At 39.1% G+C, this 571,105-nt stretch overlaps 43 protein-coding genes, 11 long non-coding RNA genes and 4 other non-coding genes across 128 annotated transcripts; 32 read left to right on the forward strand and 26 right to left on the reverse strand.

Moving 5' to 3' along the window:
* The first annotated feature begins 5,659 nt into the window (after positions 1-5,659).
* LOC126874652 (acetylcholinesterase-like) lies at positions 5,660-159,640 on the forward strand. Its single transcript, XM_050636953.1, has 6 exons — positions 5,660-7,345; positions 74,031-74,173; positions 117,826-117,978; positions 129,684-129,847; positions 141,047-141,204; positions 146,311-159,640. Exons 1-6 carry the CDS (start codon positions 6,226-6,228, stop codon positions 146,433-146,435), a joined length of 1,863 nt encoding a protein of 620 aa, XP_050492910.1. The 5' UTR covers positions 5,660-6,225; the 3' UTR covers positions 146,436-159,640.
* A 143-nt stretch (positions 159,641-159,783) lies between these two features.
* On the forward strand, positions 159,784-185,483 carry LOC126874667 (venom allergen 5.02-like). Its single transcript, XM_050636983.1, has 7 exons — positions 159,784-168,865; positions 176,143-176,264; positions 176,649-176,730; positions 177,574-177,734; positions 178,574-178,674; positions 180,960-181,054; positions 182,068-185,483. The coding sequence occupies exons 1-7, from the start codon at positions 168,760-168,762 to the stop codon at positions 182,112-182,114; spliced, it is 714 nt and encodes a 237-aa protein (XP_050492940.1). The 5' UTR covers positions 159,784-168,759; the 3' UTR covers positions 182,115-185,483.
* Positions 185,484-186,801: 1,318 nt separating this feature from the next.
* LOC126874674 (uncharacterized) lies at positions 186,802-191,707 on the forward strand. Its single transcript, XR_007692933.1, has 2 exons — positions 186,802-189,037; positions 189,150-191,707. It is a non-coding gene; the product is annotated as an uncharacterized LOC126874674 (long non-coding RNA).
* Positions 190,329-214,356, reverse strand: LOC126874650 (calcium-binding mitochondrial carrier protein Aralar1). 11 transcript variants are annotated; one of them, XM_050636943.1, is made up of 21 exons: positions 213,693-213,994; positions 206,243-206,520; positions 206,025-206,106; positions 200,811-200,867; positions 200,550-200,692; positions 200,328-200,443; positions 200,117-200,256; positions 199,912-200,058; positions 199,698-199,839; positions 199,534-199,627; positions 199,108-199,143; positions 198,387-198,477; positions 198,188-198,263; positions 197,853-197,971; positions 197,607-197,777; positions 197,369-197,509; positions 197,094-197,288; positions 196,902-197,004; positions 196,166-196,256; positions 195,664-195,837; positions 190,329-195,600 (listed from the first exon to the last, which is right to left on the reverse strand). In XM_050636943.1, the coding sequence occupies exons 3-21, from the start codon at positions 206,055-206,057 to the stop codon at positions 195,591-195,593; spliced, it is 2,079 nt and encodes a 692-aa protein (XP_050492900.1). In that variant the 5' UTR covers positions 206,058-206,106; positions 206,243-206,520; positions 213,693-213,994; the 3' UTR covers positions 190,329-195,590. The 11 variants fall into 11 exon arrangements, 10 of the variants coding, with proteins under 10 accessions (XP_050492900.1, XP_050492901.1, XP_050492899.1 ...); XM_050636944.1 differs by having other exon boundaries at positions 213,689-213,994; XM_050636942.1 differs by lacking the exons at positions 206,025-206,106; positions 206,243-206,520 and adding an exon at positions 214,001-214,356 and having other exon boundaries at positions 213,693-213,816.
* LOC126874675 (uncharacterized) lies at positions 206,563-208,984 on the reverse strand. The gene is made up of 2 exons (XR_007692934.1): positions 208,928-208,984; positions 206,563-208,407 (listed from the first exon to the last, which is right to left on the reverse strand). It is a non-coding gene; the product is annotated as an uncharacterized LOC126874675 (long non-coding RNA).
* LOC126874678 (uncharacterized) lies at positions 211,702-213,682 on the forward strand. Its single transcript, XR_007692938.1, has 3 exons — positions 211,702-212,013; positions 212,095-212,424; positions 212,522-213,682. It is a non-coding gene; the product is annotated as an uncharacterized LOC126874678 (long non-coding RNA).
* A 454-nt stretch (positions 214,357-214,810) lies between the features above and the next one.
* On the forward strand, positions 214,811-230,032 carry LOC126874663 (dnaJ homolog subfamily B member 6-like). Of its 4 annotated transcripts, none has more exons than XM_050636973.1 (8): positions 214,811-214,985; positions 224,225-224,333; positions 224,782-224,891; positions 225,734-225,844; positions 226,694-226,870; positions 227,081-227,342; positions 227,540-227,629; positions 228,309-230,032. In XM_050636973.1, exons 2-8 carry the CDS (start codon positions 224,269-224,271, stop codon positions 228,475-228,477), a joined length of 984 nt encoding a protein of 327 aa, XP_050492930.1. In that variant the 5' UTR covers positions 214,811-214,985; positions 224,225-224,268; the 3' UTR covers positions 228,478-230,032. The 4 variants fall into 4 exon arrangements, with proteins under 4 accessions (XP_050492930.1, XP_050492934.1, XP_050492933.1 ...); XM_050636976.1 differs by lacking the exon at positions 214,811-214,985 and adding an exon at positions 217,927-218,044; XM_050636974.1 differs by lacking the exon at positions 214,811-214,985 and adding an exon at positions 221,488-221,710.
* Positions 229,680-231,246, reverse strand: LOC126874672 (putative acyl-CoA-binding protein). The gene is made up of 3 exons (XM_050636990.1): positions 231,100-231,246; positions 230,799-230,913; positions 229,680-230,419 (listed from the first exon to the last, which is right to left on the reverse strand). Exons 1-3 carry the CDS (start codon positions 231,112-231,114, stop codon positions 230,280-230,282), a joined length of 270 nt encoding a protein of 89 aa, XP_050492947.1. The 5' UTR covers positions 231,115-231,246; the 3' UTR covers positions 229,680-230,279.
* A 948-nt stretch (positions 231,247-232,194) lies between these two features.
* Positions 232,195-235,230, forward strand: LOC126874658 (ran-binding protein 3). Of its 2 annotated transcripts, none has more exons than XM_050636962.1 (4): positions 232,195-232,261; positions 232,510-232,602; positions 232,839-233,689; positions 233,764-235,230. In XM_050636962.1, the coding sequence occupies exons 1-4, from the start codon at positions 232,246-232,248 to the stop codon at positions 234,073-234,075; spliced, it is 1,272 nt and encodes a 423-aa protein (XP_050492919.1). In that variant the 5' UTR covers positions 232,195-232,245; the 3' UTR covers positions 234,076-235,230. The 2 variants fall into 2 exon arrangements, with proteins under 2 accessions (XP_050492919.1, XP_050492920.1); XM_050636963.1 differs by having other exon boundaries at positions 232,196-232,261; positions 232,842-233,689.
* LOC126874673 (uncharacterized) lies at positions 235,084-242,363 on the reverse strand. The gene is made up of 4 exons (XR_007692932.1): positions 242,221-242,363; positions 242,107-242,139; positions 236,596-236,923; positions 235,084-236,524 (listed from the first exon to the last, which is right to left on the reverse strand). It is a non-coding gene; the product is annotated as an uncharacterized LOC126874673 (long non-coding RNA).
* LOC126874666 (putative protein kinase C delta type homolog) lies at positions 236,701-239,406 on the forward strand. Of its 2 annotated transcripts, none has more exons than XM_050636981.1 (4): positions 236,701-236,840; positions 237,526-237,792; positions 238,067-238,268; positions 238,866-239,406. In XM_050636981.1, the coding sequence occupies exons 1-4, from the start codon at positions 236,701-236,703 to the stop codon at positions 239,001-239,003; spliced, it is 747 nt and encodes a 248-aa protein (XP_050492938.1). In that variant the 3' UTR covers positions 239,004-239,406. The 2 variants fall into 2 exon arrangements, with proteins under 2 accessions (XP_050492938.1, XP_050492939.1); XM_050636982.1 differs by having other exon boundaries at positions 238,904-239,406.
* Positions 239,438-250,966, forward strand: LOC126874641 (uncharacterized). Its single transcript, XM_050636922.1, has 6 exons — positions 239,438-240,232; positions 242,290-245,960; positions 247,885-248,018; positions 249,184-249,678; positions 249,895-250,149; positions 250,283-250,966. Exons 1-6 carry the CDS (start codon positions 240,150-240,152, stop codon positions 250,487-250,489), a joined length of 4,845 nt encoding a protein of 1,614 aa, XP_050492879.1. The 5' UTR covers positions 239,438-240,149; the 3' UTR covers positions 250,490-250,966.
* Positions 250,967-252,733: 1,767 nt separating this feature from the next.
* On the forward strand, positions 252,734-256,130 carry LOC126874651 (glutamate receptor-interacting protein 2). The gene is made up of 5 exons (XM_050636952.1): positions 252,734-254,122; positions 254,207-254,727; positions 254,910-255,229; positions 255,352-255,573; positions 255,686-256,130. The coding sequence occupies exons 1-5, from the start codon at positions 253,603-253,605 to the stop codon at positions 256,002-256,004; spliced, it is 1,902 nt and encodes a 633-aa protein (XP_050492909.1). The 5' UTR covers positions 252,734-253,602; the 3' UTR covers positions 256,005-256,130.
* On the reverse strand, positions 256,047-259,079 carry LOC126874662 (solute carrier family 35 member E1 homolog). 2 transcript variants are annotated; one of them, XM_050636972.1, is made up of 4 exons: positions 258,557-259,079; positions 257,899-258,107; positions 257,361-257,828; positions 256,047-257,017 (listed from the first exon to the last, which is right to left on the reverse strand). In XM_050636972.1, exons 1-4 carry the CDS (start codon positions 258,882-258,884, stop codon positions 257,006-257,008), a joined length of 1,017 nt encoding a protein of 338 aa, XP_050492929.1. In that variant the 5' UTR covers positions 258,885-259,079; the 3' UTR covers positions 256,047-257,005. The 2 variants fall into 2 exon arrangements, with proteins under 2 accessions (XP_050492929.1, XP_050492928.1); XM_050636971.1 differs by having other exon boundaries at positions 256,047-257,828; positions 258,557-259,077.
* A 109-nt stretch (positions 259,080-259,188) lies between these two features.
* LOC126874645 (MATH and LRR domain-containing protein PFE0570w-like) lies at positions 259,189-265,117 on the forward strand. Of its 5 annotated transcripts, none has more exons than XM_050636934.1 (5): positions 259,189-259,312; positions 260,294-260,456; positions 260,539-262,691; positions 262,762-262,963; positions 263,020-265,117. In XM_050636934.1, exons 3-5 carry the CDS (start codon positions 260,652-260,654, stop codon positions 263,295-263,297), a joined length of 2,520 nt encoding a protein of 839 aa, XP_050492891.1. In that variant the 5' UTR covers positions 259,189-259,312; positions 260,294-260,456; positions 260,539-260,651; the 3' UTR covers positions 263,298-265,117. The 5 variants fall into 5 exon arrangements, 3 of the variants coding, with proteins under 3 accessions (XP_050492891.1, XP_050492892.1, XP_050492890.1); XM_050636935.1 differs by lacking the exon at positions 259,189-259,312 and having other exon boundaries at positions 259,890-260,456; positions 260,539-261,000; positions 261,082-262,691; XR_007692925.1 differs by lacking the exon at positions 259,189-259,312 and having other exon boundaries at positions 259,891-260,456; positions 263,020-263,389; positions 264,449-265,117.
* Positions 265,118-265,263: 146 nt separating this feature from the next.
* LOC126874655 (DNA-binding protein Ets97D) lies at positions 265,264-268,772 on the forward strand. 2 transcript variants are annotated; one of them, XM_050636959.1, is made up of 7 exons: positions 265,264-265,958; positions 266,036-266,103; positions 266,179-266,476; positions 266,548-266,698; positions 266,766-266,842; positions 266,920-267,154; positions 267,460-268,772. In XM_050636959.1, the coding sequence occupies exons 3-7, from the start codon at positions 266,210-266,212 to the stop codon at positions 267,975-267,977; spliced, it is 1,248 nt and encodes a 415-aa protein (XP_050492916.1). In that variant the 5' UTR covers positions 265,264-265,958; positions 266,036-266,103; positions 266,179-266,209; the 3' UTR covers positions 267,978-268,772. The 2 variants fall into 2 exon arrangements, with proteins under 2 accessions (XP_050492916.1, XP_050492915.1); XM_050636958.1 differs by lacking the exon at positions 266,036-266,103.
* Positions 268,773-269,429: 657 nt separating this feature from the next.
* Positions 269,430-282,832, reverse strand: LOC126874682 (uncharacterized). Its single transcript, XR_007692941.1, has 4 exons — positions 281,400-282,832; positions 280,049-281,055; positions 270,661-270,901; positions 269,430-270,514 (listed from the first exon to the last, which is right to left on the reverse strand). It is a non-coding gene; the product is annotated as an uncharacterized LOC126874682 (long non-coding RNA).
* An 8-nt stretch (positions 282,833-282,840) lies between these two features.
* Positions 282,841-291,808, forward strand: LOC126874677 (uncharacterized). Of its 2 annotated transcripts, XR_007692937.1 has the most exons (4): positions 282,841-283,166; positions 283,439-283,493; positions 284,641-284,710; positions 289,884-291,808. It is a non-coding gene; the product is annotated as an uncharacterized LOC126874677 (long non-coding RNA). The 2 variants fall into 2 exon arrangements; XR_007692936.1 differs by having other exon boundaries at positions 284,641-291,808.
* On the reverse strand, positions 291,474-306,971 carry LOC126874644 (ubiquitin carboxyl-terminal hydrolase 36-like). 6 transcript variants are annotated; one of them, XM_050636931.1, is made up of 9 exons: positions 306,782-306,970; positions 300,735-301,103; positions 299,964-300,041; positions 297,567-297,761; positions 296,282-297,083; positions 294,166-294,261; positions 293,392-293,744; positions 292,950-293,275; positions 291,474-292,786 (listed from the first exon to the last, which is right to left on the reverse strand). In XM_050636931.1, the coding sequence occupies exons 2-9, from the start codon at positions 301,019-301,021 to the stop codon at positions 292,470-292,472; spliced, it is 2,454 nt and encodes an 817-aa protein (XP_050492888.1). In that variant the 5' UTR covers positions 301,022-301,103; positions 306,782-306,970; the 3' UTR covers positions 291,474-292,469. The 6 variants fall into 6 exon arrangements, with proteins under 6 accessions (XP_050492888.1, XP_050492887.1, XP_050492889.1 ...); XM_050636930.1 differs by having other exon boundaries at positions 296,282-297,086; XM_050636932.1 differs by having other exon boundaries at positions 296,870-297,761; positions 306,782-306,971.
* On the forward strand, positions 297,768-298,299 carry LOC126874680 (uncharacterized). The gene is made up of 2 exons (XR_007692939.1): positions 297,768-298,004; positions 298,101-298,299. It is a non-coding gene; the product is annotated as an uncharacterized LOC126874680 (long non-coding RNA).
* Positions 301,110-305,335, forward strand: LOC126874676 (uncharacterized). The gene is made up of 2 exons (XR_007692935.1): positions 301,110-304,336; positions 304,932-305,335. It is a non-coding gene; the product is annotated as an uncharacterized LOC126874676 (long non-coding RNA).
* Positions 306,972-309,047: 2,076 nt separating the features above from the next.
* On the reverse strand, positions 309,048-313,846 carry LOC126874642 (protein RRP5 homolog). The gene is made up of 6 exons (XM_050636923.1): positions 313,698-313,846; positions 313,489-313,551; positions 312,858-313,416; positions 309,556-312,780; positions 309,325-309,490; positions 309,048-309,247 (listed from the first exon to the last, which is right to left on the reverse strand). The coding sequence occupies exons 2-6, from the start codon at positions 313,549-313,551 to the stop codon at positions 309,085-309,087; spliced, it is 4,176 nt and encodes a 1,391-aa protein (XP_050492880.1). The 5' UTR covers positions 313,698-313,846; the 3' UTR covers positions 309,048-309,084.
* Positions 313,847-313,862: 16 nt separating this feature from the next.
* LOC126874670 (NADH dehydrogenase [ubiquinone] 1 alpha subcomplex assembly factor 3) lies at positions 313,863-314,857 on the reverse strand. Its single transcript, XM_050636987.1, has 3 exons — positions 314,663-314,857; positions 314,449-314,569; positions 313,863-314,372 (listed from the first exon to the last, which is right to left on the reverse strand). The coding sequence occupies exons 1-3, from the start codon at positions 314,713-314,715 to the stop codon at positions 313,977-313,979; spliced, it is 570 nt and encodes a 189-aa protein (XP_050492944.1). The 5' UTR covers positions 314,716-314,857; the 3' UTR covers positions 313,863-313,976.
* A 109-nt stretch (positions 314,858-314,966) lies between these two features.
* On the forward strand, positions 314,967-318,187 carry LOC126874654 (uncharacterized). 3 transcript variants are annotated; one of them, XM_050636955.1, is made up of 7 exons: positions 314,967-315,170; positions 315,636-316,363; positions 316,439-316,570; positions 316,638-316,802; positions 316,884-317,048; positions 317,613-317,873; positions 317,950-318,187. In XM_050636955.1, exons 1-7 carry the CDS (start codon positions 315,107-315,109, stop codon positions 317,965-317,967), a joined length of 1,533 nt encoding a protein of 510 aa, XP_050492912.1. In that variant the 5' UTR covers positions 314,967-315,106; the 3' UTR covers positions 317,968-318,187. The 3 variants fall into 3 exon arrangements, 2 of the variants coding, with proteins under 2 accessions (XP_050492912.1, XP_050492913.1); XR_007692928.1 differs by lacking the exon at positions 317,950-318,187 and having other exon boundaries at positions 316,884-317,181; positions 317,261-317,616; XM_050636956.1 differs by having other exon boundaries at positions 316,439-316,561; positions 317,613-318,187.
* Positions 318,179-322,106, reverse strand: LOC126874656 (interferon-related developmental regulator 2). Its single transcript, XM_050636960.1, has 6 exons — positions 321,814-322,106; positions 319,926-320,404; positions 319,611-319,864; positions 319,303-319,546; positions 319,002-319,217; positions 318,179-318,906 (listed from the first exon to the last, which is right to left on the reverse strand). Exons 1-6 carry the CDS (start codon positions 321,845-321,847, stop codon positions 318,820-318,822), a joined length of 1,314 nt encoding a protein of 437 aa, XP_050492917.1. The 5' UTR covers positions 321,848-322,106; the 3' UTR covers positions 318,179-318,819.
* A 909-nt stretch (positions 322,107-323,015) lies between these two features.
* Positions 323,016-326,806, reverse strand: LOC126874665 (27 kDa hemolymph protein-like). The gene is made up of 4 exons (XM_050636980.1): positions 326,443-326,806; positions 324,218-324,709; positions 323,969-324,137; positions 323,016-323,878 (listed from the first exon to the last, which is right to left on the reverse strand). Exons 1-4 carry the CDS (start codon positions 326,486-326,488, stop codon positions 323,668-323,670), a joined length of 918 nt encoding a protein of 305 aa, XP_050492937.1. The 5' UTR covers positions 326,489-326,806; the 3' UTR covers positions 323,016-323,667.
* Positions 326,807-326,977: 171 nt separating this feature from the next.
* On the forward strand, positions 326,978-332,225 carry LOC126874683 (uncharacterized). The gene is made up of 2 exons (XR_007692942.1): positions 326,978-331,250; positions 331,350-332,225. It is a non-coding gene; the product is annotated as an uncharacterized LOC126874683 (long non-coding RNA).
* Positions 327,222-327,293, forward strand: Trnad-guc (transfer RNA aspartic acid (anticodon GUC)). Its single transcript has one exon. It is a non-coding gene; the product is annotated as a tRNA-Asp (tRNA).
* Positions 328,498-328,569, forward strand: Trnad-guc (transfer RNA aspartic acid (anticodon GUC)). Its single transcript has one exon. It is a non-coding gene; the product is annotated as a tRNA-Asp (tRNA).
* On the forward strand, positions 330,466-330,536 carry Trnag-gcc (transfer RNA glycine (anticodon GCC)). The gene has a single exon. It is a non-coding gene; the product is annotated as a tRNA-Gly (tRNA).
* On the forward strand, positions 331,638-331,708 carry Trnag-gcc (transfer RNA glycine (anticodon GCC)). The gene has a single exon. It is a non-coding gene; the product is annotated as a tRNA-Gly (tRNA).
* LOC126874669 (calcyphosin-like protein) lies at positions 331,771-336,036 on the reverse strand. Of its 3 annotated transcripts, XM_050636985.1 has the most exons (6): positions 335,604-336,036; positions 334,726-335,084; positions 334,440-334,596; positions 333,500-333,677; positions 333,221-333,430; positions 331,771-332,943 (listed from the first exon to the last, which is right to left on the reverse strand). In XM_050636985.1, the coding sequence occupies exons 3-6, from the start codon at positions 334,592-334,594 to the stop codon at positions 332,842-332,844; spliced, it is 645 nt and encodes a 214-aa protein (XP_050492942.1). In that variant the 5' UTR covers positions 334,595-334,596; positions 334,726-335,084; positions 335,604-336,036; the 3' UTR covers positions 331,771-332,841. The 3 variants fall into 3 exon arrangements, with proteins under 3 accessions (XP_050492942.1, XP_050492941.1, XP_050492943.1); XM_050636984.1 differs by lacking the exon at positions 334,726-335,084; XM_050636986.1 differs by lacking the exons at positions 334,726-335,084; positions 335,604-336,036 and adding an exon at positions 334,674-334,721.
* Positions 336,037-336,901: 865 nt separating this feature from the next.
* LOC126874647 (endoplasmin) lies at positions 336,902-340,633 on the forward strand. Its single transcript, XM_050636936.1, has 4 exons — positions 336,902-337,075; positions 337,177-337,263; positions 337,827-338,433; positions 338,510-340,633. Exons 1-4 carry the CDS (start codon positions 337,030-337,032, stop codon positions 340,164-340,166), a joined length of 2,397 nt encoding a protein of 798 aa, XP_050492893.1. The 5' UTR covers positions 336,902-337,029; the 3' UTR covers positions 340,167-340,633.
* A 1,150-nt stretch (positions 340,634-341,783) lies between these two features.
* On the forward strand, positions 341,784-350,469 carry LOC126874266 (constitutive coactivator of PPAR-gamma-like protein 1 homolog). Of its 3 annotated transcripts, none has more exons than XM_050636070.1 (14): positions 341,784-341,930; positions 342,626-343,017; positions 343,091-343,263; positions 343,337-343,964; positions 344,264-344,890; positions 344,964-345,102; positions 345,557-345,682; positions 345,762-345,879; positions 345,948-346,245; positions 346,569-346,813; positions 347,106-347,234; positions 347,309-347,412; positions 347,490-347,631; positions 347,885-350,469. In XM_050636070.1, exons 2-13 carry the CDS (start codon positions 342,810-342,812, stop codon positions 347,629-347,631), a joined length of 2,937 nt encoding a protein of 978 aa, XP_050492027.1. In that variant the 5' UTR covers positions 341,784-341,930; positions 342,626-342,809; the 3' UTR covers positions 347,885-350,469. The 3 variants fall into 3 exon arrangements, with proteins under 3 accessions (XP_050492027.1, XP_050492025.1, XP_050492026.1); XM_050636069.1 differs by adding an exon at positions 342,006-342,365 and having other exon boundaries at positions 341,791-341,930; positions 347,490-350,469; XM_050636068.1 differs by having other exon boundaries at positions 347,490-350,469.
* A 1,195-nt stretch (positions 350,470-351,664) lies between these two features.
* On the reverse strand, positions 351,665-360,237 carry LOC126874265 (nardilysin-like). 3 transcript variants are annotated; one of them, XM_050636065.1, is made up of 14 exons: positions 359,351-360,237; positions 359,187-359,275; positions 358,880-359,055; positions 358,666-358,779; positions 358,404-358,599; positions 358,122-358,327; positions 357,877-358,047; positions 357,273-357,616; positions 356,703-357,203; positions 356,489-356,639; positions 356,073-356,206; positions 355,621-355,999; positions 355,029-355,542; positions 351,665-354,956 (listed from the first exon to the last, which is right to left on the reverse strand). In XM_050636065.1, exons 1-14 carry the CDS (start codon positions 359,674-359,676, stop codon positions 354,787-354,789), a joined length of 3,471 nt encoding a protein of 1,156 aa, XP_050492022.1. In that variant the 5' UTR covers positions 359,677-360,237; the 3' UTR covers positions 351,665-354,786. The 3 variants fall into 3 exon arrangements, with proteins under 3 accessions (XP_050492022.1, XP_050492023.1, XP_050492024.1); XM_050636066.1 differs by having other exon boundaries at positions 358,880-359,078; positions 359,351-359,409; XM_050636067.1 differs by having other exon boundaries at positions 358,666-358,807; positions 358,880-359,078; positions 359,351-359,409.
* Positions 360,238-361,240: 1,003 nt separating this feature from the next.
* LOC126874289 (prefoldin subunit 1) lies at positions 361,241-362,273 on the forward strand. Its single transcript, XM_050636125.1, has 2 exons — positions 361,241-361,399; positions 361,598-362,273. Exon 2 carries the CDS (start codon positions 361,602-361,604, stop codon positions 361,980-361,982), a length of 381 nt encoding a protein of 126 aa, XP_050492082.1. The 5' UTR covers positions 361,241-361,399; positions 361,598-361,601; the 3' UTR covers positions 361,983-362,273.
* Positions 362,274-362,320: 47 nt separating this feature from the next.
* On the reverse strand, positions 362,321-373,920 carry LOC126874264 (chromodomain-helicase-DNA-binding protein Mi-2 homolog). 7 transcript variants are annotated; one of them, XM_050636064.1, is made up of 24 exons: positions 373,680-373,919; positions 371,387-371,478; positions 371,192-371,314; positions 370,822-371,115; positions 370,184-370,732; positions 369,927-370,089; positions 369,644-369,829; positions 369,383-369,572; positions 368,935-369,308; positions 368,684-368,853; positions 368,390-368,615; positions 367,829-368,292; positions 367,309-367,762; positions 366,924-367,241; positions 366,539-366,847; positions 366,190-366,458; positions 366,023-366,114; positions 365,761-365,965; positions 365,414-365,686; positions 365,063-365,341; positions 364,725-364,972; positions 364,370-364,655; positions 363,986-364,295; positions 362,321-363,901 (listed from the first exon to the last, which is right to left on the reverse strand). In XM_050636064.1, the coding sequence occupies exons 1-24, from the start codon at positions 373,714-373,716 to the stop codon at positions 363,897-363,899; spliced, it is 5,916 nt and encodes a 1,971-aa protein (XP_050492021.1). In that variant the 5' UTR covers positions 373,717-373,919; the 3' UTR covers positions 362,321-363,896. The 7 variants fall into 7 exon arrangements, with proteins under 7 accessions (XP_050492021.1, XP_050492019.1, XP_050492020.1 ...); XM_050636062.1 differs by lacking the exon at positions 373,680-373,919 and adding an exon at positions 371,936-372,151 and having other exon boundaries at positions 368,926-369,308; XM_050636063.1 differs by lacking the exon at positions 373,680-373,919 and adding an exon at positions 371,936-372,149 and having other exon boundaries at positions 365,761-365,947; positions 369,936-370,089.
* A 2,283-nt stretch (positions 373,921-376,203) lies between these two features.
* Positions 376,204-378,649, reverse strand: LOC126874288 (uncharacterized). The gene is made up of 2 exons (XM_050636124.1): positions 378,191-378,649; positions 376,204-377,564 (listed from the first exon to the last, which is right to left on the reverse strand). The coding sequence occupies exons 1-2, from the start codon at positions 378,293-378,295 to the stop codon at positions 376,962-376,964; spliced, it is 708 nt and encodes a 235-aa protein (XP_050492081.1). The 5' UTR covers positions 378,296-378,649; the 3' UTR covers positions 376,204-376,961.
* A 181-nt stretch (positions 378,650-378,830) lies between these two features.
* On the forward strand, positions 378,831-382,281 carry LOC126874273 (ATP-binding cassette sub-family F member 3). Of its 2 annotated transcripts, none has more exons than XM_050636092.1 (9): positions 378,831-379,047; positions 379,152-379,257; positions 379,453-379,639; positions 379,707-380,041; positions 380,126-380,624; positions 380,706-380,929; positions 380,995-381,359; positions 381,439-381,659; positions 381,727-382,281. In XM_050636092.1, exons 1-9 carry the CDS (start codon positions 378,975-378,977, stop codon positions 381,871-381,873), a joined length of 2,157 nt encoding a protein of 718 aa, XP_050492049.1. In that variant the 5' UTR covers positions 378,831-378,974; the 3' UTR covers positions 381,874-382,281. The 2 variants fall into 2 exon arrangements, with proteins under 2 accessions (XP_050492049.1, XP_050492050.1); XM_050636093.1 differs by having other exon boundaries at positions 379,029-379,047; positions 379,152-379,252.
* A 150-nt stretch (positions 382,282-382,431) lies between these two features.
* On the reverse strand, positions 382,432-385,041 carry LOC126874285 (WAS/WASL-interacting protein family member 3-like). Its single transcript, XM_050636120.1, has 5 exons — positions 384,742-385,041; positions 384,282-384,570; positions 383,929-384,221; positions 383,222-383,867; positions 382,432-382,746 (listed from the first exon to the last, which is right to left on the reverse strand). Exons 2-5 carry the CDS (start codon positions 384,433-384,435, stop codon positions 382,658-382,660), a joined length of 1,182 nt encoding a protein of 393 aa, XP_050492077.1. The 5' UTR covers positions 384,436-384,570; positions 384,742-385,041; the 3' UTR covers positions 382,432-382,657.
* Positions 385,042-385,690: 649 nt separating this feature from the next.
* On the reverse strand, positions 385,691-390,909 carry LOC126874271 (putative uncharacterized protein DDB_G0271606). 7 transcript variants are annotated; one of them, XM_050636083.1, is made up of 12 exons: positions 390,749-390,909; positions 389,951-390,206; positions 389,252-389,449; positions 388,853-389,167; positions 388,370-388,775; positions 388,113-388,297; positions 387,942-388,031; positions 387,583-387,873; positions 387,259-387,496; positions 386,694-387,171; positions 386,321-386,615; positions 385,691-386,202 (listed from the first exon to the last, which is right to left on the reverse strand). In XM_050636083.1, the coding sequence occupies exons 3-12, from the start codon at positions 389,285-389,287 to the stop codon at positions 386,038-386,040; spliced, it is 2,499 nt and encodes an 832-aa protein (XP_050492040.1). In that variant the 5' UTR covers positions 389,288-389,449; positions 389,951-390,206; positions 390,749-390,909; the 3' UTR covers positions 385,691-386,037. The 7 variants fall into 7 exon arrangements, with proteins under 7 accessions (XP_050492040.1, XP_050492038.1, XP_050492039.1 ...); XM_050636081.1 differs by having other exon boundaries at positions 390,406-390,894; XM_050636082.1 differs by having other exon boundaries at positions 390,394-390,894.
* Positions 390,910-391,548: 639 nt separating this feature from the next.
* Positions 391,549-393,181, forward strand: LOC126874290 (uncharacterized). Its single transcript, XR_007692709.1, has 2 exons — positions 391,549-392,079; positions 392,190-393,181. It is a non-coding gene; the product is annotated as an uncharacterized LOC126874290 (long non-coding RNA).
* Positions 392,313-401,328, reverse strand: LOC126874272 (glycerol-3-phosphate dehydrogenase, mitochondrial). Of its 4 annotated transcripts, none has more exons than XM_050636091.1 (13): positions 401,161-401,328; positions 398,411-398,539; positions 396,585-396,741; positions 396,290-396,512; positions 396,045-396,208; positions 395,860-395,972; positions 395,574-395,767; positions 395,093-395,481; positions 394,769-395,019; positions 394,347-394,694; positions 394,158-394,256; positions 394,006-394,107; positions 392,313-393,477 (listed from the first exon to the last, which is right to left on the reverse strand). In XM_050636091.1, the coding sequence occupies exons 2-13, from the start codon at positions 398,495-398,497 to the stop codon at positions 393,343-393,345; spliced, it is 2,262 nt and encodes a 753-aa protein (XP_050492048.1). In that variant the 5' UTR covers positions 398,498-398,539; positions 401,161-401,328; the 3' UTR covers positions 392,313-393,342. The 4 variants fall into 4 exon arrangements, with proteins under 4 accessions (XP_050492048.1, XP_050492046.1, XP_050492045.1 ...); XM_050636089.1 differs by lacking the exon at positions 394,158-394,256 and adding an exon at positions 400,858-400,996 and having other exon boundaries at positions 401,161-401,326; XM_050636088.1 differs by lacking the exon at positions 394,158-394,256.
* On the forward strand, positions 399,547-400,950 carry LOC126874291 (uncharacterized). Its single transcript, XR_007692710.1, has 2 exons — positions 399,547-400,441; positions 400,518-400,950. It is a non-coding gene; the product is annotated as an uncharacterized LOC126874291 (long non-coding RNA).
* Positions 401,329-401,519: 191 nt separating the features above from the next.
* LOC126874279 (coronin-1C-A) lies at positions 401,520-406,821 on the reverse strand. Of its 5 annotated transcripts, none has more exons than XM_050636105.1 (6): positions 406,438-406,821; positions 404,785-404,990; positions 404,147-404,628; positions 402,712-403,090; positions 402,384-402,629; positions 401,520-402,321 (listed from the first exon to the last, which is right to left on the reverse strand). In XM_050636105.1, exons 2-6 carry the CDS (start codon positions 404,980-404,982, stop codon positions 402,142-402,144), a joined length of 1,485 nt encoding a protein of 494 aa, XP_050492062.1. In that variant the 5' UTR covers positions 404,983-404,990; positions 406,438-406,821; the 3' UTR covers positions 401,520-402,141. The 5 variants fall into 5 exon arrangements, with proteins under 5 accessions (XP_050492062.1, XP_050492059.1, XP_050492060.1 ...); XM_050636102.1 differs by having other exon boundaries at positions 404,785-404,993; positions 406,558-406,820; XM_050636103.1 differs by having other exon boundaries at positions 406,558-406,819.
* A 1,113-nt stretch (positions 406,822-407,934) lies between these two features.
* LOC126874278 (uncharacterized) lies at positions 407,935-411,254 on the forward strand. Of its 2 annotated transcripts, XM_050636099.1 has the most exons (6): positions 407,935-408,271; positions 408,781-409,161; positions 409,238-409,516; positions 409,587-410,080; positions 410,165-410,283; positions 410,932-411,254. In XM_050636099.1, the coding sequence occupies exons 1-6, from the start codon at positions 408,104-408,106 to the stop codon at positions 410,988-410,990; spliced, it is 1,500 nt and encodes a 499-aa protein (XP_050492056.1). In that variant the 5' UTR covers positions 407,935-408,103; the 3' UTR covers positions 410,991-411,254. The 2 variants fall into 2 exon arrangements, with proteins under 2 accessions (XP_050492056.1, XP_050492057.1); XM_050636100.1 differs by having other exon boundaries at positions 407,937-408,271; positions 410,165-411,254.
* On the reverse strand, positions 411,169-414,516 carry LOC126874282 (dnaJ homolog subfamily C member 7). Of its 5 annotated transcripts, none has more exons than XM_050636110.1 (11): positions 414,385-414,516; positions 414,206-414,264; positions 413,816-413,907; positions 413,617-413,741; positions 413,351-413,539; positions 413,158-413,276; positions 412,771-413,089; positions 412,535-412,700; positions 412,313-412,459; positions 412,079-412,240; positions 411,169-411,998 (listed from the first exon to the last, which is right to left on the reverse strand). In XM_050636110.1, the coding sequence occupies exons 2-11, from the start codon at positions 414,220-414,222 to the stop codon at positions 411,910-411,912; spliced, it is 1,425 nt and encodes a 474-aa protein (XP_050492067.1). In that variant the 5' UTR covers positions 414,223-414,264; positions 414,385-414,516; the 3' UTR covers positions 411,169-411,909. The 5 variants fall into 5 exon arrangements, with proteins under 5 accessions (XP_050492067.1, XP_050492071.1, XP_050492068.1 ...); XM_050636114.1 differs by having other exon boundaries at positions 413,816-413,926; positions 414,385-414,473; XM_050636111.1 differs by having other exon boundaries at positions 412,088-412,240; positions 414,354-414,473.
* Positions 414,517-414,621: 105 nt separating this feature from the next.
* On the forward strand, positions 414,622-418,725 carry LOC126874269 (eukaryotic translation initiation factor 3 subunit C). The gene is made up of 12 exons (XM_050636073.1): positions 414,622-414,765; positions 415,077-415,182; positions 415,276-415,408; positions 415,500-415,784; positions 415,904-416,001; positions 416,071-416,198; positions 416,279-416,689; positions 416,764-416,973; positions 417,042-417,195; positions 417,257-417,472; positions 417,547-418,363; positions 418,472-418,725. Exons 2-12 carry the CDS (start codon positions 415,090-415,092, stop codon positions 418,603-418,605), a joined length of 2,679 nt encoding a protein of 892 aa, XP_050492030.1. The 5' UTR covers positions 414,622-414,765; positions 415,077-415,089; the 3' UTR covers positions 418,606-418,725.
* LOC126874275 (vacuolar protein sorting-associated protein 33B) lies at positions 418,709-421,220 on the reverse strand. Its single transcript, XM_050636096.1, has 6 exons — positions 420,759-421,220; positions 420,465-420,688; positions 419,880-420,386; positions 419,575-419,805; positions 419,169-419,494; positions 418,709-419,086 (listed from the first exon to the last, which is right to left on the reverse strand). Exons 1-6 carry the CDS (start codon positions 420,914-420,916, stop codon positions 418,823-418,825), a joined length of 1,710 nt encoding a protein of 569 aa, XP_050492053.1. The 5' UTR covers positions 420,917-421,220; the 3' UTR covers positions 418,709-418,822.
* A 49-nt stretch (positions 421,221-421,269) lies between these two features.
* Positions 421,270-426,110, forward strand: LOC126874268 (uncharacterized). 2 transcript variants are annotated; one of them, XM_050636071.1, is made up of 10 exons: positions 421,270-421,435; positions 421,837-421,955; positions 422,062-422,307; positions 422,417-422,538; positions 422,607-423,989; positions 424,070-424,279; positions 424,363-424,472; positions 424,547-424,761; positions 424,827-425,083; positions 425,148-426,110. In XM_050636071.1, exons 1-10 carry the CDS (start codon positions 421,274-421,276, stop codon positions 425,231-425,233), a joined length of 2,910 nt encoding a protein of 969 aa, XP_050492028.1. In that variant the 5' UTR covers positions 421,270-421,273; the 3' UTR covers positions 425,234-426,110. The 2 variants fall into 2 exon arrangements, with proteins under 2 accessions (XP_050492028.1, XP_050492029.1); XM_050636072.1 differs by having other exon boundaries at positions 422,417-422,532.
* On the reverse strand, positions 425,255-428,296 carry LOC126874281 (sorting nexin-30-like). Of its 2 annotated transcripts, none has more exons than XM_050636107.1 (7): positions 428,143-428,296; positions 427,736-427,891; positions 427,523-427,633; positions 427,249-427,413; positions 426,979-427,174; positions 426,629-426,903; positions 425,255-426,550 (listed from the first exon to the last, which is right to left on the reverse strand). In XM_050636107.1, exons 1-7 carry the CDS (start codon positions 428,212-428,214, stop codon positions 426,191-426,193), a joined length of 1,335 nt encoding a protein of 444 aa, XP_050492064.1. In that variant the 5' UTR covers positions 428,215-428,296; the 3' UTR covers positions 425,255-426,190. The 2 variants fall into 2 exon arrangements, with proteins under 2 accessions (XP_050492064.1, XP_050492063.1); XM_050636106.1 differs by having other exon boundaries at positions 428,050-428,287.
* A 3,378-nt stretch (positions 428,297-431,674) lies between these two features.
* On the forward strand, positions 431,675-442,318 carry LOC126874270 (transcription factor RFX3). Of its 5 annotated transcripts, none has more exons than XM_050636074.1 (17): positions 431,675-433,216; positions 433,752-434,062; positions 434,288-434,480; positions 434,770-434,814; positions 435,162-435,267; positions 435,328-435,427; positions 435,531-435,686; positions 435,963-436,094; positions 436,378-436,559; positions 436,656-437,126; positions 437,201-437,322; positions 437,394-437,491; positions 437,547-437,702; positions 437,787-437,989; positions 438,067-438,220; positions 438,298-438,349; positions 438,428-442,318. In XM_050636074.1, exons 1-17 carry the CDS (start codon positions 433,168-433,170, stop codon positions 438,469-438,471), a joined length of 2,574 nt encoding a protein of 857 aa, XP_050492031.1. In that variant the 5' UTR covers positions 431,675-433,167; the 3' UTR covers positions 438,472-442,318. The 5 variants fall into 5 exon arrangements, with proteins under 5 accessions (XP_050492031.1, XP_050492033.1, XP_050492034.1 ...); XM_050636076.1 differs by having other exon boundaries at positions 434,300-434,480; XM_050636077.1 differs by lacking the exon at positions 434,770-434,814 and having other exon boundaries at positions 431,676-433,216.
* A 1,264-nt stretch (positions 442,319-443,582) lies between these two features.
* LOC126874283 (traB domain-containing protein) lies at positions 443,583-446,519 on the forward strand. 5 transcript variants are annotated; one of them, XM_050636115.1, is made up of 7 exons: positions 443,583-443,871; positions 444,244-444,488; positions 445,012-445,223; positions 445,368-445,482; positions 445,552-445,688; positions 445,763-446,172; positions 446,254-446,519. In XM_050636115.1, the coding sequence occupies exons 2-7, from the start codon at positions 444,251-444,253 to the stop codon at positions 446,420-446,422; spliced, it is 1,281 nt and encodes a 426-aa protein (XP_050492072.1). In that variant the 5' UTR covers positions 443,583-443,871; positions 444,244-444,250; the 3' UTR covers positions 446,423-446,519. The 5 variants fall into 5 exon arrangements, with proteins under 5 accessions (XP_050492072.1, XP_050492074.1, XP_050492073.1 ...); XM_050636117.1 differs by having other exon boundaries at positions 445,015-445,223; XM_050636116.1 differs by having other exon boundaries at positions 443,583-443,798.
* Positions 446,520-446,579: 60 nt separating this feature from the next.
* On the forward strand, positions 446,580-447,575 carry LOC126874287 (histone-lysine N-methyltransferase SETMAR). The gene has a single exon (XM_050636123.1). It carries the CDS (start codon positions 446,594-446,596, stop codon positions 447,347-447,349), a length of 756 nt encoding a protein of 251 aa, XP_050492080.1. The 5' UTR covers positions 446,580-446,593; the 3' UTR covers positions 447,350-447,575.
* A 784-nt stretch (positions 447,576-448,359) lies between these two features.
* On the reverse strand, positions 448,360-450,202 carry LOC126874286 (holocytochrome c-type synthase). Its single transcript, XM_050636121.1, has 4 exons — positions 449,917-450,202; positions 449,456-449,700; positions 449,006-449,361; positions 448,360-448,919 (listed from the first exon to the last, which is right to left on the reverse strand). Exons 2-4 carry the CDS (start codon positions 449,678-449,680, stop codon positions 448,670-448,672), a joined length of 831 nt encoding a protein of 276 aa, XP_050492078.1. The 5' UTR covers positions 449,681-449,700; positions 449,917-450,202; the 3' UTR covers positions 448,360-448,669.
* A 206-nt stretch (positions 450,203-450,408) lies between these two features.
* LOC126874274 (putative uncharacterized protein DDB_G0282499) lies at positions 450,409-453,785 on the reverse strand. The gene is made up of 4 exons (XM_050636094.1): positions 453,394-453,785; positions 452,941-453,127; positions 451,391-452,827; positions 450,409-451,248 (listed from the first exon to the last, which is right to left on the reverse strand). Exons 1-4 carry the CDS (start codon positions 453,428-453,430, stop codon positions 450,960-450,962), a joined length of 1,950 nt encoding a protein of 649 aa, XP_050492051.1. The 5' UTR covers positions 453,431-453,785; the 3' UTR covers positions 450,409-450,959.
* Positions 453,786-469,121: 15,336 nt separating this feature from the next.
* Positions 469,122-471,159, reverse strand: LOC126874276 (nuclear RNA export factor 1-like). Its single transcript, XM_050636097.1, has 2 exons — positions 470,998-471,159; positions 469,122-470,902 (listed from the first exon to the last, which is right to left on the reverse strand). Exon 2 carries the CDS (start codon positions 470,801-470,803, stop codon positions 469,229-469,231), a length of 1,575 nt encoding a protein of 524 aa, XP_050492054.1. The 5' UTR covers positions 470,804-470,902; positions 470,998-471,159; the 3' UTR covers positions 469,122-469,228.
* A 98,199-nt stretch (positions 471,160-569,358) lies between these two features.
* LOC126874737 (prostatic spermine-binding protein-like) lies at positions 569,359-570,112 on the reverse strand. The gene is made up of 2 exons (XM_050637095.1): positions 570,069-570,112; positions 569,359-569,902 (listed from the first exon to the last, which is right to left on the reverse strand). Exons 1-2 carry the CDS (start codon positions 570,110-570,112, stop codon positions 569,359-569,361), a joined length of 588 nt encoding a protein of 195 aa, XP_050493052.1.
* Between the last annotated feature and the right edge of the window lie 993 nt (positions 570,113-571,105).

Here is a 571,105-nt window from a genome sequence, read left to right on the forward strand (position 1 = left end):
CGTTCGACGTGTATACACGTCAATCCGTAGGTTTACCTCGGTGCGGTTGACGCGTATACTCGTCGTTTGAAATAAAAAATTACCATTTACTATAAAAGCTGAAAACTTTAGTGGCAAGTAATGTAAATGACATTTGGTGGTATGTTTCCTTTATACTTCCACCGAATCTGTCACGTATTTTATAAAAAAAAATTTGATTATTTGATTATTCTCTTTGCCGCGTATATCGGCTATTCCCCGAATTGTTTTGTGTTTTATACCACGTATAATTTTGTAAAGTTTTATACCAGCTACACCGTCAAAAGCAAATCCACTTGGAAGATGTGCCATCTGCTGAAAAAATACAGTCACGTCATTGCTGCTGGATCTGCAAAGTGCCACTTTGTACGATATCCTGCATCGAGAAATACCGCACTGAAATCAACCGAATTTCTTAAATTTGTTTTCTTTGATTTTTCTCCTTTATGGATTTTATTATTTCGTTAATTTTTTATCGAATAGAAATTTGCTTCACATTTTTCGTGAAGTTTAGAATAGGAGTATCTGCCCTGCGTTCGACGTATATACTCGTCGTTGCTCGATTCTAACTGCGCACCCTGTAAGGGATTTTTGAAACTAAATTCCGCAGTTAACCGGTTAAAATGCTACGACACAAGAAAAAGAGAATATATCGTAATATTATGTTCGACGCAGAACAGTCATAGCTGGAAAGCTACTGTTCTTTTGGCTGTTGCCATTTTTTTATTGGATGACCCAGAGGAAAGAAAGTCAGCGCTCCTGACTAAACGATGAGGTTCATACTTGAAAAATTCATACTTGAAATGTTCTTGTGGACATGTGACGGTAAACTGATCTGAAAATCGCTGCCGAATCGATGCGCAGGTGTAACGTCGTGAAAGTATATTTTCTCGTGGTACGGATTCCACGTCAGAACAATGAGCAGCTTTGATGGAGGAAAGAAGCGCGACGAGATTTGGGTGACTCAAGACCCTAGATTTACGCAGAGTCTGCGGCTTAATCCTCTTAGCTCTTCACGCTGGCGAAATATTTTCCAGTGTTTCTCGCTCTTGTTGCCTCTAGGTGGCTTCATCCTTAATGGCTTTCGTCTCCTCCTTAATTAGCCATTTAGACTCCAGCTCCGCATTCTTCTGCATGAAATATCTACCGAGTTTTTAGAGGGCGAGAGTGTGTCACCTCTGGCACATCCCGTCTCGGGACGTTAGATTCGCAGAGCGAGCTTGGTCTTTGATATACAACTTCATAGATACCTGTCCACACCGATCAACGATTTAAGAGCAGCGACGCGCAAGGAAACTTGGATTCTTTAATCAATGACACCTAGTTGCAACGTCGTTGGCAAGGTATCACGTTCGTAAACTAGTTTCCGTCATAGTCGATAGAAGTTTACTTTCCATTTTGTATCATCCGCACGTATTTTCTGTTACCTTCATCTTTCCCAACTTTGCCCAATTCCCAAACTTTGACCCTTTTTGCATATTATTCGCGAACCCTGTTCGGCTGTAGTTTCGAGTCAACATGGCGAAATAGAATGGACGTTAGTTCTGGTTTTAACAAGATTTCCCTGCACCGTGTTATTTTCTTCGTTGCTTCCTCTTTGCACGTCCCTTCGGATATTTTCTTTCCGACTTTTGGAATACTCGCCAATTGCAGTGTACGCACGCCGAGTATCGTTATAATTCCGTCCCACGGATCACGATTTCGATTTAAGTGTTCAGCTACAGGTGCCGGGAAATTTGAGGGATGATCGTTGAAGCTGAAATAAGGCGAAAGTCAAGAATAAAGGAATTGCATTTTCGGCGTTGTCTTTTAGTTATTGACAATTAAAAATCGGACGAAATACCCCTGCACGCGAGCAAACCTCCTTACACGAAGGAAAGGAGGTTAGCCTGAGCAACGGGGCGCACAGTGACCCTCAAACCGAACGACACATGGGCTGCAGCTTGCGTCGTACGAGTCGTAGAGAGGAAGATCGTGATATTCAGAGACGTAAACTACATTTTGCAAGCGAAGTATCACGCATAATTTGTTAACACTCTGTATGCGGCACATTGTTGCAACAAATAAATACCTGCTATGACGACGTTATAAAACGCTATAAAACGCTGTATGTCAAATACTGTAAATCACTGTTCTGAGTATTCTGGAGGATTAGACTGTTGCTTGGCGCGCAGGAATCGCAAGGTAGCGTGCAAACTTCACTCGAATGCTGCGTCGCGCCGTCAAATATTTGCGTTGGATGGAAAATCCGCGTAAGCAGGTTTCCATTCGATACGGTCGTCTCCCGTTGCTGTAAAAGTCTTTCTGCGATAAGCTAACCGAAAATTGTAATTTTCAGGCCTGTGAAGCATTTCTGTCTTTGCTTTCGTCAAACGATGTTCCCCCGTGCAGAACCCAAAGAGTGACATCGCTATTATTATCCGGCTGGCGAGCTCGAATTGCGGTGTTTCAGCCGTTGGTCCATTGCGGAGCGCAAACAGGCAGACCACGAAGAGTAGAGAGAGAGAGAGAGCGAGAGGAGAGGAAGAGGATAGCATAATAAACAACGGATTCCGATTCCCAGGTCCAGAGACGCGAGCTGGGATTCTATCTGGTCGTTGGGACGAAGGAATTAACTCGGCCAGGCCTCTGCAAAGAAGCCTTTTAGGGAGGCGTACCGCGATTAGGACAAAAGAGTTGCGCTGGAAAATGGAGAACTTGAAAATGGATAACGACGGCGTAATTGCGCCGCTTCATTAGGAAGCTTCTTTCTTCCTTTGCCGGTTGTACAGGATTGTCCGCCATGCTGTCGTTGGGCGGATTTCTTTCTCGAAGGATACTTGCATGTTTTTGCACCGGCTAATGGAACAACCTGAAACAGGATCGGGATCAATTGTACGAGCCCTTTTTGTCGGCTGATCGATTCGAGCCAGGCTTTTGTAAGCATCGGAGGTGGGAGCACAGATGATCCTTTTCATTATTCCCTGAAAGACCTCTCTTAATTTAGTAGCACAATCGTAAGAATTATAGTTAGTGGAGCGCGCGTTTCTGCGCGTATTCTTATGCCTTTCAGAACGTAATTAAAGAAATCCTGGCAGAAAATTGCTTTATTGCCAAGCACCGTGAAAAGCCTTATGCCTTGCACGCTTTATACATCGTCTCGCATTGTGCGAATTTCGTGCCGATCAAACTGACTAAATTTTTATCTTACGGGAGATTACGCGAGCGGATCTTGGAGCGTGTAGGTTACACGTACTTGAGTTAGCAACCTAAACTCGTTGGAATTTGTATAATCGTAGGAATTGTAATTATTAATCGAATTAATTGACACTGTTTTACATGGCTGACCGGATCTTGAGACTATCGAGGCCACATGTACCTAGGTCAGGAGCGAGCGATTTCTGTTACTATTTTCTAAGAAATTCCCTTGGATCTAACGCTATAATTCAATGCAACGAATTGTTAATATTCCAATTAACGTAACTAAAATCGTTATACAGGGATAGATGACGAGATCTCCAGGGATTCGTAGAACTTTCATGGAGTATGGTACTTCAAGGATGGTCGCAAGAAGGAACAGAGATATTGTCTGGCTCATAGGGGAGTCGGAGCCCCATCCATCGACAGTAGATCGCGATTGCAATCGTGGATGCGTCGTTACGTATGCAGCCTGCGTCCGGATCGGTCTTCCTACTAATAACATCACGCATTCCGGCTGTCTTTGCATCCCACGCCTCGACTTAGCTGCGGAGTAAAGCGCGAATGCCGTCTCCTGTCGTCACGTAACGCTTTCGCACCAGAAAGCTGTTCCTCCACAGGAAGTTGAAAAGCCTTGGCTGATTGTGACGCGCGATGTAAACGTTTCACTGAACTTTACGGTGGCTCGTCAGACCATTCGTCGACATCTTTTACCAACATATTACTCGCTTTGTACGAAACGTCTTGAAATTTCATTTTATATTCCGTCCCAGTTATGGTTTCATCGTAAGATATTTGGTACAGGTATATTAATTTGCAGAGATCAGGAAAAGGTATTTCAACTATCCACTGTGTTCTTAAGTCTCGGTATTCAGTAGCTTTTTATACGCCAGTGGTGACCATTCGTACGGTATACCGATTTTTCATTAAATGTAAGTTTGCGTAATTGCAAACATCTTGCGACGTTTACGTACATTTTCAGATTGCATCGAAACTTTCCCGATTTAATCTCGCGACAGTCGCGTTTCATTAGAGCGTTATTGAAATATGAAAATGTTTCCTGCGACACGCGCAACCTGCACGTGAAACTTTAATACGGCAAGTGTAGGGATACTCGCGCGAGTCACTGTACGTCACTGAACGTTCGAACGAGAATCCAACGCGTGCAAGGTGCGCTTGGATGTCATGAAAGAACGCATCCTGGAGATATTGGCGGCGACGATTAAAAATCCTGCAGTTTTATATCCTTTGTCTTTTCCATTTCTCGAATTTCATTCGGATCCTCTTAGAAACCAGCGTGTTTCTGTCCGATGTTATCTGTATACTAATGCTGGAATTATTTTAACAGGATCTTTCTGTTTGATGGGTCTGACGAGGGTGGTTTCTTCGAGCTGTTTCCCTCGAGGGCGGCGCAGGATGAAGGACGGAATTAAGGCGACCATATTGCGACGAAATAGAATCGTTTCGGTTGCCTACACGAAGGGTGGAAACTAGGGTCGGAGATAGGACACCTTGTTCCGGCTTTTTACGTCGCTTTTCGGGCAATCGCGGAAGAGAAACTTTGCCGGCAATTAATTTCTTCTATTTTCTTTTCTTTTTTTCTCTAAATGCTTCAAAAGTATGTAGAACGCGTTGAAAGGTACTCGGCGAAACTGAAGATTTACCGCTTTCGTCTCTAGCGGTTCCGGTGAATTATTGCGAGGATTCTTTATCGGTGTATTACGTTCGCGAGAAGAGAAATAATTTAAGAACGCTTGGAACGTTTTGGGAAACGTTTGCAAGTCCCTGGTCTGCGTCGGCCCTGTCACATTCGTCGTCTGCTGAATTTTAATTCACCCGTAGCGGAGCAGGAACACCGAAGAAGATGCCGAAGCGAGAGCCGCCTGATTTTACTTTCTTTTATTTCCACCGCGAAATTCCTATTTTCGGATATCGTTCGTTAACGGACCGCGTCGAGTCGACCCGATCGAAGGGATGCGATTTCTTCGGATTGCTGGCTGATTATGGGACGGAAGAACGAGATTGAAACTACGAGGGCGTGTAGATAGACAAACGAACAAGGACAGCGTTCAAGGATCGACCTGCCTATGCATGCACCTAGCGATGGGTATAACGCCGAAGCAAGTCGCCACGGGCCATCGTGCACAATCCTCTTCGATCTCCGCGAAAATCATAAAATCATCGAGGTTTTTTAAGACCTCGGTGCAATCCTGGAGATAGCGTAGGAAAAGATTCGACCGAGAAGTTGTTGAAGTTCGTTAGAAGACGTAGGCGCGTCGAAGGGGACTGAGATGTTTGAAGGATGAAATTGCCGGAGAAGTTACCGGGAAGAGAATCGAATGGCCATCGCTATGTACGGGAGCGAGGCGTGCGCCAACACTCCACCACCACCACATCCACCAGTGCCACCACCACGATCGCGTCCGCCACCACTACCAGCCAACGGCGCACCTCGACTCTGTGCCACCTCTACTGCCTCCATCAGTCGACCCCGTGCAACGCGGCTCGCCGGCCGCCGCGCGAAAATTTACCCTCTGCCCGCCTCGATCTGCGCGCGATCCCTTTGTTTGTCTTTCCGCGACGCAGTCGTGTGTCCTTGGCGACTCGCGCCATCACGGCCAGCCATACAACAGGGTTCCTGCTTCAGCAGAGTGTGATCGACGACGGTAGTAGCCGCGTAGAGCGTGTTTCGTTGCCACTTGTAGGAGGAGCGCGACCAGAAGAAGAGACATTTGGTCCGGGACTGGAAAAAAGGTGAAAAAAAGAAAGAAAGAAAAAAAAGAAAAAGGTGATATCGAACGCGCGTGCGTGTGCAAGTTGATCGGTGCGTATGCTTGGAAAGGTCACGGTGAATTAGACAGGCACAGAGGTAGCGCGAGATACGGGGAGACGGCGTGGTTAGAGAGTGGAGGCGAACGGAGAGGATTCCGCGCAAAAGCCGGCTCCACGGCCGGTCCCCCACTCGCTAACTTGTTGAGTCTCTCTCGGCAGGTGTGCTCCACGAAACTCTCTGCAGCGGAGCCAACCACGATGACGAACCTCGCGTTCCTGCTTCTTCTTCTCTGCTCAAGTTCCGTCAGGGCGAACGTGTCCGCGCAGAGGAACAACGTGCACAACGATCTCAAGGTGGTGGAGACCACCAGCGGCCTGGTTCGCGGATTCTCCCGTACGATACTGGACAAGGAGGTTCACATATTCTATGGAATCCCCTTCGCCAAGCCTCCGATAGGGCCGCTCCGATTCAGAAAGCCGCTACCCATAGAACCTTGGCACGGAATCCTGAACGCCACTGTGCTACCCAACAGCTGCTACCAGGAGAGGTACGAGTACTTCCCTGGCTTTCCAGGGGAGGAAATGTGGAATCCCAACACCAACATCTCCGAGGATTGTCTGTACTTGAACATCTGGGTGCCGCAGAAGTTTCGACTGAGACACAAGGGCTCGGAGCCGCCGAACAACGGGGACAAGAACGGCCTGCCCCTTCTGGTCTGGATCTATGGAGGTGGTTTCATGAGCGGCACCGCTACCCTGGACGTGTACGACGCGGACATCATGGCAGTCACCAGCAACGCCATCATCGCCTCCATGCAGTACAGAGTTGGCGCTTTTGGGTTTCTCTATTTGAACAAACATTTCACCAACAGTGAAGAGGCTCCTGGCAATATGGGTCTGTGGGATCAGGCTCTGGCGCTCAGATGGCTCAGGGACAACGCGGCGGCCTTCGGAGGCGATCCTGACCTCATCACCATCTTTGGCGAGTCCGCCGGAGGCAGCTCCGTGTCTCTGCACCTAATCTCTCCGGTGACTCGCGGTCTGGTCCGCCGAGGAATCCTCCAGAGTGGCACTTTGAACGCTCCATGGAGTTACATGACCGGGGAGAAAGCGAACGAAGTGGCCAGGATACTGGTCGACGACTGTGGCTGCAACTCCACCATGCTTCAGGAGAATCCTGCCAGGGTGATGGCCTGCATGAGGTCCGTGGACGCCAAGACCATCTCTGTCCAGCAATGGAACAGCTACTGGGGCATCCTAGGCTTCCCATCGGCGCCCACCATCGACGGAATCTTCCTACCTAAAGATCCTCTGGATCTTCTCAGGGAGGCCGATTTCAAGGACACGGAGATTCTCATCGGGAACAACAAGAACGAGGGTAAGTCGATCTTCGTCAGTTAACGTACCGGTGTCGCGTATCAGCGAAACCGGTTGTTTGGTGCGCCGCTGCAGAGGTGATCAGAGGACGATACACTGGAACAAGCTCGAATCGATAGAGTAACGCTGTTCGCAGAGATTTTTTTTCGTGTGGAAACGTCAGTTGGACAGGTTTGAAACGTTCGTTACGTAAAATACCGTTGAGCCGGACCGACCAGCCGCGTCGGCTGGGAACAATGGTTCCGGTGTATTGTCGTTGGATAATGCGGATAGCTATTCGTTATTGGCTCGTGATCCGCCTTTCTGTTTAATGAAAAGCTGCGTCGCGCGATGCAGCCTCGAGAAATTATTTCGCAATCTTTAAACGCGACCCACTCTACCTAATTAACCTTCCGCGATTTAAATGCCTCTGGGACCTCGGCTCGATAGGTTCCCTCGCTTGGTCGAGATCGACCGAGTCTTTTAGCCGCATTCAGAAATCTATGCGGCAAACTTTATGGTTGTTGGTGATCGGTGCCGTCAGAAGACGAGCTCTAGCGACTTTCAACTTCTTTAAATCGCGTCCGACCAACAAACGGAACCTGTTGACGGTGCTTGCGCGATTGCCTCGTCGTTACATGGTGCCGATTTGATCGCGGCTCGGTTCGAGTTAGATCCTAGAATCTGTACAGGCGAAAAGTACAGGCCGAGAGACTCGTCGATTGCTGGCCCGAGGAACAGTTCGTTAATGGCAGTTTTTCGCTGCAACGAGTCGAGGTAATTAAGTAACTCTTCTGCTCGTTTTGTCTTCGTCGTGTCCCTGCTTTAAATCGAACGCTTCTTTTCTCGTCTTTTTCTCGCCCGCGAGAGAAGTTGAGCGCGGCAGCGCTCGATGATTGCTCGCCGGATCATAAATCACACCGTTATTCGCGACGATTTCAAGCTGCTCTCGGAATATTTGATCCTGCAGCCGTGAGGGACGGGAAACCTGTTAGCATGGCGAGTTTCAATTGGAAGAAGAAAGAGAGAAAAAAAGAAGAAGAATCATACGGTCGCCTAAGATTGCGAGAAAAAAAGCTTCTTCGACGTTAAATGATTTAATCGAGTTGATCGAGCGCTCCGTTTCCACGGGGATGAAAGGGGCAAAGTCTGATAAATTGTATCCTGTCCTTGAAGTCTTAGCCGTAAAATGATGAATCAGACTTATCTAGCTCGCTCTTCGGCGCTTCTTTAAAACGATTCGTTAGTTCGATTCTTCGGATTTCGGTCTTTGTAACGTTCACCAGCATGGCGATCGTGCTCCACGTCGATTGCTACGTAGGTGCTGAGTTCTTGCCGCACACGGTGAGAAAAAGTGCGGAGAAATCGAGCTTGCGGTAATTGGAAACGCGTAGCTTGCAGCTATAATTAGCTGGATCACATAAAATATCGTCCCCGAAATCAGTGTAACCTGTTTTCTCCTTTCGAAGGTAAAACTCGAAAGCAGAATTGAAATTCAAACAAATTTACCACGAAGATCGATAAATATTTACGAGACATATTAACGAACAAGTGGCGATTTTTAATATAATACTTAGACAAACGGACTTTTTAAAAACCTGTCTACACAGTGGTGATATACAGCGCCTCTTAGTTTCACGAGCCTGTTGCTGTGATCGTTGTTCGTTAACGATAATAATAACTGTTGAGGTTATTAGATATACAAACAGAGAAACGCGTGGATAAGTCGTAAAATAGAAAATATATTTTAATACAGAAGTGCAAGTACAAGTAGGAATATAATTTGAGCTGGTCCAGATCCACACGCCACCAGTGTTACCCTATAACTGAAAACCACGAAGCCATCGTCGCCTGTCTATGGTTTACCTTCGTCCCAGTCTATCGTCTATACGCTGTCGATGGCTTCAGTGCCTGAGAAAGCTAAAAAGACCAGATGTAAAGTTTTCTTAGAGGTGGTGACCACTTCAACAATAACAACAAATATCCTTAGCATGGAAGATAACGATAGTCGATAAACACTTGTACCGAGCTATGGAACCGACTAGCACGGTGCAATTTTATTCAACGTGGTCGATAAATGATTTTCTGGTATAGGCAACGAGACAGTCCGTACATGCGATAGAAAAGACCTGGATAAGCTGATGGAAGTGATAGTCTTGGCGATAGATTATCGGCGAAATAGAGCCGAATTCATTTCACGTAGTCGAGAACCGGTGTGACGCATCACGATATACGCGTACCTGCATCAGCAATTTCACCCATTCAGAGTCTCGCTCGATATGATATCTTGCGCCTGACACCTGTGCAAATTCACGTTGCAACTGACAATTGAGTGTCGCTCTAATGCCGAACCGCTTAACGGTATCTTGGTGAACGGATTGAACGTGGCAATTTCACGACTGTGCCCTTCGGGCGCGCACATTTATCTCCGCCAGGAATATGTAGATATCCTAATTCAAATAACAATTCACCTGACACTTTGAACAGCTAACGCTTTCGCCTAACGGAACGCAGCGTCTTAAATCTAAAATCATCTGACTCAGGCCAAACACGCTAACTCCTAGACGTGACATCAGATTGTAGGTGTAGCTTAGACTCAAGGACTCAGCTCGGACCAGGTAAATAGGGCCCAGCTTTCCCATCCAATTTAATGTCATACTTTGACCTAACACGCTAACTCTATCCTAACATGCCAGCCCCGAATCTTAATTCGCTAGTTTCAATTTAACACGTAAGGTCCTGCCTTAAGGTAATTTAACATGTAGGAGTTGTAAAGACTCGGCTCCTACCGTAGCGTAAATTCCAATCGAGCCTCGATATTCTGATTTCGATCTAACGCAGATCGACTTGATTATAGGCGTTGTAAGCAGGTCTTAATCTTGTAGCTCAGACCTGATAACCTAACTTGATCCTAACGTCGCGGCTCGAATCTGAGTCAGCCTAACCCTTAGCCTAATTCTAGCTTACGTCAAGTTGAACCGGGCTACTAATCAAGACCCGGCCGTGCAGGGAAATTAGCGTGAGCGATCGTCGTACCTGTAACGCAACCAAAGTGTGGTGTATTTTCAAAATTCAATTTCCACGATCTAAATAATATTTTAACAGGCGAATGTGGCAAGTGTTAGTTAGCGGTGATTAGATTAGACCGTGGATTTTTATGGGTCCGTGAGATAATAATACGAGAAACTATAGACGATATAGCAGAAGTTCCACTTCTTTATTTTACCTGGCAAATACGCAAGAAAAATTATTTTATTAATTTCATCAAAATTAAAATATTGCAGAAAATATATAACTCTGTTTGTCTGTCCGCACAGATTATCGTCTTTTATTTTACATTTTTCTTTTTACATTAGCCGACTTGTCGTGTCGATGGATATAGAAATAAATAAATAAATTTGCCAGTCTGTTCGCCTGTCAGTAACCCAGAGATCAACGACTGGACATTGAAGAACTTGACGTGCAACCCGTTTCAGTGCTGTTTTGAAAATTGTACGAATATGAAAAAATAGAATATTCCTCCGTCAGAATATTCCATGCCTGAGAAAAGTACATTGGACGAACCAAAGAAGAACAAGATCCCATCGACTTTGTACAATCTACAGGGTGTATCACTTTAACCTTGGTCGAAGAAACGAGTTTGGGGTCCGTTGGCCGAGGGAACTGGCGCGCCAGCGAATACAAACAACGGGACAGAGCCGAGGGTTGAACTTCGGGTGAACAGAAAATTGAAAATGGGATTTGTTTAATTAATCTTCCGCCATCCGGGAAATTAAGGGGACAGCGGGGTGTTTCACGGTGCGACGAAGTTACGATGGAACATGGCGTGTTTTCATGGCGAGTGCAATTCTGTTTGGCGGCGCGCAACTTGCGCCAACTTTGCAAAATCTAGCGAGCCGGATTCAAATTCTTCGCGCACCCTATCCTTCCGCCCTCGTTTCCTGCTTCTTAACTAACTTTCCCGCGACATCGTCAGAATTTTAATGGGACACGGAATACCGTGTATCCGTTGAAACATTTCCCTTTTCCTCTCTTTTTCTCTCGTCCGATCTCTTACGAGGGAATTTTTTCCCCCGTGTATTCTTCCTCCGATACATTCGAACGGGATGAATGGACGTTGGCTTTTTCCCTTTTTCTTTGCACCAGCGAATGATTTGTTGGAATTAGCGAACGAGCGGCAAGGTAGACGGATAATTCAGCGCGACAGGAGGCGAGGGATTTATTCGAAATCGTCGCGTTGGAAATTCGGCAAGGGTGAGAAGCGAAAGTGACTCACCCTTGACCCGGCGCGTCCGCGAGCGCCGTAGTTTCCAGCGTTTCGCAATCTACATAAATAAAAAACGGGGGAAAAATGGAGAGAGGGGAGACAGAGTAGTCGTTTTTTCGGTTCTCTTCTCGTTCCGGAAAAAACTGGCAGTTCCTGTCGTTGCCACCTCTATTTACATTTTATTCCGTATGCGGAGCGACCATAGAGTTCGCTGTTTAAAAAATCTCCCTGTTTTTTTTTATTTTTTCATTTCTCTATTTTTTTCGTTTTGGTTGCGTAGTCCCACCAAAAAAAAAAAAAAAGAAACAAAAGCGAAACGAAAAATAAAACGATAGATGCGAACGTTTCGACGAATTGGATCGACTCGTTTCTAGGTATCCGAGGGCGGGAAATAACGATGGAGTTCTTGATGGAAGTTCCTTGGAAATGAAACGACGTGTTGCGTTAACGAGATCAAACGACGCTCCGTTCCGCAGTCGATAATTACATCAACGAGCTGTAGGATTATAATACGAGCGTAAATTCGTATACCGCTGCTATTAACCGAATAATGCATCGCCCTTTGCCTGGCATTAACCGAAACGAAATTATGAGGAAAGTGCCATACGAAGTAATTAGAGGCGACTGGCCGATCATTATGTCCCGTGTCACTGTTTCTATCCTCATTAGCTAGCCATCCAACGATATATCCATTCACGCCCCAAAACATCCGAGCGGTGGCTCGATTTTATTCACAAAATTGTCGCCCATGCATCTCCGTACAGATGTGCAGAAATGTACGATCGATCGTGAAGATAAAAGACAGTGTCGTGTACTTTCAAATTAGTCGAGTCCTATTTTATTAGCCGAATTGTAATTTAGTGGACACCGTATACACCAGAAAGTTACGTATTTTGAAAATTAGACGAGTTCCATTTTATTCATCGAATTGTAGTTTATGGGACACCGTATACACGTCCAGAAATTTACAACCGATTGTAAAGATAAAAGACAGTGTCGTATACTTTGAAAATTAGTCTAGTCCCATTTTATTAATCGAATTGTAGTTTATGGGACACCGTATACACGCCCAGAAATTTACAAGCGATTCTAAAGATAAAAGACAGTGTCGTGTACTTTGAAAATTAGTCGAGTCCCATTTTATTCATCAAATTGTAGTTTATGGGACACCGTATACACGTCCAGAAATTTACAAGCGATTGTTTGTAAAGACAAGAGACAGTGTCATGGATTGAACATGTAACGTATTTTGAAAATTAGACGAGTCCCATTTTATTAACCGAATTGTAGCTTATGGGACACCGTATACACGTCCAGAAATTTACAAGCGTTTGATTGTAAAGATAAGAGACAGTGTCGTGAATCGTATACGTTACCTTACTTGGAAATTATATTACGTTACAGCAGAATGATAAAATTATAAAAAGTATAGGACAGCAGTTTTTCCTTTGTACATATGGAGGTTCATTCTTATGGGTTTTCTAATATCGATGTTATATGGTGTCTACAAGTATCGTAGTATGATACAATGGAAAATGGGAACGATCAGTCGTATTTAAAGATGTAAATCTCCTAAATATAGGTGAACTTTTAGAAAATACCAAAGGTTACATAATTTTGTTGCAGCCAGAAACGTAACGTTTCGTTGAGACGTTGTCGACTTCAAGAGAAACTAACGAATCCTTATTTTTATTTCAAGCGATAATACTCGCGAATTTATTAACTGGTTAAAAGGACGAAAGGTATTTCCACCCGCGGTCTTCGTTAAACGCAGTTAAATCGCGCGAGAACGAGGAATTTCGTTGACGTCGGAGAAAAGGTTGACTCGTACTACTGCGACGTCCGCGTTGTACCAGACTTGTGCTGTCGCCTTTATCGTTGAGTCTTCAGTGACACAGCAGCGAACGTACCGCGCAGGATGTCTCGGCCATTCGACGATTAAGTCGCCTGCGATGATTCCATGAATATTCACGATGAAAATTCCGATTTTCTCGTTTGACGTTTCGCAAACCGTATTCTCAAGGTCCACCGTGAAATTCCTTTCCTTCTCGCTTTCCTTTCTATCTCTTTGATCGTAGCACGGAATGGCGATTGGAATAAAAGATTCAGACGATAAATCGGCCAAATGTCTCGAAACACATCTGGAAAATACATGCTGCGAAGGAAACGCTTGCAAAAATCGTGATTGGGTGAGGTTTTCGAGTGACGTTTCTATCGGGTCGCGAATTAAAATTCAAACAAGCGAATCTCGATCCGATATCGAAACGTCAAAGCTCCGGCGGTGCACGTTTGTTTAAACGTTATTCACCGTGGCAGAGCCGTGGCGATCAAATTTTTATCGCTTCCCAATGATTGATAGATATCTCGCGGTTCATTGAAAAACTTCGCGTTTCATCGATACCAGTTAAACAATGACGACGTTTCATTTATTTCTTTTTCCACGTAATTTTTCGTTGCCTTTATCAATATTTCTAGTAGGTCGACCTTGTCTTTTTTTTTTTTATTGGAAAATCGTACCTCTTCGAACTTGTTCGTTTTATCCCCTCCCTTCCTCTCTTTTTCCCTCTGCCTTTCCTTTCCCTCTTTTTTTTTTATTCAATTTTATTTATCGCGAGGGAAAACAGTAATTTACAAGTCGAGCTATAAATCCAGAGGATCTGGCGACTCGAAGCGCGATATTACAACCGGGCTGTATTAGTCCGAATGTGGTTAAACGGATTTCGAATAATGGGAACTATCCCGCCGAGAGACACGGCAATGGTGGGATTTATCGCGGTAAAAAATTTATCACCGTCCCGCGAAACTTGCCTTAATTTAAGGCGCCTCCTTAATCGCAGATTATTTAATCGCCGTGGCGCGAATTAATTGAACCGTATGTCTCGGCCGATTCCCGGAGGGGCCACATTGCACGTTCGTTTTCCCGGGTTAATTTAGTGCCGCGTAATGAGTCAAAAAGCCAGACGTAGCGCGACGTAAAATTTGTCAAACCGGAGCATTAACCACGATCTAACGAAAATTTAATTTCCAGCAAGTTCCTAGCGTTTAATTTCTCCCTCCGTAATTTACCGTTGATCAACGGGACTAAACAAATAAAAAATAAAACCGATCAAACTGACTCTGATACTTGAACGCCGATCTTGGCCAAACCTAATTCGAACTTAACGCAAACCTAATCTAAACTTGGCTTAAACTTAACCCGAACGCGATTCAAATCTGTCTGAAACCTACCACGCAAGAATCGTTTGGTATTCGTTTTCTCGGCATAATTTACCAGCAACTTTGGGTAAATGTAACCCGAAGTTGACGCGAACTCGTCTCGGCCCAAACCCAAGAGAAAACGTATATTTCATATTCAATTTTCCGAGATAATTTATTACCTCGTTACGAGGTGGAAAAGTCAAATGTACGTGGAAACGAAATTCCTCGATCCGAAGCAGAACATAACGCGAGCTAGCGTAAGTCTGACGCCCACTTAAAAATCATATAAACGATCTTAAATCAGTCTGTTTTTCTTTTTTTTTTTCCCCAGTGCTATATTTTTTATCCACCTCTTTTCCAACCAACGAAATCAGGGAATCAATCGCGAGACTATTAGGGGACAATTTAGACCCGTAGAAATGTAAAGTTCACAGTCGTTAAGCCAACGATTGGCACGCTATGACGTGGTGCCACGACAGGGCAAATTTTTATTAAGATCCGCGTCTCATTAACGTGGTAACAACGGGGGCGGTACGTCACGCGAACGCTCGTCAAATTAAAAGCTTGCTGTCGCCTGATGTCGGTATCAGGCCGTTCCCTGGACGAATCGAGAGGAATTCCGCGATCGTTGAATGTCGAAAGTCGTTGTCCATGTCAGAGCCTCGACGTTGTTATACGTTGGCTTGCAAAACTATTCTTGCACTTACCAGAGGACATTTTTATGCGCTTATATTGCGCCCAATATAAAACATTTCGTTCGACGTTGTTGGTACCGCGACGAGATACGATTGCCGAGATCACATTGGGAAAATTTTAATCTCAGTTGAAAATACGCGAGTAACGCGAGAGGTCGAATCAATACTTTCGATCTGTTAACAACATCGGAACGCGTACAATACGCGTAACATACGATACTCCTTTGTAACACAAAGTTCTTTCAACTATTAGGATATTTCTTTAACCTTTTTCCGACCCAGGTGAATAAAAATTAACACGTGTTGTGTTATGATATTTACGAAATTCGTCTAATCTGAAATCCTCTAATAGAGAGGTGTAAAAAATTACAGGTTTATTTGGAGAAAATTCAAGGTGATGAAAAAGCAAGAGTTGACAAAAAGTTTGCCATAATCGTGTTCAAGATCTCTTGAAACCGTGCTATACCTGATAAAGGCTTTTTTGATCGAACTGCTGATAACAGAGTAATCTCTACCGATCAGAATTCGTGACTCACCCTGTGTATGAACGCTGCACATTTATATTTCCTAGAAAATGAATACACGATACGACTTAGTCATCTTGAGCGTGTAACAAGCGCGAAGGACGCTCTCACTGAATACAGAGACTTTAATTAATATTATGAAGATCGTCTGTTGAAATACTTTCGTGATCTCTGCAAGATGTATACTTGCGTTTTAAGTATCCCATAACGTTTGTATACGTCTGCAGAATTGTTGAAAATTTTACCGACTTAATAATGATAGTCGCGTCATTACGGTAGCTTCGAAATTTCAAAGTGATTCGTATAACACACATAACACGTTCATGAAGGACGTCGACAGGTACGTTTGCACAGCCGCTGTAGATTAACGTCGTTAGAACGGTGGAAATGATACAGGCGTTTTTGTCAGTCAACGCTGTAATTACGCTGGACAAATTGCCAGTTGGATATGCTGGCAATTACGCAAGAAAACGACGAAGAAATCATCTTGCTTCTTAAAATTTTACAAGACGCGATCAATCATCCGTTTGTAATTTTTTACCAACGATAATCGACGTTTCTATTTCATTTCGTGTTAAAGACCGCTAATCTTAGCTCGTAGCTTGTGATTTTCCTGCTATTTAACTTTGATCTAAAGGCTCGAGGCTCGACTGATTTTCTTTCTCCTATTTCTTTGCAGGGAAATTAACACGTTAAGGGGGCAGAAACACGTGCCTTATCGCGTATCGAACACTTTCCATCCGGTTGTTCCGCTTTAAGGCACAGACAGCCGAAAGGCACCGTGCCACGAAGCTAGCTACTTGAGATATGGTTCGTCAAAGGGTTAAGGTCACCTGGCAGGGTAGGCCTGTGTTAACCCTCGGTCGTTCCGGATCCTCCATTATGCAGTTTCTTTTATCCGACTTGCACTGGGCGACCTTTCCGGGCCAGGGGCTTCGATGAATCTTTCAGGCCTCAGGCTACCAATTTCCCTTGTTTAATTCAGTTGGTTCTTAAAACGTGTATTTATATTTCAATGGGGCGGCTGAATACAGTTTAATAAAATAACGTTAGCGTTGCTGCGGTCACAGCCATTCGTCATGCGGGTAAATTGACTTTTTAATTCACTCGGAGTTACTCGAATATTTGGTATTAATTTCGCCCGAATTATGAATCTTTATGTACGTAATAATGCGGAAAATAAATGAATGGCGGTGGAGCGCGTTGGGTGTTGGATTCCCACTGGAACCACCCAGGTTCGAATCCCATTTCCACTGTTTCATTTTTTCCAAATAATCTCCGTCTGAAAATGGTCTTTCCCACCTTCTAAAAAATTAATTTCCAAGTTTTCTCACGGGGGAAAATCGAAGGTGGAGAAAAAAAGAAGGGAAGTGGGATCCAATGGAGTGAGAAGACGTTCAGAAAGAAGAAAAGAAATAGACCGACCACCCTTGTAGATCCAATTCGGGGTTAGGAAAACCGGGAAAAGTTCACTGGAATCCCGGGCTTTATATCGGTTTTCACTGCGGTTTTAATTAATATCATTTCCACTAATTAGCCTTCGTGTGACGTCGCAGAATTCTCTCGTGCATATCCTGTAGCCAGTTTTCCGACTAATCATCGGGTTTCTAACGGGCCCATCGGATGATTAAACAGATCGGGAAAGAATCCTTGGAAAAAGTGCATTCCGCTAATTAATCCGGCCACTTATTAATTACCTGCTTGACCGAGTCTTTCAAAGGCTCTGTTCTATAATTCCATATCTTTGAGGAAGCTATTTCCTCTCGTGGTACTAGGCAATTACGTTGTACCTTAACCCATTAAAGGCCAACGTTTTACCTTAACGCAACGTTTCACCTGCGATTCTTTCCGACCAATATACACGACTGATCTCTTTAACGTGTTATTATATTACAAAACAATTCACTTGACATGTTCTTAGTCATTTAACGTGTTTAATTCTCCTCGATCGATACACACGACTGGCTTCTCAACGGAGGGTCTGCTTGACATTTTTGTAGTCGTTATTTATTCCACCATTTGCATAGAATTTTACGAAGTATTTTTACTACTTTGATAACCAATCGTTCTTAAGCCATGAAAATTCATACCGGCTCTTTGATTCGCGCTGCGGACTTTTACGAGCCATTTGTCGTTCCGATAAATTTCTAACAAATCGTAGTCTGCCAGTCAAACGATATATAAGTCGCTTCATTCGCGTTCGTCAATAACTCGGACGAAAACGCGAGTTGCACTCGTTATTTCGCCGCACGGCTCTTAACGCGCTAATATCTCGGTGTACAGGTGAGATATTTGGAAAATTCTCGCCGCGTTTCGTCGCTGTGTGTCTGATCGATGCTCCACTTTGTTCCTTAACGTTCAACTTCTGTCCAGAGTAATGTGATTAACCAACGCGACGTAATTACACGGGAATAACAGTTTTCGCGGCAGTGAGCGCTTATGAATGATGCAGGAAGGTAATTAGGCGGCTCGAAGGGAGTTTCCGTGGGAAGGTAGGCTTCATTAATTATTCCACTCTTAATACTTTCTACAGCCACCGCATACGCCGACTTTTTATGCGCCATAGAAAAATTTCTCCGCGTTCCGTTCTAACGACTCGTGTCATCGACACCGAGAAATTGGGTCGAGTTTTCCGATTCGAGAATTTCCTTGGCTATCCGAGTTCGAGCACACAACTTTTTTCCACCTATACTTTTCAGACTACGTACTTTAAGAAAATGCAAAAATATCGTAGCTCTTTGCGGCGGCGGCGGATGAAGAAGAGAAGACGTGGAACGAAATGCAGCGATTTTACGAGGTAGAAAGTCTAACGAACAGCGGGTGTTTGAGCTTATGAGCGACGCATCGGATAATTGGAAGCGCCATAAAGAAATCCGCGGGAAAGGCACTTCGTTAATTACCTTTTTCCCCCGTTTTCATCCTCTTTGAAACCGGCTACACCTGTTTTTCCCACCACCAGGCCTCGTATCACTCGCAACGCGAATGTAATCTTCTCTCGCGTCGGTTTCTCGCTTCGATCCTTTAATCTGATATCGACAACCAGGCCAGCTGCCGCGATTTCTCCGCTCTCGTGTACACTACCCGGATTAAAACGCCGACAAACTCGGGAAACACGCTTGGAGAACATCCTTGAAAAATCCACCAGTCTTTGTATTTTTATTAATCGCGCTACTGTTCCATCGTCTTTGGAAAATTGCAGTTCTATTCATTTTCTTAACAAAATACACTTACAGAAATATGTAAACGTCGATGGCTCGTTGCACGTTTTACTATATTTATTTGCTTATGGTTTTAAACAACAGTTTACAAAATTCTATGCTGCTTTCTAAATAAATAAATAAATACTCTTTCATTGCATTTGTCTTTCTCAATGCTGTTGCAAAATTGATCGGAAATTGTGAATCGATTATTTTTAAGAGCTAGAAATGACAAGAGTGGATAGTCCTCTGAAAATGTACAACTAAACGCAGTAAACAGAAATATTATTTTTGAGAAATTTACGAGGTAGATATAAATGTGATTTTTGTACAGTGGAAGGAAATAGCTGAAAACAGGTGAAAACTGAAATTTTACGAAACGTGGACATTCGGTGTTCGCGCGGTGAGCCATCGTCCGCAAGATTTTACGCCGCGCTGCAGAAACGAACAAAAGTCGACAAAATCCTCTGATCGTGAATTAATCTTTGACGCGAAGAAATACGAGAAAAATGGCACAAAAACGCGCGTTGCAAGAGCCGAAATGTCGAATATCGAAAGTATCGTTACAATGTTAAAAAATGGTACAAAAATGTGTGGCTTAGGGTAGGGTACTCGTTGAAAATAAAAGGAACAGGAAGTTTGCGAATTCGAAGAAGCGGAATTCGGGACTCAAGATGCGATAACGCCGGCAAATTCGATCTGTCACGTAACGGTGTTCGCGTTTCCTCGAATCCTTGGCTTGTAACGCGATGATCGGGCGTTTAGAGCGAAAAAATCAGCGCGACACGAGCGGGCGTAATTACGCTCCGATTTCCACCAAGCGTTCGTGCATTTGATTTTTCCCCGAGTACGGGGACCTGGTCGTTGCGACACGGCACGCGATTTCAGAACATCACGAGTCTCCTGTAAAACGTTACGTGACAATTTACTAGCTCGCTTAAGTTTAATTGCGGATTTACGGCAGTTCTTTTTCCTGAGAACGAGCCGCCTGTGTTTCGCCAACTTTTACTCGAGTTTCGATAACGATATTCCTCGGTAATTAATTGATAATTGTTGACTCGGTAATAAAGAGTCATTAAAGGGTTTATCTTAAAAACGCGAGCGTTTCCTAGTCCTTTTCTTCTTTTCTCTCTCTTTTTACCAAGTTTAGCGTCCCATTCCGAAGAGCAACTTTGCGAGTTTGCACACGAGCCTGCGTGGTTAATTGATAATCGCTAACTTGATAATAACGAGATATTAACGAGGTTTCCCAGAAAATTCGAATGTTTTTAAATTTCTTTCTTGTCCTCTTTTTATCAGATTTCATGTTCTATTCTAAAAAGCAACTTTGCAAGCTCCCACTAGAGTTTCGATAACGATATTCCTCCGTGATTAATTGATAATCGCTAACCTGATAATAACGGGTCATTAACGAGTTTTTGCTAAAAATTCGGACGTTCTTAAATTTCTTTCTTGTCCTCGTTTTATTAGTTTTCACGTCCCACTCTGAAAAGCGTCATCGTCAGACTCCACTCGTGTCGAGTTTCGATAACAATATTTCTGCGTGGTTAATTGATAATCGCTAACTTGATACTAACGAAATATTAACGAAGCTTCCTAGAAAATTCGAACGTTCTCAGATTTCTTTTCTTGCTCTCTTTTTATCAGTCTTCACGTCCCATTCTGAAAAACATCATCGCGAGCTTCCACTCGAGTTTCGATAACGATATTCCTGCCTGGTTAATTGATAATCGCTAACTTGATACTAACGAGACATCAATGAATTTTTCCTAAAAATTCGAGCGTTCTCAGATTTCTTTTCTTGTTCTCTTTTTATCAGTTTTCACGTCCCACTCTGAAAAACATCATCGCGAGCTTCCACTCGAGTTTCGATAACGATATTTCCGGTTAATTGATAATCGCTAACCTGATAATAACGAGTCATTAACAAATCTTTCTCAAAAGTTTGAATATCTTTTAATTCCCCTTTGTGTTCTCTTTTTCGCGCTCCGGTCTGAAAAACATCTTCAACGATTATTACCGCGTTCGTTGCCCGCGAATGGAAACAGTCGGCTGCACTGGCGTTTTCCAGCAGCTACCGCCGCCGTAATATCACCGATAAACAGGCAGATAAGCGAATTACATGGCTGCTAGACTATCCTGATTCTCGTTGAGTCTCGAAGGAACCGACGAGTCTCGAGCCACGAAAATGGCGATTTTGTTTGCAATTCGCATCTGAAATTCATGGAACGCCTCTTCTCACTTATCGTCGTCTTATTGACTATCTCGTCGTCTTAATATCTCGACATCTTAACTGTTCAGCTGGCATAAAATTCTCGGAGCTATTCGATCCTCCAATCTGTTTCTGGATTTCCTTTCAAATTCCATGAATAATTCCGGTATCCCAAAAACTAATCGTTTCCAGTCGTTCGTTCGATCGATGGTGGCTTTATCGGTTTGTGATTATGGAAATTCGAGGCACGTGAATTTTGTTGGTCTCGTGGATAGAAATTTCGTTAGCTCGTAGTTGGACGCGACAGAGATGTCCTACGCGTCAGCTCACGTTTATTGAGCATCCTTAGAGGACTCAGAGAGAGAAAAAAAAAAAAAAAAAGAGGAGATTTAGTCATTTCACATTTAAAATACCATAATTCCCCTTTAGGGTCGATAATCAAATTAACGTCCTATGATTACGAAATTAACGATCAAAATGTAGATTTCTATGCATCCATGGGAAGTTTCAAGTCGCATAATTGTACCGGCAATTGCGTATGATACGCAGAGATATATGTAAAATATTCAAATTAGTGTAATTTTTTATAACATTTAATACAGGAAACGAATTTCTACTTAGGTCGTTGGTAGTTTTTATAAAAATATATTAAAGTGCGTAAAATCCTGCGATCTACTTGTAATATCAGAATCTACGTTTACAAAGATCTTCTCTTCCTGTTTTGTGAATACACACACATCGATGGTTTACTCGACGAATATCGTACGTCCACTGTTATGTGAAATTTAGAGTTTTCTACAGTTCCTCGCCGTATCTTTAGGCCGTAAAAAAATCCACACCTTGTCAAAAATAATATTTCTCTCTATCGTATCTAGTTTGCCATGATCCCCACTTCTCTCACTTTACGCTCCTGAAAGGGATCAACTTTACAACAACACAAACAAACAGTTTTACAACAACATCGATAGAAACAAGTACAACATAGAAAAACGTATTCATAGTATTTTTTAAATCACAAACTACAATGAAATTTGTAAAACATTTTCGAGAACGCGGAATATCTGCGCGGCAAGCCATCGATGCGAGCTTCGTGCCATCAACTTGATCGGTCATCCCGTAGAAGACCAGAGAAATCGTAAATTGATTTTTGTTTGGCGCTAATTGAAAAACGGCGCACGATTGCTAACTACGCGTTGTTAGAAATATGCGCGTGACACGTACTTTTCTGGCCGTAGCGTAAGCCTATAACAGGAGAGTGTCGACCAATCATTGTCAGAATTCCAAAGCGGCTCACGATCCGATGCATCATTCTTGTGGCGTTTTGCTGCATCAGGATACTAGCAGCACGTAACAGAACGCGTATGACGATAGCCGTGGCCTGGAACGTCAGGTGGCCAGGGATTACCTCGTTAGTATACATTGGCTCATATATCCGCAGACAGCTGCATGGTCCTGCCTCCGAATATGCAGCGTTCCTGCCATTTCCTACCCCGTCCGTCACCCTTCGATTATGGATTTGTTTTTCCGCCTACCGGCCGCCGGCTGCCTCTGCGTTCCGGGTTCTGCCATCGTTTCGCTTTCCGATGCCCGCTCGAAATTTCTCGTTTCTTGCACCATTACCACTTTTTACTAACCGCAGGCGGCGTAACTACTTTTTCTCCTATCAGAGTACAGAGTATGCAGGCCCGAGCTTTTTATTGAAAGTTCCATCGATCTTCGTAGTCGCCGAGTCGATTTGTTGCGAGTCGCTATACGTTGGAATTTCTTTTTTTTTTTTTTTAGTTTTTTATAGTTTCCTGTTTGAATTTCGATTTTCCAATCAGGAAGTCTGGTCGATTCGAACGCGGTGAAAATTCATATATATTTTTTTAGAGGCTCCGCGTGCCGCTTGGTTTTTACGAGAGATTCCACATGCCGAAGAGAATCGGCGGTGGAATTTGATGAAAAAACTTTGCGCTCTAGGGAGTCGAACCTCGCTGCTAATCACCGATCCGACCAGACGTTTTCCAATCTTCGTTTTCTCTCGCAACACCCGTCTATTATCGACTTAACCGTCGTCTCATGCATACCAAACGAACATAACCTCACTTTCCAAGAAACCAATATGGCTACAGCAAGTATTGGCACGTATCCTTATTCTTTAACGAAGTATCTCTTTTTTTCATCATAATTGTACCAAAACGTTGCTAAATGATAACACGACGCTTATAATATATCCGAGTTTGATCAATTAGTACGTAAATGCTACAGTAAATACAACGGAGTGGCAATATTTTGTGCAGCCATTGTATACACTTTCTGAGCTAACGTACATAACCTCACTTTCCAAGAGACCAATATGGCTACAGCAAGTGTTGGCACGTATCCTTATTCTCTAACGAAGTGTCTCTTTTTTTCATCACAATCGTACGTAAACGTTGCTAAATGATAACACGACGCGTATAATATATCAAAGTTTGATCAATTAGTCCGTAAATGATGCAATAAATACAATGGCGCGGTGGTATTTTGCACAGTCGCCGTACACATTTTTTGAGCTAACGTAGCATGCGAAACTTTTTCGTTCCTCAATTTTTATTCCTCCTGCTTCTATCCCAGAATTGTGATCTCTCGTTTTTGTTTTTGTTCTTAAATTTCTTAATTTAACAACTCAATTTTTAATTATTCCAACGATTCAATAGAACGTAGGGTTAGGTAAACTAGACAAACGGTTTTCATTGTTCGATTCAACGAACGAGATATTCTCGGTCCATATGGTATAAGCTTTTTAACATAAATGTCCGGAGTTGTATGTTGCTGTTTCGCGCAATCGCGGGTTGATTGTGTTTGGCACAGCCATTAGGTGATTTAGGATTACACGATTAGCGACAGACAGCGTAGCGCGGCCCATGAATATGTATGCTTCTTGTTCCCATCATTTGTGCAAACAGCCAGTTTTACGAATTGATTTTATACCCTAACGCGCCATTTTCTCGCCCATGGTGTTCTCTTGCACGCAACAAAATGGCGCCTCGTTAACCCAATGGCGCCGACCGTTTCCTAACCTAAGCTTCTCCGTCAAAACGTTTGCAATTAACCGATGGAAATTCTAAATATGGTAGCATCAACTATTATTCACATTTCGAAATCTGTGCAATTTTGATCGTAAATCGGAAGCAGGAAATTTTAGAAGGAGATTTCATCCGTCCAAATTTATAAAAATTCACAATTTAATAATAAATACAACCTCCATAGCTGTTTTCATTTTGAATAAGAAATACCATACGATTGTCTGATCAGCAAATACACGCGGCACCTATACATTCTCTACTGACCTACATAATAAACTGCAATAATTCCAAAAAAGCCTCTCGATTCGCAAACGACGTTCGCAATCTCAAGGCGGAAAATCAAAATCATCCTGATCGACGTGTTCGTTTGACGCTTTAATTTACGACCAATCTGTACTGCTTTTCTCTTGGAACCAGCAGTATGTTATTAAATTTTTAATATAAGACGGCTGGATACTTTCCGACGGAGGTCGTAAATGGCAGCTGCTATTGTTTCCTCAGAGAGAAAGAAAGAGAGACAGAGTGAGTGGCCGTCAATCGGAGCACGACAAACGCCAGATCGTTTCCGTGATTTCAAAGGCAAAGACGGCTGGCCGATTCGATAGATAAGCGTGCCACGTATCAACGTGCTGGCGCGCAAGTGCTCGGTCCACGTTCCTTCGAACGAAAACACACGCGATTGTTATCGACATCCGTCGAAATCTCACTCGAGCTCTGTATATCCGTAGTTCTTCCCCCTACGACGTCAAACTACTGGCAACACGTCGTTCGAACGTCCCTCTGTTATCGCTTTTTACCACCCCGTTCGCCTACAATTCCACGCCTAATTTCGACTTTCTCTCGATCTTTATCTCGAAACGCGCGATCGTCGAAAGATGAAAAATCGTAATCGGCGGAATCGTTTTTCGCTCCTCTGAGCTTCGATGTCTCGAAACTCGATCTTTGGCTTCGCACAGAACGGTGGAACGCGTTATGGAACACCGTTGGTTTTTCGTGCGAACCGTTCGCGAACCGTCATTTGTACGAATTGGCTGGAGGATATTCCGTGACGGAAAATGAGACGACAATGAAGAGTAACGAAATTACGTGGCAGGGTTGGTTCTTGAGAAAATCGAGTTGGAAAATTGGCAAAGTGCGCGCGAATTTCTTTAATTCCCTGCTGGAAGGGGAGTAGGTAATCGATGGAAGGTTATTCTACGTGCGAACGTAAGTGGAAAACGTAGAATAGAAATTTCCCCTCTAGAGCCTCGTTTTTCAGGAAATCGTATTTGGAAATTCGACTCGTACGCGTGTACTTAATTCTTCGCTGACGTATTCCAATTCTATTTTCTCTAAAACGAGCCTCGAACGACAAAATTGTATTCTTCGTTCTCAACTTATCTTCGTATCCTCCTGTCGATTGCCTGCTCCTCTGTAGCCGAAAATCGGTCAAATATACTTCACAAATGAACTTTGCAAATTGTCGAGCTGAATTTTCTCACAAACGGACGCAGTTTCGTCATCTTTGATTTCCGTGTTACTTCGAGCCACGAAGTCTCTCATTCCGTTTCTATCATCGATTTTTGACGACTTCGTACTGATGAATTTGTACCGCGAGGTATAAGCCGATCAGAAGTTGCCCACAGCGTCGGATCTGGCAAATAAATTGCGTGGCTGGACTCGAACGAGTCTACGTTGGTGTCGTAACGAAGGAGTAACAAATGCATGGAAAATCGTCAGCGAACGACAGCCATCCGGCATCTCGCCACGTTGAGAGTTTTCCATTTCGCCATCTGTTTTCCGGCAGTTAATGCAACATCCGGCGGAAGCTTTCGCTCTTCTGTCGCGCCGCTAAGTCAATTTGCCCGATAATCGTTTGATCCGAAAGTTTCACGGCGTTCACGAGCTGTCAGATGCAGCACGCTAGGTAGGTCGACGCATAAGAAACAAGAGGTAAACGTAGTTACACGTTCGACGAGACTTGGCGGCAGGCCAGATTCAACAGATGCTGGTGGACCGGGCCGAAATCGGCCAGCACATCCACAGAAATTGAGATGAATCGCAGCGATAACGTCTGCCAAGCTCTAATTGACTCCTTCGTGCGATCGAAAGAACCCCATCGTTTGATTAATTTTCTCTTTCTTACACTTGTTTTCCCTCCTGGATCACGTTCGAGTTTCCTTCGATTATTCAGCTCCTTCGCCATGTGGAATTTCTTTATTCGATTTGGCTGGCGAAAAATGTATCGTAAATCTGGCCACAAATTGTTTCAATTGTTTTCTTTTCTTTGTTTCTTGTTATTATTATTATTATTTTATGGATCTGGAGTATATTTCCTCGTGGCTTTACTAGCGTGGCAACACTAATGCGTTCTACTCATCGCTTTTCATTCAATTGCACTTCGCTGACGTTAAACTAGTTAGCCGTTTTTGACGAGTATACTCGTCATAATATGAAGTATTGCGTGACGAGTGACGAATGTACTGCAATTTATTGTAGTTATTAAATTGCAATTTATACAGCAAATTCTAATTACTTTTTACGCAATATTTTCTGCTACGACGAGTATACTCGTCATGCGTGTGATTTGCAATTACAATTTGCTGTTTACATTGCAATTTAGTAATTACAGTAATGAAATTACAAGATAAAACAGTCATTTCCTTACAACTTAATTCTATATATTATAACAGCCACACGTACTCTCTGCTTGACGAGTATACTCGTCATCGCTTACTTTTCGCCACACGTTCTAGCTGCATACTTTTCAAAGAGATCGCAACAGCTAACTGGTTAAAAAATGTTTCAATTTCCAGCAAGACACAAAATAATCGTTGATTGTAGGTATAATTTTTCCATTTAATACGCAACAATTTATTATTATCGCTAAAGCAACAGCAAGGTTGAAATATGAAAAATTCAATGATCACATTAACATCTTAATTCTGATAATATCTCATAATATCGTAGGTGACTTACAGATTTATTAAAAAAATTCCAATAAAAATAGCAAGTACGAAAAGAAGAAAAAAGTTGAGGGCCAAATTTTAAGTTTACCCGAAATAAACCTACCCTGCCTTAACCGTTCGAAGGAACAAAAGTTTCAGTCAACTTATTATTATATCGTGCTGTACCCCATCCATGTACCCCATAAAGAACTTGCCTTATTTTTTAACAACGATGGTCTTCGATTTTACATTCAACCGTCCAGCCCAATCTGATTCACGTGTAACCAAAGCAAAGTCGAACTATCCGTCGACTTAAGCCAGGTCAGACCTCGTTCAAATTTATCGCGACAGATTTTAGGTTTTCTACGGCCTTTTCAGAGTGTTGCGTAGTATAATTCACGGGTCGAATTCGAAAAGAGGATTTTGGAAACGGCGAAGTTGCATTGGACGGGACGCGGAAACGCGATCTCCGGCCGAAATTCACGGGAAAAATATCGGACGAGGCCATCGATGCGTTGCAAATCAGTTGGAAGCCGAGGAAATCAGGTCGATCGACGCATTGACGAGTGATTATCCGAATTGTGGTCCGTGGGCCAGCGATTGGCGGACGGTGTAGGACACTCGAATCGCCGGATATCAATTTATACGCATTGTTAGATATCCTAAACGCGTTTAGCCGGAGATATCCGGCGGCGGCTTCGCCTCGCGTGGAAATTCAATTTTCACCTGTGCTCCGGTTTGCACGGAATTTCCAAAACTCTGGTGTTTTACTTGAAAACAACGCTCGACACGCTGTAACGAAACTTTCCCAGTGTTAGGCAAATTTCGTGGGAAATAACTTTGGAGTCGAGCCGTGGAAGAGCTTGTTCGCTCTTCGATTGTCACCGAAATAACTCGAGACCGAATCCTAATTTTCCTCGAGTGCCGGGTTTCTTCGATAATTTTTCACCGGGCGAATTCATTTCCGAATTTTCTATCGTCGAGAGAAAAATTCGTGGTGGAAGATTAGGAAAAGAGGAGAGCGTCATTGAGAAGGAGCGAAAAAGCACCAAATTTCGTAATAGGACGACGCCTTATTAGAATTTTAGGTACCCGAAGCGATACAATTTTTCCACTTTTTGACGAAGCTGCTTTGGCTTTCGATGGAAAAAAGTAATTTTCGCTGGCGTTGAAACTATCGACGACGAAAGAAATCGAAACGAACAGACTTCGTATACTTTACGAACAGCCACGGTGAAACACGAAAAATTCATTTGTTATAGACTCCAATTCCATGAAAAATTACAAACTCGGTTAGTTTGTGTATTAAAAGACCATTTTCAGGAGCTGACGTAGAAAAAAGGCAGAAACCAGAGCAGCTGGTTAATAATAGGAACACGTGTCTCGCGTGTTTGTTCCCTGCCTTAATGTCGTCTGTTTTTTCGGACAGGAGGTGCCATTTTTTTGCGCTTGTGGTCCGAAAAAAAAAGTGGAGGATGAGGAAAGGGCTGGCTGCCTTGACGAAAGCTTTGTGAAAGCGGGAGCTTCAAAGGGGACGCTTTAACCGCGTCTCGCGGTGGAAAGAAGTGCTTTCCCGTGCAAAGTGACGCGACAAATAAAAGCCTGTGCCTCTCTCCGTGCACTTCGTCAGCCGCAATTTTCTCGTGAAAGGCGTCGGGATGCGTTCATTAAGCGAAAGTACGAGGAATTAATCGTACATCGAATCTCGTCGACGCGCTTAGGCCAGACGAACTCTGCCTCGCGAAACTTCCTCCGTTAAACACTCTTGAAACCAGGTCAGAAGCTGAATATCGCTATAGGAATTTTTGTTGGAGTATGTTGGACTATGTAGAATTTCGATGCCGAATAAAACTACGATTCGAGGAATTAAAAGAACTGCGAATGAAACGAACAATTCAGAAGCTAAATATCGCTGTAGGAATTTTTGTTGGAGCACGTTGGACTATGTAGAACTTCGATACTAAATGAAACAAACTACGACTCGATACATTGAAACAGCGGTGGATTAAACAAACAATTCAGGAACTGAATATCGCTATAAAAATTTTTGTTGAAACATGTTTGACTATGTTGGACTATGTTGAACTAAGTAGAGTTGGTTGAACTAGTTACGATGCCAAATAAAGCCACGACTCAACGCATGAAACCAACTAACTCAACCAGCTTAAAATAACTGACTCGAATAAATAATTCAGAAACTGAATATCGTTACAGGAAGTTTTGTTCGAACATGTTTGACTATGTTGGGCCAAGTAGAAATACAATACCAAACAAATTACATCTCGATACATCAAACCAATTATGGATGAAACAAACAATCCAGAAACTGAATATCGCCACAGGAATTTTTGTTGGAGCATGTTTGACTATGTTGGTTCAAGTAGAGTTACGATACCAAATAAAGCAATATTTCGGTACATCAAACCAATTATGGATGAAACAAACAATCCAGAAACTGAATATCGCCACAGGAATTTTTGTTGGAGCATGTTTGACTATGTTGGTTCAAGTAGAGTCACGATACTAAATAAAGCAAAATTTCGGTACATCAAACCAATTATGGATGAAACAAGCAATCCAGAAACTGAATATCGTCACAGGAATTTTTGTTGGAGCATGTTTGACTATGTTGGTCCAAGTAGAGTTACAATACCAAATAAAGCAATAAAGCAGTACATCAAACCAATTATGGATGAAACAAACAATTGAGAAGTTGAATATCGCTACAGGAATTTTTGATGGATCATTTCTTTCCATTTTCCTAATTATTGTTAACAGCTGATTTTATGCATCAAATTCTTTTTCGTTTAAAGTTCAGTTCACACGAACGAATTCTGACCGCTACATTACCGTGCGCGTTTCTTGCTTATAAAATCGAATCGCGATCCTGGAAGCTTGTTTATGCCAGGTAATCGGTAAACACCTGCCGGTTATTCTTGTTAATTAAAAATACAGCACGTAAAACCCAGCGGACGTGAACAGGCGAGGCACACTTGTTATTTATTATTGCAAGCGTGCCGCGGCCATGCACTGCATGGAAAGAAAAATGAAGCTAGGCCACCTGTGTCGATTAATATTATATCGAGCATGGAATCCCTCTCGGGGAAACGTGTCACGTTTTCCACTGCAATATCTACTGGAGATGAAATCAATCATATTGCAAAGAGCCTCCAAATCTGAAAAGTTAACGAATATCTCGAATACCTTATGAATCATTCGACGAAAGAAAAGTATAGAAGCATGGGAATACAAAATGATAAATATGAAGATTGAAAGACCATCTTTTACGGATAAGTAGGATAATCGAATTCCACGAAATTTGCCGAATGTTGAATGGAAATGACGTAGATTTAAAGGAAGGATTTAAAAATTGAGATAGATGGTTGGATATGGAAGTGGAGTCTGACAGGACGAGGAAAATAATACTGAAGTGTTACGTGAAAAATTTCGGAAACGGACCACGAGCAATGGAAATAGGCATAGCGTGGTTGATTTATGAAGCATTGATTTATTACTATTTTAATTTTAATATCAATAATTTTAATTTTAATTTCAATTCTAATTTCTATTTTTATTTTTATTTCAATTTCAATTCTTCTTTCATTTTTACTTCGTTTATTTTAATTTATGATAGTTCGTTGCACGACCATTCTTAAGTGGTATTGGGTCATTGGGGACCACGTTAATTTACAGCTAAATTACTTAATTCTGGAATTTTTAATTTCATTACCGACCCATATCACGGAGAAATGCCCGATTAAAATGCGAAATACAATTAAAAGCTCTAAATATTAGGAATCTGACATGTTGTATTAGGTTGTCCGAAAAGTTTCTTTCGTTTTATAAGGAAATAGAAGATGCACGACGACAATAATAGACAAACGATTCATTTTATTCTGTACAGATAAACACCGCGACATTTCACGCATTTAGTTTCACGTTTGTACGAAGGTGCACTGTTGTAGAAAACACGTTTGAGAAAGAAAGACACTTTCCGCACAACCTAATACAATACGTTGGACTGCTAAAACTCAAATTACTTGATTTTATTTCGCATTTTGCGTTCTCCTTGACAGAGATTGATAATAAAATCAAGTTACAAATTGAAAAATTAAATAATCTAGTTACTCTAAATACTGCAAGTACTCGATAAGTACAATGATATCAATTAAAAGCTGAACAAAATATCTCATATGTCTAACATATCTCTAAAATATGCGATTACTTTTAATACTTTCCAGAATTCTACGAGTTTGCAATGATCTGTTCGACTAAGACCCATAGAACAAGATTTGGTCGCGGATTTAGGACTCTAAGAGTCTTTCGATCCACCTGCAATTGGCGAAAGACCAGCGTCTGCTGTCTTGAGAAAGGCAGAAGGCGGATAAAAGTAGCATTTTCTCGATTAATCCGTTGTAATTTCGTCGATGGATAATCCCGTGGAACATGGGAATACGTTGGAATCGTTGATGGCGTGTATATGCAGACAGACGTAAAAGCATGTGGCCAGTGGAACGAGACGAACAGCTACAGGAAAACGTCACAGCCTCTGTTCGAACGACAAGTGGAATCTGCAGATATCTCCGTCGGGAGACGACTGCGGATGAGATCGAATTACGCGAAGCTCGAAATTATTGCGCCATCTCTCCATTATATCGTTCGAATCGCTTTATTCATTGAGAATTCCCTCAACTTTCGCCGCTTGGAGTCGTCGGAGACATGCGAAATGTAATTAACGTGGACTCGGTGGAAGGGGTTTGTAAAATCGGTCAGACGTCGAAGCCCGCATGCTCAGAACGTGGGAAGAGGAATTAGGAATGTACAGAGTGTCCCAGGAAATTAGGCCAAGCCATAATTTTTGCAAAGACCTTGAAATGCACGCGGAGGGTTCACAGTTGAGAGGAAATATGATACGGACGAGAAAATGTGTAATTTGAGAAAATTGAAGTTTTCAGCAGTTCCGAGAAGCCTTGGGAACTCGTGATGAAACTGATTAAAGAAATATACAAAAGCAATATATAGGGTTTTATAGATATTTAGTAATATAAAAATATAGATTCAGAAAAATCAGCTGTATGCTGCTTGCCAATTCTGCGGCTTTACGACGATCTATTGTCTCTGACTTATCTTAGGTGGCTCTTTCCATCCACTCGCACGTGCGAAACAAGTATACTGATTCGTATCGATCGCTTGATCCTCTCATTTACAAACCTCCTCATTTACCTTCTCAAACCTTTCATTTACATCGATTCCATCAACTTTGCTTCTTCAAAATTCCTCTCAACGAACGACACCATCTTACAAATCATTCCGCTTACAAAGTATACGAGAATTTAATTGCACTTCTTCAGGGATGAAAGTTTCCTGGCATATCGTACGTGTCGAAGAGCATCGATTATCGGAGTCGTTGCCGGAGTTTTTCGAATTTTTCCTTGGCCCGGCTGACAAGAAGGGTTAAGAAGTTTCCGAGGGAAAAATGGCTTTACAGATGGATTACGGAGGAGCAGTGAAAATCTTCCACGGTTGGAATTCTTCTCGTTACGGGGAATTAGAAAACTAACGGACACGGGTAACAAAGAAAACTCGACGGTAACTTGCTCAATGTACAAATTGCTTGCGAGTGGAAGGGAAAAGAAGGAGGCAGAGTAAATAAGAGGGTTGATTAAAGGAGTCCCTTGCTCTTTAAGTCAGTTCACAAAAATTGGGTGAAGAGCCCTTCAGCCTTGTTACGCTGTGTTTTCGGCCAGTTGTGATCTTGCACTTGCAATTTAGACGGAATTCGCTTCGTAACAACAACTTTGTAAATGGTTATGCGGGCTCTCGACGGTCGTCGTCTTACGTCCGCGCTAATTTGCATTCGCCCGAGAGTTCTTTAACGTTATTTGCTCTTGCAACTTTCAAGAAAAATCGCCGAAAAAGTCCGGTTAAACGGGACGTCGTGTCAACTTGTTTACAACTGTGGGTTACTATTTATGACCGGGCCTCACTTGGTAAACGGTAGTCGAGATCGGTTTCACGATTATTACGGAGTCAGTTCTACCAATCACGACAGCAGGCCTTGGTAATAGAGGGGTTCGCTAACGCGTGTGCTGTAAATGCGCTTTGATGGGACATTAAAATGTATGAGCTGTTTAGAGCGCCGCTAGGGAGGGACCTTTGCCTGGCGGAGGCCGCTTTGCCTACAGCGCCATACTAAATACCAGTATTTGTACATTCTTCAACTTAAAACTTGCTTTAACTAGATTTACTTGCTTTGGAACAATGTTCTTTTAGCTTCTGGCGCGGGTATACCTTGGAAATGTTATAAAATAGTAATACACTGCTATTACGAGTGATTCGAGGTGTACAAATATGTGCAATAACAATGATCGATACGAAGATCTTGACGGAAAAGGTGACTGTGTACTTGGCTGTCACCGCGAAGGACGTGGGTTCGAATACCAGAGGCGTGGTTGACAATTTTTCACGCGTTATTTTCTCAATTTTCTTCGTGAGACTGAATGTGGAGTTGCTGTATAAAGGAAATTCCGAAATGGTTGAAAAATATTGAAAGGGAAAGGTGGACGTTAAAAGTAGAGGGAAAAGAACGGAGGGAAATTCAAAACCCGTGAAGAACGGGAGAAATTAAGAAAGTAGAAAAATATCAATTTTCAACGGATCCCGCGCGAGATCCTGGAAAATAACAAAGAACATTTAAAGACCAGAGAATACGAAAATGATAAAAGTGGCGGTAGAAAGGTCATCAACCGGGAAATGGAAGGATACAAGATACTCAAAGGACGAGGAAAACTATGGAGACGATTCCTCGTGAGAATATTGTAAAAATCACGGAAATGGAACACGAGACGTTATTATATAAATATCTCTTGGAAAAATGAAACTTCTTACAATAACGAAAGTATGCTTCAGGCTTAAACGTCTACGGAATTACCGGGTGAATGGACTTCGCAATAGCATTTAAGGAAATTGCGAAGTTCCGCCGGGAAAGCGGGTAGGATTTCCATGGAGTAAGACGATCGCGGGGAAAACGGATGGAAAGTTTAGTAACGCGGACCAGAGCCGAGAATGTGGAAAAACGGTTCTCGAAGGAGCAAAACTGTTGTGTGGGGGCGATTAAAGTTTTCTGCCATAACATCATAAAAAATGGACACGCGTGCCTCTACCAAGTTGCTTCGATTTTCTCTATCGAGGAGACGACATCGTGTCCGATTCTTCGAAACAATTTCAATAATATTTTAACACGAAGAGGAAAGGAGAAACGAACGACAGTGGCTCGCAATTATATTCATGCGTTTGCCACAGAGAACTTTTATATTTTATTTTATAAAACTATTTGAAATTTCATTAACCCCGTAATTAAAGGTGAAACGAAAAATACGAAAATATACAGATATAGAGGTTGCAAGATATTTATATAATTTATATTTAGTAAAGAATCAATACACAGTGTGAATAGTCACCTTAAGCATATAACGAGTGTTAAAAATGGTGTCACTGAATATCGAGCCTCATTAATACCGTGCGTGATTGCCTGTTTAAATATTTTTCTGATCCTTGCAAAATACATTTATACTTGTAATCACCGCAACCCGTGTATACATTTTGAAAAACGTTTAAAATTTTACCGATACAACCATAACGCTTGGAGTGGTCATTGCAGCGCTAATGAAGTTTCCCAACATGTTCGTAAAAAGCTGTCGCTAACCACTCCATACGTATACATGATATTTCCCTATAAGAAAGAATAAACAGTTCCAACAGAAATTCCAACTGTTCTGACCAACCAAACGCCCCGCTATTCGTTTTCCCTGATCGTTTTTCCGCCCGTAAGGGAGCATATCGGATTTTTTACGAGCCATATTTCCCCCTTAGTACCTCATATACGGAATTTAAGAGATCCCACCAACAGACATTTGTTATTGCGTGTGAAAGGACAGGCCCGACCAATATTCTTCAGCACACCTTATCAGAACTTACTGATTTTAGGGCACGCTTTGAATAATTCATAAGCTCGGCAAACAGAAAACGATGTACGAAGCTGTAACGATGACACTTTCGTCCAATCGAGGATCCTCTTACCGACGAGAAGGGACCGCGATTTTGTCCGGCGTCGCAAACTAATTGCGAAGAAGATGGAGCAAACTTTACGGTTTCGAGGTTGGACACGACGAGAAGACGTCGAGGACGGCGATTCTCGTTAAGCAACGCTGCTCGAACGCGAATCCATCATCGAACTTGGCTCCTGAACAACGTGGAACTGCGGATGAATTGTCAGGAAGTCGAATCCTCGTATCACCGGAAAAGAGACGATGGATACCGCTCTAAGCAGAAGAAATTGCCTGCTTCTTTTCTCCGAGTTTCTTATCGGATAAACTAGTTTGTTCTCGAAGTAAACGCAGTTTATGTTACTTTCGGTGAAAGTTGGCCAAAAGAAGGGAAAAAGGAGACCATCCTCCGTGTATGGTTAGAAGGTTTCCGAGGGAAAGTAGGAAATGCTGGCAGGCTCGTTCGCCTAGACATTTATCGTGGCCTAGCCGCGGACAGGAGGCTGGCTCACGAAAGTTCATCCACGAGTGTTTCACGACACGGCAGTTCAGTCCGATAACGAATCACCGTCTGGGGGTCGATAGCTGTACAGCTTACCCTACATACCTCGACCGTCATGTTTTAATCAAGCAATCAATAAATTCTCGGGCTGGTTCTCACGGCGCTAAAGCGCGGAAGTCGCTCGCAGCGACGTTAAACGATTAATCCTTCGCCTTTGACCTGGCTTCCGATTCTCCAACAATATTTTCCTCCCTTGCCTTCGATATTCCGTGCTTTTCCATTCCGTGCGATTCGGAGAATAGCGTTGCGAACGCTATAGCTGTCCCGTGTCTCGTCTCTATCGGTAGCAACAATTTTTCCTCCTTCATTTTGACCAATAAATGGCACAGATATTTAACATTCTTGTTACCAAAGGTTTTGGTACCGAATGTTCTTCGTTATTGTACTTATTGTTATTATTAAAGTTGTTATTATATAGTTTTTATATATTCTACCATTACGTAGTTTTCAAAGACCAGTCATTTCCACTGGCTTTGGTGGAGATAGCTACGTCTGAAATGCCGGTAGTTCTAATGTTAAATCTATTTCGACGAATATCATCGGCGATTATGGAACGAAACTCGAGCATTCTTTAGCTGAGACAGGATATAAAAATGAATTACTATATAGTTAATTAAACGAACAATGTGATGAAATAAACGAGTAATTGAAATGCTTGGTTGATGGATGCGTTAAACATTTATAATATCCGTCATACATGGATATTAGCATGTTGGAGACGTAGAAATATATCCTACCTCGCCTATCATCTGTCAACTCTGTTATTAATTCGAAATTAATACCGCGTATGTCAATATGTTCAATATTTTTCAGTTCGATAGATGTATATGGAATGTTTTAGCAAACAATTCTCCCAACGTACAGTGTTCTAAAGTATCTGTTTAAAAATGCTTAGCTTGCATATATGAAACTTTTGCTACGAGAAGTTTCCTTCGTTTCATAAGATGATGATAGATGAACCACAATTTGTTTTATATTATTTTATTGAATTGCGTATGATCCATTTTAGTATTACGTTCGTGCATAATTCAATAAACTAATATAAAAGAAAAAACATTGTGCGTCTATTATTTCCTTATAAAACGAAAGAAATTTCTTGGACAACCTATATAATAATCGACGATAGATGCAATTTATCGGTTCTTCGATAATCGTAGAAATGTCTAGCTCAGTTCAATCTGCCGTGAGTCGACGCTTTGATTCGAACGTCTGAGTTGAACGGTGGCCTTGTCGAAGGCCGGCTCTATTTAGCATCTTGCTGCCTCTTATTTACCACCTAGCTGTTTACCCGTGGAAATTGATCCTCGCACTCAATTAAAAAAGCTTGGAGCTGCAGCTGCCTGGCGAGCAACTTTCCATTAATCCTGATAAATCCGACGAGAAGTCGTTGCATCGTCTTTCACGAACGAAAGAGTTTCCCGTGCTTCGTGCGAATATTTCCCTCCGATTTCACAAAAATTCGAGTCTGCGAGATTTAAATTGCTAAGAGGCGCTCGAAAGAATATTTCGAATCGGACGAATTCCCATCGCTTGGGTAATTCGAAGTTTCTCGAATTCACACACACGTAGAAACTTAAAAATGATTATTATCATTACTATTATTATTATTGTTGTTGTTATTATACATAATTAATAACGTAGGTTTGAAGTTTGCGCTTTAAAGGAATTGGAGAATCGTAAGAAAAGTGAAGAATGTCGTCGTAAGAATTAGCTAGCTTCGCTATTCTATCGATGTGACTAGTTTAAAAATATAAAACGTATCGAATGGACGCCTCTTCCTGATTCGTCTTGGGGATACGTAAAACCCAATTTCGCCGAGAAGATTAGCACAATTCGCTCGACCATTAACAATTTAACGAAAATACGACGAACCGACTATTTTTCTTCCACCTGTCAACGTTTTTATTCCTAGTCGTTCAGAAATCGAATTGCGATCGTGACGCGACGTACTCAGACTCGATTCGTTAGCCGCGAATCGTAGAAATTTACGTTGCACGCTCTTCTAATACTAACTCTTGTTAGACTTATCCTCGTTATACGTAGGAAACCAGGTTGCTGAAAAGACAGGAGAAACAGATTGCAAAGCAGACAGTTCCGACAGAGTAGTCGGAGATTGTCGGAATTGGACGAGTTAACTCGTCTAACCCGCTCGATCGTAGGAAGAATTAAACGAATGTTTCGAATCAGAGTGTTTCGCGTTGATGGAAAGTTAGTTGGAACTAGCTGGAATTCAGGTAACTTGACTAATCTAAACGAGACTTAAAGGTCGATTCGCGGATCGATGGATATAGGAAGATGCGGTGGACAGATATCGAGCGACCATCATTGGCAACATTGTAACAAGTGAGTGGCATAGGCGTAGCAGGCGTATCGATCGCCGGGCATGAGTCACGTTCTGCATAATTAATCGAGTTTCGCGTTCTTTTCCCTGTCGCTGTGGCTGGTCTCTTTGACCAGCTGCTCACGTGCACCGCGAGCGTGAAAAAACTTTGGCCGAAGAAGAGTCGAAGAGAAGAAACGAGAGCGTGTGACATGGCGGAGTCGAGAAGTTTGCTCTTCCCCCTGGGCCGTGAGCGTCGGCACTCGCCTTTTCCTCGAGTCTATGCACTTTTTTTCAACCATCTTCTTCCGCTTGCCACGTTGTTCTAACGCCGGACACGTGTTCACGGCGCTGACATTTCCGCGATTTTCTTGGAAGCCGAGCGAACGACGAGCGCCACGGCTCTGACAACTCGGACAAATATCGTGCTCTCTGTACGATGCATGGATATTTCCGATTAATTCTTATAAAAACGTCATACATCGTGCCGCGATTAATATTCTCGCGGCGGTTGTCGCGTGCACGAGCCAAGTTTATTGGAAAAAATGAAACAGGTGTTTGCGGGATTGTGGCTTGCAATAGCGCGCCGAGTCGCTGAAAAATTATCACCGGTTATAACGAAACAAGTGCCGGCGGGATATTGTGATAAAGCGGAGGCGCGCCGAAGTGTTTAAAACGTTTAACAAGTTTAGCGGAGAACGCAGGGAAATGCGGCGGTGAGAGCGAGACGTTTCTACGAGATAGCAGAAAGTCGCGTTTCTCTGTCGATAACGAAGGAGATAATGCGAAAACGACACACATTGTGAAGGTGTTAAGAGATGGAAAGTGAGAAGAAACAGAAAAAGAAGTACCTTCGTTTGGAAGCTAACTAACGCTAGATTTAGACAGCGGAGTGTGATTACTGTGGACAATTGTATTTTTAATGCGCGTTTATCTGGAAGCGTAGCATCGTTACGGACGACATTTGGAATTAGGAAAAGTGTTTGAGATTCCTTAAACCTACCACGTAAAATTGCCATGGGATGCGTTACTTAACCACACATTTTATTTCTATTAAGAATTAATTTATTATTTTGTACTTTGTATCGTTGAATATTATACCACGTATATACGGTAAATATTGTCGAGAATTGTGGATCTTAATTGACGAAATAATGGTAAAGGAACACTATGGTTACTCTTAGAATTCATATTAAAATAGTCGTAGATTTATTTAATAAACGATTTCCAGGATCTTTGTCTCACCGTTTTCCATACCACACTGCCAACGCAACAATTACATTCATCCGTTTTTCGAGACGCCGCGCACACACATACTTGCACACACTCATATTCACATACGTGTGTCGCTACTACGCGGCTGATCTAGTCTAGCACACAAAATTATACAGGGTGGTTGGTAACTGGTGGTACAAGCGGAAAGGGGGTGATTCTACGCGAAAAAAGAAGTCGAAAATATAGAATACAAATTTTTCCTTCGAGGCTTTGTTTTCGAGAAAATCCACTTTGAATTTTCGCTCGGTACGCGTGTGGTACGTTATAACGGATCTCACTGTAGATCGTTGTCTCGATGGAAAAAATTAAAAAAAAAGAAAAATTAAAAAACAAAAATTTTTATTCTATATTTTCTTCTTTTTTCGCGACGATCCTTCGTTCTTTCTGTCGTGGCAGCCAACGTATTAAGCATGGGCCATGGCGTGTACCACATCGCAAAACCTTTTTCCATTACGCAAGGGGGACCGACAGGATGACAAGCCTCCGTGATGTCCACGGAGGCCGATTCCTGTTCTCGTGAGTCCTTTGGGGAGTGGCGACCCCACGGACCTGATGCGCTGCCTCGTGTCACAATGATGTTTGCCTCAACGATGGTAACACGCGACCCAATCGTATTGACACCGACGTATGTGTCGCGCCATCAGTCTCGTCAAGGCTGACGAACACCATAAAATCTGCGACACCGCAGGAATTGCAAAGGATCTCCTGACGCGGAGGTGGATTCCTGCCAACCGCGCTGTGTATCGATCTCCGCAATCAAGAACGGAAAGAAGTTGACAATTAGATCGGCGAAGGTGACCGTGTACAAAGGCGAGACAAATTGAAAGAAGCAAAGGCAATCACTCGCAGCGATCACTTTGCTTGTTCTTGCACTTTGCAGATACGAAGCGTTCGCAGATGTGTAAGCGCCGTTGGAAAAGTGAGAAGCTTTAACGACAAAAGAACGAGAGGATGTCGTCGAGTTTATTGGGAAATCGGTTACGCGGCGAGTCAGGCGACGCGATTGTCGGGCTACAGAATTTTCCAGGGACCCCCGTTAGAGAGGGGCGAAGCACCGAAAGGAGCGAAAAAATAGGCAGCCGGGTGTTATCGTACGTGACACGCAACGAGCAATTATTTTGCTTTCGCTTAGCCGACGCAACAAGTTTCACGTGAACGGAATGCGAGAGTCGACCGGGGTCGCTCGCGACCCACTCGAGCATTTCCAATTGCGGCGTGTTCGGTTCGATCGAAGCTTCAATTTCGCGCCGTTTGTGTCTCTCTCTCTCTCTCTCTCTCTCTCTCTCTGCCTGTTTTAAAACCCACACTCGATCCCTGGCAGGAAAAACCTCTGGCTGGAATGCTTGACTGAATTCAACGCGAGATATTCGCAGACTGTATCCTTTGTTGATAGAAGCGATCAGACACAGACGAAGCCATCTGGGAAACGGTTCGGTTTCTATGTGAAATCCCATGCGGTTGCGGTTAGTGTTTTGCCAGAGGACAAAGACCCGACAGCCAAAGTGAAACGAGATCTCGCGGTGTTCTTCGCTCGCGCACATTTCCATTCCAGCTTCCTGAAAGCTTTCGTTAAATCGTTCTTTCGCTTTCGTCGTGTACCTGGCGTCGAAGAGTTCCAACGAACGACTAGTAAATTTTATGCCGGGACCATAGTCTTTCTTCTTTTCCTTTTTTCTTTTGTTCGAAGAGATCGTTTGATCGAGAAGCGGCACAGGCTGTGCGAATGCTCGGTAAGTTAGGAGGATCGGAGAAACAGAGTCTGAAAGAAGCGAATTGCATAGATCGAGAGTCAAATTATTATTTTATCGATTAACGCACAATGCACAGTGGCTGCGAAAAGATATTCGCGCGTATCCTTGTTTCCCAGTGAATTTTATAAAAATTGTCCAATTTCCTAAATTTTTCATCAGATGGAACGTTTCATTTCCAAGTATCAAATTTTTGTTTATTCGCACAAGGTACAGTTATTTTCTTTGTTTATTTTATTTATCAGGTGGATCTTCATTATAGGGAAGATAACGTGAAACTAATAGCGTTTTAATTAGCTTTAAGTAACTTAGTTAGCATTACTTAGCGTAACTTAAATTTACTTAGTAATTTAATTATTAACTTAGTTAGCGTTAACTGCCGAGATAAAAATACCCAGACGACGTAATTAACAAACTCGAAAACGGTGTCGGTATAACGGAATTGGCAAGAATACATTGCGTTGGGAAAGTTGCGATCACAGACGTTAAAAAACACGATGAACCGAAAATGATCCAAAGTACGTAGATTCGTCCGATGCTGGCAACAATAGGCAAACCTCAAATATATAGCCAACGCGACGAAATGGTCTCTTTGCGATGAAAACGATAATAACACGACGATCCTGCAAATGGAAACAGCGAACGATACTCTTAAAGAAGAGGTTTCTTCTCGTATCGAAGCTTTCGTGACATTTGAAAAATGGGTTTCGATGGTTCGAAATAGAAAAAGAACGTAACTCTATGCAGTTGAAAGAATTGCGTTGAAAGAATTATGCGGCTTGGTAGCCAGAAATATACGGGCTCCATAAATATTTAGAGAAGCTAATAAAATAATAAAATAAAATTTCATATCAGGAAAACGATGGTTCTATTTATCCGGAAATTCCATTATTCGAACAGATTTGTTTTCCTCTTAGTTTGGATAAGGGAGGCTCTATTAGATAACAGGAAATTTAATATACTCGACAAAACCAATTAATCGATATGTAAATACTATAAATAGACTGGTGATATTTTTATGCAATTTTATATTTTTACGAATAGAACTAAGGGAATGGAACCTACATAGAAATCTGTCTCGTTAAAAGTTGCAAAGATTACATCACTTTTTTTCAATATTTGATACTTTTATATATATAGTCTGTGAATATTTACATCTAATTATTGCATAAATGCAATTACGCGCGACCACAATTTTTGTGGTCACTGTACGCGCCTATTTACTCGCTCAATAATTTCATAGTTTATCCATTTCTTCAATAGTTTATTAGCTTTACCTTCATACGATGCAAATATTTGAAATTGTTGCATTTTTGAAATCTCTTCTCTGCAATCTCGTTACGATACCATACGCGTGGTTACTGCACATGTTTCATTTATTCATTTAATAATTCCATAATTTATCTTCATAGTTGGCAAACGTTTGTGGTTGTTGAATTTTTGAAATCCCCTCTCTGCAATCTTGATACGAAATGATTACGTGTCGCAATTAGTCGTCGTAACGTTAATGAGTAATAACTCGCGACCTGGCGTTTCTGCTGCAGCGGATTCACGGCCGTTGTTCGTTGCAAGTCGAAGAGATTCGAGCTTTCCTCCTACAGAAAGCAGCCAAAAATCCCTAGGAGCCAGCAGGGATTAACGAGGCGAGATGCTTATCGTGGAATAGGTCGCGTGCCAGCCGGAAATTTAGGCTGAGAATTTCGGCGGTTCCGTACGCCGTTATGCGCCCTAATGACGCCCGATAATGGCGACGTCAGCTGGCTGCAAGGGAAGCGTGATTATCAGCGCTACGTTATCAGCAAAGCGAGCGTCGTACTTGCTTGTTTATCCGGACTGCTCCGTTCTCCTTTTTGATCCACGGCAAGCAATCTGCTCTCGAGTATCGGCGTTACCCGGTATTAACCAGTCAGCTCTTACTGACGAGTATACTCGTCGCGAAGAAACGGCAATATTTCGCGTCACGACGAGTATACTCGTCGTGCGTAAAAAGTAGCTGCAACCTGTCGTTTAAATCTCAGTAATAAAACGAAGAAATAAAACAGTCGATTCGTTCCAACTTCTGTATCACAACAGCCACACGCAGTCTGTGTTCGACGACTATACTCGTCATCGCTTACTTTTTACGACGAAGAGTATACTACATCTTAGGTACGCGCTTTTCAAACAGATCGCAACAGCTAACTGGTTAGACGACCCCGAGCAATGGGACCGACGAAATTTCATTTGCGCTCGATGCTAAATTTTGCCTGGCGGATTTTTTATTCAGCGGCGCTCCAGGATCGCAGCATGGGCGCATCGCATATTTTTGAGTATCCGTACGGCGTAAAGGGAACATTAGTCTAGAGAGATTTAACGTTTAACGAGGCATTAGCAGACAGCTGCGTTGAGATAATCGACGTCTTTACTCGATAAGGCGGTGGAGAGACACTTATCTAGCAATCTCTGGCAATTTCGTTGATGGTTGGCAATTGTCTGTCATGGCTGGACGACGTCGAACGTAGATTCGCGGTTGTTACGCCGCTACATCTTCCCATGATCGCCCCAGACGTTCTTGTTTGTCGGCAGGCCGCCGGCCTTGACAGCCTCTCCCCTCGCTGAGAATATTACTCGTTGCTCTGCTCCACTCGTCCAGCCTCTCTTTCTCTCTCTCCTTCTCTCTCTCCTTCTCTATTCTATTCTTCTCTCCTTCTACTGCCGAAAAGTAATTTGGGAAATTTCAACAAGGAATTAGAGAAATGTTCTCGTCGACCTAACCGATGCTACTATTTCCTAGTACACGCTGTTTCCTGATGGTCCTGATATTATTAATCCCTTTTCATTCGATATGTCTGAGTATGTTTTTCATTTCTTGTATTTTTTATTTTCCTCGCACAACGCGATGGCGAAACTAGGAGGAGACGTGTACTTTTATCAAATTTACAGCTCGTCGTTAAAATTATAATTTTCCGCCGTGTAAACGCCTGTAATCTCCTTTGTGTCCCCTTAAAGGGGACATGCGAGTTGTTTGCTAGATTTGCGACGTCCCATCAGACAGGACAGCCGACTGCGACTGGTCAAGTTTGGACTAGCTAACCTCGGGTACATACGATTGTATTTACAGATTGTATTTAAATTACTTACGATTAACTACTGTTTAGTTTGCACTAGGCACGATTTGCTGTTGCTAGGTTCGATACCATTGCCACTTGGTACGATTAGGTACTGCGGCGTGGCTTAGGTGCGTCTACTGTTTGCTTTCATTAAGTACAATCTGCTATTGTTAGGTTGCAGTTAGACGTACGATTAGGTATGGCTAGACATTGGGTTAGGCGCGATTAGCAACTGCTGCGTGCTTCGATGTACGCGAGCCTAGCCACCGTGAAGTTTCTTACTCGTCAAAACGTATCAATCACAGCATCCTCTCGCGCCTATCTACAAATCGAGCCCAAGCAATAACACGCTTAGGAAACAGAGATCAATGGAATGGAAAGATAGCGAAAGATATTGTCTCGTTGCCTGTGACAGATATCGCCTGGAGATTGCTACACGAGCGCATCGATTCAACGTGCTGCTTCTACTGCTTTCTTTCGCAAGTTTCCAGAGAAGATGCGCACGTATATTTCCTTTCCATTCTCTTTTCGCCAAGACTTATACGCCGGTCAGGAATTTACCAGACACTGCTTGCCCAGTGATTTATCTCCCGCTGGGAAAATTTAGCGGCCGCCTTTTCGCAACTCCGTGGCGGCCTTTCGCGTCGAATTGATGCCGTTGAAAGAAGGTTGAGGGAAGCGTATGCCGTAATTAGGCTGGAAAAATCTTCCCGATTGTCGGCAACGAAGCGGATCTTTCTTCCGCGATAAATAAATACGCTACATGTTTATGTGCTTAGCCGTGTTCGCCCTGCAATTTATCTTACCCGGTGGAAATTTACTGGAAATCTTTTTATTACTTGGTACGGCAGTTCGTGATCCTGCCATTGCTCTCGTATCGACTGACGCGCGCCGCGTGCTCGCCACTGGAAATTTTTATCCATTAATTCTTCCTTCGAACCACTCGGAAGTTCGCTTACGGCGGAAACCGTCTCGCAGAAGTTTCCACGGGAAATCTCGTAAAAGTCCACGAATTCTTTCTAAAAACACTTATCCGACGGTTCTATCCGAAGGGAGAGCCATTTCTCCGTCAGATTATTCCGTCTTGGGGATCGTTGGATTTCTGATTGCTCGACTTCTCGACATCCAGTTACTTTCCCTCCCCCACCTAGTCTACAACAAGGGGATTAAACGTAAAATCGAGGAGAACGAGTCAAAGAACGTGGCGTACACCTAATCTCGCTCGTTCGTCCATGTTTCTCTCGGTAATTGTTACGACTGTGGCAAAGGAAGGAGAAACTCCTTGTATCGAAGGAAGTAGCGCAGCGAGGTACATAACGTGTGTCCGGTTTATCTCGGACCGCTCGAGTATCACGAAACACGTGGACGAATACGAAAAGATATTTCGCAGAAAAATTTCATCGTATTGAGGAAGATACCGAGATCGAATATCTCGATCGTTTTTTGGCGTTTTAACTAAAAAGTAACAAGTAAAGCAGCGATGACGAGAACGAGATAGAAGTAGCGAGTAAGTGTTAGCTACGTACGACGAATGTCCATTAAGGATGACAACTAGCAAATAGCGATCACGATTAACAACCGACTGACTTATTTCTAAAGGGCGACAAACTTTCGCACTTACCTTCCCCCAATGGGTCGTCCAGTGTAACGTGATGTATCTTTGAACGTATTGTATCGTTTACGTTTCTCGATATCGTGGTCTTCTTGTCTACCATTTGCACGTGCTAAGCTAGCGCTCATGCGTCGTTTGGTTTGAGGATCACTGTGCGCCCCACTCCTTAGGCTGACCTCCTTTCGCTCGTGTAAGGAGGTTTGCTCGCGCGCAGGGACATCTCGGCCGACTTTTAATCGTCGATAACTAAAAAACAAAGCCGAAAACGCAATTTTTTCATTCTTGATTTTCGTCTTATTTTGTCTTCGAGAATCGCCTGTTAAATTTTCTGACACCTATGGCCGAACACTCTGTGTATACGTTTAGGGCGATTCCGCCAGATCGAAGCTCGCGATCGAAAAGGTTCGATACTGAGTATCTGGATTTTGGAGGATCCTTCGGGACACGGCTTTGTGATATTTTTCCAGCGAAAAGCCGACCAAAAACCGACCTCTGACAAAACGAATTTTCACTGAGTGCCGTATATGGGCTGCAGACCTGCTGAGAAAATTTGTTGCATAGCGAGTTAGTTATATCGCATACACGACGCGTCGCCGTATAATGGAGCCGCCGTGTTGCATTCTCTGACACTGTACTCCTGCGTATTCGACGTTGCGTTGACCTTGAAACCTGCTGCGAGGGACGCGTTAAAATTTTCCTACCTCCACTTTTCTATTACGTATTCCTGCAAGCGACATTCAGATGTTTTCAAAGCGCTACAAACTCGTGTCCTTTGAACCGCATCCGCTATCGAGACACGAACTTTAAAATTCGTTGCGTCGTTGGCGTCGGATGGAAATGTTTCTCGTAATGCTGCTGTCGATATAGCATCGTCGCGATGTACGAGCTCTCGGTTTTCTAATGTTTGCAGAACAGTCGGTCGATTCGAAGTAGTCGCTTTTTAGGTAAACACCTCGTACCTCCACGACGAATTGGAAAGGAAAAAAAAAATCTCAGCCGAATCTCAGCTACGAAAATATGCAATGAAATATCGAGGTTTATGTCTGAAAATATTATTGTCAGCCTCACAGGAGTCAGTTTCAAGGTCACGGCAAGGTGAAATACGCGAGAGTACAGTGCGTCGGCCGGCAACTCTCGTCTAAAGCGGACACACTGTACATACATGGAGCGTTATTTTCTTGTGGAAGACAGTTCGAACCGGCGTGTTTTCAATTCCCGCGACGAATTGGCCGCGATCGAGGCCGACTTCGTCTCATAAACGTCAGACTTATTGGAAAACATGCTGGCGTTCCGGTTTACGAGAGAACTTTGGTCTGGTGGTTCCCGGGCGAAAGGAAATCGCCGGTTGCCGGGGCGAGGTGGAATCGCGGCCGCGTCTCGCGAAATTCCCTGCCAGACGGTGAATTTCCATCGACTTTATGGCCCCGCTGAATCATAAAACGGATTCCGTTTAAACGTTTAAGAATAGTTTCCACTCGACCGGCGCGCGATTTATCTCGTTTCCTGCATTCCGTTCCCTAAGCGAAATAGTTGCTTGGGATTTCGATGTTGAGGTTAGTCGTGCTCGGTTAAATAAAATACCGTCTTTGAAAATAATGTAACTGTCCGACAAATCGACTCGGCCGATAGAAATCTAGAAGATACTGCGGCAAATTTGGGACGAAATTAGCGAATTTATATAGATCGTTCATGCCATCAGCAGCGTTTTTCTCGTAAACGATAAGAACAAGATACGAACGATAGAGAAGGAGGATGAATGGTTCAAAGTGAGCTGCATATTCGCGGTAATATTTCTTTCGCAAGTGCAAAAGTGCAGACGAATTTCTTTGTTTGAATGGAAACCTTTCTTTGCTCGCATACATCGGATCCTCTCGTTGTTCTACGAGAAAAGATATTCTGCTAACATGATGGAAAAGTGATTACTTTAGAAGATACTTGAACTTTAATTTTGTAAAATTTGTCAGACGTAAGACAAAGGAAACGTAATTACAAGAGTACTTTTGTTACTTACTTTTATGTCTTCCCTTGTTTTTCCTATGATATTTTACGAAATTAAAGTTAAAATATCTTTCAAACTAATTTGCTTGCGACCATGCCAACGTAACATTGTTTTTCGTAGAATAACGAGGAGAGGATTCGATGTGTACAGGGAGAAAAAGAATAATGCAACTTCAAAATACACGAGCATTTCTGCAATCGTGGAAAAAATACTACCGCGAATATGTAATTCATTTTGAACCATTCGTCTTTTTCCCCTTTCGTTTTTAACTCATAGTTGTCGCTTACGAGACAAACATTGGCCAATAATACCGAGAACCTGTATGTAATATAACATAATATTTTTAATTTATGTAAAAAAACGTTGCAGATTCCCCACATCAATGCCAACTCATAAATATCATAATTCACGAGACTATGTATGTATTGTACGCATCACGTGACGAATCACGTTTATCATCATTGACAATAAATCGACTCATTGGACGGAGTAGAGAGATCTTTGGTCAGGTTGCAGATTTTTCATGCTCGTTCGAAACGAAAATCACTGGATCCGAGTTACTTTTCCCGTGGAAGATTTCTTGGCAGAAAAATAAATCGCGAAAGAGCAAAGGGCTTTTACTTGTAATTGTAAGCACGGGCCAGGAAGTTCTCGAGATAACGGAGCGGACAGCGAGCGTAACTATCTAGCAGCCGTGACAAGTGGTAAATGGCAGTCGCGCTACGTGACTGTAAATACTATGTCACTTTACATATCACCATCCTACGCCGCGTTCCCGCCCCTTTAAGATCGTTCGTTCGACAAAAAAGACCGGTAATTTACGAGCCACGAGACGTCCAACTTAGCTTCTTGCCTTTTCACATACAGAATCCAGCGAGATTGAAAAAAATTCCAAGCTTTTATTTCCTTGACTTGAGAGGCGTGGGAATCGGGGAATGAGAATTTGGGAAACTAGGGAAAGCAGGAAAATTGGGAAATTGGAAATTGAAAAGCCCAAGGAAACGGGAAATGCTGTAATTGAAGGCGGGAAAATTAGGGAACGAAGGACGAAGCAACGAAAGAATAGGGAAATGGAAAACGGGAAATGCTGTAATTGAAGACGGGAAAATTAGGGAACGAAGGACGAAGCGACGAAAGAATAGGGAAATGGAAAACGGGAAATGCTGGAATTGAAGCCGGGAAAATTAGGGAACGTAGGACGAAGCAACGAAAGGGTAGGGAAATGGAAAATGGGAAATGCTGGAACTGAAGGAGGGAAAATTAGGGAACGAAGGACGAGGAAACGAAAGGATAGGGAAATGAAAAATGGGAAATTGGAAAATGCGGAAGGTTTGGAAGATTTGAAAGATTTGAGAGATGATATGGATGGCTTACCGCGTGCAAATATTAGTTTCCATGGAATATGAGCTTCTATATGAAACAAATAGTTCTTCACTGTCTCCTTATGCTATGTAAGAATCACATTCGTGTCTATTTGATATATTTGTTAGAAATAATATCTTTGTTTATTGTATTTAACATATACAGTGATATTTACTGCAATCATGATCCACTTTTGTCATTTTATGTTACATATATAAAATTAGTGGCAAATTAATTTTGAAAATAAGTTGCAACATATACTGCAACTAATTTTACTAATTTTAAGAGTATTACTAAAGGTAAATACAATGCAATAGGTATTTATTTAATTACAAAGTACCTTGTCATTTTACGTTGTTAAAAGAGATCGACGCGTGCAATAATGCATAGTGATATATACGTAATTACTAATATTTTGATAAGATGATTTACAACCACCATCACCGTGAATTCAAATGATGATGAAATGATGATAAATACAAGAAGTTATTTATTTAATTGTAAAATAACGTTGAATCTTTAAAGCTATTTTTCCCGAAAATGCTGAAAGTCTACGTTGGATATTTCCGCTGTAAGCTATCGACGTACGGAAAAAATTAAGAACATTGCAGAGTATTAACATTAAAAGGAACGAAAATAGGGAATCAGAAAATGCAGAGAATCATTGTACAATATAACAGGAAATCTTTTCGTTAAAATCAACGTTCTACGGAGATCGGTCTTTGGTATTAGCTTGACATTCGTTTCGAGCAACGTCAGATGAATATTCACGCTCGGCGCGATAAAACGCGAGACGTGATAAAACGCGGCACGTTTTGCCAGCCGATAATACGCTTACGACCTTCAAATAAGCTTCCCCAAACAGCTCATGGGTATCCGTGTTTTCATCCGTCAGCTCACGTCCTTAATAACCGATCCTTCATCAATGGAGAGACCGATTAATCCTCTCGCGACCCACGAGTTTGTATTTTAAACTTGTCTCTTCATCGTCGAAGATTATTACGCGTTGTCTGTTTCTCATCGGAAACTATTCAAGTACGCTTCTCACGGAGAAAATCCAAGGATCAGTCATCCTGCAGTCGCCCAAGGTTTCTCATGGTTTCCGTGTCACGCGTTGGAAGCGTCGAAACGCGATTTCACGGAGGAACGAAGATTAAAGGCGGATCCACGGTTAATTAGGGGCGACAGAGCGCGATACAGGTGCCATCGAAAACATTTTTCCCCATGCCGATAATGCGCTTACAGCCACTCTAATGAGCTTATCGCAAACTAAAAGCTTGCCATTTTCTTGAAGGGAAAAGCGTTCCCCCCCTTCCCCCCCGTCGATTAAACGATATTTTCCCGGGCGGTGGAGGATCAGCAGGGAGATCATTATAAGCCCGAAACAACTTGCTGCGCGGCTCTTTTATTCGCATTAAAATTGAAAAACTTTCCAACGAAATATCGTGGCCATTCCCTCCACTCGCCCGGGTTTTGTAATAACCCTGTTTTTATCGGTGGGGAGGAAGAAAAGAACACGTTTTAATGGAAACGCGTCGACGGCCCGCGAAAGTTCGTTTCTCAACAAAGCGACGACAGAACGGGAAAATAATTAATTCGTAGCCGATGACGCAGCCGGTGTGTCGTTTCATATCGGTTATATAAGGAGAGCCAGTGACGACGCATCAGGTGCGTCGTGGAAAAAAAGCTTATATAATATTATTAGTCGGTATAAAAAAGCTGTCGTCGAGGGAATAACATCGTCGATCGGTCAAGAGGATATTACCATGTTATGGAAGCTATTTCGTTCGTAGACATTTTGCGCCTATATTTTTACAAATTTTGTCTCTTTTCTATCTTTTTCTCTCTCTATTTTCGTAGTGGAATATCCTCTTTAAGAAGCTCGATATTTCGTATATCTGTAGAAAGAACAAGTTTCGATTCTTACGTCTGATGATATTCCATCGATAGTCACTCCACATAGAGAAATTTCGCCCTTGCGTCGTTATTTTTTCGCGAACCTGTATCGGTTCACAGTATCGGTCGGTAATTAGATATCTGGAGTTCTGAAAATCTAAGAACTTGTATCGGTTCACAGTATCGGTCGGTAATTAGATATCTCGAGTTCTGAAAATCTAAGAACTTGTATCGGTTCACAGTATCGGTCGGTAATTAGATATCTCGAGTTCTGAAAATCTAAGAACGTGTATCGGTTCACAGTATCGGTCGGTAATTAGATATTTCGAATTCTGAAAATCTAAGTTCAAATTCATCCTCGACAGTCGGTAACACCGTCGAGAGAAAGTTGGAAAATTATTTGACCAGCCTGAAAGTCCATAGATCGGCTTCACGCGGGCTTCTTTCGTCCCTTCTATCTCAGAAACCAATTTCCGGCTCAACTTGAAAATTCATCGCGATCGATGTCTCACCGTAAGCTGTCATTTACTAGCAAATTCAGTTGCACGAAGCCAGGCACCAGGAATAGTCGGCTTTTTCGCTCGTTCTTTCCTCCGAACGCTGAGATTCCAAGTTAACACATCGACGACTTCTTTAATTTTTCAACTATTGCTGACGGAACACGCTAATTTCCGTCTTACATACTCCATGGGGTATCTTATCAAAAATGTTAATTACTGTTAAATAAAACAGTAAACAAATACTCTAAATGAAATATTATGAATGTATTTGTACATTACACGCTTGAGTAATAAGAAACCATTATCGATATTTAAACAATTTTTTGGAAACCTTTCATCTGGCAATGAGGAGGCAGTCAGAAGTGGAACATCAGTCTGTCGAATGCATCGCAGAAATTGTTTATTTTATTTAATTATAGTATTATAGTAATATTATAGTAATAGTTTATTTTATTTCATTTAGAATATATATTTAAGAGTTTTCTATATCTTATTGTTTATAATATATATAATATTTAATATCTAAGTAAATCTCTATTCTATATTATATATATATTATTATTATTAGATGTTACATTTCCTAATGTTTTTTTCTACCTTCTCAATCGTTTATTAAATAATGAAAAAAATACGTGAGAATTCAGGCTGTGTGCTTATACCATCTGCAAACGTATCTGTTAAAAGCAAACGATTAGCTTAAATGAGGAGCGTGAAAGCGAACCCAGGAAACAAGATGATAATGCCATTTTTCTGGCAGATGTGAAAAACGACGGGGAATCGACAAGCTCGATTGTTTCGTACGGGCAACTTTTAAATGACGGTCTTCTCTCTGAAATGGTATATTTAGCTCGCTTAAGGGCGGCATAGCCATTTTTCGTCCCATCAGAACGAGCTAATTAATTGGAGCGGAGGGGAGTTCTCTCGCGCGGGATTCCCCTCGGCAGAACAAACGTTTCCAAGTGACCTGCAAACCTCTCGGAAAACCTGGCTAATATTTGCAGACTTGAGTCGTGGAACAACAAAGAAGCCTGCCCATTAAAAACGATGACGATCCTTGAGTCGAGCCCGGAACAGGGAATAGCCGTGCACCGATCCGAGGTCACCGCCGACATCCTTCCTTACCTTTTTAACCTTTTGCCAATCTAACAAACTTACAAATTTACCGGCCAGAAAAAGAAAGACGTATAACCTTCTTATCGTTTAAGATAATTCCATGCGTGGTGAAAGGAAGAAACAACGCGAAATGCCTTTTAACAATCAGGTGGCGCGTGATGAATTTTGAAACGCGGAATGAGCGAACTCACTTCGGGCAATGACGTCTTGTCTCTCGTCTCATTTCCTGTCATCGAGAAGCAGTAACTGGAAAATACGAGAAAATCGTGGAAATTCGAAACAAAATTGAGCCCTCGTCCGAGCGTAGCAATCCTCGTATTCGCGTTAGCGATCACATTGAAACGCGAATCTCTTCGTAGACGAAATGTTGTTATTATGCGTAGTTACGTTTCATCAAATTCTTGTTCATAGAGGAGAGTATTTTGGAACGTAAAGAAAGCGCAAAATGTAAAATAATCAACAGTCTGTCAAAAATTGTATGTGACAAAACACGGAAGGTTGAGAAAATATGGGAACGTTTTGTCTTGGTAACACGCGCGAAATATGCGCCACTTGTTTCCGAATGATTGTTATCATGAGACGTAATATTTACAGTAACGTGACGTACTTCCTCACGAATTCATATTTTTATGAATATAATTAGAAAAATGCATCTACGTAAAACATCACTTTGCCTGTTAAAAATTCTAACGAGCGTTGTACCTTATACATTTTTGCATGTTATATGTAATTTTGTATTCAGCTATTATTCAGGTTCAAGTTTTTATAAACCTTCCTTTACCAACTTTTTTTTTATAAAAATCGACTTGTCTGCAAGTCAGCAGGTGGCTGATTTAGATTCTGCATTTTGTACGTGAATGGGACACTGAATGACAAAGAATTGGCGAGGTTAAGATTTAAATATCATAAGATTTTAAGATTAGAGACGAAAGTTTCAAATTTGATTCTTCGTAGATGCTTAACTTTCTTCATAGATTCTAAACTTTCCTCATAAAAATATATATCTGCATAAACATCCCCTCAGTCCGTTTATAAATTTCATCTTCTCCACTGCTTTCTTTATGCCCGACGCTGTTTAACTATCCCGAGCCGAATAGCCGCACTGCACTGTGGCCGTACGTACGCTTTTGCGAGATTTCGTGAAAGATTTAACTTTCTAAAGAATGGCCGCCTCGTAAAGTTGCCTAATCAGAGATTTTAGACTTTCGCAGCTCGGTATCTCATAGTTATCAAAGTAACGGCGTACCTTCCGGATGTGAGCGATATTCTTCCAGAACAGATATACTCTTTTCCTCACAGCGAATGTAGTTTCACTGAAAATCTGGGAAATTTGCTAGAGAGGAGATGATTATGAACAATTTCGAGAATGGGAATGTGGGAAAATGGGGAGGTGGGGAATGGGAAGGTGGAAAAATGGGAAGGTGGGAAAAATGGAAATGTGTAAGATGGGAATGTGGAAAAATAGGAATGTGTAAAATGGGAAGGTGGAAAAAAGGAAGGTGGAAAAAAGGGAAAGTGGGGGAAGAAGAAATTAGAAAGCAGGAAATGGAAATTTTCAAGCAAGCAAGGTCTGATGTCGCAGAAAAGATGCGAAGGGATGAAAGTTTCGGAGAGGGAAACCGCGGGAGAATGAAAATGGAGCTTGCCGAAATAAACGTGAGAACACAAACGAAATATTGCCAGTGCTTACCGGCATTTTTGCCTGAACGAAATTGCGTCAACCGTCCCGCCATGATATTACGTATTCCATGCATTTCGTTTGTCCTGAGATTCTCGGTAAAATGAAAACACATCGTAAATGTGTAGCGCAACCGAGAGAGCAGGAAGCATCTTAGCGAAATCTCGAGTGTCTCATCTAACTCTGAATATTAAAAAATTCCAGCCAATTTCTGACAAAATAAGCACAGGTTGACCTAATCGCGATAAAAAAAAAAAAAGTAAAAATTCCATTAAAAGGACGTACGTGAAATGTATCGGGGAGAAACTCGGTTCTCTGGTATCATCGATATCGAGTGCACGATATCGCGCAAAATGAGGATTTTTCTTTCTCCGGATTCGTATAAAAATATTTGTTACTGTCCCATAATTTTTGTCATCTCGAAGCTTTATAAAATTATCAATTAATCCGATATAATATCGCAACATAAAAAAAAAGTCTTTGGACGAAGGGAAGCCACGAAATGTTATAATAAAAATTCATCTTCTGTGCCATAGTACACCGAAATCACTTCCGATAGATACGTCTTCCGGAAATGGTACCACATTTTCCAGCATTTCATCTACGATTTCGAACCTTCGATTATTGGTCGCCAGTCGGTTAAAAGCGTCACATTTTGCTGCAGAAAGCTGCGAATTCAATTTACCCTACCATTTACTAGTATTTTTCCGTGTTCGATAACGTTTGATCGGGCATGGAAGGGAGGAAGGTGGGAGGGAAAGGGGGAGAAGGGGAAGCACTTTGGCCTGGAAATTATTTCTGCGTAGGTTTTACGTAGGTTGACCGAAATTTTCGATCTCTGGAATATTAAAACCGTGGATTCCGTCTCTGGTAAAATGAAATCGCTCGAATGGCGGATTCGAGGACCGCGAGACAATATAAATTTTAATTTCTGCCAGTTTTTCGACGACTTCTCGACGAGAATCCTCGAGTTGCCGGAATTCTTTGCCGCGTTTCCACCGGAAATACGGAGAAATCGTTGGAAAGTCTTTCCGCCGCGAATCATCGAGCGGAAATGGGCTTCCATTTCGTGGAAACGACCGAGTCGCGAGCTCCTTTGTCTGAAAGGGATCTCGTCAGTGGAGAAAATTGAAACATATTTCTCAAGCGGGAGACAGCTCCGATGAAATCTCGGAGATCTTTGAAAAAGTCGGAATTTCTCCTCGTTCTCGATCCATTGGTCGATCTGTAATTTTTTCTCCGTGAAACTTCTTAGTTCAGCGACGAAAAACTTTCCAGTTTCACTTGAGTCTTGCTCAAATTGATCAAGTTTCTTCGCTGCAAGCGAATTCGACAGACCTGACGAACAGATCGGTAATGGACACCTAAAGTCGTATAATAACCAGAGAAATTTGAAACGAATGGCTGAAAGTTTGGTAAAACACCATCGGAAAGAAATTTCATGAATTTCAATAAGAAAATTTTGCTGTGAGAGCGCTTTGGTACAGCTGAAACTGAAACTGTCGAAACGCTTGGTCGCAGAAATTAGCCGTAGAAGATAAAGCTGGATATAAGAATCATCTGAAAATGTATTTGCACAACTTCGATCTAATCCAACGATTAGAAAAGATCGACGTGGTTTAGGAAATCAAAATCGTTAGATACAGAAGGATACACATTTCAAGCGAAATAAGCAACAAATTCGTATCGATGCAAACGTTTCGAATTGCTTGAATTTAAATTGCTCGGATCGAGGTAACTCGCCTGGTCCAAATCAGGCTTCGAGTTAGATCGAGATTGGTCGATAAAGGAATTTAGAATGGGAGAAAGTTGATCGCTGAGAGCGCGCTTAGCCGTGGAATTAATTCGAGAAACTCACGGACGTGGTACAGAGGCGCGTGTAGTTCAGCGGTGGCGTCGCGATATTCGCAAACTAGCGAGAACTTGAAGCCACAATGACGAACTCGGGGAGGAAACACTGCGTTTAATCGAATCTTCGCCCTTTTGGCCGCGGTTCGTTAACGCGCAAAGCTCGAATTCGGAGCCAGTCGTCTTATCGTCGGAGGAAATTCGTCGCGCACGAACACCCATCCCGAGAACCGTGCGTGTCTTCGTTCAACGTAGAACTTGGATCGGTTGGACGCTGAAAACCGATAGATTGGAATATTCGAGAAATTTCGCTAGAAAACGAGATCTGGCAATTAGAGTTAGGCGAAAAGGGAGCGAGAGACCGGCGCTACCAGCATCCCGCGTCGTTTATAAAATCAGCAGTCTATGTATGAGCAGCCAGCCGGATATCTCATCTCCATAGAGATCGAATTTTTATTCAAGAGTTGCCTAGCTACGTGACTGGAATCACTTTCGGCTAGGCTACATCCATGACACTCATAAAGATCCGTGCTTTCTGTGCCTCTTTCTCTCTGCTTTTTTTCCCGCTGACGCTTTCGCAACGCGCATTGTTCACCCTTAACTTCACGTGGAAAGATGCGTTTGTTCGGCAGCTGCGTCCCTGCAACGCGTTTAACTGGCTGTCCGTGTCGGACCAGCGTGTGTATCGAGAGCTAGGTCTAGGTAAGGCTAGGTTCTGACGAGCAGACAAGGGACACTGTCGATTCCAATATCGGAACGGTGATGAAATCAGCCGAAACACGGGAGAAACGCTTATCGATCTCGCCTTATAATAATTCGGCACACCTGCAAGCATCCACGCTACACCACGTCCGACCAACTCCCAGAGGATCGCGCCAACTGACGGACGCCATCCAACGCCTCGATTCGATTTCGTCCCGTCGATGTTTGTTCGCAGTTGTATGGGAATCCTGATGAAACCCTGACCGAAGAAAGTTTTCGTCGTGCTCCTGATAAAGATGTTGTTGCCTCTAGCGGAGATCTAACACGGTCCTGCCACGACAGCAATCTAGGTCTAGGTTAGACCTCGTCCCGATCCATACCTAACAGCTACCTAACCTGGTGAAATCCAAGGACCAGTCTAAAAGCGATATAACCCGTGTCTAACCTGATGCAGGATCCGAAGGGAACGTAATCTGAATCTGGAACGAACATAGAACTCGCCTGGACCTAACGTAGACTCGACCATGTCGACAGACCAGACCAGGAGCCTAATTTATGACCAACGTCGCAAAGCAAAGTTACCCTGATCATTCACCAACAGAAATCTGGATTAACCTTGGACTTTAATCGGACCTAACGTAGATCTAATCCACCAGAGGAGATATAATTTGAACATCATCCGACCCAGCACTCGGATGCGATCTGACACAGACTTTTTTTCCTTAAATTGAAACTACCGGCGAATTAGGGTTGCTGTATCTGGATGTGAGGTATTTGTCTTTCGACGTCGCCTCTCGCACTCCTAATCACGGCTCAGCGGCTAATCCGAGCTTAGGTCGATGTAGTACATCTCATACACATTAGATACTGCGTTAGGCCTAACTAGTAAATGGATGAGAGGCCAACTTCTGACCAACGATTCAAGGGAAATTTGAGCGGATCGTAAAACATAGAAAACCTATGAATCTACGGGAAGACTTTAAAGGAAGACTTTGCAAAGAATCGAGACGCCTTATCCATCGCTTCTACGTTTTCCCTACTTACAACTTTTTGAGATACGACTGTGAACACGATTTACGACCAAAGTTTTCGAATTCTACTGGGTCTTGCCCCGTCTGTCCGGTTCCCCTTAGCGCGGTATCACGCTGCAGTCGGTATACGAGGCGAAATATAAATTATAACAGCCCGGCAGACACACCCCTATTGTTTGACTGGCGAGTTAATGCGGGCGACGATAAATCTACCTGCTGACAGCTTAACGACGCAAACATCTCGATGATTTCTGACCAAGTGCGAGCTGTTCGTACCGACCGAGTCAATTATTACCGACACTTTTCACTGTGCCGATTCGAAGAAGCGCGGTATCGCGGTTGTCTTCGTGGTTCGGCCGCGATTCAATGGCCGCTTTTATTTTCCATCGAAATTTATCGAGTCAGCCGGAAGTGTGCGATTATGTATTAATAAAATATTCGTGGTACCAGCGACAGTTTATTATTTTATTGAGCCAATAGCCCGGAAAGAGGATCGGAAAGCCAATTCGATGGTCCATCGCAATTGGATCCACTTGAATCGTCAATTGGCTCGCGTTGCTCGTCCGAACTTTCGCGGTTAATTGGTGGAGGGAAGTAGCCGTGGAAAAATGGCGATTGAATAATTTAACAAGGAAGCGAAGTTAATGGCGTATTAATTGGAGGACTTTGACGACTAAAATGACAGCAATCGGAACAGACGGCGTATTCGTGGCTTATGAAATTTCGTCAAGTCGGCGAATTGGCGTGCGTTGGAATCGTTAACCCCTTTCAGACGCGCAATTGGGTTAGAAATCGCAATTTGCTAGGCTCGTTTCTCGCGATTTGCCTGCTCCTTCGTTACGGTTCTAACGTCGCCGCGTAATAGCCGCCAATGTTTAAGGAACAAAAGCCAGCTCGTCGTGAATTCTCTCTCGGCCCGGATCGCCAAAGTTTCGCGCGTTCGAAACCTTGAGTTATTCACTCGGCTAGATAATACAATAAATCGTGGCAGCTTTTAGGAACCGCAGCAACGGAAATTTTACGCCCAATGACATAAACTTTATGAAATACATGCTATAATTTCGTAGCAATTGAATTCTGCCAATTAGAGGGCAATGAGACAATCGTATAATAAGAACGCGATAAAATTAAATCGAAGGAAGATTATTTTTTATTATTATTATGATCTTCGCGTGTCGATATCATTAATAATAATAAAATAATAATAACGATAAGAGAAGTTGGAAAAGTATGTATTAGGTTGTCCGAAATGTTTCTTCCGTTTATAAGGAGATAACAGACGCACAATGTTTTTTCTTTTATATCAGTTTATTGAATTATTCACAAACGTAATAATAAAAACAGAACAAAATGGATACCTAATTCAATAAAATAATATAAAACAGAAATTGTTGTTCATCTATCATCACTTTATGAAACGAAAGAAACTTTTCGGACAACCCAATACATATAGGTCAATCATGAAAGAAACGAAGCGACAAGTTACAATCAGAGGATTGGATTAAACGAAGCACGTTACGGAAGAAAGCAGATGGCAACTCCAAGGATGGAGAAGCAAAAGCTGTTTAAAAGGGAATCTAAAAATTTGTACCGTGACGTAAATTGAATAGCAAGAAGAGAGTAGAGGAAAAGGGAGGAATTGGACGAAAGAACGAAGGGAAACGCTCGTTGGAGTTCGTTACGGCCGCTTATTGATGTAATCGATATAATTGTGGAGGGTCGGGAACAAGACACGCAGAATCGAATATCGATTCGCTTGAAAACTGTACCAGTAAGTTTCAGCTTTGCGAGAGGGCAATTAAAACTAATTTACTTGTATCGACTGGCCGGCAAATTTCTACAATCTGTTTCCCCACGGCGATAGGGGCGCACAGCCAGTTACAAGATTGAATTAACGATCGTGGCTATTCTTCTTGGTGGCGGTGGTGTATCGTTACAATGAGTTGCCAAGCGAAACGAAATTTCATCGAAAATCGTCGAGTTCTCGGGCCACGTGCCGTGCAAGTGGATATTCTCGAAAGGACTGGAAAGGGGTCACAGTTTCTGCGGTTGACTAATGAAACGCTGGAAAATCTGACGACGATGTAGATTATCTCGGAGTTGGAAATCGCGAAACCCGAGACAAGGAACGCCGGTGCTGTGATAAGACCGAGATAAGTATCGCGCTTTGTGTAGGCTGATAAAAAGTGAAAAACAGCAGGACGACTTATATCCCGGGACATCTGACCTAATTTCGTCGCGGTCGAAACGGGTAAACGATTCTGACGCACGCCAGTCCGCCGCGTCGCCACGAAATGCCGCCGACGTAATGAATTAACTTTTCCACGACATCGTCACGATACAAGCAGAAGCTAACGCGCGGCAAAGCGTCTGGTTCTCGCGATGAGCGCCAGTTTTCGTGCGAGTCGCGAGAAGAGCGTTATTTTTACGCGGTTTACTCGACAAAGGAAACACAAGGCGACGTTAATTTCCTTGGGAAACAAAGGAAAACTCGACCGTTTTTCGAGAAACGCGCGAGGAAACGTAGGAAACGCGGAAAATGGAAAGACGCAACGTTTCCTCGGGAAGGTTGCAGGAATTTTCATAAAACTTTGGGAAGGTCGAGAGTCGACTATGGAAACGCTAACTTCTCGAAAAGAAACTTCAAATTTGCACAAAGGTTAGGCAGGAAATTCGAGGGAAATGACAAAATTGTGAGCGGACAACTCGCTGCCTCACCTTCCTTAATATTTATTCAGCTGAGGGATATCGTTTATCGAGCAACAAGGCGCAATTAACGCGGTAAATAAAACCACACCTTCGCAGGACCTTTCCTCGTCCTTGAGCCAGATACTTCGTGCCGGAAGGACCAAGCTATATTCGACTCTCCACTTTTTCCTCCGTGGTCTTTGACGACCGCGATTACGCGGCAAGCCGTAGCTCTAAATTATTCATCCGCTTTCTCCGCTCTATTCCTTTGCTCGTCCATCCTCTCAGAAACTCGGTCAGGAGAGCCACAGCTGCGCTCGTCCTCTCGGACCCATACGAACTTGCCAACTGCCAGCTTCCGGCGAGTTTAGCGCTGTTTCCCGTTCCAACCAGGCTCGTAAAAGGCTCTTTAAACGAGATGCAGACATCAAAGTAGTGAATTGTAACTGTAACTGAAAAGACTCGTCAGAAAGAAAAAATTATCGGCCTAAGATCTTCAGCTTCGGAGCCTGACAATTTGTGTCATTGCGTTTCCACCATTTCCGATGTTTCCCATGTGATTCAACTGTCGAGAATCCTAACGAAACCTTATAATTCGCTTGGTCTGGCTATTAATCATCATCGGACTGCAAACATCTATAGACATTTGTCTCATATCCTCTTTAATACAACATTTTTTCATTCCCCTTTTTTGTGAAAATAACTAAGACGGTAGAATCTAAGCAGAGATTTGTTCCTATTAAATATCGTACTTTGAATATTTTATATATTTTTACGCGTTTAATAAATTTTATAAATTTTTCATAAATGCGCAAGACTTCGCGGTCTAACTAACTGTCATATTCCTAACTTTTATCTTTCCTCTGCTTTTCCTTCTCAAATTCTCTCTCCTTTGTATTCCCAGAGAGGGAAAGAGAAAGAGAGAGAGAGGAACGTGGGAAGTTTTTTCAAGCTAAAGCGATCCCTTCGAGAATTCGGATAAAATCAATGGACGTAAATCAGAAGGCATCCCAAATGGCACGCGAACAGGAACCTCTTCTGCTCGAAATGAAAGGCAACCAAGCCGCTCGTGGGAGATTAAAGTCGAGCGGTGGTTCGCGGTGAGGAAGTTCCGGCCGAGATCCAATCAGTCGGAAAACTTTATTTTCCACGGCCGCTGCTCCATGCTGATTCATGACTCCACCGTGGCGGCCGAATCTCGTTAAACGCCTTGTATCGACTGTAGCCCACTTCGATTCCTTCCACTACTCCCTTCTCCGCCGAATCGTCGACTAAAATCCTTCGGAAAATTCGATACCTCGTTCAATCTACCTGTTTCGACTATTTCAACTACTTCTTCTGGGATACGGTTTACAGAGACGAAGCTCGTGGAGGACTCATCCGGTGGATCCTCGATTATCGAGTGTCGATTAACCACTTTCAAGGGGAAAACCTGCTTAGAGTACGAAACTAGGGCCGATCTGAAAAGTTACTCGCCTGATCGATGCGAATTTACGGTTAAATAAGCCCTGTGACAAAACGAGGGGAGGTAGAAAGTTTGCGAAAAATCCTCCCCTCTCTGTTCACCGAGTTACCTTGGGTTGCTGAACCTCGCGGATCTTCGTCAATTTTGCAGTGAACAAATTTCGCAGAAGAATGAATTTTTTATATTTGATACTTGGGAAGCGTGAAGAAATTGAAAGTAGTTTGCCTGCGATTCGACGATGACTCGTCAACCGAGAGATATTGGACGTTGCGAAATTTCAGAGATCTTGGAAACTTCTTGCGATAAATCGTAGAACAGCTGACCGGATCCTGTCTGCCAGTCGGTTCACAAATCGCATCTTGCCAGGGAGAGAGCAAGCAGCGGTCTATTGTGGTCTGTTAACTGATCGAGGCCGGCACAGATTGGCCCTGAATACGTATTGTCTCAACCCGTTGATCACATTTCCTCTCGGAAAGTTTAATCCTCCCAGCCATTCTCTCTCTTGGAAGGACGACTGGCAATTTCAAACTCGCCGGATCGATGAACGAACTTCGATTAAAATGGTACCTCGCTGAGATATTACGTTCCGTGGTAGTGTTTTTTAGGTTAGGATCAGAGGCTAGAGCGAATGGATGGTTTTCGAGGGTAAATGGCGTTGCCGCGCGCCATCTACGAAGCTGATACCGCTATTTAATCATGCATACGTGTTCACGGACGAGTGTAAACACGGTGTAAACGTGTTTGCGGGGTTGCAAGCGGGTTCGATTAAGGCTAACGCGCAAAGAGGCGACGGACAGACAGCAGGAACGGCAACTGCGCGCAATTAATTCTGCCTGCGGCTCCGTTAGATCTCGTTACTGCTCGAATCTGGCCCGTTTCCGCTCCGATACGAGATATCGAGTCCTCTGGTGTGCACGTGACGCGGCCACCAGGAAATCTCGCTCGACGGTTTGGCGAAATCGTAATGTCGGGAAATTCGCAAACGAACACTGGCGTCTCTGCGATATTACGAAACGGCAGTTATTGAAACCAAAGGGTTCGTCGTCGCGTGTTGTGTTCGAAACGAGTCTCAGAGAAGTTACTCTCTATGCTTGGCAGCTGAAAACTTCCGGTTTAATCATCGAAACTTCCCTAATAACGCACCTAGTCGAAGGGGCGCGCCTGCCCCATAGTCGTTGAGTTAGTGAGCACCCCCAGATGCGTATCCTGGAATATAGCCGCTGCAAATTAATGTAAACATTTTGCCCACCCTATGTATGTACCTACATCGGCCTCCAACATTGCTTTGGAACAAACAATCGCCAATAAGATCGAGCCCAAAAACTCGATTTAGTCGGCACATTTATTTACACGGATTTTTCCCTTAATTTCCAGTAGCCATTTATCTTGTAGCATCGGCTGAGCTGTAGTATAGGATGGAGTTTTTCTTCTTGTGCGCGTATTTCATTTTTCCACCTCTATATGGATTTTCCGTTTTCTTCGTTCCTTTTCAATTGGCATTTATCGATCGTCCCATGAATGGATTTTCCATTTTCTTTTTAATTAATTGATATTGATTCTTCTTTCAATCGTTGAATATGGAAAATTCGGGAAATGGAACCTCAATGATTGCGCGGAATGCGAGAAAATGGAAAGAAAATGGAAATAGGGTAGGCGAGATTCGATCCTTAGCCCACTTGGTTTGAAAGTCGAGTGAGTTCACCACTGCTCCACCTATTACGCTAAAACGTTCCAGTTTAATTTCACTATCTCACTTTCTTTTACCTTTGTCACTCGATTAGCACATTGTTGACAGGAGACATGGACCGACGTTTCTAATCTCGTGAACGTTGAGAACGGCAGACGTGAATCGACGTTTTCCATTTTGCAATCGTTGAGAACGGCAGACGTGAATCGACGTTTTTCGTTTCATTCGATTTGACACATTTTCGAAAAATGTACGGAATCTGGCCTACAATTTACATTTCACGGTCTACCATCGGCGGTGTGTTAACGGTGATTCAAAATTCCATGGCTTCAAATGAACCATGCCAAATTAAAATCTCCATTATACCTAGTCGTTTCTTTGTTCGATCGAATCCCAGCAACTTTCGCAAACTTTCTTCAGTAGGCCGAGCTACGTCCCGGCCTGATTTTCTGCTTGGAAAACCTTTCCCAGACAGGAGTATCGCTTTAATCAGTCGCCTAAAGTTTTAACGAAAACACGCCTTGTTTGTCGAGTTTGGGTCAAGCAAAGAGCAGCGATCCGACAATTCCATTTCCGAGAGTGGACGCGTTTATTCCACGGGGATGGTCGTTGACTAATACAAAGCTTCGACTGTTTCCCGGTCAATTAGAACCGCACAGACGACTCGCAATGTCCAGATGCAGACTAACTTTCCAGGCTACGAAACTTCTTCCTCGTTATCCGCGTTAAATTCTGACCAAGCTTGGCGATTTAGGCCAGCCGGACTTAAATATCGACCACGTCCCGCTTGAACAATTCCTCCAACTTCTCTAAACCGAATTGTCTGTTCACGACGATTTTTCCATGGATTGTCGAAGACAATCTGTACGCTATTTTGTCTAATCAGACCATATATAGGATTATTGAAACTGTGCGAGTGAGAATGTGCAAATGTTCCATAGCTACATAGCTGGATACTCTAGACGTCGCGTATTTAGGAGATTGTTTGTTCAAAGGTTTGTCGATCGTTTGAGAAAGTTTGAAAACGATAAGAATGACCAATGAATCAGAAGAGCTGTAGCGTTCTTTGCTGAGGATCTAAGCTCCACTCGGCTTAAAACTTTGAAATCTAACGTGGATCGAGCGATTTGGCCACGCAATAATCTATGCGACTGTTAGACATTTTGAGCACGTTCGCAACATTGTGAGTGGTTGTCAAGTGTGTAGCACTGGCTTGAGTCTGGCTGAGTGGTCTTCTCTAAATCCTTGGGGAAGACTTTAGAGACTGTGGAGACGATAAGGATGACCAATAAATCAGAAGAGCTGTAGCGTTCTTTGCTGAGGATCTAAGCTCCACTCGGCTTAGAACTTTGAAATCTAACGTGGATCGAGCGATTTGGTCACGCAATAATCTATGCGACTGTTAGACATTTTGAGCACGTTCGCAACATTGTGAGTGGTTGTCAAGTGTGTAGCACTGACTTGAGTCTGGCTGAGTGGTCTTCTTTAAATCTTTGAGAAAGACTTTAGAGACTTTGGAGACTTTAGACTTTAGAGGAGACCATTGTGGCTATATGTTTGCTAATTTACAAAGTTTATCCGATCTTCGGAGTACATTTTGACGACAGACGATGGACCGTCGTACTTTGAGAAATTCGTAGCATCGAATTGTACGTTAAATTAAGTTTGTCTGTTGCCGTGGCACATCTTTTTCCTGCATTTCAACTGCAGTCTCGTAGAGACGTGTTTCTAGAAACGTTGGACGACATTAACCGCCGGCTGAATGTTAAAGAAGCTTGTGGAAATTGCGTTTGCACCTGGAGGATGGGGTTGCAGCGTCTGCGTGACAAGAGCCGCACGATTTCATTTCCGGCGACGAAGAATGATGTCTCTGGCACAGGGAGTCGGGTCGAAAGCCGGATAAATTACCGCGGATAAATGACGAAAGTGGCTGCCGGCGTGTGCTCCAGGTAATAAAGAATACTCTAGGCATGGAAAAGTGAAATTCCTGGTCGACCCAGATCGCTGTGAGCTCTCCTTCGAACTTCAATCTCGATTTACCAGGAAGACGAGGCAGGAAATCGAGTCAGCGTCTCTCCTGCGTTCCCCTTGTCAGCTTGATGTATATATCGCTCGAAAAATACTATCTCCAGTTTTTCTTATCTCCATCTACAGTCTACATATTGTGGAGAAATAAATTTTCGTTTCGTCGTTATCTTGGTAAAAGTACTCGCGGTGAATTTCTAACTCACCGAGTTAAACAAACTCGATTCGTACTACTCGCAACTCTGTATTTTCGATATTGCAAAAAAATCTAATTTGCATTTTTCATTGGTTTTCTCTCTTGGATGTATTTTTTGTTCTTCTAAGTTTCATGATACGCAGTCCGGTGCTTCGTTTATCGTAGCATTTCGAGAACACCCGGAGAAACCACGGTTTGAAAATTCGTTACTCCACGGATACCACAGCTTTTTCAGGTTCATTTTCAACGTGGGAACGTTGCCGAGAAATATATTTAGTTGCCGGTAAAAAATTGTTGTTACAGCTTTTCAACTAAATTTCCTGGCAATGAAATATTTTTGCAGTGGAAGGGAAGCTTGCAAGCGCGGCCTGCGATCGACATAGATGGCGTTTGGGTATCATGCCGGAAATATTTCTACCGTTTTAACCTGCAACCAAGCTGGAAATTTCGCGTTACAACTGGTTGAGCAGACAGAAAATTTGACGTTCCGGCGACGCCGGGGAACCATCGCTCTCGTGCGCGCTGACGGCTCGCCCGAAATTACCGGAATTTCGAACAAAGAGCAACAGCGGCGCAGCTCGTCTGCCGTGGCAAGAATTTCGCGTATTTGAAAGCAGCCACGCGTCCACACTGCATTTAACCAAGCCGGGCTGAAAACGCGATATTTCGCTGGCGACTTGCCGATCCGCGGTTACCAAGGACCGGCGGGAAAATTTCAATTAAACTTGTGGAAACGTGCTCGATGTTCGCGGCGGAGCAATTAATTGGAGCCTCGATTAATCGGTTCATCAGATTATCGCCATCAAGGTTATCAGGAAATTCGATGTTACCAATTACCCTGTCGCAGCTGGTGGTATGAGGGCTGACTCGGCGATCGGTTGAACGCGTGGCTGGCCTTGGGTTACATTTGAATTAGGCCGCATCGGTTTCCCCATATTTTATTCCGTTCGTCGGCAAAGAACTATCAAATGGTAATCGAACGTCGTTTGCTCGTTTCGTTGCACCGAGTTCCCGAAACTTGCCCGATTTCGACATGCATGGAAACCCATAGAGGGTTGCGATCGGTTGACAGCAGTGGCAGAGAGTTTCCAGGCGAACTAGATAAATAGGAAGCGGCGAGGAGCGGCTAAAACTTGGTTTCAGCAGCACGAAACGTGATTGCGATTAATATCGCCGCTCTGCACACTTTATAATCTCTTCGACCAGATTTACGACCAGATATACACGGCCAACTCTGTATTCTATCTTCGTTCGAAAAAGTTGTTTGGTATCGGGATCCTTTCATCGAAACGTTGGCCGACAAAGTAGGACGAGTGGATGGAGCTTGGCCGAGCTTAAGAACACGAAATCTTTCGATATTACGCTCGTAAAGTTTGCGCACCGAAGACTATAATCCCACCTTGGTTAAGTTTAACTCATTTGCATCGTGTCACTACTTAAGGGACCATTTGAAGGCATCAGCGGCGTTCAACCGACGACTGGTCCCCATCACCGCGCGCGATCGGTCGTAGGTGCAGTAAATGACATCCGAATTCTTCATGGAATTTATCGAAAATTTACTGTTCGAAACGATTGGTAGACGGTGTTACCTCGCAAACATCGCATCTTACATTCTTTAAAACAGAGGAAAAAATAAAAATGATTTATTTTAAAAACTAATTATTTAGATTAAAATGGAAATTACGCAGATCGCGCTTGGATGCAAATGGGTTAATGACCGATCAGGATGTCAATCTCGTCGTTATCGACACAGACTTACGGCTACCGATCCGCTGCCTCTCTGTTGTCCTGTTAGCGATCTCGAGCCACGCAGATTTGTCTGTCAAATCTCCGGTCGAACTACTTGCGACCAGTTAATGCCACAATTACTGCGATAGACGCGAGTTTTAGGACGTTAGGGTGTTGCAGCAGACTGTTGGCTACGCGTTAGAACGTTAGGTCAGACCGACAACGTGCAGATAAGCTGTCACGAGGTTGAGCTATGGTGTTGATTCAGCCGTACATTCGTTTGTTATGACTGAATTATAGCGTCAGGACGGAACCAAGGTATTATGCCTGACTCTGTTCGTTAGGGATCAAAGTCGAAAACGCTGGATCCTGTTTCAACTATGAATCAGGCTAGTATATTAGGTTCTCAGGCTTTGGTTAAACAGTCGAATCTTGCGCTTAAGACGTTAAGCTGAATTATTCCGTCATGGTTGGATCAGCACTTAATCAAGATTAAATCAAACTGTTGCAGCTAGAAAGAAAGTTAGACTTAGAGTCAGACTACAATTGGACCATCTCGCTATAAATTAAGATGGATTAACCTATTAACATTGTGGATTAGGTTAGGTTTGATACTTGAGCGTGCATTAGAGGATTAGGTGTGTCAGATCTAGGTTAGGATGTCAAAGCTGAGCCAGCGTGTTGATTATAGGTTAGTCTGTTAGTCTAGGACAGTACGTTAGCCCTGGCAACCATGGTCGGGTTAGACCAACAACTCTAAGCCAGGCTACTGTGTTCTGGTTAGTCAAAGTTAAATCATTAGACGAGGTTTAGCGTGCAAGATGCGAATTAACCCACCGCTTCGTCTTGAACTGAACCATAAGATCCCAACCAACAGAGAGTACCACGCTACCTATTTTCTGATAGCAGGAGACTCGCTCGGTACATTTTCCGAGATAACTTTTTCCATTCGACGTTATACTTCGCTTGTTCAGCCTTACTTTCCAATCTCAAGGTTACACAGTCTCCGCTTTCATCGGCGCGGAAAACAAGACGATATTGGAGACGCGCACGTTAGCCAGTCGTGCACCGCCGACCAGCGGTAGATTGAATTTGCGTTCGATGACGTAGACGCGAGTTCACGCGATCTCTGTTCTTCCTGGCCGCTTATTAAACCGATGAAAAACGTTCGCTTCGCCTTGTACGAAACTATCAGCTACCATTTTCCTGCCGCAGTTCCGGTCCCACTGTTCTTGGAAATTCCACCGCGCTACCGAAAATTCACCGAATATTCGCCGAAAATAATTCACCGCTCGCGTCTCCGCGCTGTCCTTCGCCAACAATCGAATAATAATTCGTCGAGGCGAGCTTAAAGAAGGGAACAATTAGGCTTGCTCCGCCGACGAGGGATGACATCCGCAGATGAAATCGGAATAAAGAGTTCGCCATCCCCTGGCGCTAGAAGGAAATTTCCGCGACAAACGAGTCTCGGGAAAAACACAATGGAACTCAATTTACGAACCATCGAAAGGAATAAATTAGAAGTACTTGGTAGACAGGGTAACTTAAGACGCTTTCCACCGCTGGCAATCTTGCAACGGACATTTTTTTCACTCGCTTAAGATGCTCCCAACGTTTCGCTGATCTTCCCGCAACTTTCCATGGTCGTTGGTTGTTATGAATTATCTTGCGTCTTAATCGCCGAAATAATGGTATAGGAACACTAAATTTACACTTAGAATTTATATTCAAATGGTTGTATATCTATTTGATAAACGATTTCAAGGATATTCATCGATACGCACTTGCACGCGTCTCGGCACTTTCTTTTGTCTCATCTTCTTCCTTACCAGGCTGTTAACCGACTGAGCGGTTTATATTCCTTCGTTTTCCAGACGCATATACTTGCACACGCTCATATTCACATACATGTGCCACTACTAGGCAGCTAATCTAATCTAGCACATAAAATTATACATATCTCAGTATTGGTATTCCACCAAAGCAGAGAATTGGCAGAGCTAATTTACAAACGTCGTGCGTTTAACTAATTTCTAAATCTCTGATGGCCGATTAAAAGAGCGTAAGTGGAATTTTGGTTAGTAGAATAAGTCGATGTCTTCTAGGTTACCATCTTTTTCGTATCACCATGCTCGGAAAAGACAGTTGACAGGACAGCTCCAATGGTCACCAGGACGACGTTCTATTAGGTCGTCCGGAAAGTTTCTTTCGTTTTATAAGAAAATAATGGATGCACAAGATTTTTCGTTTTATATTATTTTATCGAATTGCGTATGATCCATTTTGTTCTATCAAAATAAGGATCACAACGTTCGACAGATTAGGTTTCATGTTTGTATAAAAATACGTTGTTGTAAAAGACGTGTCTGTAAAAGAAAGACACTTTCCGCACAACCTAATACATTAAAACAGACGCTAAAAATTCTTATTGTCAAGCTTGCTTGGATTTACGCGAGCCTAATTTAACACTCAGCCTCAGTTAACCAGGCAAAATTGACATAAAAGAGGTCTCTGTAGAAAGCCTCGTACTTAGATATATAACTCGATAACAAACTCGGATCGACGTATGTAAAGTACAGACATATTCTGACGGATATTCCAGCGGTACAAGACGCTATATTTGATCTTTCAATTAGACACTTTATGCGCTCTCTTAACACCCAAATTCTTACGCTGTACAGTGCGAGCTAGCTCACACATATCTGACAGAATATTTAAACGAAATTATGCTTCAGATATAATACACCGATAAACTTATTCGGTGCTCCTCCTTGCTACATTATCCTACATTACCCTACATTACCTACATTATCTACACCGATAACTAGTCTGCGGATGTTCACGTATTTATGAGAAATGTAAAAATGCGACCACTCAATGAAGAAAATATCAGCGGTGTAGCGTACTCGTTACAAGATTAACAGACGAAACAAATCCCTGCTCAGGTTACATTTCTTCATAGCTGTATCCATAAAAATAGAAATTTGCATAAATATGTAGCGGCACTCGACAGCAAATCTTTCCAACGGTTTCTGTCCCGTGGCTTGCTACACAAAAACCCTATCCTCGACCTATGGTTAGCGCCGTTGGTTACGAACGTTCTAAACCAGGTTCGAATCTCGTCGCTCATAGTTTTTTCTCCGCGATTCCTAAAACGAGAAGAGCAGCCCCAATGTTTGGAAGAAAATCCCCCAACCCGAATGAAGACAAAAATCTTATACATCAGCAGCAGCACACTATCACGACCTATACATCTGAAATATCCGCAGTGTACTGATGACAACGCAACTGATGCATGCGCTCATTATCCTCACGATCTGCGCTGAAAAGTACCTTACCACTGGATATTTTTTATTGCAAAGGTGCATTAAACACCATGGGACAACATTGCTTGTAATTCTAACGAAAGTGAATCTCGCTTCTCTTTGACCAGACATTGTAATGGCACGTGGAACATCTAACGACTGATCTTGGGATGCGTCAAACTATTTCTCAGTAAAACTATCAAGTCCTACTTGCGCTCTTTTGCCGATCTACGGTTTCTAAGCAGTTTCGCCGTGTTAATACTTGGTGAGAGGTAGAACCTTGAACGCAGGGAATGGGAAATCCAGAGAGCAGCCACGCTGATTGTCGCGTCAGATCCGGGCACGTGGGATGAGAACGAAACACGTCTCGCGCCCCGCCATGCAATATGCATGTAACGCGCGTCACGCGAATGCTTTATTTCAAGCTTTCTTAGCGAAGCTCCGGCTGCAACTTGAGCCAACTAGCAGCGTCATTTCTTTGCACCGTCGTCAACAGTAGAAATTCTAACGGGCTCTCGTATTAGCGATGCAAAGATTTACGCTTCTTCGTTTATGCATCTGCCCTCCGCCGAAACGTATAGAACATTTCTACTCTGGCGGATTTCGGACAAAATGGGATCACGTAGGAGCAACTGTTGGCTTTTTTCCGCCAACTTCTCGTCGGTTTCTTTCTGTCTGCCTCGCGCTGTTACTCGCTGTCTGTTATTGCTTAATATATCTTCGCAGGCATTGTCGGAAGATTTTCAGAATTTCGGCTGGGGTTTGGGTTAGAAGTTAGTCGATAACCGCAAATGCGAGTTGCTCGAGACTTTCGAACCCCCGTGGTTCCTGTTTCGCGGTTTCGTACGCCCGTTTCTCGTACCTAAGCCCTCCTTTATCTCCCCACCGATCGACCAGAGCCCTTAAACTCTGCCATCTTGCAGGCAAAATCGATACATTTGCCGGAAAACCACCCCGTCCAACTTGCCCGGCTTTATCAATGTATCAACGCCCACCATTTTGCCTTCTGTTCAGCTTCCAGGCCAAGTTGCCTGCCGAGGAACCCTCGTCGTCTAGCTAATCAGCTGGTGTCCACGAGGAAGTTGCGTGTTTGCTTTTTAGAATGTCTAAGACCTTCCTTAACACACGGTCTCTCGGAGCAGCACGTGGAAAAGTAGAGGGCCGCTGGAGACACGAGGGTCGACTTCCTCTGGTGCTGGAACAGGGGGTTTCCCGTAAAAATTGTCGGGTCTGGGGTGGCCAACAAGTTGCTAACGTCGAATCGATAGAGACGAGCGAGTCGAGGTGTGACTCGTCCAACCTGGCGACCTCTTCCGTTTTTTTTTCTCTCTCCAACCCCTTTCCACGATCCAGCCAACTTCTCCGTCTCCCTGGCGGCTCCACTTTCTTCCTCTCTTTTCTCCACTGGGCGTCGTACTCGGATTCTTCACTTTGTTCCATCCCTGTCAGTCTTGTTCGCTTTCAACTCGCGGTATCTTCTAGGCTCGCCCTTAGTCTCATCGGCCTCTGTCCTCTTCAATTTCCGTCTTTTCTACTTGCTTCTTCTCGCAGCTTTTCTTCCGCCAGCGCCAACACTCTTCCTCCGGTCTCTAAGAATCTCGAATGTCCTCGGGGAGCTGCTGGTAATTGAGTTCTTTTGCATCGAGTGGTTGCCGCTCGCGGTAAATCCGCAAGCACACCCAGGAGATGTCGGATCCGCGTTATCAACCGTTCACCGACTACCTCACGACTGTGCAACTGTGATAAGATTCGTCGGTTATCGGTTGCTTTCGCTTACTCGTCGATTTTCCACCGAGAGTCTGAGAAAGCGGCAAGCTCTATCACTGGGGACTTAGAACGTGATCATTGCGGCCCAGTGTTTTAATCCAACTGCTAGGGACCACGTGCTCCTTAACGCGAGCTTCGCTAAACATTTCCAGCAATCGGCAGATTCGGATAGAAAAATGAAATAGCTTGGTTCGAGTGGTATAGGTCAATAGTTGAGTCGACGTCAGGCGACACGAAAGCAATTGATTAATCGGATAATAATTACTTAATTAATTGGAATATTACACGCAACAGCGTACTTGTTGTAATATTTGCTGGAGACGTAACTTTCTAAATACGTAGCTTTCCTCCTTCCCTTCGCTATGTTCGTAAAAGTACGAGCTTGCACGAATATCCGCGGTCTAATTATCAAACGCAATTGTATCGAATCGCGTAAATCCGAAACTGATAAAAATATCGAAGGAACGCACGAATTTGTAGAAATATTTGTTGAAAAGACAGTAAGTGGTATGGATCAACGGTATGTCCGACGGCGAAGTAATCGAGAAAGCTATCGCGATCTGTCGATCGGAGAGCGGTCATATTTCATGCTTGGATCGTGCACGTCATCTACAAGGCGAGGGAACACGGATTTTGGGCGAAGCATTTACAAAGCAAATACCGTGACAGGGCAATAGTATCGGTTCGACAGCAGATCTTTTATGTTGCTTGGCTACGTGTTCGAGGCTGGCAAACCTTGCACCGCCTGTCGACATGAAAAGCAGCCTCGGCACCGGCAATGGTTTTTGCATAAAGGGGTCTTTGAGGCGCGAACCGGCATGTAATCGCCTTTTTCCTTCGCGATAAGGGATAATTCATTGACTCCATAATTTGTTGCCAGTCCCGCTTTAACGGTCGTATGTAATTACAATTACCTTGGCACGTAATTGTACTAATCGCGAACGAGGACTTTTAAAAAATATTTTACTAACCTGGCTGAATATCTTCTCGTTTCAGGCACGTACTTTATCCTCTATGATTTCAACGACATCTTTGAGAAGGATCAGGCGAGTTTCCTGGAGCGGGAGAGGTTCGTCGGCATCATCAACACCATCTTCAAGAACATGTCCCAGATCGAGCGAGAGGCCATTACTTTTCAGGTATGTTGCTGTTCAACTTTCACCCTTGTTTCAGCCAGAAAATTCTTAAACGGCTCTCGAGGGCCTCCGTGACGAAACTTAATCCATTAAGCGCCAACCAGCGAATAGATAATGCTCGTTACGCTTTACGAAATCTTTCTATTAAACAAAATTTTTATTCTCCAACAAGAAGCTCACTTTCTTCAAACTTCCAAATCTGAATGGAAGAGGAAACAGCGATTAAAGAATATCGAACAAATTCAAAGAATCTCTTTCAGTAATCACAGTATTGCTAAAACGAAAATTGCAAACGAAATATTTCGTTAAAGCGACGTTGGTTGTTAATGGGTTAAACGTCGAACGACAGTGGAACAGCGCAAAATTCTGCGACATTTACCCAGATTCCATGTACTACTTGCTCGTTACGCTTTACGAAATTTTTCTATTAAACAAAATTTTTATGCTCGAACAAGAAGCTCGCCTTCTTCAAATTGCAAATCTAAGTGGAAACAGCGATTAAAGAATATCAAACAAATTCGGAGAATCTCTTTCAATAATCACAGTATTGCTAAAACAAAAATTGCAAACGAAATATTTCGTTAAAGCGACGTTGGTTGTTAATGGGTTAAACGTCGAACGACAGTGGAAGAGCGCGAAATTTCTGCGACAGTTAGCCAGGACCCAGGTAGTGCTTACTCGTCGCCGCGGAGAACTTCATTGCACAGTCGTCTTAAGCGGTGTAGTTTGTCACATCGGCGTTAAGAATGAGGCTTGACAGTCGATATTCCAGTCACGTCGCTCCGAGACATCCACGGCCGGATGAGTAGCATAAGACGCAGGCTGCAGTAGTAATGGAGCGCGCAAGTCAAACGGGCTGCACACTTTGTACCGTGTTCACAGGAATAAATGGTAATGGAAGGTAGGAGTCAGACACGTGGGACTTAAATATTCTAGTCACGTGATTACGTCACGGGGCCCTTGAATTTTCATACTACTAGACTTGCTTGTGCATCGTGAAACTCGTCCGCCTGAGAAGATGCAACGTGGACGCCGACCCTTGTCTCTCGACAAGGGTTGATCTGGCGCGATCTTTCTCTCGAATTATTAACCGATTAAGTGCCTTCTCAATTTTCTTTCGCTTCTTCGTCGCCCCCTTACAAGTACAATGGCACTTGTAGCGGTAATCTGATCCCTTTGGCGACGGGATAATCGTAATAAGCAACGCGTAACAGCTTCAGCTAGATCACCTATCTTGTTTTGTATCGTGTAATAAATATCGTGGTCGTAAAATACAGGATATGGCTGACGCGAGAAACAACCCTTGCTGTAATGGCTATGTCTGTATAGAAGTGGGAAGGGAAGTAAAGCTGTTGCAGGGTGGATTTAATTAGCATTTATAGCACAAAAAAGAGAGAAAGATCATTGCAGATCAACTGCCAGCAGATAGCTACTCAACCCTTATAGAAAGCCACCCTCTAAACGTTTTTTAAGCCAAGCGACTGGAGGGTAGAAGAAGGCAGGATAAGGAAGATCGACAAGATTCAAGTGGAGTAAATACGATGCAATCTCTCAGCCGTAAGCCCGAGTGAAAGTCACCCCCTTGCCACCCCTTTTGACACGTTAATATCAGAGCGGAAATGGCGGCCGCCAAAGGCCGGGAAAACTTCCATGGAACACTATGGAACACTATGCAGTGCAGGTACACGTGCAGTTACCCCCGTTGAAACGATGTTTCAAAGCGGCCCTCTACCTCGTTTCGCCTCTCATGAAAACGACATTGGCGACGAAATTTCACGCGAAGCTACCGCGTTATATTCGACGTTGGAAGAATTGAACAATTTTTGGAATTTCAAAATACACTCAAGGGAGGGTATTTCTTGCTACCACAAGAGGAAATATTTCCGCCATTCGCCGCTGGATTTTTACGAATATTTCTCTGTTCTTTAATCTTAATCCCGACCATATCGGACACGCTCGACGCTCCAGTACGATAACGCTCGTTCTTTACGAGATAACAGCGATATCCGCGCTCGAAAGAAGGTTCCACAGCTATCGAATTCGAAATACACGAGACAGCGTTTCGATCGTCGCTTTTGGCTCTTACGTTCACTACGTTGCAGGCGCAGCTTTTAGCGTTTTCTGAGAAACAGTTTTATGAATTCGATGGTACTTTGTACTCGAATAAATACCTCTAGCGTTGTGTTTGCCTTTATCAATGGCGTTACAGGGTTGCTTTTCAAACCGCCTATTCATCCCCTTTAGAGGTATAAAATGATAAGAGTGATATCTCTGTATAGACGTAATACAATAAACAAAATTTACGAGATAGTTATACGCGTGGTTTTTAACGGTATAAAGGATCAAGAGATGTACGTTACGTATAAAAAGTCGAATTTCACGAAAATTGTCGACGTACAATATCTGTACAACGAGCCATCGATTTCTCTAAAACGATGCTATGGCCAGAAGAGTTTCAGAACCAGATAGTTGCAAGTATTACGACTGCTTTGCGATATGATTCTGCGTTCAATGATCAAATCACTTGAACGGTATAATAATCCTACGCAAAAGGTATGTCAATTTATTTTATTATATTATTTTTCCAAAATTTGATCATGCGAATTAAACGATAATTTGTTTTGTTCTTTGGAACGTAACATCGCTAACGCTATCTTGAATATATCGAACGATTACAAAATCAAACAACAAGAGCAAATATCGTGATGTTTATAATTTATGCAAAACGAAAAACTGTCATACCACGTGTTTCACTCTGCACGATCAAACTGTCCAATTGCATTTCTGTCTTGATGAGAATCGCGTGCTCTTAACAGCAGATTAGCACAAGCTGTACTAGAACAATTAAACCATGGCTGGAAATATCAATAGCAGGGTTTTTAATAGGAAACACTGAGATTTCGTTACGCGTGTTCCGGCACGTAGGCGAAACCTGACCCTTGGGAAATTCCGCAACGCTAATTTGTGCGTTTGTTGTACGGTCAAACAGGCGTCGTAAATATTGGTCAGCTGTCACGGATCGTTTGATATTTCAATTATGAACACGCATTCGAATAATTCGACTCTCTGTGCACCGTCTCTGTGATTGGTATCGACGTGGCGAAACGATAAATTCGAAAACTATAGGAAACCGACTGGAACTGATCGTCAACGTGGTTGGAATTCTACCGGGTAGGCGTTTCCGAATGAAGATCGCTGAATCGACAACCCTCGATCATCCCCGTGTCGTAAGAACGTTAAGGGTGTAATATAAAGTGGTCACGCAGCCCTAATCTCTTGCAGGAATTTACGCGGATCACGGTGGAGAAAAGAGCCCTTTTTTACCCAGTTTAAGGGGCGAAACTACCCCTCTTGGCCTCGATAAAATACCCTCCATTAAATTCACCGTCTTCATCTGCCTCTGTTTATTTTTCCCTTTTTTTCGTCCGATTCGCTTGGAATGTTCCACCCCGCTGAATTTATAGCAATCTTGCAGATATTTCATTTAAAGCGCTGCTCATTTCCAGTTGAAATTCGTTTACAAATTTTTTTTTAAGCAGCCAACGAACGTATAAAGTACGTACAGGATCGTTTAAAACAGAGGAAGACGGGGGAGGAGATTCTCAGAAATTGTTGAAATCAGCTTCGTGATAGAAAGTTAACGTAGAATGGCAGAATTGACAAAATTATAATAGAAGAATTATTCGACGATATTCCTGAAAATTAGAAAAAGAAGAGGTTGGATTTCTTTTAACAATTATCGACTTTTGGATCTGGTTCTTCGTAAGAGACGAGGAAATAGGATTAAAACGATGTTAATTTCTATGTATAGAAATATAACGTGTGTTATAAAATACTTTGATCTTTCAGTAGCTTATGCGATTTCTATTGAAATTCGAAATTTCACGAGATCCTCTAATTAGTAATATTTATGATAATATTAGATGTTAATACCATACAATAGTAGCTATCAGTACCAGATATCGATTTTTCTACACAACCTCGTTAAAATCAACAATGCCGAATTTCATAAAATTGAAATTTTCAAGACCATCGAATGGAATAAACCTAATTCTCAGACGTAGAATAATTATTTGATATTCTTACTTCCATTGAAAATTAGTGATCCTTTTCCTCTGTTCTAAAAACTAAAATATTTCTATTCGGTAAATTTCGCAACATTAGGCTTTGGCCTGTTTGGTCCTCAAATTTAAATCCCTTCAATTCTTACTTCTCAAGACACACGAACAGGCAATACGGCAAAATTTTAAGAACAGAATTAGACTCTGCTTACGAGAAAACGGAGGACACATTGAACATTTGTTATAACTTGTTCTATATTTTGTGAAAATTCGCGAACGGGACAATCTCGGTGCGTGTGCAACTTTGCTCCGGACACTGACAGTTTAAGTCTCTGAATATCATAGTCTTCTCTACAACTTGTACGAGATAAGCTGCCGCCCATGTGTCGTCCGGATTGAGGATCACTGTGCGCCCCGCTACTTAGGCAAGCCGCCTTTCGTTCGTGTAAGGAGGTTTGCTCGCGTGCAGGAGTATTTAGACCGACTTGTAATCGTCAATAACTAAAAAACGAAGCCGAAAACGCAATTTTTGTATTCTTGATTTTCGTCTTATTTCAGCTTCAAGAATCACCCCTTAAATTTTCTCACACCTATAGCCGAATACCGTGTATACTAAATGATATATCCCTATGATACTTGTCATCAATCTTAAAGAGAGTACACTCTATATTAAATATTCTGAAAAAGAAAACTTATGTTCCCATTCAGAAGACGAATCGACGCTTCTACGTGGTATTATTACATCGAATTTATCATCGATTTGGAAGAACCTAACCCCTTTCGAGCCCCTCGATAGTATGAAACCGTTTTGAGGGCGTTTCGTGTCGGAATTCTGAGAAACCGTCGTAAGAGCACGAAGAAAAGGAAAGTGTCATTGAAATCGATCGAAGAAAGCACAGGGGATGTTCAGGGTCGGGAGTCGAGGGTCTCGAGGGTTCACCGGAAGTTTCCCTTCTGACAAGACAAACAGTGGTCATGACCGCAGTCTGGAGGGTGAGAAGTGTCCGAAAAAGAGGGCGCCCGATTGGCTAATCAATATCGCTGTGTACACGGTCAATGTCACCCCCTCGGAAATCATGTGCACGTTCCACGTGGTCACCGCTAATTACCTTCTCGTCGCCGGCACGTCGCGTCAAAGTCACTTTGTCAGGGATCAGACAGTGTAAAACCCTCGTTCGAGCATCCATTTAATTAAGCAGTACCCTGTGGCAGACAGGGCGGCCAGGGTGGCCCGGATGGGGGTTGGTGGCTGGTGCACCAATGTGGAAAATTGAAATTGGAAAGGGCTGTATCAAAAGGAAAGATGTAATCGGTCTAAACTTGCACTTTTTTTCAAAAACAAGGGAAAAATTGAAGAAGAAAAAAGAGGAGAAACACTTTGAAATAAGGTTTGCCTCCGTTGGCAGGAAAAAGTACGCCTCTAGAAGACGATGAAGATCGGGAACGAACTTTTAAGCTTCCCTTGAAACAATCTTTTTCTGCGTTTTCTTTTTTTCTTTCTTCTTTTTTTTTTTTTTTTTCGTCGTTGGCGAATAATTCCTGGCTTTCTCTCGATGGTTAAGGAACGACCCGATGATTAAGGAGAGGTGACAGCTTGCGCGCATGAAAATCATACTTTCTTTTAGCGATTCTTTCCTCCTAGATGAGATGGCGACTCTATTTTATGGACTTTTTTGTATAAACGTTAAGAAATAGCAGGAGATCTTTCTTCATTTATTTCTTTCCAACAAAATGGCGTTGCACCCTTCCAGGAACTGGCGTGTCTTAGACCAAGAAACCACAAATTCCAGTTTTCTACGCGATACAAGCTACAGAAGTAAGCAGTAAAATATTTGTTTGCTCGGACATTTCTCCAACCGAAGTTTGTCCAAGAAATAACCTCGGACACCCGCCATTTTCACAAAAATAAGTATTTTTTAAAATCCCCGTGTATCCTTGTGTCTTTCCTATGCGGAAAATGAAAGCTATTGGTTTTTTTTATCTAAGTGTCTCACACTGGTTCTGAGAATCGCGCAACGCCGATCGACAGGTCATTTTTTTTTTATTTTAAAAAACTCAGTGCGCAACGTCTCCCTCGCCACTATTTTGTCAGAAATAAATAAAAAAAGTGCGTCTCTGTAAGCATTGAAAATTACATAATAAATACGATGAAACAGATTTTCTATCGAAGAAAAAAATTGCTGAAAGACCTTGAGGAATCGAAAGCGTCGTTCGTCCCTTGAAGGACGTTTGTTAATTTTTCTTCCATTTCTCCCAACAACGATAATCCTCTATGAGGATACAATTTTCTAGCGGCGATGTGTGTATTTTAGAAGTATATTCTCTTCTGTACGACCGTTTTTCTGTTTCTTTCGCCCCTCGCGGGATCTTGGCCGTCCGGTGGTCGATCATACAAATGCAAATGTTTATCTTCGCTCGTTCCATAAATACGGGGACTATGTTTCCAATGTTTCTAGGAAAATCGGATACGATCCGCGTAAATATGTATGCGGCGCGTGGGATTCTTCGAGGCAGTCGCTTTACGACGTGGGCTATGAATATTCCACTGATTAATTTCTTAAAAATTTATGAGTCGATCAGCCACGACACCAGCGAGCAATTGAATTCTCCGCGTTTCTCCCTTTGTAGTTCGCCGCGGTTTTAACGATCGAGCACGAAGAAAAGAATCGGAGAAATAACAAGGACGAAGGTGTTTGAGAATGAAGTAAAAATGAAAAAAAAAAGAATGATGAAAGACGTCATTGCCGGATTAATTAAAAAGGTACAGAATATTTTCGCGCGACCTAAATCCACGAATTTTTCCGACGAACGTGGAAAAACGGTCGGAAAATATTCGAAAAACAAATCGAGCTTTACGTATACGAGGCGTCCGGAATAAAAAGCTACGATCCTTTCACCCTAATCTCTCGTTGCCCCGCGATACTTCCGTAGAAACATCTACGGGAAAAGCGTGAAAAATGAACGCCGAATTTCCAACTAAATGTACGCACCTTCCGAAAACGTAACACCCCGGGGAGAGGAAAGCGTTGGGGAAAGGAAAATCCAGTGTTGGAGAAAATTATTCGAATATTCTTTTCAAGACACGATCCTGCTTCAGTTTGGAATATTATACTGAACACAAGGAACACTTTATCCGCGTTAGACGCAACCTGCTGTTACGTTTGATGTATCTTAACATTTAGCATAAATGTACGTTAGGTGCGGACTACAATAAGTTTACGTTAGATCGGATCGTAGCTTTTGATTTATCAACTGGTTTAAATCTATTTTGTACACCAACGTAGATTCAGTTTGATTTCCATCTATGGTAAGTGTAAGTTATATTTGGTTTCAGGATTTCTGATAAGTCTGCGTTAAGTCTACGTTACATCTAGATTAGGCTTTAATCAAATACGCTGGCTCACGAAAGTGAACGCTTACCATAGAAAATCTTCGTATTCGTATTGTACGTGATATACAGGGTGGTTGGTAACTGGTGGTACAAGCGGACGGGGGTGATTCTAGACGAAAAAAGAAGTCGAAAATATAGAATAAAAATTTCTTTTTTTTAATTCTTTTCTTAATTTTTCTTAATTTTTAATTAAAGTGCACGCGTACCGAGCGAAAATTCAAAGTCGATTTTCTCGAAAACAGAGCGTCAAATGAAAAATTTTTATTCTATATTTTCGACTTCTTTTTTCGCGTAGAATCACCCCCTTTCCGCTTGTACCACCAGTTACCAACCACCCTGTATTAAAACATTTTTAAACTTCGTTGGCACTGTCATAATTATATCGATGAACTTTGAAACCAATTTGCAGATGTATATAGAAACTGCGAGATACTTCTTGCAAACGTACATTTAGTATTTAGTATCGCAAAACGCTAAAACAGTTAAATAGTTGTTAAACGTGGGTCCGTTAAACATTCAAGTTTATTAATGTGATAGATAATTGATTAAATATTTTTATAAAAAATATATAAAAATACCTCTCAATTTCTAAATACTAAAGGTGTCTTCAAAACTGTGGTAAAACCGACCGGATAACGATCCTGCGTATAATGCACGGTTAGCCGACCGATTTTCAAACTAATTATTTTCGAGAACGAAGCCTCAAATGAAAAAATGTTATTCTTCCTTTTCCACTTATTTTTGCACGTAGAATCAATAGCCGGTCGGTTGTACCATGACCGGGGAACACCCTGCATATATTTTCATATTTATCTCAAACTCTATCCATATAGTGACGATACTCGAACCTCTTAACGATGCTAATCAAATCTCAAAATGTTTCGTGTAATATACGTGACATATTCATCAAAATATCTCTACAAGCGTTCGAATATTTTCGTAAGCGCCCGTACGTGTCGGATCTGCCTTTTATTTACAAAATTTCGAATACAAAAGTATAGCAAATTGAATCTACTTTAATTTCTGATCAGATGCAAACTTAAGCCTGAATCGAACGCGATCTCGATCTATCGTAGATCTAGGTTAAGTCTACGTAGCCGGAGTTGCGTTATTTCTGGACCAGCTCCAAAAATTTCTTTTTCTGAACCTCCACGACAAATAAAGCTGCACTCTCGACGAGCTTCTTTCTACGAGTGAGCCTTTCATTTCGCGTGCTTCCATTGAAATTCAAGCGACCAACATCCTCGAGCACACGTCGTGGTCTTTGCAACAACAGAGCTAGTTTTTTCTTTTTTTTTTTTCCTCTCTTTTTTCCCCGACCGTAGGGCAAGAAATTGGAGAGGCTTTTCCACAGGTGGCCGCGTATAGATGGCAAAGGCCAGACCGTAGATAAAAGGGAGCGCCGAAAATTGATTTCCGACAAGGTGGCCGCATTTACATAGTCCATCCCCTTGTCCCACCCCGTCGCTGCTCCTCGTAGCACCAGCCCCTGTCTCGGTGCATTCGTCTCGGTGCGCGATTTGCATTCCCCCGGGCTCTGACTTTTGTCAGACACTTGCACGAGCCGGTGCGTTGAAAATATTACCAGATGCGAGAGAAATTTCGACAATCTGCCTCTTTTTATTTCCACCTTCCACGGAAGGAACGACGTGTACTTGAAATACACGTAAATAATAATAGTGATTGAAGAGTTTCTTTTCTTTTTTTTTTTTTTTTTCTTATCTTTTGCCGAAGAAGTGACACAAGTTCACGTAATCGATATTTCGATCTGAACAACCGGACTGCGGCTACTCAGACAGGTTGGTACTTTTTTCTAGACGTAATCGAACAGATGAGTTTGCCTGGTCTATCGATGCTTTTAGCAAATTCCAGAGTTCGTAATATATTTCATACTCTATGTATCTTCTCGCGTGTTCTTGAAACGCTCCCTTCGCTCTTAAACGATTCATAAAATCGAAAGAGCGTCGCGATACCTAAACCCACGGGGTTTTCAGAATCGGCGAAGATCACAAGTGAAAGCAGGAGGAATGGTTCAATTTAAGACACAGTTTAGCATCGCGTTTACGCGGAAGATGGGAAGAATATCTCAAGATTACGATCCCAATGAGATTTTCATCGATCTCTTCCATTCGACCGCCAACATCGTTTCAACCTCTTGCGAGATTAACAATCTCGCCGTGTCGTAATCCTCGCTGCAATGTATTGCCTTGGCAACTAAGTGATTGCGGATTTTGTCAATACCACTTAACGACAAAGTCCGCAATCACTTAATTGCCAAGCCAATATATCATCCTGCGTCATCACCGCCGTTTCTAGCCGCGCGTTCTCCAAATGCAACGAGATTCTCCGGTCTATCCGCAGTCAACTTTCGTTCCTGATCGTATTGGCGAGGATTGGCGAGACGCGCGAGAGTAACACAGAGTTTGCATCGGAGAACGAGGAGCATAAAGTCGCCAGACGTATTCGAGACGCGAAGGACGATACGGTCGGTCTTCCATGCGCGCTATCTCGACACAAAGGAGGCACGAAAGCGGAAGAGAAAGGCAGGCTCGTAGTGGGAAAGCTGCATAATTAAAAAGAAGCACCTAGCCACACGGTAATGGAACGTGTTGCGGAGGCCTGCGGCGTTACTGACAATTTTCCCCCCTCTCTCTCTCTCTCTTTTTCTGTCTCTGGCTTTTTCTCTACTCGATCGAAGCAAAACTGAGCTAGAAAATCACGCTGAAACCGCGACATTGGATCGTCGAAAGTCGGCCGCGACTTTTCATCGTTTGCCTGGCTTTCGAAGCTTTCCGGTTGCCTGGTCAGCTAGGCTCGCGCTACTTAACTTTCTGCAACGTTAGTCGCTAACTGGCGAAAGTTTGTTTATTAAAAACGATGGTTCGCAGGCAGCGGGAATTAAACGCTCGCTTTTTAGCCGCGTTTCAGGCAAATTCCTCGATGAATTCGCGTTAATTTCTTGAATTCGCGCCACTCACTCGCTCCGAACCTCACTCTCTGCAACTTTGTGCGAGAATTTGTGGAAATCTGTTTTTCTTGTTCTTTTTTTTTTTTTTAATCTACCGCCGTAGGAAGTCAGAATCGAACGTTCTTTGTTAGTTTCGAACGAATTCGTCGATGACTTGGCGTTAGTTTCTTCGAAGCTTATTCGTTTCGCTTCACTGGCACTTGCGGAATTAGCCAATTTACGAAGGATTTTTGTTTTGTTTTTTTTCGCGCTAAAAGCGATGATTTCATGCAGTGAGAACCGAATGGCTCGGTCTTTAGCCGCCTTCCGAGCAAATCCCTCGACGAGTTCGCGTTAATTTCTTTAATTCGCTCGACCGACTCCTATAGAACGTCGCCCGCCAATTTGTACAAATTTGTTTTTAAATACGACGATTCTGCGACGCTCGAGTCGCATCTTCGTCCTTTCACCGTCTTTCCAGCAAATTCCCTCGATCGGTTCGTGTTAATTTCTTCGTCTCGCTTGACTGGCTCTTCCACAACGTTACTCGCCAATTTGCGAATATCTGTCTTTTAAAAACCTTTTTAAAAAGCCGTACGAAGTCGCAGTAGAATCTTCTTCGGGCAAATTCGTCAATGACCTCGCGTTAATCGCTGCCAGGTCTGTTCGTTTGAGTAAATCGCATGACTGATTCTCGTAGAACGTCGCTCGCCAATTTGTACGAGTTTGCTGCTTTTTAAAGCGACGCGAGAATTAAAAATCCTCGCTTTTTAGCCGCGTTCCAAGCAAATCTCACGACCAGCTCGCGTTAATTTCTTTAATTCGCTCGACTGATTCTCTCGGAGCGTAACTCGCCAATTTGTGAAAATCTGCTTTTCCTTCCTTTCTTCAAAGCGATGATCCCAGCAACTTGAAGTCGAGTCTTCGATTTTTAACCACCTTTCAAGCAGATTTACGATGATCGCGCCACGTACACGGGACATCGAGGCTTTCGATCGCGTTCTTAGCAAAATGAAGCTTTCGCGGTGGATTGCACGAGCGCAGAAATTCGAAATGCGAACGTGGCGATCGTTGACGACGAATTCACTAATTGTCGCAGGCGTTTAATCACCGGCCAGCTTCGTAAATAGGAATTTTCTCTGTCGAAGCTCTCGAAACGAATTTCAAAAACCTGGCACGAGAAGGGGGCGAGGACGTTTTCACGACCCTCGTGATTCCCCAAATTGGAGGGCCGTTTTCAGTTTTCCATCCATTTCTCCACTGGCATGGAAATGTAATTTTTGTTATGGTTAACGACGATTGGCGATCAAATTTCCACGGACTAAAATCCAGGTTAACGCGATCGATGCACGCACTTCGCTGTACTTGGTCCGCCTACGTAAAAATAGTACGTCACATTATCAATAAATGAAATAAAAATTCAGCTTCTCCAAGTACAGAAAAAATTCTTTTCCAAACATTTTCGTATTTTAATCTTTCGAGCGAAAACGGTCTTGGCAGCTGTCAGAGGGAAGATTCGTTCAAAATCGCCACGAAATTCATGAAGTTTCACGTGGTACGAAAACTTTAGAAAAAGCGCGAGAAAGGCTGCTAGCCAGGTTGGAAATGTTAGGCTCGAAGAGCGTCGAGCGGAGAGGACGCGAACGCGTGCCATTTGAGAGAACATAGCGACGAAATCGAGGGGTTCGATCGCCGAAGCTTCTGCAACGGATGGCCGAGATAAGGCCGCGTAGCAAATTTATAATTAACCCTAAAACCAGAGTTAACGCGGATCTGGGTCGGTAATTATGAACACGCGTTTGCGAATGCCCGTGCAGCCCCTGAAACTCCTGGCCAGGATCGATCGCCAACCCCATCCACCCCCAGGCTCTCTCAATTTTTCAAGCTGCCCCACGGCCTCCTCGTCTTCCGCGACGTGAATAAATAATTAATCCTGACGTCATCCGATACCATGCTCTGGCCAAGGCCGAAACTGTCCAAGGTCCAGTCTTTGTCGAACAGCGATTGAATGGATCGCTACAACAGCGAACAGCGCGTTGTCTGAAAGCTTAATTTCACAGATTTTGATAAATAATTGTTGGAAATGTTGAATGGAAATCCTAGCAGTGAATCGAGGTAGCTGATATCGACGGCGATCTTCTGCGTCCAAGCAGAGAGGCTCTTGTTTTTCGTACTTGCACTCGTCTTTGTTCCTACAATGTTTTAAAGAAATTCGCAGAGATAAATGGTTCTCTTATGTATATAATGACGTAGATACATTTGTCAACTACAATAATCAGTTATTTAATCGCTATGCCGCGGAAATAGTTCGTGTACCACCGGTGGCACACCCCGTCCCCTGCGACAAACACGAACGCCCCAACGGCGGTTGAGGCTCGTTGTGAACGCGCTGATCCGCCTCGGAGTCTACTTGGAACAACATCGCCTCGAACACGATCGGAAATGGATGAGAACTCGCTGGTCTTTGAAGTTTTAAACGCGAAGGAGGATGATTTAAACGACGTGGTAGAATCAGAGCCAGAAAATGGTCAGCGAAGGAGCAAGTGGCGCATAGGACAATCGCTATGCCGCGGATATAGTGCGTGTACCACGGGTGGCGCACCCCGTCCCTTGCGACAAACACGAACGTCCCAACGGTGGTTGAGGCTCGTTGTGAACGCGCTGATCCGCCTCGGAGTCTACTTGGAACAACATCGCCTCGAACACGATCGGAAATTGGCGAGAACTCGCTGGTCTTTGAAGTTTTAAACGCGAAGGAGGATGATTTAAACGACGTGGTAGAATCAGAGTCAGAAAATGGTCAGCGAAGGAGCAAGTGGCACGTGGGACGATTGCCCGGCGATATTAATGGCCTACAGTTATCGGGCCAGTAAATCAGGCGCCGTGGTTACGCGGTTGCCTCGATAAGTGGCGCAACCCCTTGAATCTACCCCGGCTTACACCTAACTTCTCTGCCTCGTCCTTCACCGCCTCTCGACTTCTCTCTGCCTGTTTCTCTGAAGTTCGCGCAAAACCTTCTTAAACTCTCTGTTTTCCCTTGGGAACAGGCTGGCGATCGCGAAAGCCACTCGAGCTTCGTTGCTCGAACGAGAGGGTTGCACTGAAACGAGCATTTCAATTGCACGAGATAATCACGCCGGGAATATTGATTCTTCGCGGTTGTCGTTTTACGGCCGTCGTAAATTACGTGCAAACGCAGGTGAAATCGAGGCGTTCAGTGGAGAGTAGTCGAGGAACGAGGGTGGAAACTACCCGTTTCAACCGTCGAGCGGTATACTGGGTCAGTACGTTGGCCGTATATTTTTGTTTTCGATTAGTCTAAAATGTCTATCGTAGTATCTGTAGCGGTGGTCTCAGGCGGTCTTCCGCTCGAAACTTCATTTCGCTGAAACGACCCTCGAATTTTTATACTTCGATCTTACTCTTCGTTCCGATAAATAGAAATACCTTTAACGTTCTAAGGAAATGCTTGCCATAAAATTTATAGTGAAAATTCGTGTACACCAGGAAACGGTTCTTTCGTAGATTAGCTGAAACTCGACTTATCTTTTAATATTGGAAAACTACGATCGGCTCGATAATGATCAACAGACTTGACATTTGTACGAAGAGCACAGAGCAAAGATACGACGATAGATCAATCGACTCTGTGTTATCGAAATTGTCCTGCTATTTGGCTTTGAAGCTAAATACGTGACGGGAATGGCATCGAAGAACGAAAACACAAAGAATTTCATTGGACGTTCTACGTCGATACGTAGAGAGAAAATCACCCTAAATTACCCCTAATATAGAGTAGGTTAATTAGGCAGAGTTATAAGAGGACTCTGTAGACTATTAGCTACGAAGGTTATTAATTCATCGAGTATATTCTCATCGATCACTTCTCTTCCTCTTATCGATATCTTAATCGTGTTATCGATCTACCAATGAATATTAATAAGCTGCTACTAAATATTAATAAGCCAATGCCGATAACTTATCGACAGTAGTTAATCGAATGATTAGCGTGCAATTTAACATTCCCATAGCCCGAGCAACAAATACTTTCCTCGGCTCTCGAAGACGAAGGGAAACGAACTTAAAGGAGACGTTCGTAAGGTGAAAGAAAAGAAACGTTAAAAAGGAGCGAAGCGACGGGAAATACAGAGAATTTCTTCGAGTACTGTACACAGTGTACTATGTACTGTGTACACAGTATCCATACACACATTACACGGAAAGTATATACCGTATAAAAGGGCTGTGTACGCGATCGACTGAATTGACTATACATCGTTAGATTGCAAATTTTTATGCAATTTCATATTTCTATTAACGCAGCTGAAGATTTGTTTCGCCCATTAGACTACTTTGCTTGGAATATTTCCTTATATGTCTGCGTGTCACGTGCAATCTCTACAGTCTTGCATCTTTAAATTTTCTATGAATGCATAAAAACCCTCAGTGTACGCGTTGTGTTCTGTTCGATCAGTTCTATTCGTCTTGGCGATATCGCAACGACGTTATCCACGTACCAATAAATATTAACAAGTGGACTGGCAATTTTTATGCATCTACAGGAAATAATGAAAGTGCTTGATGTCACAGATATGAAATGAAAGGATAAATAAAACATAGGAAGTACAGTGCTGTCTCGAGTAAGCGAAGCAAACTTCTATCGAAACTGTACTTTCTTAATTATACTTTAACAAATATGAACTTGCTCTACCCTGAAGAAATATAGATTTAGTTTAGTCTGAATAAGCTTGGCAGTCCATCGATAACGATCAATAACATGTCCAAACTGCAATTTAATATTTCCACAGGCCTAACGAGAGAGATCACTCGACGAATCTTGCGCCGGATCTCGTAAACGTTGGTAATTTAAAAGAAATATGAAAAAGACGTAAAACGATCATAACGAAATACCTCTAGGAACTAATTACACATTCCTATTCCATGGTACTCGTAACTTAATTTTTATAACTCGCGTAACTCTCGTATTTACTTCCCTCTGCTGTGTTATAGAGTTAACGAGCGTTAATAAATAAATAAAAAAACAAACAGACGAAGGATTTCTTCGAGTACCGTACGTCGATACACGTTAGACGACAAAAACGTGGAGAGCAGGAGCGTGCAGGCATAGCCGTGCAAGGAATTCGTAACCGGAATTATTTTCCCTCACGTAGACGTTGTTTCGTCGTTATTTCGCGCGAAGGCAAGCGAGCCATGAAACAAAAGGAAAAGAACCGTCTGAGAGAGGAGCTTGAGGGGTTGGATAGTCCAGCCATGGGGGACTTTTCCGCAATATATCCCCGGAAACAAAAGTGAGCCTCCAATTGAATCGACGACAATGCACACGCTGGCCTCCGGGGCAAACTTTTGTTTAAATAATCTTCTTCTTCTCGCCTTCGTTTGGTTTCAAGGATCCCCGTCACTCTATCGAGGAAAAGAAAAGCTTTCCTCTGCTGTTTCTTCTTCCTCTTCTTCTTCTTCTTCTTCTTCTTCTGCTCGACCTACTTGAACAAAGTGACACAGAAGGTACGGGGTCTTTTCTTCTTTTCCACCCTGTTTGGTGTATCCATCTTCTTAAAATGTGGGTCACTGTATACGTATACGGTGGTCTTCTCTTTCCACTGCAATCGAAAATAATCACTCTTCGATGGAACGTTTGCCTCTGAGTCTTCAAACGTCGTGTACGCATTATAGTAGTCGCCAAAGCAAACGAAGACGCCTTAGAGTCAGTAAACGTGGGCAAACAGTAAACGTTCATAAAAGAACGAAGGTTCAAAGACCATTAGGAATTGAACATTTCGTGGAACGCAGACATTATAGTTTCTTTTAAAATAGTTGGTAAATTTGGTGAATTAATTGGATAAGTTGTTAGCCATTGTAGCTTCTTCTAAAATAATTTTTACATTTCAAGAAGATATATTTTAAAGTAACTTGCAAGTATCCTTGGAATAGAGCCATGATAACTTCTTTTAAAATAATTTGTACATTTTTTTAAGTATTCTCGGAATAGAGCCATTGTGGCTTCTTTTAAAATAATTTGTACATTTCAAGAAGATATATTTTAAAGTAATTTGCAAGTATTCTCGGAATAGAGCCATCGTGGCTTCTTCTAAAATAATTTGTACATTTTAAGAATTGCTATGTAGGATAAATTTCCAGATAGTTTAAAAATATCCTCGGAATGGAGCTACTGTAGATGGTTTTAAAATAATTTGTGAATTTTCATAATTAATACGGAGCATAAATTTTGAATCCATAAATACTTGGGATGGAGCTGATAAAGTTTCTTTTAAAATAATTGAGAAACTTTAAGAATTAATATAGCGCATAAATTTTGAAGGAATTCAAAAATGCTTGCAATGAAGCTGCTATAGTTTCTCGATTTGCAATCTTTGTTATAATGATTTATCGACTAAAAAATTCTCTATCTGAAATATCAAGAATATTCTTAATCTGCTGCAAATGTTTCGTAACGCAGCTGGCAGTTCCCCTAAATTTCCAATTCCTTTGAAAGTTATCTATCGATTAGAAAATTGCCTACGTAAAACACAAGCGATAACTTTGACCTTCTGCAAATACTAAATTTATATTTTATTTTATTTTATTTTATTTTATTTTATTTTAAGCATACTCTGTTCGTGTCAACCTCATGCACAGAGTCCCTACATTTATTGTAAGTGTGCTTGTACATTTCCAACGTAACACAAAGTGATTAACAATTCAAACCGCTGACGAGCTTTTCCTTTGACACGGCTCGCGCGAAATGGTCGGGTGTAAGTCTCGTTTCGGTTTGTTAAAACGTTTCCACAATGTCCTACACAATTTTGAGTAAAGGAACAGTCGTGAAGGTTGCACAACGAGATTACACGAGTACCCAGTGCGAACTATACCCGAAAACAAGCTAAGAGAACGCAACGCGAATCTGTTTTGATTAATTTTTGTCACGAACTGTTCGTGACATCAGCTCGTCGTTAATGAAATTTTCGTAAACTTGGCTGAATATCGTACACCATCGCGTACATCCATCTTTCACAGTGGAACCAGCCTCGTCGAGAATATCCGGATTTCAATGGCAAAAAGATGAACGTCGTTAACCTGCTAATTAGGTCGTTTCTTAATCGCGATATAATTCAGCGTGGAATGAAAAACGAATAAGCGCGAATTAATGTCTATTTTGTAGCCGCGATGTATCGGCAAGCTTGCCTTGTCCAATTAACGGATTAACCTTCTCAGCTTCGTGTCACGTAATATTACACGAGAAGCGTAAATTAATTTCCTGTCTTTTTGAGGGAAATCCAAAATTTACGCGCCAGAGGAATACGCGATGCACGCCCACCTTCATAAGCATTAAAACACTTGCGTAAACTTAAGTAAAGCTGAAAAATTATTAGGAAATTTAATCGAATTCTCAAATTATTTTCTCGTCTGAATTCTATACGTTCGATATTCTACTTCTTCATGACCAATTCGTCTGTTTTTTTTTTTTTATAAAAATATAGAATATAATAAGCATAGAATATAGAAATATAGAAGATAGAACGAAAAACTGTGAAGGAAAGTCACACATATGATTGTTATAATTTAGTATATTATACACCGTTGTTGAGAATTGTGGATCTTAATTGCCGAAATAAAAGTAAAGGAACACTAAGATTACACTTAGAATTCAAATTAAAATAGTTGTAGATTTATTTAATAAACGATTTCCAGGATCTTCGTGAATATACATTTGCACGCGTCTCAGCATTTTCTTTGTCTCGCCATCTTTCATACCACACTGCCAACGCAACAGTTACATTCATCTGTTTTTCGAGACACTTGCACACACATACTTGCACACATTCATATTCGCATACGTGTGTCACTACTACGCGTCTAATCTAGTCTAGCACATAGTTCAAGTTATACGTATTTCGATAACTGTAATTCTTCTTTATTTTGAATATTCTTACAAATTTTCACTTTATGAATACGATCTTGCGCTAATACAAAATTCCCATTGACCAATCGTTTCTTTCACACTTTATATTTGTGGCGACACTCGACACCAACTATCGTTGGACGACGACAGCGCAGTGGTTAGCGCCTTAGATTACGAACGTTCGGGACGCGGGTTCAAATCCCGGCCGGTGTAGTCCGATTTTTCTTTCACGATATAAAAATGAAAAGAAAAATAAGCAGTACCTCCCAGCGCCGTCTACACCAGCAGTATCACCCACACTATATTACACCTCATATTAATCGGTATATGCTCGTACGAAACGAGTAAACGAACGTCCTCGTTACTTACGAGAATAGCAACGTACAAACCAAGATGTGAGGAGAAATTATACTAAAATTACCATAAAATCCATAAAACAATCGTTGGTTAGGTACACACAGTCTGTTGGTTTCCCACCGCTTTCTGCAAATTATACGCCGTTCTCAAAGCCTTTATATGCATCAAGGAATCAAGATATGATAAATTCATTAACAACCCCGGAAAGAATCCATATAATCACCACCATCCGTAATTCGAATAGGGAAAATCCTCTGGTGCAAGAAATCGTGGAAATTCTATGAGAAACGAAGAACAACAACGAAAAGATGCAAATCTGAGAAATATCATTCGGTAAAACAACAACCATTTCCGGAAACACGAACACTGAGAATACGATTGCAACGAGAACGCTGTTACATTCAACTCCAGCATCAAACAACTGGATCTGTTAGGACGACTTCGAAGCGATGAAAAAGCAAAATCAAGTTACTGTGAAACTCGGTGCGGAAAAACACAGATACGGCAACGAACATTCATTTACTTCGATGTTTCATATTCTTCAAAATTGTTGAAGACCCGGCAAATTCGCACGTGAACCGATCACACCCTCTACGATATACTTGAAATTCAACGAGCTGCTTTGGAGTTGAGAACCGCTTTTGCGCGTATTTGCCAAAACTTTTCATTCAAATAAAATAATCGATAGATGTAATTTTCCATTACTTTATTTATGTTTATATCTTTATATACAGGGTGCTCCAGTATTGATGGGGATGATCCGTGGAGGGGATGATCTTACATGAGAAAATAAGCGGAAAATATGCAGTAAATTGCGTTCATTTGAGGCTTCGCTGTCGAGGAAATCGACTTTGAATTTCCTCCCAGTAGTACGAGTAAAGCAATTCTCCGCATCCGCGTTGTTATGACTTCACACCATTCTGAGCAACCGAAATACAACTTCTCTCATCGATAATTGCTATCATCAGCGTACAGAGTGTTCGATCACTTATGTAGCCAGAACGTTTAAAAATCGAAATCTTTTGATCACGTGGTTGTTTCAAAACATTTTCTTCGCGTTTATATCGCGATTAATATCCTCGACCCGAATAACGAACAAGCTTCTGCGGCTGATCTTGTTCATCGAAATTGTTCGCATAACTGTTTATTCTTGGTCCCTGATCATAAATATATAAATAATACGTCCGCTAGTGCGATTGAAATATTTTACATATTTATGGCCAAACTGACTGACGTACTAGTCCAATCTAATATCGTACAGACCTGTGAAATATAATTACGTTTAACTGTAGTCGTGGATACGAATAATAAATGTTAATAATAAATAAATAAAGGTGAAAGAATTGCTGATTAAAAATCGGTAACTACCGGTAATTCGTTTGATGCATCTGAGGGCTTCCAATTAATTTACATGGCTGATGTCTTATTTCACAGCTTTTGTTCTTGTTAGAAAGTCATGCGAGACGGAAACACGTTCTCGAATCGTTAGAGAACACGTACGGTGGCGTCGATTCCGTGTTTAAATAGGTAGCAAGCTAGGTTTTTCTCGGAGCACGTAGCACTATGTGGATTGTCCTGGAGGACAATACGTGTGGATCGTAGTGTGTTGCAAAAACGTAGTAGCAGCACGTCGGTGCACCGGGTGCAGCCATGGAGTTGAGTTTAATTACAAGGCCGTTAATTTCACAGGCACACCTCGTGCCCGCCGATAGTAGAATTATCACCGGCGGCGATCAACTTCGATTCTAATGTTCGCCACAGTTCGCGATCTCGCCACGCCAAGTACCTGTATCTACTGGGTGCTCTAAAAGTCTTCCTTATATCTTTCTAAATATGTACGTGTGTATAGAAGCGAATATTCGGCTTATTCGGCTTATTCGGCTGGAAACAAAGTTAACTTCGAGTTTTGTCGTTTATTGAAAAAAGCTAGAAGCTAAATATTAACACGTTAAGCTGACAACGCCGTATTTGCGAGCTCTTGGAAAGGCAAACTGTCCAACTTTATTTTTCCCTTTTGCCAATTTCTTTATAGGAACGAATATTTATTTTATTCGTATGAAACAAAATCTAACTTTGAGTTTCGCGTTTATTGAAAAACGTAGAAGCTGTTAACGACGAACAATCGTTCGCGAACAATATCGTACGTATGAAAAGGCAAACGTTGCAACTGCACATTTTGCCAGTTTCTCTATAGGGAGGAATGTTCATCAATCAGATATTTTGATCTTGTTAACCTGAAACTGAGTCCAACTTTGAGTTTCGCGTTTACAGAAAAACCTAAAACCTAGTAACACGTTCGCTAACGATATCAAACGAGCTTCTCAGAAGGCAAACTATATAATTCCACTTTCTTAAGTTTCGTTATAGAAACACACGATTACGTGGTTCAGTTCTTAACAAACAAAATACTTCCTATTACGAATTCGTTAATTGTTACATACAAATAATAACAAATGGCAAAATAAGTTTAATAATAGTGGTGATGGTATGACGATATTATAAATTATTATATTATACTGCAATATAAACGGTGTTCCACGTATTCTGTTACATCGTGTATATATAGAAACAGGATTAATTTATATGATAAGACATTAAAAGAACCCAAGTCCCGAAATAATTTAGCTCCGATGAAAAGACAAAGAGGAGAAAGCAACTAAAATCGAACCGAGTAAAGCGATGACAACTTTGAAGACACCGAGTATACAGGGAGAAACTGATTCCCGATACAGGGAGCTCCCACGCCTATCCCCTTCGAAAAGTTATCGCGAACTTTTAATAGCCAATTCCGATCTTTCGTTGATATTCTCGCAAAGAATCCTTCTCCTCGTCTCCGTTTCTAACGCAAGCTGTTCCGCGCGTGCGTTCTGTGAGAACCGCAAACGATAGCGAATCGAAGGAAAATCGCGAATACGCGTTTCTATATCCAGCGTCTCCAGACATACACGTCCGATGTTACAATAGATTTTTATGTAGATGAACCGTTGAATTACGTTTCACTTTGATGTCTGGCCAAAGCTGTACCGCGTATCGTGCGTCGTGAGATTCGTTTCCCGACGACGAAGAGACCATCGAACGTTCCGCCGAAGCAATTCGGTTCGCGAGATTCCTGCGAAAATATTCCGTGCCAGCAATTTTCCTGGAAACGAATCGAATTCGGGCTATGCGGAGTAGGAATTCCATTGATATATGCATAGGCAGTTCGTTAGATTGTGTACGAAGTAACGAACGTCGAAACGTAAAAGGACTATATCGTTACTTTCTTGCTTCCAACGTTCTGTCTGCCTCCTCGATATTGAAGAAGATTAAAGTTTTATTAGTTCCTTTGTGCCACCATCCTTTCTCTTCGGTCAGTTTCAAATATGCATTTAATATGTTACAAAGTGTACAAATTGATGGTAAATTAGTAATCACAAGCCGTCTACATTAGTATATTATCTATGGTAACATACCATACTACATACCTTTCTACATTACTATATTACTTATGCTAATTTACCATATTAATACCTCACTACATACTATATTACTTATGCTAATATACCATATTAATATCTCACTACATTACTATATTACTTATGTTAATATGTCATACTACATACCTCACTATATTACTATATTACTTATGGCAATATACCTTAATATATATTTTACTACATTACTATATTACCATGGTAATATACCATACTAAATTACTAAATTACTTATGGTAATGTACATACTATATATCTTGCTGTATTACTAAATTACCTATAGTAATATGCCATGCCTTTCTATATTACTATATTATGTACGCTAACATACCATACTACATACCTTTCTACGTTACTATATTACTTATGGTAATTCGCCATGATACATTCCTTTCTACATTACTATATTACTTATGCTAACATATCATCTACATACCTCACTACTTTCTTCACCTCACAACTTACATTTCTTATGGTAATATACCATACTACATATCTCACTACATTACTATATTACTTATGTTAATATGCCATACTATATACCTCACTATATTACTATATTACTTATGGTAATATACTATAATACATACCTTACTATATTATCTATGAATCAGCAATCAATGAAGCAATCTGTCTAAAGTCCTATCAAAAGCATACTAAGTGGAGTATATTCACGTAACAGCGCGTGAATTAAGAACAATCGTTCAGGTTTTTACTATTATAATAATTAAGAAAGAAAAGTAACAAGCGTGAAAAGAGAAAAGTAACAAAGTAATACGAAATATATACGTATTCGCATCTTAGAATCTGTAGAATCTGAAGAATAGATATCTCAAGAGTATGCCGGACGTAATACGTCCAGTACCGTTGAAAATCTTCAATATGAAGATGTATCTTCCGAACGAATGAATCGTCGAAGCTGAGATTTACATTTCGCAGCCACCTTCTTCCCCCGACACACTCACCAAGTTTCATCTCGATCAGCAACCGGTGCCATTCGAAAGAATATCCATAATTTTAGCAAACACGACGTAACGTACCACTTTGAAACTCTGTGTAAAGCAGATAGATACGTCTATTCCCTGCAATCTTAAAATAGACAGATTGAAATCTCTTACTATACCAAAGTTTCTTGAATGAATTCGTATTTAAGTAATAAACTGCGAATAAAAAATAGAAGATTGTTGGAAAAATTCGTAACAAAATCTATCTTGACAAATTCGATTATGCAAAATTTATTCGAAAAACGTATGTGCCTTTATGGAATTAATGTTTTATTACACGTTGGATATAGTCTTTTTTTCAAGCAATTTTATTATCTATTAAGTAATTCTATTAATGATCTTTTCGATAAATCTCTCGTTAATTCATTTTCATTTATTTTGAATATTATTTTAATTTACTTGAATAATAAATTCTTTCGAATTACTTCGTACGAGCTTCTAGCGTACTTAATTTTATGACGTTAGACAATTTTGTAAAAGTTTCGATCGCCTGTAACGTAGAAGAATTTCATTAAACTACTGCTACTTTGATATCACTTGTAACTTCTACTTTCATGAAGTAGCATAACTGTTATTAACAGAGTGTTAAAGTCGAGATTCTAATTAAAAAAAAAGCAGTATGACACATATATTAATTGAGAACACAGAGGGTTGTCAATTTTCAGGAAAGCCAGGAATTTCCCAAAACGGGAATTTATCATTCTGGTGTAATTTTTAAAATGAAAAGATAAATAATCGTCTATTTTAATTAAATTTCATTATTTTTCTTTAGTATTTCATTTTTTATTTTAATTCCATTCTATGCAATAATAAATTCAAATAGAATTTATATTCGACGAATCGGAGGATTTATTTTTATCTTTTAGATTTCATTTGTGAGTGAAACTTGGTCGCCCAATTCGTTGCTCCAAATCATAAAAATTTAACAAAATAATCTAGAACAAACGTTTCGCCACTAGTTCCACTACCTATCTTTGTCTACCAATCAATCGTTGAAAACGTACGAATTTCCTAAAATAGTTTACTATTCTGACCCGATTTTTCAAATCACTGGATAAATGATTATCTGAAATAAATATTATCATTTCCCCATAGCATTATTTTTAACCTCATTTCATTTCATCTATCGCAATAATAAATTCAAATAGAATTTATATTCAACGAACTGGATTTATTTTCGATCTTTTCATCTTTTAGATTTCATTTGCCAGTCAAATTTGTTCAGCCAATGCACCGTTCGAAAGCATAAAAATTTACGATGCTGATACGAAACAAACGTTTCCCCATTGATTCTCAGTTCAGGACCAATCGCGATGGCAGCCATCGTGTTGGATACTAGTCAATTAAATCGAATATACACGCTGCACTGGCGAGATATTTCTCCGGGCTCGTTTCATTCGGCGATTCCACGTTTAATTATATTATCGATGGACACAACGCTCATCGACTGGGCCCGCGTGTGTCACGCTTCCGTAATTAGCGACAACTGTAGTAAATCGGGTCCAATCACTGCCGAACAGGAAATAGCGAGGTGGCGGAGTCACGTTGCGAATTTTCGCCTATTGTGCGAGAAATTAATAAAGCAATAGACTGGCGTTAAATTACAAGTGAAATTATCGGCTCCTTTCACCACTCGATGAAAATTCCCGTGATTCGATTTAAATTCGCCGAGTTTCCAATTACTTGCTCGCAGGTTGATTAGACTCTGCTTCTGTCTCTTCTATAATTTACCCGAACGTCTGAGTACTCGGTAAAATTATCAGAAATCTGAAAGTTTGATACCAAGTGAGAAGCTTAAATGCTTCTTCATTTATTTCTTATTCGAATGTATCGAAACGCGTTATTCTATCGGAACATCCAATAAACACGACGACTTCGTTATTTTAGCTTGACGATCTTAACGTTCTAAGTAGAGTCTGACTTAACGCTCAGAACGTTAACGCCTTTCTGTTTCTTGCACGGTTTCTCGAATGTTTAAATCGTCGCGATAAAGCAGCGATGATTAAGATGGTAAAAATTGGCCGGCAAATGCGGAAACATTGAAGTGACAAAAGAAGATACGACGATGAGAAGCGAAGCGCGAGATGCAAGTTAAATAACTTTCTTTCTCTCGCCCATTAAACGTTACACCGAGAGATTCAAATTGGACATTTTGTACTTTTCGCCCAAGCGAATGTGCGGAGAATCAGCCCCGTGTTTTCATTGTCCGTCGTCTTATGTGACACGTCGAGCAAGATGATAAAAATTGTTGGAAAAATACAGAAACACTGGGAAGGTACGACGATGAGAAGTGACACGTAAAATGCAAGCTAAACAGTTGCTCCTGTCACCCATTAAATGTTACATCGAGAGCTTTAAATCGCACATGTCGTACATCTGCTACATTTTTGTACATTCTCCCCTGTGAACGCGGATTGTGCTAAAAATCAGTCCCGTGTTTTCATCGTCTGCCATCTTCGTTTGTAACACGGTACAATCGTTTGTCCCTTTACAGTTACAAAATAGACGCGAGATTAATCGCACAACGTGACGCGGTTAAAGAGGAGGAGTCAGCCTGCGCACGATAAATTTCAACGAAGTTTCGCTTTTTATGCTAGTTACGCTAGGAGAAGAATTATGATCGATGCCATAAATGCTATAAATTATACCCAAGGCATTGTGGTCGATCATTATCACTTTGCTCGAACCTAATGTCTGCCTTGTATTAAATGCAGAGCAAAAAAGAAAAAAGAAGGAAAAGAAAAGACGCGTAAAAAAGCGCGAACGAATCTTATTACCGAAACGAATAGAAGTCCCCTGTGCTGGCGTTGGAGGGAAGAAGTTTTTTATCGGTCGATTTGCGGCAGCGAACAAGCCCTGAATGCAAATTCGTGGGGCGACACATTCCAGAGCGCGGAAAAGGCAGCCACGAGGCGGAATGCTTCCGCGGGGAGTTAAGTCGATAAGCTAACCGCGTGGTTGAATTTAAGCCACGGCTCACGGTGCTTAAGAAGCGAGCTAACGGTACTCAACACATGAAAATTGCCTGTCACGTGTAATTATAGACCGGATTGAAAATCAGATTAACCGAGAACGGTGATCAACGACAAGAAACCGGGTCAGGCGGCCCCATCGAATAAACTTTCCTTAATATCACCGTAAAATTAGCGACGTCAATATCCGGTGAGGAGCCCCACAACCTCCAACAACTTCTCGCGGTGCATCCACCACCAAACTTCCTTCATAATGAATATTCCGTTAACATGCAGTGGCTCGTTAAAGTCCCTCGACAGTTACCATCGAAATGTTTTTTTCTTTTTTGTTTTTGGATGTGTAATTATTTAATTATTGTAACGACAGATGTAAATGCGAGTAGAATTGTTCGTATAACTAACAGAGTTTAGCTTAAGCTACGATTATTCTTACGACTTACTTGTTACGTACGTGGTTTCGTTTAGGAGTTTTGTCTATTGTTCTGGTTTAACGCGTACGTGTTTCTGTTTAACGCGCAAGTTTTATGGTTATTGTTCCGTAGTGCAAATGGAAGTAACCGCGAAAGTAGAGGGAAATAAAAAATCCTATTGTATAATTACATGATTACAACGTACGTTGATGACTGTAAAAAGCGCCGACTATATTTTTCCACGTGTGTTTACTAAGTGATATTCCTAAAACGAATAGTCGGTTGCCCTTCTATGTGTTTAGTACAACTTTCCATCGCTCTTAAGAATTTTATATCTTGCTAGTGTTCCATACAGGAAATATAAGTAATAAGCGTTTTTAAAATATTGCGGCGTCGACCATAAGAATATGGAATACAAAAATCTGGTTTCAAAAATAAAATTGTAACCTTCAAAGTTCCTGCGAGATAAAGTAAGCGTCGCCATGATATTTTCTCCCCTAAATCGTAAAACGTTTGTTGCGAACGTTTCTTTATACCATCCATAGTCTTCGAACTATTTACGTGTTTCCCGATAATACTGACACACTGTTTAGTGACAAAGATGGTCCATAAGTCAATTTCATGTTTAAAAACCGTATAACTTTCCTTTTACTGCGTATTTTTGAATTTCTGTTTCGGAATTTTAAGGTTAAGCTAAGAACGATGAGTATAAATCGTCGAGAAGGTAAACCTCGATTACTTTTTGTCACATAACCTGTACACTAAATTTTAGTCTTTATAGGTTAGGATTCACGGCGATGAATATAACGTAACTTTTGGAATTTCGGTGTCCTAAAACCTGTTTTTATTTTGTTTATTAACATGTCCATTGAAGTGAAAATGGACCACATCTGCTGTTAGTATAGTGTTAGCAAAACAGATCATGGATTTTGTAAACAAAATTTAATTATTTTTACTCGTCGCTCCGCTTTGAGTTTTCCCATTATAAATTTCCCCCCAAAAAGCAAACTTTACAAATCTGAAATAAAAATACTTTTTAAATACACCACAAAGAAAGTTAGACAACTTTTAAATGGAAAAGTGAATTATGAACCATCCTGTGTATATTAGGCATATTCGTTACACAAAACATTTTGATTAGCGTTGCAACGAGTAAACTGCAAATTGCACGCATTTATGAAGAATTAATAGTATTACGCAGAAATTCACAAAATATTTCAAGCATAGTAATCTGTATAATATTTAGGGAGCTAAATAAATCTACGTAGGTTCTATTTCATTAGTTGTATTTCATAAAAATTTCAATTTTCACCAACATCCGCATTTCAGTAATAAAAGTCGAACACCGCGATTCTACTTTCGAAACGATAAAACAATGGAACAACCTACATAACATTAGGGCGATAAATATTTGTTAGAGCACAGCGTGTGCTTCCTGCTAGATAAAATTTAGTACGAACGTATTTTCCAGCCTGAGTTTCTATATAAATAGAATATATTTCACGCGGTCGAATTTCCAGAAAGCCGCTGTAAATTTGATCAGGCAAGGCCGCTGAAAGCCCCGTTAAGCGGAACAGCGTGAGCAAAAATCAAAATTTAAAGATTCATAAAAATTTCCTTATCCCGGAAGCGTAGGAAACTCTCGTTATATTTGTTATCTATGCAGATTAGTGGCACCTAATGCCCTTATACGGAGATCATTAGCCGCTTTAGACCTTAAATTATTAGTAATGGGAAACTGTAGAACGTGGCGCATAAGCTAAGCGTTCTACAAGAGCTGGCTGCGAAAATAATGAACCGATGTTGGGGAAATATTACACTTGTAACGAGAATGAAGAAGTACAAGCACAGACGATGTACAGAATAGATGGCATGCAATGCTTTCTCGTGTGCCACGTTTTGGGGGTCACCTGACTCACTTACCATCTTCGCGTCACATGCGACCTTATCGATCCTGTACTTTACTGGTTTGAATTAAAACTAAAATCTTGTATGAAATGACGAACACGATATAGAAGAGGATATTCTATAGTCGCAACGAAATATGGTATTTTATACTTGAGAAGACATTATACGTTCAAGTTACTTAAATTACCGTAAAATAAAATACCGTACAGTAGATCAACGATTAATTTAATCAGTTTCAAATAGAAATGTAATTTCATACATCAAAAATATAAAGATGTGAACTCTTCCATCTTTTCTATCTTCGTATGTCCAAACCAATTATTAATTATAAATTATTAAGCGTAGGTTATCGAAACCTACTCAGGTCGAAAGCTGACTCAAAACCTCGCAACACAATTTGTCGATGACCTAAACAGACGAATTGGAAGGAAATGTAAGAAACGAAAGGAGCAAAAAGATCACCAAAATCTTGTTTCCTTAGATAAGTACATCGATCAGGTACGTCGACCATGGGAAATATACTAAAGCTAATAATAATAATAATAATAATAATAATAATAAGGCTTGAGACTAAGCTTTAAAACTGACACTTAAAAAACGTTGTCCTTCATCGTCCAACAATGAGGTTAAAAATTAACTTAATCTAGGATCTCAGAACTGAAACCTACTTAAAAGTAGAGCTAAACTAAAGATGGATACTAGATAGATACTAATCTAAAATATATTAGATCACAGTTCTGCTGGCAGTTTTTTCATATCAAACAGTTGAGCCCAAATTTCAAAAATCAAACTATAAATGCTTCGTTACATCAATTGCTCTCATAATAATAATAATAATGATAACAATAGTATAGTATAATATAGTATAACGATAGTGATATAGATAAATTGTAAAACATAATTGTATCCAATAATAATAATAATAATAATCTAATGTAATATTTAGAAGGATTAGGTAAAGGAGCATTTAATTTTTCGCCCTAAGTTACACGATGTGTCTTCGTACACAAAACGCGTAAAATGGAATTAACCTAGATATATTTATCTTAAAATTAATTAAAACTAAAATACACACATCGCACGATGTGTCCCTGTGATACACCACGGCGTCCTACGACGCGTGCTAATAATTTACTATGGTATATATCTATCTTATGATTAATTAAAGTTAACACACACACACACACAAATTTCTCGTTGGCTATCTAAGCTGAGAGTTAAAACTAATACTTAAATCTAAAACTTAAAAATAAGTATGTCTCACGCACCGTTTATCTACCACAGAACGATTACATGTAGATTACATGTAGATTTTTACAAACTTAGAAACAAGCATATACCACGCAACATCTGTTTGCCATAGAACGATTACGTACGTCATTACTAGACTGCGGATTTTTATGTATTTGTAGGAAATTTGAAAGTACAAAGTTGCGCATAATGCACGTAATACGGAGAAATATATAAAATGTACAAAGCATAATTCTTTGTAGAATAGTTGGCAGGTAAAACAATTTTCTATCGTGTGCAAACCTTTTCAATTATACTCTGACGAACATGAATCTGCATAAAAGTCCACGACCTGAACATTACGAAGATTGTACAATACTAGTAGGTTGTCCGGAAAGTGTCTTTCTTTTACAGACACGTCTTTTACAACAACGTATCTTTATACAAACATGAAACCTAATCTGTCGAACTTCGTGATCTTTATCTTGATAGAACAAAATGGATCATACGCAATTCGATAAAATAATAGAAAACGAAAAATATTGTGCATCCATTACTTCCTTATAAAACGAAAGAAACTTTCCGGACGACCTAATACTATTGTACTATCTATATACTATAATACTATTGTACAATCTTCGTGATGTTTATTAGCTGTAAGATATTTTAGCTGTACAATTTAAGATCGTACAATAGTACTATTGTAATATTAGTGTACGATTACACACATACAATTAGTGTATAATTGATATATATTATTGTACAATCTTCGTACAATACATAAATACAAATACATAAATAATACAAATACACAAAATTAGTAATAGACTATGGCTTGCGTTTATCTATTTTATAATTAATTAAAATTAAATCGCGCCACCCTACGCTAATAATTTACATTAATTAATACACACGCATCCATACACGTTGACTGTCTAAGCTGAGAGTTAAGACTGCTATTTAAATTTAAAACTTAAAAGTGAGCATACGTCACGGACCATCTATCTGCCACATAACGATTATATATAAATCTTAAATAAATTAAAAAATAAGCGTATATCGTGCAACAACTTTTTCTATGTGATAAGCGACAGTCTCAAGGGAGAAGAGATCTTTATTTTTCGTTCCAAGATGGATAAGTATCATTGTACAGAATTATTGTACAGGCTCATTTCACACAGGTATCTACCTTATCTCGAACTAAAGCTAAAACGCGTACATCCAACGTTGTGCCACGACGTCGAACGATCAAAAAATAGCAAATTTGTATATCTACTAAGGTAGCTTGAGAACTCTAATAAGGCATCGTCCTACAAATCATAAGATATCATGACAGTACAACCAATATTTTATCGTAAATATGTCATCTAAAGAAAAGTAGGAGGAAATATAACGGTTCTACATATTCAATCCATTTCATCTTATTTTAGAAGATATGGTATATCTAATTAGGAATATATTTTATGTAATATTTGCATCGTGATACCTTGTCTTAATTTGTCGCGTTTTATTGTTATTAATTAACAATTTCAACAATATATAAATATATTTATTTATTTATTTATTTACATACTAAGTAGATGTCGAGTTTTATTTATAAGGTGACGTTAGAATTTCTGTATTTCGTGCATTCATTTCAAACTTGCGATCATTAGTAGTCAAAAAGCTTCAACTCCTCTTACGAGCCACTGCATCTGTACTTTTCGTAACTTTCCCATCACATTTGCCATAAACTTTTTGTACTTTTTTAATATCTTAGCTTAGGTATTTTAACTATCTGAAAGGATATAAATTACGTCAAGTGCTCGCCAAGGGGTGTTTTCCAACGAAAAAAAAAAAGAAAAAAAAGATTGAAAAGGAGAGAAAAATATAAAAAATGCTTGGAAGGTCCTGGATATTTTAGAAAGACATCTTAGTGTTTCATAATCTGTGACTGAAAAAAGAATTTATAGATGAAAGACAGTATTTCATAAAAAGAGAAAATTCCAGGAAACTGCAGAATCGAGGGAGAAGAAAAAACGTGACGTATACTTGAGACGTCAAGGAAAACGTTCTAGGTGCTATGTATGTATGTGATGATTTCGAAATGGAAAAATTTCGAGGGTACGAAATATCGAAAAACACCTTGCATCCAAATACCATCGAAAAGTGACAATTTCAGACGTACATTATACGTACAAGGACCCACCGAATAACAGAAATGCTAAAAGAAAGAAAATTGGATTTCCAGGGCGAAAGCGAGAAAATTGACTGTCGAAAAAGTGGAAAGGAAAAAGGAAAATTGTTTATAAGGACGAGAAAAAAGAAAATTGTTTATAAGGGGCGAAAAAAGGTAGAAACAAAGTAAAAAGGGAAAATTGGTCGTAGAAGTCAAAAGAGGTAAAAGCAAAGGACCTTTAAACAAGAAAGAAAAAAAGAATTGAAACGTGAAAATAGCAAAAGCGACAAATAGAAAGCAACAAAACAAAAAGGAGACCCTTAAAAATCAAAGAAAACGGTTGAAGGCTTTGAAACCTAATAAAGCATAGGAAAATGACATTATTATCAAACGAGACAGGAAAATTGATTAGAAAAAGAAAAGGAAGATCCTGAGACGCTCGGTGGTTCGCTAAGAAACAAGATAAAAGTAGTATAACATTACCATTTGAAAGACCGTGTCTGGGATTGGAAATCGTCGAAACACAATGTCATGTCGTCCCATTTGAGCAAAGTGTTTTCCTAAGTTGCATGCTAGTACCGTGCCATTAAGAAACTCGTCGGTTAACAAACAGAAGGAAACTATTCTGAGCGATCATGTTCAACTCGTGGAAAGCGAGTGGTTCGCGTTGAAACAAAGCGCGTTTCTTCCTGCTTTGATTCCTGGAGAAGCCCACTTTCCTCGAAAATATGTAAAGAAAAGAAAATGTAGGGAAGAAACCTGTCACGATCGCCAACACTCGCTATCTTCAGCGTTAACTCGGCAACTTTAAAGAACAGGAGAAAAATATTTGATGCCTTGCTCGTTCACGAGACACTCAATGACTTAATCACCTGGTCGAATGTTATAGAAACATTGAAACTTAATATTTCGTTCGAAAACACACGTCATTCGAAATTGTATATCGTGTTGGCAACTAAGTGATTGCGGATTTTGTCATTAGGTGGTATGATAAAATCCGCAATCACTTAGTTGCCAAGCCAATACATTTCGTAGACGACATTTGGCTGTAAGCGACGGACGTCGAGTTTTTTAGGAGAAAGAAAGGAACTTCTCTGACCAGCTTGAAATTATTTCTGAAATTTCATTCATTTCGATTGTTATAGGATCTGAAGCGTACGATGATCCAAATGTATGACAAAATATTCTACTTGTTTTTAAAAGAATTGTATTTGTCGAAAGGCCTGTATGGGCCACCTCTTAGTCGCAGAGAAAATTGAACGTGCCATTCTCTTCAATTTGCGAGCAAGTAACTTGTATAATAAAAAAAAAAAACAAGAAATATATTTTTTCAAAATATTCCTTTTACTTTTATCGCAAAGATATATTTTACAATGCTCCGAGCAAGAATTGTTATAAAATTGGTAACGTTCCACGTGTTCCACTTACATCATTTTATATATATTTATACCACTTTTTAACGCTATTATTAATTATTTAGAAATGGAAATTGCCCTGAAATTCTCTACTACATTACACGGTAAAAAGACCATATTTTTTAATTTTTCCACTTGCAGTATCGATCACAAGAAGTCTTCGTCCGTTGCGAATTGATTATCATCGAGCGTCGTATGCTCGTGAAATGATAACACGTGTCAATTACGCTCGTGCATCCTGCCATCTATTTCATCAGTTTCTTACTAAAACATTAGTGCCCAGTGCACTCTACTATTTTACGGACTATTTTCTAAATAAACTCGTATACTTTTATACTTTTTATAAATAAATAAATAAGTAAATGAATAAGCGAAGAGAAATGGAGAGGCGAAACCGCGGATGCTCTCATCAAACGCTGGAGATGAGAGTTGGCTTAGATAATTAAACACCAGGAGGCCGAAATTAAAGGACTTCCGGCAACCGTTTGCTAAAAAATTCAAGGATCGAATTATTTCCAATTACCCGAGCGAGAAGCCGCCTTCAAAGTCTTCGTCGAATCGAATAAACTGGCTGTACGTTTTCCGATGCAACGCCGCTAACGAGCTTTCGAAGAAACATGAAGAGAGTTATCACGAAATTAGGAATTCCCTTAATCACAGCGCCACGGTCTTCAACGCGAATTAATTTCCCACCCCCGTAACGCCCCTCCACCCCTTTCATACTAATCTAAAATTCAACAGTAGTCGCAAATAGACGGTTGACCGAGTGATCGTCAAACAGAGGCGGGTCTACTTGCTTCCTGTTAGTCTGCTTGCTTAATGGTCTGTTGTAATGATGGATGAGCTCGCGACAAGAGTGGTGGTTCGTCAATTTTTGACCTCCTGCCGATTATCATCATTCCCAAACAAGTTTTCTCCTCCTGTGTGTACAGACTGTGACAAAATATGCATCTTCGCGTCGGTTCGTGAAGTAACATGAAACCTAAGTGTTGGGAGTTGACAATTTGGAAAGTGAAACTCGAAGCACGTGCTTGTAAACGAATATGTTGCATCGCCTCAAGGTCCACGATCCTATCCACGATCGACCCTATAAAATCAGCCATTTACTTCATTGTTGCTGTCGTTGCTGACATTGACGCTGTTTTCACCGACAAGATTTCATCCACAGCGGACGCCACACTTCGTCGACTACAGTTTTAGCAACAGCGATCGACGCACAGGTGATCGTTCATTTTATTATTCAGTTTATACGAATCTCTGGCAGAGTATGGTTTCCAGCGTTGTATCAGCTTACGTTTTATCCTTTGCCTGTGTCTGCACCATTGACAACAGGTGCATACGTCTTGCTGAAACCTAGTCCAAACCAATAGCAATCGAAGTGGCAGGTGTGATTTTCGGCAGAAGCATTTTTCTTGGAATTTGCTCACAAGTGGATTGGTATTGGCTCGGATCAGGTTTATTCCTGTGAAAAAGCGAGCGTACTTATCTACCTTTGTATGTAGATCTTGTGGATCGTTGCAGACGCATGATACGATCTTGTAACAGTCGGTTAAACGTTGTGTCGATCGATTTTTATCGTCGGTGAGAATCGTGTCGTCGGAGAAATCTAGCGTAAGTGAAGTACGATGTCAGCGAAGTTTGTCGTCGATGGGATCTTGTCGATGAAGATAGTATCGGTCAAACGATACAAATGGATCTCCATTCTGAGCAAGTTGAAAAGTAGACGAAGAGAGGAAAGCAACGATGTTACACGGTCTTTCAAAATCTTCGAATTTGCTATTATTTGTAACGTCCTCTCGCAACGAGTAAGAAATAAGTTTATGGAAGTAGGTGGTTCGCGAGTGCTTGAACGATGATTGGTCGCTGATGGGCTGAAGAAATTGACAAAAAGCGGAATCGATCGGTTTCTGTGCTTTTGGGATGGTGAAATATTTTGCGACAGCCTGTATAGCGATATTTCATTCAATTCATTAAATGGAGGGCCTCGTTAAAAATTTATCGTCGTCTTATTGTAGAGACAGGGCAATCTCGGAACACGCCAGTTCTGTCCATTAATTCGTGCGGCCGGTTCCATTCTGTGATTTCGATTTGTCACGAGCACCGACCTTTCGCCAAACGACACCAGGCTACTTCTCTCTTTAGCCACTCTAGTCCCACGCTGATACGGCTTCTCACTGACACGCATATCGCTCGTTATACCGTCATACCATTCGCTACTCAACGCCAACACGTTGCTCTTCAAGATCTCGATAAACGATTACCCTTTAAATCGCGCCAGCCTACGCCCCCGCAGGATTTTTATTTAGACGCGCACAGATTTCTTCTATAGGAACAATCCACTCGAACGTCCAACTGCGATTTGACGTAGTACAGGCATGAACGTTTCACAGTGCCATTAATTCCTTCTCTATTTTCTCCTGAATCCCATATGAACACATAGAAATTTGCTTATTAGTCGGCAGCAATTTTAACAGCCTACTGAGTCCATTTAGATAAGATAACTCTGTGATTCAAATTCTAAGGTTGAACCTCCCACTGTAATTTGATCTAGCGCAGGGATGAACGTTTCACAGTGCCATTAATTCCTTCTCTATTTTCTCTTGAATCCCATATGAACACATAGAAATTTACTTATTAGTCAACAACAATTCTAACAGCCTACTGAGTCCATTTAGATAAGATAACTTTGTGATTCAAATTCTAAGGCTGAACCTCCCACTGTAATTTGATCTAGCGCAAGGATGAACGTTTCACAGTGCCATTAATTCTTCCTGTGTTTTCTTTCAGATCAAATACACCAGTACATAGTTATTGACAGATAGGAATTTTCATAGAAACTCTATAGAATCTTAAGAATCTTAGACGTGTACATAATATACGATACAAAAGTCCGTGGTCGAAGAAGTTGTATAGTTGTACGGTTCTGTAGTTGGTAGAAATAGAATCGGACTTTGCAGACATTTCGTTTGGTATCCGAAAGCAACTTGCATAATCCAAATACTTTGCAAACACGAAGACCAAGGACCAACCTCTTATGGTTCCTAATGCAAATCCCAAGCGGAGCAACTTTTGTATTGGAATTGATTTGGAAACAATGAACTGCCTAACTTTGGCTATGTGTACGATACCTGAAACCAATTTGTATAATCCAGATACTCGCGTAATTAGAAATTTGCTCCATTAGGAAACTCGTTAACGTCGTGAAGCGCTATTTATTAACGCTAGTAACTGGTAAGTTGGACAAAAACACCTGGAATCTGCAGGTTTCGCGGTATCGACTGTGACAGCACAGCTGTAGCGATCAGGCAAGAAGTTGGACACGACGTGAATCGTGGAAAGAAGCGTATCCAGTCAGTCTGAACGAGTCTAGACGCAACTTTGATTGCTGAAAGATTGCTCGCCGGGTCGAGCTAACTTTAATGAAATGAAACTCTAGCTGGTGAAATGCCTTCGCTCTCTATCATCCCCAGGTTCTGCAGACCAGCGAACCAACCTGGACTCGCGTGTAATTAGCTGGTGGCTGCGGTTGGTCCGCGTAACTGCAACGTTTCTTCCTGCCACGGAGAGAGCCTCTGTGAGCTACGGGCCATCCTGCAAACATCCTGCACGCGTTTCCCTTTGAGAAAACCACCGGGTGTAATACGTTCCTTGGTGCCTTTTTCTTTTCCAACGTTAAATCACAGCCTGGCTCGCGTCGCCCGGTCATACATTTTAATAGGAAATCTCGTTCAATTACCATACCAACTATATGGCGGCTTCGGTGTCGATTAAAACAGATGCAAATGAACAGGGCCTCCACTATCATTTTCCGAACGATTACCACAGCTTCGGCTATCCCGCCCGTTAATGAAACCTGTGAATAGACCTAACCCTAACACGCCTCCGCTGCTCCGATTTCCAACCTTTGTTGCGAATATAGCACCTGCAAGAGGCACGGCGAGGTTATGAGGTCAGACGCTGAGGTTTACGCGTTTTAATCCCCAACGCTTTGACTTTTACGCTGACTCGTAATGTCCGAACCACCTACCATAGAAGGCTTTCACGCGTATAGCACATCGCACAACTAATTATACGCGATGTGAAATACTTTGGCAGGTTTTCCGGAAACCTTTCTGTCTGATCAATAACCCGGATATCAACGAACATCGTTCACCGTCTTCTTCATTTTCTCTGCGATATAAATCGACGTTCCGTGTAGCTGTCGAATACCTGTAACAATATTCTTTTTTTATACGGCCATTTGTCAGGGCCGGATTAAGGTTTTCCAGAGCATATCGACCCGGTGCAGGTTTTCACAGAGAAACGGAGGAGGTCAGCGTTGCTGTTAAAATTCAACAAATTTACGTAAAATACGAAACGAGATTTACCACGCGTATCGACCTGTTTATTTGGTGATAAGTTGCATTGAAAATTTTGCAGCATGCGTGTCCGCAAGACAGATCACTTTCTTCGTCTGTTTTATTTGTCACTCGTTATATCTGATCGTGAAATAAAATACACTTTTCTCGAAAAAGCAAAACCCTCGAGAATATACATGTTTTATTTATCGCCAGATTTCGTTCCAAATTCGAATTCGTTCAATCGAGAAGGATATAGCAAAGTAAAAAGAAGGGCAACAGATGGTAAAAATATCGCGGCTTTAAAAGTAAAAGGAACTAACAAGCGCAAAATACCCGCTACATAGATCGTTAACGGGAAATGGGGAGAAAAATCGGGTCGACCCGTTTCTGAATCGATTTCGCGACTTTGCTACGCGCGATGAGGCCAGAGGTTGCCCATAAAACCAAAAGTAATTCCATTCGAAGGCCAACAGATTGTTCCAGTTGAAACGTATCTTCATTTATCAGGCTCTGTTCGATCAACGAGTCTCTCGTTCCAACAGCGTAGCAATTTGTCACCGGCACGTTCTTCCTCGATAAGAACCAGCCTCGCAAATTACGCGAGTCCTGCCGCGGAGATAGCCGCGGCTGCAAGTTCGATTAAAGCGTCGCGAAGCAGAACTCCGAGACAACGCCATCATATTGCTGGCTCTGTCTTTGGCAAAACCGTTAATTCCAGACCTGTCTACGGTTACGAGTTTGTAATCCGTTGGAACGGATATAACAAGCTCGTTAATAAAAATATTAAGCCACGAAACCGATCGACACGACGCACGCAACACGTTGTACAAATCACTCGCGAAATCACGTTTGGAATTGTCCTGAATTGGAATGTTCTAAAGCAGCGTAGTTTTGTGACGTTTTTTTTTTTTAGAAGGGAAATGAAGAAAGAAATGAAGTCATTGAATTTTGAGATATGGTTTTATATACAAAATACGAAATACAAAAAGTACAAAAAAGAAGATTTCTAAGCTTAATTTCATGGGCGTCTTGTCGCTGCAGTTTTCGATCGGCGGGAAAGATCCACCTCGTAATTCTTGACTGAAACAAAAAACCAAAAAAAGGATTAAATTATTATAAATTTTTCTTCTGGATGAACTAAACAACGGTAGAGAAAAATGTGAAACTAAAAATTTTGGCGGGTTTAAAAAAAAAAAGTATTTTTTTAAAAAGAAAATAAACTTTAAGGTGCTATAACAATTACTTAAATAAACTCTTTTTTCTGGTAGGTGTGTTCCCATGCGAGCACAATCTGCTTTTGCAAATTTAGTTAGTTTTGCAAACTAACTAGCTATATCGAGCGCAACGGAGTAATTTCAAGTGAAAAAATAAGTCGAAAGTGCAGAATGGAAATTTGTTTATACGGCGCTTTGTTCTCGTGAAAATTACATTCGAAACTTGTTGAATACCCGTACGTTCGAACCTTTATTTCGTTGAAAATGAGACCTTAAACCAGGTTAAATTACATTTTATTCTACCATTTTTCTCTCTATTTTCGCCATTTCCTTTTCATCGACAAATTTTCCCAAATTAATTTTCGTTACTCGTGAATTTGATCCGTTTAAAAAAGACAGTTTCTACTAATCTAGCTAGGACATAATCTACTGAGAGAGAGAGAGAGAGAGAGAGAGAGAATATCGTTTTACATTTTCCTCAGAGGAAATTCTCTAATCAGATTCGAATTTATATTTGCAACTTACTCGATTCCATCTATCCCGATCACGAACAAAGTGCAGTCCATGCAGAGCGACCAGAATGTGTCCTCCAGGGTTTGCTTGATAATGCAAAAGGATCGACCGATTTTGCCATTGGTTGGTTCTATTCCAGTGTCGATTCGTTAGGAAGCTCTCGAAATCTCTCCGGGTTCCACCGTCTTGCTCCCAATATCGTTCTCCTTAAGTCTGCGGTCGTCAATTAACGGTGTTCCATTATTCACGAAAATGCCGGTCGATGGTCGTTCCGTGGCGAGTGCTTCGCGAGTTTCCAGTTGCAGTACCGAGACACGGAAACTTTTCCTTCGTCCAAAAACTTCTCCAGGCTACTTCGTAATTCCCTTCATTCGGAGTATATGTTGCCGGCAATGTGTAAAATGTCGATATTTTATATTGTAATACCTAGGAAATGAATAGGGAGCGCGTCGATTTTAGGCAAAAGCGTGAAACGTTTGTGTTGTTCTAATATATCGTGTAGTTTTCCTGGCTATTGTACACAGAGTTGTCTAAAAGCCAGACACAATCAAATTTCTCAGCCACTTTCGATAGTCGGAGAAAAATATGTTTCGAACGAAAATTCTATCAGCTTTCAGTCGACTACAGATTACGATATTACGAATTTCGAAAAAGGTTTTACTTCGATGGAAAGTTTTCTATTTTTCTTCTTTTTTTTTTTTTTTTAATGAAACAATACACCTTTCTGTACTCTATTCGATGTATTTTTTAATTCCCTAGAAAGAGATATTGAGGTATTTGAGTGGAAGAAACGAATAGTTTAAAAAAAAAAGAAAGTTCTACGCTGCATCTCCTTGTAGATTTTTCGTCATTTCTAGAAGTTGCAATAAGAGCTGTCTGCCACAGATCGTGTCTTCCACGTGGCTGCTTCTACCACTGATTACTTCTTGGGTTTTATACAATTGGGTTTAATATGGGAAATGTCATAGGTCTCCACGTCTCAGAAAGTTTCCGACAGCTGTCGCCAGTACCATGCAATGCTCGGATGAATCTAACGTCTATTTGATTGGAATTAATGGAACAGTTAAGATTTTGAGTCACTTGTCTCACCTATCTCATCTTGTCTAATGAAACGTAAGAACAAGGGGCTACCAAACGTCTGGCTCAGTCTGACGTCTGTTTGATCGGAATTAATAAAATAGGCAAAACTTTGGCTCAGTTGTCTCGCCTATCTCATCTTCTCTAATCAAACATGAGAAGGAGGAGCCACCAAATGTCTGGCTCAGTCTGACATCTGTTTGATCGGAATTAATAAAATAGGCAAAACTTTGGCTCAGTTGTCTCGCCTATCTCATCTTCTCTAATCAAACATGAGAAGGAGGAGCCATCAAATGTTTGGCTCAGTCTGACGTCTGTTTGATCGGAATTAATAAAATAGGCAAAACTTTGGGCCAATTGTCTCCTTCTTATGTTTCATTAGAGAAGATGATATAGGTAGAACAATTGGCTCAAAATCTCAACTGCTTCGTTAATTCCGATCAAATAGACGTCAGACTGAGCCAGACATTTGATGGCTCCTCCTTCTCATGTTCCATTGGTGAGACTGAAATAGAAACATGAGAAGGAGGAGCCACCAAATGTCTGGCTCAGTCTGGCGTCTGTTTGATCCGAATTTATGAAACAGTTAAGATTTTGGGTCAGTTGTTTTGCCTATCTCATCTTCACCAATGGAACATGAGAAGGAGGAGCCACCAAATGTTTGGCTCAGATTGACGTCTATTTGATCAGAATTAACGAAACAGTTAAGACTTCTGAGCCAATTGTCTCACCTACCTCATCTTCACCAATGAATCATAAGAAAAACGAGGCACCAAATATTTTCTTAACAATGTAGGGACGCTTGCTACTTTGCCAGAGGACTATGATACTCCTATGATTTCTCGCAAGTGGTTCGACTACCTCTTTCCAGGTGGTCGTCTACCTGTTTCCACGTGTTCCACTGCGTGTTTCCATAAACACGACTTCCAGTATAATCTCCCCTATCCCGATGTTTAAGGCACGGGCCTGCTTGATAGTCTTACTATTAAATCCTGCAGCAGGTACCGGACGAAATAGAAACTGCAGGTCCTCTTTCCTTTCTCTTTCAAACTTCCTGCAATGCCTACCGTGACGATCGTACAGCAACAGAAAATTTGTCACGATATTATGTTTTATCAAACCTTCTCATCATTCATAGTGCGTCACGAGCACGAGCTCGCCTACAATCTTTTCGCTAGATTCGCCTGTATTATCACACGCGGATTCGATCGATAATCGTCACTCGACCGGAAGTTCACCGGAACGCGATCCATTCGGCAGATGGGGTCACCGCTTTCACGCGAACGACCAACTTTCTCTGCCGTTCTCGGAACAACTTTGAATAATCGCCTGCCTTCAACTTGTCACGCGCTTCCGTCCCCACTTTTACGGAATGCACCCTGCAACAGGTCTGCGATGAAATTCTGCCCTTCGAAAGGTCCGCAACTGCTGTGAAAATTACTCGTCGCTCGCATCGTCGACGAACGAACTCGTTCCAGTTGTTTAGACACGAACGAACCTGAAAAATTAGAGGAATTTTTTTCAAATGGGTTATGCCAGCTGGACTTAGCTCCGATGTTAAATCCGGCAGCCGACCGTGTACCCTCCGCGCCTTTTTTTTATTCCTCTCTTAACGCCTCCGTTGAAGAATTTAAAGGCTGCGATAAGCAGAACACGACGAGACCTTTCGCTCGTGTTTCTGCAGCTTGAAAGCACAAACGCGCATTTAAACGGCGAACAATTTTCTGATTCTTTACGGCGCAGTGAAATTCACGGTTCCACCTATCGAGCTCCATTTATCACGGTTACACTGCCGCAGTATAAACACCAGGACGATCGATACTCGGCCGATTATTGCTCTCGCTTTCCTGAAAATATAAACTACACCCATTGTTTCAGCCTGTGTTAATTGTTCCAGCCACTTTCCTGAACCTTTCGCTCAGACTGACTGCCATAAACGAACTTTGCTCCCTTGATCATCGACCGAACAAGTTTCTCCTTTCCATTCTACGAGATTATTCTTCTGCTAGCTTCCGAATTTACCGTAACTTTGACATTTTTGCAAAAAGTTATCGTCTCACGACGGAGCAGACGTTGCCAGGATTTTTCAATTATTCAAAATTTCGGAGCTTTAAATTTGATGAAGATGGACTCACGTGTATGGTAAATATAAGTTACACCATATTATCAGGTAAATATTGTAAAAATAGGTTTGCAGGTGGAATTTTAGATAGCTTAGAACCTGGACTTGTTTGAATATTTTACAGAATAATCGAACCTTGATCGTCCCTAAGTGTCTTATTAAGAATCTTGCAATTAGATTGCTGACTTGTATACGCTTTGAGAAATGAAAGAATACAAAGCTACATAGAATACGGAGATTTTATAAAAATATATAAAATAACCAAGATACAGTGCTTGTTATGATTCTATGATATTTAGTAGCTGTAACACTTTTAATTGCTTGTTGGGTAAAATTTTATTCGAATAACAAATGACGAATAAAGCTACAAAATCATCATTATATTCGCCACTAATGAATGTGTCCTATCTAACAACTATATATCTGACTAATAAAATAATTTACTCGACTAAAAAATTATTGCTGTAAGAATTTATCTGAAAAAAAATTTAATCGAATAAAATTATACATTATTTATTACACTATTCGATACATTAATATATATATTTATGTATTTTATCGAGGATGGACATGGTATCGAACCTCAGATATATCTTCAAGCTACGTTGTCCAGTTATTGTAACATTAGCTTCTACAACTAATTTTGTCCAAATGGCAGATTAGAAAATTCATTGTTCCCTGGTAAATTATTCGTTGTATGTTACTTATGTACACAGAAATACGCATTTCCATGAACGTAAATATAAAAACTTCTTAACACTTTACCGACCGGTAGCCTATTAATCAACTTTTTATCGCCGACGCTTGCCAATCGCTAGCCGATTAATCGGCTTTTTGTTGCCGACAATCTTCCTCATTATTTGAGCAGTAATTTGTTATTTGATACTAATGTACCTTGCTCAGTTGCCTCAGTTGCGTTGCTTTATGAGCTTCCACAGTTTTATACCAATTTGAAAAGCTTATCGTTCGCGATGAACGAAAAGAATGGTATTGGAGAGTCTGAACCGAAACAGAGCCGGCGCCAGGGAGAATCCGCGTCTGAGCTGCCGGTCGGACGTACGTATACTGTTGAACCGCCAGCGGTCGGTAAAGTGTTAATAATCGAGGAATCATCGCTACTAACGAACAAATTATTTCTGTTGCAGTACACCAACTGGGAGGACCCGTACAACGGCTACATCTACCAGAATATGGTGGCGGACGTGGTGGGCGACTACTTCTTCATCTGTCCGTCGATCCACTTTGCCCAACTGTTTGCGGAGCGCGGCATGAAGGTCTACTATTACTTCTTCACTCAAGTAGGTAGCGCTTTTTATCGTCACGTGCGCCTAGACTACGGGAACGTGTCACGTGAAACGCGCCCGATCGATAGGGAACTATTATGTTATAGTCTGACATTTCCACGGGACGATAGTCACGTGGCGACTGACGATAACACGGCTCGTGATTCTTCCCTTTTCTGGTCGTTTGCTGCAACGATCAGGGTAATATCTATCGTCCTGTTCAAGGCGAATCGTCGATTGCTTTCAGTGTTTCGAGTATGTCAGGCATTTTTCATAGTCGAATCGCTATACGACATTTTAAATGTCTAAATTACATTCGAATGTTGTGGTATGAAAGCTGGAATCTAAATTGCTGAGGGAGAAAGATGTGACAGTAGGTTCAAGGCTGGCCAGTCGATTTAAAAGACAAAGGGATGTTAAAATTTGTTTGACAGATTATGAGCAACGTTAGACCTGTATAGGCTTGCTAACGCGATCCGTAAGGAGTCCATAATGGACAAATTTTTAATTGACAAATACTGTTCGCACGACTACTTGTTAAAAACCGTCGATTCGTGGAATGAAAGGGAAACTGGATGAAGTTTGTACGACGTACGAGGGTTAGGAACTTAGATGGGACTAACAGCATCATAGCCATTACGATAAATTCAGTAGTTTGTACGAGGAATACATTTTAAATAAATGCAGTCGTTAAAATTTGTCGAGAAGAATAATAATAACTGGAGGATCATAATCGCTGCATATTACGAGGAAATTATGAAAAATTCGCCAGGGTTTTCTTTTACTTTTTTCCACGCTTACACGGTACGGTGGGTGGCAGGGAAAAACGAGCTGCAACGTCGACGAATGATTGACTAATAACAGCCACTCGACGTAAATTATAGCTACACCAACGTTGCCGATGTATGTTCGGCAAATTTCGTTCGTTTTTCTTCCTTTTAATTCTTTACTTCGTTTTTCCTTTTTCTTCTCTTTCTTTCTTTTTTTTTTTTTTCATTATCGATCTACCCGGTTGAAGTTGATCGTGTTCATTTTCTTTCCATGCGAATGCTCCTCTACAAAAAGCGACGCCATTAGAGTGAATAGTATCGAAGACGAGCTTTTAAGAGGCGGCGTTATACTGGAACGAAGGTCGACCAGATATTAGGAAAGGCTACCCTTTCAGATCCGGGACTTTGTCGACTTTATCGCCGCGTTTTATCCTACCCCGCAGTGGTATAAATCAATAATTGAGGCTCTCAAAGGGAGAAACCCACGACGATTCTAGGATCCTTCCAGGTTATTAGATTCTTACCGTGTGCCTCGCGACTCCGCCACCGTAAGACACCGTAATTTCTTCGTTCCACGTGGTTAAGTTGTTCCACGGGCCGCACCATCCTATCTGGCCTCGAGTTTATCACGAAATTTCTCGATATATATTCCCGCGCTGAAGTTATAAAACAGGGCATATAAGCGAAAGTCGTGAAGACTCTTGAACTTTCATCGCCTCTTTAGCTCGAGAGGACATTAGGGACCCACAATTTATGGATGGTAGAACGGGCCACGTTTACGAGTTCTTCTGAGACACTTGGAAACAGACAAGCTGTGAGCTCTAGGAAGAAATAAATGGAAGCTGCAGGTTTCGTCGAATCAAGTTGCCAACCTAAGATCGAAGAAGATGCAAGATCTTAGGTCTAACTTGGATCAAGAGTGAAAGACGAGATTCAAACCAAATTCAAATCCAAATTCACCTTACAGATGAAGATTAGACCCAGCTGAGGCTTAATTTCAGGTGAAATTCCAGTAGGACTGTATCTTGAGATTGGGGAAAGAATAAACAATAGATCCAACTTGAGATGAGAACCAGGCGAGAACCAAAATTAAACCCAGTTCTAAGATTGGCGGACAAATAAGATTTAGGTTAGAGACTTAGGTCTAATTCTGGCTCAATTTGAAGCAAAAGCAGGCCTAATTCCAAGATGGCAGAAAGAGTACCAGGGTCTAACTGACACGAATCTGGCTGAAGCTTAACTGGCACAAAACCCTAAAACTCCATGGTTCCAGGCCCAACTGAGTTTCAACTTGAACGTAGTCCGACTCAAACCTTAGCCTAACTACAAACTGAAGGAATAACCAGTAAAAGATGGAGAGTACACGTAAGGGAGAGCCTATCCTGAACCAGGTCCAGGTGCGATCTAATCCAAACTTAGCCTGAAGCCGTAGAAGTAACTATCCCGCATTTTACTGCATCCTTGTCTCCTCTAAAATTCATGTACAGCCAGCAAACGAAATTGAAAGGCGGCCATTCCATAAAAAACCGCTGAAGCTCCAGGGTGTTTCACTTTCATATAGAGGCTAGATCCTGGGAGATTTCTCGCCGCCGACTAACTGGAACGTGAAATGCTTGTAAGCGGAATGCCGAGGCCCAAGTAATTAGCGGAGGAGGTAATTTATCAGGGAGCGTTGGTGGAAGCAAAGGAGGATGTCATTACTCATGCGCGCCCACCGTAATCTTAATAACGGTTTCGCCAGCCAGTTAAAGCAGCCTCCTTTAACTCGCGTTCGTTTTCAGCCTCTCTCTCTCTCTCTCCCTCTCTGTGTCTCTCCCTTCCGTGGCCTTATTCCACGCGCGCCTTCCCGGAAACTTTCATCCTTTCCATTCGATCCTTAATACCATCTCTTTCTCCCAGGAATGGCACGGTTACCAAGTTAATTGGTCGGTCTACGGTCTCCTAAAGGGTTCAGATCTAGCTGGCTCGATCTTGATTAGAAGGGCAAGACTACAAAAGAATATCCGGTCGCCACTTCTTGTTCCCTTCGGTTTTCATCCTTTCTGAATTTCCCTCGGAGAAGTTTACTCGCCGGAGGAGCAATAAAAGCGGCAGGAACATGTTCTCCGCGTTTCCAGTTCATCCGGCAGCCGAGGGTGGACAGACGGGGGAAAAAATTAAAGATGACTCGGAGAGAGGAGACGCTGGAAAGAAGTCGTAAGTTTCCCTTCGGGGCCGGGACGAAACAAGTTCAAAGCCGGGAAGTGGGTCAGAAACGGGTTAACGCTGGGGCGGAAAAGAAATGGGGGAGAAATGCACGTCGCTGGAGAGAACACGTGTATAGATATCTGAAACGCTTCCGCCGCGAGGTCGAAACACATTTCGTCCATCAGGGTACGCTGATTTTCTCACACTACACGCGTCTCGTAACATAAATTCGAAACTTCCTTCCTTATCGACCGGGTATCCTCTAGCTACGTCTATGTTTCTATGGGAGTAACTTGGAAAGACCCGGGTATTGAAAAAGTCGAATCGTTCGTCGAATAATTTGTACACGTCGAAAAAATAATTACAGCCGGAAATAAACCGACCGATTCGTTAAGCGATGAATCGCGCGGCCGATTAGCCAAAGGAATTAATGGAAACGAGGCTCGTGGCTTCTGAAAGACTCCTTTCAGCCCGTGACCCTTCCGACTCCGCCGGGAATCTTTTCACGCGCTGCTTTTTCTCGCTAAACTTCGTTATCGACCGAGCCGGATCGCGCTCCACGATTTCTCGCGGGGCCATTCATTGGCCACGTTAAAAGCGAGGCTGAAAGGAACGAATCGGACTATCCAATGGTTCCGTGGCTATTGACAGCGCCGAAGAGGAATCGTCCCATGAATAGAAATCCCGCGGAAAGCTGCTTGCATCGTGTGAACATTGACTGGCCTGGTTATCACCGAATCAAACGCCGCTTTTTCGTCGACTGTCTTTCAAACAAATGAGTTTAATTTCTTACGAATTAATCCCTGTTACGCGTAACAACTGTTTCTCAAGCCGCCCGTAACGAATCGATTAAAGATCCACACGTTCAAACAGAATATGTCAATCATTGATCAGACGAGGACGAGTATCAAGTGGTAAAGATCGACGATAAGTCAGCCACGATCGAAAGTCACGAATTATTCGACGAATAGCTGATTCTGCTCATTCGTACAGGTCTTGATCCGTCGCGAAAGATTTTTCAAGAGATTAAGACGTAGTTTTATAGAGATACAAAGTGGTAAAGATCAACGATAAGCGAGTGGCGGTTAAAAATCGTAAATTTCTCGAGGAATATCGAATCTCCTAGGTTCTTAGAAGCTCTTAGTAGCTTCTTATTTATCTCGAATAATTTCTGAAAGGAAGGAAAAGGGAAGAAAACTGTTCGTTCGAATAGCTCGTCTCGCAGAGGAATAAAGGGCAGCAGCAGGATTTTAACACGGCGTGCGGTGAAACGCGGCCAAGTTAATTAAGAAATGTCGTTCGACGGCGTTTATTAAAGCAGCGTAACGAAATTCCTGGCGTCCATCGAGTTCCGTTGAGCATTATCGATCGTCGTGTCATTATGCTCGCCCCTGGGCTTCCCTTTGGTCGATCTTCGGCCCCACCCCAGCCTGTCCTTCCACTGTTGCCTTTGTAATTTTAAGGATCGTTAAAATTAACGACGTTTACCGAACAAAAACGACTGTCATTATGACAACGCCGTGTTCGCAGCTTCCCTCCTCCGGAGCTCGTTTCCCTTTCCAACGTAATGTGACGGCAATCTAACAACAGAAATCAAGTTCGATTGTCTCTCTGACCTAGATGTGTACACAGATTTATTGTTATATCGGTGACAGAATATTTTTATTTTTTTTTTTTTTTTTTTGTTAGAAGACAAATATTTGTTATAAAATATAGGAAAATGTAATAGTAGTAGCAGTACAACGTTGTAGTTTGTCAGTGTTGTTGGTCTGTCGAAATAAGGTTTGAAACGGTAGCTTTTTACAATTCGTTTCAAAAACTACAATTAGCCTGTTCTTGCAGACTTTAAACAAGAATGGAACATATTTAACAAACAATTTGAAAATTCAGTAATACGCTACAAGTTACTTCAGGCAGACGATAAATATTTATCAACATTCGGTTGAATAATTATGCATTATACTCGTAATAAGCAATCGTAAAATTCAGTAGTCAGCTATACGCTACAGGTTACTTCAGACAAACGATGAATATTTACCAACATACGGTTGAGTAATTACGTTTCGCATTAATAGAAAATCCCATGAAATTGTCAGAAATTATGCAATTGTATATGTATTTCTTGGTTGATTAATAATTTCGCCTCGTTGCAACAGACTCGTGAAATTCCAACGAAATAATTTTCTTTCTTCCTTTCGAAAACATTATTCCTCGACCATTACCCTCTGTAACCAATTTTTCCGCCAGTTTTCAAATACCATGGATCGCTGTAATAAATGTCATTTGAAAGAGCTGCGAGGCAGAAGAGGACGAACAAGTCGCCAAGGGCAAACGGAACGATGTTTCTCCGTCGACAGTTGGAACAGCAGCGCAGCATCGCGTCGACGTCTCGGGCGGCGAAAAATCGACCTCTCAACTTTAACGCCTCCGCTCTATCAACTTCCGCATAGACGTTCCTTAAACTTTGCTCGAGCATGTGCGCAGAAAATGCGAGACGATGCAAGTTTTTGGGCAAAACTTGGCGGCGCGATCATTTCACAAAATTCTAATTCCTGAACGTTTGCTGATGTATTTTGTCGTAGCTTTCGTGGAGAACGCCACCAATTGAAAATCTAGTCGAGAACGTAGCTTCTAACTCGTATGTTTCTCTTCTCTGTCCTCAGCCAACAGCGATCCGAGCTTTTCGATAAGTTCTCGGGACAACAACGTCATTGGGAAACTCGCGGAGGAGTTCTTCGCGGCTGTAGGGCCAAGCGGATCGGAAACCTAAGCGGAATCTTGCTGAAGGCAAACTAAAACCTAAACTAACCGAAAGTTTCTGGTCACAAGGAAGATCTAGAAAATTTGGTTTATTCGAGAAGCAACGCGATTCTATTCTATCGGTGTTAGGGAATCTTCTTGATCGCAGAACCAGGTAATTGCTGGTGGAAAAATAAGACAAAAACGTGGGATAAAATTTGTTCGCTTTGGTGCTTCGTTCTTGAGAAAATTGAAAAGCAAATACGAGGGTTGGAATCGGCCCTGGCTAAGGCCAACGATCGATCTAACGCTAATTGTTACAAGTAATTAGCAATGATCGGCTGAACCGTCCAAATTTCAGGCAAATTGGATTTTTCGTACCGCCAAGACAGAAAAAGTCAGAGAACAATTTTATTTGTAAGGCACGTTACCTTTTCCAACTAGCCGTGGGTCGAATTACGAAACGAGCCAATTCTTATGGCGATATTCTGCGCTTCTATTCGGATTTTTCAATTTCAGGAAATTCTTCGGCTCTCTTTTCATTTTTTTAATTCTAGCCTGGGGTACATGTACGCGTAACGATGAATATAACGTAATTATTATGTCTTTTTGTAATCATTATGTATGTATTGTATTATAAAAAGAACAACAATAAGAAGAACGACAGGAATAACAGTAGGGATAACGACAAGAGCAGCAACAAGAACAACAACGCCAAGAACAACGACAAGAACAATAACAAGAACAACGACAATAACAATAACAAGAACAACGACAAGAACAATAACAGGAACAGCGGCAAAAACAACAACAGCAATAACAATAACACGAAGAACCAAAAGAACAACGACAAGAACAACAACAAGATTAACAAAAAGAACAATAACTAGAACAACCACAAGAGCAACAGCAACAAGAACAACGACAAGAACAACAAAATGAACAATGACAAGAACAACCACAAGAACAACGACAAGAACAACAGCAGGAACAACGACAAGAACAACAACAACAAGAACAACTACGATAGTAATAATAATAATTACTGTGTCGAGGCTGGACAAAAGAACTGATTGGGTAAATAAACGTGTAAATAGATGTGCAACCAGAACGACAGAAATAGAGGTTTGGAGAAGCCAATAAGGGAAACTGGCTGCTCGGGATTCGATCTCGCCGGATTTCGTTATATTTCGGCACGGGGGAGACGAGAAGAGGCGGAAGAGCCGCGGTTTTATTGTATCTTCTGACGGAAGCCGTCTTATCAACTGGGCCATTTATTGATTTAGTCGAGTGTATTCTTAAATCCCGGCCGGATTCGCCGGAAATAACTGGAAATCCGTGCATAATACGACGTCCCAACGAACTTCTAAAAAGGACAGACGAGGAGAAAACCGACACAATAGGATCTCGAACCGGGCCGATCGATAGGGGGCCGTGTTTCATGAAATTTAATTCAATCCCGAATTAGAGGTCAGACCGAATTACCAACTGATCCTTAATTGACACAGAATTGGCGAGGTTTCGTATAAATAACACATCGTTGCTCGCGTATTGTACTCAAATCCGGCAGATACCGTGACGTCAGTCTACGGATTCAAGAGTACGCGCTACGCGTACTTCTGGCGTTTCTAGAAATTTCTATGTTTCTAGAAATCTCTCTAGCTCTAGAAATTTATCACGCGTGCTTCTCGTCTGTTTCGATAAAAAAAAAAAAAATCTACGCTACGATAAGCGAAAGGAAAATTCAAATTCGACAATCCTTGAAAATACGATTCGAGAATTGCAGCTTAGTTTAGCTCGCTATTTTAGCTACTTTATTTCCATCGACTTGTATCGTCTTTCTTGTTTTCCCAAGTCGTAGACCGCGGAACGAGTATCCGAATTTGCAACTGCGTGGATCGTCTCTTGCTGTCACAAATTTGATCAACTGTTGTTGACGATGTCCGCTGCAGGGACCAATGCCGAGATCCCAGAAAATAGAAGATCTTAGACTACTTTGTATCGATCGATTTATTTCCATCTATCCGCTCGTATCATTTTTTCTTATTTTTCAAATTCCTACGCAACGGAACGAGCATCCCAATTTGACGCTACGTCAGCAATCTTCGTTGCACAAATTTGATTAAGCGTTCTATGACGTGCCGCAGGCTAAAATTCTAAAACATCGATGTATCTCTTCGTATCTATGGCCCATTCCTTATAATCAAATAACGGGTGTTCCTCTTTTTATAGGCGGAACGCTCGCTGTATTTTTGAAATTGCTGCACCGTGAATCTGTTAATCATCGATAAGGGAGAGCAAACACAGTGGGTAGAGGCGGGGGTTGTTTAAATCGCAGTGTTTGCAACGGGAACGCGGATCTACCGTGTTTGCCAACGACCTGCACCGATATAATACAGCCCAGCCATTGCTGTTTATAATCGTCATCCGATAACGAACCAAGTTCCAACACAGCCAGTACATATTTCTCTCTTCTGCTCTTAGCAACACAATTTATCCATAACGAAACAATATTGCGCGTACCTTCATTCCACGTTGAATATTCTTAACTCTGCACGGTTATCGTCGTCTGATTACTCGATGAGGATTCTTCGTATAAAAATGTGGAGATGAAGGACACGGTGTATTTTCCAACGCGGGACGTTCAAAGGCCAAACTGGTTTACTCCGCTTCTCTAAATTTTCGAAACGTTCGACACTTTGGAAATCTTGGAAATGTCAGCATCAGATCGACGCTTTTCTTATACAATTTCATCAATTTTCTCCACTTTCTATCTCGCGGAGTTTACCTATTCGGCAATAAAGCGGCTCGTCACAGTGTGAACGACGCTTAACGATGGCAGGGACGTGGAAGTTAAAGGAGAAAAGTACGCCTAATTAATTCTTGTAACGTCGCGGTGAATGCAGACGTCAGTTTGTAAGATTCGATCGCGCCAGATTAATCAACGCCTTCGTTAATTCCACGTTCGAAAGATGTGCACCCGGGCTTGCGACCTTGCCATTGTGAACTTGCTGGAAAGAATTCGCGCAGAACTCTGAAATCAGTTCAAGCTGAACAGATTTAAACGCGGATTAAAAGCTGGCGTCGTAACTGTAGGAAGACCTCGACGAAGAAGAGAGATGCGACCGAGTAAACGCGAAATTTCCGCGTAACTTTGAATTACGGAGGATGATGGAGGCTTCTGGCAAAGGAAGGGGACGAAAGTTAGGAACGAGCCGGTATTGTACGTTACCGGGAGACGCTATTCACGAGGACGAACGTTCAATTACCAACGATTCCGGGTCGGGCCTTAATTTTCCCTAGGCTAGAACCTAGGCGGGATCGAGACGATAACCATAACGCGAGATGTGTCTCGGGACAAGAAGCTTCGCCGGTTTCCACAGGCTGCTGACGCTCCGTTGATCCTCTAAAGACTCTGTATTTCAGTGTAGCTACTATATTAGAATAATTTCTGTCTCGAGTAGACACCTGGCTGCGTCTCAGTCGTTTCGAATACTCTTAATACTTATTCTTCGCGTAATACCGCGCAATTTTCCTCCCTTCATCTTTATTCTTAATTAACCTTACAACTACGATAGTGTGTCCGTAAATGGCCGCCTCTTTTTCCCCCTTAATTGACCGGTCGTCATCCTCACTAGTGGGGCTGGTTGCCTGTTCCCAGGGGATCGTAATATACCGTTTGAAATATGGCGAATTTTGACAGCTGAATAACGTAACCTGATCCGAATTCAGTCGTACATGAAAAAAGTAGCAATTATTCATGATGAGACAACGATGAAACTTTCTTATTTTTGGTTATTTCTTAGTTAAACTTTGACCAACGTGTGTCGTGAGATTTTTCTGATTAAAATGAGACCAAACGCGATATAGTTTAAATCATATTTACACGTACATTTAATAAAAGAAAGAGAATAGGTTAATGGCATCATGCAAACAAATATGCTGCAAACTATATGGTGTGTATATAATTTCATAGGGCGGTTTTCTATATACTTTTACGGATTTCCATGAGTAAGCAGGTTTAATATTTGATCTACCATTTCTTTCGCAAAACGTCGCGCGGGATTTACGTATCTGAATATCGTGGTTTTCTTTTCTACGACCTGTACGAAGTAAGCTGCCGCCCATGTTCGGTTTGAGGATCACTGTGCGCCCCGCTGCTTAGGCTGACCTCCTTTCGTTCGTGTAAGGAGGTTTGCTCGCGTGTAGGGACATTTTAGCCAATTTTTAACTGTCAATAACTGAAAAACAAAGCAGAAAACGCAATTTTTTTATTCTTGATGTTCGTCTTATTTCAGCTTCAAGAATCTCCTCTTACATTTTCCGGCACCTGTAGCCAAACATAATATATATATTCATATAATATATTTATTTTACATGTTATATATTTATATAGATATATATATATATTCCTTCTTTTTTTTAATTTAGAGTTTGCATAATTTCGTGCTATACAATCACCCGAATTATTATGACAGCTAAGAAGAAACAGACAACTGGCATAAATCCATAAAAGAAATTCTTCAAGGTAGTGGTAGTTGATAGACTGCTCAGCCATTCTCAGCATTCCCGTTTCAATTTTCCTTACATTTCTCTAATTCCGCGTATATTGCTTCGAAAGGCTGGCTGTTTTCTCTTCTCACAATTTTTCTTCCCGCGTTAAATCATCCATCTTTTAATCCTGTCTGATAACTGGGTAACCTGTTTGCATTATTACAGGAAGAGGCGAATATGGGTTGCTGACCTAATGGTATCTAGGTTAGGTCTGCGTTAGGTCGGAGTTTCGTTTTGGAGCGTCAAAAAATTTCCATCGATATCCATGTTTTCTGAGAGGACCGGCGTATTTCAACGATGTCAGTGTCGAGTTCAGCAAGCTCTCGGTTCGTAACGTTACTTCCGGCCAGAAAAGCAGCGCGATATATTTCGAAAAAATGTTCGTTGCATTATTGAAAAATATATCGTTTCCGAATTGTTTCCGCCAATATCGTATTGGCCACGAAAGCAACATTATTACAACGACGAAAGCGATGCCATAAATATTCACGCGATCACTCGACGAATCCCTCGTAGCGAAACTGTCTCGCTCCTCCGTGCGTCAGCTCGACTCCGTTACTTTTCTCTGTCTATGTGCGTTACTTAACACAAACCTAACGTAACTTGTTTTACGAGTTTGATGATTTTCATGCCATTTACATGTATGGGAGATCTCAAAAAAATATTTGACACGTATTTTTTTATATCGACCATCGTCCACATTGAAGGGACCATCAAAGTTGATGGTTGCACATAAACTTTTTGTGGCGTCTCCAGGGGACGTAGGGAAAAATTTCCTTTGAACTCGTACGCGACGAATATTTATCAGAAATTATTTGTTCGAACAAGGTGTGAAAAATTCCAATCCCTTTGTTAATTTCTCTTACTTAACGTTACGCTCCATTCGCACGTGAATTATCCGAGCCAACCACATTAACACGCGTTTTCAGAATCTTTTATTTCACACAACGACAAACATTCGACGTAAATTTCGCCAAAATCCGCGTCCTCCTCTCGCGTAACTCGCCTGCATTTCGATAACAAAGTCTCGTTCTACGTTCCGCCGCTTTTCTCCGATAATCCCGTCGACCGAACGCGAGAATAAAAAATAGTTTCGCCCATTTGCGAAACTGCGTTTTGCAAAATACGCCGAAGTTCCCCCTTTTTTTTTTCTTCTTTTCTTTTTTCCCTCTTTTTTTCCGCTCGGTAGGAATCAATTTCCCGGCGAGAGGCCGTTTCCAGCGAGCAAGTGGCACGGCTGAAATGAAAACTGACAAACTGCGGGATGGCCAGCGGTTAATAGCAACGCGATATCGCGTCAGCGAAGAGACGAGGGTCGATCTATGGGGTTGGCACGAAACGCTGAGAGAGAGTGGGAGACAGGAAGGGGCAGGAGGAGGTGGAGGAGGCCTGATACATGACGACAACCCCGGCAACGTATTTGAACGAGCGCGTTTAACGCGGGTATAACCGAGCTGCTGTGTGTTTCAGAGGACCAGCACCAACCTATGGGGTGAGTGGATGGGAGTGATGCACGGCGACGAGGTGGAGTACGTGTTCGGCCATCCTCTCAACTTGACCCTCGAGTACACGGAAAAGGAACGAGACCTGTCCTTGAGGATGATACTCTACTTCTCCAAGTTTGCCTATTCGGGGTAAGTTAGCGTAAAAGCCGTAACAGACATAAACATATCGACGTTGAGGAGCACAGCTTATTTGGCTGAGTTTTTCTCAACTGCGAAACAGTTAAACGTGTAACCGTGGAACAATTTCACGAGCAAATAACACGGAAACTCTGCAGTATTTGTATAGCAATGATTTGCGTGGAAACGCACGTGTCCTGAAAATTGCTAGCATGAAACGAAGAGGTTAGCAAATAGCATTTTTGGTCAAACGAGTTGCTCCTCCTCGGTGATTTAAATGGCAAACGAGCAACCGTTTGTTCCGTGTTATTCGCCATTGGTATTTCATATTGTCTGAAGAACTTACGAATGCAGGATTTTTGTACATTTCGCGAGGCAAGTTAAAGTGGCAGAAATGAGCACAGCATGAGGAAAATACGCGAAATATTCAACGTATATAGTATACTTTTGATATTATTCAGCGGATGAAATAAATTTCTACTTGGATGCTATTTGTTCGGTTGGCTTTATGAAAATATTTCCTACGGAAATCTGCGGTTTAGTTAGAAATTTGTCGGTATCCTGCGAACTAAGTCAGTCTCGGATAACAGCAGGTAATTTATGAATAGCTGCATCTCCGGTTAATTGTCCTGGCTGTTGCACGGCTCTGATTATTTATGCGGATAGTACCGTACTTTCGAGAATATTTTTCTCCCTCGAGGAAACGGCATATAATTCCAATCGGACGAGACTTTCTCGAAGCTGATTTAGCAAGCAATCAACCATACACCATCCTGAATCCTGACGCGTGTACGTGGAATTTCACGTTGCAGAAATAACAAACTGCTCACGGAGGTGGTGAAAAATTCATAGAAATTGTCCTGCGTGTTTCTACAGAAATAGAAGATAGCAGATAGTAGAAGGTCCACATGGTCAGAATTTTCCAGATATATTCGCAACCGTGCGAGAAGCTGCCAGCAAGAAGTTGGCAACGTGGTCGAGCCTATGAACCATCGACGACGATCAATTTGCCTCTTAACGAAATGAAACTATCGATCGTCGCCTTGTTTGCCCTGTACGCATTTCTCTTCGCTCGGCACACGATTTTACCAAGCTGCGTTTGTTTATTCGACCAGTCGCGGAGAGACGCGATCGCGAGGAAGCGCGTCAACGGGAGTCGTAAATTCTCGCTACGATTAGCTAATCGACGCCACGAACAGATCGATCCCTTATTTCGATTAGGATAATAGGGATGGTTGAATTAGTATGAGGTGTAGTTTGTTGAGTAGTAGTAATTAGTAGAGGTATAGTTATAGTAGTTTGTTGTGGCATAGTGCTACTGCCAGTGTAGAGGCCGAGATAGGTTCTGCTGCTGATGTAGATGTCGCTGCTGGTATAGATGTCGCTGCTGGCGTACCTGCTTTTCTTCTCATTTTTGTATCGTGAAAGAAAAATCGGACTACGGGTGCTGGGATTTGAAGGGTCCCTAACGTTCGTAACCTAACCACTGCGCTGCCATCGTGTGACTCTAGTTGGTGTGGAGTGCCGCTACAAGTATAACACTGAGGTTAACAGATTATAATATATACAGGGTGGTTGGTAACAGGTGGTACAAGCGACAAGGGGGTGATTCTACGCGAAAAAAGAAGTCGAAAATATAGAATAACAATTTTTCGTTCGAGGCTTTGTTTTCGAGAAAATCCACTTTGAATTTTCGCTCGGTACGCGTGCATTTTATCGCGTCTCGTTAGAACGGATCTGACTGTAGATCGTTGTCTCGATCGACGTTATGTTGATAACAAAACAAACTACCGGAATTATTAGAAGATGTCCCGCTGAGAACTAGAGGAAGTTTAATTTTTCAACAAGACGGTGCACCGCCACATTTTAAATAAAGCGCACGCGTACCGAGCGAAAATTCAAAGTCGATTTTCTCGAAAACAAAGCCTCGAACGAAAAATTGTTATTCTATATTTTCGACTTCTTTTTTCGCGTAGAATCACCCCCTTGCCGCTTGTACCACCAGTTACCAACCACCCTGTATATTTCCAACAACTTTGTAGAGAAGATAGTTACGCTGTTGCGTAAGGTATAAGAGAAGTAGGTGAATGATTGATGGGTGGAAACCCGGTCAGGGGATGTCGACTGTTCTAAAGACGATGAATCAGTGAAGTCCGGCGACGATGCTGTTGCAAAGGAAAACTCTCGTTCGGTGGTGATCGCCCCACTACTAGTCGCTTGTGGGTGGAATCCTGGGAAACATGGGAAAAGCCACGTTTTTACCTGATGGAGCAATAACCATAAGGAACCTCTTGACTAGAAGATGTTTTATGCCAATTGACGGACTTAAGGATAAATCAGAAAACCTCGTTTTATGGCGTTGCCTTAGGATTATTGCGACCCGTTTAATTCTATATGCATAGCTGGTGGACGCCTCGACCGTAGAGAGTCACCGGACGTAACAGCATTATTATCCAGTTCCCTACGACCCCAAATCCTACGAAACCCGGTCGCCTGACCTGCGCCTCTATCAGCTAGCTATTTAGGCCTTTGCAACGTTTCAACGGACGCGAAGATATCGGCTGCATTAGGATGATACAAGGTTTCTCGCGACGTCTCTATAAATAAATTAAACGCAGCCATTCGGCGAGGGCGGCTCACTTAATGGGATAAGAATCGAACGATATTTCATCCTGGTAGGATTATTCGCTCGTAAATCAAAGTCTACGCGAGAAGGGTGGGGCAAGATAAATTTATCGAGATTTAAGATGGTCGTGGCGCGAGTCTATGCTAAAGGGAATAGGAATCGACGATTTTCATCGGCAGATAAATTTTCAGTTTCCTTATTTTCTTATTTCCATTCGGAGTTCCGCGGACGCGCCGTTTGATATTTCACTCTGCAGCCAGAGACCGCAACACCTGGCTGAGTAAATCCAACAACCTGAAACCGTCGTTCGCTCCGCTCTTCGAAATATTCTTACGGATTTTTTATTCCTTCGGATTAGTCGAGACATTTACTCGCGAACGCTCGTAGCAACGTTTTATGGACACGTTACGTACGTTATAGGAAACATTCGGAAATTTCACTCGCGCTATAACGCGTTACGACTGTCACTCACGATGCTGATAAAATTTCTAACAAATTGGACAATGTACGTAGAAGTTAGCAGATATTTATCGCGAACGTATAAACTTCGCAGGGATCGTCAAAATATTTGAACAGCTGATTGCTCGTTATATTGGCACGGCAACTAAGTGATTGCGGATTTTGCCGTTAGGTGGTATTGACAGAAGCCGCAATCACTTAGTTGCCAAGCCAATATTGGTAAGTCAGGATATTTAGGGGAACTGTGTTAATTATTTCTTTCAGATCGATACTATATAATTTATTCTATATAACTTCGTTATAATTTCTATATACGTTAGCAGATTGCTTTTGCGGCAAAATTTCTTCAGATTCTCAACGTATCCGAAGAAATTTTCTCAGAAGTTTGTCTACTATTCCCCTGCTAAGTTATTTAAGACCACGTTGAATATCGCGGTTGCTTAAAATTGCATTTGGTATTCGCGTTTGGATTCGAAGCCTGAGTAGAGCAAAAGTGGAGCAAAAAGCGAAAGAATGTCACGTGTCCTAAAAGGTTGCACGAAGATGAAGCGCTTCCACAGGAAGCGTCGAAAACGCCTGGTCTTTTCTCTAATACTCGACGACTGTATAACGTAAACTATAATATAAACTGTAAAGTATAATATAATTAATATATAGATAAGGTATAAAGCAATAAATAAATAATATGGCATAATAATATATAAAGCGGATATCGTAATTGTTATAAGACAAATTTTTAAATTTATGGTATAAGAGTTGATATGTTTAATTAGAAAAATTTAATTGCGGATGGCCATTGCGAATGAATAAAATTTATTTGATTACAAGGCAATCATTATCGATGACGAGAATTTTATTTTCTTTGCTAATAATCATTATCGATGCTGGAAATTTAATTTTGGTTGCCAGTATTCTATATAAACGAGCATAATTTTTCTTTGGTTATCAGTAGCCATTATCGATGGTCCGAAATTTATTTTTGTTTAGTGATAATCATTATCATCAGAGAAAATTTATTCTGCTCAGATTCGGCTGTTTTCAATTGTTATTAGCATTGCTGATAATTAGTTCATTTTCATGGACAAACGTGAAAAAGCTTAATTATAAAATCCATTTATTAACGAAAAAAGCGAAAATATATGAAACAAAGAATAGGATGAAAGATATCGCAGTGCGACATTAACAATACAATTTTTGTTAATAGAAGTATTGTTCTAAAATATCTTCGTCTCGTACATTTTCATACCATTTTTTTTTGCTTAATAAATAACCTTTATAATTACATCCTTTTACGTTGTCAATGAGTACTAATTATCAGTATTGTCAATAACGATTAACAATAGTCGAATGTAATTAGAAGAAATTTTGTCGTCGATATCGACCGAAGATAACTAAAAAAATGTTTCATCATGGATAATGGTAATCTATAAGCAAAATAAAATTCAGGCTATCGACAATGATTACTGGTAATCAAAAAACAAAAATTCTGATCGTTTATATTGCATGCTGATAAATAAAATAAAATTATTTATCGACGATGGTTAAGTTTCGATCGTTTACAACGGTTATGCCCAATTAAAACGATAAAAAAAATTACTACTTTTCATTTCGTATGAAATCTATCGATAACTAGCTTCGATTCAAATAAAAATTCATTTCCACCCGATCAATCTCCTCCAAGAAATATTTCCACTGCTATTTTGGATCACTGAAACGAAGACCCGTCGAAAACTTGCTATTTCTAATGGGAGAGTCGTGCAATTTGTAGGTCTCACAAAAATCCGTCGGAAGCGACGTTACGATGACCTTTGACGCGAGAATAGAGCCGCGGATCTATATCTGAGGGCCAATTAATAATTCCAGAAGGTTGCTACGGAGGCCGGTGACGTAGCCTGGGCAAACGGAAAGTCAGCCAACGAATTAATTCCGGACGTTGGGCGTCGTTGTGTTTGACGACACCTATTAAATATTAACAATCGCGAGGCCGCGACGCGTTCCGCGGCACGGCTTTTCAATCTGGGTTAACGGAAACTGAAGAATTATTTATCGACGCCTGGACACAAAGAGGCCGATATGTCACGCGTCGAGCGGACATAATCCATCAAGCCCGCGGCATTTCTCTTTTTTCCTTTCCCCTTTTATTTTTGTTATCTGTGTTGCTGCCGATTATCAGCTTATCAAAGAGCTTCGGTTGTTTGCTAGGCAGCAGGAGCACGTTGATTAATTTTTTCTCGCTGCTCGTACGAATAACTTGGCTGGCTCGTCGAAATGAAACTTGGCGGACGTCGTGCGAAGAGGAACTCGCAGTGACTCGCGAAAGATTCTCCGCGAGATCCTTGGAAACTGTGCTTCGTGTATATTACAGTGCCATACGGCGAATTACTATAAAATCGAACACATTGTCTGCGTCACTTCGTTGTTTCCAAGAAACCACCGATCATGTCTGGACACGTTGAGTGAAATTGCTTTTCCAAAGAGTCAATCCAAAGCCGTTACACGAGAGAATCATTGGTTTTAGTCAGTTAGCTGTTGCGAACTCCTTCTAAAATGTATCGCTGTATGCGCTATATACAGTCTTTTCCTATAATATGATCTTGTTTCCACTAAAATGCAATTTAAACAGCAAGTTGTAACTACTTCTTACGTATGACGAGTATACTCGTCATGACGCTAAATATCGCCATTTCTTCATGGCGAGTATACTTGTCGAAAACAATTAACTGTAACGTTGTAAACAACTAACTAAACTTCACAAGTACCGAAAGAGAAGACACAAGAACAATTGTTCAACGAGACAATGTTCCCATTCGTATCAACTATCAAAATATGGCTTCAAGATCTGGGGATAAAACTATTACCATAGTCAGTATTGAGTGTCCTGATCTGAACTTAATCGAGAACCTGTGGGGAATTCTAGCGAGAAAAGTTTACGACCAGGGAAGCCACCTATTGAGATATAGTTGAACTTACAAAAGGAATAAAATCCGCGTGGACGAAACGAAACTTCAAATAAACTGATGGATAGTGTAACCGACGGATTAATGCAAGTAAGCAAAAGTAAAGAGTCGCTAAATTTAAAATGGGAAGATAACAAAATTAACATTACGTTTACATTTCGAACAATGATTTATGTCCAGTGTTACTGGACAACGATTATTTTCTCTGGTAAATTCAATATGTGAATACGTAATGTCTGTATGTAAATGTGATTTAAACTATATCGTGTTTGGTCTTGTTTTAATCGGGAAAATCTCACAAATACGTTAGCGGAAGTTTAATTTAAAAAATTCGAAAATAAACAAATTTCACGATTGTCTCGTGCGCGAGCTGCTGTTGTTTCATGGACGATTGAGTTCAGATCGAGTTGCACAACTGCTCAACCGTCGAGAGTGGCGTGTCATTCGATCTCACTGTGTCTCATTCTTTTCCAAACTGATGAACTCGACCAACTCCTGGAACACCTATCTTCATCAATCTTGTTCGCCATGTGAAACCAAACTTAGGGATGTTTGTTTCAACTAGCAATTGCTGATGTCGATGTGACGATGCTTGTGTCAGACACAGCGGTGTTGTTTATGTAAATAACCGCGGACCAAAATGTAAAACGACGCTTCCAATTATAATTTTTTCCACTTAATTGCAAACGGTTAATTTCAATTTAATACTTGAAATGGGACCGATACTACCACTAACGTTCTGTCTTAAAATTGTTAAAAAGGAGACATCGTCAAAGTGGCATCGTACTTTTCCTCTCTGCTCTTTGTTTTTGCTTGGAACAAGCGTGTTCGATTCTTGGCCAGATGCCGGTTCTCTCGGCTGGTTGAGTTAAGGAAATTCGAATTAATTAAAATGCGTACTATGTTTAAGTGTAAACTATATTTGGAACTATCAATGGAAACGTGAGAAAATACTACGAGCGAGTCCGGGGTAGTTGCAGTTACAGCACGTTCTGTAGATTCGGAGATGTGGAACTCGATAGTTTTACTTCGACGTTCGTCCGTGTCGACGATCAAAGCACAAGGAATGCTCGAAAATACCAGGCACCGCAAGCTTAACCAGTTAGCTGTTGTTGACGAGTATATTCGTCACGAAGAAATGGCAATACTTCGTGTTATGACCGTCGGTGATAAATGTAAGAAATAAAACAGCCATTTCATTGCAACTTAATTCTACTTTATAACAGGCACCGCAAGCTTAACCAGTTAGCTGTTGTTGACGAGTATATTCGTCATGAAGAAATGGCAATACTTTGTGTTATGACCGTCGGTGATAAATGTAAGAAATAAAACAGCCATTTCATTACAACTTAATTCTACATTATAACAGGCACCGCAAGCTTAACCAGTTAGCTGTTGTTGACGAGTATATTCGTCACGAAGAAATGGCAATACTTCGTGTTATGACCGTCGGTGATAAATGTAAGAAATAAAACAGCCATTTCATTGCAACTTAATTCTACTTTATAACAGGCACCGCAAGCTTAACCAGTTAGCTGTTGTTGACGAGTATATTCGTCATGAAGAAATGGCAATACTTTGTGTTATGACCGTCGGTGATAAATGTAAGAAATGAAACAGCCATTTCATTGCAACTTAATTCTACATTATAACAGGCACCGCAAGCTTAACCAGTTAGCTGTTGTTGACGAGTATATTCGTCACGAAGAAATGGCAATACTTTGTGTTATGACCGTCGGTGATAAATGTAAGAAATAAAACAGCCATTTCATTGCAACTTAATTCTACATTATAACAGGCACCGCAAGCTTAACCAGTTAGCTGTTGTTGACGAGTATATTCGTCATGAAGAAATGGCAATACTTTGTGTTATGACCGTCGGTGATAAATGTAAGAAATGAAACAGCCATTTCATTGCAACTTAATTCTACATTATAACAGCCACACGCACTCTGTGTTCGACGAGTATACTCGTCGTCGCTTACATATTGCCACACGTTTCAGGCACACGCTTTCCAAAGTTTTCAAGGAGGCTGCAACAGCTGACTGCTTTTAAGAAACCAACAACGATAAGGGGAAAGTTGCGGCTATCGGTCAGCAGCGCTTAAAAGATGTGCTTTTTAAATATGACAATTTAACGTGAAGACAGGCGACTGTGCAACGCCGACGTAACTCTTACCTACTCTGCGTATTTTCACTTTTTATCATATTACACGGATCTGTTGCTTTGTAATTGATCCGGTCGAACGAGAAGAAAGTCGATCTGTCGACGGCTAATTGATTAACGAGACAAAGATAGCCGTGTAAATATTTGATTGATACGCAGCAGATAGCGGTGGAAAAGACAGGCTATTTCAATAATTAATAAAGTAACCTCTGGTAGGTCAGTCAACGTCCAATTTATTAACCAACGCTGGTTGTTATTAATTTTAAACGAGACTCGGTTGACTGTCCATGTTCACGACTCGTGTCTCCGGCTATCTGTAACTTGAATTAATTACCTGCGACGTAATATCCTCGCGACATCGCCAATTAATCCGCCTGTGATATAAAAAACAATATAACAAACCATCGTTTTTCACGTTCTCTTTTTCTACCGCCGCTACTGAATCGTTAGGAAGAGACTGCGGATTTTTACACATTTTTATATCCCTATGAACGTAACTACAGAAATGAAAGCTTGTTTCATTTACAGCTGGATATACTACTTTGGATATCTGTCTGTACACGTACATTGCAACGATTAATCACAAAACTCAATCCCATTTTTAGATTTTTCGTAATATTAGAAGAAAAATTGACAGGATCGTTTATATAATTCCATAGTATGATATGAAACAAAACTGTAAAGGTACAACGAACAAGAGTTTTCTTCCTTTGAAGTCTGGAAAAAATTGAATTTTCTCTTGAAATTGTGTTTTTCGTTCTGAAACGACGTAAACTCAACGTTAATTTACTTACCGGTTCTCTCGATATTTAGTGGATCCTTCTTTATCTTTGATCACTTCCATTAATCCCTTAGTTACATTATCCATCAATTTGTTTGAAATTTCATTTTGAATATTCGCGCGGATTTTATTCCTTTCTTAAGTTCAACTACATCTTCCATAGATGGCTTCTCCTGGTCGTAAACTTTTGTCACTAGAATTCCCCATAGATTCTCGATCAGGTTCAGATCGGGACTGAATGCCTGGTAATAATTCTATTCCGAAATTTTGATCGTAGTGGCTGTATGGATGGGAGCATTGTCTTGTTGAAAAATTGTTTTTCTGTCTTTTCTTTCAGTACTTATTAAAAGCAATAATTCTGTCTGAAGTAACGTCTCCTGATATCCTGTAGCATTCGATTTAACCTCTACAAAACAATTTCGTTTAACATATCTAGATATAATCAGTGGTTTCATGGAAATGTAAAGAAAGTGACGCGGAAAATGTGTTCGAGTTTACAATTATTCACAGCACTGTAATAAAAAACGGTAGAAGCATGGTATTTGTACATCGAATAAAAAGGAATAAAACAGTCAGTCGAGAATAATTCATAAGCTGCGCAGTGAAAAGAATCCATTTTTGGAATTTTTGTCTGTCTGTTTGCACTCGCATCACGTAAAAGCTACTGAACGAATTTTGACGAGCTTTTCTCTGTTGTATAGCTTAGTGTCTGGGAAAGAAAATAGGGTATATTTCATCTCGATCCGTTTTATAGAAGCCGAGAAATACTCCGGGATCTGAGTTGTATGCGCTTCCATGTTTGCTAGATGTCAAGCAACGATGGTTATCGTCTATTCTTTACGTCGTGTTTGTTCTGAAACCTTCTTATAATTTAATATTTTTTACTAAGGAAGAGAATGATCTAATTGTTAGTATAAAAAATGTGTAGATATTTCGTTCGTAAAAATTTATCTGTTCCAAAATTGTTCCGTGTATTAGTAGTCCACGAACGAAGTAGTAGCGAACGAAATCGCGGGCAGAATATATATTTTTTCACTATCAAATTTCCCATGAATACTTAAAGTCCGCGGTTTAATTCCGAAATAATAAACTAAGTAGTTGGTTCACGTTAGTCTACCGTTTCGTGCGCAACCTTACTTCCTAGGGATTTTTAGTCCCGTCTAGTTGCCACAGTCAGGTAGTAGTTAACCTACAAATGAAATTTTAAATCAACTAGACTATCAGCTAGGTCATCGTTAATCTTTCCACCGAGAAATTTGAAACGTTCTTATGTCCTTTTGGACTCGAGAAACGATTATAAGACCGAGTCTGAAATAGGAAACCTTTGATATCCAATATTAACCTTTTGCACTCGAGTATCATCGATGCTGCTTTTCTCAGCGACTCGATAATTTCAAAAAGTTTCAAAGAGAAGAAATTGGCGATTAGTTTGCTTATGTTTGGTACGATTAAGGAACATTAAGGAACATTAAGGAACATTAAAGAACGTTAAGGAACACTACAGAAAGATCTCGTTTTTTAGTCGCATTCTGTTTCAAAAGTTAGTAAATTTTCATCTGAACTAAAATATTCATTTTTAAAAATGGAAATCGTAGTACAAACGGATAAGAGGCGATTCTACGTGAAAAATAAGAAAAAAATTTGGTATAACATTTTTACATCCCAAGCTTTGTTATCGCGTGTGAAAATAAATCGAAAATATGGAATACAATCTTTTCTTTCGTTTCTTCGAAAAAAAATTTGGGAATGTATCATCAGACCAGTTCGTAATTAAACACATTCATATTTTATTATCTTGAGAATGATTTTCTTGAAAAATTTTCTTAAAAAAGAAAATATTATTTAACATTATTTTCACCGTGTATAATAATCTCTCACTGTCGATTTGCTAAATCCTGATCGTCGGTATCTAGCCAAGTTAAAGTACAGTTGACATTTTTGTTTTTGATCATTTTCAAACTCGATCTTCCCATAAACGTAGCGTCACATGAAAAACTGTCATTATATTTTCTCGACTTATTTTTTCACGAATAGCTTCGTGCCCAACTCTACGACGATTTCTCACTCACCCTGTATAATATATTCGGTGTTCTATTTTCTTCTAAAGCTAATTTCGAGTGCGAATGGTTCGTTCCACAGTGCAAAAGATTGATCATTGGATTCACGCTGAACGTGACTCGTGACACAGTCGGTTTCTACTAACTGATCGATTGCTTTTCAGGAAACCGACTGATGAGGAAGCCGACTGGCCGCCATATTCGAGGGACCGGCCGCAGTACTACATCTTAAACGCGCAGGAGAACGGCCTTGGAAAAGGACCACACACCACGTATTGTGCTTTTTGGAACGACTTTCTACCAAAGCTGAAGGGAGTGCCAGGTCCGTGTCAAAATTCTACCTAACCTATCTATCTAACCTATTCTACCTAACCTAATCTATCTACCTAACCTCATTAGAACGTCCTCTTCTTTTTTCCTGTGACAAGTGACTCGCATGACTCTCTCGTTAATTGCCCGCTTGCAAGTTTCCTCTCTCAAGAATTTTCCTCGTTACAACGAAGAACGAAAGAGGATTTAAAATTGCTTCTTGTATAAACGAGCCTTAATGCATTTTGTACTGGATACTTTTCTATCTTTTTATCGAGAGACTTTGCTCTTTCGAGGCTCTGAGATAACTGCAGTCCCTAAACTCCGTTTAGCAAAAACGCATCGATGAATTCCTCATTCCGTGGTCGGATCCTTCAGACAAAGTCTCCACTTGTTTGGCAATCCCAAGGCGTCACTTGCAATCCGTAAACAACCTCATGCATTCTGTAAACAGTCGTGTAATCGACACCTCATGGCTCGGCGACTTCCAATCGCAGACTATCCACTTTCTAAACATACGCTCGAGCACAGTGCCGAGATCCTTAAGCCCCTTTCACACTTGCCACTAGTCGCGCCACTCATCCCATACAGATCAGTCGCGTGCAATTGAACACTGTTGGGAGTGTGGAAAAACACAGCTCACTGACGACGTTCTGGTGTATAATATTATTAATTTACAATGCTGTATAATATTCCACAGTAATAATATATAATAACGATACTATAATACTATATAATATTATGATGTACGATACCTTTGATGCAAACAATTAATATTCCAACGATGAGAAATTTTCTACGTTCTTTCTACATGTTGTTATCGTTTGACAGAAATCGAAAATTTAATTATTTTACTTGTTATTTTAAAAATTTGTTTCTTCGACGTAATGTAATAGCTTCTCGGTTTTTAATAAATAGATTGCTAATTTTTTATAAGGTATACCACTACAGGTTGATTAAAAAACGTTAGGCTTCCTCTGTCCGCCATTGTACATCTACCGATCTACGATACACCTATCAATGATTTACTTTTCGTAAAATTTCTATCTGCAGCTAAATCTCCAGAAACTCGCATACGCAGATCTCACGAATGTTTTGATCGTTCGTGCCAGCCAATAACGAATATTCTTCCTGTAATTTCATTATTAGTTAACAATTAATTTAATAAACACCAAGCTAATATGATTCGTATTTTGCAAATAGGGCCACATTAACGCGCTTTGTTTCCGAGTCATTCTGCCCGATCTCTCTCATTCATTTTTTCGATTTATTCTTTTGCTGTTCATTCTTTATCTGATCGACGAAACACCTTGGGGTCCCTAAATCAACGATGCCCGACCTGCCCAACGCGTTGGCGACTACTTCGTTCAGAAATTATCAAGATTGCGTCAACGGGATAGGAAAAATAACTCGAGGTCGTGATCGATATCAACGAGATTTCCGATGTTTCTACGTTTCCAGCAATTATCCGCTTGCTGTTGTTGCGTGACGATAGAACAACGCGTGTTCTCGTTTCGCATTCCGTCGCATAATTCCCAGTGTTTGTTTGCTCGAGATTGTTCCGGATTAAAGCTGGTATTCGGTCGAATCGAATTCGCTGTCGCCACTCCCCTTTCTGGCTGGCGTCCTCCAACGAAATTGCTTCTACCCCATGCCCTCGTTATTTTAAACGAACGATCCGAAGACTCGATAGTCCGGAACAGTAGTCGCTCGGACCAGCAAGACACCATCGAATTAACCCTCCTGTCTCACGATTTAATCTACGGCCAGGCGATCGTTTCTTCTCGTCTTTTGTTCTACGAGGTTCGAAGAATTAATAATTACTAATTAAATAAATCATAGTGCCATTATACAGGGGCGGCCGAGTAACATGCGTGCAGTACATGATTCCTAACGCGGAGAAATAAGAAAAGATTATTTTTCTATTCATTTTTTTAATTTCTATTAATTTAATTTTTTTCTATTAATTTACAAGAAAGCTTATCGAGTATACCTGAACGTGGCAGTTTCGTTGTACGTCGATCGGCTTCGTAAATTGTACAACAAGTAGCGTCATTCTGTTCAACGGCATACGCACGTCCGATCGGCAGCTCAGGCGCGGATTCTCCCTGGCGCTGGCTCTGTTTCGGTTTAGACTCTCCAATACCATTCTTTTCGTTTATCGCGGACGATAAGTTTTTCAAATTGGCATAAAACTGTGGAAGCTCATAAAGCAACGCAACTGAGGCAACTGAGCCAGGTACATTAATACCAAATAACAAATTACTGCACGAATAATGAGAGAGATTGTCGGCGACAAAAAGCCGATTAGTAGGCTATCGGTCGGTAAGCGTTGGCGACGAAAAACTGATTAATCCGCTATCATTTAGTTAAAGTGTCAAGTTACAGTAACTTGGTAAGTGACTTCATTCTCCGGCGTTATTATTCCAAACGTGAAACGCTATTTTATGAACAACTATAATACATAACAGTAGCACGCTTTATGGGACACTCACACGCACCTGTATAATTCTCAGCCAACCATATACACACAAAATTCGTGACATACCGTTCGACGTGTTCACCGATAGAATCTTTCTTAACCGCCTATAATCTATTTATACAGCGTTCCTCGTCTCTTTCCCAATTGTTATTGCCAATCCATAGAATACCCCTGGCCCCATTTATACCACGAATTACGGTCCACCCTACGGAAATCCCATAGTCCACTCGTAATACCGTGTTTCTATCGATTCTGCAAGATCCTGAAGGTTGGCCGCGACTCTTATTAAAAGAAACGAGGATCGTGGCAATTTGCACAGCTGCCTCCCTCCTAGCGGGCTAATTAAGCGTCCCATTAATTAAGTTAGGCGAGAGGATCGGTGGGTACGTTGAACGCTGTAATATCAACGGTTATCTCGTGGTTTAACGGCGGAAACTTAAACAGGTATTAGGAATACGACAGGTTGCTGCTGCTGCTCCGTCGAATTGCAGCGGGGGATTCCTGGAATCGTTGTCGAGGCTGAGTATCGGGGTAACCGATACGTTAGATTCGCGGCGCTGATCGATGGGGGCATTGCCACAGTGGACTCGTTATTTTGTGGTCAGACGGCTGCCGTTTGCCCGCTTCGCCAAGAAGAAACCCCTCTGTATTCCGGTTTTCCGATATTAATCTGGGAATTGCGAGTTCCCTGAGCTTCCTGCGGTCCCGGACAATTTTCGTGGACCCGTGTGACCGATCGGTTTTTTTCTTTCCTATCGCTATATTTTTTTTTTCCTTTCAAAGCATCAGATCCCGATAAGAAGAGCGAACGACGTCGTAAAACAAACATGAAACACATTTCAACCCCCTTGCGCGACGATAGCGCGTGAGATTAGCGATACACTGGTTTATAGAACGATTTCGTGGTGAAAAATACGAGTCACGCTGGTGATTTTAGGACACAGTTAACAAATGGACATGGTGACCCGTATACAGCGTGAGATTCGTAACTCGATAGGTACATCGTTGATCAAAAGTTTGGAATCGTATTTCGAACTGCGTCTACGGTGATGAATACACCGAGGACCTTTATGGTTATTATGGCGCAATTTATAAAAAGCTAGGTAATATGTGGAAATATATGAGATATGAATGTAGATAATAATAGTAATAAATATTAAGAGTAAATAGCAATAATAATTTGCAGAAATATTCGTAGTCCACCGACGAACAAGCGTATCATCAGTTAGGTGAGCTGGGATACTGGCTCTCCTTAGAAGGTTCCGTGTAAATTTGTTAAAGGATTCTTTATTTAATTTCTACTGGACATATTGGGTTGATAACTAAGTGATTTTACCATTAGATGATAGTGACAAAATCCGCAATCACTTAGTTGCCAACCCAATAGCTCTTCCGAGTAAAATATGAGCAATTTGGTTTCTTCTAAAATATAATCCTCGAGGGATGAGAACAGTTATGACATGGATTTCAAGTTAAATGGCTTGGCCAGTCTCAACACGATGAATTTCGGCGAAAGTGCGACTATCGATTGATCGTTATTAAATTAAAACGAAATGTTGCACCTATTGAAATTAATGGAACTATGCGTTAAATGGTGTCCGAGAGTTAGAGTCATGAGATGATCTTCTATGCTATGTTTAGCTAATCAATGGCCCTATTGTGTATTGAAGCCTATGTTGCCCTGTTCAATGATTCACAATCCATCGACGACATCGTTCAATCGTCAGGATACAGTCGAACGAGGATGCAGTCGATCGACTGTTAAGACCCACTGTTCCTCGTAACGTAGCCCAGTCCGTGCGGACCTTTAAAGGATCCGGAAACTCGGTTCTATACACTGAATTCAGAAGGGACTTGGCGCGAGCTAGAATCGCGTGAGTGGCTCGTGATCGATCTTCTCCGCTTAATGGCAACCTCACGGATCACGTACCAGCCTGAACCAAGGGCTTGCAGTATTTTTCGCGACGCCTAACTTGAAAAACACCCGCCTATATACCAACATCACGCTGCCTTACTTTCCGCCAATCCTCGAGTTCTTTATCCTTGCGCAGTCTTTTGTAAGTAAAAATGATTTTCCCCATAGCAACCACCACGGTTATTTATCGAATAGATCGTTTACTATCTACGGAGAAAGAATATGAGGAGCTTCCCCTCTTCGAGAAGAGAGACGATCATCGGTTTCTTCGATTCTTCAATCTCGATAATTTGCAAAATCGGTTGTTACGTTGTGCAGAATTTTGCATCAAATTTATATAGGTTGCATCTAGAGAGAAAATTTACGAGCGCGTGATTCTCATTGGTAGATGGCGGATTCTTAATTTCCATGAGAATTATTTATTTTAAATAAATTATAATTTATTAAAAATGTATTATAAATTGTATTATTAAAATTATATTATTCGTTATATCGCGTATTACATCTAAATATCGCAGCATCGATGCTAGTCGTCAAGGGTTCGTTGCAATCTGCCAAACGCCGGAATATATATTTCCCAGCAGGCAGGTAAATCGCCTTTGTACAGAGGACCGTGTTCGACACGGGGCTCCTTTAACGAGTAGGATCAAGAGCGGAGCTGTTCGAAATCACGTTACTCACCGAGCATTCCTCCAACGTTATACTCTCGCTTTCTGTTTCAGATGTAACTCCGAAAGCCTGTAACAGCGCGATAGCTTCGAGCGTGTCGGCAGGTGCGGAGGATCTAGGCAACTCCCTGGCGATCACGGCGCTGTCGTCGATCCTGGTACTGTCGAGAGTCATTTAAAGACAATGCAAGGGGGACCGTTTATCGATCGACAGCCTTCTGAAAGCCAGCAATCCGGGGTTCAAACAGTTGCACAGGTATTAGGGCTTCGTTCACGGTCCAGGATCTCGTTAGTGGTTAACACCCTGCTAATCGTTTGGGTAGATCAATGGGTCCCGGCTTACCCATTGCCGTCGAACGACCACTTTTCTCCCTCCCATAGACAAAACACGAAAAAAAAAATATATATATATATCTATACATCGAGGAAGAGAGAGAGGAAGAAGAAGATAACAAGATTCCAATCAGAGATTTGCGAGAGTTTCGAGGGAACAGAGATTTCTGCCTAAACTTTGCATAAGCAAGATCCGGCTATTCGCGAAGCAGATTCGTTAAGGCTTCGTGGAAAAAACCTGAATCGCGGCGACTTAATGGCCAGGGCTGGAAGATTGATGAACCGAGAAAACGAGGACAGCCTAACGAGTTACGTCGCTCGAGTGTCTCCGACCGGGGACTGGGGCTGGATGTGCAAAAGGTTGAACTATCGATTCCTCTTGCGAAGACCGCGGCAAGTCCCGCGGAGGTCGGGTCAAAAAGACCCGAAGGATGGCTGCAGGCGTGAAAACTCTCGATGGACCAGTGGTTTAGAATTGGGCTAACTGTCGATCGCCCCGAAAATACCGGTGACCGCGGGGATTTGAATAAAAATGGCGGGCCATTCGCACGGACATGGAATTTGCATAAATAATAGCGGAACGCGGGCCGGATCGATACCGTGACAGGGTAGGACGTGTTGCAGGGCTGGCGTAAACACCAGCCGCTATTAACCACCTGTTCGTGCAATCGATGGCTCGTGACACAAAAGTTTCATTAGTAAAACGCAACAAGTGCTCCGGTTTTACATAAGAACGGCCGCGCGGGGATCCTGGATCGCTTGGACCCGCTCCAAAATCTTGGCAACAATCTCTGCTCGTCGAAGAACGCAAGCTCGGATGACCGGTCGTCTTGGCCCTGGGTTGTTATTGCCTTTTAAACCGTTCAAAAGAGCCGCGGAACGATTTACCAGGAGTTTCCAAGTGAAATTGCATTCGGAAAGTTTGCCCGGTGAGAGAGGCGAGGCGAATTCAGACCTTTGAAGCATTTCTGCGAACAGACGGCAAACGGGTTGCGAAGTTGCCAGAACGAAGGGAATTCCTTGGTCAAAACACCAAGATTGAGAACACTCCGGCGTTTCTTCAAAGACAGATCAACCAACGACCAAGTCCTCGTAAGATGGAAAAGAGCGGAGGAAGTGGATCTGTGACCGCGGCGGTTTCAACTAGACCAATTAGACCACCCCAATCGACTGCAGTGGAAAGAGTTCCTCCGTGGCAAAGCAGAATCGAGAAACAGCTCCGTTTGAAAACGTACCACTGATGCCAACGCGATACTCGAGAAAGTAAATGGAAACCAATCCGGGGAAAGGTGAAATTCTTAATGAGACACTCGATCCGAGCGAGTGATCAAACGGAGCATGAATCAAGCGTAAGGAGGTTTCTAAATCGGGATTCTCGAAACCGGTCGACCGTTGAAAACCGGCTTTAAGGATTCAACGAAGAGGGTTCTTGAAAATTCAACGGGTTAAGTGCAGACTGATGTCCTCGTGGTGGCTCGAGAACACCTTCAAATCGGGGAGTGCCATTTGCTCGTCGAAACGAAAGACAAGCAAGTGGTGGGTAGAAGAAGGGGAAGGGAAAGAGGAGAAGAAGAGGGAAAGATCGTGTCAGTTTCCCGAGGAATTTACGCTTCGCTTGTCCGCTCCGCAAAATTGGACAAACCAGGCTCTCTCTGGCAACCTTCCCAACCTCGGCATCGTTATAAATAAATTCCCTGTCTCGCCGGCGCGTACCATCGCTCGCCGGAAGTCGCCGTTCTTTCACACCGAATCCGCACCGCTTCGAATGTCACGTGATCCGCTCGACCGAAACGATCCACCGTTTCTTCGACCTCCGACACTTGGTCGGACTAATCTTGGCCAGAAGTGTGGCAAAATGGGATTTTTGAAAATTGCACTCGGAGCCTGCTTTCTCTTGACGAAAATAATCGATTTTGGATAAGTAATCGGAGGAGATTAATCGATGTGGTCTCTGGAATGTTATTATAACCATTGGTTCTTCGGAGAGAGGCAAACTTTAACGCCATCTGTCGTTGGTTGAATATTCCATGCGAAATCTGTTTGCTCTTAACGAGTAGAATTGATTTTCGATAAATTAGAGGCAGAAATTAATCGATGGTGATTCATAGAAAATTATTGAATCGTTGGTTCTCTGCAGAACATTAACGCCATCTGTCTGTGCTCGAAGTCTGCTTTTGACGAATACAATTGATTGTGGACAAGTTGAAAAAAGAGATTAGTCCATGTGATTTGTGGAATGTTATTAAATTGTTGGTTCTTTGGAGAAAGGCAAACATTAACGCCATCTGTCGTTCGAAACTCTAAACAGTAACGTGTCCACTCTATACACGCTGTAATCTACGTCGCGTTGTTGGAAGCTCCCTCGATTCCACCTCAGCACTTTGACCACAATTGTGAAAGGATTGTAAAATGGAAAAACTAGTCACCGGGACGTTCCCGGAAGAAGAGAAGTGAACGATTTCAACGACGAGCGTCTTTCGATCGACAATAAATCTTTGCTGAACAAAGAAGATTAACTCCACGGCCTAAGGGAGGATCTTTCACGCGAATAATCGTTTCTCATCGATCTATGCACCACCTTTTTCTAGCGATGTCGAAATTATTGTCACCCCAAGATCGTCGAGGACGTCTGACAACGCGACCTCGGTCTTTTAGCAAGGAGTACCTGCATTTCGAAAATAAGACAAAATTCCTTGGAAATCTCTGCTCGAAGCTCGGCGCCTCAAGTTTCAAAACTATCCTACACCCTCTCGAAATTATTCTTCATCTTGCGAAATACCGTTGGATTCCCATAAAAGTGCTGGCAGTTTTACAGGTTCCAAGGACCCATAGAAGGGATGAAACTTTCGAAAGCAAGGACCATGGGCAAGAACAAAAACGAACACGAAACATAAGACACCTTTGATCTGGACTTTCAAGATGGGCACAGCTAACATGACAATACCAGTCGATGAAGTAACCGTAGATAAATTAAATTGCTACAAAATATTCAAAAGAACAAAAAAAAAAGAAAATATATAGAGGGAAGTACTAAGTGATGCACGAGTATTAGCAGTGAGGAAATAATCTGTCGTATCTATGTAGAGAGGGAGGAAAAGGAAAAGTGAGATCTTATGATCCATTGGAAGAGAGGCAGTCCAGGTCAAACTCGAGCGACTCTCGAGAGCCGGAGCGAATGTCAAGGGTGCACCGCTAAAATGGCAGCATTCATTAAAGAAACAGGGGAGGGGGAAAAAAGCTTGGGAAATTTTAAACAAGAACAAGTAAACTAAAAAAAGTGGGAAAATAACGAGAAGTTTCTTTATTTCAGTCAATTCTCAACTATCGTACACTTTCTCTACCTTCGAACACAAACTTTGTATCGATCCTCCCCACGTGCAACCGGAAGGAACGCAACGAAGAAAGAACGCTCCCTCGAATCGAAACGCGAGCACATGGACAAATAATTTCGTTTCGTTTGCCCGGATCTTTCACATCCGGTTTCCTGGAATTCAAAAAAAAGAAAAAAGCAGAAATGAAACCAAAAAGGGCTTGTGCACCCCTGAAGCATGAAAGGATAAGGAGTAACTCAGAAAAGATGAGGGGAGAGAGGGGGGAAAAGCGACTTTTCAACTTCTTCGCACGGCTGCCAGATATTACTGAGGAAACGAAACCAAAAAGATAAGAAACAGAGACACACACGAAAAGACACACGTATACAGAAAAACTAAAAAAGAAAAAAAATGGCACCTCGTGAATTAATCTCGTACACACGTTAAACAAGACAAGATAGAAACTTAAGAGATACATTAAGCAATGTAAATATACATATACATATAACGTATATATACATACATATCGATCTATACATATATATGTGGGTGTATAGGATCAATATATGTATATACATATAAATATACATGCAAGCTCTGTATATCTAATTACGTGTGCCGTCGAGCAAAGTAGATGTAAGGCAATTTTAAGGCACCCGTGTAATTTTTGCTCCGTGACGTAGGTGTCCACACAGCGACATTCTAGACACAGTGATCGATTAAAATAGATATACATATACATATATATACAACGTTTTAAGAGGCCATCCGATAATTTCCGAGTCGCAATACAACAGCCGCGAGAGCGCGCCGCGATCGTTCGCGCGGGACGAGCCCAGACGAGTCTTGGTAATATTTTTTCTATGATTGAATTCCATCGTAGCGCAATCCCTGAGATAAAATAGTAATCGAACCATAAATTGTAATAACGAGAGGGAGGGATTCATAATCGACAGAGAAATGCAGACCTAGTCGTGATTGAAACTCATTACAGCACTATCCATGAAATAAAATGAAGAGCGCTTGTAGAAAATACCGTAAATACCAAGAAACAAGTTTTTTTAGTAGGAAAAGCACACTTATGCATCAGTATAGCCCAAATTGATGAAGAAAAAATCCAGTATGTATCATCTATTAATTGCAAAGAAAAATCAATGTTCCATTCATTTATATTAAATAGATGATATTCACAAAAGTCAAAAATCGATCAACTAATGTGTATTGATTCTTTAATTTTTGTATAGTGGCGACATTGTAACCCCATCTTCCAGCATTATTAATTACTATTTAGAAAGGAAACTACGCTTCAATTCTATACTAAAATATTCTCTATTAATATATAGAACATTTTCCAAGAGAGAGAAGCAAATTTTTCAATTCTGTCACTTGCTGTGTTTTCTAGAAATACTCTTCAAATATTTTTCGAATCAAAAATTGTTGAGTTGGAGTTGGAAATTCCGAGCGTGAAACTTTAAAGGTAATAAAATAAGCTTCGGGAAAATATACTCCCGTTTTAAAAGATAACTGTTTAACACTGCAGGGTCTGGAAGCTTCCGCTGTCGACGTGAAATCCTCTCGAAAAAAAAAAAAAGAAAAAAGGAAAAAAAGGTTCTCGAACGAGCTTAACAATTGGAGTGTTAGAGGACTCGTGCTCGTCTCGCGGCAAACGGCACGCTGAAACATGAATCTTCCATTTGGTACATATCACCTATATAAATATATCATATATAGCGAGAGTTGATTCTATCGTTAGAAATCTTTTCGTAGTTAGAGCATCGAGCGTTTAATCACCGTGTGACAGCGCGTGCACACACTAAAAAAAAAAGACAAAAGAAGAAAAAAAAAACAGAGAACAAAGCACGAGCAGAGAGAAGAAGAGAAGGTGTGTGTGTGTGTGTATGTGTGTGTTTGTGTGTATGAAAATGCGAATGACAGAAGGAGAGAAAGGATCTGGTATTTTGATTAAAAACGAGAGAGAAAGAAACAAAGAAGTAGTACGACCATATTTTCTACCAAATGATATTGTTGGCTCTTAGACTATCGTCTCAGGCTTTTCTCGATAGTGGGCCTCGATCAGTCACTATTAAAGCTACTGTGTCACTCGTCGATTAAATTGCAACTTCGCCTAACGAATTTTTATTTCGTCGAGGAAATAAAAGTCTTCGCTCGACCCTTGCGACAAGCATCGTATATCGTAAACGAATTCCGAGCCCCATCCACACGAGGTAGGGTGATCGTTCGTTAAAACGATACCAAAGGATCAGAAAGACAACAGGGTACACCTATACGAAACAAAGCTCAAGCCTAAAACAGGCCTAAGAAACAATTTTTCCCGCGAGAGACCTTAACCGAACGCCTAACTTAGATCTAACCGATGCCTAAGCTGAAACCTAACCTAAGCCTAATTCTACGATTCTAGCTTGTAACTTTAACCGGTGCCTGTTTTAGATCTAACTGGTTTGGGACCTAATCCAGACCCGTGAATACCTAACCTCTGCCACTATGCTCCTTTATTCGAAGAACTCTTTGTCGCGAGTGATTCGTAGCCTTTTTGGTGACACCAATTCGACGCGCACCATCGTTCCCAAGTATCCAGACAGTCGGATCGATTTTTCATTGATCGATGGCTGGGATTTTCTGCTTAGGAAATCGAAGAAGAATACATTTTTCTTACTCGAACGTTAAACGTGGTCAACGATTTTATCAAGCCGTGACATAGGAATGATAAAAGATATCTTCTCGTACTTTATTTGACAAATTCGTCCCTGGAGAGATACTGTGCGTTGCTGGAAACAAGTCTAACGTAAGAAATGCGGATAAGGAGTTGTTCTTTCATATAAAAACAAAACAATACAGCAACGCATAACGATAAAAGATAAGGGTCGACCTAACCCTAACTTAACCCTAACCTAACTTAATCCTAGCACTAACCCTAACCTTAACCTCTCTTGCGCCGCGTCGCTAGTCTTCTTTTCAGCAAAACACTGTACATGTATGAAATTAAGTAAGAATTTGCGGAAGGCAATCGAGCGTCCGGATATTTCGCAGCGATGGCGTGTGTTCGTTAGAAATTTAGGCGAGTAAGCGGAAGGACCGTATACGCATCTGCGGCGTCCATGCGCACTCCTCTCATTAACGGCTAAGCACGTCCTCACATATCATTAGCTGATTACCCATGCGTCTTGTCGTGAAAACTTAATGTTAGGATTAGTGCCTCGACGTAAAACACGCTCGACCCATTTCACACACCCTGCCCACAAGAGGAGACCTCGCGTTCTCATTACTCGCGTCAAATTAACTAATCGACGTGTCCTCGCGGCTATTAGCCAATTAAGACGATTAACGATACGATCAACGATTAACATTTCAATCAAATTGAGTGTTGGATCGATGCTGCTATTTTTCGAACGTACGAAGGAATTTCGAATTTCTCGTCTAAAAAGGCTCAAAGTCTCTTTCTTCGTTGGTATATTGGAGAGAAAAATTCGATGATAAAAATTGGAAGTTAGAAGTTCAATCTTGATCTCTTCTCGGTGAAGAGCGAAACTTGCAATTGGAGGGTTCAATGGAAGCAGACTCGAGCCGCGCGTGTCCATGTTACCTTCGAGATCAAGCGAAGCAGGAAACGTTAGATAAAATGATAATCAAGCGTAGAACGCCGTTCGCGTGGAGGTCTGGGAACTGAAATGGGTCAATATTTGTCTTTAGATAGTTTGTTCCTGCGTGTGCAGCTCATAGTGTATAATTGATCGCGATCGATGCGTTCAGGATGTCACTAGCGGGCGCGGTGATGCCCCTGAAAGCACGCTGTTCCAGGAATCCTTGCTAGCGTGGAACGGTGTATACGGAAACAAGCCTTTCTCCAATCAAATATCCGATATCCTTTCAGAGAAACAGTTCTTTTTCTTTTTCTCACTTCAGCCTTGTAGTATTTTACACGCGCTCTTACTCCTACTTGTTCACAACTGTTTCGTTGTAACGTGATATGATTATAGTGAAAATTACTTGTCGATACGGAAGACGAGATGTTTGACACTTTCGCTGTTACCGACGCATACACTGCATCAAATCAGAGGTTAATAACGGTTACCATTTGAGGCTGTTAGAATCTAAAGTATTCAACTCGGCGTAAAAAAAATAAAATAAAATAAAATTTGCCAATATGGTGAAGCGCATGAATATCCAGCGAATTTTTCAAATTTATTTCTCGAGAACGGAGCTTCGGACGAAAAATTTTCCTACTATATTTTTAACTCGATGTTTTTCAAATCCTGTTATTATCTTCGCTGAAAAATATGTGTAGAGGATGAAAGTGGCGAAAGTGTAAAACAAGGCTCCGTAACACAGCGATTCGCGAAGAGACGAAGCTTCTGAACTGGCCTAATCGTTTCGAAGAAACGCGAGTATATCACTCGACAGAGCTATTCCGTGTTTCGTATTTCTGACTGTTCGTCGAATAACGAGAAACAAGCGCAAGAACGAACACGAAGAGGAGAGGAAAAAGAGTAAAAAAGCGCCAACAAACCGCGAATGAAAAGGGGACTTTTTTTCTTCCTCTTTTCAATTAAAGAAAATAGATCCAACAGGTTAACGAAGAACGTGTCTACTGAGTCGAGGACCAAGCAATAAAATAATGTGAAAATTGCACAGACGCGATATTATTGGAAAATATGATATTCATAGTTCAAACTTACCTATGCAGGGTGCAACGGGAATATTTGAGCTGGTTCTGGGGAAGGTTCCAATAATCAAAATTAATTGGCGGAGAACCTTTTGTCATAAAAGAATCCTTTGGGGACTTTCTTTTTCCAGAAAAAAATTGGTGAGCTTCGAAAGTACAAAAGAATTTTACAATAACACATACTGCACAACCGAGGACGTAAGAAAATTCCGATAATTTAACAGACACGATTCTGTGTGCGATTCCTTCGCGTCTGTTCAGATTAATATCCAGAGAAGAAACTAGTGATAGAAACATCGTTAAACGAATTCTTCGATACGCTCCTTTTATAATTACGATGTCGAGAAACATAACTCGATATTGAATAATCACAATGATAAAAAACAGATTCGGGTATCTACGGTAAATTGATCGATATAAAAAAAGAAGAAAAAAAAGAAAGAGACATCACGTTGATTTACCATGTTTGCCCCTTAATGGATTATCGAGAATCGAAAAAAAGTAGAAGAATGAAGGAATCGAACGCGGTTATTTCGCTAATTAAATGACTCGATGGTGCGTGAACGTGAACGCTGTATTTCATTTCTGGGAGGTTGCCGGTGGTTTCGTTCAACGTCGATGCGTTTCGACCGTGTGTATCGATATTACGCGCGACCATCGTGCCGACGGACGCGTGAAAACCAATCCCGTGGAATTCATTCGGCGTTTTCTCTCGGCCGAGTAATTAAGAATTTATCAATTTTCATTCGGAATATTCGGTGATGTTTCATTTTTCATTCGCCTGTCAGCGGAGAATGGGAGAACCGCGAAAATACAGAACGACTATTTGCACGGCTGGGCCTAATATTTGGTGCGGTTGAAACGACAATTAATCGGCACTTCAGTCGCATGCAATTCTTTCAAAACATTGTTCTATTTCATAAAAATAAATTTCAAGATTCTCTATATCCTATATTCGTATCGTGATAGTTTAACGATAATGGATTAGTTGATTGCATTGAAAGTTCGTGTCCTAACCTCTTAATGTATGAAAGTCATTGGTTTTAGACTCCGTTTCTCGTACAGTTTCAGAAATCGTTTACGTCCACATTAAAGAGATGAAATGTATCTAAGTTGGAACTTAATCTACGAATGAGAACTAACTTTCAGTCACGATAAATCGCGTAAAACACTTCATTTACGTGAACGCAGCTTTCTACCGATTAAGAATCTAACCTTCGCCCAACTAAACCTAACCTAACCTAACTAATCAATGCTAATTCGTTCTAAATACAAATTCATTTCGCCCGGGTCTTTCTACCGCCAATCTTTTCTCAGCTTATTGCCTGGTCCAAATGAAATTCGAAGCAGAATCAAAATTATCAATTATTCGAACGCAGGTCCAACTTACGAGAAGCAAACTATTATTTAACTCCCAGACTAGGTCGAACTTAACCTAACCTGACTCCTGTATCAACTCTTAATCTGACTGCATCTAACTCGCGCTTAACAGCTATCGATCAGAAAAGTAGCGGAGAGCAAAGGAAAGGCGCGGTGTTCTGAAACGGAAGAGAAGAAAAGGAAAAAAATGTGGGAGAAACAGGTGGTGGTGACGGTGATGCGGGGGTGGAGCCAAAGGTGCAGCTGTAAAGCGACTAAAACGTACGACATAGTACTTCTCTACTGCCTGTACTACCAGAATACGAGAGAAAAAGAAGAAAACGATAACGGGGAAAGCAACGAGCCGTTCGCATGAAAAAAGACAACGACAAAGCGAAAACGAGGAAGATGAGAGTGGTACTTAACCGAGAGAGAGGCCGAGGCTAGCGTAGGGCTGTACCACTGGGAAAGTAGTAGCGGCACAGCGAATCCGCTTAAACTGGGAGGAAAAAGCGAAAGAGAGACGAGGTTCTCTATAAAACCGGTGAGAGCCAGGGAAGGATACGTAAAACGCTGACTGCGAATGCGAAAAGAGGAAAAAATAGCATGAAAATAGAAAAAGCAACGGAACCAGATGTCCCTGCGTCTATTTCCATCGATCGTTTCCGGAGATCGAACTGAAGTTTCCCTTTCTCGGAGATTTTCTTAGGTCTCCTGCGGTCGCGGATTGTCAAGACGAAAAGTCAGTTGAACTATGCAAAGATCGATGATCAGACCGCGGATGTTTTTACAGATAAAAATTCCTACGAGGGTAACTTCGTTTTTTTATAAATAAGTAGAATCTATACAAAGATTTGTTCAACCATTTAACGTTGCAATATAAAAATTATCATAATTTAAGAAACGCGTTATTTCATTAATTCTTATTTTTCAATGACACGTTTTTACCTCTGGCTTGTAACGTTTCGTTTCTATAGTGTTACGTTTTTATGACGATTCGAAGGTATCATTAAACGATACTAAATGAAGGGGGAATTTATTGTAATCGAAAATAATTAACTAGTACGTAATTTGTACTGTATTTTACGTACAGTAGCCACTGTATATTTTCTATGCATTTTTGCATCTCCCAATTCTTCGTGAATTCATAGAAATCCGCAGTCTGGCAATGTTTCTAAAAATTCGCGCTTTGGAAACACCGACGTAGTTGATCGGAAACGCCTGTACAAAATATCGTACGATCGACGCTCGATAATCTCATTATTAAAAAGAAGAATGTAATATTCCGGATCGACATGAAAATTCAAATTACGTCGGATTCTAACGTTGGTCGAGCGTTTCATTGTTGATAAATTGACAAAAAAAAAAAATTTCGTTTAAAATTACCAAGAATCCCCGCATCCTTACTGACGATAGATAAAATGAATGAGATTAAAGAAGAAAGTCGATAGCAGCTAAAGAGACTGATGCAGCGTACAAAGGAGAAATTTGGACCGCGAGCGAAAGGGAAAGTTGCGATCGAAGGTGGTAGAAGTGTTTCGTCGGGATGTTTCGCGGACACAAGTTAAAAATAGAGGCTGACGTATCGGCGTTCGTGGCAAGTCGAGAGCCGCCTAAATTATTCCGCCCGCAGAAGAGGAAATTTCACGCTCTTTTGCTTCCTTCTTTTTTCATCCCCGTCAGCGCGCACCTAAGTGAAAAAGAAGGAGAGAAGGGAAAAAAAGAAACGCGGAGAAGGGCGCAGCAAGCCGCGAGGCTCGGTATACTTTGAGGCGAAGATGGAAACGGTGAAAAGAACAGATGAATACGAGTGCATACAGGCACACACCTGGCTTACCCCCGAGCACGCTTCAAAGCCACCCCTTTGATCGTTTCCGCGGGGCAAACTCGACCTAAGTGGGCCAACAGCCGGATTCCGATCCAACAAACAACGATCCCTGCTTTATTTTTCCATGGAATATCTGCCACTCTTATGAAAAATACGACAAATTGTTCAATAATAAACGTGCAGAATGTGACACGTCTCGTTCGATTTGACGTGTACCGCCGCGTAAAGCGAAAAGGGAGCATCTGCGACTTTCGTTTAAGCGAAGTTGTTGCTGCCAGATAGAACGGAAATAATTTATTTATATGCGTATGAAACAAGGAAAGCGAAGATACACGTAAGAATGTTTTATATTTTGGACGTATGTGAAATCGACGATTGCTTGTTAAATGATAAAAGTGATTTTCCTGGAAACCAGCCTTCGACCAGATACGCCTGTTTGAATTAACACGGCAGTATAATAGTTTAATCGTAACTGTATCCAGCATGGTGAGTCGTTCGCGTAGATTCATTTATCGATCATGCTGAAGGAAATTAGATTCTCTTGCATCCGATAGCTTCGGACACGTGCAACGCGAATAATGCAGGGGACGGTAAGGAAATAATGCAAGGGATGGGAAGAAGCGTTAATCTCTTCGCTGAATCAAAGGAAGACAAGACCAGCGCGCCAACACGTTTTAGAGACTTTCATGCCAATCGTTGTGTGCTCAATAATTCTGACGCCTTTAATAGTCCCTTTAAACAAAGAACCATCGTCTTTTTATCAGAGAATTTAAGGAAAGGTTTTCTTCAGATATATCTTCGTAGAGTTCTTCGGATTCTCTTCGAATTTTCTTTTATCCTCCTTTGCCTGTTTTTTCGAATGTCTTCTATGGTTCCCATGTTCCACTGCATTTCGAGGTGTAAGCAAACGAGGAAATAAAATAAAATAATATAAAATAAAATAACAAAATAAAATAAAATGTGCTCAACGAAGATAACCTCTCTTCTCCATATATATGCTTTAGTCGCGTGTCAGGATAGAAAGAGGAGAACAGCATAGTTTTCCAGAGAGATGAGGGAAAAAGGAAGGAAACTTCACTTTGTTTTAGTACGCTAATTAACGACTATCATAGTGGACAGAATCGTGCATGTCTGTATATAATATATATAATGATATAACACCATATGCAGACATATTCTATATATATAACTGATTTTTATATATTATATATATTATATAAAACGATATATGTTATATATAATATGAATATATATTATATATATATATATATATATATATATATATATATATATATGTATGTATGTACGTAACAATGCACTTGCACGGAGTGCTCGCGCTTTCGCTTTTCGTCGACGAGAATTCGAGGTAAAGAAAAAGAGGAGCACAGGCTGAAACAGCGAAAGTCGGAAAATTAAGGAACAAGAAAAAAAAACAAAAAATCGCCCAAAAAAAGAAAAGGTGTAGAAGAGGAAGGGATGTTAACGGAGCAAAAAAAAAAAAAAGAAAAGAAGACGAAAGAGGGAAGAAGAGTATATAAAGAGCAAGGGTGAGAATGAAACCGTGTGTATGCGTGCGTGAAAGAATGTACTACGAGAATAAAACATGCGAGAGAGAAATGGGAGAACAAATTCTGTGAAATTGTGCGTCGCGTTAAACGTTGTTAGGTTACGAAGAACAAAAATAAATAAAAGATAAAGATATTATAAATGTTACACACCGTTGTACGTAATGATTAAATCGAAACCAAACCAAAAAGAAAAAGAAAAAAAAAAGAAAAAAAAATGAAAGAGGAAGAGAGCAGAGAAATGATGCTATGTATAAGAGAAATTAATGTAGTTACAATGAAATAAACGATACGACGATTACTACAAGTTCGAGGACTTCCTCCACCTTTCACTTCCGGTCCTCCACTTCCTCCCTAACGAATAGCCAAATAATTACACAGACTACAACGACAACGACGTGTACAGGCGGGCACTAGGTGATTCCTTGTGAAAAAATAAGAAGAAAATATAATACAAAATCTTTTCATATGACGCTTCGTCTTCAGGAAAATCGAGTTTGGAAATTTGTCAAGTGTACGAGGTGCTATTGGTCGCTGGAAAAGTTCGTTCCGATTTACATTTCGATTCGATATGCATCTATTGAATTATATATATAGGTGTCATTTTGTTCCACAACCTTTCTCCATCTTTCACGCCACTCGAACGTTCCATCCTTCCAGAACCTCTCAGATTTTTCGTCGAAAAGCTTTTCAATATGATTCCTTATGTCGATCAAATTCCTTAAAAATCGGAACGAACTTCCCGGGCAACCCATAAAAGTGTTTAATAGAAATCGGTCTGAGTTTATAAAAGCTTGTAAAATGTTTGTTTGTTATAAAAGTTTATAAAATGTCGAAATGTCGTGCCTTGAGTTCCAATTTCATTTTGAGAAATAGAAACAAGGGACTGAATCCACAAGGTATTTGTTCGTAGGTTTGGCAGATTCAGCCCCTTACGACCTGTTCTTATTTCGAAAATTGAAATTTAAGCTCCGCGCTTTAATTTGTCTGGTAAGCGCTGCTCTCTGAAGAACAGACTGTTAACGTAGATGGGCAAAATGATTTTCGAAAATTATTTGACACATGTGAGAGTCAATCTGATCGCTATACCAACGCAGAAAAGGATTATTTTGAAGGAGACGGTAATCAAGTTTAGATTGGGACTTTGATAATATTTATAAAATATTCGTTGAATAATTAATAAGTATTTATAAAACCAGCCCGGTTTCTTTTTAATAGCATCTCGTACTTTCTCATTTGTATGTCCATTTTAATACGAGAGATCGCGATCGATAATCGATTGCGAAATTGACGAAGTTGGAATGGAATCGCGTCCGTATTCCACTTGAAATTTCAATTGTTATCAGAAACCTGATTAATGAATGCCGATTAACCTGACGCAAACGAAAATTCGAATTAACGAGGCCTTAATTAAACGCCAGCCAAGGAAGACCTGATTATTAAGAGGCTAATTAACAATCCTTGATTAACGCCTGTCCAATTAGAGGGAGGGGGAGGGCCCTAATTAACGAACTTCTGACGAGCTGGAATTAGGACGCTGATTTAAGGAGCCTGCGAGGACAAGGAAGGTTTATTAAAAACATCGTACAAAAACGACGCTAAATTCACGATAGAAAATTTGTAAAATGTTGGAAATACAGTGGCGTGGAAAAGTTTCCGGCCAGTTAAATTTTCATAAAGAATTTTAAGGGATATTATACATCTGATACAGGCTCGTGAGACATTTTTCCATTTAAAAGTTGTATAACTTTATTTTTCTTCTTAAATCTTCCTCAGTATCTTTTTAAATCTTTCTAAATTTTTGCCCCAGATTTGCAAAGTTTGGTTTCTTGGAAATTTATAATGGAAAAAATCCACAATGGAGCAGCGAGTGAAAATTCTGAAAAAAAAAAAATAAGGTCCGATTACTCTTTGCGACGTAATAATAAACAGCAATTGATGAACAATTTTTTGAGTTTTCGATGACCCAAAACTTGGTATCTTCTTCATTAATATATTTATCTGGGTGAAAAAGCGTGACATTTTTCGTTGGAACAGCGTTGGAAAGATGGAACATTGATTTCGAAAATAAAATTCGCTTATTTTTATTCGTTGCTCCGTTATAAATATTCCTGTTACAAATTTCCAAAGAAAGAGACTTCACGAATCTGAAACAAAAATTTACAGGTATACGATAGAGAAGAGGTTATAAGATTTTAAACCGAGCAAGTGACTTATGGACCACCCTGTATAGCTAGACAATATAACGTTCGTGTATCGTATGTGTATGGTATCATGTGTACGTATAGTATATGTATTCTTTTACTTATCACACTCTTATACCCAATATTACTTAAAATTATATTAGATGTCGCTCTTCGAATATAAAGCGAAAAATTTATCTGGAAATTTTTGCACGCCACTGTAGCTTGAAGGAAAATAGAAAAAGAAGAGACAGGAAAGTTGGTAACCTATACTCGTCGATTTTTATTCAGATCGTTTCGAGACGTTGGATGACAAGTCGTAGAACTTTTATTTTTCGATAAAAGAGTGCAGCCAATCCTCGCTTCTACCTTGGAAATCGATTTTATATCCGATATGAAGTCGATAGACGTGCCATTCTTCGTTAACGATAGAAAAAGAGAATAATGCATTTTTATGCTTGGAATTTAAAATCGCACGAGAAAAATTAAGTGAAATCGGTTAATACTGTACAATTTCGATTTTTTCTTAGACTACGGTATATCGAACGTGACTATTCAAAGGGTACAATATCATTTAAAAAATCGTCGTACGCAACTTTATGTACCCTCAATTCCATACATTATAACTAAACTCAAAGCTAACCTAAAACTAAATATATAACTTCTTCATTTTTATTTGAAAATTCGTTTAGTGTGTGATCAAGTGACAGTGTAGATATTTAAAAAGATAAAATGTCACGGAAAAAGATATTGCAAACAATTCTGAGTGATTCTAACCTTACTGAACCTAAACCTAAACCTAACCTAAAACTCGTTTTATATTTTGTCATTTCTATCTGGAAACTCGTTTAATGGTCCAGCAGGTGTCAGTATCGATATTTAGAAAATCAATTTAGGAATCATTAAAAAAAAGTGTTGTAAATATGTTTTACTTTATACTACAACTAAACCTGAACCTAATCTAAGACTCAATTTTATCGTTTTTTATTAGAAAATTCATTCAATACGGAAGCAAGCATCAGCAGCGGTGATAAATCTTTGTAAAGAATAAAGAGCGTGAACACACTCCAACAAGTTTTTTCTCTTTATCCGACAGCGAGCCAAATGGCCAGTAAGTTCCATTCTTTTCTTTATTCTCTATTTATTATCTTTCGTTATTCCAATTCAATATTAATAAATCTTACGTTAAACTTATTTTTTAGCCATTTTCTGTTTACTTTCTACCACTCAATCTGCAGAATTGTTTGCAACAATTTTCTCATAATATTCTACCCCTTTAAATAACCCTTTTTATACAGGGTGGTTGGTAACTGGTGGTGCAAGCGGAAAGGGGGTGATTCTACGCGAAAAAAGAAGTCGAAAATATAGAATAAAAAATTTTTTTTTTTAATTTTTCCATCGAGACAACGATCCGTCATAACGAGACGCGATAAAGTGCACGCGTACCGAGCGAAAATTCAAAGTGGATTTTCTCGAAAACAGAGCCTCGAACGAAAAATTGTTATTCTATATTTTCGACTTCTTTTTTCGCGTAGAATCACCCCCTTTCCGCTTGTACCGCCAGTTACCAACCACCCTGTGTATACCGAAGTTTGAAGAAAATCGGACACCAGCCAAATTCCAGAGTATCGGCTGAAATTGTTTAAAAATGGCAGAGGAAATGCCGGATGCAAGGTTGTAATTAAAAAAGAAAAATCGATTTGACACTTACCGAGAGAAGAAGGTTGAGGATTCCTCTGGATCAGCTTCCTCTTTGACCGTTTCCATCGAGCAACACGACTTCTTCATTGAAACAAGGACAAGTGGTCCGCGAAACCCGTTATAACACGGCAAACCACATTTAACTATCGGATATTTTTAGAACCTGATCGATAACCCGATTGCGTTACTGCCAACCAGTTGATGATTCTTCCTCTTCTATGTTCGTTTGGTCGAAAAGTTAGTGGAAACTTGGGATCGCTCGAGAAATCGCACAAAAATTCCGATTGGCCTTTGCTAGGTCCGCCAAGTTGCGTCATACTCAAACTCGTGGTAAAGCGATTAGCTTAGCGAATAGAGTTTCGTGAATCATGAACGACAGAACCTGATCTTTCAACCTGTTAACTCATTCGAATAAAAGTTTCTTTATTTAGAGATTCCCTGTAATTTTATATGCAGCACGTCTCAGCTGACTTGAGACATTTCGTATTATCGATGATGGGAACAAATACGAGAAACATTTATTTGATTTTGAGGAGCAGATACGACGGTAAGCCTGACATTTTTCTGCGGTTCGTATTTCGCTAGATTTTAAGGTCACCGGTGTATTTTTAAATGGGGCTTGAATAAAATTACAAAATCTTGCATCGTTCCAAAATTCTACTGCCTTGAATGCTCGAATCTTCCTTCAAACATTCACCGTTTATATCTTGTCGCTAGTGCTGTAACAGATTGAAACATACCACAGCCAAACCTTTTAATTTTGTCCAAAATATTACAACACTCGTTATCCAAGTTACTCGTTGAGAATCCTTCAGTCCGTGAGATTTACTTTATCCTGATCGCTGTAAAAAATTTAACATCAAGACGTAAAGGTAACGAATGACGAGCCTGAACTCTCTCGCTCCTAAATTCTTCCGTATTCTTCGTCGACTCTCGAAAATTTCAACGCACGAAACTGACGTGGAATCCCGAGAGAAAGGTTGCTGCGCTCGAAAATGGAACTGAAAGGGAATGAAATTCTACGCCACTGTTATATTTTTTCTTCGCTGTTCCGAGAAGCCGGAGGACAGAGTAGCGATAGAGGCGTTCGCGGGAGATAAATCGAAGTAGACAAGGCGAAACTCAGGGCACGTACCACGGGAGAAAATTTTCTCGGTGGCGCGCAAAGTGGCGGAGGAATTTGCATTCCAAAGTGCACGGGCCTGATGCGCCGTGCATTCGCTAGCAGCGTCGCTTTTCGCACGTTCGAGGCGAAATAAATCATTTCGTGCTAACTTTCGGTTTAACAAACCGCTCGCTCTATCTCACGTTCAACATTTAAAATATCCGCAATAGCTGGCAAAACTGTTGCCACAGTTAGCTGGCACGGAAATCTTTCTACGAACATACTCTGTCCGTTATACGAAACATTTAAAATTTCCTTGCCACTGTCGTGCAAGATGACTATCTTGATTATGTAATGGTCGAATTTGAAACGAATCTAAAAACGTGTACACTGTGGCTCGAGGAAATATTCCAACGCTGTTGGCAACTCTTCACGCGTATACTATACGAGACATTTCGAAGTTTCACTGGCACCAGAGCTTATCGTGATTATAATAGTAAAATATGAAGCCAGTCGAAAAACGTATACACGGTGGCCGGCGAAAGTATTCGTACACTTTCGGCAACTCGTTCAGCGTGCATTGTAGAAAACATTTTAAAACTTCATCGACGCTGTAACGAAAGACTATGGTGATTGCGATAGTAAAATTTGAAAGCGGTCTGAAAATGCATATACCGTGGCTGAGGGAAATATTGGAACACCGTTAGGAACTCTTTATGCGTATACTGTACAAAGCATTCTGAAGCTTCATTAGCACTGTAACGAGGCAAGACTATGACCGATGTCGGACAAATTTTTAACGAATTTGAAAACGTGCATAGAAGTTGGGAAATAGTAAGAAAAAAATATTGGAACGATCGATTATTCGCTATATTAATAATTAAAATAATAATTTAACGAGACCATCTTTTTTAGACCATGCTAATCGGATGCTTCAAAATTCGAACGTTTCGTAATTTCTACTAATTTTTTACTAACTGTACGTTTGCAATAAATGTCTTGTAAATTCCGTACACATCTTCGAATTGCTTTCAAACTTTACTGTTACAATCGCGATACTCGTGTCTCGCCACAGTGCTAACGAGATTTCAGAATGTTTCGTATAATATATACAACCGTGTATAAGTATTTGGACGCCTGATCCAATCCATTCGAAACATCGATATCTCTATTTTATTTTCAACATTATGACAGAAAATTATTTCACTGCTATTAATTCTCACGAATGTGCCGGCGAATCGAAACCGAAACGAGCAACGTACTTTCATCGATCACGAACCATATTTACATTTAGCAAATATCGTAGATTTTGTCAAACGCGTAGAAACTCTTAGAACGTTGATCGATAGCGCATTAGCTTCCTGCCATTTATCTTAACGATTTGCCCATAAAGATTCGGCAAAATTCTCTCCTAGCGTTTAAAATTGCCTCTACGCAGAGTGAGATTTTTCAAGCGAAGAAAAATACCTCTGAAACTCTTCCAGGGAATACGAAATTTTGCGAGAAAAAATTCGCTCGTGTCTTTTTGTTGATGGAAGAAAGGGAAGACACGGCTGTGAACTGGTTTTCGAAAGAAATTGTCTCAGAGTATTATAAATCGTGAATTCGTTTCGGAATTAAGTAAAAAATAATGGAGACCAAAGTCTGGACATGCAAATGACTGGAATACCTAATCGTTTCGGAGAAACAGCTTCGCGAGGAATAATTCATTCGAGATTCTGGAGCCTGGCAGTCTGCTGGCTCCCAACGTCGATCGCTAGAACCGGTCGATACACCTATTCGAAACTTTATTCCATTTAAAAGAAAAAAGAAAGAGAGAAGGGAAAAGGACAGACGTTTCGTGGTCCACGCGTATACGTTCTGGAACATCGATAAATAATTAACGCTTAAAAGCATCGCAAACCTTATCGAAATGAATTATTTTACGCACTAATTAACTGTTAGACGCATGCTTTCAATAATTACTTAAACATTCCAGCAGCTGATCAAAAGTCGACCATTAAAGCTTCATACAGGAAATTATTATTCATGAGACATTTAGAAAGTTACATAGAGATTTGCGAGAAGATAGTTGTCAGCAGGCTATATTTGATTAAAGAGAATCGATCGGATGAGTCGATGAACAGCAGAACTCCCGAATTAGACACTTTCGAGAAATATTAAAATCGAAGTGTAAACGCGTGAAACTACACGCCAATGCGAAAAATTACTCTAGAAATACATAGACGATATATGATAGTCGTTTGAGTTTAACAAAATGTGAACAAGTTAAGGAAGCACGTTAAGAACATCAAACGAACAATTGACGTTCTATCGAGAAATTTGTTGAGGGAAGGCTGCTGTTCACAGACAGGACGACGACGACTAAAATTCTCTTAACGGCATGATGAGTTTGCTTTAAGTAGTATCTTTTACCACTGTATTATTTTCTTTAATTTCCTAACTGCAACATGTGTCGAGCTCGGCAACAGCACGGGTCTAATGGTTTTATTTGAATCGTAAGAGACTTAGGAATAACGTTGAACCACAGGTAGACAGACATGAACGTTCGTCTGAGTTGGCATGACCGTATTTGCATTGGGAGAGCACTGTAAAATTAACAGCGTTGACGATAAAAGGCAAAACTAACGCTATTCGTCGAAATGTCTGAAAACGTGGCTTTCGAATACGCGCTGTTCTTCAACTCGCCGATTCAATTAGACAGCTGGAAATAATCACTGCGTTTGTAGGGGAGCACGGCATCCTTTCGGAAATTTCAAACTTGTCTATCTTCGCTTGCGGATGTATCAACTGGAAAGCGAATCAGTGGAGACGTTGTTAATCCTACGATACGTAGACGCGAGCTGCAACGACAATTGTAGAAATACGTTCTGCGCGCGTATGTCGGTTAGTTTAGTAGAAAAGTTGATGGGAAAAATTCAGTCCGCTGGAAAAGTGATAAATTCCGCAAGTGAACGTCGCAGGGAAAAATTGACCGTTTTAATAGCGACGTTTAGCCAGTTCGGAGCTGATATAAACATAACCCAAATCCTGACGTAACTCAGGTATAATCGAATCCTGGATCACACCTGACAGTGATATAATCCTTGCCCGAGTCAGATTTAATAAAAACGTGACCAAAATCCTGATTTGACTGAAGCGTCACCCAAAGCTAACTGAAGTCTACAGCTCGTGCATAACTCAAATCTAATCCAAACCTATCTCAAGGTTCTACTTTTTGGTCTAACTGCAGCCTGGATGAAATCTAATCTGAATCTCGGTCGACTAAGAAAATGCATCGATTACACGTGAAATTATTCTACGATCGAGACGAGGAGATTACATTTTTAAAATTCATTGCTCGAGAACATCGCGATTTGTCCGAGTGTGTGTTAAATCACGTGTGCTGAACCGCAGACTCGTGAGAGGGAAAATCCGATAATCCTGAATGGTACGGCTGAACTTGAATGGCAAAGAGCATTTTGTCGTTACTGTTTTTCATCCTTATCTCTAATTGTAAGTCCACGCATGAAGATAGCATTGGACGCAAGCGTAAGTTTCGAGCGCTTATTCAATGATCATACATAGACTCATAAATGTGCTGAGAGCGAGTGGTGAATAATTGTTTATAGCTGCCATATCGGTCCGTGAAGCTGAGAGCTATAAACTGAACTAGACGTAGACCTACACCTAGACCTAACTCTCGTAGAATCTAACGTAGACTCGGATCTAGAAGTACACATAGATCCAATTGCTAATCCTGTTCTCTGGATCTTGCCATTTCCGGCTGAATTTTATTTTTCCAGCGTTAAAAAGTATCTCAAGTTTGAAGAAAATATGGCAACATTCTTATCGGTACGTATCCTTCCTCGTTTCAATTGCGCGATGAAGTATCGTCTTAAAACATTGCGAATCTTTTTCGTTTGCTAAAATGAAAGCCGAATTGAAAGGTAAAAATTCGATGATCGCGTAGCATGGTTAAACCTGACATTGACCTTAAGTCGAATGGAATCGAAATCTGACTGGCTTTGATCCTACCTTTCTAATACCCGCTTAACTGATATTTAATTCTCTACGACTGAAAATTGTCAGGATATTGTTAATCTTCCGCCGATCTGTTAAACAAAAAGCTGCTCCCTCGATGGCCTTGAAACCAGTCACCCTGACCTATGCAACCGGTCCCCACCATGTAAACTGGTAGCGCGAACAATTACACGGTCCAAGCCATGAGACAGGTGAATATAAAGGCAGTCGCACGACCGTGCTAAGCTATTAGTCCGTCTGCTTCCGACGACCGGTTCTCACCGGTCAATCGGCCGATTTTATAGTTCCATTGACCTATGTTCACGTATTTAAGCCAACCATACGTATTTTATCGACTTACGCATCAATTTTCGTTGTGCAACGCGGGAAAATCCGAATCGCCTGCTGCCGGACGCGAGTTAACAATTGAAGAAGATGATGCTCGATAGAAATGCCAGGCAACTGACGTTGATCTTGACCGTGGTCTCCGTGGCCTCCGCCAACAATCTGTGGCCATCGTGCTCCGGAAAAACTATGATGAGTAAGTGATTATAATTCAGATTTTATTAGCGGTAGTGAATTGGTAAAGATTTTATTGCATGTTGTGTTAAAAATGGAATTATGAAAATTTGGGAATTGGAGCGTATGTATGTAATTAGGCGATGTGGAAATCAGAGTAATTGGAAATTGGGACGTGGAAAGTCAGGGAAAATGAGGATTAGAAATCGAGAAAAGGGAAAACTGGAAACATTGGCACGAGAAAATGGGAAATTGTAGCATATATAGTTGCGTAATGTGGAATTAAGAGTAATTGGAAATTGGGGTATGGAAAGTCAGGGAAAATGAAAATTAGAAGTTCAGGAAAGGGAAAATTGGAAACTTGACACGAGGAAATGGGAAACTGAAGAAATTGGGACATATATGATTAAGTAAAATGGAAATCAGAGCAATTGGAAATTAGGATATGTAAAATTAGGGAAATTGAAAATCAGGCATAAAGGATTAGGAGATTAGAAAAGTTAGAGGGTTATAGAAATTGAGCATTAGAAAATGAGATTAGGAAAATTAGAAACTCGGCAGGGAAGTAATAAAAGAAATTCGAGATTGACGAATTAACAAAAATTGTAAATAAGAAAAATTAATACGAAATCAGAAGGTGGAAAACTCTAAATCAATGAATGGCCCATTGAAGAAATTAGAAATTAGAGAGCTTGCAGAGAAAAATTAGACAAAGTGCAAATTAATTAAATTTTCAAAATTAATCGTATTAATTTAACGATTGATAATTAATTGTGTGAGAAAAATCAGAAAAATACGAAATAAAAGAAGCAACGAATCTTTGGTAGCCGAGAGCAATGAGAATTAACATAAAAGACCACAAAATTCCAAAATCTTCTATAGAAAAGAATTAGCCATTCTATCGTTAGAGAAAAAATCTGGAACAATCAACGTCCCAGTGGTCACGAAATAATTTCTTCATTCTACGCTCGTTTAACCACAGAGGTTTGCGTAAGGGTCGAAGAATTCGCTCCGGAAAGCGTTGGTTCGATCTTTGCACTTGCCTCTGTTCCACAGAGTTTTAACGCTTTGTTCGTGGCACGTGGATTTCTAGTGCAGGTGATTCATCTCGTCGAGAAGCACGATTTGAATAATCGCCACGGAACCGTGTACCGTGATTTCCAGTTCGTCTAACGCTCTTCAGCAAGCGCGATAAGAACGTGACTAGGCATAAGCAACTTTTAAGTATCCTTAACTGTCGTTCAGCTATAATTAAGTCATTTCAAGCTCCAGTCATGAAATGCAACTACACGCTGCATTTTTAACGCTTCATCTAGGTTTTCAATACGATTTTATTTTTCATTTATCTGCAATTGTTGATTCGAGAATGTTCGTTCCGTTTATACGGCCAAACTGAAGCGCGTGATTTTTCCTTTACGTGTATCGTTTCCAACCAACGTACGCATCGTTCTTTTCCATGACTTTTCGCCATTATTGTGGCGAACTTCGTTATTCCATCGGCGTAGAATTGCTTAGTCTTGCGAGGAAAAGAAACGTACCAATTCGTTTTTGCAATCTTCCAAAGAAGGCAAGTTCTCATTGTTGAAGTATTTTTCTAACGAGCGAAATAAGCGATGATCTGAGCGTGCAAGATCAGGAGAGTATGGTAGATGGGGTAGAACGTGCCATCCAAATTGCACCAATTTTTGTCCTGTGACGATGGACACGTGGTGGTCTTGCGTTGCCTCGGTGAACCGTGCCTCGACTCCTTTGAACAGATCAACAGAGAACAAGTTACTTTATTGTTCAATTTAATATAATCATCGATATAATTTCGTTATATTTCTCTAATATAGTTTTAATAATTTGCTATATACAGTAACGGACGAAAGAAAGTTTAAAATTCATACGCTATGAATTTTGGTAACTTTCGCCATACTAACAATTTTTTATTATATTGGTAACGGTCAATGAAATATTTTTGCCTATACCTCGAAAACTAAGGTCAAGCGACGATAACGCGTATAGGGAAAAGTTATTCAGAATCGTGTCCCTGACCGTGTATTTCAAGGTCATCGAAATTGGTGTAGAGTACCGTTCGTAAATTATTATTATTATATTATAATAATTATTATTATCGTATACGTGTACGTATCCAATTCAATGTTCGGATATTATCGTAGAGTGGCTATACATCTCACAAAATGAAACAACTGCACGACGCCGGCAAATTGTATTTACGTTGCATCGTTCTAACAACCATTTTGTTAGAAATGAGTAATTGTCCGGTGATTTATGGACAGAGCATGTATATTTACGATACTGGACAGTTAAACGACCGAATTAATTTCCGATTGGTTCTAGTAGATAACGATACCATTCGACGAGAACCGATAAGTTCGTTTCTTCGACCTCTTTTCCATTTTTCAACGTCTCTTCTTTTTTTTCCTCTGGCCGCGTAATTGTTCCGCACCTTGGGCATTTTAAATGTTCTCAAAGCAGGGATCCTCCAATTACCGCGGAAAAAGCAAGTTCCTTTGTTCGTGCGGTGCGTCAGGCGCACCGCTCGGTCTCCGTTGAATAACAGTTTCCAGTCGGCAATTAGTCAAGTTCGTTCAACGATCGCGTATCTCGTTCCGCTCGTGAATATTCCCATTGAGAACGAGCATCGGGAAACTGTGCACCGAATTCGAAATTTCGCGGAGATGCGCCGTGCTCTTTTCCTTCCCTTGCCCTCAATTCCAACGGGTCGTTTCCGGTCCGGTCGGGACGCTGCCCCGCAGCCTCTATTGTTTCGATTAAAAAGCTGCAAAATGAGAACGATTTTATTTGCCAAGAAAAATTCGATAGAAAATAGGAAAAGGAGAGAAAGCGAAGAGAAGAATATTATTTCGGTCGTGGGGATATTTGTCTAGGGGAAAGAGAAAGGGGGGGGGTGCCAAAAAGTGACAAAGTTGAGAAAGGCTTTGGTTGGTAGGAAAGAAAGGTTCGAGAGAAAATACACGAAATAGCGATGAAACGAACGTTATATTTGTCATAGGGATATTTATTTATCTAGAGAAAAATGAAGGATAATGAAAAAGTACCAAATTTGTCCGCTCTCAGGCATCCAAATTTCTAATAAGGCATCGCGCTATAGTTCTTAAGGTAGAAATGTATTTATGGCAAATGCGACGGGAAAGCTGTAAAAAATGTAGAGAGAAAGAGGGAATTTAGGTTTAAAAAATTGTTCTTCTAGTAACGAAGATTTAAAATTGGAGGGAAAAGGCAACAAAGTCGCGGGGAGAATCGGTATTGCAAGAGTAATTATCGACTGAGACGGTCGAGCGATCGGGCAGGCCTTCCCTTGAAGGAATGGAAATAACTGGGAAACTTTGAATGGAGGCCAGCAGCCAGGGACTATTTATTTAACAAGCTGGCAAGTCCATTCCCACGAAATCCATTTAACCAGGCGCTACGACAAGAGAATGGAGTTAGCAGGTGTCGGTCGAATCGTTACGTACCAGCCAAGCCCTGCTCATTTCCGCTGCAAAAAGAAACCAACCCGCGCCCAGTGCTGCCAACTGATCCGCCGTCGCGCTAGATCGTTTTTTATTTCTACCGATTTTACGTAATAATACTCGAGCCTCGTCGTTTCTATAGCTCTGATCGTGTGACGTGGGTATTCTAATTAAATGTCAATCAAATATTAAATAGAACGACAAAGGAAATCAATTTTTAGTGACAAAATGACTGAAGATTATGAAACAATTAATCGTTTATAGAGATTAACTCTCGGATGGAAAACTTTCATTGGTATAAATATATCATTAAATGTATATTATATAATATAATTATATTATATGAATATGTTATGTGATATCATATGACATATATATATATCTATCGTTGCGTATTGTTTCTTTGTTCTTTTCGTTTTCTAGTAACTTTGATGCTCTCCAACGACGAAAACGCGGAAAATTGGAGGAAATGGAAAGAAAGAAAATTATTTTAATTTCCGTGGTAACCCGATGTTGTACAGCGAACGTGCCACTATTCGAAATTTCAATAATTTCAGGTCGTTACGGCAAAGCCGAGAATATATGACTCGTCGTAAAAAAGGAAACGTGTCCATTAAGAGGCGAAATTAGTCGAATATTTGCTGGGTGAAAATGGCGGGAAAATCGACGGCACAGTTTCGAAATGCAATCGAAATGAGCGACGCGACAGTTAACAAATAGAAAAACACGTGCTAGATATAGAATTAATTTCGCAATCTCATTTTCGGGTAACAATAGACGTAGGTATCTATGAAACATTAATTCTTTAGTTCAGGTCACATCGAAATTTAAATTCCGATGTTTTTACTGATCCTAAAATAATTAAAAATAAGTACAAAATAACATGAAAGTAGAAACAACTATCTATTCAAAATTACACGGTGTCATTTAAAATATATTCGTATTATACGAAACAAAGAATTAGCACAAGAAATAGCTTCCAAAAGTTAACAAAAGCAAACTATTTCGTTTTCATAACTAAGAGAAATATGTTTATTAAAACAATCAATAACAATTGGACTGCTCATTTTGAACGTAGCGTGTAAGTTCATTTTCCTTTGTTCTAAACTATTCGCACTTCCATGAGTCGACAAATCCTGATAAATCACGAACTAAAAACGCATTGAAAAATTCGATACTCGAAGATTTCGTACGTTCCAAAATGTCATCAATGTGATCAAATGTGATGAATGGCAAAATCAGAGACAGCACACGCGCTTACTCGAATGAAAGACACAAAGCACGACAGGTGGCTGTACTTAAAAATTCTCATTACGTGCCGTTTTCTACGGGGGTATCCCCCAATTCCCCAACCATGTTACAGCGAATCCGTGTCGTAAGAGTAACCTTTTGCACGGCGGATAGGTGTATTTAAAAAAAGAGAACGAAAAGGAGGAGGGGAACGAATTGAAACGTTAAAGAAAATTCATGTAAAGTGCCGTTGTTTTTATCGCCGGAAGTATCGAACAAATTCGCCGTAATTAAACAGACAAGGGAGAGATAAAGGTGGAAAAAGAGGGACAGAAGAAGCAAAGTAACTTTATTGCTCCGGTTTTCGTCCAGCTGTGCGCCGACCTAGCTTCATGAATAATTCAGCTCGTACATTATTTACGGGGAGAAAATTGGAATCTATTACATTTCGATAGAACGGCGAACATCGATTCGACGGTAAAAATACCGTATTCAGCCGTGCGAACAGCCACGAGATTCGATTACATTTGCGAATTAAAGCAGTTGCCGGTTAATTACGGGAAATCCGTAAATTTGTGGGCGCGCGCGTGCAATAAACGCCAAGATGCTCGGCGAATTGTTATTCAAAACGAACGACTCGTGCTGAACTCTCGTTTCACGCATCACCGGCGAATTACGATATTTCGGATTTTGCCAGCTTCTCATTCCGCCTACGAATATTTTCATTTCAAATTCCAATACGCGAGATAGCGGAACGCTACATTTACGTTCGACCCATTCTATGGTATGTCGAGTACTACTATAATTTAATAACTATAACGTTAATGAAAATTCCAAGCTTTATACAAAGACGAGCAGAACGTGCCGAAGATGCAAAGAATGCAGGATGGCGCGTAATTCGTGGTACAAATGGGGCCGTGGCTGCGGAATAAGACGAAACTCGATAATAACAAAATTGCGTGGCAGGCGTAGTTTTTGAAAAAAATCGAATTTGAAAATTTCCGAAGTATGCGTAAATTTGCTCGATTCCCAGTTAGAGGGGAGATTATTCAGATCGATAGAAGGTTATTCTACGCGTGAAGATAAGTCGAATACGTAGAATATAATGTCTTTATCTTAGATTTTATTTTCGAGAAATTCGAATTTGAAAATTTATTTAATTTATTTAATAAATTTCTTGACTAAGATATATTCAAATCTATTTCTGCCCTTAAACAATGAAATTTTATACTTCGTTCTCGACTTATTTTCCAATGTAACATAACCTCTGTCGATTTCTCTCTATTCCTGTCCGACCGGCTATTGATCAAATTCACGAATACTTCACAAATTTTCAAGCTCGATTTTCCCCCCAAAAAAATGAAGTCTTCAACGTAATTTTATTATTCTCGATTTTTCCATAGAATCTCCTTGACCCCATTTGCATCATGAATTAGGGATCACCCTGTACAAAATAACCAAAGTACGGTACCCTTCGCCATGTTTAATGGATAAACCAAATTTTTTATCCAGGTTCTAGTTTCTAAATTATATTTTAAAAGATAGAAATTTGCATAAATATCTGTACAACGCTAGATATACTTTTTGAATAACCTGATACTAATCGGTAAAACGAGAAAGTAAGGCGAGAAAGTGACTAAAAATTGTCCAGAGCTGCAAGAAGAAAATTCGATTGCCGATTCGCGTCCCAGCGGGATAGACATTTGCATTCCTCGTCTTCGTAGAGGAGCTAAAAGTTATTAGGCGAAAGAATACGGTAGCAGGAAAGTTATCTGTCGAAAGACAGAGGGAACGTCGTTAAAGCAGATTCCTGGAAAGTTTTCCGGCACGTTGGCTAATCCAGCTGGCCAAGAAAATGGACGAAAGACTGAGCGGGAAAAAAAAAGACAAGTTTCAACAAGGCGATAGAATCCCTTACATTAACGTTACGTTTGAATAATTGCACAAAACGTTTGAAACATCCTGTACGTGTTGAAAAGAACACTAAAACGATCAATCGAAGTGTTGAAAGTTCGAATTCTTAATTAGAATCTACCAGAGAATGTTCATATTATCGTTTGAACGTTGCTTTGAATCATTCTGGACAATCTCTAACTATTCTCCAAAGATTCTATTAGCGTTAGATCATCTCTAGACTGCCCAGAGGGTAGGAGAACTTACCAGTCTTAACTAATGTCCAGAACAATCGAGTTCGTAATTCAGTTAGTACCTGTTGCTACAGGAAAATACAAAAATGGAAACTGCGGAGCAAATTGTAAGTTTCCAATTCTGGGGGAAGATAGGAGGAGGAAGCCTCCTACCAACGTAGCTCGTGGGTGACACTGTTCATGGGAAAAATCTGCTTTTTCCGTGAAATCCATAATCCGTTGATCCATAAACGGAAAATGCTTACAGGATTAGAGATTCCTTCAAGCTAATAAGATTAAGTTAAAAGATTCAGTTTTTGGTGGGGCCATACGGACCATCTCACTCAAATGTAAAACAAAAACCAGTTGCAATCTCTTTAGAAATAGTTTGTCACTATTTTACAGCGATACGTAGATTGGTGCGTATAGTGGATCTACTTGATTGCTTATGGATTTATTTCTAGGATCCACAGATCTATCCTGCGAGGAGAAACAGACTATCTTAGACGAGCATAATCGCTTGAGACAACTAGTGGCTCTGGGCCAGATCAATGGACAGCCCAGTGCTGCCAATATGAGAGAAATGGTAAGAAATAAAACTATTCGAACTTAACCTTCAAACCTAACCCCAACCTAACCCCGCTTTTTTATCTTCTTGCAAAGGACTACTATCTGTACATAATCTACGATAAATCAACTACAGATTTTTATTCATTTATGAGAATTTTAATGCAAGAATGCGCAGAATACACGTAATATATTAAAATATATAAAATATCCAAAATGTAGTACCCCTTGTGATATTTGGCGAGTGAAACAAATCAATGCTCGGGTCCTGCTTCTCCAGTTACATTCATAAAAATACGAATTTGCATAAATATCCGCTGCCTAGTAATCAATTGCCTTCTTAAACGATTTTACGAGAGTTCGATTTGGAAATTTGTTACTAGGAGATAGGGACTCTTTTCAGATCTGGGACGACGAATTGGCTGCCATGGCGCAAAGGTGGACGAATCGGTGCGCTGAGATCCACGACGATCTAAGGAATGTTCGTAAGTAGATCTACAACTACTTGTAACCGCTTTAACTAGCAGGACACTACTTTTGAGTCACTCTGTAGATCAACGCTGTGCTGTGCAGCGTTTGCATGAAAAGGGCATCCGCATGAGACAAGTCACGTGATCACAATTGATCAACAGCACACTTAACAATTCGAAGCATCTGATAAAGCTATAATAGAGATCCCTTTATGCGAATTTCATTTATCAAAAATAAATTTTAATTAGTGACCGGTTGATTGAATTTCAACCGATTGAATCCGCTTATTCGAATATGAACTCTTGATTTATTTAAACGAGAAATGACAAGCAGTATGACAACTCGGTAACTTCTTGTTATATAATAACCATAAAATCTTCTAAGATCATAGATCAAAAAATCTTAAGACAGGTACTGTGACATTTGCTTTAAGATTGGAAAAGATTAAAGATAGTTCAACCTAATACTTGACTCGATAAAAAACCAAAGTTTTATTAAAAATAGGAAATATCCTCAGGCGCTTAAACTTCTAAAGAACATACATGCAAACACATATTGTATATGTTCTTGCGTATTTCGATTCGCCTAACTTTTACGATCAATGGGCCCCCTTATAAATGTTAGACTTTTCGTGTACCTTCTTCGTAACACAAATTCAGATCGAAATCGGCAGATCCAAAAGAGATTTTCTTTCCCTTTCACGACATTATTGACGTGGCCTGAACAGCGATGATCCACGCAACTTAGAACAATCGATAAATTAGTGAAACAAGAAATCAGCCGACAGAGAGTACGATCCTCTGTCGGTCCACAGTGAAACAGACTATCGATCATGATTAACGACGATCGATCTGCAGGCAGGTTCTCTGTGGGGCAAAATATGGCTCGAGCATGGACAACGAGGCCCCCGGGACCGTACGACGACCAGCCAAACTGGCGCCAGATGATCAACGGCTGGTTCGACGAGGTACATCACTATCAAACAGGCTATAGCGATGCCACCGGCCATTACACTCAGGTTAGTTGTCCTTGCCGCTCTTAGATGTCCTATCCGATCCCTTGAAACCATTATAGTAGGTCACTATACTGTGATTTCATCGAGCAAAAGTGAGTCCCAGGAAACTATTATGGGAGACCACTATAGTACACTATAGCTATGGTACGTTAAATGGAAATGAAATTTCTGAGAGAATCTAACGTCAACGGAGAGAGTTCTTAAGATATTTTAAGTGGCCGATGGCTCGGTTGTAATGGAAGATGCCTTGAAATATTGGAATTTTCTATCCAAAATTAGATGTCATTAACTTCAGTTTCTCAAGCTCTGGCATTGCCCAGAAGATCGTAAAAAGATTAGAATAACCCAATGATGATTTTCTGAAAATTCTAAATTTTATTCAAACCCCAAACCATTAAGTTCAAAATGGGACAACTATTAGATGGAACAAATGAAAGCACCTGTAGCACCAATAACGCATTAATCTGATTCACGAATTAAATAAACATAGAACAAGATAAATAAACGAATAAAATGTAATCGCAGAAAGATGAAACAAAAGCTTGTCTGGTATAATATTCCAAAAACTGAAAGAACCTGTAGCACAAGCGAGATACTACTCTAACCTAACTCACAGACAACAAAGTAGATAAATGAAGGAATAAAACGTGATCACATAAACAAAAGTTTGTCGAGCATGATAATTTAAAAATTTGAAAGAACCTGTAGCGCCAGCAAGGTAATAGGAAGCATCAAGGGAAAGCATTCGAGAAATTCGTGAAAAAGATTCTAGGAGATCTTAGACCTTAGGCAAAAAATCTCGAGTATGCAAAGGGATGAAGCAGGTTTTAAATTACTTGCAGCTTGTCTGGGGTGACACATATCTGGTGGGCTGTGGCTACTCCTTCTATTACGATCCTGCCCGGGGCTACACCAAGAACTACGTCTGTAACTATGGGCCCAGGTGAGAATTCTGTTTCCCCTATTTCCTTTGGCCAATCGCTTTCATTCGATATTTGAGCGCAAATTTTCAACAAGGAAGACCCAGAAAGAAAACTCTTTCGAAATTCGAGATCTGATTCGGCCTATTCTCGCCGCTTCAATTGTTATCGATCAATAACAAAGCCAATCCTTCTCCAATATTCGATTTTTATGTAGCAATGTATTCCGACAGTAGAAGCAAGAATTACGACAGATGGCAGCAGTATCATAAACAACAATCTATGCCCTGAATTATCGTCGAGTGAAAATTGATTGGTTCTACTGGAGAAATAACCTTTGTCGAAGCTGGTTCTCGTTAAAATCTAGCTTGTCCGGTGAAGATTTTCAGCAAGACGGTCTTTATATGAATTTCAATCGTTACGAGTATCATTTCAGTAACTTCATACTTTAATCAGTTATAATAACAAACGAACGCTATTTTATATAATTGTTTTTAAATATAATATCGAGCACTATATTTTATACGTACATTTTTATACGTTATACAGGGTGGTTGGTAACTGGTGGTACAAGCGGAAAGGGGGTGATTCTACGCGAAAAAAGAAGTCGAAAATATAGAACAAAATTTTTTTTTTAATTTTTCCATCGAGACAACGATCTACAGTGAGATCCGTTATAACGAGACGCGATAAAGTGCACGCGTACCGAGCGAAAATTCAAAGTGGATTTTCTCGAAAACAAAGCCTCGAACGAAAAATTGTTATTCTATATTTTCGACTTCTTTTTTCGCGTAGAATCACCCCCTTTCCGCTTGTACCACCAGTTACCAACCACCCTGTATATAGAGCACTATTCTATGAAAAATAGCAATCAATTGACTTTCACCACAATGATTCTCAACCAGCCACATTAAGATGATTTAATTTAATAACAGAAACGAAGGAGAAGAGTATTAATAATTTTTTTGGATAAAAATATTAAAATTATTAAAGAATATTAAATTTTATTAATTAAAAAGATCCGGTGCAAAAAAGATTATTCCCTATATCGATCTAATTTGGAAATGTTTCGCTGCAAAAACATTGGATAAAGATTGGAATATATCGATGGAAAATTATTTATTTCCCTCTGGTGGAAAAAGATATCAATCGACAGAGATCGTATTTGTTATGGGTTAATTTTTAATCGAGTTGAGAGTATGCGAAAGGAACGAAAATCGGGGTTGGTCCCGATATTCCTCGAGGAAATAGTCGGAGGCTTGCAAACGAAACGCCACGCGTATTCAATCCTACCATAAATTTCCTTGCTTCTCGAGTATTTCCCGTCGATCGGTAGCTTATTACTGTCAACAAATTGAACGCGCCTGTACCGCCTTTTTCCACTGTGAAAAGGCCTCCTCGAATACGCAATTTTCTGGAATCTGTGGTTCGATTGAATTTTTAGAAAAAACCTTTAATACATTCCTAAAATGCTTCAGATTTCTTCGATTGACGTATGAGCGAATCTTTTCAGTCTTCTGAATTTTTTCTTTTTTTTTTTTTCTTTTTGAGAGTTCAACAAAAACGAAAAGATTGAAAGGAGGAGAAATAGTTAAAACTGTATGATAATACAAATATCCTATGTCCATCTTCAGGATTATCGAGAAAAGCAAATAAACAAGTAAAAGAAATAAACAAACGTTTCAATGAATTCGATTATATAGCATTGGTTGCCAATTGTACATTGATCCCTTGTAGAAACATAAAGTGACAAATATAGATCAGAAAATAGTTCCTGAAGATATTTCTATACAGATAGTACACTTATAGTACAGTACAGTACAGTACAATACAGTATAGTACACTAAATACAATAAACGAAAGTATTGTATTTGACAACTTCATCATCAACTAAGGTATAAATGTGATTCTTATACAGCTACTTAAAGAGACAGTGAAGAACAGAATTTGTTGCATACAGAAACAGCAAATTTCAGAAAAGATGGACATAGAACATTTGTACAGTGAACCATCGATATCTGAATATTTCTTCTCAAAGTTTACACTTCTATGCCTCGAGTTCGAGTAGCTTATGGAAAACTATCTTCTTCAACTCGCTTCTAAATAACGGCTCTTCCTAACTAATGACTCTAATAAATCTCACGATCCTAATAATTCTCTGTAAGTCTCCGTAACTGTAACTTTCTATAATTCTCCGTAGGTCTGTACAACTCTACTAGCACTTTTTAAACAATTTATGACAATTTGAAGAAGCTTCAGGCGACCAGTCATAACCGTTTTTCTTCTAACGTTTTATTTTACGTTGCAGCGGGAACGTGATCGGCTTTGAACCGTATCAATCGGGCCAGCCTGCCTGTGGCAATTACGGGATGCTTTATTCAAATCGATACGCTGGCCTTTGTTGTGAGTTTCACGTAATAATTACTGTCCAGTTATCGCGATTAATTTCAGAACGAAAGAAACGACTATTTTTAATAGTAATTAATTTAGCGTTAATCTTGCAGAGGTCTTAATCATACTCAAACTATGTAGTTGTGTATTTAGATCACAGTTAGTAGATCATAGTGACACTATGTAGTTGTGTACTGTGTGGACCTTTACGCGTATTTATATTTCTACGGACGTATTTAAAAAAGATTTCATTTCTCTACTGAATATTATAATAAACACCGCGTTGGATATTTCATACATTTTTTAACGTTACATGCATTTCGTAGATTTTTGCATCGTTGAATTGCCCAGAAATGCATAAACATTCGCAATCTGTTAATACGTAGCGACTTTAAAGCCACGTAGTAATGTCAACCCTTGCGTGAAGAAAGCTATGTAAATACGTCAGAGACATTTACCTTTACTAAAACAACAAATTTGTAATTATTGGATAAAACATTCTTATCCTCTTGCGACGCGAACATTAGATAAAAGATAAAATTAACACCGAATTGCGTAAAGCGATTAAAATTTGTTGATCAAAGAACGCGTGAAATATTAGGTTGCACGAAAAGTTATTTTATCGAATTTATTCAATTAATCTATTAAATGTACGATCCATTTTATTCTATAAGAACAAGAGACTATTGTAGACAACTATAGACTCTTGTTCCAATAAAACAAAATGGATCATACGTAATTCAATAAAATAATATAAGACAAAAAATGTTGTGCATCTATTGTTTCCTTATAAAACGAAAGAAACTTTTGGTACAACCTATAACATCGGTCACAAGTAATATTAATATATTCGAGACATAGAAATCTCTTATATTCAATAAATGATAAACACGTGAAAAATCTTTGCAAACGATTTACCATGATAAGAAGGAGAATGTTAGTATTTCTATTTAGATTTATATTTCTATTTAGATTCCTCTTCGGTTTAGTATTTCTCCAATGAATTTATGTTGTCCTGTTTTCAGCTGCGGAGCACTACTACTATCTGGGAGCGTTGTGCAGTTATGGTTAATGATTTTCATATTCACATGCAGAAACAGACAAGTGATTCAATTGGTTTTTCAAGGACCACGCGTCGTCGAAGCCGATCGATAGATCGTTCTATCTGATTTGCTTGAATATTCTAGTCTCTAAAACATAGTCCGTGATTGTAAAGACCAAAACTATAGAAAAGTTATTAGAATAATAAGTACTTACTAATCGTTCCGTGCGGTTTACCCAACGATTACGCGAGTTTCCGTTAACCCATTAAGCTGAAATTCGATCATCTCGCTGGCAGATCTGTTCTGTTACATAAAGCAAAATTAAACGAGGATCCATATTTGAAATATGCGAAAACCAAGCGATTTCATGTTTCACTGGAATGTAATAACGATTATTGCGAATCACGTGTAATACAACTTTGCGAAGTGACGATATATGTAACATCGATACGTAACGTTCCGCCAGGGTAATAGGATTTTGTAAATATTAATATCTCGTGGCCTCGATTCAATATTGAAAGAAGTGAAAAATTAAATCGTTGAAATTTGTAATCTTGTAAATGTTGAGAGTCTCGCGATGAAATTATTCGCGGAGCTTGAAATATGTATGGAAAGAATTAAAAGTAAAATACAAATTGTAGAAGAATGTTGAAAAAAAGAGGAATTCGATCATTGATTTTAATTACAATCCTTCTAAATGAAAAATATCTGCTTGTTGATCGTTAATCTTCTTCCTTGTATTGACGTTGTACGATCATGATGACACTGTTTTATAAAGACAAATTAAAAATCACTATCCTAATCCATGTTCAACATCCTGCTACGAAAGAACGATAAAAGGAATAGAAAGATGGTAGATTTTTAAAGGGATAAAAGATATTCAGTCCTCCCACCAACGCAACGATTATGTTTCAATTATGAAATCAATAGTAGAATCATTGTTGGAATTTAAAATATGTATGAAAAAAATTGAAAATAGGATAAAAACTGTAAAATAATATTGAAAAACAGAGAGCTCAGTCATCGATGTTAATTGTAGTATAACTTTGTATTTTTTATATATTTTTTTGATAACCTTTTAAACCATCAATATTTCCTCTTTCGTAGTTAATCCACTCTTTTGCATTATCGACAAATTTTTTCGACATATTTTTTTAATCCTTTGTTCCATGGCTTTATTCAATGTCAATACTCTGTAAACATGGCACAAATATTTCGACAATAAATAAATGAAGAACTATCCTAATCCATGTTTAACGCGGTGCTTCGAGAGAATAATAACACGAATAGAAAAATGAAAGATCTTAAAAGCGAAGATGAAACGTGTGCGGAGTAATCTTAGAAATAACCAGTCCTTCCACCAAAGCGACCTCGATTATGTTCCAATTTTTCGATTTCCGTTTCCTACCCATTTTAGCAAAGTGTAATCTTCGCGATAGGATTTGAACATCTTCGGAATCAAACATTTTACGCGAACGAGAGTTGTGCACCATTCTAGCAAGTTTCTTCTCATTTGATACCTGCACTTCCTATGCATTTTGCATCGCGGTCGTTACGTGACTGCAACTGCAAACGCCGGGTATAAATATTTACGCGACCAGAAAGATACGGCGCTCGGGTTTTTTTCACAACCCATGCACGGCGATCATTCTTTTTTCCAAGCTGTCTCAATTAATTCAATTCGTTTCGAGCCGTTTAATTGTCGGTATAACGTGGAAAAACGCGAGCCGGTTTCCTCCAGCTACAAAATATTCCAATTTAAAAAGCTGCCTGTGTAAATTTTGTAGCAGCTGCAGTTGTGGAATGCGGCAAACAATTGAATCGATGAGTCGAAGAACAATATACCCTGAAAACCACATTTTGAGATATTTCAAAGAGTAGCTTTAGTTTCTTTCTTTTTGTGTGTATATGTGTATTATCAATGTCATTGATTTTATAGCGTTGTTGCAATTTAAACACGGTCATGCTAAACGAGATAAACGTCCATATATCTGCCTACCTGTGCTTGAACATCGTTTGTGAGTCTTTTATAATTAAAATGAATTTAATAATTGGACTTTCACCGTTCCTCGACTCAACAGAATTTTTAATCTGCAAATGAAACAAATTAATACAGTGGCAAAAAGTAGTAGTACCTGTTAACGTTAAAAGTAATTAAAATAGAAATGATTTAACGCAAGTTGATTACCAAAGTAAATTCAGCGTGATGTATAAAAGAATTAGTCGTCTTGTTGACGAGTGCCATTAGTAGTTTTCCAAAAACAAACTTCATAGAACGTCGATGCTTCGCTTCAGATGTACTTTATCAATTTGGTCACATTTTCTATACTATTTTTACTCTCATCAAACCGGACGGACTGTCCCAATCACAGACATTTATACTTCCAATTTTAAAAAGTGGCTAATTTCGTACTTATATCGGTTTTCAACTCGCTAGTTCGATTTCACTATTTTCCCTCGTCTAATTGCCAAGGATTTAACTTAGCTGATGCGATCTGTTCCGACCAAATATATTACCGCTATTTTTCTTCTGGAGACAATTTTGAAAGTTTCGAACGAAAATAAAAAGGATTAAAGAGAGACAGAAGACAAACAAATTTTCTGTTCGAACGTTGCATCGTGTTCGGACAGGAAGACCGCTGACACGTGAATATAAACAGGCGGAATTTCGTATATATCGCGTATGGAATTATCGTTTAATAAAACACAACAGTGAGATAAAGTGGCGGATTATACAGACGCAAAAATCGCGCAATAAAGTTTAATTCCCTTATTCGGGGACAGCGAAATCCCGGATATCCGAGCAGCAGGCTTTCCTTCGCAATTCTTTTCGATTTATTGTTAGCCGCCTGTGGCCCTCCGTATTGTTCTATCCGGTTCCTGATTCACCAAGTCTAGCCTCGATTCTCTGCTATTTACACGTGCAAGAAACATGTATACTTAATTAGTTATCGTGCTCGTCCAAATAAGTTAGACTTAAGAATAAAAATGTAATATTCGAATTTGATGTGGCTATATATGTAACATGAAAAGAGTATATTTTATAATCGCTGTACGTGTGCGAACCTTGTACAAATGTCGCCTATGTGCTATTGTTACGATTCTGTTATGGACACGTGCGGGCGGCACTTTCGCAGCTTGCGTCTCTGAATACCATAGTCTTCTCTATGACTTGTACGAGGTGAGCTGACCGGATTGAGTATCACTGTGCGCCCCGCTGCTCAGGCTGACCTTCTTTTGTTCGTGAATGAAGGTTTGCTCGCGTGCAGGGTTATTCTGGCCGATTTTTAATTGTCAATAACTAAAAAACAAAGCGAAAAACGCAATTCTTTTATTCCTGATTTTCATCTCATTTCGCCTTCAAGAATCATTCCTTAAATTTCCTCACACCTATAGCCGAACACACTGTATGGATCAACTAAAAAGTATAGACTAGTCGAGGTCCTCTGCTTCTATTATTTTCTCATTCCAAAGAAACCTTAATAGATGATAATTTAGCCTTCGGGCGACCATGACGGATTTGTCTTAACTTTATTATCCTAAACCTTAACCTTATTATCTGATTAATCAATTTCTAAATTTTTGTTAATATAATAATTTACATAAAGTTGGATGAACAAAAGAAATAACAATGGACGTTCAATTTTAAATTAGATTTTAGAACCGGTCATTTGATCTTGCTAGGAAAATCGAACAAAAACTTTTTGTTAAACCCAACAAGATGTAAGTTGTAGTTTCTCCGACGTTGGTGTCAACGACGAGATCTCTAGGAACTTTAACATCACGTCTAATGGCATAATTCCGAAAACGCACAGAACAGAAGCCCATATGAAACCTTAACAAAACATCTTCGTGACTACGAGCGTGTTGTGTTTGAATTACAGTTGTTACCACGCAAACTACTGCAATAACAGTTGGTAACCTGCAGGACAATGGCCCTGGGCATCGCTCTTCAACATGAAAGCCAAACACTGTTCAGTTGTGAAATACGGCCGATCAGGAGTCGAAGTTGTAATCCTACAAGAGGATCAGCGTTAATTGACATCGAAAAGTTGTAGGTAAATGGTCCGTGGAAAATGGTACGCACGAACAAAACAGCTGAACGTTCTATTTATGAAGAGGTCTCGCCCTCTTTTATGGTCAACGTTATATTCGTGAACTTTGTTAAAAAGAGAAAAAACGTATTAACAGACCCATTAACGATAAAGACGATTGCGCAATTGGGAGGAAGTTGACTCAACTTTCGGCCGGAATGAGAAACGTAAATGACAAGATAACGCTGGAACCAGTTCGACAGGGTCTGTTATAGCCCAGAGAATTTATTGCCACTCGTACGTACAGTGGCTGGCAAAAGTATTCATGTTAAATAAAGTGAATTTTCGTGCGTGTTATATAAAACGTTTTGAAATTTCATTAGCACTATAATGACATGCCACTGTCAAGATTATATTGGCAAAATTTAGACTTTACCTGAAAATATATACAAAGTTACAAGGTACCTACTGCATGCTATTATTCGATAAAAAAAATGAATACACGATATGAATGGTAATCTTAGCCATATAATATTATTAAATATGATATCATCGAATACCGAGATTTAGAAATATTGCGGATGACGCTTACCTGTTTAAATGCCTCTGTCATCTTTGCCAGATATACAGGATGTTCGGCTACGGGTGCCAGAAAATTTAAGGGCTGATTCTTGAAATCGGAATAATTTGTTTTTTAATTATTGACAATTAAAAGTCGGCAAATAAAAAATGTATATTTGTACTAAATACCTTGCAACTTTTTTATATATTTCAAGAATCGTTTCAGGTTTTACCAATATCGTTATAATGGCTGGCTGTCGTTGCGGCGCTACTGAAACTTCAAAATGCATCGTATAACACGCGTAACATGTTCATAAAAGCAGAGTCGATAAATATACGAATACTTTCGTCAGCCACTGTAGTTCTTCGATAGGCTGGCGACGAACATTCTACGTCTTTGAAACTCGAATTTTCGGTCGCTGTTAGTCTAAACGTATGCTAATTAGTCAAATGGATGCGCGTTCGTTGATTCAGAGAAGTTTACAGAACTGCACCGAGAGAGATTCTCCGTCTCTATCCTCGGCGAATATTCAAATCAGCCATAAACCAGTCGTGTATACGACGTGAATATACGTGGCATTTAAATTTTAATTCGACGCCAATTTGGTCCTCGGGAGCAGCAGTCAGCGAAAAGGTGAGCAACAGGATCGTTGACGATTACCTTTTTTCTCTGATCCAAATAAATAGTACAGATATTTCATAAGAACAAAGATACGCGGACAAAAGAAAGTTTATAAAATAAGAAATATGAAAAGACATCATAATTTTACAAAATGTTTTTATATTTAGTAAAAGCAATAAATAGATTTGTATTTAGTAAGAGCAATTAAATACCACAGGCTGGATGACTGTTAATTATACGGTAATAAATTTTTAGTGTAAAAGTTACGACAATTCATGGAGTATCAAGTTATTAACTTTCTTTCATCGACTACCGTAATGACGAAATTAACTGATTTGGTTAACGATACAATTAAATCAAAAACTTACGATATCGTTCTGCAAGAGGGCAGGGGGAGGGGAATCTTTTTGTTGCAGAACAAAAATAACCTAACCCCAAATCAAGCGAAAATTTTCACACAAAAGATTGTCTGTTCTAAAAAGGAATAAAGAAACATTTATCAAGCGAGAAAATTAATTCCGAGTGTTTCTTAAACAGAATTCAAATTTTATTTATGGATAAATAAAAACTTAATCGTTGATATAATGTCCGTCACTTGCCTAAGTTATGTGAAATTACGTAAATGCAGACGGCGTTTTTTTCTAAATTGCTATATGAAATAAAAAAAAAAGGATATTTATATTTAAAATATTTTAAAATTGCCCGCCCATTTTAGTAATTATTTTTGGCTTAAATATTTACCCGTTTCATATCAGTTTTAACGAAATGTCATCTACATTTACCACCGTACATTATGGATCCACCGTGTATCGAATAATAGAAATTATGTTAATGATTTGAAGCTTACGTCACAGCGAAATTTGAATACTCCTCGAAAAGGTGGCGAATTAATTTACAAGCCAAATAATTATCAGAGACGAGCAAAACTGAAAAGTTATCGAATTAATGTACTAACATAACGTATGGTTTCTTGAGTCTCTTATAATCAACTGTTATTATCAGAGGAGAAAATGGATGGATTAAACCTGATCGGAAATTCAATCTCGCCCATGATACAATCGAAACCTCGATAACAGTATCGTAAACTCGAGTGTCGTTTAATCGATTCGCGATTGACGCGCTCCTACCTCGAGGATCAAATTTCCCTATAAACGTCCGTCTGCTAGTGACATGCGTATATTCGACGAATTGGGTCGAATTCGAGTCGAGAAACGACAGCACAGAATTGAGAATCGAATTAATTAAGATGCCTCGAGTGGTTTCCACTTTCGTGGTTTTCGTTCTCCGATTACATTAAAAACTCAAGGATTCCTTAAGAAAACTAGGTCTCGAAAAGAATTCTTCAGAAAGAAACTTGATTTTAACCTTACATGATTAAATTTGATCATGTTTCAGTTAAATATCTTCAGGACATAACACATTTGCTGCCACGATGATGATCGGTAACCCACGTTACTAAATATTTTAGCACGATTCAAGTATTATAGATTTCAGGAGCTAAAAATGTTCGATAACGTGAGTGACATAGATAATATTATGAAAAAGTGCACGAGTACAATACAATATTTTGCAAAAATTCAATATTATGGTGTAGTATATTTTAATCTACTGTAACTCCCATGACACAAGATGTATAATATATAAAATTCGCATGATAAGCAACATGTTAATGTCACACGTTCCTAACTCTCTCAGATAGCAAAGGATTTCTAAGAAAAGAGAAAAGATAATAAGAGTAAGTTTTCAAACTGAAGCACAATCTTCAAGATTATATGATTTACCCTTATCAAGATTTTAATTGCATTTCGGTTAAAAACCTTTAAAACTAAATGATAATTCATTTATAGGTCTTTCAGGGAGCAAAAGGTTCCTAGAAAAAAAGAAAGGATAATAACTCTTCAAAAAGGAACATAATCTTTAAGATTATATGATCTAAGTTTGATTGTGTTTCAATTAAAAATCTTCAAGATTTTATGTTAATTCATTTTTGTCTTTCAGAGAGCAAAGGGATCCTGGAAAAAAGAGAAAAAATAATAATTCTTTAAAAAGAAACAAGATCTTTACAATAATACATATATTTAAGATTATATGATTTGATTGTGTTTTAGTTAAAAATCTTCAAGGCTTAATGTTAGTTCATTTCTAAATCTTCCAGAGGATAAAGGGTTTCTTAAAAAAAGGAGAAAGAAAATACTGAAAATTCGCATAAATCCCGACAGCTATGTATCAAGTAGAATTGCCGGGAATTGCCATAGTAGGACGTTTATAGTAGAAATTTGGTGCCGGTCGGAGAAAGCTTGGCGTGCTTTTAAAGATTGCATGAGCTACGTTTAGCGGGGAAAATAACATGTTGGACATAATGTCCGGAATATTTTAGTATTCGGCTAAACGACGAGAAGTTGGGTGTTTTATGGGGTCGTTACTGTCGCGCAGTGTCGAGGACCATCGTAAAGAAGCGGGCGCAGTCAAGTGAATTTAAAATTACGCCAGTCGGCATTAACATTTCGTTGAAATTCTTTTTAACAGCTCTATACCATCGTGACATACCTAAATTACGACCAACAACCACGCTTGTTTTCCGGAGAAATTGCGTGACGAAAATAGGGATAAAAGCACAGCGTGGATTAACGCAAATTAAGTAACGCGAGTATCTGGAACCACGACGATTTAATTCATTTTCACTTACCTTACTTAAATTACCTTATTTAAATGTAAAAGTCCGTAATTCGTTTTATGAAATATTACGAGACGTAATTGTTCATATTTTTATTGTCGTGATTCCAAAACTGAGTAGCCTGCGGACATTTATGAAAAATACATATTTTTATAAACATAATTAACGAACTGGAATCTGAATAGAGCATTGTTTTGCCTATTGAATATTATAGAACAAAGAATACTGTACTTTCTCTATTTGGTGTTTTTGCATATTACACATATTCTATGCAAATTTGCTGTTTTAAATTTCTCATAAACGCATAAAAATCCGTAGTCTACTTGTGAGTGAATTGGATCACTGAACCAGCGTCTTTTAAATAATATTTATTCTGATTTTAAAATATATGCACAACAGCTTAGGTGTTATTCACAATTAGGTATTTTCTTTCCTTCTTTTTTTTTTGATTTACAATTGTATGTATATATAATCTTTACAATTTGCAATGAGGTAAAACTAAGTTATCAAAGATATTACGACTGAGAATAGTTCGTAAGAATTGAATTCAAAATCGTCTAACTAATCGGCCTTCCGGTTTACCGTCAAGAATCTGACAATGATCACAGATCAGTAGAACGTCGATTCGATTTACGTCAACGGGGACAAGAAAGACCTAGTGTATAATATTTGATAGTTACATCATCGTATAATAATCGTTTCGTTAAATTATCTTTTATATCATTTTTTTTCTTATTTTCTTTTTCTTTTTCCTTTATCATTATACGATTGGGATATGAGATGGTCGATCATGGAAGCGAGCTTAATTACTTGTGTTTCTTTCGCTTGAATAATATACATAATAATCTTTTGGTTTTTTTCAATTTAATTAGTTCCTTTAATCCTAATTCGCTTATTTAGTTCCCCTCTGATATTATATCTTTTGTGCAATCACGTAACTATTTTGTCTGTGTTGTTAGGTCTCCCGCTAACGAGTGGTCGTAACAGGCGAAACATCGAAGCCTGTGAACAGAGATCGAAATTCCAATATATATCAAATCTCCTTGTTTCTTTCTTAAAAATTTTAAACTATCATTGATATCCATAGCGAGAATCGTTGATTTACATTCGTTACTTTAATAATCGTGGGACCGTGTAATGCCTCCTGCCGGCGTCATTTCACATTTCGATCTCTGTTGGGACAGAACGTGAACGTTACCGGCAAACACAAAGAACAGGTGTTCTTCAGAAACGCTCTGTGAACAAAAGCAAACAGTTTTTGTGTTTTAGGCCGTTTGGAGAAACCTTCGATTCAATATCTAAAATGAAACAACAGATTTTTCATGAAGCAATGCGATATGAAAAGTAAAATAGGAACAAAAAATGAAGCACCTGATTGGCTTGTTTAAGACGCTAGCTTTATGAAAAGTAGAAATTGTTCAATTCCTTCGAGCCGCGTATCTGATTCTTCCTGTTCTTTTCTCCCCTTTAGCACAAGCTTGATAATCGCGTCCGCTGCGTATCTCTGTGTATGTATATATATGTATGTATGTGAGACGGCGAATATCTTCTGTCCTTCCATTAAACCCGACAAATATTCGTAGCGACATTAAAAATCGTGACGACGACGATAATAAAGAGATAAATCTTACTAAGAACGATGATTAGAGATTAGTGCAGAAATATCGAGAAAAATCGCTTCGACGATGTGGCGGTATAAAAACCAAAGTGTATTGAGCTGCGAATGCATACGACGGATTCCTGAACTTTTATTATTTTGTATGCTCCCGAACATCTACGAATACTTTCCTACGATCAATCATTTCGACTCGAATTACTAAGCAAATAAAATCATTTGCAAAGAAAGAACGAACTGCCAAAAAAAGAGTAAGTTTAGCTTTAAAAATACTCATTTGGCACTTAGAACGTTTAGATAGTTGATTCACTAACCTTTCATCTGTACATAATCGATTATTAATCGTCGACCAATTACCAACGAAGCCTGTTATCGATTTTACAATTTTTACCGACCACACACTTTTTTATCAACTATAGATTAATCGAGTCGAACGTAATTGAATATATTCCAGTATTCGTATTTGCAAATTGTACATGTCATGCACGACACGTATGCACATCGGCCAAATATATTACATATGCAACATATGTATATACATCGTACTATGATCAGGATATTTGAGTTGATATTTCGGGCCAGAAAGCGATTCATTTCCGCATTTCAGTTGCCCCAAACGATAGATATCTCTGTACTCATTCTTGTCATCTTTTATGTACATGATCAACTTCGTTCTTCTGTTTTCACGTGATTTCATTGATCACTATACATCACGACAGACAAAGAAAATACATCTTTCTAGTCTAGAGCACAGCACGTGTCTCTTCTCCCTCTATCCCATGATTTTCTGTTGCTTCGTTCAATTATTAAAATATATCAATTATTTGAACCTGATACATATTGACAATCTGTCAGCTCACAAGATAATACTTCGACGCTTTTAACAATTATAACTTCATTCGGGACACCCTCAAAAAGTTTGTTTCAAAGATGGACGCCGTTTATCACTTTCAGAATAATCAAAGCTGTCTAAGTTCTGGAGCCTAGTTTGGTCAATACTATGTTAACTATAGTAATTAAGATTATCTAATCTTACACAAATATAGGTTCAGTATTTGAGATATATCTACGCTAATTTTAACCTCCAGAACTTAATTTACAAGTTGCCGCTTTAAAGGAAGACCAAGTTGCCATAAAATTACACAGGGAAAGTAAACATATGTACTTCACGAAATGTTTGCTATTTCCCATAAATTTGTACAGCTGTTCTCTGTCCCTCTTACAGAGAACAAATAATTTTGTAGAAAGAATTTGGAAAAACTGTGCCATATAAAAAAATCGACTCAAGTATTATGTCGAGGTCTGACAACAAACTCTTCCTTCCCCTTCGCTTTTGTATGGCCCGAGATTTTGACCAAAGAGATTTCGACATGCACATAAAGAAGAATACGCAATAGCTGGTAGTGAAAATTACTAGTAAGTCGCATTTCGCTGAAGTCGATTGATACAACGATCCTCGATAACTCTACAAAGTCGCCTGAATCAGTTCTGATCATAAACTAATCTCAAAAAGCGACAAATGACTAATTTACATAAACTAAAATACTTTAATACACTGTAGAACTCCATTTATTTACACTTCATTTATTGAAATAAAATTTTAGTTAATACCCGATCAACTGCACTTTCACTGTTTGAATTCACTCTGAATGTAAGCTCCCATTATGTGAACGAAAATTATAGAGAATACAGAAGATTGATTAACTCTTACTGTATGCACTTCAATTATATAAATTGCTTTTCCCCTGGCAATTTCAGATAAATAGAGTTCTATTGTATTTATTCTTTCAACAAAATGATGGAAAATAATGTCTAGATATTAATTTTAAGAATATCACGATGATATGAAAGGTCAGGCGACTTTGAAGCATGGTACAAATATTACTTTCACGAATCTGTGCCTACATACCTCGTAATGTTCGATCGAAAGCGTCGAAAGCTCGTCCCAAGCGACCTAATTTTCTCTACAGCGAGTATGAGCCGACGTGTATCGTTAAATAGTATACAATATCGAACTGCGGGAGGGAGCGTTTCACGGTCTTTGAGACCTCTCGACGAAAAACCAACGCGATATTGGTCGATCTGATCGTCCAAAATTATCAAAGACATAATCGCGATAAGAAAAAAACAGGAAATTTTTATACATTATTATTTGCATATAAGAATTGAAGCAGATGTCTTTTATTTATCGGAGTTATCAAGTTATTGGAACATTACGCCCTTCGAATATTTCGGACGATCAACTAAATAATTCACATATAGTTTCCTCGATCCACGCGTGTGATATAAAATAGCTCGAGGCCCGCGAACGAAACTATGGACGGAGGATCCAGTCCTCCTTTTATCGTTTTAAAACACTCCTCGAGCTCTTGATAAATCCTTACTTACAAATAGAACTCGATTATCTTTGATAGGTAATACACTGAACGCGTGGAGGCCGCGCCGAATTGTTTGACAAAGCGAACGAGAACGTTTACAAAAAGAAACATATTCCAGGATGTTCTCTAGTATCATACGAGACTCTGGTCTCCAGGTCAGAATATTGTCTGAGACAGGACAAAATAGGACGTGATTCCTAACAGCGTTAGAATCTCGTGCAATACAGAACATTTTTCACTAGCTTCCGATAAAAAGGAAGAAACGTGTAAGGGCGTAGCCTCTTCTGATCTCGCTGTGCGATAGAACGAACAAAAGGTTACATATTATTAAATCGGAACTTCATCGAAATTACAATTATCGATCCCAACGAAACTATTATATACTATTGTTTTATCGTATACTTGAAAAAGAAATAAAACGAATGGCAGTTGCGACTAGAAGAAGAGTAGAAAACAGGCGAACAACATGGCGGATTCTACAGCCGTTCGATAAAGTAGAGATCAATAAGTCGTGCAGCCCTCCTGGGGCTCTGTAAAAAGCTCTAAAAGCGATTCTATTAGGTGGAGAGAAACGGTAAGGCGATTTTGAAACCTGTAGGTGTCCTTAGAGAAACGGAAACCCTCTCGTGGAGCCTCTACTTCCGCTACAATCGAATAGAACCCTACAAAAATAGTGTAAATTTTTCAACACACGGGACCGTGTACGAACAAGTATGTCTTCGATCCACATATAAAAAGTAGAAAAAGTAATATAGCGGTCATGGCGGCGTAAAGCAAGGTTTGAAGCGCGAACCGGTTCTCTCTCGCTGAAAAGATTGGACTGAACATATTAACACGCCTAATTTCACCTTTCGCACAATTTCCATGAACAAACTATCAGTTCCTTCGTTTTCATCTCAAAAAATCTCACTGAAGCAAAGCGATATCGAAAATGAGGAGCGTTATTGCCACATATTGTTTGAGGAAGTCCTTATTCGCTATTTAAAGTAGAGTGCAAAGGATGAAAATGTGAGGATTACGAGATTATAGACAAAAGAAAGTATATAAAGAAGATAACTTCCTCTGCTTCTTCGCATCGCTAATCCATTCGAACTTCACGCTTGCATGACATAAGCGTAAAGAGACAGTACTCATCTTAACAATGTCTTAGGCTAAACCGTCCGTGTTTAACTTGTCTAAACCCTGTGTGTGACTTTTTCCATGGTTCTCTGCTATCATGGTTTCGATAAATAGGCTATCACCGAGGAGATTGTGCGCGTTGACGCTGCTCTTTCATTATCGATTCCAAATACACGTTAACCGAACTAGACTTAAGGAATCTCCGATAGCCTCCACCATATTTATAACACCTTTCCTTTACTCTCATGTGTGTAGTACAAGTATTAATTTGGGAGAATATCTCTCTTCTTCATGTCTTCCTCCTTGGTCTATCTCCTATATAATATCCTGCGTCATTCTGCCGGGATTATTTAACTTATGGTGTTCTTTCCCGTCCAGGTTCAGCTTAGAAGCGCAATTTGCTAGGTCGATCGACGACGGGTTCCCGTTTTATCCAGTTCTTAATTCTGTGGAGCTCATTTCACTTATTCTTCTCAGAGAATCTGAGTTTTGAACGACATGATTACGGAATTCTGCAATGATGAGGGGTTTGCTACAAACATATTCATCTAGCTGAAGCAGGTTGGCGACGTTACTTTCTGATGCTAGTTGCTGCTTGGAACCTGGGTAGACAAAGACCAAATTTCGTCTCGATTCCAGTGAAGATCGGCAAGGCAATCTGGTAGCCTCCTATGTGATCCGGATTCGTCGATCGAATTTCCTCTGCCATCCCCGTTGCAGGCACCTTTTGCTCCGATCCTGTAGGTCGACTGAAAACATCATTTTACATTATATTAAGGAAAAAAAAAATACGTTATGGATAATGATGAATTTCTGGTTAGTATCTGCTTGGATTCACGGGAAGTTGAAGCTATCAAACTGGTTACGCGAACAGAAACAGAATTTTGAATTCAGGAAGACGTACTTATCAAAAAAATAAGGAGTTCCAAATGATTTTTTAATTCGCATGCACATTAATCACAGAAAATTTAAACAAAATGGATAAACGGTTATTGAAAATAAATAAAAATTAATAAACGCGGGAAGAAGCGTGTCGATACGCAAATAAAATAAAAGTATAATCATAAATGCACTTACGATCCTCCAAAATCAACTACAAAGAGCCTTTGCAAAAGCTCGTAGGTGAAAAGGGTAACACCAAACTGAGGGGATGATCTGAAGACTCGTGCTGTAAAATGAAAGGATAAGTTGAATACCATCGCTTGCTTCGTGTTACATTTTCACACACTGGTTCATACTCTTTGTCTGAATAAAGATTTGAATCCCAAATATGGACATGAATGTTATGACCTTTTATGAATGGATACATCTTCAGATTCAACATTCAAAGTACTCGAAAAATTTCCTTCCTAGGACTAAATTGACAACGTGATTAGTTTCATAAATCAACAGATAGTGAATAAGAATGAAATAAAAAATTACGTTACATGAGGATAAACCGTGAGAATGCAATGCTTTTTGATGACCACTCTGCATACAAAACAATGAACCTAGTAAAAGATAAGTTAAGACAAGAATGTGGCTAAACAAAAGTAACAAGAAAGTGGTGGTTGGCTGGGAAATTGAAAAAAAGTCACGATAACTGGCAGGCAGAGAGAAAAAGAAGTACTCACTTAGAAGTAAGATGCCAGGTCATATTGGGGAAAAAGAATAGTCGAATGATGCAGCAGGGCCGACGCCCGCGCATGCAATCGACCAAATAAAAGATGTATTACTAACTTTCTCAATGTAGAACTTAAAATAAATGTCATGTCCCGCTATTGCTACGAATTTTCTTCCGACCCTAATGTAACTTCAAAATAGAACTTGATACCTGTGGCTCCTTTCCAGAACGCTCTCGGACCTTCTTCCTTGTAAATTTTCTTTGCACAATCTAGCACTCCACTGTACGTTGTTTGACCTCGTCTAGCCACAACCTAAAAATCAAATTAATATTACAATCTTTTTTCTTCTCTCTTTTTTTCAAGAATAAAAGAGCAAGAAATGTTTAATGTAGAAAATATACTTGTAATCTGGTCTTTATCACATCTGCAGGAGTGACCAGCGCTGCTGCAGGAACACCAGCAATCGCACCAGATACTAGTAGCGACAGAGGAGTATTGTAACCTCCTTCATCGGCTAATCGCGCCTTTGTATGGGCGTACGTCGGGAAGTAAATTGCGCTAAAGGGGATATCCCTTAAGAAACAAGCTTTTGCACCCTGAAATATTAAGAGTTTCTCCAATTCTCTCGTCATATCAAATACTCGCTCCAATTGAATTATACTTATCGTATACCCACTTTATACAAGCCGAAGAGGCCTAACTCTTTAACGACAGTCCAAGCTCTAACCTTAGTTCCTCCTGCTATCTCACCAGCCACCTGCAACCGGATCTTGACAATTTCCAAAGGATTCGTAAATATTACTTGAGATCCTCCAGCCTAGAGAACAAACAAAAGTTCTCGATAAATTAGAATCACGGGGATTTATAGTCTACCATAGGAGTGAAAGGTCAAGGGATGTTCATGGATCACTTACACAGGCCCCGGCTATAATTTCCCCGAAAAGGGGCAAATTGCTGTTTTTATCCATGAACTTATCTCTGACGAAATCGTTGACGGTCAACTTGATGGCCTTTTCTGGCGCTACGCCCATTAGCTGTGGTACCAAACCTCGATAAAGGCCGAAGAAGCCCTCGTGCCGGATCACCTGTCAAACGCAGGATACCAACTTCATAATTAACAATGTAGGCAATGTATCGTGGCGAGACTTTTCGATTCCAACCTTTTGCAGACAGTCAAAGCTGTTTCGATACATCAGCTCCCCAACCAATGAGCCGGTCCTCTGGTTCTGCATCCTCGTCTTCACCAAATCGATGGGGTAGACGGCTGTAGCGCCGACAGCTAAAGAAAATATTTTTCATCTAGTCTTTTTTACTTGCAACACTACCACTGCTTAATTCCACTCCTGATAGAGTTGACGTTCCAAGTTTAAAAAAGCAATTTTCCAAATACTTCGTATTCGTTAGCAAAATATTAGGAGAACTAGTAAATCTGGTATCCCAAAAACCTCCGTGGCTGCAAGAAAAGTAACAAATGGTGGGGAACTGGCGGACTTACCTCCTCCTATGGATCCCAAAACAAAGCGGTATCCGCTCTCGAGTATCTGCACTACCACGCCGCGGTCTTCAGGACTCTGAAACAAGAATACTGACTATTCAACAACGGAACTAACGTGATTTCGGTAACATAGATTGTCTTCAACGGTAATTCTGGTGTCAGCTGATTGGCTTGAGTATTCTTCTGTCACCACACTTACCGACACCGCTTTGATCTCAGCTAAGCGTTTCGTGATCTGCTTGAAATACTGCTCAGGTGTAATAGCCACGAGATCACTGTACATTATTTTCCTGAAATTCGAGAAAATGCGTGCTCAATATGTAGATCCGTAACCATGGCGAAGATAAAGCAGTTTAAGAAAACAAAAAATTGGGGGAAAGGAAGAAAGAGATCGTTTCCAATTTAAAGATTAAAAAAAGAAAAGAAATATAAAAGAACAAGGTATTTCTAGGATGGTCGTTATAGTAAGGACGTCGATGGCACTGCTTCGAGCGATACTAAAAATGCAGATCCTGTCAATACAAGAGAGTTCCTTAAACATATCCTTAAGTCTGTCATAGCATCGGATAAAATGGAATATCGTTAGTGCCCACGATGTGCAAACGTTTACAAATACCATCGTCCTAAGATAAATGCTAAAGAAAGTAGGTGAAGACAATGTGTATATTATCGATTTATGTACATACAAATACATTGGCAAAAGAAATGGGAATTGTCACTCTAAGAAACAGCAAACCTGGAATTTAGAAAAGAACGTGCATTACAAATTTAGCTAAAAATGGTGGAAATCTTCAACTAATTTTTCTAAATTCATTGTTTCCGTATCATAGAGGAATTCCCGTTACTTTCGCGCGAGGCCAGCGTTTATGCGTTAGAACGAATTTATAGCACGTGATTATTCTTGTAATACAAAGACGCACCCAAGCCGCGAATCTGCCTCGTCATCTTCCGTAGATCTGATCCAGGCAGCGTAAACACGTAAACAAATGTATTCAATCATGGGAACTTTAATTGGCGTTCACAAAAGATCGGAAATTATTATGTGGAAAGCTTTTAGTTTCTTATTTGGTAGGCATAGAAGGCGGTTTTTAGAAATGATTGTTTCAGCAGGGATAATCTCCATCCTTCCTTTGCCAAGAGACACTCGACATTTTTTGGATGATGACGATGTTTGCTTGCTGGTGCAACGATAGCATCTTAATTCTATAATGATTCACATATTGCTTCTCGTTGACCAGGCCAGCGTGGAAAAATCGTAATCGCACGTTTTACTCGTTCCATGTGACCTTTCTGTGATCTATCGATGCCAAGGAGGATGGCTCGCTCTCAGGATTGGAGATACTCACCCAGTTTGATGTAGCAGGTCGCATAGTTGAAAAAGAATATCCACCTCCAGTGGCGTGATCTGCGACATCATTTGTGCGGAATAAAGGAACCTCTCTGAAACAATTGACCATTTTGTTACATTCCTTTTATTTTCACATACTTACCAGGGATAAGAAGTAAATACCTTTAGTAACTTCTTCGAATCTATGGCCGTTCGTCGCGTTAAGGTAAATACGTTTAATGAGTTCCATATTGTGCAAGAGGGAATTGAACGCCATGAAATATGGGAAGCTGACTTTCCGTCCGCCCTGCCCGGTGCTGGCCGCCTATAATTATCGTAAATCAATTAACCAATCCTTTATACATCGATAAAGGAACACTCTAGATCGATTACTCACGGCAACTAAGTTATCCCTCACATCCTTAGTCAGCAAATGACTTTTGATACTCAGCATGATATCCTGAAAGTCTAGCGCTGAAATAAAACCCTGACCATCCTTGTCGAATTTCTTGAATGCCTCCACCGCGTATTCTTCATGAAAATCCTAAAAATAGAATATCTTAACGCTTCAGAAACTGAAAGTTTCCCTATCAAGAACTTACGTGCAAGAATTGACTGAACTCCGCGTAGCTGATCAGTCGCTGCTTATCCTTTCCGAAATAAAGTTTAATGAAACTGCTGTCCATGTTGAAAGGCATCCGCCGATGGAGTTCAGTTTTCTTCATCACCTCAGCGAACTCATCTGCAGAGCAAACACAAGTTAGAAACTCGAGTTGTTAATTAATCGAGAATTTACAGGCAGATTCTACGTACCAAATGTAACCATTCCATTTCCATTAGTATCGAACAGCTGGAAGGCTGTCTTGTACAGGGCATCTGGCACACAAAGAAGCCCTTCGAACGCTTGGAATTCAGCAAACGATATGAGCCTGTAGAAAAAGATACATTTTTATGTCTAGCATTTCATTTAGGAAATAGCTTATAGAATTTAATTTCTCATGAACATAGAAAAGGATAAAAAGATTTAATACAAACCCATCTTTACTGGTATCGACGATACCAGCGAGCAGATTGACGGAGTCAGGGTTGTAATCTGGATTGGTATAGAGTCCAAGGTAACTCCGGACAAAGTCAGACGGGGTCATGAACCACTCGCCATTCTTCTCTTGTGAAGCGTACTACAATTTTCGTTTATTTTTTATTTTCATTCATTGTGTGTAATCATTGTGCGTAATGATAATATAATCGCTAAACCTTAATTATTACAAGAGAACCAATTAAAATTGGGTCGTTTACCTGACTAAATATTTCATGGAGGCGTTCAGTATTTGCACGCTTTAAATATCCGGAACCCTAGAAATTACATATAAGATTAATAATCTTTTGAAAGAGGAAAATAATTTGAGAGAAAAAAATTGCCTTAAGATTAACTAACGATAGAATTGAAGTGTTCCACGAGTGACGTCGACTATCGACATTATCAATTCGAAGGTAGGAAGAACGACAGTAAAGATTGAGACATTACGTCAGAAGTTCAGAATTCAGCAATAACCACTGGTTATTACAAACTTTACGAGCTTGATTATGGCTTGCACTACACGCTAGCACGCTAGCGCATTAACAAACAACATAATGCCACTATCTCAAAGTGAAGGCAAATAACATCTATGAACCATGGGTTATCAGCGACAGAATTTACCGTCACATAATACAAAAAGCATTTGTATTCGGTTGCACGTACAATTACGTAAATCGCGGATAGTATACATATATAATAATGAATCAAAAACACAGAATGTACCGCGATTTATGAAATTCCATATATAAAACCAAGAAGAACCAGTAGCGCTACCATAGCGTAACAAAATATAAACACAGCTGGTTCCATTAATAATATGACTAACGTTACATTAATGTACGTTTGACATTACAACAGCCATTGAGTAGTATAGTTCAAAGTTCAAAGGTGAGACTGAGCTTAAAAATGCCAGTCTAAAAAGGGATCACGATGTCGGTTGCCTCTGTCATTTAATAATTCTATCGAGTACCACATGATGTGGTACTTACGCCGTAATCGTAAGTAAACGGTTGTTAGCCATCCTAAATAAGTAAATAAGTAAACGGTGGCGGAAAATCCGAAAAACGAAAAAGGAACACACAAAGTGTGTAAAGCGAACTTCCGAGAGCGAATGATGGACTGAACAGGAAATTAAATTTACACAGATTTCTGCATTTGCATACTCTACCGAATAACAACCTTGAAACAGAAACTACACGTGCTCGTACATCCAATTATCAGAAAGTTCCGCTAGTAATTGCGATACTCGCTCTTCTATCAAATAACTAACCTACATACCGTAACTTCTATTTATGAAAGTTCGAAAGAAAACAACAAACATGATACAACTAGAGAAAAGCACGCTAAGACGATCAAACCATTCTGACATTAATGTATGCAAAGGCGTGTCACGTACTAGTCGCGTGAGTAGCAGGCTGCCTCTATTATATTCGCTTTTTCACGGTCGCGCCACGTTCGAGAACTTGACGCAGAAAATAATGCAATGATACGACCCAGTCAGCCAGTGCGCCAGCGTTGCGAACACAACTCTGTCCTTCTATCAAGGGAATATGAATGGTTTCCAAAAATAATCCACCCATCCGTCAAATACAATATTTCGCAGATTATTTACTCGGTGAACGTTCTTGGTCAATTTTGCAAAACAGATAACACAGAGGTCGAAAGGTCGCACGTTCATCGTGTATGAAGAAGATAATATATGATACGATACGTGTCCATTGTGATCTATAAGGTAACAGAAGATGAAGACAAGAAAAGCTGAAGGATCTGGCGTCTCTTTCGACACTTGCACGTGAACATAGCACCAGAGAAGACACACCTGCATTCCCCACATTATATATCTCTGAGTTCTTCTTTCTTTGATTCCGTAAGTAAAAAGGGTCCAATAAAAGTGGGACAGCCGCGTACAATATCTTTTCACGGCAACGACGTTAACTGCTCTTTGAGATCAGCATGCTGACGTTGAAAATGGCACAAAAAATGATCAGCAGGTCTTCTGAGGTGCTTCTGAGAAACATATGTGCGTTGCGATGAAAGGATGGCAATGATTGAAAAGTGCGTGCTTCGCGCTCGGAAGTCACGATGAGACTGATTCAGCCTTGCTGTACGAAAAGAGAACGTTGCTACGACTCCCTCCACCGTGGCTATCTCAAAGACCATTGCCTTTATCTTCTGGTTTCAGCGATAGCGTGTTACCTCTTCGCCTCTCCTAACTTCTTCGGCAAATAACATTCTTAAAGGATCCTAGAAATCCATGTAAATTGTACAATTGTTTACAGACTCAGATATCGAAGCGCGAGATATTTTTAACTAAATGATTTCCTACTTGTTCAGATACCGTGGAAACGTTTTCGACGTTGAAGATGATCGCAAGTGGGTCGAAGCCATTACTGGCATCTTAACTTACATGGAAGCTTCCTGGTTTTTTTTATACTGTCTACATGTCCTCAATCTCATTCCAATTCTTTTTTGCTTCCTCCAACTGCACACGTCCATTTCTCATCTCTTCTCCTCGCGCTTTTTTTTTTATTTTCTCTTCGTGTAGTCCTGATGTTTCAGCAAGAATTCCCGTTTCTTCCGCTCCTAATTTCTCTGCTATCTTTCTTTCTCGCAATTTCCTTTGTTTCTTTGAATAGAAAGCAGATCTGTTAAACGCCACTAGCGATCTCGATCATTGTCAAGAGCAGGTATTTTTGTGTACTCACGAGCGCGTGCCTTGGCTAACCAGCGGATCAGTTGCTTCCATTTTGCAACGCCACGTGTTACATAATCCCGTAAACTGGTTCCCAATGCAGATGCACGTGTACGTTTATCGACGTACGTTAATGAAACCATTAATCAACTATTTTTTTCACACTTTTACAACGTATATCGGATACCTAATGCAAACGCCAAATGAACATCTAAATAATATGTACAGCACGTAGCTCTTATAATTGATAATAATTGCTAATAATTTAAATTGTACATCGATACGAGCTAATTTTATTCTTGAAGACTCTATGAGGAACCTTTATATCGATAACTTCCTTGTATCCGAAACAAACTCTAATTCTTTTTCCTGATATTATACATATATGTACCATTTACGTGGCTTGATCAACATATTGACGTTGGGAGACCTGAATCGATGTCTTGCGTTTTTTCAAGCACTACCGGCGGCGAACCGGAAACGATATTTTTCATTTTTTCAAGCGTTGGCGTATTTTTCATTCGCATATTTACCTTGCAAAATTGTGCGGAAGGTGAAACTACACGCACGCGACACGTACACCGACGTCAAAGTATTAAAAGGTGAATCAGAGGCAAGCTTCTTCCGCAAAAGATCTGTGTAATCAATAGATAATAGAAGAGTGACGCCCATGGAGGATTTCCTGCCATGTTTAACACGTGATTTACAACGACCTGTATAGATACATTCATCGCCGCTGAGTATGTGTTCGTTTCAGGAAGAAATACAAGTTTCCCTGGTGGAACTGAGATTCTATCACTGCACAGAACTCTGATTAGAGCCATGGTCGAGTTTAATGGGAATCGTTTTACCTCCGCTGGCTTGCGACATGATTCAAAATGGCGCGATTTATTGCCATCGTGTGTTCTGCGGTCTGCAGTCGAGCCTAAAATACGCAAACAGTTAACTAAAAATAGCAGTAATTGAAAAGAATGATCGGAAAGAATGCTGACAACGTTCTAAGAAAGTTAATTTCTTATTCTATGACGTGGAAAATTTGTTATAATTAGGACCAAGGCCACTCGACCGTTATGTTAGCCCTACATATATTACAGTGAATCGTGACTAACATACATCACATCATCTTTTCCAACTTCCTTATACCAATAGCGAACGTTAAATTTGACTGACAATCATTCCCATGAACTGAACATTGCGAAGAATTTAAATTCGTAATGTCAAGGCCTGGCATTTCCACTCCGTGTTGAAGTCAGGGTCACTCGGATGCGTTAACAGTACCAAGAAAACTGTATTATCTGATTGCGCGTATCGTAATACACGTAACACCGAATCGCTTAAATACTCTTCTCGTTATCGGTTACATCAGGCGGTTGAAGCTTCCTCTTTGTTCCCTTTTTCAGATATGAAAGCGAACGGTGGGTACACGTTTGATCGTAGCAGTCTAGACGGCTTCCAATACTAATTCCAGTAATTCCTCTTCACGGGCCATCCTCGTTTCCCGTCTAATCGGTCAGATCTCTCGGAACGGTCGAAAAGGTCTTGAGAAAAAAGGAAAAGAAGCAACAGGTGTGCCTCGAGACGGTAAGAGCGGGTACAAAAGCGACGACAGATAATCCGATGCGAATGTGTACGAGTCAAAGATCTCGTATTGGATCGGAATAGGCACGTACATATATACCTAACTTGGAAGGCATCTAATGCGGTTAAGGAATTTCAGTCTGCTGTCGGGAGCCACCGATGGATTGGACTGCGGATAATCTCGACAAAAACAAGATTACACATTTACGTAATGAATCAACTTGAACAATTGATATTACACCGTCATTCTTGCCAATTATCTAGCTGGCTATCTTGTAATTTTAGTTACACCGATCATTAGTGCCTTTTCAAAATAATCTACTACCTCTCCTCTAACAATATTTTAACGACGTTTCTTCCTTTCCTTGGAACACAAGCTTTTATACTAGCCTTGGTAATTTTGTCCTCACGAGAATCGAAGATCAATTGACTTGGAATTTGTTTACACTACTTTCCACATGTCTTGATGATCCTAATCTTTTTAAAGAATATTATTTCCTTCGGAAATTAAAATCGTAGACTTCAATGTCTCGTTTCGTATGTTCTGTAAATGATGCTTCTAATATCGACTATATTTTAATTTTTAATAAATCCTACTTTATGCGAGACTCACTTCCCTAGACTTAGATTCAAAGTATTCTCTTAATATCGTTCAAAGAAGCCTATTCTCTTTTTAGAAACCCGGGACATATTTTAATGTCTCTAGATTTTCTATGATCGATAACAACGACGTTATCAACTCCATATCAAATATCGGATATCGAAGAGGAAGATCGCCTCTGACAATTCTTTCCTGCCGTAGGATTCAATTAACACCAAAGCAGATACTTATTAGCAGAATAGTTCCAACATACAGCGCGTATCGTGTAACAAAACTCGCATTCAACCATCAACCGCATTCCAATCAAATTACTTCACTGTTTCTCTAGCCTCGCTAACACTTCCTCGAAAAAATCACTATTTCCACGTCTCTTCTCCGTTTCCCTGTATCGCCCCAGATATCTAGACTAAACAACAAATCACGATTTACAACTCACAGTCACGGCGATTCGTTTTTCGCAGAATTTGTATAATTAGAAAAATCATGGTGTACCATTAATAAACAACGACTTGGAGATTAGGAATTTCAGTGTAAAAGTGGTTTAAAATGATCCCAGCTAACCTCTTCGTAAACGCCGTTGTTCTTCTCATACATTCTCCCTTCCTCATCCAATTTTCTAGTTCAACGAGTAAGAGTCCGACACCTGAGAATTCAATCAGTCGCTTATTTTTATTAAATGCACATAAACGCGATAAAAAAAGAACGATACGTCTTTTGGTCCCGAATCACATGACGACGATATATATAAGTGGATCGTGCCGCCTCCAGAGAGAAGTTACCTCGAGAACGATCCAGGCGTGACTGGCGGTGAGCCCACGGCCGACCTAGCGAGTTTCACAACGCAACTGGTGCAGGTTCACGCTGGGAGGTGGACACGAGGTCCCCGACCCTCTTACGGGGAAAACTGTTACAGGAAGGCCCAGATTATATCGCACAGTTTTGTATACTGAACTTATTTTCCAGCTGATCTCCAACAGACGGCTGCATCCTTTTTCTTATCCTTTTTAGACGTATATCAATTTTCCTTCTTACTTCATACCAATAATCTTCTCTTTTTCTGCGAATAAATTTAAACTTCTATGAATTCTTAATAAATTCTTTTTTTTTTTTTTTTTTTTTTTTTTAAGTATTTAATAGACTGCTTTTGATAATTATTAATGAAAATGTGGAAATGTTAATGAAACAAGCATTCTTTTTCTTATGATTTTTTGATATCTATATGCGTATGTATTTTACTTTTTAATCCATATCAACCTTCTTCTTTTTCTTCTGCGAATAAATTTAAACTTAGAGAACTTAGAAAATCAATAATTGATAGGAGATCGATTGAAAGATCAAGGTGACTAAAAGGACTGCAAACGTGTCGAAGGAAACTGCGGCAAAATCGGATTCCTGGCATGGTCGACCTGATTCTGCGACTGAGTCCAACGTGTCCGAAGCCAGGGAATGCAAAATCTCGCGGTTAACCTGGATTTATCTGCGCATCCGAGCCAAACTAGGATCCTGGACTTACCCAGATCTAGTCAAAGAAACGATCAACATGAGAAACCGGTTGAAACTAATCCAGAACAGTACGCTTGCGTGTCTTAAAAAAAGTGATGATTCCTGGTTACATGATGCTGATGCAACAATTCTATCATATTTCCAGTCGATTCTCTGCGCAACTGACTTAAATCTTGAGCACGAAAATTATAAACCTTCTTGATAACATACTATGCTCTCGTGAAACATGTATCTCCTCTTAAAAGTTCTGAAAAGTTCACGTAATTTAATATATTAATACACCTTCAAATAAAATATTACTTGCTAATTTCAAACTAAATTTTCTATATTTCAAATTACATTTCCAAAACTATAAATTTTTCAAATATCCACATTACAAAATTACATTACCAAAGTCATCAATTTTGAAAGAATCTACATCACAAATCTACGTTTCAGGAAATTATCAGTTTTAAAATATTTGTGAAAATTAACTCGAAAGAAGATTCTATTCTATAAATATTGTCAAACCAAAGCATGTCGATAACGTGATCAAACAAATTAGCTGTAGACAAAGCGCACCGTAGGTCTAGAGGAAACGTACCTCTATCGATTTTAAAAAATAAAAAAAAAAAAAAAGTGGAAACTATCTGACTATAGGACTGAAAAGGTAACGCGAGTTCGTCGGTAGATCGAACGAATTCATGGTAGAATAATACCGTGGCTGGGATAATAATACCCATATCCAGGCCTCGCGTTATGCGAAAGGAATTGGGTCAATGCGAAGGGAACAACGTTGAACTCAGGATGAATCTCGCAACCGTGAGAGAAACGCATACCATTTTACTAGAAAACTGTACGTTTTGAAAAAAAATTCCACCGCGTTTTCAGGTCAACGACGAGCCTTTTTAACGAGACAACGGTATACAATTCATTGTGTATAAACGATTCCTGCTTCCCTTGTTCCACTTTTATCTTCAATTTTCCTTTTCTTCTTCCTTCTCGTATCGTTTCGAACTTAACGTTATAGATACTGTAGTTATCTTATTTTCTTCTAACGCTCTTAACGAGAGGGGATATTAAATACAGATTCAGTTGGTCGCTATAGATGACTATACCGTAGAACAACAGTAGAAATTGGTGAATGTAGAGGGTGAAATTACGGCAGAAATCGAAGATCAGGAGGCTCCTTTAGGCACGTATCCAGCGTATAAAAGTAATAATATATGTAGACTGTATCTTGTGCTAGGAGATAGCAAGAACGCGTATTTATACTGTCCTGAATAAATAAATCTCGCGTCCTATATTATTTGTAATATATATCGTTGGCCAAAACTACCATTCCAATAAAAAAAATACAAATATCGCGATCTTCTCTTTGCTTCTAAATTTCAGATCGTCGATCAGATTCAACGTTGAACCGATTCGGCAATTACTGCTACCGTTCCACGCCGATCAATTACTAAAACAGATTTACAAAATTGGAGATTTTCTTATCTAATTAATTGAGGAAAAGAAAAGATAAGGAGAACTAGACGAGATCATGGTTTTTACGCAATGTTGTTCACGCAAAATACGATGGTTCGAAATTAGCACGGCCTGAAAATCTCGAGTCGCAGTATTTTCGGTCTACGAACCGCTGCACTAAAATCTACGAGCTTTCGCAAACCACCAAAGGCTATTGACTCCACAACTCCATTATCAGACCAAAAAAAAAAAAACGTTCCACTCAATTATGAGAGTTCCAATCAACGTCTGAAACTACCTTTAACTTTATATTAATTAGAAAATCATTTCATCAACTAACTACTGTTAATATTAAACTGCGAATAATCAGGAAACTTATTTCAGTATTTTCTTACCTATAACGCTACACTACCATCCTAATTTCAAAGTTGCAAAAACCTAAAACGCTCCTTATCTATTCGTTAATTGTGCTACAATAATTCTTATCAGTATATTAAACCTCGTTATATAATTACCTGCTAAATCGATTATCAGCTGACAGCTCAATGATTATTTATCAAGTTATGTCAAAGCGAAATCACAAGTCGATACGAAATATTGTACGTATTACGATACGATCGAGTGGTGATCGGATGTTGTATTTTATCTTGAGAAAAATCATGACTTGCGCAGAGAACAGTTACGGCAATGCGGTGTATTCTTCGCGACAGATCTTCCTGGAACCGATAATAAAATTGATTCACTAGTAGGAACAGTCGCAACCACTCGTCTACTGTGCAAATTAAATACGTGGCAAATGAATTAAAATAAATAGACGACTTCAGTTGATTACCTCGAATGTTTATCGCCAATGTCGACGCGACCTTCAAGTAATCGTAATTGTCGTGTGCGTGACGTTCCTGATGTTTACCAACCTTTATCAAGCCCGAAGAAAACTATCGATGCATCGATAAGCACGTTTCACGTCTTCCAAAATAATATTTTATATTCAGTGAAAAATTGCTCGAGAGAAGATTAAGAAGGAAACAGCCGACAGATCTCACAAAGAACATAACCTAACATAACCTAAATTCGAAGATGGTATCCCACTGGGATAGCCATCTACATGTTACTTACCAATTAAGTTAGAAAAATTTACCAAATGTCCAGCTGGACAAATTGTAAAGTATAAATTAAATAATAAATAATAAAAAAAAAAAATTGCTCGAGTAATGACTGCTTTTAGATAGAAAAACGGCGACGACGAAGGTCAGGGAATCAGGATTTAAATCGCTTGCGAAATAATGCGACTTTAGCCTTCTCTGGCCGACTTTTTAGAGATTCAAGCTTAAAGTTCCTGTACTGGCTGCAGGGAGTAAACCTATGCTTCTTTTGTAATCAACTTCTTTCGCTATTAATGATCCTAAAAAAGAAAAGTAACCGGCAAATAAATGAAATTCACCAAAATGGAGAAAATCTGAGAAATCGATAAAAAAACGCATATTGCTCTAGTAACTAGATTATTACATGTTAAGGTATCTCGTCGTGTTTCAGCTTGTTTTTCCACGATAAAAGTAGACAATAAACACGGGTGTTGTGAAATCCGGGACACGATAAAAAAGCCTCGCTGAGAACTCGATAAACGAACCGGTCAACGCACGCAATTTCCAAATACTAAATAATAGACAGTGTTATTCAAGAACGAGCGATTAGAAAGTACCGCAACAAAGAAAAGAAAAACAGGCTGTATACTGCGATAATATTCGTTGAACGTCATATTACGCTAAGAAATGTGTCTTTTTCTACCAATATTATCGTTACTGTTATTGTTAACATTTACGCAAGTACGATAGATTAGTAATTGTTTATCACGTGTATAATCCGAAATTTATTATAAAATATTTATAAAAAATTTATTAATTAATTTTATAATAAATAAAAATTATAATAAATTTATAATAAAATTTATAAAATTTATAATAAATAATTTTATGATAAATAAAATATTTATTATAAAATATTTATTTTTTATTCTCGAGTCTGTTAATCTGCAATTAATTTGCTTCCTGTATCTTAACAACAAACGCTGCTAACACAATCTGAAAATACAGTTCGTTAGATAGTTAAAGTGATACCGGTTTCTACTGGTTTTCAACGCACTTTAACGTCACCGATGGTATTCATTGGAACGAAGAAAAGAATAACATGAAAATATGATGAACGATGAACTGTTTCTATGAATAAAATATCTCTGTTTTATTGTAAGAGGAATTAAATACGTAATACAGCGCTTTTTTCATTTGAAAAATTGCGACAATTTGTTTCGATACTTCGATAATGCAATAAAGACATTCAAATTCATAAGAACACTATTACGTGAATTTCTGTATTCAGTCCGCTCATCCTTACTGCGTACACTCAATAGCCTTAATGCGCCAGCGTAAATCTAAGGAATTTGCTAGCTAAGATCCTTCAGACCCAACAAATATCGTTTTTCCAAATTATTTTCTAAAGACTATTGTCTACTACGGCTTGACAAGGGAAAATTAATTTTGTTCACGACCGATGCTTCCTACTGGCAACTTTCTATCGAGGACGGCTAAGACCCTTCCTAGTCCATCAACCTTCGTTTATCCAATCAGAAACAATGTATACTGCCCCCACTTTTCTGACCAAAAATGTCATGAACAACTCCGATGATCCCGTGCGCTAGACAGACCCATCGCTAGCTTTCCTCCGACACAGCATCGGCACTGTATACTTTAATTCTTCTACACCGCTAGAAAAGTCTAACTCGCGTCATCTATCTAAGTCGGTTTTCGGGATTACCGAACATTCACTTCCTCTATTAAGTATCCTCCAGTGCTACGTCCACTAACCTAATAAATTCAACTATAAGAGCCCTGCTCTATTGTGCATATCTATCATATCTTCGTGCGCCAAATTGTCATCTACGATTTATACCTACTGAACAGTGTAACTTAAGTGTTGGAAATAAAACCTTCTAACCCTGTGAATCACAGTGTTATATGAACTTAATCATCCCTATTATCTTAACGGAAATCAGGGGATCGATCAACTCGTGGTGTCGATTATTATAATCGTAACGAGAATTTACGACTCCCGTTTACGTCTCCCCGCGATTGGTCGAAAATACAGCGATCGAGGGATATCGATTGCTCGATACAGAGACATATCGATTGCTCGATACAGCTATGTACAATACATGTGTATATTGATCAATAAAAATATCGAATACGTAGATATATAATTTATCTAAATTCTGTTTTTCATGCAAGAAAATAAATCGATATGTAAGTACGTATATCGATTAATCGAAATATCGTATATATTGATAATGTAGGAGAAAATAAAAATTTGGAAATTTATTTAAATTTTGTTTCCGATGCAAAAAGCTAACATTTCATGGGATATATCGATCGGTACTTGAAAATAAGATTTGAAAGTACAACACGGAAGGATTATTGCGCTCATCGCGTTCAAAGTGATTGTAAGTAGTAGTACATATATCGTTCGATTTGGATCGAATGTCTGCATTCCCCACGCTTGTTCCTGCATCTCTAGAAATAGGACACTTTCAGCGATTTCCTCGACCACTTATGTAAGTTATGCGCCAAAATTCTTACACATCAAGGTTACTGTACTGCTTAGTTACTTTTCCACTATTCCCTAACTACCTTAGATTGTCATCTCAACACCTAAAGAATACAATCTACCGCAGTGCAGTGTGGAGATACTTGAAATATCTTTCCAGAACAACTTTGAAACTAGAGAAAGTTTCATAGTTATCGAACTGTTATTCTGTTACCCTAAATGTGCGGGCCGATAGGTCCGCTCTAAAGTAAACATCTGGTATCAATCAGCAACACCAGAGCAGATGCACCCACGAGGGTACTTAAGTACAAGATTGGAAAGAATAGATTCCCACCTCGTGAAAACCATGGTGACGAGGACAACCCTCAGGATCAGTTGCAACCTGACTGATCGTCACCTAGTTGAGAATTCGCAACACGTACTGTATCAAGTATTGTATATTGTAGTAGGCGTTGTATTTTTACATTTATTTCAAACTCTTCCAACATAATCATGGTAGTTGAATCTCATTACAGTGTTGATGAAATTCCAATATTACGTTCAAAGACTTTCATGAGTCACTGTACATTGTACACGTTATCAATGGTAAAAAAAAAAAAAAACAGATTCTTTGGTGTACATGTTGTGTATTCATCGCTACGGGCAATCTGTGGTACACAGGATGTTAACAATCATAGTAATCATCCAGTAACATTAGATGGAAGGGAAGGCGAGGAGATGATGAAGGGAATGACAATAGACGCTTTGGTGAAAAAAGGGTGCGTGAAAAGGAAAGAAGAGGGATTGCGACGAAGATATCAAGATCGAGAGTGAGGACTGCGACTGAAGTCCTGGTGACCTCGAAAACAAGACGGCCTCGCGACCGGAGACTCCAGAGGATCGATATTCGCACCGCCATTCGTGGACACGTCCAACTCTATGCAGATGTCACTCGGCCAGTACCGCTTCCGTCTCTACGGCAGAGCTCGATGAAAATCAAGCTAAAGTCGAATTTACACCTTTTCACTTTGGATGGTCATCACGGATGATTCATCGAAAAACATGTTTTCATCTGCGTTTCATCCAGAGTGACTAGTGAATAGAGTAAAATCAATCTCTGCTCTTGATTCCTTGAATGGATGATTCATTCGTAGTGAGACGATTCGGACGAGTTTAATTATATTTTATAATGTGCGTGCATGCTGTTATAAGTACGGTTATACTAAATGCATATTTAGACCGCATTTCTATGACACATATCGCATGAAATGAATATGGATTTGGCCGATTGTTACCATTTCCTGGGCAGTCCTTTATTACAAATTTTAATAACAAATAAGAGAATGGAACAGGAGAATAAGACGTATTTTTTAAGAGAGGAGAATAGAGAAGACTATACTTCGTTTCAAGATCTATCATTCTACTGGATCAACCTAGAGAAGAATATTTCAGTTATCTGTATAGATACTACTGCTTTTATCTTTCACATTCACTATAAAAAAATTATCTGTGATGATCATCCAAAGTGAAAAGATCTAAATTCGGCATAACCGGAAAATCAATCGTTCGAGGTGCAAGCAGCAAACGGCATGAATAAAGCCGGAAAGAAACATCTCGATTTTGAGAAAGGCGGTCTACATCGAGCGAACGTTATGTCGAGACGGCGTACCGCGTAACCAGGTGAACAGATCGGCAAAACTTACCCACCTCTTGGCAGGATGCTCGAACGAGAAGCGAGTCCATCAACATTCCCAGCAGGAAGCTTTTACCTCGATCGGTCCCTGCACGCACGAGTTTGTAGCAAAACTCGAGGACAAAAGATTCAAGACACCTAAAGAACGATACAGGCCCGCTTCTATAAAAGTCAACTTTGAAATTTTTCAAATCGACGTTCGACGACACACTCTCACACACACAGTCACACACCGGGCCACAACACCAGAGGGAACTCAGTAGCGAGCTTCTTCACCGTCAATCTATCCAAAGAGTCGCGACGCACTCTACGAAACGCTCACCTGTTCTTTGAAAACACTTGACGAAACGGAAGCTGCCATACTACTGTGCGTCAACCAGTCAGCTAACGCCATCTCATCGGCCATTCTATCATCATTCGCTAGTGGCACTAGCGAGCTTCAAAAGCGCGCTACTTTTTGAATATTGTGTTTCATTATCGATCGAGTTATCTCTCAAGAATTATCTACGTTTATCTACGTTTTCCTAAATAAACTCGCTTTATCTGTTTATGTACCTTTAACGAATCTCCTTAGTTCCGTTTCTGGTTACTGTTTAAATTGAAAATTTAATCTCCATTTAGTTTGAATGACAAAATTCTTAATCGGTCGACAATAAAATAGAATGTTATGATAGATACTATTGTGATAGTTAATGCCAAAAAAGAGGATGGTCAAAGAGTAACAAATTTAATTTGTATACTTTTAAGCACTTAAAATTTTAATAAGGCATCATGTCATAAGTCCTAAAGTACTATAAAAGTATAATCATTTATGGTAAATATGATGGGAAAGTTGTAAAAAATGTAGATGAAGTTGACTTATTTTTGCATAAGATTGTATTTTGCGGAACGATTAAACGAATCAATTACAAATTTTCGAATTAATCTGTTACTCCAATCCAACGCAGATATTTGTTAATACTATATTATCTTTTATACCTTTTACTTTCTTACGAGATTGAAAATTTTTTAGACGAGATAAAATATTTTAAATCGTATATCGTCGTAGATAGTCATTGTGGCGACGCAGCTGAAAGAGAAGTACGTAACGACTCTAGAAAAATCGAAACGGTCGGCCATATTGGATATCGACCTTTGTTTGCGCCAACTTCAGACGATAGTTGCATTTCTCTACTTTTTCGTGAGATTGTCGCTTCACGTCCACTGTGTGTCTCGTTCTCGATCGAAACGAAAACAATTACTCGTTTTCTCGCGGAAAATTCATTGTCGAGTGTGAACGGCGAAGAAAAAGCAGGAGCCACGTTTCGGTAAGTTATTCGATCTCGTGTATTTTCTCGAAATAATTCGACCGTTTATCACCACGAAAACTACGTCGTCGAGGGCAGCCGTTTCAACGTCGTGGAACAGGTTTCGTTCAAAAATTTCCAGAATAACACGTTGCAACGTATTAATTCGTACGTGATATTTGGTGATTTCATAATTTTGAGATTCATACGTCTTTTAGGTGCTGTGACAACGCATTTGTAGATACTATGAGCAATAATTGTATCGTAAACGTTTGCACAGCTATTACAGTCCTAGACGAAAAAGACTACTCGTGTCATTTAATGCCGATAATGCCCGTATCGTGGTTTAGTGTTGCTAGATAAAAGATAAGCGAGCGACGGTCTGAATCATTGTCACGAAAAATAGTATTTGCATGGAAATTTTGTGGAAACGTGTGTCGCGACTACATGAAAACATCTAGTCGCATCCCTAGCAACCACCATAACGAGTCTTTTCCCCCATTTTCCACCCTTCCGAGAGAATTTGCTCCGCAATAAAAAGCTGATTTTAAATGCCGATGTTGCATTTTTCGAATTACGCTCACGTTAGCTTCCTGGATTTATACTGCATCAGTGAAACTGTAGCACCTTGGCCGATTTATCTGGTTCTCACGGTATTGCGCGAATTGTTATTTTGTTATCATTTATAACACGAGTTTATGAAAATTATTCATGCTATTTTTTTCAATCCATACGGTATTGTTAAAGTTAATGGGATAATTTAAAGCATGGTGATTCTATAGGTTCTAATATATCTAATTAATACACTCAGTTAGAATATCTATATATACATCCAAATCTTACAGTAAATCTGTATTACAGTTTGAAAGTATTTAAATACTCATAGATGCCTTTTATGAATATATGCATGTTATATGAAACATTAAAAAATTTTATTAGCACTGTAATGAGGTACAAGTATTATGATTACATTGGTAAAATCTGAAACAAACTGGAAAATATATATCAAAATTGCAAAATATTAAGTACAAATATATAGTTTTCGCAGATCATAAAAGTATTTAAACAGCCAATTATTTGTTATATTGATAAGCCTCAATATTCAATAGAGTCATATTTAACATTTATTATATATTTAAGATGGCTACGAATACTCTATACTAATTTTGTATTAAATGTATGTGTGCGATAAACATCTCGTTTCTGTAGTTTTTAGTAGTTTCAATATATATTTTCAGAATGGTTTAAAATGTGACTAATAAATATATTTACGATAGTCATGTCTAGTTATAATGAAATTTCTAGTTATGATGAAAAATGTTTTACGTAGCATATATGATATGGACATAAAAGATTTCTATGGTAACTGTTGAAATATTTTCATGAGTCATTGTGTAATAATATAATAATAAATACTACAGTACATTTACATTTAAAAGAAAGAAGCTAAACAATTTTTAAATCAAATACAGTAGTAGTTCTATTTATATTGAGATCTTATATCCTAATAGGTTTCAGTAATGTCAGAAAGATAATAACAGCTTAGCAATAATTTTAAAAGCTACTTTCGAATACATGTTCTATCCTTATACAGTTATAAGTTCTTCAAAGTATCTTATATTGCATTAAGGTGTTTTGATTATTATATTTGCATGCATGTAAACATGAAGTTGTATTTGTCACGCTATTTTAAGCACAGGACAGACACCTCTGTTTCTATATTATGCCTTTGTATACTCTACAACATCATGTATTCTGTTCTCTTACATCTGTATTCTAATATTGTTGTGTATTTATATTATACAATTTATCACAAATTACATCTACACAAAAGTCGATGAATACACCTTATTATTATCGACTGCAGGATGCAACAAGTGATTTGTGATTAGTTTACAATCATTAGAATTTTTTATGAAGTTGGGTTATTTTTTATCTTTTCTCTTCTTCTTAATACATTCATCCTTATACAATAAAGAACTTCTAGTCATATCGAAGTTAAATTAAAACAAAAACGCAAAAGATATTTCAGAGTCAAGAAGGAGATCATCAGGCACGCGTTATCAGATTTTCACTTTCGAATTCTCTGTCTGCGTGTCCAATCTTCTTCGACAATATAAAGCGTTGCCTGGAAAGGCAACTGGCTTAATTATCTGTATGTATCTGCATACATCTGAAAGCAGTGTTTCAATAATTAATCGCAACTGACACTATCAATGGGGACGACGATTTCGCAACGGCCAATAGCGTTTCCTTATAAACACAACTGTATTTTCCAATCTCCCAAACAGTACACCTAACCGCTTCTGCATTAAGTTTGACTCTGTTGAAGAAGGAAAAGGAGAACAAAGCCTACCATCCTCTTTCAATCTCTGTATGGAACGATTACATCACATCATTAACTACTAAGAAGGACCTTATTGACGAAGAACGTAATTGAAATGCGATAGAAGATATTAAAGGTGCGGGGGTCCATAGAGATATACGCAACTAAAATTAAACAGCGCTCTCTGAGGTTGTCCTAGACCCTTCTATTGGCACTTAACCGACATTTTCTAGCAGCGACCTAGCGCAACACGTGTTGCGTATGCATTGTCTTCCCAAAAGCAGACGCCAAGCTAGAAGAGGAAGGCTCGACTGATCCTTCGAATAAGGAGGAACGAAATGGCACATTTAATGGACCCGATTACGTAATATCGCGCAACTGTGTGCACCACTATCGAAGCTGCCAGTAATGTCTCGGTATATTTATATAGTATCTGAAGATAAATCGATGAATTAGAAATAGCCGGTGCATGGTACACTCGTCCGAATGTAAAGTATCAGCTGGTAAGGGATCAAGAAGAAATGGGATTTCTCTTACTGAGTTTCTTTTTTAAACGCCAGGTGACGCACATTGATTATTTTGAAATGTACATAGTAGATGAGAAAGTAGATTGAAATAAGCGTGATACATTGTTAGCAAACGTTTCAGTCACACGGAGGCTGCGGAATTGTTTGCTCGACGCCACGGGAGACAAAGGAAACGGCCGGAATGGTATTTTAAACGGACAAGGATGGTCGAGATCGTCCTTCTGCCGGTAACCGACACAGGCAACAGCCTCTCGAGATCCTTTTTCCTCGATACGTCGCTCACACTGCCCGAATATGTATAACTGACGTCACACCTTCTCGGGAGAGCGCAAAAGGACACCCACCGTTGCTCTCCCTCTTTCCTACGTCTTCGTTATTTACCATAAAAATCGTAGCGAGATCGTTTCCTCATCCCCCAATCGATTCTTTAATCTCTCAATCGATATCGTCTAGTTATAGATGAAATTAAAAGTCCATGATAATTTCAATGAACATAACTTCGGTTTACTTAATTCAACGTGTGTGTTCTGTACTTTAAATGGTGGAAGGTATCAATGACACGAAGGAAGATATAGAATAATAATTTGAAATGAAATATACCAAAATCAACTTTAATCGAATCTAAATTGGTCATCTATTATATATCATCAATAGCAATACCAAATATTTCATTTATATCGATTATACATTCAGATTATATTTCATTTGACACCTCGTGGAGATTATCGATTCCAGAGATCAATTTTACGTCGCTTTTTCCAATTGATCGTTTAGTTATGCTCTTCTATGACTAATTTGCCGAGTAAATCTATTGCTACCCACATCGCGCTACATTTTTCTCGGAAATGCTTGCGATTACCAGGAACTTTTATTCATGTAAAATTCCACAAGTTTTTAAAATGATTCTTCATGAGAGATGATAGAAGAGGGGGAGTATTCTGCAGTGACCTTGAACTTCTGTTAAATTTCAAACAATCTGTAACTTCTAATTTCCAACCGATAAAAGAATAAATTATCGGCTACCTAAGGATAGCTTTCACTCATAAAATCTACCACGTCATTCTTCAAATATCTATTTGATATTCTCCACGATGAATTTCTATTTTTTAATTGGCGATTGATGAAGCACGGTTTTTATGCGTTTGTGTATCTTCTTTTTTTTTTTTTTTTTTTTTCTAAGAAATCTGTCACTTTAAAGAAACATGTCATTTAAATCCTGACGAGACTTTGTAAAACGAGCAGGAGTCTAGCAAACGGAAGTGTCACGCTGACGATACGTGTGCACTCGCGCATAATTGCCACGCGCATTTTCTGCGGGGGCACGTTTTCAGGCAAATATTGCGCGTCAATCGGTGCTGCACGATCGATAATTTTTCCTCTACCGAACCGGAAATATAAAGCGTCACATTAACAAAAAAACTTCCTTTCTATTCATCGTATTTTACTCGTTGAACTCTGATCTTCCCTTTACGTTGTTTACCAATCTGAGATTTTCAAGGCGTATCGTAGATGAAGAAGAAATTATAAATTAAGAATCCTAGATTCGTAAAATTCATTGTATCTTCCTGAATAGCTAAATATGACAAAGGTCGAACAATATGATGTAAACAAGGATAGTACAAGCGCAGAAAATGTAAATACGTGAAAGTTCGAAGAAGGTGTGAAAAATGGTATCTGAGACGAGGGAGTGATTTACAACCAACATTAGAGCAACGAAACCGCCTTGTAGCCGATCTTTCCATTCTTGGAGTAGTGCCCGGATCATTTCTCGACTACGACGATTATGTTTGGACGAATGTCAAGACCAAAACTGGTACGTGGCGTTTATTAACGATCAACGGATGCCTAGGCATTTCATTTCTTCATAGTAAACCGATTACTAACTGCAACAATTCGATCGAGTGTCTTCCAGATTACACAAAGAAATAAATTACAAGAAGAAAATCATTGGAGAGAATTATGCAAATTTCGACGGTGCCATCTTCCAATTGTCAAGAAGAATTTAAAGCAGATGAATCAGCTAGATATACTTCGGAATAGTTTTTAGTCAAACTTAAGGTTCATTTTGGAAGAATATTGTCTAGGGGCTGTACAGTTCTCGGAACAAGATTGTCCACAGGGCGGCCGTCGATTGATAAGGCCGACAGCCTTCCCGGCCGCGTTACGAACACAATAGGCATCCGAAACATTCGGAATTGCATGTTACGTAAGGCGATCGAGTCCAGTTCTCGAGGCGCCGGTGAATTTTAAATATCGAAGACCCGTTTCCAGCCGCGTTCCTCGCGCCGCTAAATCGCCAGCTCCTTTTGGCTGATCTACTTTTCCAATTACACGACCACGCTTACATGGTACTTCAACGTAGACGATCGATGAAACCGGAAAATTCCAGCAACGGCATTGTTTTTCTCGGAAGAAGCCACTGACCCGGTATTCTTGCCTTGCATGGAGAATTTTTTCTGTGATTATAGAGTCCGAAGAGACTTCAGAAACTCTTCGAAAAGTCGAAGAAGTCAACTACTACTTTGATTCTTTACGATCAGTGGAGATTGAAAGGCGTGTTGGAAAAATATCAAGCAAACCGGATTAAGATTTCAGATTATTAATGGATAGAGAATGGAATTATCATGTAAGGACAACGTATGAAGTGGAAGGGTGTTCTTCTCGCGGTAAGCTATTGGAACGACGCCCACGACGACCCACGTTGCGATGACTGTTCGCGTGGTTTTACCTGCGACGCTGGTTTTGCGTGTAGGCAGGCCAAAATCACTACCGAAACTGGCGTGAGTCATGGATTTCGCGATCCTCCCGTGATCACTGCAGATTTATTATAAGCTACAGGATGCTTCCTAATTCGTGGACTGGCAAGACTCTCTTCTCACCCGCTGCGTTCGCCAATATTAATAATCGAAGCCGACGATTTCCTCGCATCGACGAAATTTGTATATTTCTCGCGCGTAAACCTTTCGACGATATTTGTCTAATTTTTATATAGAACGTCGAAGATTTACGAGGATGAAAAGATAGGAAACGACCTGTATAGCATTGCCTCGGACTAACGTCCTCGACCTGATCGCGGAGGTGGCGTCGACGATCGCGTATGGACATGAAACGCGGTCCACCTGGCGCGCAGAGAGAATTCCTGCTCACCTACTAACACACTCCAACGATTTCACGCGAGAACCTCCAGCTAGAATCACCAGCCACGATCAGGAATCGATTAGAATCGAGAATCTCCAACATAGCACATTGATTCGGAAAAAACTAGTTTCTGAAGTCATACACCTTTAACGAACGGTTTCTCTCGCGTAGTTCTTTAAACTGATCATCTAGAAACGTAAGATGGTCCGTTTCCAAACTTGGTCCTCGCAGAAATCCGTTTGCAGAATGAAACGTTTTCACTCGAGCATCTCTATATATCATCTTTTGGATGTTGAGATCAATGGATTGTTTTGGTGTACGTGATTCAATGCATTCTATAGCCCTGTTGGCTGATCAAAGTAATGGAACGAGCAGAATGCAAGCAGGCTGCTTTTTCTTGCCCACCAGGTGGAGGGAGGGACGTAGAAGAGCCGTGAAGTGGGATAACGTAATGACCTCCACCTCCGTGTTTCCAACTATTTTCGATACACGTCTCGGCTAACTTTAGCGTTTTCGTTAGTCCAGTCTTTGACTTTGAGCCCTCAGTTTTCCACCGGGCACTGTCTCACGCGCTCCATTCTCATTTCCTGTGTTGAACTCTTGTGTACCAATTTAATCACTTCCGCTATTGTCACCGCAGCTCTATTTAAAATTCAAAGTCGATCGCTATCGAGGATGATCGGTCCACGTGAAACGAGTCTCAGTATGGTTCAGTAGTGATGAAAGATGTGCGACGCGAAGGAAGAAGCATGTGTGTAAGTTAAAGTTCTGAGCTGATGCAGGCTTACGCTTCACGAGTTCATTTTTTAAACATAACGATCATCCTTTTGAGATAGGAGAGAGACATGTAACTAACTGGGTGGATAGGCGAATTTTGTTTTCCATGACGCAAAAGGAGCCATTTATATAAGGCTGGCCGACTATTTCGAAGATGGCACGCAAAATTAACTTGGTGGAATATATTCGCGCGTTCACTGGAATACTACATAGTACGTGGGAACTATTTTAGAAGTCCGCCGCGTATTTTTTGCCGGCGCTCAGCCTGTCGCCATTCAATGGTGTGCATTCCAACGATTCCTCGACCGATCTCGATTTTACCTCGCTGTACAATTTCGTCGACTTTCTATTTTTCCTCTTTGCGTCGATCCTTGGGAAATCGACGAGCCACGAGATAAAATAGAACATTAAAGAAATAGTCGAGTCCCCTGTTGCCCCGGAGATCCGTCACTTTTGCCGGCTTTTAATCGGACCACGAATTAACTCGAGCGCTCTTTTCACTGTACAAAGCAGGTCGTGTTGATTGAACGCTTTTGAGACGCCTTCATGGGCAACAGGTGGTCGGAAGTTCCTTTGAAGAGAGTACCACTGGAAATCATTTCCAACGTCAAATCCACGAGGACCGTTTATGCAACTAATCTACCAATTATAATTCAGTTATCATCTAATAGATAACAGCATAAAACACTTTGAAGTTAATCTCTTTAACTTGCAGGAATCTCTTATCCTGTGAAGGTTTTGTTTTATGAATGATCCTCAGAAAGTCCTTAGGTTTATTGTGTGCTCTTACAAATTACGGAGAAAGTGGGCTTTTCCTCGTGAACCATGTCATCCACAAGCTGCGTTGGTAGAAGGCTTCCTCTACCTATTCTCATTCATCAACGTGGGTTATAACCAATGAGCATTCTGCACTGCAGACAAGCGGTAAACAGTGAAATCTCAGCTAGACAACCATCAAATCACATTCGCCAATACGAAAAGAGCCTCAGGTCGTACTCGCTCGTAGTTCTGAATTGTATCAAATAGTGGGCGTAGTTGTTGGAAATATATATGTCGGGGATGAAAGGACACCGGAGCCTTCCCTCTGGAACTTCGGGAAAATCCGTAAAATTGTAATTAAAGTTTACAGTCGTAATTAAACAATCTGCCGTCATCCTACCCAATTGTACTTGTTTGTGATTTGTGATAATAAACTTGGGCAGAACGTAGCCGCGGTCAACGGGACGGGCGCTTCGCCTAACAAGGGTGTGGAGTTATAGTATGACTCTCGTTAAAAGAAATACCAATAGAGGTACTTGACAGTAAAACATTTCAACGGTTCCTTAAGACAATGAATACCTGATGTTGAGGCACGTATACAGCACAAATCCAATTAGCCCGAGGACCCGCTATAAAACCTGGGCTTTTCCAGCAATTAAGATTTTCCAAACGGACAGACAGTCTTTGACCAATTGACAACGACGTCAATTTCCCTTACTTTCGGTACGAGGGCTATACCCGACGAATCCGATGATCTCGTATCCTTAGACACACCCCATCATAGTTTTCCTCTGTGGCATCATTGGGACGAAGGTTCATTCATTCTTGAGATCCCATCGACGAAGGAATCAGCGCCTGACGATCGGTTTGAGTTAGAGCAAGTACATCTTTCATCCCGTTGACCGTGGGATGAAACCTAAGACCTAAGACCAACGTCACTGACATCGCAAGTGCCCAACCACCGCTGTTGATTATCGAATCGGTTGTGTCCATACTCGTAGCATCGGGCCGTATCTTCGTTCACCCACAACCCTGTTTCTCACTCCTCTCCGACATATACAAGATGATTGGTAACTGGTGGTACAAGCGGAAAAAGGGTGATTCTAGGCGAAAAAAGAAGTCGAAAATATAGAATAAAAATTTGTCGTTCGAGGCTTTGTTTTCGAGAAAATCGACTTTGAATTTTCGGTCGGTACGCGTGCACTTTATCGCGTCTCGTTATAACGGATCTCACTGTAGATCGTTGTCTCGATGGAAAAATTAAAAAAAAAAGAGAAAAAAATTTTTATTCTATATTTTTGATTTCTTTTTTCGCGTAGAATCACCCCCTTTCCGCTTGTACCACCAGTTACCGACCACCCTGTATATTATAACCTTAAAATAAGCGTTACACTCGAAACAATATTTCGTTGAATTTGTTAACATCATAGAAAACTATCTTAAACGTGGAAGTATATAGGTCTTCTTTCTTCGTTAGAATTTATACTGGCCAGATTATCGTAATCTTTGGAAGGTTTAAAAACCTCTGTCGTACGTTATACTATCGAGCATTCTTTCCTATGTAGTTTTTGCCTTTTCTAAAGATGGCCCTTTCGTTCAAAGCAACTAGACTGTTGCGAGAGTCGTATCTATACGAAAGCTGTATCTCTCCCTTCTGATTCGTTCGTGTCTCGTTACATGGTTGCCAATTGGTCTGCTAATTACTATAACCGTCTCTCTGCATTGCTTGACAGGTGGTTGCCTAAATCCTAACACCCAAGTGCGAACACTGTGAACGATGGTTGATTATTACAAGATACTAGAAGTGCAGCGAACCGCCACGAGCGGGGACATCAAAAAGGCGTAAGTAATCACTCGGTAAAAGCAGAGCAGCCCGTTATCAACGGAGAAGAATGTACAAGAATACTCGAATGTTTAACTTGCATTTGATGATATTCTATTATAAGATTGAATTAGTATTGGAAAAAAGTTATAAAGAAAAAGCCAAGTTCAACGAGGATATGTGTTATAAATATATATACATATGTGTATGTATGTTCCAATGAATTACCTTATCATAAATAAGTGTGATTACTTGTTTGTCATTGGTGCTATTTTATTAGACGAATGGTAAATGCGATAGGTGGGGAAAGACTGAATGAATGGCTTTTTATTTCAACTCCGTTGAGGCAGCTGGCTCTGATCCAAAAGTCGATCAGTATTCTCGGTTAGAGGGAGTCAAGAGACTTCTTAAGTTCTACTATAAAGAAGCATCGCTGGTCGGTTGATTAAACAAAGCATTGCCTTACAGATATAGAAAATTGGCATTGAGATGGCATCCAGACAAAAACCCTGATAACCTGGAAGAAGCGAATAAGAGATTCAAAGAAATATCCGAAGCATACGAAGTCTTAATTGACGGTAAGCTTCAGCCGTTTCTCGTCGTCCTATTGTCGACTCCGAAGCGGACCTTATTATTGAAATTACCCTTTTCCAAAGAATCGATCATCTTCAACCTAAAGGATTTTTCTAAATCTTTTTATCTAAATGATAATAGTTTTAATTATGACTCTGTCTCTCTCTACGGCTTCGATTAATCGACGCTAGAGCTAGCTTTAGTAACGAAAACAGTGCGTCGCAATGTCAACGGGAGACGAACAACAACAGCTCCTGCTTGTCAGCAAAGCCGAATTTCGCATGAGCCTTCTCTTTCGAGCGGTCTCCAAGTAGTACAACTTATTCTGGGAGCCAGCAGTTCAATCTAGAACGAATCGATTCTCCTTTATGAATGACTGTTTCATAACCAGCACTTGATACTAGCAAAGAGGAGGAGCTGCGAGAATTAATCGTCATCCAACAATAATACTAGAATCTTAATCAATTGGACAATTGATATTCTGACAGTAATTTATTCTAGAATATTGCACGAGAAATAGGGTTGCGAATGAGTACTCGCAGTTCCGAAACTTTGATTCTTGAGTTTCCTTACAAGTTCCATCTCGTTCTTATGTTTTTTTAAGTTTGAAGTTTAACTTTTTGTTAACTTTCTGCTGTATTTAGTAAAAAGAGCGATCGTAACGTTGCGTTGTTGAAACTCGAGAATCGAGTCAGGCTTGAACAGAGAGAGCAACTCTTTAGCCGAAGCATCGCTGCGACAACTGACAGACTCTGTCGTGTCGACATACGTGGGAGGAAGTAAAAGAGAAATTCAATCAGAAATGTTTGTTTCCGGTCAATCTCTCGTGACCGTGCTCGATGTCCAGATGCGAAGAGACGAACCTACGACCAACGATTGTATCAGAAGGCATCCTCGAGGCCAGGCCGTGGATTCACCTACCGGAGTTTCTTTGACTCCCCTTTCCAGCGATATTTCGGTACCGCTTAAGAGAAAAAAGACTTTGAGAGTGACCAAACATTTTCCTTCGTTTTCTTTAAGTTTTATTTTATTTTATTTTTATTGTTTATTTTGAATTTGATTTTGTCTTTCTTTCACTTTTTTTTTTTATTTTTTTGGATTTTATTTTTTTATTTTAATGGAACATAGACTAAGAACAGAAATATTATTTAAGGCATAGCAAATGTTTTATTGGCGAAAAATTTAGCATATGTCAGGTACCCTAATCCCTCATTCGCCTTAAAAGAGTCATTCCTTACTCGAACTCGTAGAACTCAGGAATCTCTAATAGGGTTTCGTGACCAGTTTCTCTACGAGTTCTTGTGGAAAACTCGAAAGATACTTTTTTCTCTTTGTATGAGTCGCCGTAAATGCAGATAATATTTCCTGTAATCTTACCGCATTTCTAACAATTCTGCCATTGCTCGACTGATTGTAAACACAAGAACGATCAAATTGTTACCAATAATTTCCTCCTAAGAAAGGCAGATCTTCGAAGAACTAAGTCGTTCCATCGTATTTATATTAAGAAACAGTCTTTAATATTGGAATTATTTGATCTCTTAAAGTTTTCACAAATTCTTCGAAGGCTGTCTACGTTCATTTCATTCGTCCACGATTCCTACGATCGTTTCTCCTCTTTAATGATTTTGTTCTTGCGGTGGGCGACCTCAGATTGATATTACAAATCATTCAGCGTATTCTACTAACCTGACAAGCCTTGCAGTACTTGCTTCTTGGAATTTGGAGCAAATAAAATCAAGCAATCTGCCTTCAACTTTTATTTTACAATTAGCAATAATCGCTTATTGTTTTATATACTTTTCAGAAAAGAAAAGAAGGGTCTATGATCAATATGGAAAGGAAGGACTTCAAATGCCCGGTGGTAAGAGGCGACACAAGGATGACTTTGATCCACACTTCACTGGTACCTTCATGTTTAGAGACCCTGAGGAAGTATTTAAAGAATTCTTTGGTGGTACTTCTTTCGAGAACCTGTTCTCTGGTAAGTAAACCCATCCTGCTAGTCTTTGATCGGTGAATCTGTGTAGTATCAACTACATGTACCCTGAGACACATAGAATGAAATATTTAAGCACGCAAATAAACCTTATCCACCGAATGATAAAAACGCGTTCAAGTAATTAACCGAATAATAGATGTTTAAATAGTAGTAAGAACCATGTGATTAACTGGTGTTTTAATTGTCCCAAAGACCTTGCTGAAATCGGTGTGCGCCTCGGACCCAACAGGCATAGTCATCCAAGCAGTAACAGCATTAGCACGTCATTCTTTGGCCCGTTAGGAGTTTCTCACTTTGGTTTCTCACCATTCAACAACTTGTTTGAAGGTTCGTCAGGAAACTTCACCTCGTTCAATGCGTTTACGACTTTCGGTGGAGCCAGCGGTGGAGGTGCTGTGAAACGGACAAGTACTTCAACTCGATTTATCAACGGCAAAAAGATCACCACCAAAAAGTAAGAACAATAATACATCGTACAAAAGAGTTCTTTAAAGAATTTATCATAGATATTAAATCGTATGTAGGTGATGCCCATAAGACATGAGACGTCACTTATATTTGTAAAACAACCTGAGATCTTCGATAAAATTTTGGTGTATTACCTGCAAGATGTACAGAAACGATAATGATTTTTATCTGTGATTGTTACAGGGTTTTCGAAAATGGAAAGGAAACAATAATGTCGTACGAGAATGATGTGCTAAAGTCGAAGACGGTGAACGGCGTGCCACAATCAATAACGTATAGTTAAATCAGTTCTCTATCAAGAATGTTCGCTCGATCTCCGCTCGGCAATTGAGAAATTCCTGTCCTCGTGTCACGTTTGCGAGTAATATTTCTGCGCTCTACCGAGATGTTATGTTCCTGCTACCTATCTACCTGATATGAATATAAGAAAATAAAAGAAAAAAAGAGCATAATCGTCACCGCGGCTAATTTAACAATTCAAAATGTTCTTGTGTCTCTTATTTAGATCGTCTCTTCATCAATTTACTTCTTCGTTTTATTGTTGAAATATTCTGTTAGAAAATATTGTTTAAATGTAATAGTGCCGCTGGTCGACGTTCTCCACACATTATACAACAAGAGAACGATAAAATACATATACATATATAATATATATAATATATAATATATACATATAATATATAAAATATATAATATACATATATATTATATATAATATATAATATATATTTATCACTTTAAAAAAGAAAAAGAGAGCAGTGAGATTTTGAGAAACAGCGATTACTCGACGAAATTCGATGACAGTGATTGGATCTCTAAGCTCGAGCGATCGAGTCCGTTTAAAACAAAGAAAGCAGGAAAACTTGCTTAATTTGGAAAAACTAACACATAAACAAAACACAGCCGCGACAAATTTGAGCTTTTGTTCCCGTCACCTTCTCTGTTTTACCAGGTTCGACGAGTCATCGACTAGTCGCCAGCTAATCGACAGTGCCAGCGATATCTCGATGGCTGGCCAGAACTCGAGAACAGTCCATGGTGACCATCAGAAGGCTAGCAGAATAAAGACGCACCATCATCCACTTCTCACTAAGAAGCACGATAAGAGTAAGAGAAAGTAGAGGCAACACTTTTGCAGCCTTCTCTCATTCGTTTTTTGTCCGTATCTTTTTCATTTTAGTCTCTTCGTTTTATTCTTTTTTTTCGAATTAAACGCATACATACATAAACATACATTATATACGTACGTACGTGTATCATTTACGGAACTGATGTAAATTATATCATTTCTCGCAACGTCGCTTTTGCTATTGTCTAAATAATCGGGATTAAAAAAAATGAAGAAAAACTCTTCGTGAATTAGCATTGACTGGTCACAAATGTTCGATTTGATCAATAAATAAAAAAAAAAAAAATTCGCTGCAAAATTCATTGTAAGATTTTGCACCGAAAGTGGCATGTTTAATTGATTCTCGTTCGCTGTTGAGAGAGAGAGAGAGAGAGAGAGTGAGAGAGAGAGAGAGAGAGAAAAAAGAAGGCCCTTCTTTCTGCAAAGGAACAGAGGGATGTTGTTACTACAGAACATTCTGTTGCGTGTTATAGATAGCGCGTCGTTTCCGTTTAAAGTCTGGCGTGTTATGTTTAATACGGTAAGTTTCGCTTATCCTAGATTCCTTAGACAATTAATTTACTACGTCGTAAGTTATATAATTGCTAGATTTTTATTTGTAAGTAAGCTGCACGAATTTCGAGCGTGCATTCACACAGGAACTTCGACTGAGTTTAATCGAATTTAAATTGTTAAAACATACACGTACACACGAGGCTGAATTTCATCATGCGTATATTCGTTTAGGACATCACGATGGACTTGCAGCCGTAACAATTGTTCTTACAGGATAAAATTGTATTACGAGAAATTTTGCTACAATGGATCTTTTCCTTCGTTTGTTTTCTACTCGCGGTGAAGCATTCATGATGAAAGAAATGTGTTCCTTTTTTTTCTTTGTAATCGATTCGTGAGAAAAGAATTGAAACATATACAGGACTATGCTTTTCTGTGGCAGAAATATTTCTTCACAAGCAATTTATGTGTCGTAATTCTATTTGTTTACGTTAGTTAATTTCATATGTATCTGTATATAATAAGGACAACAATGTTAAAACTGAACGTGGAGAAGAAAAAAAAATACATCATTAATGTATGGTAGTACATTTCATTACTCTCTATCGATATCCAACACTATGTCTCGTCTCTGATGTTCTCTCTTTTTGTTTGTAACAACATTTATCTCAAGGTGGGATACTAGTATAAAACGTTAAATTATAACAAAGTATTTACCACTTTATTTTGATCTTTTTTCTCAGCTTTACTGATATTTATAATATTCATACAGTGAAATTCACTTATAAATCGATATTTATATAAAGAAGATAGGCGAGAAATGTAAGAGTTATCCAAAACGAAGGGAGGACTACTTCTTTTTTTATATTTTCACCGTTATACGCTTCGATGTGGTATTAAAACTCGTGTATATGTATTCGAAAGATAAATATGTTAACAGTTGCATGTCGGTGAGTGAATATAGTACATGTATTGACTCCTCGCAAGTCAACAGCATCGACGTTGTAAATAGCTAATCAGTGATAGCAAAATAAATTCAGCTACCACAAGAATATTGATTCATCAATTCGATATATCAATTCCTTTTAGATAACATGATTTTTTACAACAATTCTTGTCCATACCCAGCATAGACAATTGAATTGTTTCCTCAAATATCAAAAAGATTAGTTGAAAATGTATTCTAACATTTTTGCAACTACCTTGGTATCAAAGACAATCAATACATTACACATTTATAAGTATGTAAAAAAGACAAAATTTGGTAAAAATGCTTAAATAAATGTTCAGTATTATAAATTACTTCTTCCCAATAACGGATATCAGTTCTTCCACTTTCTGAATATATTGTTCTTTCGCAGCATCTTGACTCATGCCCTTCCTTTTGTCCCAAGCATCCCACTTGGCTTTGCCTCTGAAATCTAGCATGCCTGGCCTGGCTGGAAAAATTAAAATCTTCCTTGAAAAGAATAGTACTATCGATGTCACAGAATTCTCATTAGAATTCAACAAGTTTGAAATCATATAAAAATATCTCATCATTTATTCAGCTTTTAAATTTGGTTTCTGTAGGTCCATTAACATTCGCTGTGCAATTGAAATTGCAAATTAAGAAGACCACAGAACAAAAGTGTAGTTACATAATTTTAGTATTACAATAAATATTTACTTTAACTTGTTGCATCAAGTAACATAATCATATTATAATTTTGGAGACCTATTCAAGATCCTTCCTAACACATTTATACAAATAGATCCAAAAATTTTCAGCCAAAGTATATTAAGTAATACTAAATGATCACAAGTTGTTTTACATACTTGTGTTGCAATCTCCAACTGTAGCTTGTTTGTAAAGTGAGTATAGTTCAAGCAGGTCAACATCTGAAGCTGGAGCGCGCAATTCCTTCACCTCCTCAGCAGCCTTGTTAAATCTCTGACAAAAAATATACAAGAATAAAAGAATAATTTTTATTTCTTTTTAATGAAATTGTGGAAAAATTCAAAGTATGTACAAGAATTCAAGCAACCAGTAAGCAATAATGACAAAATATTGTCTAATTACAATATTTTATGTTATTTATGTTATTACGTTAACGTAATTAAATATAAAATTAATTACTTCATCGAGAGACATTGTGCTTTAATGACAAAAAGGTCAAGACAAGATTTGAAACTTTAAGAATTTCACTGTCGTGTTGTGCCACTGTTTCGGATCTATAGAACGTTGGCCTGGAAATACAATCGATTAACATTCTCCCACTCCTGTACTTACTACGTACGATACGATCACGACCACCAATAAACTTTCATGCTATCAAGACCTTGATTAATAAATAATTATACCACCGCATGTTATCATAGTATTAGCAAAATTTTTATTCAATTCAACTTTAAGTTCTTGTGTAATATGTATTTATTTTTATTCTACATCCGTGGCAAGCACATTATAGTGTTCTGATATGATTAATGGCAGTTGATGACGTCACATTGCGGGAAGAATAGCGACACTAATAAGAATGCAAAGGAAATTGAGGACGATATTAAGAATAATTATTAAAAACCTTCATTCAAATAGCAATCGAACGTTTCGTAAAAAGCAAATCTATTTTTAGATGAAGTTGGAAGGTCGATGTTGAAATGTTCTCGATGGTTCCCATCTTCTTCAATGATGGTTTAAATATACATGCAAATCGTTAAGAATATCTTATGAAGACTAAAAAAAAGGAGGATAAACAATATATGAATATGTAATAAATGGACTGCGGATTTTTGTGCATTTATTTGAAGGTGCAAAGATCCACATAATGCATGCAGTGCAAAAATATACATATAAAATATTCAAAGTAGAGCGTTTGTTATGATATGTAGTAGATAAATTTCTTTAATTGTTAATCATAAAAATCCACAGTTTAGTAATAAACTAGAATTGAGGACCAGTCAATGAATGTAAGTAATCAATAAATTGTTTCCTTAGTACCAATATTTCGGATTGTATTTTTGGTTAATTGTATCTCGCAACGATGTTATTTAGTCAACTTTTACTAATTTAAATAAAACAGAAGTTATATAATGATTAGATATTACGACATTCTTACGTTTGAAAGAAGAAAAATTTAATGATATTAATATTATTACTACGTAAAATATGTAACTATATATACATGTATATATGAATCTATGTATGGATCACATGTAGTAGAGAATATTTTTTTATCTTCTAATGGATATGGTTAGATGGCGACACTTGACCACTTCCACGTAAAAAATGGCGGACTGCAAGGGTGCGTTTTGTGACTCCTTTCCTATACAGTAAATTAACGATAAATTCTGCACGATTATGTAAATTATAATAATTGAAAATTCATAGGAAATCATTGTTTTTTTTTATCCATGTTATTCTTCTTTGATTCCTATGTATTTCCGTATCTTCCTTTCTCGGCAATATTTACTCTCTAGAGCGTTACAACAGATTGAGGAAATAATTTTGTTTGACAATTATGTTAACTATCTGTTTTTGAATTTCACGTAGAAAATAAAGAAGAGACGAATCGACCATCCTATGTTTTAAAGGTAGATCCACCACAAGAGTCACCGGGGGATTCACCTGAAAATTCCAACAGTGGTAAATACGTAGTGTTATTTTTTGTTCCACATGCGTAACTTTATCATCAGTTTTTTCTATGATATTTACATACAGTTGCTATATTTGATATATTTTCGTTATCTCGCTACAATATAGCGTAGTTTCTGACCTGTCTCAATAACTTTTGTTGGGAACCACATAGGTTATGATGTGATAGGTGTTATTTGCATGTAACAATTTATGACTAGTAGTTTATGAAATCTGAATTTTTTCAGAAGAAATGGAGAGCTCATCGACAGAAAATAATATCCAGGAATCACCTTCGAGTTCTAACAAGCCAGTGTTAGCTGCGTCAAAGTTTAGAACAACGTTTGGGTGTAGTGATTCCATCAAGAACTTAGTCAAGGAAAGAAAGTCATCCACGTTGTGGCCATCTCAATTGAGCACAGTGACAAACAGTCAGCCTACTACTAAAGTATATCTACAACCAGCTAAGTTTCAGAATCCGTTTGCAAAAGCCACAGATTCATTATTAGATGAAAAGAATAAAGAAAAGGAAAATAATAAAACAGAAACAAAGGAAGATAAGAATGAAGAAAAGGATGATAAAAGTGAAAAGAAAAATGATAATAGTGAAGTAGAAGAAACTAAAGGTGAAGTAACAGAAAGTAAAAGTGAAGTAAAAGAAGCTAAAAGGGAAGACAAGCCAATTGAGGAAGTAAAGCCCACCTTCCTGTTGCTAGGCACAAGCACAAAAGATAGTGTAAATACTACAATAACGCCTTGTGCGTCAGAACCAAACTTTGTATTTGGTCAGAACCTACAGGAACGCGTTATGATTGCGAACGATGCAGAAAATTCCGACAAAACGGAAGACAAGGAGAAAAAGGAAAAGAAGGAGGAAAGCACAAATGCAAATGGTTCCACAGAGCTTCTTTTTTCCAGTGCGTCAGCAGCATGTCGTACTACCTCCAAATCAAATCTAACATTAACCGAAGCTGCTCAAAAATTAGAAGAAGCAAACCGTGCTAATAAGAGGAAGTATAGTCAAATAACACCATTAACTGGTGAAGAAGGAGAAACGAATGTTCTTCAGATTAACTGTAAATTCTTTGCGTTTGATAAGGTTTGTATAAGAATTATTTCTGCTTTCAATTTTTCAGAATGATTCATTCACGACAAATTTCCGATTTTGTTCAGGCTAGTGGCAGTTGGCAAGAAAGAGGTAGAGGTACTTTAAGGCTAAACGACCGCGACGAAGAATCTCGATTAGTGGGACGCACTGCAGGGACGCAGAGATTAATTATGAACACAAAAGTATGGCCAGGAATGATCGCGGAACGAGCGGCACTTAAATCATTAAGACTAACGGCGATGGATGTTCAAGGAAGTATCAGAATCTTCATTATTCAAGCAGCGCCAAAGGAAGTGGAACAACTCCATGATTTGTTGGAAGAGCGGCTAGTACGCGCACAGCTACGCCACCCCAAGAAATTAGCTACTGAACAGTGACAGTCGATCAGTCGTCCCTGCGAGCTGTTTGCCAGTTATCATCTGAATGTACGCGACGCAGAAGTTGCTAACACGTGAGAACAAGATTCGGGAAACTACGTCGAAGTTATCAGGCCCTATTTGTTTCTATAGTAATTCGTACACAATAGAACTATGGCTATGATTCGCGCTTTTTCCCCTTGTGGAAGTTCTTAGACTTTGATGATATATCCCGTGGTGCACTGATGTTTGCAGACAAGCAAGAGGAGACAAAAAAGGCGAAAATACCAAGCCAAATTCTTTTTGGTATATATTTTCTAATCATTCCCAACCGATAATTCTTTTACACGAATTTCAAGCAGCGTTTTTTAAAAGGAACCGAGGAAACCACTGGCTAGGGAGTTTTGATAATAGCATAATACGAACACACATATACACATATACACACACAAATCAGTCACGAAACCGTGTTGTACGCTTTGAAGAAGAACAGCGTTTTTAGTTTCCAGTGATCAGTCTCTTTATAAGAATCATTTGGATTTTTATCGTAGCGATGTTCGTATCGATTTAGGATTCTCTATTCCTTGTCCGCTATACATAAATATAAATATATAAATATTGTACCTTTTAAGAAAATTAAGATTAGTCACATTATTTAAGATGTAGTTCCGCCGTGAGCGAAAGTAACAGCTCTACACATGTTTATCGACGAGAAAACATTGCGAGCCTGTTTGAAATATACATTACATAAGGTTCTATCACGAGCACATAATGTTCAGGTTGTTTCATGATCGAATCTGTAACTATTTGTACTTTACTTTAAGTGTATATAGTACCGAAGAAAATCAGACAATTTCCTCGCGGTATTTCAAAGGCTGTGTATAAAACGGCTTCTCTCTTTAATTTTCTGCTTAACGATATTTATCGACACGACAATCGCTCGTTTGTTCCACGAGGAAGAATGAGGGGAGTCAGTCACAAAATTGCTCTTTAATGCAATTTGCAGTAATGGAACTGCAAAGATATTAATTAACGTAGAAAAAAATTTTATTCATGATACAAATAATGAATTATTGCTATTGTTTTTCTGTACTTGATATGTAAGGAAACGAACTCATTGTACACATCGTTAATTACACATCGAACAAATACATTCGTTTGCATAAAAAAAATCAATCGTTAGTGTTTCTTTTTTTATACTATTCAAATTTATTAAAAAAAAAAAAGTAACCAAAGTCAAGCTTGTCTGAAATGTACAAGTCTTTTCTTATCTAATATAGAACTATTTTTTTTTAACCTGTCCAGAAATTTTTCTGGAATCCATTTGCTTTTCCAGGCTGGAAAACGCGCCGGATAGCGTATTCTAATATTTCCCGCACGCGGCGCTACTCGACTCGATGGCGGGCGGTATTCAACAGGCTGATATTTATAGATTCGAGAGTTTCGTGCAAAGCTACACAACGTTTTAGGCGTCAAAATCCAGTTCCTATGTTCGTCAACATCCACGCGATGATCCATAGTTTTCAATTTGATCGTATGTATTCCATAAATTACAGCAGTCAGTAGTCGTTATTTTCAGAAAACGAGAGAGACTTGCTAAAGTACAGCATTCAAATATCGTGTGGAGTCAATCAAACTGTGTAGCTGACGTTTGAATATCGTTAATACTACTTTTGGTCGCGACACATTCCTGTTGAAACGATGTATCACATCGGAACGTTGGACCAAAGAAGAGGAAATTGAAAAGAAGAGACATCTTCCACTTCCATAGTCGATGTAACGTTTTCTTTCTCGAGTATTAGTCATACATCCATTTGATCAAAAACATGTGATCTTCGCAAGGGTGAGAAGAGTGAGACTGAAGTAGAGACTCGGTGTCTTCTAACCTTTTCTTTCAAAAATTTCTGTGACAACCTCAGGGATTTTCCTTCTCGCTTGGAAGCCATATCTTTTTAATTATAATCGTAGCTCTTCTTCTTATTATTATTTGGTGCACAAAGGTTAAAAACGATGAAATCAGTGGTAAGTGAACAGTGCCGAATGTGACATCGGATCTGAAAAAGCCAATCAACTGTCAGAACTTATTCAGACGAGTAACGATACCGTTGGTACAATTAAAATGACCAATTAAGGAGTCCAGTGTAATCCTCGATAAAGGAGATGATCGAGATTTAGAAGATTTAATGGTTATGCTTCGTTTCTTGTTGACTTGACTTATCAAGGTCACAATTCCTCTGATGACCCATTTCTTTGGTCGAGAATAGTCTATTATAATTTCACTAACAATGTGACGCGTGTTCTGCCCGCTGTTTCTTCGCGAAGGTGGAGTCAGTAAGTTTTAATCGATTGTAAGTGACCGATGCCTTGTTCGTGGCGGACAGAAAGGAAAATGTTGCTGGCCGATGGACGAGAATTCTTCTGGCATTACGCGGCCAAGTGCCCCGGAATTCGAGCGTCACGAGGCGGGAAACTAAAAAGATAGCATCGACGATCGAGCACGCGGTGATTCAGGTACTGATTCGTGAACGTTTAGCATGTTACCAGTGTTATCTTTCGACGTTGAAGCATTTGAATGAATTGTCATCAATGACAAAAGAATTAGCGTGGACAGAAGGCAAAGAGAGTAAGTAGGTGAATAGGAGGAAAATGATGTTCACCGGTGGTGCTCACGCGAAGAGGCGCAACGCAGGCGGTGGTTCAGGCCGGAAGTCGTCCGCGGACCGTAGAAGCCCACGAGCTGGAAGAAGTCCGCAGGCACGCGTGGGCGCGGAAGGATACACTTACAGGTGAGCCATTCGGTAGGTAAAGCTTGTTCCATGACTGTTCGATGTTACCTTCTGTTGTTAATCAACCTCTCCAGATAAAATACCTGCAATTAAATGATAGTTAAACGTATTTCACAATTGTACACTGTTATAATAGAAGATATTTAATCAGATTGTCTTTTAGGAACAAAATTTTGGTACGAAATACTTTAGTTTGCATATACAAATTTTAGAAGCTTGAATTACTTTCTTATGAAAATTTAATTGATTTAGAATCAGCATTAACAAATTGCAAGTTTACGCTTGCAAATTCACAAGTGAAGTTTAGAATACAACTGAATAGCTAGAATATCTGTAATAAAAATGTTACAATGTTTACTACAGAGTTTACTACAGGGCACAGTAATAAGTCCAGCGCAATAAATTTTTCATTAAATATTTCGGTATAATCCATCGAGTTAAGTTCGTGTTAAAATTTCTACATTCAAAATGAATATCAGAAACTTCAATTACAAGCGTACAATTGAATCGACGAACACTAAACGAAAATGAAAGTCAAATTCCCTTAATGGCTCTTTAAAAGATTTTGAAGTGAGAAATACGAGTTTATAGCATCAAATTAAATTTTACCTCCATTGAAAAATACGCAGCAACTGAGAAAGCAATAATTGAAAGATATAAGAAAAATGGCGTGATACGGTTTCAGAACCAGAATTCCAGTACTAAATCCAACAGATCTACCACCGACAACGTCCACAGGGAAAACATACGTATACAAAACCAGGGTTCCCCGACGGGATATCGCGGCTGCATCTGTGTCTCCTGCACGCGAAAAGAACAACATCGGCGGAGCAATTACGAAAAGGAGAGGAGCAGTAAAACATAACAAGGTGCACGTGGTTCGAGGTCACAAACTAGTTGCAAAATTCTTCAGGCAACCGACCTTCTGCGCCTTTTGCAAGGATTTCCTTTGGTAAAGTTTGTAAAACGTAAATGAAAGAAATATGTCTTGAGGAAACAAAGCAGCCACGAACACACGTTTTATCGAGAACATTCGCTCTCAGACAGCGTAGTAATAATCGAAGAGTTTCGATTTATCGTAAAAGACGGCTGCTTCGACGATATACGTGCGGACATCTAAAAATAGTTTGCACCGTGCCGTTCGGCATATCACTCAAGTATCGGCCAGCGGTTTCCTCAAGTACGGCGTATTTTCCAATTAATCTGTGATGTGCTGTTTGTCGCAGGGGATTCGGAAAGCAAGGGTATCAATGCCAAGGTAAATATTATATCTCAGACAGCACTTTTTCCCACTGTACCGGCCACGTTGTACCTCTATTAATATTCCATTCCTGCGTTTCAGCCTGCCAAACAGCGGTGCACAAGAAGTGCCATGATAAATTGTTAACCAAGTGCCCGGAAAGTGGCAGGGAGTCCGAAAACACGATAGTAAGTGCATTCGCTTTACACAACCTCGCAACGTACAAGCGACAAATTTTCTTCAAGATTTATGAGAATAATCGATATTCGTTTGTCCATTTCCTTTGATGAGAATCAGTGGTGTTTTTTTTTTGGTAAAAGTTCAATGTATATCTCGAGGAAACTATGTTTGCTTATTTGCTTAATGACGTATAAATGATCCATGATCATGGAAAACAACACTGTTTCTAATGTTGTCTCTTATGCTAAAATTTATGTCTATTTCTAAACGTCGAGAATCCGTGTGCAAACGTTTGCTCGTGATGCAACGGTAAATTCTACCAAATACCGAATATTTTCAGACATATAATTTTCCAGTAATTCAAAACCCGAAATCCAAGTTTGTGTCCCTGAAAACAGATCTAATTATATACGTATGTGTTTTCCTTTTTGTAGTAAGGACATTGAAACTTTGTGAAAGTATCTGATATCTATTTTTATAAAAAGCGGTTATATGTTATTTCTGGTAGCCCGCACTGCATCTGTTTATGCTATTTGTTCAAAGTAACGCAACGTCCAATCCTACACAGAATCGTTCTAATTTTGTTAATACTTGTTCGATGGCAGTACTTGAGGGAGCGTTTCAAGGTAGATGTGCCTCACAGGTTTCGCCCTTATACGTTCATGTCACCGACCTTTTGCGATCATTGCGGTTCCATGTTGTATGGTTTTTTTCGACAGGGTCTCAGATGCGACGGTAAGTAAGATTTAAGTAAAAGAATTTTCACGAAAACAATCGTCTTGTATATATGTATATCCTTTTCACCTTGATGCACCTTAAGTGTAAGTTTCACCATGTAAGCAATTTAAATTTGTACCACGAGTTTTGTAAAGTTTAACTTTTCAAGTAAATTTTCAAACTAAAGTTAGTTGTAGAATTGACTTGAAATAGAATTCGTTGCCATTCGTTGGCTATTTCTAAGTTTCCCTGAACAAGTAACAATAGGCACCGAGGAAGGAAACATTTGGCGCGGGTCTCGATGGCCGAATACAAAACAACGCGAAACCGTGGCTCCGCTGACACATTGCGCGTTTTACACGGCTGCAGAGACAACGACGCGAAATTCGTCGCCTGGCAATTTGACGTGCATGTTATACCGCGAGCCTCACGATGCATGATTGCGCGTCTTTCGGTATTCTTCACGACTTTCATCGATGTTGTTGTTGTGTTCTTAACAGCATGATAGTGACGAGTGATTTTAACCAATATACGTTTTACCAAAATTTCTGTCGACAGTTCTTCACATTGTATTCGAGTCCCTGTCAATTTTCCGAAACGGAAACGTTCATCGTTAAAATGAAAAATATTCGTATTATCGCGTTCGATCATAGAAAAATAATAATCGTCCTCTCTTTTACCATTTTCGTGTCTCTTTGCGTTAGCAAAATGCTTCGCGGTGTTCGCCAGCGATGACACCATAGGAACGCATGGGAAAAGGCTCGTTACATCAGATTTGACAATCGGTTCATACGATTCATTTCTAGTCCTCGCAATGAGTCACGTAAACGCTACAATACGGAAAATATTTGTAGAAAAGCAATGAGACGTTGTACGGGTTATTACAGTCCAGCTAGTATAGTTAGACGCTAGGATGCCACATATACTAGACTTCTATTATTACACTGGGTCGCTGGCTTAGACTCAGTCGGTGTTGGCTCCCTGAACCGTGAGAACGGCTCGTCGAACACCTGAGAACGCGTTCGCCGGCGATCCGTGCCGCACTCAGTCGTCTTCGAGAGCGTGGAACCGCTCGTGCTCGCTGTTCGCGCCTCCCTCTGTTTGTGCTCCCTCTTCGAATTCCAGCCGTTCGACGACTGTACGCGTAAATCTATTGGATAATCATCGCCACGATGCCCTACTACGGAGACAGTTTGCCCTATTACTACGGGGGACCCTTCTCTAATCACAGTTCATTGATGACCGGTGCTCCACGGTAAGCTTTTTCTTCGTCCAATTATTTTCCTTTCCTCTTAGCCCTCCTAAGATACCCTCTAAACTATATTTCTTTATTTTCATGCAAAAAATGTCTCGATTCACTTTTGGTAATTTGTTTTGCCGCCAGAGATACTTCTTGCATTTCATCGTGAAACAGTTTTCTTTTTTACAAATTTTGAATTTTTCTCTTTTCCACTCTATCTCAGTGGACACGCTGTTTACATTTGATTTTCATCGCCTTCTTTAGTTCCTCTTCACAACATGTGTTCTTCGTTGTATCAATTTTTCTTCTTTTACGTCTAAATAAAATGACACGACAGACACAATTTCTTATTATTGTGTCTTACAAGTGTACTACTTCTCATTCGGCACTTTGTTCAGTTCATCGTTTTTTACGGTACGATTAAAGAGATTTTTCTTTTTCGAACAAAGGACTCTCTCGGAATACATTTTCTACCATCTTCTGGCAAACACACACTTCGAGTTTGATTATTCCGCCGCACTTGTTCGTCCCGTTTGCCCCGATCGTCCATCTAATCCAAGCGAAAATAGCGTTCCACGAAGCGGTTCCTTTCTTCGCTTTCTTTCCCCGCTTTTCCTTCGCGGACCATTATTCTTGGTCGCGGAGTGACGTTCGTCGTCGCGGAGGCTTCTCTGGTGGTTAGTTACGTGAATGCGCGAGGAGCGATAAAGAAGCTAACCGAAATAGCAAGCTCATTTCCCAATTTTCCTTCGAGTAAGCCAGTGGAAAATGAAAGGAAAATTCCATAGATCGGAACATGCTGGTGCAGCAGACGTGAAATTGTACGCACACGATACTCTGCAATTGGAATAACTCTGTTAGAATGTTATTCGAAATTTTGACAAACGACGAACGATCTGTCAAATCTCAAAGTTATTAGTAAAACGCGAGATGCCGATTAATTGATTAATCCGCGGATTCGAGCGAATCAAAAGGATCAGGAGGAGCAGCGGGCTGATCGAAAATATTAGCCTTTAAAAATAGCCAAGTGTCTGGACGTGTAGTTTCCACGTGATAAAACTCCGTCGCAGTCGTTGCATTGCCAAAAAATCCACTAGTAAAATCCGCGATTACGTTATCTATTTTATAACACTGAAAGGTTTAATGTAAACGTTTGTAAATAATGCGCAGAGAATAAAATTATTGTTCTTACATAAATGGAAAATCATTATAAGTAACGATCAACACTATATACTGAGGATTAGTAAATAGAACTTTCAGTTATAAAACAATAATTAAGAGAGATTTCTTCCTTTTTGAATTTTTTCAGCAACTTACAAAATTAACGCGACAAAAATATTAAACAATTTAAATCGATATCTTACGTACAGCGTATTTTTTAAATAGAAAATTATTTAGATAAATGTAGAAATGATGGGAAAATATAATTGGAAAATTATTTATCTAAATAAAATATGCAATACCAAAGACAATAGCTCAACATTTGTAGAGGAGTGACAAGCGAAAAACCTGACGAGAAGTTTCAATCGCCTTTCATGATTAATATCGGTCAGTAGAACCATATGTGCGCTCAATTACCACTTGTTTGTCATCGTGTAACTGTTCATGAATCGAAATCTGTCAATCGTTCGTGGCCATGGCCGAAGCCAAATTCAGAGGCAACGCGCGTAACAAGTGTCCACGATGCGCTTTCCATCCCTGCAATGTATAATGCATCGCGAGAAGAAGCTTCTGGTATCGAGACCACGCAATCGGAAGCTTATCGGGTCAGGTTCGAAACAATTGCGCGACACAAAAATTGCCGAGTCTTCGTAAACATTATGTAACCGTCCAAACAACGATTTGCTATTTTTTAAGTCAACCTTCCTTACGATAAAAATTATTTTTACCAGCTTAGCGTACTTTCTTCGTGTTCGACTCGTCTACAAACAAACGATACGCTATATTCAGCATCTTTCTATTCCAAATTCAAGGTCTTTGAATCTTATTATTTAAAAAAATACCAAAGAGAAACCGCCAGGGAAGCATCCACGTTGCCTAGCAACCAGAATTTCATGAAGTTATTCGCGTAGACCGCTCCATTCGCCGCTGTCCCGTTACTCGCCACATCTGTCGACCATCTCCGAGTCCCCACTGTCCACTCTGCGTCGTTACTCTCCCGCGTCAGTGCCCAGCCGGCCTAGACGCGTCATCGACACCGCGGACATCGACGTCTCGACACCCAGGACCCTGACTCACGAGAGTAGTCATCAAAGAAATCGTCTACGTCGTGACAGACCCACGATCAAAATCAGGAGCCAGGCCTTGAAAGATAATCCCGCTCTGAGACAGCATAACGAGAGGCACGAGAAGTCTGTGGGTGAATTATTGGTTGAGAAGTTCTTGATCAAGGACAAGAAACTCGACGAGGCGGAGAAACGTTTGCAGTTGTTCCATCAAGTGAGTTTGGAAACGGAAGAGGACGAAGAGGGCCAAGATCTGCAACAGATAAAGAATAAAATTACTAGAAGATTCACCAGGAGAAGATCTTCGGCGGATATACAGTTGGATCCTGAACAGATAGAAAGAGAGGTGACTTACGCTCAAGTACAGGCAAAGGTATTGGATACTCTGGTTGCCGAGGAACAAGCTGAGATCGAGAACGAGGTTCGTAGAGGGACTCTGATTAAGAAAGGTGCTCCTGGAGGACCAAGGGCGGTTCCTATCTTCTGCAGGAGCGTCGACGGAGAGCCTGGGTCCCAGGATGAGGAGGAAGCTACGTCGCAGAAGGTAAGGAAAACCTTAAAAAAGGTGAAAAAGAAAAAGAAAACTACCGAAAAGCCTTCGCCGCCCGAGGCAGGTGAAAATTTAAGGGAACGTACGCCTAGTACCTCCAGCGACGCCTCCGCGGATGTCCAAACAAGTGAGAATGACGAGGAAAAAGTTCGGAAGCACTCGAGGCCGCAGATGTTCAAGGTCGAAGCCAGCAACAGCGTCGGGGACTTTTCTACCATTTGGGTGAACAGTAGTCCCGTGGAACAATTCAGGGAAAGCGTGAAAATTCCCGTCCCCAGAAAATTACTTACACGGAAGACGGATAGACGCGAGGTTGAAGAAGAATCTGAAACGGAAATCGTGTTACCCGTGAAGAAACCCTATATAAAGGATACCTCGAGAAACAGCGTGTATTTCACGGTGAAGACGCCTCCGGAGACTGTGAAAAACGATCCTCTGAAGAAATTACAAACTATTACCAATGGAATGAAAGCAGAAGAAACGTCAGAGTCTCTTACAGAAAGAAAGATTAATCGGATCTTACCTGTAGATGCGACAGAAGAGGCTACGAAAACGCCAGAGTATCCTAAAGAAAAAACACTTCGTCGGATCTCATCTGAAAATGTCAAAGAAGAGAATAAGGATACGAACCAAAAGACATCGTCCAAGGATAAAATCTTGCCAAAAGAGAAGAAAGAAGTAATACAGAAGAAAGCCATTGAAATTCCCAAGCAGAAGAAATTAGAATTTCTAGATAAAAAGGTTCCGGAGTTTCCAGTGTCCTCTGTCGTCTCTGTTGCGAAAAAGCAGGAATTATCAGAACCCAAGATCCACAACGATCCCATGATCACAAGGGTTGATGAGAACAACGTGACGTTAAGTGTCGAGCCGTTGGCGAGCGAGAGCAGCGCCAGCGAAGCGCTTCCATCGGCTGCGGACAGGCTGCCAAAAGCGTCTAAAATTAATACGGATGAAAATAATGCCGTAGAAGCGCCAAAGTGTACGTTACGAGAACGGCAGTACCTGGCAAAACCGACGAAAGCCGAACGCGACGAAGACGTCGTATCTTCGGGAAGGAAGGTGAACAAAGCTGTGACCTTGAATAACGCCTCCAAAGTAGGTGTTTCTACCGAAGAGTCGAACGTAGATCATCTTGGACAGTCCTTGAAAGAAGATAATCGATCAACGAAGACTTCCTCTTCCCTTGACGATGCAAATAACAACGTCGTGATTAAAACGACCTTGTCAGAGGGTCTCAAAGGTGACACGCAAAAAGCAGAAGGTTCGAGAAAAGTCGCTGAAAAGATAGGAAAGCATGTAATAGAGGATGACAAGGGCGGCAAGGTGAATGGGCCGAGTGTTGAAAAGATGGTAAAGAAAGGTGTCGAAGAAATTTCAAGATTGCCCTTCAAGGTGCCAACGGAGAAGACTGAGAGTAACAGAATAGAAAACAAAGCGGAGGCTAAGGCCAATTCGCAGAGTGCAACAAAGACTGAGACGCGAACAAACAAAGAGTCCAAGATCCCGTGGAGAACTAAACTTTCCAAGGTCGATACTCCTGGCGAGAGCAGCGTTGCTTTAGACAGAAGTATCAGTGTGGATTCTACGCCTGTTCCAACCAAAGAACGGATAGATCCAAATGCTTTAAAACAGTCTATATCCGTCGACGAAAATTTGATGACCAAAATGGCTTTACAGAAACCAGCGGTAGTTGGAGAGATTGGAAGCTTGTCTAAAAGCACGTCCACGGAATCTATAGATTTCTGGAGCGAGATCAAGGGACCGGAGAGTCCTAAAGTGACGAAAGTGACCAACAAGGGATTCAATTTCGCTGATTCCAAGAGTTGGGAGCCAGGTCAGGCGGTCGAGGACCTCGGCAGCGGGCAGCTGGACAAGAAAAAAGAGACTGATCCTAAAATAAGCGTCGCCACTCCGCCAGCCGAGTTCAGTAATATCGCCGTAATCGAGGAGGAGCGGAAGACCGAGGAGAAGTCGTCGAAATTCAAGACTGAACAGATAATATCCAGCACTGGAACGCTTTCGAGTACTTCAGAGAAGTCAGACTTTGATAAAGGTGATTCCGCTCCTAAGAAAGGATTAAAGAAGAAGAAGAACCTGTCTATAACAATCGACCAAGATGCGTACTCGACCGTAAAGAAGGCTCCTTTCAAGAGAGAAGACTCTTGGTCATCGACTATTTCTTTTAAATCCACGACGAATACTCCTGATACCACTGTTCCGGCTTCCGAAGTCTCCACACCGACCGCTGAGATTCCTGTGCCTGTAATAAACATCGAGGAAACGCCCACCCCAACTAGATCCGGTTCTCAGGTTCTGTACGAAGAGGACGAGCCCAAGACACCGACCAACGAATACCAAGAGAATGAAATATTGACAATGTCCAAGTGGAACAATCGCAGTGACCTTTCTAACGTGAACGAAGAGAAAGATATTTCAGTGCCCTCCAAGGAAGCCAACGCGATTTGCAGTCCAGAAGATACTCCAGAGTCCTCTAAAAAGAAGAAGGTGGTTAGAAAAAAGAAATCTTCTACGATCAAGAAAAGCTCTACCAAGAAAGAGGGTAGTAAAGACAACAAGGGATCCAAGAAGAGTTCTACCAAGAAAAGTTGCGCCAAGAGTCAGGAAGTCTTGAAAACTTCAGAAGTAAAGAATTCCGCTAAACCTAATCCCAAGAATAATACACCTACTCAGAAACCCATAGATCTCATTAGGATGTTTTACACGACTCCATCGGCGTTGTTAACTGCTACACCCAGAGACTTGTCTAAGGTTCGTCGTGCCAAGATCAAGAGGAAAAAGCATCACTCCAGGACGCCATCTGTGAGCAGTGACAGTACCGGAAGTACCACTAGTACGGCAACCACGGAAAGCAGTGGATCCACGTGTACGGATGATGACCCGGAGCACAAGAGGATGAATTCCACCAGGAGTAACGACTCTGGCTTCGACGGCTCGCCAAGGATATCGAGTACTTATTCTATAGTATTTTTGGATCGTTTGTTCTGTTAGTGTAGACAGATTGCGCAATTTCGATTTTTTTCACGTTTGCCTCATCCCAGGATTCTGTTTAGTCGAACTGCCAGGAAGTTTGTTGCAGATTCGCAGAAATTTACCGTCTTCCCAGAGTGTGGGTGGTGTGTTTATGTTCAGAGGAACGTGCTGTTTTCAATATCTTTTTGATAACCATTGACTTTTTCATTGATTTTACGTAAACGTAAATATATTAAATTGGTCGAAAATATTAAAACCAGTTGCTTAAGAATATGGCAGTTTGCTAACTTGTGACTAACAGATATCGTTTGTAACTATTGTGACTAATGTGTGATTCACTCTATTACCTATAAGCTATTTTCTGCATGAAATTCTAGAGAGATACAAAGTCTTATGGTCAGGCTGTCAGAGTATCAGCAAACAATCAGCTGTTGCGTAACCGTTCCACATCCAGATGCATTCTCTGATCCAACAGTATCACGTGTTCCTGTTACAAACGTGAAGCCAGTTCTTCGTCGTTATGTAAGGTCGTTGTCATAGAGTCAACGACACTATTTACCAGTCTGTTTACAGGAAGTACCGTAATTATTAAAATGGTCTTCACTAGTTCTTCGTTGTCTCAATATCTCAATAAATAAATGAATATATATACATATACATATATATATATATATATATGTATAACTTTCTTAAATCTTGATATAGATACAATTAATTTGTCATAAATGGTCAATTATTGTTTAGTACCTTGATTTAAAACTAATGCACATGGTTGTGCCCATAGTGGTTCTATTTATAAGATGTGGCGCGGTTTCATAACAATACTCTAGACTTTACAATGCAGTCGCGATTAGTTGATGCTGCAAACAAGAGTTTCGAGATAAATTTAGATGGACGATGGGTTTACTGGGTATCAGTAGATAAAGAACCGCGAGAGACCGTTGTTCTCGCGTTAAATTAGCTTTTTTTCGTACAAACAAGGTGCATCAAAGGTATTTGTTATAAAATCAAACAAATAAGACCCAGAACCTTTAAAAATAGATTGTGATATGGCCTGTCACAAAAAGTGTGAGAAACTGACTGGAAATCTCTGTGGATTGAACCAAAAACTCGTGGCAGAAGCCTTGCAGGCGCTCAAGAAAGGTGAGTTACTTATTCCAACCCGCTAAAAGTAGGGATCAAAGGAGTAACTAAGATTTTTCAATGTTTGGTACCCTCGAAAGCATATTTCTCACTTTTTTCATATCTGATCTTAAGCATTGGCCGTGCAGTCAGACTTGGCTGGTCCAAGAAGCGTATTCATCTATGACTTTGCCGCAATTCCACGTGGCTGTCATAAATCCATTCATTCTAACTAGAAAATAGTTTGGTAGACGATACCGTAATTCCGGCAATATGAAATTATATCGTGGTTAAATCGGTCTCTAGTGCTTATATCTATTATAATCTTCCTACCTGTCCCTTAATCGATCATTTATGTTGTGTTCCTCGTGTCCCGTTCGCGTCATAAAACGGTCAGTTCTATTTTTGGGAAATGCTAGTCGGCCAACATACAGCGTGTTCATATGCCAAAGCCAGATCGATAATTAATTCGCTTATTAATCAAAATTTGACGAATATTCGAGCAACCAGACGTTCTTTGGCCCGGGAAGATCCCGGAAGAGATCGTTCTCTTTCTACAAATCTTGTCCAATAGTTACTCGTTCCTCTTTACTCGTTAGTAAGTATCTTTAAGATCCGAAACAGGCAATTTTTACGACCTGAGACTTTAAAAAGAGATGCACTGCAAGTATTTCAATGTCGTTTGCCTTATGGATGCGAAAATAAGACTAACCATGACATTTATAAATTGCCCCAATCGGTAGATCGATTGATATATTATTTCTATTTTAATTTCACAGCACCTTCGCAGTCGTCGGACAACCAGAGGAATTCAGACTCTTCAGACCATTTCCCTAGTGGAAGGATTACGCCACCGGCCACCAATCTTCCAAGGTTCAAGAAGTACACCGTGACGGATTTCAATTTCCTAAAAGTGAGTTTGCTGCCCAAGGCGGTTCATCATTATAAACGGTCGTTAACAGATTTTAGCCACGATCGTCGTGTTTACCGTGGCGCGTGCAACTCTCGGGCCTCTGCCAAGGTCCCGGCTGACGAAACGCCCAAATTATTCACTTCGAGATGATGGAAAGCTTCGTCTACGACGGATTATCTTTCTTCTATCAAAAACTTGCGTCAGTTTCACTTTCAGGGTTCTCTACATAAATCTGAAATAACAAGAGTTGTTCAGTTTCTAAATAACTTTATGGAATTTTGGAAGAGGAAGCATTTATATTTTTGTTATTAGAAAATTGAGATAGTTTAAACAAGAGAAATTTTAGAGGATTTTAGATTTTCTGCTCAATGAATTGACTTGATACAGGTATCTTCTAGATATTCGTAGATATACCTGCTTTGCATAAAATATATCAGCTCCCTTGGCTCACCAGGATGAAAGCCAATCGGTATCACGTGTATACCTGTAACACGTGAACCCAACTTGATTGATTCACAAGGTGTCCCTGCGAAGTGATCCAAACTGGGAGGTGCGACGAACCTTCGACCTCCTAATCTACGCTCGATCCAACGCGATCACGATGTTAAAAAGCTTCAAATCTCCTCGACAGTGAAGAGTTTCTTGTGCATAAATTTTAGGCATCAGATAGTTTAATATCTTGAAATATCTGTATTGAAAGATAATAGGGTTTTATAGTCAGGTGACTTATCAGTGAGTAAATTTACAGAGAAGAAAGTTTAAAACGAATTTAATTTTGCGAAGGACCTCACGCAAATAGACTCACCTAAATTAGCTGCACGCAACGAATTATTTTTAACGAGTCCGAGGCACTCTCACGTGCGACATTCTAGCTTTAGACGCATGAACTTTCCACCGTGTGCCATTTTCACTCTATCAGACCTGGATTTCCACCTAGTAACAGAACCTTGCCTCACTTTTGACGACTACAGTCGTTTCATAAGAATTACTCCCGGTGGATATTTCTTCCATATCTAATCCCAAGTTAGATCCTCTCCAATAATACGATACGTTGATCAATGAATTTTGGGACCTAAAAGATTTGAAAATATAAATTTCAAAATTCCTAAAATTGGTTTCCTTAAAAACAAGAGCGGAAGTTATAATGTTTGTTATTTTTCCTTAGGTCCTAGGAAAAGGCAGTTTTGGCAAGGTGTTGTTAGCCGAACTCCGAGGCACTGAGTGTGTATACGCAGTAAAGTGCCTGAAGAAGGACGTAGTTCTTGAAGACGACGACGTAGAATGTACCTTAATCGAAAGGAAAGTCCTGACTCTAGCTACGAGGCACCCATACCTCTGTCACCTGTTTTGCACCTTTCAGACAGACTCCCATTTGTTCTTCGTAATGGAATACCTGAACGGCGGCGACTTGATGTTTCATATTCAAAAGTCGGGTCGTTTCCCAGAACCGAGAGCTCGATTCTACGCAGCTGAGATTTGGTCTGGCTTAAATTTCTTGCACAAGAAAGGAATAGTGTACAGAGACTTGAAATTAGACAATGTGCTGCTTGATTTCGACGGGCATATTAGGATAGCTGATTTTGGCATGTGCAAGCTGCAAATTTTTCTCGACAGAACCGCCGACACCTTCTGTGGAACGCCTGATTACATGGCTCCCGAGGTAAAAGAAGATCACAAACAAAAATAGAAAATATTCTTTGTGTAATGGGATCATTTTTTTCTTATCAAATAGCATGAGCGAGCTATTTAATTTAATTGGGATTATTGGCTGTCGAAGGAATCCAAGTTCCAAAATTAAGACACTAAAAGCGACGCTCAAAGAGCCGCGATTCGTTGGTCTCTTTAAGTTAACCAACTGACTGTTTCCGCATTGCAGATCATAAAGGGACTGAAATACAATCAGGCGGTGGACTGGTGGTCGTACGGCGTGCTTCTGTACGAGATGCTCACGGGACAGTCGCCATTCTCCGGCTGCGACGAGGATGAGCTATTTTGGAGTATATGCAACGAAAGACCGTTTATACCTCGTTACCTGAGCCAAGATTCCAGCGACATATTGGTCGCCCTTCTGGAAAAAGACTCTGGGAAAAGGCTTCCTGGTCACGAAATTGCGCTGCACTCTTTCTTCCAAGTAATTAATCTTGTAGAATCAATTTACGGACTGGTCTCCATTCACCAACACAGACGAAGACCATTCTGTGTAATTGAAACCTCTCATATGAACTGTGAAATTCATAAAACAATTAATATGTTCATTTCTCTAGCAATTGCCATGGGATAGATTAGAAAGGAGGCAACTGGAACCACCTTTCAAGCCAGCCCTGGAGCATACTTTAGATACGAAGTACTTTGACACAGCATTCACTGCTGAAAGACCACGACTGACTCCTGTACCTGAACAGATCCTCACCTCCATGGACCAGGGCGTCTTCCGTGGGTTTTCCTATACAAACCCAAATGCAACAGACTGAAGAAACTATCAGAGACGTGCCACGACTTCACAGATTTGCACGTTGGCGGTATTCAACGTGGTGTTCTTGTCTTACGACGTTAATGATCCTGATGATCATTTGAAAGTTGATTCGAACGAAAGAGCAGGTGCTTACGCTGGTTTCTTGGCAAACGGAGAAAACTGAATGTTACTTTAGAGTCTATCAGGACCGACAATTGACTGAGTCTCGATGGAATCATTGAGGATGACGGCATTCGTCGGGGAAGATATTCTATGAGCGGTTCTAGCAAGGGTCAATATCTCTGAATCGCTCTCGATGATAAATGCTAGGTTTTTATAACGTAGAGGCCGCATTGCGTTTATAGGACACATAGATTAGCCATTCGTGGAACTTAAATGAGGTTCTAGTGTTTACAGAGTCAAGCTCGGCCGCGAGAAAACCGATTCGTTCAATTGGACGTTATGTTTCGTTTTTTAAACAAAACAAGTTTGTTTCTAGACAAAAATCGTGATAGGCCGAAAGTTCTACCGACGTTGGCTACGATGACATTTCAAATAAAACAATAGACAACATGCCTTAAATTATAATTAACGCGATGAACAGCAAAATATTTTAGAAAGAAGATATCACGATCAGATAACCGGAAGATGCTCGCAGACCTCTAATTGCACCGCGTTCCAGCGTTTATTCTAAACCTCTAGCGTTACACCGCGGTCAGGTTATTAATACTCCGAGTGGCTCATTACTTTGGCCACGATAAATACTGTCTCGAGCGTCTTCCACCCACAGACGACTGCTCTCGCTCTTCCTGTCTTCCTTTTTTTTTTTTTTTTTTTTTTTTCATAAAAGGACCGCGTTTTCTTTTCGTTTTCGTCGTTCTTCGCCACCTTTGCTTCATTTTCTTTCATGAATCCTACACCTTTCGTGTCTCCTTCCCTTTTTCCATTTTTCCTCCACTCATCTTTTTTTTTCTATTTCTATCCTGTCTACCGTCCACGTCTGTCTTTCTCTTCTCCATACGTTTTCTCGTGTTCCTTCTCGCTTTTCGGGTCGCACACTTGGCTCCGCACTGACTATACGCTAACTTTAGCACACGGTAGAATTGGCAAAGCACCACGATTCGGCAACGAAGTCGAGACACGTTGAAGAAGACTCCAGGACACTTCACATGGATGTCCGAAATACGATCAATTTAATCCTAAGATACTTGTCGACATAATCTAACAAGGATGATCGATTCTGACATAATATTTGGTAGATATCGCTAATCTTTAAATTGTGATAATCATGAAAATGATATAGAGAGAGCCTAGAGTTAGGTAGAGGTCGATAGCAAAAGAAATGGAGAAAAAGCATCGACTGATAGACCCATTAGCCGGCTAATTGATTCAATTGGATCATTCCGACACGGATGGTGAGTTAAGCGGTCGCACTTAATAATTAATTACTCTCCAAAGAACATGGACATTGCTATCTTTAATTGAAACTTAAAATAAACTCGGCAGTCTGTTCTTATTTTAAAAGCCTAAATAAATGGACCTTTCCTTGAGATCGTAGGAATATCCAACCATCGTTAATGTATCAATTTGTGATCGGTAGTTTTTCGAATTTAAAAGGTATTTAGCGAAGCCTCCAATGCAGATTACGTGGAAGCGAAAGGTCGAGAAATGAAGAACGATGGAAGGTGTACGCGCGTAGTTCCGCGAAGCGGAGATCGGATCAGTGAGGGTGGAAGGGGATAAATCGAAACGCTAAGCAGCTCGAGAAATTGAAACGAGGAAAGATTTAGAGAGGAAAGAGACGTCGTAGGAAGAGCCCGCAAAAACCGACCGACCGAGAGGATCGGTCAATGGACCCTGAATCCGCGGCTTCTTACTTTCTGCTCTTTAACCGACTGTTATAAACAGATCATTTCGAAAGTGTCGTTATTTAAATATTTTTTACTTGCCTTCGAACAGAATTTTTAAAGCGCTCATAGCTGTCTGTAGTTTCGTTCATATAACGAATATTGTTAACAATCAACTATAGCGAGGATTTCTAATACCTTGACAAAGTTTTTCATGGTTTAGAAACACTCGAGGTATCAAGTTTTGTATAAAATTAATACCAAAGACAAAGTGTGTTCTCTGGTTCATTTCCAACCCTGTATAAATCCTACGCCTCTAAAAGTTATTCATTGTTCCAAACAAAGTCTAATTCCGTAAGCTGTGCAAAGGGTAATCAAAATTCTAATCCGATCATCGAACCGCTACGTAAAAAACTCCTAGGTACTGATGATATCATTCGACGTCGCGGATATCGATAACTAAAAATAAGAGAGAATATACCGGCCGTGAAATCTGGGAGGGGCAAACGGTTGAAACGCGAGGAAACCAAGAGGAAAGGCTTTACGGCGTGTTCAAGGGAACACAGACGCTCGAAATCGAAGCTTTTAACGAGAAGTGCAGACTTATTTGACGGTGCAGCGACTGCGGGGCGCCCGCAGGGCCGCACACGCTCTCTCCCTCTCTCTTTCTCTCTCGCCCCTATAAATAGACTCGACGCTACCACGATTGCGGCCCTACATCGTGCGGCTATTTTCGACAGGCATCGCTACTCGTTACAGTTCTCCGTACGCCCGCTCCACGACGAGTTTCTATCGTCGACGGCTCTTCAAACCCGCGAACAAAGACACAGATGCGCTGTTTACGCCGCGAGCAACAAGAATCTGCCGATCGTAGCGGCTCCTTGACGACCTGCTGCTCCTCCAGGTCGTACTTGCTCTTCTGAACACGTTCGTCGTTTCTAAAATGGATATTTATTGCGATTTAGTAGATGTCTGATCGATAGTTAATCGTAGTGAAACGAAGTGTAATAGTTTTAGTGTGGTACCCGGTTGAGATCCACAAATTTTCGTCGAGATATTCGAATCTAGTGACCTGTCGTTTCAAATTTGTCGGTGTTCCATGGAAATTATTTAAGTGGAAAACCAGACGGTCCATTCGCTCCATAATAAGCGTGCCTTAAAGGGATGTTTAACGAAAAGACGTAGACCAGAATCCTTTCTGCACTTCCTCAGCGATGGTAATGATAACTCGATACGGAAACAGCATCGGTGCTAAGTAGAATACTCCACGGATAGACTGCCGAGGATGTTCAGCTCGCTGAGACTGACCACCATGCGCTCGCATAAGAACCGTGCTCGGCCAGGAAGCGTGGCCACGTCCGCCAGTTCCGATTCAGCTCGACCCGACGAGATCACATCTCAGTCTTACCATACGCACAGTTTCTTGCTACTAGACGATCAGGACAGTCCTGTATCCACTCCTTCCAGTGTTTCCTCTAAAGTAGCTCAAGTTAGGGTGGAACGCGAAGGAGGAAGTCTCGGAGTTACCCTTAGGGGTGGAGTTTCTAGAGCTCTGGTAGTCACTGGAGTGAAATCCGATGGACCAGCGGCAAAAGAAGGAAGAGTTAGGCCTGGAGATAGATTATTAGCTGTGGATGATACTGAATTGAGAGGTTTGACCTTGGCAGAGGCTCAAAGAGCGCTTAGAAGAAGTTCCGATGCTCCTGTGGCTTCCTTGACTATCGAGTATGACGTTGCTAACATGGAAGAGGCCAGGGCAGCTACTTCCGGTTCCCTTCTGGTGCAATTGGAACGTGGACTCTCGGGTACCTTGATCGAACAGTGCATTTCCAATTTCAACTTAAATAATTAACTTGTATATTTGTAATTACATATATATGTAATTTCAGGTGAACTGGGACTAACAGTAAGAGAAACACCAAACGGAGTCTACATTGAAAGTTTAAGACCAGCAAGTACCGCAGATCGCTGTGGCGCTCTGCAACCTGGAGACAAACTATTGGCAGTGGACGAAACCCCTGTCCAGGATGCAGTGACAGCCGCCAAACTGCTCAGAAACAACTTCGACTCTCGCATAGCTAGGCTACAGATCTTACCTAGGCCTCCTAGTGCTTCACAGAGAACGGTCAAGAGAAGGGCGCAGCCACAAGCGCAACAGACCTCCAATCAAACTCTGCAAACGAAAGAGAGCCTGACCGTGGTTCTTAGACCAGATCACAAAGGATTTGGACTTGCTTTAAAGCTCGCTGAAGATCGTCTAAATTATGTCGTCAGTCTATTAGAAGCTGGAGGTCCAGCCGAACGCAGCGGAGTGCTTTTACCTGGAGATAAAGTTCTTGCAATTAATCGTAGAATGCTCAGAGATCTTCAGCCAGCTGAGGTAACTGGCATTTTGGAAACTTCTCAAATGGTAATTAGCATAATTACGTTGTAGTGATTCTTCATATTTTACTTTTATTTATTAAGCGCCGACTTTATCTAAATCTTTTCGTATTCTGTTGTTTTATTCTTTTCCCTCTTCTGTTTCTTTTACTTCAACCTCTAAGTTATTAGAGAACAATTCTTAAATTTAAAGTTTCTTTTTCTCGACAGATCGAGCTAGTAACGGAGTACAAGGTCGGTGGACCAGTTGTACCCAGCTCAGGAGTGTTCACAGTGCGAGTGGCGAGACCTATTGGCGGACAGCCTGATGTAGGTCTCACAGTGAACGAAGATTTGATCATTACCGAGGTTCGTAAGGGATCTCTGGCTTACAGAACCGGCAGCCTAGCTCCAGGGGACAGGCTATTAGCTATAGACGGGCAAAAACTAGACCCTGGCGATCTCAGACAAGCCGCACAGCTGTTACATCGACCAGGGAACTCGGTTATCGCCCTGACCGTGAGGAAACCGGATCCTACCTCAGAAACCAGGTAACTATATGACCTACAAGTACCGACTAAGCTCTTCTTAACTCTTCGGTGCTTCCTACTCCCCTAAGGTTGTAAAGATCAAATGGCATGGAGAAATAACGATGGAATATTGAATTTTATAGAGAGTACTGCAAGGAGTCCAGTATAGGAAGCGATTCGGTGCAACAGTATCCTTCAGGAATTCTTCGACCAGCTAGGGAGAGTCTACCTAGTGTAGACAGTGCAGTGGATTCTTGGGGAGAGCTAGGAGAAAACAGTGGGACAGGTCCGGAGATTCTGAGGCTTTGGGATACAGCTTCGGTGGATAGTGGTCAACTGGATGTACACATGCCTCCTTATCCTGGGTAAGAATAGAACTTATAAAATTTTTTTTCCTGTTTTATTACATAATAGTTTTCTACTTAAAGGCATTTCTCTAAAAATAATAATTTATTTTAATCTTTTCCCCATTCTCAGGCCACAGGAATGCAGCAACTCAGACAGGCCTCAACAGATAGTTCACGTCTCCTTACACAAGGACCCAGTATACGAGGACTTTGGCTTCTCCGTATCCGATGGTCTGTACGAGCGTGGAGTTTATATAAATCGTCTTCGGCCTGGAGGACCCTGCGATGGCGTTCTAAAACCTTATGACAGAATTCTGCGAGTAAACGAGGCCAGCACAGAAGATTGCGACTGTTGCTTGGCTGTTCCGTTGATCGCTGCGGCTGGTCCACGTTTGGACCTCACCGTAGCCCGACCGGTATCTCCTCCTAACATTATAAAAACTCTGTAAAGGAGAGCAAATCGTTGTGACGAAACAGTGTAACGAGGAAAATGGTGGTGAACATATCTGGTATATTTTTATACACACCTGTATTTTATTTATAAAAATAAATGTATAGATTGCTTTCAGCTAGAACATTTCCTGCATACAATTCACGCATACCATATCTGAACACACGCTTGAAGAACGTCAACGTGACACTTATTTAACCCTCCACGAATTATTTCTAGAATTTCTAGAGGGAGGTATAATTGCTGGAATTAATATAATAAGGCACTACGCGGTTTTAACGACTGTAATTAGAGAATCTAAATTAAGTTAGCATCCAAAAAGGAGCAGTCCAATTTTTAAAACCTTACTGTATTCGTTCCGCCAATTATACTTCCAAACTTCATACATTAATATGGGCGGTACATAGAAAAAATATTATTTCGGTGGTAATAGTCCATACAAGCGAAAGTCTACTGGGAGTATTATCAAGACAAATTTTCATAGAGGGTTAAAGAGATATAACAACCTAAGGAGCTGATGATATTCAACCACAACACCTGAGCTAGCTGGAAGAAGGTATTGAATTTGAAACCTAATCGATAGTATGTGAATATCGCTCGACATCGATCGATACAGTTGAAATCCGATTTCTATCTATTCACCATTGTTTTCGCAACAGGGGAATGTAATCGATCTTAAAGGCTAATTGACCCAGCAATTAGCTATGAACGCTAACGATTTTGCGAATTATATACTCCCACCTTGCCAGCAAGTCTATTCGCCTGTGAGAAGCAAGATAACATAAACGTAAAATCGTCTTAATCCCTTAACCTACAACATCGAGTTCGATTCATGGTACGTCCTTTGGGCCAAACATGAAGAACACGTGCGAGAAACGTAGTACATCCTTCGGGCCAATCATAAACAAAACGAACATGAAACGTACGTTCTTCGGGTTACATGCGACAAACACATTTTGTTCTTGACCGCATTCGCAACTTAAATCGTACGGCAAGGGGTTAAAATAATCCCTAAAACGAACAAAAAAAGGCAATCAACTTCGAGTAGTAAATGAATTACTCTTTTGTGCAGAATAATACTAATAAAATATGTACGTGTATATAAATATTTTTGTCATCATATGAGTTTTGATCCGTGTATATTGTTTTAACTAGAATGCTATATCTTCCCTTTATACTTCCCATGTAAATATCTGAATCACTATAACTGAGTATACTCTATAACTGAGTATCACTATAACTACCATATATCAACAGAAAAAACTCATATGAACTTGTCAAATATAAAATGAGTCGAATATAACTCAGACTAGACTGCAAGCAATTGGTGCTTCTTTCCAGTCCATCCATTTACCATAAAGGAACTATTGCTGCCGTTACGGTCTTTATCATAATACTTCGGAAGCGCTGTTCGACTCTCTTTCTCTATTCTCTGATCATACTTCGCTTTATTGTAGCACAACACACCGAGTATGGCCAACGTCATACCGAATATGTTTAACCACGTCACTGGGTTCCCAAGCACGAACAAAGTTACAGCGATTACGAATATACGTTTACTCGCGCTGGCCACTGCATAAGTTAAAGGGGTAACGATAGACAGTACAGAAAACGCGATAATATTTTGCAACCAATTCAGCACACCATCTAATAGTAATAAGCATATTATGTAGTAACTTAAATCAGCAGATTCTCCAGTAACTGGATTGTATATCAACCTCCACAAATCGTATAATAACCATATAGGTGAAAATAATATCAGTGCCAGGCGGCCCAAAATGAGTAGAAGCCTCAAGTGATGTATTCCTGTGTCATGTAGCACCTGAAAACAAATGTATCATTAGTATTATAGATCCACAGCCATAATATGAGCGCTAAATTAGTCTAAGTACCTTTTTAGAATAAATATTCTGCAAGGAGAATGCCATAGTAGATGCTAAGGCACTCAATAAGCCAATCATATTAAAACTGAGCTCTGTAAGCGTGGCTACAGCCACACCTACCACGATTGGGACTAGGCTAAGATACACTTTCCAAGTCTGCTTTTCCTTCAGTATGATTCTTGAGAGGAATACCGTGAAGAAGGGCATTGTAGCCTTCACTGGGACAGAGCCAAACTTTAGTTAATATATGGGATTTATAAAGTAAAAAAATAAGCAACATATTCATAAAAACTAGTTCTAAAATGTATGCATTACAATTTTGGATAATAATTAGAAGAAATACATGTATTTATCTAGTAGGCACAAGTGCAAAATTAGATAAAAGACTTATCTTTAATTTGCTTCATTGATGAATTACTTATCAACTTGAATCATGAGATAACATCTATTCACATTTTAAAGTATTTCTTTTCAAACATTCATAAATACATGTAAACAAGCAATTAAAGCGATTAAAATCATTCAGAGTTATCATCATTATCACAATGCAAAGGTATAGATTGTGTCGCATTAGCTCGCGCGCATTTAGAAGTAAAGGTCGGCTTGTTTTATTTTTAAAGATGGATCTGCGTGCGAAACACGTGACTGTCAAAATAATATCTCATACCAGTATGAGCGTAAGAGACGGGCACTTTCCAAATGCTGACGTGGCTGAACACGTTCGCGAGGAATTTGCCCAGGGCGAGTGGTACGATTAACCGTAGATAGTATCCCCAGGGAATATCATTGGAATATTTTCTAACGCCCCATAGATTGAAGAACGGGCCTGAATAAACGGTGATGGAGGTTAACTGGACCATGGTTACTGTCATCGGGTAAGGAAATTCCGACAACAGCATCTTGCCGACGACGTTACTGCTGCTCGAGATTCCATACCAGAGCAGGCACAGGAACAATATGGTGACCACTTCGCGGCTGTTCCGCCGATCGTCCATGATTGCGCGAACGATCCTCTTATAATATCTTCTCAGTGATCACTCCATACGTTTACGCGGCCGGTTGACACAATACTCCCAACTAATCGGTATATGCGGCCGCTGCCACAGATGGAATTTAACCACAGCGTCCACAGCTGGCATTTCTCTCTCCCTCCTAATGAGTTTCCCCTCTCTCCTTGCGTAATATCACGGGAACACGTGGCGCACGCTTCGAACTGAAATGAAACATGTTCAATCAACGTGCATACAACTCACTCGAGTCGCACAACTTGCTAGAGCGTTTAGCAACCTGGGTCATCTCGCAAAATAAGTTACTAATAGTATTAGTGAATTTAGAAGTTGCAAGTTGTAGCCTGTTGTATAAATGTTTTTGCGATTTAATTCCATTTCTTCGGAAACAGAAATTTGTTCTAACCAATTCTTTAGTGAGTGGGTAAAATAAATTTTGATCAAAACACGATAAGTAATAACTACACTATAATATATTCTGTATTGTTGTCTTTTACTTGTGATTCTAATAGTACAAATTAATTTCATTTACTTTCCGCTTTATATCTGAGATTCTAATAATATACAGACCGAAAACTTTTACATGTCACTGTATATCAAAGATACAATATGTTGGCGGCAAAAATAGCATAAGTTGAGTTATACTGTTTTGTCCATAGTTTTCTGACTTATACTCTCTTAACCGCCCACCAGAGAATTTTGTTCCATATTTTCCAATCTTTTTCTCATGAAGGAGTAATCTTTCTAGTTGTACCATAATTTTGAGAACATCCTGTACATGTAACCCTACTTATCTCTGTTATAATTATTCATAATATAATAAATGTGATATCAAAGAGAAAATAATACGCATACTTTGATTCGATGGTCAATTTACTATCTGAGAAATTAATATTCGGAAAAGCAGTTTTCTATAACATCTGCAGTTTATGAATGTAGTTCTATTTCTATCGTAAGATTTTAGTCATGGGGTTTTATTTATCTCACCTGTCTCGATTTGTTGAATGGAGTATAGTAAATACAATGAAATAGTAAAATTTGTTGTCAGTAATACCAATAGTTACCTCACATAATCCCTATAGACACTATAGACGAACGAATGTAAATGTAATTATTTTATAATACGCTCTTAAGTTATTAATAAACAAAAGTAACACAATTATTTATGAAAGCTATTAAAGGCATGCGTTCAATTAGAAGCTTCGATTAACTAAATTTATTCATTATTTTACATCCCCATTATTGCACCTTTATATGAATTTAATTGCGAGACCTAAAACTACTTAAAACCTTAATTTTATCTATCTACTTTTCTCAGAAAATATTATGCTCGGTAATTATATACATATTTTGTTTGAGGAAGAATCGCAATAATTAGAAATGATTGGAAAAAGTAGGTCAACAGATGATTTTTTCCTGGGCTTAAACATAAACGCAGTTTTCACAAAATAGATGGCAGTAAATCTCGATGGAGGGATGTCCCGTTTTGTATAAAGCGGATGTTGCATATTTTTAAAACCAAATACCATCGATTTTTTTGACTGAAGATTGATCCTAGTGGTAGGAAATAATTTTTCCATTACATAAACGATCGTATAGCTAAACAAGGTTAAATAACATTTTACCATTTACGTGTATGCAGGTTATGTGTCACATAATTCGATGTGTGATACGAACAGCTTTACAGTAATTTTCTTATTTCACCACGTGGAATTCCACAACTCCTCGAAATTCTGCCGATAGAGTTACATTTAAATGGATCCTCTGCTTTCATCAACTTCAAAAAGATACCGTAAAGAGGCCAGTATTAATATCCCAATAATAGAATGCAAGCGGGAATTCACCTTGCCACACAAATTTCCAAGTACGGTCAACTTGTCTAAATGTAGTTCAGTATTTAAAGATCGCGGAAGGATTACTATTACTAATACAGAAGTGCAAAGTAATGTGAGTGGAATTAAGAATAAAAAGGCGCTGCCTACTAATGGTATAAAGAAATTGAGGATAAAAACAAAAGATGGCAAAGATCTGGGAGAAGTTAAAGTACAAATTTTGACTCAGAAGAATTTACTAAATATCCCAAAGATTACTAAGGTCCAGCAAGGTAGAAATTATGTAAAAAATAATGGTACCACTTTTTCTGTCACTTCACAAAATAATATTAGTGCATTATTAAAACCATTAGGATCTCAGTTACATGCAGAAGCACAGAAATCTACTACGGGATCATCTTGCTACACAAAACCACATACACAGTTTGTTGTAAAGCCTGTTTCTTGTAGTGAATTATCGGCATCTGTCAAATATAAAGCGCCTGTAACTCAAAATAAAAGCAAGAACGTAGTTCAAAAGCACTATGTCTTGGCTAAAGTGAATAAAATGGATCAAAGTAACAAAATGTTACTATTAAATGAGAATAGGCACAACTTTTTTCAAAATATTCCAGGTGTTGCAGAAAAAAATACAGAACCAGGAAAGAATAATATAGTATTAGTAAATAAACAAAAGAATACAGAGGAATGTATTGTCAAAAATAATGAGAAAAGTAGAGGAAATGAAAATAATAATGTTTCAAGAAAAACAAATATATCAAATAATAGAAACTCAATAATTCAATTAGCAAAATCAAAGTTTCCAGTAGTAAGATGTGAGAAGTTAAAAATCTCTCCAACTAAAGTTAGTACCAATAAAATCACTGTACCTCCTGAAAAAACAAAGAAAAGAAAACAACATTCTAATTTGGGTGGATGGAATCATTCTGCAAAAAAGATTATTCTATCAAATAGTAATTCTTGTAGTCCAAATAGTAGTGAAATTCAAAAACTTACAAGTATTTTAAAAAAACCAGCAAATTCTATACCAAAAATACTTGATAATAATAAAAATGATGATGATAAGGATGATGTTATGATTCTATGTGAAAAAAATACAACTATAGGCCAATATTATAATAATACACAAGAGAAAAATTGTACTTCAGTACTTGTAAATAACAAAAATGTTGATAAGAATACTCAAGGTATATTTATTGAGATAGGAAATAAGCCAAAGTTTTGTAAAAATAAGAATCAGAATAAAATAAAAGCTGAAGAAACTGAAGACAATGAGGAAAATGGAAAATTATCAGAGTGTTTAAATGTAATTAAAGAAGCACTAATTAGTGTAAAAGATGATCAACTTCGAGCTAAAGCTTTGCATGCCCTTGCAGAATGTGGAATAGGTATAGCAAAGCAAGTCCCAATTATTCCACCTGAAATATTAAGAACAGTTCATGATTCTCAAATTCAAACTGATGTATTTGGACTTCTTGATAGTGAAAGTTTTGTATTAGTGAAAGAAAATATACCTACCGTAGAAAGAATAAAGCAAACAGAATGTTCCACTGTTACTTTTCCTCCTGTTATGCAAGAAGTACACACGCAAACAGAAAAGGAAATACAGTGCAAACCTAAAGTTAATAATAATATCAACAACATAGATTTGTTCCCCATGTGTATACAGAATACAATACCTTTACAAAATACACTAGACTTTGATAATTGCTTTAATGAACTTTTTAATAATAATACTGATGTGAACAGGGTGAAGGAAGTATTGTCAACACCTCATTCCTTATGTAAAAAAGTTGCTATACAAATAGAAAGAGACTATAATGAAATGCAGCATTATGATGATAATGGGATGTTGAATATACATCGAGCTGTGGTGAATGACCAATTAAACGAAGTGCAAAGATTACTGTTAATTTTAGAAGCTTCAAAAACTAGTATTGATGTATTAACAGAAGATGGAAGGGTAAATCCATATGTACTCATTAACACAATTAGTATACAAATATAATAATATACATATAATATTTTTTTAGACAAGTTTGGAATTAGCAATTATGAATGAAGCATCTAAAGACATAGTGAAATTGTTATTAGAAGCTGGAGCAAAACCAATTTTATCAGAACTTGCTCATGACTCTGCAGTACTTTTAGCCTGCAAACAATCATCACCATTTTTATCATATCTTTTGAGTTATGTAACAGAACCTAAACTGCTAAATAGAGAGGATTCAACAGGTAAGGCATATCCAAAAATAAAAAATAAAAAGATCTCTAATTGTGTATGTTTTAAGGAATGGCTCCATTGCATTATTGCGCATTAAAAGGCAATTTAGATGGAATTAATGCTTTAGTAGAAATGGGAGCAGAAGTAAATCTGAAGGATCATCGCTCAGGAAGAACGCCATTCTTCCATGCTCTTGAAAATAATCATATGCTAGTCGCACAAAAGTTATTAGAATGTGGCGCCATGGCGGATATAGTAAACTTTTCTGGGCAATCTGTTCTATGTTTAGTAGATGAAACAAAAAGTCTTTCATTCAAAGCATTAGTTAAGCAAATAGTAATTTAATTCTACCAGAGCCGCAAATTTATTTCTAGAGTCATTAATGATAAATGTGTAACTAAACATCACAATGAAATGTAACTCCACGATTTATATAGGTACGTATTTAAAGACTGTTACAGTAGTGTTACGTTAACTGGCCGGAATTTTGTTTCGTTAAGTGACCATTACCCTCCAATTCATATATCGAATTTCGTGGAATGGACCTATATATATATATATATATATACACATAAATAAATAAATATGTATATAAGGGATATTTTGTAAAATATTTCTCTGAATAATTGGTATAAGATTTCGATCCGTGAACAGTTAGCGAACCACTACTGTATTTGTAAAATGAATGTGTGTAACATACATTAATTATTTTATTAACACGTTGAATGCCATGAGAGTCACTGGTGATCGGCATTCGACTTGGCCGTGGGGGTCACCAAATATTCGACGCACCAAGATTAGTAGAAATATATAATTTGAACAAATGTCAATAGTTATAAACTTTTTATTATTACCATCATTACTACAGTGGCGTGACGAAATCAATGCAGTATAAAACATAGAAAAATAGTTTTATTTATATATGAAATATAGATCTAATATGTGCGCCTCCCACCAGTGGCTGTCGAACATGAGAAAAACCTGCTTTTTCCGTGTTTTACCTTAATGAACAATAACCCTAAGGAACGTTTCTACTTGAAAGATGTTTGATGGCAATTAAGAGCCTTGATGGTTTAATGGTTTATGGTAGGTCCTGGAACGTAGCAACATAGAACAATTATTTAGCAACGCGAAGAAACAATATGAAATAATTGATAAGCGCAAAAAAATAAGTGAATCGAGCGAAATTGCACTACAGCGTCATGAGGGTTACCGGTGACCTCAATGAGATAAATTCATTAATGAAGATTGTACACCGTAACATATTTCTTGTAGATAATATTACAAATTTATATGTATCGCATAATAAAAAATTTACCATGGCGCCAGGACCAACCTTTATAAAACTGGTGTGGCATTCAACGTGTTAAATTGTATACAAATAGTTATAAAATTTCTGATAAAAATAGAAAATTCTAGAAAATATTTCTTACGTATACATCATATTTTTCGTTTTATTACGTTAATTTATACTTTTTTGTTGTTGAAAACAATAGTTTGCTCGTTATTGTTGACACATTTTGGACAAATTGAATTTTATAAGCGAAGAGAATCACTGCCAATCATTGTAATCTTTTATTGAATCGTTCTTGGTATGTCAAGGGTAAGATTTAATAAATATAAACTAATTAAATATTTATTGTTACTTAGATGGAAGAAATGCAAATTAGAATAGTATATTACATGCAGTCTTAACATCAGATTAACCCCTTAAACTACAACGTCGAGCTAGACTTGTGGGTACGTCTTTCAGCGCAAACATACGAAACACGAATTAGAATTGTGGTACGTCTTTCGAACTACATGCGACAAACATTTTTTTTTCTTGGCCGCATTCGGATGTGCAGATATATTTTCTTGAAAAATATTAGAAAGATACCCTTAAAAATCTTGTTCAATGATCAATTGGTAATAATTATTTATCAAACATATTGCAACATAAAATTAGTTGCACCTTGTACAACTTCGAACGCTCAGCCAGACCATGAAATAGTTCGACATCTGACCGACCCTGCCGATGGTTACAGCACGCGCAGTTAGAATTTAAATCGTAGGGCAAGGGGTTAATGATTAATGTCTAATAATGTAAGAGCTATATGTCTCTATATAGTATAAGTATCTATAAGATTTAAATAAATATTATATTTTTAAATTGCTCTCATCAACTGTGAGTAAATGAAATAAAATTTGACCAAATGTATAATCCTGATGCTAGTTCGCAACGCAGTGAGGTTGTACTGTAGCGAATTTCAGAGCTACTGTACACCGACTTCAGGCCAAAGAAGTACTGCCATACCAATCTCAAAGACAATTTCGATCACATCAGGGTTATCAATTTGTGCATCTCGACAGTTAATTCTAACAATTTAATAATTCTTATAACACAATAAAACTTTATTTTATCACGAAAAGCTTGACTTATTTATTTAAAACTTTAACACTAAACTGAACTTTAAAATAGATTCCAATCAAATTTCACTATGTATTTGACATGTCTGGATACTTTAAATTCTCGTCTCTAACTAATTATTTACAAACAGGATTACGTTGCTAAAAAAATAGAATAATTGAAATATATGTACAGTATGATAAAATAATAGGTAGTAAAGTATAAATATTACAAAGTATTATCATTGATAGTTTTGATAACTCAGTTTTCTTCTTCGGTTGATAAAGTTGGGAGCTTCTTTAACTTGAAATTAGTACGGTCAAAGAGAAAATTTTCTCTGGTGTTCTTCCTGAAATTGGCGTAGAGTAACTCTGAAGTCCGCTACAGTACTTTACTGCAGCGCAATCTATAGGAAAATTGCTTCTAAATTTGAGTGGACGCTGAAGTAATTCGTAGTTTATGATCATACACCTGTTACAAAATGTCTGTAACCTTGTAAGAGAAATCATCATTATTTTGTAAAGATAAAAATTATCTAATATTTATCTAACGGAGTTTCAACAGCTTTGTTTCGTTGTGATGGATCTGGAAAGCAGACATAAAAGTTCTGATAAGAGGTTAGTTTTTTCAAATTTCTTACTAAGTTTTACAAAACGTATTGCATTTGTTGCAATAAACAAGTGTTTTTTTACAGTTTCTTTTTGTAACAATCTGATTGTAATTAAAATAAAAGCAAATTGTTTCAAAAACGTCAGTATGAATGTATGTTTATAACATCATTATAGAAATGTTTACAATATTTATCATAGAAAATTAAAATTTGTTTGTTTTGCACAGTTTCGACACAGATGACGATTCTGATTATGCTATGATAAAACGAATTAAAATGGAACCAGAAGCTATATTGTCACAGGAAGATGATATAATGGCTCAGTTACAACAAGAAAGTTCTGATTTAGAAGTGGAACCAAGCTTTGCGTTGGAAGGCTCTGCAAATGGAGAGGATTGCAATGAAGGTGTTCTAATGCAACATATGGATATCAGAGAGCCTCTCTCTACCTTGAGAAATTTATTAGAACAAAGACTTGGAGTAGAGTTAACAGATTATTCTTTTTGGCTCCAAGATGCACAAATGGTAATCAGTGTGATTAAGCAGTTCAATGAATTTGGTAACATATTTGCTTACACTTATATTTATTTCTTCAGCTAGAAAGCCATAAGAACTTGGTTGATCAGTGCGTGCAAGGAGAGGGATTGGTTCAAGTAAATGTTCAGATAAAAGCAACACAAAGGAGAATAAATATAGTGGATGTTTTGAAACCTGCAGAGGATTACATAGAACTAGCAGAAAACAATGGTATATAGAGAAAATTTATAAATTACCAGTAGAGATTTCTTTAATACATATGTTTTTCATTACTTAGCATCCACACCAGTAAATGAAGATAGCAAACGAAATGTTATAAGATGGATGGTTGACCCACAATACAAAAAAGAACAGGTATAATTTGTTGAAAATTAAACGTCGAACTTACTTTCAATTTATATGGTGACTATACACTTGTATATATTATACAGGAACGGTTAAAAATTCCAGCTGATCCAAAAGAATGGACACAGACACATGTCAAGCACTGGCTTCAATGGGCAGTTAGGCAATTTAATTTGGCCTCAGTGAGATTAGCAGATTGGAACATCACAGGTCAACAATTGTATAATCTCACCCTGGAAGAATTCCAAGCTAAAGTGCCTCTTGACCCAGGGGAAGTATTCTGGACTCATTTAGAATTACTTCGAAAGTGCAAATTTGTTGGTATGTATACTTACTAAAAAAAGTGATATCTAGAATGCAGATTTTTATGTATTTATATTTAAAAGAAAATTAAATGTGCAAAATTGTGCAGAATGTATATAATGTGGAAAAATATATAAAATATCCAAAATATAGTGCTTTCTATAATACTTGGTAGGTAAAATAATTTTCTACTGAAGTTTTACTATTTAAATTATATTCTCAGTATGAAAAATTATGCAAAATTTATGCAATTTGCATAAAAATTTGTGATCTAATGGTATGGAATCATGATCGAATATTTAATTCATTCCGCAATTTTGCAGCTGTCGTTCAGAAGGATCCACCATCGTCACCCACGGAAAATAATGTGGATAAAACCATAAAAATTCGCAACCAAAAGGCAACAAAACCGCGACCAGTAGTAAATCAACAAGCGCGAGTAGTTAGCGTTCCTTTAGAAAACATCGATTCCACACCAATCACTATAGCGACATCGAGTCGTTCGGTTAACAGTGGTCAAATACAATTATGGCAGTTCTTGTTGGAGTTGTTAACAGATCGCGAGCACAGAGGTGCTATTCAATGGGTCGGGACTGAGGGGGAGTTCAAGTTAAATCAACCGGAAGCGGTAGCGCAACTTTGGGGAGCGCGTAAAAACAAACCATCAATGAATTACGAAAAATTGAGTCGTGCGTTGCGTTACTATTACGATGGAGATATGATTTCAAAGGTGCACGGGAAACGATTCGTATATAAGTTTGTATGCGATTTGAAGCAGGTTTTAGGTTATTCGGCAGCGGAGTTAAGTAGGTTGGTGGAAGAGGGCACAAGATATTTCTGATGACATATTTTTTTTTATAATCACAACAATTTTTATCATCGTACTGCGGACGTCGTTTGTATGAATAATTGTACATATGGAAAATAGAAGATGGAGAATAGATTATTGTTCAGACAATCTAATGTACATTGAAATACAGAGAGATCAACACATAAATTGATGTTTATTTTTCTTTTTATCTTAATTAAATACACCCATACTTTAAAACCGCGTTCGTGATATTTAATTATCACGATTTACTTAATTATATTTACTAAGAGAAGTACTAGAAATTACAATCCGGTACGTAACTCCTATATGTAGAATACTTAAGATCCGGAAATCTGAAATGCATCTAAACATTTTACCTTTAACGTGAATATATAACCGTATTTTTAGAGATAGTTCCTTCTTTTGTTACAAGATATTCTGATACTATACCGAAATTATAATGTTAAAGCATTATATATTCACAGGGTATCTCCAGTATGTTTTTAAGATGCACCATGTAATAGTGGATTATAGATCTATAGAATGTCGAGTCTCTTTAACTTCCCTGCTTACAGAGCGTCGACGTTTCCGGCCGTTTTCTATCTCTGATGACTAGGACTGACTTTTGATCGGCAAAAGGCAGCACTCATCGCCAATACCAGAGAATCTAGCCTGTGAGATATCGGTCGCGACGTCACAAGTTAGGGTCTCAGGGGACCGGCGACGCGGCAGGCTTTACAATCAGCCCGCCCGCCATTGCCCTTTTTCTCATTTCATCTTTTCTCCCTCTTTTATTCGTTATTAATCGTACACATATCCACGCATTCACGTTTTCATCATCTAAGAGAAGCCACCACCTTCTATATGGTTTTCTTTATAATCTCCTTGTCTCATAGTTATGTTACAGCTACTAGAAAATGTATATATGTAGTAACTTAGAATAATGTCTATGGGTATTACTGCATCGCTTATGGTGATAGATCATCTTCGTTCTTCTTTAACAAAACTATTTGCACTCAGCACACACGCGGTTACCAACATATGCACGCTTCAATATAAAGTTCGTGATTTTCTTTTCAGTAACGATACGGCTAGTGTCTTCTTGAAGATGTCGCTGGATGATGAAACGTTGCGGCGTCGACGACCGGGAAAGTTAGCAAGTTGTACAGTGGACTTCGTATATCGCGAATTTCCATTCCCTACTATACAACCTACTACCTCACCCAGGCGTCGTCGCTGATGTGGCTGTCCTCTTCGTAATCGATCCCTTCGTGGATATTAATGTATAATATATCGTATAGTAATATAGTAGTTTATAATATAATAAAGCATAATAATATCGATGTTTATTAAGAAATAATTATGTAACGTACTAATAATCAAGAAATGCCTGAACAAATTGCATATTCTAACTAATCTCAGAACACAGGTTTGACGAAGTTAGCTTTGATCAAAGTAAGTACATTCATGTTTTGTGTTTCAAGACTTACGACGCTTCGATCGTTACATTACTATTCGTAATTAATTTGTCAGTAAACCGGAAGTGACAGAACGGTAGATACTGCTCTTTTCATCCCTACTTTCATTCGTCATACTCGTCCTTTTTCACTTCTTTTCATACAATCGAGAAAATTACTTGGCAAAAAATGCACGCGTTGATAACCGGAAGTGCTGCGGGCTTTCAGGAGGGCAGAGGGGTGTGTGAAGGAGAAGGAGGAGGTTCCGTCGAAAAGCTTAAATGCTGGCCTGACTACATGTACCGGTAGATAGGAGCTTGCGGTATACATATAAAAAAGCCCACAAGTTCGGATCTACGGGTTAGTATCATCAAGTATAGCTGATAACGGCTATCACTGGATCGTTTCGCCATGTGCTCCCAGCTTCCTTTCACTGCTTCCTACTGTCCGTGGAGGAATACTGCAACTGCATCTGGAAATTAACAAAATAGCATTTGATCATAACAAATAAAAATACTATATTCTTGTTTCTTCGATTTTTCTTTTATAAGCATAGTTTGCCAAGTAGAATAATAAGAACAACACGTTAACGAAACTAAGAGATTCATTTAAGTTGACGAATTAACAGCTGAAATCGCTGCTTCCTTAAGGACTTAATCATGATTTTCGTCAAGTGTAAAGGAATATCAATAATTGTCAAACTCGTTGAACATTAATAAATCTATCGATCGACAAGCATATTCTACAGTTGTTATTTAGAGGCATTATTTTTTCTGTGAAATTCGATATAATTCGAGTTTTAGAATCAAACTTCTCACGCGTAGGCCCCCGGTTTACTGCGCCATTGCCGGGTAGAGAGATCAGGAGAGCATAGAAAAAGAGGGCCGGGGCTATCCTACAAGAAACAAGACGAAGAAGAGGACGAAGAAGATGGAGAGAGGAAAGAAGAGCAAGAAGAATATAGGAGAGTAGGTAGAGAGTCCGGGCGTTGTAAAAATCCCCTGCCTGCTGCCTCGTAGACAGTTGAATGGCCTCTGCCATCTCCTCACGCGGCCCTAAGGGATGTTAGGCATCGTTTCCAACTGACTGATTACGTTTTACAACCTGGACCTGAAATATGTGCCGTAGATTAAAAAATATTCCGGACCAGCTGGTTACGTTATACTTAAGAATATAGAGTGCTTGAGTAATCGATTTTAAAGATATTATTTAGATTTAATACCCATGTATACGACAGCGAATAATATTAATTTTACCTTGGATCTCATTTAAAGACAAATTCACCATGGATTTGAATTGTAAATCTCGAAGTTCCAAGTTTCCTTGGGGGAAGGAAACATAGGGAAGTTGAGATTGTTCGTTGTGAACGGATCTTAAGGTTTGGAAGACGGCGAAGGACCTGGATGCAGGAGTAGTCGAGCGGGAATTATGTACGCTACACGAAAAGCTGCACTCCTCTCTTGATTCCTCGGCAATCGGCTCATCCTTGGTCTCCTCCTACCATGTAAAGAAACAAGAAAAGAGAGAACTTTTAGTAACTAATAGTCGATCATCGAGTTTGCTGAAAGCGGCAAGATATTAATGGAAGCGTCCCTTCTTAAACTCTACAAGTAATTTCTCCTCAAAATGATCCTGAATCCATAAAACCATCTCCGATGGAATCTACTAAGAATGGATTTCATCCCAATTTAACTGCAATCAATTTTAATTAACATTTACTGCACGTTTGAAACAGAATCCCTAAAGTTTCATCATAAAACTTCTAAGAGAACTAAAGTTAAGCATACAAAGCTCAAAAGCTCGCAAGCAAGTCTGCCAATCATCGTTGGTTGGTACGACTGGAACAACCGTAAAAGTAACAGGAAAGATAAGAGGATCAGAGGCCTCTTCTCGCTCGGTTTTTCTTCCTCGAGAGACAGAGAATAGAAAGCTCCAGGGGCAAAAGACGAGAATGTAAGGAGGGAGGAGGGGGAGGACGAAGGAGGGCGGGGGAGGGGGGAGAAAAGAAAGGAAGTTAAGCGAAGTGAAGAGAAAGGAAAAGAGAAGGGAATACATACGAAGAAGCGAAGTGGAATGGTCCCGGGAACGAGGAGGCGCGGGGACGGAGACGTAATCACAGGGGCGTTGAATTAGGGAAGCATCGAAGGGAGTAGGGGGGGATCAAGGGGTGTGGGAGGGGGAAGAGTCGACGGTGGAGGACCGGGGTCACCGCCATATTATATTTAGCGAGACACAGCCGTGTGAATGAACTGCATATCCCAGGGCCGAACGCACTTTGCTCATAATATTTTTGAAATAATTCTTCCAAATTGACGCCCTTGGTTTTTCGCCCATCCAATTCCTCCCTTATTGTCTTAGAAATTCTCTGCTACGGTGGCTGCCTCGGATGATTTTATGCATGCTATTCTTCACAATCAAGTATGTACTTAGTGGGCGCAACATTTTGTCATGACACTTTTCTTAAGGTCGTGGATAGTATTTTCAGAAAGTAATTGAAGCATCGCTGGGCTTGTCGTGGAGAGAGGAACCAGGAAACAAAGGAAGATTTGTAGTTTATAAAACGGAACAGCTTCGCAAATTGGCTTTATAAGGAATGGTGTATTCTGGAAAGGAAATATATTTCTGTGAGATGGATGTTATTGGGATAAGTAACGAAATTATGGTATGTAGTGCATTTGAGCATCGGCCCAACAGGATGGAAAGGAATCAAGTACCTCTTCATGTTCCATTATTTTTCCACTAGTATTCTCTTTGAACTTCAATTGTTAATCACAGCTTTTATCATATAGATTCCAGTAATATTGACTGGCTCTTTGTTTACGCGCAGACTCAGTTTTCAACATGTGATTCTTTATCTCTGCCGATACATTTGCACGTCGGCTTGCTTCGCGGAATGTAACGCTGCCTGACAATAGAACACGTTACATTCATAGAACCCATCAATATGTACATGTATTTGTTCTTGTTTTTTAAAGAAGAAAAATTCGCAAGCAGAGGAAACTCTAATTTCACTCTAAAACCCTAAATATAATTTCTAATTGAAAAGAAAAGTGTCTGTTAAAATATATTATTATAATTTAAAATCACAATTGTTTAAGAATACAGATACATACACATTCACTATCCTCCAATTCTCTAACTTATTTAATTCTACAACAACTTGTTGCAAGATTTTCCCAATTTTTTAAGAAACTGAGTCTAGATTTTCTTCGTACGATCATCGTAGAGGCCCTTCATGCTATATCATTTATGCAATAATTCTCTAAATTTCGAAGATTGCGTTAATTATATATTAAAAAATATTTAGACTTCGTAAAGTCTGAGTCATCTGGATTTTAATTTGAACCAGGATATGTTCGTGTATGAGTGAAGGAAATCAAAACGACTCGTAAGTCGTAAATTACCGACATGAAGTTAATTACACAGGTTGACACGGATTCCTTTCCATTGTCGTCGCTGGTACATCGTCATTGTTAAAAAAACGTGGTTGCGGTGGAGATAGATTTCTCCGTAAACCGCAAGAAATCAGTAAAAAGAAAAAAAGAGGAGAAGGGGAGTAGAGCGAGAAGTAAAAGAAGAGAAGAAGAAACGTCCCCATAGCAACACGATGCGATCAGGTCTCGCTTGCATGTACAGTCAACCTACGTGTGTATTATACAGGCACACTCACTTGCGAATAATTATGCTCTGTATATAATCACGAATTTCGATAATTGAGAAAAAATCGTGCGCATTACACGAATTAAATCCGTTAAAAACAATATAAACGTATCCTGTAGAGGAGTGGAAATGACTGACAATGACTTTGAAGGACGAACGTTTTTGTACAAGATTATAGATTGGTCCAGGTGGAAAAGAATTAATATCGTACAAGTTCTCAAAGAACGAAGGAAAGAAAAAGGTGGCGTTTTTGTAAGGACTGTAATATCATGACGAGTGACAGCGACATGTAAGGCACACCTTAATACGTTCACAGAGCAACACATGAGAGATAATGGGAGTGTGGAGTCGGAGAATAAGGTCGCCAAATGGGAAACGATAATCGATTTAACTCGTTGAAAAGCGAATCGACCTTCCACTGCCGGAACAGGTGGAATATCTCCTACGCGCGCCCTCCATCTTGGAACGGAACCAACGTGAACCAACAATCCTACGAAATAAAATTTATTTTCAGTTCTGTCTCGGAAAAGAATTAACTGAAATTAAGAACATAATTTAAATGTCATCTTAGAATCTTAACGAAAGTAAAAACCTATGCTTATCGAACATTCCATTGTTATTTAATCTCTTCCTTTAAAATCAATATGGCGTCTAAAACTTCTCTTACAACAATATCTATATACAGAGTTCCTTTTTGCTTGAGGATTCTCCTGTTAACTAAGCAAATAAATGTCACAAGATTCTCCCCAAAAGCATGAAAGAAACAAAGAGAAACGAATGGCAAAGGAAGCACAGAAAGACACCAACCAGGCGCATTTGAATATCCTGCGAGCTTGCATCGGCGGAGAACTGGTCAATCCTGTCCTGGGGGAACGAGAGCCGCGAACCGAGGAAAAAGGACCTGCCCGAAGGTGTATTCGCCTTCGGTTGCAGCTCGGCGAGTATCAAGCCGATCTGGACCAGCGGCCGATGCAACTAGACTGCCGTTATAATGCGTTACCTCGGCCTCCTAACTACCATCTGCCTTCCCTACGCTCGAACGTGTTTCCAGTGTCCTCGGCAAGCACTTCACCTTCCTTTGATATTGCATTTGATATTTTGAATGGGAAATTTATAGCTTCTTTCATTGTTGCTCACTCGTTGGCTCTCGACGAATTGCAGTTACATAGTATCGTAGTAAAGTTACAATACGTTAAAGCTAAAATTTCCCAATTTTGTAGTGAGTACTACGTATCCAGAGAATTAGGACAACTTTATCACAATTCGCTTTCTGTAGCTCAAAATCACGATCGTATACATTACGATCTTTTAACATTAGAATTGCATACTGGTGTTCTACGTAGTTCACAGAAGAGCGACGGAAATAGAATAGGAAGTGGAAGATCCGAATTTTCATCAGACTTCGATTTAACGACTTACCATAGGCAGATTGGTCGAAAACTTGCGCAACGAAGATAAAACCAAATGTTCACCACCGACTATGGGCAAGAGAGAGAAGAACTGAATGAATACACACACGGGGGGGGAAGAGGCCCAGCCGAGGGGAGGGGTGAGAGAGTGTTTTAGGAGGGGGTGGGGAAGGGATAGAAAAAAGGGACACCATGGTTCGATTTAGTACTCCCATACGCCTATCCCCGCCCACCATATAGAGCAAACCGACCAATGACCGGCATGCGTTCTACTAGAGACCGGCTAGATCGAACGCACACTGCGTGCATTCTCTCCCGCTCCTCTTTCAACTCACGAATTATGGGCCTGGATGGGTGTTCTGTATAGAATAGGTAGCTTGCCTCCTGGGCAGACACCGACAATCGGATCGACTCGATACGTTACCCTGCCCTTTGAATTTTTCTCGAAATTCCTATGTTTTCTTCTTTACGTACATCGGTTTACTTCTGTCTCTTTCAATCCTTCGAACTTCCTCGGTGTAACATCAAATAAACCTACAACAAGATAATTGTCGTAACTCCAGAATAGAAAAAGGCTGTCGAGTAAAATATTTTCAGAAAGAAGCTTAAAAAATGCGAACGAGATGAGGTTTTCCTTTCAACGAAGTTGGTTGAATGACGACAAACAGATTGGAACAAGGTCGGCCATCCCTGATTCGATAAATTAATATCTCCATTAAATCGTTTGATGCCGGGCACGTTTCTTTGCTCGCGGACTTATTGTTGCAATTATGTAAATGGTCGCGGGGCAATCCTGACTGTGACACACTCCAGAATCCAAATTCGTATCTGCTTACGTAACCCTCGACTGACGCTAGATAAGATTACGCTTTATCGGCGGAGAAATATCGCAACGAACTTGAAAAATAAAACCGCGCAGTCGGCGACCAACGAAAATTCTCTCGCAGCTCCTGCGCTGTTCGATGAACGTCGATATCATTTACAAGCCTGGGCTTATCGGCTGATAATGTGCTATTTATTAGGAAAAGTTGCAGTCATCAATCCAGTAACGGGAAACATCTAATTGCAATAACGCGGTTACAAAATTTGTTATTAGACGATGTGTTGATTCGTCAGTTCCTTGTTCAAAAAATATCCACTATCTCTCAAGTCTCTCTATCTATCTCTAACTAGTTCTTAATTTTTAATTTGAGACACGAGCAATTGCAATAATCCTCCGGAAGCTCCTGAAGAAGAGAGGAAAGATGGTTCACCAGGACATAGGTTGCCAATTAATTTCAATTACCTGTGTTCGAGCTCTAAGCTAATTATCAACGGCCTTGAACTGTGTGTCGCGAATCAGTGCCAATTAACGCTCTGTCGCTATCTGCGAATATCTGGCGAATCGCGTTAATTACATCCATTTTGAACACGCGGACAGCCAGCAGGTGTAACGCGACACCGCAAGATTATTGTTCATTGTCAATGTCAGACGTCTCCATAGCTACGTTACAGAACTTCGTCAGCCGATCGCTGTTAGCTCCAGGAATGTTTCTTCGATGCTTGGATCAATCTTCATTTTCGTTTAAGTTAACTGTCCTTTACATAAATGTATATGTCGTGTAATAAATGTCATAATTTCTTATCTTCTATGATTAATTTAAAGATAGACGGCATATATTAAGATTTTTATATATGTATGTATATACATGCCTCTTTTCTGATATTATTTTAGATTCCATGAGGCATGACATCTAAGTATTTCTTTGGTTTTGTAGAAATATAAGATGTTCAAGTGTAAAATATTTTTATCTTTGAGTTTCCCTAAAAATAACAGAGGCACGACAACAGCAAAAATAGCTCCGATAAACAGGAGTATTCGTGAGACGTAGCAGCCCGTTAGTATCATTTTCTGATAACGGCAGAGTCAAATACAAGTATCGCGCGAAGCTAGAACACTGGTCAAAGATGATGTATCATGAGTTATGAATAGGAAATTAGCAAGTGCAATTCGTGAATCGCACGACGACTCTCCCTCAAGAAAAAACACGTACAATCGCAGAACCTAAATGCGATATCTTAAAGAATCTAAAATATCGTTCGTGTAATTCAATTTTAGTGCGCAATTAAGAGACATTATTAGAAACAGATTGATTAGAACGCAACTTTTGCTGTGATTAAAATCTAACGAACTAACAACTGATTAAACGGATATGCATTCTTATGTTATTGGAGATACATATAATCATATGTAATATAATTTTTTTATGATTAACAAACACGTGTAGCAAGTATCGAGTCTTAATATCAATTACACTGACCTAGCCAATAGCCGGCTAGATAAGAGTAGCCATGCGTGTGTCCGTGACGCGAGTAAATCGTGGCATTGCACGTTGCACCGGTTGCAACGAGGCGTTGCACGCTGCGTGCCGCGCACGGGGAACACGCAAGCAAGGAACAAGGCTTGCGCCAGACAGTCTGTTGCACAACTTAGGTATTGATCTTGGCCGGAACTAGTTTCCGTTTCCGTCTTCCCTTCCTAGCGTTCTCACCGCTTGCTTCGATTGAATTTGGAAAAAAGCCGCCAACTTGGCTACATTCTTCTTTTCCACGGTACGATAAGAAACTAAAAAATTATATAAAGAAACTTGAGAATAATTTTAAAATAAGCGAAAATCATCGTGACCGATCAGGGAACTGACTACTTGACCATTATTACTTTCCGTTCCACTTCCACGAACCGAACGTTTTACCAACTACTAAAGTGATATTAATTACATTTAAGTTTCCTCCTTTCTCTTTATTCTCCAGTCTCCAAATTAATTGCACACATAGCTGGTGTGTTAAAGTTTGATTAAAAGTACAGCTTCTTCTTTACTCATATAGACGGTTTTCACTTCCGGTTCGCTTTTTCCGTTCGCCACTCGTTTTTCGTTCGCGAACAATCAATCGAGCTGCAACGAGGAGACCGCGGGAGTACATTGCACCGGCGAGGTATTGATCTCGCTCGCGGGTGTCTTTTTCGGTTCTCGTGTCCCCTCGTACGAGCTTCCCATTCGAACTTTCAATTCTCGATCCTTCGCCTACCTTACCGACTGGAGCAAACCTAAAAAAAAACATTCGACTTCTCATTCATGGAAAAGGCCTATCGTCTTCGCGGCCCAATTTGGAATCGATTAAACGTACTTTATGAGCCTCTAGTTTCGTAAACAAAAAACATCGCGTGTCCAGAGGAATCGAATATCGGTTCCGGGAAGAAACTAACAGATATGGGTTGCGAACTGCCACGAGATTAGGGAGACGGAAGGGAGGAAAAATTGTAAAAAACCCGTCCAAGCCCGAAGTATTTTCCGTCAGCCTCTAATTTTCATCAGCCGTGTCTCTTTTTCACTCGAAACAATCGCTGTCGATAAGTTATCGAAACTAACGACAATGTGCTTCGAGTTCCAAGAGTGTGATAAATCTCCAATTCTCGCGCATTTATCTGTCTTCCAGCGGTCTATCCTTTTTTACCATTCTCATTTTGCTACATCCAAAGCACGTTGATTCGATCGATCTACACAGCCACGTGATGATGAAAAAGAACGAAGGAGAAAACAAACGCAGAGGAGGCGAGCATTGAGGCCATTTGCAAACACGTCAACCACACCGCACCACTACGCTAAAATAAATATAGAAAAACTATAAGTATTTCAAAATTACAGGCAACCTATAATTTATATAACTTCCATTTTTTAAGCAATTTATACATATCGCTTTATGGTATATGGACGTGAATTAACATTCACATAAGTATAACATTGATATTGTTTACCGAAAAATAATTCTGCCGCTGTAATCTTGGTTCAACGCGAACCGCTCAGTTGTAGCGCGCCATTTCAATATGGCGTCGGTAGAATACAATTTCAAGTAGAAGAGGTAGAACGTGTGGATAAAATATATGTATGTAGCATAATTTGTTTCCCTCGCGAGCTGAAAAAAGACGACAAATCGTCTGTTTTTAAAACAAAATCATTCAAACGATTCTAAACGCAATAAATTTCCTCAGCTGCATAATATCTGCAACTCAAGTCGCGGTACAATGTCTCTTTTGTTATCTCCTGCGCTATGATTTGCAACACAGTGGCATGACTCGAAGAATGTGTGATGTTTCTAGAAACAAAGCAATGCCAATGCCCCTTGATATGGAAAGCAAGACACAATGGAATATTACGGCTACCTCGCTGACTGTATCCAGTCGTTCTCTTTATCATTGGAAAGAGAAATTGAATTGCGTCCTGTCAATGCTTTCTCGGAACCTTTACCAACGAATAACTTCGCTATTTCCTGTCGAAATATGCATTAACCTTCCTATTCGTTTGAAGATATTCGAACAATTTGCTTGAGAATTCAATATATTATTTCAACGTTAAAGCTATTAAAGTAAACGAAGAAAATTAATTACGTTTTATATCTGGAGAGAAACTAAATAGCATTCTTTTAGTTTTATTTGAGGTATATATTACCAACATAACCGTAGCAACGATCTTGAGAATATTATGGATCTCTTTATCTCTAGTAGAAAATTCTTTATCGTAATCATATTTTTCGGCCAAATGTATTATTAAAAGGCGAAAAATTTGATTCCAAGCCGAAACAAAGATGTTGGCGTCCATACATACATACATATACTTCTCTTAGAAACATCTTCGCCGCCTCGGACCTGTCAAAACGTGCGCATGCGCTGCAGGGGGAAATGAAACAACAGGGAATGTCATTGACCCCGAGTGCATGTACATATCTAACAAGAGGTTAAGGTTAATTTTATCACTCTATGGTGAAAAATACTTCCTTCCATCATTAACGTGGAATTCTATGCAGGCATCGAAAATTGAAGAAAGAGCATTGGCGACCCTTTCCTTTCTCGCATAAATAATTGCCATCACATTCGATAATTTAAGTTCATCTTTCGGCAGTTCCATCACATACCAAAGCAAATTCTTTATGGAGCAAAAGGAATCATTTACCTTATGAAATGATCTACAAAACTTTAGTAAAACCCGCTGGAATTCACTGCGGATTAACAATTTTTTAAAAAATGATGACTAAAATAATTTCATGATCGAGAATATAATATACAGATGATCAGAAGCTATACACGGTTATAAGTTTGTCAGATTTGTAGCTTTGTAATAGCGGTAGGAAGGTGCAAGCTAGTATCGATCTTCCCTCTTTGCAAAAGTCTCCAACTTTTTCTTTTAGTAATGTAGAAAACGTTAACTGCATTTTTACGACTGTAAATTTTAATGTGTAAAAGAAATATTAGAAGTATGATCGAATGACAAGACAGAAAATTGTGAAGGAAAAATAAATTGCTCGAGCGCTCTATACCACGTGCACCGAAGTCAGGGTTAATATTCATTTGCATCGATCGTTTATTTCCGAAGCCGGAGCTTCCGGTTATCAAACAACACACAAAATAAAAACCTATACCCATAAGATATTAATGAACATGATTAATTGAAATAATAAAAAGGACTGGTATCCTAAAGCATTAACAAATTACCTAATATATAGATAAATAGATAATATATTGCCTTATTTGCTATTCACTTACCCATGAAATAATAGATTCTGCCTGCAGCACATCTCCTACAATTATCCTCATCGATTACACCAGATATTCCAGAGCTACATAAGGACTCGCCTGAATCTTCACCACGTCGACCATACACTGTGTGGACACACTGCACGCACACACCCGTCACACAGCACAATTAACCGGGGAAAAACCGGCGTCTCCAGATCCAAGGAGAGAGAAGAAAACACTTGCCACTTTACTGGACACCCGCGTCACTCATCGGAAGATACCATGTCACCTTCCAGTCACGGTCACAATCGCGATTCGCGCGACCGGTTTCAGGGAAAATCGTATCCAAGAATATTCTCGAGCTTAAATTCACCATACTTTTAGAATAATCTCAAAAAACTAGAATTCCCCTAGAAAATGATTGAAACTCTCGAAGAACTTTGACAGTTGGTATCCGATAATCGAGTTTCCTCTACCGGAAGTGTCTCTGAAAATACGTAACCATGTTAAATAACCGCGGGAGGGGACTGAAATTCACTCGTCGAAACACCGTCCTTTTTTCAGGAGATTAATACAAAAGCGACTCGAAATAGCACAAAGAAATTCTACATAGACATATTTAAAAATAAAGAAACGACGGAAAACGTCGGATGAAGGAACACGTACTGGTTGTTCGGGCATACGGCTATACGAGAAACGAGCTTCGTCGGTGACAGCGACAGACTGCGTGCCGTGGGACGCCAGCTGAACCAGCGAACGAACCGAGACATGGACGGTGGAACCCGGACGGGAGGAACGGCGGAACGAACGGAACGGCGGACTATCAAGCTTGCACCTTTGCTCCCCGACAACGATCAACCACGGTCCCGGCTGCACTTCGTGTTCCACACGCGTCGGCCCTCGCATCATCTTTTTCATTGGGAGCTCGAGGAGCGGAGAGGAAAGGATGCCGCTTATTTGATGCACTGAGAATTTCACTGGTCCTTGTGTGATGCAACATACTCCAGTGACGAACCTTTCCAGATTTCATATCTCTGCAACAGGAATTATTTATGAAATATGTTAGATAAAGTACCTATAATGATAACATATATAGAAAAATTAGTTTTTTTTTTTTTTAGAATTACGTAGTAATAAACACCACAAGTGTGAAAAAGGAGAGTCTCATCCTACTTCCGGAGACGAGGTCGAGGCATCTCGTGCGGAAAAACCGAACGACGGGGTCAGACGGCCGGGTTCAGTGACACGGAGAGAATTTGCTTTTCCGCGGGGGTGGAAAGTGGAGGAACAGAGACGGAGATTGAGAGGGGGTGGCTACTGGGTTGGCTGGACGGAGGGGTAGGAAGGTGGGAGGACTCGACAGGGTAAACGTACTTACACGCTAGCACGAATTCGGCGCGAAGGAGAACGGGAACGAAGCCGAACGTTCGTATAGTTGCAGAGAGCTTCGAGGCTGCTCGGAGACGCACATGGCTGCCTCTTCTCTCTATTTCTCTCCCTTTTTCTTTCTCCGTCTGGTCTTTGCCCTCTCACCCTCTTGCAGTCGGTGGTCTGTCGTGTTCCGTCTCTGTTCCTCTCAGTCAACTCTCCGTTTAGACCGTGCGAAATTCAGTGCCAGTGGCGTAACCAGTGGGGGACCATCGACCCCACTCCACATTACTATAGTTTCACTCTTACCCCTCCTTCGTGCAGTCGACCAGCGTTGCCACTTGCCAATAGCGTTGCCAGCTCGTTGCAATTGAGTGGGAGACAGCCCCCTCCCCCTTTTATCCCGCCTAAGGTCGACTTAGAAAATCAGCCAGCGTGCAGCGAAAATACCACCTGCGACATCCTTCTGATTCTGTTTAATTTTTACTGATGATTTTTCCCTTTATATCTCCCTGTGACGAGCGACATATGTGTTACTCTTTCAAGGAGAATCGGAGAATCGCTTTTGAAAGGTCCAGTATTGAGTGATTGTACAAGACTATAAGTTATCATCTTTGAGCTTTACCAGTAGTAAAAATATTAAATATTGATAAACTAGGATGTGTTACTATGTCAGTCCTTTTCTAAGTACCTCTATTACCTCTATTTCAATCATTTTAATTTCCTATAAGAGAGATAAGTCAAGCATTATATTCTGTTCCATCCTTATACTTAGATTGCATAATGACGAAGAATACTTATACCTTGGGGATTAATTCCCCGCTATTACTAACAAATGTGTAGATTTTCTAACATTCGTAATATGTATTTTACGTTGGACTGATGTAACAGTAAAATGTCACTGGACGATTTTATTTTTCTGTGCACTGAGCGGACCAGTCTCTCCTCTTACGGGGAGCTACCGCTGGATACGTGTGAGCTTGCCGCCTATCCACATAGGCAGAAGCACATGCGTATATATGTATAGTGCGTTCACATGAAAGCTTGAAAAGTGCAATGGACGATATCTCGTGCTGCTGGCTGCATATAGGTATGTAGTGGGGGTGGTGGAGGCCGACATGGCGGCCAGTTTTCTGGAACGTACACGAGCCTGCCTCTACCAATTTTCTTCCTCCGGCCAGTCTGCCTCTCAATCTTTATCTTCTTCCTTCCGTCCGTGCATACCCTTTTGTCTCTCTTTTTTACCCTCGTATTTCTTGAAAAGGGAAAGAAACCGGCTGAGATTGAAAAGAAACATCCATCGGATTACTAGACTTGTTTGTAGTAGCAACAACAGTATGAATAATTGCACGTAAGAGTATTGGTCTCGATCGAATATCTTGTTCCCATAAAATTTACAATATACATACGATACCCTGACTTCTGTTCATTGAGCTTCTTCGATCGAAGATTAGATCGGAACAAAAAATTAATTGACGCAAAGATCATAGACGAAGCATCACAAAGCGGTTCTAAGAGGCTCGGCCCCCAGTATGTTAAATATTTGTCGTCACAGGCTTCATTACTCTCGAAAGATTGATCAAGGGGCCGCGGAGAGGCAGCAGGAGTCAATAAGCAGAGGAGCCAAGTGTCGGTGAAGGTGTGCAGGCTTAAACTTTAATTCATATGAGTGAATATCGCTCAATCGAGCCGAGAAGATTTCGTCCATCACGCTTCGCTGCCACCTTCCACCAGTATTCCAGCCATTCTGTATTTCACGCCTATTTCAAACACCTCGGTAATTATATTCAAGATAAAACATACTGCTCTCAAAAAGCGATTGAAAATTGATCAACAAATTCTACCGAAACTTACAAATTTGTAATCTTCTACCAGGCAATATGGCTGCCACATTTGTGCCATTTTAATCGCAATGCTACCTATGCAACACCTACCACATAGCATCGTATCTGATCATTCATTAACTGTAGAAGCATGAGTTCCCTCTAACGAGAGAACTTAAATAATTCCCAAGATTATAATATTCGTTCTTTCTCTCCCCTCTTCAAGCCGCTTCGACACTGTCACGGATATATAATCGAGGATGAAAGAGCAGAGCGAGTCGGTAAGTATCGGACAAGAACAGACAGCCCTTATAGAAGAGAAAGAGAGAGAGAAATAAAGAGTCGTGGAGAGGGGGAAAGCGAGTGCAGTTCTCGCGATCCAGCGTGCGTTGCACTCCGCACGAAAAAACATCGTCCGGGCGGGTCGAGGAAGGAGGAGGTGGATCTTCGTGCATCTCCGGCCCGCGTCGGAGCTTATATTGATCACGAGAGAGTGCACGATATTCGAGAATACATTATACGCGGACTCTAGCCTAGCCGGACTGCCTATAGTCACGCGGAGTATAGGCAACCAGGCCGCTGCACTCTACCCCCTCCCCCCTAAAACCCTTCCCCTGCTCACCACGACGACTTGATCCCCTCTCCTTTTGATTGTCTACCTGTCCTTGTTCAATGCACTCGCTGGTTCTTCTTGTTCTTCTTGCTTCAACTGAACCTCCAGTCTAGTGATGGACACTCGTTTCTCTCTCTGCATCGAGTTTCTGAACAATTTTTGATGGAAAAAATGATTCCGACCCGTAGCTAAATCTCAAAATTTAATACGGTTTGGAGTTTTTCGATGATCTAGGTCGTGTCTCTTGGAAAACTTTGATTTTGGATCTCTAAAATAGTAGATAATATAACATTAATAATAAAAGGTAGGAACAGAAACTCTTGGGCTTAATTGGTCTAAGATGCTTCGAACCTATCACTGCTACATCTCATGCTCCTTCGTCCCCTTCGACTCTCCCTCTCAAACACATCCATCCATATATACAGGGCTAGACTGCTTGTTCTCTTTCCGTTTCATTTTTCATCTTTTTCTTTCTTTCTGCTTCTCTGCCCGCCTCCCCGCCTTTTGCTTCCTCTTTGTCATATACCCCTATATTTCGTGTGTTTTCTGTCGTTCTTTTTCTCTCCGTCATCTACTCCATTCCCTAGCCGCTATTTTTCTCGATTTCTCTTTCTCTCCCTCTCTCTCTCTCTCTCTTTCTCCATCAGTCGCACTCTGCCTGTATCACCCCAATTGGGGCCGATTGCCTGTGCATTTCCTCCTGGAATGTATATGTACGACAAAACTACAAACACGGACTATCGCTCTTTTAGACCCTTCGTTGCTTTAAAATAATTAACAAAGAAATATTCCATAAGTAGATATTTCCTTTACAGGAAATTGTGTTATCAACGTACTGGCTTCATAGAACCTTTAGAACAGAGTTGTGGAGCAAATTCTCCTGAGGTGCGGGTATTAATCCAGAAGGTTCTTCATAGCATCCCCCAGGAGCCTCCCCACCTATCGAGGACACGTCGACGATGCCAATGGAGGGGATCTGGATGGAAAGAAGGGAAAAGGGGCGGCGTGCGGGCAGGGGACTGTTGGCGGGTATGCACGGTAGGGGCAGGAGAGGACCTTGGCCTTTTCGCGGGGCAAAAATAAAACCTGTTGACACCGAAGCCCCGCGGACGTAAAGGAACCTCTCTGTCTCCCTTCTTCGACCAGTTTCCAATATCTCTCTTAAATATTCGCCTGATGATTCTCCTCAAATTGCACGATTTTCGAACTCGTTCATATAGGCTATGGTGCTATTATTTTGTTAGTGGAAGTTCCAAGCTGGTCTAAAAATAAAAGGAGAACAAGGATATGTTAGATTAGACCAAAGTGGAATAAGGCGCATTTGTACTTTTGCGTTTACAAAACGTCATCGTTACTGTCGATGCGTAAAATGAACGCCCCCGCGGCTTTGTGCGCTCCCAGGGCCAGTTTCATCGCATGTTGAGTCTCCGCTTCGCACGGGCATTCCTTTCTACTACTGCATTTCGGCCATTCTTTTTGCTGCTTTAACCTTCTAGAACTCTTTTTCCGATACATCAACATCTATCACAGTATATTTCCTCCAAATTTCGTCATCTAGATTTCAATTATTTTTCATCGCGGACATTTTGCGTAATAGTTTCAAGTTTCTCATAGTTTAGAACTTTATGGTGACTCATGGGATCGAGTATGGCTCGGCTATACCGTCAACTTCTGAGAAAATCCGCATTATTCAAAAGTGATCTTAGTATTATATACAGTAATACCAGTCGAATGCATCTGGTCTCCAGTGTTTCCCCTATAGTACCTACCAGACACGCTGCTCCAACGATTGCTTTCTGCGTGTTCGTGCGTGCACGATGCCGAGCATGCACCTTGCCACGACTAGACGAGCGAGAGACGACGAGAAGCGGCCTCCGGCAACCTCAACCTAGCTACAGACAACCGCTACCGTCTCTGTGTGCACGCTATGCTGCCACGACGCGGAAAAAAGCGATACAGAATGTACCGACTAGGCTACCAGCCGCTACTCCCCATTTTTTTATGAGAAAATTTTGCTTGAAGACCAGTTGTACTTTCCTTCTTTTGCATAATCATTCCTCTTGGATTTATTTAGATCTTTGTTTAGTAGTCATTGTTTAGCAAAAATAGATATAGTTATAAGTTAGCTATAGACTTCTACAAATGAAATAAGAATAATTATAAGTTATCGATACTAATTGTTAAGAATTCAGTATTACCTAACTTCCATCTACTATACAAATTGACCGCAAAGTACCTCCGAAACTAAAATAAGCTTGCACATGAAAACAAAATATAGCTGGTACAGGAAGCGACACATCAGGATGGAAACGCATCGTATAGGAATGCACCTGCCATCGAACACGGGAAACGAGCTTACGCAGAAAAATGCGATTCTTCTGCAAAGTTGAGCGATTCCCGGGAAGAGAAAAGGTCACGCACACCTGCGTAACCACGGTGCAGGTATGTGCACTGCGCACAGCATCGATAGTAGGTATATACATAGCTTTGTGAGCCTCCACCGATGTAGAATAACTCGATGCTCTTCGGCTAGACAGACCAGAGACAGAAAATGGCGTATTTCTTTCTCGTAACAGTGCATTTTCCATCGGGTAACGCTTTATATATCTACAAATTTAAAAATATGATATACCCGAAATATAAAGAGGATGAAAGGTTGCAGAATTAATAATAATGGAAACAAATTTGTTTAATATAGAAGAGTTGCAACGATAAAAGCGGTAGTACAACGTGGCTACCATCGATGGGGAAACGTATAAATAGAGGGCTGGCCTAACAGGCCATATCGGAAAAATTCTCATTTAGCCCCTGGCCAATGAAAGACCAGGTGGGTCCGCATGAAAAACTCCAGAAGGGAAAGGGTCACGCCTGTTAACTTCGGGAGATCTTAGAAGAGTGGCTCAATGGAGGGGGACTCGAGTGCATCTGCATCCGGGAAATAAAACGTATCATGCTAAACAATTAAACAAAACTAGAATATGAAGCGGTCTGGCTAACTGCCATTTCAGCTGATTGGGTGACTTCTCATTCTAAAGTTTCCGCAACTTCCTACAATAAAAAATATATTGATATTTTGATGCAACTGCAACTTGAACGTCGAAGACACAAAAATAACAAAATAACGTTATGGGAAAGTTCAATAAAATATCCCAAAAATAATAATGAAATACCTAGTCGTGATTGTTGATTCGTTGCTGGTTGCAAGCAGTTTTTCATCTGTAAAAGTAGTCGAGATAAAAAGAATATCCAAGACAAAAAGCAAGTAGAAAGGAGTACGGAAGAGAGGAAGAAAAGGGAGAGAGAGAGAACCTTGGCCCACAGGCCTACTGCAGCGCTGCAGCTTGCTTGCAATGTACCTCCACTGCTCTGCCATTCATGTGGGAAACACCCTAGTATCCGTTCGTCGTGGGGCTGGGCCAACAACCGCCGGAAAAATTTCTCTTTCGATGCACTGCAACGGCCCCGCCCCGTATGCTGGAGTATAGGGAAGAAAAGTTTAGAATAGACGATGCAGGCTGAACATTGCAATGTCCGCCAATTTACTCGAGATGGAGATTCTATGAACCATTGAAAATCACCTTATATAGTGTCTCACGAAAGTATTCGAATACTTACCAAAGAATTTATTTTATGATTTTATGAATATATTATGTGCATTATACGGAATTATTTGAAATTTCGTTGGCACTGTAACGAGATACGACTATCAGGATTATTGTAGTAATATTTGAAATCAATTCGAAAATGTATGAAAGAGTTAGAAGATTTTTGTTGCAAACATATATTTAGTGAAAAAGTTAGTATAAAGTATGAATAGTAACCTTAAAAACGAGTTAATAAAAGAGTTAGTCTTAAAGATGATAAAGATTTCATTATACATATATTGTGCCTTACTAATATGTGAATACTGGACTGTTCATCCAATAAACATCTTGTAATATCTGTATACATTTTCAGATCTGTTGCACATTTTATCAGTGCCATCGCAAAAATCGTGTCTCGTTATGAAATGATGCCAATGAAATTTCAAAATATTTTGTGCAATGTGTATGCACATACTTAAAAAGCTTTTGGAAGTGTAAGAATACTTTCGTGAATCACTGTATACCAGTTTCAGGTACGATTCGTTTAAAAAGATAATAAAATTAAACGTATTATTTGAAGAATTAAACAGAGTGGCTTTTTAACATTATTTACAATAAGTCATGAAATACGAGATTATGTAGTTAAAGAAACTTATTACAGTGCATGCAATAAAATTTTAATAGATTGGAAAAAACGGCCGCAAGGTGGATGGCCAGCGCTACTATCGTTAGTGATTATATCAACACATTCATGGCCAAATACAAAATCGAGGTTCTGCAGAGAATTCGAAAAATTTGATTTCGAACATCGTACTGTTATTAATTAAAATAACTACAAAAAATTCTTATTTTTTCAAAATCACTAACTAAACTGCATGGATTTATTTTAATTATGGAAAATCGTACTCACATGTCAGTGGTCGATAATGTTTAAAGTAATTTTTATAACGTTTTTGACTAATTTCCTTTAATCTTTAATATGAATTGCTTATTAATATATTATAACCTCTTTTATTGTTGTTAACAATAGAATTGACCATATGACCCAGACCTTCTATGGTTTACGATCTCATTAGCCTAACCTAGGACTCTTCTTGCTTCTTTAACCTCGCACGATCGAATAGCCCGATAGCATTATGTACGCTTGAACTTGCTCGACGACGCTTCCCGCGTTTCAATCGGCTCGAGGATTGCAAATGACGATAAGAAGATCGATAAAGATGATCGATTTTTAGTTATCTCGTCAATATCTTAATCGATATATGTATCGATCAATCTCGGAACTCAAAAATTCCTGTGCACTGTTAATATCACGCTTCGATATTTTAAACAACTGCGATTCTCGAAGAATACTGCCAAGAACGCAATTAGCATTCAAACAAGAAAATTAACGTTAAAAGTCCGTATTTCGTCCTACGATTGAATCATTATGTACACTAACGTGCATAAGTATTTAAACGCTTTCAAATAATCGCAAATATATACATAAAATATTCTTCAAATAAAGCTCTTTAATCTTATCTCGGATAATCATTTACATTTAGTAAATATTGATAAAAACAATAGTTGATATTAATTAATATAAACAGAAAAGTAAGGAATCCTAAAGTAAAAGCTAAGTTAAATGACCTTAAATGAGAATAAGCGTCGCAGTAAGTCGTAGAATAAGCGAAGTATGTGCTTGCAACCACATCCGACAAGTTTATATAAAAAAAATATTCTAGCTGCAATTTGGTGAAACATTTGACTTTAGGTATAACAAAAAACAAAGAATTAACAGTAGAGAAATAGTCTTCTATCATAATGTTAAAGATATAATACAAATATTAATGTTTTTATTGGATTGTATCAAGCGTCCAAATTTTTATGAATAGTAGTGTACATTCTAACAAATGATTTTGTCCAAAATAAGCAAGTGTCCAGTATCAAATCAAATTAAGTATCGATTTTTGATAATCCGAATCATTAACTGTGATTATACTCCTTAGAGTCGATTCGTCAGATTCGCATACTGAACTTGATCCCGTTCCATTTGATCGGCAATTGCGAACGCGTGCCAGAATCAACCGGCAGCACGAAAAACAGCGGAAATGCGAATTCTGTTCTTTACCTCGGTAGTCCAGTGAGAACAGGAACGTCGCCGCATCCCATGGACCCGTGCGTAGACATCTCTAACCGTAGAAAATCCAACGACATAGGAAACAACGGAGAAAAGAACGTGACGATGTATATATCCTATATCTATCGAACACCGTTCGTTCGTATGTTAGGTCGCCGCTCCCTGAGAGATCACTGCCCTCACGCACACCCGGTGCCTTCTCTCGTTCCTTTGGTTGATCGTCGTCGTGTGTCTCTCTGCCCCAACGACGGGGGCCAGGGGCGTGCCACGAAACTGGCGTGCCCATCGCGAACGATATACACATAAATTGTTCTAATTTTTGTAGCAATTTCATTAACACACTTCGTAATTTCAGATCCATTATTAAGTTACTGCGAGTACTGCCTCAACAAAAAGAAAAACGTAAAGAATCATGGGAAGCTTGAAGGAGAACAGAATCTTGAGGTAGTGATGGAACCGATTCGTCGATCATTGCAAAATATTAGAAACAGGAGTATGTATTTCAAATGTATTTCTGTATAACAACACTTTCACACAAGACTCAAACAAGAACTTTAGATTAGAAGAATGCAGTATGAGGCAGATAATTCTGTTAACCAAGTTCATTTCTAGACGTGTTGGTTGAAATTAATAAATACTATACTACTATAACAACACTTTCACAAATATGTAAGTTCAGATAGTTAACAGTTCCTTTATTTACAGAATACCGTAGCCGTTGTTTGCGAATACGTTATTCCCATCACTACCGGTCGCAAATTTCCCTCCCTCGAGTCTGAATTTCGAGACTATCGAGCTGTCTTGAAGTTCCGATGAATAACTCTCATTTGACGTAGTGACCACTCACGAACTAGCAAAATCTTTTTGCAGAAACTCGCATGGATCAAGGAGCATGCAGTCCAGAAAATATTTTCGCGGTGGATTATCCTTTGACGGAGTGCACTGGCTGTTCACATACTCGAACCGTGTGTCTCGTTCGCGAATTCGCGGCACACAGACGGCTGGCAGCCAATTGCAAAAACCCCTTCTTTTCGCGGCGGAAAGAACAAGGGATCCAGAAACCCTACCCCCCGGGGCACGTGTACGTGTGTGCGGGCTGCACGTTGAACGCACACCACCGTACGCAATGTATACGTGCAGGAAAGGGAAGGCCGACGTACACGAGCCGGCAACGAGACGATGATTTCCATTATTTCGCCGGCACGCGTGGCAAGACTTGTTTAACGAGCGCAACGTCGCCATCTGTATCGCGGATCTCGCATCATGATAATCACGAATTAACCGACAAACAACTCTACTTCTGATGGATAGCGCTTGCGCAATTATCGATTGGAAAATAGCAAATTCGTATAGTTTTTATACTAATAAAAGAGATTAGAATATCAACTTCGGTAATACTTATAATAAATTTTCTATAATTTAATAATAAAGAATTTTAATTCGTTTAAAAATATTATTTATTTGTGATAGAAATCCATTGTAGTTTTAGAATACTGACTTCTACTGAGTAATTTTTAAATTGGCCAATGAGGATAGAAAGGATATTTTGATTTGGGTGATCGATCATATGCATCAATTTTCTCGTAATAACTTTCTTTTACGCTGTAATGGAAACCGGATTAGTCAAAGTTGGAAAGAATTTTTATGTACACTAATAAATTTGTTGTTTCTTTTTTTTTTTTTTTTTGAAGAATTTATTTAATGAAGCAATATTATTCAAAACCGATTCGTAACTTTCAAAAGTCAATAGTCCTCACCAAATACGATGTCACAGTTTTTTAAAAAGTTAAACGTGATTTTAGAACAAAAAAAATGCATAATTTTTAGATCTTCTTTTTCAAAATCGTTAATTTAAGGTCTTTCCTTCCGATTACCTGGACATAGTTAAGTTATTCTTTTCTTTAGAGGAAATCGTAGTACAATACAAGAAAAACTATTTCATATGTTCATTTTTTCCCTTAATGTTATATTTTTTATTGGTATGTAATACGTATATAATAATATATATTTATATATATATATATTATATTCGTCAATATCGAATATATTAATATTTTATTAGTTTTTCTTTCCATAAATTAAATAAATAACTCTTGACTGTGTGATATTATTAAACAAAATATTTTACAAAAGTAAATAGTTATAGATTGCCAGGTGTTCAGTGAAGAGTGAGGATAGATGTATGTTTTTTACTATATCGTCTATTCAAAAGTAACTAGACATCCGAAGCGCTTTTTTTATTCCGTATACGTGATTTTTGGCGAAGTCATGATTTTCTCTTCGTTTTTCTTTAAATACCAAATGTTATGAATTTATATATTATACTTCTATTAAACCCGTCTGGCAAATCTCGTTCTTGAAACACATGATACATTCACTTCATATAAAAAAAGAACTAATATAAAAAAAAACTATATAAAGAAGAACTAGAAGAGAAAAAAGTCAAAGATAAAGAGAAACGATGAAGATTCGAAAGAGAAGACAATGGTTCGAGAATCCTGGTGAGACCTTCTGTTCGTGTCTTTAACTTTCAAAAATGTTTGTTCATACTAAGCATCTTATTGATCTTTACAGAATTATTCACAGCGATTCTTTGAAAAATGCACGAAAGCATCTGGTTTCTGAAGAAGCCGAAATAAAAATGACCGGAACACGGTGGAATATCTCTAACCACGAAGAAAAACAAAAATTTAGTTATAATGGAACATGATTATCGCCAATAGTCACACAATACACACACGATTCGCTTTGTATGTTCGATAAAAACGACCTCGGCGTTTCTCATCGTTCAATGTTTAGTCGCTTTTCAATACCACGCGATAAAGTATATTAATTCCTTTCCTTTTCTCTTTGTCTGTTTTCTTTTTTTATACTATATGCTGGACTGAGGTATTGAGAGGCAAGATGGTCGTCTTTTTTATACTCTAGGCATGGCGTAAGGTTACAAGTGAGAGCTGTGAGGTTGTTGCTCGTAGAACAATACGTAGGCTTCGTTGGAAACGACCGATCGCGCTGGAACGACGGACACACGGCTGTCATTATACTCATGCCACTCCCCCGAGTATGGATGCTTACAATACGCCGTGTAATGGCCGGAGTGCGTTGTGCCCGAGTGATTCGCGACACCGTACAAATTGTACGTACAACCCGGAACTCTGGGCGCGGCAAAGGCACTGAGATCCAAACCTGTCAATGGAAAATCTACCATTACGTTTAACTTGCTGCGGAATCGTTCCATCGGTGAAAAACGTTTTAAATCTTTAAATTTTCATTAAGGAAGCTATGATGAAATAAGAAATAAGTTTCGACATTTGAAAAAAAGAATTACTCTTCAACAAGTACATAATAGGTTTTCACAGCACATAATAACTAACCATGACCTGTTTAACGTTTAATCTTCATTAAAATTGGGAAAGGATACGAATAACAAGAATCTTCGGGAACTTTTGTATGCTGAAGCTTTTCGTGCACTTTCTCCTCATCTGACACTTGGAACAAGTCGGTTTTTCGTCACCGTCGAGCACCTCTTCTCGCGTGAAGTGTTCCAAACATTGACTCAACTTCACTGTACCACTTCTGGCCGGTATTGGCAAGCTTAGATCCCAGAAAGGATCCAATGTAACCGACACGTGGTCGCAAGAAGTGCAGTGCAACGACGAACGTAATTGGCCCACGAACACGTCCACTATCATACTATCTTCGCTGCGCAGGTAGCGCTTCCAGCTCTCTACTGCCTTCTGACTGTCACTATTCATAAAAAATCACCAACATTTATATAATTAGTACCCTTAGACATCATCATTCTTAATAATTTTTTCTTTCTTACATTCCGTATTCACAAATAAGATTTAAGGTTTTCTTACGTGTACATTTCAGGAATATCCGTGTGTATCGGTTGCGGCTTCACCGTTACCCTGTTCACGTCTTCGTGCAGTCCTTCCAGCAAGTATCTGAGAAATTCTTGAGCATCTTGTTGGCTGTACCCCATGAAACGTGGTGCGAATCTTTGTATCTGGGATTTAAGCGCCGTCGTGTTAACCACGAGATCACCGCCCACTTCCCACAGCTCGTGAATCACCTGACTGAAGGCCTTGATAAGAGCCCCTTTCATACTGCTTGTGGAGGTGTTTATGTCCGCCAGGTACTGTTCGTTCAGCAAATATTCCAGTAACGGTCTCGTGTTGCTCAAACATTGGATTACACTGTTCATAAAACACTGCAAGACAGAAACACTAGTAAAAAAACCGGTTCTTTGAAAATGGTCTTTAATGTCATTTTTTGTGTACAAGCAGGGTCCAGCACTATATAGATTCTGAAGGAAATATATTAAGAACTACTTCGTGCATAGCAGTAAAGAAACCTCAACTGGAGAAGCAGAAATATCCCGTTTCAACGCGTAACATGGTCATAATATTGCACCCTTGAATTTTACCCAGCGTTATTAATTCTTTCTTTGATTATACAGCACATTTAACTTTAGAAGGCGCAAATTAATCCATTTTCATATTACTAGCAAATACACGTGTTGTTGTGGATAAACAATTATATGCAAAGTTCAAACACAGACTAATGTCGCAGCATAAAAGTTGATGTAATCATAAGTACATATTCTTGATATATAATTAGTGTATACTTACTGTGTTTCCAATATTTCGCAACCCGTTTAGTCCACATCGCTCGTCGCGATGCGCTTGTAGCCGATTACGTGCTGTTTTGTTTGTCGGGCTTCCTTCCTGCAATAGAGATAAGAGTTACATTTTTAAATCTAACTGAGTTACTATTTTCTAGGCATCTACTTCTCTACGGGGAACAAAAACCGTCAAATTCTGTCGCGTTCTCTGTTCTAAGCACGACTAGTTATACTTTTTTGGTGGTGGCGGTGTCTAGCTTGCGGCATAAAGAGCATTTCACACGAATATATGTATACGCACGCACACACACATACCACGAAGTCGATATGACCTTGGGGATGGATACGTGCTATACAGAGAGAGACCGGTTAGTTATGGACCGATTATGTAGAACACGGCATTTGGATTAGTAATGTGCATCACCGGTATTGAAAGAAAAGAAATACCACACGGTACGTACATTTTTCGGTGTGTTCAACCTCAGCGTATGGATTGTTCCGAACAGAAAGTACGCCCAACATAATATATTCAGAAAAGGGAAGACAGCGTAAATATTTAAAGCGTCGAACAGTCGTGAAAAAGAATCGGTACTCAACGACGAAGTCGACGTCATTGCGTGCTCGAACGGGACTAAGTATATTCTCCGTATCTCTTGTACCTATATTCTTCACGAACACTCACCTTCGTGCGACTGGCTGGAGGCTGCAGAGTAGCGCGCGCGGTCACTACGGAACTGTTGAACTGTACTGAATAAACACCAAAAGAGACGCGTTTCTGAGGCGTCAGAGGAGCCGCAACGCCCAACAGGAACGCGTACACGAACAGCAGAGTAATCACTACCCACACGCACCACAACCCCCAGCCTATCAGTTGGGTATAAGCCAGTTTACACGGTGTAACTTTCGAGAATCTCCAGTCCCTCTGCATTAACCACCAACCCGCCCTCTATTTCTCTCGAGCTTCCGAGTACGTTGTCAGATGAACGTAACGAATAAATAGACGTCATATCGTTGAAAGTATCTTTCAAGGATTCACGAGAATATGAAGAAACTGAAAAATGACACAAAGTTCAAACGATCACATCTATAGGAGCTGAAGGAAAGTTTCTGCGGCCAACCACGAATCTTTTCGTGAATATTCAGAGATATCCCACCCGGATAGTCTCTCCCCACTCCGTAGTCAAAATGATGTGTGAAACTGGCACGCTACTCGTTGTCATCGATGACAGAAATTGGCCGTGTCGCGAAGAAGATCTGCATCGGTCTTCAAGATCTTTCCTGCAGAAACGACAGGCAGCTCTTAGCAGTGAATGCACCAGGATACGTTGTGTACTTCATACGCATAGTTATACTTCGACATAAAGAACACCCGTTGCTACTGGGTACCGTTATGTTATGAGAGATCCGTTGACCGCCGGTTTCCTCTCTCTTTCTCGCACTCTTTCCCCTGCCCGAAGAGCTCTGGTCTATTAATAAAAGCCAGCTCTCGCGACTAAGCGTCGAACAGAATGGCGTGTGCTCGAAGAAAAACATAGACTAGTTTCGTAACAAGTGACTAGACGAGCAATGGAAAAGCATAACCTAACGTTTCGATTCATAGTCCATCTTTTTCCATCTACCACCACTATTCTATGTAAATCTATATACCATCAGGAATTCGTTACGAGTCACTGAACTTTCCATAAGTCGAAAAAAATGGCGGTTTACAAGATACGATGATCTATCATAGTTACGCACATGTCGCTACATGTATAAAAGAAGGCGGATGCATTTTTGGCCGCGTTTAAAGCTGCTGTAAGACTATACGCCATTGAATGACAGATACGCGTTTCCTAATAATAGAACATTAGAATGAAACGAAATTCTATAGCATATGCTACATATACGTCAAATGAAAACGAGGTTCCTAAAACAGCAACTAACGAAAAGCAGAAGAAACTATAAAAAAGAAATGACGGAAGCCAATATATCTTGAGATGTTCACAATGTAGCACTGGGCAGGTCATACTTCGTTCTCTTAGGACACACTTTTACCGATGTTTCTAGTAAGTAAAAGTTTCATAAGACAAAACTACGATGTCTTCCCATTGAACGATTAACGGAAATGACTAAAGGACACTCACAAACTGGTCGGCGACCCCGCGGTAGAGATTTTGGTGAGCCGTGGACGGTGCAGTGGGCGACGAGGAGGAGGTCAGATTACTGGCAGTGTTCGCGGTTGTCCCCGAGAGGTGACCATCCGGTCTCCTAGACGTGGAAGGCACAGATGGGTCGTCTCCATAGGTACCGGACGGTCTTCCCGCCACGCCGTTTTGCAAGATGGGCGGCGTGCTGCCGCCTACGAACCCGGTCTGATCGATACCGTACGAAGTAGACGTTTTCCGTTGCTGCTCGCTGTCCTCGAGGCTCTCCGGATCTCCAGTGCGACCACCACGGAGGAAGGAGATCACGTCGATGGAGGTGACAACGTCCTTGATGCCGTGTATTACCTCACCACCGCCTCTAGCAGTCTCGTCCTCGATATCGATGTCCTCCTCTTCTTCCTTTACCCCTTGGATATTCTTCCGAGCGTTGTTGTTAATCAGCAGCCCGCCGTTACTCGGATTAGTGGCTAGGTTAGTGAACAAGTTGAGCTTAACACCGATCAAACCAGCAACGCCAGCACCGCCACCGAGCACAGGCGACAAGAGGTTACGCTTAGCTGGTGAAACCTCGTCAATCCGATAGGCAGCACCGCGTTGCTGCTGTTGTTGCCGATGATGCCGGTTGTTCAGCTTGTTGTCTTCGTCGTCCTCGTCGTCATCGTCCTTGTCGTGGTCGTCGTCAGGGTCGTGGTCGTGGTCGGGGTCGTGACTGTGTTCGTGCTCGCGGTCGTTGTTGTTTATTATCCCATATTGACCGGAATCACAGGCGTCCCCACCGCCGCTGCTGATATTCCCATTACTGCTGTTGTTGTTATGTTGATCGTCGTCGGTGTTATTGTCCTTGTCGTCGTTATCGTCGTCATCGTCGTCGTCCTCGTCTAGGTCGCGGATCGTGCCGCGCTCGTCAATCGTTACCTCGCCTGGCGACGCGGCACTATCTGCGCGTGCATGCCCGCTGCTGAGCACCGTGCTGCTGGACAGTGGCCTTCTCTTTGACCTGGACCAAAGTGCACCACCAACGGCGCAGGAAGACGACGAGGAGGACGAGGAGAGCGACGACTCAGGACGATGATCTCTGCCGGTACTACGTTCGATGGCTATATCACGATCGTCGCCACCGAACAATTCCGTCAACGAGGAACCGGCCGAATGATGCTTCCACTGATGATGATGATGATGATGATGATGATGATGATGGGCTCCACTAGTGCTGCTGGTGCTGCTCGTTTGACGGATATTCGGTATGTAACCGGACGGCGAGTACCTGATCAGATCTGCCGCTATTTCCAGCCTCGACTCCGGAATTCCTCTATCCCTGGACGAACTTCCGACAGAGATGTTCGACGAGGACGACGACGTAGACAAGCCGAATCTGCTGCCGCTGGTGCCGTTTGTCGTCACATTCGCGGCCGTGCCACCGCTGCTGCCAGTGCTGTTGTACGTCGACGACGAAACTGACCTGCAAACGTTCAGCCAATGTGAATATTGCGAACATCCTTTTTCATTCGTCTGGGCCCGCGTCCAAGGGCTACCCTCTCTTTCTCCAGATTACGCAATCATCAGCCAGCATACGCGAAACACGTTCGTAAACACACGCACGCGCAACCCACATATATAACTAAATGAATAAGCACTCCGCTTCTGTCTACGTTAGTAGTAATTAATAATGAAATAAATCGCAGGCTGCTGGATTTATCAAATTGTAAGTACAGACTTTTTCCGATCGTCGACCCATTAACGATCTATTCCTTCTTGATCAGAACGTTTCCTTGAACACTTTGTCCAAATACATTTTTAGAATACACTCCGTTCTACAAAATCGAGCAACTCTCTGAACTCCTATATTGTCAAACAAGAGATTAAAACTGTTTCAAAAGAAGGAGAACGAAGCGGGGAATGGTTCAGTAGTATCGGAATAATTCTCCTTGATGAATAGAGAAAAGGAAGTTGGGAAGTACACGAGACGATCAGGCAGATGCCGCTGACCTACATGTTGATCAGATCCTCTTCGAGGTTTGGAGGTTACTAAATCAGACGCGTGACACCGTTCGTGGATTTGGACACAGCACCGGGAATACGCACTAGATATTTAAAATATACACGCATTCTTGTGCGCGTTCGAGCACACATGCGCTAAATATCTCATTGTAGTTAAGGACGAGACGTCGGGGAGAAAGTAACTGTCTTCTCTTCCCGTCTCTCCACACACCATACCAGAGGACAATTCGATGCGAGGTCAAGGCCTTTCGCTAGATTTCCACCACGTCAATCGCGATCGATCGACCAGCACGAATGGATTGTACGTATGTATATTTATATCCACATGGCTGTTTATCGTGACAGTTATTCCCTACGGAGGTTAAACTTTGCTCTAGCTTCTCAACAGCTCACAGTGACGTACGGTGATGTGAAGTAAATCGACAGTTATTTGTTTGCATATTTGCAAAAATTTGCAAAGATATTAAACCACCTATCAAACAAAAACGTTGTATATTTAAGCAGATGAAAATAATTCCATAAAAAATATTAACGAATTTAAAATTACTAATATTTCGTGTTCCTTCCCTAGGTGGCAACAGATCATTTGAAGATAATGTCGAGTGATATCTTTTATCGTTGCTAGTTGTCGTTACACAACTAACAGAAATGTGTGAAACAACTAACAAGAATGTGTGAATATGAATATTGAAAATGTTATGCATACGGGATAACCAGACATAACTTCTATATCACTCCACTACTATCAAGCAGTTTAATTATATCAATTAGTCAGCAGGCAAAACTCTGGTTATAGAGGGTTACATTCACTTCCACGAATTCTATAACCACTCCAAAATCAAAACTCAAGGCTATCGAGCAACCGCCTCCTCCATCATCTGCATATCATCCCACTGATACGCTTCCCAAAAATGGTGACCACAATGTGACTGGCAGATCTTATGACTTTAATCACATGTTTAACGCCAAGTAAGCAAGAGGAGCTAGTTTTGTTGTCCAAAGACCAGACAAAATATCTACTATCTTCCATCAATGGCAAGTGGATAGACAGGATTTCTGTGTATAACTAGTTCTCTGACAGCCAGTGCAAGTCTATGCGGCCCATTTACTATCGATCTCGAGCTTTGTCGTCGCCTCGACCATGCCATAGAAACGGGGACTCATAGGTCGCGCCTTCCTAATTGAATCATTGTGACGCGAACAAAAGTAATTGGCGCATTGTAAAGGGTGTCGTTGGGATACCTGTTGCCGGCTGATGTATTTATAACGTGCGTCCCGTAGCCATTTTATCCACGTCGTCGCGTTCCCCGCGATAGAGAAACGCAATTGGCACGAGTGTGATTCATCGGCCGACAAAAAGGAAGGAAAGATCGATGACAAGGGACTTCCGCCATGTGGTCTCTGACAACCATAGCTTCGAGCAACAACCGCGCCGCTATAGTTAACAGCCTAACTGGTAACTATCGTTTAGCATTTCAGGAAATCCATTCCGAGAGTGGACGTTAGTTGTGCATCAAGCAATTACAGTTATTTAATCGAATGCTGACAAATGTGGGGGAAACCAGGAAGACACTGCACAGAATCGGTGGAAACTTATCGGGGCCTTTATCTCATAGTCAGTGACCCCGGCTGTCTCATATCCCTGTTCACGGAGATTGCTCACCTTGTGGGTGAGCTGCGAGACCGGCTGTACTCCGACACGTAACTCCTGCGGATGCTCGTGTTCGCCGACGAGTAGAAACTGTAGGGCCGATCGAGTACCAACTATTTAATTAATCTCCTTTTTCGCATTGTCAAGAAGCTCGGGATCGGCAGCACGCTAACCACGAGTTTAGTTCTAATATTAAACGTTATTTATAATATCGAAGTACGTGTAATACTTGATATAATCAGCTGCTTGGCCAAGGCCAACCCCGGTAAAGGAAAGCCTGAACGGTCCAAAGAAACAAAGTAATTGACAAGAAGTCAAGAGAAGCATGCATTCGACCAGTCGGTGGAGTATCGACGGAAGTAAAACGCCTCCCCTTAATCGATCTTCCTCTTTGTAAACTTCTTTCAATCAATTTCTATCTTTTCAGTGCCAATATTCCGAATACATCAACGGACCAACCCCTTGCGAACGTAAGATGTAATTAACGAAAACAGTAGATAATATCCTTGACCATGATTCTTATTATGTACTGCCTTGCTAACTGACCAGATTCAGCCACATGGCCAATCAGCAGGGTATTGCTATACTTCTAGACTTTAAACAATATAAAAAGTCTGGAGTTCTATTTGAAACGAGGGCAGCAAAGGGTTAGACTTGCTTGTTCCTAAGTTTCGATCTTTACAAACTGCACGTGATTGCCGATCCCTGGAATCCATTAATGGAATCTCGAATTAAGGGAACATGGAAGATGGAGAACGTGACGAGAGAGGAAAAAAGACTCACCTGCCTGATGGGCAGTAGGATCGCCTGTACTCGGTTGTATAGTTTGAACGAAAGCCCGAGCTGCCCGATGTCGACGAAGACGAGTAGAAGTTCGTCGGTCGATCTAGGATCGACGACGGAGCAGTAGATCGGTAGGTGCTCAGCTTCGAGGTGGAGTTGCCGATAGAGGAACTGGTGTTGCCGCTGTTACCGCTGGAACATCGTCTGCTAGGAGAATGCGGCGCCATTGGACTGGTGCTGTACGACACTGCTACGGCGCCCGCCTGGCCCCCACGGTGATACGACATTGCACCCGGGTCACCAGTCTCACAATCTCTCTCTCTTTCTCTCTTTTCTCTCTTTTCGACTTTCTTCTATAGAAACCTTTTCCTGAATTCCAACACAATTTAGGAGAGATTGGTCAGTGTATCGACTGGGATACTTTCTAAACAATTTTTTAATTACTAGAATGCTAATTGAATTCCGAGTATTCCGAGGGTGTGCTTAATTTTTCCAGGAAGAATTTAACCCTGTTAACTATTCCATTCTAATTCTATTGTTTCTTTCTTATCGATTAATCTATACTTATTCAAGTTTCAAGAGAATGTACGAAGCTGTTGATAAGTACGAATCCTGTGTAACCGGCTTAAACGCAATCGTAAATCTAAGTAGCGTGCAAAAGTCTGCACGCTACAATAACCAGTGGACATTTTGTTTCTTATGAATTAACATAAAGATAGTTTTCACGGTATCTTAATTCTGTTCTTCCTCGAACCATTCTTAACAAATTTGTGAGCCATGAAAATCACAAATGAACATGTATATAATATATATATGTATATAATCATCATAAAGAGAATATCTGAACTATATAGGAGTATTTCCTAAAGATACGGTTAGTTGTTGTCATAAAATTCGAATATAGTAGATAGCCCAAGGCTTTTGAATTCTATAGTATCATAAATCAAAGAACTTACATATAATACATCGATTTTTGTCAGAACTGGTTCAATTTTGCAAATGGATTTTGACATTGTACGCGAAGAAACTGACGTGGCTGATCCATAGAACGTCAGCCACTAAAGAGCATTAGGTAAGAAGACTTTTGGAAGTGTTGAACGACGATAAAATAGAGGGCAGATATAACGAATTCCGGTCTACACCGTGTTCCATACAATCCGTAACAGTCTGACCCAGAAAAATCTAATTATTACACAAACTGTCTTACTTGTTCCATTTTGAAATCTGCAAGACCTACATCTTTATACCTGAACTCGAAGGTATGCTTAAAGTACTCTAGTAATCCAAATGACACACATTATGTATAAAATTAGACGAAAAATTAATCGATAAGCATTCTCTTTCCGAAGAACGAGAGAAACAAGAACGATTTTCAGCTTCAGCGTCGACCTTGCAACTCGAGCAAGCTATCTCACCTTGTCCCCCTTTTTTCCATAGAAGAATCTACCCGGTGTTCGTGAAAAAATAACGGATCTTCATTGGACGCTGGAAGCGGAAACCGCATTGCGTTATGTGATTAATCGGATATTGATTAGTTCTATCTTCGTGTGGAATAAATTACAATAGGGAGAAGGAACTTTACCGTCGATACTCCAACTGTCAAATTCCACGAAGAAGAGCGGGAATACAAAATGAAGAAATGCCAGAGGTTACTGGGTCGTGCTAAAAAAAGCAAACTAACCTTGAGCCGGCAAAAAAAGTAACTACCCGTGCACTGCTTGATACTCAACACGCGTGTTATTGTTTTGACCCTGCTATACGTTGATCAGTTTGATTCGATGAAAGATCGATGACCGAGAAATCTAACTAGTAGCCAACATATAACGCATAAAGGATATACAGTACCAGATTTTGTATCCTTTCATTTTCGTTTGCATAGTTTTTGGGTCACTTTACAATGTATTTTGACAGTAGATTCTAGCTGTTTAATTCTTTTCTGAAATTAAAACTTTTTAAGACTGACGATTGAAACGCAAATGTTGAACAAAAGATTCGAGTAGAATATGAAAACATTTGATAAAATATAATATTGTAAAATAAATATCTAATCAGTGAAGATAATCGGCATGTAGGTAGAAAGATACTGCTAATTCAAAATTTGATTGAGATATCATGACTGGTAAGTACATACTTTTTCAAAGTCTCAAATGGAAGAGCAAGAAATATTTATTACCTAATAGACAAGGTTCAATTAATTCGGTAACACCGTAACTTTTATCTCGTCCATAACGTAACAATGCAAAAAAGAATTAAAAGTAGGAAACTGCTTTACCGTCGCAAGTTAAGTAAATTCCATCTTCGATCTATTATTAACAGTTTTTCGAATTTTGTTTCTAGAGTGAATGATGGCGTAAAAGTCGCGCGTAACATCCAAGAAGAAAATCCACGTCTCTGCCAAATACCTAACGTCAAGAAAGCAACCACATTTTTCCCTTGATTCTGGCAACCATCCCAGTTTTCACCGGAATACATCAGACGCGCAAAACCAATATGAGAAACGTCTTGAATTTCCTCGCAGATCGTGTAACATGTAAAATTATTTACTTTTCTTTAAATATTTCGATCGAATCGTTTGGTAAAGTATATCGAATTTCATTTTAAAGTTTTTTTCCACGCGCAAGATGATCGAGCTTAATAATTTGTCAGTATTTTTCTTTCGACTTCCAGAAGGTCAGATGCTGGAGGAAAGAGAAAAAATATATCGCGTGCGTGAAACAGCATCTCGCTGAAAAATTACGGCAAAGATATTACGGGTCATCTCTTATATTTCGCAAAGTCAATAACGCAGTTACGTAATCAGATAAAGAGCACAATTGGAAATTATGTAACTAATCTTATGATGCGAACCTGCTAGTAAATGCCTGAAGCGTGCGATTTCATTAATTACGTTCAATGTACTCAAGTATCCTCCGCAATTTTTTTTTTTTTTTTATTTGAAAAAACATATTTCTGTAAATAATCGGAGAATTGATCAAAATTGTGTAATTTTTTAAGCTAATAATCATTCATCAACGTCTCTGATAGTCTTTACATAATCATGTTTAAAATGGATATAGCAAAAACGGAAGTGACAATATTTTAAACTTAATTCGAAACGCAGATGACAGAGCAGAAAACGGTCCGCATTATTCGATCAATGGATCACGCCTATTACATCATGAGAATCAGTACACGTGGATCCCTGGCAGAGCAGATTATACGTTTACGCAACGAAAACGAGGTGGAACACATATCCTAGCATTATTTTTTTTTTTTTTTTTTTTTTTTTTTTTTTAGCATTTCAAATCACCGTCTACAACGGTAATGTCGCGTATCGGTAGGTAACATACAACAACGCCATTATGATAATACCTTTTGTCTCTTTCTTCCTATTTAAGCTGCGAAATGTGGAAAAAGAATGCACAAGAAGCAAGGCCCCAACTATTATTTTTTTCAGTGATCAATGTAGAAACTTATTAAAGAAAGAAGATATGTTATTCACAGTCAATGGATCATCTTGAAGCAAATATGATGGCGAAAAGTAATAGAGAGGGAAAGATGTACATAGTTGAACATGAACATAACCATGTTTTATTTGTAATACCCATATGAAAAATACGTATGTAAGTAGAAGCGTGAAAGGTAGGGCGCGTAACGAGTACACTCGCACGTGACGATGCTTCCAGTTTGCGTACAACTGCACTTGTAACGCGATTAATAGGACCGATCGAATTCACTTATGATCTTTAGTTATTCGCACACCGGTTTCGCCGTATCCGTGCGTGTGTAACGGTTTGGGTTACATAAGATAACGCGACACATACACCTACAGCCAGTCACAAAAGTCCGCATACACCTCTTAAATTTAAGAGCAATATCTTTTAGCATTAAATCTTATATTAAACGTATGACACATATTTAAAAAATAAGATAAAGAATAGAAGATACAATGCCTCACAAGAATGCATACACTTATACTTACATGAAATTATAGAGAAAAGTAGACTTTGTAATGTATTAATACTCCGTAAAGTCTTCCTGGTATTGATAAAGTTAAATATTTCGCAATTTCTGATATAATTCTATGTTAAAATTTTTGTGAGCTAAATATTTACATTCTTTTAATTCCTTCTGGAAATACGTTAATGTATTATGGAAACACACGAAACTCGTAAAGCGTATGTAAACTTCTATGACTGATTTGAATTTCTTTCGCAGAAGAGAGGAGAAACTTCAACTCAAATGTGATCGAATAAAATGTGATTTTACCGAAAACAATAGTAAAAAAAAAGAATGAAGGAAGAAGAAAGAAAAGATAAGGAACGTAGAAACATTGTTTATTATTTGGATACAAAACTATAATATGAAGAATCTCTATTTTGCGTTTTCAAGAGAGTAAAAAAGGAGAAAGAAATAAAGCACAATGAGTGATTATAGTAACAAATAGATTAACGCGATACGATATGTCACAAGAATTGAAAACGTTGCTAAAATATTACAATCGTGTACGACACGCATCCTATTCTCTCACCTAACTCTGAATTCTCTTTCGTCAATCGTATGAATTTAAATCTATTAAAATCAAGATTTCAATCTTGGACAGTTTTTCAAATCTAAAATAATTCGAAGTTTTCTTATCATGATTCAATCAAAACGATTTGCCAGCTCTTTCAACATTATATATGTACTATATATTTCCCATTTCTCCGTATCTTTCTTGAAGATATCGTTTCTCTTATAGCAATGCCATGAATATGAGATTCAATAGATTATAGAGATTCACAATTCAACGTAAAATTACTGAAAAATTTGCACATTCATGATTTTGATACGAGGACGGTACAATTTTCAAGTTCATTGACTCAATTAACCCTGCTGAGTTCTTTCGATCATTTTTTATCCAGTGGTATTTTTTGATGTTATTTCAAATTCAGGTAAGATATGAGAAGACTGTTATTGGTATGCATGACTGCTCATCTCAACTTTAAGATAAATATTTTCTTAAAATACTATAAATCTCTTTTACTGCTAAAATTAAAACAAAATTGGGGTATCAAAATTTGAGGATCGCAGCAAGGTTAAACTTCCTTTTAGAACGCCAAAAGTTTATCTACCAATGCTACGACACCCCGTATAGGGATTAGTCACTAATTCTTGGTGTCCTGAAGTAAAGTTTTCAGCCTGATGCGATGGTGTGGAAGGGAAACATTTCTGGATACTTGAAATATTTTTATCGAGCTGTTTCGATTTGTAACCTAACTCCGCGTTCACGAGGCCAGAGAGTAAGAAAACGCGAGAAAGAGACGGTAAACTGGGTGCAGGAGGGAAGAAATAGAGAGTGAGAGTAAGTGAGTAAGAGAGAGAGAGAGAGAGAGAGAGAGAGAGAAAGGGGGACGGTTGGAAGAGAGACAAGGATAGAGTGATAGGACAAGATGGAAAAGAAAGAGAAAGAAAGACGCGTTGATTTGGACACAGAGCCTTTGGCATTTCTCACGTTCCAAAGTTAAAACCCACAGACCCGTATATATATATAATCGTATATTTCACACATACGAGCCATTCATTATAAAATGGAAAATACTCACGGGCTGTATGCCTCTTACACAAGTAGATAGGGGTTTTCACTTGATTAATTCGTCCAAAGTAAATGTGTACACGATTTCACTAGAAAACGTCAGTGTTACGTAGACGAATACGTTCGCGTTCCCTCGATCATGTCGTCGTTTATCGAGCAGCAAGGAATTTTAGCTTACACTCTTACGGAGATTTTACGAAAAGAAAAAGGGGAGGAGAGGTGATGCGTCGCGATGCTGAAAAGCACGGGCCATCCCTCGGAATTGTCGGTGACGTCACACACCGTGACGAATACTCGGAACTTCCGATTCGATGTGTCTGAGCTGAGGAAATAGTCGCTCGATGCTACGAGACACGAGACACACGATCGATTTACAACACGGTTTTATATGTAGATCACGTCACGATGCTCGTTTTTACTGGAAAAATCTTTGACACGATTTGGTACGAGTGTGGTTTCGCCGCCGACCGAGTTTGCTACTCGAGTTATTTACCTTTTTTTTCCACGCTTCCCTCTCGTGGCTTATTAAACACTTAAGACACCACGAGATTATCACCACTGACTTCGCTAACACAACGTGTGTGCAAACAATATGGCGATTACAAGATTGCCGAATTCCGCGTTGACAGTCATCGCTTCCGCGACTACCGCATTCTGCGCTAGCGCACAAGAAAATGCCGTCTCGTTTGCCTAGGGTGAAACTTCGAAGCCAATGCTGCCACTCACGGTTATAAGAGGATTTTGATTACCAATCACGTTTATCGCGCCACATTATTCCAATTTTAAATGCGACTAACGGTCGATTCAAACCTGTTTTTAACTATCAATTTATGTAGTTCATATGAAAAAAGAAATTAATAATCGTAACTTGGGCAGACCTGAAGAAATGAACTGTACTGTTCTCGAAATGTTGACACAAAGTGAAAAAAATAATTAGAAGGTGTCAATTTATATTGTTCTTTCACTTTTATACCGTGAATTTCATTAATCCTACAAATAGCATCCAACTATCATAATTATATTTTTGAAATTTTAAATGATTCTGAAAATAAATGCAGAAATTATAAGATATTTAGTACAAGTACATGTACATGTACATATATTTTGCAGAGATTATAAAAATATTTAAATAAGCAATCATTCATAACATTAGTAAGTCTTGGTATTCAGTGGGACCATTTTTAATATAATACATTATACGCTTAAGGTGACTATACATACTGTATATTAATTTTATACTAAATATAAGTTTACATTAAATATCCTGAAACTTTTATATATTTTTTCAAATTGCCAATATAAATAGGGCAATCTCATTATAATACTAACAAAATTTTAAAATGTTTTATATACAACACACAATGTGAATATAAAAGTTTTCTGTGACAAATGTAAATAATTTAGCAAGCCACTGTATATATCAATGTCAACAGTATGTTTTTGCATATGTAGAAATAAAATAGAAGTAAACTTTCGAAATATTCTTAGATATTGTGTAATTATGTTTTTGCTGACATCCTGTAATGAAATATGTGTCAAAATATTTTATCTTTGTTACACTGCTTCTCTTCATATTCTATAAATATTTGCTGAACACAAACCAGACCTTTCTAAGTACCATACTATTCTTCAAACTAGATATACATTTTGAACGAGATCCTCATCCTTTTACATAGTAATGTTTAAACAAGTGCTTTCTCCAGGACTTTCCTACAAATTCATTTATGAAATAAGCACTCTATGAAATTAAAAATATCAACTCTTTTCAAGTTATTATTATCGCACAACTTGTCTTATACAGGGTATTTCTTTTCGAATGCAAACCTTACCATGCAAATAGGCATAATATTTTATTCTGAGGAACTTAATGAGACATATCGCTCTCTGATTTTTCTGCTTCGCAGGCCGCAGGCAACAGATCCTAAACCAGCTGGGGGAACTATCTAAACCGGGGCAACAGGCAATGAAGCAACCCACGTGCGACTACATCACAAATCACGAATATAATCCATATTTCTATGTCCATAGTCTATGGCTACATTTCACCAGTGTCAGAAGCGCCACGAAGACCCAACGGTCGAAGAAGTAGACGCTGACCGCGCGGTTTTTGATTTAGCTTCTCAGTTTTGGCTATTAGCTATTAAAAATTTGTAGTTCATCCAAAAATTCAAATCGTGTCTTTCTTCAAACTGATCGACATACACTTCATACAGAGCCTCACAAATGAATCAGATAGAAATCTCAAGTCGAAACAATATGAATTTACTGTCTTCAGGATGCAGCATGAATTACCTCAACAAAGATGCTTAAGAAGATAGACGTAAAACGTAACAATCACGAACGGGAAGTACAAAAATGAAGACTTCTTGGATAAGGATATCTACCTGGGTACCTACAAAACCAATTAGTACAATTTCAGACATAATTTAAATGTCGCCGAGACCTGAAGTCAATAGTGCGGACGTGGTTGTAACAATCGGTCAGCTAAAACTACTGCTGTACAGTGGAGTAGTTGCGTCCCTAACGTGCTAAAAAACTTTTGATTGAAATCATATATTTATCCTTTATTTTTTCTCTTGATTAGACATATTCCTGGTTTTGTCATTACGAAATCAGAGAAATTATAAATATGTCAATTTATGTTACTTTTTTCATTTTTATATGTATCAATATTAATAGTACTTTGCATATGTGGTAGAAAACTTTACATAACTGGACTTTTTTAGGTATTGTGTAATTAAGGTTTTGCTCACATGATGTAATAAAATACTTGTCAAAATGTTTAATTATTTTTTATCATCTTGTACACTGCTTCTCTACATATTCTACAGCCATTTGTTGAACACGAATCACGTCTTCCTGAGTACCATGCTGTTCTTCCAAATTGATAAACTTTTTATACAGGATTTTCATCTTTCTAGGTGGTAATACCTGAAGAACTGCTCTCTCTAGAACTTTCCTGTAAATACAAATTATTATAAAGTAAATTCTCTATGAAATTAAACAGACAAAATATAGTTGAAACAATATGTTTACCTTGCTATATCAATATCATTAGATTTAACCAAAGAATCAACATAACAGGACCATATATCCACCCGTTTCGGATAGGAACTTAGAATTTGCTCAAACAGAGTTTGTGCTCTCTCTTTATCCCCAAATTTGTTCTCCATAATCGCAAACCTTGCCATTAGATTTACATCTGTAAAATTTATATTATATTAGTATTTTATTCTTTATAACATTTTATTTCTATTGTATACATACGTTCAGATGCTGGCAAAGATTGCAATGCTCTCTGCATAATATGCCTTGATTTGTCCTTCAAACCCATTTTTACCAAAGCTTCTCCACAATTAAACCATACTTCGGGAATATGTTTAAACTTTCCGATCATGGTATTAATTGTTTTCTCTAGTTCGATCTGCCTGCCAGCCTCGACATGAACAGTCAACATGTGATTGTATATTTTTAGTGAATCGTTAGACCTTACTGCCTCTTGAAAAACATCATTCAATGATTCAGGAATTCCGTATTTAGACTCTAAATTCAACCAAGCATTCCAAACGTTTAATTTTTCATTCTCTTCCCTGAAATTAATCGTTTTCACCGCTCGTCTCGCAACTGCTCTTGCTTTCTCGATTTCTGTCGTCTGTAAATGGTATGCCATATACTGTAACCATATTATTGAACTGTCTGGACTAGCTAAAACTAATCTATCGAACTGATCTACAGAATTTGGTAACAGGTTATTGGCGAGCGCTTCCTCTCTTTGACGAATTTCACGTTCCTTCTGTCTTTCTTGTTCTCGACGTTCAGCGGCGCTTAATTTCTTATTTTTCAGCTTTGGTTTTTCCTCTATTTCATCTTCACTATCACTAGATGACTCTTTATCCTGAAGGAGAGTCAAATCAGGGTTGCTATCCCAGAAAAATCCACACGCAGATGTCCTTGGCCTCTGCTCGTTATCCTTATCATTATTAACATTTTTAAGTGTGTCTCTCAAATTTTTTTTGGAAGGTTTGGTATCTTCCAATTTAATCTTTTCTTCTCCTATTTGTTCATCACAGATTGTCTTTGAATATTCCTTTTCTAAATCATTCTCTGGTTTTTCTCTGTTTCGTTTCCCTTTGTTTTCCATCTTTGGTACTTCCTGTAATTTTTCAATTTTTATTTTTTTGGTGAGTACCACATTCTCTTGATTTTGTTTCTTTCTTTTTAAGTTATTATTATCACCTGATTTCTCTCTCACACAATACTTCTTCTCAAATGCAGATTTTATGATGCAGAGAGGCATAATATCGGATTCTTTGGAATTTAATAAGGCGTAACATTTAATTTTAGAATGAATGGTATAAGGTGTTAGATCTGGCTGTAAATCATTTATGTGACGACGTACAGGTATCGCAGCTAAAGTTCCTTTACCAATACCTTGAAGGAATATCAAGATAAACCAATTTGTCACCATTAAGATTCTACCACGTAGCAATTTGCCATCAGGGAATTGTATTTGCTTATTTTGTTTGGCACTTATTTTATGCATTATTGACGATAACGTGGTCAATTCGACAAGCTCGTGTACGTAATTTTTCCATATAATCGTTCCAGAAATTTTGTCCCCTATTTTTTTATTCTCAGAGTAATGATCCTTAGACACTATACCGAGCAAGTTATTCTGCAATTGAACAACCAAACCATCAGCTGTAATTTTTTCAATCGTTCCAGTAACTCTCTGCCCTAATTTTACAGATGCAATTGGTCTGTTTTTGTAGTATGAATTCCTTGAAAGTTCTACTAATTTATTAAAATACAGGATTAATGTATCCAATGCTGCCACCATTCTACTTTTAGGATCAGATAGATCATCGTATATTTTCTTTAGCGACAATGTTAGTCCTAATTGTTGTTCTTTCTTGTTAATAGAAAATATTTTTGCCATTAAAATTTGGTTTGTGTGCAGTAAATTAAAATTACTAACGTTACTATAGGACACATATCCAAATGGCGTACATTCTGCAACTGGTAAAATTAGTCTTATACCATCTGGCTCCATATCTTTGATCGTACAAGGTATACAGTCTCCTATTTTCAGTTTTTCAAAATTCCTGTATCTTCCTTGAGTTACAAAAGTCCTAGTTAAAATTAGATTAGGTACTGTAGCAAATACAAGAGCTGAAAGTGTATCACCAGGAACATATTTTGATGCTAGTAGAGCTGCTATCTCCATACAAGGTGACATGTGACCAGCTGGTAAAAATCCTGTACTAACAGTTTGTCCTTCATTTCTACTGATTCTTAAATATAATCCCTGAGTGGATGATTCTATTATTGTGCCTTCTACTTCTTCACCAATATCGAATGTTGCTTTTTCAACTTGTATGTCCTGATTAGCCACATTTAGAGTTATTTCTCCCGAATCTGTGTTCACTGTTTGAATTTTTACCGAAATTGTTTGTCCAATCGAATAGTTCCAATTTACGTTAGATGTTAGCGTGTCAAGAGCAAAATGTGGAATCCAACCTTTAACATCCCCGAAAAACTTTACCAATATTCCACGCTTATGTATTTGAATGATAGTTGCGTGGTGTTTTGCGTCAATTTTCGCGTCTTGTATGTTTGCTAAAATAGGCAAGTCACTCGTTATTAAAGATCTTTTCAAAGTGAGATATATTTTTTTTCGGTCTATATGAACGGACAAGACTCTTGCTTCTACTTCTTCGTCGACTTTCAGCTTTTTTAAGGCACTTAAGCCCTCGTCAGATATATGATCTGGTGCAATTTGCCCATTAAATTTACCATGTTGTATATTAATGAAACCATTCACTTTATCAATATTTGTGATCTTTACATTTATCACATCGCCAGGTTTAAAATCAGACAATGAAAAATACTTCTGTTCCAACAGTGAACGTTGCATGGTACAGATATAAATTCCATCTAACCAGCTGTATGATAATATTCTGCATTTATGTGTGGTACCAGGTGCAAATTTTTCAATGATTGTATCATATTCAACACTTGTTCTTTTAAAGGAAACGAATCCCCGTATTCCACTCTTAGCTAATTGTAGTACTATTCCACCAGATTCTCTGAATAGAACAGTAGCTTCTTTTACAACATCTCCAGGCTTAATAGTATTGTCTCTATTTTTATCTATCGTCGAGCTGAAGTATGCAAATTTGATGGTCGGCAAAATATATAATAATGTCCCAGTAATATTCAGATTATTTGAGTATTTAGATAAGGGCTCATCTAAATATGTTTGATTTATGAATCCTATATTGTTTTCATCTAATGAAACACATAAGCCATTAGATAAAACTTTCTTTATAGAAAGATTAAATTTTGTGCCTGGCATCAAGCTGTCCAATGATTTAATTTCTGTTTCACAAATAGCTTTAACAAGCTTCTGTTTCAAAGTTAATATAATCGTTGATGTATTCTCATTAGTTTTAACTTCTTTAACATAGCATAGAAGCTGTTTACCTGGAACTACATAAGACTTCGTAGTAATAACTGGTAATTTTTTTTATAAACTATATACTATTATACTATTTAAATTTACTTACACAAACATTTTTTATTGCCACTTTCCTTAGTAGAAATAAACGCTCTTACGTTTATTAAACCTGTATCTACCACATAACCATGATCTTCTATACTACTAATAGTACATACTATTTTTGAGCCACTATCTAAATAAGTAACATCTAAACTTTGATTTATCAGACTGGGCTCAAGAGATATCGAAATTTGCCACGTCTCTTGCGGTTGTATAGCTTTTACATAACATACGACATAATCTCCATAGGTATATAACTCAGGAAGGGACTTCAATTCGTTTGTCTGAGAATCTTGTGATTTGACCAAACTTTGCAACAAATTTGTGTAACATTCACTGATATCTGTAATTTGAGCACGACCTACTAAGCCACCTGGCAAAGATATCAGCAAATCATAGTTTGTCACTTCAGAAATACATCCTAATACCACTAATCCTTCAGATATTGTTGCATATGATAATCGTTCTGCAGTATTGGGAATAAAATTTGGTTCTCCTTTGTCTTGTTTCTTTGCTCTCTGTTTCTCACAATTCCTTTTACCAATTTTCTCATATTTGTCAAATAACTATTAACATATAAATATTGAATAAGTAATTTTAAGATATTAAAATATGATGGATATATGTAATAAATTTACCAAATCCGATGGTTTTCTTTTTTGTACTTCTTTTCCACCTCTTGGAAAGCTTTTCAACTTCATCTATGAAAAATAATTATGTTACTATTACATTATAAAAAGAAAATTTACAAAAACTGTAAAAAAGTATAACTATAAAGTACAGAGTTAAAGTATTATTGAAGATAATAATATGTCAAATTTAACGATTTATCTTCTTGAAATTTTACCTTTTTCAGTGTTAAATAATTATCTTTTTGCGAAAAAGATATTACATTCACACACGTGTGAGTCGTTGTGGCAGTCTCTATCGCGTTTGATATTTACAGGTTATGTTAGCAACATAACCCGTAACAGAACTTTCCTCTATTCATAATACAAAATGAATTCGTACATATGATTAATAAAATTTTATTTCACACTTAATATCGCAACACATTAATATATAGATATAGAAATTATCCTATAAATATTATATTACTAATATATATATACATAGTGCTATTTAATTATTTATCTATAAGTTCACGCTTTTTAGTCGGTAGTCGCTGTAATTCACAATATAGGTTAGATTTGTCAGGTAATGGAGGTATTAAACCTGCTGCGATGTATCTTCCATCACTTACGAGAAAATTGTATACTCCACAGGCTTGTCTTACCGGAAGTATTTCAGATCTAATATTATATTTCAGTAATACCTTTTTTATTTCTAGAACTCTGTTATATTCATAATTAGTTTCAAGACCTAAAACTATGAGATCTAGTTCTGGATGTACAATAGTGAATAAAGATAAAGTTGCTTCATTTATGTCCTTCGCAGAACCAATATTCCAAGACAGAATCATTCCATCAAAAATTACAATAGGACCCAATAGTAATGAATCATCGTTTAATTTAAATCCTATCTACAAAAGTAATTTATACTTAAAAGTATACAACTTTATCAAGTAGTCTTATAAGAGCTACAAAATTGTTTTATACCGGTAAACATTTGTTTATTAAAAATCTGCGTGTTTCAGGAATATTTTGATTATTAATGATATCGATTGTTGTTTTACCAGGTCCGTCATATTCTTTGCTAGTTCTTGAAGTATGGAATTGTCTGTAAAAAAGAATTATTTGAAAATCAAGTAAACTACACATTCTTTTTCCCTGCAAGATTTTTAAAGAGTGAAAAACATAATTTAGTACTTACTTGGTATTTTGTAATAATCGCTTTAAGATAGGAAAAGTTTTGGTCAAAACCATTATAATAATCTAATTAATATTTAATAATTACTTGCTTATTTTGTGAAATAAACAATGTCAATCAGTAAGGAAATTATCTTTCTGGTACTGTGTTCATCTGAACATATGACTCGAAGTCTCGGAATAATTATAACCATTCTATCTTCTCGATAGTCTATGACTATCATCGATATCGTTTGATTGGTCGATTCAAATAGTATCAAAAACTTTTACCGGTACAAAAATATAGTGTTCAGAATAGTGAATAAAACCTAACAATATCCTATCTTAAACTCGATCATGGAGATGTTCGATCGACCACAACGTCCCCTTCCAATTTTCGTGTATTTTTAGAAATATTGTATGGAAAATAGTTTATCAGAGAGAAATAATCAACTTATTTTGACACGATATGGATAACGATTCGACAGTGAAAATGAGCAAGGGCTGCTGGAAATTTGACGAAGAAGATCGAGGTAAGACTTAAAACGCGGCAGGTTATTGAATGATAAATGTCAAAAGGCAAAATGAAACGTAAATAATTACGTACTACCATAGAATCATTGCGTTATAATTATGTTTTTAATCTATTTACAAAATTATTAACCGTATTATTATATGTCGTATGCACTTCGTACATTTTGAACATTAGAATTACCGATGATCAAAGTAAAAAACTTGTATTTGAAAAATCAAAAAGAAAATACGTATAATGCGAAGCTTCATCCGTATATTCTTTATTTCCATAATACTTCATAAAAAATGCAAATTTCCAAAAATATACTGTTGTAGATCTATAAAATTTCTGTAAAAAATTATGTCTGAAGAATTTTAATCATTCTGATAAATCTGATATTAAGGAAATTTAAAGTAGCTCCTATCGCATAGTTAGTTATAATCTTTATTTTGTCATAAAAATTAAATGTTTATTAATTTTATAGCGTTGTACATAGACATTGAAGACGACATTGAAGATGATAGAGAAAATAAAGTATACAGCTGCTGGGATCAAACGCCTGATATACTTCTAGAGGAAATTTTTTCTTACTTAACTATTCGCGAAAGGTACTATGCATCTTTGGTATGTAGGTCATGGTATCGTGCCTTTAAATTGCCAAGGGTATGGTCTACCTTTACATTGGAGGATAATACACTTACTAGAGGCAAATTTAACTATCATAGTGGTTGGCAATATGTGTTAGATCATATGAGAGCTTCTGCATGTTTGAATAAAGTTGGCAGGAATTTCAGATCTCTAGTTTTTGACCCTATGTTGAATTTCTATAATCTTTATGAATTCATGAACATGATATCTTGGTATACTGAGAGACAAGGGTCAGATAATACATCAGTGGCAGGAGTCGGTACTCACATTCGACGACTTAAGTTTACATTTCCTTGTAACATGGCAAATAGAGATGATCCTGATAGTATTAGACTTTTTGGTACTGGTGGAAAATTACTAGAAGCATTGAAAAGGTTAATGCGTAATTTACGTAATTTGAGATGCTTAGAGTTGATAGATCTTATGTTAGATACCAAAGAAGCTTTACATTTAATGGATGATATCTGTGCTAATTGTACGCAAACATTGACGAAGCTGATTCTAATCAATACCACAAGGTATTATTGCCCCCTTCTACATGTAGGGGTATTTATTAATTTAAATGTAAGTTCATTCAAGGTAAAAATATAACACAATTCATATGCATTATTTAGCTTAAAATATTTGTTTTATGCAAAGGTATTAGTCATTAGTCCACAAAACCTCCATGAGGATGTGATAGATTTAATTGGTTATACTAAATTACAACATCTTCATATCCTTCAAAATCGCTATAGCCAGAAAGATACCACAATGAGATTGGTAATAATTGTGAATATTAATTTTATAAAGTGCATGGTTCCAAATACAATAATTTAATTGATCTTTATTGATTTAGCCTACAAGAAAAGCTTGGATAAAAATGAGAAAAAACAATCCACACATTAGAGTACATTTTGAAGTGGAAAGTTATAAACCTACGGATATACTTTTGCCTATTGATTTGTTAGAACATGGAAGTATTCCATGTCACAGTATAGTTTTAAATACTCCAAATACACAGGTTAGTATATTTTGTGATTATTTGCGTATATTTGTTAAATTTAATAATCCAAAGATTAATTACATAGATTAAAAATTTCAGATTTCAACTTCAACTATTCTTAATCACGGAACGTTTTTCGAATCGACAATAAGGGTGTATGCATTCAAAGGTCTAACCAGATATTTTGCGCCTAGAAATTTTTCACAAAGATTGGATGAAGCAATAGTACAATTTTGCAAAATGTGTCCGAACCTTCATACACTGGTATCACTTTGTGTTTGAACGAATTTCTGATGTATATCGTGATTTTCTTAAAATCAGACTCTATGACTCTAACTCTTAATGTGATAGCATGCATTCGAATTTTTGTTATACGAAAGGCTTTATCTCTATTTGTGTAAGTTTTATCTAACTAGATTGCATATATAATGGAATTTAAAGAAACACATTGAAAATATGAAAAACATCTTTTACAGCTTCTATGGATCTATTTATATACATATGTTGTGTGGCAATATATCAATGATTTGTCAATAGTACACAAGGCAACAGATTTAAATTCAGATCGATTACTGTATCAATGACTTGGAAGCCAATCAGTGGGAGGCAAACATTTTACCATGACACATTTGATAACTTGCCTGGGCTTTTGGTTATTGAACGAATAATACTTCATACGATTACGTTAATCCACGGATTGGTTTCCTTAGTATTCAGCTAATACATTTGTCAAATTGTCTTTCAAATAACTAACTCATAAAAAAGATTTTGAGTAATTTGAATTCATAATTCAACAGACTTGTATATTTAATAAATGTTTTTCTGCAGATGATTCGAGATAAAATTTCAACCGCCACGATATTAGAAATCGTGTCTACAGCAAAGAACTTGCGTTGCTTGTACGTCCGGAGATATTCAACCCTAAAGAAATGCGACGGGGATTGGTTAAAAATTATGAATTGGTCACCAGAACATTATCAGTGGATTAAAGAAAATAGTCGTAGCTATGAAAGTACGGAAAAAGAGGTATCTAGAATATTAAACTACAGGTGGCATATGCTAACTGAAAGAGAATTTAGAGATCAAATGGTAAAATTATATTTATGATGTTCTCATAAAAGAAAAAAAGGAAAAATTCCTACAAAAAGTGTTTTATATAAAACAGATTGCGATTATGCAGTAATTACACTTTTATAAAGTAATATGTGTGTGAAAAATACCATTTGGATAGTTTATGTATTACATACAATTCGTCTAATGTATTTATACTTTCTGACATAACTGTGATGATGTAGATAAGAGATTTACTACATATATCAAGATGATTGAGGGGGATTGTTATGTACACAGATCTGTACAATAATCGAATATGTAAAATAATAAAATGACAGTAATTGCAAGTATCTCCACTTTATTTTATCATATAATATATAATGAAGTATTCCTATCCTACATTTTATAACTTATGTAATTATGTACAATGCCAATTCATATATTTGTATATATCGATTCTTAATAACATAACTTATTTAAATAGTTACATCTAATACAAACATTTAGCGTATAATTTTGTGTACATTCTAAATATTACAGAAGTTAAAACAATCGATAATAATTCAAGCATTAAAATTAGAAAAAAATTATTTTTATACCGCAATTTCACAAAATTATACTAACATAATAATAATCATTAAATTCAATAGAGAAAAACAAGTATAATAGATACTAAGCAGTTTTGTAGCATGTACATATTTTAATATTGTATATACAGAATTGAAATAGTATTAAACAACATTCGACTGTAATTAAGAACAAGTTAAAACAAATTTTCTATCTACCCAATTTAAACGAAATTTTGAAGTATAACAGTTTTTTTGTTCATTTCTATTTACAATTTAAAATAGATTATCGTGGAGAATAGTATGCAATAAGTTTTCTTATGTCCTTATAGAATGGTTATAATAAATAAAAAATTTAATCGTGTTTCTTATTTGAAAAAAAATTATCTAGCGTATAAAAGCAGAAAGTTGAAGAATCACGGTGCCAAGGCTGCCGATCGTTTGTCCCGATTTTTATTACGTTGAATAGTACGTGCCTTAAATGCAGCAGCATTCATCAATGTCTAAATGAAATATAATAAAATTCACTCAATTAATTATTTTGTTTCTTTAAAGTTAATGATAATTAATCTCTTGGAATTAAACTTAACAAACTTACTCTTTCTAATTTACTCGTTTTCTGATTTAATGGTATCGGTAAAACTTTGTTACCAAGATGAAAGATTTCGCGCAGAAGTTGATTTTCTGCAAGATGAATATTTATACCTGGACCAAGCAATCTACAGCATGCGTTGTACTGAGTTCGTGCACACCATCCTTCTAAATACAGAATTTCTTGACCAAATTTTACATGCATTTCTGGTACAATGTCTTCCTAATAAAAATCATAGATGTGTCGTCAATAATACAGTATACGGTGATTGCGTACGATATTTCAATATTGTTATTGTGAAACGCACGTCTATGTAACGAAGTATGTCTCTGAAATTAGCTCTCTGTTGCTTGCGATCTTTTTTTGCTCTGTACTTGTTCGAATCCGTAGCCAGCTCTTTTAACACCTCAATTAGATCTAACGACCAATCTTGCTCGTAATCACAAGAGAAATCGCGACCCAGTTCGAATATTACAGCTAGGGCCTCGCCAGCCGACAATCTTACGTCCAAATGCGGTGATTCTAGTAACTCGCATAATCTATTCAGGGACCTTTAATAAAAATGGTTAATTTTATTATTTCACGCAACTTTTTAGCCCGTTTGAAGATACTTACGGCATGTAACTATTGGTTCTATTGCTCGCAAGCAAATTATATATATCAGCTGGAGGCATTACTGTTAAAAGAAGTGTCCACGCTGATATAGCCGCAGAATGTAACGCTGCAACCTCCACAGATATAGTCGCTATAGCACCATTCCCTTTTAGGTAAGAACCAGAAAAGATAGTAGACAGTAATTGCACAATTTCCATAGTGGCGGTAGCGTCATTGCCCGATAAGAATTGATTCATGCTTAGAGCCCAACAACACTGTAAAAGTAGATAATTTATTATTCGCATGTAAATCGAACTGTTTCTTGTTTTGTTTTACCTCTGAACGTGCTTGTGTGGAAGCCGTGGTGTCGCTGACGATAAGAGTCAAAGTACTTTTCAAATCACGACAGACTACTTCTGCGCTTTCGAAAGCTCCCAGTTGAACACAAAGCAAGGTACTTAACCTGGCTGCTGTAGATTGTTCTTCGCCACGGCCCTTTTTCAAACCCCGCTCCACTGAATCTGTGATGGTCATTTTCCTATCCTCTACAAAATCTGGAATGTACTTGATGGCAAAGATTTTTTCCATTCCTTTGAAGCAAATTGTTCTGCCCTTTGCACTCTTCTGTGTTAAACCGTCAATCGCTTCCTTTAATTTCTCTTCGAATGCTTCTTGCTGCACGAATTCATCAACCTCATTATCATTCATATCATCTAACATGCTGCGATTGTCAGATTGACTACTGGATATACTGCATGCATCATTATTAATCGAATCTTCATCAGATGTTAGCTCAGCTTTTTTTCCAGCATGACCTATAGGCAAAGTGATTTTCTTGTTACAGGCAATATTTAATAAATAAAAAATATTGTAAGAAGGGAAACAAGATTGTTTCTATTTTTATTATATAAAATAATACATTGAAAGGAGATAAAGGATAAAATTATCAATAACATAAATGATGAATGATCAATATCTGTGTTTAATTTATGTAGATAATAGTAGTCAAATATAGCAGATATTAAAAGCAAATATCATATTACATAATGTGAAGTCTGAACAGCTGTTAGCTGTTGCTATCTAAAATAATTGTACCACATGTGACTGTCTAGATAAAAATTTAGTCAATCTATATAAAATTATAATTCCACAAAAAATCATTCAAAAAACAGCTGTATAACTTAGTATAAACCAGAAAATTACTACAACACATTGTGTGATATAAGTGTTACACATTCATTATAAATATTTGCAATTCTAATGAATGCAACTTTTCAAATGTTTATGACGCATACTGATAATTGCATGATATGTATGATTTGTATAAATAATTACTTGTATCAAATCACGTAGAATTAAATTGTATGATTTAGCTCACTATAATCTTTTAATTTTTAATGTGCATAAAAATAATCAACATTCTTAAAGTATAAACGTTATTATTTGTAAAATGAAACGCAAAAGTAACATTTACGCAGCTCAAACTCGCATCAAGGAAATGATAAGTTTACCATAATAATCTGTAAATGATAAATAATATTGGATCGAATACTACGTATGACGATCTAAATTTAGTACACATGCGAAAAAAGCATCGGTTGTTTTGAAAAGCATGATTCATCTACCTAAACTTTCGTGTAAGCTTCTGTAACATACGAAACATGTCTCTTTTTTTATTAAACATTTTGCGATTCAAAGAAAAATTTAATATTTACAGAACAAGCATTTCCGCATTATTTTCTATATCTCGTTATGCAATACGAATAATGTAGCGATTGGTATCGTTAGTTCTTAATATTTCGAACATAAGAATTTTCCTTCTGTCTTTAACCCAAACCCATGTGCGAAAAGCATGAAAGTCACATGGGGATAGGTGGTAATGTCACGACGTTACTTCAACTCGAACATATCGCCAGAAATTTCATAGATCGATATGCAATTTTTTCAGCCACGACATCATTTTGTGACTTTATTTATGATATCGTTGAAATAATCGGAATAGCTGACCATCTAGCACGTGACGTAAGGCGAAATAAATAACATTTCCAATGCTTGATGAGTCATTCCAGGAAAATGCTGATAATTTAATAAAGAATGTTTAACGCGAAGTTAATCGAAACTCTTTTGGTCGATGCCTGGCCTTGAAGATATTTTAAAATGATCATTTTGCATTCGTAAATCAGCAGGGAAATGAAATGAAAAATGAAAAGCAGCTTTTCCTCACCGGATTTTCGTCTTCTACCTCCTTTGCCTGGCATCGTCCTTCACTTTCCTTATAGCACAATTGATACTAACAGAAATACTTAATCAAGAGGGTAAATGTCTTGCACTATTAATTTTCTTTCGTATACTGAACACACTGCATGAATTTTTAATTAAAATCTGGTAAAAACTCATTAACATGTTGCGAATTGTTCAAAACATACACGTCGAGACAGCCTGCGATGGGCTTTCTCAAGTGCACTGTCTTTCACGACCTGCGCTACGAATCTACCCGAACGTAGGCGAATGTGCGCAAAACACTGATTGCGCATGTGGTACATATTTCTATAAAAGTCACGTGCTTGCCAATGAGCGGGTCGATTTGATTGAACCAGGGGAATAAGACCAATCAACTTGCATCAATTGAGCCATCGCGCATGTGATACTGCCAGTTTCAATAGAAGATATTCTCATTTTATTCGAGCGTTTCGCGCGTGATAATATGAAACGCATGTATCGTATTTCGAGGAATGTTCATATGAACTTTTGAATGCATGCATGCATGATACAAATAGAAATACAATGATTCGCAAAAGACCTGTATACCTGTCAACATCTTTTATGAACATATTATATCTGTTATACGAAATATTTTGAAGTTTTGTTAATCTATAATAAAATCCAAATATTATGATTATATTGGTAAAATTTTTAACGATTCTGAAAGCGTGTAAATAACTTACAAGATATTTAGTACAAGTATATATTTTACATAAATATTTGAACAACTAATCATTTATAATGTTAATAAGTTTCAGTATTCAGTGGGACCATTTTTGATAGTTATTGCATGCATAAAGTGATTATTCATACTTACACTCATTTTTTGTTAAATATAAGTTTGCAATAAGTATCTTGCAACTTCTATATCTTAGATTAGGTTAAAATTTTGCCAATATAATTGTCATCTCATTATAGTTCTAATATAATTTCAAATCATTTTATATAATAAACATAGCATACATGAAAAGTTTTCAATGATGATTGCATAAATATGTTTACAAGACATTGTACTTTGTTATAACAATGCCGTTAGTGCTTACATGTTATAGCACCATAGACATCAATCTATACTGCATTGAGATATAAAAATCAATAGGACATCACAAGGTATGAATATCATTATTGAACATATAAATTTGTACTATTGTAAAAAGATCTGTATTACATAAGAAAAATTGTATATTATTTTATATTTTCGAATATAAAAAGGCGCTTCACAATGATACATTATCATTGTAACAATAACATAGGAATATATACAATGAAGAAATGAATATACACATGTTTTAACCTTAAATATCACGTAAAGAGATACAATGTACACTACAATAAATTAGAGGTAAATGATTACAATTATATGAGGCTTATTATTGCATATAATTCATAGTAGTTATATTACAAGTCTATATGAATTTAGTTGATTACATTACTATGGTACAAAATTGAATATATTCCAAGTGTAGCAAAAGTGAAGAAAGATCTAGATTCTACTGTAGTTATAACTTATATTTAACATTTGTTTGTATATTCAGATGGACACTTACAAATATGTCAGTCTATTCTGAGGTACCAGAATCATTAGAATAGTACAAATTTTGTTTATTACATTGCAATCAATGTAGTGAAAAAAGTTTTTGAAGATAAAAAAATTTATTTTTTTTATACATTGGAATGTTACTTTTACTTTCAAAAGTATCACATATTCATTGAAAACCTAATATTTTGAATAGTAAAATTTATATTTGTAGAAAAAAAATCTTTTTATCTCCCAAAGTAGTTTCTTTGTACATAAACTCTATTAGAACTAAATCTTTTATACAAATCTTAATGACACAAATACTAGACTTATTGTAACTAGTAAATTAACTTTGAAGTTAGAAGCAGCACTTTCAAGTGCCATCATATTCTGACATGGTGTTGCTCTTCGAATAAAATTAAATATAGAATCCACAATATTTGCTGGTGTTGGATCTGAACATTCTTCCAGATCTTTTACAATACAACTTTGAAGTTTGGACATGTCCCTGCAAATACATAAAAAAAGTGTAATTTATATTTGTAGCCTTTTTTATCATTACTATCAATTTACTATACTTAAATGCATTGATCCTTACGTGCATTCTTTATTTCCAAGGGCAAGGAGTGGAAGATTATCTAACAAATGTAAAGTTTCAGTGTTGGAATCTAGTTGAATCATATAACTTCCCAACGTAGAGTTTATACACTGTTGAATTTCCTGTTGTTTCGACTTCAGACACTCTGGCCCATTAGCAGATATGAAAACTGTAAGCAATTAAAATGCTTTTTAGCAATGGTTAGATAATAGTTTCCTATATTAAATGATCCAACAAAAGAATACATACGAGCAATACGATCTCCTTCTTTGTAGCATACAAAATTTAAGAGAGAATCTGTAATATTATGAACAAGTTCTTTATTTTTTCGTTCCTGTGGTTGTACACAATGTTCCACTGCAGTGGTAAAATTTCTGACACATTGCTTAAGAGTGGGAGTTTTTTGGCAGTACTTTTTGAACACTATATCCAAATCTCCAGTAGGCTTGTACTGTTCCATTTCTTGCTCCAATGCTGTGTAGTTAACAAACGAATCAAGGCACTGTTTGAATTTATCCCTTGCATTCTCAACATTCTCGAATGCGCCGTCTCCCCCATACTGCTTGCATCTTTGTTTGAAAGCATTTGTAGCTTCTTCCAGAACATGTATTCCAGATGTGTTGATATTATTTATATTCGGGATTCCACTAGATGAGGTTAAGTTGATGGCACTGGAAACTTTGTTTAACACTTCTTCCACGTTGGGCACATCTTGTTGAGAAATAGTATGTCCAAGAAAGCCTGTAATGAAAAATAATTAATTTATTATTGATATATTGATTTATATAAATATAAGAAAATTTATAATAGACCTTTAATTTATATGCCAATCTTTTTTCCTTTTTTAAATAATTCAAATCTTTTTTTTAAAATACAATATTCTACTAATAGTAAATTTCCAACAATTCTCTGTTCAAACATTTAATGATTAGCCCAATAAAATCTTTAACTAGATTAAAAAAACATTTATTGCTGTGTATAGCTTTTAATTATCTTTTTAAAATGTTGAAGTCCAAAACGTTTATCTTCGCGGCTATTAAAAATCTTGTTTTGTAGCATTTCCTGTTCAGAAAGGAAGTAAATATCATGTGGACTTTGCATTGGTTGTTGCTTCGACTTGTAATCACAAAGTATCTATTTTTTATCTGTGTAATCTCCGAAAGTAATTAAATTATTTTGCCATTTAGTATTTATGTCGGTGAGGATTACAATCAATTTAATTACTCTTGTTGTTTTACGAATACATTTCGATACAGCGCAAATATTGTATGTGCACTTTTAGCGTTTTCGAGAAAAACAATTTAAAACATTTAATTGCACTTTATACCTAAATAAGTACCTTTTGGATTGTATTTATTTTTATGCTATTATAAGGTCCGTTTTAAGAACATAAAATGTCAAAAATGGATCCTTAAAAATATTTCTATAATATAATAAACAAAAATATCATTTTTAACAAATTTATAAAGTAGATATAAATGTAATTTTTATACAGCATAAAGAAACAATCAAGAACTATTCGTTGCTTATAAAAACACAAGTTTTACAAAAGGTGAACATATAATAGTTGTACAGTAAACCATCGATTTATAGGTTACGATAACGTAAAATTTCTGATAAAATGAATTCAAATAATAAGGAAAGTATACAAAATATATTTTGTACCAGGTTAAATATGTTTTCGTGTGTTCTATGCATATTCTGTTTGTAAAAAACTGAAACAGTTTCATAGAGTACAAAGTGCATGGATTGAATCAACGTGCAATCTGTGCGTTCGTCACACGTGTACTATAATGATAAGTAGTCCGGTACAAGGAGAGAACAATGCAGTCTTTAACTTTACTTCCCATCAATACATGATTCCCATGATCGTTATACTATCTTTGTAAATATCTATGTGAGGTACGGTACTCTATTTATTAAACATCTGCACAGAGATCATACATTATGTCCATAAATCGAGCATTCGATACGATGTAACTGCATTTAATCCCAATGACCGTATTGTTATCGATTACGCGAGTATGTACGAAGGTCATTTTCGTTTCTTGATCATAAAGTCGAAAGCAAGATTCGAGATTTGACTGTTTGCTATGTTCGATATAGAACAATGACCAGTTCTTTCAAATAATACATAACCGGAAACAACTGCGTTTTGATTGGTAACGCTTAATCCTGATGTGTTTGTTCATAAAACAACGTTTCCTATTAGAGGCATTATTTATCACACAAAAAATAAACCATTCGTAAACATGATTTTGCACATGCGATCATCTTACGTATGCCAAATTTTTTCTTCCGCCTCGGTCGACCGTGCACGCAAGTCTCCTTTTTGTTTTTATAAGATATCGCGTGTCATGAATCATTGTTAGGAATTCTGTCAATGAAAAAAATAGAGAAAAAGATGCAAAAAAAAAAAACGATCTAATCATTTCTAACTAATAGGAAGGAGAAAATTCCATGTAGCAACTTACCAGAGAGGAATATCATGGCAGTTAATGTGGTAGAGTATTTGATCATTTCTATTTTGTTGCTAAAATATGTTCGACCAGGGATTGTGTGGAGATGCTTGCCAACGTCGGAACACTATGTATTATCCGGAAAAGTAGAGAAAAGTATTTATATGATGAAATAACGAGACAGAAATGTACGTTCAGTTACGCATCACAAGTGTCACTTTGAGCGCATTCGAATTGTTCTGTTTATTATAAGAAGCATACGCCGATGTGTCAGCGTTGTCCGGAAAATTAGTGAAAGGAAGAGAGATAAGAGAGCGAGACACAGTGATTTAGAAAGCGGAGGACAGAGATACACTGTAGTAACTCCCGAGAACAATATTCCGATACTAAGTTGTTGAGCGCACGCGCTCCGCTTATATAAATCTCATATGCATAGTATGTATATATACTCCATATACTACCTTTGCTTCTGTGTTAATTTTAATTCGATTCTATGAATATGTATGCACATATATATATATCACCTAATGTAATCTAGTTGTCTTGCATAATTTTTCCTGCTTTGAAAATAAACAAGTAATTTTGCATTCAATAAATTATACTGAAGTAATTATATGTACATAATTTAATAGTAGTTGAACATTTTACATAGAAAGTTATAGAGTTTGGATCGATCCTTAATAATTTAGAATTTAGACAATCTTTAGAATATTTTATATATAATAAATATCGATATAATTTATTTGGTAATTTACTCATTTATAAGATATATTTAAAAGATTGAATACACAGATTCCTCGGTAGTATAGTGGTTAGTATCCCCGCCTGTCACGCGGGAGACCGGGGTTCGATTCCCCGCCGGGGAGATGTCTTTTTTGCATAATTTTCAAATAACTTTCTCTTGTTTTTGTTCTTTCCTTTTTTATATAATTATAACGTAAAAAATATACATTTTAATAAATGTCTATATTTCGTAAAGTATACTCAAAACTATATTTTACTGTCGCTACTTTGAGACGTTTGATTAATATCCAACTACAATTATTTAATCCAGTTCGTTCGTCGTTATGAAACACAATGGCCTTGCTATGAAAATGCAAGGATCGTTGTCACGCCGTAAGATAAAGTCCTCTATGTCCTGGCTGTTATTGTAGTCTTTTGTATACGACTGTATACTTGTATACTTTTACTCTTGCAAATATTTGATCCTTACAATAAATAGTAGAGACTTCAGTGATATATTTAAGCATATATGCTTTTAATAACCTTCACAATATAACGAGGTCCAAAATTAAAGCATCAAATAACAGCACTGATTGGTGCAATGACAATCAGGGCCGCATGCGACACTGTCTTTTTGAATACCGTCTATACCAATGGTAAAGTCCATGCAATATTAAATTAGGTTTTAAGACTCTAGATTCTTAAAGTGGTGTTATCCTTTTAAGTGCTTTTTCGCAATACAAAAGGGACGACTTTAGGCCTTTATTCGTAGGGCACAGTCATAGGAAAAATATTACAATTTCATTTTCTTCATTCAATCAAAATATCCCATTTTAAACAAGTCAGTAGGAATTATATTTTGATATTCCACTTTTAAAAGCTTTACTAGCAACTTCTTCAAGTAGTAGATAGAAAGATTACAACCAAATCAGTGAATGAATACCTTTGATGTATCTTTTGAGAGTTCGATTAGTGAGAAATTGGTGAGTGAGATTCGGGTTATATTTTACTGTTGAGTTCACAAGGTTTCACGTAAACAACATAACAACTTAAGCGATCCTGCTTAAGCTTCATCTTCTCAGGTTTCTATCTATTTGTTCATTGCAATGACTCGGATATGTGACATTTGATCTGTTTTGCATTTCTATGAAATTTGTTGCAAATAATACTGCGAAAATAGGAAAGATAGTCTTTATATGTGCATATGAATAATATAACAGCAATTCAACATAAAGAGTAATGTAGTGAACAATATAAATGTGTTAGAATAAAACGATTTATAATGTTAAATATATATAAATATATGTGAATCGGTTCACCATTAAAATAGAAACTGCATTCATGCAATCCTCGGTAGTATAGTGGTCAGTATCCCCGCCTGTCACGCGGGAGACCGGGGTTCGATTCCCCGCCGGGGAGATTTTTTTTTTTAAATTAAATTTATCATATTTGTATAATATTTTCAAGAGTCAAGAAGTAACTAGACCATACCGGCCTGCAAAGTTATTTATGTTTTGTTGACATTTGGTAAGAGTATACTATGCTAAAGTAGCCTGTATAAAAAAATGTAGAATACCAAACAAAGGAAGGCGAAAGACTTAGTCTCCTCAACGTGATCATGAAACCTTTGCATTTCATATCAGGGCTATTCTGTTTCGTAGAGACTGACTGAAACTGTTAATTTTTATAAATAGATATTTTTTACTGACCTTTTAACTCAGGAATTAAAGTGTCGTTTTGAAATAAAAAAGATGATAGTCACAAAAAGTATTGTTATTTCGTAACTAATTGGTAATATCCGTTTCATTTGTTCCTTGTGTAACGTCAATTCGCATCAGAGACCAGGCCACACACCGCGGACAGGATGGCACCCAGATGTCTGCACATCCTTGGCGGGTACCCTCAATAGTCTTAAGTATCCACCAGGGGTCTTGGAATTTTTATAATTAAGGTCCTTCGGACCAAGCGAGTGTTTCTTGTCTTAGATTCCCTTTTACGTTTATTGTCTACCACGTGTTAGCCTAGAAAGTTGGTTTTCTTCACATCTGGTATGTTTCGTTAGCAATTTTCTCGCGAAGGCGGCTAAAACCCTCCCTGGCCCACCAATTGTCTTATTATCCAATCGGAGACGGTGTCTACTGCCCTTACTTCCTTGACCAAAATTGTCATCAACAAATCCGATAGTCCCGCGTCCTTAGACACACCCACTCCTAGCCTTCCTCAGCTACAGTATCGTCAGTAAGACTCACTTATTCTGTATCCTTAGAATAGTCAACATATCTTTTACCGGTCTCTACTCTTATAACAGTCGCGTACTTAATGTATCATTGTAACTAAGTCTTACATAACGTGGTTGGAGTGAATTGTGATTTATGTTAATTCAGTGTGTATTACATTGTGATTGCTGAATTCATAATAAAGTTTAATTAAAACCAAATTAATAGTTGTGTTACGACTCAGCTATTTTATTTCATCAACCAACCCTTAAGTTTACGTGACACCTGCAGCGGTGAACGTACTGGACTGAATTATAGTCAAAGAAGCTGAACGTCGTAAAATAATATCAGGAAGTGTATTTTTGATTCTAGAAACGAACAGATGATTTCTCCAAAACGTACTGCTGGTTTCCTATTAAATATTGTAAGTAAAACCGAAAAGAAGTTGCAGAACTGTTAACCCACAACGTAGTATGGAAGAGGACTCAATTTATGGCACCCTCGAGTGTCCCCATCTTCTCTTTCCAAATCCGTGGGTGACGAAAGCTACGAACAGTTACTTACTTTTTCTTGTACTATTTTTATATACATGTAATTCTACTGATTTTTAAATATTTTTAAAAGTTTTCATTTTACTTTAAATACAGCAACTAGTATTACGGGCATACAATACTTTCCTTGCGGTTTTGAAATAAATGCTCAAATATTACTATTATTAGACTATTTACAGGGAAGATGCCAAAATTTTTTAATAAAATATTAATTTTTATACCATAATATCTACAAACAAATAAAATTTCATATCGTAACGCGCGTATATGTTATAGTAAAATCTTATTATTCTGTTAATTGTAGTTTTCAGCTTTTCTACGTAATAAAGTTTTTATTATTTAAAACGTGTTCATATTATTATATCTATTAAAAAAATAAAAGGTAGGGAGGCGTAGAAAAAGATTTTTTATTCGGAGAAGCATAGTAGCATAAAGATTGGAGAGCGTTGAAATATGGCATGATAATAGACTCGTAGTAAAATTTGCTAATAGCTGAAAATAGGTTATATTACAGCTGTTTTTAGAGATATTTTGTCTTTAACTACGCAGCATCGGTGGTTCAGTGGTAGAATGCTCGCCTGCCACGCGGGCGGCCCGGGTTCGATTCCCGGCCGATGCAAAGTACTCTTTTTGCCTTATTAATTGTAATTTTCTATTACGTACTGTGTTTTATTTTTTTAAAACCATTATGTGTATCATTCTCTGTGTTGCAATTTTAAAATAGACAACCCGTGACCTACGATGTAATACCTAAGAGGACTTAATTTATTACACTATTAAGGTTGTGTCGCTACCACTTCCTAGATCCCATTAGTATAGAAAACTGAACGATTGTTTTGTATATTTTTTAAGGCTTCACGTTCTCTTACTGTATAACGACTATTAAGTAAAATAACTGAAATAATGTCTGTGTTCTTTACTTAAACAATAGAATTTGGTACCTGGCAACTCTGCGATTTCAAGTCACTTGAATGGCTGCGTATTTTTATATGCATATATATACATACATATGTAGATAACAATACTGAAAACACGCACATTAAGTATCAACTAGAAGTCATTCAAAAGCTAGAGTACGAAAATGGCAACACACAGATTTTTCTTTCTTGTTTCTTCGAAACAAGTGCAATTTTTTCTTTTAAGGTTTCTTATAATAAATTTCTTACTGGCATTTAACTAAACTTGATAACATTGCTTAGAAGGCAACTTTGTTATTTGTATTGGGCTATTATATTTATAGATAATATGTATACGTATATGCATAAGTATATGATCGTTGTTATGTCAGTTGTTAAATCTAATTACCAGATTTAGCAGCGTGTGTCTTTTTTATGTATGTATATACATGATCGATTATCTGTTTGAATTAGGCCTGAAGTTAGTAGGTTTGTATGTTTTAATAATTGCTTTTATATGTTTGTTGTCGAAAAAGATCCTTCGCGAGGGTACGGCCTGAGAAAACTCCTTGAGGGCCTGTTGCAAAAATATGATGTACAATGCAAATTTGTACTACAAACTTATGATGAATCACTGTGTCTGTCGCACATCGGTCCATTGTAGTAAATATAACAAATAGGTCTAGAGCTTTCGAACGGATCTTAGATGCCAATATCAACCAAAAGTATTTAAAAGTGAGTACTGAGATTATATTAAAATTTATTATCTAAAACTAGATCATACTAGTTCTATTTCTACGTAATATTTTGAAATGTTTCCCGTAGCATCGGTGGTTCAGTGGTAGAATGCTCGCCTGCCACGCGGGCGGCCCGGGTTCGATTCCCGGCCGATGCAACCTTTTTTCTTTTTTCTTTGTAATTTTATAGTATGCTATAATTTTAACAGTTTTTTTCATATATCGTAGAATTTATTATAGATTTATTAAATAAACATTACAATTGTCACAATAACATAGTTGATAATTTAATCCACGGTAAAGGAATGAGATAAAGATTAGTATTATCAAAAACTGATAATTTATCGAACATCTATCAAATATTAAACTAGAAAATATTTTGACTAGGGTAAAGATATCTTGCTAATTGAAGTACTTTGAAAGGGATTGATACTAAATGGAGATTAAAATCGTTTGAGAAATCGAAGAAAATCGTGACGCATGGCTGAGGTATTTGTATAAGGATTCCCAACTAAATATTAAGTATCCAATTTTCGTTACACTCTCTTATACTTTAAAATATATGTAATTGGAGGAGTGAAATTGAAAAAGATTACCGATTAAGAATTATAATGCTTGAAATTGCTTTCTAAGGCTTGAATAGGTGAAATTGTATTACTCAAAGAATGCATGAAATGGCATCCTATTTTACAGTATGAGTATATGTGCTTGCTTCGCTGCATTGGACCCAGTAACCAAGCTTCTGTCCTTACAAGCTATGCACACATTTCACAGATGGTCGTGTGTACAAATATATAAATAGCCAACTTGGTGCAGTGGTTCTCAAACTGGACCAAACATTCTAGTCAGAAAAATAGTCACGTATGTGTAAATGTTTAAACGTATAAATACCTTCTCTGTTTATTACGAACATTAATTAACATTGATTAAATTTATATACAATATTTAAGAATCACGAAAAACATTTTTAGATCAGATTGAGAAACACTGTAGTGTTATAGATATGAGGATCAACGGATTATTTTGCTAGCTTCTTCACAGAACACCTTAGTCATCAATTAATTGCATTGGGTGAAAATCGGCCGGTAGGCGAAGCTAGTAACCATGAATTATTACATAAGTCAGTTTGCTGTATTCCGCAAATTGTCTAGGGGTTTGCGCATGAATTTTTCATTAGCCACTACTAGTTGCGCGAATACTTTAAAGGTCGACATTAAGCACGACAGTCGTAAATTTAAAACCAATATAAATAGAACTGAAGGAACACCTCGTTGCAGGACTGTGTAAAGATTCAGAGTTTATATGCATTTCGCATCATTAAATCGAAATAGGCGTCATGATCGATGCTTGCACTGATGGCGCTGTAATAGTTCATAAATTCTTCTTCAGTGACCTGTAACGAAAATTATGAATGCTGCAGTTCGCCCAAAGTCAGTTTTAACCGCGATAATTACACCGTTACGATAAAGCAATCTCTCTACTTTATTATATTCAACTATTATTTTAGTAATTATTATTACTAATCATTATTTGGTTACTCTACTTTATTATATTCAATTATTATTTTAGTGATTATTATTATTACTACTTATTATTTAATTTACTATATTTTATTACATTCAACTATTATTTATAATAAAAATTTCCAATAGAGAAAAGAAGATACTCACAGTGCCATCTCTGGTATTATTTTGTTCAAAGTTGGCCAGAAACTTATTCAGAATACTGTCCTCACTTTCTTCACCGCTGATATAACGGGGATGGCACTTGACATTGTAAACTCCTTTCAAATCTTCGATCGTAATCACTCCGTCGCCGGTTTTATCCAGTTTTTTAAAGGCTTGATCCACCACGTTTCTGCGATTTTGAGACATCGGCGGCTACACAAAAATTTTTTTATTCAAAATCCAGCAATTTATTGAATTATCTAATTCGGAAAATACACTTACTCTTATGCCAGCGATGAATTCGTCGACGCTGATGTTCCCATCGTTGTCTGTGTCGAATTTCGTGAACATGTTTTGGATATCCTCCTCTGGAAGTTCCAGACCACTTTCTTGAAGGCCTCTGGTGAATTCATCTAGGTTCAACTTCTTGTTTCCGTCATCGTCCATACGACGAAAAGCTCTATATAAATTAACTTGTGGTATAGTATAATAAATTATTATGTTTCTCTGGAAGTTTATAATAAATTAATTTATGCTACAAATGAGATAAGAGAGATTCTAAATCTCAAAATGAGACGAAAATGAAAATTAACAAAATTGTAGAAAATTAAATGTGTAGAAGGTTCATTCTTGAGAAAATCGATTTTGAAAATTTGCGATAATCAATAGCAGCTTATTCCAAATATATAATGTGACAATAAGTCAAAAATATAGAATAACATTTTTTCATTTGAAGTCCTATTTTCGAGAAAATCGAATTTATGGATTTGCCTAATATGTGTGTCCAGTTAATTCTTAATTGACGTATTGAAATTTTGTTTTCTCCAAAACGAGGCCTTAGACGACAAAATTTTGTTCTTCATTTTCAACTCATTCTCATATGTAAAATAACCTTCTGCCAATTATCGGTTACTATCCAGTCGAGAATCAATCAATTTACGTACATATACTTCACAAATTTTCAAACTCGATCTCTGTCTCAAAATCGAAACCTCTAATACAATTTTATTATTTTCGATCTTCGTTTTATTTTGAGCTGTGGGACCTCACTGACCTCATTTATACCACGAATTACCATCCTGTATAATGAATTATATGTCTATGGAATTTTATAGTAAGCTCTCGTTAAGTGTCATAGGATAATATATGTAAAAGATTTGGAATTTTGGATTACATAATTTATATATATATATAATAAATAAAAAAGGAATTGTTAACTTACCTGCCCAACCCTAGGATGCCATTGGCACCTCTGGCCAGACAGAGCAAACGAAGTTTCTCTATGGAGTCCGTGGTGTTATACAGGGCCCGTTGGGCCTTATTGATCATCTCAGTTTCTTGCCTGGTTGTTGCGCTCTGTGGTCTGTTCAAGAACATTTCTGAAAGAGAAATCCGCACAGTGACTCATGACTATGACTCAGGTGTTTGGAAAAGAGACAGAAAATCTGTACTCAACATCTCGATTTTCTTATTATTCTTATAAAGTAATCTATAACTTTCAACTATACATATACATCCTCTATTATTCCAGGGACCTGCTATTGTTCCATCCACAAAATCCAGATATACGTTTGTATATTAATCCTTGCAATTTCTTATCTTAATTAGATAAATGCAGAAATAAGTAAGAGGTGGGAAAATTGGAAGAGAAGTGGAAATTGCTTTCAATTTCTTAACGTTACGCTGTTTTTTTCCTTGCTCTATATGAAGTGGCAACGCAATGCGTCCCCACTGTGCATACTTCGATCGTTTCGTTAATTAGACGCAATTTAATTCCTCCAAAGGTGCAGTGAAGGTCCCGCTCTAACTTGGTTAACTAAATAGCTAGAAAGGAACACTAACTCGTCGAAATTGACCCATTGAAAAACTGAAATGAGAATATTGGATCGATATATAATCGCACATACGATTAGACGATCGATCGTTGAACGATTCTTGTTTTATGCGCCAAATTATTCCATCAATTATTTGTAAGCATGAAAGCAGAGCGGAAATTGCCACAACTGGTAATAAAATTAGCGAAGACAGAATGATGTAAATTACAGTGAAACTTTAGTATATTTTTACGGGAGTCAGTGAAATAATTATCAGTGAGTCATTGTTTAAAAACAGATATGCACAAAAAAGAATCATCCTTGGAACAAGTTGTACTAAAATATGTATATAGTGTTTGTACTAATCTAAAATCTGAATATCGATATTGACCTTTAGATCGAGATCTTGATTTGTTTCTGTTCAAACATAAGCACTAGTGCTGAGTTAAAGATCTTTAAAATACTTTATTTATGTGGGTAATTTAGAATGACTGCCTTAATTACAATAATTCGAAATTTTTCTTTCTATACTAATTTATTTATTTATCAAATTTAATCTTGATTTAACTTACTTTGGTATCTTGGAGCTGCATATACTGTTTTTTAGAATAATTCTAATCCACTGGTGATGATAAAAAGAGTGAAAAGAATTCGTAGCTCCTTTGAGGAGAACCGGAAGGCGAGTGACAAGGGATTCCCTGGAAGCGGATCCGCGCATTCTATAGGACTCTACACACTGGATTACACACGTGAACAGATAAAACACATTCACGTATGAAAACAAGGTGTGTTCGACATACATAAACCATACGATAGTCTGTAGAAAACGTATCCATAACGACCGACTAGTCACAACATGTGTATCGGAAAAAAATTCACGCGTGATCAGTCACCGGTACCGATTTCCTGTCGATAATTCTCCCATGATTACCAACTAAAACCCTCAATAAATTCTATGTCTAATTGTTAAGTGTAGCACCACCTTTCAAAATGGCATTTGGATTCTCGAGAGTAAGAATATAATTTTCTACTTGTTTATTAAAAAGTAAAGTTATTTTAATTGGTATTAAAGTTCAAATGATTCAAAGTTGTTTTATTGCGTAATTATGTTACAGTAATGATCATATCCGGTCTTTGTTCCAGGAGACCTATTCTGTTGAACAATATGTATCTAGTTACTATTCGTTGACAAGTAGTATTATATGATGAAAGTAATTTTGCGTCTGAAATTATCTCGACGATGTGACATCACACTGTGATATATAGAAAGATAATGATAATATGTATTGCTTTGACCTTGAAAAATAACCATCCGTTTTAATTGCACATATATTAATAATTTTTACTGTACACAGAATATATTTAATTAGAAGTGATTAATAATTACTTTAAATTCTATTGCGTTGTTGTATTATCGCATTGCTAATACATATTTATGTATAAATAAAGTAAAATATAAAATTCCAATGCGCACTTACTCAAGATCAAGAATTTGAATTGATTTTACCGACATAGAAACAGATGATAAGTTATCGATTGGCTGAAATTACGCTTATCACCTATCGGTAACTATCATATTGTTGAATTTTTTAAAATTGTATTAATTATAAATTTCTTTAAATACGATGTTTTCATACCAAATTATTTTGTATATTAAGGAACGTAGTTTTAAAACAAACTATTTAGTAAATATATTATTAAAAAACGGAAATATCAAGGGAATATTCTAGAATAGTAAATGCCATGTGTTGTGTCTCTCCACCAATCCGAAGAAGACATTTGGACCAAGTTCCAGCCGGCTTGTATCTCATTGGTCGACGTGTATTGCGTGGGTTCATTCTATTGGTGGATTACTACAGTCACCTTTTAGTATATCAAAGCGTCGCGGGTCAGATTATATGACAGTCGGCATAAAACAGCGGATCAAGGTGTTTGAATTGAATCTAAAGATATATACTTTTTCTTCCTACCATTATTCGTGAATCTTTCACGGCAACAATGAAAAAGGCGTTATTATTATTATCGGTCCTGTTTTTTGCAGCAGGTAAGTTTAATAAAAACCGTGTAATCAAAAGAAAAAAAAAACCATATTAGAATGCTCCCGTTAATCGAGCAAGAGCATCAACATACATTTTTGTTATCTAGGATTCGTTAAGGCAGAGAGTTTGGTTGAGGAGGATGTGGGAACAGTGGAAAATGATTTGGGTGCTAGCCGCGAAGGATCTCGTACAGGTGAAATACTTCTTCCATTCTGGTTTTTCTTCTGTCGTCATCTACATCGACGGATTAATCATTCATGATAACTATGATATAAAACAGATGCACACTATTACGCATAAGTATTTGGACGCTCCAAATTATTTCAAATATTCTTCAAAAAAGGCTCTTTGATTTCATTTTTACATCTAATCTTATCTAAGGCAGCCATATACAGTTAGTAGATACAGACTGATAAGGACAATAGTTTGATATTAATTAATATAAATAAAAAACTGAAGGTGGATGAAAATTGCTTCTATGAAAACACCCAAGTTAAGTGACTTTAAGTATATCTGTTTAATTAAGATCTTACAATGATTTTATAAAGTGCCAGAAGATCAGTGTTTTGATTAGATCCCATTAAGTGTCCAAATATTTTTGCATTGTAGTATACATATGGAATCTTTATCTGATAACTTTGACTATGAGACATATGTCTTTTTTCCTTACATTTGGGGTTAAAAATAACTTTCTGCAAGTTCTATAATATTCTGCGATGGATGTAATTTGGTTTAATAAGAAAATACATTTTGCAGATAATGAGGTAGTTCAAAGAGAGGAGGAAGCAATCAAACTAGATGGATTAAATGTTGCCCAGATAAAAGAACTTAGGGAAAAAGCTGAGAAATTTACCTTCCAAACTGAGGTCAATCGTATGATGAGACTCATTATAAACTCTTTGTATCGTAACAAAGATATTTTCTTGAGGGAGTTGATATCTAATGCATCTGATGCATTAGACAAAATCAGACTACTCTCGCTCACTGATAAAAATGTCTTGGATACCAATCCAGAGCTAGCAATTAGGATAAAGTCTGATAAAGAGAACAAGATATTGAGCATAACTGACTCTGGTATTGGTATGACCAAGAATGAATTAATCAACAATCTTGGAACTATCGCAAAGTCAGGAACTGCTGAATTCTTAGGAAAAATGCAGGATACTTCGAATGCTCAGGATTTGAACGATATGATTGGTCAATTTGGAGTTGGTTTCTATTCTGCTTTTCTTGTCTCTCATACAGTAGTAGTTACCTCCAAGCATAATGATGACAAACAACATATCTGGCAATCTGATAGCAGCAGCTACAGTATTGTAGACGACCCTAGAGGAGACACATTGAAGAGAGGAACTACAGTTAGGTGAATAAAATGATATTTCTTACATTTTGTTTTTACGAAATTCGTGAAATTAATTTCGACTGCTTTGTAATTACAGCTTGCATTTGAAAGATGAAGCATTAGATTTCTTAGAAGAGGATACCATTAAAAATCTTGTAAAGAGATACTCGCAATTCATCAATTTCCCCATTTACCTTTGGAGTAGTAAAGTTGTCCAAGTAGATGAAGATGATGTGGAAGAAAACACCCCTTCTAAAGAAGATGAAAGCAAGAAAGAAGAGTCTGTTGAAGACAAAGTAGATGAGGAGGAGGATGCAAAAGTTGAAGATGCAGAGGAAGAGAAAAAATCAAAAAAGGTTGATAAGACTATTTGGGACTGGGAACTCTTAAATGATTCCAAACCCATATGGTCTTTGAAACCATCTGAAGTTGAAGACAAAGACTATAATGACTTCTATAAGGCACTAACAAAGGATACTCAGGACCCTCTAGCAAAGATTCATTTTGTAGCAGAGGGTGAAGTCACCTTTAAGTCGCTTCTTTTCATTCCTAAAGTTCAGCCAAGTGACAGCTTTAATCGTTACGGCACTAAAGCGGACAATATTAAGTTGTATGTCAGGAGAGTTTTCATCACAGATAAATTTACAGACATGATGCCTAACTATTTGTCCTTCATTCGTGGTATCGTCGATAGTGATGACTTACCATTGAACGTCTCACGTGAAAACTTGCAGCAACACAAACTCATTAAAGTAATCAAGAAGAAGCTGATTCGAAAAGTGCTGGATATGATAAAAAAGATTCCTAAGGGAGATTATGAAAAATTCTGGAAAGAGTACAGTACTAACATCAAACTAGGCGTGATCGAAGATGCTCAGAATAGGGCCAGATTATCCAAGCTTCTTCTATTCCAATCCTCTACACAGAAAGGTGTGACGTCATTGTCGGAGTATGTGTCCCGAATGAAGTCCAGTCAACAGTATATTTACTACATCGCTGGCTCTTCCGAAGAGGAAGTGAAAAAATCTCCATTTGTGGAGAGATTGGATAAGAAAGGTTATGAGGTTCTATACCTTACTGAAGCAGTCGATGAGTATGCTATTTCTGCTCTCCCTGAATTCGACGGTAAGAAGTTCCAGAATGTAGCTAAAGAAGGTTTCTCGCTTGATGAGGGGAAGAAGGCCAAGGAAAGGATGGAACAGTTGAAAACCACATTTGAACCTCTGGTCAAATGGTTAAATGATGTTCTGAAGGATCATATCAGCAAGGCTCAGGTGTCTGAACGTCTCACGGACTCCCCGTGTGCATTAGTTGCTAGTATGTTTGGATGGACAGGTAACATGGAGAGATTGGCCATTTCAAATGCTCATCAGAAGACTGACGATCCCCAGAAGACATACTACTTAAACCAGAAGAAGACTTTGGAAATTAATCCGAGGCATCCACTTATTAGGGAACTTCTGCATAGAGTTGAAATTGATAGCACTGATCAGACAGCGAAAGATATCGCATTAATGATGTTCAAAACGGCTACCCTTCGATCAGGGTACATGCTTAGAGAAACTGCCAGTTTTGCCGATAGCGTAGAGCAACTGATGAGGAAGACCTTGGGTATTTCTTTAGACGAAGTTCCTGAAGAAGAAGAGCTGCAGGAAGAAGAATCTGGATCGACAGAGAAGCAGGAGTCGGAGAAAATCGTAGATATAGATGCCGATGAGGATGAACAAGACGAAGAGAAACATGACGAATTATAATCGAAAATTGTATCACATTAGATTATAATTTTCTAGTTGTATGGCTATACAATGTATAGTGAATTATCATTGCAGATGCAACTGTGTTGTCGCGAGTAAAGATGAACTATTGTACAGAGGAGAAAAAAGTATGATAGCTATATCCTTTGATGACACTTTGCAGCATTTCATACTGTTTTTTGTAATCCAATACCATTGCAACAGCGTATCAAAGGATATCATAATTATTTAAAGGTGAAAAAAGGAGATTTATCGCTCATTAAGTTTGTCGTTATAATAATGTGTAATCTCATAAGTTCCATTTTTGGTAAAAAAACAATTTTCATAATTTATTTCGTTTGATCTTCCACCTTTTTATATAAGTAAAGCGAAAAGAATTACTGACTGAACCCAATAAATATATATATATATATAGTATGTTTGTGATGCGAATGAATGTATTTGTATAAAGGATATTTAAAAAAAGATTATTATGATATTGTTCATGTCCCCGTTCCTTTATACGAAGACCACTACCGATCGATTTTGTTCCTTTTATACAATTTACGATTTTCCATCAATCAAAGATAATTATAATCTTTTAATTATAATCTATCTACCTAAGATATCGAAAATTTTGTTCAATTATCAATTTTTCGAGTTTCTTTTACAATTGTTAAGTTTGTTTTTGCTTTTTTAAAAAGTTTGATTAAGTTCATAAAAAGAAATGGATCAGAAACCGCATTTTCAACACGTTGAAAAAGGTATACTGGTAATTACTTTAAGGATATTATCTAGCTAATGAAAGAAAGTCTTTAAACAAAATAATTTACAGACAAAACTAATTGTCAAAAGTTTTACAATTTCTAAATGTGTGAAACAAAATCTCGTTGGAAAGCGCCATTTATTATATAATAATTAAATACAGGGTCTTCCATAAGTAACTTTCCCATACAAAAGTTGTATAATATTTTTTTATTATATATTTTTAAATTTTTGTTTCAGATTTGTAAAAATTGTTTTTTGAAAATTTATAAAATTTAAGAATTCACAACGGAGCAACGAGTAAATATAATTGAATTTTATTTTCAAAATCAGTTTTTCTAACTCTGTTTTAGCGAGATGTAGTTTTTTCGTCTTAATGAATATGTTTTAATAAACAGAATACCATATTTTGGGATACTGAAAATCCAAAGGTTAGATTATATATTTATCAACGTGAATCGTATCCACAAAAATCACAGTTTGATGTGACGTTATGTTGTAAAGAGTAATTTTACTTTTTTTCTGAGGACTTACTCATTGCTGCGTTGTGAATTTTTCCATTGTAACTTTAAAAAAACAAACTAAAAATCTGGAACAAAAATTTAAAAATATGCAGTAAAAATAAAGTTATACAACTTTTAAATGGTTTAAAGTGACTTATGGTCCACCCTATATTTATACAATGATTTTTGCAATTAAAAGAGGGGGAGAAAATCTTACTGATTTTCGTTAGCTTCTTATTGTATTGTAAAGTACAATGAGTTATATGCTAATATTGCAGCCTTGCTCAAGATAATTTCTGTTTCCCTGATGAGTTCGTATTTTCAAAACAATGTTAAGTTATTCATTTCCGGTCGGCAAGCCAATGATGGAGTCGATTCCCATGGAACCAGGACAAACAACGTAGATATCCGAGCGCGGCCGAGCGCTCATTTCCGTTTTCGAATCCGACGTCACCTACTCTCAAAGCCCGTGTGTTTTGTGTTTCTTTGGGGCCACGATGATTATCGCTAATTTAACGTAAGTATTGTCACGTTTCAGATCACGATCGTTTAAATGATATCAACAAGAATTCGCATGGTATCGTTCGTATAGGAAAACTGGTCACGAAACCGCGCGAATTCCTTGCGTAAGTTTTGCACAACGAACGAAGACTCTCGCCATGCCGGTCTATAAAGCCCCTCTTTCTCGAGCACGTTCAATTAAGCGAGAAATGATGGTGAAAATCATAGCTGGCTATCGTTTGTTAGTGTCGCAACGATCGTCTTGGACCAAATCGATCGACTTAACCGGGGAAAGAAAACTGGACGAGACGGATGGTCACATATAAACAAAATAAATGGCGTCGGCATACTTGTATTCCTGAATATGACAAATTTTTACTTCTCGAGTGTTTTCCTTGATTAAGGGCCACGATCTTGATATTCCTTTTCTCGAATCGGAATAAAATTTAATGTATGAATTCGAAGATTTCTCTGTGGCAATTTCACCAGCCAATACAATCGTTAATCATTGTTTGACTTGTTTTTTGAATTTGCATTTTTTTAAAAGGAAATGTCCCTGTTCCAGCATGTGTGCAGTCTGATATTATAAATAAAATAAATTTTAGAAACTGTATTCCTGGTAGCTTTCGAACAATTTGTTTTTTAAGCCTAAGAATATCATAGAAAGCGGTACTTAGTAGGTGCAAGTAATGAATGATATTTATTTTCCAGGTTGAAATTATTGAAACTCAAATTAGATTTCTTCGTATCTTAAAAATATCCAAAATCGAAAGATAAAAAAATTATTTACTTGTCTAACAAATTAAAGAAGAAAACAAAGAAAAACATAACATTACGTGATTAATCAACCAAGCTTAATTAATAACTGTAAGTCACTAAGAGAATCTTGAACAAAATGGGCATTCAAGATTTGCAAGTCTTTTTGGATAGCAATTATGTACAAGGTGGATCTGTACCCGTGGATCTGTTAAAAATAGCACGTACCATTACGCAAAGACAACATAATCGCGTTGGTAAAGCACAACAGTTACATTCTGGAAAATTAAGACTAGTCCTTGATGGAGAGTGCTGTTTAGATAGATTATATGGAGGATACTTTTCAGGTATATATAAATCCTTTCTGTACAATTGTTATTACATTAAGTAAAGTACTCAGTGAAATAATTTCTCATACAGATTGGGCTTGTGGAGGACAGTGGAATAGAATGTTGCAATTTTTAGCTGTTCTTATACAAGCAACAGAAATGTCAGGTTTAGAATTAGCTGTATTCTTTAATGGATGTTTCGAATCTCCTAGACGTGCTGACTGGGTTCTAAATCAATTACAAGTACGAATTAAAGTAAATAATGTAAGTGATAGTTTATTGAAACATTTAAAACATTTTGTCAAAATTCATATAATTTAAGACTATATCTTTTCAGGTGTTAAAACATATTTCAACCAAGGGAACTCCACCACCGAAAATTTGGTGGACCCCACCAGTTTGTTTAAGGACTAGTCTACGTATGGCCTTGCGGCATTTAAATGTTACAGTACTATGTAGCATGGACGATCATCATCAAGAAGTAATTGCATATTGTCGAGAGAACAGTTTTAACGGCTTAATTGCTGACGATGCGGAATATGCTGCGTTCGATCCTCCACGATATTTCTCGTCTGAACAGTTAAAACTTACGTACAAAGGCTCTCTCGACACCAAGGAGTACATTCTTCCGGAACTTTTAAAAGCTTTGAACATCCCTTCTGATAGATTATGCTTGTTAGCCGCGTTACTTGGAAATTATATTTTAACTGAGCAAGACTTAACCGATTTTTATAAGAAACTGAATGTCAATACCAACCTAAACAAAGTAAACGTCGAACACACGATTAAAACGATTGCTAATTTTGTTCGGGATTTACCATCTGTCGAATTAGACGTAGTTTCGCAGAAGGTTTTTGGATCTTTGTCAGATCCGAGGTGTTCGAAATTGAGGCAATCAGTTCAGTACTATATAAATGGAACTAAAGACGGATTTTTGCATTATAAACCAGTAAAACCAAATAGAGGTATATTCTTACTTCAATTTACAACTCAATGTAACACTGTTGGCCATAGTTATTTAGGACGCCTATTCATTGTAACTATCGAAAGATCTATCTAATAAATTTTATTTTATTTAGTATTTTACACAATGAAACACATAATTTTAAACAAATGAAATAATAGATTTATAATATACTATCTAGAAAAAGAAAGCAGTAAAAGGCACGCAATTTGTACTAAATATCAGTTGGTGTCCTAATATTTATGCCTGGCAGTGTATTTTTACTACTATATTTTAATCTTAATAAATTAATTACTTCAGTACATAAGTTGGACCCGAAGCAAAGCGTGCAACAGTCAAATTTATCCGAAACGCCGTCAACATCGGAAGCCGACTCGAATTTAGAAACTTCAAGATTCGCGTCCGAAACTGTAGAAAGCGAACGCGAGAGTTTAAACGCATATAAGCAAGCTACTGCAAATGCAAAGTCCGCGCCACAAATTGTGATAGATCCACCGGGTATCCAGGGCCATGGAGACGATAATATTAGGACAGAGGAAGAACAAAACAATGGACACGCTATAAATGGTACACACAATCTTCTAATTAGTTCGTCCAGTTCGAGCAGTAGTTCTTCCGCTACGTCTCCATCTCACGCGACAGCTGATTCGTCGAAACAAGCGGAGAAAACGATGACTATTCCCAGCACGGTACCAGAAGTGATGCGTACTGCATCTGAACGACATCAAAAAGGCTTAATGTCTCCTCATATTTATCAAATTCTCATTGCCGGAGAGATCAAATTGCCCGTTCTTCTCGAAGACGAAAATCATCGCGAATTTCCATCGATCCACCTTATTTACAGACCCGTCAGGCAAATGGTATACGCGATACTATTCAATCTTCATCACCGAATGTATTTAGCTGCTAAGAGTAAAGAGAAGGGAGGTAGGTAAATTAATTCTTTTTGGAAATACTTTGGAATGGATTGAGTGTGTACTAAATTATTTTGAATTAATAGATAGTGAAAAAATTGAAGTCCCAGATGTTGTAATAAAGGAGTGGGTATGGTCCAAATCGAATCCATATCTGACTCCAGAACCTGTAAAGGCAGAACAAATTGGTTGGGGCGTTCCTACGATTCAACGTTTATGGTTTGGGTATGTAATTATTTTGTGCCATAATTATCATGTTCACAGTCTGGTATCTCATATATGGGTCAGAATACTCTCGACCTACCGTCGGTTGATCCGATCGTAGTTCAGGAGCGTCTAACATTAAAAAAGATGTGACTCTTGATATAGGGACATTTTGTGTTTAAATTTTTATAATTAATTAATATTAATTATATAAATAATTAAATTATAAATGTTTTATATACAAGGAATAATTTAATTGAATACCATAATTAATTTAACAGAAGTTATTGGGAAAACAAGAATTGTTATAGCTTACATTTTTATGTGTGCTGTTTCTTTAAGCAGCTAATGCAAAGTATATGCATATCGTTTTCTGGGATGTACGGGAAGGAAGTACGTTTTCGGCTTGGACTGTAAACGTGTTATTTTTATTGGAGGATGAGAAGGGAAGTCTACTCGGAATTTTCATTTGCAGCACGGGCATAGATGACAAACGTCGTCGTTTACGAGGATTCCTGACTTGTATGAAATCAGATACACCACTTATGTTAAACACTTCCTATGTACCGCAACACCTTTTAGTCATGGCTTGTGTATTAAGGTAACTTATGATTCTTTTTCCTGTGAAATTTTTTTTTTTATTAATCTACTATTCTATGATACATTTAATTTTATTACAGATATATTATGTCGTTTTCGGATAAAATAAAGGTTCTACGTCGTTGGGAATTAGACGCCTTTATTGCACAAGCATTTTCGCCAGAGCTTATGAACGCTCAGTATTTACAAGATCTTCAGGTAACTTGAATAATTTTTTACTAAGTTAATGATAAAAATTATATATTATCTTGAACTTCTTTATATAGCTTCCTTTAGTAACGTCACGCGGAGTCCAATTAGCTACTTTATTCATGGCTGGTGTTGAAACTGCTCTCTTAGCTAACGATGCCTGTGGTGCACCGATTCCATGGTTAATGTGCTGCCCGTGGTTATATTTTGATGGAAAACTATTCCACCATACATTGGCTCGTGCTAGGATTGCGAAAAACTTACTAGAACTCTGTGGTGGTCACATAGATCGTATCGTGAAAGTCGAACGGATGAAAAAAGCTATTTTAGAGGGTACCAACGTTATTTTCGCTCGGGCACCTCCAGTTGGCCCAGGTATATCTTTCAACAAATGCTTTCAATTTCTTAAACCTTAGAGGCTATCGTGGCTCAGTGATAAAACATTTGTCTTATAAGCAAGTGTCTTAAGTTCGAATCCTCAGTTTGTCGTTTTTTCCCTTCCAATAATCTTAGCATACCGTGTACATATTTAATGGTATGTTTTCAGAATGGAAGGAAAAAAATATACAGCTGTATTGCTTCGTGGATTTAATATGTCTCGACTTTGTCTGCGAATCTCAAAGCTGTTACATAATTCTTTTATTTACTACGTATTAATTTAATATTTTTCCTTTTACCCAATCATTTTTTTTAAATAGGTATTCGCATGTCAGTACCACAGAATATTCTGGCCGCCGGATGTACAATTAACGACGGCTTAATGCGCGGGAGAGGTAACGGAACTATGCCTCAACGTGGATTAATGCGTCGCCCTATACCTTCCCGTGGTGGACAGTTAGAAATTGCCGGGGTTGTTGTTGGACAATGGGGTCCAAACTATGGACAACCTGGCCGCTTACCTCAGCCTCTACAGGGACATCCTCGCGGGCGGCTCCCGCCACAGGTAGGTAGTGTCCTTCTGCACAGTTTGCACAGAGTAAGAGAAAAGTAAGATAACATTTTAATGTGTGAGAGAAAACTATCGGAAATGATAGACCTCTGTTGTGTAGTGGCAACATTGGTCTATAATAAATGAATTGATATAACATAATATTAGCACTATTCTAAGTTTTTGATTGCTTTATTTTTGCGTTACCTTGTGCTTTTCAAGTAAAAAAGACAGCAATTATACTTCATAATTAATCTTCAAGAAAATTGGAGCTATCCAGTGTAACGTTTTAAGATGTATGTTTTAGGTGACTTCAATTGGTGGTCTCAAATATGGTCTCCCTCGTGGTTTCACCCCCATGGGCCGGCCCACGTTCCAAACTCGAGGGAACAACCGTACACAAATCGCAGGTCGTGGAAAAAAAACGCAGATGAAGGTAGATAGACATCTTTATTATACAACTTATTTGTTCCATTAAAAAAAAGATAGTGAAAGTGAGTTATTGTGTAGATAACTGGTAAAAAGAAAACTCCAGTTAAGAAGAACAAAGAATGCGAAAACAAAAAAGACAGCAGGGGGCGAGGCAATAACGTTGATGGAATAACTGATTATAAGTGAGTTCATTTTATACTTGCATATGCATAAAATAATCATCTTGAACATCTATGAACATGTTTGTTGATATTGCCAGTGACTCGATTCCAAATATGAACACAATAAAAGACGCACTGCCAGTACCAGGCCAATTTGAGGACGCTGTAGAAAATGGCAAAGGAATAGAAAAAGGGCAGGGCGACGCGTCGCTGGTCGCTCCAGTCGCCGCAGAGAATTAGGTATTTATACATCACATTTATATCGACTTTTAGACACTCCCGGATGTGACTCAAGACTGCAATCAAAAGGATTTTCTTAGAGAAAAAAACAAGTGTGTGTAAACGAGTAATGATGCGCCAATGACATTTGAAAGTTGCATCATAATTATTGCATATGACACAATTACTTTTAATCGTGCAGAAAATTGTTTTTATAAACGAAAAGAAAAAAAGGGGGTTTAGAGTTCTTTTTCATGTACCTTTGCTCTTTAAGGAAAAAGAGGGAAGAGAGAGAGTGTGAAAAAAGATGTATACACAAAATTGCCTTGAATTTTCGCACAATGAGGATGATGAGGAAGACTTTTCAAATGTTACGCGCAGAATCACTCAACAATGTCTAAAGCTCTGATGGGGCCAAACTATTTAAACTAATGTAGAAGAAAAAAAGCATCGTTAACGCGATGTCAAGATATTGTAAAACCACAAGGATGTAGACCCATTTCCGACGTACACGATACGATGTCCTCACTGCCAAACGTACCATTCAGCGTGTAGGATAAGAGCGAAAACGAACATGATTTAAGAAAAAAGAAGAAAATATTTAAAAAAACAATGAAATCGTGCTTGTGCTAACACGAGCGTGCTTTTAGACTATTACTACTCCGCTCGGATCACCATAAGGATGAACTCGACTGATTAGTGTATGCGTGCGCTAATTTTACTAAGAACGAGAACAAGTCGTCAACTGCTATAAGTATTTAATTCTTAAGAAGTGTGATTATTTTTTTTACAATGAAAATATATATTTTCCGGTATTATATGAAATGCTCGCATTGACAGTCTCAGTACTCTGATCTCTAATAATTGTAGGCACAAGACAGAAATCGCATGCTCTAAGACATCACAGACGGACGAATGGACAAAATTTGGACTGGAGTGTATCACGAATAGTTTTACTGAGTTTTGTAGATAACGCGAGGCAGGATACTGAGACATTCATTAGCAAATGGAGACTGATGCTTTTCATATAGGTAAAATATATATTTATATATGATTTAGATTAGAAATTCCCGATAGATTACATATTATATGTAAGTTGTGAATGATTGTGTATGAATATGTGTGCAATAGAGTGCGAGGTGCGTGGAGTCACTGTATGTGAGAGAATTACATAAGCGCGAGAGAATATTGTTTTATTTGTGTGTGTGCTTGCGTGCGTGCGTACAACGTGCGCTCGTGTGTATGTGTGCGTGTGTGTGTGGACGTGCGTACGTGTGTAGTATGTGTCAGAGAGAAAGAGGGAGAGGGAGAGGGAATATGTTGTAGACGCGTGACTGTGAGAATGACATATAAAGAAACATAAGAAATGTATATAAATGTGGAATGTTAACGCGTGTCCGTTTACGTACACACGCGTGGTACATAAGAAAATGAACGCGCGTGTACGTGAGCGAATTGATATATTTATTTGTTGTTGTGTCGGTGGAGAAACGAATGAATGACTTTTGAACGAATTATAAATTTCCATGTATGATATGTACTCATGGGCACACGGAGGGCTCATTGCGAGAGTAATCGGCTTGAATTTTTATAAAATAGAAAGACGAGGTTCTCTGAAAGAGTTATTCTTGCGGAGGTCTTCCGGTATCGCTTGGGAAATATGCTACACTATGCATTATTCTAATTCTATTACCAGGTTCGATAGTACCTCATTTAATAACGTAAAAAGAAAGCAATAACTAGTTGCGCCATAGAGAAGTATCTATCTTTTATGATTCTATTGAAGAATCTAAACGTGTTGTCTTCTTTTTCATTTTTATTTCTTCTTCCTCTTATTCCGGATAAACATTTTAGGTATTGTTGCCTTTTGTAGCATATTTTCGGAAGCATATGTGTCCCTCCTTTAATTGTACATACGAATAATTTAGAAACAACAGCGTAAGGTTGGTGTACATAAAAGAGGAGTCTGGTGGCTTTGCGCTTTTGTCGCGCAAAGAACCGGTTCAAATTAGGAGATCATCATGTTAAAAGAAGAAGATGAAAAATACTATTTATGTGTAGAATAGTCGAAAAGACGTTCTACCAAAGATCATTGGAGTTTGAAGGGTAAGGTGGGTTCTTTTATCAGTAAAGTATGATAATACACATATGACAGAGATACAAGACAGCACGACAGAACACGATTATTTATGGAATGGAATGAAAACATAAACAGAAAGAGTAGGTAAAAATGGTGTGAAGAAAGGATATGCGTCTAAAATGCAGAGGTAATTTAAATTGAGTAAAAGAGCGAACGAAAGCGAGAGAGAAAGCGATTGTGAGAGAGAAAACCATTTATTGAAATAATATAATGAGAGATAAGATAAAAATGTTATATTTTTGTAGATTTGTTATCGCGTAAAAAAATGCATTAAGACAATGAGAAACTTTATATAATTTGAGCGACGGTTGAATTGAGCCTGTGAGAATTAAAGCGAATGACTAAGATCATAGGAAGAAAGTGTATTGTACAGAGAATGAAAAAGAGATTTAAAGGAAAAAAAGCATAGAGGAAAAAATGAAAAAGTGCTTTAGAAGAGACGATAGTATATTGAACATGTTTGACATCCGTGATTTAATAGAAAATCTCATTAATTCTTCTGTGTCTCCGAAGCTCTCAAAGTTCTGAGTTGCTTGCAAACAAAGAAAAAAGCTAAAAAACAAAAAAATATAAAACGTGAAAAATAGGAAGGATATTTAAAAAAAAGAAGAAACTAAATGTCAGCTTCAATATAAACTATACCAGTGTATGCATATAATAAACAGTTTTCTCAACGCGATTTGAAAAATAGGCTGAAGATTACAAAAAAAAAAAAATAATGAAACGAAATAAAAAGTCAAATCCCGTCATGAACGGAATTGTGTAAATTAAAAAAAGCAGAAATGAATATCATTTGATTATCAATTAATAACACGCATTCACACCATCCATTATTTTCCGAGTACGGTATATAATATATAAAATGTGCACCGACGTATAAAAAAAAGAAGAAAATGATAGAAAAAAAGATCGCCGTATATCTTTCTTGAACAATTTAAAGTTAAAACGACGCCAATCGCTCATGAACGACTAACCAACGTAATAATAATAACGATAATGATAATATTAATAATAATAATAAGGATAATAATGTTAAACTAGAAGCAGAGAGACGTTTCAGATCCGACGGATGAATATTTGAGAGTAAAAATGCCACTTTACGCTTTCGTGTAAAGGTAGATTTTCTTTCTGAGAAATCGATCATCCTGATATATGCAAACCGGAGATTACAAAATATGTAATAAAACAAAGTAAAAAATGAAATGATAAAAAAGACATAATATATATATAACTATATGTATAAAACATGATGGTACACAAACACAATCAGTTGCTGCTGCACTGATATGAGGTAACGCAATAAACATAAGAAGTGAAATAATTTAAATATACGAAATATTGAAGCGAAAGCAAGCAAAACCATGATACGGAATATAAACGAAAAAAATGAAAAAACGGAAAAGAGGAAAAATAAAGGATAAATAAAAGGAAGCAAATATATATGAAATCCATATTATTGAAAAAGAAAACAATACAACAGAGCAGAAGTACCGCAAAAATAACAAAATATAATATGTAATGCAAAAGAAAGAAGTGGAAACTTGCGTAAAAACGGCGAATAAAATGATCGACGTAAAAAGAACAGGTGCGCGCCTGACTCGTGCCTGCTTTTTCGTTGTAATATGTAGTAAATGAAAAAAGATGATAAAACACGCAAAATATAGGGGCCCACGAAACAACTTTAACGATAGAGGACGTATCCGTGCGAGAATGTGAACACAATAAGCCAACATATAAAACGAATAAACCTCTCTTTGTGTATTTAGGGAAAAAAAGGAAAAATTCCATTTATAAACTCGATCTTCGAACACTGTGTGTCATTGTGGTAAACAGAAAATTAATTATATTTCGAAGTAAGGCACATCTTTAAACTCTTGCTATAAAACAATGATAACGATGATGATATGATGATGATGATGCTGGAATATTGATGATGATAAATGCTTAATAAATGAGAAACAGTCGAACGAGAATGTAAATTAGGCGACTGTATGTATATTGTTTCTCTTTTTTTGTTTTTTTTTTAATCTGTAGAAGAGCACTTTTATTGTAAATGAAAGCGTCAATTTCCAGTGGACTGTTCTCTCTCCTTATTTTCAATCAACATTATAGCTGTATTTTTATTTGATTAAATTTCGATTTTGTGTCGATACAGCAAGTGACTAAACATTCAAAACAGACATGGTTTATCATGTCTTCCATTGTGAAAAAATCATGAAAAACTTTTGCTTCTTCTCTACCTGTTCATTTTTTTTATTGTACGTTCTTTTTTTTTATTATTATTACTCTTTCGTTCTTCGTTTGATTTGTAATCATATTGTAGTAAAGCCTTAGGACTTTTTGCGAAAAATCACACATATATATGTATATGTACATAGGGAAAAAATATAACATAAAAATGGAGCGGATCATTTAATTTCAATGATTTGTTTTAAATGATTGCCACAAAAAAAATCAATGAATAATAAGTTTATGTTATTATTTCACTGTATTTCTGATAGAAGCACGCAACCGATAGGCATTAAAAAAAGAAAAAAAACGTTCAACGTTTTCTTCTGATTTCTTTTCTTCTAATGTATGCTATACTCATAGCTTCGTGTTAATAGAACATCAGGATTTTCGATAGCAACGCAATGAAAAAAAGATTACAATACAGAGTGCCTTCGATGGAAGATCAAAAAAGGCAAGAATGAAGGTGATACTGAGTTGCTATGACAATGCTCGATACATAAATTTTAAGTTTCTCTTTTTACCATAGTTTTTCGCTTGCATACCCTATTAACAAGATATATTAAAAGTACGGTAGCAAATACAGTAAATAAAAAAAGTATTAATAAGGTAAAAAACCAAAAAAAGATGAAGTAACGAATTAAACACTTATCAATGTAGCTGCAAATGTATGTGGGCCCCGTCTTTATATATTCTTATTAAATATTACATAACGTATATTCTGCTATTATTTTTCATAGCTAAAGGAAGCAACAAGAACAATGAAAAAACAATAAGATGATTAAAATACCAAGCGTACACAGAGGGTAATCATTGTATGTTACAATTTATAATCATTGTATGTTTAATTTTTTTTTCTGTTTTACTCTCTTTTTGTTTTTCTACTGCGTAAGAAGACGAGGTAGTCGATGATTAAGTGTATAGCGCATGACATGATAGAGCAATATTTTGCGAACAAAATGAGGAAAACATTCAGGAAGAATACTTTACGTTTATCCAGACAAAGATGCGAAGAAAACAAGTAAAATTGTACATGCGCTATGATATTTTGCCGATGGTCGCGTTATTTTCAACCTATATGGGTCGCTAGGTGATTACCACATTATTTGCAACAGTAGAAAAATCCTAATTAAATGTAATATATTTATAGTCCTTTTCAAATTATTATTTGTTGGTATAACAGTGTTCAAACTATTGCAGCATAATGATTTAACTGATCTATATAGAAAAGAATTAAGTGAATATTATTTATTTGCATTTGCTATAGAAGTTGGAAACAGAATGGTGTGCAAGATTTCTGTATGCAAAAACAGCATGCTGTATTAGTTGGTAATTTATAGATGTGTTTATGGTATTGACAGTATTGCCTAGCCGACTCATTTAGTTGTTGTATTTCTCTATAATACACAGTCAAATCGATGTATTCTTGTTGGATTATTCCATCTTGTAAATTATTGTTGTAACATATACCCCATTCATGTCTAGTGTCAAGCAGAGCTGATTCTATGCTTTTGCTAATTGGAAAACCAGAACAAATACGTTTTCAAACAAAAAAAAGAAAAAAAAATAAGGAAAAGAAGGAAAAGAAAACAAAGCGCGGATATTTAATTAACCATTCGTATATTTAAAAAGAAATGGAACAAGTTAAAGATTTTCATATTGTTGATTAATTTAGAAACAGGCGTGTGGAAAGTTAATGGCAAATCATAAAAATAAATAAAGGACGGAAGAATCAGTGCTGGCGAAAACACAAGGCAACCAAAAATTATTATAAAGCTAAAAAAAGTCACATTTAAAGTACTTTTAAAGCGGATACATATTTGGAAAGTAGGAGGTAATCATTGTATAAATGTAGTGGCAACTCTATAATACTACAAAACAAAAAAAAAATCAATATATTCAACAATTATTCGAAATACTAAATGCAAAATGCACTTTAATGGATGTTGTAACAATTTAGAGTATTCAAATTGCATCGACATTTTACTGTAAATCTGTTTTTTGGAACACGACTGCTCTGCTGACTGAACAAAGGATATTTTTCTTTCTTAAAGAATAAAAATGAATTGAAAAAATCACTTAAAAAGATAATGATTATATATCGGGAAACAAAGAATGATCTTTTTTTCTTTATTCCAACAAGCAGAGAAGTTTCTCCAATGACAGATATCTTAAGTTTGTTTCTTTTGAAGAAAAAAAATATATATATTTATCTTCGTTTTTTCTTGTATAAATGCAATTACACGACACACATGCAAAGTAGAGAGAACGGCAATGGTTCATAGAGATTCTCTGTTCATTTGAAGAGGAAAATAATGAAAGCTTTGCAGGACACACTGCACGGTTCGAAATAAAGGAAACAAACTTTCAATGAGGTTTTATAAAGAAAGCTTGTTCGAATGAGAGGTTCTCGGAGATGGTTGGCTGACATTTTCGGAAGTTTAATGATTTATTAAAACGTGTTGTCATGTCTTGAATACAATTAAAAGAACTATAAAAGAAAAGAAAAAGATAATTTTGTGAGTTCATCTTCCATTTTATGTCCATGTTTTTTCGTCACAATGTGTTATTCAGTTTATTCAATTTAATTTTATATTACTCCCCAAATTAATACTCTGTTATCTTATAAAAACGTAAATTGTAATAAGAATTATTAAAAATATTATTTGATAGTTTCTTAAGTACCAGCTTAATTAAACGAAATGGAATGAATGATTAACAACGCATCGTCATTATTTGTTGCATATTTATTCTGATTTCAAAATTTTTTCAAATATGACTATAAATTTTATTAGTTTTATTTAGTATCATAAAGTGGTATGATTTACAGGATATATGTACAGCTGGTTTTTGTACTTCTCAATATCAGTGATGTGCACCAGAGATTTGTCAGTCTCTTCTGTGGTAGGAACATAATTCAATGAATACTTTACCTTCCCATATTTCTCTACTTTTGTGTCTCTTTTAGCCGAATCAGCTGCAAAAAAAATCGATAACGTTTTCATTTAATAGTATAATATATAGTACAATACAAAATCAGTGCACTTACAATTGACTGCATTTGCTGATGTTTCAACACCTTTGTTATTCTCTGTATCAGATGATTTAGCAGTTCCCACTACATGCACGCTTAATTTTCTGAAATTGCTGCCATTAAATGTGTGAGACTTCATCCATTCCCTCAATTCGTCAATCTTGATATATTCGATCACACTCAATTCCTTTTCTATTCTATCAAACATGTAATCGCCACTTTCAATTTCTGACCAGTTCCTATCAACCTCTTCTTTCAAATGTATATCCGCACACCGTTTTAATTTTATCACTGCTTCCTTAACACTGTCTAACTCCTTTTCCGACATCTCTTTCAAAATATTATTAAACATCGCCAAAAATGCTTCTATCCTATTATCCACGTATTCGGTGCTGTATTTGTCTGCCTGAGTGTACACTGTGACAGTATAACCGAGGATACCGAAGGTATCCCTTAACAGACAGAAGACATTGTAACCAAGTTGCTCCAGTGTTCTAAGTTGATTAAAAACAGGCTCTTCCATAATCGTCTAAGTTAAAATTAATAGAAATATTTATTACTCATTGTACAATAAATTTAAAGTAATATAATTTAAACTTGTACTTACAATTAATAGTTCGATAATAACTAACAATCTAATAGATGAGACATCGGATTGATAGTAATTCATTACAACAGAATTTATATCGATGCTATTGAAGTTCCTTACTTTACAATAATGTGAACCAATTGGTATTTGCGCCACCCTCACATGTGGCATAGTATTAGGCAACAATGATCCACACTTCAGTGCCTTTACACATTCTTGAATGTTTTTTATTACATCTTCTTTTGTCATGTTTCCTTGTACCAAAGATTGAATATAAATGTGATCAGTAAAGTGTTGAACAAAATTGTGAAATTCAGAAAATTCCACATTCTGAATGGCAGCGTGCTTGTCCGCGGCCGTCCAGTAGACGAGCATTAGAATTGATAATCTTACATCTCTGAAACAATTATGAAAAAAATGTAGAACATCTTAAATTTATTGTTTGTGGTTTTGTGAGAATCATTACCTACCGAACCAAGCTTTTGGGTTTTACTAAGTTATTATAATATTCCTTAGTTTGTTCTTCCTTCATCACTTCGAAAAACTCTTTAGTTATTAATGTCGGAATATCAGCTATACATTTCGCAATAGTCATTAACAAAAGCTACAAATAAAAATAAAAAAGTACTAAATCAAAATAGTAACTATCCGGAAAAAATTATTATAAGTAGACTGTAAAATTTTACGCAATTATCAGTAATTTAAAGATACAAAAATGCATAGAATTCACATAATATTAAAGAACAGATAAAATATCCAAAGTGTAGTATTCTTTATAATATTTAATAGGTAAATCAAATTTCTATCTAGGTCCTACTTTTTTAATTGTATTCATAAAAATATGAATTTGTATACAAATCCACAGTCTAATTATAAGTATCCTTACTGGTAACTTCTGATTGAATCCATTCATTTTAAGCATAATACCCTTTTCGTTCGTGTAAATAGCATGGTTTAATTCAGCAATCGTGGCTGGATACAATGTTTCCACTAACAGTTGCTTCAATATAGCAACAAATAGATCCATTATGACTACGCTAAAATTTTAATTATTTCTGTAAAAAGATCATGCTTCTTTCATAAAGATTCCAAATATTTACCCTTTCAGTGAACAAACAGCCATTGGTGATATGATACAAAAATACATATAACATTCAGGCAAGCCGAACTTCGGATCAGGTCGGTACCAAACTTCTATTATCTCATCTGAATAGATTTTTGTGGGGTACTTGGGTACACCAGGTGGTATTGAGATTAAACTGAAATCATCCGTGATATACATATTGGGTAATGGTAAATGAAATTCAGGCAGAGGCTTCATAGTCTTCCAGCACTCTATCCATTCTTGAGGAATCTCCATATTTGTATATTTAGTTTTGAACCAAGGTTCCACTTTATCGAATTCTTCATCATTGAATTTTTTATCAAGTATTATAATATTCACATCATTAGGTGTTAAATAATTTAAACAGGTTTGTATAGCTTCTGCATTATATTCAAAATACAATTCGCTGCCAGTAATATAATCACGAGGAGGATAATAATGCATGTTTTCGCACAAATCTTCCACATATTCTGCTGGTGGAAACTCATCTGTAAATCTATAAGGAAACCTTGTCTATTAGTCATTCTAATTATTATATTAACAATCATTGATCACTTTAATGCACCTAAAATTCATTTCCTTAATTTGGTGGATTTCATCATAAATTCGTTTTTGCGGGCCTTCTTTTCGCATTAAATTAATAAATGAGAATGTGGCGTTTAATACTTCCGGTAGGTGTTTATGTCCTTGCTCCGTCAACATCAAAGACAAACTAAACAACCCGTACATCGAATTGTGTTCGAAGCCCCTTTCTGCATTTCCGCTGAAAATCCCAAGACACCACATCTTTTCCCTTAAGTAACTAATCAAAGAACCTTTTCCTTCGTATCCCATAATCCAGGAAATATACTGATGCGGTTTGCTTTTATACATATCGTGAAGAGGTGGCATGCACCATGTCAACTCTACCTACGAACAAAATAAAATGTAATCGCCATTACTAGACTGCGAATTTTTATGCATTTTTGTATTTTTATGAATGTAACTAAATAAAAAGGAATTTAAACAGCTTGCTTTATCTACTAAATATTAATCACAAATACTATTTTGGACATTTCATATGTTTTTGCATATTATATGCATTGTGTATATTTTTACATGTTCAAATTTTCTATAAACGCATAAAAATCCGCAGTCTAGTTATCACTTCTAAAATTATGAAGACATACTTGGCAAACATCTTTTATAGGTTTGATTTTATAAATTCTTCTAAAACTTGGTGTATTAAACGAATCTGTGCCCTTAAAGGGAGTAAAGTCGTCAGGTGATAAGCCATTACTTGGTACATTTGCAAAGCATTGTATTACATAGTCTTCTAGCACATCCAGTGGAAGTCTGGCCTGTAAATCAATTTTGTAAGTTAATATTATTTCTTCTGAGAGCGAATTCCGATTTAGTAAAATAAAAGACTAACTTGTATGGCAAGTTTCATTCTGTGAGCACTGTAGTGACGCTCCCTGAACTTATGCAACTCCTCATAAAGTTTTTCATCAGTTACATTATCTCGTAATGTAATTAAATTACCCCAACAAAACTTTGTAGCTGGATGATTTGGCTGCGCAAAGCTACTAAATAATTGTTCTTTTCTACAATAGTCAGAGGGTAAGGCCATCTGAAACTCTATATGGTTTATTTAATCTTATTATACTAACTAAATTAATTAAATTTCATTATGTTTTGCATTTTCAAAATATACCGCTTTCTATGGATTCACGTTCTCTCGTTATAGCGTCCTTCCTCATTAAAGGTTTAATAAAAAATTGAGCAAAACGATCAAGGGCAGCTAAAAGATGCTTTTCTTGTATTTCAAAATAGAATGTTGTTGATTCACAATCAGTGGAGGCATTGTCTGATCCACCTCTTTTTTTAATAAACATATCAAAATCGTTTTCCTGTTAATATACATGGAAATTAAATAAAACTTCAGGAGATATAAGATTCTTTTTCGAAATGGGTACCTCAGTATATTTCTCTGATCCCATAAAAATCATATGCTCCAAAAAATGTGCCAGACCTGGAATTTCTGGTGGATCACTGAAGCTTCCTACACCCACAGTTAATCCACATGCTGCCTGTGTAAGAAATATGCGTAGCAGCACACTAAGAATATTAATAATTCATATTTTTTTTAAATTGATTAAGCATCATATGGTGTATCGTAATAAAAGATACCATTTTTTCTTCTGCTTTTACTGGTTTGGGGCAAGCACATGAATCAGCATCTTTGTCATCGTCTGATGGATTATCCTCTGTATCACTCTCTTCTGCACTTTCTTCTTCTTCATCCTCTTCACTTTCAGTCTCTTCATCTTCATCTCCTTTTTCATTTTTAATATTTATTGCATCCTCTGATAAGTTCCAAATATTTATACTTTTATAAATTAGTGAATTGAAATAATAACATAAAAACAAATTAGTGAAAGGAAAGTGCTAACATAAATAGTTTTCTTTTGAATACACATATATTTGTTTTCTTTACCTTTATCAGTGCACTCATCATCTTGGGTACAAAAGGAGTGTAGGTCAGCAATTAGCAAAGCAGTCAAGCCATTTTCCAATTTGATCACTCTATAACATTCAAGAAAAGTAAAACAAATATTCAACAGAATGTACCATCTATTTTTACTACTATTTTTTTTTTACCTGTACTCTTTCTTGTCGTTCTCCGACTTAACAGGCGTTTCTAAATATGTAACTTTCTCTCGTGGTTGTTTTGAAACGCAAATGGAGATTTCCTGTGTTTGATTTTCTGTTTGCATTTTGCCAATGACCATTATGTCCGTATTGAGGTTATGTTCGGTAGGGATATTGGAGTTTTGTATCGAATTAATCGAGCCTTGATTCGGTTTCAGTTTTTTTTCAGGAGGACTTTGTATTGACCTTGTTGGCATTATCGTTGTGTCAGGTTGTACATTAACTTTACATTGGAGAACCTTTGTGAAAAGGTGTCTCCAAAACCGTATCACCATACGTGACTGAGCAATCTGTTTCCAGTTATCTAGTTATCTAATTCCACCTTCATCTGTTTCTATTATACTCCATCATATCAAATTTCTTAAAATATGTATAGTCTTTTTTTATTATATTCTTATTTATAATGTTATGTAAATATAATATTTACAATCATCTTTTTTGTTAAATCTTTCGTTTCCTATATAAAGTACGCATTAGTAATTTATATTTCCTTTTTTGCAATACCCTTTACAGGAATAACTTGATCTACGATTTAAAATTAAAAGTAACCGCTGAAATATAGAACTATCTAAAATTCAATTTACACTTTCTACAGTCCAAAATGATTTTACAATAATCTAGAATGAATTGCAAATGTTAATCTAAAAAACGTCAAGTTGCAGTCTTATTGGCAACATTTTGTATCGAAGATACATTTATTTAAATTCAAAAACAACTTAGAAAATTCAACTATAGGCACTTTATTAAATCAATTGTTTTATTTAATAAATAAAAAGAATAAAGAAAAGGAACTTTTTATTTTTCACTTCAAGTTAGACAATGTACATATGTATATAGATAAAAAATATGCGCACAATGGATTTAGCCTAATAGTGACAACATTTTTTCTTTTCTTTAATTTTTTCAATGCATCAGCTGATTGTTAGTTATGCCTAGTAGTTTTAACCACTATAACAGTGTGTCATGGAGTAATAAGTAATTAATGACTATATGTAGTAAGGAATCAATGTTAACATATGTAGAAAAAGTAATAGTATGAATGGATTTTTTCAAATTCGTGAGCTTTTTATGCCGACCTCGCGTAAACAGGTTATGAACCAATCAGAATCATTCCAACACCGCCGAATATTGGCGGCGCCATACGGAGTTGTCCGAAAGCAGCCGCCTATTGGTAATTCGAAAGCGAACGATAAAACTCTGTGCTATACCATGACCTATAAAGTACTTGGTAATTATTTTCATATAAGAAGAATCGTTTTATTTTATGAATTTTAATAGATATAATCTCATAAACTTAAATACATACTGTACATATATAATATACTAACAGAAGAATATAGTACTACAAAAGCATTTCTGTAAAAATGCTATATAGCTATGTAACTATATATGTTGAAATATCCCTGTAATCTTTTCTTTGATAAAAAGAATATCTTCAAAAAAAAAAGTATTTTTATAACTATTGAAAAAACATAATCATACTATAAAACTTACTATAACTGCAAGATATTCTACAAAATTTATTTTATTGAAAGTAGTTTTTTACTGAAATATTATTAATCATATCAACATCAATTTTGTTACAACATAAATTATTAGATGTAGAAATAAATTAAATAATCATAATTAGATTGTTGATTTTCTTTCACATTCATATTTTTGAGTACATAATTAAAAAGATAAAATCTCGATAGAACATTATTTTATCTACCAAGTATTACAGGAAACATTATACTTTAGATATTTTATTTATTTTTTTATATAATGTGTATTAAATAACCTTCTATATTTCAAACAACTATTTCACTTTTGTTAAAGATTTAAGAATGTAAAGTAAACGATAATTTATAGGAAATAAAAATACAATTTTTAATATATTTATATGGTATTACGACTGAAAACAGATCCAAATATGTATGTGTGTATACTATGTATGCATATTAAATCCAATACGATTTTTGAAGGTTTTTTATCAACTCGCTAGGTGGAACCGACAAGGTATTTTGTCTTCTATCATGTATTTTAACTTGCTCGAAAATATAAATAAATAATGCTAAAAAACGAAAAATTAATTATATTTGATTGAACTATTAAATATCTTAGTTTGCTTGACAATAAACTATCATCTGAAATAATTTATCTAGTAACTGTAATTCAACTCCATTTTCTAACCTATAAATACCGAAATTATTGCAGAGAAATGGCAAGGGAACCGGATGAAGAGTTAAGGAAAGCGTTCTCGCAATTGCATGAGAAAATGATTGATACCACGCAAAAATTGAAATTAGCAGATTTGCAAATTGACAAATTGAAACGATCTAAACAATTTGCCGAGCTGACAATGAAAGAGATAACCTCTTATCCTGAGAACACAAAGACGTACGAATCAGTCGGCAGGATGTTCCTTTTGGATGACATAGATAGCATAAAGGCCGGTCTCAAGAAACGAATGAAAAATGCTGATGAAAAAGTGAAGACTTTAGAAAATAATAAAACGTATTTACAACAGAACTTAAAAGAATGTGAAAACAACATTAGGGAAATGATCCAACAAAGACAGAATAAAGACACGTCTGGTTAAAAATATGCTTTGTATCTTTTTACCAAAATTATTGTCGTATTATTTGCGTTAGAAAAGCTTCATATGTTAGTTTTTTATTACTATTGTTCACTATATCATTGCATTTTTGAACTTATGCATAAAATTATGTTTCATTTTCAACGTATATAAATTATGAACAAAACAATTATACAATTTGAAATATGTAATTATGATTAATTGTTCTGTTATATTTATGAACTTTACAGCGTTTTGTAACCTTTATTTATTGTCTATATGCTAATTAATAAAACTTTTTATTATAACATTTAATATGTTTAAAAATTTAAGAACCTACAAAAAGATACATCAAGTACTAATGTGGTTTCTAATTATTAATTTATTCCAGCAGAATTAATACATACAACAAACGATATTCCGTGATTCGGCTTATATCTTTAATTCACTTTATACTCGTTCATTCCTCTCGCTCGTTTTCCTTTCATTCATCTTCATAGTCTCGTTCAGAATTTCTTAGCTAAATCCTAAATTACCCTTAAAATCTTATATGCCAACGCAGTAATTTGGCAGATCAATTACTCAGAAATTAAAATGCTTTAACATATCTCAAACTTGGGATAGTAAAAATTGAACAGTATGTTTACTCAAGACTTTTTAATGTATTTGTGTTTCATAATTATATTTATAGTCGTTCCTTATTCTTCCTCTTTTTTTTTTACTAATATAATGCATGGGATGTGACGTGCTTTCTGACCTTATACGCAAGTGCAATTAATATGTACGTGTATATGTATTTTAGTATATGTAGTGCAGTAAAATGTAACTCGACAAGTATGTACAAAGTATATTTATCAAACAATCACGGTATTATCAAATTCAAATCTAAGTCATATTTTTATAGTCACCGGCGTGACGTTTTAATAAAACTGTCGATTCCTACAGAGTCGAATTACGTATTTATTACGTAGAGTTGTATCACCGTGTATATTATAATATTTAAGTATCAAACAGACTTTGTGTCTCTGTTCTCTGCAACGTGATACTTACACAATACGATATATCTGCTTCTTTAAAAAATTTAAACTGAAAGATTGACGATTAAAGCATGCACGTGTAAAGAATCTTGCTTATTCAGTATGAAAAACCCATGCATTACAATAGCATGTAAAATCGTGTAAGAAATGAAATCTCCTGAATACATCACGTGAATGTCAGTCTTAACTAAGGTGATTGCCATTGTTCGTCGTATTTATGGTACTCTTATATGACGATACTCTGTGTATTCAGTATGCAATCCTAACTGAAATCCCTGAATTCACAAATACACATATCGGGCGGGGATAGGCTTCCAACTAATTAAGTCTTTCCGGCATCCATTAGGAAAATATTGATGCAAAAAGAAATTGCGAATAAATTACGCCGAACGATTAATCGCTCGAATTAATTAGCGTACCTTATGTTTAAACTGCATAAATTTATGTAAATCTATATTGGTTTCTTAAATAAGTTGTTATTTTTGTTTCTATTAAGTAAAACGTACTTATCGTTACGATACGATACACACGCCGGTCGATGAAGAAATATAAATCATGCTCTTAATTAGCTTAAGAAAATAATTTATGCCGCTTTCTACAAGGACCGTATATGTATAAATACAAAAACATGATAATCTTGATGCTAAACGCCGAATGTACACATAATAAATACAGCAATAATGTAATTTAGATGTAACGTATTATGTCTATGTGTATGCGTGTGTGTGTCTGTCTTCGTTACTTCGTCAAATCGTAGAGCATCTCCTCTTCTAATAAAATTCAGCTAGAAATCGTAATTTACGAAAAATAATACAGCGCGCATGGACTTCGTCGAAAGGTAGTGTTGACCTGCGCTATTACAAGTTTTCGATTGAGCCACTGTTTATCAACCATTTACTATTCAAGCTGCAATATAAATTATTTTTGTAACAATCATTATATCTAGAAATCCGATATCTACATTTTAGCAATCTGAAAGTTATTGCGAACCTGTGAATCCCTGTGGTGGTTGACCTGGTACTGAGTATTGTGGTCTAAAATTTCCGAAATTAGCCGCACCAGCGAATGTAGCCGGCAGTTGTCCACCGGAGAAACCGGCTGGAAACTGTTGTGCTAACAGCGCTGCTTGACCCGATTGAGAACTACTACCACCTGGTGCGGTTGCTGCCAATCGACTCAATATCGACCTCTCTGACATTTGAAGTCTTTGAGCAACAGGTGGAATGCGAGCTAATGTTGCTGGTAAACGACTCACGTCAGATTTCATGTCAGACAACAGTTCTTCCAATTGATTTAGTACCTGCAATGAAACAATGTATAAAGAGGAATTACTGAAAGAAGACGATTATTTTCTATCCATAGAAATATATTTACTTTATGCAACACAGCATTTGCTGGTTTATTTCCGGCAAGGCTTTCTTTACTAAGATGTTGATGTGATTCTGCAAGGCACTCGACTTCGGCAAATCTTGCATTCAGGCTCATCGCAGGATGATTAGGATCCTGCGTTAAGTTCAGGTACGCGGCTCTTCTCAATTGTTCTTCTATTACTAATGCCTGTTCCAACAGTTTGAAACGTCGAGCTAGGAATTTGTTTTTTATTTCTAAAAAGTTACCCTTGCCCACGTCCATCTTAAATGGTTCATTTATTATTGCAAACCTGCAAAATAATATTAAAATAACACGTTTATAGTAAGCATATATTTTCCTATTATTGTTTATTTGTTACCTAATATCATTTTGGATATCCTGCCAACGACCATAGCCATGTGTAACAATGCCGGCCAGTAACCAATAGTCATGTCTTCTATGCCAGATTTCGTATTCACGGCCAGGTACTGCAGCTTTCTCTTCATTTAACCATAATGTGTGTAATTCAGTGAAACCACCATCAGCTATGTTGAACATGAATTTGCGCTTGGGCTTTATCGTTTCTGAATCACAGTCCTTTATGTCCTTATCTTTATTATCTTTCTCCTGTAATATTAATATTCTCAATGTAATATTAGAAATCTTATTAATTGTTTCAAATAAATTATACTGATTTAACATCGAACTAGCAAGTACCTCTCGCTTTTCTGTTTCTTCTTCATCGTCTTTAACGATAACTACATCTTCCTCGGAATCTTGTTTTGTTTTGCTTTCGGAGTTGTCTACTTTTTCGTCGTGTTTCGTCACTAATTTTTCGTCTGTAGCATCTACTTTATCCTTCTCTTTATCCTGTGTTTCTCCCTCTGTATCCTTCTCTTCTTTCTTGATGTCCTCCTTGTCTTTATCTTTTTCCGCATTATTCTCTTCCTCTTCTTTAGATTCTTTTGATTCCTCCACATCCTTCGCATCAACACTCTGTAAAATAATTCTTCCTTTACTACAAATTCATTTGGAATTATTTAAGTTTTTACGATCGACTATACTAACTTCTTTGTCCTTGGGTACTTCTTTACATTCTTTTACTTCAGACGTGTCTGAATTTGACTTGTTGGAGTCAGTATTCGCACTTCCAGGAATAGCAGTTGGCGTTGGAGTTGCAGCAGGACTCGGGCTAGGTGCATTAGAAGTAGCTGGTGTTGCACTGGTACTGCTAGTTCCAGTTGCTCCTTCTCCACCACCTTCTATTTTCACAGGTTCTACCGGTTTGCGAATCATTTCTGGCATCGAGTAATATCCGTTTATGTGTTCGAATTCTTGCACCTATTACATAAAACAAAACATTATTAGAAGAAAGGAAAAGAAGAAAATAAAAAATCAACTGAAGAGTGTTTTACCTTTTTCCTTATTAAAGACATTACACCAATTCTTGTTAAAACGTGTTGTCTGCTAAGACCTTCTCTCGGGACACCATCGGCAAATGTTTCGGCATTATCTGCACCAGGTTCACACAAATGTCGCATGAAAAGGGAAACGTAGGCCTTGAAATTCTTCTCCGACTTGCCTCTCAGGTCTCGTACCAACCTGAAATGCGACAATATACTTTAACAGTACTTTAAATTTACTGATTGCGGAATACATTTCGAGCGAGTAACTAACCACTGAGAGTTAAACGCGTCCTGTGGTGGCATACCGTAACGCATAATCGCGTTCAGGAATGCTTTCCTTTGTCTGGCATTGAAGCCTAGTACCTGGATTTAAAAAACCATATTATAGTATATATCTTTCATTAATTTTTAAATATAAGATAAATTATGTAAACCTACTTCAATGTTTCCATTAACCCTGGCAAGCAATGGAGGAAGAGGTCGATCCTTTTCGTCTCTCCTCTCTAATCTTCGCCTGCTTCTGCGAGATAACAGGTCACCATCACCCTTTTCATCAAAGTCGTCGTCTTCTTTATCATCGTCACTAGGAGCACTAAAATCACTGTTGTAATCAGAAAGATTCTCCTGCCATGGTTGATCATCCCTTGTACTTTGGTCTCCAGTTACTCCTCCATCATTATAGTTCACTTGCTTACGTATTCGTTTACCTAAAAATAATTATTACTTTGTAATGACAAGAGAGAGACGGAGAGGAGTATTTACAGGCAAAGAAATAAATTATATATACCTTTTCCAAGTGTTCTGGCAATATCTTCTTGTTGTTGTTCATAATGATGTCTCAATAATTTAATCCAATAAGCTGGATCTGTGTTCTCAGCTTCCTGTTTAATAATCTCAGTGTCTGCTTCTTCTTCCGTTTCACCTTCCTTTGTTACGTACGATGCTACTTTAAACGAACTTAGATACTCGTTGGCCCAGTTTTCTTTCTGTTCGATACCTTCCTTGCTTCTGTCTAACAATTCAGCCACAGCTTTGTCATCATAATGAATGGCTTCATCCTCTTTGCCTTCCTCCTCTTTGAATAATTCCTCAGTACCTAATACGAATTGAAATTATAGACAAGTTCCATAATTTTAAATCCTATTTTATAATCTTTATTTCAACGACATTACCGAATCGTAAAATGTCGTCAAGTTCTTGTTTACTGAAATTGGCGCCTTTACCACCCATTCCAGGTCTCACAACTAAATGTGTTAACATCATTTTACGCTTCGCCACTTGTGTAACTCGTTCTTCGACAGAGTTGCGAGTTACAAATCTGTAGATCATGACTTTATTAGCTTGACCAATTCTATGTGCTCTACTAAATGCCTGAATGTCATTGTGTGGATTCCAATCGGAATCGTAAATGATCACAGTGTCGGCAGTAGCCAAGTTTATACCCAAACCACCGGCCCGAGTAGAAAGTAGAAAAACAAACTGTTGCGCGCCTGGTAAAAAAATTGATTAATTTTCCGTTGATGATTCGTTAAAGATACAATAAAACTATCTACTCACCAGGTGCATTAAATCTGTCAATGGCTTCCTGTCGTTGAGCACCAGTAATGTTACCGTCTATTCTTTCATACTTATAACCCTCTCCTTCTAAATAATCTTCGAGAATGTCCAACATTTTTGTCATTTGAGAAAAGATTAAGACTCTATGTCCATCATCCCTTAATTTCTTTAACATTTTGCTCAATAGAACCAATTTTCCTGCTGCTTTGATTAATGCAGACGTTTCGTAACTTCCGTTTGGTGCGGTTGGTGCTTCCTGAGACGCGGCTGGAAATAAATAAGGATGGTTGCAGCACTTTTTAAGATCCATCATGATATTCAATAGCGACACTTGTTGACCTCCCCCCTTGGGATTCAGCGCCTCGAAGTTCCTCGTCAATATATATTTATAATATTTCTTTTGCATAGGCGATAATTCGACACGGACGATGAATTCTGATTTACTCGGCATATTCTATAAATAAAGATGATTAGTATAACTCACATATTGAATTTATGAAAAGAAGTATATAATAAATACCTTTAATACATCAGCCTTTAATCTCCTCAACATGTGTGGTCCGAGTAGTTCATGCAACTTCTTCACTTGTTCTTCTTTTGAAATATCAGCGAATTCATTTTGGAACGCAGCTAAGTCATTGAATTTATCACGACAGAGGAAATTCAAAAGATGGAACAATTCCTCCAAGTTATTTTGCAGAGGAGTTCCAGTTAACAATAATTTATACGCGATATTATAGGACGCTAATAGTCTAAAAAATTTCGACTGGTTAGATTTGAGTCTATGCGCTTCGTCTACTACTAATACAGCCCAATCTATCGATCCTAAACACGCAGAATCAATTGAGATCAGCTCATAACTGGTAAGAAGTACATTGAACTTAATTTGATTCGATCGGATCTTCGATGCTCGGCCACCACGAACAGCACCCTCTTCGAAAGACAATTCATTCTCACGAATTACGATACGACTGTCCTTGTCACCTGAAATATACAAATATATTAATATAAAATATTAATTAGCAATGAAACAAATCAATAAACGTATTTTCATTAATTAAGTTCATATACACGCACGTACCAACGTAAGTAACACAATAAAAATCAGGTGCCCAGGTTTCAAATTCACGTTCCCAGTTAATGATAGTTGATAGAGGAACAGATACAAGGAACGGTCCCTTGCAGTGACCTTCTTTGTATAATGAATACAGAAAGGTGATAGTTTGGATGGTTTTTCCTAGACCCATCTCGTCCGCTAAAATAGTGTCTATACCTTGGCCCCATGAATATCTTAACCAATTCAAACCCTACAAAATTATGAAATTATAAAAAGCTCATTAAGGAATAAGTAATGTAATGAAGACAAGATATATACTTCTAGCTGATAAGGATGTAACTGCATTCCAGTCTGATCCAGATATTCTGGCTGCCGTTCATACTTTTTCTTTAGATCTGTGGTAGGTTTGTCAGGTGGCGGAGTATACCTCTTAGGCGTTCTTTCTTCGTCGTCGATGAGTTCACGAGTCTTCGATTTCTTGCCTTTACCTGAATATAATGTATGTGTCCATTTCGCAGCTCATAATAATGATTGTAAAAAGAAAAAATAAATTAACCGACTCTTCTCACCCTTCTTGCCCTTGCGGGACGAACTACCATCACAACAGTTTGCAGCTCTGAGATCCAAGTAATATTCGATAGCTTGCTTTAATCCAGGAATATCTTCATGCTCATCTTCCCAAGTTGCCTGATCGTATCCTAATTCCCTCCATTTAACGAGATACGTCGCTCTACCATCTCTTGAAAGCCTATGATTAATTACTCGATGCACTACAAGCCACTCTGGTCGTACTCCGTAACGATAGAATCGTTCCTCTAAATTGTATTCATCCCTATTAGTTGCAACGTCCTGTTCTTTTAAACGTTTCACTCGGGAATCGCTTTCGTCTAACGGTTCCTCTAACTTCGGTGGTTCGTCCATATCATATTTTCGTGAATAATTTCTAAAGATCACAGTAAAATTTTAAACAATCATAAAAAAAGGATTAAGCATATCATTATTGAATAAGTGCCATACCTAAACATGAGAGGATGGAAAACATCAAGCTGTAATTCTGTGATCCAGTCGCAATGCCAATAAGACATATCAGCCCATTTCACGAAGAATTCGCGTATTCTACGTTGCTTAGGAGCAGCTTTACTTGTTGATGGCTCCTCCGAGGGTGTTTCTGGGCATTCCTTCCACCTCCATGTTAAAATCTTTGCAACTATCACATAAAAGATTAAATATTAGTTATGAGTATGTGATGCATAATTCTTTGTCTTAATCATACAGTACCTTTTCCACGTATAGGTGGACAAGAACATCTGGGACACTTCCAGTCGCCATCAGGAATTTCTGAAAGTGGTGGGTTCAAACAATGTGTATGGTACGCGCTAGTACAGCTATCACAGCATAGCAATTCACCACCATCTTTACATATTCTACAAAATTCCATATGCTCATCATCGTCTTCAGCTGCACCTGAAAACAGAATTAATAATCCACGATTCGTTTTGATAGTTGAATACACATCAGCATGTTGGGGAGGATGAAAGGTTTGGGGTTACAAGGAAGGTACCTGCAATACCTTCTCCTTCACAATGAGGACAACTCCATTTTCCTTCCGGAGTTTCTTCTAATTCAGGCTCTAGACACACCAAGTGATAAGCTCTAGGACACGTATCACATAGAATAATTTCTCCACCTTGTTGACATACTTCACAATAATCCTGATGATCAGTCTGCATAAAAAGATATAAATATCATAAAAAAATTCAAAAGTTTCATTGACATAGAAAATATAACCAGTATTAATCAAAAGCAATCTAATTATACCTGAAGACCTTCTTCTCCGTCTGGAAACTTTGACGTGGTTTTTGTCTTTTTCTTCTTCTTAGTCTTATTTCCGATTTTGGTCTTTGCCTTCCTGCGAACAGGTGGTTCTGCTGGTGGTTCAACCCCGCTTTCTTCAGCGTTTCCTTTGTTCGTCCCATCCGCACCAGTAGGTTCCTCCGCATCTGCCAACATTTGCTCGAATTCCATGTCTGAATCTCTGTCAGTACCAACGCCACTACCCTCTGCTTCCTCATCCGAGCTTCCTCGTTTGCGCTTTCCAAGTTTGATCTTGAGTGTAGGTACTTTCGAAGCTTTCTTTCCCTTCTTCGCTCTCGATCCTCGTGATTTCCGTTTTCTATCACTATCTTCATCATCGTCTTCTTCATCTTCGCCTTCCTGGACCGCACCACCACGATTTGCCCTTGCATTTCTACTATCTTCATCTACATTTGCAGAAGACACATCCGCATCTGGCTGTGTGTGAGGATTTAACTCAGAAAAATCACGCCATTTGGCAGCCACTAACATCATAAGCTTCGACATTGGAACCTAAAAATAAGCATAACATAAAATATCAGAAGTAAATAAAATATCGAAAAAATAATCGCTTGAGCTCATTGCTTTTACGAAAAATTTACTTTTGGATTCTCTTTTGCTAGTAGCGGCCTGACATGTTGTTGAAATAATTTATAGGTAGTTAAATTCTGGAAGTCTGCATCAGTATATTCAATTTGTACATCTGTTAACCCAAAAGTGTTACAGACTTCCTCAATTGTAGGCATTCCTGTTGTGGGTTCCTGGCTAGGAGGAGCAGGTGCATTGTGACTAGACGATTTCCTGGAGGAAGATTTTCTACTTTTTCTATTTCCAGCATAGTCACTATCATCACCAGCTACATCACCAGTTTCACCGCCTCCTCCAAAATCACTTTCCTGCGTAAAGAAAACATTTAAGTTATTTTTATCAGTAAATTAATTATATTTTAGGAAATAAAATAAAAGTAATTACATCTCCAGAATCAGATTTTTTCTTTTTCTTCTTTTTCTTCCCTTTCTTATCTTCACTACGAGCTTTTCGTTTTTTTCCTTTCTTCTTCTTTCTTTCCTCTGGTTCATAATCATCATCTTCTTCCTGCATAAAAAAATATATTTCAAATAATGTTCATAGTTTAATCAATGTTTAATGTGTATATAAGGTACTAACTAGTCTTTGAGATTCTTCTGCATCGGATGAACCATCCACTTGTTGGTTAACATTTGAAACTTGACCTCCAGTTTCATCTATGTCATCCTCTCCTAAAAGTTCATTATATTAAAAAAAAAAAAGAAGTTATTTTAAGAAAAAATAAAAGGACCAATTAGGACATTAAGATACAATTATCAATAAATATATAAAGTCATTTATAATACGAAATAGGTAATTTTTCGAAATAAATAATGTTCTATAGTATTTCTAATATAATGATTTTCATGTATGATTGACATATTAAGCTACATTTTCACTGGCTACCTCTGACTTACATAAAATCAATATCTGTATTCATTACAATGTAGGTTCAAGAATAGTCAATGTATACATATATTTTTCCAACAAAATTAATATTTCATGTAAATCAATACTTTACAATTTGTCTGCAATAGTATATAAACATATATTTATCAATTCTTTTAAAAAGAATGACTTCATATAATCCTATGGATTCAAATTAATCCTATATATTATACAAATATATGTAAATATTTTGAGTCGAACCGTCGAAAGAACTATTTTCCATCACAGTACCGCGACGACATGGCACCGACAAATATTTTGCCATTCGTTTTTGCAAAAACCCGAGTAATACGCGACTTCAATTCACTTTAGAAAATATATTTCTTAAAAAATCGTAATACAAAATACTTAATTCAGGAAAAGAAAGAGAGAGCAACATATAATTGGAACAAATGTTATTGGACGGGACGTTCGACCAGCAAAACGGCGGCGGACTGATAATTGCCAAATCGATAGTAACGTTTTATAACAAACCGATTTTTTTATTCCTCCGAAGCGATCAAAACGATAAAACCAGCATAAATACAAACTCTCTGTACAAAAGCGAGTTTGCGTGCATGCATAAGTCTCGTTTGAAAATTAAACAAGCTATTAAGATTGGACAGTCGAAATGTATAAATTATTTTCGACTAATCCACGTTCGATGAATGCTTTGTAAGAGAGTATGCGTCCGCCATTTTCTTCGAAAGGGCTCACCACATTGGAGAGAGAGAGAGAGAGAAGCCTATATTTTATATTCATAATATTGCCGCGGATTCTGATCTCGTTCGTTCACTGATTATTCTGAAAAATCCATGAACGAACCTGTAATCACGATATACCGCTGCAATTTTTAGTAAGTCCCGGAAGACGATATCCTCGAGAAGCTCGCACCGGTCGCTTATATATTACGATTAATAGTGTGCGTGTGTATAATGAATACGCACACAACCGTACCAGATGGTCGGAAAACCGAAGCTAGCATTACGAAATTACTCAAAGATTCCGCTGGAAATTAGAATTATCACTTTACATTGTTTTTTACTTTTTCTGTAAAGAAATTGGATTTTAAGCAAGAATCCTCGAGATTGTTGAAAAACACACGATGAATGAAATTATCTTATTACTCCGCAGTTGAAATAGATTAAGATTGTACTAGAACTTTGCATGAGAAAACAGCGTGACCCTTTTGACTTTTTCGCATTGAAAAAACAACGGTTAGAACAAATTCAAATGCGTACATAGGATTAATTGTACAATGAAAAATCAAATAATGAAGCGTTAATTATGTAAGGGTCACGAAATATTGCGAAAACACCGTGCAACATTCAATATTTGACAAGTTTTTAATTTGTGATTGATTTAAGCAAAAATCTCACTTAAGGGTTAGAAATCGTTTAGCTCTCGGAATTGATTGTCGAATCATAGTATGATTTAAAATGTAATTACTGTAGAAAATTTGTTGAAATCGTGGCAACAATTTGGTACTAATGTACCTGTAACTGTAATAATATCTAAAATAAGTAAAAGTCAGAGAACCATGTGATTTCTCTCTAACTATCGAATGTAAACAATAACCTATACTCAGATGATTATTTCGTTACATTTGCGTGCTGGTTAAATACAACACGAATATGTATGATACATTAAACCGTTAAACAGAATATCGTGACACGTTCGTGGGATTATTGACAATTCGAAGGTTAGTTGTTCCTTTACAAAACAAAGTAAGATCTGTCGAATTGAAAGGTTAATTGTTTTCTCTGGACAATTTAACCTGCCATCGAGTTAGACAAAAACACAGGAGAAATCACGTCGAAACGCGCAACACGCGACAGCGCGTGAAAAACCATAGAAGGATCAATTGACATGGCAGCCATCGTACGAAAAGCGCGCGTCCTGCGTGCTCTCGAGGATACAACTTTCCGGTAGTATTCGTGATCAAGTGTGCCCTCGTCGCACTTACCCGCGTAGCTCTCGTCCACCTCCTCATCGGATGCCATTCTTTAGTACCTCAACAAACTACACGTTCGAGAAAACACCCGAGATTATTATTAATAGTCACTCACTGACTAAGATGCTCACCGTAGAAAAACAGCACGGAAATGCGACATTAAACGTTCGTGGCTCTCGGCGTTTCAGTTTCGGCGTGCCGTCACACTCGTACGTGCACCGATGTGCACCTACTGCTCTACGCTTCTTCTTTCACGCGATTCGTCAGTTCTCCTCATTCTTCCCCCCCCCCCCCACTATCGCGTCGCGATCTTTCTCCCCCTCGCTTTCCCCTCCCACCCTTCACAGAGAGTTCGTTTCTTCCCCTCTCTTTCTTTTTCCTCGTCTCCTCCGTTCGCCCACCGTTACATATAACGCGCTATAGCTGAATGTATACCAATGGTCTGCCCGAGTCTACCGTGTTGCATTTATTTCTTTTTACCCCTCCTTCCCTCCTCTATCCTTCATCCTCTCTCTACCCCCTTCTGATTCCGCAGAATATATGCTTTTTAATTTTTAGAAAAAGAGATCTTTTTTAATAGCAATGCATTTCTGTGTACTAGTCGCTATACTGACCCCTACTCTTACTTATTTTTCTCATTTTTTTCATTCGTTACGTTTTTAGTTGTTTTTATTGCCGACGCTTAAAAATTTCATCGATTCGGAATATATCTACTTTCATTATAAGATACATCCTTTTTATAAAGTATATATGTATACATACATATGTAGACTACGAATTTTTATGAATTTTTATATCTTTATGAACATAACTAAGGAAATAGAACCTAAATAGAAATTTATCTCATCTACTAAATACTATAATAAATACTCTACTTTCAACATTTTATATATTTATGCATATTATATTTCCCACAGATGGATAAAAATCTGCAATCTATACATATGTATATACATATCGCATGATATATGCCCGCTATTAAGAAAATTAATATACCGTAAATTTTTGATGATTAGTTCTCTGGAATTCCACCATTTCAGTCCAATGTAAATTGTACAGTTGCAAACTGTAATAGTATGCGTATACGGATTTGCGGTATGATTAATGGCCGAACAGTTACATGCACGTACTATTATATATGTGTATATATACATGTATATGTATGCTCGTGTATCGACCTTTTTGATGGAGACAAGATAACCGAACGCAATCAATGTGTATTTTTTTTACCTGAATCTGATATTCATTTTTAATTTGAAAAATACATATAGTAGCTCGCAAAAGTATTAGTATACTTTTTATGTACACATTTAAAAATTTCATTAACACTATAATAATAATTATATGGGTATAACTAAATGATTCTAGAAATGTATACAGAAGTTGTAGGATATTGAATACAAATATATATTTTGCAGAGATCACAAAAGTATTCAAGCAGGCAATTATCCACAATATTAATAAATCTAGGTTTAATTCAGTGAAACCACTTTTAATATAATACATTATATGTTTAAGTTGACTATTCATACCGTATATTAATTTTTTACTAAATATAAGTTTACAGTAAATATCCTGTAACATATATATATATATATATTTCGAAATTGAATTCAAATTTTGTCCATATACTTATAGCAGTCGCGTCTCATTACAGTATTAATAAAATTTTAAAATGTTTCATATAACACGGACAATATAGGAATATATGTTTTCTGTAGCAAATGTACGAATAGCTTTGCGAGCCACTGCACGTATATATCATAATACACATGAGCCGCCGATTTTCTACGATTACTCGTTTATTACTTGTTAATATTAATACGAAAAATAATAAGGGCGACTAGCACACCACGAAAAAATTTGAATTAGGAAATTAGTTATTATCGCTTGTCATCAAATATATAATCCATGTATGGTCCACGATTCTAGCACTAAACATATATCTACGATTCTTTATCTAATTTCATTAATTTTTCGACCTTTGTTCCAGAAAAACATAACTCAACCGATTTTAGTTATTCAATTCATCTTTATAATACTCTTTATTAAATGAAATATATAAATCTAGTGAGAAAAATATACGTGCGATTTACGTTTATAAATATTAAATTAGATTAATAAAAGATAAAATATGTAACGATCCTTTTTGATATTGAAATTAAGTTATAAATTAACAAAGGAAATTCTACAGGGAAGGAATGCAAATATGGCATGATCCAGAAATGATCTGGCCCTACACATTGAAATACCGCAGATCTCTGAATTGTTCTGTACATGACAATCGTTTTAGTCTCAGACAAGTATAATTTCGTTCTGTAGCTATAGGAATTACTAAACAGTTTACTCTCAAAATTAAGTAGATTTTCAGGTATTAACAGGTATCATTTCCAGATCGCAAATTGCAGAATCCCTGCACAATAACATGTTGTTATATGCGTTTACACCTCTTTATTCATAAGTGCTAGAAATACGAATCATGTGTACCGATAGAGGACACGTTACATGCTCTGCTGGAGAGATACGTACCGTCGTATAACGTGAGGATGAAAATTTTATTTATACGTCTCGTACGTAACAATCTATTTACAGGTGATGAAATACATACATATCATGAAGGCCTTCGTATACAAAACGAAAAAGTCAGAAGAAAGCATTTGTAATACTCTTACGTACAATAAATTCACTCTTCTTTCTAAAACCTGTAATACTAATTTTATAAAACAAACATGTTTTATGTATATCACTTAAGGAATTACAATTTACAAAAAGATATAATAAATCGTCTTTAGGAATGAATAGAAGCAATACTGTATGGAATGAATTAGTACCTTTGAATTTTAACAATAATTCACAACCATCGATCGATGTTAGAAAATTATTGTATATATTTGGAATATTTAGATTCAAGCCTTTAAGACTGTTAAAACTGCTTTTTTAACGAATCAAATATGAATAAAGTTTTGATTTTATGCAGTTAGATTAATTGTGAACAAAACTTTGTACTACATCTTTTTATATATTAATGAAATCTAATTTCTCGTCAAAAATATTTCGATCTAGTATATGGTACATTTCTATGCATAACTAGAGATATATATATTTGTCTGTGACAATTAAAGAAATAGATAATCATAAAAATTTCTTGTCTCAATGGAATACAATTACTTGCAAAACTTCTGATGAATGTCATCTATGCAGTTGTCCATACAAATCAAAATAGATTTGCAAAGATAAAAAGGTATACGTAATGCTATTGTATAATCATATATTAAGATGGAATATTTAGTTTGCTCAACCATAGTCGACGCTTAAAGCACTCAGCCCTTTCTTCTTTATAGCTTCTGCCACAGCTCTTTCTAGAAAATTCTCTTGTTGGTCATTCTCGTCAATTTTATCCAAATCAAAATCAAGCCTATTATATTCCTCTGTGCTTTTTGAATCATTCAATCTTAATGAATTTGCAGATGTAGTAGCTACAGAGTTTTCAAAATTTCCAACATTTTGTATGCGATTAGAGGGGCAGGAACAGTGCACATCAGTGTATTCATTATTGGTCCAATATCCTGGAGCTTTGTCACTGTAAAAAGCACTGGATTGAGGAATAAGTCCTGTAGACTGTACTAGACCGTGATTACGAATTGCCATCATAACTGCAGTGTCTTCCATATCGTTTCCTCTAAACAACTGAAATCTGGACTCCTCCACGGAACAAGAGGATGAAGTTACCATAATGTAATTCTCTAATACTACATTAATGGTATTATCCACATATCCTTTGGCCACCTGACAAGCTTGCCATCTTTTCAATTTTTCCCTTGCTTGTCTCTCTGCATCGTCATATTCTACATTTTCTGTTTCTTGTACCATCTCTTCTTTTCCTACTGAATTCTTTTCCTACAAAATGAATGCTTAAATGGAACATATATTTTGAGAAATTAAATGATCACACTTTGCTCATTTCTATTTAGAGAAATAAAATATACGATTAATATATAAGATGATTCATATGATTAATATAAAGGACAGTTCTATGTCTTCTTCTATCTTAATTTTCATGTCTTTTAACATATCTGTCTTATGCCTTAATATACTGCATATATAGTCTGCATATATAGCTGAAGCATGTTTTGATCTAGGTAAAGTTTATAATTTTTATCCTCCCACTTTTGGAACAGTAGTAGACTTGTAAAAATAAAATACTGAAAACTGAAATTCGATATTGTTCATAAACTTTAAATAATGTCAAGGTATGCTTTAATTATAAGTATAACAATGCTAAAATATGTAGTAACTATAATATATATTGAGGCACAAGACAAATACTTTGAACATTTTTTTTAATCATCCATAAATTAAAAATGAAGGAATATATGTGACATATATGCATATGATGTCTTTTACTTATTTTAATGTGTAGATTCACTCTCTAAAGTATTGACATGTATTTATGAATCACCCTATATATCATTAGAATAATTTAATATAATATTAAATTTATTGTAACTATACGTAATAGTTACCATATCCCAAATCGTCTCGTTGCCTTTAAGTCGTGTACATTGCCGTTTCGGAGGAGCTGGCCTTTCGTGATCGTCAGTATCTGATTCCTCGATGTCAGTCGCCATTTTCTCTATTTTATATAGAACTGTATCGTTTTCTTTTCAAACAACTTAAATAAGAATAAATAATTCCAACAACGATACTTCTAAACAATCATCAAGCAAAGAGTCTGACCGACGTTACAAAAATTCGAATCACTTCCACCAACTTTCTTTGACATCTTTCTCTTGGATAATAGTGATAAATCTTTGTCGTGCTGTCAATTAACTTGAAATAACTTCGACGTTTCTGATTATACGCAGTCTTCACAATGTGAGTAGATCGCAGTATAAAAATTGAATAATAATCACGAGCGAATCGGTTAGAACTCAAGAGGACAAATACCACACATAATCAAATGGCAAGAATCGTTTTGACAGCTTCAAAATGGCTACTTTACCATTAGATTCTATATAAAATTACCAAATTGAATCGCAAGCATATTTTGTAGATTATTAATACGAGATACATTCTGAAAATATCGTAAAGAAAATTGTGCAGGAACGAAGCACATCGGGAAGTAATTTAAATTTAAATTAATCTACCTGGACGGTGTTTTGACTGCAGCACTACATTCTAAAATGGCGTAAACATGTGTTTGCAGTGTTCAAGGGAATTTTGACGTCTGGTTCTGTCAAGCATATCGTTTTGTAAATCGTTCGAAGTAAATTCGTTTTGACATTTTCGTTAAACACGCTAATTGGCATGGCAGTCTGTGGAGAATACATTCGTAGTCAATTTCCCACGATAGATGACGATCTATACCAATATGTAGAAGGTATATTTCCAAAGAATAACCTATAAGTTATACGAAATATTTATCACTTCGTTTATAAGTGGTACGTATATTTTTAACTAACATAAATATCTGTGCTCATAAAGGTATTTTAGATAGTTCAAAGGATGACTTCGAGGATGGCGACGAAGTTTACGAAGCAATAGGGGAGGTATTACACGAGGTTGCAGAAAAACCAGAGAATGAGGTTAGGTCTGTAAACGTGTTCGCACTTATCACTTTTCATAATGTTGTCAATTACCCTTTATTGCTATCGTTTATTTTATGTTTAACTTTATAACTTACAGCTACAGTTTCAACTTACAGTTCTTTCTGATATTTATTTTTGAAATCATTTTCTTACATAATCTTTGCTCAAATTTCTGATTTAGAATTTTTTATTTGCAGACAAATATGCGTCAAGCTACTGGAAATGCTAAAAGGTAATTCAAACGATGGAAATGTTGAAAGGAGAAAAAATGGGGTAAACAAAGTATTAAATGCTCCAGTACATTTGGGTACTATGGCTGCTACCCTAGAAGCTCAAGTAGAACAAATAAAAAGTATATGGGTTACTACTAGAGATGACGCTATGGTAAAAAATAATTCTGTGGATAATTAATATTTAAATAGTACTTCGATCACAAAATATTCTTTTATAGAAAGTAGATGCCAAGAAGCTAGAAAAGGCAGAGGCAAAATTGCAACAAAAACAAGAAAAGAGAAGTAACAATGAATTAAGTGGACGAATTAATATTGTAAGCCAAGGTATAGAATCCGCTAGCGCGAGTCAAATGACGAGTAAAAAGGATAGTAGAATGGAGACAAAAGGTGGTGTAAATAAAGCCCAGGATATTAGAATAGAAAATTTTGATATAGCATATGGGGATAGAATATTATTGCAAGGAGCTGACTTAACGCTTGCATTTGGTAGACGCTATGGCCTTATCGGTAGAAATGGACTCGGTAAAACTACATTACTAAGAATGATATCTAGGTACTAAAACATGTAATATGATAATTTCTTATTCTACGTATTTTACTTAATCTTCTAAATATTGTTTTATCTCAATCATTTCAGTAAACAGTTGAGAATACCATCCCATATAAGAGTTTTACATGTAGAACAAGAAGTCGCCGGAGACGATACTTCTGCTCTCGAATCTGTATTAGAATGTGACCAAGAGAGAAGTATGTTACTTAGTAAGGAAACAGAATTGCAAGTGGCGATCGAAAAGGATGGTGGTAAAACGGGAGATGCATTAGGCGAAGAATTAGCTAGAGTATATGAAGCAATGCAGTTAGCTGAAGTAGATAAAGCACCTGCTAGAGCTAGTGCAATTTTATCAGGACTTGGGTTCTCTGTCGAAAGACAATCGTGGCCAACTAAAGCTTTCTCTGGCGGCTGGAGAATGAGATTAGCACTTGCAAGGGCACTGTTTTCTAGACCTGATCTTTTATTACTTGACGAACCTACAAACATGCTTGATATTAAAGCCATACTTTGGTTGGAGAAATATTTACAGTCATGGCCAACTACGTTACTGGTGGTTTCTCACGACAGGAACTTCTTAGACACAGTAAAGACTCGTGTGCTTTAAAGAATATTATTCATACATTCTAAATAAATAAGTTTAATTTTATGATATTTTTTACAACAGGTTCCAACCGATATACTATATTTGCGTGGACAAAAAATTGAAGCGTATCGTGGTAATTATGAACAGTTCGCAAAAACTAAAGGGGAACGTGAAAGAAATCAGCAGAGAGAATATGAAGCTCAGCAAGCGAAAAGAGCACATGTACAAGAATTCATTGATCGATTTCGATACAATGCCAATCGCGCTTCTAGTGTACAGAGTAAAATTAAGATGCTAGAAAAATTGTAAGTTCAGTAAATCTAATCTAGAGAACGATCAGAGAACGCTCAAATTTTATCATTTTTAACAGACCAGAACTTAAACCAATGGAGAAGGAAGGAGAAGTAACTCTTCGTTTCCCAGATGTTGAACCATTAAGTCCTCCAATATTGCAACTTAACGAAGTCTCCTTTAGTTATACTGGAGGAGTCGATAATTCGTATATATTTAGTGGCGTGAACTTAACTGCTAGCTTACAATCCCGTATTTGTATCGTGGGAGAGAATGGTGCTGGTAAAACTACGCTTTTAAAAATCATAACAGGTGCACTAAGTCCAACACGAGGCACAGTGCATGTTCATAGAAATTTGAAATTTGGATATTTTAGTCAACATCACGTAGACCAACTTGATATGCGTGTGTGCCCAGTTGAACTATTGCAAAATCATTTTCCAGGTGTGAATTAATTTTTAATTTGTACAAATGTTACTATTAATAGATTATTTCTATAATCTGTTCTTCATTTAATTACCAGGTAAACCAGTTGAGGAATACAGAAGAATGCTTGGAAGCTTTGGAATAAGTGGTAATTTAGCTTTGCAGACTATTAGTTCTTTATCTGGAGGGCAAAAATCTAGAGTAGCATTTGCACTAATGTGTGCTGCAATGCCAAACTTTTTGGTACTTGATGAACCTACGAATCATTTAGACATCGAATCCATCGAAGCTTTAGGCAAAGCATTGAATACTTGCCAGGTAAAAAGTCGTCCTAAATTTTCTCTTAGTTTATGTTATGCAAATTCTATTTTGAATAATCTTCCAGGCAGGTGTTATATTAGTTTCACACGACGAAAGATTAATTCGCATGGTATGCACCGAACTCTGGGTATGTGGAGAAGGATCTGTTCGATGCATCGAAGGTGGTTTTGACGAGTATCGTAGGATCATTGAAAAGGAACTTGAAGTATAAAGATCGTTTTAATTTAATTGCATTATCAGTCTCTGCATTGTCCCCACTCAAGTTACCGATGTGAAAATTTCGATTAATTCAAGTAGATACAAGAAAAGAACGAATGTTTTGGGACAATGGAAATTTTTGATTTATTTATCAATGATATCACGGATATTATATTGTCTATTTTAAATAAAATCGTGATCACTATAAGAATCATTGTTTACATATTATATATATATTTCATCATATTAACATGAAATTTGCAAAATAGACTGAGTCTTCAACTTACAAGAACATAGAACTAGGAAAGTTTCACATCGTTTAACTGCCAGCTACAATAAACTATATCTAAAAAAATTCTGATATTTAATATTGTACATTAGTTAATAATAAAAAGTCGTTGTTATAAATAAAGGTATATAAGACTTTGTCCTTATTACAAAACCATTCAGGATATTACATTCAAGATATATATATAATATAAACGCAGTTCTTTTCTTTAAATTTACCATATACTATCTCAATAATACGACGTATCAAAATTTTATACGAGAAATTTGTAGAGCTGTGAAATTAAAAACATTAAAATCAACATTTTATTTTTAATAAACATAAAATGTTCATGATACTTCATAATACATAGTAGTTTTAATACTTTTATTCCGCTTCCTTTTTCTTTCATCTAAACCTTTCATTTCAATGTAATAATATTTCGAAAACTATTAAAACTAGTTGTATAACATAATAAATATAACAAATTACTTGAATGTGCCAAAGAAGTGGTTCTGTATTGTCACAGTTAACCTCCGGATGAAGTATTTAATGATACCATTGTATTGGATATAGAAGACATTTGCATGGGTGGCGCAGGAGCTTGTTGTTTTGCAGCTGGAATTTTCAAATACTTCTATTATTTTTCTCTTGACAAAACTTAAATTCGCTCGATAATCAGGTAATTACTTTAACATGCAGTTGGATCTTGAAGATGCATATCACGCAATGCAAGCAATTAGCTCAAGTATTTAAGTAAGCACCTAGTATTAGTTGATGTATTGTAATATATATAATAAACAATTAAATTAGTTAAATAAGTATGTGCTTTATTTTTCATACTTAATTTTACTTTGTGCCACATAAATGTACATGCAGAGATAAACTTTCTATTCATGAGCAGAAACAATACAAACTAGTTGATTTATGATATATGAATATAACATGGTGACTCATTGTCAGTAGTAAATCATATGCAAGAAATGATGAATAGTTTTAGATATGCAAATTTATAAAAATAACTCCGCAGTATACCGCCTAATAGTATGATTCGAAAACGAATATGATGGACTTTTAAATATATCGTTCTCACCATTTCTGCTGCTGTAGACTTTCGTAAACCCCTTAAATTGCTCCGGCGGCGGGAAATTCGCAATAGAATGAAACATATCCGCGAACCGAACCTCTAAATCTAGAGCATTCATCATCTGTCCATTGCGCATGGAAGAACTCCTTGTGGGAGGTGTTGGCGGTGGTGGCGGCGGCGGGGCTAGTCTTTGATGAGTAGGAGCTGGACGATGCGGAAGGGGCGGAGGTGGAGGTGGTATACAAGGAGCGCTAACAGTTACTCTAGAAGGAGGTGGCGGTGCCACTCTAGTTGCTGTAGAGGGTATATTGTTCGATCTAGATGTAGGTGGAGAAGGAGGTTTCGCGACTGGAGGCTTAAGAATTCGATTTGTAGGCCTCGATTGGGTCTCGTTCAGACAATCCTGAGACTGATGAAGGGAAGGTGGAGTTGGAGCAAGTACAGGAGGTGATCTAGGCAATCGCATACTTTGTGCTCTTGACACACTTCCTCCAGTTAAGTTTAATTTCTTAGGAGGTGGTGATGGTTTGTGCAATGCAGATGTTGATGTGGTAGGTGGTTTGGGAGCAAGAGTAGGCTTTCCAAATCCCTTAGGTGCTTCCATATTAGAACTAGAGTCTGCAGTACTTTGTCCTGGCATTGAGTTTGCCTTCTAAAATGTGACACAAAATCTTCAAATCTATATTAACATATAATTTTTTAGATATCTTTACCTGAACAAATAGTTGTGGCTTTTGAGTGGCTGGTGGTGGAATTGGCGGTGGACCTCTTTTTATGCTAGGGACAGTCGATTGACCAAAGTTTGTATTATTAACATTACTATTATTCTTTTCAACTGCAGAAGTCCGAGATCCTACAGGCTTCAATTTAGGAATACCAGTAGGAAATAATCCACCTAGTCCTATGGGACCTCCATTACTTGTGCTAATGCCACTGTTTGCTACATTAGAACTATTTTCCTTGCTATGTAAGGAAGAAGAGTTTCCTGATTCACCTCTAACTCTACCTAAAATGATAATAATAATAAGTATCGCTGACTGAAAAATATACATACTTTATAACTTACCACTAACTACAGGTGCACTTTTATCTACGGTTATAGTTTTCTTTAAAGTTTTGCCAGCTCTAATTGACTGAAGAAGTAAATTTCTATCCTGATCTGCTACCCCAGAACCAGATGTGTTGAAGACAGGAGGTGGAGGTGGAGGTGGTGCAGGCATCCTTGTTCAATTTTTATAAAAGTATTTACCACCTCTGTTAAAATCGTATTATAACAATAAAACGATTAATTTAAATAAATCTGAATCACAATCCTTATGATCAAATTAAATTGTAGACTGTAGCATGTAGAATGGCTGAAACACATTTTGAGATAAGATTAGACCTCCTACACAGAAAATAGTGCAATTAGGTTAGCGAAAAAATAATTTCAACATTTTCTACGATATTTTATATTTGTATTGGCAATTTTTATACTTTAGAAACATATGTCGTAAGTATAATGAGACAAATTATAAATAATTTACCTAAAATTGATAAAACGATTCTATCCCCCCAGAGGAACAGTCTTTGAAACTACCGCACTTTGCATCCGTTTCTGATTCACTATGAACGAACAGAATCCACAACATTCCAAATTTTTCCAGGGCCGATAAAAATTCAGATGCACTGATGTTTCTTACGGGTAAAAATTAAAATCGACTCGTTAGACGTATAGATAACTGAATTAATGCACATCTTGATAAAAGTCGACCATTTGTTTATAGCATTGACGAGTCATATTCGATCGAACATGCATACGTCGAGTCGAATACACCTGAATACACCACACCTGGGAACTCTTAAACTCATGACAGTGAAATGAGAACAGTATCTTTCTCTTGTAGCTATGTTACCATTGGCTACCAAGAAGAGATTCGCAGCCTCGCTTTCCACTATAGAAACACACATCCGTTTTTAAACATTCCAATTGTAATTGTTTCCTTATTCGTTTATGCAATCCGGAAGTTAAGTAAAAATATTAATTCTTAATGTATTAAAAAACCGACAAAATGATTTCCATAAATTAAAGTTGATTAAAAATAAGATATCAATTAAGATGTATTAAAATTAGACTTTTACTATATAAAAAGTAATATTTTATGCGTTACATTAAAATATAAAAGAAATATGAAATATTTGAAATACAATATATACATATGTATAATTTATAAGGAATATAATTAGCATATAATAACATACAAATATAGGTGATAGAATGAGGCTTCTTTCTTAAAGAGAAACTTTCGCCATTATACAAATAAATAAAAGCAATGAAACATCTTATCTTTTAGGTTTTTATTCTGTATATGATTTTATCCAAGTAATAGCCTGAAAAAATTAATCGAATGCAACAGTTGTTGTCTCTACATAGCATAAAATTTTTCTATATTAAGGTCAAAGACTGAACATATCTGAGAGTCATAATATCAAAAACTGTTTATAAGTGTAAAATTTATTTTGTGCAAAAGATCTTTCTTTTTACAATTAATATACAATCATTATACATATTTACAAAATTCGCCCATCAATACAAAAATAGATTATATACTATATTGAATTATGATAATCCCTGTAAAAAGTTTCCCCTCGCGTTTAGCTGCATTGCAAAACATAATTGCAATAATTTTTACGAGCTCTCATAAACAATGTAACACTACCTAGATTTTTAAATCTTTCATCGATGTTGTTAACATAACAACCAACGTTTTAACCAACAGCTTTTTTTATTCCTAAACCTCCCAGGCAAATGATCCCATATGGAAAAAACATAATTCTTATTTTTATTCCTTTGTTACATGATTCGTTGGTTCAGGCTTTATTTCATCGATCTGTTCAGTAATAACTATATCAGACTGCTCTGTATCTTTATGCAGAGCGATAATAATTTTTTCTTCCGTGGAAGATTGACTATCTGAGGAACCCTCCTGTGTTGAAGTAGCTGCTTCCTAGAATAGAAAGAAAACTATGAAAAAATAATAATAGACCTACAACATTTTCGGCTTCCCATTCTTTTCGTTCATCTCTAAACCGAACTGATCCCAGTCAGATTACAACTCTTCTTACCGTACTCCGAATCTTCGTGTGTGTCTTTATATGTTTCGTCAAATGGTCTGATCGCATGAACTTTTTAGTACACTCAGGACATTGGAATCTCTTTTCACCGGTGTGAGTTCTACGATGCCTCTGAAGCTCATCCGACCTAGTAAATTTCTTACCACAAAATATCCAACTACAAACAAATGGTCGTTCTCCGGTATGCCACCTTAAATGAGCCCGAAGATGACTGGTCTTTCCATATACCTTATTACAACCCGCTATATGGCATACATGTTGCCGTTTTCTAGTCATATCTCTATTCCTATTCATATGAATTTCAATCTATAAAATTGTTATGAACTTGAACAGATACTGATACAGATTAGTTTTAAAATCCTACCTATCACCATCTCCGCAATTAGGACACGTGCAAGCAACCCTTCTACGATGTTGCTTATTAGAATCCGTCTCGATATTTGCAGACGGTGCAGTAGCTACTTGATGCTGGTGTGATGTGGGAGTAGGCGTTGTTAACGCGTTATTCGATTGAAGAGTTTGTAAAATTTGCCACTTTGTCGGATCGTTCGAATCTAATTGTACGGTTGGAGCAGCAACAATCGGTGCAGCTGCTGTCGCAGGTAGCGTTTGAACGGTGGCGGGCTGAAGAGCACTTGCAGGTATAACTTGCACATTACCTAAACCTGGAATATTTTGCACAGGTATCGACTGAAGAAAACCATTTGTCGCGTTCATTCCACCAGCAGGTTGAAGTTGCATTATACTGCCGTTACCAACGCTCCTCATCATGTTACCTTGCTGGGCAGTTAAGCTTGCTAACGCGGATGCAGGAATTAAAGTTAGCTGTTGTGCTTGCGTTCCTGTAAAATATACATATTGAAGTGTTAATATGGTTTTCCTAGTTATAGATAGAGGAAATTCAAATTAACAGTCATTGGTCAATGTACCTGCAATTGTAATTGGCTGAACTGCAGGTTGTGTTGTTTGAGCAGCAGGAATATGTATAACTTGGCTGCTAGCTAATTGTCTAGCATCAATACTGGCTACTTTTATATCACCTTCGACTGACTCTGGTGGTCTTGCTAATGCTGATAACGTCTGTACATCGATCTTCTGTCCATCTTTTGTGGTAATTACATTGTTGCTTCCTTGCATTGGCCTTCCAAGTGCACCGATTCCAAGTACCTATAGAAGATGCAATAAATATAAACATTTAATCGTAGACATAAAAGATAATTAACTCTCTTAATACATCTTCTACAATCTTTCACCTGAACATTGCTTGGGGTTGTTACTGTTGTGCTCCAAGTTGCCACAGTTGAAGATGGCGTAGATGATTGTTGTTGCGCTTGTTGAACTTGTTGTTGCTGCTGCTGTTGTATAACTTGCTGTACAACTTGTTGCACTTGTTGCTGTTGTTGCTGCTGCACTTGAGCTTGTGCCGCCTGCTGTTGCTGTTGCTGCTGCACGGACTGTACAACCTGTGGTTGAGCTTGCTGTTGCACTACTTGCTGTGCTTGTTGCTGAGCAACTTGCTGAGCTACTTGTGTTACCTGTTGATTCTTATATCAAAATTATTTTAATAAAATCGTACATTGTTATATGATGTATTATTTCTTTTTATATTTACTTGTAAGCTTTGAAGTTGTGGTATGTTAGCAATTTGGACTTGCTGAATTTGTCCATTAGGTGTAATTATTTGAGCTACTTGTGGAATTTGCTACAAATAAATTTTATTTCAAATAATATATGTATACTAATTCTTATCGCACAAAAATTTGTATTCGCGTAATCAACATACTTGCGTGATCTGCGGTATCATCTGCGTGGCAGGCACATTGAAAACACTGGACAATGCTTGAACTGGAAAATGTACAGTTTGATAAACTGTCTGTCCATTACTAGCAGTAACTGGTACTTGCACAGGCACAGTTTGTTGAACATGTTGCATAGGAAACTGAAGAGGTCTAACTTGTACACTTTGCCCTGAATATAAAAAATATTTAATGAAATCTGCTATCTTTTATAAAAGTAATCTGATAACAATGGAACACATACCTGTTGGTAACTGAACAGTTTGCGCAGTGATATTCTGTATAATGGAAGTAGGAAAGACACTGGGTGCTTTTATCAAACTAACTGGCTGTGGTGTAATAATAGTTTGACCATTAGCCAGTTGTACTTGCTGGCTAGCAAGTTGAACTTGTTGGCCATTAGCAGTGGCGAATTGCATTGTTGGTTGGCTTTGATGATGCCCTCCTGCAGCAGACATAGCTGAGGATGGGATGAAAAGTGCTTCTTGGCCATCAATGTTAACGGTTTGCATCTGTGGTATAACACTATAACTGAGTTGTTGTTGCGGTTGTTGCTGTTGCTGCGATTGTTGCTGTGTTTGCTGTTGTTGAGACTGTTGTTGCTGTTGCTGAAGCGCAGCTTGAGCCTGAGTACTGATCAACTGAGCACCCTGAAGTAATTTTTACATCTTAAAAGAAGAAAGAAAAGAAGCGAACCATTTAATATTCTTCTAAAAGCATTTCTCACCTGCAAGAATTGTTGAGGCAAAGATTGTACAGAAATGGTTTGTGCTCTTTGTTGATCATGCTGCGGTTGCTGAGTCTGTAAAGGCACAAAATTTTGCAATTGTTGCAAAGTAATGACTTGTGGCTGCTGTTGTTGCTGTGCTTGTTGTTGAACATCTTGTTGCTGCTGCAATTGCTGCAAAACTGCTGCATTTGTGGTTAAGAAACGAATTTGAGGTTGGGCAGTTTGCTGTTCCAATTGCTGTTGTTGCTGTTCAGCTTCATCCTGCTGCTGCTGCTGCTGTGTTTGTAAGAGATCATGATCTTCGATCTCCTCCTGTCAAATAATTTCAACATCTGCATACTTCTGCATACTTTATTTCTATAGAAATAATTAAATCAAATTTCTCAACCGTTTTACCTGACTGATACTTCTCCCATCCACGCTTCGTTTCATGATAAATATATGTGTAGTATATTCTTAACACAAACAAGGTCGTCGTCAACGCCAAATTTATGCAGATTACCCTTATGCTAGGAATCCATTCTTGACTATACCAAACAGGACTGACTATTTAGTCCGTGGTACGCGGAAACACCCGCTGGAAGAGCGTTTAATCTAAAAAATTCATTAGTTGGTTAAACCCGCTCTATTTTACTTTATAACTACTTAAGTTATGAATCTCCACCAAGTTAGCTACAATCGTAACTACCCTGCCACTTGAACACCGCATCTGGCTCCGTTTTTCTTTTTCTTTTATTTCGAGTTAAAGTAAACGACACTTGCCACTCAGGTACATCGCGATTGAACGAAAATGAAGTGAAAATGATGCGAATGAAGCCGTAGCGTCGAATGAGCAAGAAACACGAACGACTTAAACGATATCGACACGTGCGAAGACCACTCTCCGAAGACAAAGAAGGCCAGAGAGCACTCCTCGAGAACCCAATCGAGGACCGCCTCTCTACGCCCCTGTTCCTGCCGCCCCACCCGCAGCCGCTCGAAATATTGCCCACCGTGGCAAGGACGCGCATAACCACCGACACAGAGGCGCACTGTATGTCGTCACACCCGCCCACTCGGTCGTTTGTCGACTGTCCGCCTCACCAACACACTCACCTACACGCGATAACGGGGAAGGCAGCCTCACGATGCAGCCTCCACCCACTTTGCACATGGGACTCCACCTAACTCGCGAACAGCACGTGGCTCCTCCGCAGAAACGTCCACTATGTACTCCCGCCACTCGATTTTTTCCTCAAAAACCAGGATGATAAGCCTTCCGTGCTCGCTATGCTTCCTGTTTCATCTGTTCGGCCCCGTAGCTGTCCCTGAGACGGCCATAATAGAACACCACGGATAACTAAACTTCAACCTAAAAGATTTTACAATATTGTAGATTACAAAGAGGTTGGTAATGAACAGAAAAATAAATAATACAGTATAATAATATTGTGTTATGTAAAGTAATACATATATTCGCTAAAATATATATATATATAATATATATATATATATATTCGCTGTTTTAGAAATGCATTTCCATGTATACATCTATACACCGATGTGCATACTCAAGCGTTGCGTGGTACGCGCGCGCACACTATTCTCGAAGCGATCGCGGTCGACGATCTACGTCCTCCTTCTTTGGTCGATACACTCTCTGTTATAGTGGAAACGTTTTTTTTACAAAAAGAAATACGATCAACGAGATTCTTTGCCACAATGGTTGAACTAATTTCCTTGGTAACACCAGAAGATTGACGCTATGTTCAAAGTTGCCGCCAAAAGTACAGATATAGGACAAGCCAATGTTCTTCTTTTTCTTTCTGATGATCGACGAAGAAATTAGTTAGCGGATACTCTATAACCGACAATTTCCGACGAAAGAACAATCTTACGCTGGTTTCGTATCACCTTGCGAACGATTCGATTTCAACGTGATTTCAACATGTGCACGTAGACTCGCAACGTGTTGGTCGGCCGTCCCTCGCGAAAACAGGGCTACGAATACTGCTATGAGAGGACTACTTTCGCCGTGGGGCGGTACACAAGGTGGCAACGTCGCCGTACGCCAAGTGCGAGGATCAAAGCTCTGATTGGTCGTTGGTTATTCGTGATAGTTGGCACCGAGCAGAGGTTCGTTAGACAGGGGCGTACGCAGAAACCGTCGGACGCCCACCCCGTCGAAGAGGGATAAACGATGCACACCTCCTACTTTCTCTGGCCTTCCTTCCCCTCTTTTTACCAATACCCCCGGTCAGGGCCACGCTTGAGCAGGGTCGCGAACATCGGCATATCGTTGTTATAGAGCAAACTCACTCTCTCTCCTTCTTACTCTATCACATTATAGAAACGCTACTGATTGCCTGATGCCGACATTTATAGGGAGAAGGGAGGAGCTGTTAGTACTCCCTCGCTATGCCGCCGCCCTTCTTTTCATAATCAGAAACAAGCTTCACGAAACGAATCTCTCTTGCTTTAGTTGGCCATGTATGGAGTGGCCGAGTAGGTTATGTGTTGAATGTGATTCAATCCTGAAGGCTACTTTAATTGGAAGTAGTGATGGGTTGTCTCAAGCATTTCAAGTCGCATCGAATATCTGAATGTGGCGAAAATTCAAATCAGTTCGAATACGATTCGATACCCTAAAACTTATGAAAGTCTTGGACCTTGAAAGTCTTGGAGATCTTGAAAGTTTTGCAACTCTTGTAAGTCTTAAAAGCTTAACGTGTAGTCAATATTTGACAGCATTTTGAATACTTTAATCCAAATACATACATTGGTATAAAATATTAAAGATAAGTAAATAGAAAGTTTGAGATATTGGAAATGCATCTACGCGAACGATTTCCAAGAGTTTTGAAGTATTGAATGATATTCGAATCACTTCGAATCTCGGCATTCTTAAAAAACATTGAATCATCTCAAAACTGACAATGAAATTTGAATGCCCATCATAAGTTGTATTTCTATGCGATCCAATCCTGCAAGCTACTTCAATTGGAGGTTATGAATCTATCGATGTTTTTTCGATCAATCATATGTATTTTCTACACTTTTTTTAAGACTCAATTCACGTATTGATTTCGTTAAAAAGTGGGTACTTCGTACATAGCAACAGCAATTTTTCAGCAAGGTGTATAAAAATATCGATAGGAAGGGATTGATAATATACAGAATACAGAACGATATAAAAATAATTTACTTAACAAAAAGTATATAATCTCATACTGCTCCAATTTGAGGTTATGAATTTACCAATATTTTTTTATATTTTGTACTTTTTTTGGAACTCATGGTTAATCTATTTATTTCATTAGAATTTATCTGGTGCATAGCAATAGGAATTTTTCAGGTAGGTAGCTGGAAATATTGATGAGGTTTAATTCAATAAAGAGGAATGGATATTATATAGAAGTGGTATACATTTGACATGACAAAAAATAACATATTTATCTGGAAGGAATGAGATGTAAAATAAGTCCAATATGGCTTTTATTAAGTCAATGATAATGACAAGTGAAATAAATTAATCTCTAACATCAACCGTATGTCGTAATTGCATGATGTTAGTAACAATAAATTAAATAAGTAGTTACATTTAAGTAATCAGATAATCTACATATAGACTGTTTACTAATATACATTAGCAATTAACGTAATTTATAAATAAATTCTTCTTCAGGAGTTCTAAAAATAATATCGAGCTTACAATCCAATGGCGTGTATGATTATGTCACATGTAATGTGTACCTAAACAGGGAATTATTCACAATACATGCTTGACGATTTTGTTACAGTGAGTCTAAAGTAACAAACTTAGAATAACATCATGTATTTCTTTATACCAAACTGCATTTTCTAATTGCGTTAAACTAGAATTTATTTTCTGTAACATCAACTTTTTGTAATTATGAAAGCATACGTTCAATGATTATGGCATTTAAAATGCTCGACGTCCGTGTAAGTATATAATTTTCTAAAAATTGTACCAACTCAGTATACAATGATATACCTAGTCATAAATACGTTTCTTAATCATATCGATGCATTTAAAGACTTATATACAGATTAGAACATATCTGTTCTATTCCTTAATGAAAACTGAAACACTGTACATAAAAATATTTACATATTAAAATTGAAATTGTTGTTATGGTCGTGTCCTTTTTCCGAAGTTGATCGTTAAAATAGTTAAGATTCAGCGCAGCCGTAATTAATGTACATTTACGCGCTTAAAATCTTCCCTCTTATCTTCATCTCGTTCATTTTGAGCTTGCAAGCTAACTGCAACGAAGGTAGAAAGTCGTTGTATAAAGTACGAAAAAAGATAAATAGGTCTACAAAGTAGTAATCCTAGAGTATTTGTACTAGAGTGGGCTACAATTGAAGTTCAGAGTGAACAATGATTCTGTCATAATGAATTTGTCGTAGAACTGTGTTTTGAACGTGTAAATTGCTTTTAGAAGCGTGCAGAAAATTGTACAATGCCACAGAAAATGAACCTCCTACAGTCCACCGCCTGATCTCTCTACACTGATCTGTTTCTTCAGCATATCTTTCTCGTGTTGCGCCTCTTCCATCTCTGCCATTCTTGCAAAACGTGAATATGCCACGTGTCCAGATTTAATGGCCGACATCATCTGCGTCAAATTGAGAAAAATTAGCTTTAAAAATTCGAAATGAGAAGAAACCTGGTTCCATAAACTTGGTGATAATCACAGTTTCATAGTTTGGCACAAGAGCAGCATGATACTAAAATATGTTGAAAGAAAGAAGTAAAAGAAGTAGAGAGGTTCGAATATTCATAGAAATATTGTAGTCACAACATCAGAACAAGACACGCTTTGATTAGATTAGATTATTGTAATCTATTAATATGTAATCAGGTCTAAACTATTCGTGCAACAAAAAAGAGAATATTAAAAAATTTGTTACGAGAAATTATGATAAAATAAAGGAATACAAATGTTATTGGTATCTATCGTTATCCAACAGATCTTTTGTGCGATTATTTTTTTTTTGTTAAAACTGAACTAGTCCTAAGTAATGTTAAAAGATATGTAAATATATATGTAAAATAATGCAACAAAAGAAATTTGAGGAAAAAAGAAATTTGAAAGCGGCTGCAAGACTATACGACAAATCCGTGCGTGCGAGCTTTCACAGACCTGAAGATATTCGTCCAACTCGACCTGACCATTCATATTAGTGTCGATTTCGCGTAGTATTTCATGAAGCTCTTCACCAGGCACTTCCTTGTCACCAAACAACTGCGAATGGTAAACAAATGTTTCAATTAAATATATGCTTTACGATTTACCTGTAGATAATCTTGTAACTCCATTTGCCCATTGTAATTGAGATCAATTTCATTGAGCAAAGTGTGCATCTCATCTTCTTTCAGTTTTATGCCAAGTACCTGTACATCGACAATTACACGTATAATGAAAACAAAAAGAAAATAAAAAAATAAATTTAGCATAAAATTAATACTATGTTTTATGCAAACCTTAAGTCCCCGTCTGATGTCGTTAATGGAAACATAGCCTTTGTTGTCTTTATCGATGATTCCAAAACGTTTAATATACAACTGAATTTCATCCTTCGTGAGGTTGATAGGAATTTTGTCACGAGACGCGCGATTAACCATTTGTCCCATTTCATTAGCGAGGAAGTCACTAGCCTCTTTATGCTGTCTTTTCTTTTCCTCCGGTGTCCAATGTAATTCTTCTCCCATAATGTCGATAATTACCGGAAGAGCTTCTTGTGCTGCTTGGACGTTTAAGAAGGCTAATCTCAATCGTCTTGCAATCATATCAATTGCTGTTCTCGCGTATTCACGAACTCCATATCGAATCTAAAATTAATAGCGGTTAATTATTACAATGAATAAAGAAAGATATATAAAAAATAATGATTGATAGTATTTACCTCAGCGTCGATATATGGGAATTCAGGATGAATCTTTTTGCCTATAATTGGCCACCTTTTACCAGTAAGGGAAGCCATTTTTGCTACAGCAAATGCACGGTCTCCATAACTCTTGGCCATATGTTGCGCAACCTCACATTCCAAGCCAAAATCTTGTACTAATCTGATGTACATTGTTGGACTCCAACCATGAGCTCCCTCGAGGAGAAAACCATTTGTTTGACAGGGTCTTTCAGGCTTTAAATCGCAGGCTTAACAAATAATATGAAAATTAAAAATAAAACTTAACAAATCTCTATCGTACATATACATCATGTACTATACCCTTGATAGCTGTATCGATAGTTTCCTCAGCCATCGCTCTGTACGTTGTCCATTTTCCTCCAGCTATCGTGATAAGTTTCGTGGGACTGACATGTACAATGTGATTTCTCGCAAGGGACTGGGTATTTGGTTTGTTTGGATCGGAGACAAGAGGTCTAATTCCGCTCCAAGCGGACAAGACATCCCCTCGACGAACTTCAACGTCCGGATTGAGGTAATTCTTCACTTCACGTAAAATGAACATGATTTCATCCTCAGTGGGTCGTGGATTATGCGTTATTTCGCAGGGTAAATCAGTCGTTCCTGCGATCGTTTGTTTCTGCCAGGGTAAGAAAAAGATCACTCGGCCGTCACTCGTTGATGGATCCAATAAACCCATCTGATCGGGGCTATAAAAATGAAATTAATACATATAATTAATGTATGTTTTTCTTAACCATGCTTTCCAAGTTCAAGTTTTATAATCTATTCAGTTATTCACCTGTAATAGCCTGGAAGAACAATATGAACACCAGAAGAGGGACAGCAGATTTCTTTAACGTTCTGGTCATCCATTTTCCTGATATGGTCGGTGAAAGGTCCCGTTGCGTTTATTATTGCCTTTGCCTTCACATCCCATTGTTCACCCGTAAGTTCGTCTTTCACTCGAGCTCCAGTAAGGACCCGATTACCATCCTTCGTGCAGAAAAAATTTTATTCCGATAAACAATCTATCTTCACATGGCTCTTATTACATATGTACAATCAGATAATATCGATGCCAATACCTTATCGAGACCTTTCAAGAGATTAACAACTTTAACATGATTTACGACTGTGGCACCATGTCGTGAGGCAGTTAGTGCAACTGCCAAATTCATTCTGGCATCATCCTGTTGACCTGTTACATCAAAGCAATATGAAATTACAGCATGCTTGAAAGAGTTGATAAAGAATAGCACAATAGAAATACCATCATAGTAAACAATAGCTCCTGTGAGTTTATCTCCTTTCAGCATGGGAAACAATTCTAGCGCATCCCTCTTGCTGAGAAAGTACGATGGTCTAACTGTCTTGCCTCCAGCAACAAGATCATACATTTTTATACCAAACCAGTAGTAGGGAATTTGCCACCACCTGTTGAAGATAAGTGGATTTTGATTATTGATTTCATATCGAACAGGTAAAAACAATTAAGTAATAAACATCATAACATACGTGTAAACAGGCAACATGATAGGCAGAGGATGAGCCAAATGAGGTGCGCTGTGTAACATAGACGCTCGTTCATGCAAAGCTTCTTTGACCATTCTGTATTGTTCCACATCCAGTTGTAATATAGCCTTCTGTAAGTAACGGACTCCTCCATGAATAAGTTTAGTACTCCTAGAGGATGTACCAGAAGCAAAATCATCTGCCTCGATTAATGCCGTCTTCAAACCTGGAAATTAAAAATAGCATATGATTAATAGATAACTACCTAAGGTTTTTTATTTATTTAAAGTCGCATTACCTCGTGTACATGCATCTAACGCACATCCAGCTCCAGTCGCACCACCACCGACGATAAGAACATCGTACTCTTCGTGATTCTTCAACGCCTTCACTTGATCTTCCCTGGTTGGCAAAGGTCTTTTCGATGGTCGTGATTTCTGTACATCCGCGTGTACCTAATAAATAAAGGAATATTGTATCAAGCGAACTACAACCAATTTTACACAATACGTCCTCCGAGATTAATATTTTTATTTGATCATTTTGATTATAAATAAATTTCTGATGTTTATACATTTTTGGGAAAATTTAAGATTCCAGAAATCTACAAAATACATATATGTAGTATGCAAAAATATGTAAAATATTTAAAGTAGAGCACTTATTATCATATTTAGTAGATGAAACAAATTTCTATCTAAATTCTATTTTTTTAATTATGTGCATAAAAATATAAAATTCCATAAGATTCATCTAATTATAAACCAGTTTTCATAAATGACACGATACTAGTCGATAAAACAGTTGAAGATGGAGCGGGTCATTCAAAAGAAAATAGCATTCCCCGCGTATTTATTAGTACAGATTGAAAGCTATTCTCCGCTTATCATCGTATAGGAGCATGGGGCAATTATCGTAATAGATGACCCTATACCAGCGTCGTCTTGGATATAATCAACTTTAGTCACTTCGTGATAGAATCAATTGCGATCACGATTCGTGTCACTGTATCAATTTGATTTGTCGGGTATAATCAAGTTTGATAAATATCGGTCTCGTGCTTACATTTCCATACAATAAATGAAAAATTTTACGTTGGTCTTTATTTTTATTTTCCTTAACTTTTGTTCATATATTGTCAAATCAGAATGAAATAATCCTATATTCAGACGGGCCATAGCTTCGAAAAACAATCGTGTATCAAAATAGACGAGCATTCCTGATAGCTCGTCCTGGCCTGGCACAGACCTTTGCAGCAGTGAAATTTTGGTATCCACGTGACTTCTAACTTGGTAACTTGGTGCCACGAAACACTACAGCCTTGACTGCCAGTGTAAATTATAGTTACTAATAGCTTTCGTTAATAGCTATAAGTCAAACTGAAAAATGCAATAAACAATTGAAATTTTATTGCGATGACGATTCTGGCTTCTTTCGATATTTGCACTTAAATAGCATTTCTTTTAAACGCTGTACATTCTCAGGAAACGAGAAAGAAAAAAATAATTCAAGAGCGATAATCAAAATTGTAATAAGAAGAAGTTAATACGTTTGATTGCAAAGAACAATAAGAAATGACTAAAAAATTTTCTGGTATATAAAGAGGGCCCAACAAATCCATCTTCGCTGATATCTCACTGCCTATGTTCCTGCCATTTTTAACATAATCCCACGAGTGAGTTTCAAACGGAAAATTCCATATCCCTTGCACGATTAGCTTTTACAAAGAAGAAATCATAACCAGCAAATAAAGAATGAAATAGCGAGAACATAATATGCAAAGTAAAATATTCAATATATTGGCACATGCCATATAAGTAATTCTCAGTTTTTCTGACAGCTAAGTTTAAGACAATAGTTTTCTAAAATTGCCATTGAAACTTAATAAAAAGGTATAGGGAATTGCAAAAAGTATGGAAAAATTAATTATTGATTAACTTTGCCAATTAGTAACTTTTTATTCTTATCTAGTATATGCAAACTAACGTCAGCATCACTTATGAGATGATCAGATAATATGTAGAAAGTGCAACAGATTTCTGTCTAGGTTCCATTTTTCCAATATGAATTTTTAGCATAAATTTGCATGAACATTCACGATCTAATAAAGTCGATTATACTTACGGTATTATCGGTCATTAACAGATAAGAAGTAAGAGCACTAGCACCGATGGCACTTGCACCACCCACTAATAGCTTTAGCGATGCCATTTTATTACGTCTGTTATGATGGAACCACCCTTTTGGAAAGATCTGAAAATAAACGAAAATACGCTTGTATTACTGTTGCTCACGTCAACGGCGGTTTAGAAATTACGTAAGACGAGAACGGAATAGAAAAATAATTATAGAAAGATACGACAAAGGGTTGCTAAACGGCGAAATTTCTACACGAATGATAAGCGTTTGTTAAATGAGGAAAAAATATCGTTATACAATGATAAGATAAATGATAAGATAAATCGAATTGATAGCTGTAAAACTGAAGATATAATCTTTCGGGCGATTAATCAATGCCCCTGATCTATTTAGTGAATCACCATGCAGATTTTTTGGCAATACATCAACAGGTGCAATTTGAACGACAGTAACAAGGAAGCAAATACAGTAGAATTTTGTTTATTCGAACAAATTAATACTAAGCCTTCACTATCCGAACTATGATCAAGCATGATCTCGTACTATTTCGTAATACGTACAAACACTTATTCTTATGAGTATATTAATATATGCAATTATTTATTTTTATATAAAATAAATTCTATATGTCAAAGGAGGAACGGTTGAAATTGTAACACTTCGATCCTAATATGTTTCAACTAATAAGAAAAGATGGAGAGAATAGCTAATTAGTGAACAGTGAACTTCTATTATCGGAACAGCCTTGTCCTCCTGTTTGTTCGAATAAAGAAGAGATTCTACTGTATTAAGAAGGGATACGACAAGAATGTTATCGATGAGGATTTAACCTAATTGTTTACAAATCAAAATTTGAGTTTGATCATTTTTATGTGTCTTATGTAAAAAGCAATGTAATGTACAATGATTTTAGATATTGATACAGCTATGAAAGCATAGAGTTACATAGTTCGTTGGCTTCTTTGCAAAGATTTAAGTTTTAAAAATGTTTATTGGCAGTTATCCCGGAATATTTTTGTCCTGATTAAACGTGACATACCGATTCTTTATTTCTTTCGCATCGGATCATGTGATATACTGATGTCTCATACGAGACGTCGTACCTACACTGTCTTACTTACGTATACAATGATGTAATAGACTTTAGTCTAGTGATTAAGAGCCATGGGTGCAAAGTGAATTACTTGATAGTAGTGCTATAATTAACCGGCTAGAACTCGCTCTTACTGAGTGAGGAAATCCGTCTTGATAAATCTACTGCATACATTCAACGGTTTCTGTTGAATTATCAGTTATAAAATACGTGATTGATAATGAATACGGACTATATGTAGTTACTATGTAAACGTAGTATAACGCGATGTAATACGCAAGGTTCGTTAAAATCACTGATTGTTTGTCTACGATTTTGTTAAAACTTCGAATGCCAGGAATTTTTTCAAAAAGTACTACGACATATTAACCGATTTTTAGCAAGATGCATTATGATTGCACGTTTCAAAGATATATTATGTATTAGGTAAAGAAAAACGCGTTTTTACTTTCTGGTAATAAATATAGCGATTATTTTAAATAGTAATAAAAAACATTGACGCAAATAAGGCATAATCATTCCCTATACTATCGACGGTTTAATTACTTCTTCTCTTCAAATTTTTATTAATAATTTTTGTACATATGTTCGGGTTATTATGTTATATATATATATATGTTATATTATACTAATATGACTATTAACCAATAAAAGTAACTGATATATTTAATTGAAATATGATACACAGTAAGATGCACGTGACTCTGACGCACTATTTTTTATCGGGTGACGTGTTCGTCTTAATTCATGAATTAAAGTAATTCAAATAAAAAAGTAAGAGCAAATAGAAAATATGAAATCATTACATGTAATTGACACTTCTCTAATCACAGAGTTACTCGCCTTTCAAGTATCAAAAAAATAATTTACGTTATGCTATTCACTATGAGACCTTGACAGTCCCCTAAAACACGTGGAATTACGTAAGCAGTATTAATCAGCAAATTCTAATATTCACAGTTTCCTTTCTGACTATTTCTCTTTTTTTATGAATGTCAGATGCATCGAGATATAATATATGCGAAATATCTTATGAAAATGGAGAAACTGATTGGATTGGATGAAACTAGTTAACACTAGTTGAATCTTATGCTGTTCTTTTTCTCGAAGCAAACGGAGTCATAACATTTCCATAATTTTTATAAATATTAAAGTACATGTATATTACGATAATGCAAATGTAGAGACCGATGTCGTAAAGCTACGTTTTAAAATAGCACCCGAATCTCGTGCCAAATGATTTGGAATGTCATCAGTATTTGTATTGTAACTGTACTCATTATACAATACAGATATACATCACAATATTATGAGTGGGAAAAAAAAAATATTCACTAACTTTCTTTTATTTCAATATGGATGAATGAATGAAATCTCGTAAACAATCCATTCTTCAGTTACATAAATCGACCTCAACGTATCACCACCTTCTTCTAATTAAAACTTCAGTGATCATAGGAGTTAGTTTATAAGGATTTCTATAAAAAAATTCATAATTAACATCACCTTATCTCTTCGTTAAAAAATGTAAAATAATTTAGTACGAAAATAAATGATTTATTATCTATATGCAATAGTTCATAAAATGTTCTTTGCTGTAGTAGCAATTGACATTTGTGACATTACTGATAACGCTACTTACTGTGAAACAAATTGACAGCTATGAGAGTCTTGAAAACACTCGCGCACAGTGGTGGTGAGTGCGATATATGAAACTAAAAATTAACGATAGACATAATCAACGAGGATGCCGGCACACATTTCACTGACTCGCGCGAGCGAATGAACCGTAGTGAACGATCAAACGACACTTAATAAAGATGTAAACTGACTGCCTCAGCGACATCTTTCGAACATTTTTCTATTTATTGAATGGCGCGCCTAATAAAATGTAAATCAGTTTATTCGCTTCTTTTTGTTTGTGGATAGAAAGATTAAATCCTGAAAAAGACATAATATACTTTTACATTAGAATAATGGATTTTTTCATTCAAAGATATATAAAATTTTTCTCAATCAATTATATTGTTTTATATTCACATTTTTTTTTTATACAAAACAAATGATTTCCTTTCACGATGTCAAAAAACAGATTAGTCAAAAATACTCAGTTCCTTATTATTTGTTACTCGCAAAAGTTCGTAAAATAGTGATTTTTTATCTTGATTATCTTATGTAGCATAACTTACATATGAATTATATATTATTCATACCAGAAATAAAATAATTTTTCATTATTTTACAGCGATTTATCTCTATAAACGATAGACGCTCGTTTCATCCTGAACAGTTATAGGGTTGAATATACATAAAAGTCTTGTGTATTAATTAGACATAAAATAACATCCGAAATCTTAATGCTAGTAACAAGTGAATTCACATGTTGACTATGATCTAACAAAATAAGACATGTAAACATAGTACAAATGCACAGGATGTATGATGAATGGATGTACAATAAATAGCAAAAATCATTGCAAAAAAATCAAAACACACAGCGTAGCTAATACCTACTATTTACACAAATTGTTATATCAAAATATATGATCATTTTTATTACACAATTAATTATGTTTTTTTTCTTTTCGTATTATCCTCTTGAGCCCAAAACGTGAGCTAAAAATTACACTTCGTCAGATGCAAGTACTTCTCTATCAGTGGGTGAAGATGACTTGTCTTTTCTCTCATCTTCTTTCATTTGAAGAGCAACCGCGGACTCAAGCACCCGTATCCTACCCTCATGTTTCACAATCACCGCTTTTAATTTTCGTATTTCCTCACCAAATTCTTTTAAACGTTCTTCCTGTAAAACAAACAACCATATGTTCAACAATTTCGTCAAGAATAAAGTTACGAGTGACGTACAGTAATGCCTGCCGATGCTTGTGTAGTATTTTGTGCAGAATTCGAGGAGGCAACTTTTGCTCCTTTGCTCAATATGTTTGACTTTTTATGTATTTTCAATTCGTTTTTGGCTACTGAGGGTTGATAACCGTCCCTCAGAGAGATCAGTATGGGATCCGCATCGGTTCCATTTTCCCACTCTTCGGCAGAAATCGCAGCAGTGTCGCCGGGGGTATCGGGATACAAATCTTCTTGAAATAATTCTGACTGGAAACGAATAAACGATATTAAAACGATTAAAAAGAAAAACGCTTATTTATTCAGTATTCAGAATGTGTATGAATTGTACCTTTCTTGGTACAGTCATAGAGATAACCTGGCAAAAGCCTGAGTTGTTGAGCCGGTAAAATCTAGTTATTTCACAGCTATTAACATCACAGCCTCGTTTTGGCATCATTCCTATACCTCGTTGAGGATCAGGAGTTTGAAACGTATTGATATAATGAACAAAGGGAGGTTCAGGGGTAATTTCGAAATATCGAATCACAGAGTCACCCTTCCCACATAAATACACTAAATTCGTGTCGGAATCGTACAAAGGAAACATAACTCCGTTACTTGTATCCAATTCGACCATAACTATAGGTTCACCTAACATATCTGGAGCACGTAGGGAATATTGCCTCTCAGACATTTTACTGAAACCTGTGGTAAATATCAAGCCTCCCCTGAAAACACATTAAACACACATCTTTGTGGATACAGTTTTATATATATTCATAGATACAAATATAAGATCCTACAAAAATATACAAATCAATAAAATATATGTTTAAATATTATATCCTTCTCTAATTTAATAATTTACTTTTATTGTTTTTTGAATTATCTTATTCAAGTTAATCATCAAAACTGAATAACATCCACCTTGTTACAACATTTGAAAACTGTGTCTTTTGTATTAAATACACACGTGTGAAATAACATGAAACAAATAAAATAATTATGAAGAAATAGTGTTGTTTGCGTAACAAATTATTTCAACTTATATTTTAAGCAGAGATCAGTGCACCAGCTCTGTCACTGAATTTTGTAAAATATATATACCTGAATCGATCTGTCCGTTTTTCGAAACAGATATTACCAGCATTCAAAACTGCATTAATGATTTTTTAGATATTAGCGTAGTTATTTCACTGTATTCTGTACTTGTTTGCCAACATATACGAAATGTTATATTTTAAATGATATATATACGATACTTACTGAAACTTTTATGCGGATACTACACAGTGGACACCTTGATATTTGCATTTATTAAGCTGACATCCCCCTGACGAGTTGCATTTTCAATCTTCAAGTTTTCCATTAAAAAATACCAAATCTCGCACTACACAAATTGGAAAGACCATGTGATAATAAAAAATAAATGTATTCTTAACGAGCAAATAGAAGTATCAATCACATGTCATTAAAAGATACTATAGCCTGCCATAAACATAGTCTGTTTTGAGATAAACATCACATTTATCCTTACATTTATTGTGTAAAAAGGCGGATGTATATTGTTTGATGATTATTTAATGTGGAAGATATGTTGATAGTGTTTTGCATAATCAAGGTATTCATTATTCCTAAATACATATTTCGGTAACATTTATTTGAAATTTATTGGTTTTCATGTGCACAATGGTAGAAATATTTGTGATTAAATATATGTATAATTAAAAGCTAAAAGGGCTTATCCACATTGATAAATACCTACTGAAAAGAAATTTACATACCTGAGAAAGATTGCACGAGTTGCTTTACTACCTTCGTGCGCAATGGCTTCTTCTAATATCTCTCCAGTTCTTGGATCCAAAATTCGAATCTTTTTATCTTTACAAGTAGTAACTACTCTGGAACCATCCCAATTCCAACATGCAGAATAAATCATATCTGGATGACAATCTATTCGTACTATGGCTTCTCCTGTGCCTACATTCCAAATCAATACAAGATTGTCAGATCCAGCTGTGAGCAATATGTTCAACGCTGTAGGGTGCCATAATACAAGGCCAACTCTGCGCTGATGCAGCTGGAGATCTACCACAGATTCAGTTAATGTCCTAGAAATACCACCATCAGGTATTTGCCATACTTTAACTACGCAATCTTCGGAACCTGATGCTATGATATTATCATTATGAGGACACCATGCAATGTCCAATACAGGACCTTTATGTCCACCGACTAAAGGATAATCTGCTGGTATTCGACCTACCTATAATAATATAAAGATAAAATATAAAATAATAAAATTAACGTGAGAATTACTTGCTAAATATCTAATAAAATAACAAATAATATACTAGTACAGTGCTTAACTTGAAATTGAAAAAAAAACGAAAATGACAGGGAGATCGAGGGTGAAACTTACTTTGTTATGCGGTAAGACTATGAAAGCACCACCGCCTGCAGATTCTACGATGATAGCGAGAAATTTTGGATTCACGGCGCAAAAGGTTGAATCCCATGAGGACTTCGACACCCTTATATTATCGTAACATTGTTCACGTTTTAAAGCCGTCCCGTACACGTGGCGGAACTTGCTGCTGCGCACCACACGGAAAGACATATCTGCACCTACTTTCGGTGACAAACAAAAAGCGAAGGGAACAATGATTAACCTAAAGAATAAGAATGGTACTTTGCCGTGTGCCGGTTATTATGATTATTTTAATAAATTATTGTTACGTGTCCACCGCCAACGTGGGCGTCGCGTGGACCATCCCCGTTTTATAAATAGATTCCCCACCCTTGACGTGTTGAAATGAGCGCGACTGAAATAAGAATATTTTTCGAATCTCGACTTTTTACTGTTTATAAGTTTAATGTTTCTCCCCCAGTCTTCTCGACCTCAGGACTGCCAATTATCACGGATATCTCGAAAATATTTAATAGACCATAATTGATCAAACGAAAAATAGATCTGATCCACCCGAAATAAACCGGCCGCCGCTTTTATGCGACGATGATTCACACCGATCGTCATAGCGTTCCTGAATTTACATTACTGTACTCCGTCCGGTCCCGTCTAAGGCATGGATTGCAATCCAAATGCTTCGTTATTTCGATATTTTCGGACGAACGTTTGATCACTAAATTCGCGGATATCGTGATTTTTGACGTTATGCCAATATCGAGGAGCAACCCGGGGGAGTATCGAAATTTCCCCACTGCTGGAGAACGCATTTAGGTCAATTGTATTCTCCGTTCGTGCTCCAATGAAATATCCTTCGTGAAAAAAATTAACATATTAGAAATCAGATTATCTGTGTTCAACTTAAGAGCAAGATAAGTAGAGCAGAATTGTTTTACAAATGCGAGCAAAACCACAATTACAAATGCGATTTACCTTCGACTATTTAAAGAAATACATCTATCATTCCCTCTGAATGTCGTTCTTTTATCTCACCCCGGTACGTTCGACGAAACAAACGAAAATCTTATCAATTAAAACAACTTGAACTAAAAACTGATTTTCTATATACGTGTTAATAGAAAGCTAAATAACGGAATAATTTCAACGTCCCGATTAATCGTTCTGCTATCGTCAACGGGTTGACGCCGACTGCTATTCTCTCGCGCTAACTGTATCTAATCTACCACGTGTTTGTATACGCCACATGCACATACGCAACAGAGATATTCACGCGCAACTACGACTCACGATTAACTATTACATTATCGTATTTTACAGATAAGAATGCAGAGCTGCATTCATCGGATGACGAATACTCTTTTTTTAATTCGATCAACACTCGGAGGAATTTCAACGTTCCCGCCGACTAGCAATAACGTTGTAATTCAGTGAACGACCACGTAGTAGCGCTATTGACACGAACGACTGGATCATTTGAGAGCACCTTATTTGGAAGTGCGCACCCTGCTCCTGTGAATACCTACCCCCGAAGCTACTTCTTCTGTCACATTATCAGTTATAAATCTGTATACTTGTGAAATATTTTCTATGATTAGTTTCTTGTCTCACCCCCCTTGTTTTTTTTGTTTGTAGCACTTGTATACGTACGAATTAAGCGGGTTACATATACACGAGGTAGAGAAAATCGTCCGATCTTTCCGTGAACGCGACGAACTTATCGTGCCTAGATAATTTTTTTCAGAGTACGTGTGTAAAAAGAATCCTCACCGAGAAATTTTTTTCCGATGACAGCCGATGCACGCTTTTGGAAAAGAACTCTCCCCACCCCCCAAATCTCACGCGCTAATGAGGATGATGGATGCGCGCGCTTCTAAACGCAATATGGCGCCTTACGGCGCGTAATATTTAAACTTTTGAGTCTCCTGCACATTGATTTTTTACATTGTCATTGATACATTACCATTAAGCTGGATTTTTATGCATTTACAGGAAATTTGAAGCTGCAATTGCACAGAATGTACGAAATACGGCAAAATATATAAAGTACAATGCTTTCTATAATACTTAGTAGGTTTTTCAATCAACAACAATTTTCTAATGAGGTTCTACTTTTTTTATTATATTCTGAAAAATATGAATTTTTATAAAAATTCGTAGACTGGTAATAAGCCACAATATATAGTGAAACCATCTTCAGCCCTAATTGTATGTTTAAAACTTACTATTCATGCTGTATACTAGTTTTTATATAAATATATGTTTTCAATAAACGTTATGTAACTTCTATATACATTTACGAATTGGTTTTAAACTTTGTTATTATAATCACGATAATCATGTCTCATTACAGTATTAACAAAATTTCAAAAAGTTTCGTATAATGAAGGTAATATATCCACAAAAAGATTCTGTGATAAGTGCTCAAATATTTTTGCGTGCCACTGTACGTTCTTAAGCCAGATTTACACCTTTTCATATTGAATGATCATCACGGATAGTTCATCGAAAAACATCGTTTTCTTCCGCATTTCATTTAAATTGAGTAATGATCAATCTTTTCTTTTGATAAATTAAATGGATGATTAATTCGTAGCGAAACGATATTGTCTTATGACCATGCCGTTGCAAGTACGATATACTGAATCCAATCATTTCACACTCCTATGATACATACCATACGAAATGAATATAGATTTGGCCTATTCTTACTATTTTCTGGGCAATCCTGTATTAAGAATCTTAATAATAAATTCTTTAAGACAGGGAAGAAAACTATCACATTTTGTTTCAAGATCTATAGGATCAACTTAGTAAATTTGAAGAATATTTTAAACTAATGAAATGAATTCAACCAGTGAACTGGTATAAATACTCCGGCTTTCATTATTCACATTTACCGTGAAAGAGATGTAAATTCGGCTGTATTCAATTCATTCAAAATAAGCTTTACTTTGTTGACTGGTCACCTCACGATAAAACGTAACTGAAAATATTATTTTTCGATGAATAATTCGCTATAATCATCCAAAGTGAAAAAGGTGTAAATTCGGCTTTATCTTTCCTGAGTTCTGACTAACCAATCCGATTTTCGAACATAATCTAGTGAACAGTTAATAGAACATACTTAAAAGGGAAATTATTTGGAGGGGCGGGTGGGATTCGATTTGTCGCGAATGCAACACTTGCTTTCGTATCATTCGTGACAATATTCTAAAAAGTTGCATATGGTTGTATGCATGTTTGTTGTTGTGAGTGATGATATGTTTAGATAAGAGAGTGAATTTGTTAATACTTTAATATTAAACTGGTAGAAATGGGTAATCAAGCAACACGTGGTGGACATGTATCCACCAAGAAGGCTGATGCTGTGGTTCATGTTGGTGATAATGCAAACGCAAACAATCTTTCGAAAAGTTCCTCAGGGACCGAATTAGAAAGTAATTCGCACATGCAGTTCTTTCCAATTGAAAGTCTAGCGAAGGTATAGGGTCAATTTGTAATTACTATTTCTTCGTAAATCGAACGACACAGATATATTCGATATATCGCAGAAGTATGTCGATCGTCTTTTGAAAATCATTAATCGTTACAAATATTTGTTTCACATTTTAAAAACGCAAATTGATTTGTATGGTTCACGAATAATATTCAAATTATTTCTTAACTAATTTATTTTCGATCCACTTTTCCTTTGACAATCTTTATAATTCGTATAACCTACGATGTCATGTTGCTGATGTAATATGTTTTTCGTAAATAATATTTTTGCGTTGCAAAAATTAATTTAGATCATCTCTGGTCTTTTCCCAAAAATGTGAATAAATATAAAACTGTTTGTCATTTCTTTCCACGTTAATAAAATAAGATACTATTACTTTCTAGTTTGTAGATTTATCAACATTAATAATATCTATTAAGGTTTATTAAGATTTAATATTTATTAAAATTAATTTTAGAAAGCATGTATTAGTTAGATTGTTCATTTTGCAGATTTTGTCTCATTTAACTCACGAACAGGAACGTATAAATGGGATAACAATATCTATATTTCAATGCTATCTCTTCCCCAATTATCCAGAGTTAGGTGAAAAATTATTCAATTATCTCCATCATGCTGCCAATGTTAATACTACGCACTTGAGTGCCAATTCTTTCAAACAACAAGCAGAGAAGTTCCTCTCTGTAATGAGTGATCAAACTGTATTAGAGAATTATGTGAAGATGTATTCTGATATAAAAGGAGATGGAAGTATAAATCCTGATGGATTGAAGGCTTTATTGAACATTTCTTATAATATTGCTATGGATAGTAGCGGAACCTCCCCCTGTATTTATAAAGGTCAAATAATTGATTCAGCTGTATCATCGTGTGTTAGTAAATTTAATATTTATTAGCATTATTAACCAAAACCTATACAAAACTAAAACTATAGAATGTGTATTACAGTTTCATGGCAAACATACTTTGTCTGTGAGTTATGTGAGCAACTGGATCTGGCAACATTGTCCACGTCTAATATATGGCCCTCATCGATATATAATACATGTACTAACAACTGCTTACAGAAATGGTAAAGCTCTTTTATCCAAAGAACAACCACAACCACATTTGGAGATACCAACACCTATATTGGAGCAACCAGATTCTTTATGTTTTCCACAAGTTTTGTTACCTATGAGCTACGTGTGGTTATTATCAAGCACACTACCCGAATGTTATCTTCAGGTATATTTTCATTTGAAATTTGATATATACTTCACTGAATTGTAAAATAATAAAATAAATATATGTTTAGACAGATGATTCACCAAAAGATGTTACTCATGCACTCATAGCTAAAAGAATGGGCAATGTGTGTCCTAGACACTGGACATTATTGTACAATAGCTCAGAACATGGAACAGGAGCTAATCGATTTCTTTACCATGTATTAGGGTACAGAGGACCCACTCTTTTATTCATACGGATTGTTAATCCAGATGGAGATACTTCGCGTCCTACATACTGCATATGTTCAGCGATAGAATGGCGTGAAAGTCATCTGTATTGGGGTGATGAAGATTCGATGGGCATTGAATTGTTTCCTTCATATAGGGTTATTGAAAAAGGAGCTAAAGTGTTATACTTGAATACTGGTATCAGAGGTTATCCTCATGGATTACGGTTTGGAAGTAATCCTCGCTCGCCGTATATTAGTATAGATGAATCATTCCATTCAGTTAGTATAGCAGGTGCACCTTATCCGATTGCTAGCTTAGAAGTTTGGGGTTGTGGAGATATGAAATTAAGGTATCTTTTTTTTTTTTTTTGTTTTTTTCTTATATAAAGATGAATAGATTTCAATAAAAAAAATTAATTTGAAATATTTTATAGGGAACGTCAATTGGAAATTAAAAAGTGGCAAGTGAAGGAAGCAGAAAAGCAGAGGACCGTTAAACTGACTGCTAGAGATTGGAAAGATCATCCTGATCGTTACTTACTTGAATTGGCAGGTAGGGCATCCTACAACGAATCAAATAAATAGTCTCAATATAATATTCTATTATAGCACAAAATTAATTCAGGATTTTAGTAGATTATTTGTATATATGTATATATCATTAAGGATAGTATTGCTTGAATGTGTAAGTACTTATGCTGTATGTGTAAGATTGCAAACACCATATTTGATTTACAAAGTATGAAGTGCTATAGTATATAAACTGTACAATAACAGGAGGAGGAAAGTTTCTTAATTTATTACTTATTTTTTATGAATCAGTTACTTAAACTAAAATCGAAGTACTTCAAAAACCTAACATAGTATATTTTTAAATAGTACTTTCATGCTCAATAATATTAGCATAAAAGATACAAAGCTCCAAAAATATTTAAGATGAAAGTGTGCTATGTTATATAGCGATGATTGAAAATTTGCTTTAATAAAAATTGTCTAATAACTGTAAACTTTCAATTTTTAATGAAATATTAAATATACACGTGTATTTGTTAAAAGTATAACTACATAGGTGCTACTGCATATTTTTATGTGAGTTTTAGATAAATGTGTTTTGGTTGTGTGCGTTAAATGTGAGCTATTTGATTCAACCAACTCAGATTTATGTAACTTCCGGAATTTTGTATCTTTTTGTATTTTTAAGCTGTGACCATTATGGCGTGCCTTATATACGTACTTAAGGAATGTAATGAATCAGGTTAGATATTAACATTAGATGCGTGCAAAAATGAAATAAAAATAACAAATACAACTGAAGAACTAGTTGCGTCCGAAATCTTATTACCATCGGAGAAAAAAGTAGTCATTACTGGATAATTTATTTTAAATGACTAATGTTTTTTAAAATAAAATTTGTATTTACATAAATAAAGCAATGAAATAGCGAGCAAGATTTTTTATTTTAACGATTATACTGTATGAACAATGTTATTTTTTGGTTAAGGAATAAATAAGGTATTTAACATATTTTCTTGTTTTTTAAATCCCGAAATAGTGCTCATGTTTAATATAATTTTTCTTATTTTATTCAGTTATTTCCTTAACTCTATGCTTCAGTAACTATAAATGAAGATCGTATGCTTTTTCAAGAATTTATTGCTTAATATAACGATATTCAATGTAATATATATTTCTATAGAAAGACGCGTATAAGATCATTTATCATTCCAAAGATAATTTAAACATTGTATAATATATAAAGTAACTTGAGGAAATTGATTAATTGCTGTGACATTTAGCATACTTTTTAACATCACTGAATAGAGTAAGGGAAAATAACTTATAACGTAATTTTCATAAGTACTTATATCAATACAAGTATATGCTTTATCAGAAACATATCTATTGAAGATCACTAATATGATTTTCAATATACATTCACACTTACTGCAAAAAACTCTACATATATATCAGAATATCATATAAGACATATTTACAGTTATTTAAATAAATATATAAAACTATATCTCTCTAATAGGTTTTATATATATTATTTATGCTACCTGATAATATGGGATGTGCTACGAATGGAAGATAAACAAATCCAATATATTCATCTCTAGAATGAAATGATCTTTTGAAACAGTAAGACAGTAGAAGAAAACATATCCTTGGAATGCTGTTAACCAAAGTGGAAAGTATAACCGTCTGTACGAAATTGATAACCATCATGTTGAAAGAATGTTTGAAACACTACATTTGGATCGATATCTATAAAGAAAAAAAGTTAATTATTATACCACATATACTGAACTATCTATAAAATCTTATACCAGCATAAATTTACGGACTGTGCGAACCTTGGAATCCACCTTCAGCATCATCAATGTCGTGTCCACTATCGTAACGCGACCGTTTCTTAGGATCAGATAGAATACCATAGGCTTCTCCAACTTCCTTAAACTTCTTTTCTTGTTCTTTCTTTTCTCCTTCCGTTGCGTTAGGGTGTCGGTCTGTACATAATAACGTAAAGATAGATTAACATAATTAAAATAAACTGAATAGGCACGCATTTTCAAGCTTACCAGGATGATGTACCATCGCTCGTTTCCTATATGCTTTTTTGATATCATCAGTAGATGCATTCTTATCAATACCTAAAATCTTGTAGTAATCTTTCCTCTTTGATTTTTTTAACGCCAACTTAGCTTCCATTAACAATCGTTTGTTATCTGTCAATATTTAATAAATTAATATGTTATTATAAAAGTGTTTATTATTGTAAGTAAAATATGTATCTTCTTTACCTGAACTTTTATCCATTTTATACACTTTTTCGAGATCACGAACAGCTTTTTCATATTCTTTGAGCTCCATATAAGAAGCTGCTCTTCTCAAGAGTGCTTTAAGATACTTTTCATCGAGTTTCAGTGCTTCCGTACATTCTGTTACCGATTCATTTAATCGATTTAACTATAGGGTTATGTGAAAATGTTAGTAATTTTTATAAAATCGATTTTAATAAAATATGAAAATATAATACCTTTGCTGCGACCGTTGCTTTATTAAAATGGAGTTTTGCATTTGTTACTATATTTTGAGGATCTATAGTCAAAGCTTCTGTATATAATTGATATGCTTTCAAATATTGTTCCATTTCATAAGCAGCATTGCCTTCTTCCTTTTTTTTTTTCAAATTCTTAGCTCGCTTATATATTTCTAATGCTTTAGCATGGTCTGGAGCCAATCTAAGTACTTGTTGGAAGTGTGCAAATGCTCTGTCAATATTATCTTGGAAATATAGGCACATAGCACGAACATATATAGCATCTGCATTTTGCTTATCAAGATGTAAGATATCACTGAAATATCATTGATATTAAATATAAAATAATTTTGATTACTTTAGGTTCACGAAAAAAGCAATTACTTTGCTATTTCCTGTGCTTCCTGGTACCTGCCCAAGAATACCAAACATTCTGCTTTAGTTAATTTAAATCTTGTGCAACGATTACTCACATCACAACAACGATCCATACAATATACAACCTACAAGTATTATATGTTAAACACTATTATCTATATTACTAAACACATGTTCATTCAGAAGTTGAGCCACAAACCTTACGATAATCTTTAGCATTATATGCAGCATCTGCATCCTTAAGAAATTTTTTCACATATTCTAAGTCTTTTTTCTCTGTGGTAATGCCTATATTCTCGGGATCAATCTCTAATAACTTGGATAAAGTAGTCTCAGCTTGAACTATGTCACCCAAAATCAGACAACATTTTATAATTCTTACATAAGCCTAAACGTAAATGAATTGAATTAAAAGAATATTCATTTCTTTAAATGTATTTTTATGTATCTTTATGTCTAACGTACTTTGTATACTTTTGGATCCAATTCAATACATTTCTTCGCATCTTTCAAGGCAAGAGGATATTTGTTAAGCATCATGTAACATGCAGCTCTGTTTGTGTAAAGTTGTGGTGTATTTGGGTATAATTCTAAAAGGATATTCATTTTAATCATCTATAAGGTCATAACATCATAACAAATTTTTAATTGAACAAATACTTACCAATAAGTTCACTGTACTCTTTTAATGCTTCCTTGTATTGTTTTCCACCATAAAGTTCTTTGGCAGTTTGCATTTTTGCATGTTTGGAACATCTATGTATTTAATATTGCACTGAATAATTTGATAAAACATAATCATAATCATATAAACTAAAGCCATATCATCTTTTACCAAGTCAATTATGTAACCCCATAAAAAATATTAAAAACATAGGGTCAATATAAAATTAAAACGATTATTAAGAGATAGAAAGAATGTTTAAGAATTTTGAACGATATATAAAGAAAAAGATCGATCAGTCCACGGTATATATCATTTCTGCTTATTAAAAAAGTAACATTTAATAAATTAAACGAAGCGCGACATTATATATTCTCGGTCTTTACTTACTCTTTAATAGTAGACATTGTCGAATGTTTTGAAATATACTTGTGTATATTCCTAGAAGACTGAAAAATAGTAAGCGTAATATTTCATGAGATATTATATGATATTCCTATGTTTATACATAGTCATTTTATATTATTATGAAACTTACATCTTTGTAACAAAAATATATACGTACTAACCCAATCGGTTTATTCCCTTCGTGCAACAGTCCTACTCCCTTTAAAACTACCAACAGAAGGGCCGCATTTGTAATAATGATCCCAGGAAATTAGTATATACACGTTCCAAAACGCATCCAAAATGGTTTAAAAATCCAAATTAATTTTAAATTAATTATTATTTGATACTAATCATTAGTGCGATAATTAATCAAATTTTTGTCCTAATAATAATTTGAATAAAAAAAAACACCAAGGAGAATTTGAAAACTTTCCACCATTTTTTTTGGAACACCTTTCATCACAGCAATTTTATGATGTATCAGCCTTTAATGGCGTTGTCATTCTAACCTGTGGCAGTTTAACCATTTGAAGCGAAAAAAACGATCAATTTTGTAATACGTAAGTTTATAAATGAATAAATAAAATTTATATACTTTTACATCATTTTTGTTAATAGCAATGCGTGCTCAACATAAACTAATACTAATCAAACTATTGCACCATGTGCTTAAAAATTATCGCATATACAGAGCAGATTTTCTTATTACATGCACAGTTCAAATTTCAATTTTATTATTATCATATTATATTATAAAATTTTATAAATAAATATATGTAAAAATTTTTATTAATAATAAAGTATATACATTTATATACCACCTTTTCAAGTATTAAACATTTACTAAATTTGTTCCTTTTTTCTGACACAGTATTTTTCTAAACATGAGTCGTTTCTTTGCTACTGGATCAGATTCTGAATCTGATAGTGCTTCCGAGGAGGAGCAGGTTCAACGAGCACCGACTACAGCTTTTACTGTAAATTTAAACATTATAATATTTCATTATTTCCTTTTTTATACCGTGGCAAACATACAAAATTTGAATTAACATAATGTAAAATTTTTTCAGTTCAGTGATGAAGAAGAAGAAACTAAGAGGGTTGTACGATCAACCAAAGAAAAAAGATACGAAGAGATTGCAAATCTCATCAAGCTCATAAGAAATTATAAAAAGATCAAAGATATGAGTAGCATGTTGTCCAGTAAGTGCTTACAAAGTTTAATGATATTAAACAAATATAAATTATTCATAAAGTATTCATTTAATTAAAATCATTTATATTGTAACTATAGGTTTCGAGGATTTAATGCGTGCTTATCAAAAAGCTCTGCCTGTAATAGCAAAGGAAGAAGGTGGTCAAACACCACGTTTTTACATCAGATGTTTAGTAGAAATGGAAGATTTTATCAATGAAGTATGGGAAGATCGTGAGGGTCGTAAAAATATGTCAAAAAACAATTCAAAGTCATTGACTTCATTGCGTCAGAAACTGCGTAAATATAATAAAGATTTTGAAGAAGATATAGCAAAATTCAGAGAAAATCCAGATCAGGATGATGATGAGGAGGAAGAAAAACGTGAGTCAATTTCACTGATAGTATTCAATAATATTTCAATTCAATAGTAATTCAATAATATTTACTGATGTTCTAATTTAATTATTTAAAATAAAAATTAATCATTGTTTAAAATCTAGCTGAGGAAGTTATAGAATCTGAGGAAGAGGAAGACAGTGCAGTTCCTTTCAAAAAGGCTGGATCAGAAGCAAGTGAACCAGATACTTCTAAATTTAAGGTTTGTTATATGTAATAAAATATTTTGTGACTTCCTTTTCTTGATATTAACAAGATCATACTTTTACAGAAAAGCATAGCTGATGGAGAAGAAGGTAGTGAAAGTGAATCTGACTGGGGTAGTTCTTCAGATAGCGAGAGTACAAGTAGTGAGGATGAAGGTCAATATCAAAATATACGTGAACGGTTTATCAAAAAGTATGTTTAACTCATTCACACAAATAGATGAAAGTAATAATTAATTAATGTAATATTAACATTGGCATATTCTGAAATAGAGTGACAGATAAAGAGGAAGAAGAAGACAAGACAAAACGAAAGGAACAGCGAAAGGAACGTAAAGAAAAGGAACGGAAAAAGAAGAAAGATGAAGACGACGAAGAAGGTGAATGGGAAACTGTCAAAGGCGGTGTAGCCATTCCATCCGAAAAGCCGAAAATGTTTGCGAAGGATGCAGAAATTAATGTTGCTGCTGTCTTGAAGAAACTTTCTGAGATCATCGCGGCTCGCGGTAAAAAACGTACCGATCGAAGGGAACAAATTGAACTTTTACACGAACTGCAATCCATAGCCGATACTCATAATCTTGGACCAGCAGTAGCTGTAAAAATTAAATTTTCTATCGTGTCCTCTATTTTCGATTACAACCCAAAAGTATCAGATGCAATGAAACCTGAATATTGGTCAAAGTAGGTATTATATTCTAAATTTTTAGAATATGAAACCATCCCAATTTATGAATTAATAAATTATTTTTTTGCAGGATACTAGAACGTATCACAGAAATGCTTGATATGCTTTTGAACACGAAAGATATGGTTATCGCTGAAGTGGTATCTGAGGATGCAGAAGAGTACGAAACTCCGCCTTATAAAATACATGGATGTGTGCTAACGTTAGTAGAACGTTTAGATGAGGAATTTACTAAGTTATTAAAGGAATGCGATCCACACAGTAATGAATATGTAGAAAGGTATGTATATATATTTAAATAAATTAGTAAATTGAAAATGTAGACGAAAATATTCACCATCTTTTTAGGTTGAAAGATGAGAAACAAGTGTCCATGATAATAGATAAAGTTCAAGAATATTTAGAAAGGCAAGGCACAGTTTCTGAACTTTGCCGCGTATACCTACGTAAAATTGAACATCTATATTATAAATTTGATCCAAATGTTCTTAAACAAAAAGAAGTAAGTATATAATTAATATTTTACAGATAAAAATCTAAGAATATAATATATACATATTCAGGGAGAACTTGGTCTAGACGTTGCAACATCTGTGCAAGTTATGGAGAAGCTTTGTAAATACGTTTATGCTCATGACGGGACAGACAGACTTAGAACTCGTGCGATTCTTTCTCATGTTTATCATCATGCTCTTCACGATAACTGGTTTCAAGCACGTGATCTTATTCTGATGTCCCATTTACAAGAAACCATTCAGCATTCCGATCCAGCTACACAAGTTTGTATCCTTTATAATGAAATTATGCTTTTCCATATTCTTATGAATTTTTTCCCCTCTATTTCCAATTACAGATTTTATACAACAGAACTATTGCTCATCTGGGTTTATGTGCATTCCGTCACGCGAATATTAAAGACGCACACAATTGTTTAGTTGATTTAATGGTGACTGGTAAAGTAAAGGAACTCTTGGCACAAGGTCTTCTTCCTCAAAGACAACATGAACGGAGCAAAGAACAAGAAAAAATCGAAAAACAAAGGCAAATGCCATTCCATATGCATATCAATTTGGAACTCCTTGAGTGTGTTTATTTAGTTTCTGCCATGCTCATTGAAATTCCGTACATGGCTGCACATGAATTTGATGCGAGGAGAAGAATGATTTCCAAGACATTTTATCAACAGTTAAGATCAAGTGAACGTCAGTCTTTGGTTGGACCTCCAGAATCTATGAGAGAACACGTTGTCGCGGCGGCAAAAGCGATGCGCAATGGAAATTGGTTGGCTTGCAATAATTTTATCATTAACGAAAAAATGAATGCTAAAGTTTGGGACCTCTTTTACCAAGCGGACAAAGTTCGTGACATGCTCACAAGATTAATCAAAGAAGAGGCTTTAAGAACGTACTTGTTCACGTATTCCCACGTCTATGATTCGATTTCTATGCCAAAATTGGCAGAGATGTTTCAACTGAAGCGACCTGTTGTTCATTCCATCATTAGTAAAATGATTATCAACGAGGAACTTATGGCATCTTTGGATGATCCAACAGAAACGGTTGTGATGCATCGCAGCGAACCAAGTCGTTTACAATCTCTAGCATTGCAGCTTACCGATAAAGTAAACAACTTCGTGGATTCTAATGAACGTATTTTCGAAATGAAACAAGGTAAGCTATGAAAACTTTAAGTAATTTTAAATAATTGTAAAATTGTAAAATGATTTGTATTGTATATGATTGTAAAATACTGATGATGATGAACGTCTTACGTCACAGGAAACTTCTTCTCAAGAGGAAATCAAGGAAACTTCCGTGATAGGCAAAATTATAATCGACAGGGACAAGATTGGGGCCGTCAGAGACGGGACCGTGATCGGGATCGTAATCGAGAAGAAAATCGAAATTATTAAAAATCAGGGAACATTGAATATTGTTTATGTGGGTGTTTAACAGTGGATTATCATTGTACCGTGTATACACACTCATGTGAATAATGTTGAAAATAACAGTATATAAATAATTAATCACTATTTTAGTGTATATTTATACTTCCATGTTTGCTACTATTTACATATAATTACTTTATATATAAATGTTACAAATTTTTGATTATCATCTTTAAGATGTTCATATATCTTGCACCTTCTCCAGCAATTTATTACCTGTTATTATATTATCCGAGGTTAGTACAAGTCGAATCCCAGTCGATTTTTCTATAAACCGGCAAGCAGTTATTTCGGCATAGGTAATACCACCAATGATACATATCACTACCATTTTTGGTAATAATGAACCACGTTGGCCACTTATGACGCAGTTTGATAAATTTGTTAATTCGTCAAGACTCTTAGTATCCTTTTCTTGATTCACAACAATATTTAATATTTGAGCCTATAGAGATGTGAATTTTTGTCAACTCCATTCAATATTAAACATTATCAAGTAAACTAATTTAATTAATAATATTACTAACAATTAGTGGTACGTAAACATTATTGAATACGTAACTTGCACACGAACGGCTTTTTTGCTCCATTTGCTTGTAGTAACTGGGTAACAGCTTTAACTTCTGTGCATTATTATTCCATTCACTGTTCCAATTTGGTAATTTGTGTAAAATATTTTCTGACCTATACTTCAATAAACTTATACTATGCAATTTATAAAATAACGGTATGTGTTTATAACCGTGAGCATGAAGATAAAGTTTTTGTATAGAATCCAGTTCATTTTGAGTAATTCCGTCGCTTGTAATCGATAATAAACATAATAAACGTAAGGTTCTTAGTGGATGATCGTCTGAAAAATGAGTTGTAAGATCGCGATGAATAAAATCATCTGAAAAAAGATAGTGTTGTCTATTAAAAGAATTTACATACCTACATATCTCTCAATATGACTCAAACACTCTTTCCTCTCTCTGCACTCAAGCATACATTTCTCTATTTTTTGCAAGGTTTGAAAGTCAGAACTTAATGTGTCTGCTATTAGCTGGCAAGCAGAAATATGAAAAGCAAGTTGTCGCGTTAGATCTCTAGTTTTTTGTAATCTCGTCGCTACATATCTTTCCATTTCGGATAACTTCATTGTTTGTATCGCATTCTGTTCCACTGATATGAACCATTAAAAATACTGCTAACTTTTATGAAAAATAAATTAATAAAAGAAATATATAAGAACATACATTTTAAAGATTTCGCTTTCCCATGTAAAATTGGAAAAACTTCGCTGCATGGTGTATCTCTTACTTCCCCGTAAATTTGATCTTTATCTGGATCTAGCTTAACTTGAGATTTGCCCAAAATACCTGTACCAACATTTATTTCCACTACTTCGTGTAATAATCCAGCGTAAGTTACAGGGGTTAAAAGTGGCGTAACTAAATCATAATTCCTGTCCATTATAATTAAAGCTCCTATTTCATTTTCTATATTAGAGGAGCCTAAACAGTGTTTCATTGACTCCATAATTTTGAACATTTGCTGACTATACTTTCCAAAGGAAAGTGTCAATTTGGGTGAACCAAGTATAAGTTGCAGTGACCATAAGCTACGTCCTAATGCTGGCAGTAATGTAGTATCTTTGTGATAGTAAAGATCAATAAACATACAGTTTTCTAAAGATAAGATGTTCCCATCTAATCTTATAAATTCCCAAGATAATGTTTGTAATGTAACTAATCCAGATAATCCTAAACAAACATTTGCATTCTTACTCTAATGGAACTGAGACAACTATTGATTATTTAATTGCATAATAAAATATTCACCTTCTTCTTCGATTATTGAATTAAGAACAGTGGGTACAGATGGAGTAACTAGAATATGATGATATGGTTGTACATGTGGTTTAATATTTGAAGGAATTTCTGACTGTATTTGATCTAGTACCCTTTTGCAAGCAATCAAATCACTTGAAACCAAAAAGATGTGTTGAGAATTTGAAAGCTTCAAGCCTTGCTCCATTTTATAAATCTTTTCAACGCCATAACGTCTAAGTCAAAAATAATATCATTTAATATCTGTTCAAAAAGTAACATGCCACATTAATTTAAAATAATTACTTGAGTACAGAAACTCCTACAAAACTGTCCAAAATTTTCATAAGTTTCTGCTCTATCACTAAGTCTTTGGTTCCGGGAATCGCGTCCAGTATTTCAACAAGTTTTCGTTGACTTATTTGTTGTAATACATTCAATCTATCATCCAACGTGATGTCCATATCTTTTTAATATATATTATAAATTTCGATAATTTGATAATAAGTAGTAACAAAATTATTTAACCACTATGAGTTATGAAGATGCTGCATATTTTTGTTCGATGACATGATATCGATGTAAAGTTAAAAACTATAATGGAATTCCAATGTTTTATTCGTCTATCAAAATTCTTTTGAACTGCAAGTGATTTTCAAACCACATCACATTAAATTGATACTTCTTTTAAAGGAAGCATAACAAACAACTCGACTAGTGCACCCATGTGGCAGAGCTTCGTAAACCGGAGTGAAACGTATTTTCCAATCCTTTCAATACTCACGCGTATGCGTATAGTATCTCAGTAGGGTTATTTAAAAATGGCGGACGCATCGTCTTCCGATACTACCTCAGATTGTTGCTATGAATGGTTCTCTGATATTACTTCCGAAAAATCGGAATACGTGATAGTAGGTCAGAAACCATGCCTGTCTCATCGACGCAGTAAAAGACATTTCTTACAGAAGCTATTTTTAAGAGAGGTAATGTTGCTTAACCTTCAACTTACTACGAGCGTTAATGAAATTGACAGACCCTAAATAACTGCCAAAATTCTGTGATAATGTGAAAAAAAAAGAAAAACAATTAAGACATGTCCAGGAAGAAAATTTAAATCGTTCCTCGGTGTTGCATGCTTGTTGTTAAATGATACATAGTGCTTAATATTTTATGGATGCAAGAAAAAATGTGCTTTTGTTCTTGCTCATGAAGTTTTTTAATCTCTCTTGTTTGTTCTCTACTGTAAATTAAATGAATTAATGATTACATGATACCTATAAGAAATAGAAATTAAAAAATATAAGAGCAACAGTGATCTATTAAAATTTGTTAATTAGAGAGGAAGAACGATGAGGGTATTATAAAAAAATATTAATTTTTACAGATCAGAGGTTGTTTATCAGCGCACAACTATGCCTCAGAAGAAAGACTGTTTGCTACTGTACCTTCATGGAGACACTTACCATTATTACATGTAATCCCAAAATCAGCACTTGAAGCAGGGTATGTTTATTACATGCGTAAATTTATATCACGAGGAAATGTAGTAAAATGAGAAAATGTTCATTCATTGAGAATCTTGTAATAACAATAATTATTATTATTGAAGACACATTGTAATGGGATTGACACAATGTGGTCAGTTTTTACTTACATACACATATACCATGGATGTGAGTGGCACTACCTCTTTGTACAAATACTTGTTACATTGGTGGGCCTTTACTCCAAATCATGTTGCACGTAAAGTTGCAGAAGTCACGCTTTTTGGTAATTACACTATCTACAGAGAACTTAGTATTGTTATATCTCAATGGCCACTGGAGAGGAATAAACTAGTGATACATGGTCTTTGGTAAGATTTCATTTAATTATTTTGTTTATCAGATAAGTCTTCAAATTTACAAAGTAAATTAAGTAATTTATGAAGTAAGTGAAAGTAATTAATAAACATAAATTTCTAGTACAAATTGGCTACACCTTCAACCAACAGATAGAGCGTACTTAACAATAACTACAGTACCATCTCTTGAAAATTGTAAGGACTGTTTAAAAGTAGCAGCATCCTATGAAGAAGAAGGTGAAGGTAATATAACATTACATGTATAAAATGCATTGCAGTAAATTAAAAAATATTTGTTTGATTTTTTACAGAGCTTGCAGCAAACTGGGATGGTTGTGTACGGTGTAATTGTCTTCAACATGGACTCACTGTCCATACCACCTATGAAGTAATTTCTCCATATCCTAGGTTCCGTGCTACTGTCTGTTTGAATTACTGGAATCATGTGGTAGTTAACACAGGCAACTTTTTACATGTGCTCAGGGTGGACTTGGACATTCCAAAATCAAAAAACCAGAAGTCTAGCGATAAACAGGATACTGTAATTCCCGACACAGTGCCGTTAGACATGAGTGATGTTGAAGAATTGGATTACACAAAGACAGTGGAACGTTATGAGAGTTCCGACGAGAAAATAGGCACACCTGAATGTGCGGTGGATCAATCGCCGCGATGCGAGTCGAGTATAGAACATGACTTTTTAGAAGAACCAATTAAATTAGATGATAAGTTAGGTCGTGATTCATTAAATACCTCAAGCAGCAATCAAAGCGACTGTGCCTGTGATATAAATAAGTCTGCTGATGTCGTAGGTGTTAAGCCGTGCGAGTGTTCCGACAGCATCGAGTGTAAATGTCGAAACAGTAGTCCGATCTCACGAACCGAACAGCAAGCGATTTCTGTCAGAGACAAAATCTTACAGGACTTCTGTGAGGACATGTCCCAGGAACTCAATATCGGTAGTGATCTGATCACACTAGTGAAGCATCCCTCGTGTTCCCCACGGTCTACACCACAAAGACTTCCTTCCGATCTCAAAACTATGACATGGTCTTCGCCAATTCTCACACCACCCTCAGACATCTTGAGAACCCGGAATTCAGAGTCTAGTCATAAAAGCACGCGCAGTCAACGTTCTAATTCTCCTCAACCTGGCGCTTCAAAGGACAGCAATGTCAGTTCTGTTAATTCTCCTCTTCATTCGGTCTCTATAAGTCCATCCTCTTCATGTTCTTCGCGGTTAATGTCACCTCCTGTGTCACGATCCTTTCGTCATCCAAGTCCACGCAAAAGATCTAATTTACATTCTCCTCCTCCCATTGTGAATTCGACGCAGTCGAGGACAAGAGCTACGCATAAGCTTATCCTCGAAGCTGAAAAGGCGTATGAATTTACGGACGAAGCGCAAGAGACTTGTGAAAAGCTTAGCTCATTCCGGAAACGAAGACTTGCTGATAAGAAGTACGAGTTCTGCGATGAAACTGAGGATGCCGAGAACATAGTTCCTTTCAAGCATATACGGGATCAATTTAAACATCGTGGCTGTTCAATACATCAGATATCGTCCTCTCCTACAATGTCACCCGCACTGCCAAACGGTAAGAAGCATTGGGTGGATTCCGATCAGAGTGAAACGGATGATTTCAGCGTTACTCAGGATATTGGTTTGTCGAATGATTTAATCATTGATTCAGGTAAACTGAATTGTCCATATCGAGGGAGCACTTCGATCTTATTGATAGATGAAGTCAATAATGTTATTTTAATTTATTAGCGGAAAAAAATGTGCTACGTCCATTGAATCAGAATCAACTATCCAATGGAGGCATAAGTAGAGATCGTTCTAATAAGCATTCTGTTAATTCCTCGCCATTAGTTCCAAAAATAAATTTACAGTATCCTAGTATAAAATGCACTGCACATTTCAAGAGAAGTTACATAGAACTTGATGATGAAATGATATCAGTTATTACAGATGTTGAAGGTATATTATAATTTCTATTATTTTTTGGTAATTAAAATAAAAACAAACAAGCATAAGCATTCATATATATATACATTTTACAGATGAGGAAACAGGAGGATATGTGAGTTACCAATGTGTGCTTCCTATGCATGTCCATGGATCTGGTTATGTTCAAATGCAAATGATTAGCAATAGCAAAGCTGAAAAATTGGTATTATGCTTAAAATTTGAATGATTTTATTCAACAATTGATAAGATAAATTTAAACAATTATTGAATTTTTAGATAGTACCATGCGTTTCGATAAATCAATTAAGTTTCGATATTGAAACGTTCTCTCATCATATTGCAGACTGGATTTGTATGAGATTTAAGAAGAAATATTGGCATTGTAGTGATTATGATATAGAAATAATAGATGTGTGTGCGTTAAGTGGTGACATTATCTGTCTATTAATAATGAAGATACAGGCTAGTGAAATTAGTAGTCAAACTCAATGGTTCGTACTAGTTTATGTTCAAGAATTTTCATTATACCTCAAATACTTATTTTGGTGAAATATAGCTCTCAAGAGAGAACACAGTATGAAGTGGGATGCAAATTCACATGGAACATTAATACAAGCCAATATAGGATAACTGATATATTACCATTGGAAGAAGTAAAAACCGAATCGTGGAAGCCAAATTGTATGAACGTTCCAAATTTTCGTAGTCCATTATGGAACCCGACCAGACGTTTAGCGCCAAAATTAAGGGAAAAGATACAACAACCATATGCGCACACAGTACGATTTTTGCATAATGAAATGACTTTGGCAGGTAAGCGTTCCAAATGAAGTAAACATTATTTTAAAAAATAAAAAATACATGATATATTTTTTAGGCGAATCTATAACTAGACTTTATGATTTGGATAACCTGGTGGAATTTTACATAACACCGATGCCAAATTACTCTTCGATTGAGTAAATAATTATCGACTAAACGATATGTCGCAAACAATAATTTATTTAGTGTTACAAATCTATGAGTTTCATCATCAATAAGATAGCGTGTACAATATACTGAATGTATTGGAAACATACCCCATACACTTATGATACTATTTCAAAAAATTATTAATTCCAAGCGTGAATAGCAACAGATGTAACACGTTGTATAGATTCTTACTGTGCTTTTTTCACGAGACTACCTAAATAAGTTGATTGTTAAGTGCCGCTATAATGGATTGTTCAAAACTTAATGACGTAGACTAAAGGTACTGAATAATAATACAACGAATATTACAAGCAGTTTGCTTGAACTTTGTAAATTATATTCTAGCGCTATATATTGATTATCTATATATTATAGATAAACTTTGGTAATTACCAGATATAAGTAACTAAGAACTGATTGTCAATGAATGTATTGTATATGGTCTCAAAGAAATGGAATAACTAGCAACAAATTATTTAGTACTTGGTCCCAAAATTAATTAGCAAAGGAAAAATATATCTCAACATACTTCTTAATTAATTTTTTATGCTAAAATTTGCTCTAGTTAGATTTGTAGAATTAAATACATTTATTTACGTTTTCGCGTTAACTTCGCGTAACCGTGTTGTATTATAAAGCCATTTTACCATAAACCTTTTTATATCTGGAAAACTGAAATACATATATAAATGTGCACAACGTGTGCGACTAATCACTGTATTGTAATGTATATAAGTACCGATTGTACTTTCTACAAAAAACATTTAAGATTTGAGAGATAAAGTTATTTAATTCGCTGAAGCAGCGACGATGAAACTGGAAAGGTCAGTTTCTTAAATGCAATAAAATATTTGTCATTACTGGCGAAGGATGGCTTTAAGTTTCTTACCTTTATAAATGCATAAGATAATTACTATCTGTATGTACGAAAGTGAAAGATTATAGAATTCAAACGGGAATCTTGATAGGTGGTCCTACGCTAACTTCGGATCCTATTCCATCCAGTTTCAAACCAGTGAGAATTTCTTCCCATGCACTCATACACTGCTGATAATGTCGAATTTGTCGATCTGCCATTGAAATTAACATATTTTTCAAATCCATTTGCTTTTCAACGTTCCACCTTTGTAAATCACTTCGGAGATTTTCGTTCGCACATTCTACACGATCTTGCAATAATTCTGTTTGCTTTGCTAGTCGTGGAATAGTTTGTCCGAGTCTTTCTAATTTTTCGTCACGGGATTCTGCCTTCCAAAGTGATCCACCCCAATTTTGGGTTGAAGAATTACCGCTTGTAAGACCCATTAGCTATTTGAATAATTAGTATCATAAAATATCGCAATTTATTAATAATAACTACATTTAAAAACAAAATGTAAAGTGCACCTGATCTTTCTCTAATCTTTTCTTTGCTAATTCTTCAACGGTCATTTCGTATTCAATTTGCATTGAGTCCCGTCGGGATAAAGCATTTCTAACTGCATCTACATATGAAATGTATTCTCGTTCCTCGTTCGTTACGTTTTCTAAGAGTTTCTGATGAGCCACTGCATTACATTCTATTGCTTTAGCAATAGCTAACAGAAAGGAAGCTAATTCTGGCTCTGAAGTTGCCCATAAGGTGAAAATTGGATGTAATTGATGCAATTCCAGCAAGTAGTCTAATAAAACATAATTTAATTGAGATCATAATAAAAAGTAATTAATATAACGAGTCAACTAATCTTTGGTTATACCTTGCCTTTCCTTATGTATACGATGATTTATTTTATCTACAGTTGCTAATTTTTCGCTAAGAGCTGTACAATAATCCCGAATTTGCTCAAATTCAAAATGACGCTGTTTCATGGTATATGTACTTGCGATATTTTGTAGAGAATCAGTCATTTTAACAAGAACATTTCCACGATTTTTACGATGTATAAGAAATTCCTAAAAAATATGGAAGTACAATATTCAAAAGTATATTGAAGAAATAAATATATAAGAGACAAAAATATTCTTACTGCAGGTTTAGTAGTCAGAAAAATGTACAGATTTTTGTCACAACTGAGAATTGGATGATTCACAACTCTGTTAAGAAATACATGTAACAACTTCATGCGTGCTATGATAAATTCTTTGGAATAACGATCTAACTGAGCAAGTAACGTATGTTTTCCAGGCATTGGCTGTAATAATAATATTAATATTTAATCATTCTCATAAGTTATGAAACTATCCTGGGGATAAGTAAGTAAACATAGAGTTAATATGGTTCAAAAATATATAATGGCTCACTGGTATGATATGTGTAGGATATAAATCCACTAATTTTTGTCGCAACCAAATAAAATCATTGTAACGCCTCCTGACAATGTATTCTCCTTCCTCAAATTCTGGTCTCATGGACTAAAATGATGCAAAAAGTTTATCATTCTATCAATGCTCTTTATCAATGCTGGTTTATCGTCCTCTACAGATATATAACTATAAACTTGAAATAAAACTTACTTTTGTTGTTATACGAAAAGTAATATAAGTTTCAAGCGTTTCAAGATGCTTCTGAGGATTGTCTACTTTTACTTGTAGATCTCTAGAATCTGTTTGAAAATCTGATATTTCTTGCTCTGGTAGAGTAGAGAAACTGTCAATGGAGGGAGAAGCTATCTGGAAATAAAAGTTGCATTAAATAAAACACGATACTAAACGTAAATAATTAAAGCTATTAACTGTATACAGTAAGACATTATGCAAAACTCGTGATTTTTATTTCTGTATCGTTGTAATGCAGTGACTGTCAAAGATATTATAGGTTATATCCTCACCACAGAACCCTCGACGGACGTGCTACAATTCGAAAGAAAATCGACATCGCGGCTTTCCTGCTTAATAACACCGCCGACTGCCATTGTGCTTACTTCTAAAATTGCAGAATCTTCCACATTCTTTTCACTCAAGTTCTCTACCTCGATTTCCGAAGAGGTCATCATCTTTAAACTGTCAAGCAACAGACACACAGCTTTAACAGCACTGCGTCCTGCGTCACAATGCGCAGCATTAGGTCAATCACGAGTACGATACGCACATTGATCATGTTTTAAAAACTGGGGGGCGGTCAACAAACAATGACGAATCTGTATCTTTTCAGGCCTCTAAAATCCTAATAAGATGTCATTCTATAAGTTCTAAGTTATCATAAAAGTACAATTATTTATAATAAATATGATGGGAAAGTTGGAGGAAATGTAGATGAAGCCGACGGTGTTCCGAAAGACGAATTAGAACTTTCTGACTTCGAATGATGATAACTTCCAAACGATTTATAAAAACATATTGCTCAAATTGTTAATTAATAAAACGCGACAAATTAAGGCAAATATTCCATGAAATATGTTTTTATAGTTATACTGTAACTTACTTTTGAAACAAGAGGGAATGTATTGAATACGAAGAATTGCCGCTATATTTCATCCTTTTTTTATTTAGATGACGTTTTTTCGATAAAATATTGGTTGTACCTTTATTTGCCTGATGCCTAACTAGGATTTTAGATGTCTGAAGGAACACGAATTTGGTATTTTTTGACCATCCTTTTTTTTGAATATAAATAATTTTCACGTAATCAAATTAATCATTATTCCACATTACAATCTATAAGTGTTACAATTTATGGGCACTTTTTCTCTTACTAGATTCTTATAAGAGAAAAATCGTATATTGTTCTCTCTGTAATTGAAGAACTATAATCTGATCTTCGGTTGTTATGAAACGTGGTTGAAAAAATTTACGACATTCTGGCGTAAAGAGCAAATAATTTACGCCCGTGGAAACCGTATCTCGGGATACAGTCGACAGATTTTCCCGCGATTAAAACTCTAAAACTTTGGCGTGTACTTCGCAAAAGTATGGAGTGGCAGGAAGAGGACGAATACAATTCCATTTTTTCCAAGAGATATTCCATAATGATGGCGGAAGAATCCTCATTGCCGATTATTTATTATCGATCTCAAAATTTGTTGCCAAGTAAGTTTTACATTTACATATTTCCTACACCTGTCAGAAGGTTAAACGTGCAGCGAAAGTTTATTTAAAATATAACATTTTTGTCATTGGGTGTAAACATATTTAGTTGTTTTAGGAAGATCTCATACAGGTTATTCGTTTTTGTTACGATAATAGTAATCACTAGACTGCGGATTTTTATGCATTTTTATATTTTTATGAACATAACTAAAGAGATAAAATTCCAATCAAATTTCTAATTTAAATAGAAATTTGTTTCATCTACTATCAAATATTATAATAAATATCCTATTTTGGATATTTTATATTTTTGTGCACATTATATACATTGTGCGTTATGATGTATTTTTGCATCATCAGACTTCCCATAGATGTATAAAAATCCGCAATCTAGTAATTATATTTGTGCATGATTGGTCAGTTATTTACAATCTCTCACTCTTCGACAATTTCGAACAGCGCGCCGCGTGAAAGCGCGGTGTATTTGTATGATCGATTGATTCAAACGAATTAAATGCAGATTAAGATGAATTAAAGATACTCTGACATATTGCATATCCAATCGAGTAAAAATCAGCGGCTAATCTAAATGATTATTCATCGGAGCAAAGCAAATGTCATAATGCAGTTAGTCGGTATCACGTATAGGCTGCGCATTGATATGCGATTGCGCACACATACACTAACTGCTATGTAACACAGTTTCTATTTATGAGTTACATTTGCTGTTTTTCGAAAAGGGGATTCCTATGGAAAAAAACCTGGAGTTAAATTTTATCTAAACGAATGTTATAGATTTTAGTGATTTAATCGAGTCCGACTGTTAATGTCGAAGAAGGGCACGCGCGACATTATTCATAGGCGTATCAATAATTCTATAGACCCGGTTCAAGATTATTCTATAAGAATAATTTTTTACTCGGTTTTAATCGACTATTAATAGACTCGGCTTTTATGCGTTTATAAGAAATTTGAAAGCGCAGAATTGCACAAAATGCACGTAATACGAAAAAATGTATGAAGTATTCAAAGTATAGTGCCTTCTGTAATACTTGATAGTTAAAAGAATTTTTTACTGAGATTCTACTTTTTAAATTATATTCTCAAAAATATAAATTTACATAAAAATCCGCAATCTAATTACTAAATATCATTGTGTATTGCGGGATATGTAACTTATAAGATGATTTTAACTATGGTCGCGATAGAAGTGCTTGATCACGTAACATACACAAAACCTAATACTAATTAAGTTCACTGTCTATCAAATTAAACTTGAAGATGGCCGAAACTTTAATAAAATATGGTTTAAAAAGAACGAATACTATTTCGTTTACTCTAAAGTACATTTACTTATTATATCTTACTAATTACATATATATAGTAGCTCGCAAAAATATTTGAACACTGAACACAAAACTGTTTTTATGAATATATTATACGCGTTACATAAACCTTTTTGAAAATTTGTTAGCACTGTAATGAGACACAATTATTGTGATTATAATTATAGAGTTCGAAATCAATTTGAAAATGTATATTAAAGTTACAAGACATTTATTGTAAACATACACTTAGTAAAAAATTAGTATACAGAATGAATAGTAATCTTAAACATAAAACTAGTGCTAAACATGGTCTGGTAAAATATTATGGCTTATTAATATAGAAAATAATTGATTGTTAATACTGTGCTTATCCTTGCAAAGTGTATGTTTCCAATAAATATCTTGTAACTTTTATGCACATTTTCAGATCTGTCTCAAATTTTACCAATATGAATCACGATAGTCATGTTTTACTATAGTAATAATGAAATTTCAAAATGTTTTTTATAATATATACATAAAAGTTCCTAAGGATATTCGAATACTTCTGTGAGCGTATGTATAGAAGAAGAATGAGGAGAAGGGCGAATTTAACAATATTTAGAGAAAATAGTGAGCTTAATCAGAAAACGTTGATTTGAAAGAATAAAATTTAAAAACATAAAAGGGTATATTCTGAAAGAGCATAAATAATAGTGGTAGTTCGTAGTATTGGTTGTTTTGTATATATGTATAGGGTAGTTATAGCACCCTAAGCTAAACGAAGATTAGGTACGGTACTGGTTGTGACGCGGGCAGTGATGCCGTAGTCAAGGCGACCGCAGCAGCAGACAACCAACACTCCGACCAGCCGTCGACAACAAAATATACAGGTTTGTCGGAGTGTGCTGCTCCGCTTTTCCACTTCTACGGTGCCTTGGCTGTCCGCGTGGTTTCCTGGGTGACAACTACGGCAGTTCCTTGAACGGGAAAAGCCCGATTGAAATACGTGGGGGGACACGTTCGGTCGCGCAAGTGCGTCCGGGCGTCGTGTTGAAAGTACACGCCATTCATGAAGACAGGTGAGTAAAAAAGAAACGTATGAACCGCGCTTTCTTACGATTCTAATTACTATTGTTTATGCGCGTGTTCATAGAATTTTCCAAACACGATTACGGAAAACAGAACGTAACGTGTTCGAACATACAGCGTACTAGCGTCTTATCAAACTCTGCTATATTATTAATTTTATCATCTGCAATATGTATTTGTATAGTGACAGTTTATACAATTTGATTATTCATAGCTGTAAGCTGAACTATCCAAATAACTTATGGTTCTGAGAATTTTTTCACGTTTCATAATTGTATTTCTTAATGCAGAGTCATCGTACTATGAACATTCATACGTTACTGTTTGGCCTTTTTATGTGAAGATTTGTTGAAAATGTTCACACTACACTGTTAAGACTATGAATCGTTTGGTTGTTTAGACATTTACAGAAAAAGACTCTGGACCAATTAGATTAATCCTCTGATTTGAAAATTTCATTCCTTTTAAAATGTTATATTTTCTGTGGTCAGTATATCTTCTAAGTATTTGCTGTAGCAAAGATTAATTAATTTCTCCCACATAGAAAATCATTGCAGATTTCTTGCTTTATATATTCCCCTATTGCATTACGCTTTGGTGATTTTATTGTGCACCCTACCTGGGGGATATCTAATATTTGGAACCCTGTGTAGCATTTAATTAAAATGGGCTTATCAATGTACTTCTTGAAGCATGAAAGAAAAAGCCCACCTTCAGCCATCTAATTATTTTAAAAATGATGCTGCAATAAACTTAAAATTTCAAGTACTGCAATGTGTCTTGTCCAATATGTTTATAGATTATGTTTATAAGATAAGACTTGTAATATTAAGATATTTGAAAGTATATAAATATATGTGATATTATATATGGGGAACATGCAATGTAAAGTAACAAATAAGGTGTGCTGCAGAACACTTTCAGGCATCAGTCATGCAGTCATGCATAACAGAGGCCAGGTGCATACACAGTATGCTTTCTAATGAAACCACCATTTTATAGAATAACATAATACCTGATATCAAATAATATATTTTTCATATATTTTTTTCTCAAATTAATTATTACATTAATAGTGTCTTAATGGTTTTATGTTGATATTATATTTGCAAAGAAAACGATTAATATATCTTTTTTCAATAGAATATACAATAAGAATTTCTATATCGTATTTTTTTTCTACCATCGAAACTTTTTCACGGGTACGTAGGCTAATTATAAAATTTATTGCTATTGATCAGCAGGGAGTTTTAATACTCTCTAATTGCACCTATGATCCGACCTTTCCTATCGATGCTTTCAATCCCCTTGACAAGAGTTCTATGTCCATCCACGCGTATGCTACATTTTAGCCACTACCCCTCGCCCTTTCGTTTTCTTCCCTTTGAAACATTGTTTGGTACCTGTCACCCTACAGGTACAGGGTGTACCAATACATCTTGCTACACATACGTCGAAACGACAATGCCGTGTTTCGTTCGAGCGCTCTTTGAGGCTTCTCTTTGATCTATAGATTATTGAATGCTACACACCTGCGAGAAATTACGTAGGCGATTCTTCTTATATGTAGGTTAGGGTGTCTGTTAATCTATCGCTATAACTAACATCCGATTCGCGGGTATCACCGTTCGATTATGTTCCCTGCTTCTGCTTATCAACGTATACAATATGTATTCTGAAATTTATTATAATAAAAATGATTAACTCTACTATATTGTTATTCTTTCGATACTTATACGATCGTATTTGTTATACTATAAAAAATAATCAATACATTCTTGCACATTGTATAATACATCTAAACAGCAAAATATACATCAAATTTTTATTCATTTACGAAATATTTATCTTTCTCATTTTCATTTAAAAACTTTCCAAAAAGTAGTACATAATACTTGTAAAAAAGTGGAATAGTTTGTAACAATCTATAGATTTTATAGTAATTTTGCTTCCTTTATTTATGAATCAATTATATTTCTTTAGTGATTGCATTCTATAGAATGGCCATAAGCATATAGAAAGAATTTATAGCAGTTCTTCCTGTGTCGAGTCTGCTGGAGAACGTTATTGATATTTATTGCATTTGTATATGTATACGTCTACAGATTCTTCCCTTCACAAACGGGGAGGTAGCAGTAGTGGTGATACAGTGGGAGTAGAGAGAGGTGAAGGAGTGATTGCCATGACTACGACAGGAGCCCAGTATGCCCTCGCAGCATCCACCAGAGCTAATAACAGTGGGGGTAGCTCTACAACAGTGGGGGTGGAACCTAAGCCAAGCGTTGTTGTCGTGACTACTTCCAGCTCCAGTGGCAGTGGTAATGCAGCACAGAGTCAGTCTACGAGGGGACAGCAACTTATTACTGTTGTTACCAGTCCTGATCCTTCCAGTCCAAATAATCTACAACCTATACAGGTTTGCTCAACTACATAGTATTAGTAATTCTCTATTTGCTAAAAGATTTCCTTTTTTAAAGAACTTTTAAAGAAATTTTTTTCATGATGTATGGAACCTTATATTTATCAATTATATATATGTTTGATATTATTGGAAATGAAGAAGCTGTGTTAAATATTTATATTATTATATAGAAATTTACCGTTGATCATGAGAACATGCATACTATAAATAATAATTTAGTTATTGGTTCAGGATCCGCTTGAAACAGCTGCAGACTCTTCCAACGGCTCAACAGGTACTCCAGCGCATGTTACAGCACAAGTTGTAGTGAATACTACCCATTCTGGTCAGCATACTCTTGTTGATTCTGACGCTGCATCCACGTCTGCTGGTACCATTGTCAGTGGATCTCCGCATTTTATTACAGTAACAGGTGCGTTTTGAGTCAAAGTTAATTTCAATTCAGCTGTTAGTCGCAAAATTGCTGATTGCCGAGTCGAAAATTGCAAAACGTTCAAATTTGAGAACTTGGTTTTAAAAAATACCGTTGATATATATAAAAGGAAATCGCGATAAGTTGTCGAGAGACTCCTTATAAGTATATGTTAGGGGTGAGTATCAGGATCAGTTTGAAAAAAAATTATAGTGTTTGAGTAGAGATTTGGCCCTTTCCATGCTGCTGAAAAACATGCACCTCTGTTCTTCTACTCTGACCACACTAGGCACCAGTGACTCACCATCCTACGCGTCCCTCACAACGGCAGTAGGTGAGGGCAGAATATAATTAGCATGCATTATTTATTTCATTACTAATGTACAACATACTTGTAAAAAAGTTATGTATTATTCGTTAATATGCATTAATTAATTTTGCATGTTATAGTACGTTTTTTATATGGATGAATAATAAAGAAAAATATAAATAAATTTAAATACGTGTAGATATTAAATTTTATTTTAAGAGTGGAAGCACTTACTTAAATGCACTCTATTTTTTCTAGTGATTGGCAAGATACAACTGCGTAACTCCTAAATATTATGCATTTCACGAAGCTTAATTCGTGTGAAAGTGTTGTCTATATAAATATATTGAAATATATCGCGTTTGTTTCAGTGTCTGGTGAACCGGAAGCGGTGGGGTCCGAGTCGGTTTCTCATCCCACCTATGTTCAATATGTTGAGGGAGATGGTTCTACGTATATACCGACAAATGGCCAGATGTAAGTATATCAATATTATATTCAATCGTTCCACTAAATTTTATAGTTTATCATTCATAGGACATACCCTGTATATGCTGTTGGAGAAGCAGGAGCGATGTATACTCCTGCGTCCAGTCAGTACTACACACCAGCAACCACACCAGTAACTTATGCTCAGGTAATTTATAAAAGATCTTATCTGCTATTAGTGGATGTAACTGTAATTCTAACGTAATGTGTGGCTTTTAGTATTATCGTGAATAATATTTCATTGCATGTAGGTTACTGGTCAAGGTTCAAATTCTACAACTGGACAATTGTTATCCCAGGGCAATGGCACGTACCTTATTCAACAGAGTGTTGTAGATGGGGATCCGACAGCACACGCGTTAATATCTGCAGCTGCTGCACGTGCTAGTCCGCAGACAGAAAATGCGGTAAGATAGCAATGCATGTTTATGGTTCCCATTGCTTTCAATTTCTTTGTTATTTTGCAAAACTCTGTATATATATATATATATATATATATATATATATATATATATATATATATATATATATATATATATATATATATATATACTATTGTTTTATATAATATAAATTTGTATCGAGTTGCTCTAGAATATTAAATAGCGAATGGTGATCTATAATGAAGCTACTTTTTCGAAATTGGGATTTAATGTGGTATTGGTATGTTGGGTGTTTGATAGGAAACTGTGGTTAGCGGGGGTGGAGGGGCATACTTGATCAGCGGTAATTCAGGAAGTACTGCTGTCACCGTGGAAGATGCTGCAGCAGCAGCTGCAAATATGACGCATGCCACTAGAGTTTCCCAAGCAACAGTAAGCTGATACATAATCTCTATTTGTAAGCTTAGCTGTACTAATTTGTTGTAGCATGCAAAACTGCTTCTTTAGAGATGCTTTATACAAGCTCAAAATTTAATTTGATTCGCCAATAATGCAAGAAAGATTTTTTCTAACATAAATATTACTAGCACGTGTGGGTGTTATATGTAGTTTGAACTAGCATTTTATTTTCTGATTTTTTATGTATATAGTGTTATATATCTGTTGTTTGTTAATAATATAATTCTGAAGTTTATAATGAATTTTATATAATCAGGTTCATTGGTTGCTTGAAAATTATGAAACAGCAGATGGTGTTTCTCTTCCAAGATCCACACTTTACAATCATTATCTACGTCACTGTTCTGAAAATAAGTTAGATCCTGTAAATGCCGCAAGTTTTGGGAAATTAATACGTTCCGTTTTTTTGGGTTTAAGAACCAGACGATTGGGCACAAGGTAAAGGACTTTATTGTTTGTTCTAAATACACTCTGCATTATATTTTAATTGTATGTTGTAAATAATTATGTTTTAATCACTATCATCTTCCACAGGGGAAACTCAAAGTATCATTATTATGGAATTCGTGTTAAACCCAGTTCTCCTTTAGTCATGCTAAATGAAGATGGAACACCGCGTCAGCAACATGGTACAAATTCGCAAACGAAACGATTCAAATTCGTGAACCAAAAACAGGATACTACATATGAGAACAATGCGCATTCGAATACGAACATTTCTTCGAACAATTCACCGCCACAATATCATCAGTATCTGGGTGAGGCGAGTGGTGCTATTCCAGAATTTCCAGAAATAATAGTCGGACATGGTTCGTCCCTTCCGGAAGATTGCACGTTAGAGGATATTGATACGTTTCGTAGTATATACAGAGAACATTGTGAAGCCTTTTTAGATGCTGTTCTCAACTTTGAGTTCGCTACTGTAGAAAGTCTTTGGAGAGAATTTTGGCGTAGCCAGGACAATAATAATGGTGATGAATGTGAAGAAGAAAAATATTTATCAAAGTAAGATTTTTATACTCGATTTTTTAAAGAAATTTCTGAAAAACATTTTAAGACATTTTATACTGTTTATTTAGGACTAAGTTATATCAGATGTGTAAATGTTCAGAAGTTCAAGATTTCATAAGAAAAGTTGATTATACATTTTATCAAAATTTAGTGGAAGTACTAATGCCTAATGTGTTGCGACCCATACCAAGTGAGTTGAATTGATCACGCCATTATATATTTGTAATATCATTACGGTAACAATTGATGTACAATTTCCAGGTTCATTAACACAGTCTATCCGAAATTTTGCAAAAGGGCTAGAATCGTGGTTGACATCAGCAATGGCTGATTGCCCTGAAGAAATGACTCAAATAAAGGTAGTATTAGAAAATAATGAAGAATTATATCTTTTTTAACAATATTTTATTTTAGTTGACTGCTGTATCTGCGTTTGCTCAGACATTAAGGCGTTATACATCATTGAATCATCTTGCTCAAGCTGCACGTGCAGTGCTTCAGAATTCTAGTCAAATAAATCAAATGCTAGCTGATCTGAATCGCGTTGATTTTCATAATGTACAAGAACAGGTATCTAATTTATTAAGGCTTAGTAATTTAATATAAAGTGTACCTCTTCTAACACTGAAAGATGCATATATGTATATTTTGCAGGCTTCGTGGGTATGCCAATGCGATTACGCAATGGTACAACGTCTGGAAGCAGACTTTAAGGTAACATTACAACAACAAAATTCATTGGAAGATTGGGCAATTTGGTTAAAGAGCGTTGTGACTCAAGTTCTTAAACCGTTTGAGGAAAAGCCAACATTTGCAAAGGCCGCTCGACAATTTTTGCTCAAATGGTCCTTTTATAGGTAATTATTTCAAATATGTAAAAGATTACGATTAATTCCTTATATCTTTGATTATTATTTTATTATTCATTCAATAGTTCCATGGTTATTCGTGACCTTACTTTAAGAAGCGCAGCAAGTTTCGGATCTTTTCATCTAATTCGATTATTGTATGATGAGTATATGTTTTATTTGATTGAACATCAAGTAGCAGTTGCCACAGGGACAACTCCAATAGCAGTAATGGGAGATGTGTGTATTCTTGTCAGACAATGTAAAATATAATATTTTTAATAATTATTGGATTAATAGCTTTTATTTTCTTTCAGAAAAGTCAAAATTGCTCTTTAGTTAGCGCGTTTGGGGCCACTTCTAATGGAGGTAAGTTATGCTTGCTTAATATTTTTCATGAATTTTATCCATTTACATGGAATTTGTAATTTAGAAATGTTTTTTTAGATGCGTCGAACACGAGTCAACCAAAGCGTATGAAATTAAGCTAACTGCGTGCCTACGTCTTTTAGTTTTGAAAATAAGCCAGTAGCACCTGAGAATGGAACGTTAGCACAAGAGCATGCAGGCCTACTAACACACTAGTCCCATAAATTATAATTTTATATAAGATGAGATCTTATTGTATTATGACTTGAACAAAGAAGATTTTTGCATAACGAACACCCAGGATATATACAATCTAAGTAAGTTTGTGTGATATAATGTGTAGGAATATGTAATGCAATCTCGTTTCATACGAGTATATGATGCAAGTGTAACGTATCGCTGGCACGATGTTTAGTACATTAATGTATCATCTAGTCGAAACATCCTTGAAATGTGTATGGGACCATGAATTTATCATGCCCTTATAGTATTCAATATTGAAAGCTTACTCGACTATAAATTTCGTTTCCTTTGAAGCTTCCGAGCATTCCGAAAAGTCTTAAACTTTACCACTAATAACTTGAACTTTGACTACCTAATGTACTTTACTTTTTAGCATGTTACATGAAAATTAAGTCGAGTGAGCTTAAAATAACAAACATCAGTTTGTGCAAAAGAAAATAGTCGGAAAGAGAGCATTTTTAACGGAGAAACCTTTTTCTCCTAGAATTCATATCGACGGATTCTATTTTGCACAAATAATTGAGTAACATTTTACAAGATCCGCCCTGTCGACGGTATTGTCAAAAGAAAGAGTAAGAAAAGTAACTGTTCCTACTGGAGCAGATTCAAATTAGATTACTATAATGGTATAATCGATGCCAGTTTTAAAAATTTCCGACATTCATATTTTTTAATGCAATTTATTAATTATACATAAAGCTGCGTAAAAAAGTTCTGTTGTAAGCCGTCTGTGTGTTATACTCTATATATATTCTTTCAGTACTTTTAAACGAATAGTACAAAACAGCGATGAGAAAAGTGGCGAATGTAATGGTATAATATAATCGTTTTGATTTACTGATAGAATATACATTATAGTTCTTACATTAAATGTATATATATGAATGGTATGACAGAGAATTGCACAGTTGTTGAAATTTAATATGAAAGAGAAAGAAAAACATAAAATTGCAAATTGTATCAGTGAAAACTGTGAGTGTCTTCAAACATACTTCGCATTTATTACATAATTTTAATGTATTTAACTACAGAAGATGATTTGTATTTGTAGACACTCAAGTAACTTATCTATGTAGTAAAAACTAACTAAATTTTAAGTATACATTGTGAATTTCATGTTATACTTTTTTGTTATATATGTATTATTTTATGAAAGCATGTCAAAATATGTAAGTTGTTACAAAAGTTGAAAACACACATACTTTTTTTTTTTATGTATGATTTCATCATTTATTGTATTTATTTATTTCAGCCTGATGGCCTAGAAATTGGATTTCGTGTTACATAATGATTTCATTATTTATGATTATGATTAGATTTAATCATATATATCACAGCCACTTCCTAAATGTGGAAATTAGCTGAATTAATGGAGATATACTATAATTATTTACGACTTACGATATGATACCAAAAGACTTATATTCTAATTTGATATGTTCATTTCTATGCATTTTAGTGTACATTGAGAGAAAGGGAGAGAGAGAAAGAGAGAGTATAATTTGTTGTACACTGTAGGTTCATAAAAACTTATAGCTATTATTATTTGTTTCCATAAAAGTTTCATATTTCTGAATTTCTCATATTTTATGTCATATTATATATTTATTTCATATATTTAGTGATATGAACAAATATATACACACACTATTATATACTTTGAGAGAAGTACAAAGTTTCAATGAAATTGATGTGTACTGTTTGACATATTTTTTCAGTAACTTGCTTATTATGGTTATTACCAAATGTCAGAAAATTACTCTAATAATTCCATATTTATAAAACAAAAGTACTTTATTTGAGAAACTTGCGCTGAAGTAAAGTTCAATTAATGCTTGCACATTAAATGAATATTGAATATATTAAAAGATTATCTTTCAAGATTATTACTACCTGCATGCGAGTTTACTCAAATACAGAATTGATGATGTAAACGTATTTTTTATTGCAAAACATTGCTATATAGATTGTTTAATTAGACTTTGTGAAAGCACGTTACGTATTTTACAAGAAATCGAGAATTATTATGTAAAAATATACGAATTGTTTGATTTTCCAAGAGAAATCCTATCAGAACGTATCTCGAAATGTAGGAAATGAGTAATTGCATAAATGTTTAAATCCATTGTAGGATGCTATTCTTATTCAATATTAAATTGAAAGATAGAAACTCCTATGAACAAACTAAATGTTTGGCAAAACTTGGTGCCTTTTATTTCATACAAGAAAGAAACGAACATTTTTTTATTGTACCTTGATTATATAAAGAATCGAGGCCAAACGACCAAGATGAATGGGACAGATAGTTATGCTCTTCCTTTAGGGCTTCTTTTATAGCATTTTATTTTGTAAAAAAAGAGTTAGGAAGTTTTTTCAAAGTGATGGAGTAGAAAAGAGAATTAAATGAATGTATGAGAGGAAATGTATGCATTTTATAAAAATATTGTATCGAGCAAAAAATTGCGGTTATTTCTTTTAAATATATTTAAACGATTTTTTTTTGCAAAAAAAGATTTCTTCCAAAGTAAAATTCACTTTGTTAAAGGTCATAATAAAGGGTACTAAATACTGATCAAATTTATTACATTGCGATGTTCGTAAATAGTTTTAACGAGAATAGGATACAAATATATATATATATATATATATATATATATATATATATATATATATATATATATATATATGTGTATATTTATTTATTGTATAAAAGTATTGCATATATATACTAGTCAAACTTTTTATAGATTTAAGTCGAGAACAGGGATTGAGTATCACACAGTAAATTGACCATTGGTTGCGCGTTATATTATTTGTGTGCAAAAGGAAAGGATAGAATATTTCCATAACTATAATGAGCTTATACATGTAAAAATTAATGATATGTGTACTTAGCATAAGAATGGCTTTCTAAGAAATTTCTATATTTCTTTTTTTGTCAATAAGAATTCATGCAATGATGGCAAGTATGATTGAATATAGAAATGTGTGTTAAACGAATTCATTTTCAAAATGCAGCATTTAAAAATCAAAATCAAATAGAAATGTCTTATTACATTACACAAAAACGATACTATTCAAAAAGAAATGTTTTGCACGGTTCTGTATTCATTGATACTTGCTTGTACTTTGTACTTCTTAGGTAGAATCGCTGTTCGTAAGTTTCACATAATTATCACAAAGTGCAAGCAATTGTAGTCTTGTTGTTGATGATAAAAGATCAAACTTAACACAGTTTCCTATGTTGCGAAAGAAGACGGCCTTAAATAATTCCAATTGTAAGACAGAAAAAAAGATTTACTACGTTGTTAAGAGATGAACACTGAGAACAAACGAAAAAGAAGAAAATTAAGAGATACTCTTGAGAGAGGAAAAGTAAAAGTATCGTTTTCCTTATAACTTAAAGAAAATATTTTGATACCTCCAGATTTGCACAAGTCGAGTGTCATTCATTACTGCTTAAATAAGATTATTTTTACTGAATGCAGCTCAAAACGATAAACAATTTATATAAATTATGTGAGGTGTAAGAAGCTCTAAGAACTGTGTGAATGTGCGAATCACAAAAATTGAATAATAAATATATGTTTAAAACTTGTAAGATTGCGTTTGTTATCTAATTTGTGATGTTATCATAAGTCATTTAGTTGACGAGTATTTTTCATTAAAATAATTCATTGAGAGACATTTAAAAGAATAAAGATAACTTAACAAACTTGAAATCTATCAACCGGATACCATCTAATTTCATTTTTATGTTTACTACAAAACATGAAATACCTATAACGTAAACAATACAATAATCATTAATGTTAGACTAAGGTCTTTGCTTCAAAGTTACCCGCGTTTCGCACAAATCACATGTAGACCCCAGAATCGAGTAAGTTGCTCCCTCAGTCGCCATGTTGCGCGCGGTCTGTATATTATGTAGTTGTGCGCGGTGGAACGGAATTTTCCAAATTTTTCGCAAAATTTCGAGAAGTTGAATTAGTTTTTATTCATCTCGTATATAGTATACTTTAAAGAGTAAGTATTGATATAAATAAGAGTAATTTATAATATAAAATACTATAATATCAACATAAACATTATTAATGCAGGCTAAGCTGTTTTTTCATATTATACGTTTTCTTTATCTATTTTATTCCACGAGCATTGTTAATTTGTCGAGAATTTTATTCTTTTTATTCAATTTTTACATCGACAATGAAGAATAATTAGGAAAAGATGGTAGGGATTATAATACATGAAAATTATTGTTTGAAAAGAATTCAATTTAAGTTTGTCCGTTATATTTGAATCATAACAGCACCCTCTATCGACCATTTTTTAATAATTTGAATTTTGATATATGTTCGTTTTTACAGCAGAATTATAAGCTAACTGTTATATTATTTGTATTATTGTAGACGATAGAGTAACGCGAGATATCATCTTTAAGAAGAAAATACAATAACATAAAGCAAGGAGATTTCATCTTCCTGATTTTCTACAATCAAGGTCTCACTGCATTGGTAAGTGGATAATATTGAATATTTTGAATAATTAGACCAAAGAAATTTTTATAAATACAGCTAAAGAAATGCAATGTAAATAGAAATTTATTTCATTGTCTAAATATTATAATAAGCATTTGGGTGTTTCTTGTATTCTTAGTCTAATTATTATCAGCTTTGCACAATATCCTGCTTCTTTTGTTTCAAATTGTATTTACCATAAAATTGTGATTAATTTCAAAGAATTCGATTATTAGTTTGGCAGATACTCGAAATAAAAAATAATTTATATGTATGAAAATTAAATCTTTTTTTATTTATTATATGTATCTAACATATCTAACATATCTCACGCATTAAAATAAAATCAAGAAAAAGGGGAATAATACACATTACTTAATGTGGATAATTTTTAACTTTAAATATAAATCTCTAGACTTATACAACAATAATAATGACAAGCAATTAAAGTTAAGACAACAATCGATAGTTTGTACAACAATCGATAGTTGACCTTTTATTCATACATTCATACGATGTTTTGTATATTTGCGGATAAGTAAAAGAGAAAACTTAACAATAAGCTTGATTCACTTCGCGAAATTTAGCAGAACAATTTATTTTAATAATTGAAAATCTATTAAACATTCTCTGTAAAATTAATCTTAATAGTTGTTGACACGTCAACAATTACTACTACAAGTAACAAGGTAGTTCCAGATATTTCTCTGAATAGTTTTTGTTTATTATATCTATTTACAGTAAAAGGAAACTATATCTAAGGTATCGTTTATCTGTTACAACATAATATTTTTATAAAAAATTTTGAACCATTTTGGTAGTTAGAATAATACAATTATTAAAACCATATTATTAGTTCTTGAGGTTATAGGAAAAAGTAATTTAAACATTTAAGCGTTTTTAACCAATTTTTTCGAGATTTTCTTAGAATTGCAACGAACTTTCTCGCGTTCATTAAGTGACGCTTTTATTTTGGTAATTCATTAATTTTAAATATGTAAATCTGACTATATGTTAGACAAATTTTTTGTAGTCAGTTGTCATATGGCATTAGTAAATTTTTCTCTAATTTCAAGAAGTCTATAAAATCAATTAGAAAAATGATTGAATTTAATATATACTTTCAATTGTTAGGTATAAAATGCCTTCAGATATCATGAGCACAGATTTTAGCAAAAATAAAAATATGCTAGTTCCTAGACGGTACCTTGTAGTTGATGCAAACGATATTAATGATGATAAAAGTTTACATATCTCAACTCCATTTGAAAAGTTAATTAGTAGTGAATTGCAAATAGATGTAAAGACGGTTAATAAATCAAAACCTGATTTGGATACTGCAAAATCTTCGATAGATACTGAAGAGGATCAAACTAAAGGTGATAATAAAAAAAAAGATTAAATAAAGCATTCTTAGTGATAATAGTATCATCAAAGATATTTCATTAAAAAACATTCCTTGTGAATACTTGCCATTTTGTAGTTCATTATAATTTAATTTTCTGGTGATATTTATTAATAGAATTTGCTATTTAGTTCGTTATAAGTATGTTGTTAGTCACTTGAATAGGCACTTTAAAACAGCTGATCTTTTAAGGTTTCCATAGAAGGAGACCTGCAAGGTCTTTCTTTCTCTCTTTGTCTTTTTAATATGATAATAAAATCAATGTTGAGCTACTGATTAAGTTATAGTGCACACTTGATACAGTAGTATATTAGTGCTTTCAGAATGCCAGTAAAATATAAAAATAAAACAAAATTTTCAAAGCGTCGAGGTATCATCATCACTTATAGAATAGTTCCTGGAAGGTCTTATCTTTACAAAAATCCATTTCTTAGAAATATTTATGAACATTTTGTACTCTAAGGTGTGTATTTAAAACAAGATTGTTTTTGCTCTAGAAGTTGTTGGACATCAATTGAGATTTAGTACTCACAATGAAACTAATTATAAAAGTAGTGATATTGCTGCATTTATTCAACCAGAATATGATGCAAGCATAGATGAGAAGTTACCAGAGACAGTGACATTACTTACTACACCAGAAGGAGGAAAATTATACTTAGTAGGCACAGCACATTTCAGTGTTGAAAGCCAAAATGATGTTGCAATGGTAAATAAATTATATTTTATATGTACCAGATATATTAAGTACATTTCAAAATATTCAAGGATCATTCCAATATGTTTTCTTTAAAGATAGTAGGAACCCCCTAGTAGGATAATTAAAAACTATATTTTTTCTTTACAATTAAAGATCATTCGAGCTGTACAGCCTCACATAGTTGCAGTTGAATTATGTAAAACTAGAATTGATGTTATAAACATTAACGAGGAAGCTCTGTATCGTAATGTGACAGACTTAAGTATTAGTAAGTTCCCCAGATTGTTTATTTAAGTACAATGCTTTTGGCATATCATTCACTTACTTTGTTTTGTAGAAAGATTAACTGAAACAATAAGACACTATGGGGCTTATAATGGATTGTTGCATATTATGTTATACCGCATGGTGAATCATGTCGTTAAGCAACTTGGGATGCCACCAGGTGGTGAATTTCGTACAGCGTTCGAAGAGGTATACTAGAATAGACTTTAACCGAATTTAAACAACAACGTGAGATAATTATAAATTCCGTGGTGCTTCTTCAGGCAAAAAAAGTACCAAATTGCATTATCCAGTTAGCGGATCGTTCGATTAACGTGACATTTCAACGTGCGTTGAGAGAATTATCTTGGTGGGAAATAATGAAGCTAGCTTGGTTAGTGATACGATTAGATTCTCGTATCAATAAACAAGACGTAGAGCGTTATAAACGGAAATGTGTGATACAACAAATGATTTCGTCATTGAGGGAAGAATACCCAGCGATAGAGAGAACGTTTGTCACAGAAAGGGATATGTATCTTACATACCATCTTCAGATGGCTACTGCAGCACAACACACTGCAGAAGGGCTAAAACCACCAAGAATTGTAGGAGTTGTTGGCATAGGACATATTAATGGAATTGTTGAAAACTGGGGAAAAGTAAAAGCCTCTGATATATGGCCTATTATACGGTATATATAAAGTTAACTTAAGTATTCATGGATGTATCATTATGGATACCTACTCTTCTTTTCCATATTTCTTTTTTATAGAGCACCTCCTCAACCTTTATCAAGCAAAATATTAAAGTTTACAATTAAAGCCTCCTTATTGGGAGCTACTATTTACATGGGATATAAAATTATACCACTACCTTCTTTTAATGCGTTGCAATCAATCAAATCGTCGTTTGAAGGATTATTGGAGGTCAGTGCTAAGTAGAATAGCTGGAATTTGACTTTTAGAGCTCTTTATTAATATATAACACATACTTTTTATCGGAGACAAAGAAATAAATACAAAATAATTGTTTCCTTTATTTTGTGTTGCCTATCCTTAAAGATCCTGTCAAACTTTCTTCTGGTTTTTAATTGATATAATATTATAATAATCATGGAGGCGACTGCCTGTGCAGATGAATACGAACACGCTGTACCTGGTGTCATGTACACAGTACATAATATACCAGGTCCTGGGATAGATCTGGAAGAGTTTGAATCAGAATATTCATTAGGTTGCTCATGTACAATTCGGTGCTCCAACTGTTTCTGTACACGTGGTTCGCCGAATTATAAAGATGATTGTATACTAGATGAAAAATTATCAGGGCCAATAGTTGAGTGCAACCCTCATTGTACTTGTGGAGAAAATTGTAATAATAGAGTGGTACAGAATGGTCCAGTGGATAGTCTAGTCGTGTCAGAGATCGATGGAAAAGGACACGGTTTGTTCACGAGTAAACTCATTAAGAAAGGTCAATTCATTTGCGAATATGCTGGGGAGGTGGTAGGTATCGAGGAAGCAAGGCGTAGAGTCGAAGCGAATAAAAATACCATGAATTACGTTCTTGTCGTTTCTGAACATATCGGGGATCGAGTAATAGTGACGTGCATAGATCCTAAATATTTTGGCAATATCGGAAGATACTCCAATCACAGTTGCGATCCAAATACTAATCTTGTACCTATTCGAGTCGAAGGACCAGTACCTCGATTATGTTTGTTCGCATCCAGAAATATAGAGGTAGGCGAAGAGATAACTTTTAACTATGCCGGCGGAGTTACTAATTCCGTCCATAATCTCAGTCATACACCCTGTCTTTGTGGCTCCAACAACTGTTCTGGCTATCTGCCTCATAATACTATTTAAGATTGTTAAGCTTTTTGATAAATTTATCGAAATACTATTTAAGACTGTTAAGCCTTTTGATAAATTTATCGAAAAGCCTTCAGTAAATTTGTATGACTGGAAAGAATGGAATCTGGATTGATCATAGAGTTGTGTAAATATAAAAGAGTTTTGGTAATTTGTATTTATTCGTTGTTTATTTATCGTTTATCGAGAAAAAAAAATATATATATATATAATATTATTTTGCAACAAATTAGTATCCTGAAAGTATATTATTTTTAGTAAGAAATGAATAGTTGAATATCAAATTCGTGATATTATGTTTGTTATAGCGTGTAGAAAATTAGTGTGCTAATAGTATAGAAAAATTATAATTTTTTCTTATTAATATAGGAAAATAGCAGAGTAAAGGAATGTTACTTTGATCATTATAATTATATTTTCTATTACAGCCTTCTTGTGTGTTCGTTTACACTGATACATATTAGAAAAAATAATGGGGATAGGGATATTTTTATGAATATAATAATTGCTAACTTTAACATATTGTAAATTAAAAAAAAATCATTACAAGATTGTGGTTCTCAGTAGATTTAAGGATATAACGTGAATTATAATTAAGAAATGATTTATCATAAGATCATGATTTTATAGTGAAATTAAAAAAAGTGATGTACTAATATATTACTCTAACTAAAACTATTAAGAATGATACAATATCATTGTTACTCGAGCCTCGATTTAATATTCTTTGTTATATACGTACCAAACATTTTTGTAATAACTGATATATGTTAAAAACATATTATATAAGAATGCGTGTATAGCAAAACAGTTAAGCACAGTATATATCAATTTTCCAACGAAATAAAACATTCGTGCGTTTTAAGTAACACCAATGTTTTTAATAATGTAATTTTACTCTATACAAATATTTGAACACAGTTTTTTTAATCTCCATATTGTTAGGTATAAATAATGTGCAGTGCTGACAATAAAGTGGAGTATGATATACAGAAAAACAAGTCTCGGATTTATAAAAATCTTTTCAATTTATTAGAATATACATCCGATACGTCAATTAAAAAAATTGACCTTTAGGAGATTGATTGAAGTTTATATTTTAACTTTAAAATTGATTTTTTATAATTGTGTAATTAAGAAAAGCACTAGAGAAGCATCCAATATTCTTTTCGTTTCTTAAACATTAGTGAACTTCTTTGGTTTGTTGTTTAACTATGTTTCCTGTATTTTAAAAACTGTACATTACGTAAAGGTAATACGTAGAACGAGCATAAAATTAACCATCAAGCTAATATCTTTTTGTTCTATTAACTTCTATTTTTTTTCTTCGTTTTTCGTAGCGTATTCCGATTCTTTCGACTCGTTACGATATTTCCAACGCATCCATGCCACCCTCATGCGATCCCAAATGTTCTCTAACGAATCCATAGCTGGTCTAACATCTAGTAACGTGAATGTAAATTTTTCATCAACTGCACCACCATCATAATAATCTATAACGTATCGTACATCCTTTCCGCATCTGTCTACGATCCAATCATGCCGGTCAAATGGTAATTCATATCTAAAAAAAAAAAAATAGGTCCATGTTTATTAACCAAACTCATCAAGGATAATCGTGAATCATTCTTCTTGATAACCATAACTCACCCCAACCAATATCGGATGCGAGCGCGTGGCGAATACTGCTTGGCCTTGCCTCCAAAGCTACGCAATTTCGGAGTACAACATTCTCTTGCATGAAGAGCCTCCCACTTAAGCACTTCTTGCCATGCTAGTTCGTTATTGGCATTGTGGATTTTTATTATGTCATCCATGTCTTTTGGTGTTATGTCGTCTTTTTGCCATCTCCAGCCTTTCCTCAGCATCGCATTCCAGAACATTTGTTGCGAAGGGTACACCCAAAACTCTCCTTCTCCCACTGCTTTTGGTATAGATGAAACTTGTCTCTCTGTGGGCAGTGGAAAAGGCTGATCTGGTGCTGGTTGTTGATTAGCTGGTGGCATCTAGAATTTTATTTAAATTACCATTCAGAGGAAATGAATTAATACCAAGAGGCATTCTAAAGATATTCTAAATTGTGTTAATTAGAATATTAACCATATTAAGGGGATTAATGTCTCCTGAAGCCATGTCATTAATTGGACATTCACTGGGATACGTAGATGGTGTTTTGTCCTGTGCAGATTTGTGCATAGGACATTCTGGAGGAGGTTTCCCATCAGGTTTGTGTATTCCATGATATGGAGCGTTTGAGATCTGTTGCTGGTGCGTTGGGATAATTGCATCAGCTGCCAATACAGCAGAATTCATTACATTACCCATTTTCCTTTGTTCTAGAATTTCTGCAACGAGTATTTGAAATTAGAATACTTATGTTTTCATTCAAGAAAATAAAAATTACGACCGTTGGAAGTATAACCTATAAATAGATTATGCAATAACCTACATCTTCTGTTGTTTCAATGTCACAATTAGATATGTTAGAGTAAGTAATGAAAATATAGTAGAGTAAGTGAAATATTCTCGTGTTTTGGCAAAGGCGAGGTTTTAATACTTACATAGAGCTATGAACATGTGATATCGTTGTTTAAGTAAATGTATTTGATCATCTATTTTTATCAAATTAGGGGGACGTTTCAATAAATTACGATGTTTCTAAATATATTAAATAAATGTTAAGAATAAGAGATATTGTCCTTTAAAGAATTGGAACATCTCAATTCCGAATTCTTCAAACGGTTTAGGATTGTCACACTTCACACTGTTATTTCTAGTAGTACTAGTAACAGTGATCTCTGTTAAGGTCACGATAATTTCCCCTAAAAGTAGGGAACTTTCTAGATTTTACAACAAACGTTCGTGAATAATTTGAGGCAACCTTTTAACAAAAATTTATTCTATTTTCATATCTGTATATAAATATGTTTGTAATAATATGTAATTAATAATTCCACCAAGTTTTAGGAAGTTATACGTTCTTCTATTGGTAAAACTTTAGATTCAAATTTGAAATTTTTGACGTAAGAAATTTATTAGGCAGTGAATTATTTTTTAGTGCTTTTTTATTAAAATACATATAATATGTACACTCAGTCCGCAGATTTTAGTATGCGAATAGTGACGTTATCGTTAGATTTAAACCATCTTTCATTATATGTACAAAAGACATCAAATTTCGATAAGAAAATTGCGTTATTAATAAGATAATATTTTCTCAGTAACAACAATAATTTCAGAATAATCGATAAATTAGAAATAGTAATTTCTAACGCAAAAGGACTTTCCACTCGCATAATTCTTTAGCCTACAATACTGTAAAAACAAATCAGAGAAAGAGAACAGGTCTATCGAAATACATACTCGTTATTATTAGATTTTAAGAAATCACTATTTATATTATACTTAAGGCGATCTACTCTTTACAACAAAACCGGTTTTCAATATATTCTTCTTCTACTATCATCGAAAGCCGATTTTGACAAATACACTGGCCACTATTATTCATAAATTCAGCAAGTTCCGTAGCTTCGCGGAAATTGAACCTATTCAATCGTGTGGCATAGACGTGTGTTCTCAAAGGATTCGATTAAAGCAAAAAGAATCAATTCCTTGCGATCTTCGTTGATTCCTTGTTTCCGGTTACGTGTTCCAGATCCAGACTATCGTATTCTAGTCCAGCAGTGTTATCATAATAGGCATAGTCGTAGTCATTTTTTTTCCCAGATTTTGGCCGCGTTGTAGTGGTACTAGGTAGCCTCGTCGTGGACGAAAACGGTCTGGCAGACCCACTAACATATGTACTTTCTCTAGGAGTTGTTGGTGATTGTGACGATCTTTGGGTATTAGAGTTGAAATTGTTGGGATTGTACGTGGTGGCTGTAGAAATTCTCCTATGTAAAAATAGTAAAGTAGTAATAGTAATAATAGCAAAATGATAAAAACTGTAAGAATATGTAAAAACGTATTTTTTTTAATAGAGAGAACGTTGGCTCGAGTTTAGAAGTCCATATTGCGTACTAATCTATCTAATACCTTGGTACTGGAGTCGTAGACCTTGGTGTTTCAGCCAAATGATTGATACTAGCAGGGCTGAATCCAATTCCAACCGAAGACCTTGCTAGATCGTAATTTCCGGTGCTGGTTTCGGTGTAGTATTTCCCATTTGTTCCATCGTAATTGTTGTATTGCGTGGCTTTCTTTGGTGCTTTGGTGCTGTCGTAGTATTGAGACGAACTTTTGATAGGTTGGTTAGATTTTTCGTAGTACTGTCCGCTTTCGCTGGTCCTCACAGCTGTTTGAGCCTGGGCATTGTCATTAGGAATATACTTCTTCGTGGCTGGGCTATATGTAGTAGGGGCGTAACTGCTGCTTGCAAAACTAGGGAAGTATTTAGTGGTTGGTTGAGAGATATCCTGCTTGATAGTTGTACTACTTCTGTACTGTCCATTATTATTGTTGTTATTGTAATTATTGTTGTTGTTGTTATTATAATTATTATCGTAGACGGTAGGTGTAGCAGTGGTAGACTGATAAGGTACGTTATTATTTGTACGTTGAATATTATTGTAATTTCTCTGGTAGTTTGTGTAATCGTTTGGCTGGTAATTGGTGCTAGGTTGCAAGGTTGTGGATTGCGTAAACTGCGCGCCGTTATTATAATTCTGATTGTAATTCTTATTATAGCTGGTCGGCTTCACCGTGGTACTCTGACTGAAGCCACCGGTATTTTGTTGGTTGTAATTGGGATTGGTGTTGTAAGCGTTGTAAATGGTCGTTTTGGTCGTCGTGCTAGGGGACTGGAAGTTGTAATTATTCTGATAATTGGTGCTGGGCCTGTACGTCGAAGACGGCGTGTTATATCTCTGCGTATTTTGTTGATTCCTGTTGAAATTCTCTAGAGGCCTGGCACTGGTCGACGATACGAAACCATTGGCTCGCTGATTGTAATTATTACCACTATAGAAGCCGGTATAAGTGTTCTGATTAGCAGGAGCAACGGCAGGTACAGCAGTGCTGGATGCTACGTAATTGTTGTTGCCATTGTCATTGTACTGCTGTTTCCTGCTGACCTTTCTCACTCCGGTCTTCTTTTTTTCTTGAACAATCTCGTCCTTGTAGGTTTTCTCGCTCTCATAATCCTCATCCTTGCCGTTTCTATTATTGTAAAAATTGCCACTGCTGCTGCCTCGGAGATCCCTGTTGGCGTTAAAGCTTCCCGACGACACTCTGTTGAGAGTGTTGGCCGACGAACGAACAGGGTCACTCGTTTCAGACCGTTGAAGATGGTCTTGGGGCTCGGCGTCGCTGCGTATGCTATCGTAGTGAAGCGACTCCAGGCCGGATCCTAATCTGTACAGGTCAAAATTATCGCTGGCGTAGTACAGAGTAGCCGCCTCGCAGTCGACGTCGTACCAGTCCGCGCAGGTTTGACTTTCTTGGTCGAACGCTGTGTCGTTGGGACACAAGAACCTTGAAAAAGAAAACAAGAAGAAGAAAGAAAGAAAAAACAACAGATGCTTATAATAAATCGTTTTGAACGCGTTGGTGGGCGGAATATTAATTTTTCTCACAGAATAACCTACTTGTAATCCTGAATAGTGCCGGACACGGACACACAGACGTGAAAGACTTGACAGTCAGTCTCTGGGTCGGCGTAATAGCTTCCTACGATCTTATTGCGACAAGTGAAGGAAGTTTCCGGCATGTACTGTTGCGAGTACCTGGGTGGTGGCCGTTGGAGCCCGAAGACACAGGCTCCGAGCGCAGCCACTGTAACAGAATGGGAATCATCGAAAAAAGGTCGTAGACTTTCGCTTTCCATAATTAATTTCACCAGCAACGAGAAGGGAAAATCGCTCGGCAACCAGTGGCTCGTCACGCTTCGCGCTGATGCTTCTTTTTTCGCGCGTTTACGGCATGTTCGCAGAATCGTATTCGCGACACGCGTCTCTTTCCGCTCGAAGGATCGCGACAGAGAAATTCGCCGAAGCACCCGTGAAATTCAGTTAAATCTCCAAGGTTTCGTCTAAACGTACCCCATACAAGGCAAACGAGTCTCCCGATCGATTTCATCCTGTCTTCTTCTTCGACTAAACCGTTCACTACAGCAGTTGATCCACAAGATAGCTGACACTCGCGCGTTACCTTCGCGAAGGGACTCTTCGAGATGACTGCAGCGTCGAGGAGAATGCCACGACCGAGAAGAGGATGCCCAGCGGGGAACGTTCCACGGGAGGACGCCTCTGGGGCCCGCGGACGAGGTAGGGGCTCTCGTCTATCCAGGAGAAGGCACACGTGTCTGATGGGGGTAGAGGACGTAACGAAGCGTTACGTCACTCTCCGCTCGATCGCCGAAGGCAGATGCTACCAGCCAGTGACGACCTGCATAGAGAAACTATTGATGAAAGCTGCGGAACGATCGTAACCTCGCATTCTTCTCATCTTCCTATAGAGTTTGTTTTTCGAACATTCTGAGCTCCTCGCTGACGTCTTTTTAAGCACAGTCTGGCGATCTTCGGAGCTCAGAATCTGAAAGGGGAATAGAGAGAGAGAGAGAGAGAGAGAGAGAGAGAGAGAGAGAGAGAGAGAGAGAGAGAGAGAGAGAGAGAGAGAGAGAGAGAGAGAGAGAGAGAGAGAGAGAGAGAGAGGAAGAGGAAGACTATGGAAACACGTAGATTAATACGTGTCTCTACACCTTATGTATTAAGACAATTATTTATAAGAAGAGCCTAATAAATTTGACTTTTGTAAGAATGAACAGCACGTTATAAGACTCGTATGACGCGAATAAAGTAACAGATTTACGGTGAGATTAATCGAGGAATAAACGCAGTGGACCAGCGTTCGATTTCTGTCAAATATCATCGAGAATACCAATATCTATGGCCGGCGGTTTAATTGTATCACAATTGTTTCGATTATTCATTTGATGTAAGTTGAGGAACCTGCGAGTTCTCCGATCTAGGACAAGCCTAGCCGATCTTTAGAGAAGGTTTACCCGCTCCTATGACAAATCGACGTTGCTGTTAGACTCTCTCGGATGACAAATCGATGGGTTACGAAGGCGACAGGCAGTAAAAGTCGCTTTCTATTAAATCATTCGGCGGCACGTAGCCAGGACACGGGTTGCCAAAGCCCGGAAAAATCGTCGATCGACAGGAGATCTTAGCTCCGAAAGTGTCTACAGTTGAAGATACCGATAGAGATCTGCGATCGGATGAATTGGTCGATACCATGGAAATCGGTGACGGTCGGAGCGTGCTGAAATCGACACAGGAATCGTGGTGTACGCCGCGACCGGTCGTCTCTTGCCCTTTGCCAGCTCGAGATCGAGTCTCGACCTCTGGAAAAGGCGCATCCAAGGAGTGCTGTGTCGCATTCCAGCGATGGACCGACTTCTCTCGTTGCCTGGAACCTGATGGTCCTACGGTCCGAGAGGAGTCAAAGGGTCGGAGAGCGGCGAAGGATAAAGGGAAATCGAGAGGAAGCACGAGGAGGCTGAAGATCGAGGTCGTACCTCGACAATCGAAATTTTGCAATTCCCCTCGCATTCTGTTTATCCTGCGTGAAACGGAGGTGGTTTCCGGCACGTTTGAGAACATCGTCGACGATAAAACGAGGCTTACGCAAGACTCTTGGATCGAATATAACGAATATGAACGTATACATACAGGGTGTCCCAATATTGATGGTACATCGTGGACGGGCTGATTGTACATGAGAAAATAAGTCGAATATATGGAATAAATTTGTTTTCGAGAATAGCGATCCGTCTAACATAATCAAATTCACGCGTATTTGGCAGAAATTCAAAGTCGATTTTCTCGAAAGCAAATTTATTCCAAAAAATGTATTCGACTTATTTTCTCATGTACAACCATCCCCTCCACGGTTTTACCATCGAATCTGTGACACCCTGTACACTGCAAATATATCTGACGCTCAATGTATTCTAGCGAAGCTTCGTATTTCGTATTGGATAAACGCGTATCTTTTTTCGAAAATTGTTATTGTCATCTTTTACATACGCTGTTGGAATCTCAAGTAGATGAGAGGAAAAGAAGCGAAATTGTGTTGCACTAGCGGAAGCACAAGCAAAGGACAGCAGTGTCGAATATATTTATTAGCGTCGACTGATTCTGTTGCGATGAAAATTAGATTTATACTGTTTTGGCTGTTCGCAAGAGATCTATCTCTCTTCTGGCCGTAAATAAGAGCTAATCGAAAGTTTCATCACAGACAGCGGCTATTCCGTTTTTCAATGACCATCTGCGTCTCTATTACGCGCGATGAGCTCGCGACGAGGAATCTTCTCAGCCTTGGAGGGCGAAAGTTGCCTTCGACTCGTTCTTAGATGGCACGATATTTGCACCTACAGCCGGAGGAACGTGACCATAGTGGGAGATGGATCGGCTGGCTCCTTGTAATTTTACTTGGCTTCCTTTTTTCCCATCATCTTCGATATCTATTAATAGAGATCGTGAAAACCGTACATGGATCATCTCGGCCTTCGCGCAATTTTCAGTTTTCTATCGTTCCATCGATGGAAGCTCGGATGCGATTTCGCTTTCCTTTTTAAAGCCGAAGGTCGCGAGAATTTGTATAAAATACGTCCGTAGAATATTCAGCGCGGATACCGATACCGAATTCACGGATACGGTGGCTGTAAAAAACACTGCCACGTGTCGTTATTTTCGAGCGAAGCACATTCTTCTCAGATTCTGCGTTTCACTTTCCTGCCAAATTTTCGGTACGAAAGTATTACCTAATTTTAATGCAAAATTCAAAACACTTGCGCCTAATTGATAAATAACGATTAATACGAATACGATGGCACTGTATATCAGACACACGTTAGACACACAAGGAGAGGCTCGAAAACGCTTCCGTCTTTTTTGCCCATATCGCGACCGCCTACGAGTATGAACGTTCGTCGTGACATTCTTTGCCAAGCGTCGAACCGATGCGATGGAGAAAGCGGGGTCATGGGTGCACAGACAGGTCATTTTCCCGCCAGGATATTTATCAGGGATGCTACGAACCTGATAACTCCATAGGCGATTATTAAATTGTATTTATTGCAAATGAAAGCGTCCTTATCTAAAACAGGCTTATCTAGAAGCGAACTAGACGCTTATTGTCAGCCTCACGATCCGGTGCGATGTCTGCATCGATCATTGCGCGAGGATCATTCACTCGTCGTCGATCGTTCTACGTTGGAGTTCACGACCGCAATAGACGAAAGTATTCGTACGTTTAGCGCAAAAGATTCTTCTGCGTGTATCGTATAGAACATTTTGAAATTTACGTAACGAGACATCGTCATGGTTACACTGGTGTTTGAGACCAATACAAAGATATACACGTGGTATACGTATAGAAACGAGGATAAGCATCTTAGGCGTGTTAAGGATGATCCTATGGAATACCGAAGTTTATTTTAACGTAACGAATAATCGTTTGTTCGGTATACTACGATCTCCGCGAAATATACAATTCGATGGATACAATTTTCAAATTTGTTTCGAACATTGCGAATATAATGGCGATACGCGAGCCTCTTAACGGTGGTAACAGAAGCTTCAGAATGTTTCGCACGATACACTCAGAAATTATCTACGCACGTTGGAATACTTTCGCGAACTTGTGTACATGTGGAAGAAAAAAAAGCTCGGTTTTACACGACTGTCGGCGAGGAATGATATTACGTAGATTTGCATAGCGATTTGGAGAAGAGAGAATGTTGCTCGTTACCCAAGCGGATACAAAAAGGTGCTAAGCGTATGCGGGAACACACTCGACTTCCGTCAGACCGGTGCACCTCTTCGTCCAGCCACCGTCTCGCTATCTTTTTTAACACTTTCGCGTGTGACGCGTCTTTCTCTAAACCACGGCAGATAGCGAGTCCATTTACAGCATGGAATTCGAATGGGACATCGGCTTGTTAATATTCAACGATCCTTCGTCTTCTGGCATCCTTTTTTACACGTTACACGCAAGATATTCGAGCAGGTAGTCGTATAAAAATATCTCGAGTCCAGCTATTTTTGTATTTGTAATTTTCATGCTCGATCGAACGAAGAACGAAAAGTGGCGGCACGAAAGAGCGAACGCGATTAGATGTACGGCCTTGGCGTGCACGAGCTCCCGTTTTTCCTATTTCCCTTCGTACGCGTTCCTCTTCTAGCCCGAGTCGAGCTAGTGAAAGCTGGCTGGAACATCTCCAGCGTCCTCCGGCACGTGCACTCGAATCCTCCTCACGAATCGACGATTTATCGCGTTGAAACGGCGAAAGCAATAGGAACTGGAGCACAGATATATCGACATCACGACTATCGTATCCATTGGTCGATGCTCCGCTGGTGAAATCAGCCGCTGAGTCGGTTAATTCTGCATCGAACTTTTCGTCAACGTTTCGTAATATCGAAAGATATTCGGACGATCCATGATGTTCAAATTTGTCTATTTATTTATTCCATAGGACAGATACGAATACAAGATAATATACAGGGTGGTTGGTAACTGGTGGTACAAGCCGAAAAGGGGTGGTTCTAGGCGAAAAAAGAAGTCGAAAATATAGAATAAAATTTTTTTTTTTTAATTTTTCCATCGAGACAACGATCTACAGTGAGATCCGTTCTAACGAGACGCGATAAAGTGCACGCGTACCGAGCGAAAATTCAAAGTCGATTTTCTCGAAAACAAAGCCTCGAACGAAAAATTGTTATTCTATATTTTCGACTTCTTTTTTCGCATAGAATCACCCCCCTTTCCGCTTGTGCCACCAGTTAACAACCACCCTGTATAAATAATATAACAACTTCGAGAGCTGATTATAGCACGTAAAAGCGATGAAAAGGTCCATGTAAACGAATGCTGTGTCTGTGTCCGTTAATGAGACGTAACGAATTTTGTAAAAAGAGCAAACGCTCGTGAAAACGTCGAGAGACTAACGTTCAGGATAGAACAAGCTTTTCAACAAGTTCGGAAAATACCAGCAACCGGTTCGACGACAGAAGGAAAGTCAGATGCTCATTTCGAGTATCTTCCGTAAAGAAGCTAAGTTCGTATAAACTTTCTTCGTTGTTTTTAAGTGTACGATCGAGTGCCGAAGTGGATTCTACGCGTTCTGTTACGTCCTGTATAATGGCAATTATCGTGTACATAGAAATGAGCGTCGGGCAAGAAATAAGCAGAAGCAGAAAAGGCAAAAAGAGAGGCAGAAGAAAGTTCCTTTCTTCGCGTTTGAGTCGATCCGGAATGGAAAAGAATTCAGGATCGATTTTGCATGGTTGAGGAATTCAAAGGGAAAGAAACGGCCAAGCTGCTGGAAGTATGAAATTTTAACATCACAGTCGTCTCGTGAAATCGAATTAACATTATCAGCGAAGTTTTAAGTTGTAAGTTACAAGTTGCGTTATCAATAAATCAGCTGTGCACAATATACTAACAAAGTGAAAGGAAGATGTTATACTGTTTTTGGTCATTCGATTTGGCTATTTGATTACCTCGCGAATGAAAGATTCTTGCAGGACGTTCGAGAGAATTTTATGTCCAGAAATGGCCATTTAATCTGACATCATCGTCTACAGGTAGACGTTACAGATCGCGGGACGTTTGATTATCTCATTAGGCGACACGTTATAACGTCACAAGAAAGAAATGTATAATCTGTAACTTACAAGTTCAGTCAATTTATTAATATTATTAGTAGACTCTTATGGACATTAGCTGGCCATTTGACTAGCTTGCGAATGAAAAATTCTTGCAGGACGTTCGAGAGAATTTTATGTCCAGAAATGGCCATTTAATCTGACATCATCGTCTACAGGTAGACGTTACAGATCGCGGGACGTTTGATTATCTCATTAGGCGACACGTTATAACGTCACAAGAAAGAAATGTATAATCTGCAACTTACAAGTTCAGTCAATTTATTAATATTATTAGTAGATAGCCGACTCTTATGGACATTCGCATTTTAGAATATAATTAAAATGAAAAAAGTGGAGCCCCGGTAGAAAATTGTTTACCAAGTATTACAAAAAGCACTGTAATTTCTACATTTTACGAGTATACATACAGCTTTTTCACGTTATATGCGCATTCTGTGCCATTTTGTAGTCTCAAATTTTCTATAAACGCGGCAAAATTCTCTGCTCTAATTATTGCGGATTTTGTTAATACCAGCTAATGGTGAAATTCGCAATCACTTAGTTGCCAACTCAATATTAATAAATTATCGCTCGCGATGATCCAAATATTGGAATTTCGAGGAACTCTATTCTATAGCCAGGCTATAGAAGAACGACAATAGTCAAGAGGATCGAATAATTCCCGGTGTTAAGAGCTTCCGTAGTTTCTTCGCGAAAAGACGAGAAAATTTGATCAGCGACGACATGGAAGCGCGACGAGACGATCCGATCGTTTGGTTCCGGTGATTAAAAATGGCGAGGAAGGTCGGTGAAGAAATCGATGCCTCGAGTTTCCGACCTACGACCCTCGATTACGCAATTCGATGCGCCTGCCGAGAGAGAAAATTCTCGCCACTTGTCTACGACTTTTCTTTTTCCCATGTCTGTTCAGAGATTTCACTTAATAACGAATTAATTTCCTCGTCCTAAATCCTGCAGCCGGCTCGAACAAACGTATTGCGAAACCTGCTTCAACGTTCGTTGTAGGTTTGCTCCTGTTCGTAAACGGAGAAATTTCGGTGGTGCAGGCTCTCGAACACAATACGAAGGCTCTCGTGTCAGCATCTTATCTGCAATGTCTCTCTTTGAATATTCCTCTCGCGTGCGCGAGCTGCTATCTCGCAGCTGCATCTCGGCGTCGATTACGTTGTCGCAATTACGTTTCCTCTTGGGAAAAAAACACCGTTTTGTAGCTTCTTATTGCTTCTTCAGAGGCGAAAATCTTCGCAAATCTCGTCCAAATCGAGTTTTTCTTCCGAAAGGATCACTCGCGATAGCTTCTTAACGTGGAAATCAGAATCTTTCGTTTGAGAAATCTTTGATGGAAATATTTGAATGACGTTATTGCACGTTGTACTCTGTGGACCGTAAGTGTTAGGACAGCCACTTGTTACACAGTCGGAGACGAAAATACAGGTAGCAGAGACAGATATCGATGAAGTTATTTAAAAAATAATCTATGTACTGTAAGGATATGCAGGGTGCGGGCGAGTAACACGCACAAGCGGATACGAGGCGATCGCTTATGATAAAATAGGAACAAAGTATGGAATAAAATTTGTTCATTTCGTTTTCATTTCGTAAGGAATCGCATTCGGCCGCGCCATGTGTAATAAATAAAACTTACGTATATAACTGTAACAGTAGTACCAGTTCGATTAAACTCCACATTATCTGTCCACTTATTTTTATCCGCGACTATATTTGTTGGAAAACTCGAGCCATATTTACCTTATTTACTATTTTATATCGTAATACGTTGCTTCTTCGTAATCAACATGATCATCGTAACTATATAATATAATAAGTATATATATACAGCTTATAGTTATATAATAAACGCATAGTAAGATAATATAGATATCTATAGATAGTATAGATAATATAAATAATATTAAATAGAATTTCGAAAGTCAGTACATAATATTAGATTGTCTGAAAAGTTTCTTCCGTTTTATAAGGAAATAGCAGATGCGCAACGTTCCTTTGTTTCATATTATTTTGTTCTATTGGAAATACATTGGATCCACAAAGTGGATCAGACATAATTCAATAAAATAATAAAAAAACCTTGTGCGTCTATTATTTCCTCATAAAACGAAAGGAACTTTCGTGACAAACTAATAATAAAAACGGCGCTTGTAATGGTCAATACCTCGACAAGGTATTCGTCGTTTCTGCAAATTCTTTAATCTTTTAATTACACGCCAGATTAAGAACGATACCTTAAACAGATAGAAAAACTCCCAACGTTCATGCAATCAGTGACATTTAAACAGCAAACGCCTCTATTACTATAACAAACAAATACTAGTATAATAAATACTGCAATGAATTGCCAGGTTCTTTTTAGTATGTATGGATTACACGTGTATCCTGTTGATTTCATAAAAAGATAGTACCTGTTGCTTCCGACTATTTCGTTCGTATAATTTCATTTGTACAATTCACATACCAAAGTGTCCGGATACATAAGAGCGCTAGTGTATACATATAGAAAGGTGTAGCTAATTACACAGTCGCGCAACGATTGCATACGCGAGCGGCGAAGATGGAACGACGAACTCGTGCACGAGGATCCTCTCGCAGTTGACTCGACTTGGCGCGGGGAAGGGGATTCCTCTTCTAGTCTTCGCCACGTGAGAAAGTGAAAGCAAAAGGCGAGTGCTCGAGGAGGCATCCTCATCGAGGCGATCTCCACTCGTCTGTCTCTGGCGATCATCCTGAAAATCCGCGTGGCCCCTGAGCTATGAGCGGCTCGTTAACCCTCCTCCTGGATCCTGTCCTGAGCCAACCGTTGCACCATTTACGTACACGGTTCGCTATACTTGTAGAGAATTTTTAATTGATAAGAGCTCGCGCTGCTATTGGTTGAAAATGTAGTTGCCCGCGAGGAAGCAGACCGATGATTCGGTCGATTAGTCGGCTAAGGCCGGCCTTAGCGCCTGTCTACAGATATCCGCGAGCGATTCTAGCGGAAAACAGGTCGGTTAATTAAGGATCTGGTTAATTTAAGGCCCGACAACCGATTAGTCTCTACAGAAGGTCCGTTTACTAGCAGGAAGGACCGTGTAAAAGATACGGCGTTTCGAAATGGGCCCATTGATACAGCGGGGACGCGATTTACAGGACGAAAAGCTCGTACCGTGCGCAATTAACGCCGCTCCCGAGGTCTTAATTACGGACTAGCTGGTTATTGTGACAGAGTGTGCAACTCCGTGTGAAAAAGAGGATTATCCACTCGTCGCCGTTCTCTTACGTAACCCGCGCTTTGGCTCGATGCTTTGTCGTCTGAAACAAATTTTCGTGACTCTACTATCAGTAAATCACGCGACGTCTCTACCGTTCAAATGTCTCGTCTGAATCAACCAAGTACCGCGTGACACGGTACAGGCGGCTGTATTTATACGACTTTGACAGAGAACCAGGTCGCGACGCCGTTACGAGGCACCTTCAAAGTTAAGTTTGAAAATGTGATCCCATAGAGAATGAGGTTCCAGCTACCGTCTAATGACGCTCTAATGTCACCGACACGAAGAAACAACCAAGTTCACCTACGAATGGTTAAAGAAATTTCTAACTCGCTCCGCGACTACCTACTAAATCGCTAGACGCTAATAGCGTCTCCTGCTGACGAAAAACAGAGGTCCATGTTGCCTGAGATTATGAGAAGCTTGCGTATGCGAGTAGCACGATGATAAATGATAGTCGTTAATAATAGTAATAAATCGGTAGCTGACGCGGCTATAAGTAGCAAATAATTAGAAGAAGAAATTTCGAGTTACGCTTATTGGGATACATTTTCATGTGTATCATATTCCGAGAGAAATCTTTCCCATGACACGACGACCTTATTGGCGAGCTTCGAGCAATTTTCAAATAGCGAACGATGGGAAGTGTTCCACTTTTTATCGGGAACGCCGGCTGGCACAACGGTCGTCTTCTTTCCCAATATTGTTTTCTCCGAGGAAGAGAACAATCGATATTTCCCACTAATGGAACCCGATTCCACTTGGAAATCGCCACGAGATTCGTTCGGTACGTTTGGAGGATCCACGAGCACGCCGTTTAGTCTGGCCAGCTTCCGATATGATAATGGCAGCGGGTCGTCGCGATGTGCGCCGTCGGTCGGCGTAACTTTCACCGGGGCACACACGGGGACGAGGTGGTGTGTCGTGCGTGCGCAAATCCCCGAGCAAAGTTGCATAAACGCGGAGCCTCCGCGGCCTGGAACGTGGAAGTTATACAAGCGGCCGGTCCTGAGAGACTTTCCAGACGAGCGGCTGGATTCCTCCGCCTCCGAGGCAAGATCTTGGCTGGTGAACTTCGTGGGGAAGTCTTGACTTTGGGATGGAAAAAATGATCACCTCGCCAACTTCCTGTTTGCCTGGACCTCTTCCACGTACAGCGCCTCGTGGAAATATTAGACTGTGCCAAAAGTTTTGCTTTCGTTTTGCAAGCAAATGATAGATGCACGACATTTTATATTATTTTATTGAATTACGTACGATCCATTTTGTTCTGTTGCTGCGAAGCTTTATAAAGAAATGCTAGATGCACGACATTTTTTGTTTTATATTATTTTATTGAATTATTGTTTTATTATTTTATTGCACGAACCATTTTGTTCTATTGGTACAAAAAAAATGTTGTGCATCTATCACTTCCTTATAAAAGGAAACTTTTGGGGCAATATAATGTTTAAACTCCCATCACAGAATTATTTTTGCGAATATACTATATGCGCTACAAGTTTTTGAAATTTGAAACTAATACGAAAATGTACGTAAAAATTATAAGAAACTTTTGGGACAACCTAATGCTTAAACTCCTATCACAGGATTATTTTTGCGAATATACTATATGCGCTATAAGTTTTTGAAATTTGAAACTAATCCGAAAATATACATAAAAATTATAAGTCATTATAAGTCATAACATTTAGTGAAAAGTTAGTATGCAATAGGAATAGCGGTTTTGATACATCAAAGGCCAGCGTTGCGATAACGCAACGTTTAATTTGCAATCTTTCTCGGTTAATTTATATCATAGGATCGAAGTGTGCTCGTAGAAGACACTGCAAGTGCGAAGAAACAAGCTTCTCGGGAGAAAATACCCGAGGAAATGTTCCATTCATTTAGATAGATGGCATAGACAAAAGCCAAGAAACAATTAACTGAATGACACTCATGCTTTTCTGTACAGAGGCGACGTTGTGACACCATCTACGACTATCAATAAGCGACAGCTATTTAAAGGTGGAAATTGCACTTGAATTCTATGCTACACAGTATATTCTCATTAGTACGTAGAACATTTTTCAATAATAAGTCAAAAGTTTTTAATTTTGCCACTTATAGTGTTCTCTACAAGCACTTTTCGATTCTATTTCCTTAGTATCGTGGCTATCAGAAGAATATCCTTTTTCTACATTATTTCTCCCACTTAGATTCTTCATGTTTATAAAATGTAAAGATGTAAATTGGAATATTTGTAATAGCGTGATAATTTATTATTGCCTGCTCCTTAATGGGTTAAACGTGTACGATTATGCCAAACATGGGTCTCTCTGGTTTTTTAATATAGCAAATAGTTGATCATTTGTACAAATACTTTGGCGATCCTTGCCAAATGCTTCCAATAAATGTCTTGTAACTTCTGTATACAATTTCAAATTCGTTTCAAATTTTCATGGTGTCTGTGGTGATAATTATAACAGCCGTGTCTCGTTACGGTGCTAATACAATTTCAAGATGTACATAATATGAACACGTTTCATGAGTTACCGTAGTTGCTAAATTCATTCCTTTTGTTTTTCAAATCTTAGTCCACCTAAATTGTTGGCATCGTTTATCGAATGTCGAAGATAACGTTCTTGTTGCTTTGAATACGACGAGGCTAATTCTTTTTACAGTTATAGGATTTTGAAAGATTTAAGATACAATTGTCAACACGTAACATACTAACACGTTCTTTAGGGATCGGATTTTCATTTTGTACAACGCTGTGGGCTAACAATAAATTTTCGTACAACACCTGTCTTTATATTACGAAACTCTACGTACGTGTGCAACGTGAATTATTATGAAATACTTTTCCGCAATGTGCGTGATTTTTTAGTTCACGTGCCGTTTCGAAGTAAAAGCACGTAAATACGTCAAGTCGAGATGTTCGTAAATTTTTGAAATAAGAATAAAATTTCGCTGAAGCAGCGATTCGAAAGTAGAATTTAGAAGACTAGGAAGATCAACGTCTAATATCGAGTCGACGAGAAAAGTAAGCGTTTACAAACTCTTTAATGGGCCATTTTTTAGTCAAATTAGCCTTTCAGCCGTTGCGTAAGCGCGCGTTTCCATCGGCTATCCGGGGCAAAATGATGCGACAGTAGACGAAGTAGGAGAATCTACGACAAACGCGCAATTCTCATGACAGATTTCCGCTAGGGGTCCATGGACAGTTACGAGTGAGAGGTTCTCTAATTATTCTCTAACAATGCTCTAGAAATATCGAATTTGCAGTTAACGATATCTGAAAATATCCTTAACCCTCGATCGATATTGGTATATTATATAACAGACGACGACTCGCGTTAGATTCGATTCAAGTTTCTCGTAGAATAGAATAGAATAGAATAGAATAGAATAGAATAGAATAGAAGATCGTAGAATATCGAATTTTAATTTATATTCCACATCTTCTTCGATACCGCTGATAGCCTTGGTCGCTTAAAATACAGAACGCGTGTTCAATTAAGAAAAGCAAAATTACGTTAATTGAAGTTTGTTGTAGATTTTTTGATCTCATGTTCGCACCACACCAATCGAGGGTTCGTGCCTATGCAAATCGTCGTTCGAGATAATCACGCACGTCTGGTTAAAGAAGACGTTTCACCGAGTCTGATCGAGATGAAAACCGTATGGAAATGTTAGAACGGAATAGAGCGTAAACAGTGGAGGGAAATTGATGAAAGCGCGGGATGTTGCGTGATCGGAGGCGAGTTTCATTAGAAAGAGCGGATCAGAAGGCTAATTGGGAGAAGCGTAGGAAGCGTTCATTCATTACTGGGAGAAATGGTGCAACTTTGCTGTATTTTAATTACACATTTCGCAGAAAATCTCACGAAATTACCTACGGTTCTCTTGCACGTGTTTCTGTCTGGCAAATCGGCTCTCTCGTCTCCGTATTTTAGATTTTCCTTTTTCATTTTCCATCCTATGGAATTTTACGATAGCGCGTGTTTTCGACAGAAACGAACCGCGGACATGTTCCGTGTCGCAATCGCGAAATCGCAGCATCGGTTTCGTGCTACGAATGTGTCGTTGCAGCCTCGGATCTGGCACAAGGATGCGTTGCCCGCTCGGCTGGATCCTTCAGTTTCGTTTTTCCCTCCTAGCGTCGAGCCTCTTCCCTGTTCAGACACGAATTTCCATGGGACCAATACGGTTCGACTTTCTCCGAAGTCTTATCGATGTTAAGAAACAGCTTGTGCCCCTAAAGGCATTGTCGCGTACTCCAGCCGCTTTCGCAGGCTGATTTTTTTTCCTCTCTTACGAGGAAAAATCCTCCTTCAATGGATCGGCTACTTTCGCGATGTTCCTGTCCCTAAAGAGTGTGAAGTCGAATGATGCGTAGACAATGGCACGCGTGCTGTCCTCGATTCTCTTCGTCTATAGTTCTCTTTGCACGAGGTTCCGAGTCCTATTGAATTAAGTAGTTCCGATCGTGAGGGATCTACGGTGCAATTTTCACGCTATCGATTCGCACGATGCAGATAGTTTAATTCTAAAAAAAAAAAAAAAAAAAAAAGAAAAAGAAAAAATGAAATTTCCATGCAAACGTTCGAGCGATGTAAAGAATTTATTTCCAAAAATAACGATTCGTCTACACTCGATAGACAACGAAAGATACGAAGAGGCGCGCGTCCTCGCCGACTTATCGGAATTTGATCGATGATCTGCGTGCCGTGTAGCGTTACGAAATTGATGATCAGTGTCACGCACAGTCCAGCGGTTCTTAGCCAGACTTTCGTATCGAAGAACCTTGAGGAAGACGAGCCAGGTAAGCAGCGCGGACAAGTCGATCGAAGGAAGTTGTAATTAGCCGGGGGCATACCCTGGAATAATGGTGGAGCTGTTACTTCTTTTTCAACCAGGCAAAACTCTCGTGGGAGGCTGACAGCAGTTTCACACAACGATCATTTTATTATACCGCTAGGTATGCGCGCCGTCAGGTCCCGTAATTGTTGGTAAAGCGAGCTGCTCGACTAACACGTACGATCGCGTAACACGCGTTATTGTCAGGCGGATTTTTTTCCTTGGTGGCATCTTCCTGCCATGGAACCAGGAAACGAAGCCTGGTTGCGCAATGGAAAGCGCTCTCCGAGAGATAGGATCTGGAGGAAAACGCGAGGACGATTATTTCGCCGGCTCTGATCGTTCGTTTAGGCTGTCCCTGTTCCGTTTTTGCACAATTTTCCCGGTGAATCTGATAGGAAAGCCAGGGTTACTTCTATTTATTTTCTCCACTGTTGTTATACCGCCTAATATCTCAAATGTTGCAATGTAATTAATTTTCTTTTACGTACAATAAGAATAAATAGCCGAAATACTGCTTGAGTAAAAAGTACATTATAAAATTCTCTTGGTCATGAGTTACATCCTCCCTTTCAAGGTAACCTTTAAATCTAGGAACATCTTACAGTAGTGCAGCCTCTAACCTATCTGTAAGTCACGCACAAAGTTCAGTCACGCTTGTATTTGCTTCGTAGATTTGTTCTGTAGATTGTCATTTTAACCGGCGTTGACATAGAAACGTTTTCACAAGGATTCATAATCGATCGTTGAAAGTTGAAACCTATAGCATTTGAATTTTCTGTCGTTTGGATCTTCTAATCGAACATCCCATTAAGTTATAACGTACAGTGGCTCGTGTAAATATTCGTACACATTTTATGAACATATTACGTGTGTTATACGAAACAGTTTTATATTTCATTAGCTCGTTGTAATGACACCCAATTATCATAATTATATTGGACAAATTTTTAACCATTCTGGAAATGTATATGGAAGTTGCAAGACGATTCAAGTATATATTTTATGGAGATCAAAATAATATTTAAATAGGCAATCATCCACTATACTAATAAATCTCAGTATTCAGTGAGATCATTTTTAAATTACACGCTTAAGATGACTATTCGTACTGTATATTAATTTTTTACTAAATATAAATTAACAGTAAATATCTCGTAACTTCTATATGTATATATCTTTAGGTTGGATTAGATTGTTGCCAATGTAATCATGGCAGTAGAGTCATTACAGCGTTAATGAAATTGCAAATTGTTTTATAAAATACGCACGATATTAACATAAAAGTTTTCTGTGGCAAATGTACAAACACTTCTGCTAGTCACTGTAAAGGACATTCTGATGATCAGCAAGCGTCCGAAGAACGTGCAATAAATGGCTATTATATAAGCCATCGAATAAACAATTAATAGTTTGGTAAAAGAAAGAGAATAAAAGTTCTTTGACTCATTCACTGGGTCTCCTGTAATCGGCGTAATCCTTGAATGTATAACCTTTCGATGAAGTCAGTGAGCATCCTCTGTCTAAATGCCAGAGGAGTAACATCACGACATGCTCATTGATATAATGGTGTTGGATTTATTCTACCATAAAGCTACTTGGGAAAGAAAAAGTCCTTTTCTGTCAAGGATATCTCGTTTTTATCGAAGCCGTTCCATTTCTCATTATAGCTCTGGAACTAATTGATGGTTTTAGTAGGACCTATTTTCGTGGATGTTTCTTAATTAATGGAAATGCTTCGAATTACGTAAGTTTTAGGTATATCTGTAGGAATAAAAATAGCGTGCTTAATTGAGAATGATTTATTGCAAATAAAATTTCTCTTGAAATTATTAATGCATTTGTATTTTGTATCGTTCGCAACTCACATTGTGGAGCCATCTACTGAACGCAGATTCAATCTAACGAGACAGAATGTAGATAATTGCGAGCATTAGTAAACAATAATTATTAAAATTTAGTGTATATAACAGAAAATATGACGAATTGGAAGGAAATACTCTTTATTGCAAAAATAAAAATCCTACAAGACATATATTTTGCCTCATAATATTTACAGTTTCGTTGTTATATATCAAACAATATTATGTTTGAAATGCTTCGTTAGGAACGGCGGAAGATTTATAGTCCTTCATAAAATTAGAAATTGCTTTTCTTATGTCCCACTTAGCTTCTTCTAAATAAGTCTGACACCAATCGGTGTTTAACCTGGTCGTTTCTACAAATTTGGCTAGTAACTCTTCTTTCTCGCTTACACTAAAGCACGATGGAACGACGTCGTCGTGAAATCTTCCTTCTATACTACTTGGCGGAATTTCTTGTATAGTAGAATCTATTAGGTACTGATCATTTATAATATTGTATTCGTGATCAGGACCAGCTTGAATAATGAACGTTCTGTTGAACCATAAAATTTGCGATGTGGTGCTAATGGTCCTCAATAATCCGCAAACGGAGATTGCTAAGCATTTGCCATTGTCATACATTATATCTAATACAAAAGAATTTCTATCGTGATAGGATCGTGGTAATCTCTTTAGACCAACTAAAATATTATCTTGTCCGTAATAAAGATGCTGTTGCCGTTTCTTATTTGAATCTACATTTTTTAATAAATTTCTACTCGCTGTAAATTGAACGAGGTTCCGTTTATGAGCCACAGCTGCTGGAATCGCCAAGCTCATGGAATAAAACGCATTTTTACAATATAATCCCCTCAGGACTGTTCTATCCCTCTGATCGTACAGAGCGAAAAAGTGGTTGACGAATTTGGTGACTAACCCTTCCCTAGATTCATTTCTAAAGTAATTAGTATACGTGAGTGGTAGGCCAGATGTTCTAATGTAAACTCCATCCAATTGAAACAAATTGGGACAGTATTTCATAGCAGAGTCTATGTACTGTTTAGAAGTAGAATAATTTTCACAGAGAGGATTTCCATCTAACCATAACTTCAGTATACACAGATTTTTTAAAGGAGCGAGTGCTTCCATAGATATAAAGTTATTGTACCTTAAATCCAGATACTTTATGGATGTCAAACCACAAGTTTCTATAGGAGTCAGGTTGAACAGTTCGTTTTTTTGAAGATTCAGGTGCTCTACCTTGGCAATTGAAGTCTTTGTTAATTTTAAAACATGACAAAAAGTTCTCTGTTGAGATAAAGGACAATATACGGTGTTAGACATTTCAGAGTCTTTATGAAACTCTGACAAGTCTAAAGTTTTTCTATTAGAATTGTACATCTTAGTCAAAGCAGTTACGATCAATGGCTGAATATTGAGTTTCAGATCTTGAATGGATGCAAATCCTAAAGTTACAATCAAGATCAGTGGATCTCCATCTGGATTTTTAATTACTAAGTTAGTCTTGCATAGCTTGTCCAGAGCATGAGCACAATTACGTGCCAAAAAAAAGGTATCTTCTCCACTGGCTTGGTACTTAACAGGGATCAATTCTGCTGGTTCGATAGCACTCAATATGGCTTTCAATACATTTTCTTTGCTGTATTGAGTTCCTTTCAGAATTTTAACTTTGTGCCACACATCTGAACGACCCATTAATGTCCTTTCTTGGAACATAGATCCCCCCATGCTTATTTTAATAGCAATGGAGGAATCCAGTTGCATTGGCACAATTGGCAAACTTGTTCGTTGCATTTCTGTATTATATATTCATCCACATGTTCTAAGTAAATATTTATCGATATAGAGTCTTTGGAAATTTTTCTAATTTTATACCAAGAAAATTACATGTTCCTGAAAAGGAAAAATTTTTATTCTTTATATCGTTAGGTTAGATTTTTTAATGCAAAATTACATCGTACGTATAATAAGGATCCGAATTACATTACCCTTTTTCAGCGATATCCATGGAAAAGAAGATAAATTTATTTTTGTTTCAAAAATATTCATTACTAATATTATTAAATATTGTTGATAATTTATATTGCATCATTGTACGTTGACAGTAGGTGTTGTACATCGACATCTGCTGGCTGGAGTAGTAAGAAAGAAGTTGAGGAAGGATCACTTACTGGTTATCGATAAATTCAGCCGTTTAAAATGCCTGCCACTGTTTCAGTCAAATATCGTAATTGTTACTTTCGTACTACATATTAACCTTACAAATTTTCCACAGTTTACAAAATCTTTTTATAAGTATTTCTGTATATCGTTGTGAACGTAAGAAACTTCCATAAGTTGCCGTTAAGCCTGTCATAAATCTCCGGTTCGTTTAATTGTCGAGAACACTTAGAACTGCGTCCTCTACAGAGTTAACACGATATCGCGAGAACGAAAGGTCCATTGAAATTCGGATAATTGTTTCTGCTCGATGAATATACGTCAAAAATGCCTGACAAATATTCTGAAACCTGACTCTACATAGAATCGGATTATGAAATCGTGGACGTGAAGATGTGCACGACATTGGATCCAGATAGAGATCAGTATCTCGACGTCGAAGTACCTTATGAAATCATTCTGAAAAAAGGTTGAAAAACCAATAACAGGTACCACGAAGCATTTTCACGCGAGGAAAGGGTAACCAGATATGTTAATGGCTGGTCGACGAGCAAGTATGCATTACCGAGCAACGTGTAACGTTATCGGGAGAGAATTACCCGCTCTAGAAATGGTGCGTGGTCCGGCTTCTCTTTTAAATGTGTTATTTCACGGCGAAGCTCGTCCAATCACGCACGAATACAACAATGAATAGCGTTGAAATAGAGGTATAGAAGATCGAGAGACCGGTGATTTGACCGAGGGGCAGAGTCAGCGTGTGGTGAGTGTGCATCGAAGCCGCCTTGGGCATCCTCTTCCGCATTTCACGTAGACCGAAAACGAAAAATCCGCCGCGTCCAATGATCTGCTAGTTACACTACCACTCAAAAGTATCCGGGCGTTAGCTTCTTCTTTTCATAGAATTCCGCTCCAATTACAAAATTACGAATAAATCGGATACCAGAGATTTCACTCGTAATTAACACGGTATACGGATAATGTTACGAAGTGGTTAACACTAACCTTACCAGGTTCGGTCAAATGACAGGTTTGAAAATTGATTTTAAAATTGCACATTCATTACTATGTATGTATATTATATATGCAAATTCTTATATTATCTGATTAATCAATTTCTCAATTTTGATTAATGTAAGAATTTACATAAGGTTAGGTGAACAAAAGAAGTAACGATGAAAGTACAATTATAAAGTAAATTCTGAAACTAGAATATTCAATTTTAGAAGTCGAAAAATCGTAGAACGGAGCTGATGAACAATTTCTCCATTCGCAAGTCTCTTGAAAATAATTCGCGCAGTAAAAAATTACTTAGGTGGAGTAGGAAACGCCTTTAACTTTTCTTAAATGCTAGTTTTAACTTTCTCCATAAACCTTCGTGGCGCTTTCTCCAAATTGAAGTTCACGTAAGAAAATCACACGAATATTCTGACTATATACACCAATGTTACGATAACGAAGTTTCATATTTTTATTATAAATCTTCCTAACATCGAACGTGCCGATTCATAGTAAATTTCTTCCACCGTAATGTAATTGATAATTAACGATAAAACAAGATTGAATGATATAGTAAATCTGATATAGTAAAAAGGCTTGCGACAGTAATGCAAGCGCTGGTACTTAAATGGTAAATCTATATAATAAATAATGGAATATTCGTAAGCTTTCCAACAGATAATATAAATTTGTAGCCTGTTTTAGTTACTAGAGTAGAGTGCGCTTTTTCCATGCATTTATAGGAAATTAAAAAATAAAATGCGCAGGTAGCTCATAACATGAAAAAATACATAAAACATCCAAAGTGTAGTATTCTCTACAGCACTTACTAGATAAAACAATCTTCTTCCGAAGTTCCATTTTCGAAATAATATTCATGAAAATACGAATTTGCACGAACATCCGAGCTCGTAAATAATTCTAAATTCCTTATTGATTCGTACGCTCTGGTAAGATCCGCGTACTTCTCCTACGAAGCGTAGGGATTCTTACGTGTACGTGTACCAGCAACCGGATGAATATTTTTCTTAGTATAGCAGACTCGGACAGCTGCGCTAATGGCCACGGGCCATAGTCGAGATACTCGGAGCTGCGTTAAATTCGCGATTTAAACGATCCACTCGGAGAAAAATCTTAATGGAGACGCCTGTGCGTCTGCTTTTCGATAATCGAATCTCTCTTCCTATGCGATTATTTAACCAAGTTGCATCTCGCCGTAGGAAGGAAACACGAGAGAAGTAGGAAGCGGGGTTTTCGTGTTTCAACTACGGGCCACATTTTCCTCTCTTTTTAGCTGGGACAAGGCTGGTTATCTCGCGGAGATTTCGCAGACCGTACGTTTTCCACGTGGTATATACACACGGGATCGTAGCCCGTATTATAGCAATTCAATAATAAATTGTAGAACGTTCGGTCGTCGCATTATGCGCCGGTAATCACAGTAATAAGCAGTTCTAAAAGTAACGTAAGTACGTTGTAGGTAGTAACGAGTGAGCCGTAATCTCGGGGATGCCCCTATCTTCGTAGTTCGCAGCCATCGAAGGGAATCATAGGGAGGGAAAAAGAGTGGGAATCGAGAGAGGGAACGAGAAAGGGAAGGATAGGAAGGCAGAAAGACTGTGGGACGACGGAATGACAGAGAAGGAGGCGCGCGCGCGAAGGAGGAGAAGGAAAAGGCGATGCCGTGGAAGAGGCGCAGTGCGCTCGACGAGGAGAGCAGCCCATGGGCGTCATCCATGGTGCGATCTGGAATCGGCATAATTTACAACTCTCGCAGGAAATTGAGCCGCGTCGAGCCGATGCAAAAGTCCGCCGTGAGCAAGAGTCGCGATCATAGGTCCCTACCTTTCCTTCCGGCAGTAGATCACGTCCGATTGATGAATTTCTGCCTGCTGGATAGGAAAGGATCACCGATTCATTCCCGCTCGATCTATATTTTCCGACGTTCTTCGTTAGCAACCCTAATCGCCGCTCGAGATCGTTGCTCGTCCGGAGATCAGTGAATTCTTGTTGGATGGTTTAGGGAACACGAGGAAAACGTAGCTACGAGTAATTTCGGGAATTAACGAGGGGCTTTGTTAAGTCGGAACGGCTGGAATAGATGGAGCTTGGATCGATCCAGGAAGAATCCTCTTTCTCTCTTATCGGATGGTAGTACAGAGAATAAAAAAAGGGCTGAGGCTAACCGTCGGCGAATTGAATTAAGTAGATCTTTAAAGTTTGATGCTCTCGTTACTATCACGCGATAAAGAAGAGCGGCGTATGTACGCCTATGAAACGGCTCGAAGAAGACCGTGTTGTACGTAGCCGTTAAGCCAACATCTAATTCGATAACTGGCGAAAATAATAACGTAGCGATCTGTTGCGTTCGCGAGGCGCAATCATCCGTTTCGTACCGGGTGTCCACAGAAAAGTATCGGTCGATTCTCGCGCAGCTCGCTCCACGCCTTTTTTTTCCTATCTTACCTCCCTTCTTCCAGCGTCGTTCGCCTTCCACTGAAATTATTTGCAATGATAAAGCAGGCGATTAGACGCGATTCTTCGCGTCTATAGGCACGAAAACTCGGAGAAATTACTATAAAATTTATCAATAAAAGGGCAGGGAATCTGAACGTCGGTTCCAAGGAATTAACAATGCTACGCTATTTTCCTTCGACGACAGTCGGAAACACGTTTGATCGAAAATATCGATCGCGGTTGAACGTTAACTTAGATGGGACTTAAATAGCACCGTTGGTTTACCAACGACCATAACGATTGTTCTAGGTTAAATTAATAAGATTTAGAGTGTTTGACTTCATTTTGTATCCTACGTTCTCCGCGAAGGAGGCGAGAGGACCAAATCGAATTAAAAATTCCAGGATCAAGTAATGAAACCTGAAACCGTTACCGATGGCTCCATGACAATACCGATACAGAGCCTTCTCAATTTTCGAGTAATGGAACGAGATCGTATTGTAGAAGCGGATCACGCGTTACAAAGGAGGTTGGCGTTACAAAGTCGACGAGTAGATTCGTAGCTGTAGGCTGGCGACGCCGGTTCCAGGGAATCAGATAATTTTCGGCCCTTAAAGACCGGAGCAGCGCACGGTAGCGATTTATAACGAGTCAGAAGAGACTGCTACCTCGGTAGCAGATGACATTTATTAAAAGTTTCGGTCCGAGCCGGGACGAGCATCGATCTTCCTCCGCTTCTTCCCCTTGGAAACTCGTGTTGTTCATGGCCGGCCCCGCGCGTCGGCTTGTTGCGCCCGTCCACCGGGGAATACCGAACAGTTTAATAAGCAAGTGGTAGCCGCGATACAAGATACACCGAGTACCATCCATCACGATGCACTCGCCAGTCGTCATTATGCTCCACGAATATTTCGAACCGGCAGATCCTCCGCCCTTGAACCTACTCTCCCCTTCTTTCCTTCATCGTCGACCTTACTCCATAGAACGTATTCTCTATGTTACGCGTTACGCGTTAGAATTCCGCTAGTCACGACGGACAGAGTCGATACGCGAATTTATCAATTCTTGCTGTCTGCTGTTCGAAGTGTATAACGATCGAAGTGGCTTCACACGCCTTCCTTCTAAGCCAATCTTCCCTCGCGGAATCATAGAGACAGAGCACGCGAATTCCTCTATAGCGTGGCGTGTCAGGCAAAATAAACGAGACGTATCGAGATCAAACTGACGAGTCGCTTGTTTTCGAATAACGCGGTTAAACATTCGATTCTAAGGGTATGATCCGCCTTAAATCAAACTTGGAAACTTGTCTAGGTGTACGCACCGTGTGCTTTAGCGCTAAGCTTACCAGGCCCGGTTAAACGACCGGTTTCAAAATTCAATTTAAAATTGTACATTCGTTGCTATTTCCTTTGCTCATCCTACTTTATGTAAATTCTTACATCAACGGGAATTGAGAAATTGATTAATCGCGTACTATAAGAATTTGCATATATGATATTCGTACTTTTAATTTACTTATTTACTTATACTTTTACTTATACTTATTACTTATTTACTTATAATTCTCAATGACAATCGATTGTAAAATTCATCGAAATAAAAAATGAATAATATTCATGCATAATAATGGGTGTACAATTCTAAATGCAATTTTGAAATTGCTCATTTTTATTAGTTCATTTTATTAACAAACATCGAGGAAATGATTAATCGGATGATATAAGAATTTACATAAAGTTGGACGAACAAAAGAAATGGCGAATGTACAATTTTAAATTTATTCTTGAAACTGCCCATTTTTATTAGTTCATTTTGTTAACACAAATTGAGAAATTGATTAATCAAGTACTACAAGAATTTACATAAAGTTGGACGAACAAAAGAAATGGCGAATGTACAATTTTAAATTTATTCTTGAAACTGCCCATTTTTATTAGTTCATGTTATTAACAAAAATTGAGAAATTGATTAATCAAATACTACAAAAATTTACATAAAGTTGGACGAACAAAAGAAATGGCGAATGTACAATTTTAAATTTAATCTTGAAACTGCCCATTTTTATTAGTTCATGTTATTAACAAAAATTGAGAAATTGATTAATCAAATACTACAAAAATTTACATAAAGTTGGACGAACAAAAGAAATGGCGAATGTACAATTTTAAATTTAATCTTGAAACTGTCCATTTTTATTAGTTCATTTTGTTAACAAACAATAAGGAAATAATTAATCGGATGATATAAGAATTTACATAAAGTTGGATGAACAAAAGAAATGATGAATGTTTAAATTTAATCTTGAAACTGCCCATTTTTATTAGTTCATTTTGTTAACACAAATTGAGAAATTGATTAATCAAATACTACAAAAATTTACATAAAGTTGGACGAACAAAAGAAATGGCGAATGTACAATTTTAAATTTAATCTTGAAACTACTAATTTTTATTAGTTCATGTTATTAACAAACAATGAGGAAATAATTAATCGGATGATATAAGAATTTACATAAAGTTGGATGAACAAAAGAAATGATGAATGTTTAAATTTAATCTTGAAACTACTAATTTTTATTAGTTCATGTTATTAACAAAAATTGAGAAATTGATTAATCAAATACTACAAGAATTTACATAAAGTTGAACGAACAAAAGAAATAACAATGAATGTACAATACTAAATGAAATTAAATGTTGACAGCGGTCATTTGACCGAGCCAGGTAAAGTTAGCGTTAAACGTGATGATATATTTCTACGTACGTGTGTATACGCGTAGAGATTATCCTGAGAACTATCGTAGTAGTTAATTGTTCGAACAGTCCTTCCTGATTTAACTTTCAGGCGCAAATGTATACACTGCCGCTCGAAGGTATCCGGTCGTTTGTTTATTTATTTTCGACGAGACACTCTTCAGAGTGGAAGGAAAGCTACAGTCAAAGCTGCAGTGATTTTCTTGTTTTCGTCGTCTCATCGCAGTTACGTATAACGGAACGTTATTATCAGCCGATTAAATTGATTCTGAAAGGTCGATAACTAATAATAAGACTGGCGCGCTTAATTGTCACCTTTCTTCTGTTGCTTGACGAGCTCTTTATCCGCAGATTCTCTGATCTTCGAATCGTAAGGTACATAGATATCAACAAAGGTGTTCTAAACTGATAGGAAAACTTCCAACGTTAATTGACATAACGACGAAATTGATGCGACACGGCTAGTAATATTTAAATAGCAAATATGTACATACATAGTATCGGTTTATACCTGTATTTCCTGCACACCTTGTATAGCCAATACAAAAAAATATTACGTTTCCTAGCATCTAACTCAGATTTACATTCTGTTAATTTCATAAAAAGACAGCGTGTGTCTAATTCTAACTCGTCACCGATATCTTCAATCCGACCAAATTCGCATATTGTTACGATATCACTGGACTAGATTTTCATGCAAACTCATATTAGGTCGTCTGAAAAGTTTCTTTCGTTTTATAGGGAAATAATAGATGCACGATATTTTTCGTTTTATATTATTTTATCGAATTACGCACGATCGATTTTGTTCTATCAAAATAAGCACCACGACGTTCTACGGATCAGCTTTCATGTTTGTATAAAGACGCGTTGTTGTAAAACACGTGTCTGTAAAAGAACCTAATATTTTCCAGAATATCATCGAAAACGTGCAACCTACGAACAATACAAAACCGTTTAACCCGCCAAGTATCCAAGTAGCAAGCGCTATACTTTCCGCATACTTTCTACATTTCTACGTATTACGCACATTTTGTGCGATTCTGTACTTTCAAGTTCCCTGTAAACGCGTCAATGTCCGCGGTCCAATTGCGACTACAAATCTCTCGACGTGTCCACGTATTTATCAACAGCGGTGTATACACATTTGGCAAGATCACGTGCGTAGTCCTCGGCCTGCGTGATTCAGCAACGAGTTCGCAACAGTCTGAAATTACTTTGGAGAGGTCATCGCGTCCACCAACTCATTTTCCAAAGTGTCCATCGCATCGTATCGACCGTTTTGCGAATCATCGGTTATGGCCGATGTGTAATCAGATAGTAGCGGAATGGACGGTGTCTCTAGGATTATTCAAGAAAACTGTTAAAAGGATCAGAATGTCGTGGGCTGCCTGGACGACGGAGGGAAAAGAGGGGGCGGTAGTCGCGCGCGAAACCTCCATTAAGCCCGGCGATAATAAAAGCTCAGGTCGCGGATCGACCCGTCATCCTGGTGGCCGGGTCGCGTGCAAAAAATACGTTAATTCCGCGGAACTTGCATGACCGTGCAAATAAATAAAACGGCGGGCACACATCGCCACCGGGCGTCGCGTACACCGTCGTCGTTCCGTGGCAGCGTATTTTATATTTTATCCGGTTCGAATGATTGATTGCGCTCTCCGCTGGCTAGCACGCCGCTTCGCGATACCATCTCGCGGAATGTCCCGGCTGTACTTGTCGTTTCACGCATTGTTTATTATTGTCCGATGCTTTTATCGTGATCGCCGCTCGAACCGACCGCAGCGACAATTCCAGCGGAAAAAGAAGCGCGTTCGAACGAGAAGCTGCGATACCTCCACCCTTTTCCTCCTTTTTAACTACGCGTTTCGCCCTCGTGACAGTGTAATTAGTCTGATACAGACAGGCTACCAACTTTGCTAGCCTCTTTGGCTTATCTTATATTTTAAGCACGTTAAAAACACCGTGCTGCATCGATTCACCTACGTACTACGAAACAGCAATACGACGTGATTTGCCGCGATATCTCTGAAAGCATAGAAAAGAAGATAGAAAAATGCACGTAGCCATAAGGATCTCCTCTCTGGTACGGTAGAGAATGGACGCGTTTAATTCGCAATTCGAAGATATAACGTTCATTTGGTTTATTTCGTTTCGTTTATCCGTTTTAATCGCTGCCAATAAAAACTAATCGATTGTAACGATTATTGTGTTCTTACCACGTAAGGACACCGTTGGAACCAACTACTTATGTCCCTTGTAGGTTCCTGGTCGCAATTCTAAAAACTGTTGCTTGGGTTTGGTCCATTTAACCTGTTGACCGGATCATCCTTCAAACGAAAACTAAACGCAAATCAATTGCAACTACGTCGAATGGAAATGTTGCAGATGTAGATACTACGAGGTTTGTTTTTCGGCAGAAACCATGCGATAGAATATAGAGAATTCAAATATAGCGATTCTTAACAGGCCTCTTAACAGATTGAAACTTCCAATGGTCACGCGTTCTTCTTTCGCGCTTTAATCGCAAGTAATCGGTTGTTGAGACGTTTCAACGTCAAATCGAGGCGTTCTTTTCACGCGCGAAAGCAAAGCCTCGTGTCCATCCAGACAACATGGAAGAAGTTAAAACAGCGGACGAAGTTAAAATCCACCTTCCGTGAGTCGCTGTTCGTTGGGAATATTTTGTGGAGCGGCAAGAGGCGAGGAAAAAATTCGGTCGACGTTGCTTCGACCGAGACACGAGGCTTAACGCCGTCGCACGATTTCCGTAAGCAACGAAACTCGTCGATGAAACGTATGCGAGAGATCGAAATGGACCTGCATTAGACATTGACATGGCGGAGGCAGGCCGGGAAAGGAAGGGCAAGGTTGTCGTTTTTGGCACGAACCGGAGTAAAGAGGCAACGATGGTATATACGCGAGAGGAGGATAGTAATTACAGAAGCGGGACTGAAAACGCGGGGTTCCATCAGACCCTGCGAGGCACGATCCTCGATAAGTATAGTTGTTTCAGGATCGCGTCGATGCCTCCCTCTCTCTACTCCCGCTATCTCATTTTATTGGTACAGGTTACGTGAAAAATTTATTGGCTGCGCGCCGCGGTCGATCGTTCAAGTATACCTACAAAGATAGAAGAGAAACCACGACTTTCGTGCCCGTGGATCGTGTAATTTTAGGAGTTATCCGCGACCATTAGAGAGGCCTTGGATCGTTTCGCTAGGAATTTCTTTCCGTAAGCTCTCTTCGTTTCCTTTTTTTCAACTCCCCCGCTGAGCTTTTTGCAAAGGAGCCAGCCACCTTTGTTATTTCCGTCGAGAAATATAATATTTGTTTAATCCGCGCCGAGTACGAGTTTTTCTTTGCACGAGAGATTTCTTCTTCCCTGCAGCCACGTCTATAATAGTCGTCGTTCATCGTGTTATTCCTCTTCTGCGGTGAATGCACCCGATCACCATGGCACACGGCTACCCCCTCATTATCTTCGATACAGTTTTGCCTCATTTTTTCCCTGCCCCCTCTTTTTCTGTTATTTCATCTTTACCCCTTCCTCTGCAGTGCTGCAGTTTCCTTCAGCCAAAACGGAGATGTTCTTCGTATTCCTCGAAAAAGAAAGAAAAGAAACGGTTGGCAATTGAAAGATGCTTTACGATGTTCCACCGAGGCTGCGGCAATTAACCGATATAAATTCATCGATATCGATGGGGAATAAAACGGGAAAAGTATCTGGCGAGAGACGGTCGCCTTCGATTTCTCGATACGTTGCCTCGCCAAATTATTTTCCTTTCGTATCTTCGCGGTTATGCGTGGTACGCGAGCGTGAGCAGATCGCCTCGGTCGATCGTCACGCTCGATTTCCCTGGCATTGCGCGCACAGCGATATAATGTAGCCAATTAATGCCCGCGGGACAATCGCCTCGAGTTTCTTACGAACTGTCCCGCAAATTGCCGCGATAAACAGCCGCTGGCAATATTGAGACGGAAGTGGTCTATGTTACCGATATGTCTAACTTATTCCCAAACCACTTCCTTTTTGTATCGACGATCGAACAGTTACAGAACTATTCGATTCTTTCTTTTCAGACTGTGGACGTAGGTACATTTATAGGAAATTTCGAGGCGAACGATGGCACGGAATATGAAAAATATATGTGAAATAACCGAAGCATAGTGCTCTTTCTGTAGAGTATTATAGTAGTAGTATTGTGCTATTAGTATTATAATAATCTACATGCTAATATTCGGTATATTTATTGCTATAGTTACTAAATTTGTAAATTAAGAAATAGTAAGAAATTTAGCAAATTTATGGCAATTATAAACAAGATAATATATTGTAATATATATGTATTATTATAATAGAAAGTATTATAATTTTGTATATTGTAATAAAATATAAATAATGTAATCATAATATTAGTATTATAATAACAAGGTATTATAATACTCGGTAAGTAGAACAATCTCCTACCGAGTTTTAATTTTCTAATTACGGTAGAATCTCGATTATCAAAGGCGATGCCGATCGGACTTGCCTCGGATAATCGGAAACTCAGATAATACGGAAAAGTCTGTTAGTGTTTGTATATTCATTATCCGTATAATGTTCTACGTGTATTTAAGTTTAATTAATTATCAAATCGACCGCAAGTTTAATTCACTGCTTTCACGATACCTCGCTATTTATAATCTCTTACTCTTCGTGTCAACAATTCGAAAAAGGCGAGGTTATGGTAAAGTTCAAAGCATCTCGGATAATACGAAATTTCGGTTAAACGGGGCTCGGTTAACCTAGACACCATTGTATATACCTATTCTCAAACGTATGAAATACATTATACCACACGAATGATAATACTATAATAATATTATAACCTATATAGTGATGTTATTATAATATTTCATTCCATCTTGCAGTATGAAGTTTCGTTTCGTAAAATGACCCTAAAAGAGGCAAGAAAGGAAGATAAATTACAGGCCTGCGTTGGTTAGGTACTTTACTTTATAAGACGATATAATTACTCATTGCATTAGATTGCCTTCGAATGAGATACATTTCTGAAACCAAATATGTACGTCCCACGAAGCGTTAGGCGAATCAGTAGGCAAGGAATCGGTAGAAAAGAATTTATCTTCCACTAGCATCTCCCCGTGGCGCGGACCAGAGACATTATCGACGAATAATGTGCCGGTTCATGGCCGCGGCGTAGAAGTATTGATGTCCTGGCAAACGCTTCGGCCACTTCCTAGCGGGTGTGCTACCCTGGCTCGAAACCTGCCAGGAATCAATGACAAATCCACCAACCAACCTTCTTGCCTCCCCGCTTTTTAATTGTCCGAATCGATGGATCGCCTGTCCACCCTGAACCATGCGATAATCGCAGCTAAATATCATTACGCGTCGTAATGTTACGGAATCGACCATTCGAATTAATGAATTTTCAAATCTTGTCGTTTGTTCCAGGCGAAGCGACGGTAGAACAAATGACACGGAGGAGTCGGAATCTGGAATGGAGCAGATTTACTGGTAAGTCTCGTTTATTAAAAATTGACGCTGCATAGAAACGCGCCGTAGAAACGGGTTAGCGCGTCGCGCGATAGATGGCAGCAGCAGTGTCTGTCTGAACTCGCAACTTCTAGAACCTGGTATTACGAATTATGTAAATACCTAGATCCGATCCAGTACTATTTACCAGATTGATAATACTAGACCGATGGTTCCGAGTAGAAATTGGCGGTCGCTCCCTTTTCAATGAACGATAAACGACAATTTAGAGGTTGGTTTAACAAATTGTACGCTGGAAAGAAATCAGGATGGAACTCTCTGACGAATCGTTCCATCTACGAAATTCGAAAGACCTCGGAGTAGAAAGTTGCCAGTGTTCCGGAAGGCACGTTTTACCCTAGGGACTTCCCTTCTGGAGGAACGAGTCTCGGTATGCTCGTAACTCGTCCCTCGGAACGGTTCTCTCGCAGAGTTTGCGTGTAAGTTTTTTCGACGGCTCGGATCCGTGGTTATTCGCGTATAACTCGAGGCAGATTCTAGTTGAGCCGCAGATTTATTAGCGATAGAGCAGTTCGATAGGCGGCCGTGCATCACCACGCCCAACCACGCGGCCTGCACATGCATCGAAACACTCGACTCGACTTCGCTCGACTCCACTCGACTCGTCTGTCGAGCGCAACGTGGAACGAGTGCGCCCCACGTCGCGTTTCTCTTATCCGCCGTTGCCTTCGCGTAGCTCCTGCAATTTCCTGTAAACCCTGTCGTTTTTTTTTTCTCGCTCCATCGTCTCTCCGTTTAATCGTTGCACGGCGGAAAGATGCTGACTGGAAGATTCTCTGGAAAAAACGTGCAAGCCAGTTGGAAAGTCTCACCGTGGAATATTATCGGTGCAGCGATTGAATCGTCAGAAACGACGAGCCCGGGAACTCGAGCACCGTCCACCGAGCACCGAAGCGATAATTACAAGGAAATCGAGTGCGAACGAGCGGCGTTTATCGGCTGCGATCGGGCAAGCCACCGGCGGGCCAGCGCCGAACAGATAAAGAGCCAGAGAGAAGAGAATCTGTGTCAGAGGTTGCTTATGCCTCGGATTTATGGGTTTGATTACCGGCGCGGCATACGTGCCGCGATTTTGTATGGGTAAATCGTGATCCTCCACGCCTCCTCTGTGGCTCCCTCCACCCCGACCCAGCGAAACCTCGATCGCGTATAAAGTTATCGCATTCTCGGCCCCGTAAGTGTCCATTGTCTACTTTTCAGGCCCGCATTATGCCCGTTCTGCTTCTTCCCCTCTTCGGCTAACCTCTCTCCCAGCGACTTCACCGCCGGTGTAATTTCACTTTTACAGCCGCGTCGGATTCACCGGCGATAATCTCGATACGCCTTTACTCATCCTTCGGGTCCTCTGTTTGACCAGACGAATCTTTCGTATTTCACCAGCGAAATTGTTATCCTCGTTGGCAACGATTGCTCGGCGCTCGATGGCATTTGAATATCAGGAAGATGGAACTGTCCGTGCTCCTTATATCTGAACTGGTGTAACCTAAGTGATTCGCGTGACGTGGCTCTCTGTAATTTGGAACATACGCTGCACAGATATCGGAACACCTACGCGTTACATTGATCGACAAAGCCTTAACTTTGGCTTCGATGAGTACGCTCGTTCGTCGATTGACGCGGAGTATCCGTTTCACGTAGATTCGTTTCACGCGAATGGAAATCGCGTAAATAGAGCCTGTCGGTAAGAAAGGAAAGATGCGTACACGTACGACGACTGGCACGACGTAATGTACTTTTACCATTATCACGTGCAGCACTGACGCGTTTCAATATCGCGGAATAATAAATTACCGTATGCACTCGTTACTTTTGAAACTTCTAGGAAAATATATTCTCCGGCCGCGTAAATTATGGTCGCGCGTAACATTTACCGCGTAAATTGCGTTGTAATTTGTCACGTAAAAAAGGTGCCGCGTAACTGTGACAAGGAAGGAGAAGTTTATATTACGTTTAAATAAGGTTTCGATAAACCTTAAGCAGCAATTTGTTTTGCCTCCCCTTGATATTACGATAGCTGTTAAATTTCTTATTTTCTATAATTTAGCACTTTCCCTGTAAATACATAAATATCCGCAACTTAATTATAAGGCACGTACGATGCGAATATAATAGCAGATTTAGTTTAAAACGATTAAGAAGCAGGGCAGTGAGAAGCGTTCAATCTTCACCAGATGCGTACAAGTTCTAATATTTACAAATATTTCCCGTCTTGTACGTGGCTCTGCGTTACTTTCGCGTCTCGTAAGATGACTGTAACCTGCTTGAACCCTCCAACTCTCAGCCGTCGAATCGAACAAATACGAACTAGATTCGTGTTCTCTCTTAAGCTTCGTTCACACCGAGCGACGAAGCGATCGAACAGTTGAAATTCAGTCGTGCAAGCACAACGTCAACCAAGTCGAATCGATTCGTCGTTCGACTAGGAACAGTCCGTTCTTCTATCGTCGGTCCTGATCCTTTCAACCCGCGGCCTGGTCGTTGCAAGCGCAGTTGACCGATGTGAACGTGACTTTAGCCGGAACAGCCGGCGTCTTCGGTAACCGTGGACGACTCAGACATTTGGCTCTCGTTATGGAATTTAAAAACGACGATGCAGTTTAGTGTCGCGTTTCGTTCGGTTGGAAATACTCGAGCAGAGGCGATAGCTTGTAACTCGTAAGCAGCTTTCGTCTGGCGATGCCGAAGACAGAGAGATGGTGGCACGGAACGGTCGAAAAACGCCGTTACGCCGGCGCATCAATCTTGCACCGGCTCTCCCGAAGCGTGGCCAAAGTCCTTCGAGGAGGAGGACGCTGTCGGGGAGAGACGTCGCTCGGCGAGAAGATGAGAAACGTCGCGGGAGGTCCCGCGCTCCGGGATTGATGGACATCCTCACCTACACGGCTGATTATTTGCCGCCACACGCAGGTTCCGGCCGGGCCCTGGCCTACCTCCGTAACCGCTCTTACGCGTGTTGCCACGGATTCCCGCCCGTAATCACCGGTCGTTAGCGCCTCATTCACCGCTGATCTCGACGCACGTCACCGATTTCCATTCCCTTCCTTCGTCTTGGATCGTTTTAGACCACGCACAGGCGCACCGAGTTTCCTCGGCCCAGCTTTCGGTACAAGCACTCTTGCGTCATGCCGGACGATCCTGCAGGACTTCGACCTTGGGGCAACCTACGAACAAGTCGAATTTTCAAGCCATCTGCGCGATCAATTGGACCGGTCGGCGGTATCGATCGTTCGTTCGTAGTTGGCGATCCCTGTGTTTTTAATCGACGAGTAAACGAAGAGATAACGGGCTGGAAGCGGCGTAACCGCATTAAAAGGCTGGCTCGTCTCAACACCTCATCTCTCATCGCGGTGCGTTGATGATGTTCGAAACTGGTCGGCTCATTAGTATGTGAAGCCTGGCTGCCACCTACCGGGCGGGGCAGCGGGTCATTGAAACAATGGTGTTGTGACTAGACATCATCAGGCCCTCTCAGAGTGTCCCGGTCTGATCGATTCCGGCGATGATCGATCGATTCACCGTTTCTTCATTTGTCCAGGAATCTTGGAACCTGTGGCCACGTGCGTGCACGTTCTTTGTTGTCGAGCCAGATGCCACTGGCTCCGCGTGCAATTTCCGTTTTACTCGATCGTACGTATACTTTGGAAAATGAACGACGTAATTACTGGAAAGTTTGCGTGCGTGTAATCTCGATGTAAATTAGCCGGGTAATTTATTCGAGGGAAATCAATGAAGGGCCTCCGCGTCGGTATAAATCAGACGCAGCTTCTTCTTCCTTTCTTTTCTTTCTTCCTCTCTTTTCTCATTTTTCTCTCTTTCTTTTCGACTCTAGCAGGAAGCATCGCTTATTCGATCAAATCGATCGATCGCTAATAGACCTCTGCCGCGGCAAGATCATTAATTATGGCGTAATACTCGCCGAGAGGATGCGTCGATCAGCCTCGAGAACCACTCTTCTCCTCTCACCGTCGATGAGAGCAGGTAAGCGTTCTTCTAAACTCTGGGACCAGACGCTGGGGACCTGCACAGCCCTCATCCTCCTCCCTCGAAAAAGGGTACAGAGTGCCAGTCATATATTAGAGAACTGTTGGGGACACCTAACAAGCTGGCAGGACACGTTTCCCAGAATCGGGGCTACCCGCCACCCTCTACGCCTCTCTTACCCTCGATTTTCTCCTTTTGTCCCGATATTCCACCGCGTATTTCACATCCAACTAGCCGGCAGGCGCGGATAGATATTGTTTCGCGCCGTACGCTTGTTCCCAGCCCTCTCGAAACCTCCTTCCACGCGTCGTCCACGTTTTCTTAACGATCCAAATCGTTTCGCCTCTTCTTTTCTTTTTTCGCCTATTGCTTCGTCGCAATTTTAGGTCGACGACGTTTCGCCCTTTCGTTTTCTCTCTTCCTCCGCTTCTCTTTCACCGGCACGAAGGAGCTGAATGGCTCTCCGGTCGCTATGATCGGCAGATGGCTAAAAGTTTAATTACCCAGGTTGAAGAGGTTTTCGCAACGGGATATTAAGGCGAGCGCGCAACTATCGGCCGACAGGCTTATCGCTAATTATTAATCCAGTAGTTCCCTTTTATACGCGTCGTAAGCGGCGCAACCTGTTCGCCGCGGAATTATTATTAACAAGAGCGTACACTCGAGCCACTGAACGATTAATAGAAACGCCACCTTGCCATTATGCTACCTGCCTGGGCAAAAAACTGGCCACGACCAGCAACTCGTCTTTTCCGTTTGTTCGTCTTTCTTTTTGGTAAAGAGAAGGTCCGAGGAAAGATACACGGCCTCGCCAAAGTACTCGAACGCTTGTACGTGTCTTTTGTATTATGCAGCTTGTACACACACGCGTCCTTGTATTTGTTTCACATCCTGGTCGTATCGATAGAATGTGGAAGAAATCCAAAGATGTACAAACTGTGGTATTTCACAGAGGCCAGAAAGATATTTAAACAACGAATTGTCCGTTACACGTGTAATTACTTTTTCTTTATTTGGTAGACTTTTTACAATCCCATTGAAAATTATAGGCAAATTATTTTGGCGTGGTACTGTAACTTGAATTATAAGAGTTTATAGTACGTTTGATTCTAGTTCAATCTAATGCTTAAATCTAAAGGATATTGTCTTTTTAGTCCGCAGATCTGATTTGTCAAGTAATTGGATAACTAATTTTGGCGGTTGTTAACTCTTATATTATACTGAATTTCGATATTTCTTCTTTAACCGTGGCTATCTTAAGGTCGCGATATATCGTTTCGTTGGTAACATACCAACGTGCATCTATCGAGGATCTCGGAGTTTTTGATTGGAATCGTTGGACAATTTCTATGTTGCAGAAACAGACCGCTGTTGCGAAGAGAATAGAATTTAGCGAAAAAGATTGGAAATAACGAGAGGTCCATATCACTGTGGCCTTGAATATAAATTTCGTTTTCGGTTACAAGGTCTAGAAAGAAAAGAGCTATAAGTAGATTTCTATTGCTGTTTCTTGTAGCCTTCAGCCGCAGCCACACACCAAGGTTAACTTTTTGGTAATGTTCTTTGCTATGAATATACGAACGTGATCTCTATCTTCCTATTGTATCGTGACACTGTAAGAGCGAGGATCTGGATCAGCATACGCTATACCTGTACTTGTACTTACTTCCATATATTTTTCTATTTAATTCATCCACTGGTTCCTCTATCGGTCAACCTCAACGACACGTGTTGATAAAGCTCGATATTTATGTAGTCGTGGTCAGCACTCGTTGTACGTTTAAAGTAGCTGTATCAATTTGTTGCCAAATATACCGTAATTTCTACGTACATTTTCACATGGCTTTCAATTTTGCCGAATATAATCGTAACATGATTCGTTTGTAATGTTAATAAAGTCTCGTTAAACGTACCGTATAACGCACACGATGTGGCCATAAAAGTCTCGCACGGCACCTAAACGTTCAGATACTTTCCAAGCGTGTCTTCTCGTTCTGAAGACCCGAAGATGATTCAGCGTCGTCACTCGTCAAGGGAGCGAGGGAATAATCGATGAGAGGAGAGGAAGAGGAGAGGAAGAGGAGAGACAACGGAATGAAACGCTAAGGACTAAGCGTAGTTCGTTAATATCAGTTATCGAGTCGCGAACCGCCTTAAGTGTCGTTGTCTGTTCGTCGTAATTTAAATATTTAATAACTCGAGGCAAAGTTGGAAACGTATAATGCGTATGAAATTCGAAGCTGTTCCCTCCATCTGAACGACGCGACGACTTTTACGCAGTGGTTCGACCGGAACAATAAAATCGCGAGACGGCCGTTTTCAGCGGTTTTCCACGATTTTAACAGCCCGGCCGAATCCAGCGGGCTAGTCAGCTGGATAAATTAATCGAAAGTCCAGCGGAGGCTTCCTAAAATACCCGAACGAGTTTACCAGAAATAAAAACAAGTCTTAATTAAACGAAACGATCTCCGTGTTCGCCTGCTCGACCAGAAACCTGGTCGATACTTACGCCCTGGCTCGTTCAGCATTTCGAATTTAGTAGGTTCCACCGGCACTCGACAGTTCCCGTAACATTCTGCCATAGGGAAATGCACGAGTCACCTTGTACACGACCGCTTGTTCTTCGACCACGTGCCATTCATTCGCACGCTTGTCGGCGTCGATACTATTTACGATATTATGTTCGAAAAATTTCATTTATTCTCCGAGCAACGGTCGTCGGTCGACCGTGCGTCGCATCTGAACAAGCTACTCGAAAGGATGCGTTTCTCGTTTGTTCGGAATGGTCAGCGGTTCGAGGACTTCTCTAGGCCGAACGGCTCAGGTAGCTCGGCCCTGGTATCAGAAACACATCGTGTCCTACACGGCTCGCGTCTGATAACACTATTACTCGAAACGATTCACACGGATCTGTTTTCCTTCCGCGATTAGGTGTGCTTGCACCTGGGAACCTTCGCTGCCGGCTAATGGGCCGATCGCTTTCGTATTTTCTCGCTTGGAAAGGAATCGACAGCGATCGGGAAAGTGGGATCTTTATCATCGTCGGTTTGATTAGCCTGACAGGGTCCCTTGATGGCTTCCTTATTTGTAATCGAACCGCCGTCGTGACTTTCACGGCCTTCACACCTACTCGGATGAATCTTAATGTCCCGTGTCGTGATCACGGGAAACGTGTCTGTTGCCACACACGTAGCCCGAAACCGTTGTTGGGAAATCCAACGTGATACAACGCGCGAGCCACAGCTTCGAAATTCGAAAATGCCTAGCAGAAGAGGAACGCGCGTTCCAACGATACGGAAGATAGCGGCCGGATCGATCCGACGAATCCTCTCACACAGCAACTCTCATATCCACGTTGTATACTTACGGTACGATCTTTACGCCATGCGCAACGATTCGCGAGACAGGAATTTGTGGAAGAATGGCGGAAGAGTTATTTCGTCAAACGATGGAAAAGATTGGCCCCGCAAGGTTGCCGCGAGGTTAGGACCATCGGAGCGATATTAGTAGCCGAGTTTGCTCCGGTGTCACTGGTATTCCAGCGAAGATCCGTGGTTTATCTGCGATCAGGCAGGAATTCGGGATAGAAACCCGGCCGATGACAATATGGACTCGCGAGAGGAGACAAAGTAACGAGCGGCCGTGGCGGTGGAAGAGGGGTCAAGGGTAAGACATTCCACCAGTTGACACTCTAAGCTGGCCCGAATGTTTCGGATGGTTTCTCCTCCGGCTCCTCGACCTTTCGTCCCCTCCCGGTGCATCGCATCGCTACGGGTTCCAGCTGGATCCGACACGGCGTGTTATGGGCCTCGTAGACCCACGGCGAGAGAGAAAGAGAAAGAGAAAGAGAAAGAGAAAGAGAGAGAGAGAGAGAGAGAGAGAGGTGGGCCGTGCGCCGTGCCACGGTTCGTGTTCTCGGTTCTCGGAATCGCTAATTAGTGTCCTCCTTGTTTTATTCCCATGGCCGGCTCGTTCTCTCCCAGAAAATCCTTGTCCACGACGGTCCTCCTCTTCGCGCACCCTCCGATCCGTCGGTTGACGCGTCCGCTTGACGATTTCATCGCGAATCGAGCGATTTTCAGTAGCATCCGACAGACCGATCTTATAGATTCGTTTGTTTTTCGTTGGTTGGTCAATTTCATTGGTCGACACGGTCGATCGTGAGTTCTATCGCGGAAGAGTGGAAGCAAGGGAATGCCAGGCGTTCCCGTACGAGCGGAGATCGAAAGGTTTATCGATTTCTTCAACGAATTTCTCGAATGCCTTACACTTCTTCAGCAGCCTTCACACCTCCGATCTATCGAGCCATCTCCCCCGTGGATTTGATCCACGGACCAGATCCACCGTCCGAAACGGGCCCCTTTCTCGGAATCGCTAATTAGTGTCCTTCTCGCTTTCTTCCTTTCCAATCAGCCGGCCAGCCGTCGAATCTGATGCGAGCCGGCCCCGGGCCCAGACTGACTGACGCCTTCGCATAATTTACGACGCCATAAAACGCTCGATCAATCCATGAAAAACTAACGCGAACGATCGCCACGAGCAAACGACCGATCTCGGTTATACGGTCCACGTGAATTAGATTCTTCGCATCGATGCATTCGCTACGATCGAATGAAATTGAATGGATCGGAATATGCATAGCAGCGTGATAGTCTCGTCGTGGAAACACGCGCTGTCCTAACACATTTAGTGGAAGGTAAATGGACTTGGCAGAAAGTCGAATGAAATTTTATGTTGCAGCTATCGACCGTTAGGTACCTGAATATTTCGTATATAAATTGTTATAATTCGAACGATATTGATTAAAAAACGATGTTAATTTTGGCAAAGTCGAGTGAAATTTTACGTTACAGCTAGAGAGCATTGGGTACCTAAATATTTCGTATATAAATTGTTATAATTCGAACGATATTGATTAAAAAACGATATTAATTTTGGCAAAGTCGAATGAAATTTTACGTTGCAGGTATCGACCATTAGGTACCTAAATATTTCGTATGTAAATTCTTATAATTCGAACGATATTGATTAAAAAACGATATTAATTTTGACAAAGTCGAGTGAAATTTTACGTCGCAGGTATCGACCATTAGGTACCTAAATATTTCGTATATAAATTGTTGTAATTCGAACGATATTGATTAAAAATCGACATTACTTTTGGCAAAGTCGAGTGAAATTTTACGTCGCAGGTATCGACCATTAGGTACCTAAATATTTCGTATATAAATTGTTATAATTCGAACGATATTGATTAGAAATCGATATAATTTTGGCAAAGTCGAATGAAATTTTACGTTGCAGGTATCGACCATTAGGTACCTAAATATTTCGTATGTAAATTCTTATAATTCGAACGATATTGATTAAAAAACGATGTTAATTTTGGCAAAGTCGAGTGAAATTTTACGTTACAGCTAGAGAGCATTGGGTACCTAAATATTTCGTATGTAAATCGTTGCAATTCGAACGATATTGATTAGAAATCGATGTAATTTTGGCAAAGTCGAATGAAATTTTACGTTGCAGGTATCGACCATTAGGTACCTAAATATTTCGTATATAAATCGTTGTAATTCGAACGATATTGACTAAAAGTCGATGTTAATTTTGGGAAAGTCGAATGATATTTTACATTACAGCTACAGAACATTAGGTACCTAAATATTTCCTATGTAAATCGTTGTAATTCGAACGATATGAATTAAAAATCGATATTAATTTTTGTTAAGGTATGGAGAGGATTTGGAAAAATAATTAGTGTAAAATTCGTTTACAAATTATTCAGCTTGCTTGTTTGTTTTCTTCTGATGACTTCAACCACTTCTAACGACTTTTAATATCATCCAACCGCTTTTAATCGCTTTTTTCTGCACGCTCGCATACACTTTCACACGTACAGTATGAATGTAGCATACATTTAACAATTTTGGCAGAGATACTTCTCTCAGCCAATTGTAGAGAAAGAAAGTTCGAAACGCTGCGTTTTAACGGACTTGCGGTGTTAAAATCCACGCTTCTTCCTTCATATTCGCGTCTCGTTCGTTTATTCGCCTGGAAACCGGCCGATTACTGTGTTTACTCGTGGCACACGCCGGTTCTATCGAGTAATCGAGAAAAGTAAATTATGTCGAGTACATAGAGTCGTAGAACGCTTTATATTTGTCGAATATAACGTTTACACGATACGCTTACGCGGTCAGCTGACTTTACTGCCAACACGAGCGCGTTTCTCGCGCGATTGCTCCGTTCTTGCGCAACAGACGAGCAACAACGATAGACCGAAAATAGTAGGCGTGATAGAACGACGATTGCTTTACGATGGACGCGTAAAGAAATATAATAATCGCTATAACGTCGATAAGAAGAAACAGCAAATATCGTTAACGCAACTGTTACGTAATTACCATCTGATACAAGAGGCGATCGTCTCCCACCAGGATTCAAGTAGCCGAAACTTACTATCCAAAGCTATGGAGATTCTATGGTCGCAGGATGCGAGTGTGGCAGGACGTTACAAAGGGTTGAAGATGATTAAGAGTTTCGGAAAGTATGTCGAGCGTCGCTGTCGCGCGACACCGCAGGAATACATATCTGCACGTCCTTCGGCGGCAATAAGAACGGCCGCGGAATAAAGCAGAAACGTGACCGGCGCTCCTCGCAATTTACGTCAAAAGCGGCGTCGTGGATTCCCGCATACCGAATAACGACGTCGTCGAGAATAATGTCGCCTATGTAGATTCGATCCCGATAGCAGCAAAATACCACGCCGGTATCTCGGCGCAGTCCCTGACTGTTGAAACAAACCAAAAAGGGAAATAAGAAAAAAGAATGGAGAGGGTAGGTAGGGGGAGGGGAGGGGGGTGGGTGAGAGAAGAGAGAAAATAGAAGAAGAAGGGAAAAATAAAAGGCGAAAGGAACGGGACAGGGTGTTCTTCCACCATCGGTGCCGTTTTCGAAGATGAAGGGATAAAACCGACTGCGCTTCGTTCCTCTTACTGTTCTCTCTCTCTCTCTCTCTCTCTCTCTCTCTTCTGGTGCTGTTTATCGCCTGGATCCCGCCACACGAGAAAAGTCAGCACGAGGGAGATCCGAGGGAAGAAGAGCAGAGGCTCGTTTCACCGTGTGATAGATAATGACAATTTCGTGTCACCGGTTCCTCCGGAACGGTTCTAACGAGCGCGGTTTACCTGTTGCACCGTGGGGTCCTGGAAAGGAGCTGCGGCACAATGCGGCCGGCAACGGATAGCAGTTTTTTGCCCAATTGAATTGAATGTAAAACACGGCCTTACATCAATCTGAGCCGCGAGACTGAGTGACCGGAGTGATTTAAGCATCGGCCGGACCGCCGCGCTCTTTAGAGCTTTCCTGTCTCGGACTATGGCTGCCGGGAATCGAAAAGGACTTGGCGTTAAGCCGATCGACCGTCGCTGCTCCCTCGGTCGTTCAACTTGTCTACCCTCGATCGGCCGAGCGTTTCGTTCTCCGGTTTATCCTCGCTGCGATTCTTCTTTTTACTTTATCAGAAAATTCGACGTTTCCACGTTGTTCCGTACCACGCAGGACCACCGTGTTCGTTAACGCGTCCGCACGAGAGAAGATCGATCTCCTACCACGCCAGTTCGGGGATAAAGTCCGACAGGGACGCATCGCTCGGACGCTCCGGGAATTTATTAGTCGGTTGTGCGGCGTTTTATGATAATTGGCCAGCGCTCCGTAGTACGATGCAGTTTTTGCCGCAGTCTACGTGGACGGAAAGGGGAGCTGGTCTCGGGAACGCGGCCGCGTTCTTCGCGGAACCATATCGGGAACGAGTCGCCTGGAATTAGCGTCGGCTAAAAATCGGATCGACGCGACGCGGGCATTCCATGTAAATCAAGGCCCCGTGGCAAATGTGGCGCGCGAACCACGAGCCTCTGCTCTCTATTCCCGGCCACTGTAGCAACGCGTTCCACGCTGACAAACTCCACCGGCTAACAACATTCCGCCTGCGATTCTTCCTTTTCGCCTGGCCATTGTTTCCCGCGTCTCTTCGCCCCTGTCCATTTATTTGTCCTCGATTACCGGCGTCGAAATTTACATCCAACAACCCCCGGTTCCACTCGTGCTCCAACCCTCCGCTACGTCATCCTCTCATCCGCAGTCGTTGATAGCCGAGTGGAAGTAAAAACGACAGTGGAGAAATCACGAGGGTGTGGAAGATTGGCCGAAGATCGGTGCAAGAGGAGGCACAGGCATGGGACGATGTAGCTGGAACACGGTCGAGTTAAGCGACAATTAAATAAAGCCGAAGAGGGTCCCGTGGGTCCCAGGTGGCGCGGGAATCGGTGCCTGCACGCACGTCCAAGGCTTCCAACGGACTCCCACACTCCACCGACACGGGACACACGTACGTAGAGCTCGGAGAACCGTGTGAGTAAAGGTGGATACCACGGGACAGCCAGCAGGTATATAGCTCGCCTCTACCAAACCGTTGTCTTAAGGCTACCATATATTACGTCGGAAGACCGTGGGGCTGGCTCGGTCGTCCTCGTCGCACCTGCGGGTCCTAGCGTGTTCTCGCGCTCGGTTTCTCCGCTCACTTCCGAGATAGACGAAGAGGAGGCCAGGAGGAGGCCGAGAGGAAGGGCAGAGAGAAGCTCGAAGAGGTCCCACAGGCCCCGTGTCGTCGCGGGCATTCCTGCAGCTGATTTTATTTGTAGGATGTCAACCAGTCGCGGCCACGGAGGGACCAACCGAGGGACGCAGAATGCGAGCCTGCGACGAGACGGAGAGAGCGAGCGGACGGTCGGAGGAGGATGCAAGAGGCGGAGGTTCGAGGCAGAGACAGTGAGGAGCTGCGCGGCCATGGGACCCGGATCGGACCCAGACCCGACAGCACCAAACGGCAATTAATTCCCCTCTGGATTTATCGTGTCTAACTGCGCCGATCGGGGCCCGCGGATCCTATTACCCCCGCGGGCTCCATCATTTTCCCTCGCCCCGGACGCTGGCTCGCGTGTTCCCGGACAACCTCCGCTGCCAATCATTTCGACGCTTCTGTCAGCTTCCGTGACGATTTCTTTCCCGCCGCGCCTCCGCGTCCTCACGCTCTTCTCACAAATTTCGCCAGCACGTCGGCCAAGATCGACACGGGTTTCGGACAAGCCCAGCCTAAGTTTGCCGGGCTTGCACCGAGTTCGCCATCGATCGCGAGAGATCACGACGCTGTTATCGGTAACGGTAGGCGAGGCTCGGCCGTAGAAAAAAGGTTAAACGACCTCGTGGCATGCTTCCCGCGAGGCAGATAAACTCGCCGAGACAATGACGACACGATAACAGTCTGTTTTACGGCGAGTATCCATGGCTGGTACGTGGGCTGCATCCGCGCCACGGCGAGAGCGACTTTCCTTCGTCAAATTCAACGTTATTAACTGGCCGTGGCTCGACCATCCCTCCGCCTCCGTCCCTAGACACGGCTACCGTCTTTGATTATCGGCCAGGCACATTTTTTTCCACCAAGATTGGCTGCCGAGATAAGCTTGACCGAGGGTAGCTGTCGAGAGTCAGCCTCGTCGAGTTCATCGTCGAGTACCCTTTAATTCCACCTCGTCCATGGTCGGAATTTCCATCGATTCGTTCGTCCAATTGAATTTTCGGCGGACGCGTTTCTCGATCGATCGCAGTGACAGTAGAGCGACGAACAGGGTGCTGTGTTCGTATTCGCCACGACGAAAGCGACGTACGAGAGGACGATCTAATGGGTAAAAATTAGTCCTGACGGAGGGCATGGGTTCGACGAGACGGTAATGGTCGCCGGATTCTCGTCACGACCATAGATCGTTGGGTGCCGTGGTAGCCGAGACTGCCCGCTGGGCGTCCCAACACTATCGCTCCTGGATCAGCCACGGATTTCAGAAGCTACCAACTTATATATATCCACGGTGTTTATGTATGTTTATGCCTGTGTGCGGCCAGTCTTTACGGACCCCCTGCTGCACAGCAAGCGCGACTCTACGCTCGCGAAAAGGAAGGAAGAGGGTGGCCATCGGTGGCCTTACCCCTCGCCGCTGTTCGTCCCCTGGTCGACTGCGTGGCTGTCGATGCCCCATGGGAAAAAGGTGTAATAATTTGCAGCTCGTCCGTCCACCTTCTTTCCTCTGCCAATCAATTTCAACTTTCCTGCGGTGGTGTTTTTAATCCCGGCCAACGTTTATCTATCTCTAGATTCCATTTCGGTATCGATCGATGATTGATTTCCCGTGGATCTCATGGAAATACCGCGGGTACTCGCTTCGTCTAATTGCTCCGTCTATTTTCGGCCGGATGATTTATGGCCAGGATATGCAAAGCAGCTCGCTGAAAACGGCTCACCGAGTCCATTACACGCGTCGTTTCAGGCTCCCTCCCTCCCCCTCGCCCTATCTCTCTCTCTCTCTCTCTCTCTCTCTCTCACTCGCTCGCTGTCTGTCTTCCTCTTCGGAGATTTTTTATGATAAATTAATCTAAGCTCGGGAGAGACCAGTTCACCACTCGAACGCGACTTGGAACCGCTCGACAGGGGCAATAGGAATGAAGATCTCCCTGAAGCAGCGGTGGATTCGGTTAAATTAATTACGATCTTGGTCGGTTTATTAATACCTAACGAGTCGTCGGAGCGGACGCTGTCGTCGAAACGTCGTATATATTCGAAAAACGGCTGCTCCGGGCCGCAGGGATAAAAAAAAAGCAGGCAGGAGCAGGGGGGCAGAGTCGACTTTACGACTGGCGGAATGCCCGGATCGGCCCTTTTTACGCGCGGATTTTTAATTGAATTAAACGATGATAAATAATCGAGCCGATACGAGAATGTCGCCCGTTACGTGCCGGATTTTTCTGCTCTCTGGATTCGGATCCTCGATCCCTCGATGCTCTCGGTTTCTTGCCGCCTGCTCGAACGAGAACCCGATCGAATAAATGCTATTCTCCTTGCTACGTTGCGTGCCGGTAAGAGAATACCAGATCGGATCCAGTATAATGTATATTTATTCCTCGATAACTATTCTCCGTTTACGCTAACGACTACAGCCAAACGGGAAATACAACGTAGCCAGATTGTACGCCAGCTACTAGAAATCGCCAGCCCGCCCGCTTGTCTCCGGAAACACGAAATCCAGTTTGATCGGCAGCGTAGATTCTGCTAAATGCACGTAATAACGCAAGGAACGGTCAGCGTTATCGCTGTTCCATCTGGACGAACTGCGTCCTTGACGAGCGACGATCGTTAGACGCGGCTTGTAGAAAGCTCTGGAATCTAAAGGCTATTCTCCTTTGGCGCGCAAACGTCTTACGACCAGGTGAAGCGCGAGCGTCGTGTTTGGAGGGAAATTGGCGCCGCGAGATCGACGAAAATATCGGGCAGCGGCTAAAGGAAATGGTTTGCCGCGAGTTAGGAGGAATTCCAGGGGTGTTGGCGAAGCTATCGAGGGATCGAGAGGCCGAAAGGAGCCGGTGTACGAGGCGGTTTGAGGCGGCCAGAAGGCCCGGCTCCATTTATCATACAGGAAACAATAGGAACTGGCAAAACACGTGCTTCGCGCGCGCTCTGCAAAACCAGCCGAGGCGCAGATCGAACGACGACCACGACCACGACAACGACCACGACCACGACGACCACGACGATGGGAGGAAAGAGACTGGAGAAGAGAGGGTCCAGATACATAATACGCCGAGGGGCTGTGTGCACAAACAGGCGAAAAAGAAAGTCACCACGGTCCCCGCAGTGGAGACGGAGACGGACGGCGAGGGCCCAACGGGGTGACCGGTCTCCCTTCATTTGTTAAAACAATATAACAATTCATTTTTGTCACATCCACTGTCGAAGGGCTTTTATTGCGATGGCCAGCCCTCTCGGAATTGTTTCACCGGTCCAGCCAAACTATTGTCGAACCGGCGCGGCGGTGTTCTCTCGTCTTCTCCAGGGACGGACGAATATCTTACGACTCGGCCGAATACGCCATCTCCGGTTTTGCTTGGCAATTTCCAGAACGGCGTTTTAAAAGAAACTGGCCAAATACGAAACGGTAATACGTAAGATGGGATTTTTAAGAATCCGATAAACCAATGCAGTCTGTCAAATTGATTCAGGTTGTCCCGATCGATCGCCCCGAGACGCGTACTTTGTTGCGTGGTCATGCGTTTTGTCGCTGTTTATCTTCTCAGGGAGATTTTTCGCGATACTCGCACGGAGAAACGCGCATCATGCGCAGAAATGGTCATCGATGATGATAAATGGCGACGATGGTGCAGAGTTTCACACTTGTCTGATCGTTGCAAACAGCTGTCTTTTCAAGTATAATTTTCTAACCAGAGAGATCGTCGAGAAGAATAAAACTGTTCTTCCTTTGCCTTCCATGAAAATGTCACATCTGACGTCAATGTTTTCACGTCTGGCTGTTTATATTCCGTGTCTAGGTACAGTTTGTTTTCTCGTATTCGCCAGTTCGACATTAGAAATCGCTCGTAACGTTAGAAACATGCGAAGCTGTCGCGAAATCGATCGATTTCGTAAGAACGTTCTGTTACGTTCCTGCGCTCGATCTGTGCACGATTTTCCTATAGATTTTTGGAGAGAAGAACGTTAAAAACGTCGGTTAATTCTCAGCCGGAGAAAGATTTCAGAGTTGCACGCTTTTTCCAGAACAGGTCAGGGCTGGCGAGGAGCGTCACGCGAACTTGCAGCCGTTTCCACGAGAAAAATCGACTTGTTGCTATCTCGAGCGTCCCAGTTCCAATCCTAACGAGCTTCCACCAGCTCCGTCGCTGTTATTTCTCTTTTTTTTTTTTTTTTTTTAGAATCGTGAAATCTAGCCACGGCGATTTTTATTAGCCGCACAGCTGTTTTTATCCGCATTTTCTTCGATCGAACGAAAACGGGGAAGCGGAGCGTCGCGCAATGGCCCACGACGTCGTTTCCGGACGACTTCGGAAGCGGATAGGTTTCGCTAAATAATATTCCTGCGAATAAAAAATATAGAAACGCCTTCCATCGCCATTTGTTAGAAGCGTTTTTACATCGTTTCTTCTAAAATTTCCTCTTGTCGATGAAGAATGGAACATAGAACAGAGCGCGTTAGACGATCTGACAATTCTGATCTACTATTTGCTTAACTCAATTTTCGCCAAGTTACGATTGGTAATTGTAATTTGGTTCCAACTTGGATATTACAACGACCGTAACTTGGTTTATTCCTCAACAACCGTAATGGTAATTTAAGGCAATTTAACGCGATAAAAGATAGGAATATTAGAAACTGGACACGCTTCTACTTTATCACCAAAACGGAACCAAATATCTGCAACACCCGCGACGTACTAAACTCCGTTGAAAATGTCCTAACATCGAACGAGTACAATTTATGTACAAATTATACAATTTGCTACAGATTCGTTTCGTTCCACTGAGCGTTCTTAACGTGGTCGCTAGTAACGTTGAAAGGTGTCAAAGGCGACATTAAACAGACGATCGAAGAAAGAGAAAGAGAGGAGTACCATTTGCCAAGGAAACGCCACAAGTGGGAAAATCTAAGAATTCTGATCTTTTATTGTAAAACGTTCGACGCATCAACGAGAGTACCGTAGCTCAATTTGCTCTTCCAAATAATTAATTACGAATAATGGCAGAAAGGTACAAAGTCCAGTGAACGACGGTTAATTGTTTCTTGGCTCTTGTCCACGATCCATCCATTTAAACGAACAGAACACCGTGTTTCGTAGCTGGCACATACAACAGGCTTCTCCACAGGTACGCTTTTCTTTTCCATCAACTTCAACTGCATTCGCGCGTAAGATTTCTCTTTTCCTTGAAAACTCGTCTCTTGGCACCCACCGTGTTCTTTCTACCAGCGCTCTTCGACGAAAGCCAATTTTTATCACAACGTTGTTCGAGTGCTACTTCGCGATGAACCACAGCCGTCAACGCCGTTAACTCGAATGTCCCCGAAGACGATTATTCCCGACCTTGGGAAACAGCGAATTTCGTCGATTTCGAGCGACCAAATGTCGATGCGCCACCGCCGTGTAGAAGTTTAAAACGTGACGATAGATTCGCAGCGAGGAACGCCATTATGGATGAGCAAACTGAGGCCGGTCTTCCTGGTCCCGGCCATAAGTTAGCTGCCACCGGCTTGAACCCGGCTGCATGAGAGATACTCGCGGCAGCGCATTATTTACATATTTATATATTAAACGCTCGGCTCCTACCACGCGGCCCTATCCTCGGGGATCCCTTGTTGCCGTTTCGGGATACGAATCGGCGAAATTTGTGTTGTAACCAGCCGATTCCCCATGCGACTCGATAAAATTCTCCAGCCTCTCGCGTCTCTCCGCCCGCTCCTTCCTGCTCTTTTTTATGCACCTTAAAAATTTCTTCGGCAACATCAACTGGAAAAATGGTACTTCTCGCGCTGTTCTCGTGCCCTGTCGCCTGTTCAACAGCTCGCGGGCATAATTCGCGAGGAAACAGGATACATAGTTATTAAATTACTGGTCGAGTCTCCTCTCTGTGTATGCATTTTCGGCCGGTGGAATTTATCCCGCTGCTCGACCGGATCCAATTGCAGCTTAGAGCAATCTCCGTTTCGTCCATTTCGAATCGAAACGAACGAAATTTTTGGTCTGCTCGACGGGTGACGTGTATTTGTACCCGAACTGTGTACCTAAGCATCTTTCTGTAAGTTTTTAGGGTATTAGGATACGATCGTTTGTAGGGAATCGTTGCCCTAATTTTTATCTTTTTCAATTGCGTAAAAAGAATGAAAAGAAGAAGAGAAAATGTAGTTAACCAGTGTTTTGCTTGTACAAAGAATATAAATTTACGATACGTGTTGAAAATTCTACTTAGAAAACGGTATAGTTATTTTAGGTCCTAATGCAATATTAAAATTCCATAAACTTTAAACTCGGTTTTCTCAGTTCACAAAGTAGAGGAGGTAGAACAATTAACACTTTGACTGCCACGGTGGTCATTGGTGAGTGCTTCCACTTCTTACAATTGTAAAAATTGTATGAAAATTGACAGTTAGGGTATTTTGAATATAACCGATAAATAGAAGATACTTTGAAACAAAAAGTGCCCCATTGAAAGATTGAACGTTTTTATTAGAACATCAATAAAAAAAAAAAAATGAGAACAAATCTTGCATCTAACAACTTAGTCAATTTAGTTCCACTTGTACTGTGGACAAGTAAGTTGAGTTCCACTTGTACTGTGGACAAGTAAGTTGAGTTCCACTTGGACTGTAGACAAGTCAATTTAGTTCCTCTTGTACTGTGGACAAGTAAGTTCAGTTCCACTTGGACTGTGGACAAGTAAGTTCAGTTCCACTTGGACTGTGGACAAGTAAGTTCAGTTCCACTTGGACTGTGGACAAGTAAGTTCAGTTCCACTTGTACTGTGGACAAGTAAGTTGAGTTCCACTTGTACTGTGGACAAGTAAGTTCAGTTTCACTTGTACTGTGGACAAGTAGGTTCAGTTCCACTTGGACTTTTGACAAGTAAGCGCATTTGCTATCCTATTAACCGTGTATTTGTTATTAAACCTAAGATTATTGTCATTAGCATCTCGAGTATCTATTGTAATTGTCACGGTTAATTGGCAAATTCTGTATTAGTCATATAATCACCTTGTGAATTTATTACTATAGTCATTTAGGGACTAAGTAATCATTGTTATTATAATATAAGTCTTTAGTGAGAACTTATTATTGTGTAGTGAAACTGTTTATTGCTAGTGAACGTTATTCTGTATTAATCATATTTATACCATTAAGTATCATCTATATTGTATAATGAAAAAAATGGCTAATTCATATGAAGGTTTGTTAAACGACATTGCTAACTCGACAGTTTGTTTTTATTGAAATATGTGCAATTTTGTATACTATACTACATTAGCCGCGTAGTAGTGACACACATGTACGAGTATGAGTGTGTGGAAGTATGTGCGTGCACAGACGAATGCAACTGTTGAGTTAGTGGCGTGATATAGAAGACGGTGAGGCAAAGAGAGTGCCGAGACGCATGCAAATGTATATCGACGAAGATCTTGCAAATCACATGTTAAATAAATCTGAAGCTATTTGGATATCAATTCTAAGTGTAATTTAAATGTTTCTATACATTTATTTCGGCGATTAAGATCCACAATTCTCAACAGTTTTGGAAGCAAGCTATAATAAAAATCGGAATAAAATATGCCTAATTTGTCGCGTTCTGAGAATTATTAAACAACCACATTCGTACAATTGTATTTCACAGGCTTGTACAACATTGCATTAGTACGTTATTGTTTCATATAGTTAAACTCGTGCTTGTACACACGTGCTAGTTGGTAGCGAAACTCTGCTGCTAATAAATTTATGACAGTTTTCCAGCAAAAAGCCCAGAACACTCTCAAACGGGTAATTGCCACGTAAACCCTAATGTTAGAAACTACAAGCGAAGGTTAGGCTACGACAGGGAACTTCTATACATACAAACCTCTTAAACGAATCTTAAATTAATACAGCGTTACGTGTACTTACGTATTTGTTATAAAAGCGAAGATCTATATCTGCAAATGTTTGTTCGATCGTTGATCTGTCGTTGGATTAGTCGGAATATTTTTATCCTTATCACGTTCTACCGTTATCAATTAACGATAAGAGCAATATGTTTCTACGTGCTATGTAAATACCGACTTTGTCTTACGAAACAGCGTTCGAATCTTTGCATTTTGTTCGTTCGTTGCAAGATTACGATCGTTTAAAGTCGGCAAGTTGCAATTTGTCTTTCGCGTCGGCTTTATCTGTAACTTCCTTTCTTTTTTTTTTTACAACTTTTTTATCGCATTTGTCATAAACGATCGTGCTTTCACGATACCTCGGGACTCGTACAACGACGGCTTATTAAAACTCGAAGTATCCGAATGGCGAAACGGCACAAATACGGCACTTTTTCGCCGTTCTGGCCGTAGGATCGATCGGTCGTTATCGATTGGCGCAAAAGCGAAAAGGGCAACGTGTTCGAGTTTTCCTTTTAATCGCTAGCGAGGCTCGGCGCGATGCGTCGGTTGGAGCGTGAGCTTGCGATATTCGAGGCGAAAGAAAAGCGTTTCCGACATATTTCATGCGGCCAAAGATAACGCGAAACGGTCACGTGAAACGTGTCAGAAGGAACTATGAAGATTTATCGCGGCCGGCATCGGTGCTTCGGCTGCCGGACGATCGATAATTCCTTCCTCGTTTGCTTGCAGGGCCGCGAGCTTGCAAGCCCGTTTAGAACGCGATAAAGTCGTTAGCGCGCATTATCGCCGGCCAGCCTTTCCCAAGGCCACGCCGCCCGCCTGAATAATACACGTTCCGTTTTATAGATCGCTTTATAGATCGGCTCGAGTCCATCGGGCTCGAGCTTTCGGTAAACGAGCTTCCTTCCCAATAATTTTCTTCGTTTCTTCGCACTGAAAAGTGCGGCAGAGCAGCGCTGCCAAGGTTGCGACGAGGCATAATTTGCACGCGTACTCCGCGGCGATAGACCTCGAGGCCTTACGGCAAAACGATCCACGTTGATTTCGTATGCGATCCGCGGGGGCCCGTCAAAACGCGCCGACTATGTCGCGGAACCTTCCAATAAAACACGCCACCAACGGCCATACAGTCCTATCGGAAAGTATGCGAGCTATCCTGCCATCGCAGAAAAACCCATTTTCGATTCGCTGAACGGTATCGCGTGCCTTCTGCCCCGTCGAAACCTTAGACGTGGTGCTGCTTTTTACCATTTTATCGGTTAACAAGCCGGGGACAGTCTACTTATTTATCGAGGTCCGCGCGCACGGCCACGCTTTCGACAAGATTTCGACGCGATGTTACGAGCGTGTCCGGTGGATTAATATTTTTCTCGAGGCTGGTACCGCGCGGTCGAGAACGTCCAGGGGAATGGTCCACGCCGCTCGTTAACATACTTTCGGTGTTGACTGTATGCGCGTAGAGAGCCGGGCTTCTACGAGGAGTAGGTTTCCGGCGGTGGAATTCCTCCGCGAGGCAGGCATCACAAAGGGACCGCGAGACCGTGCCAGTTGCTGGGGCCCATTTTGGCCGCGGCGCCATTTTGGTGAACCGCTTTATAACTCGGGAACAGCGTGCCTTCCTCTCGAGTCATCCTCTCTCCTCTTCGCAACCTGGTCACCGGCGTCCCCACCTTAATTTCCAGCTGCACGAACCCTGTACGGCCTGCACAACGATGGTGCCAGAAGTCGAACCCGGAGCAAGAGTCAACGGATATCCACGTCCGTATCCGGCATAATTATGCAAAAACAGGGCGTAGGGAGGCTGGCCGAGGATCGGGCGAGATCAAAACGCCGCGGACGGGCCGGACAAATTGTTGGATTTATGGATCGGTGACGGGGCGAGAGGCCGCTGCTGGATCCACCCTGTTATCGTCAAAATCTCCGTAGCTTCCGAGAAGGGGCCACAACGGAGAAGGAAAAAGACGAGCGAACGGCGACCGATGTAAAGCAGCGCGCGCCTGTCTTCGTGCACCGTCCACCTTCTTCTCTCCCCTTCGCCGTATAATCTTAACGTTCCTCCCGTCGTGGTACGTGGTGAAAAAATTTGCCCGCGCCGCGATAAACGTCGCGCCGAATAAGGAGCGCGAGGAAACTGCGCGAGGAACGTGGCACGCGCGTTTTCTACCTTCAACGTTCCATCTTCTTCGCAGACTCGACAACAACAAATTTCCTACTGGAGCGTCGCCCCTAAGTTTTCAGATTTCCTTTCGTCGCTCGTCATCGCCGCCAATTGTCCGCGTAATTTCTCGTAATTCGGATCGATCCGAGGGACAAGGAGACGACGGCGGAACGCGATTTTTCATCTACGAATGCGCGCTGTGCATTCCGGTTTTTTTCGGTCTCACGGAGAATCCAGGGCCAGGTTGGATGTCTGTGGGCGCCCGGTTTCGGCGAAAGCCAGCTCTCGATGGACCGGCTAGATTTCTATTCGCGATTAGGAGGCGCGTATACGCGTCCTACGTGACGAGAATGCTCGTCAGACGCGCGCCTCTCGTTGAACGGTCCGCGATATCGGGTTTCTGGCCTCTAACCACACCATCTGTTGCGTATCCGTGGCCGTTTGGCCCACGCGGCCCACGAATCCTCTCGCTCGTTCGCGATAACTCGAAGCACAGCATAGAAGGATTTCTCGTACGCGCACAGTTAACTAATTGGTTTATGAATAATCTAGCGGGACGGTGATCGGTGGAATCGAGTCTCGATGATATAACAGGCGGCCGATTCCTGGTGGTCACGCAGGGACAATGGTAATTACAAGCCAGGCCATTAGGACAATGCGTCGCGCCGCATGGGGCAGGTGTTTTTCGTTCGATCAGCGATGGCTACGAGTCCGCTTGTCTCGAACAATCTGCCCGTTCGTTCGCCGATCGAAATTTCTAGCAGTCGGTTGGACACGCGATTGCTGTTCGTCAGTCGCCTTTCGACGCTCCGTTTCTCTCGTCCGTCTGTCGTCATCGTTAATATCCAGATACGATTGGACGCGTGCGAGGGATCGAAATTACAAGCTTGCAACAGAAAGCTACGGGAAATGTGTCGGCGCGCGTTTCGATAACGAATTTCGTGGGACGTGGGATTTTCGTTGGAATCGTTGGAGCGAGGACAGCGAGCGGAAGGCATCGATAGGTTCACAGACATCGCTAGGCTCGCGAGACGCGCAGGGTGATTCAGCGAATAGCGGAGAAGCGGCGTGCAAGTCTTACAGGGTCTTAAGGGCCGTTTCTCGCGCATTGTTTCAGACCCCCGCGGGGCTGTAGCCTCGCGAGTCATCCGGGAAAATTAGTTCGTCCGCGGGGGGTTCCTTGTTACCACCGAGGCGCCCTTTCCACCCCCTTTCCTCTCTTCGCGATACGTGAGAAAGTTTTTTACGCAGCGTACTCCTTCCTTCTTACTGCGTCGTCGAACCTGTTCGATTCGGCGTTCGTTCGCGCCTCTCCATCTGCTCGTCTCGGCGAAGATGGTCGTAGAATTTCGGCCGAGGATTCGCGCTGCTGACGGTCCAAGACGTTTTCCTCTAGCGGTGAAAGTCGGCCGTGCACGTTAGAGGGGGGACTTTCGGCTTGTCGGAGTTGTAATTTGACCGTTTAGGCGGCGTCTCCTGCGGAGCGAGATCGACTCGCGTTCTCATAGTCATTCCCCGAGTAACTCGAATGCCATTGTTGCGTAACATAAGATACCGACGAGCCCGAATAATAAGCATCGCGGTCCCTAACGAAATTAATCCCTTTGTCGTCGCCGAGATTGAAATTTCTCCACGAGCAAACGCCGAATCGACGATTTGTCGAGGAAACAAAGAGACACTTGTTCCTTACCGCCCCCGGAGCCACGCCACGGGCAAAAGGTATCTCGATAATTGCGATCGGGACGCGTCGTCCGAGGCGTGAACGACACGAATAGGGCGTTGATTTGACGACACTCCCATCGGGGGGAGAAAACTCGAGGCGCACGCATGCATTATGCATCGCGTGGCCGTTGTTTGTGCGTAGTCTTCCACGCTTTCTTTCGCTTTTCAAACTCCCACCAGTCGCTGGCCAACCACCGACGTTAACCGTCCATTCACTCCATTACCTTTTTTCTAATTCCTCTCGCTGGTCGGCGGATCTTTGTTTCTTCGCTGCTTGGCTGGCCTCTGATCGCATCGTAATGTCGCGATGGTGTAACAGCCACATCGCCGTGTCCCAAGGTCGGTAAGTTTGCCGATAATAATAACAACGACGCGACGAAACCAACGATAACCACAAACAACGAGATACAACTGAGAACCGGAAGACTGGAGCGGCGATTTTCAGCCCACTGCACGTCGATCGAGTGCAAGTGTCAGTCAAGTCGATTCCTAGACTCGTTGGCTAAAGTTAATTAACAGCTAGGCTATTTCTATCAAAACAAGTCGAAATGAAAAACAGGTCTTTGAAAAATACGTAATCATAGAATATTTTTATATTTATTGATTTATTACTTTCTTACGGAAGCAATTCCATGTTGTGCGGTACATTTTTGGTATTATTTGTAGCGGCACGTGAGTCAGAGGACAGTTCAAATCACGTTGTTGTTTTGCCTCGGAGTATCAAGCTCGTTAGAACATACAAAATGTAAGAATAAATAAACTCCGGGCGAAACAGTGTCGCCGCTACGTGCAGCCGTCGAACAAAGACGAATTCGAATTTTCCGACCCTCCCTCGACCAGTATAAATAAACGGACGCGATCGCGAGCGAATCAGTTATTAGCAGTTGTTATACGAGTTACACGAGTTATCGATTAATATCTTCGAGTTATCTGCGAGCGATTATACGCCGTCTTTGCGAATACGTTTGTACGAGCGACTTTGGACATTGTCTATATTTATTTATAATTTATTTAATTTATTTCAAATATATTCGACGGGTTGCAACAGCAAGTTCTCGTTACCGTTTTATCGATCCTCTACAATTCCGCCACATATTAATCCAACTGGGACTATGATCCCTGAATGGGGGTCGACACATTTATAAAATCGTAGAACCAGTCGTTTTGACTACTGTGGTATTTCTAGCGTTAGCATCTAGCGATCCAGCGATCGATCCGGAATTTTCCCGATAACTGATATCGTCGTATCGAACGATACGCGGTAAAAATTTGAAAAACGCGCGGGAAGTTGTAGAAAACGAGGAAACTGGTTAATTGAGATTCGATAAACAGATCGCAGGATCCTTCTACATTTTGACTGCTATTGGTACAAGTAGCCTCGATGCGAAATTATTTTCAGTTTGAATACATAAAAAACAAAATAAAATTCGTTACATTATTCTTTTAGTTATCGTTGCGAGAGTCATTGCGGAAAAATATAATACGAAGTAGGAATTTTAAAATAAAATGGTAAAACCAGTCAATTTGACCGGTGTGGCAATCACCATACAGTACCGAGTAACACAATGTATCAAAGTACAGCGATAAAGGGCGACGTAACAATCCTCCGACAAACACGCGACGATTTAGAGTTCCGTTGCTTCGATTCGACCGAGATCTCGCGGACGATGCTGTAATAATCGCGTACACGTGTGCACGGAGATGGACAGCTACCGTAGGTTCAAGGACAATTATTTTGGCCTCAGGAGCGAAGCAGACAGACTGGCAACTCGATCTGTCTTTCATCTGGCACGCATAAACCATTCGCCAATACCAACGTTCGTTGTTTTATTTCGAACCTTTATCACCGCGTTATCCGACGAACGTGCACGGTAATAAATTTCGTCCTAAATTATGGCAGTCCGTTGCAAGAAAAACAACAAGACAACTCGCTGCAAGAGCGCGCGAAACGCGGTAACGTTTCTAGCAGTCTACGCTGCTTAGTCTAATTAATTCGCGGCGATTACTAATTGGACGATCTCGCGGCAGCCTATCGACGAGTTTTAGCCGCGTGATCCACGGTGCATCCTGGCTGACCCTGATAGCGTTTCCAATTACGCTGTGTGTCGGCGGGCTGAAATCCTTGCAAGGTGCCGCCCGTTGCCGTTGGTCGTGGCCCGTTGTCAACCGGCCGAGGCCAAAGTGGACTCATAGCCGCGTTATCGACGCGACGCAAGCAATCGGAGCGATCGATCGATGTGGTAGCGATGGTGAACGCTGTGCTCACCTACCAGAACATCCCTACCGGCTACCGGCGCTCTCTCTCTGGCTCCTGCAAGCCAGATACGCCATCTTCTGCCGGGGCTCGTCGCGTCTTCTCCCGGCACTCGATCTGATATCTCGAGCCGCCTCCATCGGCTATCACTCTGCCCCTTCTCTGTCGCATTCTTTCTATTGCCGCGAGGTTCTCCGTGCCCTCTGTCCGAGTTATTCCGGGGTCGAGGCACAGGCCTCGAGTCACACCGGTGATCCTGCAACGCTGCGTGTCTCTACGTTTCGTGGTACGTCGGCAGAGGATTTTCCAATGGGAAGAGTGGGACGCACGGGCCGAGAACGATGGCAGGATGAACGGAAGGATTTTCTCGGGTCGGGTCCCGGGGCGTTTGTTCGGGTTCTGGACCGACCCATCCATCGTTCGGGTGTCTGCTCGGCTCGTTAGCGATTCTGCATGAGTTGTCCTCTGTTGACCGGTTGTCTCTTGTCTTTTTTCGTGGGCCCACGAGCGAGTTGGGCCTCCGCGGGGCCCCCTTGACGCGAGACCACCCCGTGCACCCGACAGGTATCCCCGTCTGTCACGTGACCTGTCACGGAACCCTCGGACCTCGCTCGGCTGCGACTCGACCGTTTCCTCGGTCGACGTGATCGACGCTTCGACGGTACGGGACACTGTCGACGACAACCGAGATTCGTACGTCGTATAAAATAAGTTTACGTAACCCGCAAGACGGGGGTTATCGCGCGTAACCGGTTACACGGTGGCCACGACGCGTTCAAGGCCTTCGATTTCCCATATTTCCTGACCAGCCGGCCGCCGCTGGAAATAACAACGAAATAAATTTCATTTCGTCCCGGCGCGGTAGTACGTTACACGTGTTGGATCCGGCCGATACCATCTTCGCCCGGTATCGATTTCACAAAACCTTCTCTCTCCCTCTTTCTCTCTCTCTCTCTCTCTCTCTCTCTCTCTCTCTCTCTGTGGCTGACTTGGCCACGCTATCCTGGCTCTCTCAGCAGAGTCCTTTCCTTCCTGTCGACCAGCCATCGAATCGCTACCCGCGTCCGATTTTCCAGCCATCTCGAAGAAACGCCGCGATACCCAACTTCCTGGCGAAGCGAGTGCCCGAAGGCAGAAAAGCCCGACGTGCTCGCCGGATCCCGGGGACCAGGAGTTTAGACTAAACGGAGGAACTGGCGGTTCCACGGGACAGGGTAAAAGGCATCGGTTGCCGGAACGCATGTCCTCCGGTTGTTGGACCATTTGCTCGCATCCCGTGTGGTCCGTCGATGTCCCCATTGTTTCTGAACCTGGCCGTCCGTATTCAAATTCGCTCGTTTCGAATTGGCCGGGGCCCCGCTGGCCGGCTCCGCTCGCGGATCCCGCGACCAAGCGAGAGCAACGAGAAGAGAAGAGAAGAGGGAAGGAAGAGAAGAAGGAGGTGGAGAGGCTCGCCTCCGTATTACGATCGGGCGAAACACACGCCGACTCGCTGAAGAGGGAGGAAGAAGAGAGTGGAAGAGATGGTGGAGGAGGAGGAGGCAACAGCAGCAGCAACAGCAGCAGCAGCAGCAGCAGCAGCGTGTTCGAGAGGAGGAAGAAGCGTGATGCACGGTGTAACACTGTGTGTGCCGGCGCACAGAGAGCGGAGAGAAAGACGACGACTGGAATAAAATATTCACAGCCGCGGCCCGAGCGGGGCCTTAATTGCGATCAGACGCGATCTCGGATTCCAACGGCCGGTGGGCCCACGAACCGAACCTAAGAAGTCCCCTCGAGTTCTTCTTGCTTGCTCGCCTCCTCTCCTCTCTCTCCTCGTCCCCTCTTCGCCTCGCCCTCCGTCGCTTATTCCTCTTCCCTTCTGTTCCTCCACTCCGCTCGGTGGTTGTTTCTTCTTTGAACCGTGTGCTGTGCTCTCTCGCTGTCTCTCCTCTACTCTCAGCGACCACGCACAGCTGCTCCTCTTATTCGTTTCTTCGGCCGTTTCGTTGCTCTTTCGAGTCAGCCTGCCTCCCGCCCCAACAGGCCACTACCGTGTCTCGACTCCTGTTTATCCTGTTACAATGAGATGTATCGACCTGTTCCGACCATCTACGAGCCGCGACCGCCGCTCCACGGGATTATTTAATTAGCTAGGCGATAGATCGCCCCGGTCACTTCCACTCGAATCATCGGATCTGCTGTTTTCTCTCGGGACCTGCAGGCTGCTCGCTCGAGGAAAAATCGTCCACGCCTTGGCGGCCATCCGCGCGAAACCGTAGGTTCGGGCGCGAGCCAAGTTTCCGATGTGCACGTGCAAGCAGATAAGAGGCGAGAAATATGCTACGGGTCCTCGTTCGTTTGTCTCTTCTAGTCGACAAGCGTGACTTGGATCGCGACTCGCGATTCGCTCTGCGCTTTCAGAAACTCGCCTCTATCCGCGGAATATTCGTCTTCGGACGATGACAACGAAACTCGATCAGCCTCGGGAAGAATATCGTAAGGAAACGGTTGTGAGAACCTGGATCGCTCGAGCATTGTGTGTCCACTTTTAACGGTTTCCAGAGGAACAGTTAAGAATTCAATGGAACCTGATAATCGACTAACTTCTTCTTGCATTTACCTCTGTTCATCTTCGTCCACGCTGTCGTACGATCGGTCGTGCAAATTCTACACCGATCCATTCTTTCCAGAAGCGACGTAGCTGAAATTCTCGACAATATGTCGGTACGATAAGCGGAAATATTGTTCGTAACAAATACGACGAATACGGAAGATACGAACGTGGCTTCTATGCGGCGCGAAGGAAGGAAAATTACGCGAAAAGCGGACGTACGACGTTGGCGCGCCAAGTCGTCGAGGCGCGAAAAGCGCGGGCCGTTGGCGATCGCGTCCAGTGTGTTGACCGACGCTAATGCGACAGAAGAAGGGCTCTAAGGTAGACGTTGAATCGGCGGTCGCTCGCTCTCCTCCCACTCTGCCGATTCTCGACAGGATCTCGCTGGTGGATTGCATAAGACGCATCGTTACCTAATATCGTTCGAAGCAGACGTTCCGCGTTAAACGAGCCGCAGGATATGTCTGAACGAACGCAACGGATCCAACTTACAATTAAGAACCTGGAGAATTTCGCGTCGGTAAGTGGCGTGTAAACGCAAATTCCTCAGGCTGCTTCCGCATAACTGCGAATCCGAAGGAGTCCAGCCTGGATCCTGGGAATGTTGGATTTTTTCCGCGGCTCCCCGCTTTCTCTCTATCCGTTTCTCTGGCTGCTCGGCGGATGTGAACGCGACGATAAGGCCCGGGTACGTGCGTGACTCTCTTTCCGTCTCCGAACCCCCGCCGCCTCCGATCCCCTTGACACGGCTTGGATGCATTGTTCCGCGCGATCTCCCGCGTACCTCTGCACCACGTATATTACATTGTTTCTCCGGCTGGAATTCGTTACCTCGAGCCCGTTACACCCGCCTCGCGTCCGCCTAGCGTTCGTCCCGCGACAGCTCCCTTTCTCCGTCAGAGCTTCTCGATCCTACGACGAAAAATCGTCACCGTAGATCGAGTAGATCCGCCTGTTTCGCTTAGCGACGCGTTCCCGTAGATGCGATACGGATATCGTCGTTTGGATGATACGTTTCTAACGTCTCGCGTAGTTATCGACTTTGTAAGAGAGCAGATACCACGCACCGAGCGTTTATGTGTCGTTATATTTACCGTCAGACAGTCGAACAGCGATCGGAAGCAATGAATTTCAGCGTTTGTACGAACACGACGATAGAACAGAGGCTCTAGATAGTAAAAGGACGTATTTTGGTTATTTCCCGTTGCTATACAGATTTTCAGTTTGAGCGAGTCGCTTATCTTTAATCGTGCAAAGACCGTAGCAAGATCGTTTCAATATAAGGAATGATTTTTTGATCGTTTTTTGTTAGTAGATTTTCAGTTTATTTGACTGAATTGCTTATCTTTAATCGTTCAAACAGCGTAGCAAGATCATTTCAATTGAAGAAATCATATTTTGATCGTTTTCTGTTATTAGATTTTCAGTTTAATCGAGCGAACTGCTTATCTTTAAACGTTGAATGACCGTAGCAAGATCGTTTCAATACGAGGAATGATTTCTCGATTGTTTTCTGTTATTACATTTTCGGTTTGTTTCAATGAATTTCTTATCTTTAATCTTTCAACGAGTGTAGCAAGATGATTTCAATCGAAGAAATCATATTTGCATCGTTTTCTGTTAGTAGATTTTCAGTTTATTTGAGTAAATTCCTTATCTTTAATCTTTCAAGGAGCGTAGCAAGATATTTTTCAGATAAAGAATCATATTTTGATCATTTTCTATTATTACATTTTCAGTTTATTTGACCAGAATTGCTTATCTTTAATCTTTCAACGAGCGTAGCAAGATCATTTTAAATCAAAAAATCATATATTGATCATTTTCTGTTATTACATTTTCAGTTTATTTGACTGAATTGCTTATCTTTAAGCGTCCAAAAAGCGTAACAAGATCATCATTTCAATTCAAGAAATCATATTTTGATCGTATTCTGTTATTACATTTTCAGTTTGTTTGAATGAATTTTTTATCTTTAATATTTCAAAGAGCGTAGCAAGATAATTTTCATATAAAGAATCATATTTTGATCATTTTCTGTTATTACATTTTCAGTTTATTTGACTGAATTGCTTATCTTTAATCGTTCAACGAGCGTAGCAAGATCATTTGAATACAAGGAATGATCTCTTGATCGTTTTCTGTTACTAGATTTTCACTTTGTTTGAATGAATTGCTTATCTTTAATCGTTTAAAGAGCGTAGCAAGATCATTTCAATATAAGAAATGATTTCTTGATCGTTTTCTGTTATATTAGATTTTCACTTTGTTTAAATCAATCCCTTATCTTTAATCTTGGAACGATCTTATGAATTTAAATGATCGTTTCAAGATCATTTCAATTAGAAAAATTATATTTTGATCGTTTTCTGTTACTAGATTTTCAGTTTGTTCAAGTCAATCCCTTATCTTTAATCTTAGAACGATCTTATGAATTTAAATGATCTTCAAACGGAGCACCATTTATCTATGAGAATTTTGTAAATAGAATAATATCCTGTCTATCCAGTGATGTGTTATTCAAGCGAACGATATATGACGTGTTATCTTGATTCTAAATTTACTATTCAACTACGTTTTTCCATCTATATTATACATAATTTTTATTTTTTATTTTTGTTTCTTCTGTACCTTCTGTATCCTATAACTATCTGTCGTTGTAAATGCATATATTCTAATAGACTCACCCTATGCTATATACATAAATAGGTAAATAAATAAATAAATAATACGTACACACAAGTCTTAAGTCGCTACCATCCTCGAGGATATCATTTACCGGTTGATGTTGCTGCTTCTGGTAAACGATGATATTAACCGTGAGTTATTTTGCCTTTGATAGATTTTGTACAGGAAAGCACGTACTTACATTACTTTAGATTATTCCCTTTATAAGGAAAGAAAGAAAGATGTTGTTTTAAGATAGACGTGCTCAAAATTCGTTAAAAATTCGACACGATGCATTTCAATTTTCAGAGCAAAGTTAATGCGTTCGTCAACTTTTCTCTTTCACTTTGCAACTTCAGCTTTGCTCTTTAAAATCGTTCAACGAAACTCTCAAGTTGCAAAGAGGATCTAAGATTTCTCTGGCTTATAGTCCTCACCGAGAGGAATAAAATACGTTTAAACAAATTCATTTTTTATTTACTTATTTAATTACACGGCCGATCAAATATAAAGCGCCGATCCTGTTCGCAGCATTGCGTTTCAGTGAACCGAGCAACGATCGCGCTATTTTCCTCTGCGTGTGCTCGTCTCTGTACACTTTTGCCAATGAACGAGCAACTTTTTTATTCCAGTTCCGTAGAAAGTGAAAGGCTAAATCCAAAGCCAAATTCCACGCCGATTGCTCTACTTGTTCGTTGCTGTTGGAACGTTGTCCTGCTCACGACTCTTCGAGTGTTCGCGATTTAGCGCAACTTGCACTCCGTCCGAATCGTAGAAACCACACTTCCACTTAACTTTCCAGCAAATTTCTTCGATCGTTACGCGACCATGTGTTCGATCAGTAGCCGAACAGTTTCGAAGTTTGCTCGCCTTACAGTTGTCTCGAGGCTACGCGAATGCCACGTGTTTTTGAACGTATCGACGTCCACCGAAAGACGAACTCTCGCGTTCTTCGTAATGTTTCATCCCCCAATAGTAATCGCGACATTTCGATGGTCAACGATATTCCATAATCACGCGTTGTACAATGGAACGTTACTTTGTCGTTCGTTCATTGCGTTATCTACGGAAGAAGCGGTATAAAGAGAAGGCGTTTAACGCTAATCTCAGCAGACCCGGTGAAACGACCGGTTTGAAAATCGAACGAAAGATCGTACATTCGTCATTTGTGTTGCTCGTCCAACTTGATGTAAATCCCTATATTATCTGATCAATCAATTTCTCAATTTTCGTTGATATACGAATTTACATAAAGTTGACCGATCAAAAGAAATACAAACGAGCGTACAACTTTAGATGAAATTTTGAAACCGGTCGTTTCACCGGCTCTGCTAAGCTTAGTGTTAAAACACGCCTATTTCGACTCCCACGCAGTCCCATCTGGGTAATCGACACATTCCGACATTGGGACATCGTGCAGGCCTGCCGCGACCAGTTTCGTTGACATTTCACCGATCCTCGTACACACGAAATACGAAGAATATTCCATAAAAGTTTCATCGTAGAATTCCGGAAATTGCTACGGTTAGAGCGGAGGTTCGATATGAGCCGACCAATCGTTTCCAGCGTAAAGAAGTTGCACGACGATCTTCTTGAAATCGTTTTAACAGTTTAACTGCCACGCCAAATTCGCGTGTTTCGCCCAGAACACCACAGTCTTTTAACACAATGCACCGTTAGATGCAACGTTCGTTCTCATTTTTTTTTTTTTTTTAATTGATATTCTAATAAAAATGTTTAATTGTTCAATGGAGCACTTTCTATTTCAAAGTGTCTTCTATTTATCGGTTAGTATATTGAAAATACCCTAACTTTTCATTCAATTTTTACGATTGTTGTTACAAAGTTGAAGCTCTCCGGTGCCCAGTGACCAACGTGGCAGTGGAAGCTCTCACGTCCCAAAACTTCAATTTCGACTTGTTTCTCGGCGATCATGGTTTCAACGATTCGGGAAAACACCGGAAAACGATGCAAACCACCGCGAACTCGACGATGGAATTTCCTCGTCTATCGATTACGATCGCACGAAAGTTGACACGGGAAGCTTTGCCTGTGACGATTCGATGACGAGGGCAATGATTTTTTATTGGCTGGAATCGCTGTTTGACCGAGGTCGCTGTGCGCTGTACAATGCGGAAAGTATGCCAACGTGGACGACACGCGGATAAAAAATAAAGTAATTATAGGCATCCCGTAGGTTCGAATATTCTAACGGGTGAATTCTTCTTGGAAACGGAGAAGCTAACGTGTTGGAACGTTTCTCGCGGAATAATCGAGTTCACCGATATGCTAACGCGTTGTCATCGATAAAGCAATTTATTTCTTCGGTCGACGGACTACCGTTAGTTAGCAGCTGTTGCGAGGCCTCGTCGTGTCAAGATCCCAGCCATCTAACATTCCTATTGCTCGCCAGGCTGAATAAATCGTTCGACGTAACCTCTGCCCGATCTTTCGAACGAAAGCAACCGGAGCGTAGCTGAGCGCAGTGGACTCGAGCGCGCGCAGATCCAACGTTCGAATATACCCGCCATAAGAGGCTGCTGTTTCACTTTATCGCCATTCTGCATGCGCAGCTCTTTAATTGGAACCGCGGAAAACGGCGCATTCGACGATCTCTCAGCAAAATCCTGCAGACCCCACCGCTGGAAAAAATTTCACAATACAATTTTTCTGTTGTATTTGTCACGTTGCATTTTCCAGTGTCTATGTGTCTTTCTGTGTTCCAAGAATTCAGCGATGTATAATTTTAATTATTTGTTAGCAGATAGTCGTATTTTATATATACAGGGTGCTTTGGAGAGATTGGACATTCCTTATGGAAAAATAAGAAAACAGTGTGCAATAAAGTTTGCTCAGTCTCTGCTTAGTTTTCGAGGAAATCGAGTTCGAAAATTGATCAAATATGCTTGAAATTGGCTAATTGCGGATTGGATGTGCTAAATAATCGACAGGAGGTTGTTCTACGTGTAAAGTTAAGTGAAAAACGTAGAGTAACATTTTTCCGTTCGCGACTTCGTTTTCGAGAAAATAAGGACGTTCAGCCAAGAATCGACCTGGTACAGGCGTATGATAAATTTCCAAATTTCTTTCTTTCTTTCGGAAACAAGGCGCCTTAAGAAAAATTATATCCTCAATTTCGACTTGTTCTCACATCTCACAGGACTATTCGGTCCTGTCTTCTCCGAAATCAATCACGTTCACGTATACTTGACAAATGTTGAAACTCGATTTCCTCGTAAACTGACCCGAACGCTTTTATTCCACATCTTCTTATTTTTCCACAAGCCGTCGTGTCCTGCACGCTTGTACGCGTTACTCGGCCGCACCCTGTGTACGACACGAGCTCTTCTCCTTCGATCTTCCTTCGCTCATCGCGCTCTTATTCTCGACATTGAAACTCTGTTAGACACAGCAGTTTCATCAAGTTCGAAATTCTCGCCGCGAATGATCGCACTCTGTACATCGACAGATCCGTGGCGCGGCTCTTCGTTCGACGTCTTCACCTTGAATTCCTGTTCCTGGGCAACGAACGACGCCGCTGCAAGAGCCGTTGCTCGTGATCGGTGGCGATCACGAAAGCCAGTCCAGCTCGTTAATTCGTTGGACGGAAGGTGTCGAAATCGGGTGGCCGGAGACGAGGCACGCGCGTGCCTCTTGCAAGATTCCGTGGAACATCGTAACGGAATCAGAAGCGTGTTTTTTCGTGGTATGGCGTGAGGCTGCGGAGAGCCGAGGAGGCGCTGAGGCGTCGCGGGGACCAGATAAAAATCTCCTAGTGGCCGCCGTGTGACCAGAATTCCATTATTTCCACCGTGGAATCATGCACTCCGGCCTCCTGCCGGAGTGTCGTCCACTGCCCGCCGTACATTTCAATAAGCCATGGCCAATTACGCGGCGAGTTTATGGAACGGGCCATCCAGTTCGCGACCTCTTTTCCTTCTAACTTGTCGCCACCGTGCCTCCTCTCTCTGTTCCAACCAAACCTTTACGATCCGTGTTTGTGAGAATCGCACGAGGATACGTTCTCTGGTGAAGCTTTGGCTTCGGTACAAATATCTACAAGTTTCCAGCCAGATGCATCTCTCGCTTTATATCTCGATAGCGGTGTTTTCAACAATTTTAACGATCGTTCCAACGATTTCGTAAGCGCGTGTTTTTGCCTGTGTATTATATCTGCTTTTCTTTATCGTATTCATCGTAGTGTTGCACGAAACCAGATGGAAAATTCTTTTGAACGTCGCCTGTCGAATATAAAGCGAATTTAAAGGCAATTTCCGTACACTATCGTAGGTCAAGGTTCTCCCAGATCTACGTTAATTTAGTTGATTTAGATGTAAGATTCAGCAGATCCTTGACCCAGCATGGTGTGCAGAAATTCCCGCGCACGTTTCTTGTATTTCTTACGTTCTTCGCTTTATATTCTAATTTAGATGTAAGCTTGTTTCCTAAAGTTTCGTTTCTAAATCGCGTTTATCGTTCAAACGCGACGAAGAAGAAGAAGCTTCGATACGACGCGTACGATAACGCACTGAATAATGCAATCACCGCTCAATCTGAAGACTGCGGGGAGTTCAGGTAAATTAGTATTGCTAATGGGGAAGTAAATTGCGCGAATTACCACTTAATTACACTCGTAGGACTGCGATAACGACAAGCCTGTCTAAGTAAGCTTGCATAAAGCGAGGTTGATGGCGAGACAAAGCTTCTCTATAGATACGCGTCTATCAACGCAGGTAAACAAGCTTTTCTATTCTCACGTCAAAGTTTCAAGCTTTCCGTTAGATCGATATTGGGCAATTTTTTGGCGAATTTTTTAACAATATTACACAACTACGTAACAGTGCGTGGAGCGTATTATCTCGTTTCGCTTATCGCTTACAGTCGATGTTATTTAAAGTTCCTTCGGACGTGGCTGTTCGCGCTTAAACTTACACAAATTCGCGCCACGGTATTTTCCGTGTCCAAAGGATATTTCTGCGTTCAACGACCACGTGGTTTCATTTTTATCGCGTCGCGAGGCTTATTAAGAGGCTCGCGAGCTGCCATTTCGCTCCAGGCTTTTCGAATAGCGTGTGTGGAAAGAGAAAGCTCGGCTCGTGGATCAAATTTCGTGAGCGAATATTCAAATAGAGTTATGAATATTTCGTGGAGCTAATAGATAGCTGGAGAGTTGTACTTGGCGGAAAAAAAGAGAAGAAAAAGAAGAGGAAAGACCGGCGTTTCGTGAGCTATCGGCGCCAATCAGCGGAGAATTGAAATTCATACGCGAGATTATCGGCGATTCGTCGGTGAAAAGCACACGCCACTGCGCAATCTCATCTCTGTGTCATTTAATGGTACTTTGTACCCATGCAAATTAGCTACCATTTTGTCACTGCTTCCAGTTTTCTACGTCTCCAACTCGCTTCAGTTTCGATGGGCTAGGAGATTCCTGTCGCTTCTGTCGCAGTACAAGTTTTTCCCATCTTCAAACAGGTCACAGTCTTTGCATACAGACATTTGCAATAATTTTTATTATAGCTAGTATAGTTTCTTATTGTTATCGTTGAGAATTTTGCATCTTAATTGCAGAAATAACGGCGTGGCAACACTAAATTTACGCTTAGAATTTATATTAGAATAGTTATACCGGGTGGTTGGTAACTGGTGGTACAAACGGAAAGGGGGTGATTCTACGCGACAAAAGAAGTCAAAAATATAGAATAAACATTTTTCGTTCGAGGCTTTGTTTTCGAGAAAATCGACTTTGAATTTTCGCTCGGTACGCGTGCACTTTATCACGCACTTTATCATTTTTTTTTTAAAATGTTTATTCTATATTTTCGACTTCTTTTTCGCGTAGAATCACCCTCTTTCCGCTTGTACCACCAGTTACCAACCACCCTGTATATTTATTTGATAAAGCATTTCAAAGATATACATTTGCGCGCGTCTCAGCATTCTCTTCGACTCACCATCTTCCATACCACGCTGTTAACTGACTCAACAGTTCACATTCCTTTGTTTTCGAGACACACACACACACACACACACACGTATCGCTACTACACAACTAATCTAGTCTAGCACATAAAATTATAGTTATTTCTCCTTTCACTCTTCGTTTGTGTCTCGAGTATTCACACGCGAACCTTCCACAGTATCGACACTGTGTCTCAACAAACTTTGTTATTGGTTCGAGCAGTGTGGCTATTAATCTCAATTTAATTGCTTTAACCTGAATTGCTCTAAATCGAACTAATCGCCGATTAACAGTCAACAAGTTGGTGTACAAGCGAAAGAAATATTTTTTTCGAGGTAGATGCTGGTTTCTTGCTGGCTTCGCTTCTTTCTTAGTGCAACCAGCTCGAACACGGTTCACCGAGACAACAATTGCAGCAACTTGCGCGAGATGTTCTACCGCATTCTCCGAATGTTGCACGTTCTGACTGTCGCTTATCTCGCTCGTTGCGAAACTATCTCAACGACATGAACTCGTCCTCCTCGGAAAATCGCAAAAACGACTGGAAGGTTTCTTCCTGTCGGAAGAGAAAGAAAGAGTGTCCCTGGACGATCAAAAATGTCAATAACAGCGACCGATGTTTCAAGATTCGCTTTGTCAATCAATTTTGACAATATTGGTTCGACAATGCGTATCGATCCTCGGCTGTCTCGAGATATTGACGATGTGTATTGATAGTCCGAGGGCAGCCTAAGCGATTCTACGCCGACGGAATAACAAAGTTGCGACGAAGATGGTGAAAAGTCTATGGAGATATGTACAATTTTATGTGCTAGACTAGATCAACTGCTTAGTAGTGATACATGTATGCGAATATCAGTGTGTGGAAGTATGTGTGTGCGCGGCGTCTGGAAAACAAAGGAATGTAAACTGTTCAGTTAACAGTCGGCTATGGAAGAAAGTGCCGAGACGCGTGCGAGTTTGTATCGATGAATATCTTTGAAATCGTTTATCAAATAAGTCTATAACTATTCTAATATAAGTTCCAAGTGTACATTTAGCGTTCCTATACCATTATTTCGTCTATTAAGATCCAAAATTCTCAACAAAGTCGTCGAAGAAAGGAACGGCGTATATATACGTCCACTGAACACAATACGCGTAAATCCTTCGGTTTGGACAGTGCTTTTCGAACAGGAGCGCAACCGTTTTAGGGAAAATCGAGGATTTCAGCGTTTGGAGTTTCAAAGAAATTGGTCGGTGGTGCGCGCGTTAGATGAGAAAGTCGGTAGAACGGGAGCCACGCGTTCGAAGAAGAGGAGCAAACGAGGGGAAGATGGCGCGACATTAACGAACGTTCTCCGGGCTGGTATCGCGATCCTCGATCGTTTTACACCGGTGGAGTTCATATGTCGGTGGCCGTGGAATAAAATAAAATAAAATAAAGGGACGGCGTGCCACTGAATACAAAAAATAGGCCCATTAATTCGTCGGCTTATGTCCCGGCGTCCCGCGCGTTCTCACAGCGTCGTCACGCGACTTCGTGCCCTTTCTCGTCCGACTTCCACGCGAAAAGCCTTCTCACGAACGAAAATTTGACCAGCGGACTCGCCCCTCGTCTCCAAACTCCTTCGTCCAACGTCCGATCGCGTTTCGAACGAGCGTCTGGCGAGAAACGGCCGATGTTTCGATGCCAAACGGAGGATTAGCTCAATTCCGAACAAGTGCAAAGTCCGCGGTTTTACGAAACTCTGGAAGAGCGGTCGTTCGTGGAAACGTCAAAAGCTACGCTCTGTTCTTCGCCAGGCGAATCACGTAGCAGCGTACGGATTTCCACGGACGCTGTTCGTTAGCCGGACGATTTTGGAAAACCAGCGTGCGTCCGGCTGCCCATGATCCTTCGGTTTATCGCTCGATAACGTTCGAACGGAGAATCTCGATCAGCTGTATCGTCTGCGGAGTATCGTCTCCGTTTACGAAGCAACGAGGCTGAGAGAGCAAAGATTCTTTCGAACGATTTGCATCTTATTTTTCCAAGATCGTTCAACCTCTCGTAACAGCTACTTAGGCGAAGAACAGCTTCCATCGCTGTAATACCGCGTCAGATGCAAAGCGAATCGCGTCAGAACAATCGCAGCTAAAAGCGACGTTGCAAGTAAATTTTGCTACAAATGCGATCTGCTTTCGTCGTAGCATCGATTTATAGCGCGACTCGATTTCGCACGAGGCAACGAGCTAACTATAGAAGAAAGTATGTACAGGTGTCGTTCGTATCGCGCGGTACAATCAACAGCTAAGAAAAGTACGCGAACATAGTATTTCTTCGTAACTGAGAGGGACATGTTTATCAAAACGATGGATAATTAGCTTAAAGCATTACCTGTTAACACTAGAACTACCACACCAGTTAAATCGACTAGTTTTAGAATTTTATTTCAAAATTCTCACTTCGTGTTGTATTTTTTTCCACAATGACTTTCGCAACGATAACTAAAAGAATAATATAATGAATTTTATTTTGTTTTTTATGTATTCAGACTGAAAATAATTTCGCATCGAGGCTACTTGTACCAATAGCAGTCAAAATGTAGAAGGATCCTGCGATCTGTTTATCGAATCTCAATCAACCAGTTTCTTCGTTTTCTACAACTTGCCAAGCGTTTTTCAAATTTTTACCGCGTATCGTTCGATACGACGATATCAGTTATCGGGAAAATTCCGGATCGATCGCTGGATCGCTAGATGCTAACGCTAGAAATACCACAGCAGTCAAAACGACTGGTTCTACGATTTTATAAATGTGTCGACCCCCGTTCAGGGATCATAGTCCCAGCTGGATTAATATGTGGCGGAATTGTAGAGGATCGATAAAACGGTAACGAGAATTTGCTGTTGCAACCCGTCGAATATATTTGAGATAAATTAAATAAATTATAAATAAATATAGACAATGTCCAAAGTCGCTCGTACAAACGTATTCGCAAAGACGGCGTATAATCGCTCGCAGATAACTCGAAGATATTAATCGATAACTCGTGTAGCTCGTATAACAACTGCTAATAACTGATTCGCTCGCGATCGCGTCCGTTTATTTATACTGGTCGAGGGAGAGTCGGAAAATTCGAATTCGTCTTTGTTCGACGGCTGCACGTAGCGGCGACACTGTTTCTCCCAGAGTTTATTTATTCTTACATTTTGTATGTTCTAACGAGTTTGATACTCCGAGACAAAACAACAACGTGATTTGAACTGTCCTGTGATTCACGTGCCGCTACAAATAATACCAAAAATGTACCACACAACATGGAATTGCTTTCGTAAGAAAGTAATAAATCAATAAATATAAAAATATTGTAAAATCACTCATTTTCACCGGTTTTGGTAGAAATAGCTTCGTGTTAACTATCGGTAGTTCTAGTGTTAATACGTAACGCTCGAAGTATCAATGGTATTTATACGAGTTGAAAAAGAAGTCACCTACATTTCGTCAGAAAAGATTGGAAAATTTGTCCACCGCAAAGGGATTGATACTCGACGAACTAAAAACGAATAAGAAATTTGCATACTCGAAACTTCCGTACTCGCTGCATCTGAAACGACTAAGAAACGTACGAAAAAATGTGCAAAAGCGAAACAATTCAATTTTCACTGTATCGCTTTGTGCACCGATTTCTCCAATTTCTCCAATCTGTGCAATTTTCGAACTGCGTAGGTTGATAGAGCGAAATCGTATTACAGAAATAGCAGCGCGGTACTGGGATTTTCCCAATCGTCGAGTGTTGTAGCACAACAGTCGCTGTATCGTCGTACACGGAGAAAATAATTTTAAAGAAGATATCTTCCGTATCGATATAGCGATGCAGGAGATAAGAAACAGCATCGATTTATAATTTACCATCGAATCGTGCAAATTGTTTTCCTCGGAAACGCCGATAGCGGATTGATATCCGTACAGTAGGTCATCGATATCGAAGAGAGTTTGTTTTCTTACCTGGTTAAATTACCAGCTTCGATTAGCATTAACCGAGAGAACGTGCAATCGCATGATTTTCCCTCGCTGCGTGCTGCCTCTTCTCGTCCGCTTTTTTCACAGGGTAGAGAAGAAGCGGACGGCGATGCTGGAGAAACGGAATAAATCCGCCGACAGGCCGTCCATTTTCATGAAGCACGTATCTCCATCGAGGTGTGAAGACGTTATTCAAAATGTACAGCCATTAACCATTGGCATCCTACGGAACTGCCGGCCCTGAATTAACAAGTACTCAATGTGCGCCCGTACATCACCGCGAGGTGTCAGCCGATTCAGAGAATCGTCTCCCTCGATCTCGGAAGCCATTCACGATGCGACCCGTCGCGATTAACATTTCAAATATTCACCGGACGGGAACGGGCAGCTACTTAGGTCCTCCTTGTCCACGGCAAATCAGAATTTTCAACGTCCTCGACGTTCTCCACCGACCATTTTCCCCTCTCCTCTCGCAGTCGTTCGCTCGCTCGATCGTCCAGCAATAAATTAATTTCCCGCCAGTATCAAGAAAACATTTACGCAACGATCGGCTCGTGTAACTGCTAGATCCTTATCGATCGCTCTTCGAGCTCTTAATTACGTCGCTTTTTATCGCGTAGCCGAGGAAGTCGCGATTTTCGTCATTTCCAAACAGCGGCCACGTTCGTTCACTGTGACCGATATACGGTTGAGCGTTCGGCGATCGCGAAATCTTCAGCGCCGCTTTCCATCTTTCGTAAATTATCTTTAATATCCGGGACACCCGCTGCAGGTCGTTCGTTTCTACGTTGTTGGAAATTCGAAAGGCTACGGATAGGTTCGAGCTTTTCCACAAGGTTCTCGTTCATCTGGATCATCCGACAGCGAATTTTTATGCGAATTCCTGTCTCTGCGAACCTAATGGTAATTGAGATTCACTTGGTTCGATGAAAGTTGCGCTAAATAAAAGATGCGTCTTTCCGTTACAATCGCGTCTGCTACAACGACGAATGTTTAGACAAACGTTTATCTTTATTTTAATGGAACAAGATGGATCATACGTAATTCAATAAAATAATATTTATAAGAAGAAAAATATCGTGCGTACTACTGTTTCCTTATAAAACGAGAGAATCTTTTCGGACAATCCGATGATAATTTGGACGTTTTTATTATATTTCTTTGAATATTAGGTGGGTTTCTATAGCTTGAAATTTGCCAAGATCGCGTAGAATTTCACCATCTATCGGTTAGCCGCGTTTCGTCGAATTATTTTACACGGCGTGAAAGTTTGCAACGAGCTTTGTCCGAATTATTTTTAGAAACATCTTTTTTCCAGCCTTGTAACACGCAGCTAGCGTTTATCGATCTGTAACATGCAGCTAAATTGCTACATATGAATTATTATAATTAAATCGATAAAGTTGAATTAATTATGGATATAATAACACGTAGCCACGTTTCTGTCAGAATGATCGATGCGGAAAGTCAACGTTAATTTTCCGAAAGGTGAAATGTACAGTGACGGACAGAAGAAAATCTAAAGTCGCCAAGTAATTTACTTGTGTATATGCGCATATTAAATACTTTTGTATTTGATATACATGTTTCACCGTGCTGCTGACAGTTGCTTATTCTACTTAGAATACAGATACATGTATTTATTCTCTGTTCTCGTGGAGTACAATCTGCAAAATTATAATACGTTTCGTATTATACCTGTTTGGACTTTCTTTCGTTCACTGCTACGCCTATATTTGCCGCAAAGGTAAAAATTCCACAACCCATAATTTCCAAAGTATCGATGTCTTAAATGATCTATGGAAGACGAATTGATTTGTCGTTCTTTTATTTATGAATTTCAATTTTCATTCGTAATCGCTTCACTTTTATGGGAAACAAGTTGTATCGCATCTGTCTGTATTAGATCTACGTTGTAATAGTCTAAGCGTGAAATCAAATTAATGAAATTAATTTCTCTGCAAATTCGATTCCGTGGTTGCAGAAGTTTCTGACAGAGAAATGAGTTGGTTTCAAAATTTAATTTACTGTACGTTCACTGTTACTTCTTTTGTTCGTCCAACTTTATGTAAATTCTTATAGTATTTGATTGATCAATTTATCAATTTTTGTTGATAAAATAAATTAATAAAAATGAGCAGTTTTAAAATTGATTTTAAAATTGTACATTCACTGTTATTTCTTTTATTTGTCCAACTTTATGTAAATTCTTATAGAATTTTATTGATCAATTTATCAATTTTTGTTGATAAAATAAATTAATAAAAATGAGCAGTTTTAAAATTGATTTTAAAATTGTACATTCACTGTTATTTCTTTTATTCGTCCAACTTTATGTAAATTCTTATAGAATTTTATTGATCAATTTATCAATTTTTGTTGATAAAATAAATTAATAAAAATGAGCAGTTTTAAAATTGATTTTAAAATTGTACATTCACTGTTATTTCTTTTATTTGTCCAACTTTATGTAAATTCTTATAGAATTTGATTGATCAATTTATGAATTTTTGTTGATAAAGTGAATTTATAAAAATGAACAGTTTCAAAAATTAATTTACTATACATTCACTGTTATTTCTTTTATTCGTCCAACTTTATGTAAATTCTTATAGAATTTTATTGATCAATTTATCAATTTTTGTTGATAAAATAAATTAATAAAAATGAGCAGTTTTAAAATTGATTTTAAAATTGTACATTCACTGTTATTTCTTTTATTTATCCAACTTTATGTAAATTCTTATATCATCCGATTAATCAATTTCTCACGGTTTCTTATTAAAATGAACGAATAAAAATGGGCGATTTCAAAAATTAATTTAAGATCGTACGTTCACTGTTATTTCTTTTGTTCGTCCAACTTTGTGTAAATTCTTACGTTATCTGACAAATCAAATACTCAAACTTTGTTAACGTAAGAATTTACGTAAAGTTGGATGACGAGAAGAAAGGAGGTACAGTTTCAAATTAAATTTTGAAACCGGTCGTTCGACCGGACCTGGTAAGGTCAGTGTTAACCTGTTAACTGGGGAGTTTAGTTTCAAAAATCCCTTACGGGAAACGCAGCTAAAATCAAGCAATGACGAGTATACACGTCGTCCGTAGGGTCAATGTTCCTATTACAAGCGTTACGAAAAAGTTAAAGCAAACCAAAGAGGGAAGCTTACATTTTCGTTCGATGAAAAATTAACAATTCATTATTTAAAAAAAAAAAGAAAAAAAGAATTCTTATGAAAAATGTAAAAATTGCCAAAAACTAATAAACTAAACTATACAAAACAATTCATGGAACAGTCGATGCATTGTAGAAGATGATCAACTCAACCGATAAAAAGCGATACGTTACACGTGCCATAAACCGATATACCAAAACAGAACGATCGAATAATCAAACTTTCTTTTTCTCTTTTACAAAATACATAACAATTTTACTCGAAACATAACAAAAACAAAAAAACATATCGCCAAACATCAATATTATTATTATTTCATATACTTAGTTTATACTGTTTATATTACTATATTAGTTTATATTACTTTCTACTAAAATTTCCAGTCCTTACATCAAAACGTTAATTTTCTGCTTCTCACGACGAGTATACACGTCAAGCTCACCGTAATAAAGTAAACGTGTGTACGCGTCGAACGCAGTTAACCGGTTAACAGGTTAGTCCGCTGGCAGAGTTTGGTGTACGGGGACGCGCGTGTAGCGGCGCGCGCGAAAAGCCACAGTGGATTGGTCCCGTGCGCGATCAGACAAGTGAATGCGCCCGGTGCTCGTTAGCCTGTGGCCATAATCCGCGGCTAGGTGCCCGCGAGAGGTCAAAGTCTTGCGTACGGGCCGGCGGGGTTCTCGTCCGGTCGCGAACCATCGCCCGTGGCCGGCGTTTAAATCAAAAAGTCCCGATAATAGGGGGATGCGTGCTCGTTAGACCCCGCCGGTCCGTGTCCCTCACCGGTGTCCGGCGATAAGTGCGAACAAGTGTGCGCGGCTGTCGGAGCTTCTCGCTCCATAGAAGCCACAGCTAAAAGGGAAAAACGAGGAGAAAAAGCCGCGCGACGCTGGTGGAAAGAGGCGGCGGTGGAGTGGCGGAAAGGGAGAAAGAGGAGAGCGAGGCGGGGGGTGGGCGGTGTGCATGGTTCGCGAGCAAAACAAAGGCTCTCGCGAGCCACGGACGCGTATATAAAGGCAGCAACGGAGGGACAGACGGACGGACAGACGTACAAACACACGAAGAGAAGGAAAGAGAGAAGCGGGGTCGTGGGGAAGGTTGCGTAAAAGGTTTCCACGGAGGGAAACACAGGGGCGACGCGCGATGCCAGGAGGAGGTGCTCGACGACACGCGATGTAGCATGTTCTCGGCACGATGCAGCAGGATTGGTCGACCAGCAACCTGGGCGTCCATGGAAGCACGTCTCTGATTGGCCCCCGGTCTCGCTAACAAGCCTGCTTTCCAACAGACGAAATAATAAACCGCGACCAGCTTCTCTCTCCCTCTCTCTCTCTCTCCGTCTTTCTTTCTCTTTGCTTTTCTCTGTCTCTGTCTCTCCCTCTCCTTGTCGTTCTTTCTTCTTCTCGCTTCCGCCAACACCTACCGATCCTCTCTTTTCCATCTTCCTTCCACTCGCTTCTGACCTCCTCCTCTGCCCCCGCCGCTGCCCCCGCGAGGCCGATGATAAAATATAACGTGGTGGACGGCCCTCGGAGTCGCGCGAGCCACGAGCCTCCTGATCCCCCGATCCCGACGTGGAAACCACCACCAGATGGCTCCCAACGGGGATCGTGGAACGATTCGAGGAACCTGCGCCCCTGTTCGACGATCTTGAGCACCGTGCTCGACGATCTATCGGCCAAAGGTGAACAGGTTCTCGATCGATCCAGCCACTGGGAGGAAAGAATTTTCCTATGGGGAATTTTTGGGTAACATTCCAAACGGGGCTCTCTCTCTCTTTCTCTCTCTCTCTCTCTCTCTCTCTTTCGCCGACACCCACTTACACCCGGAATTAGTTGCTCGACTCTATCTGGCGAATCGCGTGCCTGGCTTAATGGCTACCGCGGGCTCGAAGTTGCATGTAAAGTTGTTTGTAAAAAGGCCACTCTCCGTACCGAGACTGTGTGCGCTTTGCTAGCATGTTAATACGCGTACGTACACGCGCACAGGCCGGCTGTATAATCGCAGAACCCAGCGGCATTCGCATCGTTTCCATTAATCAGTCCGCAGATCCTATCTACCGGCTGCAGGGAAAAAGAAAAAGGAATCGCTGAAAAAACCGGGAGAAAAAAGCGTACCGAGTCGAGAAGTATGAATTAGCCTTCTTTTCCGACGTATTAACAGCTCCGTCGCGTTTACAATCTCGCCCATCTATACGCAGATCGTTTCCTGTTTCACGCGTCGCATCCGAATTTCCATATTTCCCCCGCGAGAGAAAAACCGCCTAAATTCTTCGTTTGTCGCCGATGGTTTCTCGACGCTCTCTTCCGAACTGTCGCTGTATTTTCTGGCAGCGCTCGATCAACGACACGGTCAATTTTCAGCGCACGAACACGAATTGCGTGAAAAGTTAGGCGTATTCTATTCTCGTTAAGTAAATCGGTTTACTTCGTCTTGCGCACCAGAGATACATCTTTGAAGCTTTTAATCTTCGCCGACACTATCGCTGTAGTAGCATTGGTCGCGCTACGCAGTCGCCAACTCGCTCGTTCGAAGCGATATTTGACAAATCGATTCGTATACCTGTTGATAACGACCTTTGAACCGGCGGATTCTAAACTCAGAAGCCGCGCTGTACTTTGTACCGTATTCGTCAAATACGAGGAAAACACAGAAGGGAATTGGCCAGAGAAATACGAGAACTGTTTGGAAGAGAAACGATGGCTGGAAAGGAAGTTCGGGCGAGGAAACTTTGGACGAAAAGATTATTTTGGTCGATGGCTGGAAGGGAGGATCCAACGACGTCCTCGTTAGCCGGCTACGCATGAAAGTGAATTTTAAGCGCGTTAGTCAGCGGCTTTATCGTTAGCCCGATCGGCCACGCTGCTCGCCGTGTGGAAATCGTGGAAAGGGATCCCTTGCCAGTCGCGGTTTTTAATTGCAAAGCAATTGCTGGTTTCATCAGCGCGAGAAACTCGTTTCGTGGCTCTCGATGTTATCGCGATCTTTTGTTCGCTCCTGTATCGTCGATTTTCCGACATCCTTCGAACCCGAAAACTGACCAAGTATCTGCTCGGCCATCTAAAATCGTAACGAGACGTCGTTGCAGTTTCACTTGTCCAAATTGACCGTCGCATCTTCCAGTTGAAACGAGGCACAAACAAGTTTCACATTTGCCTGGTTTCTTTTTTTGCAAATTCACGTGGAAACAAAGTCCATTTCGCCGCGTAAATGTCATTCGAGTTTCTCCTTTGGCTCTTTTTCACGAGTCGATTTACCGCTACATTTTCGCATAAGCAATAAGTTCGCCGTAACGTCGTTCTTCCACTCGTCGATCGTGCGTCGATCATCGGCGTACACAAACAGATATTTAGCTTTCTTCTTAGAAACAAGTCTCCGTAGAATGTCGAAAATCTGCTTAGGAAACGGTCGAGCGGTGTTTTTATATTTTTAAAGCGCGGTGGTATCGATAAACCGAGGATACGTTTGCAATTTTGAGAAATTCGAATGTACACGCGACACGTGGAAACGCGTAAAGTATCGAAAGTGTAGCGCGTGGTTCTGCTAATTACGATAATAGCTGAAACGAATTTCCTACCAGCTGTTGCTCTTTCGATCACGCTCGTGAAAATGAAAACAATTTGCATAAAAATTGCCAGGATCTTTCCACGTCTAAAGGAATACGTAGAATACTGCGGACTATATCGTTAATTAAAAATCACCTAATTTTACCGCTTGATCTCGTCCCACGAGGGGACACGTTCTGACGTTTATACCTCGCGCTACGAAATCAACCAATTTACCCAAAATGAATACGAAACAGGCGCGTTTAGATTATTCTCGGAAAGATTGGAAAAAGTTACCTCTGATTTCTTTATCTTCCTTCTGTGGGCCAGCCGGGCATCGTAAACAAGCCCCAATCAGCTCGACACGAGTCGTTAAGATTAGACAGGTCTAACGGAACCCGGACATCGCTTGCGAGTGGTCGCTTTTATTTCCGATCGCGTTGCCACGGCGATATCGTTTCAAAATGAAATATCGTGTGGCTAATGGGCGATATAATAATTAACGAGGCACGCCCCCGGGGGTGGAGGGTAGGCAGGTCATCTCTCACCTGGTCGCGCGTCCAGAACTCGCTTAGCAACGATTTGATGCGTTTAAAGGCCTCCCGGTGAGAGCCGTTTCATTTTCCCCGAACTCCATTAGCGGCCACGATTACCACGCTTCTTCTCTTTCTCCTGTTTCTCGGCCGGGTTTCCGATGACGAGGGAAATGCAAATTTCACGCGAGCCCCTCGACGAGTCATCGGCGACAATGCGTGGCAACTCGACGCCACGGCCACCTAATAAAACGCAGAACCTAGAACGCGTTCTCCGCTCCGAATGCCAAAGGTATCCGGTTTCCACGTTTCGATTCGACGATAATCCGTTTCCGAAGCTAACGCGCCGCTCTAGTTCTTAACCGACCTAACGCCATTCTTGAAAACCGGACGATTCAGACGCCACGACTCGACTCGGCAAGATACCTGCGTTTTCCCCAAGCAACGAAAAACCGTTCTTACGCTGTTCGTCAGTCGAATGGAAGTTTCTCTTTGGTTGCTATGCCTGTGCAACTGTGCTTGCAGTTAGCATACGATAAGTCGTAACGAGGTAAACGAAGGAAAACGATCGAGTTTCGTAGTGTGTCGAGAAGCGTGGCACCGCGTCGTTTTCCCCGCGATAACTCGAGAATCGTATTTTTCGAGTTGCGTCCGAGGCAATTGAAACGCGTTTCAAACGATCGTTGCTACGCCAAGATTTATTTTCCAGGTTTCATCAAACATACGAAGTATTATCAATATACGTGAACAATCTTTTACTTCGAAATGTAATTACACAAATTTGCGTAACACGTTTGTTAAGGGGGGGCTAAGGTTAATTCGTGCAAAAATAAGGCATGTTTTTGTAATTATTTGTGACGACGCAGTTAAAATCGCTTTATTGAAACCAACAGTACATTAAAGTATGACATTCGAAGAATATTGTGTAAAAGTTTCACGGAGAAATATTAAAAAATACGGCAATGGCGGCAATTATTCGGACGTGTCTCGGAAAAAAGTAGAATTGTGTCATAACTTGGTGCTGGAGCATCTGAAATAAAAAAATCAAAGTTCATTCGTTAGGTAACAGTTTTCCACAGGCAACGCTGGGAGGGTTTCTCGAAATTTCAATTTTTCACTTTTTTCGAACACTTTGAAGGGGAAATTAGCTGCAAATTTTTCAACATATCGGCTAATTTTCCCTTCAAAGTGTTCCAAAAAAGTGAAAAATTGAAATTTCGAAAAACCCTCCCAGCGTTACCTGGGAAAAACTGTTACCTAACGAATGAATTTTGATTTTTTGATTTCAGATGATCCAGCACCAAGTTATGACACAATTCTACTTTTTTCCGAGACACGTCCGAATAATTGCTGCTATTGCCATATTTTTCAATATTTCTCCGTGAAAATTTTACACAATATTCTTCGAATGTCATACTTTAATATATTATTGGTTTCAATAAAGAGATTTTAACTGCGTCGTCAGAAATAATTCACAAAAACATGCCTTATTTTGTACGAATTAACCTTAGCCCCCCTTAAGATCCTTCAAACGAAAACTACTTTCATCTCGATTATTAGTCACGTTATCTCGCGCATGTCTCGCTGCCAGCAAATATCCACTTTAAATCTTCGACTCAGTTTCACGTACAGATTCGATCTTCCCAACGAACCGATCATCTTCGATTGTACGCGAGAACCGCGTCATGCGAAGACAGTAGTCGCGCTGTCTTTGACGCTTCACAGAAATCAGCGTTGTACGAGACTCTACAGCTGTACTCTCGTTAGCGAAAAGCTATAGCTTCGCTGTCAAATGGAAGCTCGTCTTAAACTATTGGAAAGTTGGTCGGCCAGTGACCGGCGCGATTATCGGTAGTTGTCGGCGGGTCGACCTTGAGGCGGACTTCCGCCGCGGAGTTTGGCCGATTGGACGTGGCCGATGCGGGGCGCGCAGCCAGGTGGGAGGCAGATTGGATCGGTGCATCTTCGATATTAGCATAAAGCTAATATGCCACGCGAGGGGGACAATGCGTTATTAGAGCGGCAGATCGTTGCCGGTGATACGTCACGGGCCACGCATATGCTCTACTTAACATAATATAATTGACCGCACGCGATTCAATGGAGAGGCCAGAAACAAACGGTATTGTTTCGCCGGTTTATCGACGGAGCAGGTCCTGCGAGCGGACGTTGCAGAGGCTCGAGAAAAAGACGAAAGGAAGCGAAGAGGCGAGGAGGGGAGGGCGCATGGTCCGCGAAAACGCGGAGAAAATCATGGCAGTGGCGGAGGGGAGGGGACAGTGTGATGGCCTTGGAGAAGCGATTCCGCAAGAGGGAGCAGAAAGAGAGTGTCGGGAATGATAATGAGAGATCGCCAAGAAGCGATAATCGCCGCGTCTCTTCCTTCAGCGCCGGTGTGGGTGTACGTGGCTTTTTAACGCTTCTCACAGACGAGTTGCCGGACCCCCCGGCGCGTTAACGGAACCCGATTGTGCGTCAGAAGACGCGAAGGAAGCGCGTAAGCGTCGTCCGAGCGTTCCTTTATCCTCGGCCGATCGGACCCCGATCGATCTAGCCTCGCCTGTCTCCTTTATGCCGGGGTCCTGGTCCCGTTTAGACGCACGGTGGCCTCCAGAACCGCATTTCTACGACGCACAGCATCCGACGATACGACCTGTTCCTTCCATCGACCAATAAATTCCCTCGTCTTTCTTCCAACATCGTCACTTTCGTCTTTCGCCTGCGAAACGAGTAAATTATCGAGCCTGTCGTTTCCCAGCGTTTCGTCCTTCGATCAAGAAATACCGATACGCACTGCCGATCATAAGTCAGACGACGTTTCTTCTACTTGGGTTCGCGCGATAGTCGGGCTATCGTCAGAGCGTAGGGTACTTTCGACGTTTCGCGTAATGGTAACTTTATTTCAAAATACGTGTCGAGCGTATTCTAATCCGACACAGAAACTCGCACGTAGGTCATTTTGGACGAGACTAAGCGAGCGTGACCATACTCAAATCCACGTTATTCCATACTACTTGACAGCCGACCGTTAGATTTTCGCTTGACCTTTGCACATGACCCGACGTTGCATCTTCCCCATTACGAAGGGCAATTAGGATCCGCCCCTTGCCCCTCAACACCTACAAACGCAACGTATGAAAACTGCAAGCATTCGACCAGGAAGAGTCTCTTTAGTCTTGAGTCTTGTGTACAGTTTTCGCCACGTTCATTGTAATGTTATACTTAGTCATTTTCGTGAACGAAAACCTACAAAATGATAACAGCACGGTCTCGTTAAGTTATTGCTCGACCACTTCTCTTTTATTATAAACTTTACGTGGCACGAACAACTCGTTACGTCGATGGTGGAACATCGAGGCGACTAATATCGCGATACTAACGGCACGATAGATGTTCCACTAGTCTGTGGAAGGAAACGCTTCAGAAATATGGAAACGGGTTTCTCAGAGAGAACGCCAGCCGAATATTTTCGCACGATGCTGTGTAATATTCCCACTCGAGATACGCGCGTACTGTATAATCGGCACGGAAAATGTGAAAGTCCCGAGATCTTCACTCTCACATTACTGTCGCTGCATACATCAAGCTGACAAGAACAGACCGAGAGGAGAAAACAGCAAGAAGAAGAAGAAGAAGAAGAAGAAGAAGAAGAAGAAGAAGAAGAAGAAGAAGAAGCAGAAGAAGAAGAAGAAGAAACAGAGGAGGCAGAAATGTGGCCCGGTAGAGCCGTGTCCTTAATTGACAGGCCGTGGTCCCGTGTCCTTCGACTTCGTGGCAGGACCTCGTTAGCGAGGGGCCCCCATGGCCGAGGGGCGAAGAGGCCACGGGACAGAAAGACTGGATGGCAGTCAGAATGCCATCTGCAGGTATACAGGATCTACCGGGCCGAGAGCGGAGAGACGTCTCTAAATTAGTCGGGACACATTATCCTCGATAACGTGCCGCTACCACCGGTCGGGCCCGTGAATCGAGGAATCGATCGTCGTCCACGGAACCGGGGCCCACGTGTCCCCGGCTAATCGTCGTAAATTCAATTACCATGCGTCCACTTTGAACGCGATTCCTCTCGTTAGCCTCGCGACTGTTGCTCCTCCTTCGAGTTTGTCGATTAGTTAAAAAACTATCACAGCGGAGTAGTCGTCATAATCGTCGATAAATAAGACGAGGCTGTCTCTATCGGCTAACCTCTATCTCTCGAATCGCGCGCATAAAGATATAAATTTGCATAAGATGGCGTACTGCGCTAATAAGGAAAACCGGAGAAGGAGATGACCGAGGCGCGTTATCGCGTCGCGCTTCCTCGTTCTCTCGAAGATATCGCGCCTTATTTCCCCGGTGAAACGTCGCAGCGCCGAGACCGGAGATTAAGACAGTTTACAGCGGTCGCTAATTGTCGGCCCAGCTGGGAAAAATTGATTCGAGCGCGGCGATGCACGCGTGCCCCGGCGCGTATGCGCATCCGGCGCGGCGCTTAGCCGAGGCGAACATCGCCGAGCTTGTTCTTGCGATCATCGCTCAGCAGCCTAATTACAGGACGATTACTGAATCAACACCTGCTTCCCTGAAGGCCGACGACGCCGTCGGTTCCCATGCTCGCCGGTGAGATACGTACGCGTTTGATGCGCGACGAATGGTCGTTGCCAACAAACCTGACTACAACAGCGAAAATTCTGTGACGTCAACCGGGATTCACTGTCGTTTAATTACTCAGACCAGTCATTTCCACTGCCGAGGGATCCATAAATGTTTTATAAGCCGCGACAGGTTCGTTACAGTCGACTGTTGTTGGCTAGTTTTGCGTCTCTTCGTAGATCGATGTCACGGTAGCCGCTCTGTCCTGAATATCGCCATTAGTCGAGAGAATTTTACTAGCGCCAGCCACCCGTCGATCGTCGGATCTCCTGCACGCGTTCCTGCTTTTCCTATTCCCACGCACGGAATGGGATTTCGTTGGGTGACATTTGTACCTGGCGGTGGATAGGTGGAATCAATCGGTCCGTATTGGTCGAAGGCAGAGGGAATTTCGGTAGCCGGTGGAAACGTCTGGTCGAGCGAAGATTAATATTCCCCGGCATTGTAATCTTGGAAATCTTCATCGAACGTTTCATGCGAGGGAAAAATTACCTGGCAGGATCGCGTCCAAGGTTCTTCTACCTGGCGCGTTTCGCGGCGCGTGTTCCCCTCGAAAAACGTCAGCCGAGATTTAGGCCCTTTGTTTCGCTTTCCATCAGGAATTTCCCTCGGCGTCGGATGGGTCGGGTAACACCCGACAACGAAACTGGTTCTTTCCTGGAGGCGAAAACTGACGCGTCGTGAGACGGACGGCCGAGGAAATTTAATCGAACGTCGAGCAGGACCCCCTGACCGGGCCCTCTAACGATCGAACGTGCTCGTAAAAGTCGTCTACCTGCGCGCATCTCCCGTTAGGAATTCCTTAAAACAATGTCAGGATGGCATTCCTCCCCCGTGTACGGAAAGAAACAGCCTCTCTCCGTCCACGACCCCTGTCCATTTCGGGTAGTCGCCCCGTGATTTGTGCGCCAGCCTGCTCACAAACATCCTCGTTTCCAAGAAACGGAAAGGACAACGGTACAACCGAGCGTCTTTCTCGTTGCACTTTCACCCCCGAGGGTTTTGGCTTTTCCTGCGCGAGACCTGCGCTCTCTTCCACCCGGAACGAGACACGGACAGAGACAGAGGGAGCATCGTGAATTCCTCGAAGACGCGAGTTCCGGGGGCAGGAAAAGGGGTAGGGGGAGGTAGGTGGCCCCCGAAACGAATGATAATGCGGAGGATATCGTATTAAAATCTGGCGCTACCTAGAGGCCAGGCAAGGATCGTTGGGCGCCAAAATAGATGGACCTCGTTACAAATGGAATGGAGTTTATAATCAGTATCTCTGCGGTGGCATCTGTGCCCCCTCGTCGACCGGGTGCTTCACCGGAGAGCGGCGAAGAAAGAAAGAGAGAGAGAGAGAGAGAGAGAGGAGGACAGTCGAAGGAGAAGGCAGAAAGGAGAGTGGAAGAGCTCTCGGTTCTCCGTACTCGTTTATATCTCTCTAACTGGTACCCTGCCGCCCTCGACCCCCCTCGCCACCCGTTTTCGTGGCCTCGCCACCTGCACACGAGAAACAAGTCCAACAATAAGATTATAATAGCCTGTGGGAATGCGTCGTATTTATCATTGCCCATTGTTTACCAGCGTCAGGTCTCACTTTTTTAAATCGAACCCCTTGTGCCGCGTCCGTGCCCCCTATTTCGCTCTTGATCCTTTCACGAGCAGGCCCGGATCTTCGTCCTGGCGAGAGTCCTTGCTCGCGCAAAGTACACGACCGTTGGTATCCCTGTCCTGTTGCTCGTGCGACAGTGACGAACGGATGGACGGCCTTCGACAGCCGGGCAATTATCATAATCGATACCCTCGGAGCGTGAAACGATACATCCATCACGAACCCGGTTCAATTAACCTGGAAAAAGTGGTTCTCGGACTTAAAAAGTGGCCGGAGAAAGGATCGGCGGTAGAAATCGAGAAGCCGCAGAAATAACGAAGAAGAGGAAGAAGAAAAGGTTGGAAAAGAAAAAAGAGAAACACACACACACACACACACACACATATATATATATATATACACACGTATATCCTGCGGTGTCCTGCACGCGTGTATTTGCATGCCGTCTGTGCGGAGTAAGTTCGAAGGGGGCGTGGGGATCCTCTCCATTGGTTCACCATCCGAGTAATGGTCGCTTGCATTAGCTACTCCACGAGGGTCTGCTGGGCCCGTAGGCAAAGCAGAGACCCCGATAATTCCTCCCGCGGATCCTCCTCCGCCTCCCCCTCCGCCCCCGAGCTCTCTCGCTTCTAGTTTCTTCTTCCTCTTGTTCCTACTCCCATCGGTATGCGTCGTTGCAACAGCCTCGACTACGCCTACCGTTCCCTGCACCGGTTCCACGCGAAACTACGCCTACGTGACTTTCTTCGCTCGCCAGACAGTCCGGTGCTTCCTCTTTTTCGCGCCCCGGGGGTGGAAACGAGGGAACGCGTTTCGCGGGCCCGGAAACAGCCGAGAAGCGGCTCTCGAGTCGTCGCAACGACAAGCCCGAGCGGAATGTCGAAAGGGATGCGCGATGGAGGGCGCGTGTTTTAATATTTAGCGCGAAGGAACGTTAGACGTAGCGATCGTAGATAAGCGGCGATGTTGCAGCTCGTACTTGGCTCCCACACCCTCTGTCACCGATGACGAAAATTCGGTTCACGGTCGCGCAAGCTCGCTAATTAGTCGTCCGGCCAAATGACTCGATGGTCCCACGAACGGAGGTCCCATATGCCGAGCTCGTTCGGGGTTAGATTAGAATCTTCGCTTCCGTCTCGTTCCATTTTACCTTCTCTCTCTCCCTCTCTCTCTCTCTTTTTCTCTCGATCGTTGGCCGCGTTCCGCGCCGCATCTTGCGGTACGTGCGTGCGTGCGTTTACGACCCTGGATGCGTTTTGTGATCCAGATCGAGGGGATCGTTATCTCGAGCTGGCCGGTTATGCCTCGGTCGTCGCAGAAAACCGTCTCACCTGGTTCCTCCTTCCGGAACGCCCTCCTAGACTCCTCCGCTCCTCTCCTTCTCTTCGCTCGTCCCCAAAGTTCGATTCCCTTCGACCAGACGAACTTTCCGCTCTGTTCGCTCGCGCCTGAAATCAGAGAGGACAGCGTCGATCGCGACGGTGAGACGAGATCGATGACAATGAAGGCTATCTTTGATCCAACGAGAAATCAGTGAAAATTGGCAACAGCATTAGCGAAGACAGCGCGGCGGTCGACGAGGAAGGAAGTTTAAAGAGATAGAAAGTTTGAGAAAAGAGGATGAGTGGCAGGCTACGTGGGACGCGCGTCCCAGCCTCCCTCTTTCCCCACGAAACTCGATCCACCTTGGAAGCCTATGGTTAGCGCTCCTAAAAGACCGATCGCGATCGGCGTATTCAAATTTAACGCCACGGTCGTGAGACTGGCCCTCTCAGCTGTATCGCCTTTCGCTACGATTTAATATCGGCCGCGTGCAACGGCGTGCATTTCGATGCTCGACCGAACTTCGACACGATAATCGCGAGACGCGCAAGAGTTTCAGCGCGTTGCGCGTCGCTCGCGTCTACGCTAGATCCGAATCTCGAGCAAAAATTGGCGAAAGAAGCCACGGGGGTAGTCGATGGGTTTCCACGAGGGGGCAGGAGGCTGCCCTAGGTAGGGCAACATTATGCAAATCCGTAGTCAATACCTAATACAAGATAATCACGATGATTATACGTCCCAATCTGCCTTCTCACGGGGCCGGGGAATGTGTGCACACACAACGCACACCCTGGCCCCGTGATCGCCGTAGTTCTCTTCCTTTTTTCCCCGCACGCTTATCCTTTCCACCCTCTCACGGCGTCTGGCTGGAACATGCAAGTGCCTGGATCGCCCCCAGGCGGGGTCTCGTGGCAAAAATGCATCGCTGCTTATCATACAATATGCTCGCGATGCACCTGGAGAGAGGGCACCGCTCTCAGCCCTCCACCTACCCGGCGTCCCGAAAGTATTTCCCCAGCGAACTTTCCGACTCTCGCGAATCTCCTGCCTTCGCGTCTTCGTCAGTTTCGCTTTTCCATTGTTTCCACGCTCGTAACGCTTCGCGCGAATATTTTCCAACGACCCGGACACCCAACGAATCGACCTGTGCGTAGTTAGAGACGAAGGTTTTTTCTCCTCGTCGCGGAACACCGTGTACCCGAGCGCGGAGACTTCCTCCACGCACTTACCCCCGGGTGGCACATAACATTATGTGGCTCCCCGCGAGAGAGCTCGTGTTTTCGTAAGAGCACGTATATATGGAAGTTGCGCGGTGCTTCTCGCTCGGACCGCGATGGCAGCCCGCGGCCAATTGGAAATTGTCCCTAATAACAGGGGAACACGCTGGACCGTCCACTCCTATCTCGCGGGGTGGATTGCTCCGCTCCGTTCTGCTCCGCTCCGCTTCTACCGCATACCACGGTGAAACGTATTCTTAGACGAGAGAACTGTGCGGTGAGATGGCCGAGAAAATAAATCCTTGCATCTTGCTCGTATCGTCCAGCGTTCCTCTCGCTGCCTGTGCCGGGCTTTCCTTTTTAATTTCGTTAAATTTAGCCGACGAATTATAGCAGGCGACTGGTCGGTTGGCCCGCAGTGGACACGTGGGAAGGGCGAGGTGGAAAGCAGGAGGAAGCCGCGTGTTCCTTAATGAAACGTCGCGACAAAAAACAGCCACCACGGTAATGTATTCGCGGCGGAAGTAGGCCGACGGGGTTGGGGAACCTGCGGTACCGAGCGGCCAGCGGGCCCTTCGGCTAAGACCGTTACTAATTAACGCACACGAACCCGCCATATATCCGTCCTACCCTTCCCACGTGATTTATCGATGCAACGACTGCGACCGTGCCGATTTCCCGTCCGTTTCTCCATTCTATTTACGAGGAAATACGGTGCGCTGGAGCGGATTTCGCAGGATCGCGAGGCAACGCGTTCTCGATGCCTCGTAAGTCGAACAAGCTGCGTGGTCGAACGAGAACGCGCGCTCAATAAAAACGAATCGACGCGACGTTTCTAACGTAATCAGTGGCCGAAAATTATCCGCGCGGTTCCCGTACACGTTGCTCGTCCTTTCTCATCCGTCCCCCTTTGCTTTTCTCTTTTTGCCAGCGAATTGCCGCGGTAGCGAGACCAGACAATTCCGTTGGCCGGCCGACGGAGACGGACGGACGCGTGCAACGGCAGCGAAACGAGAGGGAAAGAGAGAGTAGACGCGTGCACGAGTGCGTGATATCGCGGACACGCATCTAAGATCCGGCGCGGCGATATCGAGCACGCATATTACGAGGCCCAGAGAGCAGATGCTAAGTTCGGTTGAAGCCGAGCCGCTGCCTCCGTTCCCGGTCGTTGCTTCGACGCGAGCAGGAAAGAAGCACGCGAGGAAACGGACGCACGGGGAGACAATGAGGGACTTTTTCGAGCTGCCCCGCGGGAACCCGCCGCGATCATCCACTTCCTCCTCTGTTTTCGTCCAGACCTGCCGACAGTGCCGAGTCCAGGTACCGCGTTATCGGTAACCTGGTCGATAGGCGTTCGTCGTTTCGTTCAAAATTGTCGATATTGCGCGCGGCTATCGATAAGCGACGCTCACGGCCAGGCAAAGTGTCGCGTCAAACGTTAATTTCGGTAGAGGAGAGACACGCGGCGTATAATTTCCTGCCACGTGGCCCCGCAGCTTTGTTAAAACAACTTTTACAACTTTTGCCAGTATCAGTTCCCGCGTCGTTGACTCAGCGCGTTCAGATTGAACATAGGCAGAGAATGATTCGAAACGATACTGTCGAAGTGGGTCTCCTTTCTAGGAAAAGTCTACATCTTCTCTGGTGTTTAGTTTTTGGTACAACGATTCTCTTTACGGAGGATTCTTTGGTCTCTGTTATTGAGTTGGCAACTAAGCGATTGCGGATTTTGTCATTAGGTGGCAATGAGAAAATTCACAATCATTTAGTTGCCAACTTAATATAATACCGCGGAAAGATCGCCGATATACAGACAACGTGGACGATAAAGCGGAAATGCAGACAAGCTGAAAGAGTCGGAAAACTCGAATAGGCCTAACGGCCATCGATATATTTCGGCACCGCAGTTAATCAGCGGAGAGTGGAGAGTCGTGATTGTCACGTCCCGCGTCCCGCACGATCCGTAGCGCGAAAGTAAAATTGGTAATTTCTTTCGAATCAAGATAATTTAAAACGTTTATTTGAAACCGTGTTTACAGTATTTGAAGCGAAAGGTAGTTAGATCCGCTAAAAGCTATATCTTGCGATAAATTTATCCAACTATGCTTTTATATTTATCTCACTATGTTTTTATAACGATATTAAGACAGTTTCAAAGCGTAAAGAAAGTCGGCAGTTTGAACAAACGTTGGGGATCTTCGCAAACATTTTCAACGGAAAGACCCCGATGTTTTTTCATCTCCGACAGATATAAATAAATGTAGCGACTCGGAGGAGTTAGTAAGTAATTAGCATTCGTCTATCGAGTAATAACTAATTACAGTTCGTCAAACGAATAATTACCATTGTCTATCGAAGAGTTATCATTTTATCTATTCAAGAATTAGTTATCATTCTTTCGACCGAAGAATTACCATTTTGTGAACCGAAGAAGTACCATTTTGTGAACCGAAGATTTACCATTTTGCGAACCGAAGAATTACCATTTTGTGAACCGAAGAATTACCATTTTGTGAACCGAAGAATTACCATTTTGTGAACCGAAGAATTACCATTTTGTAAACCGAAGAATTACCATTTTGTGAACCGAAGAATTACCATTTTGTCAACCGAAGAATTACCATTTTGTCAACCGAAGAATTACCATTTTGTCAACCAAAGAATTACCATTTTGTGAACCGAAGATTTACCATTTTGTGAACCGAAGAATTACCATTTTGTGAACCGAAGAATTACCATTTTGTGAACCGAAGAATTACCATTTTGTCAACCAAAGAATTACCATTTTGTCAACCGAAGAATTACCATCCGTCAATCTGTCAGTCAATTGTCGATATCGAAATCGAGTATTAATTAAATTAATAAATTAATTACATCGAATATCAATATCGAAGATTTGAATAAATCATTACATATTTTTAATTTACTTTCGAACAACTTTAATCCTCTTCCGTGCCAGTTTTCCCGCACATAGTAGGTTAGCCGAAAATGGAACTTATTGCCAGTTGCATTAAATGATCATCGTTTTTTTTATTTAATTCACTGTAATAAATGCATCTATCAGTACATTATCATATGGAATAGAAAGCATTGGAAATCCTAATTTCTAACATTCCTAAATAAAGAATTTCTATGATACATTCGTCCACGAAAGAGCGTTTGCTCTTTCTATTCCGAGATATATAAAACCTCAACAGATACGAGTACGAGGAAGTTTGTATGAAATTTATCATCTGCGGATGATACGTTCTAGGGAACACGCGTCGACCAGCTCGCAGCGATAAGAAGACGATTTCAGTGTTTTCTGTTTCTCTTTAGCTTCGAGAAACTCTACAATTTGTCCAGTTACGACGTTCGGTAAATTGATTTAGCTGCGGCGTCGTTATACGTCTACGCGTCACGTAGATGCATTTCTCATTGGAAGAAGATCGTTGCGGTGTTTTCTACGCAGTCTTCTAGCAATATCTTTCGATGTTTAATAATCGAGTTGCTCATAGTCGAATTTCGCTTTTCTTCCAAACCGGGAAAACGTGCTTAAATATTGGAAATGGAAGGGAAAAATCACTCGTATCGATAACCGACTATTGTCTCTTATTTTTCCGAAATTTTCTACCGAGGAAGAGAAATGATTCTGACGAAAAATACCCAGAGGAAGTTTGAACAGGATTATTCTGGAAATTAGAAAGGGACAGAAAATGGAAAATTAGCTATTTGCAAAGTGTTTTAAAAAGCAATTTGAACTCGATTGATCTCGACTTGGTTCCTGTTCAAATTACTCGAATTGTAATTGCAAGTCCTAATTGAATTATATATCGATTATAGTATAATACGCTATAGAACTATAGAAGCATAGTAGATCTTTACCACAATTTTCCCATACGATATAAAAAATTTAAAATTAATTAATTTACAATATACAAATTCCGTACAAAAATTGATTTCCACGACTTTCTTCTGTTCACCCGAATATACAGAAAAATGGCTACACGTAATTTAAAAGTAATGGTAATTTAACGTTGTAAAAGTAGAAAATATGTGGGAAGATGGTACAGCGAAAGATCGGAAAAGATGTAAATACGACGAAATCTGTCCACGATCGGTTCGTTTGCGATTCTCCAAGAATCCTCGATTCGAATTCACACGGAATTTTCACCATCTCGCATACGTTAATCCTTAAATTAACTATGTCACCGGCGTGTGGCTGGTGTGCCATGAATTTTCGAGTCTCCGTGTTTATCGATGCCCGATCGTGCGTGTCGGAATCGCCTGAAATCGTTCCCGTTTCCCACCGAGCTTTATTTGAATACAGAACTAATTGAGACGGTGCAGGGATCGTCCAACGGAACGGAAATCCATCCAACGACCGCTTTCGTCGTTTCTCTCTCATTGTCAGTCCGTTTACCTGTAACGGGCAGTTGAAGGGAACGATATCGATAGCGATCGCTGCACAAATATTATATGTCCGTTTTTAGCTTTTTTTTTTCGAAGAAGACAGTTTTAGAAATTCAATGGTACTCGATGATCAGCCAGTTAGTTGTTTTCCACGAGTATACTCGTCACGAGGAAACGGCGATATTTTGTGTTACGACCTGTGAAACGACTGCTTTATTTTTGAACTTTATCACAGACAGGGCTCGTCGTAACGTAAAATATCGACATTTCTTCGTGACGAGTATACTCGTCACGAGGAAACGGCGATATTTTGTGTTACGACCTGTGAAACGACTGCTTTATTTTTGAACTTTATCACAGACAGGGCTCGTCGTAACGTAAAATATCGACATTTCTTCGTGACGAGTATACTCGTCACGAGGAAACGGCGATATTTTGTGTTACGACCTGTGAAACGACTGCTTTATTCTTGAACTTTATCACAGACAGGGCTCGTCGTAACGTAAAATATCGACATTTCTTCGTGACGAGTATATTCGTCGAGAAATGGCGATATTTTGTGTTACCACCTGTGAAACGACTGTTTTATTCTTGAACTTTATCACAGACAGGGCTCGTCGTAATGTAAAATATCGACATTTCTTCGTGACGAGTATACTCGTCGAGAAATGGCGATATTTTGTGTTACCACCTGTGAAACGACTGTTTTATTCTTGAACTTTATCACAGACAGGGCTCGTCGTAACGTAAAATATCGTCATTTCTTCGTGACGAGTATACTCGTGGAAAACAGCTAACTGGTTACACATCTCGAAACGAAAAATACGCAACTCAGGCCATTTTCGTAATCACCGACACGCGTATAAAGAAAGAAATCCGTTCCAACATAAACTTTGAACTTCGTCTTTTACTTTTTTCTTCCCCTTTGGGTGTCACTTGTTCATCATACAGGTTTTTACAGTTTATATCATAGCAGTATATTGTAGCCAGTATGTAATGGTACAACCTAAATACAAACCTCGATACAAACCATTATTTACTTTATTTATTTAGAAACGTACGTAGAAACGTACATATTAAATGAAAAATTTACTCCGAAGACAAGGCAGGTCTTTCACGGTTAAAAGCGAGGATCGTTTCTCGAAGAACCAAAAACGGGAAATACGTTGGAAAACGTGCACGGAAATTTAATTCGGAGAGCACATCTACGTATGCAGTACAGTGTCCAGCATCTTCAACAATTTTTGCATTAATAGAATAAATCCTAAGAACAACATGCTTTCTGATTACTCGTAAACCTACGGCATGTGTTTTGTCTCGAAGATGGTATCCCATTCGGGGTAGCCATCCACATTTTATGTAACAATTAATCTAGAAAAATTTACCAAAATCCAGCTGGACAAATTGTAAAGTACAAATTAAATAATGACAAAAAAGTATATTTTGTATCCTGAAACGTCTAACCAGGACATAGCCAAACATACCGAAAGAAAATGCAAAGCCTCGAATGAGAAGAATTTGATCCACACATTCGATTTATTTTCTCGCCTACGATCACACCCTGCAGTACTATCGATACTCGGACACCCCGTATATATTCCTCCACCCCATTCCTCCGTTTTCTCGCGTTTCTCGTCTGTACGACTATCTCATGCAATTTCTGCAACTATTCCGCGTACAAAAGACACGTCGTCGTTATTTAACTCGTACAACAAACGAAATTAAAATTACGAGTTCTATCGGAAAGTACTGCGAGGTAGATGCGAAGATAGCGAAGCTGTTGAGTTTCGTTGGAAATCGGTAGCAAAATTGGACGGCGAGGAAAAATTATAGCGCGAATACTAGTCAGCTCTAGCTCACGATGCAAGTCAGCCCCCGGCGGGGTATTGTGTTACTCGGACCCTCCTATTAAACCGCGGCCACGGTCAGTATCGTAGAGAAAATCGTAAACGCAGGGTGGAAAATCAAGATACGCGATACCGGCCATGGTCCACGCGCCGCGGAATTTTACGCTTTGTCAGATTTCAGGTGCGCCGTGCTTTTAGTCTGGTAATTTATTTAAGGCAGTGGAATACGCCGATACGCCCTTATTACTACCAGTTAATGAGTGGAAAGGAACGCATTCCGTGGCGAACGCGCCAACGTTGCGCGCCCTCCCCTAACTCTTGGCAAATTGCTATCAGCGGTTGCTAATAGTTTGTTCCTCGTTATCGAAGCTTAATCGCCACCCGCGTACCCTGTTTTCGGTTATAATTACTTGGTGGTTGTGGTTCGCGTTTCTGCTCGATTAAATCTCGCCGTTCAACCTGTCTTGTATGCGGCAATCAGCCCGGCGCGACGCGACGCTCGGCTAAATCTACGGACATTGTACGTCAGCGGGGCAGTGTACAGGGCAAACTCTTTTGTCTCGCAAACTACGGATAAAATTGCGCCGATATCGATGCAGCAACGTTGAAACGTGCGCATCGCGCCTACCTTTTTCCTTGTTAAACGTCGAAGAACGTGGTAATTTAACCTAACGAACGCGACTTTCTCCAATTCAGCTTCTCTGAATTTTCTTTTTTTCTTCACCTTCGATCATTTGGCGGTTCGTACGAGAATACGCTGTTTCTCGATCGTACCGCGATTCTCGCAGAAGAACTTTCGTATGGAAAGTTGAAGATTAATTGCGTTTAGTCTGCAGTTTCATGTTGCATCGGACAGGCCATGTTCTCTTCCCTTGGGCCTTTATCTTCTTAATTTTCCTTCGAAATTCGTTTGCACTTCGCGATCAAAGGTGATTTTTTCGACTATTTTCGAGTTAGTAGCCAGCGTCGGTGCCTCTGAGGCTGCGTGTTTTATTTCCACGGCGGATTTCAGCGGACCCGGCGGACGCCTTCATTCCGCGAATGCCGCGCGTGTGCCGCGGCGCAACGAGCGGAAAATATACGATCCGCAGGCGAAGGCGGATCGAACAGGCTTAAACCTGGCGCCTTTTGTCTCTGCCGGCCGCATTTGTCGTACCGGTATGCCTGGCGTTTCGCGCCTCGTCTACCCTGATTGGCAAATCGCTCCGTTTCTCGCGTTTCTTTTGTCCGTTTTTTCCCCTCCTGAGTTTCTTTACGAGCTGCCGGCTCGACGCACGTTGCTCTCGGTGTTACCTTGGAATCTGCGCCGAATAAATTACACCAGGTTCGCACCAACGCGGAACAATGCGAGGAGGATTGATCGCTGTGGCAATTATCAAGCTATTGTACATACGTAGTTAGCGTCACTCGACTTTCGTTCCTCTGGTCCACTTTTCTCATGGTACTTTAAGAATCCCGCTCAACGAGGATGGACGATTTGTTGACTTTTCTGCAGTTTCGAGAGCGGAAAACAGTTACAGGTAGCCGGAGCAGGCGGATACGGCGGCTGTGGTACTTTAATATCGCGGTATTATGCGAAATGCTCATTTCGCGAAACGTTCCTAAATTCTGCGGTGAACGGTGAAACGTGTTGTTGGTTAAATTAATAATTACTTATAGTTAGCTGTTTACAGTTATTTACTTATAATCTGTTGCTGGTAGTCAGTTGCTTATAGTCAGTCGCTTATAGTCAGTCGCTTATAGTCAGTCGCTTATAGTCAGTCGCTTATAGTCGGTTGCTTATAGTCGGTTGCTTATAGTCAGTCGCTTATAGTCAGTTGCCTATAGTCAGTTGCTTATAGTCAGTTGCTTATAGTCAGTTGCTTATAGTCAGTTGCTTATAGTCAGTCGCTTCTAGTCAGTTGCTTATAGTCAGTCGCTTATAGTCAGTCGCTTATAGTCAGTTGCTTATAGTCAGTAGCTTATAGTCAGTCGCTTATAGTCGGTTGCTTATAGTCAGTTGCTTATAGTCAGTTGCTTATAGTCAGTTTGCTTATAGTCAGTTGCTTCTGGTCAGTCGCTTATAGTCAGTTGCTTCTAGTCAGTAGCTTATAGTCAGTCGCTTATAGTCGGTTGCTTATAGTCGGTTGCTTATAGTCAGTTGCTTATAGTCAGTCGCTTATAGTCAGTTGCTTACAGTCAGTCGCTTATAGTCGGTTGCTTATAGTCGGTTGCTTATAGTCAGTTGCTTATAGTCAGTCGCTTATAGTCAGTTGCTTATAGTCAGTAGCTTATAGTCAGTCGCTTCTAGTCAGTAGCTTATAGTCAGTAGCTTATAGTCAGTCGCTTATAGTCGGTTGCTTATAGTCGGTTGCTTCTAGTCAGTCGCTTATAGTCAGTCGCTTATAGTCGGTTGCTTATAGTCGGTTGCTTATAGTCAGTCGCTTATAGTCAGTTGCTTATAGTCAGTTGCCCCTAGTCAGTCGCTTATAGTCAGTTGCTTGTAGTCAGCTACTTATAGTCAGTTGCTTGTAGTCACTTGCTCATAGTCAGTTGCTTGTAGTCAGTTGCTTGTAGTCAGTTGCTTGTAGTCAGTTGCTTATAGTCACTTGCTTATAGTCACTTGCTTGTAGTCAGTTGCTTATAGTCACTTGCTTGTAGTCAGTTACTTATAGTCAGTTACTTATAGTCAGTTACTTATAGTTAGTTACATATATATATAATTAATAATAAAAATAGTATAAGTATATAAATAATAATATATACATACTTGTAAAAATCAATAATGAGACGAATTAATTTAATTAACTATATTTACAGATATTTTAAGCTGTAGAATACAAAATTAATCGGAAGCGTTGTTCGCTCGATGATACTCGTTATACTATTTCGCTCTGACTGACTTACTGACTCTATACTGATATTCATTCGCACTAGCAATGACTCGTGGAGAATTTGGTCGTCTATTTATATTGGTCGAGGTTTAAACTTGTCGCCCGTGGTAGCAGCGAAATCGCTTTGTCCAGAGTTTGTTTATTACATTATGCGCGCCGTACAGTGTTAATCGTCTGTGGCAAAACAACTACGTGAGGCATCTGCGCACCGAAACGTCCTAAAACGCATATGCCGCTACAATTCCATTTGTAAGAAGCGCGAGGCCAGCAACGCCGGATATAACCGACGCTATCCACCGTGGACGAATTGCTGGATGCCGGAAATAACCGATGTCAGCCGCGAAAGGGTTAATAAGGCGTAAATCAGGTAGAATCAGCGGGCTGTTAGCCCTCGTGGACGTGTTCGGCAAGTGACGTTTCCGAGAAGGTTGAGCGGGGACGCGACAATCGTCGTCTAAAATCTCTCACGGTCCGCCCTCCCCCCCATCATTATTCCCGCATCACCCACGCCCGGCATTCTCGGAGGCGCAAGAGAAACGTGGACAGGACACGTCGAACGTGTAGAGCGTAGAGACTGTAGACGATCCTGAAGAGGTGGCTGGGTTCCACGGGGGAGAGCTTAAGGGGCCTCGAAAGCTGCGTTGCGAATTATCAGTCGCGTGTGATCGGCTGGCCGACCGAGTCGGCCCCCGACAAAGACTCTGGCCATCCATAATTCAAGCAATCCGGTCATTGTGTGTCCCCGCGCGGCCGCCCAGGCGCCGATTGCCTCTTTAGCCGAGCGAAACGGCCCTCTTCGCGCCCCTCGCGACACCTTCGGCCGCGGCTCTTCCTCTTTACGTGTTAATTCCGATCTCTCTTGTACCTTCCGACACCCTATCACGCAGCCTCCGCTCTTTCGCATCGGAATTTCCTCCTTCCTGTCCGCCTTCGTGAAAGCTAATCCTTTGGCTACCGCCCGAGCTCTTCGTAGGTACCTCAGCAACTAGCATTGCGTTGCGACTTAGCCTTCGGAGGAACAGCTTCGCGTTTGCCTAAGGTTTCCTCTAGGATCGTGCAAACGCGTCTCGACGCTCGTATACCGAAGCTTACGGAAAACCGTGTGGCGACTCATTCGTGGAAAATCAACGAAGTTTTCCTTCTTGCGAGACAGGGACGGAGACGAGTAGAGCGACTCTGTTTCTGTCTGAGACGACGTCTTCCATGTTGAGTCTTCGCGACTCAGTTTTCGCATGCTTTTCCCAAGGCTTTGGTGTACGGACGTCGGTACCTGTTTACACGGCGCCGGCTTCTGTACGTTTCGGCCGGGTTTCACATTGGTAACACGTCGGATTGTATGTACAGGGTGTGGCTGAATAACGCGTACACACGGGCACTAGGTGATTGCTTAAAATGAGAAGAAAATGTGGAATAAAATTCAGGTTTAAAATTGAGTTTGAAAATTCATCAAGTATACTTGAACGTGGCTAATTAACTAGACGTGGAATACGACGTTTTCTGAAGACGCGTTTCTGAAAAAATACATTTGAAAATTTATCGATTCTTAACCAAACTCTATTTGAACTCTATTTTCTTGAGAATAAAATCTTAAACGGAAAAATTTTATTTTCTATGTTTTACTTACTTTCGCTTCTACGACAATGTCCTGTTAATTGCCTACTCATATGCACTCGGTGATTGGCCACAATATTTATCAAGTACATTCGATAAATTTTCAAACTCGACTTTCTCGAAAACTAAACTGAAAGTGAGAAAATCTTGTTGCGTATTATTTTCTTATTTTTTTCATAAGGAATTGCGTCGTGTGCGCTTCTACGCGTTATTCGGTCGCACCCTGTATATACGGTAGATATACGCGTACGTGATTTCTCGTTTGTTTAGCAGGGCTTCGCGTTGCGACAAGTGGATCGAGTCGATAGGAGGAACCATTTAATCAAAGATACTGTTTGATCAACGCTGTATAGTTATGTCGCTTCTCGATCGCAGTACGCTCTTGTAGATGTCGTGTGCGGTTATTGTAAATTCAAATGACTGCGCGCGTTCGCTCGCTTGGATGCGTGCGTTCCAGGAACAAAGCCTGGAAAGCGAAGCGTTACTCTACAAAGTTGTACTAAATCCCATTTGGACCTGTGGGATTGAACCGTGCGAGACAGCCAGCGATTTTAACACAGAGATCCTCCAACGATTTCAATCGAGGACATTGACCAGTTGGTTGTTGCGAGCTCGTTGAAAAATGTGTAGCTGAAACGCGAAACGTGGCAAGAAGTAAGCCATGACGAGTATACTCGTCAAGCACAGAGTATGCGTGGCAGTTGTAATATAAAGTTAAATTGTGACGAATGTTTCATTTTTTAATTTTATTATCGATAGGGCTCGTCGTGAGACAAGGTATTGCCATTTCTTCGTGACGAGTATACTCGTCGAAAGCAGTTAACTGATTAAGAACAGTCACAAACGCTCCTTGCTATGTAAAATCGATGAAACGACCCCACGCGATAAAAGGAAAGGCATCAAAGTACAGCAATGAATATAATACACTCGTAAACAATCAATCGAACGTACTGATCACCCAACTGTTGGACAGTATGGAAGACGTTCACAGACTAAGAGCCACTGACTATCCTCTAGAATTACACGATAGATTCGGTTAAAATGGGACATTCGCTCGCGTAAAAGTCAACTGTAAGGAATTTGAAACTATTTATAGTTACTTATAGTTATTTACTTACAGTTAGATGCTTACAGTTAACTACTTACAGTTAGTTGTTTATAGTTATTTACTTATAGTTAGTTGCTTATAGTTAGTTACTCATAATTAGTTACTTATAGCTAGTTGCTTATAGTTAGCTACTTATAGTTAGTTGCTTATAGTTAGTTACTTATAATTAATTACTTATAGTCAGCTGCCTATAGTTAGTTACATATATATAATTAATAATAAAAATAGTATAAATATATAAATAATAATATATACATACTTATACTAATTAATAATTCTCGTTGACAATTAATCGTAGTATACTCGATGACTAAAGAAGAAAAATTCCAACAGCAAATCCTTCTTCGTTCACTAACGATACTCCGGCTAGCGTAAACGTTAGCTCGATCTTCTTCTCGTTACGCAAGACTCTGCAAACGAAGAATTTCTTTGTTTTCGCCGCTGCTTAACCAACGGCGTATCTATTTCAAATTTCCACTTACAGGCTGCACCACTCGACGACGAAGAAAATAAGACAGACGTTCCACGCTTTGCCTAAGAACGACGCGTTTCTTCTACAAATTTCACGCGTTAAAACGCCAACGTTTTCCCCATTGCCGTGATATTTTATATCAAATTGCCTCGAAATCGGAACTATTCCTTAAAAGACGAACTTTCCGAGCGACCAGATGCAATCGTCCCAGCTCAATTCTCTCGTCCAGATTGATTTTTAACCTACTTCGGGATCGTTCGACGGCAGTTTCCTCGGAGAAGCAGCCGATCACAGGTTATTTTCCGTGCGGGAAAGTAGCGGCTGCGATTGAAATGAAGCAATTAGGGAATTACCATACGTAATACCGGCCGTTTCCGAAAGCAGTAAGCGGAGGCGCACGCACGTTCGAACGCGAACGCGAACCTGGCTATCTGATAGGGACGTTTCCTCGCGTTTAACCGGAGGCATGCAACAAGCCTCGTGTGTACATTCTTCCTATGTGGCAACTCATTAAGGATACTCCACGGAACGTCTGACCGCCATTGAGCCTCACCCCTCCGCCGAGGGTTCAAGGTCCTCCCGTTTCTTTTCCCTTGCGTCGACCAACGTGAAGCAACTCTCTGTCTTTGCTTGCTTTGTTTAGACACGGGAGAAAGTCCTGCGCGGAAATTCAGCAACGTTTGTCGTCCGTTAGAAATCAACCACAGCTCTCGTTCGATCCTTGTTCCTTTCGTTTGTACCGATCAAATCTGAATCATCGTTCCGATGTACCTGGCTGTCTGAGATAATGAGATCACAGCCGAAAATCGGATTAAAGAGCTTCGTTGGAAGCGCGTTCTCGATACCTGCGAAACGATTCCGAGGTGTCGAGGTATTAGGTTGTCCGGAAAGTCGCTTTCGTTTTGTAAGGCGGTAATAGAGATGAACGACAATTTCTATTTTATATCGTTTTATTGAATTTTATCGAATCCATTTCGTTATATTTCTATTATTATTGTCCGCGCATGATTCGATAAACTAATATAAAACGAAAATAATAGTATAAAAATAATATTAATAAAATAATATTATAAAACGAAAGAAACTTTCCGGACAACCTAATACCTGCGCGCTTACTTGGAGACTCCTTGTACAATAGAAAACGCTGTAGGTGGCGCGTTGGAAACTTGTCGCTTTTGGAAAATTGGCAAATGGAAAATGTTCTACGTAGCGAGAATATCTCAGCGTAGAATTCGAGTGCAATTTTTCCTTCCCATAGATAATTCCATAGATCGTTAATGACGTTGCAAGATGACTTCGTGATGTTGGCTGTATGCAGGAAACTACGAGTGCCATTAAACATTAGCCGATTGTTTCTTGGCCTTTGTCTATGCCATCTATCTAAGTGAGCGAGCACGTTCATTCGGAACATTGGCATCGCAATGGGAACGTCGTGTCTTTTCTACGACTAAGAGCCGACATATGCAGCATATGCAGCATTTTCGTGAATTTCAACTGCTCTTCGATTATAATCGTCGGTTAACGTGGTCGATGGTGTTGCGACTAATTAAGGAGCTGAATTAGAATGTTCTGAAACAGCGTTTTTTTTTGTGATTTCTTCTAGAAGGGAAAGAAAGAAACGATTAAATTATTAGATAGTTTTCTTCTGGGTGAACTAGACAAAGGCAGAACAAAATGTGAAATTAAAAATTCCGGCGGGTTTAAAAAAGAAATGTTAAACTTCAAGGTGCTATAACAATTATTTAAATAAACTTTTTGACGAACTTTGATTAGTTCACTCAGAAGAAAAATATATAATAATTTAATCCTTTTTTGGCTTTTCGTTTCAGTCAAAAATTATTTTTAATGATTATTATATTAATATTTTAATCATTTTCTTTTTTACTTAAAAAAAATATTTCTGTATTCCTTGAGTATATATAAAACCATACCTCAAAATTCAATAACTTCGTTTCTCTCTTTCCCTTCTGAAAAAAAATCACAAAAGACGCTAGGACACCCCTTAAATACGGAAAACCTTCGAATTTCCAATGTACAACGCTGTATTTATTTTTCAGGCGACGCCGAGGAATTTGAAAGAGGCGCGCAGGGGAACGGAGGACCGCCGCGGGCATCGGTGAGCGAAACAAAAATCACTGGTTTTTTTTAATTATTCGCGATGGGAGCGAGATCCAGGAAGCTCGTCTCCAAAATCCTTTTGTATTATAATAGCCGGGCCGGGGATATTTAAAGGCGCGCGGTCGGCCTGTATTCAAAGTAGCCTTCAACTAATTTGAATAAGGAATAAAGTGCCTTTTTCGAAGTGATATAAGCGAGGGAGCCAGGTGAGGCCCCTCTTGGCCGCTGTTTATCTAATCTTGTCGTGCCATGTAAGGCGGAATGGGACAGGCAGCTCTTAAAAGTCCCAGCCACCGACGTTATTATTTAAATAAGCCCGCCTCTTCCTCTACCGATGACACCAGCTCCTATCCACGACCTCGATATGGAGAAATATCGAGCAACTAGTCTGACGAGCGATCCTCGGCCGCGATTGTACCCTTTTGTCATATTTATTTGCATTTTTATGACGTCCTTATCGACGCCAGCAGCTCCACGTGAAACGGCCACTCCGTTGTTCGAACCGATCGAAATTTCTTCTTTTTCATTTGAATGACATACGTCACAAGCGTATTAATAATATGCATATACATGTGTATTTATTCTAATATATTTTATACGTATAATTCAGCGTTAGGCATCGATCGATAATTTGTTCTCTGGATGTGTTGTTCTTAGAATTTGCTGGTTCTAGCCAAATCGTTTGTGTCAGCCTGTTGGCCTAAATCTTGTCGATTTTCTGCTAAGATCCTTGACCAGTATCGTAGCCAATTTGACGCCAATTCTCCGTTGTTGTCTATTCAACGCTATTCGTAGCTAGTTTTCTCATGGTAAACGTGACGTGCACAGATTTTGTTTGGCCGATCTTTGCTCGTCACGTCGCCAGCCATGTTTCTACGCCTCTAATTCCCTTATGAAGCATTTTAGAGGCTTGGGATCTTGATTAACTGCTAGTATCGTTGTATCGTTAGCTACCGATCGGAATTCAAAGTCGGAATTACCATCGAGCGATTTCAAAGCGCGTCCATCCTGGCTACTTTACATTCTCCTTGTTAAACATTTACGCGGACGTGGCACAGGAAAAATGGACTCGCGGTAGATGGGCACGTGAGATAAGGTCGATGAAAACACGTGTCAATAACGCGACTGCGATGGAAAAACGCGACCGTTCGTCGCCATCGCTCGGGATAAATCCCCGGGCGAAAAGACGATGATCGTATTGGAACAAAGGGCCATTTTCCCCGCTCCTGGTCCACTGGTTCCAAGATACTCAACCGAGGGTAGCAAAAGTAATGGCGAAATGGCAACGTTCGCGCGGAAGGGTGGCACAAGTCGCGCGGAGAACCGGTTGGAAACGTTCGGTCGGAACTAACGCCATTGTCCATGGTTGGGAAAGGCCGCGGGAACAGGTGGACGGCCGTAATAACATGGAAACCATAGCCAGCGAGAATATCGTTGACATGCTGCTGATGTCGACAAGCAGAATCGTGAAAAAATGGCAAACTTGTAAACCCTTGCGACTTCTAAAAATCTGCCGATTTTTCCAGTTGATAGATATCGATTTATAGCGTGAATTTTGAGAATCAAAGTTGAAGTTTATCGTATCAGTGGTCGGCAGAACTTTGGAGAACAATTATTTCAATTACTTTTGATTAACTTTTATGTTCGAGTCCTATCGGAGAAACTAGTTGTCAGCTCAACTTGAAAATTCCCGGCGGTTGCAAGCTGTCGTTCGGCGGCAATATCAGTTCCAAGGGATCGAGGGACCTTTGCTCGAGAAATTGTCAAAAATTGTCGAGTTCTTCTAGTGCCATGTTAACGAACTCGGTGAAATTCGATCAGCGACGTATCGTTGGCAGTTGAAACGACTGAAAATGAAGAGATTAAGATCCCCCGATCCTTCAGGATCCGAATTCCGGTGGAGGGGCATCGATCATCGTGAGCTCGGGGGCGCGCTCGAAAAATGGCCCCTGGCCGGCTAATCGAGGCACGAGGCTGGTCGCCGTCGACAACGACCTACATCGTCGTCCTGGTGGCTCGTGAACACGCGATCTGATAACGCTAGACGTGCCGGTTCTCGTGCCGAAATAAACCGTCGCGCTTTACATAATGCGCGTCCAGAGGGAGAAACGATCCTGGCCGCGGAACGAGGAGGAAAAGGGCCGAGAAACGTGGTGCACGTCCGTTTCCGTGTAGGTTCTGCCAGTCAGTCGATAAGTCATCCTCCTTCTCGTGTACGTCCAGCAAAGAAACTAGGAGGAAGAAAGAGGCAGAGAGAGAGAGAGAGAGAGAGAGAGAGAGGGGGGGGGGAGAGTACGAAGCGGAAAGCTCGATGGTTTTGTTGCTTCCTCGTTAACCGACGAAAGCCACCCCTCGCACGAAAGCCGCTGCGCGATACCGATCGTCTCTCGACGGAAACAACCGGGTAACGATGCGACCGCCGACTCGTCCAGGTTTATCGATTCGATTCTGGCCGCTTCGCCGATACGCGCTTCTTCCTCTGCTTGTTCTCGGATCGCGCGTGGCCAGGGTGCGCGCGGAATATTCGTGGAACGCGTTCGGAATCAGCTGGAATTCGCTGGATAAAAGCGACAGTATTTATATATATCGAGTTATTATTAGGGTCAGGGGCGTTTAAGGAATTTTCATTTCGATTAGGCATTGTTATTGTACAATATAGATGATAATTAATGGTACAAATATGATTATTACAGAATTTCACAATTAACCGTGGCGATTAGATACTAGAGATGCTAATGACAATAATCTTAGGTTCGATAACGAATACACGATCAACGGGATAGCAAATGCGCTTTTTTCCAGAGTTTAAGTCGAATTGAACTTACTTGTCCACAGTTCAAGTGGAACTGACCTTACTTGTCCACAGTCCAAGTGGAACTGAACTTACTTGTCCACAGTCTAAGTGGAACTAAATTGACTTGTCCACAGTACAAGTGGAACTGAACTTACTTGCCCACAGTCCAAGTGGAACTGAACTTACTTGTCCACAGTAGAAGTGGAACTAAACTTACTTGCCCACAGTCCAAGTGGAACTCAACTTACTTGTCCATAGTACAAGTGGAACTAAATTGACTTGCCCGCAGTCCAAGTGGAACTAAACTTACTTGCCCACAGTCCAAGTGGAACTGAACTTACTTGTCCAGAGTACAAGTGGAACTAAACTTACTTGCCCACAGTCCAAGTGGAACTGAACTTACTTGCTCACAGTCCAAGTGGAACTGAACTTACTTGTCCACAGTCTAAGTGGAACTAAATTGACTTGTCCACAGTCCAAGTGGAACTAAACTTACTTGTCCACAGTCCAAGTGGAACTGAACTTACTTGTCCACAGTAGAAGTGGAACTAAACTTACTTGCCCACAGTCCAAGTGGAACTCAACTTACTTGTCCATAGTACAAGTGGAACTAAATTGACTTGCCCACAGTCCAAGTGAAACTGAACTTATTTGTCCACAGTAGAAGTGGAACTGAACTTACTTGTCCACAGTCCAAGTGGAACTAAATTGACTTGTCCACAGTCCAAGTGAGACAAAACTTACTTGCCCACAGTCCAAGTGGAACTGAACTTACTTGTCCAGAGTACAAGTGGAACTAAACTTACTTGCCCACAGTCCAAGTGGAACTGAACTTACTTGTCCACAGTCCAAGTGGAACTGAACGTACCCGTCCACAGTCCAAGTGGAACTGAACGTACCTGTCCACAGTACAAGTGGAACTAAATTGACTTGTCCACAGTCTTTTCGGACAATTTAATACTAAGATACACTCGGCTAGCACGACTACTGTTACTTTTGTAACGTTACGACTATGCTAATGTTACACACTCAAGAAGGTCGCACGCTTAGAAGAAGTAATAGGATAGGCTAAACATCCTTCATGCCATAGCTATCTAAACAGTAATAAAATAGTAACAGAATAGCCGTCTCTGATATACACCAGACTACAACTTCTCCAGAGGAATTAAAACCTCGGTAATTAAAAATTAAAAACCCTCGCAAATTAGCGCTCGAGATCATTCTGTTGTAACATTTTGGACCGTTACTCTGTTGGATTTGCATAATAAATTCCATCATCATATACAAAGTTCAATTTCTTCACCTTATTTATGAAACTTTCGAACTGCGACGCGAGGAGATCACCGACGATTTATCATTTTCGTGATTTCTTGTGTCTCCTACGTGACACTACAATAGTCGCGGTTAGTCGCGCTTTGCGAGCAGTTGGTGAACCGTCGCGACGTCCAACGCTCCGCTCTTAACGCGTCCACACGTGCCGCTACGTTTATCGGCAGAGATCCGCGTGGCTTCGTCTTCAGACGCGGTGCCATCGGCCTGCGTGTAGGTGTTGACGCAGGCAGATCGCGCGTGGAGTCCGCTTGAGCGGTACGCGGTCGTACAAACATCCGCTCGAGTTTGTAGTAGTTGCGCGAGCCACGTTGATCTCCTGCCGCCAGCAGAAACCTGGTCCCACGCTTGTCCCCGGAAGAAGCGGACGAAAACGAAGAAAAGAGGATACACAGAAGCGAGTGCGCGCCAGTAGCGTGTCCGGGGAGCGTTTAAACGGCTCGAGACGGCCGGGAAGGACCCCTGGAACGAGCTAATTATGAAATTATGATAATTCCCGAGTGGTCGCCGTTCCGGCTCGACGACCGCCGCGCAGTTTCTTCTCTCGAGTTCTCTCGGTGTTGCCAACCGTCCTCGATTTCGTCCGCGGCTTTCCACCCACTCGTGTCGAATAATTCTTACGCAACGAGAAATAAAAGAGAAACTGGTTAGCGTGGTTCGCATGATAGGTCCGATCGAGCGCCTTCTATTAGCCGCAACTTCTGCAACGTCGTTGTAAAATCGAGCGTAGTCGCACCACGATTTTCGCACTCGCCAGTTGCGATTGATTTCGTAAAAGGCGAACAAACGACGCATTCGCCTCTACGTTGTTGCAAATTCGAAGGATAAATTCCGACAGGTTGGGTAAAACACGGTAGTCGGACGCGTTTTCGCGAATCATCCTTCCGGGGAAAAATTAGTACGTTGGAGTAATCGGCCACTTTGCCCGGTTGTTTTCAAGCTCCATGAAGATAGAGCATCTCATGAATGGTAATTGCAAGCGTGCCGGCTCGAGGTGTATCTTGATAAGCGGCTGCGCGTTCGGAAAGTCGGAGAGAGAATCCGCGGGCTTCGTTAGAGTTATTGCATTGTTCTGTTCAATTCGCGGATAAAGCCACGGCGCGGAGCAAGACGCGGCCTCGCGTTCGCGTGACCGTCGGTCTCGGCTGGCTAGCTTCACCGCGCCATCCTCGCTTCTTCAAACTCTTCTTCCTCCTGCGCTCGGGCCGCCATTACGCCCGAACCAGCGGCACCGCTTCCATTCCGTGCCGCCTCGCCGTTTTCCACGCCGATTTCTCTCTCCTCGTTCGCCGAAACTTTATCCAAGCTGCCGGCTCTTTCCTTCGGTTTCGCCTTAATTAGGTGAGTCGGTTAGCCTAGGTCGGAGTTCATTAACGCGAGCCTCGGTTACCTGTAGGCGAAATTATACAGGGTATCTCCGAAATCGCGCTACAAGCTGGAACAACGTTTCCTGGAAGGTTTGCTTTTCGAGAAAAATGAGTTGGAAGAACCGTCGGCTAGCCGCGTGTTTCAACCGGAAGCTTGGAATTATGAAACGTGTTATTAAATATCGAAATTATTAAATACGAACGGACAATGTGAATGGCTTCCTGTTATTGTCTTATCTCCGCGATATCGATTCTTATTCCTTATCGATTATCACGTTTTCCTTTATTCTGCATTTAGTTCCAATGGTTTCATAAATATGCATAGGATTAGTGCGTTTCAAGAATCGTTTTATCAATCGTAGAATGAGATCGTAGCGTTGTCTGTGTCTGCTGTGATAGAGAGACGAAGAGAAACAGGAGTTTCGCGATCCGAAACTTGCAATTAATACGCTCGATGAGTTTTTAAAATCTGTTGAGAATTTTGAATCTTAATTTTCTAATCTTTATTTTGTTCTTTCATTTTTATACCGTGGCTTCGGAAAGTATCGATAGACCTTTTACGATATTACCATACGCATATTATACGAAAGATTTGCAAATTTCATTGATGCTGCAATGACATCCAACTATCGTAATTGTATTTTTAAAATTTCAAATGATTCTGAAAATGAATGCAGAAATTATGAGATATTTGGTACAAGTACACGTACATATATTTTGCGGAGATTATAAGAATATTTAAATAAGCGATCATTCGTAACATTGGTAAGTCTCGGTATTGAGTGGGAGCATTTTTAATACAATGCAGTATGCCCTTAAGGTGACTATACATACTGTATATTAGTTTTATATTAAATATTCTGTAACTTTTATATGTATTTTCAAATTGGCAATATAAATAGGGCAATATCGTTATAGCGCTAACAAAATTTCAAAGTGTTTTATATACAACACACGATATGAATATTAAAGTTCTCTGTGACAAATGTAAATACTTTAGCAAGCCACTGTACATATCAATGTTAACAGTATGTTTTTGCATATGTAGAAGTAAAATAGAAGTAAACTTTCAAAATATTTGTTGAGAATTGTGGATCTTGATAGCTGAAATAATGGTATAGGAACATTAAATTTACACTTAGAATTCGTATTAGAATAGTTATTTATTTATTTGATAAGCGATTTCAAAGATATTCATCGATACACACTTGCACGCGTCTCACCTTCTTCCATACCACACTGTTAACTCAACAGTTTACATTAAGTTGTTTTCCAGACGCCGCGCACACACATACTTCCACACGGTGATATTCACACGCAAGTATCACTACTACGCAGCTAACCTAGTCTAGTACTTAAAATTATACGTATTTCAATAAAATTATTCTTTTTCTCGAAAATCAAGTCTTCGATGAAAAGATATCGTTTTTCCTTATTTTTCCACGTCGGATCACCATCCGACTGCTTGTTAATCCGTTAATTGTAATGCGCGTTAAATCTGGATCGAAGGCACGTTGAACTGCAACCTGCGTTACCGTAGGACGCAGTTATCCTAAACTCGAGCTATTCAAGGTTACAGTTAACGCGGATCCAGACTGTTGCACGCGACAGTTAACCCGAACCTGTTCTTTTTTACGCTTTCCATATACGTAGAATGCGATATACATGCAACTCGCAGCAGACATAGACATTAGGTAAATCGTTATATTCGTAGAAGATAGAAGATAGCTGAAAGACGATATCTCCATCGAGACAACTTTATCCGGCACATTATCTAACTTCTTTATTGGTACGAGCTATCGATCCTAGTTGCTGCGAGTCGCTGGTTGTTTGACTCGATTTTCAGACCGTGTTTCTTTGAACCAGTCGGCTGTTCTTGACGAGTATACTCGTCACGAAGAAACGGCGACATTTCCTGCTAGGACGAGTCCTGTCTACGATATAATTAAAAAGCAAAACAGTCGTTTCGTTACGTAGAAAGAGAGCTTGATGCTGTAAAAAGAAAAATCTGTCACGTTCATTTATTCAGCTATTTAACGTGACAAAGGCGACCGAAGCCTCGCATCTTTTGACATTTGCTCGGCGACTGACTGAAACCGATCGTCTACGATTCGACGTCGAGGAACGTTTAGATTATCGGCGTTGGATCCCAACATCGATGACTGACACGAATCCTTGAGAAAGGTTTCCATGTTTTATCGCCTGCAATTACGACTTAATTTTATATTGTAACAGCCACGCACCGCTTTATGTTTCGCGAGTATACTCGTACGCGTCGTCGCTTGCTTTTTGTCGCACGTTTTAGGTACACGTTTCAGGTACTTTCAAAGAGGTCGCAACAGCTAACTGGTTAAACCTTCGCGGATGTATCGGTCGCATCCATTGTCGACCAACTCAGTCTTCCAGTCTTCCAGTCTTCCAATCTTCCAGTCTTTCAGTCTTCCAATCTTCCAATCTTTCAATCTTCCAGTCTTTCAGTCCTCCAGTCTTTCAGTCTTTCAGTCTTCCAGTCTTCCAGTCTTTCAGTCTTCCAGTCTTCCAGTCTTCCAGTCTTCCAGTCTTCCAGTCTTTCAGTCCTCCAGTCTTTCAGTCTTTCAGTCTTCCAGTCCTCCAGTCTTTCAGTCTTCCAGTCCTCCAGTCTTTCAGTCTTTCAGTCTTCCAGTCCTCCAGTCTTTCAGTCTTCCAGTCCTCCAGTCTTTCAGTCTTTCAGTCTTCCAGTCCTCCAGTCTTTTAGTCTTCCAGTCCTACAGTCTTTCAGTCTTCCAGTCTTTCAGTCTTCCAGTCTTCTAGTCTTCCAGTCTTCCAGTCTTGCTGAGCGATCTACTAGGAACGAGGATTGATACATTTCCCAGCTGCGGAGGATACTGTGGATCGCGTGCGGTAGGGCGAGGACAGGTGGTGCAAAAAGACGGATGATGGACGATGGGAATCGGAGAAAAGGACGAAATATAGGAGGAAGGCGAGGTGGGCGAAACGCGAGCATTATGCCGGCGATTATGTATTTAAATGCGGTTCCGGTGATCAGCTGCCGTTGCCCATTTTTCGACAATGATGGCCATGATCGTAGCCCGCGGCCGGCCACGCGAACGCGATCCTCTCGCTAACGAAAACAGCCGGGGACCCGGCTGTATCGATACGATTATACGGTCGAGCTGATTATAGCGGCGCCGCGGCCGACGCGACGCAGAAAACAGGCGAAAAATTTGCTCCGACTGAAATTACACCGTGTATTTCGATTATGCGGGACCACGGACGCGTTTTATTAAATTTGCGCCGATCCGTTATCAGCAGCATCGGTTAACTTCGCCCTGGGAGAGGCCGGTTAATTATTAGACCGTACGCTCGCGATACCACGGTGAAAATTACTCGGACTCGCTCGAGCTAGACCCGTTGGCTTTTTAAACGGACTCGGCTTTCGGAATATTTTAGCGTATCTCGGCCGATCTTGGGGAACAGAGAGGCAAGATGGAGGCTTGTAAAGCCGGGGAACGACACGAATTCGAGAACGGCGTTCCGTGGTAACGGACAACCGACGATATGTATCACTCCTGTGTCATACAACGATCTCCGGTGGAATCGATGGTAAACGCATTATCGCGTTGCGATCGCGGAAGGGTCCGTTTCGTTCGGATAAACATCGGCGTTTTTAAAAGCAGCCCCGCGAAATCGCACACGCCACCGCGTCGCAATTTAACAGCCTAATGACCGTCTCGAACCACTGTGTTCCTCCTTGTTCGCAACCGATCAACCCCACTCGATTCTTTGCCCCGTCGATTTCCCTCGTCGCATGCTCGCATTACGCTCTTTGTGTGTCGTAATTATCTTCCTCGGCTTTGCGGATACTCGCCTCACTGATTTCATATTTTCAAAGATTTTCCAAGGGTTTCGCCAAGCCGGTTTTCCACTTCTCTATGCCCGCGTTAACGCCGATTTAATCTTTAAGCTACATCGACGTTGAATCGAAATTATCGCAGGTTTGTATTAACTTGGATCCGAGTTTCATCGAGTTTTACGTTGATCTAGCTCCGAGTTAACTCGCCTCAAAGTTTCTCTAAATCTATGTATATCGAGCTAGGTGTGAGCTTCCGTAGATCTATATACGTTAACTTGGGTCTAACCCTTTCCACTCTGACGTTAATCTACATCTCTAGGACTGTTTTAATTTAGATACAAACTTCCACGGACCTACCTTGACCCAAGCTCGAAACTTCCACAAACCTATGTTTTTGTATCATCATATACTATACGTTATCATGTACGTTAACTTGTATCTAATCTGTTCCAGTTCGCCGTTAATGTAGATCTCTAGGTCTGCTTTGATTTAGATGCAAACTTTCGCAGATCTACGTTGACCCAAGCTCGAAGCTTCCATAGATCTATGTACGTTAACTTGGATCCAACCTTTTCCACTTTGATGTTAATCTACATTTGTAGGTCTGTTCTAATTTAGACGAAAACTTCCGTGAACTTTTCTATCTTCACCCAAACTCGAAGCTCCCACAAACCTATGTTATTGTATGATCATATAATGTACATTATCACGTACGTTAACTTGGATCTAACCTTTTCCAATTTCACGTTAATTTACATCTCCAGGTCTGTTCTAATTTAGATTCAAACTTCCGTAAACTTTCCTATCTTGACGCAAGCTCGAAGCTTCCATAGACCTGTTTTATCGTATGTATATTAGTGTATTGTACGATCCTTGTATGTTAACTTGGATCTAATCTTTTTCGTTTTAACGTTAATTTACATCTCCAGGTCTGTCTTAATTTAGATTCAAACTTCCGTAAACCTTCCTATCTTGACCCAAGCTTAATTTAGATTCAAACTTCCGTAAACTTTCCTATCTTGACGCAAGCTCGAAGCTTCCATACATCTGTCGTATTGTATATACATTTGTGTATTGTATAATCCTTGTACGTTAACTTGGATCTGATCTTTTTCACTTTAACGTTAATTTACATCTCCAGGTCTGTTCTAATTTAAATTCAAACTTCCGTAAACCTTCTTATCTTGACCCGAGCTCGAAGCTTTCATAGACTTGAGTTATTGTATGTGCACGTATGTATTGTATGATCCTTGTACGTTAACTTGGATCTGATCTTTTTCACTTTAACGTTAATTTACATCTCCAGATCTGTTCTAATTTAGATTCAAACTTCCGTAAACTTTCCTATCTTGACGCAAGCTCGAAGCTTCCATAGACCTGTTTTATCGTATGTATATTAGTGTATTGTACGATCCTTGTATGTTAACTTGGATCTAATCTTCTTCGTTTTAACGTTAATTTACATCTCCAGGTCTGTCTTAATTTAGATTCAAACTTTCGTAAACCTTCCTATCTTGACCCAAGCTTAATTTAGATTCAAACTTCCGTAAACTTTCCTATCTTGACGCAAGCTCGAAGCTTCCATACATCTGTCGTATTGTATATACATTTGTGTATTGTATAATCCTTGTACGTTAACTTGGATCTGATCTTTTTCACTTTAACGTTAATTTACATCTCCAGGTCTGTTCTAATTTAAATTCAAACTTCCGTAAACCTTCTTATCTTGACCCGAGCTCGAAGCTTTCATAGACTTGAGTTATTGTATGTGCACGTATGTATTGTATGATCCTTGTACGTTAACTTGGATCTAATCTTTTTCATTTTAACGTTAATTTATATCTCCAGGTCTGTTCTAATTTAAATTCAAACTTCCGTAAACCTTCTTATCTTGACCCGAGCTCGAAGCTTTCATAGACTTGAGTTATTGTATGTGCACGTATGTATTGTATGATCCTTGTACGTTAACTTGGATCTAATCTTTTTCATTTTAACGTTAATTTACATTTCTAGGTCTGTTTTAATTTAGATCCAAATTTCCGTAAACCTTCTTATCTTGACCCGAGCTCGAAGCTTTCATAGACTTGAGTTATTGTATGTGCACGTATGTATTGTATGATCCTTGTACGTTAACTTGGATCTAATCTTTTTCATTTTAACGTTAATTTACATTTCTAGGTCTGTTTTAATTTAGATCCAAATTTCCGTAAACCTTCTTATCTTGACCCGAGCTCGAAGCTTTCATAGACTTGAGTTATTGTATGTGCACGTATGTATTGTATGATCCATGTACGTTAACTTGGATCTGATCTTTTTCACTTTAACGTTAATTTACATCTCCAGGTCTGTTCTAATTTAGATTCAAACTTCCGTAAACTTTCCTATCTTGGCCCGAGCTCGAAGCTTTCATAAACCCGAGTTATTGTATGTGCACGTATGTATTGCATAATCCATGAACGTTAACTTGAATCTAATCTTCTCCAGTTCGACGTTAATCTATATCCCTAGGTCTGCTTTAATTTACATTTAAGTTTCCGCTGAGCCAAGCCCGAAGCTTCCATAAATCTATATATGTTAACTTGTACCTAATCTTCGCTAAGCCCTCGTTATCCTAACGTGGCGCGATCTAAGCATGGAGAATGCGCACGGCCGAGCTAAAACCTTGCTCTCGATAAAGAGCAAAGCTCAGAGACATTCCCATGGAAGGAGACAAAGAGCGTTTGAGAAGAGTGGCGCTGGGGACTGGCGTCAAGACAGGGACACAGCGGCAGCGAAACAGGGATCCAGAGGGATATCAGCATTGACAGGCGGGTATAGGAAGAAGCGTGGAGGCTGGAAGTTGGCGGTGAATCGCGGCCGGTGACGAGGAAGAGGGATCGAAAGAAAGAGACAGAGAAAGAGAAAGAGAGAGAGAGAGAGAGAGAAACGCGAATAGGTGCAGCAACAGCGGACAACAAGGCGACAGAGAGGAGGGAAAGAGGCGAGTTCTTTGTTCGGGAACGCGAGGCGACGGCCGATTGTGCGACGCGTTGATAATTTTAAAACAAAGCCTCGCCGGCCGGCCGGCCATTGTGCAAAAATCACGGGGAAACAGCGAAAAAGAGGGAACGCGGACTGGGAAACAGGGAGAAAGAGAGAAACGACTGGTTCGTTCGTTTGTTCGTTGCCTGGCAAACGACACGCGAGTGGGCTGGGGCCCAAGCTTTTATCTCGCGTTTACGAAATCCCGAGCTGGCCTCGATCGACTAATCGACCGTGTCGACGCCAGAGATCCCCTGAAAGCCTCTCCGGCCGGCAGAAAAAGCCTGTCGATACGCCTCTATCCAATGCCACTCCGTGCGATTCGTTTCCCGCCAAGATACGCCACTTTCGATCGCCTTCTCGCTACGCCGCGAGAATGCTCCCCTTTTCCTCTTGCAACGCTTCATCGGGAAATGGAAAAAAGCGGCGCGTAAATCGCTGCGATTCGCATCGCAGTCGCACTCGCTCGTCTAATTCGCAGTCCACTCGTCGCAACTGCTGCACCGTGCTTTGCGAAATGAATATTTTATGAACGCGTTTTAACGCGTCGCCTGTGGCTCGCCGGATGTTGACCGAATCAGAGTCGACGCATCTTCGACAAAGGTCGCCAGTTCTTCGGCGGGAAATTGAAATAAGACGGAAAACTTGGCCGGTTGTCGTATCGGAAGGAAACCGAAGCCGCGAGGATGTCGTGGCGCTGAGGAAGATTTTCGAGCGCAGGTTTTTCCAAGCGCGCCCTATCAATCGGCGGGAACGTTCTGCAGCGAAACAGTGCAAATCACAGCGGCGCGTACAGCGATGCATGTCATAATGAACGGCTGGCGACTTTTTGTTTCGGTCCCGTCGGCCGGAAATATCGGCCATTTTGAATTTTCAATTTTCAACGCTCTAGTAAGCCCCTTCGGCTCTCCCGGCCACCTCCCCCACCGCCCCTCTGGCCCCTTGTCCCCCTCTAGGCCAGCATCGCCAAATGCACGCACGGAATCCATCGCGTCCAACGATTCGATTCGCTTTTTTCACCGATTCATTCTCAGCAACTTGGAATTTCGCCTCGCTACTTTCATTCCGCCGCCATTTCACCAGTTCATTTCGTTGTAACGTTATCGTCGTTTATCTATTTGTCAGTAGGAGGAGCGGCAATTACTCGGCCAGCAAAGATGCGAGGCTTTGAAATTTATTTCAAAACACGATAGCCCCGCGGCTCTTCTTTTTCCTACGGTTTTTCGTTTAACCATCCTTCTCCTCGCGGGAATTCATTTCGTGGCTGGACGATTTTTATGGCCGATCCAACGAGATAGCCACGCAGGCCTCTGCTAAATATTCCTACGTTGCGCGTCTTCGTTTCTCCTCAGAAAATTGCCGTTTTCATGCATTCGCAATTAACGTGGCCGCTTTCTTCTCGGTATCTCGATTCACGCTACGGCGTATCGATATTTGGAAACTCACTACGAAACGTTTACGCGTAATTTTACGACAAACATTCTCCGCATTACGAAGAAATAACCTTCCTCCACACTCGAGTCTTTGCTTCTTCCCATAACTCCAACCATAATCGTTCTCCATGTTTTTCCTCGTTTCTGCGTACGCGATGGATCGCTCGGAAAGTTGGTTCCGATTTTTGAGAAATTTGATCGTTGCGAAAGATCGTATCGGAAAGTTCTCCGCCGAAAAACCTGACAGGTTCTGAAAGGATGGAAAGACGGAGAAAGCTTGTGCAAGAAAATGGCACACGTATACATCGTTCGATAAATGTACATCGAACGGAAACTAACTTCCCGAGCTTATTTACGCACATCCTGTACGAATTTTCGCGCCTTTGATAACTTTCCAACGAAGCGGCGCAAAAGCTAGAGGACAATTCGAATCACGTTGTTGTTTTGCTTCGTCATCAACATCGTTATCGTCATCGTGGTTATCAACATCGTTATCGTCATCGTGGCTATCAACATCGTTATCGTCATCGTGGTTATCAACATCGTTATCGTCATCGTGGTTATCAACATCGTTATCGTCATCGTGGTTATCAACATCGTTATCGTCATCGTGGCTATCAACATCGTTATCGTCATCGTGGCTATCAACATCGTTATCGTCATCGTGGTTATCAACATCGTTATCGTCATCGTAGTTATCAACATCGTTATCGTCATCGTGGTTATCAACATCGTGATCATCATCGTGGCTATCAACATCGTTATCGTCATCGTCGTTATCAACATCGTTATCGTCATCGTGGTTATCAATATCGTGATCGCCATCGTGGTTATCAACATCGTTAGGACGTACATAATGTGATGATAAATAAACTCCGGGCGAAACGATGTCATCGCTGCGTGCAACCGTGAAACGAAGACGAATTTGAATCTTCCTCGATCAGTATAAATAGAAGACCATGTTCTCCAGAAGTCAGTCAGTCTCGAGCGATCTTGTTAGCGGTTTATACAGTGTCTTTAGCGAATTGTTAGTACGAGCGTCTTAGCGACTATCGTCTGTACTTATTTAAATATCGTTTTAACACTTTGGTCGCCGCGTCACCCATATCTACGTGACGGGTATACTTCCGTGGGTGCCCGTCACCTAAATATGGATGACGCTCTTCTTGTTCGAGTTAATTAACACGTTGGTCGCCCAGCGTAATTCGGCTAAGTTTCCTGCGGGGTGCAAATCCGACCGCAGCTACGCAGAACGTAAATAGAGCGGCAAGCGGCGATTCATTGTTTATCGCCTTCGATTCATTGCAATGAAAAGATTATTTAGTTCCGAAACGAAGAAAGCGATAAGCTTTCCAGCTGGAGTATTCCGAAGGATCTTTCATTTTATGAGACGTACATCAGTGATTGTTTTGTCCTAAAAATGTTCGGTAGACAGCGCGAAAATATATTTGAAAGCGATGAAAGTAGCGATGGCGAAGTCTACAACTATCGTTCCAAGTGGCGAGAATCAGCCCAAATGTGTTTGCAATGTTTTAACAAATACCATGCGACATAGCATAATGTAATATTTTATCCAGAAGGTATAACATGTTTTTAATATCTTCATCTTGTATATCCTATATTTAAAATATACTTGACGGTTTCAACAACGAGTTATCTCGTTATTCGAACGAATCAACTATCCTGTACAGTAAGCACAACGAAACCAAACGCTCGCAGTGGGTTACGCGTCGCGTCGCCTTCCACGTACGCAAGAATCGTTGGCGATTCATCGAACGATTTAATAACAGCGCAGATCGGTATCGTTAGGGATCACGGACGACCGATCGACAGCTCGTTAGAAACGTTGGCGTAATTTCGTTGCCGTAATGGAAAAGTCGACGGCTGTCCTATCGACGCGTGTCCATCTACGTGTCGGCTCTAAAAATACGTAAAAAGTACGCTGGACGCGATCGATAACTCGAGGAAGAACAGGCTGGTGGACGTGGACGCGAGACGCGCAAGACAATCGGCGTGACGAGAAGATAACGTTATCCTGTGGAAACGTTTGTCGGGACAGCAACTCCCTCGTTCCGACGATGGATAGATCGATCGACGAA

This window comes from Bombus huntii, chromosome 16 (assembly GCF_024542735.1).
Source record: "Bombus huntii isolate Logan2020A chromosome 16, iyBomHunt1.1, whole genome shotgun sequence".
In the NCBI taxonomy this organism is placed as follows: domain Eukaryota; kingdom Metazoa; phylum Arthropoda; class Insecta; order Hymenoptera; family Apidae; genus Bombus; species Bombus huntii.

Excerpts from the sequence above, each read along its gene's own strand:
- LOC126874652 (XM_050636953.1), top strand. The coding sequence starts at position 6,226 with ATGACGAACCTCGCGTTCCTGCTTCTTCTTCTCTGCTCAAGTTCCGTC. Across the intron at positions 129,848-141,046 it reads TCCAAGTTTGCCTATTCGGG|GAAACCGACTGATGAGGAAG; the intron begins GTAAGTTAGCGT and ends ATTGCTTTTCAG. Across the intron at positions 141,205-146,310 it reads AAAGCTGAAGGGAGTGCCAG|ATGTAACTCCGAAAGCCTGT; the intron begins GTCCGTGTCAAA and ends TTTCTGTTTCAG.
- LOC126874667 (XM_050636983.1), top strand. The coding sequence starts at position 168,760 with ATGATGCTCGATAGAAATGCCAGGCAACTGACGTTGATCTTGACCGTG. Across the intron at positions 176,265-176,648 it reads CTGCCAATATGAGAGAAATG|ATCTGGGACGACGAATTGGC; the intron begins GTAAGAAATAAA and ends GACTCTTTTCAG. Across the intron at positions 178,675-180,959 it reads GTCTGTAACTATGGGCCCAG|CGGGAACGTGATCGGCTTTG; the intron begins GTGAGAATTCTG and ends TTTACGTTGCAG.
- LOC126874650 (XM_050636942.1), bottom strand. The coding sequence starts at position 213,734 with ATGTTGATGGACTCGCTTCTCGTTCGAGCATCCTGCCAAGAG. Across the intron at positions 197,778-197,852 it reads GCTTTGACTGTCTGCAAAAG|GTGATCCGGCACGAGGGCTT; the intron begins GTTGGAATCGAA and ends TGCGTTTGACAG. Across the intron at positions 196,257-196,901 it reads GTTCTGGAAAGGAGCCACAG|CACGAGTCTTCAGATCATCC; the intron begins GTATCAAGTTCT and ends TTCATTTTACAG.
- LOC126874663 (XM_050636973.1), top strand. The coding sequence starts at position 224,269 with ATGGTTGATTATTACAAGATACTAGAAGTGCAGCGAACCGCCACGAGC. Across the intron at positions 224,892-225,733 it reads ATACGAAGTCTTAATTGACG|ATGCGAAGAGACGAACCTAC; the intron begins GTAAGCTTCAGC and ends CTCGATGTCCAG. Across the intron at positions 227,343-227,539 it reads AAAAAGATCACCACCAAAAA|GGTTTTCGAAAATGGAAAGG; the intron begins GTAAGAACAATA and ends TGATTGTTACAG.
- LOC126874672 (XM_050636990.1), bottom strand. Across the intron at positions 230,420-230,798 it reads AGTTGGAGATTGCAACACAA|CCAGGCCAGGCATGCTAGAT; the intron begins GTATGTAAAACA and ends TAATTTTTCCAG.
- LOC126874658 (XM_050636962.1), top strand. Across the intron at positions 232,603-232,838 it reads ACCTGAAAATTCCAACAGTG|AAGAAATGGAGAGCTCATCG; the intron begins GTAAATACGTAG and ends GAATTTTTTCAG. Across the intron at positions 233,690-233,763 it reads AATTCTTTGCGTTTGATAAG|GCTAGTGGCAGTTGGCAAGA; the intron begins GTTTGTATAAGA and ends GATTTTGTTCAG.
- LOC126874666 (XM_050636981.1), top strand. The coding sequence starts at position 236,701 with ATGATGTTCACCGGTGGTGCTCACGCGAAGAGGCGCAACGCAGGCGGT. Across the intron at positions 237,793-238,066 it reads TTTTGCAAGGATTTCCTTTG|GGGATTCGGAAAGCAAGGGT; the intron begins GTAAAGTTTGTA and ends TGTTTGTCGCAG. Across the intron at positions 238,269-238,865 it reads GGGAGTCCGAAAACACGATA|TACTTGAGGGAGCGTTTCAA; the intron begins GTAAGTGCATTC and ends GTTCGATGGCAG.
- LOC126874641 (XM_050636922.1), top strand. The coding sequence starts at position 240,150 with ATGCCCTACTACGGAGACAGTTTGCCCTATTACTACGGGGGACCCTTC. Across the intron at positions 248,019-249,183 it reads CGGATTTCAATTTCCTAAAA|GTCCTAGGAAAAGGCAGTTT; the intron begins GTGAGTTTGCTG and ends ATTTTTCCTTAG. Across the intron at positions 249,679-249,894 it reads CTGATTACATGGCTCCCGAG|ATCATAAAGGGACTGAAATA; the intron begins GTAAAAGAAGAT and ends TCCGCATTGCAG.
- LOC126874651 (XM_050636952.1), top strand. The coding sequence starts at position 253,603 with ATGTTCAGCTCGCTGAGACTGACCACCATGCGCTCGCATAAGAACCGT. Across the intron at positions 254,728-254,909 it reads TTTTGGAAACTTCTCAAATG|ATCGAGCTAGTAACGGAGTA; the intron begins GTAATTAGCATA and ends TTTTCTCGACAG. Across the intron at positions 255,230-255,351 it reads GATCCTACCTCAGAAACCAG|AGAGTACTGCAAGGAGTCCA; the intron begins GTAACTATATGA and ends TGAATTTTATAG.
- LOC126874662 (XM_050636971.1), bottom strand. The coding sequence starts at position 258,884 with ATGGACGATCGGCGGAACAGCCGCGAAGTGGTCACCATATTGTTCCTG. Across the intron at positions 258,108-258,556 it reads CGTCTCTTACGCTCATACTG|TGAAGGCTACAATGCCCTTC; the intron begins GTATGAGATATT and ends GCTCTGTCCCAG. Across the intron at positions 257,829-257,898 it reads AGAATATTTATTCTAAAAAG|GTGCTACATGACACAGGAAT; the intron begins GTACTTAGACTA and ends ATTTGTTTTCAG.
- LOC126874645 (XM_050636934.1), top strand. The coding sequence starts at position 260,652 with ATGGATCCTCTGCTTTCATCAACTTCAAAAAGATACCGTAAAGAGGCC. Across the intron at positions 262,692-262,761 it reads TATTAACAGAAGATGGAAGG|ACAAGTTTGGAATTAGCAAT; the intron begins GTAAATCCATAT and ends ATATTTTTTTAG. Across the intron at positions 262,964-263,019 it reads AAATAGAGAGGATTCAACAG|GAATGGCTCCATTGCATTAT; the intron begins GTAAGGCATATC and ends GTATGTTTTAAG.
- LOC126874655 (XM_050636958.1), top strand. The coding sequence starts at position 265,921 with ATGGATCTGGAAAGCAGACATAAAAGTTCTGATAAGAG. Across the intron at positions 266,477-266,547 it reads GGCTCCAAGATGCACAAATG|CTAGAAAGCCATAAGAACTT; the intron begins GTAATCAGTGTG and ends TTATTTCTTCAG. Across the intron at positions 266,699-266,765 it reads AGAACTAGCAGAAAACAATG|CATCCACACCAGTAAATGAA; the intron begins GTATATAGAGAA and ends TTCATTACTTAG.
- LOC126874644 (XM_050636927.1), bottom strand. The coding sequence starts at position 301,021 with ATGTCGTATCACCGTGGGGGCCAGGCGGGCGCCGTAGCAGTGTCGTAC. Across the intron at positions 293,745-294,165 it reads TGCGAAATATTGGAAACACA|TGTTTTATGAACAGTGTAAT; the intron begins GTAAGTATACAC and ends TCTGTCTTGCAG. Across the intron at positions 292,787-292,949 it reads CCCGAAGATTCTTGTTATTC|ATTTAAAACGTTTTTCACCG; the intron begins GTATCCTTTCCC and ends GAAAATTTAAAG.
- LOC126874642 (XM_050636923.1), bottom strand. The coding sequence starts at position 313,551 with ATGAAGTTGAAAAGCTTTCCAAGAGGTGGAAAAGAAGTACAAAAAAGA. Across the intron at positions 313,417-313,488 it reads AAAGAAAACCATCGGATTTG|TTATTTGACAAATATGAGAA; the intron begins GTAAATTTATTA and ends ATATGTTAATAG. Across the intron at positions 312,781-312,857 it reads TGGCAATAAAAAATGTTTGT|TTCCAGGTAAACAGCTTCTA; the intron begins GTAAGTAAATTT and ends AGTCTTATGTAG.
- LOC126874670 (XM_050636987.1), bottom strand. The coding sequence starts at position 314,715 with ATGGTTTTGACCAAAACTTTTCCTATCTTAAAGCGATTATTACAAAAT. Across the intron at positions 314,570-314,662 it reads CGATTATTACAAAATACCAA|ACAATTCCATACTTCAAGAA; the intron begins GTAAGTACTAAA and ends TCTTTTTTACAG. Across the intron at positions 314,373-314,448 it reads TAATAAACAAATGTTTACCG|ATAGGATTTAAATTAAACGA; the intron begins GTATAAAACAAT and ends TTACTTTTGTAG.
- LOC126874654 (XM_050636955.1), top strand. The coding sequence starts at position 315,107 with ATGGATAACGATTCGACAGTGAAAATGAGCAAGGGCTGCTGGAAATTT. Across the intron at positions 315,171-315,635 it reads ATTTGACGAAGAAGATCGAG|CGTTGTACATAGACATTGAA; the intron begins GTAAGACTTAAA and ends TTAATTTTATAG. Across the intron at positions 316,803-316,883 it reads TAAATACTCCAAATACACAG|ATTTCAACTTCAACTATTCT; the intron begins GTTAGTATATTT and ends TAAAAATTTCAG.
- LOC126874656 (XM_050636960.1), bottom strand. The coding sequence starts at position 321,847 with ATGCCAGGCAAAGGAGGTAGAAGACGAAAATCCG. Across the intron at positions 319,547-319,610 it reads AGAACCAATAGTTACATGCC|GTCCCTGAATAGATTATGCG; the intron begins GTAAGTATCTTC and ends TTTTTATTAAAG. Across the intron at positions 318,907-319,001 it reads AAACGAGTAAATTAGAAAGA|ACATTGATGAATGCTGCTGC; the intron begins GTAAGTTTGTTA and ends TATTTCATTTAG.
- LOC126874665 (XM_050636980.1), bottom strand. The coding sequence starts at position 326,488 with ATGATCAAATACTCTACCACATTAACTGCCATGATATTCCTCTCTG. Across the intron at positions 324,710-326,442 it reads TGCCATGATATTCCTCTCTG|GCTTTCTTGGACATACTATT; the intron begins GTAAGTTGCTAC and ends TTTTCATTACAG. Across the intron at positions 324,138-324,217 it reads AGAAGGAGATCGTATTGCTC|TTTTCATATCTGCTAATGGG; the intron begins GTATGTATTCTT and ends AATTGCTTACAG.
- LOC126874669 (XM_050636984.1), bottom strand. The coding sequence starts at position 334,594 with ATGTTCTTGAACAGACCACAGAGCGCAACAACCAGGCAAGAAACTGAG. Across the intron at positions 333,678-334,439 it reads GGCATCCTAGGGTTGGGCAG|AGCTTTTCGTCGTATGGACG; the intron begins GTAAGTTAACAA and ends TAATTTATATAG. Across the intron at positions 332,944-333,220 it reads ATAATACCAGAGATGGCACT|GTCACTGAAGAAGAATTTAT; the intron begins GTGAGTATCTTC and ends TTTTCGTTACAG.
- LOC126874647 (XM_050636936.1), top strand. The coding sequence starts at position 337,030 with ATGAAAAAGGCGTTATTATTATTATCGGTCCTGTTTTTTGCAGCAG. Across the intron at positions 337,076-337,176 it reads GGTCCTGTTTTTTGCAGCAG|GATTCGTTAAGGCAGAGAGT; the intron begins GTAAGTTTAATA and ends TTTGTTATCTAG. Across the intron at positions 338,434-338,509 it reads AAGAGAGGAACTACAGTTAG|CTTGCATTTGAAAGATGAAG; the intron begins GTGAATAAAATG and ends TTGTAATTACAG.
- LOC126874266 (XM_050636068.1), top strand. The coding sequence starts at position 342,810 with ATGGGCATTCAAGATTTGCAAGTCTTTTTGGATAGCAATTATGTACAA. Across the intron at positions 345,880-345,947 it reads AGTATTTACAAGATCTTCAG|CTTCCTTTAGTAACGTCACG; the intron begins GTAACTTGAATA and ends TTCTTTATATAG. Across the intron at positions 347,413-347,489 it reads GATGGAATAACTGATTATAA|TGACTCGATTCCAAATATGA; the intron begins GTGAGTTCATTT and ends TGATATTGCCAG.
- LOC126874265 (XM_050636065.1), bottom strand. The coding sequence starts at position 359,676 with ATGGTGATACGGTTTTGGAGACACCTTTTCACAAAGGTTCTCCAATGT. Across the intron at positions 358,780-358,879 it reads TAAAAGCAGAAGAAAAAATG|GCAGCATGTGGATTAACTGT; the intron begins GTATCTTTTATT and ends TTTCTTACACAG. Across the intron at positions 357,204-357,272 it reads ATTAAGGAAATGAATTTTAG|ATTTACAGATGAGTTTCCAC; the intron begins GTGCATTAAAGT and ends GTTTCCTTATAG.
- LOC126874289 (XM_050636125.1), top strand. The coding sequence starts at position 361,602 with ATGGCAAGGGAACCGGATGAAGAGTTAAGGAAAGCGTTCTCGCAATTG.
- LOC126874264 (XM_050636057.1), bottom strand. The coding sequence starts at position 371,999 with ATGGCAAAATATTTGTCGGTGCCATGTCGTCGCGGTACTGTGATGGAA. Across the intron at positions 370,733-370,821 it reads TAGCAAAAGAGAATCCAAAA|GTTCCAATGTCGAAGCTTAT; the intron begins GTAAATTTTTCG and ends GCTTATTTTTAG. Across the intron at positions 364,656-364,724 it reads GATATCCAAAATGATATTAG|GTTTGCAATAATAAATGAAC; the intron begins GTAACAAATAAA and ends ATTATTTTGCAG.
- LOC126874288 (XM_050636124.1), bottom strand. The coding sequence starts at position 378,295 with ATGGCGACTGACATCGAGGAATCAGATACTGACGATCACGAAAGGCCA. Across the intron at positions 377,565-378,190 it reads ACGAGACGATTTGGGATATG|GAAAAGAATTCAGTAGGAAA; the intron begins GTAACTATTACG and ends TTCATTTTGTAG.
- LOC126874273 (XM_050636092.1), top strand. The coding sequence starts at position 378,975 with ATGGCAGTCTGTGGAGAATACATTCGTAGTCAATTTCCCACGATAGAT. Across the intron at positions 379,640-379,706 it reads CTACTAGAGATGACGCTATG|AAAGTAGATGCCAAGAAGCT; the intron begins GTAAAAAATAAT and ends ATTCTTTTATAG. Across the intron at positions 380,042-380,125 it reads TTACTAAGAATGATATCTAG|TAAACAGTTGAGAATACCAT; the intron begins GTACTAAAACAT and ends CAATCATTTCAG.
- LOC126874285 (XM_050636120.1), bottom strand. The coding sequence starts at position 384,435 with ATGCCTGCACCACCTCCACCTCCACCTCCTGTCTTCAACACATCTGGT. Across the intron at positions 384,222-384,281 it reads AAGTGCACCTGTAGTTAGTG|GTAGAGTTAGAGGTGAATCA; the intron begins GTAAGTTATAAA and ends TTATCATTTTAG. Across the intron at positions 382,747-383,221 it reads AGTCTACAGCAGCAGAAATG|CTGCAAAACAACAAGCTCCT; the intron begins GTGAGAACGATA and ends TGAAAATTCCAG.
- LOC126874271 (XM_050636083.1), bottom strand. The coding sequence starts at position 389,287 with ATGAAACGAAGCGTGGATGGGAGAAGTATCAGTCAG. Across the intron at positions 388,032-388,112 it reads TGATACCGCAGATCACGCAA|CAAATTCCACAAGTAGCTCA; the intron begins GTATGTTGATTA and ends ATTTATTTGTAG. Across the intron at positions 387,497-387,582 it reads CAACCCCAAGCAATGTTCAG|GTACTTGGAATCGGTGCACT; the intron begins GTGAAAGATTGT and ends CATCTTCTATAG.
- LOC126874272 (XM_050636091.1), bottom strand. The coding sequence starts at position 398,497 with ATGGCATCGCTAAAGCTATTAGTGGGTGGTGCAAGTGCCATCGGTGCT. Across the intron at positions 396,209-396,289 it reads ATCATGTTGCCTGTTTACAC|GTGGTGGCAAATTCCCTACT; the intron begins GTATGTTATGAT and ends TATCTTCAACAG. Across the intron at positions 395,768-395,859 it reads TCTTGAAAGGTCTCGATAAG|GATGGTAATCGGGTCCTTAC; the intron begins GTATTGGCATCG and ends TTCTGCACGAAG.
- LOC126874279 (XM_050636105.1), bottom strand. The coding sequence starts at position 404,982 with ATGTCTTTCCGTGTGGTGCGCAGCAGCAAGTTCCGCCACGTGTACGGG. Across the intron at positions 403,091-404,146 it reads ACTCGTGCAATCTTTCTCAG|GGGAGGCTTGATATTTACCA; the intron begins GTATGTAAATTT and ends ATGTGTTTTCAG. Across the intron at positions 402,322-402,383 it reads AAGCATCGGCAGGCATTACT|GAAGAACGTTTAAAAGAATT; the intron begins GTACGTCACTCG and ends TTTGTTTTACAG.
- LOC126874278 (XM_050636099.1), top strand. The coding sequence starts at position 408,104 with ATGGGTAATCAAGCAACACGTGGTGGACATGTATCCACCAAGAAGGCT. Across the intron at positions 409,162-409,237 it reads ATTCAGCTGTATCATCGTGT|TTTCATGGCAAACATACTTT; the intron begins GTTAGTAAATTT and ends TGTGTATTACAG. Across the intron at positions 410,081-410,164 it reads TGTGGAGATATGAAATTAAG|GGAACGTCAATTGGAAATTA; the intron begins GTATCTTTTTTT and ends AATATTTTATAG.
- LOC126874282 (XM_050636110.1), bottom strand. Across the intron at positions 412,701-412,770 it reads AAGCAACGGTCGCAGCAAAG|TTAAATCGATTAAATGAATC; the intron begins GTATTATATTTT and ends ATAACCCTATAG. Across the intron at positions 411,999-412,078 it reads TGGATTCCAAGGTTCGCACA|ATATCGATCCAAATGTAGTG; the intron begins GTCCGTAAATTT and ends TTTTCTTTATAG.
- LOC126874269 (XM_050636073.1), top strand. The coding sequence starts at position 415,090 with ATGAGTCGTTTCTTTGCTACTGGATCAGATTCTGAATCTGATAGTGCT. Across the intron at positions 416,002-416,070 it reads CAGATACTTCTAAATTTAAG|AAAAGCATAGCTGATGGAGA; the intron begins GTTTGTTATATG and ends ATACTTTTACAG. Across the intron at positions 416,690-416,763 it reads AAACCTGAATATTGGTCAAA|GATACTAGAACGTATCACAG; the intron begins GTAGGTATTATA and ends ATTTTTTTGCAG.
- LOC126874275 (XM_050636096.1), bottom strand. The coding sequence starts at position 420,916 with ATGGACATCACGTTGGATGATAGATTGAATGTATTACAACAAATAAGT. Across the intron at positions 420,689-420,758 it reads GTAGGAGTTTCTGTACTCAA|ACGTTATGGCGTTGAAAAGA; the intron begins GTAATTATTTTA and ends TTTTTGACTTAG. Across the intron at positions 420,387-420,464 it reads TTCAATAATCGAAGAAGAAG|GATTATCTGGATTAGTTACA; the intron begins GTGAATATTTTA and ends ATGTTTGTTTAG.
- LOC126874268 (XM_050636071.1), top strand. The coding sequence starts at position 421,274 with ATGGCGGACGCATCGTCTTCCGATACTACCTCAGATTGTTGCTATGAA. Across the intron at positions 421,436-421,836 it reads AGAAGCTATTTTTAAGAGAG|ATCAGAGGTTGTTTATCAGC; the intron begins GTAATGTTGCTT and ends TAATTTTTACAG. Across the intron at positions 422,308-422,416 it reads CTAGTGATACATGGTCTTTG|TACAAATTGGCTACACCTTC; the intron begins GTAAGATTTCAT and ends ATAAATTTCTAG.
- LOC126874281 (XM_050636106.1), bottom strand. The coding sequence starts at position 428,214 with ATGATGACCTCTTCGGAAATCGAGGTAGAGAACTTGAGTGAAAAGAAT. Across the intron at positions 427,892-428,049 it reads CGTCCGTCGAGGGTTCTGTG|ATAGCTTCTCCCTCCATTGA; the intron begins GTGAGGATATAA and ends TTTTATTTCCAG. Across the intron at positions 427,414-427,522 it reads ATCCTACACATATCATACCA|CCAATGCCTGGAAAACATAC; the intron begins GTGAGCCATTAT and ends TTATTATTACAG.
- LOC126874270 (XM_050636074.1), top strand. The coding sequence starts at position 433,168 with ATGCTACACACCTGCGAGAAATTACGTAGGCGATTCTTCTTATATGTA. Across the intron at positions 434,815-435,161 it reads GTCCCTCACAACGGCAGTAG|TGTCTGGTGAACCGGAAGCG; the intron begins GTGAGGGCAGAA and ends CGTTTGTTTCAG. Across the intron at positions 437,703-437,786 it reads TTCATAATGTACAAGAACAG|GCTTCGTGGGTATGCCAATG; the intron begins GTATCTAATTTA and ends TATATTTTGCAG.
- LOC126874283 (XM_050636115.1), top strand. The coding sequence starts at position 444,251 with ATGCCTTCAGATATCATGAGCACAGATTTTAGCAAAAATAAAAATATG. Across the intron at positions 445,224-445,367 it reads GCCAAAATGATGTTGCAATG|ATCATTCGAGCTGTACAGCC; the intron begins GTAAATAAATTA and ends TTACAATTAAAG. Across the intron at positions 445,689-445,762 it reads TTCGTACAGCGTTCGAAGAG|GCAAAAAAAGTACCAAATTG; the intron begins GTATACTAGAAT and ends GTGCTTCTTCAG.
- LOC126874287 (XM_050636123.1), top strand. The coding sequence starts at position 446,594 with ATGGAGGCGACTGCCTGTGCAGATGAATACGAACACGCTGTACCTGGT.
- LOC126874286 (XM_050636121.1), bottom strand. The coding sequence starts at position 449,680 with ATGGGTAATGTAATGAATTCTGCTGTATTGGCAGCTGATGCAATTATC. Across the intron at positions 449,362-449,455 it reads ACATTAATCCCCTTAATATG|ATGCCACCAGCTAATCAACA; the intron begins GTTAATATTCTA and ends ATAAAATTCTAG. Across the intron at positions 448,920-449,005 it reads CGCATCCGATATTGGTTGGG|ATATGAATTACCATTTGACC; the intron begins GTGAGTTATGGT and ends TTTTTTTTTTAG.
- LOC126874274 (XM_050636094.1), bottom strand. The coding sequence starts at position 453,430 with ATGAAATCGATCGGGAGACTCGTTTGCCTTGTATGGG. Across the intron at positions 453,128-453,393 it reads ACTCGTTTGCCTTGTATGGG|TGGCTGCGCTCGGAGCCTGT; the intron begins GTACGTTTAGAC and ends ATTCTGTTACAG. Across the intron at positions 451,249-451,390 it reads TCTACGACTCCAGTACCAAG|GAGAATTTCTACAGCCACCA; the intron begins GTATTAGATAGA and ends ATTTTTACATAG.
- LOC126874276 (XM_050636097.1), bottom strand. The coding sequence starts at position 470,803 with ATGCAACGAACAAGTTTGCCAATTGTGCCAATGCAACTGGATTCCTCC.
- LOC126874737 (XM_050637095.1), bottom strand. The coding sequence starts at position 570,112 with ATGGGTGACGCGGCGACCAAAGTGTTAAAACGATATTTAAATAA. Across the intron at positions 569,903-570,068 it reads TTAAAACGATATTTAAATAA|CGATGACATCGTTTCGCCCG; the intron begins GTACAGACGATA and ends GGTTGCACGCAG.